The 576,716-nt window shown below is 42.7% G+C and overlaps 2 protein-coding genes across 5 annotated transcripts; one reads left to right on the top strand and one right to left on the bottom strand.

Annotated features, from left to right (window-relative positions):
• The first annotated feature begins 4,715 nt into the window (after window positions 1-4,715).
• LOC126199211 (uncharacterized) lies at window positions 4,716-258,714 on the top strand. Its single transcript, XM_049935990.1, has 6 exons — window positions 4,716-4,843; window positions 179,177-179,349; window positions 192,492-192,721; window positions 232,752-232,998; window positions 240,231-240,431; window positions 255,959-258,714. Exons 2-6 carry the CDS (start codon window positions 179,182-179,184, stop codon window positions 256,340-256,342), a joined length of 1,230 nt encoding a protein of 409 aa, XP_049791947.1. The 5' UTR covers window positions 4,716-4,843; window positions 179,177-179,181; the 3' UTR covers window positions 256,343-258,714.
• A 95,610-nt stretch (window positions 258,715-354,324) lies between these two features.
• Window positions 354,325-505,316, bottom strand: LOC126198664 (branched-chain-amino-acid aminotransferase, cytosolic). Of its 4 annotated transcripts, none has more exons than XM_049935143.1 (8): window positions 505,163-505,316; window positions 401,206-401,283; window positions 389,403-389,612; window positions 386,384-386,614; window positions 383,387-383,575; window positions 381,152-381,266; window positions 367,778-367,932; window positions 354,325-357,282 (listed from the first exon to the last, which is right to left on the bottom strand). In XM_049935143.1, the coding sequence occupies exons 1-8, from the start codon at window positions 505,310-505,312 to the stop codon at window positions 357,085-357,087; spliced, it is 1,326 nt and encodes a 441-aa protein (XP_049791100.1). In that variant the 5' UTR covers window positions 505,313-505,316; the 3' UTR covers window positions 354,325-357,084. The 4 variants fall into 4 exon arrangements, with proteins under 4 accessions (XP_049791100.1, XP_049791102.1, XP_049791101.1 ...); XM_049935145.1 differs by lacking the exon at window positions 505,163-505,316 and adding an exon at window positions 489,482-489,523; XM_049935144.1 differs by lacking the exon at window positions 505,163-505,316 and adding an exon at window positions 403,718-404,067.
• Window positions 505,317-576,716: the final 71,400 nt, after the last annotated feature.

A 576,716-nucleotide genomic window follows, 5' to 3' on the forward strand; every position in this document is an offset into this window, starting at 1 on the left:
CCGGTGGGCAGTATGGGGCATTTTTCTGGTGTCTCTTGGTTTTGCCGCAAAACAGCGGACGCACGCTGTAATTGCACTGAAGCGCAAATATTACTCCACCATTCGCTAGAATTTGAGGGATGAAGCTGTTGAGTTTGTGTCACTAGTGAATTTTATTTATTTTTTCGCGTCGAAGCTGGTGAACGACGTAATTTTCAGCATCAGATTATGTTAGAGGTAAGATGTAATTTTATCATACTAATATTATTATACAAGTTGCCTAATGTAGAACGCGTGGCAGTAATGAAATTCTGCTCATTCAATTCGGTTCCAGTTTTAATGTGCAATGTCAGTCGAGTTAGTGAACGCAAGACCTCCGGTCTAGATTGCATCCCATAGGTTCCTTCCAGAGTATGCCGATACAATAGCTCCATATTCAGCAATCATATACAACCCCTCACTCGACGAAAGATCCGTACCTAGAGATACTAATACTTAAGAAACTACACACGATTAACAAGCGGAGTTGTAGATCTATATCACTGACGTCGATCCGCTGTGGGGTTTTGGGACAAATACTGCGTTCAAACATTATGAATTACCTCGAACAAATCGATGAATTGACGAACAGTCAGCGAGGATACAGAAAATATCATTCTTGTGAAACACATTTAACTCTTTATTCACAGGAAGTAATGAGTGCTTTCGACAGGGGATCTCCTATACCATATTTCTAGATTTCCTAAAGGCTTTCAATACCGTTCCTGACAAGCGATTTGTAAACAAATTTCACGCCCATGGAGTATCTTCTCAGTTGTGTACTGGTTTCGTAATTTTCTGTGATATCTAGCGTTCGCCAAGAAAGTGTTACGGGTCCTCTACTGTTCCTAATCTATGTAAACCGTTGAGGAGACAATTTGAGCAGCCTCTTAGATTATATGAAGATGACGCTGTCATTTAACGTCTAGTAAAGTCATCAGAAAGTCCAAACCTATTGCAAAATGATTTAGACAGGATATCTGTATGGTGCGAAAAGTGGCAATTGTCTCTGAATAAAGAAAATGTAAGGTCATCTACATGAATATGAAAAGAAATCCGTTAATTTTCGGTTACATTGTGAAACATATAAATTTATAGGTTCTCAATTCAACTAAATACCAAGGAATTACAGTTGCGAACAAATTTAAATTGGAACTATCACAAAGATAATTTTGAGGGGAGGCTAACCAAAGACTGCTCTTTATTGGCAGAACACTTAGAAAATGCGACAGGTCTACTAAAGAGCTGCCTGCACACAGCTTGTCCGTCCTCTGCTACAGTATTTCTTTGAGAAATAGGATCTTTACCAGATAGGATAGACGGAGTACATCAAAAAAGTTCGAAGAAGGGCAGCTCGTTTTGTATTATCGCGAAATATGGGAGAGATTACCACGGATAAGATGCGCGAATTGGAGTAGCAATCATTAAAACAAACGCGTCTTTCGTTGCTGAGAGATCTTTCCTCGAAATTTGAATCACCTGCTTTCTCCTCCAAATGCAAAAATATTACGCTGACCCCCACCCACAAAGGGAGAAACGATTATCTCAATAAAATGAGAGAAATCAGAGCTCGTACTGAAAGAGTTGAGTGTTAGTTTTTCCCACAGGCTGTTCGAGAGTGGAATAGTAGAGAAATAGCTTGAAGGCGGTTCGATGAACCTTCTGCCAGACACGTAATTGTGAAATACAGAGTAGTCAACCAGATATAATAACTGTAGAGGTGTCGTCTTGGTTGGGGATCTTCTTTTAGCCATTTAAAACAAAACAAATGTCCAAATAAAAATTATATGCAGCTAGAACTTATTTCAAAACAATCGTAAGAGATTTATACCAATTTTAGCCTAAGTGTTCCGTTATAGACGCCGTTCCCTGGTGTAAAGATACGAACGCTTCTAGTAAAAATTCTTATCGGCGTTATGATCCACGCTCCAGGGCCTAGTACACTATAAGATAAAAAAAGGAAAGAATTATCCTGGGCATTTCCAGACACGTCTTCGCTGGTCACCGACACTCATCACTGATGATAATTGCCGGCCGCGGTGGCCGTGCGGTTCTGGCGCTGCAGTCTGGAACCGCGGGACTGCTACGGTCGCAGGTTCGAATCCTGCCTCGGGCATGGGTGTGTATGATGTCCTTAGGTTAGTTAGGTTTAAGTAGTTCCAAGTTCTAGGGGACTTATGACCTAAGATGTTGAGTCCCATAGTGCTCAGAGCCATTTTTTGAACTGATGACAATTCTACTCCAATCAATGGGATTCGAGGTCGGAGACGTGTCTGGAGAAGCCCCTCACAGCGGTCCGATACCAACCTGATTGTCGCACGCCATACGGCCCGATACCCTGGAGAAATGATCCGTGGCGCCATTTATTTTCATAGCAGGACCCCTTTGGTTGTCATCTGCGGCAGTCTTACAGCACGGCGGTACGTCGACAATATTCTACGCCTCTTTTCTTGCTCAGCATGGCAAGCCGTACTGGACTTACATTTCAGCAAGACAATGCTGTGGCCGAGTGCTTCTAGGAGCTTCAGTCCGGAACCGCGCTGCTGCTACGGTCGCAGGTTCGAATCCTGCCTCTGGCATGGATGTGTGTGATTCCCTTAGGTTAGTTAGGTTTAAGTAGTTCTAAGTCTAGGGGACTGATGACCACAGATGTTAAGTCCGATAGTGCTTAGAGCCATTTGAACCATTTTTGACAATGCCCGACCGCGCACGACAAGAGTTTCTACTGCCTGTGTTCACGCTGGCCAAACCCTACCATGGCCAGCAAGGTCGCCTGATTTCTCTCCAACTGAGAACGCTTGGAGCATCATTGGCAGGGCGCTCCAGCCAGATCGGGATTTTGACGATCTAACGCGCCAATTAGAGAGGACATCTAACTATCAATCAATGCCTAGCTGAAGTACTGCTCGCATAAGGGCTAGAGGTGGAGAAACGTGTAATTAGAATTATGTATTAATACCTTCGGCTGCTGACACCTGTTGATATATATCAACGCCTGTCAACAGCCGAGGGTATTAATATACAAGGTGGCCCATTGATCGTGACCGGGCCAAATATCTCACGAAATAAGTGTCAAACGAAAAAACTACAATGAACGAAACTCGTCTAGCTTGAAGGGGGAAACCAGATGGCGCCATGGTTGGCCCACTAGATGGCGCTGCCGTAGGTCAAACGGATATCAACTGCGTTTTTTTTAAATAGGAACCCCCATTTTTTATTATATATTTTGTAGTACGTAAAGAAATATGAATGTTTTAGTTGGACCACTTTTTTCGCTTTGTGATAGATGGCGCTGTAATAGTCACAAACATATAGCTCACAATTTTAGACGAACAGTTGGTAACACGTAGGTTTTTTAAATTAAAATACAGAACGTATGTACGTTTGATCATTTTATTTCGGTTGTTACAATGTGATACATGTACCTTTATGAACTTATCATTTCTGAGAATGCATGCTGTTACAGCGTGTTACCTGTAAATACCACATTAATGCAATAAATGCTCAAAATGATGTCCGTCACCCTCAATGCATTTGGCAATACGTGTAACGCCGCTTTACCTCCGAAGATGTCTCCCGCAGTCGGAGACGAAACGTTAGGAGACAGTTTTATACTTCGACCACGGCCTATCAGCCCGGAAGTTTTAAGTGAAGAATATTCTACTGTGTTTCTGTAAAATAGTTAACATATTTCTGTGACAACATTCAGATTTGATTTCATTAATGTAGAGGTACTTCGATACATCGATATGTATACATTGCAATGATATTATTGTTATGTGTATTATTTCTTTTGTCACTGTGATCATTGGCGTACTTGTAACTCTGATTTTTGGGCGCATAGGCGGTTATTAGAGAGTCAAGCTTTGGTCGCCATGTAGTTAGTTTATGAAATGTGAACTTTAACAGTGAGGAAGATATTTTCAAGCATGTTTTATATTGTGAAGTGATGTTTCGGAACGAGTTACGTGATATTGCAACAAAAGTAAGAAAAAAGTAGTGTAACTTAAATTCGGAGTGCTGATTACTTTTTTACATCACCAGTGTCCTAACTTGCAAAAGTTTAATCTTCAAGAATGGTTTATGAAACACATCTATAAAACTTTTGAATATCGCAGAATAACACCTAAGCCTCTTTGCATCCGAGCTTGGAATCATCACTACCTAGATTTTCGACGATTGAGCCATGAGTTCACAACGAGACCAGCGTGGGAAACACGAAAAGATGAGTGCCTAGTTTATCCATTATTTCAAGAAATGACTCTATTAACTGTGCTCCCTGCCACATAATATAACTTTGTTGTTGCCCGAAAATGCAATATTTAGCAACGTGAGCAACACTACAATCGTAATTAATTTTGACCTTTGTTGTGGTAGGGTTGTTAGAATCGGCACACCGTTTTAATCTGCCAGGAAGTTTCAAAGCATTGTGTGTTCAAACCAACCTTCGGGTTTACTTTAACGGAGGTTACTGTCCGGATGGCTACAGTAGTTTGTGCTTTGCCTCTAATGAAGTCGCCGGAAAGGTAAGCCGCGACCTTGTTTCCGCCTTTCCTCGAGCGCCTCGCGGGTCGGATGTCGTAAGGCGGCAGCTGTGCAGCACTGTGCGGCGACTGCGCGCCGGCGCGCGTCGCGGTCGATACGTCAGCAGCTGCGCAGCGCGGCGAGGAGGGGAGGTGTGCGGCTCAGAGCCAGTGCGGACGTCCGCGCGAAAAGTTCGCCAGCTGAGCACGACGGCGACCGACGGCGGCGCGCGAGAGCAACACGCAGCAGCAGCCGGCAGGGACGCCGCACCGAACGGCGCGGAAACTGCGACTCGGCTCAGGTGAGCAGTCGGTCGGGCTGGCACGCGCCCACGAAAAGCTCCGCAAATACAGCCGGCAGCGCTCCAAGCACGCGCTCGGCTGCTATAACTGCGCCGCGTCGCACTGTGATAGCGGCGAGCATATCTCAGAGCGACGTCCCCGAGGGCTTTGTTGTGCCTAATCCACCGGCGTCGTATATACGTCTCCAGAGATACTGTTGCACACCATTCTGTATCGACCACGTTGATATTGTTTCACAGCACAGTGCTGACAACTGCATCTCTATGTATAGTTGTGTGCATTATGAATTAGTCTAACACCTGTCTTATGTTTTTCATCTACATCTTACACCGTAAGTACCATACTACATATTCCGCCTTGACTATCATTGCCTTTATTTATCTCACAAGCGTAATTTCGACGTGTGTGCCATTTTCAAGTGATAACTCTGGAAGAAGTGCTTCGGCAAGTACATTTTCTTCGTACCAGCCATATTCGCACGTTTCACTTCATCTACTTAAGAACAAGTAGTTCTCGTCATCTGTTTAAAAATAACACTTGATACAATAAATCCTATCGAATCAGCGTAAACGCTGCGCCCCTTTAACTGTTATTTGTCACTTTATTTTTTATTTTATTTTTTTTTTTATTTTTTAGTAACTTTGGTTCGTGCGAATGCAGCCATCTCCGCAGTGGAAAGAAAGACGTTATGACAGTGTGTTTGAGGCGACTTTGGTGTCAGTAATGACGGTACGAATGTAAGAACAAGAGACAGACAGTCGCCGAACGGAGAAAAGTCTCTGATCTGGCCTGTTATCGAACTCGGGCCCATTTGGTTAGCAATATGTCGTGCTGCCCTTGCAGCTACCGAGGCGGGCGACTTCGGTTTTTCTTAGGTGTTACAGATTGAGCAAATCTTGTGAAAATGCTTCCACACGACGACTTCTTCTTAATAGTAAAGGATATGTATCGAAACGGTTCATATCCAGTTAACACTTGGAAATAGTTGTTGTTGTAGTCTTCAGTCCTGAGACTGGTTTGATGCAGCTCTCCATGCGTACCTCAGCGATACAGATAGCCGTACCGTAGGTGCAACCACAACGGAGGGGTATCTGTTGAAGAGGCCAGACAAACGCGTGGTTCCTGAAGATGGGCAGCAGCCTTTTCAGTAGTTGCAGGGGCAACAGTCTGGATGATTGACTGATCTGGCCTTTTAACACTAACCAAAACGGCCTTGCTGTGCTGGTACTGCGAACGGCTGAAAGCAAGGGGAAACTATGGCCGTAATTTTTCCCGAAGGCATGCAGCTTGGAAATAGTACACACACGAAAATCGTGATTGTGAAATAAATGACTGAAGTGACTGTCCAGACGGACTGTGGTGTCGTTTCTGAAATACCACTAAACCCCACCCCCTGATTCTGTAAAGACTTGAACTCCCATGTACAAAACAGCTTCAAATGTTCCATTACTTTACAAATGAAATAATGCGTTAAGTATTTGAAGTTAAACATGTAAGCGAGAAGAGGTTTAGAAAAGGTTTGAAATTATGTTTAAAGTTTGTTGGAAGCCGGTATGTGCTCTCATTATCGAACAACGGATGGGTACCGTCTGAGTAATTTGCACTCCACTCTAAGCAAAAGTTAATTTTCCACACTTTTCAATGTTTATGACGCCGTACCTCCTGAATCATGTCTCGTTCAGTGATATAATTTTGCAGGATCATTTAGTGATACATGTGGATACTATCTGAAAATGTGTCGCGAGAAGAGATAGTTCTAATAATTTATAACCTCTGCCTGATACTGAAGGTTTACTGCATTAAGTAGCGAAAATGAAATGAGGCACATACTTTACTCCTTTCATTATTTTGTGGAGGGAGTCAGCGATAAAAAGTTTCTGAGAGGTTGGAAATTACGTGTAAAGTTTGTTGAAAGTCCCTAAGTGCTCTCATTCTCAAATACTGGATGAATATATATTGGGTAATTAGCGCGCCTTGAGTTACGTTACCTTAAGACATATTACAGTCGATAACCGTAAAACTTGTTTTACTGTGTTAAACCTTTAACATGGGATTACAAGTCTCAATGCGCAATTAAAATTTTTAAAATTTGGTGCGTAATTATATGAAATATTGAAAAATGAATTTTCTGTTGCCTCTGGAAACCTTAGATAGGCAACCTGCAACTGGCGTTAGGTACGATGAAGCGGATTAGCCATTTAGTAATATGGACTGCAGATCTAAAGTAAACAAAAAATAAGCCACCGAACGTTGTGTGGTGGAAGGTGCATAGGGTAAAAATTATTAATGCTGTCTCCCCAACCCTCTGGAAACTTTTGGCAGTAGTTGTACGATATACATGATGTCCCAGGAGGAAAGGTCATTACTCAGGTACAACACAGAGACGACTATTCGAAGCAGAGAAGTTTAATAAAAATGGGCATTAGAACGCGTTCTTAAAGAACTATGATCAGTACTTCATCTTCGATGCTGTGAAACAAATCTCTCCTACTCCATGCTGTTTGCTCTCCATATTTCTGGAGGAGATAATAGTCGTCTAATAGACATGGACTGTCACTTGTTCAGAAGACGACTTGTGTTTTCTGAGTAGCGAAGACGAACAAGCCCTCATAGCTCTTAAGGCATCTCTTTGGAGCCCAGTATTTACTGGATACTTTTTTTCTTTTTTTGGTCCATACTACACCCTCAAAAAATATGGAAACCAAGGTGCTTGCTGTAGAACAGATTTGATTCACAGTATCGAAGATGCAGTGCTCACAGCCATTAAGTTATGTATTTTAGAGCCCATGTTTACTACACCTCCAATGCCTGAATTTTGACTATTCCTCTTAGAACACCTACATACACCACAATTTTCATCAGAGCTTTGTCTGTTAGGTAAAACAGCTTTTCTGAATTTGTCTTGCAGCTATACTTAGTTCTAACGAAAGGTGTGTTAAATAAATATGGAGCAAACTTGGACCTCTAAGCTACAGATAAATCTGTTATCCTAAATTCTGCTATCGCAGATTTAACGAATAATTTCTTGAAATATTCAAATATCTGTGATGACTGACTTCCGTTATGAAATTCTATTGTCTTCGAAGCGCTATATTTTCATCATCATGTGGGTTAGGTTAAAGGTAGCGCAATGCCAGAAAACAACTCTGACGTCCCGTCAATGCTGAGACTGAGACTGGACGCTTGCGCAGCTGGAGAATATAAGAGGGAAGTATTCGAAGTTTTATTATTGAATTATCTACAGAAATGGCCTGAAATGAATACCGGAAAACATGGAAAACCTACTTTAGGATGGCTACCCGGGTCCAGCATTCCAGCCAGTGAAGCGCCTAGCTCGGAAGCAGTAGAAGGCAGAAACATTGAGTTTTAAGAGCCCGTCGACGACTAATACAGTACAGTCGGATTGCAAGGATGGACAAGGAAGGAACTAATCAGGTATAAATCTTAAAAGATTTAGAAAAACTACAGGTAACGTAACGACTAACGGCTAGGGGGTGTTTAGAACCCTGCTCTTTCCAGTTGTGTGTCCATTGTTTAATATTTCGCTCTGTACGTCATATTTTTTCTGCTTACTATTTTTTCGGGCTGTTTGGCATTACTTTTCAAAATCACTCGTAAAGGATGACCAAAGGTTTTCGTTATAAGGCCACAGTAGCCCGTTGCATGCATGTCGGTGCTTACACACCCGCTTCGGAGTCGCTGTGGGGTTCATATAAGCTGGAGCAACGCCCTCAAACGTGTAGATTTTTTTTTTCTCCATGGTGGGCAGTACCAGTCTCAAAAGCTTGTAATGGTCTTTCAGGGTAGGTTGCGCTGAGAAATTATTGTTAAAACAAAGATTCGATACCTAGCGCCATTTCCCAATCAGTTAGCATTGAAGTTATCCAATCAAGGCGTTTCACGCGCAAATTCAAGCAGCCCGCCGGATACAATTACTGTCAGTCGTTCCCATAGCATAGATGACAGTGCGGGCGAGACTGCTCACTTTTGGCTGGAGTGCGATCCCTATTACCGTCCTATGTCCCGTTTTTGTACCGCATTCTTGTTGGTTTGGACAATACCGTCTCTGGCGGGTCTCTTGAATTCGCGCGCGCTACGGCCTGATTGGCTAACTTCAATGTTTATTAACTCACAACGCATCGATTTTTTTCTGAACAATTATTCTTCAGCACAACCCAACCTGCACCATTGGGTCCCGGGTTCGATTCTCAGCCTGGGGACTGGTGTTTATGTTGTCCTCATCATTTCATCACCATCATCATCATTCGTGACAGTTGCTAGATTGGACTGTGAAAAAACTGGGCTGTGTAAAAACTGGGACTTTGAACGGGTGCTGACGACTGCGCAGTTGAGATCCTCACAAACCAAACATCATCATCATGACAATCCACCTCTACTACACTTTTATAAGTGTTTCAAACTGTTTCTGACCATTCAGGATGTAACATGGTTCAATTTTCGGCAGCGGCAGTGCATCGTGTATAGATATTATTTCAGCCTGCCACAACCAGTAGATGATGCTACATGTAGCCTAGAAAAGACTGCAATTATTTCAGTCACCCTGTCGATGGGGGTGTAACAACAGAAAGCTGTCGTGGTACTGTGAAAGAAAAGTGGGCGGTTACACGTTGCTGTGAACGTCAATAACAATTACTTTTAGGCCTATCACAAAATATTCGCAGTAACAATATGACACCTTGGTTGTGACATATTCTGTATTTGCAGTGAGTCTTTAATTCGACCACAGCTGTTTCGTTTTATTTTAAAGTATTGTCGGCGTAAATTGTCTTCGTACATCCATGCTGTGTCCTCTAATAGACACTGGCCTCACTTTTAAATTTATGCGTATTTGCTCGTGTTTTAGGATTGTGTCTCACCCAGTAAAATAACGTAAACACGTTGTCTACTTGAAGTGCAGTGTAGTGCCATATGCAACAAAAGCTTATTCTAGTATCTAACACTCAAAACTAAGCGATGTGTCGATATAAGAACTTGACCACTGACGACAGGTTGGATTAACGAGAATCATATTTGGTCGAATTAGAAGTTTTGTCCCGTTGCAAAAAATATCGTAAGCAAGAAAAAATTGATGTCATTAGTTTTTTGTCATTAACGGTCTGGATCACAGCCATATTCAATTGCTGCCACAGTTTGCCGTGTGCTCTTCTACTGATGCTTTTGGTATGTGTATAACTGTGTTCTGCCAACCGGTGTGGACGGCTGCGACGAGTGTGCGTTAGGTCTGACTTTGGGAGCTTAGCAGCAAAGATACTGCCATGAAAGTGAAGGCACAGGATGAAACCAAGTGCCAGGGAACAGCAGCGTGCTGTCAGAAAGAGCCAGCGAGCTCCCCACCCGACGGCTGCAGCATCATCAATAACTCATCACGCTCTACCGCACAGTTTGTCTTAATGAGACAGTCAAACCACTGAACTGCGTCTCTGTTTAGTCTTGTAGCCGGGAAAGTCTAGCTCAGTTTAGCCACCAGCCCGACACTATGAAAGCAAAAAATCACTCGCAAATAACATTAAGCCTGTCAATTGTGAAAATACCTGAGTCTCACTATCAAGTCATGGTACCGCTGACTTGTACACAGACGTACAGTAATTTTATACCGTTAATCCCAATAAACCAGTGAGATAATATAGTCAGCTGTGGTAGCACTTTTTTCTCTTCAACTTTCCTGTTTCACCATTTCATTGAGCAGCGGATGATGATCTGTTTTCCTGTCCTACTCCCTACTACATTTGCAATTATGCCTTCCCCTATAATTCCTATAGTTACTACTCTGTCTTTCAAACCCAGCGAAGTGGAGCTGAAAAGGTACTACGTCAGTAGTATCCGTAGAATGGAAGCGGCGCGAATGGAACTTCGCCCGTGAAGTGAACGAGGTACTGTTGGAAATAAACTCAACTGAAATTCAGTTGACGGGATACCGATGGCCAATAGAACTGCATCCGAAATAAAACTAGTTTACTAGTAGAAAGAATAAATTTCAACGTGTAATGAGTAGTGACGCAAATGTTTTCTGTTGAGTATTTCATGATAAATATCCCTTTTTTCTTGTATTATATAGGTGGAAGCTCAAGGAGAAGCAATATGCTTTCCACCATTTCATAAAATGTTTTCACATTAAATATGATTGCACCTCCAGCGTCACACACTGAGAGGCAACAATTACCACAAATATACGAAAAAGCAAACGGATGTCCTTTTTCGACAGAAAGCACTCACCTAACACATTCTTTACTATTCCTGTTTATGAATATTGAACCAATACTGCCACTACATAGGTTTAATTTCCAGTCACAACTGATGAAGTCTGAATTTCCTTTACCTACCTGAAAAATAACGACAAATTACGCTGCTATCTGGAAAGAAAAGTCGAATTAAGCAATGCGGTGATCCGATTTGAGGTAAGTACATCCACTTTCTCATCAAGCCAAAATCATTCATTTGTATGTAAATGAAATTTTTCAAAAGAGCTGGCTGCAATCTGGTAAATAAACAGATGTGGCTCCTCAGTAACGTATAGTGTGTGACAGTCTCCAATATAATACAAAAACCTCCACTCTCCTTACAAGCTCAAAAAAAATCATAAATTGATAATACATTTTTATAACGTCGCCGATACTCGAAAATTAAACTCCCCGAATTTCTTCTCTGTATCTCCATCGCTCACGGTCAGACGGCAAAGTCTTTCTTTCAATAGCGTACAACAGCAGTTGTTTAGCGGCATGAAAATAAAACGATAACTAACTTCCATTCTCTTAATTCCTACCTAGTTTAAAAAACCCTGTAACTTAAATTATAATTCCTTTTGTCTGCTGAGTAGATATCTGCATCTCTAACGGAAGAACACACACAGGTTACGAATGAAACTCGCTAACTCTCACAAAGAAACCTACACTTAAGTGTTACTTTACAGAGCAGCGGTTAGCAGTAACGACTTGCATTCGCGAGAACGGCGGTCATCAACAACAACAGGAATTAATCTTACCCAAGACTACGCCGTCTTCAAGTATGTCAAATTTGGTCTTTCCTCCTTTCTACTGTGTTCTTCTGCTACTTTTCCCCATGCATTGGTAATTATAGTTTATTTTTTATAAGTATTACCGGCCTTTCTTTCTACTTGATTCAATAATTTCATCGGATGTACTTCACTTTTGTCTCACAATGTTCTTCAGTCGTAACCAGAGTCTTGTATCTTCATTTCGGATGCAATCAACTTTTGTGTACCATAAAATCGAACACAGAAAATCATTCCTGCTTCCTGAATTTGTCACCGGCCGGTGTGGCCGAGCGGTTCTAGGCGCATCAATCTGGAACCGCGCGACCGCTACGGTCGCAGGTTCGAATCCTGTCTCGGGCATGGATGTGTGTGATGTCCTTAGGTTAGTTAGGTTTAAATAGTTCTAAGTTCTAGGGGACTGATGACCTCAGATGTTAAGTCCCATAGTGCTCAGAGCCATTTGAACCATTTGAACCTGAATTTGTCGTTTTTTTCTGTCGTGATCCAACACACTGCTCCATACAGGACTGTACAAATAACTATGGTTGTATAAAACTGCCACTTACTAAACAATGTCTTTGCCATCTACGTTTCTTGCAGTTGTGCCAAATAAACTTCATAACGACTAAATTTTGGAATCGTCCAAACACAAACTATAATCACGGTTTTGAAAAATATTAAGCTGTTGACCATATTTGTCTTCTCTTAGGAGCTTTGCTCTTGTAAACGTTTTCCGATAAATGGTTGTGTCTTAGGTCTATGCACAGCTGTTCCAACAACATACGTTATTGTTATTAAATGCAGCCGAGCACTGAATTCCGTGAATCATCATCTGACTTTTATGATTATTTGCTCGTAAGTAAAAAATAAATTCATATGTGATAACTCCTTTCTGCATTTCATAACCTAGTGTATTTTCCAATGACGAATGATGAGCAGATAATGGACATTTTTGTGTGGCACCATGGTTTAAAAGTATTATATTGCTCTTTTTTGGTCGATTAACTCCGATTCAATGTACATATTTAATGGTAGAGGTGTTTAACACAATTTAGCAGGTTGACTGGGACTCCTTTCCATTCCTTAATTTACCTTTTTTATGTTATTTTGATGAATTTTTTGTGTGTTCCATATATTCTGTTACACAGAATATAATCTGTTCATGATCTTCTTTCAAAAAGTGTAGTTGTTCGTTTAATAACAGCATAACTAATATACCAATACTTTCGTTAATGTTTTGACTTGGATTCTGAACCTCGCCTTAAGAAGGCCGGTATTTCGGCAATTCTACAATTATTTGTGTTTCCTTTATTAAACATTTTTACAACTCCAGCTGTCAGTCATGGTGGTCTGATGGAGCTGCCTTCTGTAACAACAGTAAAAAAAAAAACTGAGTAGAGGACTCAACGACCAACTTCAATGGGTGTCAAGTGATGTTCGCTCAGACCAAATTCAACGAACAAAAGATAAATAAAGAAATAAATGAAAACAGTATTCAGGTTCAAATGGCTCTGAGCACTATGGAACTTAACATCTGAGGTCATCAGTCCCCTAGAACTTAGAACTACTTAAACCTAACTAACCTAAGGACATCACACACATCCATGCCCGAGACAGGATTCGAACCTGCGACCGTAGCGGTCGCGCGACCGAACTCGGTCGGACCACGACTTTTTCTGTCTGCGTTTTAACGCAGGCTTCACATCTCAACGACGCAATAGTCAGCAGAAATCACACTTGATCAGGATTCCAAGTTAAGCTGTAGGTCCCCTTTCCCCGTTTGTATTACTGCAGTAGATTAGGGACACAAAAGTAACCGAAGTGCGTCGAATAGAAAGACTTGCACAGACCATTGAGCCATACGAATATTATTGTAACTATGGCTTCACTCCAGTCACCTAGTATAACAACCAGGGTAGCTTTAGATGGGAATATTTTCGGTTAGGCTTTACCATGACTGTTATTGAAACAACAAGTTTACTGTTACCAGTCACTGTTTATTCATCTCCACGACGCGTTTCAAAAAATGGTTCAAATGGCTCTGAGCACTATGGGACTCAACTGCTGAGGTCATAAGTCCCCTAGAACTTAGAACTACTTAAACCTAACTAACCTAAGGACATCACACACATCCATGCCCGAGGCAGGATTCGAACCTGCAACCGTAGCGGTCGCGCGGTTCCAGACTGTAGCGCCTAGAACCGCTCGGCCACACCGGCCGGCACGCGTTTCAAAGGTTTTAACCTCGATCATCAGGTGATTTATATTTGTTAGTATAAAGTGGTTGTGTATGTATGTGTGTGTGTGTCTGTGTGTGTGTGTGTGTGTGTGTGTGTGTGTTGTGTTACGATTTTTCGGAGGAACCTATGGCACTGTCTAGTGGAGAAACAAAGCACGATATCAGAACATGGTTTCGGGTTTCTTTCGACAAAAAAATAAACGTACATATAACGGTAAAAATAAAATAAGTAAAATAGAGTACCTCCAGTGGTTACAGGTTCCTTTCACTGTCGTAACATATCACTTGTATACTGTCATATTTTGTAAACAAATATGGCGTCTGGAAATATTAGGTGCAAGGATCATATAGCGGAAGAGAAACATTATCACAAGGTACAGTGAATATACATCGTAACAACATTATTACGGAATAAGTTATAAAGGATTTTGGAGATCTTTATTTTGAGGTGTTGAAAACATGCGTTGGAACAAACGACTTGAAATATTTGTTCCAATGCATGTATTCAACACCTGTTTCTGTCCCAGACTAATAAACAAGTTGGTGCTTATTTGACGCTCTTAACGCTAATGAACGGCTTAGATGTGTAGTTTACAACAGGTCGGAGCTGCTGCTGAGTTCAGCGACCCACCGCAATGTCGTGGGAGTACGGAACTCCGACTGCTGCAGATAAATGGAACCACTGTGACGGGGCTGACCTTATGGCGCGATTAGATCGATAAGAAGGCCCATTGCGTAATTTACTTCAGCCGGCGTAACGACCGTAACCCCAAAAACTCTTCGCGCAGTTATATGAGGTGCACAGAAGTTAACCGATGTCGTGAAGATGGCATACTTTATCGTCCTGTCTTATTTGTCCAGTTACACAGACTAGAAGGACAAATTAGGAGCGTGCGGGAACATTTTATTTCTACCTCACAAAATAGGAAAAAAACCGGGACATATTTAAGTACACGGGAGTGGAGTACGTTACAAAAATTTATTAGCACGGAATTGTTAAAGGACGCATAAGATTTTGAGATATTAGTCGCTTGAGACGGCCGATCAGCAATAATAAAAATTGTATTTAAGAAACGAACATTTTAAAGAGCATGAACCACGTGTAGATTTCATAATAGCGGACGAAATCTTACAGACTTCGAAAGAGTTTAAAAACAATAAGTCTCCGGGATCTATTATTAACATGGAACTAATCAAATACTGAGTTATCCGCGACTTTGAAAGGCTTCGTTCAATATTAATACACCGGTCAGTTCGTTATTAGGATAACAGTCATTTCACAAGACTTTCAGCAAATGTGACTGCATCGACAATAGCAGGAACTGCTAACTACTTCCGTTAGCGTTCGATACGGGCCTCTCAAAAGACTTCATCCACGCTTATCGGCGATTTATAAAAAGACGCAGTTCTTGGTGCCATTTATTGTAATTATTGTTGTAACTAAATGACACATAATGATTTATCGACAGTTAATGCTTTCATATAAGAGTGCTCTCACAGGAGTGAGTTGTAATCATCAGTAATGTACAAATGGAGCATGAAACATGCTTGTTACACTGAAGAGCCAAAGAAACTGGTGCACCTGCCTAATATCGTGTAGGGCCCCTGCGAGCACACAGAGGTGCCGGAACATGACGTGGCATGGGCTCGGCTAATGCCTGAAGTAGTGCTGGTGGGAATTGACACCATGAACCCTGATGGGCTGTGCACAAATACGTAAGAGTGCGAGGGGGTAGAGATCTCTTCTGAACAGGGCGTTGCAAGACATCCCAGATAAGCTCAATACCGTTCATGTCTTGGCAGTCTGGTGGCTAGCGGAAGTGTTTAGACTCAGAAGAGTGTTCCTGGAGCCACTCTGTAGCAATTCTGGACGTGTGGGCTGTCTCATTGTCCTGCTGGAATTGCCAAAGTCCGTCGGGACGCACAATGGACATGAATGGATGCAGGTGATCAGACAGGATGCCTACGTACGCGTCACCTATCAGTCTTATCTACGCGAATCAGGGATCGCTTATCATTCCAATTGCACACGCCCCGTATCGTTATAAAGCCTCCACCAGCTTGAGCAGTCCCTGCTGACATGCAGGGTCCATGGATTCACGAGGTTGTCTCCATAGCCTCACACGTCCATCCGCTCGATACTATAAGAAACGAGACTCGTCCGACCAGGCAACATATTTCCAGTCATCAACAGTCCAATGTCGGTGTTGATGGGCCCAGGCGAGGCATAGAGCTTTGTGTCGTGCAGTCATCAAGGGTACACGAGTAAGCCTTTGGCTCCGAAAGTTCATTCGATGATATTTTGTTGAATGGTTCGCACGCTAACACTTTTTGATGGCCCAATATTGGACTCTGCGGCAATTTGCGAAAGGGTTGCATTTCTGTCACGATGAACAATTCAATTCAGTCGTTGTTGGTCCCTTTCTTGCAGGATTTTTTTCCAACTGCACCAATGTCGGTGATTTGATGTTTTACCGGATTCCTAATATTCATGATACAATCGTAAATGGTCGTAAGGGAAAATCCTCACTTCATCGCTATCTCGGAGATGCTCAGTCCCATCGCTCGTGCGCCGACTATAATACCACGTTCAAATTCACTTATATTTTGATAACCTGCCATTGTAACAGCAGTAACCAATCCAACAACTGCGTCAGCACTTGTCTTATATAGCCGTTGCCGACCGCAGAGCCGTATTCTGCCTGTTTACATACCTCTGTATTTGATTACGCACGCCTATACCAGGCGCTTCAGTGTAAAACCTACAGTCTGCCTGTGATTGGACGGCCTGCACGCGGGACAACCTATACAGGGTGGTCCACTGATCGTGACCGGGCCAAATATCTTATGAAATAAGCGTCAAACGAAAAAACTAAAAAGAACGAAACTTGTCTAGCTTGAAGGGGGAAACCAGATGGCGCTATGGTTGGCCCGCTAGAAGGCGCTGCCATAAGTCAAACGGATATTAACTGCGTTTTTTAAAATAAGAACCGCCATTTTTATTACATATTCGTGTAGTACGTAAAGAAATATGAATGTTTCAGTTGGAACACTTTTTTCGCATTGTGATAGATGGCCCTGTAATAGTACAAACATATGGCTCACAATTTTAAACAGGTAGGTTTTTTAAATTAAAATACAGAACGTAGGTACATTTGAACATTTTATTTCGGTTGTTCCAGTGTGATACATGTTCCTTTGTGAACTTATCATCGCCTATAACTTAGTACTACTTAAACCTAACTAACCTAAGGACAGCACACCCATCCATGCCCGAGGCAGGATTCGAACATGCGACTGTAGCGGTCGCGCGGTTCCAGACTGAAGCGCCTAGAACCGCTCGGCCACACCGGCCGGCCGATGTTTCTCAAATACGTGGTAAAGAACCATAGATGTCTGAGCGCTGCACAGTGATGAGTAGAAAGAAACCTCGGATTTATGGTAGAGATAGAAAAACGTACGAATAGATCAGGCAACTGACTAGAGAGAGAGGCGCAATTATGAGTGACATAAAAATTTTAGAATAAAATGACGGTGGCCGGAGCTTGCTTCCGGGCGAGAAATGGGCAAAGGAAGTCTCGTCTTATATTGCAAGACAATAAATGAGCAAAGCTACAAACTAATGGAAAACAACGTTAGAAATTATCCAGAGCGATATGGAAGCGTACATGGATGGTCTAGCCATTTAAAGTTTTGTTGGCTTACTGAGGGCGTTACTGACACTGAAATTGAATAAAATTTCAACAGTCGTCAAGAAAGGTTGCATCCAACAATCCCTAAGAAATAGCCGGTGATATGCAGCTCACAGCAACAACTCTACTACGATACCACAGATGGCGTCTTCAATTTTTGCTTTGTTTCATGTGCCCTCGCACGTGCGTTGTAGAACCGGCTGTTAATTGAGGCGATCAAGAATCCATAGTGACAACATTTTCTTGTGGAACTGACTGCACTGCGATGCATGCGATACATGGGTTGCACGACAGAGGGTACCTTGTACCACCACTAATACTACTACTCCTACTACTACTAACAGTAGTCATTTCCTTTCCTGTTACGCTCGCAAATGGAACGAGGGAAAAACGACTATCTACATGTCCCCACATTAGCCCTAATTCTGTTATCTCGTCTTCGCGATCCTTGGGCGACATGTACTTTGACAGGAGTGAAATCGTTTTGCAGTCAGCCACAAATGTCGGTTCACTAAATTTTCGTGTTTCGCGAAAAGAACGTCGTCTTTCCTCCAGGGATTCCCATTTAAGTTCTCGAATCATCTCCGTAATACTCGCACCTTGATGGAACTTGCGTTAATAAATCTAGCAGAGCGATTCTGAAGTGCTTCAATGTCTTCCTTTAATCCCCTGGTGGAGATCCCAAACACTCCAGCAGTACTCGAGAATGGGTATCTCTAATGTACTATATATTTGGAAGAATGTTTATGTCTTTCAACAATTGTGCAAAATGAAGGCAACATAATGTTCAGATTAGCATGGAGAAGTTTGTAGACGGTCTATGGACTATGTAATTGCAGTTGCTTTCTAAGGATTTGAACGTAATGATCTGCAGAAGTTCGAGTTGCGCGTGGCCTTGATATTGTATGGAGTACGTCAGCATCATCACAGCCATCGTTTGAGTTTCCTTCCAAAGCTAATATAGTCATTTCAAACAAGGTAATCAACCTTCATATGGTATTTCAAGGACACCCAACCATGGCATCTGTAATACCCCTTCTAAAAATTATTTTTGTGTATAAAATTTGGTGTAACTATTCCCGGCCAAAGAGCCTATACATTAACATTCACATTATATGTGCAAATAAACTATGGCGCGGCCTTCACTTTTTTCGGAGGTAGCTAGGAAATACCTGGCGGTTCGGTTTTGTCTTGTGTCATCCTAATCTCTCCAGGTAAGCACCGTTCTCTGTAGTTCTACATAATTTATAATACATTAAGCTATTTCTCTATCAAAATGCGTTCCAGTTCTTTATTGCAACACCATTACACAAATTTATGTTAGCTACCATTGCATTATAAGTTTCATTTTTCAGCGCTTTGTGGGAGGCTCGTAACATTTCGAAGTGGCACCGATCCGGATTTTCGTGCTTTTGTTACATATTTTCAGTATATCTTTTTCACTGATTGTACAACCTTAACCTGCAGTCATCCGAAGAAGAAGACCGAGAATTTTAATTAATTACACAGCATAGAGTGATTACCAAATCGTGACACGCAATTTACATTTCAAAAATTCCATTGGTCCATATCTTTAGTTGCGCTGCATCTCACACCAATCTGGGGAGATTACATCATGCGTTATTAAACAGTATCGGCACATATTTAGTGACCGGAGGTTACAGGAAAAAATCGTCAGAATTCTCTTTGCGCAACTTCCAGACTGTGAATAAAAATCAAAGGTTTTATGGCGAACTCGTCTTGTTTCCACCCTCCGTAATTATTAAATAGCACGTTGTTTCTACTTCATGGACACAGTCACAATCATGTCAATTGTACATAGCTCACACAACGCATTTCAGATCTTCTCGTTTAATGTCAGTTGCACAGTTCACCGCACAATTTCAGATATTTTATTCATTTTATCTTTCCACTTTGGTTTGTAATTGAACCTGATCGACGTATCATGGGTCCTCATATGCTTATCTGCAGCATAAATTGCAAATAGATACCAAAATGAGAAAAATGATATACAGGATGTTAGGGGATGTAAGATATAACTGTGATCACTGGTCCCTTAATACGTGCCCTTTTCAGTGTGTTGGTTGCTTTTCCTATATGTGTAACAGTCCTCCCGCAAACACATCACACAATTTACTAACTGACGTTTCCTGCGCGATCGCAACTGCACCACTAAATAGAGTATACCAGTCAGTATAGACTAACAGCTTTGGGTCCATGCGTCCATACTTCAACACTTCACATGTCTTGGATTCATTAAACAACCTAACATACTACTCCTAATAGTTATAATTGTTAGTCTGGAAATGAAGTAAATACTGATATAATGTTGTTCAGAACTCTGTCCTCAGAACACTGTAAAAATAAATGGACTTACACCACAAACACCCTTTATTTCTCGCAGTGCAATAACTGCACGAAGTGCAATAACTTTACGAAGTGGTAACACATCAGTCAGGAACTGCGAGTGTACTGCCTACATCTGCGTCAACTGTAATGTGCGTGGCTGTGATTACTTCCCATTCCACCACATATTATAGCTCTTTGCCACTCTACATGTGTAAGGAGCAAGCAAGAATGATTGCTTTAATGTTTACTTTTTGTCTTAGAATTCGTAACTGAATACTGCTTCTTGTAACTTTCATTCAGTCGAGTCGACTGACTAAAGAAACGAACGAATAGCGTGCCGGCTGACTGGCTGGGGCGGCGACATCGAACAACGAAGATGGGTATTTGCTAATTAACTGTTGCGCCCTGTAATATTTCAGGCTAATGCTGATTGTGCATGACGCTCGAACTGTCGTCCGATGATGTCCTGTATGTGCTCGATTGGAGGCAAATCTGATGATCGAGCATGCCTTTGCAATATGTCGACACACTGTAGAGCATGTTGGGTTGCAATAGAGGTATGTGGGCGAGCGTTATGTCTTCAAGCGTCAGCTAGTTCAAGTTTAACGTCCCATTCACGCTCTTCCATGGGCCAAAGAAACCCGTGGGCATTCGTCATGCCCTTTCTCGCAGGTTCAATATCCTCTATCAGTCCTATTTCATAAAAATCTCACACATTTGAGCAGGAGTGTTTTGTAAGCAATCACCTTTATTGATATTGCATTTTCCGAGTAACCTTACTCATATGATCATTCTGTTTCATATCGGTACGAATTGTTGCATCTTGTCATATGTATAAGGTGCTGGTTTTAATAATTGTGACTCGGTGATATTTTAGTAGTCAGATATAATGTTTTTTCGTTTTTCGAAGTGCATGATTTTACATTTCTGTAAATTGACATCAAGTTGCCAATAGTTATACAACTTTGAAATCTTATCAGGGTCTGACTCGACATTTATGGAGTCTTTTTTCAGACAGTACTTCATTATAGATAATTGCTTCATGTGCAAAAAGTCTGCTGTTACAATTAATTTTGTCTGTTCACATGTGTGAGAATTCCTAAGGAACCAAACTGCTGATGTCATCGGTCTCTAGACTTACACACTACTTAAACTAACTTACACTAAGGACAACACACACACTCATGTCCAAGGGAGGACTCGAACCTCCGGCGAGAGAGGCCGCGCATTTTATGACATGGCGCCTCAAACCGCGCGGCCACTACGCACGGCAATTTTGTGTCACGACATTAATATTCAGTATTAACAGCAAAGGCAGCACCACAGGAGCATACCATCATACATCCCAGAAGTTATTTCTGTCCATCCAAGATAACATACTGCGCCCTCCTCACACTGGACTCCTCAATTTAGTCACAAAATATTTGTTTCATACCCCATATAATCGTACCTCAGTTAATAATCGTCTGTTTGCTATTGAGTGAAGTGCTTGTCGAAAGTTAAGAAGTGCTGCATCCTCCTGATTTCCAATCCAATTCTTTCAGGATGTAGTGTTAGAAAAACACGACGTGGATCTCGCTTTCGCTTTAATTGGGCTAGGGGAAATGAGGAAAACGTAAATCTCTACTGCTGGACGCGAATTTGAAGACCGTTCTAAGTCCATTACCTAAAACTGTTTATAGAGCTACCACAAAAAATGGTTCAAATGGCTCTGAGCACTATGGGACTCAACTGCTGTGGTCATAAGTCCCCTAGAACTTAGAACTACTTAAACCTAACTAACCTAAGGACAGCACACAACACCCAGCCATCACGAGGCAGAGAAAATCCCTGACCCTGCCGGTAATCGAACCCGGGAACCCGGGCGTGAGCTACCACACTTGCAAACTAATATACGTTATTAGGATGAAATGAGGAACATCCCCGAGTTTCGTTAAGGGAGAGGTTTTAGATTTTCGTTAGTAGACACAAGAATATCGAAGACTTCCATTGTGTAACATGGATACGCGACAACAAAGTAAAGGTAACAACCCTTCAGAGAAAAGAAATGAGATAAAATCCTTGCTATCTTAATATCAGTCAGAAATGGTTCAGACTAAATACCTACGTTAACGAAATCGTTTTCATTAAACTCACAATACACTTATACTGAGGTGACAAAAATCATGGAATACCTACTAATATCTTGTCGAACTTTCTTTTGCTCGGCGTAGTGCAGCAACTCGACCTGCCATGGACTCGACAAGTCGCTGGAAGTCCACTTCAGAAATACTGAGCCATGCTGCCACTATACGAGGGGCGTTTGAAAAGTCCGGGCAAAAATAAAAACTACTTACGTGTTTGGGGTAAACCTTTTTTATTTTTCGGCATAGTCTCCTTTTAGACTTCTACACTTCGCCCAACGCTATTCTAATTTGTTGATCCCTTCCGAAAAATAGGAATTGTCCAAGTCTGCAAAATAGCTATTAGTTGCTGCAATCACCTCCTCGTTTGAATAAAATCTCTGTCTCGCCAGCCATTTCTTGAAATTGGGGAACAAACAGTAGTTCGAGGGAGCCAAGTCTGGAGAATATGGGGGGGGGGGGGGGGGATGTGATAAACGTTGGAAACCTGTTTCCATTAATTCTGCGACCACAACCGCTGAGGTGTGTGCTGGCCCACTGTCGTGATGGAAAAGGACATTTTTTTCGGTCCAATCGCCGGTGTTTTTCTTGCAGCTCGGTTTTCAAGCGGTGCAATAACGATGAATAATATGCACCTGTAATAGTTTTACCCTTTACCAGATAGTCGATTATGATTATCCCTTGCGAGTCCCAAAAGACAGTCGCCATAACCTTTCCCGCCGAAGGACTGGTCTTCGCCTTTTCTGGTGCAGATTCTCCCTTGGTAACCCATTGTTTAGATTGTTGTTTCGTCTCAGGAGTATAGTAATGTATCCATGTTTTATCCACAGTGACTAAACGACGCTTGAAGTCCTGCGGATTCTTCCTGAACAGCTGCAAACCATCCACGATTCCGTTTTTGGTCAAGCGTGAGCAATTGCGGTACCCATCTTGCGGATAGCTTTCTCATGTCCAAATGTTTATGCAAAATATTATGTACCCATTCATTCGAGATGCCCACAGCGCTAGCAGTCTCACGCACCTTAACTCTTCTGTCATCAGTGGCCGAGCGGTTCTAGGCGCTTCAGTCTGGAACCGCGCGACCGCTACGGTCGCCGGTTCGAATCCTGCCTCGGGCATGGATGTGTATGATGTCCTTAGGTTTGTTAAGTTTAAGTAGTTCTAAGTTCTAGGGGACTGATGACCTCCCATAGTGCTCAGAGCCATTTGAACCATTTCTTCTGTCATGCACCACCATACCATGGATTTTATCAATCATTTCTGGAGTCGTAACCTCCACAGAGCGTCCAGAACGTTCAGCATCACTTGTGTCCACATGGCCACTCCGAAAATTTTGAAACCACTTACAAACTGTTCTAATCAAAGGTGCAAAGCCACCGTAAGGTTTATCAAGCTTCTCTTTAGTCTCCTGAGCCGTTTTGCCTTTCATAAAGTGATGTTTAATCACCACACGAAATTCTTCTTCCTCCATTTTTTGACACTCACTCTACTTCCTTGATTCACACGAATGTCAAACACAAAGCAATAGACCAATATGGCTGAAACTTGGTGTACGTTCTTTCCATAGATGCTACTAACTAAACATGACCTCGATACGCGCCGGTGGTGCCATATCTCGGACTCTGCACGGACTTTTCAAACGCCCCTCATATAACTGTCCATAACAGCGAAAGTGTTGCCGGCGTAGGATTTTGTCCACGAGCTGAACTTTCGATTATGTCCCATAAATTTTCGATGGGATTCATGTCAGGAGATGTGGGTGGCCAAATCATTAGCTCGAATTGTCCAGAAAGCTTTTCAAATCAATCGCGAACAGTTGTGGTCCGATGACATGGCGCCTCGCTGTTTGGAACATAAAGTCCATAACTGGCTGCAGATGGACTCTAAGTAGCCGAACATAACCATTTCCAGTCAATGATAGGTTCACATGGCCCAGAAGATCCAGTCCATCAAATGTAAACACTGACCACACGATTATGGAGCCACCACCTTCTTGCACAGTTCCGACAACTTAGGTCCCTGACTTTGTGGGGTCTGCCCCACACTCGAACTTTACCATCAGCTCTTGCCAACTGAAATCGGGACTCATCTGACCAGGCCACGGTTTTCCAGTCGTCTAGGGTCCAACGGATACGGTCTCGAGACTAGGAAAGGCCTGCAATCGAAGTCTTGCTGTTAGCAAAGGCACTCGCATCGGTCGTCTGCTGCCATAGCGCATCAACGCCAGATTTCGCCGCACTGTCCCAGCGGATACGTTCGTCCTACTTCTTACATTGATTTCTGCGGTTATTTCACGCAGTGTTGTTTCTCTGTTAGCACTGACAACTCTACGCCAACGCCGCTGCTCTCGGTCGTTAAGTGAAGGCCGTCGCCCACTGCATTGTCCATGGTGAGAGGTAATGCCTGAAATTTAGTATTCTCGCCACATTCTTGACAATGGATTTCGGCATATTGAATTCCATAACGATTTCCTAAATGGAATGTCCCATGAATCTAGCTCAAACTACCATTCCGAGTCCAATGTCTGTTAATTCTCGTCGTGCGTCCATAATCACGTCGGAAACCTTTTCACATGAACCATCTGAGTACAAATAACAGCTCTGCCAGTGCACTGCCCTTTTACCCCTTGTGTACGCGTTACTGCCGCCATCTGCATATGTGCATATCGCTTTTGTCATCTCAGTGCATGTATTTCTATTATCAGTTTTGTTATTTTTATCACGATGAGCTTATTCCATCAAATATACCGCTGATCTTCCTCTAAAGTTGCAGCAGTTAGGTTGCGAGATACGTACTGTGAGAGAGGTGCTCATAGATTTAGGGCGATTTGTGGATGAGAAAATGACTCTAAATTATAATAAGTGCAGAAAACTGTATCAAGAATGTGGCAGAGATTTTACAAATCCTTAGCGGCGGATACCGCAGGCCGCTGAAGAGAGCCAGAAAGAGGCGTGGAGTCAATGAGATGCAAATGGCAGTCAGGACATCATCAGCATCTGGAACAACCTGTTTCCGCTGTGACGACGGCTACGTAGGTCGAGTATTCGCTGTTGCGTTTGGATATGAAAACGTATTCCCAGCAAAAGTGAGTTACTACGACGTTAATGGCGTCATGGTCATGCAAAAAGAACCACCGAAAATTGAAATCAAGCCTCCAGTCACCTTGTTCCCAATATCAGCAAGTTTCTGTGTATCTCATGGCCAAAAATTCTTGTATGCTGTCTTACTTTTTACTCACGTGAAGGATGCAGTAGCCTTCTTGACGGCATGGACCCACTGGCCTCTAGTTTCACGGTAGCCAATGGACATACTGCCACTCGAGGACAAATTCTGCCCGTTAATTACACACATGGAGTCACGTAATATACACATACTAAAGATGACTCTTCGATGTTTATGAAAAATTTCATAAACATCGAAGAGTCATCTTTAGTGTCAAACGACATAGAGTGTATGCTGAAAGGAAGTTCTAAGTTCATTTCACACAATGTCTGGCTTTCCATAAACGATGAAAAGTCACCACATACAAGAGTATTCTGCAGCCCCTACTTCTGTCGTTTTATGCAACACGCAATATAATACAAGGAATTAAAAAACAACGCGCGATATGTTCGTATTTTCTCCTTCACTACGCACAAACTATTAGTCCTACAGAAAAAATTAACAGAACACTTTTGTAGGAAATTTAATGTAGCTAAATTTTGTATTGATTTACGTTTTCGCTGGAGGCTTCGGTTTTCGAGTTATTCAAGAAAAACGTACAAAAGTCACCTTCAAGCAGACCACCACACCCACACTCATCCCTCAGCAGTCAGGATTTCTGTTATGTTGTTCGTTGCAATTTCTCTTATCATTGTGGAAAAATTTCCAACTACAGTAACTATCCCGATATTAGACCTGTTACGCTACCAGCATACTCGGGTACTTCATTAACATTATTAATTTAAATGTGCCCATGAGAGTAATGAAAGAAAAAAGACTGTTTTAAATATTACGCTAAAGCTAGTTACGTTGACAATTCGAACCAAGCTTAACCCTTATAAGCATATTAGTTTCGTAGCTGGAAGACCTAACGTATATAACTGTGTAATTGTCTATTTTAAGCTGTTAAAATTCACAATATCTTTGGGTAAAATTTACAGAAACGTCAATTGTTCAATTTTTAAGTGCTCGAGTAAGCCGGTGGCGTTTGAAGGCCAGTCAATGAAGACCAAGAAACGTCAAATGTGGAAAAAAATTCGTGTAGTCGCAAATTTATGTACAGTGATACGAGTGCTATGAACAACATACTAGAAATCCTGACCGGTGGAGGCTCAGTGTAGGGGTGGGTGTGTCTTTCTAGGTCACTTTTCTACCTTTTTCTTGAATAACTCTAAAACTACCCCCTCTAGCGAAAATGTATCCCGATACAAAAGATTATTACATTAAATTTCTTATAAAAAGAGGTCCAGTACATTTTTGCTTTGGGACTATAGTTTTCCCGTAGCGAGCGAGAGAATATGGAAATCTCTGGCGTGGTTTTTGAAGTCCAGATATAACACTGTGGGTTGCACATAACAGCGGTAGGGGCAGCCGAGCCATACAGTGTATATACAGTATAATTGCCTCTCAATCTTAGTAGTTACACAGCAGTCACTGCATTTCATTGCTCACAAACAATGTATCTTATCAACATAAAATTAACTAATACGTAAAATGATCACATTATAAATATCTCATGGAGATGCTGTATATAGCCGGCTCAAGTGGCCGAGCGGTTCTAGGCGCTACAGTCTGGAACCGCGCGACCGCTACGGTCGCAGGTTCGAATCCTGCCTCGGGTATGGATGTGTGTGATGTCCCTAGGTTAGTTAGGTTTAAGTAGTTCTAAGTTCTAGGGGACTGATGACCTCAGATGTTAAGTCCCATAGAGCTCAGAGCCATTTGAACCATTTTTTTGCTGTATATACGAAGCACATTGGTCCCAACATGCTCAAAATTTTCGATAACAGAAGGGTTGGGGAGGGAGTCGGAATGGTAGATAACTCAGCAACACGTAAGCGAACAATTTTTTGACTTACAGCCGATGATACCTTCAAGATACTGCTTCCGCTACATCACACTTGGTAAACCCGAATTAGGTTCATAATTTGAATAATACTGGAACTTATTGTATAAGAGGCTACTCCTGCTCGGAACATCCTTACCACGTGCTTCAATTTATTTTAATTCAATTTTCAAACCGAGAGAGGCGACTTATTGGTTAGCACACTGGATTCTTCGGAAGGAGTGAGGTTCAAATTGGCATATGCCCCTCCCCCCCCCCCCCAACCCTTCAAATTTCAGTTGATTTAAATCGATAATGGTAGACGCCGGCACGGTTGCTTCGAAAAGGACACGGGTGGCTTCCATCCTTACGCTTGCCGTGTCCCATCTTTTCCCCTAATAAACTCTTCGTTGACTGGAAATTAAATTCTGAACTTCCTTTTCAGTTTTCAGTCGGAAAATACTGTTACTGTTTTAAAGAAACAGACATTTGACTACTTTAAACAATGGAGACATTATTTCGGAAATGTAGTCATGTAATTTTAGCCTATCGGTATATGACGTCGCATTCGGATGGCGCAAGATAGAATTCCTGCTTTAGATTTTCCGCGCTTTCCTTGAATCGTTTGAATCGATTGCGGAATAGTTTCTTCGAAAAGGGCACGGCCGGTTTCCTTCCCTATCGTTGCCGCGCCCGAGCTTGAGTTCCTTCTCTAATGAAAGGCTGCCTTCGCAAAACATCTAGAATTTAACGATTTCAGAAGCCTGCCGTTACTTTAAGTCAAGCAATGGGATGATGTTTCGCCTTGCTAAAAACATAATCTGATTAGTATGTAAGTACTAGAGGCTGTATGTGCAGGATGTTTCAAAATTAATATACAGGTTTTATAAGGCTTTGTAGAATTTATTACGTTCAGTTTACAATAATAATAAATAAAACATCAAATGAAAGAGAAACAGACGGTTCTGTTTGTTTACTTGTGCGCAAAGGGAAGAGTATGGAATGACCACTCGCCCAGCTAGCCACGCGGTCTGACGCGCTGCTTCCCGAGTGGGAAGGCGTACCGCGCCGGCCAGAGTGGCCGAACGGTTCTAGGCGCTCCAGCCTGGAATCGCGCGACCGCTTCGGTCGCAGGTTCGAATCCTGCCTCGGGCATGGATGTGTGTGATGTCCTTAGGTAAGTTAGGTTTAAGTAGTTCTAAGTTCTAGGGGACTGATAACCCCAGAAGTTAAGTCCCATAGAGCTCAGAGCCATTTGAACCAAGGCGAACTGGTCCCCTGCACGAATCTGCCCGGCGGATTAGTGTCGAGGTCCGATGTGCCAGCCAATGTGTGGATGTTTTTTAAGGCGGTTTTCCATCTGACTCGGCGAATGTGGGCTGGTTCCCCTTATTCCGCCTCAGTTACACTATGTCGGCGATTGTTGCGCAAACACTGTCTCCACGTACACATACACCATAATTACTCTACCGCGCAAACATTTGGGGTGACACTCGTCTGGAATGAGACGTTCCCTGTGGAGGGGAGGGGGGAGGGGCACTGGGGGCCGAACCGCACAATAACCCTGGGTTCGGTGTGGGCGGTGGTGGAGTGAGTGGACTGCTGTAGCATGTTGTGGGGTTTTGAACCACTGAGGGCTACGGCAGGGACGAAGCCTCTATGTCGTTTCTAGGTCGCCGGTTCAATGCACGACACACACACAGTGGGATAATCGAGAGTGACTGAAGAACGAGTTGAGCGAATGATGAGAGTCTTTCGCGCGTAACCCCAAGAAATCAGTTCGGAAGGCTAGTGGTGGTGGTAGTGGTGGTTAGTGTTTAACGTCCCGTCGACAACGAGGTCATTAGAGACGGAGCGCAAGTTTTTAAAAGCTCTAAAGCCTACAGACTATGTTTTACGTGCCAACATTGCAAACGAAATGTTGCTATATGGCGATAAAGATTTTCTGGATCGTGTCGTCTTCAGTGATGAATCGACATGTCACCTAAGCGGAAATGCGAAAAAACATAATGTGCTCATCTTGGAACCAGCAAATCCTCGCGATATGGTACAGCTGCAGCGAGACTCCCCTAAACTGAATGTTCTTCTTTTTTGGGGGCGGGGGGGGGGGGGGCATATTCCGGCGGAAAGTTTATGGTTCTTTCCTTTACGGTTAAGCAGATGTAACTTGTGCTTCTTATTTTGATTCGCTGGAACTATGGTTCTTTTTCCCTCAGTTGGAAGGAGTTGAACCGCAGAACTTTATTTGGCAAAAAAAAGTTCGAATGGCTCTGAGCACTATGGGACTCAACTTCTGAGGTCATAAGTCCCCTAGAACTTAGAACTACTTAAACCTAACTAACCTAAGGACATCACACACATCCATGCCGAGGAAGGATTCGAACCTGCGATCGTAGCGGTCGCGCGGTTCCAAACTGTAGCGCCTAGAACCGCTCGGCCACTCCGGCCGGCATTTGGCAGCAAGATGGTGCGCCACTTCACTGGTTTAACTCAGGTTAAACGACGTTGTGCATACAGCTGGGTAGGCCGAAAAGTGGTCGAATGACAGAGCTTATTTTGCATGACGCCCACGTTCAGACACAATCTGACGCCATGCGATTTTTACCTGTGTCGGTTCATCAAGAATCATGTGAATGAGACTTCGCTACCGCGTGATCCACACGACTTCAGGTACAGTATTGTTGCAACAATTACTCTAGTCACGCTGATCAAGGCTTTGGAAGAATTTGCCAATCGACTCGATGTGTGACGAACGATCCTCATGTAAGAGAAACTGTTTGAGTTACTTTTTCATTTGGTGTATTATTTATAATTGCGAATTGAATGTAATAGTACTGCAGAGCCTTGAAAGACGTATATTGATTTTGAAACCCCTTGTGAATATTTGTAAAGATCTCCAATGCAGCAGGTAACTGATAGGATGGAAGGGTATTTAAGAATTTCATAACTATACTATAAGCGATTTTTTTTGTGCTGTAGAACGAGTTACATAGGACTGCGTATTACAGTGCAGAATCATTATTTTATCGTTTGAAGAACTCTTTGTCCTTCATTAATAAACGCATTATGACAGTTACAGAAATCTTACTGCTTCACCAAATCAATCCGATCATCTATGTAACGTCCTTGTGCGCGGTAGTGAAGAATGGCTGGATTATACGACTCTAATTTCCTTTGCCGTTATTCCATCGTAATGGCCACTAAACTCCAGACACGGCTGTGTACCTTGGACGAATCTTGAAACGCCCTCTACAACCAATGAAGTATATCTGCCAAGGTAACTATTTCCTTGAATCCAGTCTCTTGGAGCCGTCGATACCTGTTTCCACGTTGAACCAGTTTCTCAAATCCTCAACCTGTCACCTACAGATGCCAACACCTGCCTTTGGAAACAGATTCAGCAGCAGTCATACGTAACCTGAAGGACAAAATGTTCATCACAACGACTGTCCGTTCTTCGGCGTCTACTACTCAAAACATAAAAAATACTTTCTTTTCTTTAAACATCCATACAGTCTCAGTTACAAACAAACTTTACTTAACTCCTCAACGAAGGTAATGAATTTACTCTCTCTCTCTCTTTCTCTGTGAGTGTCTCTCTCTCTCTCTCTCTGTCTCTGTTTCAGCTAATTCGTATGTAAGGTTCTTTCGTATGCAGAGTGACTATCCGCTTTAAAACCGCATAAAATCGAAAGTCGTTCCGAGCAGTGCAGTTTCGTAAAGTACACAATCGGATTAAAAATGGTTCAAATGGCTCTAAGCACTATGGGACTTAACATCTGACGTCATCAGTCCCCTAGACTAACCTAAGGACATCACATACATCCATGCCCGAGGCAGGATTCGAACCTGCGACAGAAACAGCAGCGCTGTTCCGGACTTCAGCGCCTCGAACCGCTCGGCCACAGCGGCCGACCACACTCGGATCAAAAGTATCTGGGAAACACTATGTTCAAACAAATGTTTGTGAAATTTTATGGGACTTAACTGCTAAGGTCATCAGTCCCTAAGCTTAAACACTACTTAGCCAAAATTATCCTAAGGACAAACACACACACCCATGCCCGAGGGAGGACTCGAATCTCCGCCGGGACCAGCCGCACAGTCCATGACTGCAGCGCCTGAGACCGCTCGGCTAATCCCGCGCGCCGGAAACACTATGTAATGAGGAATTAACCACCAGATATCTCCAGAGGCGAAAGCGCCCCCCCCCCCCCCACTCCCAGTATAAAATGAGGTAGGAAGTATTGCATTATCAGTAGAGAAGCAGTAACGGCAGTATAGGTCGTTCAAGAGAGCTCAGTCATTTCGAAAGTTGACTAGTCATTGGATTTCACCCGTACAACAGATCCATCAGGCACATTTCATTCCTTCTAGAGGAACCCAAGTCAAATGCTGATGATGTGCCTGTAAAGTGGAAGCGCAAAGGGAAAACAATAGCTGCACCTAAATGAGGCAGACCTCTTATGCGGACGGACAGGGACTGAGGATGGCTGTAAAAATTGCATGAAATCAGTGGTAGGAATCACTCGTGAATTCCAAAGTGCTGTTAGTAGTCCAGCTACTATAATGATTGTGCATAGGGAGTTTAAAAGAATGGGGTACGATGGTCGAGCAGCTCCTCGTAAGCCACACATTCCTGAAGTCAATGTTAAGTGACGCTTGAGGTGGTGTAAGGAGCGATACTGAGACAGTAGATGACTCAAAGCGAATGATTTGGAGCGATGAATCACGCTTTTTCCTCTGGCAATCTGCTGGAAGGATGAGGTTTGGCGAATGCCTGAAGAACGTTTCCTGCCATTGTGTTTAGTGCCCACAATGAAGTACGCAGGAGGTATGGGAGTGTTTTTCGTGGTTAGGGTGTGGTTCTTTTATCTGCGCAGAATTGTGACTAAACGCAATGGAATACCTTTGGGATGAGTGAAAACGTCGACGTCGCTCCAGATCCCGGATCAAACACTACTACCTCCTCTGGTTTCGGCTGTTGGGGAAGAATGGACTGCCATTCCCCCACAGACATTAGAACACGTCACTGAAAGGGTCCCCAGCAAAACTCAAGTTGTAATGGCGAAATGTAGACATACGCCACATTAATGTCCTTTAATAAGTGTGCAAATACACTACTGGCCATTAAAATTGCTACACCACTAAGATGAAGTGCTACAGACGCGAAGTTTAACCGACAGGAAGAAGATGCTGTGATATGCAAATGGTTAGCTTTTCAGAGCATTCACACAAGGATGGCGCCGGTGGCGACACCCTCAACGTGCTGACATGAGGAAATTTTCCAACCGATTTCTCATACACAAACAGCACTTGACCGGCATTGCCTGGTGAAACGTTGTTGTGACTCCTCGTGTAAGGAGGAGAAATGCGTACCATTACGTTTCCGACTTTCATAAAGGTCGGAATGTAGCCTACTGCAATTGCGGTTTATCGTATCGCGAGCAGTAATGACTATTAACAGAACATGGAATCGGTGGGTTCAGGAGGGTAATACGGAACGCCGTGCTGGATCCCAACGGCCTCGTATCACTAGCAGCCGAGATGACAGGCATCTTATCAGCATGGCTGTAACGGATCGTGCAGCCACGTCTCCATCCCTGAGTCAACAGATGTGGACGTTTGCAAGACAACAACCATGTGCACGAACAGTTCGACGACGTTTGCACCAGCATGGATTATCAGCTCGGAGACCATGGCTGCAGTTACCCTTGACGCTGCATCACAGACAGGAGCCCCTGCGATGGTGTACTCAACGACGAACCTGGGTGCACGAATGGCAAAATGTCATTTTTTCGGATGAATCCAGGTTCTGTTTACAGCATCATGATGGTCGCATCCGTGTTTGGCGACATCGCGGTGAACGCACATTGGAAGCGTTTTTTCGTCATAGCCATACTGGCGTATCACCCGGCGTGATGGTATGGGGTGCCATTGGTTACACGTCTCGGTCACCTCTTGTTCGCATTGACGGCACTTTGAACAGTGGACGTCACATTTCAGATGTGTTACGACCCGTGGCTCTACCCTTCATTCGATCCCTGCGAAACCCTACATTTCAGCAGGATAACACACAACCGCATGTTGGAGGTTCTGTACTGGCCTTTCTGGATACAGAAAATGTACGACTGCAGCCCTGGCCAGCACATTCTCCAGATCTCTTACCAACTGAAAACATCTGGTCAATGGTGGCCGACCAACTAGCTCGTCACAATACACCAGTCACTTCTCCTGATGAACTGTGGTATCGTGTTGAAGCTGCATGGGCAGCTGTACCTGTTCACGTCATCCAAGCTCTGTTTGACTCAGTGCCCAGGCCTATCAAGGCCGTTATTACGGCCAGAGGTGGTTGTTCTGGGTACTGATTTCTCAGGATCTATTCACCCAAATTGCGTGAAAGTGTAATCACAAGTCAGTTCTAGTATAATATATTTGTTCAATGAATACCCGTTCACCATCTGAATTTCTTCTTGGTGTAGCAATTTTAATGGCCAGTAATGTTCTTCTCATCACATAGCGTACAGCGTAAAATATCAACGTAATTCACTACACTACCGTGTATGTACAGGGCGCCAAAAATAAGAGGGCTGTTCGGAAAGTAAGGTCTGATCGGTCGCAAAATGAAACCCACAGTGTAAATCAAGAAGTTCGCAACAGTTAGCCACACCTTCCAGCTGTTTCTCTAAATAGTCGCCTCTCCGACTTAGACATTTGTCGTGGCGTTGTACCAACTTCCCAGCACCCTCGTCACAGAAAGCAGCCGCCTGTGCTTTCCGCCAATTCTCTTCGCTGGTCTGTCTTTCGTTGTTTGTGCCAAAATGTTGTGTTCGTAGCCAGCGCTTCATGTGAGCAGAGATGAACAACAGAGGTAGCTAGTTAAGGACTGTATTGTGGGTGATCAAACACTGCCCATCGAAAATGTTGTAGGAGCGTTTTCGTTGCCCCTGGAGAATGCAGCTGAAACTAGTCTTGAAGAAAGAAATGACATTTATGTTACCTGGGCTGCATAACTTCAGGCGAAATCTCTCACCAGATCCACACATTTGGCGGGAGACACTGTTGTATTAGGCATTTCTAAGTGATCACTTTGCGCTCTTAACTGAAAAGAGCGACGTGAAGCGATCTACAGGTACACTAGACACTGCCCAACACATATGAGCAAAGTTCCATCGGATTTTCACAGTGGTTTCCATTTCGTGACTAATCGGATCTTACTTTCCGAATACCTCTCGTAAATATGGCTGGGATGATATTTATAATTCTGAGAAGAAATACTCTTAACTGACGAATTTGAGAATTTTTATCTAATTGTGTCTCGATTCCTGATGATCTTTCAGTTCCTTATCTATTAACTGTTTAAATTATGTTGTTACGAAATACAAAGCACACTTTTCATACCAATTTTATAATTGCCATCCCGTATTAGCAGCCTCGTTATACCGCTGATGCCACTCGAGTCATCTCCGACAAGGATAAACGACCGAGGATCAGCTTCGCTGATGCGGTACTTCTCCATGAGTTGGTGTCTTGTGGAACGGTGTTAAGGTCGTACAATCTGCCTTGCATAACCACTTTCCCTAGCCGCCAAGGTCTGTCCAGTCGATTCTCGTTCACGGCACAAGTACGCTATTTGGTTGCCACTTCCTCCGCGTTGTGTATTCGAATCATCATATTCTATTTACGACTGTTAAGGCGACTCTCGCTTCCTTTTGTTCACAAAACAGTGCTAAGAGAAGCAATACAACGCTGTAGTTGAAAGCTATGACGAGTTCTATGACAAACCGCGGAAACCGCGCTAGGATGTTGGCTCATGCAAGGCAAACGACGTTGCTGTTCGTAAATGAAGGTCGTCTTCTCTGAAAACATCTACAACATTTCAACATTTATTTTGCCTGAACACTAATGGCTCACGTAAATGCACTAATACCTTCTTTATTCTTCTCTCAACTTGGTCCTCCACTGATATTGCGACATTACTTCGAACGTCTTTTTATTCGCTCATCTGGAAAACATAATAACTGAAACTACTCCCAGTTTTTGTATTAAACAGTGGTTTCAACACCTTTAAGATGTCCTTTGTAAGTTCTTATTGTGTACCTGTCATGTCAATTGTTTACCGCCGAAAGACTGCTATAGCTTCAGTCACAAAATTTATTATTCCAATACAGTAATCAGATTCCATTTCTGTCCTCAATTTAAGGAACAAGAATTCTCCTTCCGTAACTAAGGAGAGTGATTTTTCGTAATCCCAATTTGATTAGTCTATTAGAAGTCTTAATTGTATAGAAAATTTTATACAACGAATTTCAAACGAAAGAGGCCACACCCACCTACAAACTATACTTTGAAACTCAATGAGGTCTCTGCTTAACTTCAAATAGCAGTTGGTTTTGTTTGCCCAATGTACACAACGAAAACACTGTTACAGTGAGAATAATAATTTAGATATACAACAGATAATATTTGTTACTTGTAGGTCGAACAATCAAGGACGAATTGATTTTGTGTAAAATTCTTCGTTCTCAGAATGGCTGTAGTACATTTACAAGAAGCGAAGAACTGAATGGAACTCAATATAGGAAGCACTGAAAAACAGAATTAAGTGAAATTTAGTCACTTAATATTCAGTTTTCCATTGCGTCCTACACCGAGTTTCATTTTATTCCTTCATTTTTCCTGTATTTATTTGTTTTTTGTTTTTGTCTACGTATTCAATATGTATTCTCTTGAAACATTGTCAGTTCTACCATTCACTCCGTTTGTTTATCAGTTTCCCTATGTTAAACCGCCTCAAGCTATTTTTCAGTACTCTTGTCACGTACTAATTTATTTTATTGGGAGTGTTAATTTAATTTAAACTGCTAAATAGGCACTGGTTTTTAGAGTTTAGTGTTACTGTTTTTCTAGTTTGTGGGATTGTGGGTCCGCCTTAATGCAAACACTTTTTTTATTTATTTTCTTTCCCAAACTAGTTTCAGCGACAACATCAACATCAGTGGGTTTTCCTTTATTCTAAAACATGCAAAATTAGCATCGTTATAAACATTAATAAAACATTATTACAAGTACTGTTTGGTTCCAAATATTGTATTTTGTAATTAGTTTTATAACATCTTGTTTACTTTAAGTCACAGTATAGTTTCTACGTTTGTTGCCGTTCTTTCCGGCATAATTTCTGTGCTTTTTTTGCCGTTTATTCGGTATAGAACATGTCATCTGCAATCGTATGAGCGGCTGCTTATTAAAAAATATTTTAACTGAAGTTCTACAGGGAAAATCACGGAAAACTTGCACCCCAAATATTGCTAAACGGAAAGTGCTATTCATGTTCAGTTTTCACAGAATGGACTGATAGTGAGGTGTTCATATTGTTAGCCAATCTACAGTTTATAAAAATACTTTGAAAGTTTCTTTTTTCTGCGAACAAGCACTTTTTTTAAATGGAGCATTGCCTATTGTTAAAAGACTATAGGTGGGATAAATTACATTTTTTCTGTATTTGTTGCAGGATTCTAGTGCGATCAGTTTACAATATATCGTAGTTCGAAAAATTTACACACCGACACTTGTTTGTGCCGTTAAACCAGTGGGTTGCTAGGTGCGATGTTATATTTGCTTACAGTATGCTTGCGTATTCCTTGAATGCATTGTGACTTGCTAGTCAGTTAGTGCTTGACTGTCCAAGCAGTGAGTCATGACTGGACGATGGGATTTACCAATGCAGACAAAGCCGACATGCTCATCGTGTACGGGGAGTGTAGGAAGAAAGCAGTTATTTCTCGTACAGCGTATTCGGCAAGATATCCCAATAGATGTCAACTATCTCGGCGTTTATTTATCAACTTCTTCAACCAGTTACGTGAAAGTCGTACTGTAACACCTACACAACATAACGGAAGGAGAGAAGTGACGACAGAAGAGGGAGAAATTAATGTCATTGCTGCTGTTGCACTTGATCCTCACGTTAGCTCCCACCCAATCGCACGAAGAAATGGCATGAGTCAGGCAAGTGTCCTACGCATTCAACAGCGACATACTTTCAGTCCTTATCACATCTCTCTCCATCGTGAGCTGCAAAGAAACAATTGAGAGACTCTTGTTAACTACTGTACGTGGACATTAAGACAGGATGCTCCATATGTATCATGTACACTATGTGATCAAAAGTATACGGACATCCCCAAAATCATACGTTTTTCATATCAGGTGTATTGCGCTGCCACCTACTGCCAGGTACTTCATATTAGCGACCTCAGTAGTCATTACACTTCGTGAGAGACCAGAATTGGGCGCTCCGCGAAACTCATGGACTTCGAACGCCGTCAGGTGGTTGGGTGTCACTTGTGTCATACGTCAGTACGCGAGATTTCCACACTCATAAACATCCCTAGGTCCACTGTTTCCTATATGATTGTGAAGTGGAACCGTGAAGGGCCACATACAACACAAAAGCGTACAAGCCGACCTCGTCTGTTGATTGACAGAGACCGCCGACAGTTGAAGAGGGTCGTAATGTGTAATAGGCAGACGTTTATCAAGACCATCACACAGGAATTCCAAACTGCATCAGAACCAACTGCAAGTACTATGACAGTTAGGCGGGAGGTGAGAAAACTTGGATTTCATGGTCGAGCGGCTGCTCATAAGCCACACATCACGCCGGTAAACGCCAAACGACGCTTCGCTTGGTGTAAGAAGCGTAAACATTGGACGATTGAACAGTAAAAACGTTGTGTGGAGTGACGAATCACGGTACACAATGTGGCGATCCGATGGCAGGATGTGGGTATGGCAAATTCCCGGTCAATGTCATCTGCCAGGGTGTGTAGTGACAACAGTAAAATTCAGAGGCGGTGGTATTATGTGTGGTCGTGTATTTCATGGAGAAGGGCTTGCAGCCCTTGTTGTTTTGCGTCTCACCATCACAGAACAGGCCTACATTGATGTTTTAAGCACCTTCTTGCTTCCCAGTGTTGAAGAGAAATTCGGGGATGGCGATTGCATCTTTCAACACGATCAAGCACCTGTTCATAATGCACGGCCTGTGGCGGAGTGGTTATACGACAATAACATCCGTGTGTTGGACTGGCCTGCACAGAGCCCTGCCTGAATCCTACATACCTCTGGGATGTTTTGGAAAGCCGACTTCGGGCCAGGCCTCACCGACCGATATCGATACCTCTCCTCAGTGAAGAATGGGCTGCTATTCCTTAAGAAACGTTCCAGCACCTGAGTGAACGTATGCCTGCGAGAGTGGAAGCTGTCATCAAGGCTAAGGGTGGGCCGACACCATACAGAATTCCAGCATTACCGATGGAGGGCGCCACGAACTTGTAAGCCATTTTCAGCCAGATGTCCGGATACTTCTGATCACATAGTGTATCTTGTTTAGTGATCAAGCCACATTTACCAATAATGGAGAAGTAAATAGCCGAAAGATGCACTATTGATCTGTTGACAATCCCAGTTGGCTTCGTCAGACGGATCGTCAGCGTCCATGGATTGAACATGCGGCTTGGGATAGTGAACCATCAGCTCATAGGCCTGTATTTCATAGACGGGACACAGAACGCGCACAAGTATGGTACCTCCCTAACAGACCATGTTCCACGGATGCTAGACGAGGAGGAATCTGTGGTACAAACATGATGGCTGTCCAGCTCTTAGTCGACGAAGTACTACAATATGTCTTGACGAATTGTTTCCAAATCGTTGGACTGGATGCAAAGAACCTGTACCTTGGACGGCCCATTCCCTGGATTTGACGCCTCTAGACGTTTTTCCTATGGGGAAAGCTGAAAAACGCTATCTACAAGAACAAACCAACTACATTCGGTGATATGCAATGACGTCTTACTGCAACCTTCCTGAAGACCTCCGCTGAAATGCTAGCATGTGTGCACCTGTCGTTCCATACCAGGCTGAAAGCGTTTGTTGCCGCTACCGATGGCCATAGTTAACACAACCTGTGGTGGACAGTGGTCAGTTGTCTCGTTATTGGTCAGAATCCACGTAACTATTGTATACGCTTATTTTGTTCTTTAGTGTGTGCTACCACGGGTATTGTAGAAGAGTCCATGTGGAAACTTTTCCAAACATGATGTTTAGTAAACGACACGTACTAAAATGCTGCAACATACACCACTGACATTCTAATTTACCCTACTTTTAGATTTTCAGTCTCAATAGGCATTGTTCAATTTACAAAAGTGTATATTTGGACAAAAAATACAGTTTCTAAGTATTATTACAATCTGTTGATTGGCTAAGAGTACGAGCCCCTGACTACTAACCCATCCTGTGAAAACCGCACATCAATAGCACTTTCCATTTCCGCAATATTTTCTGTGCAAATTTTAGGTGATTCACCCTGTATACGGCAGCATTATACTATTGCGAACTGCGGTAATGTTATACAGGATGTTTCCGTAAGAGCGTGCAATAATTTAACTGGTAATAGAGGATGCTCCACTGAACCATTTGAGGTATGGAACCTGGGGTCAGAGAAGCCAGCTTAAGGAGATAATAGGAATAAAATAATGTTTCTGTGCTAACTGCAGTAACCTCATTTACACAATGAACGTAGCATTTATACTGTTTCTTACAAAATGTACTGAAACTGATGGCCATCAACCTCAATGCAAGCATAATCTCGGCGAACAAGATTCAGACGCACCCTGACAAATATCCCTGGTGTGTTTCGAATCACATCACAACCAGCTACAATTGTGGCTATTAATTCCAGCTTTGTATCCACTGGGGTCTCATACATAAGTGACTTTAGATATCCCCATAGGAAATAATCAAGTGGATTTAGATCAGGCCATGGAGTAGAACCTCTCCTCCCAATCCACCGACCGGGAAATACTGTACCGGTACTGCTCTCTCGTATTGTACTGTAGGTCTGTGAACAGCAGTGAGTAATGAGTGGGTCTGTTATTGATCTGTCAAGGGACGGTGTAAGTACGATACAGTAAAGCGCCCTTATGAACAAGTAAAGTAAACAAAACCTGCATCATGACTTGCTCGTAATCGATCTCGTCCTCCTTGTTTCCTTGCAGGAAGAATGTACATGTAAATAAACAGCACAGTACGTGTAAACTTGTACGCATGTTAGTTGTAAATAAGATGGAAAACAGTAATGCTAGACAAAGAGATAGACAAGTCTCCTTCCATATCTCCTCAGGTTGGTTTCTCCGACTCCAGGTTCCCTATCTCAAGTTGTTCAGTGGAGCATTCTCTATGTCCTGTAACATTTTTGCACGCTGCTACAGAAACACACTGTGGACACAGTTTTGATGTGCATTAGCTTGTTACGTAGTCTGTCATGTACACACGTTCGTTGATCAGCGAGCAGTTCCTTTTATGCACAGAAAAGCATAACGTTTACAGCTCGATCATAATTAAAAGAATCACATCATCTTGCTGTTCGCGTGTGTCGCGAGAATGTACCGCATGTTGCGAGAACGCTTTGAAAACTGTAGCTGGAGTTTTGACGATTTCTGTCGCTTATTTATGTCTCTCTCTCTCTCCCTCTCTCTCTCTCTCTCTCTCTCTCTCTCTCTCTCTCTCTGTGTATGTGTGTGTGTGAGTGTGTGTGTATGTGCGTGTTCTCAGTTCTGTGTCAGCTCTTTTAAAGCGGTAAAAAGTGCGTTGTTGCTAAGTATTGTGTTTTGTTAGGCTTCGCTTCCACTGCAGCCTGATGTGTGTAACAATTTTCTTCTATTGTTAGTTTATAGTTGCGTTGTTTCAGGATATGTATATCAGTTTCTATATTTTACTTATTAGGTGTTCGGCGAATGGGGAACATGTGCTATCACACTTCAGAGCTCTCAGGAGCTCTGTGTACCTTGTCCGGAAGTTTCTGCTTTTTTGTTCCATGTATTGGGTTTGGTGGCAGTTGCACGTAAGTCGATATATTCTTGCATTGCTGAATTTGTCTGAGGTTGTTTTGTCTGATCGTAAATTTTATTTAACTGTATTTTTTTGTGAATTTTACTGAGATTCATTGCTTTATCAGCAATGCAGGAATATACCGACTCACATCTAACTCCTTCCAAGCCCAAACATCGGAAATATGCTTGAAATAACGGCAACAAACGTAGAAACCATGCTGTGGCATAATAAGTGTTGAGAGAATGCAATATTTTGAACCAAACATTATACTTGTAATAATCTTTTGTTCATGTTTATAACGATACTAATTTACAATGTCTTAGAATAATGAAAATCCACTGATGATGGCGATATTGTCGCTGAAACTACCTTGGGAAAGAAAAGAAATAAAACATAAGTGCTCTGCATCAATGCGTATCCACAACCCCACATTGTTTTTATACAGGGTGTTACAAAAAGGTACGGCCAAACTTTCAGGAAACATTCCTCACACACAAATAAAGAAAAGATGTTATGTGGACATGTGTCCGAAACGCCTAATTTCCATGTTAGAGATCATTTTAGTTTCTTCAGTATGTACTGTACTTCCTCGATTCACCGCCAGTTGGCCCAATTGAAGGAAGGTAATGTTGACTTCGGAGCTTGTGTTGACATGCGACTCATTGCTCTACAGTACTAGCATCAAGCACATCAGAACGTAGCATCAACAGATTAGTGTTCATCACGAACGTGGTTTTGCAGTCAGTGCAATATTTACAAATGCGGAGTTGGCAGATGCCCATTTGATGTATGGATTAGCACGGGGCAATAGCCGTGGCGCGGTACGTTTATATCGAGACAGATTTCCAGAACGAAGGTGTCCCGACAGGAAGACGTTCGAAGCAATTGATCGGCGTCTTAGGGAGCACGGAACATTCCAGCCTATGACTAGCGACTGGGGAAGACCTAGAGCGACGAGGACAGCTGCAATGGACGAGGCAATTCTTCGTGCAGTTGACGATAACCCTAATGTCAGCGTCAGAGAAGTTGCTGCTGTACAAGATAACGTTGACCACGTCACTGTATGGAAAGTGCTACGGGAGAACCAGTTGTTTCCGTACCATGTACAGCGTGTGCAGGCAGTATCAGCAGCTGATTGGCCTCCGAGGATACACTTCTGCGAATGGTTCATCCAAAAATGTGCCAATCCTCATTTCAGTGCAAATGTTCTCTTTACGGATGAGGCTTCATTCCAACGTGATCAAATTGTAAATTTTCACAATAAACATGTGTGGGCTGATGAGAATCCGCACGCAATTGTGCAACACGTCATCAACACAGATTTTCTGTGAACGTTTCGGCAGGCATTGTTGGTGATGTCTTCATTGGGCCCCATGTTCTTCCACCTGCGTTCAATGGAGCACGTTATCATGATTTCATACGGGATACTCTACCTGTGCTGCTAGAACATGTGCCTTTACAAGTACGACACAACATGTGGTTCATGCACGATGGAGCTCCTGCACGTTTGTCGAAGTGTTCGTACGCTTCTCAACAACAGATTCGATGACCGATGGATTGGTAGAGGCTGGCCAATTCCATTGCCTCCACGCTCTCCTGACCTCAACCCTCTTGACTTTCATTTATGGGGGCATTTGAATGATCTTGTCTACGCAACCCCGGTACCAAATGTAGAGACTCTTCGTGCTCGTATTGTGGACGGCTGTGATACAATATGCCATTCTCCAGGGCTGCATCAGCGCATCAGGGATTCCATGCGACGGAGGATGGATGCATGTATCCTCGCTAACGGAGGACATTTTGAACATTTCCTGTAACAAAGTGTTTGAAGTCACGCTGGTACGTTCTGTTGCTGTGTGTTTCCATTCCATGATTAATGTGATTTGAAGAGAAGTAATAAAATGAGCTCTAACGTGGAAAGTAAGCGTTTCCGGACACATGTCCACATACCATATTTTCTTTCTTTGTGTGTGCGGAATGTTTCCTGAAAGTTTGGTCGTACCTTTTTGTAACACCCTATATAAACAAGGACCGATGGAAGAACTTCCAGATAATATTATTTTATCTGGTTTGTTCCCTTTATATTTATCTATTTAACATTTTCAATTACATTAACTGTCCTCTGTGAGAGATGACTTTATCGGTAGTCTTACCTCACTCTCGACATAAAATTATTGTTCAATGTTCACGAGCGTTATACCCTCATTCACGATGATAGTATGATGATGGCCTTGTAAGCCGAAAAACGATTAACAAAAAGAAATTCGTCTTTTAGAAATACACAATACTGTTATTTTCATTTGCAAGTAACATTTTAGCTACCGGTCAACAGACTGTTGGCCACTGATTTGCTTTAAAGCCGAAACGCCTAGATAGTATTTAATGCACTAAGAGAACGTGACGAGGTAGACTTGGACACATTCGTCGGTTAGCGAGCCAGAGGATACCTAACGCCTTGCTGCTGGGATATTTTAAACTTTCTCGACGAAACTGATAATGTCTATATTTTAAACTTTTTAGCCGAGTTAACATTAACTCAACTGGAAATCATACAATGTATGTGAGAAAAATGACAGTGACAACACTGTGAGCGATCTGGCAACGCTGTGTTGTTCTACTTGTGTGGACCGGTGTGTTCATCCCTTCCTTATGCTCAGTCCGAGTTTCAGCTCCGTGCAGCCATCATGTGATTTTTGAGAGCGTCATTATTGTGCGTTTTTGTTGTGTGGTACGAAAATGGAACAGCGGTATTTAGAGCAGCGTTTTGCATTAAACTTGAGGAATCCTTGAGTTTCACCTTTGAAAAGTTGAAACAGACCATGGTGAACATTCATTATCAAGAGCAAAAGTTTTACACGAAAAATCATTTTTGGAAGGCTGAGAACATGTTGATGATAAACCTCCCTCAGGGAGAACTTCAACTTAAAAAACCGACGAATCCTTGCGTACTCTTGTGAGATCAGACCGACTTTTAACAATAAGGATGATGGATGATCTGTTAAAACATTTTTACCGTACGTCAAATTTAGACTGAAGATTTGCACGTGCGAAAGGTTTGTGCCAAAATGGTGCCGAGAAACCTCAAAAGTGAGCAGAAGGACAATCGAAGAAACTTGCAAGTTGACCTTTTTGAGAGGATTGCTAGTTACCACGAATGGCGCAGTCGCGTTCACAGGTGATGAGTCCTGGATTTTTGAGTACGATCCTGAGACGGAGCGGCAAAGTGAGGAGTGGCGCAATGACTACCTCCTCGACCGAAAAAATATCGACTAAGCAATGCTGATCAGATTTTTCGGCAGTAGGGGTATCGTGCATACAGAATTTGTTCCTCCAGGACAAACTATAAACCAAGTGTTTTACATGGATATCCTCGAAAGGCTCGGGAAAAGGGTGAATCGAGAGAGACCGGGCATTGCAGACAAGTGGATGCTGAATTGTGACTGCGCCCCGTATCACGCGGCCACTTCAGTCGCGGAATATTTAACCTCAAACAGCGTTCCTATTGTCCCGTTAACTCCCTATTCACCTGATCTGAAATCTTGTGAGTTTTTTTCTTTTCCCGAAGTTGAAAAATGTCTTAAAAGGACGTCGTTTTGAGACTCTGGAAAGCATTCAAAAGAATGTGACCTACCAATCAAAGTCTGTCAGCGCAACTACCAAGATTGGGAACAACAACTCCGTCGGTGTATAGCTGCCGAAGGGAACTACTTTGAAGGGAATGATTTTGTTGTTTGAGAAAAATAAAAACTTTGGTAGATAAAAAATCTGTGTCATTACTTCTGTTCACATACCTCGTAAAATCTGGAAAATATTCTGGCTGATACTAGAGACTTCCGGGTTTTAAGTGTCATCGTCGTTCTGATCCCTCTCCCTCCCCGTTACCTCCACTCTCACTGACAACGACTAAGAAACGAAAATTACATCCCACAATCCCCCTTTAGATGCATCTACATAGTACAGAAATCCATGTGGCACATTATCCTCAAGTGGGAAGCGGTTAACAGCTCTCCATTTCCGCTAGGACGTAGCCCTGAAGTCAGCAGATTAGAACTGTTGTGATTGATATCATAGGTCAAAATACTCTGAATATTCAATGCTTTTCTTCGTAAGCAATGTTGCCTAATAAATACTCACTGTAGCAAGGTATGAGATGAATCTTTTCCTGTTGGTAGAGACTGCGGGAGAAAGTAAACTGCTGTTCAATTACATCGGCCGATAACAATCTTTCTGTTACGCTAGAAAGTACAGAAGTTAGAAATTTGCTAGAGACGCAAAACGTGAGTAGTTAGGTTATGTGATAACAATCACGTAAGTGCACTGCGCAGAAATTAACTCGTCCGCGGTAGTAATTTAGTCTTTTTGTAAACGACAGAAACAATCGCCAGTGAGAGTAGACTGTTCAGTAGTTACTCAGAAAATTAAAATAGTTGTCTTTCTAGCTATCGAAAAGAATAGACCACTTCCGCAACGGAACTCAGAAATTATCTCTTATGAAACGATCAAGCAAATGAAGTGGAATGACGATGGACAATACACGATGTCCATAAAGTTCCACAATCATTTCAAAAAATCATGTCTTCGAAACCCAACAGTGTAGAAAAACATAGACAGCTACTTACCACAAAGAAGACACGTTACGTTTGCAGACAGGTACAATTTAAAGACGGCCATAGCCTTCATCAGCAAAAGAGAAACATATACCACTCATACACACTAACAAACATACCTCATGCACACATGGCAGCCAACTCCGGCATCTCGGGTCGGAATGCAATTCCAGAGCATCGTGGTTTATTGTAAATCGTTTAGCAGTTCTCAAAGTTCTTTTTTTCTTTCATGCCAGACTTTCAATGTTCACCCCAGTCTTCCCTTGTAGATAAGCAAGGCGATACTCGAGTTCTGCAAATGTACAAATCATCATTGCAGCCCCAACAGCTCTGATGGCTTCATTGATTCGTGCACGAAGTGTGGTAAAGTCATTGACTGGTGTTTTGTACACGCGAATCTGGAGGGCGCAGGAGTTAACCTCTTATGAAAGAGTTTACGGGCAATTGATCTTACTTCCCGTAGTTCGCGTGATGCACGACGAATTGACTTCAGGGGATTGCACTGAAACAGAGTTTACACTCTGTCAACATTTGCTTAAGACACAGTGGGATGTCCTCTTCGGAGAAGGTCTTAGATACTGCCTGTCACTTCAAAGTTCTTGAACTATATGATTACGCTTCTTTTTGCGGAAGCTGCTCTCCCATACTTTCGTCGATAATTCCGCAGTACCGTTGTAATAGATATGGATTCTGCATACCAGATGGCATACTGCGCCTTCTCCTGGTCTGTCGCCATTCTGAATCACTCCGAGGCAAATCTGCGACAGAGGACAAGGGAAATAAAGATAGAGAGCTGATAGAAGTTTTATAACAATCCACGACTCCGTATCTCTAATCGTTTCCAACTTATTATTTTTTGAAATTATACCAGGTCTATTGTACTCACTGTGTAATGGCGATGTATAGAAATAACTGCGCTACAAGAAATGAGTAGCACTGGACTATCAGCAGAAAACAGATAGATAAGAAAACAGGGTTTCGTCTTCATAAGTGTGAGTCGCAAATCTCAGAAGCAATATTTCGAAAATTTTGAAACTTGTGGTAAGGTCTTATGGCATCAAACTGCTGAGGTCACTGGTCCCTAAGCTTACACACTACTTAATCGAACTTAAACTAGCTTACGCTAAGGACCACACACACACACACACACACACACACACACACACACACACACACACACACACACATGTCCGAGGGAGGACTCGACCCTCCGACGGGGGCAGCAGCGCTGACCGTGACAAGGCGCCTCAGAGCGCTTGACTACCCCGCGCGACTGTGAATATTTCTGTGGCCAAATTGTATAGGGAAAAACATTATAGAATTCGAGGATGTGTGTTCTGTAAGCCGCGAGGGATTAGCCGAGCGGTCTGGGGCGCTGCAGTCACGGGCTGTGTGGCTGGTCCCGCGGAGGTTCGAGTCCTCCCTCGGGCATGGGTGTGTGTGTTTGTCCTTAGGATAATTTAGATTAAGTAGTGTGTAAGCTTAGGGACTGATGACCTTAGCAGTTAAGTCCCATAACATTTCACACGCACATGTGTCTGTAACGTAAACACTAAATATCTCATCCTCGTCTTATGTCACTATGTTCCTCTTTTAAAGAATACTTCAGTACTTTCCACTCAATAATCACTCACTGAATAATTTTCTGTGGTTCCTCATTAAGAAGAAAGGAAGTAGCCGGCCGCTGTAGCCGTGCGGTTCTAGGCGCTTCAGTCTGGAACCGCGCTGCTGCTTCGGTCGGAGGTTCGCATCCTGCCTCGAGCATGGATGTGTGTGATGTCCATAGGTCAGTTAGGTTTAATTGGTTCTAAATCTAGTGGGCTGATGACATTAGATGTGAAGTCCCATAGTGCTTAGAGCCATTTGAACCATTTGAAAGGAAGTACTGGTTGCACAAAACCGAGCAGTAAGAATATGTGATGTTTATCCACGGACATCATGTAGCTACTACCTTTTCAAGGGACTAGGCATTTTAACTTCGGCGCGACAGTATGTATATTCGCTAACGAAAACCGTAGTGAATTCCATCACAATTTGAGAAGAATAGTGATGTCCAAACCTACGACACTAGAGGAAAAAATTACCTATTGTGCCCATTGTTAAAGTTATCAGTGGTTCCGAAAGGAATTCAATATGAAGCACAAAATTTTTTGATCATTTGACCAATAACATAAAATACACTCCTGGAAATTGAAATAAGAACACCGTGAATTCATTGTCCCAGGAAGGGGAAACTTTATTGACACATTCCTGGGGTCAGATACATCACATGATCACACTGACAGAACCACAGGCACATAGACACAGGCAACAGAGCATGCACAATGTCGGCACTAGTACAGTGTATATCCACCTTTCGCAGCAATGCAGGCTGCTATTCTCCCATGGAGACGATCGTAGAGATGCTGGATGTAGTCCTGTGGAGCGGCTTGCCATGCCATTTCCACCTGGCGCCTCAGTTGGACCAGCGTTCGTGCTGGACGTGCAGACCGCGTGAGACGACGCTTCATCCAGTCCCAAACATGCTCAATGGGGCACAGATCCGGAGATCTTGCTGGCCAGGGTAGTTGACTTACACCTTCTAGAGCACGTTGGGTGGCACGGGATACATGCGGACGTGCATTGTCCTGTTGGAACAGCAAGTTCCCTTGCCGGTCTAGGAATGGTAGAACGATGGGTTCGATGACGGTTTGGATGTACCGTGCACTATTCAGTGTCCCCTCGACGATCACCAGTAGTGTACGGCCAGTGTAGGAGATCGCTCCCCACACCATGATGCCGGGTGTTGGCCCTGTGTGCCTCGGTCGTATGCAGTCCTGATTGTGGCGCTCACCTGCACGGCGCCAAACACGCATACGACCATCATTGGCACCAAGGCAGAAGCGACTCTCATCGCTGAAGACGACACGTCTCCATTCGTCCCTCCATTCACGCCTGTCGCGACACCACTGGAGGCGGGCTGCACGATGTTGGGGCGTGAGCGGAAGACGGCCTAACGGTGTGCGGGACCGTAGCCCAGCTTCATGGAGACGGTTGCGAATGGTCCTCGCCGATACCCCAGGAGCAACAGTGTCCCTAATTTGCTGGGAAGTGGCGGTGCGGTCCCCTACGGCACTGCGTAGGATCCTACGGTCTTGGCGTGCATCCGTGCGTCGCTGCGGTCCGGTCCCAGGTCGACGGGCACGTGCACCTTCCGCCGACCACTGGCGACAACATCGATGTACTGTGGAGACCTCACGCCCCACGTGTTGAGCAATTCGGCGGTACGTCCACCCGGCCTCCCGCATGCCCACTATACGCCCTCGCTCAAAGTCCGTCAACTGCACATACGGTTCACGTCCACGCTGTCGCGGCATGCTACCAGTGTTAAAGACTGCGATGGAGCTCCGTATGCCACGGCAAACTGGCTGACACTGACGGCGGCGGTGCACAAATGCTGCGCAGCTAGCGCCATTCGACGGCCAACACCGCGGTTCCTGGTGTGTCCGCTGTGCCGTGCGTGTGATCATTGCTTGTACAGCCCTCTCGCAGTGTCCGGAGCAAGTATGGTGGGTCTGACACACCGGTGTCAATGTGTCCTTTTTTCCATTTCCAGGAGTGTATCTGACACGTAGCGAAACAAATTTTAAATATAATATAAAATCTTTTCTCCTGGATAACTGCTATTATTCTATTGACGAATTTCTGCTTAAAATTAAGTGTACATGCATGCAAGAGTAGGACTAAAATAATAATTTGTTCATTAATTTTATCACTAACCATATTTACATATCCTGCTAACTGGCTCGTTTTACATTATTTCCCTAAAACAATCATTCAGAATGTAACTAACTGACTTACTTTACGAATGGAGTCTGTAACGCGCTGCCGTTTACCATACAACGCGGGAGGGGGAGGGGGGAGTGAGATAAGAAGACAGAATAAACGAAAATTGTTTTCCTATTCGCAGAGAGATAGTTCTATCGAACTGTCACGGTAGATATCACAGGATTTTCAATGAGACGGTCTTTCGTCATCTGTGGGGAAGAGTCAGTTAGGTCGAATTTTCTGATTTTGTAAGCAATATTTTATGTGTTCAGCGGTATCACAGTGTCGTATAAGACAGCATGACGTGCTATCATCACATTATGTTAAAAATTATGACAAGCAACGAACTCTGGTACTAACCAGAACCCGCAAAACATACTCAAGCCGGTGGAATGTTGATTCGTCAACAAGACCATGGACAGCAAAACAGATGATAACAAAACTGAAAATTGATCCAACGTACACGTACATAAACGAGCCAAAACATTATGACCACATGCGTAATAAGCGTCATGATCCATCTTTGGAACGAAATACAGCAGCGATTCTGTGTGGAACGGATGTGACAGGTCCTTGGTAGATTATCGAATTATGTGGTACTAAATAATGTCTAGGCACACGTCACACAAATCCCTTAAATTACCGGTCGGTGGTTTGTGGAAGCTAAGCTAGCATCTGACAGCTTACCAGATGTTTTCCATTGGATTCAGATTAGGAGGACTTGTTAATTAGGACATCAAGGTGAGTTCACTATCACGCTCCTCAAATCAATGCAACACGGTGCTGGCCTTGTTACGAGGATAGTTACCCAGTTGGAACATTCTTACGCCTTCGAGAAAGATACAAAGTGCGAAGGGATTCAGGTTGTTCAAAAATGGTTCAAATGGCTCTGAGCACTATGGGACTTAACTGCAGTGGTCATCAGTCCCCTAGAACTTAGAACTATTTAAACCTAACTAACCTAAGGACATCACACACACCCATGCCCGAGGCAGGATTCGAACCTGCGACCGTAGCGGTCGCTCGGCTCCAGACTGTAGCGCCCAGAACCGCTCGGCCACTCCGGCCGGCGATTCAGGTGGTGAGCAATAATGTTCGAATAGTCCACAATTCTCCTGGTGCCTTCAATTACTACCACAGGTTCCAGAATATTTCAGGTAAATGTCAGCCACAGCACAATAATGCCCTATCGCCCTGCGTTAGTGGCGCTGTGTATGTTCCGAGTTGCCATTCGCCTCAACTACGGCATACTCGATCATGACAATCGACCTAGTGCAACAAGAAACGTGATTCATCCGACCAGGCGAAGCGTTTCTATTGATCCACGGTCCACGATCTGTGATCCCGTGCCCACTGCAATCGTAATTGGGCCAACATGGACAAACGTAGGGATCGTCTGCCTGCGGATCCCCATTTTCGACAATGTGCAATAATGGTACTTTCTGAAACACTTCTGCTTGCACCAAACTTGTAGTCTGTGTTCAGACCTGTCACAGATCCCACGCTATCCTGCCTTACAGAATGGGCAAGCCTTCTACCTCTGCATTCTGTGGTAAAGACTACACGTCCAGCACCTTGTAGTTTCTCAGAGTTTCTCGGCGTCATTAGTTAACGGTGTATTTCCAGGTGTTAGCACAATTGATATTTCCTTTTCATGCATAATATTTTGACGACAAGATGTATTTCTCGAGTGTAGTAAGCCGTGCTGTTACGTGTCTTCGCTGCCTAGACTCCAGTCATACTGAACTATAGTCGGTTTAGGAGGGGCGGGGGGGGGGGGGGGGGGTGGAAGACTGTTTAGACTCTTTGTAGATGAGGCAATGAGCTCGACGCAAAACGCTTACTGCGCCCTTTGACGCTCCACTGTTTTTCAGAGCCACCAGTGATATTCCGTGAAACGTACATTTCCTCAGCGTTTTCCTGTTCGAGTGGATGTGATGACAGGTGGAATCTTAATTAATTGAGGGCTGGACCCAAAGGTTTATTTGGTTTTTATTTCAACAGAAGCCTTAATTACGCTGCCCCAGAAACTTGCCGCTTGTCTGAACATATTTCATTTCATGATTATATTGAAGGCAGCGCTCGACGACAGCTGATTTGCTTGGTTGTTTTAATCGGGTGTATCGTATATATTCCTTGCATGTTTCCTAGATGGTTCTAGTAGTCTTCCCGACACAGGACATGACATATTTGCAAGGAATTCGGTGATCTTAGAACCCTTGTGAGGCTCTAGAACTCTTTCCTTGTGATCACTATGTCATGTACCGAGCGAGGTGGCGCAGTGGTTACCACACTGGACTCGCATTCGGGCATTCGCGAGGACGACGGTTCAATCCCGAGTCCGGCCATCCGGGATGGTTCCTTTAAAAGGGCACGGTCGATTTCCTTCCCATCGTTCCCTAATCCAATGAGACCGATGACCTCGCCGTTTGGTCTCTTCCCCCAAATCAACCCAACCCATCTCAACTACGACATGTAAAACCACACTTACGCCCCAGACTAGATATTACCTGCATATTGTATGACCATAAGCTTGAATCTCTGGATTTCGGTAACGGTAATCATACTGAATAAAGTTTCGAAATTCCCCGAGAATATCGTCTTAAGAACATATGGTAAAATTTTCAACGATCTGCCATGAATAGAAATTATAGAAGTGCCCGTACCCACACTTGATACTTTTCGTACCCAAAAATCATGGTTGTTCGGTATTTTCTCAGGAACCTCCCATGAACAATTGAAGCTTTTATAAACCGCCTAAGGTCCACCTAGGCCACACCTAATGAATGTTTTAAATTTTGACCCTGTACTGAGTGATAGTTTCAGTATGCCCGTTCTTCCGATAGGTATACAAATAGTTTCTAGGTCAACGGCTACCCAAAACACTTGACTCCTTATTTCTGTGATCAATAGAACCCGAGATATGACCCACTGAAAAACCGTAATTTCGCGCTCGGCTTTTTGGAATATACTCGTATTGGTACTGTGTACTATCATGCACGGACCGATTTAGTAAATATTAAATGTTTTCAAAACATATTTTTTGCTATTTTCTATTTATTAAAATTAAAAACAAAATGAGGGTACGATTATGGGCACTTTCCTCTAAATATAGTTGTACTGGTGAGAAAAGGGGCACTTTACTTACGACGCTTCGGACAAAGGCATATACCAGTCAACTTTCCCACTCTTCATCCACAACGGAACTTGAAGAACCTGCAATACGCGGAACAAGGAAAGAGAATTATCTGTCACGCACTTAACACTGATTAGCTGACTATACCCTTGGAAGCACTAAACTTGCACCGCAAATATTGCGGAAATGGAAAATACTATTGTGTGTGTGAAATCTTATGAGACTTAACTGCTAAGGTCATCAGTCCTTAAGCTTACACACTATTTAACCTAAATTATCCTAAGGATAAACACACACACCCATGCCCGGGGGAGGACTCGAACCTCCGCCGGGACCAGCCGCACAGTCCATGACTGCAGCGCCCAAGACCACTCGGCTAATCCCGCGCGGCGGAAAATGCTATTGATCTGCGGTTTTGACAGAATGGATAGGTAGTCAGTGGCTCGTAATTGTTAGACAATCAAGAGATTGTAATAATACCTTTTTTAAATCGAACAATGCGTATTTGTAGCTGTTAAAATTCATGGTGAACCTTCAGCTGTCCTTTATTCTACACCGTTCGCCACTAGTTTTACTCTAATGACCATTTTTAACTAAGCTGGCATAAACGGCAGGAAAGTTATACCATAATTTGAACAAAAGTACTTTGCTCTTTTGACCCCACCATAGAGCACAAAAATTTTTTCACAATAATAACTGTGTAGAATAGTTTCTGTGAAGAAGCAAAGTCCACATCAACAACTAGTGACATCAATCAGCTGCTACTAGCTGTCGATGTGGATTTTCGATCTTCACGGAAACTGTTGTACACGGTTATTAATGCAATAACAGTTTTACGTACTATGGTGGGGTCAAAAGAGCAAATTATTTTTGTTCAAATTATGGTATAACTTTCCTGCCGTTTACGCCCGCTTAGCTTGATAATGGTCATTTGACCGAAACTAGTGGCGAATTGTGCAGAATAAAGGACAGTTGAAGGTTCAAATGGTTCAAATGGCTCTGAGCACTATGGGACTTAACATCTACGGTCATCAGTCCCCTAGAACTTAGAACTACTTAAACCTAACTAACCTAAGGACATCACACAACACCCAGTCATCACGAGGCAGAGAAAATCCCTGACCCGGCCGGGAATCGAACCCGGGAACCCGGGCGTGGAAAGCGAGAACGCTACCGCACGACCACGAGCTGCGGACAGTTGAAGGTTCAACATGAATTACATTGCCACTGAGCTTACATAAATGCCTATTAAATTAACAGGCTTAAAGTAGGGTAAATTAGAATGTCAGTGGTATTTGTTGCAGGATTGTAGTGCAAGCCGTTTAAGAGATGTCGTATTTTGAAAAGTTCCCACACTGACACTTATGCAATACCTGTATAGAACACACTAAAGAACAGCACAAGTACGTACAATAGTTATATGTATACTGACCAGGAACGAGACACGTGACCATCACAGGTTGTGTTGAAAACGACTGCCAGCAGCGGTAATACACGCTTCCAGTCTGATATGGAACAACTACTGCACACATGGTGGAATTCAGCGGAGATGTCCGGGGAGGCTGCAGTACTACGTCATGTAATTGGTATATCCTTGTTGACAGCGTCTTTCAGCTTTCCGCCGGCCGCGGTGGCCGTGCGGTTCTAGGCACTGCAGTCCGGAACCGTGGGACTGCTACGGTCGCAGGTTCGAATCCTGCCTCGGGCATGGATGTGTGTGATGTCCTTAGGTTAGTTAGGTTTAAGTAGTTCTAAGTTCTAGGGGACTGATGACCTAAGATGTTAAGTCCCATAGTGCTCAGAGCCATCTTTCAGCTTTCCCTACAGAAACAATTCCGTAGCCGTCAAATCCGCAGAACGGGCCGGCTAACGTACAGGTCCTCTACGACCAGTCCAACGGTTTGGATGGAAACAATTGGTGAAGACATGCTGGAGTACTTAATGCACTATAAGCTGGACAGCCGTCATGTTGGTGCCAAATGTTCTTCCTAGTCTGCTTCTGGCATCCGTGAAATATGATGTATTAGAAAGCTACGATCACTGGGCACTTTCAGTGTTCCATTTTTGAAAAACGGGCTTATTACTGATGGTTCACTACCCCACAACAAACGTTTACAATCCACGGACGCTGACGTTCTACCTGACGAAGCCAACAGGGTTTGTCAACAGACCAATATTGCATGTTTCGGCCTTTTACCTGGCCATAACTGCTAAATGTGGCTTCATCACTATCAAGAGACAAGATACATCTGGAGAATCCCGTCTTAATGTCCATGTACAGAAGTTAACACGATCCTCGTAACCTTTGCCACGGGTCTCTGGATGAGGAGAGAGAGAGAGAGATGTAATAGGGCTTGAACCTTTGCCGATGTAGAATGCGTAGCAGACTTGCCTGACTGACACCACTTCCTCGTGCGATTGCGCGGGGACTAACGTGTTCATCAATTGTAACAGCAGTAAGAACGTTAATTTCCCCCTCTTCTGTCGCCACTTGTTTCTTTCTGCTGCGTTGTCTAAGTGTTACACTACCACTGCATGTAACTGGCTGAAGAGGTTGATAAATAATTGCCGAGGTGGTTGATGTCTGTTGGGATATCTTGTAGCATGCACCGTAGAAGAAAGAACTGGGATTCTTCGTACACTCTCCACACACCATGAGAATGTCGGCTTTTTCTGCATTGGCAAATACCACCGTCCAGTCACGACCTACTGCTTGGACTATCACACAGTAATTGTCTAGCAAGTCTCAGTGCGCTTAAGGAACACACAGGCACACTGTAATCAATTAAAACAACATCGTACCTAGCAACAGCGCAGGTTCAGTGGTACAAACGAAAGTCGCTGTCGAAGCTTTTCAGAAAAGAATATCTCGTAAACGACTCGCACTAGAATCCCGCAACAAACACCACTGACATTCTAATGTACCCTAATTTCCTTTTGTTGGTGTCCATAGGCACCGTTCCACTTAAAAAGTGTATGTTTGGGCAAAAAAGTCGCTTTCTAAGTATTATTACAATCTGTTGATTGGTTAACAGTAACAATCCATTCTGTGAAAAGGACACGTCAGTAGCAGTTTTCATTGTCGCAATATTTTCGGTGTAAGTTTTAGGTGATCCGCCCTGTGTTTTACGAATGAGGTTTAGCCCTGAGGTTATGCTAGTGACGTATGTCCTCGCCACGTATTTGAACACGACTGACGCACAGTTGGCGTTGGCGTGTTCGAGGAAGGCAAAGAAGGAAGCTGCCGCCTGCGTGCGGCTCGCGGCTCGGCAGGGAGACTGGGCGGGCGCCAGCCGCGGCTGCTATTAGCGGCCGGGCCGGGAACTGACCTCGCCGACCGTGACAGCCAGCAGCCGAGCGACCGCGTGACGTCACCGGCAGCGAGCCTCGCCGCGAGCAGCCCGCTCCGCTGTAGCGGCAGCGCTGTCGCGCGGAGTGGGGGCCGCAGTGAGCGGAACGGCAAAAAAAACCGACACCGGCGGCCACATCCGCCCACTCGGCTTGTCGCAGTGCTGTCGTAGCAAAGTCCAGCATCAAAACAAAAACTGCACGGGAGTCTAACAACGCCGCGGAAAGCTTGACAGTAAAATTCATGCTCTGTCGTTTCAGAGACATTTTTACTGCAATTTCGAAGTCACAGCATCTTCATCAGAGCTTCACCTCTTATGTAAGCACCTTCGTTGCGATGCTAACACACCAGGAACGCTTATCTTTGGGAGCTGTAGTGCGTTCATAATTGCCATTTGCAAAACTTTGGTGGACTACACACGATGTCTCATTTGTCTTGACAACTCCCAAATAACTTCTTGTCCAGAAGCAAAACAAAAGAATATATCTAGCAAATGTGGTTTGGTTACCAGTAGGAAATTAACCAGATTGGTATCCTTTCTAGCAACTGCATTTGTTACGAAGACATGAACAGAAGTACGTCCATTTATAAGTAGGACGTGATATGTTTTAGGATTCCGCGCCTCAATCTGTAAAAATGGATCCATTTTACGAGGGTGAGTCAAATGGAAGCATTAAATAGTTTTCTAAATATTATTTATTGTGCAGAACTCGTACAAAGCTATATCATTTTTCAACACAATCTCCAAAAATGGTTCAAATGGATCTGAGCACTATGGGACTTAACATCTTTGGTCATGAGTCCCCTAGAACTTAGAACTACTTAAACCTAACTAACCTAAGGACAGCACACAACACCCAGCCATCACGAGGCAGAGAAAATCCCTGACCCCGCCGGGAATCGAACCCGGGAACCCGGGCGTGGGAAGCGAGAACGCTACCGCACGACCACGAGATGCGGGCAACACAATCTCCCCCACGCTAAATGCAAGTCCTCCAGCGCTTACAAAGTGCATAAATTCCTTTACAAAAAAAGTTCTTTTGGTACTCCGCGCAACCATTCATGCACCGCGTGGCTTACCTCTTCATCAGAACGGAACTTCTTTGCTCCCATTGCGTCTTTGAGTGGTCCAAACATATGGAAGTCACTTGGGACAAGGTCTGGTGAGTATGGTGGATGAGGAAGACACTCAAAATGAAGGTCTGTGATTGTTGCAACTGTTATATGGGCAGCGTGCGGCCTTGGATTGTCATGTTACAAAAGGACACCTGCTGACAGCAATCCACGTCGCTCTGATTTGATTGATTTCTTAGGAGATCTGTGTATGATGCACTGGTGACAGTGGTCCCTCTAGGCATGTAATGCTCCAAAATGACGCCTTTTTCCTCCCAAAAGAGAGTCAGCATAACCCTCCCTGCTGATGGTTCTGTTCGAAACTTCTTTGGTTTTGGTGATGAGAAATGGCGCCATTCCTTGCAAGCTCTCTTCGTTTCCGGTTGGTGGAAGTGAACCCAGGTTTCTTCCCCAGTAACGATTCTTCCAAGGAAGCCATCACCTTGTCGTTCAAAGCGCCGAAGAAGTTCTTCACAAGCATCAACACGTCGTTCTGTCATTTCAGGAGTCAGCTGTCGTGGCACCCATCTTGCAGACACTGTGAAACTGGAGCACGTCATGCACAATGTGGTGTGCTGACACATGTCTAATCTGTAAACATGCTGCAATGTCAGTCAGTGTCACTCGGCGGTTTTCCTTCACTATGGCTTCAATTGCTGCAATGTCCTGTGGAGTCACAACTCGTTGTGCCTGACCTGGACGAGGAGCATCTTCCACTGAAGTCACACCATTTGCGAACTTCCTACTCCATTCGTAGAGTTGCTGCTGTGACAAACATGCATCACCGTACTGAACCTTCATTCGTCGATGAATTTCAATAGGTTTCACACCTTCACTACGCAGAAACCGAATAACGGAACGCTGTTCTTCCCTGGTGCAAGTCGCAAGTGGGGCGGCCATCTTTATACTGATACTGCGACGGTATGTGTGCATCTGCACTATGCTGTCACCTACAGGCTATTCTGCACGCTGTTTGTAGCACACTTACCAACTTAAATGATAACGGCGCGAAATTTCGATTTGTTATTATAAATTTAAGGTTTTCATTTGACTCACCCTCGTAGCATAACTTTATCGCCCGTCAATTTGTGTCTGTCTGTCTGACTGTTAAGGACCCTTTGCTCGTGAGCGTGTAGACGTATGACGTTCAAATTTGTGTCATATATTAAAGTATATGGTCCCTTGGAGGTGTAAAAATGTTAAGCTTCCAAGTCACTTCAACCAAAGCATACGGCCATGTACGTCACATATTTTGATACTCATAACCTACAGAGTACTTCCCCTTGATCCAGAATCATGAAATTTGGCAAGAAGCAAGGTGTCGTAGCACAAATAAAGAAAAAATCTAAAACTTGTTAAATTGTAACTATATCACGTAAAACATATCTTTTGCCAGAACATTATAACCACCAACCTACTATCGATATAATCTCGTCCATGCGATAACAGCATTACCTGAAGAGGAATGACTGCTAGTCAGACACACGCAAGGTGCATTTAGTATCAGTGAGCGTGCTGTCCGTGTGTAAAAGGGGGAAGGCGCGCGATCTACCTGAGTTTGATCGAGGGCGCATTGTGATGGTCCAGCAGCTCAGCACGAGGAATTCGGAAGCTGCACGACTTGTTGGGTGTTCGAGGGGTACTGCGGTGCTGTGATGACTGTATGTATTCAAAACGTGGCGAAACCAAGGTGAAAGCACGTCCAGACATCGTGTGGTTGGACGGCCACCCCTCATGTCGGACCTCGTAAGCTGGGCAGAATGGTAAAACAGAACAGGCGGCGAACTGTGGCAGAAATAAGATCAGATTTTAATCCTGATCAGAGTACAAGTGTGTGAAAAAGCAGCGCACCGATCGCTTATGATAGACCTCCGCAGCTGACACCCCACCCATGTGCCAATTTTAACATCACAACATCCGCAACTATAACTCAAATGGGCGCGTGGCCATTGGCACTGGAAATTGGCGCAGAGGCAGAACATTGCATGGTCTGATGAATCCCGATACCTTCTTCATCATGCCGATGAGAGGGCGCGAATCCGTCGTCTTCCAGGGGAACAATACCTCGACACCTGTACTGCGGAACAGAAACAAGCTGGCGGCAGCTCCATTATGCTCTGGGGGACATTCACGCGGGCATCTATTGATCCAGTGAAGCTCGCCCAAGGCACCATTACAGACAAGGAGTATAGTACACTGGTTGTAGACCACGTACACCCCTTAATGACAATCATCTTTCCTGATGACAGTGGCATTTTTCAGCAAGATAATGCGCCATTTCACAGGGCCAGGAGTGTGATGAAGTAGTTCAAGGACCACAGCGGCGAGTTCCAGTTGATGTGCTGGCCCCCAGCTCGTCAGATCTGAACCAGATCGAACACATCTGGGATGCGATTGAAGGACGTGTCAGAGCTCATCGCCCCCCTCCCCCTCCCCCCTCCCCGGAATTTACGGGATTTAGATGACTTGTGTGTCCAGATGTGGTGCTAACTCCCTCCAGCGACCTAGAAAGGCCTCATTGCTTCCATGCTACGATGCGTCGCCTCTTATTATACGTGCCAAAGGTGGATATATCGGCTGTTAGGCAGATAGTCATAATGTTCTTGCTGACCAGTGTACATTGCATTCATCATTCGTCAGAAGCATAACAGACGGATAGTACTGGATGCAGCATAAAACATAAGTTGTACTCATATTCTGATAAGTAAATAAAAGTGTTTTATTAAATCTTCTCTCTTTCTACATACATAAACTGAAGTCCGCTTCTCGCTCTTTCTTGTATGTCCAGGGGAGTCTGAGGAACTATTGTACAGATTTTGATATGGTCTTGGAATTCCTAGGACCAATATCGATAACAGGCAAAAATAGTTGAGATTCTCGATTCACAGTGTGGATGGACTATATGTACACACGATTAAATTCGTACGGAACACAGCTCGTGGTCGTGCGGTAGCGTTCTCGCTTCCCGCGCCCGTGTTCCCGGGTTCGATTCCCGGCGGGGTCAGGGATTTTCTCTGCCTCGTGATGACTGGGTGTTGTGTGACGTCCTTAGGTTAGTTAGGTTTAAGTAGTTCTAAGTTCTAGGGGACTGATGGCCATAGATGTTAAGTCACATAGTGCTCAGAGCCGTACGGAACACTCGGTTCGCAAATCGTACTCGTAGTTGGCCAATTTTTTTCTTTATTCGGAAATGCAGTTTTTCTCCTCAAGACCTCTTCGAAAACGTATTAGCATACCATTCACGGAAACACGACGTTATTAAAAACGTAACTCAAAACTAGCACTCTCTTATATCAGCACACCATCTCCGCGTCAGTCGTGTTCAAGGCAGGCACGCGGAGAAACCTAATTCGTTCACGTGCTAGAGTTGACAGTACACAAATGGAAGTACAAGGAAAATGCACACTGGTCATTCAGCCAAGCGTCTGCCTTTCACAGGTTTCGTGGACAGAACTATACCCTGAACAAAATCAACACGGAGAGAAGAGCGTAGAAGGTTGCACGATCATCAAGATAAATCTATTTTCAGGTTTCTGTTAAAACTTATAGTAAACCTGCCGCATAAGTTCCTACAACTCTTTGTATATTCCACCACAATTACATTGTGATGCCATACATAAAAAAAATCGCAAGTATAATGGAGCAGAGCGGTCCCAAATTGGGAATTAATGAAAGAAGGTTACCAGATCCTGTATTTCCCTAGCAACCAAGAGAAACCCTCCACAAACATTTGTCGGAGCAGAGAGATTAGAACTACAACAGAATTAAAACTTTATGTACGTTTATATTGTGTATATGTCTTGTGTGAGTGAATATGTTTCACAGGATTCTGTCTTGGTTTGGTTACGTCGACATTTTCATAGCCGACAATGTGGTTCTCAAGAACGGTTCCATGAAGAGAAAGTTCATAGTAACTACAGCTCTCATCAGAACCGTATATCGTTAAAGTACCTGGGCTCTGTACATCAGGTTGTTAACAGGCTTGCCGTATCGGCGATGAAAGTCGTTGACAACAATGCATTGCAGCTAGAGAGTAACATAGATATTCACAAATACGAGAAATGACGTGCGCTTCCCTCTCGTGAGTCTAGCTTTGATATACATAGGAGTGGACAATGTATCTGTGAGACTGCTCGATAATCTGCCTAGACCTTCCATACCTTAGAAAAGTTCTTGAATTGAAGTAAGTATTCACAAACTTCTAAATTTTTTCATGTATCCATATAAATACATTTTTTAAATTGTCTCTGCAATTTTTTGTTCAAGTAACACGTTCCAGTTCATAACGTTTAAAGTGAATGGATCTAAACACAAACAAACGTCGTCCGAACAAGCCTTGAAGGCCCAACGGCATCGACCGGCCGCCGTGTCATCCTCAGCTCTTTGGTATCTCCAGATGCAGACATGGACGGGCATGTGGTCAGCATACCGCTGTCCCGGCCATTGCCAGTTTCCGTGACCGGCGCCGCTATTTCTCAATCAAGAAGCACACTGGCCTCAGAAGAGCTGAGTGCACACTGCTTGTGAACAGCACTTGGCAGACCCGGATAGTGCCCATACAAATGCTAGATAAGCCCGACAGCACTTAACTTTGGTGATCTGACGGAACCGGTGTTACCACTGTGGCAAGGTCGTTGGCGTGAATGTGATTTATGGAAAATGTAATCAACTAACTCAACATAATTCCTCCCTTCTCCCCCCCCCCCCTCCACCCCTTCCCAACATAAGAACTTCGCTGTTATTTTCCTTGGCGTTTCTGTGAATTTACCATCTGCGGATTTCCACGCTTTCAAGTGAAGTAAACCAATGAAGATCACGTTTTTTCCAGTCGTTCGCGATTTAATCTAATATGCACTAAACTAGTTCAGCGCAGAATGGTTATTGAACCTCGTGGGATATCTACAGGGGTTCGACAAAAATACAGAAACGCCGCGAGAAATGTGTGCTTGAACATAAATGCAAACCCTAGCCAAGCGTGCAGGGTGCGCTGTTTTATCCTATGTACATTGCAACTGTTAGTCCTGGTCAGAACAATGTTCTCTATAATTATGAGAGCACTATGTAAGAGTTAAGTCGATTCGAAAGTCGGCAAATTGCTGGTGTTCGTATGGTGGGTGCTTTGGCAACTAAGGCAGCCCAAAAGTGTTGGCGTTTCAAGAGGCACCCTGTCGAGGATTTATACCATGTACAGGGCGGAAAAACATTATCCGTTAAGTCACTACTCGGACGAAAGAGTGTGTTGAGTGATCGTGACAGACGGTCATTGATGTGGATAGTGACGAAAAATGAGAGGACGACAGCTGCAAAATACACTGCAGAACTGAATGTCGCACACGTGAACCCTCTCAGTACCAGAACGACACAAGGACAGCGGGAAATCCAAAACCAATCATCAGTAACGTCAATGCCCGTAATAGGAAACCGCGGTGCCGAAGTCATAGAACCAGGAGTGGAAGAAAGTCATTTGGTCGAATGAGTCTTGTTGCATACTGTTTACAACTTCCGTCCGAGTTTACGTTCCAAGAGTGAAGTATGACGGAGATTCGGTGATGATTTTGGCGGCAATATCGTGGTATCCTATGGACCTCAACGGCACCCGGAAAGGTTGCGTTACTGCCAAGCATAATGTGACTATTTTTACTGATGTCGACCCCATGGTACAATGTTTGTTCCCCAATGGTGACGCTATGTGTTTCAAGACTACAGAACCCTGTTCACATAGCTCGCGTCATCCAGGACTGGTTTTGCGACCATAAAGATGAACTGTTGCATCTCCCCTGTACACCACAGTAACCAGATCTCAATATTATTGAGCCTTTCTGGTCTACTTTGGAGAGAAGGATGCACGGTCGCTACCAATCTCCATGAACTTGCCACTATTTCGCAGGAAGAATGGTATCAGATTCCTTTGAAAATCATACAGACCTGTATTTATTAGCCGGCCGCGGTGGCCGTGCGGTTCTAGGCGCTGCAGTCTGGAACCGTGGGACTGCTACGGTCGCAGGTTCGAATCCTGCCTCGGGCATGGATGTGTGTGATGTCCTTAGGTTAGATAGATTTAAGTAGTTCTAAGTTATAGGGGACTGATGACCTAAGATGTTAAGTCCCATAGTGCTCAGAGCCATTTGAACCATTTTTTGTATTTCTTCATTCCGAGAAGACTGGAAGCTATTTGAATGTCAATGCTTGTCCTACATCGTTTTAGGCATGTTTATGTGTTGTGTTTTTGATGCTTCCGTATTTTTGCCCACCGCTCGTATATGATTCTGCATATAGTACGCTTAAACACTAGCTCTCCTTCTAGAAGCAGTCTGTGGTGTGTCGCTGGAGGAACGAGGCGTTCCAAATCAGTGGATGAATTTGTAAATCATTCCCGCTTTCCAGAAGGGTTGTCGAAGAGATGTGTGGAACCAAATACCCATACCGATGACTTCAGTTTGTTGTAGAATTTTCCAGCGCGTTTTATGCTCACCTATAACGACCTTTCTGAACACTGAAAATCTTCTGTAGGAATCTGTTTGAATTCCCCAAACAACTGTGTTGTTAAACCTGAGTCACTGTGTTTGTCCACGAGACCCAGATGGTAGTAGAAATAGGCGCCCAGGCTGATGCTATATTCCTTGACTTTCGGAACGCATTCGATACCATTCCTCACTGCCGCCTAGTGAGCAAAATTTATCAATCTATCTATACTAATAATAAAACTGTAAAACCATTGTCTGTCTGTCTGCTTCTTCTAACACGCTAATCTCAAAAACTACTAAACGACCTAAGCCTAAGAAACGGTAACAAAACACAGAAAATATGCCGGAAAGAACGGCAACAAAAGTAGAAACCATGCTGTGACATAAAGTAGATGGGAAAACATATAGGCTTTATTTCATTAAAATCGGATCACGGGAAGACAGATTTAGTGATTTAAAGTTTCATCTGAAATCTTCTGCTCAACTTAGTATTTGCGATGTTTAATCATCACGGTATAGTACACCAAAGAACCAATAGATGGCGCTGTAAGATATTTATTTATTTATTTTTACCTTACAATGGGAGGCCACGACGTTGGGATCACTGATTTACGTCAAACTTTGTACACCTTCAGTAGGCCATTAAAACAACATAATGTGCAAATAGTAAGTTGCACTACTCTGGCAATTCCCAAAAAATCGCAACAGTAGTTTCACGCGTCTATTATGTTACTGATGTATTTGTGCGAAGGGCTGGCTGTAAGAAGCCGTTGCGGTGAAGTGACTAGCCGGCACGGTAGCTCCGTGTCTTCGGTCAGAGGGTTAGCTGCCCTCTGCAATAAAAAAAAACTGAGGCAAAGGCTGAACACTGAACTTGAACGGGTGTCATGGGCCATCCGCGCCGAACAAATTCAACGAACAATATTGAAAGAAAAAAGAGGTTAGCTACCGTCTGTAACAAAAAAAAAAAAACTGAGGTAATGGATCGACGCCGAACTCGAACAAGCGTCATGGAACGTCCGCCCTGAACAAACAGAACGAACAATAACGAACACAACGAAATCTACAATAAAAGAAAAAGTGGTTAGCGTTCGCGCTTGGCCAGACGGCCGTGGAGGAGGCGACGGTTCAAATCCTGCTAACACTTATTTTCTGTAATCCACTTTTTCTCATCACTGGTCACTTCATTTAATTTATGTGAAATTTGAGATTTAATACAATGTAATAACCCACGCGTATTTTCATGAAGTTGTAGTGAATTTTCTTTGTGTTTTGACTATTTACTATTTTTAATTAAATTTTCTTGGACGAGGGACAGGCTTGGAAAATTCAAGAAACAAAACCTACATAAATAATGATGGGGATGATGTTATTCAGTAATACAGTAAGTCACAAGACCTCAAGAGTAACGTACAATTACTCGCCGGATGTGCTCTCGACATCATACGTTGCAGGACGGTGTTTATCATACAGACACGGAAAACAAACTGAAACTGGATCTGTTACATCGAATGAATGCAGAGACGAGATACTGGCAGAAGTAAAGCTGTGAGTACCGGGCGTGAGTCGTTGATATTTTGTAAAATTCCTCTTTTTACCGATAGTATAGATCAAGAATTAAGTTTAAGAATTAAGTTTGCCTCTTACACGATCGTCTTACGAAGCTCGAACGCTAATCACTCGACCATCACGAAAGCTGCTGTTTGGCACCTACTCACAGATACATCAGTTAATAATACATGTTTAAAACTTCTCTTGTGATTTTCTCGCAATTGAAAGCGTAGTGCACCTTAATACTTGCACACTATGTTGTTATAATGGCCTAATAAAGGTGAACAAAGTTTGAAGTAAATCTGTGATACCAACGTCGTGGCCGCTCCTTGTTAGTGAGAGGTGAACTTACTTGGCTAGGATTTATGAATTTACTTATTTCGCTTCGTGTATTAAAAACTTACCAACACTGCTTTGTTTCTTAGAAATTTTTTTATGTTCTTTGCTAAGAAAAACCAATTTATTTAGTTCGCTTTGAGATTTGTGTGTCTAATCATTAAATTTTGATTTAGTTTTGTTTACGAATAAAAACGGCTAGAAAACGGTCGTGTCTTTCTGAATACAACAGAACGGCTAAAAGTCTGCAGACTACGTCGTTTCAAGAATCCAATAAATATCGAGAGGTGAAACTTCCTGTGGTCTTGAGAACACCAGACTTTAACTCACTCCTTGGAAACTCCTTGCGAAAGCGAAACACGACATAACTCTCTGTATGTCCACCTCTTCAGAAATGGTTGCGGGACTGTTCAGTACAAAATGTCAAATCAACCACTTTTCAGCCGTCTAATTTCCAAACTGTTATTTTATTGGGCTACCAGTTTCGGCGATATATTACGCCCTCTTCAGGTTCTTTGACCGACGTTTAGGAATGTTCCAACCTCGGTTCCGGTCAAAATATGGGACATCATTCAAAGACTACAAGTATCAGCGTATAAATGCTGGCCCCTATTTTCACCGCAACCGATGTTGGAATCTTCCTGCACGTCGATCAGGCGACCTGGAGATGGAGTAATATATCGCCGAAACTGGTAGCCCAATAAAATAACGGTTTGGAAATTAGACGGCTGAAAGGTGTTTGATTTGACACTTCGACATAACTCCATCACTCTGATAAGGAGCATAATGCACTATCTCACTCCTCATAACCTTCCACTCACAGGGCTTAAAGTTACTACTCTACAACGTAACAACGTAGAAGCAGAAATTTTGACTGCAAGTTGCTTTCGTGGGCGAGTTTTTATACCCCACATCCCACTTATCGCTAACAACTTACCATATCGCTTTAAACTTGTGTAATTTCCGGTAAGCTTATGCTATGCCACGACCGTAGACAATACGCAAGGCCAGGCGCCGCATGTTGCGGGCATGGAACTTAAGTGTCAGCCGCTTATCTCACGCCCAGCTCTTCGTGGCTCTCTCACATGTTAGTCAAGAAAAAAACATCTTTATTCGTTTTCCTAATCACACTACTTCAAATTTTGTATACAACGAAGTTTTGTAATTCAAAAATAAATTCCACGCATACGAAGTCTGAGGCACATCTATAAATAAGAATGTCTTTCTTAATGGACAGAAATCTTCAGACTTAAACCAGTTTTGGGTGTACTACAGTGGAGTGGTAAGGGACCATTACAGTTAAGGCCAGTTATCGGTTATGCTGTGAAGCGATCGACTTTGTAGTGATCAACTAGCAACATTTCTTATGTCTGAAAGCCATCGTCGAAGACTTCGAATGCTCTTTCGTTGCGCAGTCAATGCTGCTGTGAATGAAACTGTTGTTTGCCTGTTTCGTGCCGAATGAGAATTCCGTTGGTCAAATAGCGTCTAAACGGCGCAATTGCTGCATTACATAATAAACTACTTCAGGTATTAAGGATTTAATACAGCGCTTTTCGTTATCTTTCAACTAGGAGCCTACTAGACATAGAAAGTACTCTATTTCCGTTATAGGTAGCAACATTTTTGATTAACATTACTTCACCTGATCATCATTTTCTTTTTACCGCAGTTATGCTGAACTTTTGGCGATTTCACTGTTGCATTTTAAATCATATTTATTTCTTTTTAAATTAAAGCATGATTCATTTTATTTCATACTAGCTGAGTACTTGTCATTGCCTGGGTACATTAGTCCTATTCTATTAGTCCATCTCCTCCCACCCACTCTCTCTGTCTATCTCCTACCCCTCTCCATCCATCTCCTTCTTCCTCCTCTCTGTCCATCTCCTACTCCCACCTCTCTGTCCACCTCGTCCACCCCCCCCCCCCCCCCACTCTGTCCACCTCCTGCTGTTCATCACACTCTGTTCACCTGCTACTTCCCCTTCTTCCTGTCCATCTCCTCCCCCTTCTCTATCTCTTCCTTTTTCCTTTCCTGTCTATCTCCCACTCCTCCTCTCTCTGTCGACCTCCTCTTCCCTTTCTCTGCCCATTTCCTACCCCCTGTCTCTCTGTCGATCTCCTCCTCGCTCTCTCTCTCTGTCCATCTCCTCCTCTCCCCTCTCTCTTTGCATCTCCTCCTCTTTCCTTTCTCTGTCTATCCCCTTCTCCCCCCTGCCTCTCTCCATTTCCCCTCCCCTTCCTGTGTCCATCTCCTCCTTCCACCTCTAATTGTCCATCTCTTCTTCACCCCCTTCTCACTAGACGTTATCACTCCCCACCCCAATAAGAGGTTGCTGGTTCTTACCCCATCAGTATTTCTTTCCAGATAATAAGTAATATGTGTAGCAAGTGGGGTTGAAATCGATCCAGGGGTTTAGAAGGGACTTCTTACACGTGGCTTTTCCTGCATACGCACATATTACGCACATTTCACGTATATTTAACATATTTCACAAATGTCTCCCTGCAGTTTCCTTTTCACACGGCTCGACGTTTATGAAGTCTTATCTCCTGAAATTTTTGTTGTACAACGACGTAATTTAGTAAGTTCATCCAGTTGCATACGAAGACACTATCCATAAAGTTTGTTGGGAATAGGATTAGGAGCAAAGAAGTGATAAATCAAAACGTCATGTACGATCTAGTCACTAGTTCATTTATTACTTAGAAGTTCTTAAGGTTTTGCAAGAAGGTCTTTCAGGAAAAACTTCGGCATAGAAGTTCCTCTGTAGGAACAGCGCATCAAAATTACAATCGCCGGCCGCTGTGGTCGAGCAGTTCTAGGCTCTTCAGTCCAGAACCTCGCTGCTGCTACGGTCGCAGGTTCGAATCCTGCCTCGGGTGTGGATGTGTGTGATATCCTTAGGTTAGTTAGGTTTAAGTAGTTCTAAGTCTAGGGGACTGATGACGTCAGAAGTCCCATAGTGCTTGGAGCCATTTGATTTGAAAATTACAATCATTTGTCATTTCTGAATTTATTGATAGTACATTTCTAAAATTTGAAGCGCTATATTTCGAGAGGTGATGAAATGTTTCCAACAAGTACCAAATGTAATGATCTGATATATGCTCGACTGTCTGGATTACGCCAGACTGCATTAATTTATAGGAGCCACAGAAGCCTTCACTCCAAAAAAAGTTTCTTCTCAGTCAATGTCTAGGCTCTTTATAACAGTCTGCACACTTGACGTGGCTTTTGCTGAACAAGTTGCAAAGTTGTGATTAATAAGAAAGCAAAAGCAATTGTTTCAATATTGTATTAGAGAGTGTTACGTAGGAATACTTCATACAAACGCGTTCTTAGGAGTCCTATGGTTCCAGTATTGGTCGTGATGCCTCTACTTAATTGTCAAAATACAGGCAGTTCAAGACGGGTTACAAGGTTTTCTGTCAATACTCAAAAGATAAACACCTCAAAAAACTCAACGATCGGGTTTTAATCTCGGCCTGCCATGCAAGATGCCAAATATCGGAACGCATACGACAGTACACTGAGGTGACAAAAGTCTAGGGATAGTGATATACACATATACAGATGGCGGTAGCATCGCTGCACACAAATCCTAAAATGGCAGTGCATTGGCGGAACTGTCATTTGTACACAGGTGATTCATGTGAAGAGATTTATGACGTAATTATGGCTGCACGATGGAAATTAACAGGCTTTGAACGTGGAATGGTAGTTGGAACTAGACGCATTGGACATTCCATTTCACAAATCTTTAGGGAATTCAATATTCCGAGATGCAAATTGTCAAGAATGTGCCGAGAATACCAGATTTCAGGCATTCTCTCTCACCACGGATAACGCAGCGACCGAAGCCTTCACTTAACGAACGAGAGCGGCGTTTGCGTAGAGTTGTCGGTGCTAGCACACAAGCAACATTGGGTGAAATAACATTATAAATTAATGTTGGACGTACGACTTTCGTATCCTTTAGGACAGCGCGGCGAGATTTGGCGTTAATGGGCTATGGCAGCACACGACCGACGTAAGTGCCTTTACTAATTGGACGATATCATCTGTAGCGCCTCTCCTGGGATTGTGACCATATCAGTTGGACCCTAGACGACTGGAAAACATTGGAATGGTCAGATGTGTCCCGATTTCAGTTCGTAAGAGCTGACGGTAGGGTCTGAGTGTAGAGCAGACTCCACGAAGCCATGGATCCGAGTTGTCAACAAGGTTTTGTGCAAGCTGGTAGTTCAAAATGGTTCAAATGGCTCTGAGCACTATGCGACTTAACTTCTGAGGTCATGAGTCCCCTATAACTTAGAACTAATTAAACCTAAGTAACCTAAGGACATCACACACATCCATGCCCAAGGCAGGATTCGAACCTGCGACCGTAGCGGTCGCTCGGTTCCAGACTGTAGCGCCTAGAACCGCACGGCTACTCTGGCCGGCAGCTGGTAGTTGCTCCGTAATTGTGTGGCTGTGTTTAAATGGAATGGACTGGATCCTCTGGTCCAGCTTAACCGATCATTGACTGGAAATGGTTATTGTCGGCTACGTCGAAACCATTGACTCATTGGAATTTGGTAGATGTCAGTGCACCATCTCTTCTGGCCACAATCGTTCGCTATTGGTTTGAAGAACATTCTGGACAATTCGAGCGAATGATTTGGCCACCAGGATCGACCGACATGAATCCCATTGAACATTTACGGGACATAATCTAGAAGTCAGTTCGTGCCCAAAATCCTGCACTGACAACACTTCAGCAATTATGGACAGCTATAGAGGCAGCGTGGTTCAATATTTTTGCAGAGGACTTCGAACGACTTACTGAATTCATGCCACATAGAGTTGCTGCACTACACGGGGCAAAGTATGTCCAACATGGTATCTGGAGGTATCCCACGACATTGGTCACCTCAGTCTATGCGCGCCTAATATTTTCCAAAACGCTGCTCATAGAAACGGGATTTTCCGCTGTTCATACTTCGAGTTCTATTGTTGATAAAAAGGTAGCGTCAGGTGCTTTGGATAGCCCTTGGGCTAGGGATCATTTGTACACCCAACCGAAGGATCGTCTGTGTCTCTATCCTACAGCACAGCGTCAAAATATGAATATTACACGCGTCCTCCCGCTTAGGCAGATGCAGCAAATCGGCTGGTTCTTTTTGCATTTGATGAGGCCTGCAATGGGCTTGACGGGACTTCATCGAGCAGAACAGAAGTGATATCTGACGTTCCGCAAGGTAGTGTCATAGGCCCTCTGCTATTCCTGATTTACATAAATGATCTAGGTGATAATCTGAGCAGCCCCCTTAGATTGTTTGCAGATGACGCTGTAATTTACGGTCTAGGAAAATCATCAGACGATCAATTCCAATTACAAAATGATCTAGAGAGAATTTCTGTATGGTACGAAAAGTGGCAATTATCACTAAACAAAGAAAAGTGCGAGGTCATCCACATGGGTACTAAAATCCGATAAATTTTGGTTATACGATAAATCGCACAAATCTAAGGGCTGTCAATTCGACTAAATAAAAAATGGCTCTGAGCACTATGGGACTTAACTTCTAAGGTCTTCAGTCCCCTAGAACTTAGAACTCCTTAAACCTAGCTAACCTAATGACATTACACACATCCATGCCCGAGGCAGGATTCGAACCTGCGACCGTAGCGGTCGCGCGGTTCCAGAATGTATCGCCTAGAACCGCTCGGCCACTCCGGCCGGCTTCGACTAAATGCCTAGGAATTACAATTACGGGCAACTTAAATTGGAAAGACCACATAGATAATATTGTGGGGGAGGCTACACAAAGACGGCACTTTATCAAAAAACTTAGAAGATGAGACAAACCCACTAAAGAGACAGCCTACATTACACTTGTCCGTCCTCTGCTGGAATATTGCTGCGCGGTGTGGGATCCTTACCAGGTAGGATTGACGGAGGACATCGAGAAAGTGCAAAGACGGGCAGATCGTTTCGTGTTATCGCGCAATAGGGGTGAGAGTGTCACTGATATGATACGCGAGTTGGGGTGGCAGTCACTGAAACAATGGCGATTTTCTTTGGGGTGACATCTATTTACGAAATTTCAATCACCAACTTTCTCTTCCAAATGCGTAAATATTTTGTTGACACCCACCTACGTAGGGATGCATGATCATCATAATAAGAGAAATCAGAGCTCGAACGGAAAGATTTAGGTGTTTCTTTTTCTCATGCACCATTCGAGAGTGGAATGGTAGAGAAGTAATATGAAAATGGTTCGATGAACCCTCTGCCAGGCACTTAAGCGTGAATTGCAGAGTAACCATATAGATGTAGACGGAGGCACCATTAGCTCATGAGTGGTTCCTAGGAAAACTCCACAAAGCTTTTTTGACTATATATTCGCCGTCACCAGCGAATCAAAACCCAGCCAAGAATTCCAAGCCGTACAGAAAATGTCTGAAATTTTTACGATATATTCCTAAGATTCCTATCTCGAACAGCCTCGGAAATTTCATTAATATCTTTATCCGTATCCAAGATACTGAGGTTCAAAATTACCCTACTTCTACACGTAAAATGCGGTATGAGACGAAATCAAAATCATAAATAATAACAGAAAATTGTTGAAATTTTAACGACATATTATCTAGGCATTTATCTAGAAGAGCCATCTCCCTGTTTTCAAAAATCTTTATCCGTTATCGAGAAACATCCCAAAAATTTGTTTTTTTGATACCAAAACCCATGCCGCAGTTTCCGAGACGGCAAATAACTAATTTTTACTATGTACTGCTAAGATTCCGACCTCGAATAACCTTGGAGACTTGATATCTTTATCCGTTTCCGAGATACAGAGGTTTAAAATTTATAAAATTGACGTAGCACGGATAAATATGTTGCAAAGTGCCTGCGTTATCATCTGTGTACCCCTTTTTGTAGTCCTGAAGCGAATGCAAAATTTTTTGCACGTAAAATCCGCTCTCAGGTGTAAAATTAGTTTTGCGATATTTCAGTTTCACGTAAATAAAATATCTAAATTTTACTGGCCAATATATTTCTTTTCATTTTAGTTACATGTTCTGCTGCAACAGGAAAAAGAATGGAACAAGCGGAAAAATGCTTCTATTGGAGCACAAAAAACGCTACTATGTTCCTGTTTATTTAAAAGACTCTGGCTGAAAGATGGGGTACCTGCTGGGTCTTTCTACCTTCCTCAGCACCTTTAAAAATTTATCCAAAAATTCTTGTATGCGAATAGACTCGCGCTTTTTTATGCTGAGAAGAGAGTGGCAGTCGCAAAGAGACAGAAAAGTAGTAAATACTGACAGCCAGTAGACAGTGGTTGTGTTATAGAAAGTACGAAGGAGACAATGGCAATATGAGAGAAAGAGAGGGACACAGCGGCAGTGGCAGAGGCAGAGTCAATGACAGAGAAGAGTTAGTTACAATGAGTTGGATGCTGTATGAGTGAGTGAGAAAGGGCAATTGGGAGGGGATGGATGTGAGCGACTTTACAGCGATGGACTAGAGAGCGTGGGGGAGTTACAGTTAGGGGAGCTAGTGGGAGTTTGAAGTGAGTTGCATATTTAAAAAAGCACGAATATGCCATAAATTAGGGGAAAAGTTTAAAAACTGCAAGGAAGATAAAATGAGGCAGTTGCTACCCCACTCTTCAGTCAGTCTCTTAATAAAGAGGGACATATTCGCATTTTTTGTGCTCTGATAGGAGCATTTTTCCGCTAGTTTCAGAATCTCTAAATTTCTCTGGTAAAGCTACATTGCTGCTTTTAAAAAGGACTCACTCATTCTCCAGTGTACCATCGAAGCTGAGCAACTACTTTGGTCCTTGTATCCATTTAGTCTAAAGCTTGATAAAAATGGTTTTTTTCGTATTCATTTGACAACCATAGCCATCTCACGTATTTTATACTCCGCACTTTACGGCATATGTTTACGAAGTTGTCTACCAACGACAACACTCTGCACGTACATAATTCCACAATCACTCTCACTTCCCGTTCCTTAATGTTGAATTTCTCATATGCAAGTCAACACAGATTTTTTTGGTATGACTGAGCCACGCTCTGTCAAACCCGTTTGCAGTAAGGAAGATTTTTAGTAGTTTGAAGACTTTGACGTCGGCAGTAAACAGAAGCGTTGTGAAGCTATGTGGTCCGCTCTATCTCAAGTTCAGCAACAGGCGAATTATGATCTGCGTTGCGTCTTTCCGCCGCTGGCAGGCTCGCACAGTGTAGACAAGCTAACAAAACAAGTGAAGGACCCAGAGGACGTGGTTGGGTGGCAGTGTAACTCAGTACACATACACGTCATCGCCGGATAAGTAAATGTTTAGGGTAGTAATTCTCTGTGACAGGTAGAACGAACGCCAGAGTGTTTTCGGCTTGTTCATATTTTATCTTGTAACCAGGACTTGTTGGGTGTAAGAACGTGAAGAGCGTCAGATGTTGAGTGTTCATTGTGAAGGAGACGGAGATGTCGGGTACTCGTGCGAGGTAGCATTCGTCGGCGCGTCTCCAATTTGGCTGACTGGTCGAATCGTGCAATATCCAGTTTTGTGCGGTATTCACATGTAACAGTGAAGTGTATGGGAACCTGAGGTTAGACTGGCCGTTGTGGTCGAGTGGTTCCAGGTGCTTCAGTCTGGAACCGCGCTGCTGCTAAGGTCGCAGGTTCGAAACCTGCCTCGGGCATGGATGTGTGTGATGTCCTTAGGTTAGTTAGGTTTAAGTAGTTCTAAGTTCTAGGGGACTGATGACCTCAGATGTTAAGTCCCATAGTGCTCAGAGCCATTTGAACCATTTTTGAACCTGAGGGTAGGCACACACGTCGTGAAGATTCCGGTGGCCCACGTCTGACCACCACAATGGAAGATCACTGTCTTGTGCACAAAGCATATGGTAACTCTTTCACATCTGCTCTTAGCATCCGAGAACAAACAGTAGACTCCCTGCAACAGTCTGTATCATCTTGCACCAATGGTCGGAGACAAGCAGCTGCCACACTAAAGAATTACAGTCCCATCCACAGGCCACCGCAACCACCAGTAAGCAAACGGCTGCCTATGCCGTCGACTGCTGATGAATGGCGTATTGAGTTCAGCGATGAATTGCGATTCTGCGCCACCCCACATAACCATCATAGGCGAGTATGGCGGTGACTTACGACGAGATCCCATTCTTATAAGGGAAATTGGAAATTTGTGGGAAGGTCTTATGGGACCAAACTGCAGAAGTCATCGGTCCCTAAACCTACACACTACTTAATCTAACTAAAATTAACTTACACTATGGACAACACACATGCCCTTGCCCGAGGGAGGACTCGAACCTCCGACGGGGGTTGCCGCACGGACCGTGACAAGACACCCCAATGTTTTGGGGAGGCGCAGCGGTATTACTCCTGATATCTGGTGTGGAGAGCCATCGGGTATGTCTTCAGATCACAGCTTCTGCTACTGAAGGTATTTTAACTGAACAACGATATCCTGCGGTCTTATGTTACCGCTAATACGACAGTATCATGGTGTGATTTTACAACAGGTCAATCCTCATTCACACAGGGCACGTGTCTTTATGTACTGTCTACTTCATGTTGAGCTACTCACATGGCCAGGAAGATCCCCAGATCTGCTCCCGATGGAACATATGGGGACCACGTCGGAAATCAACTGTGCCCGAGTGGCAGTATCCAGGATACTAAGGACCAGTTACAACAGTTGTTGACAAGCTTGCTTGAGGATGGGATACAGCTTCAGGGTACCCTTCCCAACCGAATCACTGTATGCATCCTGGCCAGATAGGGTGCAGCGCCATAGAGATAAGTAGGCTCGTACTGCCAAGTGTTTTGTAAATGTCACTCGCCATTGTAGTCACCGAGGTAACATTATACATCCTCTCAGTCCGTGAAGTTTCATCGCTTTTCCTTGTCCCCTTCAGGGTGCTTGACTCTTTTCGTCAGACAGTGTAGATAATGTCGTCTTGCACTCCGGACTAATCACGTGGCAAGTCCTTAATCCCAACTGAATTTTAGGCATGCCACTGGTATGTGAAGCCAGTGTAGTACCGTTCGTTCAGCAAACAAGTGGAGTGCAGGTATGTACGGGTGTACGTCTCTACAATAATTCGTGTGCTAGAGACAGACGCTTCCCACTCATAGTCCAAATTTTATCCCTACGCTCCCTTGAATTGGATTACGGAATGTGAGCACCTGCTCTTTTCGTACACCTGACTGCGCATGGTAGACGCTTTTCTCGTTATTTTGTCAGCCGTATCATTCCCGTAACATCCGCAGTGGCCTTCCAGAGAAGGAGCTGGAGTTTCTTATACACCAGGGGTGAGACTCCGACAGTACAGTAATCTTCAGATCAGTTTCTCGGAAAGTATTACGTCTTCGTCTTGCTTCTGTCGTTTTTTATTGAAATTCGAGGCTTTATTGCGAAGAACCTTACAAAAAATTACAATTCAAAGTATTCTACTTTCTCCCATCTTTCCGGCAGCATATGAATCCAACGGCAGAAGAACAGGGCGTCTTTCGAGGAGCTCCATGAATCGACCCAGTTTTATACTTTCTCATTTAATCAGCAATGCTGATCAGCCAAGCCGTGTGACATTGATCAAAAAAGGTGCCAGTCAGAGGCAGAAATGTCTGGAGAATACGGCGGGTGGGGTATGAGTTCCCATTTCAACGTTTGAAAGTATATTTTGACGGGTTTTGCGACATGGGGTTCAACATAGTCACGTTGCAAAACCACTATTTCAGGTCTATCGCTGTATTGTGGCCGTTTGTCTTTTGAGTGATCGGCTCAAACGCTTCAGTTGCTTTCAATAACGATCTCCTGAGTAGTTTCGAAAATATTCTCTCTTCCACCACCATGCCGGTGTTCGACGTCAAAATCACAGTTCTTGAAGCGTTGGGAACATTCTCTGCACGTTCTTTCACTAACAGGTGCCTCACCATGGTTCTTATGCAGCATTTTGTGAGCCTCGGCCGCAGATTTCTTCATATTAAGGCAGAAAATTAAAACTTACCGCAGATGACGAGAATTGGACACGTAATTTGGCATATTCAATCGAGAATAACTGTATGATGCAGTCACAAATCGACTAATATTTTGATGGCACTTTGTTCAAACACGAGTAGGCTTACTGTACGATACTTACGACCTATCACCTGCGCCACCACTTGCCGCTACTGTTATCTGTTGCAACATGGCGGAAGCAAAGTTGCAGACATAATACACCTACTTGGAGCTGAAATTACTGTTAATTCTGCTATCATAATTGATGTTTCTTGGAGCACTTACATTTTCCTGTGTCTCTCGTGTCGGCACCTATGAATGTACAGCCATCATGCTTAAAAAATTGACAGTGATAAACGCACAGCATTATAATCTTACCGTGCCGGCGTGCGACCTTTCACGTTTCTCTATGGAAGCAGCCGCGCTTGCCGTGACTAAACGCAATGCATCACAGTCGCAGGCCAAGGCTGACTTGAACCGCATTACTTCGTAATAACTCTCTCACTGTTGTTTGGATTACGAAGAACGGCTATAGTCGCAAATGCGGCTAAGAGATGACACAATGGTGAAGAAGACGCTGGAGTCGTGTCCCTGAGGAGCAGGGTATAAAAAAACCTGAAGGGCCATCCGAATTTAGTTTTGCATCATTTCCCTGTCGAGGTAAACAGCGTGAAAGTTACTTTGATAAACGCACATCCCATTTCCTGCCCCACATTTGTCCAATCTGAGTTTGTGCTCTGTCTCTCACAACCTCTTGGTCCTTCCTTCCCAGCAGTCTACAATGCCGGAACCGTGTGAAGATTACATTGTCAAGCTTGTTAGGGACCTAATCGACTCAATTCATAGCATATACAGCTATCTGAAAACTGGAGCCTGACATGCGAGGAAAATTACGGTATTCTACAGTGAATCACCACAGAAACTGATATAGGCATGCGTATTCAGATACAGAGATATGTAAACAGGCAAACTACAGCACTGCGGTCGGCAAAGCCTATATCAGACAATAAGTGCCTGACGCAGTTGTTAGATCGGTTACTGCTGCTACAATGGCAGGTTATCAAGTTTGAACGTGGCGTTATAGTCGGCGTACGATCCATGGGACACAGCATTTCCGAGGTAGTGACGAAGTGGGGATTTTCCTGTACGACCATTTCACGAGTGTAGCGTGAATTCAGGAATACGGTAAAACATGAAATCTCTGACATCGCTGCGGCCGGAAGATGATCCTGCAAGAACGGAACCAGCCGTTGAAGATAATCGTTCAACATCACAGAAGTGCAACCCTTCAACAAATTCCTGCAGATTTCAGTGCTGAGCCAACAAGTGTCAGCGTGCGGACCATTCAACGAAACATCATCGATATCGGCTTTTGGAACCGAGAGCACACTCGTGTGTTCTTGATGACTGCACGACACAAAGCTTTACGCCTCGCCTACGCCTGTCAACACTAACGTTGTACTGTTGATGACTGGAAACATGTTGCCTGGTCAGACGACTCTCGTGTCAAATTGTATCGATCGGATGGGCGTGTACGGGTATGGAGACAATGTTATGAATCCATGGACCCTGCAAGTCAGCAGGAGACTTCAAATTGTTCAAATGGCTCTGTAAACTATGGGACTTAACATCTGAGGTCATAAGTCTCCAATACTTAGAACTACTTAAACCTAACTATATAACCTAAGGACATCGCACACATCCATGCCCGAGGCAGGATTCGAACCTGCGACCGTAACGATCGTGCGGTTCCGGACTGAAGCGCCTAGAACCGGTCGTCCACAACGACCGGGCAGCAGGGCACTATTGAAGCTGATGCAGTGATATGGGACCCCTGATACGTCTAGATACGGCTCTGACAGGTGACACGTACGTAAGCTTCCCTCTGATCACCTGCATCCATTCATGTCCATAGTGCATTCCGACGGACTTGGGCAATTCCAGTAGCACAACGCGTCATCCCACACACCCAAAACTGCTACAGAGTCGTTCCAGGAACACTCTTCTGAGTTTAAACACTTCCCGTGGCCACCAAACTCCCCAGACATAAACATTATTGAGCATATCTGGGATGCCTTGCACTGTACTGTTCGGAAGAGATCTGCACCCCCTCGCACTCATACGGATTTATGGACAGCCCTGCAGGTTTCATGGTGTCAGTTCCCTCCAGCACTACTTCAGACATTTATCGAGACCATGCCATGTCGTGCCGCTGCACTTCTGCGTGCTCGCGGGGCCCCTTCACGATATTAGGCATGTGTAACTGTTTCTTTGGTTCTTCAGTGTATTAGAACAAGCAAGGACAAAGCAAGCGAGGGGCAGGAGAGAGGGAGAGAGAGCTGCTGCTCCCCTCCCTCCCCCACATTCACTCCCTCCCCACCCCCCAACCCCCCAGGAAAAAACTGTGGAAACGAATCTCACCTCCTGCCCATTCAGACAGACACACATATAAAACCAGTATCAGTTTGACGAATGGAGTCCAGAACATGACATGAATGCTGACAAGTATCATGTGTGCCCAGAGCCATTTGTCGCGAAACTTTAAAATTCTTTCGTCATTCGGAGCGAAGCTAAAAACCAACTAATACAGGGGTTGGACAAAAAAATACGGAAACACCGCGAGAAACGCATTCTTGAATATGAATACAGGTGTTACTCAAGCGTGCAGGATGCGCTGTTGCATTGGACCACGAACGGCACCTGTGCAGTGGTCTCAATACGTTGCAAGTGCCAGCCCTGTTCAGGACAGTATTCTGTGTAGTTGTGAGTGCATTATGTCGGAGCTAAGTGAATTCGAACGTGAGCAGATTGATGGTGCTCGTATGTGGGTGCCTCCATAACTAAGTCAGTCGAAGTGTTTGGTGCTTCAAGAGGCACCATGTCGAAGATTTATACCGCATACAGCGTAAGCGGGAAAACATCAGCCGCTGAGTTTCTACTCGTTCGAAAGTGTGTGTCGAGTAATCGTTACGAACGGTTATTGAAGAGGATTGTAACGAAAATTAAGAGGGAGACAGCTGCGAAAGTCACTGCAGAACTGAATGTTGCACTCGCGAACCCTGACAGCACCGAAACAACACGAAGTGAGCTCCATAATCAGGGAACTGCAGGGCGAGCTGAAATTCCAAAACCACTCACCAGTGTTGCAAAAGCCCGTAACAGGAAAACGTGGTGCGGAAACCACAAAAGCTGGACTACGCAGCAATGGAAGAAAGTCATTTGGTCTGATGAGTCTTGTTACACAAGGTTTCCAACTTCTGGCCGAGCTAACGTGCCACGACTAAAACATGACGGGGGTTCGGTTCTGATCTTGGCAGCCATATCGTGGTATTCCATGAGCACCAAGGTTACTGTGCAAGACATCGTCACTGCTAAGGATCACTGACTATTTTGGATGATCAGATTCATCCCATGGTACCATGTTTGTTCCCCAAGGTGATCCTGTGTTCCAAGACGACAGAGCCCCTGTCCGCATAGCTTTCATCGTCCAGGATCTCCTCTGGCCGCCACAGTTGCCAGAACTCAATATTATTGAGCCTTTGTGGTCCACTTTGGAGAGATGGATACGCGATTGCTGTCCACCTCCATCGTCGTTACCTGAACTTGTCACTATTCTGCAGGAAGAATGGCATAATATTCCCTTGAAAACCATACCGAACCTGTATTTATCCATTCCGAGATGACTGGAAGCTATTTTGAATGCCAGTACATTACCCACCCCGCAATAGGCAAAGTAATGTGTTTTTCGTGTTTCCATATTTTTGTCCACTCCCTGCACATGCAATGGTTCGGGACAAACATCTTATGCTGATTGTGAAGAGACTTGTACGATATTTGGCAGGTGCGTTCGTCAGTGCTACATAAAACAGGCGTCAGACAATGGAGCATAAGGACTGGACTATTTATTCTGAAATGATCATACTATGAAGCTGAAGTGTGATAATTCACCTTTAATTGTCTGTCATATAGGCGATCTGGACTTGTTAGTCACACATCTCTTATGTAGGTAATAGACAGTCAAGGAACGAACACATGAGACCACAGATTTAGGTAAACCACAAGGTTGTTTCTCAAGCATAAACGGAGACAACGGTTCCTTTCCTAATACTGCGGTCTTTTAAAGGGAGTTTGGTATGGTAATTCACGCCTAGGTGCTGTGTGGAGCAAGGCATAATGTTACGATCGTGAGATACTTGTCATTATGTCGCGAGCAGTAATGTGGTGCATCAAAGTGGCTGCGTATTTCCTTTATGATGAATACCAATTCCTAAGAAAATAAAACCTAATATTCCAGAGTTCGGAACATTGATACCGAGAACCAACTTTATGGCTTTAACAGTGACGCTCTGCTTCTACTGATATAGCCTTCGAATTAAAGGTATTGTACCACAGTTGTTATAAATACAATATTACCTGTGGTTTGGTGGTGTAGTGCGTGCGTACTTCCTGCTCTTCTTGAATGAGTTTTTGAGGGAGTGTTTTCAGCCAGGTAATACGAGACTTAAGCTTATTAGATTCCTCAATTTGTGATTACGCAATGATCCTAATTTCCCTTCACCAGTCTGATTATTCCATTTTCTTCGGTAGAAGGCCCTTTAGTCTCTTGAGGGTTTGTGATAATGGAATACACGGTAATTCTCACCAACTGTAAGAAATAAAAGCTTTGAGGTTCACCGATGACATTGTAATTCTGTCAGAGACAGCAAAGGACTTGGGAGAGCCGTTGAACGGAATTGACAGTGTCTTGAAACGAGGATATAAGATGAACATCAACAAAAGCAAAACGAGGATAATGGAATGTAGTCGAATTAAGTCGAGAGATGCTGAGAGTATTAGATTAGGAAATGAGACACTTAAAGTAGTAAAGGAGTTTTGCTATTTGGGGATCAAAATAACTGATGATGGTCGAAGTAGAGAGGATATAAAATGTAGACTGGCAATGGCAAGGAAAGCGTTTCTGAAGAAGAAAAATTTGTTAACATCGAGTATAGATTTACTGAAAGTATTTTTATGGAGTGAAGCCATGAATGGAAGTGAAACGTGGACGATAAATTGTTTGGACAAAAAGAGAATAGAAGCTTTCGAAATGTGGTGCTACAGAAGAATGCTGAAGATTAGATGGGTAGATCACATAACTAATGAGGAGGTATTGAATAGAATTGGGGAGAAGAGGAGCTTGTGGCACAACTTGACTAGAAGAAGGGATCGGTTGGTAGGACATGTTCTGAGACATCGCGGGATCACCAATTTAGTATTGGAGGGCAGCGTGGAGGGTAAAAATCGTAGAGGGAGACCAAGAGATGAACACACTAAGCAGATTCAGAAGGATGTAGGCTGCAGTAGGTACTGGGAGATGAAGAAGCTTGCACAGGATAGAGTAGCATGGAGAGCTGCATCAAACCAGTCTCAGGACTGAAGACCAAAACAACAACGTAGCTACTAATGAAGCATGATAAACTGCAAGTTACATTTCCTCGTGACTACGCCAGCGTCTTATTCCTCTGCAATGCGGCCTTGTGAGGTATCAAAGATAACTTTATGCAGCATACCGAAAGGAAAGTGTATTTCCTGAGGAGAAGAGTGAGCTGTGTTACCACATGATAACACAAGTTTTTGAAACAACCCTGCTCTACTGTTTTACTAATGCAGGTCTAGCCAAAGAATTAACTACATATGACAAAAATTGCTGCAGCTTCCTAAAGACGCGCGGGCTAGGAGTGATCTTACGTCGCGGAGACTTGAGACAAACAAAGTGCTTTTTACGAGGACGCTGTGGTATTTACTCTGGTTCTTCGCGTGTCTGTGGCCTCGGCGAGGACGTATGCTGGCAGGACGATATACGCAATACGTATGACAACACACTTTGCCATGTTGCCTGGTAGTACCTAGTTCATTACGGCTGTGCTGCGTCCAACAGAGAAGCGGCGACGTAAAATGAGGGACGAGGTGATGCATCAGCCCATCTTAAAAACGAACGAAGTCATCATTTTTTTGTAGGAGAGATAAAGCTTCAATCTGCTTGGTCATTAATCACCCCAAAATAGACAATGATGTCCCTTGAAATTAAATACCCCTTTAGTAAAAACCATTTAATTCACTGCTACTCGCTGAGTGGCCGAGCGGTTCTAGGTGCTACGGTCTGGAACCGCGCGACCGCTACGCTCGCAGGTTCGAATCCTGCCTCAGGGATGGATGTGTGTGATGTCCTTAGCTTAGTTGGTTTAAGTAGTTCTAAGTTCTAGGGGACTGATGACCTCAGAAGTTAAGTGCCATAGTGCTCAGAGCCATTTGAACCATTTTGATCTTTACCCACGGTATCCTCGAATATACAGGATGTAACAGTATAAGTACTGAAATTTCTGTTGCTGACTGAGGACGGTGTACTGAACAATATTATATCACTGTTTACGTCATTTGCAAGCTAATAATTATAGCCATTACAAGTCATATGTTTTTAGGTTGGTTGGTACCACAAAGTACATGTATCATTAATAACTACTAATTAATAACTCTTATTTTCTCCTAAGCAGCAGGTCAGGTGTTGAAGTGTGGAGGCGCGGATGCAAAATGGTTAGTCTATATTGATAGGCTTGGTGCATTTAGTGATGCATTACGACCGTGCAGAAAACATCAGGTCGTAAAGTTCGTGCTGCGTTTGTAGAAAGACTGCTCGACACAGAGAAAAGACAACCAAAACGTTGTTGTGTATACATATTAAGGTACCACAATTAAGGCACCACATATAAAAATATGTGCACTTATACCGTTACGCTCTGCATTTTACACTTTAGATATAAATGACGCTCCTATCAGCAGAATGCTCTAGAGTCTTACCTGTGTGGCGTTAAGTCTCATAAAGCGAGAAGGAACTACACGCTCAGGTCTAACGATGATTATGATACTTTTATTTGGGCGCAGTTTGGGACAAGTATGTCTAAAAACATTAAAATAATAAAAGTTCGACAAGGTTTAAAATATAAAAATGCCCGTACCAGCGAGGTAGGCAGACGTACGCGCGCGCTCACACACACACATACACACACACACACACACATACACAGAGAGAGAGAGAGAGAGAGAGAGAACAACTCTAAAATGGTATTTGCGGACTGTTTGAAACATTCTACAAAACAAAGAAAAGACATGAAACAATACAGCAAATAAAGTGGCTGAGCAATTTTTGGATCATAAAAGGAGGAGCGAGTCACTCTCAAACACACTACAATCTCCAGCCGGAATGTCTGGGCTATAATCCAGACAAGATACATTTTTTTTAAAGTTTTACTGTCTCTTCTAAAATAGGGTGCAGGTCCCCACTGCAATCTCCTTTTGTCAAAATATGAAGTTTGCGTATATAAAATGGGGTGCACGGTGATTTGTACAGCACGGGCACCTCAGACTGGAGGGGTCCCCTGCCGGAAAATGAAGTGATGTTGCATTAAAGGGCTGTGTTCTGTTCAGAGGAATATTATTGCAACTTCATCTCTTTGGAGCAACAACACGAGGTAGCCTCGGCTGGATAGTTGACTCAGCCAACCTCAGATTATTGTCACTCAGTCACTGTTACTTCAGTATCACGCCTCCATGACTAACCAGCAAGATACTAGCCCACAAGGGAACGTCGCATTTTGTGTTGATGTGCCTCGGGCAGGCTTCCTTCGCTGATTAGTCATTTCCTCTGATATCCAGGAGAATGATACATGTCCTCCTCCGTCTTAAGCAGAAAGAGAGGGTCTTGGACATTTTGTGTCACTTTCTCTGCTCTACACCTACATCTACATCTACGTGATTACTCTGCTATTCACAATAAAGTGCCTAGCAGAGGGTTCAATGAACCACCTTCATGCTGTCTCTCTACCGTTCGCCGGCCGCAGTGGCCGTGCGGTTCTAGGCGCTACAGTCTGGAGCCGAGCGACCGATACGGTCGCAGGTTTGAATCCGGCCTCGGGCATGGATGTGTGTGATGTCCTTAGGTTAGTTAGGTTTAATTAGTTCTAAGTTCTAGGCGACTGATGTCCTCAGAAGTTAAGTCGCATAGTGCTCAGAGCCATGTGAACCATTTTTCTCTACCGTTCCACTCTCGAACGGCACGCGCGAAAAACGAGAAAAAAGAGATTGTTAAGGTAACCTCGTACATGCTAACACCAACGGCGGGTATGTAAATGATTAGAGTCGCAATTCTCTGTGACAGGCGGAACGGTCGGCGGAAAGAATTTGTGTCGTTCGTGTTTGGTGCTGTTAGCAGGCCTGTTAGGGTATATAAGAAGTCTGAACAGCGTCAGATGCCGAGTGGTCACTAAAGGACATGGATATGCCGCGTATTCGTATCAAACAGCGTTATCACCACATGGCAGAGCTTATAAGGGGTCTCACTGCTGTCTCCTTCTGGCCAGCTGGTCGAACAGTGCAATATCCGTATTTTTTGGGCATTCAGATATGACAGTGATCAGTTTTGGACAACATGGGAACGAGAGAACAAGCATACTGATCGTAAACGTTTCAGTCGACAACGTCTGACCACCACAGGGGAAGATCGCTGTAATGTGCACCAAGCAAATCGTAGCCCCTTCATGTCCGTGCCTGCCATCAAAGAACAAGTAATGGACTCCCAGTAACAGCCGTGTCACCCTGCACCAATGGTCGGTGACCAGCAGGAGCCGGACTAGGGAATTAACATCCCATGCTGAGGCAGCCGTTAACACCAAAACACAAGCGGCTGCTATAAGGTTCACTAGTGACCGACTATCAGTTATAGTGTTGTCCGGCAGGTGGAATAGACTAGTAGTAATTAATGTACACGCACCAATTGAGGACACTGAAGAGGATGTTAAAGACGGCTTTTATGAAGAACTAGATCAACTGTGGGATGAGTTCTCCTCGTATCATACAAAATTAATCATAGGTGATTTTAATGCGAAGATAGGGAAGGAGGAATCATTCCGGCCAACAATTGGGAAAGAAAGTTTCCATAACATTTCGAATGATAATGGCACAAGAGTGGTTAATTTTGCTGTTTCAAAAGACATGATTGTTGAGAGCACATATTTCAAAAGGAAGGACATCCGTAAAGCAACTTGCGTCTCTCCGGATGGACACTCCTGAAACCAAATTGATCATGTTCTTGTAGATCGGAGATGGCACACTAATATAGAAAATGTTAGGACTTTCAGGGGAGCAGACTGCGATTCTGATCATTTTCTTGTAGTTGCCAAAGTTCACCAACAGCTATCTACAGCAACAGCAAGGTGTCACAATGCAGAACTTGTTAGGTTCGACACTGACAAGCAAAATGATGAAAACTTTAGAAGAAGGTACATGATAGAAATTTCAAATAGGTTTGATGCTCTCAGGACACACGAAGATCAAGACGAGGATGTAAATAAACAGTGGATCACTGTGAGGAATAATATCAAAGAGGCAGCGAAGGTCACAATAGGTACAATTAAGAAGAACAGGAGGAAACCGTGGTTTGATGAGGAATGCAAGAAATTGGTAGAGGAAAGGAGAAAAGCGCGATTAGATTGGGATAGAATGGGAGACAGAAAACGAGAGGAGATCTTGAACATGAGAAGGGAAGTTGGTCGTAGGCTACGGGCAAAGAAGAGGGATTATTTGAACAATCAAATTAAAAAAATGGAAACAAACAGTAAAACAAAAAACATTAGGGAACTTTACCTAGACATAAATGGGTATAGGAAGGGGTTCAAGGCTAGGACAAATGCACTTCGAGGGGATACCGGGGGAATACTGACAGACCCCAGCGCTATATTAAGTAAAAGGAGGGCGTATTTTGAGCATCTATTAAATATACACCAGGAAGCAGGAAATGAGCAGGCGTACGAAATACACTCCTGGAAATGGAAAAAAGAACACATTGACACCGGTGTGTCAGACCCACCATACTTGCTCCGGACACTGCGAGAGGGCTGTACAAGCAATGATCACACGCACGGCACAGCGGACACACCAGGAACCGCGGTGTTGGCCGTCGAATGGCGCTAGCTGCGCAGCATTTGTGCACCGCCGCCGTCAGTGTCAGCCGGTTTGCCGTGGCATACGGAGCTCCATCGCAGTCTTTAACACTGGTAGCATGCCGCGACAGCGTGGACGGGAACCGTATGTGCAGCTGACGGACTTTGAGCGAGGGCGTATAGTGGGCATGCGGGAGGCCGGGTGGACGTACCGCCGAATTGCTCAACACGTGGGGCGTGAGGTCTCCACAGTACATCGATGTTGTCGCCAGTGGTCGGCGGAAGGTGCACGTGCCCGTCGACCTGGGACCGGACCGCAGCGACGCACGGATGCACGCCAAGACCGTAGGATCCTACGCAGTGCCGTAGGGGACCGCACCGCCACTTCCCAGCAAATTAGGAACACTGTTGCTCCTGGGGTATCGGCGAGGACCATTCGCAACCGTCTCCATGAAGCTGGGCTACGGTCCCGCACACCATTAGGCCGTCTTCCGCTCACGCCCCAACATCGTGCAGCCCGCCTCCAGTGGTGTCGCGACAGGCGTGAATGGAGGGACGAATGGAGACGTGTCGTCTTCAGCGATGAGAGTCGCTTCTGCCTTGGTGCCAATGATGGTCGTATGCGTGTTTGGCGCCGTGCAGGTGAGCGCCACAATCAGGACTGCATACGACCGAGGCACACAGGGCCAACACCCGGCATCATGGTGTGGGGAGCGATCTCCTACACTGGCCGTACACCACTGGTGATCGTCGAGGGGACACTGAATAGTGCACGGTACATCCAAACCGTCATCGAACCCATCGTTCTACCATTCCTAGACCGGCAAGGGAACTTGCTGTTCCAACAGGACAGTGCACGTCCGCATGTATCCCGTGCCACCCAACGTGCTCTAGAAGGTGTAAGTCAACTACCCTGGCCAGCAAGATCTCCGGATCTGTCCCCCATTGAGCATGTTTGGGACTGGATGAAGCGTCGTCTCACGCGGTCTGCACGTCCAGCACGAACGCTGGTCCAACTGAGGCGCCAGGTGGAAATGGCATGGCAAGCCGTTCCACAGGACTACATCCAGCATCTCTACGATCGTCTCCATGGGAGAATAGCAGCCTGCATTGCTGCGAAAGGTGGATATACACTGTACTAGTGCCGACATTGTGCATGCTCTGTTGCCTGTGTCTATGTGCCTGTGGTTCTGTCAGTGTGATCATGTGATGTATCTGACCCCAGGAATGTGTCAATAAAGTATCCCCTTCCTGGGACAATGAATTCACGGTGTTCTTATTTCAATTTCCAGGAGTGTACATACAGCAGAACCCCAGATACCTGAGCCGAGGTTAAAGGAAGTAAGATATGCAATCAACAAATTGAAAAACCATAAAGCACCAGAATCAGATCGCATAATTGCAGAATTAGTTAAAAATGGAGGACAGAAATTGGTGGAAGTAGTTCACAAAATGATAACTAAAGTATGGAACTCAGAGATGGTAGCTGAAGAGTGACAGGAGTTGATTCTGATCCCAATTTTTAAGAAGGGCGACAAAATGGATTGTAGCAATTATAGAGGGATATCACTATTACCAGTATGTTCCAAAATTTTCTCGAATATTCTGCTAAGCAGGATTACACCATATGCAGATGAAATTGTGGGGGATTACCAAGCTGGCTTTCGGAGGAATAGATCAACTATAGACCAAATATTCACCCTGCGTCAAATTTTGAAAAAGAAATGGGAATACAATAAACCAGTTCATAATCTTTTCATAGATTTTACAAAAGCATATGATTCAGAATTGCAATCAAAATTGTACAGAATTCTTTTGGAACTTGGAATACCAAAGAAGTATGTTAGACGTATAGAAGCGAGTTTGAAAAACACAAAAGGTAGAGCACGCGTGGGGTAATTGCAGTCAGAAGAGTTTGTAATAAAGAACGGACTTAAACAGGGAGATGCCCTGTCTCCACTACTTTTTAATTTAGTCCTAGAATATATTGTACGAATGGCAGCAGATAATTCAGAGGGTGTCGAGTTAAATGGAAATATTAAGATATTAGGGTATGCAGATGATCTAAACATCATTAGCGATAGGAAAGAATCTGTAACAGCAAATGCGAATGTGTTAATTAAGGCTAGTGAAGATGTAGGTCTAAGAATAAGTGAATACAAAACTAAATACCTGGTTACTACTAGAATGCCAACAGCAGTAGATCAGGAAATGTTAAAAGTTGGAGACATGCAGTTTGAAAAAGTGAATACATTTAAATATCTAGGCGTGGACATCACTTCGAGAAATGAGATTGAATCCGAACTGAAGAAGAGATTACGGGCGAGAAATGCGTGCTACTTCTCACTGAATAGATTACTTGCATCACGGATATTGTCTAAGAATTTAAAATTTAGAATATACAAAACTATTATTCTACCAGTTATGCTGTATGGGTGTGAGACTTGGTTTCTGATTGTGCAAAATGAAAAGCCGTTTCGAGTATTTGAAAACAAATTTTGAGGAAAATTTTCGGAGCAAAAAGGGATGACATTAGCGGAGAGTGGCGAAAACTGCATAACGAAGAGGTTCACGAACTCTATTCAAGCCCTGACATAATCAGTATTATTAAATCACGTAGGCTGCGGTGGGCGGGTCACGTAGATCGAATGGATGAGGGCAGGGCAGCGCGCAGAGTACTGGTAGGGCACTTAGAGGGAAAACGTCCTGTGGGGAGACCGAGGCGTAGATGGGAAGACAATGTGAAGGCTGATTTGAGGAGCCTAGGTATTGAAGGTGAATGGAAGGAAATAGCCCAAGACAGGGACAGATGGCGAAAATAAATTGCTGCGGTAATGGACTCTCGAGTCCGGTATGACCAGTGAGTGTGTGTGTGTGTGTGTGTGTGTGTGTGTGTGTGTGTAACCTATATTAAATCCGTGACCTCTATGTAAAACGCCATAAAATAAGGATTTTAGAGTACATCCACAGTGGAGCCCTTCCTAAGGTTTGAGAAATCCAATATAATTCTCTCTCTCTCTCTCTCTCTCTCTCTCTCACACACACACACACACACACACACACATACACACACACACTCACTCACTAATCTTCCATTACAGAACCAAGATATCACTTATGTGGATTCCAAATTTTACGCGACAAGTTAGTACGGAAACGGGAGATTAAAATGGTTCAAATAGCTCTCTGAACTATGGGACTTAACTTCTGAGGTCATCAGTCCCCTAGAACTTAGAACTACTTAAACCTAACTAACCTAAGGACATCACACACATCCATGCCCAAGACGAGATTCGAACCTGCGACCGTAGCGGTCACGCGGTTCCAGACTGTAGCGCCTAGAACTGTTCGGCCACCCTGGCCGGCGGAAACGGGAGAGTGAAATGCTGTTAGTTCGAACGCTGACGTTATTCAACCACTCGTAAATAGACATATCAAAAAGTTTTGCATTACCCCGTTTCCCATAACTCCTGAAGATACACGTTGACTGTGGATATTGTATCACAGACACAGCCCCTTTGACTGTTCAGAGATGTCACTAAACGCGCCCAAAGATGTAAACAACCGTGCATGAGCAGCGCCTATTAGACGGAGGGGGTCCGACAGCCGATCAGTTCCAGTCATTCCACCAGGACGGAAGTACACGGCTCGTGTTGTATGTGGTTCAACCATGGCTAGACCGTCAATATCGCTGGTCGATCGCGTCCGCATTGTTACTTTGTGCTAGGAAAGGCTCTCAACAAGGGAAGTGCCCAGGCCTCTAGGAATAAACCAAAGCGATGTTATTCGGACATGGAGGAGCTACAGAGAGATAGAAACTGTCTATGACATTCCTCTCCCAGGCCGTCCAAGGGCTACTACTGCAGTGGATGTCCGATACCTACGGATTATGGCTCGGAGGAACACTGACAGCAACGCCGCCATGTTGAATAATGCTTTTCGTGCAGCCTCAGGACGTCGAGTCACGACTCAAACTGTGCACAATAGGCTGCATGATGCGCAACTTCACTCCCTACGTCCATGGCGAGGTCCATCTTTGCATCCACGACACCATCCAGCGCGGTACAAATGGGCCCAACAACATGCTGAATGGACCGCTCAGGATTGGCATCACGTTCCCTTCACTGATGAGTGTCGCATATGCCTTCAGCCAGACAATCGTCGGAGACGTGTTTGGAGGCAAACTGGTCAGGCTGAACGCTTTACACACATTGTCCAGCGAGTGCAAAAGGTGGAGGTTCCCTGATGTTTTGGGGTGGTGTTATGTAGGGCCGACGTAGGCCGCTGGTGGTCATGGAAGGCGCCGTAACGGCTATGCGATACGTGAATGTCATTCTCCGACCGATAGTCCAACCATATCGGCAGCATACTGGCGAGGCATTCGTCTTCATGGACGACATTTCGAGCTCCCATTATGCACATCTTGTGAATGACTTCCTTCAGGATAACGACATTGCTCGACTACAGTGGCCATCTTGTTCTTCAGACATGAACCCTATCAAACATTCCTGGGATAGATTCAAAAGGGCTGTTTATGGACGACGTGACCCACCAGCCACTCTGAGGGATCTAAGCCGAATAGCCGTCGAGGAGTGGGACAATCTGGACCAACAGTGCCTTGATGAACGATGAACTTGTGCATAGTATGTCACGACGAATACAGGCATGCATCAATGCAAGAGGACGTGCTACTGGGTATTAGAGGTACCGGTGTGTCCAGCAATCTGGACCACCACCTCTAAAGGTCTCGCTGAATGGTGTTACAACATGCAATGTGTGTTTACATGAGCAATAAAAAGAACGGAAATAATGTTTATGTTGATCTCTATTCCAACTTTCTGTAGAGTTTTTGAACTCTCGGAACCGAGGTGATGCAAAACTTTTTTGGTGTGTGTATCCACAGCCGCCAGTCTGGAATTGTAAACATTTAAACACCACTACTCGGTCAGTAAGACAACAACCTCGACACTCTTGAGCGAGACGGAGCGTGAAGTGGTTAGCCCAATGGACTCGCTTTCGGGAGGACGATGGTTCAAACCCACATTCGGCCATCCTGATTTACATTTTCCGTGATTTCCCTAAATAGCTTCAGGCAAATGCGGGTATGGTTCTTTTGAAAGGGCACAGACGACTTTCTTCGCCATCCTTCCATAATCCGATGGGACCGATGACCTCGCCGTTTGGTGCACTCCTCCAATCAACCAATCAATCAACCAACGTTATGTGGGAGACACTCGGTAGAACGCAACGTCGCCTATCAGGGGTTTGACTGAGCAGTAAGGACACTGTAACAAATTCGTTAAGTAAATGCAGCGGCACTAAAGACCGCTGACGACTCGAGAAGAGCAGGACTGATTCTAACATTACGTATGACGACGTGGAGCGGAGCCTATCCTAGATGACATAAATACTCCACCCTCACTAGCCTTAAAGCACTCGACAAATTGGATCGATGGCGTTCATGTAGTTCGCACTCGATTCTCTGGTTATGGTAAGTTAACATCTTGTGTGTGAGATGGTTCTAGAGTTGGTCTTACACTTGCTGCCTTGCGAGATGAGCCATCTGCAGCCATGGGTAATAAAGTCCTGCATCTAGTACTGAAGTCAGCAAGGCAGCCAGCACAGATGGGTAGCCCATGAGTCTACCAACATGGCTCCAGCCCAGAGAAAAAGCTGCCCTAAAACTGCAGCGTCGCACAAGTCTGACGGCTTACCACATCAGTGGGTGAAGTTCAGTATTCAACACATCACAGAATCCGACATCACGGTCTACCTGGTGGGACAAGGCGGGCAGTGGAGCTCGGACCCACATGTTGCGGTTACCGCCATCTCCAAGCAGGGCTACCGACAGCGAGTGTCTACCTCGCCAGCTGGACAAACCTCCGCACCAGGGCGTCATCGACTTCCACACATTTCCCTCCAAATTATGCAACCACCGGCCATTGCAAAAGACACAGCAAAGATTTGTATTCTGAGCAATAAATGGAATAACATGGAATATTGTCTCACTGATTCTAACGACGCCACAGGCCCTTAGACTGCAGCGTGGTGAAACAGTACGGGTTTCCAGCCCGGCTATGGGCGAGCTTTGCACAAGTCTTATTGCTTGCAGTCAGCTTCTGGCAGTTGTTATATTAATCGTCGAACAATGGCAACAAAATACAGACTCCACACACGTACATGCATACACTACAAACATACACACAAACACAAAAGTTTTTCTGGGACAATGGATAGCACAGTCACAAAAATAAATTTACGTTGTTCCAATCTCCCGATATCAACCAAAGTTTTCGGGAGGCTATCTTGGTTATCAGGTGAATGCCGGAACTGGAAGTTCACTCCCAAACATTCCCAATTGGGATTCCCTCTGCATCACTTCCAGCCTGCTGGGACGTTCGGCTGAGGACAATCTCCACTCTTAAAGGGTGGATCTCAAACAGCCGGGTCTGCTTCTTGGAGTAAAGGGAATTAATTACACTACTGGCCATTCAAATTGCTACACCAAGAAGAAATGCAGATGATGAACGGGTATTCATTGGACAAATATGTTATACTAAAACTGACATGTGATTACATTTTCACGCAATTTGGGTGCATAGATCCTGAGAAATCAGTACCCAGAACAACCACCTCTGGCCGTAATAACTGCCTTGATACGCCTGGGCATTGGGTCAAACAGAGCTTGGATGGCGTTTACAGGTACAGCTGCCCATGCAGCTTCAACACGATACCACAGTTCATCATCAAGAGTAGAGACTGGCGTATTGTGACGAGCCAGTTGCTAGGCCACCAATGACCAGACGTTTTGAATTGGTGAGAGATCTGGAGAATGTGCAGGCCAAGGCAGCAGTCGAACATTTTCTGTATCCAGAAAGGCCCTTACAGGATCCGCAACATGCCGTCGTGCTTTATCCTCCTGAAATGTAGGGTTTCGCAGGGGTCGAATGAAGGGTAGAGCCACGGGTCGTAACACATCTGAAATGTAACGTCCACTGTTCAAAGTGCCGGCAATGCGAACAAGAGGTGACCGATGCGTGTAACCAATGGCACCCCATACCATCAACCCGGTTGATACGCCAGTATGGCGATGACGAATACACGCTTCCAATGTGCATTCACAGCGATGTCGCCAAACACGGATGCGACCATCATGATGCTGTAAACAGAACCTGGATTCATCCGAAAAAATGACGTTTTGCCATTCGTGCACCCAGGTTCGTCGTTGAGTACACCATCGCAGGCGCTCCTGTCTGTGATGCAGCATCAAGGCTAACCGCAGCCATGATCTCCGAGTTGATAGTCCATGCTGCTGCAAACGTCGTCGAACTGTTTGTGCAGATGGTTGTTGTCTTGCAAACGTCCCCATCTGATGACTCAGGGATCGAGACTTGGCTGCACGATCCGTTACAGCCATGGGGATAAGATGCCTGTCATCTCGACTCCTAGTGATACGAGGCTGTTGGAATCCAGCACGGCGTTCCGTATTACCTTCCTGAACCCACCGATTCCATATTCTGCTAACAGTCATTGGATCTCGACCAACGCGAGCAGCTATCGCGATAGGCTACAATCCGACCTTTATCAAAGTCGGAATCGTGATGGTAGGCATTTCTCCTCCTTACACGAGGCATTACAACAACGTTTCACCAAGCAACGACGGTCAGTGCTTTTTGTGTATGAGAAATCGGTTGGAAACTTTCCTCGTGTCAGCACGTTGTAGGTGTCGCCACCGGTGCCAACCTTGTGTGGATGCTCTGAAAAGCTAATCATTTGCATATCACAGCATCTTCTTCCTGCCGGTTCAATTTCGCGTCTGTAGCACATCATCTTCGTGGTGTAGCAATTTTAATGGCCAGAAGTGTAGTTGGGTCATAACTGCAATATCCTGCTCTGCCTTTGGAGGTAAGGAATAAAATAGGTACTCTGCGCATAACGTCCCAGTCAGTGACTTTGCTCTGCATACTCATAAAGAAATGGCCTTGACATTCTTTAAGCTTCCATTTTTTTGTCTGGAACATGTTATCGTAGTATTAAGCTAAACATAGTTCCCATCCCTCATACACGATGAAGATTTCTGGGAAGTTTCCCCTGATTGTAAGGCAAATGCAAACTGGAAGTCCCCTTAGAAATATTCCCAGCTGGGTCTTACTCTGCGCCACACTACCAGCTAGCCTGAGATTTGGCTGACAGTTCCCTGATTCTACGTGGCTCATTAGTCGAACAACGTGCTAGAACGTTAGGAATGGAAAATTAAACGTCAAAGAAATAGAATACAGGTTTCTTTGGCGTGGGTATTGTTTTATAGGCTTCCCGTACCATAAGGCGGCCCCGCCTGATGTTAGGTGGCGGCTCTCCAATCTCAGCACATATGCTTGGTATACGGCTGGTCCAGAAGTCCCCTGCAGTCACTGTAGTTCCCCCATGGTTCACCACGTTCATAATTTTCTAAACAGAAAATTTTGCCAACTCCATTTTCCATTCACTAATAGTCAGGCTGAAGGCTCTGTAAAACAGGAACAGAGAGGCAGGGTCCATCTGTTCCACGCACGCTGTGACTGACGTATTGGTGCCTTTAAGGACTGTACATTCAGTTCCCCATCAAATGTGAAAAAATTCAAATGGCTCCAAGCACTATGGGACTTAACATCTGAGGTCATCAGTCCCCTATACTTAGAACTACTTAAGCCTAATTAGCCTAAGGACATCACACACATCGATGCCCGAGGCAGGATTCCAACCTGCGACAGTAAATCTGGAACAGTGTCTCTCATTCTGAGATCAGAAGAACTGAAAATAAAAAATGAATCATTAAAAAGGAAACACACAGATCTCTCACTGGTCCATTGCTTCACAGCATGCCTGGAATACTTGTCGTCTTAACTTATGAAACAATCATGTACGCCTTCTATATCCCGTTAAGTTCATTGAGGCCCGCAATCTACATTCATATCTACGTGATTACTCTGCTATTCACAATAAAGTGCCTGGTAGAGGGTTCAATGAACCACTTTCAGGCTGTCTCTCTACCACTCCACTCTTGAACGGCGCACGGGAAAAATGAGCACTTAAATTTTTCTGTGCGAATCCTGATTTCTCTTATTTTATCGTGATGATCATTTCTCCCTATGTAGGTGGGTGCCAACAGAATGTTTTCGCAATCGGAGGAGAATACCGGTGATGGAAACATCATGAGAAGCTCCCGTCGCAACGAAAAACGCATTTGTTTCACGTATCATGTCTGTGGCACTATCTACCCTATTTCGCGATAGTACAAAGCGAGCTGCCCTTCTTTGTACTTTTTCGATGTGATCCGACAGACTCACCTGATTCGGATCCCACACCGCACACCAATACTGAGGAATAGGGCAAACAAGCGTGGTGTACGCAGTCTCTTTAGCCGACCTGTTGCACCTTCTAAGTGTTCTGCCAATGAATCACAGTCGTTGGTTTGCTCTACCCACAACATTATCTATGTGATCGTTCCAATTTAGGTTATCTATAATTGTAATCCCTAAGTATTAGTTGAATTTACAGCCTAAGATTTGTCGGACTTATCGCGTAATCGAAATTTAACTGATTTCATTTAGTACTCATGTGAATAACTTCACATTTTTCTTTATTCAGGGTCAGTTGCCACTTTTCGCACCATACAGGTATTTTATGCAAATCATTTTTACAAGACGGTAGATGACAGCATCATCTGCAAACAATCTCAGACGGATACTCAGATTGTCTCCTACGTCGTTAATATACACTCCTGGAAATGGAAAAAAGAACACATTGATACCGGTGTGTCAGACCCACCATACTTGCTCCGGACACTGCGAGAGGGCTGTACAAGCAATGATCACACGCACGGCACAGCGGACACACCAGGAACCGCGGTGTTGGCCGTCGAATGGCGCTAGCTGCGCAGCATTTGTGCACCGCCGCCGTCAGTGTCAGCCAGTTTGCCGTGGCATACGGAGTTCCATCGCAGTCTTTAACACTGGTAGCATGCCGCGACAGCGTGGACGTGAACCGTATGTGCAGTTGACGGACTTTGAGCGAGGGCGTATAGTGGGCATGCGGGAGGCCGGGTGGACGTACCGCCGAATTGCTCAACACGTGGGGCGTGAGGTCTCCACAGTACATCGATGTTGTCGCCAGTGGTCGGCGGAAGGTGCACGTGCCCGTCGACCTGGGACCGGACCGCAGCGACGCACGGATGCACGCCAAGACCGTAGGATCCTACGCAGTGCCGTAGGGGACCGCACCGCCACTTCCCAGCAAATTAGGGACACTGTTGCTCCTGGGGTATCGGCGAGGACCATTCGCAACCGTCTCCATGAAGCTGGGCTACGGTCCCGCACACCGTTAGGCCGTCTTCCGCTCACGCCCCAACATCGTGCAGCCCGCCTCCAGTGGTGTCGCGACAGGCGTGAATGGAGGGACGAATGGAGACGTGTCGTCTTCAGCGATGAGAGTCGCTTCTGCCTTGGTGCAATGATGGTCGTATGCGTGTTTGGCGCCGTGCAGGTGAGCGCCACAATCAGGACTGCATACGACCGAGGCACACAGGGCCAACACCCGGCATCATGGTGTGGGGAGCGATCTCCTACACTGGCCGTACACCACTGGTGATCGTCGAGGGGGGACACTGAATAGTGCACGGTATATCCAAACCGTCATCGAACCCATCGTTCTACCATTCCTAGACCGGCAAGGGAACTTGCTGTTCCAACAGGACAATGCACGTCCGCATGTATCCCGTGCCACCCAACGTGCTCTAGAAGGTGTAAGTCAACTACCCTGGCTAGCAAGATCTCCGGATCTGTCCCCCATTGAGCATGTTTGGGACTGGATGAAGCGTCGTCTCACGCGGTCTGCACGTCCAGCACGAACGCTGGTCCAACTGAGGCGCCAGGTGGAAATGGCATGGCAAGCCGTTCCACAGGACTACATCCAGCATCTCTACGATCGTCTCCATGGGAGAATAGCAGCCTGCATTGCTGCGAAAGGTGGATATACACTGTACTAGTGCCGACATTGTGCATGCTCTGTTGCCTGTGTCTATGTGCCTGTGGTTCTGTCAGTGTGATCATGTGATGTATCTGACCCCAGGAATGTGTCAATAAAGTTTCCCCTTCCTGGGACAATGAATTCACGGTGTTCTTATTTCAATTTCCAGGAGTGTAGATCAGGAACAATAGGGGGCCTATAACACTTCCTTGAGGAACGCCGGATATTACTTCTGTTTTACTCGATGACTTTCCATGTATTACTGCGAATTTTGACCTTTCTGATAGGAAATCACGAATCCAGTCCCGCAACTGAGGCTATATTCCATAGGCGCGCAGTTTGGTTAGAAGACGCTTGTGAGGAACGGTGTCGAAAGTCTTCTAGAAATCTAAAAATATGGAATCAATTTGACATCCCCTGTCGATAGCACTCATTACTTCATGGGTATAAAGAGCTAGTTCTGTTTCGCAAGAACGATATTTTCTGAATCCGTGCTGACTATGTGTCAATACATCGTTTTCTTCGAGGTACTTCATAATGTTCGAATACAGTATATGTTCCAAAACCATCCTGCCAGTCAGCGTTAGTGATATAGGCCTATAATTTAGCGGATTACTCCTACTTCCCTTTTTGGGTATTGGTGTGACTTGAGCAATTTTCCAGTCTTTAGGTACGGATCTTTCTTTGAACGAGCGGTTGTGTACAATTAATAAATAAGGAGCTATTGTATCAGCATAGTCTGAGAGGAACCTGGCTGGTATACAATCTGGACCGGAGGCCTTGGCTTTATTTAAGCTGCTTTATTACTCCGAGGATATCATTTCTAAGTTTCTCATCTTGGCAGTTGTTCTTGATTGGAATTCAGGAATGTTTACTTCGTCTTCTTTGGTGAAGGAGTTTTGGAAAACCGTGCTTAATAACTCTGCTTTAGTGGCACATCCATCAGTGATTTCGCCGTTGTTATCGCGTAGTGAAGGTATTTATTGTGTCTTGCCACTGGTGTACTTTATGTATGACCAGAATCTCTTTGGGTTTTCTGCCAGATTTCGAGACAGAATTTCGTTGTGGAAATTATTAAAAGCATCTCACATTGAAGTAAGCGCTATATTTTGAACTTCTGCAAAACTTTTCCAGTCTTGGGGATTTTGCGTTCTTTCAAATTTGGCATGCTTTTTTCGCTGTTTCTGCAACAGCGATCTGAACCGTTCTGTGTACCACGGGGATCAGCACCATCACTTATTAATTTATTTGGTATATATCTCTCAGTTTCTGCCGATACTATCTCTTTGAAATCATTCCACAACTTTTACATGGTCAGATCGGAAGGAGTAAAGACTGTCTCTTAAAAAGGCGTTAACAGCATTTTATCAGGTTTTTTTTAATAGATATACTTCACGTTTCTTTTTGATGGTGGTAGATGTTACGGTGTTCAGCCTAGCAGCAACTGCCTTGTGGTCGCTAATCCCTGTATTCGTGACGAAACTCACTATTTGTCCAGGATTATTTGTTGCTAAGAGGTCAAGTATGCTTTCGCAACCATTTACGCTTCGAGTGAGCTCATGAACTAATTGTTCAAAATAATTTTCTGATAAAGCATTCAGTACAATTTCGGATGACGTTTTATGCCTGCCACCGGCTTTAAACGTATAATTTGTCCAATATATCGAGGGTAGATTGAAGTCATCATCGACTATAATTATATGAGTAGGGTACCTATTTGAAATGAGACTCACGTTTTGTTTCTCAACTGTTTAGCAATTATATCTCCTGAGGCAGGGGGTTGGTAAAACGATCCAATTAATAGTTTAGGCCCATTGTCAGGTATAACCTCTACCCATACTATTTCGCAGGAACTATCTACTTCAATTTCACTACAAGGCAAACTACTTCTGACAGCAATATATACTCCAACACCAATTGTATTTAATCTATCGTTTCTGAACACTGTTAGAACGTTTGAAAAAATTTCGGCTGAACTTATTTCCGGCTTTAGCCAGCTCTCTTTTCCTACAGCTATTTGAGCTTCAGTGCTCTCTATTAGGGCTTGGAGCTCTGGCTCTTTCCCAACACAGCTACTACAATTTACAACTACAATACCGATCGTTTCTACAATTACCTTACTGTGTTTTACCTGCCCCCTTTTAGGCGGACGCCCTTTCTGTGGTTCCTTGAGACCCTCTAACCTAAAAAAACCGTCCAGTCCCTTCTACACAGCGCCCGCTACTCTTGTAGCCGCCTCCTGTGTGTAGTGTACTCCAGACCTATTAAGCGGAACCGGGAAACCCACACCCGATGGCGTAAGTCAAGGAATCTGCAGCCTACACGGCCACAGAACCGCCCGAGGCTCTGATTCAGACCCTTCACTCGGCGCTGCACCAAAGGACCACAGTGGGTACTATCGACGATGCTGCAGATGATGAACTCCGCCTTAATCTCGGAAGCAAGACTGGCAGTCTTTACCATTTCCGCTACCAGAGAATCTCCTCCAATCCAAAGCGACACACACTGGTACCAACATGAGTCACCACCTGCTGTTGGCTCTGTACTCTTCATGGCATCTGGAACACCATTTCCACATCCGGAATGACTCCCCCCGGTATGCACAAGGAGAGTATACTGGCTTCCTTCCCCTCCTTGGCTGCTATGTTCCTAAGCGGCCCCATTAGGCGCCTAACGTTGGAGCTCTCAACTACCAGTAAACCCACCCTCTGTGAATGCCCAGACCTTGCGGGCGGGGATGCTTCCTCTGGAACACGGTGGATGACTGCATCCAGCTTAGAGACATCGTCAGATAACGCCCGAAACTTGTTTGTCAAACGAACCAGGGAGGCCCTACGATCCGCCCCTCGGAAAGTATTTCGCTGCCTGCCAGACTTTGCAATGATCTCCCACCCGACCACGGATGAGGGATCAACTACAGTGCAGACAGTACCTGGGGCGACCACAGCAGTGGACCGATCGGCGGACACGTGAGACGTGCTCGACGTCCCTCGCAACCCCGTGTCTGATCCCCCACAGTGATGCCCCTTGGCAGCAGCCTCAAGCTGTGCGATGGAAGCCAATGCAGGCTGGAGCTCAGAGCGAAGGGTCGCCAACTCAGCTGGCATCTGTACTCAGCAATCACAGTTCCTATCCATTACTGCAGTCGCTCCTGTTTGTAGCTCGTAAAAATATGTAACAGACGAACAGTGTACTTGGCTTATTAGCAGCAGGGATTCGAAGTGCTCTCTCACTGACGGTCTAACCGATATTGAGCTACACTAACCAAAACAAACAAAAGCCTGTACGACACGAGGGTCGATAACAACGACCGTACTGTGCGCTTTGCAGTTATTGAAATAAAAGTAAAAGGTTTTGCCTAGTAAACACTCAAACACGCAAGAAATTACAAACATAATGTAGTATCTACACAGGTATCTATAAATAAGTCGCTCCTGTTGAAAGTTCGTAAAAATGTATAACAAACTAACGGTGTACTTGCCTTATTAGCAGCAGCAACACGAGGTGCTCTGTCTCTGACGGCCTGTTTAAAAAAATACGTGAAGAGCGGAACAACATGTTTCCTTGGCATACTGAAATGTTCTAAAGTTATGGGAAAATCTCGGGGATTCCAAGGACGAATGAAAGTCCTCTCTATACACCAGATCTGGCAGGTTCTGGTTTACGCTATTCCCATCTCGAAAGAGTGTCTGACAGGTCTAGATTTTCTGCAAAAGCACGCCGACGATGAAGAATCTTTTCGCCGAAAAAAGTTGGACAAAACTCGTTGTCCCCAAAGAAAAATCCACTGAAAAATACGCAGCGGTGGCAAAAGTCATCCGATATCTCCTCATATCGTGTCAGACATCCTACTGCTCAGCATACTCCAGCAACTCGACGTGGCATGGACTCAGGAAGTTGGTGGAAGCTTCCAGCAGAAATGTTGAGCCATGCTGCCTCTGTAGCCGAGCGTAATTGCGGAAGTGTTACCGGTGCAGTGATTTGTGCAGAACTGACCTTCCGATTATGTCACATTAATGATCGATAGGATTCATGTTGGGCAATCTGGATGATCGAATCATATGCTCGAATTGCCCAGAATGTTCTTCAAACCAATTGCGAACAGTTGTCATCCGTAAAAGTGCTGATGATGTCTGGGAACATGACGTCCATGAATGGCTTGAATTGGTCTCCAGGCAGCCGAACATAACCATTTCCAGTCGCTGATCTGTTCCATTGGACCATAGGAACCAGTCCACTGCATGTTAATACAGCCCATACTATTATGGAGCCATCACGAGACAGTGCCTTGCTGAGAACTTGGACCCATGGCTTCGTGCGGTCTGCGCCACACTCGAAACCCTACCAGCTGAGATTGGTACTCATCAGACCAGCCCACAGTTTTCCAGTTGTCTAGAATCCAACCGATATGGTCATGAGCCCAGGAGAGGTGAAGCAGATGATGTGCTATTAGCAAAGGCACTCGCGTCGGTCGTGTGCAGCCATAGCCCGTTAACGCAAAATTTCGCCGCACTGTCCGAACAAGTACGTTCTTCATATGTCCCACACTGTCTTCTGCGATTATTTCACTTAAAGTTGTTTTACAGTTATCACTGACGACTCTATGCATACGCTGCTGCTCTCGATCGTTAAGTGAAGGCCGTTGGCCACTGCATTGTCCATGTTGAGAGGTAATGCCCGAAATTTGATATTCTCGGCACACTCTTGACTGTGTGGATCTGGGAATATTGAATTCCCTAACGATTTCCGAAATGGTAAGTCCCATGCGTCTGGCTCCAACTACCATTCCGCTCTCAAAGGATGTTATTTCCCGTCGTGCTGCCATGATCACCTGAGTACAAATGACAGTTCCGCCAATGCACTGCCCTTTTATACCGTGCGCACGCGACACCACCGTCTTCAGTATATGTGCATATCGCTACGCCACGATGTGACCTCAGTCTAAGTCCACTTTTGCGTTCAAAATCACGTTCTTGATTACGAGGCCGAGAAGTGTTGGCCTTGGCCACACGTGGCGGACCTGTACCCCAGCCGTGTCGTCGGGTCGGGCAGGCGCTGTTGTCAAATTAACAGCCGTGGCGTGCGAATTTGTAAAGCAACCGCTGCGTGGCGGCGTCCCCGTTAGGCGATTTCAAGGCAGCCAAGGCTGGCGTCCTTACAAGAGACACAAGAGCGCTCTCGCGTGTGACACCACTAAACATCTGCCATCTTCACCAGGGAATATATGGATTGTTTCTTTTTGCCCATTAATCTTTTATTTCATTCTTTCTGCAGAAACTGTGATTATTTATAGTTGTGAGAAATAAAATACACTGGTCTCCAGAGATCAATTTAAAACCACTTGAACTTAAATAGCGAGGTAAAAGAAACGTTTGTAAGCTGATAGGCAGTAAAATTACAACACCAACAACGAGGGCTGATAACGAAATTTTACTTATTCTATCAATACGAGGGTGGGTTAATAAGTCTGGTAAATTTTCTTGAAAGAATGGAACGATTTTATTGTGCCTTCATAGTTGGTAAGCTTGATTATTCCAAGCGTCGCATAAACAGCTTCAACACTGTACAATGTACAGTTCATTGTTGACAACAGTCTGAATTGGTCAGTGTGTCAACTGCGATTGAAAATGGAGGTTCAAATGGCTCTGAGCACTATGGGACTTAACATATGAGGTCATCAGTCCCCTAGAACTTACAACTACTTAAACCTAACTAACCTATGAACATCACGCACATCCATGCCCCAGGCAGGATTCGAACCTGCGACCGTAGCGGTCGCGCGGTTCCAGACTGTGTCGCCTAGAACCGCGGCCGGCGAAAATGGAGGAAACAGAGTTTCGTTCTTTTATTAAAAATTTTGTTTTGAAGGTTTGGACTGCCGCACAGATCACTACAGAACTGGATGAAGTTCACGAGGACAGTCTACCATTCTTGAACACCATTTACTTTTGGATAATGAATTTAAATGTGGTCGGACAAGCACCAAAGACGAAGCGCAATGCGGTCGTCCATTTGAGATCACCACAAAAGAAAACGATTGACACTGATATGGTAATGCAAGACCGCGGAATAAAATTCTTGAGACTGGTGGTACTGTAGGCATCTGACCTCAGCGAGTGCATGATTTCCTGCATGGAGAATTTGTTGTGAAGAATCTGTGTGCGAGGTGAGTCCGCAATTGCTCACAGTCGACCAAAAGTGCATACAGCACAACACTTCAACACAAAGTCTGGCGATGTTAAATCGCAATCCAGAAGTCTTTTTGCGCCTGTTTGTGACAGTTGATGAGACGTCATTAGACAAAAATCAAAACGGCAGGCAACGCAGTGGACAAAAGATGGTGAAAATGCACCAAGGAGGGCAAAGATCTTTTTTGTCAGCTGGTAAGGTGATGATTTTTTTGGGGATTCTCAAGGAATAATCCTCACAGATTAATTGGAAACAAGCATAACCATAACTAGACGGTATTATGCTTGATTGTTGGATCGGTTGAAAAGTTTTGGCCGAAAAAAGCCTACCGTTGACACACAAAAAAGTGCTCTTTCACCAGGATAATGCATCATCCCATAAATCCGCGATGAAAATGACGAAAGTGCATAAATTAGGCTTTGAATTGGTTCCTGATCCACCCTATCCACCGAATGTAGCCTAAGTATCTCCTTACTAATTCCTACCCTGAAACACTGGTTTACTGGGAAGAAATTTTCATCAAATGAGGGAGTGATGGTTGCAGTTAATGGGTGTTCTGTAGAGTTTGACAGAACCTGTTTTTCAGATGAGATGTAAAATCTGGAAGATCGGTGGAGCAAAGTGTATAGCACTCAAAGGAGACTACCTCAAGAAGCAAAGTGAGTTGTTTATGAAACAAACATTTTTCTTGCTTTTTTACCAGACTTACCAAACCAGTGTTGTTTATTACAGTAGAAAGGAAATACGATTTAATCTGTAGGTCATACGGGGCTGTACAGGCTGCGAAATTTACTACACAGAACTGCTGCCTTTGGCTACAACAATGGAGGTACTTCTCTAAGTATTCAGGTATCGAGGAGCACTGAGCTTAGATGATAAGTACAAATATGTCACACTATGCTGCTTCAACTCTGTGCTAGAGTCCAAGTGGCTACAAACAAGCCCATCTGCTCACTTTACAGCAGAGTCCGCATAAAATACTGTGGCCGGTAGACAGGCAACGGCAGGGCATGCCTGGGAAGAACGGTAGTGGTGGTGGTTGCAGAAGGCACTGTAGGGGAAACGCTGTGTGCTGGAGGGAAAGTGTCGTCCTAAACTGAAAATAATACTAACATTTTCTGTAATATTAAGTGGGGCCTCTCCACGCCCATACTTGCATGGTGACCATTCAGTAACATCTGTCACCTCGCTTTGGTTAGTATCCAAAAAGAATTCCGCCGAAAATGCAGCGATTTATTTTCGCCTGGCTTGTTAATCATTAGTTACTTTCAGAGAAGCACCATGAGCGGCGAATTCTGATCAAAACCTACACGTTTATGTTGTTGCCATGTTACAATTTGCTTCTTCCGCCAAAACACAGCGGGGCCCACACAGTTTTCCCTGGCTAACATGTTGGCTAACATGAAGGCCCACTCGTGTACCCTTGGGACTGCACTACACACAGCTTTACGCCTCGCCTGGGCCCGTCAACACCAATATTGGACTGCTGATGACTGGAAACACGTTGCCTGGTCGGACGAGTCTCATTTAAAATTGTATCGAGAGGCTGGATGTGTACGGGTATAGAGCCAACCTCATGAATCCATGGGCCCTGCATGTCAGCAGGGGACTCTTCAAGCGGGTGGAGGCTCTGTAATGGTGTGGGGTTTGTGCAGTTGGAGTGATATGGGACCACTGATCTACATCTACATCTACATCTATACTCCGCGAGCCACCTTACGGTGTGTGGCGGAGGGTACTTATTGTACCACTATCTGATCCCCCCTTCCCTGTTCCATTCACGAATTGTGCGTGGGAAGAACGACTGCTTGTAAGTCTCCGTATTTGCTCTAATTTCTCGGATCTTTTCGTTGTTATCATTACGCGAGATATATGTGGGCGGTAGTAATATGTTGCCCATCTCTTCCCGGAATGTGCTCTCTCGTAATTTCGATAATAAACCTCTCCGTATTGCGTAACGCCTTTCTTGAAGTGTCCGCCACTGGAGCTTGTTCAGCATCTCCGTAACGCTCTCGCGCTGACTAAATGTCCCCATGACGAATCGCGCTGCTTTTCGCTGGATCATGTCTATCTCTTCTATTAATCCAACCTGGTAAGGGTCCCATACTGATGAGCAATACTAAAGAATCGGACGAACAAGCGTTTTGTAAGCTACTTCTTTCGTCGATGAGTCACATTTTCTTAGAATTCTTCCTATGAATCTCAACCTGGCGCCTGCTTTTCCCACTATTTGTTTTATGTGATCATTCCACTTCAGATCGCTCCGGATAGTAACTCCTAAGTATTTTACGGTCGTTACCGCTTCCAATGATTTACCACCTATGGCATAATCGTACTGGAATGGATTTCTGCCCCTATGTATGCGCACTATATTACATTTATCTACGTTTAGGGAAAGCTGCCAGCTGTCGCACCATTCATTAATCCTCTGCAGGTCTTCCTGGAGTACGTACGAGTCTTCTGATGTTGCTACTTTCTTGTAGACAACCGTGTCATCTGCAAATAGCCTCACGGAGCTACCGATGTTGTCAACTAAGTCATTTATGTATATTGTAAACAATAAAGGTCCTATCACGCTTCCTTGCGGTACTCCCAAAATTACCTCTACATCTGCAGATTTTGAACCGTTAAGAATGACATGTTGTGTTCTTTCTTCTAGGAAATCCTGAATCCAATCACAAACCTGGTCCGATATTCCGTAAGCTCGTATTTTTTTCACTAAACGTAAGTGCGGAACCGTATCAAATGCCTTCCTGAAGTCCAGGAATACTGATACGTCTAAATATGACCCTGACAGGTGACACGTACGTAAGCATCCTGTCTGATCACTTCTTGCATCCATTCATGTCCATTGTGCATTCCGACGGACTTGGGGAATTCCAACAGTACAATGCGACACCCCACACGTCCAGAATTTCTACAGAGTGGCTCCAGGAACACTCTTCTGAGTTCAAACACTTCGCTGGCCACCAAACTCCACAGAAATGAACATTATTGAGCATGTTTGGGATGCCTTGCAGCGTGCTGTTCAGAAGAGATCTCCACCCCCTCGTACTCTTACGGATTTATGGACAGCCCTTCAGGGTTCATGGTGTCAGTTCCCTCAGTTATTACTTCAGACACTAGTCGAATCTATGCTATGTCGTGTTGCGGCACTTCTGCGTGCTCTCGGGGGCCCTACACGATATTAGGTAGATGTACCAGTTTCTTTGGCTCTTCAGTGTAATTATCCGTCGTACCATAACACCCTTCTCAAAGGAAAGACTGTTTTTGCAACAGCCACACCGTCATGAGCGCCAGACTAGAGATCAGTTGAAAACCCCGTTTTAACTTGCAGAGGGAGAGTAGATACATTTTGATACGTCGAGAAATCAACACTCATAATCACTCATCAACACAACCATGAAAAGAATACATTCAAATCAATTTGTACCTGGGCGTTTCATAATGTATCTTCATTGTGACGCATTGAATTCAAAGAATTTCCATGTAGTAACTGCTGAGATACATCGATTTAACTTTGTTCACGCTAGTACACATGCACGTGTCAAAACGACGGGAAGTCAGTTGAGAGCAACAGTGATGATGCTGATTGTTGTTTTATGAACCAAACTGTGGGGTCGTCAGTCTCTTCAAAAGTGGAGTGCTCAACAGTCGTCAATGATGCAAAGAAAGAGCAATGGTCGTTTTCCATTCCAGGAAGCTAGATGCTAATGTTGGAGCACGTGCGCTGAGCAGAGTGATAAGTAGAATGGCTCGCTTTCTGATGTGCTGTGGAAGCAGTGTTTATGAGTGTCTGGATGTGGTGATAACCAGCAAGCCGCTGCCTCTGGCTGAAACTGTGGGAAGGATTACATCAACATAGAAATAATAGTGACTATAGTAGTTTGCTATAATGCGAATGTGTGCGACCGCATGCGTACCCCATATGTTCCAAAATATTGCGCATAAAAACGGGATTTTTCCGAGCTCCAATATCGGGTTCTATTCCTGCTGATAAGGTAGGATCAAATGATTTGGATATCCCATGGGCTGGGGACCATTTGTATACCCTACAGAAGGATCGTGTTAGCGTCACTATCCTACAGTACAGCTTCAAATTATGAACATAACACCCTCCCACCTGCTTAGGATAAATGGAGCAAATCGGTTGTTTCTTTTTGCACTTGATGTGGCAAACGATGGGCTTGACGGGACTTACGGGTGCACCAGTAGTTCATGGGCGGTACCTCGAAAAACACCCAAAAAAGGGTATTTTTACTATATTTTCGCCGTCACCAGTGGACCCAGCCACAACCAAGGATTCCAAGACGGCTATGCACAGAAAATGGCTGACATTTTTACGATGTATTCATAAGATTCCGAACTCAAACAACCTTGAAAACTTTCTTGATATCTTCATCCGTTTCCAAGATCAAAGTTTCACAGTTTCCCTACTTCGACACGTTATATGAGGTGGAATCTAAACAGTAAGGAATCTTAAAAATTACTCAGTTTTTAACGGTATGTCCTCTAGGCATTTTTCTGAAGAAGCCATCTCACCACATTGAAAAATCTTCATCCGTTATCAATAAACACCTTAAAAACTTGTTTTTGGGTACCAAAACCCATCTGTGGATTCCGAGAGTGCAGCTGGGGAAAGAAGGGAACCAGTGGGAAAATGCTTCTATCGGAGCACAAAAAAAAGGGGGAATACGTTCCTGTTTATTTAAAAGTTTTTGACTGAAAAGTGGGGTATCAGCTGCCGGCCGGTGTGGCTGAGCGGTTCTAGGCGCTTCAGTCTGGTACCGCGCTGGTGCTACGGTCGCAGGTTCGAATCCTGCCTCGGGCATGGATGTGTGTGGTGTCCTTAGGTTAATTAGGTTTAAGTAGTTCTAAGTTCTAAGGGACTGATGACCTCAGATGTTAAGTCCCATAGTGCTCAGAGCCATTTGAGCCATTTGGGGGTGTCAGCTGTCTCATTCGACCTTCCTCAGTAACTTTAAAAAATTTTCCAAAAACTTTGGCATGAGAACATATTCGAGTTCTTTTTACGCTGAGAGAGAAGAACAGTGCCAATGGCAAATACACGGAAAGATAAGAAATACAGGAAAATATAAGTCAGTAGTTGCGTTATGGAAAGAGGGAAGGAGACAACGGCATTGCGAGAGAAAGAGGGGGACACCGTGGTGGGACATAGTTGAGAGGGGCAGAACAGAACAGTTCTAGGAAAAGAGTGAAGGAGACAGTGCCACGGCGGACGAATAAAGAGAAAGTGGTGGTGGGTGAGAGCCAATGATAATGAGAGACGGAGTATATGAGAGTAAGAACGAGGAAGAGAGAGATAGTGATGGTGAGAAGAGAGCGCAGCACTAGGAACGAAGGAATGAGATATCAGAAGTAAAAGAGAGCAAAAGGGATATAGCGACAGATAGAGGAGGCTGCAATAGTAGCATAGAGCAAAAGAGACTGGCCGTCACACGGGAGGCAGTGACAGAGAGACACAAAAGGATAATGACATTGGGTTGGGCTGAATGAGAGGGAGTGAGAAAGGGCAGCTGGGAGAGGAAGGTTATGAGTGACTTATAGCGATCGGCCAGTGGGTGTGAGTTACGGTTAGAGAAGCTTGTGGAAGTTTGAGACGCGCTGCATGTTAAAAAAAAAAAGCACAAATATGTTCTCATGCAACATTTTTTGGGAAAAGTACTAAAGCCGCTGAGGCAGTTGTTACCCCATTTTTCGGTGAGGGTCTTGTAAATAAACAGGAACAAATTCGCATGTTTTGCGCTCCGATAGGAGCATTGAGTAACCATTGTTCTCACAAAATGCGGAATTTATTTAACGACTGTTTCATTATTTCCGAAAGTGAAACGTAGGGAAGTATGCAAGTTTAGTTCCTTCGTCATATTAGTCAAAATAGCGCATCCCTCAAACATTTGGTCACTCGAAGTGTGCACCACTTTCACATAGGGATGAATGCCCCTGTTTTAAGTACAATCGTAGGTGCCTATGTGCCTATGGTGTGGCTAATGCATTATCTAAACATCGGGATAGATTCATAGATTCTTTCCAAGAAGTAGCGGTTGTTTCGTTTATCATTCTTAACTCGTTGGGTGTTGTTTTGGATTTCCACTCCTTCTCCCTCTCTCTTCCTTTTTTTTTTTTTTTTTTTTTTTTTTTTTTTTTTTTTGAGAAAGCAGTTCGACGCACTGAGTGAATGCCTTTATTTCGCGATATGAAACGCGTAATGCACGTTTAATAATTGACAGAAGCATGGCACAATCATTATCGTTCAGCTCAGATAAAGATTAATGGCACACAAAACACTGTCTTAAGTTGCACCCTAGATAATCACGCTCCTTATTGACATTGTCATTTTCCCTTGTTTTATGGAGAGCGCTTAACACTAAACTCCAAGCATTTGAGACTACATCTGAAAATAGTTACGAACACAAGCGATTTCTTCGAAGCAGTATGTATTTTAGGCCGTCAGTCCGAAAAGTTCAGAGACTGACCTAACAAAAAATAGAGAAAAGTTAAGATGGTGGTCGTAATGCTTCAGGTGTTCTACAACGTCTCTCCCTATTCGAGAACTATGCGCAGCACGTTCACACAACCCTGTGAAACTATGATAAAAGTCTTTCTTTGGGATGTTGTTCAAAACGCGCGTCACAATGGCTTGAATGGCAGTTATGTCTCCAAAACGTGGAACTTTCATGTGACTTCCTGCACTTTGCCGTTCTGTGACAACTTCGTATTGAAAACACCACGTTTCATTATCCATGGTAATTCTTTCCTGAAAAGAATTCCTTCATTTTTCATTGCTATCAAGTCGGCGAAACGCGCCTAAGCCTCGTTGGTTTTGTTCGGGAGTCATTCTGTGCGGAGTAAACTTTGCACACTCTGTTTTTCTTCTCCAAAAAATTCTGGAAAAAGTCCTGAAATGGTTATTCGATAGCTATTTTTGACACAACAGTGTTGACACACTACGGCCACAGGTCCAATACTTAACACTGCCTGCTAACAACAGACGGCCGAATGTATATTTGTTGTTTATACCTGTTAGTTCAAGCTGCCACGGTAGTTACTGCTCTGTCGTCGCTTGTACACCAGAATAAAGTCAGTCTCAGAACTTTTTGGACAGACTGTGTATGTTAGTAATATTCCTATAGTTACTCTTCTTATAAGTAACGAATTCGTACTTTTAGAGAGCCTTATATTTCACTTCAGCTAGATTTTGAATGCTTCCCTGAAAGAGACCACTGCTGATGCCATCCGCTATCCCAGACTAACCGTGATGGTGCCACTCTTCGCATGACCTCTACGTCGACAGAACATTCACGTCCGTGTACCATCAGTGAGATTTTGGGTTTTGAGATACTTATAACCTGAAGATACCTACCTGTCTTCGTTACTAACGTCTTCCAGTGCTCTAAGTCAGGAAAAGAGAAACGGACAGCGTTATGGAGAACGTACTAATTTCCAGTTGAACTTATTGGGTAACGCCGCGCTAACGGCCTAAGAAAGAGCGTTTTCTTCACAATCTTTTTTTGGGGGCAGAAGGATGTGTGTCAGAGAAGTAACACATGGGGTTGTTATTGAGCATATATTTCAATATACTACAAAAAAGTTTTGTCGAAAAATGTTACAAAATGGCGACAATGCAGCAATTCTATCGAGGCATAGCCGGCCGCGGTGGTCTCGCGGTTCTAGGCGCGCAGTCCGGAACCGCGCGACTGCTACGGTCGCAGGTTCGAATCCTGCCTCGGGCATGGATGTGTGTGATGTCCTTAGGTTAGTTAGGTTTAAGTAGTTCTAAGTTCTAGGGGACTGATGACCTAAGATGTTAAGTCCCATAGTGCTCAGAGCCATTTGAACCATTTGAACCTATCGAGGCATATTGAATTTGGGACGATCTGCGAGACGCACTATAACTAGTGTCAATTTGCTTCTGGAAAAAAGGAAAAGAATCTGTGTAGTGTACATGAGTGTAGCTAGTGAACCAAGTAGGAGATTTTAGAAATATTGATTTCCGTGTTATTGGCGGGTGTTTGAATAAAGTCGTTCAATTGTCATCAAAAAAGGGCAGTCATGTGTTAATAAACATTGTTTAAATTAACTAATCCGAAATCATAATAAATGAAAAGGACCAGTTTCCTTTTGTTCTACAATATTACTTTTAATACTAATTTACTTTAAAATTAATATTGTGGAACAAAGGCAAACTGCTGCTTTTCATTTATTGTAATGTTGTTCTACCAAAAACCGACGGAAGATTCTGTGAACATAATCGGATATCCTGTATGTGGTTCACTTTGACATGTTATTTCAAGGTTGTGGTTAAATTTTCAAATAAAAATATTGAATATTGTTGGAATTACTCTGAGTGCTGTTTTGAAAAATCATATTCCGAGAGAAACTCGCTTGAACTTTTGAAATGTGTTGCGGACATGAACAGATGAAAAAAATCCAACTTTGGAAAATTCTGCTATTCCAGGACTGGCCTGTTGTACAGTTACCACTTTGATCGAAATCATACCCACTAGTTTATCATAGAACGTTTGAAATAACGATCGTGGCAGTTCCTTGATCGCAGAAAACTTTACAATTCCTTTGCTAAGGCGATCCGACGGTTGATTTAATATGCGTCCCGTATAAACTTACCACTTCGTATAACGGTTTCTGCGATGCAATAATTATTGCGAAGCCTAAGCCTTGAGGACATCGTTCTTGCAACGTCATGTCTGCATTGCACGTTTTACATTTCAAATGTTCAGAAATAACAGAGAAAACGGCAAGAAAATTTATAAACTTATACCTCACCTGTAATTCACTTCAAAATCCTGGTCACTGTCATTCAATTTCTTAGCACAGGCACTGACTCCTCCCGAAATGCTATGTCTCGAGCTATTCTTTGGACGCTTTGATGACATACTGCTTCGGCGCCGTGTTGGATATGGTTTTCGTACCTTTTATGCCCAATGTACAATTCCTTACCACACATCTATACTAGAAGTATAAAACTGTATACTACACTGAAGAGCCAAAGAAACTGGTAAACCAGCCTAATATAGTGTAAGGGCCATGCGAGCACGCAGAAGTGCCGCAACACGACGTGGCATGGACTCGACTAACGTCTGAAGTAGTGCTGGAAGGAAATGACACCATGAATCCAGAAGGGCAGTCCATAAGTCCTTAAGAGTACGAGGGAGAGGAGATCTCTTCTGAACAGCACATTGCAAGACATCCCAGGTATGCTCAATAATGTTCATGTCTTGGGGTATTGGTGGCCAGCGGAAGTGTTTAAACTCGGAAAAATGTTCCTGGAGCCACTCTGTAGCAATTCTGGACGTGTGGAGTGTCGCGTTGTCCTGTTGGAATTGCCCAAGTCCGTCGGAATGCACAATGGACATGAAGGGATGCAGGTGATCAGGCAGGATGCATACGTACGTGTTACCTGCCAGAATCGTATCTAGACGTATCAGGGGTCCCATATCACTCCAACTGTACACGCCCCACACCATTACAGAGCCTCCACCCTCTTGAACAGTCCCCTGCTGACATGCAGAGTCTATGAATTCATGAGATTGTCTCCATACGCGTACACGCCCATCCGGTCGATACAATTCGAACCGACCAAGGAACATGTTGCTAGTGATAAACAGTCCAATGTTGGTGTTCACGGGCCCAAGCGAGTTGTAACGTTTTCTGTCGCGTAGTCATCAAGGGCACACGAGTGGGCCTTCGGCTCCGAAAGCCCATATCGATTATGTTTCGTTGAATTTTTCACACGCTGATACTTGTTGACTGCACAGCATTGAAATCTGCAGTAATTGGCGGAAGGGTAGCACTTCTGTCACGCTGAACGATTCTCTTCACTAGTCATTGGTCTCGTTCTTGCAGAATCTTTTTCCGGCCGCAGCGATGTCGGAGATTTGATGTTTTATCGGATTCCTGATATTCACGGTAGACTCGTGAAATGATCCTACGGGAAAATCCTCACTTCATTGCTACTTCCGAGATGCAGTATCCTATCGCTAGTGATCCGACTATAACATCGCGTTCAAACTCACTTAAATCTTGATAACCTGCCATTGTAAAAGCAGTAACCGATGTAACAACTGCGCCAGACCCTTGTTGTCTTATATAGGCGTTGCCGACTGCAGCGCCGTATTCTGCCTGTTTACATATCTCTGTATTTGAGTACGCATGCCTATGCCAGTTTCTTTGGCGCTTCAGTGTATAAAATCTCATGCTGGAAGTTCACAAATAAACTATCAAATGTCAATACTGCACACAAAAATCAAGATTCGAAGCGAAAGAAATTTTCTTTTTCGTACACGTACTGACGCTAGCTGACGCCAAGCAAAAGGACTATTATTCTGAAATAGTAAAGTACGCCCACACACTACAGTGTGTATCGAGTTGACACAGGCAGGCTGTTTCGGATAATTCGAGGCGGTAGAGGTGGAGCTCAGAATTTCACGCAACAGGATTTTTTTTTATCTGGGCTTACCCTCTTTGATTCACATTTTAGAAGGTTCAAAGCATTTTCTAAGCCACTAAAAAAATTTTTTTTTAATTCTACAATGGTATCACCCCTTAATCGTGCTTGTAGTGGAAAGCTCGCTGAAAGCAACACTGTATCTTCTGTATCTTTCTGCTCCCCCCCCCCCTCCCTCACCCCTTCCCAATTACCATGGCAGTGACCAGCCAAACGTGTAGGGAGCCAAGTTGTTTATCTTTCCCGTTGGAGGAGAACTGTGACAGGCCGGATCTATGGGCGTTATGTCGACCTTCCCGGGACTGGCGTATGCGGTAAGTACATATAAGCAATTAAGAACAAGGACAGCGAGAATGCGACCTTCCTTCACATACTTTTACCGACTGGAACAGCAGTAGTACTGGTAGCGTTTGAGTTTCTAGATTACAGACTGACATCGATCGCTCTGAAGTCACACACAAACCAAGGTCACCACAGTCGTGCATGCCGCACTTGCATAAAAACTGACTGCGTAGGACGAGCAGTGTGACTGGGCTTGCACTGAAGTCCTCGTCAAGTCATCCAGATGTAGATTACCCGTTGTTTCCCTAAATCACTTAAAGGGGTCCGGAAAGGTTCAATATCATGAAGTGTTCAAAATCATAAAATGTTAAATTTCTACTTTTTTGCATTTTAAAAATCTGCAGACTTTCCCTTTCAATTGATATATAATTTATACAGTTCAGAAGACTATGACCATTTTTAAAATATGTTTGAAATATGTTCTGCATGGGCGTGATCCACTGTGGCGCTGTTAAACTGCTGTCAAATGTTGCACTCATGAATCTACATGCTCATCACGTACATTTTAGTGATGAGAGAGAAAGTAAGTGTTACAAACTAAGTGTTATCGCTAACCCGTGATAGTTCGATGTACACTATGTGATCAAAAGTATCCGGACAGTCCCAAAAACATACGTTTTTCATATTAGGTGCATTGTGCTGTCACCTACTGCCAGGTGCTCCATATCAGCGACCTCAGTAGTCATTAGACATCGTGAGAGACCAGAATGGAGCCCTCTGCGGAACTCAACGACTTCGAACGCGGTCAGGTGACAGGATGTCACTAGTGTCATATGTCTGTACTCGAGATTTCCACACTCCTAAACATCCACAGGTACACTGTTTCCGATGTGATAGTGAAGTGGAAACGTGAAGGGACACCTAAAGCACAAAAGCGTACAGGCCGACCTTGTCTGATGACTGGCAGAGACCGCCGACAGTTGAAGAGGGTCGTAATTTTTAATAGGCAGATATCTATCCAGACCATCACACAGGAATTCCATACTGCATCAGGATCCACTGCAAGTACTGTGACAATTAGGAGAGAGGTGAGAAAACTTGGATTTCATGGTCGAGCAGGTGCTCATAAGCCACACATCACGCCGGTAAATGCTAAACAACGCCTCGCTTGGTGTAAGGAGAGTAAACATTGGAAGATTGAACAGTGGAAAAACGTTGTGTTTAGTGACGAATCACGGTACGCAATGTGGTGATCCGATGGCAGGGTGTGGGTATGACGAATGACCGGTGAACGTCATCTGCCAGTGTGTGTAGTGCCAACAGTAACATTCGGAGGCGGTGTGGACGTTTTTTTCATGGATGCGGCTTGCGTCCCTTGTTGTTTTGCGTGGTACTACCACAGCACAGGGCTACATTGATGTTTTAAGCACCTTATTGCTTCCCACTGTTGAAGAGCAATTTGGGGATGGCGATAGCATCTTTCAACACTATAGAGCACCTGTGGCGGAGAGGTTACTCGACAATAACATCCCTGTAATGGACTGGTCTGCTCAGAGTCCTGACATGAATTATACAGAACACCTCTGGAATGTTTTGTAACGCCGACTTCGTGCCAGGCCTCATCGACCGACACCGATACCTCTCCTCAGTGCAGCACTCCGTGAGAAGTGAGCTGTTATTCCCCAACACCATACTGAATTCCAGCATTACCGATGGAGGGCACCACGAACTTTAAAGTCATTTTCAGCCAGATGTCTGGATACTTTTGATCACATAGTGTATATCGCTCGCTCGATTGTCGTGTGTTTCATTTTTATTTACTCTTTTGTAATCCTGAAAATATCCGTGGTGAATTCTGTTCATTGAAGTTTTATTGAAGGTTAATCATGGGTAAAGGTAAAATGGCTAGCACTCCTCTGAAGGCCTTTCACAAAAGGAGAAATGTTGGAAAGCGGAAGATAGATGTTATTACCGTAAACAATGAAGACCATAACCAAATTTGTGAACTTAACCTTGCTGGTACATCTTCCCATTGCAATGAAAGTCAGAAAGACAGTAAGACAGTACCTCGCAGAGTAAGCTTAGCTGAGTGAGTGAAAAGTGTGAATGTTTTATGGGCGAACTGGACGTGATTGAAAGATTTGATATGTCATTCTCAACGGTATTTTTACAAGCTGTGTAAGATATATTCAGTGTAGTGAAGTCGGTCTCGAACTCTCTATAAAAAATCACGTAGGACTTGTCAGTGAAATGGAACTGAATTGTGGCAAGTGTTCATACATGATCACTTTTTTGAACAATGTTGCAGTGACTCCAAATGAAGAAAATGGGTGCAAAGTCTATGAACACAACATTAGATTTGTTTATGCCTTGCGTACAGTTGGTAAGGGCATTACTTCAGGTGCAGTTTTCTGTGGCATGATGAATCTTCAAAATCCCCCAACCAAGTTTACGAATTGTAATACCTTTACAGGGTTTAAAGCAGATATCTCTATGGAATCTATTAAGAAAGCTGTGGAAGAGGCAGTAATAGAAAAAAGAGGAAATAGAGACTAGACTGCAGCATTCGATGGTGCCTGGCATAAACGGGGACACACACATCTCTTCATGGTGCGGTATCTGCCACCAGTATGTATACAGGGAAAGTTTTAGACGTAGCACTAATATCTAAATATCGTAGATGGCCACAAAAAGTGAAATTACACATGAAAATAATTTCACAGCTAACTATTGTGGCAGTAGTGGAGGAATGGCAGTGGCTGGTGTTGCTAGTTTATTTTAACGTAGTGTTGCGTGTGATAAAGTGCGATATGTGAATTACCTCGGTGATGGTACTTCTAAAAGTTTCAAACATATTCACGAACTGAAGCTGTATGATGGTGATGTTGTAGTGCAGAAATCTGAGTGTGGTGAACACGTACAGAAACGAACGGGATCAAGACTTCGACGACTGAAAGCTTCGTACAAAAAACAAAAGCTCAGTGATGGTAAAGGATTGGATGAATTGGGAGGGTTGACAAAACACAGAACTATTATGGAATGGCTATTAGGCAAAACACATACTGTGTCGATGAAATGAAAAAGTCTATTTGGACTCTTTTTATTCGTACTTTTTCAGCCTCTGAAAGTCCCCATCATTACTTGTGTCCCAAAAGAGAAAACAGTTTGTGTAAGTACAAAAAGGTATTGCTGACTGGTGAAGTGTGAACTCATAAACATAGTCTGCCTGATGCGGTAATGGAGGTGATAAAGCCTATTTTCAGGGACTTAGCAGCACATGAATTGTAGAATAAGTGGATAGTTGCAATAAACGTATCGTATCTAGCCATCCGAAAATACAAGGAAGAAAGCCCGCTAAAAAATTAATTGAAACACTTATGGAACTTGGGAGACATTGGAAGCAAGACCGTAAATTACTTCAGAGTTTCAGTATATTCGAGGGGCAAGAAATCTGTTGTGTTCCTCATGAAGCACTTCATCTTGCCAGGACCCAGCGTTATAATAGACTGCTTTAAGTGCTACACTACCTTGAAGAAAGGAGTTACAACGCGAATCTGTAAATCATTCTGTGGAATTTCTGTCTTTGAACGGTCCCTCTGTCCACAGACAAAATATAGAACGCTTATGCAAATCTGTCGAATTGTCGAGTAATAGACAGGGCCCACAGGGATACATTGGAGAAACTGTGCCTCTTACAATACCTGTACTTCCACAGTTTGCAGTTGCGTGGGAAAATTCAACCTTCTGAGACTCTTCCAATATTCCTGAGCTATATCCAGAGAGTACCCAGGTGACGGGAATAAAGGATTGCTTCCGGCGGCGTGTACAACTCGCGGAATAGCCAATGAAGAAGACGTGGCTGACGAGTAAAGTAAGTGAAATTACTAGTTTTCCTTGTATTTAATGTTAACTTAGTAAACGTTTGACTTTTGCCGTTGTTTCAGTCACCACAATAGACTGTATTTGCAACCACGAGAGTCCTGTGTTCGATATATATCGTTCGGAGCCCGTGAGTTCGATAGGCAGTCCTTCCTGGAAATTATCTACATCTTAAACCACACCCTAGGGCAGCTGGTTACCTCGACACTGGCCGCGCTAAGTCCACTTACTGGCATAAGCTCACCTCGCAAAACCTTAATCGATCCCCTTTCAGCCCCTCAGTGGCCGCTTGGAGCGCTGTATGTGGTATAGAACTGAAATAGTTTTGACGTCCTCCACCGTTAACGGCAGTCGTGGCAATAAAGAGATGTGTACGTCCCAGTCGGTAGCATGAAATCAGAGATGTAAGACTGGCCGACCTGGTGACGTGGTAGAAGACAGAAACAAGCTATAGTGTTTAAATGTCCTTATCCCTATACCGTGAGTAAAGTTGCCGCATTTGTTGGTGTACGAGCAGGGATTGTCTAACGGGTCTTCAGGGAGTGGCGTACGAGTTGCAGCCAGGTAATGGCGTAAGAACAGTGGTAGTAAAAAGATTCTAAGCGAAGGCGATCGGATACTGGCGTCCCACCTTGTCAAAAACAGCATGTTTCGAACACAACAGGTATTGCTGTAGTCTGAGTACGCAGGTCCATTTCAAGTAGTTCCCAATCGAATCTTCGGAAGGCAGCTTACATGAAACGGACCTTTGGTTCCGGGTGCCTCCTAAATGCCATTGCTCACTGCAGTATATGAATCTTCACAGTTACAATGGATCAAATATCACATAAAATGGGCGGTGTACTGTGGACTGGCGTGCCATTATTTTGGCCCTTTCAAAGTGACACAAGACGTCGAGTGCACCGACTGCCCAGTGAGACAAGTAGTACACAGTGTATGGGGGATGTAGCTCAGTCTGGATGTGGTTCTGTGTTGATTTAGAGGCGATTTTTTTACCATCACTTTGTTCTGCTCATTCATCTTACCGTCAACATGGACCACGTTGTTCATTTTTTCATTCTCAGTGACTAAATGTAGTCCTTTCTTATACATCTTAATGATGAGAGTCCTGTAGACACTCCCATCTTCCAAAATGACAACAGTCGTGTTCATAGGGCTGCATTTCCAGTGGCTAACGTTGCTGCCTCTGGATCACAGAGTCCTGGGTTCGATTCCCGGCCGGGATGGGGGTTTTCTCTGCCCAGAGACTGGGTGTTTGTGTTGTGCTGATCATTTTATCAGTATCATAATCATCATCATCATTCGTGACAGTGGCTTGATTGGGCTGTGAAAACAAATTGGACTGTGTAAAAATTGGGACTTTGTACAGGCGCTGATGACCGCGCATTTGAGCGCCCCAGAAATCAAACATCAACAGGGCTGCATGCATAAGATCCTGCTGTGAAGAACACTCAGGCATGCTATCGTTAAACCACATGTGCTTGAACCTGTAGAAAGAGCCTGGGGCTAATGAATCGTTCCACTCAAAATCCCCGTAATCTGGCAGTTCCAAAAGTCTAATCATGAATGGATTTGAACATCTGGATCTGGATTGTCAGAAGAGCCTTTTGGATTATCTCCTTCGCCGAATCGAAGAGACAGAGGTGCTTTTACGTGGTGTTACTGTGACGTATCACAGGATGACTAATTTTTTGTCTGATGTGTTTCCACATCTGTGTCATACGACGGATGTTACTGTACATGAGATACTGGAGGGGGAAGTCTGCATCACACTGATCTAGCCCTAGCTGGGCCAATCCCAGGCGTAGGTGCTGCTCTCCATTCAGCAACATGTAAGATATAGAACATCACTGATGATCTTCCGGCCGGCCGCGGTGGCCGAGCGGTTCCAGGTGCTTCAGTCCAGAACCGCGCGACTGCTACGGTCGCAGGTTCGAATTCTACTTCGGGCATGGATGTGTGTGATGTCCTTAGGTTAGTTAGGTTTAAGTAGTTCTAAGTTCTAGGGAACTGATGACCTCAGATATTAAGTCCCATAGTGCTCAGAGCCGTTTGAACCATTTTTTTGTTATGATCTTCATTCTGATTTTGGCTCTTACGTAACAGAAGGTCTTCCTCGGAAATAGCTCAAAATATTCCTGGTTCATACAGGCGATTCTGTTGCTGACAAGGAAAGACCGGTAATGAACAAAGGGGAGGCTATCATGTCTTCGTACCAATCTGGCTTCATCCTTTCAATGCTAAGTATTTTTTACTTTCTTACGGGTCAGGCTTCAATTGCTTCTCGCCTCTCAAACTAACCTTCGTCTAAAAGGAATGACTGCACCCCACGCACAGGTAATGCACCACAGTTAGGTCCCTAATTAGAGCTGGAAGTGCTGGAGAAGTTAGAACGGTAGATCCACTGGGAACGGTCCCCTTATCTACAATCTTACGCCTTTTCAATTTCAGAGGTGAACCATCAATCAGTTTCTGAGAAACCTCTTCAGCCCATTGGGATAGGTTATTTTGTGTTAGCAGAAGAGCCAACACCGTGTTACTAGTGGAGGCCGAAATGCACGCGTTTTAGCTCACGCAGGCTGGCGTGAGGAGGGAAGAACCATACTGACGTGAGGTGTGGAACATGACAAGGAATGACAATTCAGAAAGCGGGCGTAATTAGTTTGATACTTAACTTTAATCCATTCATGAGGAACGTCGCTCTTGACGGTACATAATTCACAATATTATCTGTTCAGAATACATACTTGAAGATAGTAATTATAGTAAAAAATGGTTCAAATGGCTCTGAGCACTATGGGACTCAACTGCTGTGGTCATAAGTCCCCTAGAACTTAGAACTACTTAAACCTAACTAACCTAAGGACAGCACACAACACCCAGCCATCACGAGGCAGAGAAAATCCCTGACCCCGCCGGGAATCGAACCCGGGAACCCGGGCGTGGGAAGCGAGAACGCTACCGCACGACCACGAGATGCGGGCAGTAATTATAGTAACTGAAAAGGGCGCCTTGCTAGGTCGTAGCAAATAACGTAGCTGAAGGCTATGCTAAACTGTCGTCTCTGCAAATGAGAGCGTATGTAGACAGTGAACCATCGCTAGCAAAGTTGGCTGTACAACTGGGGCGAGTGCTAGGGAGTGTCTCTAGACTAGACCTGTCGTGTGGCGGCGCTCGGTCTGCAATCACTAATAATGGCGACACGCGGGTCCGACGGACCGCGGCCGATTTAAAGGCTACCACCTCGCAAGTGTGGTGTCTGGTGGTGACACCACAGGTTATTTTCAGTGAGCACCAGCTTCCAGGTAGGGCTTGCCAACTTTCGAAGAAGGAGCTGCACATTAAGCTTTATTTCTTGTAACTGCGGTTCATGTAGATATCTACTGTTCCATGGTGTAGACAGAACCGAAATACCTCTGGAGGATGTTCGTATGAAGACCAGTGTTTTTAAAGGCTTGGCCAATCCTGTTAGAGGGGAATAATGAAATTTGCCCCAGATCGAACCTTGACCTGGATTTCCTGCTTCTTAACAAGCAGTGCTCAGACAGCCTAACAACTAGCACACTGATAACGAAAAGTTGGAAACATTGGTTCGAGTCCCAGTCTGGCACAACTGTTAATAAGTCACGATGTAACAGGGAAGGAATTACACAACACTGCAATTTCAGCATATCTGACCGCATTTCACTGATGTCATAATTATCACGTCACTGGATCTTCAGCTGTATTATCCCCTTCGAGCCGTTCTTTTAATGTCAACGTATCAAATTCATTTGACCTGCTAGAGCTGCTATGAACTTGCATTGCTGCAACCTATAAGCTTATTCGTCCAGGTAGTGTTCTCGCGTCCCGAGCACGGGGTCCCGGGTTCGATTCCCGGCGGGGTCAGGGATTTTTCCTGCCTCGTGATGACTGGGTGCTGTTGTCTCGTCTTCATCATCATCATTCATCCCCATTACGGTCGGAGGGAGGCAACGGCAAACCACCTCCATTAAGACCTTGCCTAGTAACGCGGTGCGGGTTTCCCGCATCGTTCCCCTACGCTCTGTAAAGAAGCATGGGACTTCATCTCTCTCATCATCTCCACTGAGTTACAGAAGTGAACAGATATTTTAACGTGAGACCAACACCATGATGAAATTTACCAATTTTACAGTTACGCAAAATATTACCAGAAGCAAAAGTCGCAGTAGAAACAAAACAATTGAATGGGTATCGAATCTAAGAACTTTGTTTTTGGCTAACTCCTATTCATCCACCATGCCCTGAACACTGTTTTATGCAATAAAAGTTGACATTAGCTCTACAAGAAGGAGCTGGTATGGCATTTATAAGAAGGAATCGCTTCTTTACAAAATACTCGGAACTTGCCGCAACGTATTACAATGAACTAATATGCCACTGGTGCTACCTCGTTGCACTATTGTTTAATCCCAGTGGGTTGTAAGCTAAACAGCATTTATCCGCTTGTTTGTTTCCTTCAATCGTGGATACGGGAACTGTGATAAAAATGAAAAGTACGTAATTAGTAACGCACCACGAAGTCAACTGGAAACCTGCAGTCCTTTTCCGAAACCAAACGAGGTTGGAGCACACAAATCCATCTAGCAAAATTTTGGAATTCAGGAACAAGTGCTGTCAGTATATTTGTAACTAAATGTGGATTCTGTAACCACTCCCTCAGTTTCACACGCATACGCACTCTGCAACAAGCTCACATAACTGAGTGCTAAGCGTATTGGTTAGAGGTGCCAAAGTTTCTCTGTCGCCCACTAATCACGTTAGACAGCCACGAAAAAAGGAGAGAGCTGTCAGCTAATTTCGCCCTGTATGTAGACAAGAATTGTGAAGAGCCCTAAATGAGTTTGAAAGTGAACATCTACATAAATTTCTGAGGATATTTGCAATAATTAACAATTTATATCACTGGAAACTGGATTGGAAATAATTCTTTCTCTGTAGATATTGAAGCTATGTAATGTATGACGAAGAGACACACACGTATATTCAATTTGAGTTCTCGAAACAAATACTGATTGAGCAAAAACGTTATATGTGAGATTTAGGTTAATATTTGGAACAAGCAGCTTGAAACAACGAAGAATACAATTATTTGAGAACTACTGTTGACACATATGGGAAAGACAAAAAGCATGCAAGGAAGGCATTATAACAATACATCTAAATTCCGTGATGTGGAAAAGTAACACCAGGAACAAAAAAAAGTTACAGCTTTAAACGATTTGTGGAGAACGTTATTTATGGAGCAGAAGTATCGATATTAATACAAAAAATTAAATTTGATGGCAAACAGGATGGGACACAAAGTCCGGCAGCAGTGTTGTGATACCAAAGCAGATAAAATTAAGATGGGTGGGAATTAGAACTATATTATCAAGACGACATTCATTCATGGAAGAGAGAAGATACACATGTGATGATTATCTCTAGCAAAATTATCACAAAGAAATTATTAGAACCGAGACTAAAATAATGAAGACCGAGTAAAGAATGGAAATGTGTAAACATAAAAAAAAGGCTTACAAAAGTATTATTATCAAGATAGAATTGTAAACCGGTTGCAAGTATTAGATACAACAATGGAAGCTTAGGCAAACAAGAACAGCAAAAGTAATAGTAGTGGATAGTTTGTCTAAACAGCGTGTCCACAAAATTTCGGACGTTTCATTCGTAGAAGTACTGTCAATTTAGTTTCGATACAGCACAGCCAAAAGTGAAACGTCTCGAGAAGAATGAAGTGCCCATCTACAGCAGTCGCTCCGAGTTTGGAATTTTCTAGCCGGTATATTCGTTATCGTAGAAAATTGTTACCACTGTGACGTAAACGCGAAATTCTGTCATTGCTGATTCCGTTACAGCTGGAGCTGCGATCTGCTTCTGTTACAATGCTCGTAAATCACTGTAGTTTCTTTCTACATACCCTGTCAATACAAAAAGAGAGAATAGTTACGATGGTGGTTTAAATGCTACAGATGTTCTACATAGTCGCCTCCCCTTCCCCCCCACCCCCCACCACACACACACACACACACACACACACACACACACACACACACACACACACTCAAACACACTTGCGCACAAGGCATAGACTGTTCATACAACCATGTGAAACTGTCAGATAAGTCGCGACGTTGGTCAACACGCGCTCAAGATAGTGTGGGTACTTGTATCGTGTTGATGCTGGCTCACCTTTGTGCAATCGAGATTCCTTACATACTTTTATGTGATACTGATACGTAGATTAGTTGATTTTTCCGTAAAATTCTTTCTATCGATGTATATTGCGATAATCTGAGCTTGTAGTGCTACCTTACAAGCTCAGTGTGTAGTGCTACCTTCCCCCCATGAACCATGGACCTTGCCGTTGGTGGGGAGGCTTGCGTGCCTCAGCGATACAGATGGCCGTACCGTAGGTGCAACCACAACGGAGAGGTATCTGTTGAGAGGCCAGACAAACATGTGGTTCCTGAAGAGGGGCAGCAGCCTTTTCAGTAGTTGCAGGGGCAACAGTCTGGATGACTGACTGATCTGGCCTTGTAACATTAACCAAAACGGCCTTGCTGTGCTGGTACTGCGAACGGCTGAAAGCAAGGGGAAACTACAGCCGTAATTTTTCCCGAGGACATGCAGCTCTACTGTATGATTAAATGATGATGGCGTCCTCTTGGGTAAAATATTCCGGAGGTAAAATAGTCCCCCATTCGGATCTCCGGGCGGGGACTACTCAAGAGGACGTCGTTATCAGGAGAAAGAAAACTGGCATTCTACGGATCGGAGCGTGGAATGTCAGATCACTTAATCGGGCAGGTAGGTTAGAAAATTTGAAAAGGGAAATGGATAGGTTAAAGTTAGATATAGTGGGAATTAGTGAAGTTCGGTGGCAGGAGGAACAAGACTTTTGGTCAGGTGATTACAGGGTTATAAATACAAAATCAAATAGGGGTAATGCAGGAGTAGGTTTAATAATGAATAAAAAAATAGGAGTGCGGGTTAGCTACTACAAACAGCATAGTGAACGCATTATTGTGGCCAAGATAGACACAAAGCCCATGCCTACTACAGTAGTACAAGTTTATATGCCAACTAGCTCTGCAGATGATGAAGAAATAGATGAAATGTATGACGAGATAAAAGAAATTATTCAGGTAGTGAAGGGAGACGAAAATTTAATAGTCATGGGTGACTGGAATTCGTCAGTAGGAAAAGGGAGAGAAGGAAACATAGTAGGTGAATATGGATTGGGGGGAAGGAATGAAAGAGGAAGCCGCCTTGTAGAATTTTGCACAGAGCATAACTTAATCATAGCTAACACTTGGTTCAAGAATCATGAAAGGAGGCTGTATACATGGAAGAAGCCAGGAGATACTGACAGGTTTCAGATAGATTATATAATGGTAAGACAGAGATTTAGGAACCAGGTTTTAAATTGTAAGACATTTCCTGGGGCAGATGTGGATTCTGACCACAATCTATTGGTTATGAACTGCAGATTGAAACTGAAGAAACTGCAAAAAGGTGGGAATTTAAGGAGATGGGACCTGGATAAACTGAAAGAACCAGAGGTTGTAGAGAGTTTCAGGGAGAGCATAAGGGGACAATTGACAGGAATGGGGGAAAGAAATACAGTAGAAGAAGAATGGGTAGCTCTGAGGGATGAAGTGGTGAAGGCAGCAGACGATCAAGTAGGTAAAAAGACGAGGGCTAATAGAAATCCTTGGGTAACAGAAGAAATATTGAATTTAATTGATGAAAGGAGAAAATATAAAAATGCAGTAAATGAAGCAGGCAAAAAGGAATACAAACGTCTCAAAAATGAAATCGACAGAAAGTGCAAAATGGCTAAGCAGGGATGGCTAGAGGACAAATGTAAGGATGTAGAGGCTTGTCTCACTGGGGGTAAGATAGATACTGCCTACAGGAAAATTAAAGAGACCTTTGGAGAGAAGAGAACCACTTGTATGAATATCAAGAGCTCAGATGGCAACCCAGTTCTAAGCAAAGAAGGGAAGGCAGAAAGGTGGAAGGAGTATATAGAGGGTTTATACAAGGGAGATGTACTCGAGGACAATATTATGGAAATGGAAGAGGATGTAGATGAAGACGAAATGGGAGATAAGATACTGCGTGAAGAGTTTGACAGAGCACTGAAAGACCTGAGTCGAAACAAGGCCCCGGGAGTAGACAACATTCCACTAGAACTACTGATGGCCTCGGGAGAGCCAGTCATGACAAAACTCTACCATCTAGTGAGCACGATGTATGAGACAGGTGAAATACCCTCAGACTTCAAGAAGAATATAATAATTCCAATCCCAAAGAAAGCAGGTGTTGACAGATGTGAAAATTACCGAACTATCAGTTTAATAAGTCACAGCTGCAAAATACTAACGCGAATTCTTTACAGACGAATGGAAAAACTGGTAGAAGCCGACCTCGGGGAAGATCAGTTTGGATTCCGTAGAAATGTTGGAACACGTGAGGCAATACTGACCTTACGACTTATCTTGGAAGAAAGATTAAGAAAAGGCAAACCTACGTTTCTAGCATTTGTAGACTTAGAGAAAGCTTTTGACAATGTTGACTGGAATACTCTCTTTCAAATTCTGAAGGTGGCAGGGGTAAAATACAGGGAGCGAAAGGCTATTTACAATTTGTACAGAAACCAGATGGCAGTTATAAGAGTCGAGGGACATGAAAGGGAAGCAGTGGTCGGGAAAGGAGTGAGACAGGGTTGTAGCCTCTCCCCGATGTTATTCAATCTGTATATTGAGCAAGCAGTAAAGGAAACAAAAGAAAAGTTCGGAGTAGGTATTAAAATTCATGGAGAAGAAGTAAAAACTTTGAGGTTCGCCGATGACATTGTAATTCTGTCAGAGACAGCAAAGGACTTGGAAGAGCAGTTGAACGGAATGGACAATGTCTTGAAAGGAGGATATAAGATGAACATCAACAAAAGCAAAACGAGGATAATGGAATGTAGTCAAATTAAGTCGGGTGATGCTGAGGGAATTAGATTAGGAAATGAGACACTTAAAGTAGTAAAGGAGTTTTGCTATTTAGGGAGTAAAATAACCGATGATGGTCGAAGTAGAGAGGATATAAAATGTAGACTGGCAATGGCAAGGAAAGCGTTTCTCAAGAAGAGAAATTTGTTAACATCGAGTATAGATTTAAGTGTCAGGAAGTCATTTCTGAAAGTATTTGTATGGAGTGTAGCCATGTATGGAAGTGAGACATGGACGATAACTAGTTTGGACAAGAAGAGAATAGAAGCTTTCGAAATGTGGTGCTACAGAAGAATGCTGAAGATAAGGTGGGTAGATCACGTAACTAATGAGGAGGTATTGAATAGGATTGGGGAGAAGAGAAGTTTGTGGCACAACTTGACTAAAAGAAGGGATCGGTTGGTAGGACATGTTTTGAGGCATCAAGGGATCACAACTTTAGCATTGGAGGGCAGCGTGGAGGGTAAAAATCGTAGAGGGAGACCAAGAGATCAATACACTAAGCAGATTCAGAAGGATGTAGGTTGCAGTAGGTACTGGGAGATGAAGAAGCTTGCACAGGATAGAGTAGCATGGAGAGCTGCATCAAACCAGTCTCAGGACTGAAGACCACAACAACAACAGTGCTACCTTATCAAAAAAGTAACAGCACGAATCAAATAATCAACCTGAAGACGTGACGAGAATTACACATGAAACGTCTACATCATTCTGCGACGAATCGAGTGAAATATTAAACTCGGATCGCTGCAGCTGCGAGAAACGCAGTTAAAGGCATAACGTACGTGATACGTACAACTACATATCATTATATATGTGTTAATGCAGATCCGAAACGTAAAGTATGGTTCTTCAAAAAATGTAGCAGGGAAGATGACCTTGATCAAAAACGAAACAAGGAGGATGTTCTACAAGCAAAATTATTGCACTGTCACTTGAAGAGGTGTGGACTTTAAAACACGAGCATAACAAATTCACACAGCAGAACGCCAAGATCGCAAATTAATCACACAGTAAATTGCATCCTGATATTAGAACTCTTAGTATGAAACATTGAAGTTATACCGTGTGCAAAAAGTACCGGAAAGTAGGCACAAATAGCAACATATACCCTGTATGCGGAACTAAATTCTATTTTCGGTGTTGAAAAGTTAATCCGTCGCCGAAAACAGACGAAAACACAATAACAAAGTGGACATAGGGTAACTCCAGAGACGAACTAAATACTCCTATTCCGCTAAAATTAAAAAAAAAGAAAAATAGATACGAAGTCGTAAACGAAATAAGTAATGAAAGTGCTTCAGAAAATGTTGAAAATTCACAGATGTGTCATTCAGCTGCTGCTGCTCTCCAGAATACCCAAACACCATGTCGAAATATGACCATGTCACAGCAAAAAATTCATAATCGTTTAGGGACGTTTCGCACCTTAGCTGATAGCCGCGGACGCGGATTCGCCTCATGTGTTAATGAAGAATCAATCGTGAAATCCATTAATTTTGTCACGCCTGGGGTATCACTCTTCTGAGATAATCAAGAATGGTCATAGTGAGGACATTATCAGGTTGGCTTCAAACGATTTTGTAGCCCTATTTGGTGGCTCAAATGATGGATACAAGATCGAAACATCCACAGCTTGCTCTGAATTAGAGAAACACCTGGCTCATATGTCGCACACAAACGTTCACTTTGTCAACATTCCACACCACTAAGCTCTGCCGCATTCATCTTGTGTAAACAAGGATTTTAGTGTTGCTAACGAGTGTTTTTCCAATTTATGCAAACAGTTCAAAAATATCTGTTTTTGACACTAATAGCACTGGGCGCAGATTTCACACTTCACATGGACTTCGCCTGAATGACCAAGGGAAGTAGATGATGGCGCAGAATTTATCGGAAGGAATCAAGAGGCACAAACAAGTATCTGCAGCACCAACAATAGCAGCAGTACAAGTAACATCACAAATACCAGTAATAACTGATACAAATGAATTAGTAGCAACAGCACACCACAACCACTACTAAGAACAACAACAAAAGAGGCAACAATATCTACACCAAAATCAGTAGCAGCAGAGGATTCAACATAAATAATAGAATCGTCACCTCTAACGGCCACAAAACCAGTAACAGCGGTAAAACCAACATCAGCAAAAACAGCGGCTCCAACATCAGCAGTACCAGTAACATCAGTAAAAGAAGAAAAGACAGCTACTGTCCAAAGAATCATATCTACATCAGCATCAACAACAACAGTTGTAGGAGCACAACACTATTTAAGGAGGAGCCAAAGGCGACGTACATCAACTCCACGGAATGAGAATTTTTAATGGCTTCAAACAAAGAAAAGTAAAATATTGTCACAAATCAGCCTGAAAGCTTGCAGATAAGAGACAAATATCAGGAAAAACGCAACACATTAACAGGTAATGACAAAAACAAAAATACTTGCAAAATGTACAGGACAATGTGTCAAAATATACAGTGCCTCAAGAACAAAGTGTTGGATTTAGAAGTAGCTTTAAATAATTTTGCTGACGTCTCACGTATTTGTTTATCTGAACACTGGTTCAAGGAAAATGAATTAAGTCTTATAAATATATGGAAAATTAAATTAGTATTTCATTACTGCCGCAGTGTGTGTAAAAATGTTGAAATGTTCATTTATACAAGAACATAATTACAGTTTAAAGCACAAACAGAAGTTGACCATCTAAATGCTGAGAAACGTTTTGAATAATGTGCCATAGAGATGAAAACCGAGCGGAAGATAAAAACTAATTGTCATATCAATATGTAGATCACCAGTGGGAGAGAAAAACATGTTTTTTAAATATCTGGAGGCCACACGCCTATTAAGAACCTGTATAACGGGGCAATGACTCATGTGTGCACAGTGAGAAATGGGCTGAAGTGGGTTCAGCCGAGTTTCCATCTGATAGAGAACAGTAGTCCATAGAGACATTCCAGAAACAGGTCAAGAGAATGTTTTTGGGAATTGTACTGCTTTCTTGAAAGCTTTTTTGTTTATTTAAGTTCTTACAGTTTTGTATAAGCTTTCAGTACTGTGAATGATGCGTGAATGTGGTCAAACGTAAATATAGGGCGACCAACTTTTGATCACGGGTTTAAGGGAGATGACCAAAATCTGACCACGATTGTAAGGGAGAATAAGGGAGATTTAGTCATAGTAAATTTCAGCTACACAATTACATGCATTTCCTTGAACTGGATGACAATGAGGATGTAAAAATAAAGAGTAAGACATACTTTGCTTACTTTTGCTCATTTCTGATGTTTTGGGGTAGCTCTTCAAGCTGAGAGCAGGTTTTTAAAAGTACAATGAAATTAATAAGACTCATTTTTGGAGTAAATTCAGTATATTAAAAGTGCACTGAAATATTTGTTACACAGATGTGTTCTAATCTGGTTTGTTATGTTTTCTGTTATGTTTACACCTACAGGGATCCTCTCATTTTTTTGGTTTATGAATCAAAAAGGAATTTAAATAAAACACTTTATTTTTTCCATGCCATAAAATGCTAAAAAATAATCCCAATGAAATGTAACAAATTTACAAATACTTATTTACAGAAGCAGCACAACTCTGCAGTTACTTAACTTCCTGAGAAAATTTAAAAAACTCTGCAATTATAATCAAAATTAATTTCAATCATAAGCTCTGCCTTAATAAGTTCTAAGCTGCAGTTGTTTTTTTGATCTGTCCACTTATTGCTCATTAGAGAAAAATCTCTTTCGGTGTGGGCAATTGATCCTGGAATGCTTAATACAAAGCCTATGACTTTACTAAGGTTTGGGACATTAATTTGTTTGAATTTTAAATCTTTAAAAATTTTTACCCAACTTTCTGCTGTTGTTCCTGTTTTCACCATACTGACAGCGCTTTTTACAGCAGAAAACTCCTCATACAGAGCATTCTCATTTACAAAATCAAGAGCAAATTCTTTAACTATGGCTTGAAACTCTCTCATAGAAAGTTAAGTTTCCAACTTTAATGGTAAAAGACAGTGAACTGGATTTGCATTTGATGCATCAAAATTTTTTGTTATATAATTATTTAAGTAATGGTAAAAGTTTCAAGGATTTTTCCAGGCTGAACAAGTAAAGCACCTATGTTGGAAAAGAAATTTAGACATGCCTCCGTAACACATTCCTTTTGTGGATCTTCTTCACAGAAAAACTTTGTTAATAATTTTTGACAGTCATCCACACTCTTGAAACAACACTTAACTGGTAACCAGTTCTGGATTAGTTTGTACACATCAGACGTTAACGAAAGCCAATGGGTAGGAACATGAACAATTTCTAGCCACTCAGCATCAACAAAATGGAAGAATGTTTGCAACTCTTCTCTTTGCAGATACAGAGAAATGGCCATGTATTTTCATAACAAGCATTTCAATATCTACATCTAAAGCATCACAAGTATGTTTTGTGGCATTATGTAGCAAGTGATTTGAGCAATTTGCTTTCACCAAAATCTTGTTGTTTTCTCTAAGCAGTTTAAATACAGAATTGTGCTTCCCATAATTAACATTTGTTTTATCAGCACAGTATACAGTCATGTTATTTAGCTCTGAATGATGTAAACTCAATGAAGAATTGATCAGGCTGTGAACAGCATTATCTGTCTCATTAGCCTGTTCAATGAAGTCTATTTTTTAATCCGTTTTCAGGATCAAAATATCTTACAACAATAGGAAATATTTTTCTGTTTTTGTTGTTCGAAGCATCAGTTGCAATAGAAAAAAGTTACTTGATTTAGCTGGATATTTTAAGACACCAGTGAAGCTCTGAATACTTCTCGGTGCCAAAACGTTTTTCACAACTGCTTCTGCCTTAGTTCGACCACATGACATCATATTGGCCAAATTAGAGTCGTGAAAAATGTCCTTCGATAACTTATTTGCCCAATCCATACTTCTGTGGGTAATATTATGCTTTACTGAATGAAAAATTGTTGCTTGCTCACCTGCAACGTTTTTCAAGTCCTTGCTGGTGTTGTCAAAATATTTAAATAAATTTGAATTCGCCTTTACGTCTCTTTCGTTCCGATTGTGTAGTTCTGTAGAAGAATGTTGTCTGCAGTCACCTTTACCACCATGAGCGATACTAAAGTCACGCTTACATAGCACACAGTAAGCTCGATTTACATTGTTGGCCATGGGTTTTAACCACGTTAGCACAAATCCAAACATTTGGCGCTGTTCGATTGCTGACACGAACAGTAATAGAGAATAGTATCGATTATTGCAAGAAATGTTTACGAGATGTCTGGATGAATGAATTTCAACTATCGATAGTACCTCATGGGTTATAACAGCGATCACTAAACGAAATATACGGGAGAAACAGGCGGACAATGGGGGAAACGGGAGAATTTACAAAAAGTGCTAAAATACGGGAAAACCCGTATAATGCGGGAGAGTTGGTCGACCTAAGTAAATATACAGAACATTGTTCTCCTGATAAACGCTGTACGAATTAGATTGAGAAATTTTTAAGACAGTGTGAATGCAGACGATGGGGAATGTTGTATCATAATATCACTGAGGCACAAAACATAAAGATAGGTCTTTCAGATCACAACACACTCGTCACCTGTTAAGTTCTTCGATATTCAAGGTAATAAAATATAAATGGGAATATAAAAGTCACTTCTGCACAGAAAAAGTAAATACTTTCATTCAGATGATATCAAGTAAGTTTATGGTAAAAGGAAAGCTAATTCGAGTGCAAATGAAAATAGTTAATGACGTAAGGTATAAACATAACATCAGAATGTTAAATATTTGTTTTGGGAAAAAGTACAGTTCGAAAGTGTGTTATTTGTTGAGTGTTTAGTCATTAAACTGCTGGAGAATATTGTTTTTCTATTGGCCTTAAAGAAAACTGACCAATCAGAACAGAGTATTCTTTGCGCGTCTTTTCTCTTGGAGATATACGAGTAGAATGTGTACAGCAATCTGAGTAGTTGGAGACCAGCCTTTCAATGTGTAGTATGAGCTCCGAAGAAGATATAATTTGCCGGTTTTAGTTGTGCTACATGCTTCAAAAGTGTTTTAAAGTGAAGGCATGTCTAATCCGGAGTGTTTTTTTTTATTTCAGAAATTACGCATTTTTAAGTAATTTTGTGTATGAGATAGGACAGTAATTTCGTGTGGAATATTGAGCAGATCGGTGACTAAAACGTGAGTGCATTAGACACCGATAAACATAATAGTATGGCGAGCATTTTCATTTAAGAACAATCCGTGCTTAGTAGCTGTTCAGATTTTGGGAAATACGTTTCCATATACTTGCTAATGTGAATGAAAGGGTTTATGCATGACTGTGTTAAGATTAGCACGGGCTTGGCAGTGAACATATAGCTCTCGACTTCAAAATATACCGAAGTTTTACCAATATTCCCACCTTTCATTAAAAATCTGCTGCAGCGAGTTCACAGGTAGGTGCAGGTAAAGGATGAAAGAAACCGCGTCGCCGCAAATGTCAAGCACTTTATATAGTAATGAAGTAAATTACTTTTATGTGGGGATTTTAACATTAACACACTGATTGCAAGCAAAAAAGAGAGACAGCTTCTTGGTATCCCAAACAGCTGTCACATGAAACACTCTTTACAGACCCCAGTACAATAACAGAGTTTTCATGTTCGCTGTTAGATAACATCTGCACAAACAAGGAAAATGGTTTCACTGAGGCACAAAACATAAACTGTTAAATTCTTCGATATTCAAGGTAATAAAATATAAGTTGGAATATAAAAGACACTTCTGCACAGAAAAAGTAAATACTTTCATTCAGATGATATCAAAGAAAACCTAGAAACATGTATTTTCAGAAACAACAACCATTGACTCATATACAAAAATCAATGTCATGCCAAAAAGCAACACTCAGTGTATTTCACCTGCTATCAGAGTATCTAGTCAAATTCTAAAATATCAGTAAAATGAAAAAAGACAACAAAGATAAACACTTTGCAGACTATGTTAAGCTGTATAAGAACATTTATACAAAGTTGATTAAAAAAGGTAAAACAATTTACAATGACAAACTAATTTTAGGGTCACTGACACATCAGAAGTAATATGAAATATGTGGAAAAAATAAACATAAATGTTAAGAGTCCAGAGGACATTGTTTTAAAAGATGATCATGGTGTGTTAGTCAAAAATCTTACCCTAAGAAATTACATAAATCACTGCTTCATGAATGCCCCAGTCAACTAGAATAAGAATTGCCTTAGGAATAGTGGAACGTCACTAGCAAGAGAACAACGTATCAATTCAATATTGCTATGACCCACGAATAAATCAGAAGTTCTAAGAATAATAAAAACGATGAGGGATAAAATGTCTTGAGGGATTGATGAAGTACCTGGTACATTAATAATAAAAATGAGCTAGTGTCTTATAAGAACCGCTCTCAAACATTATAAAAATATCATTATCGGAAGGAATGTTTCTTCAGATTAAAAACTTCAAAAACAAAACCACTCTATAAAAAGAGAAAGATATATACATATTATAGAAAAAATTTTGCTATCTATATTTTCAAAAATAATAGAGACAGTTGTGAAATTTAGAATTACAAATTTCCTTTAAAAATTCTATCTCTTGTCTGTAAACTAACATGATTTTCGCAAAGGACTGTGTGTAGAATCAGCTATTTCCCATTTCATTAAAAGTATCGTAATGGTACTAGACAGACACAACAGTTCAAAAGGAATAAATCTGGACTTATCAAAAGCTTTTGATACTGTCCAAAATGATATCTTAGTAGCCAAATTAGAAGTTACTGGTAAACGAGGAGCTGCCAAAAAATGGTTCTACTCTTATTTTCATAACAGAAGACAGGTAGTAGAAACTACCTCAGGCAACACTAAAAACCAAACTATTGTTTACAGATCTGATTTTCGGACTGCACCAATTGAGGTACCACAAGGAAGTGTTCTTGAACCTGTCTTATTTCTAATTTATGTAAATGATATAAAAATTCCTATCAGCGGTACTCGCATAACCTTCTTTCCTGATGATAGAAATGTTCTTGTAACTGATTAAACCAAGTATGCCCAGGATCTGCAACTAGAGTTTTGGAATATTTACAAAAGTGGTTTGAAATGAACAAGTTAACTTTAAATATTGCAAAAACTAATTACATTCATTACAAGAAAACAAAGTCGCAAAATGTCCTGGAGGTCAGAATACCAAATAAAGAAGTTAAGAGAGTAGCTGTTAAAATTTTTAAGTGTCCATACCGATGAAAACTTGCATTGGAAAGCCCACATCCACTATCTCGCTAACAAGTTAAGTTCTGCTTGCTTTGCACTACGTGTAATTAGTAATGTTTCTTGTGACAGTGTAGCAGAATTGTCTACTTTGCTTAAATTCACACTGCTGTTATTTATGGCCTCACTTTCTGGGTTCATAACACAACAAATCTAAAAACCATCTTCACAATAAAAAAACGAGCTATTAGAATAATTACCAATAGCTCAAGACTAACATCCTCCAAGTAGTTATTTCAACAACTAAATGTACTACCTTTGTCCGCAACCGCATGACTGCTACGGTTGCAGGTTCGAATCCTGCCTCGGGCACTGATGTGTGTGATGTCCTTAGGTTAGTTAGGTTTAAGTAGTTCTTAGTTGTAGGGGACTGATGACCTCAGATGTTGATTTCCATAGTGCTCAGAGCCATTTGAACCATATACTACCTTTACCATGACTCCACATACAAAAAAGTGTAATTAACATAAAAAGGTGAAATGAAAATTTCAAAACCAACTCAGATCTCCATCATACAATATAATATGTGCAATTATATCCATGTAAATAGAGTAAAGAAGGCTACTGTACAGAAACAACCAAACTTTTAAGGTACAAAATTGTATAACAATCTTTCAGCGCATATAAATAAAATGAAAAAAATTGTCTACGTTAAAAGAAGCAGTATTAAAGCCTTCAATGACCAGCTGTTATTACAGTGTAAACGATTACCTTCAAAATCCCAGTAGCAAGTAATTATATGCATGTACTATGTTGATACTATATGCTATAGTCAATGTCAAAATGGCTCTGAGCACTATGGGACTTAACTGCTGAGGTCATCAGTCCCCTAGAACTTAGAACTTCTTAAACCTAACTAACCGAAGGATATCACACACATCCATGCCGGAGACAGGACTCGAACCTGCGACCGTAGCGGTCTGGCGGTTGCAGACTGTAGCGCGTAGAACCGTTCGGCCACTCCGGCCGGCTAGTCAGTGTCAATAGCATTTTCAGTCAGATGTTTGCTGTGACCCGAAATAGTATTTTGAGCACAAGTAGTACAACTATTAAGTGTTTTTATTTCAATCTCAGCTATTTATTCCATGAAAAAAATCTTTCATGTAATTAATTACAGTCGTGTGTACAGTTTTAATGTAAAACTGCGCAGGGTAATGTACGTCCTTATATGCGTACGTGCGTGTATATATTCGATATACTATGAATTTTATGAGGAAATCCATACAATGAAAATTGTCTCTGGAGAAATAAACTGCTACTACTACTACTACTACTACTACTACAGTGAGTTCTGTTTTTGTACAATAGCCACGCACCAACAGAGATGAATGTGCGGGTGTGTTGTCGTGATGCAAGGGCCATGGATTGTCTTGCCACATTTCAGGCCATTTCCTTCTCACATTTTCTCGTAGGCGTCGCAACCCGTCCCGATAGTACGACCGATTAACAGTTTGTCCCTGCGGCATGACTTCATGATAAACTAATCGTTCAAAGTCACAGAAAACTACCAGCATGGCTTTGACATTAGATCTGACTTGACGAGCTTTTGTTTGGTCTTGCAGAATCTTTCCTGACCCCTTGTGAAGATTGAACCTTGGTCTCAACACCACATCCGTAGACCCACGTCTCATCACCAGTTACGATCATCTTAAGGAAAATCTCGTACTCATTTGCGCGATCCAAAAGCTCTTCACAGATTGCAAGGCGAAGGTCTTTCTGGTCTTAGCTCATGAGTCGTGGGACGAACTTGGCGGCAACACAATGCATTCCAAGATGCTGTGTCAGGATTTCATGACGTGATCCAACTGAAATGTTACATTCATCTGCAGTCTCTCAGACAGTAGTCTTCGACTGGCGCGCACAACTTTGTTGAGGTTCGTGACATGAGGGTCATCGGTAAACGTCGAACGGCGTCCTGAACGAGAGTCACCTTTAACTTCTGTCCGGACATTTTTAAACAGTGTGAACCATTCGCAACACCGAGTACGAATTAAGCACTCATCACCGTAGGCTTCGTGCATTATTTTTTGTCTGTGTAAATGTTTTCTCGAGTTTCCCGCAAAATTTAATGCAGACGCGTTTCTCCTCTAACTGTGCCATCTCGAAATTAGCAAACTGTGCTACACAATGTTGTACTCAATACAGCACTGAACAATAACTAACACTCATACAGCAACGAAACTTACGACTGTTACACGTTAAACACGGGCGTGTACAGGGATGCCAACCACATTTTGCTCCAACACACCACTGGCGTGAAATTACGAATGTTGCGAAATTTCTTTAACAGACCTCGTACGCTTACAAAAAGCTCCAAATCTGGCCACCAGATGCAAAACTTCGGCTTTGAATGCAATAAAGACGTATAGAAATGTTTCCCTATATGATGGATTAGGAACGGGTCGTGGACAGAGAAGGTCAAGCAAGAGAGAAAAGGAGAGAATCACATGCTGTACAAGTAGGCCTCGAAAACGTGCAGGTATCACGGTTCACATGAAGGCCATCTGGGTGTATTCTCTTCAAAGAAGAACGAAGCGAGAACAAAAGTGCTTGTGAAAACTCATCACACAGTCACATGCGGCGAGTGCAATGGCTATTCGTGCACGCGGTTCAACAGGACTCCAAATTTCGGCAGTGAATGTGGATGTACTGGGTGTTTATAAAAACTGTCACGAATCCTACAAGAGATAATATTGGTCATCAGAAGTAAAGACGCCATAATTACATGTCCTGAAGCAAAAACTCGTAGAGATATGGGCCGTTTTACTTCTTACGTGTTTTCGTAGTATTCGGCGGTATAGGCAGTCTTAGTGTTGTAGCGTACTAATTTATCACAATACTCGCGCGTGGGCAGATGCAAATCCTCGAGCAGTCATGGACATGGGGCATCAGGATCGCTTCAGGATCAATGTATGAGCAGAAATTTTCGGTGACAGAGTGATAGTACCATACCTTTCGCCATAGAGATTAACAGGTGCTGTTATCATCGATTTCTGTCCGATGAATTACCAGCCTTATTTGAGATTGTTATCCTTGCTGAAAGACGACGACTGTGGCTGATGCACGACGGGACACCACCCCATTATCTACGCATAGCCCGCCCGGTTGGTCGTGCGGTCTAACGCACGGCTTTCCGGGTGGGAAGAAGCGCCGGCCCCCGGCACGAATCCGCCCGGCGGATTTGTGTCGAGGTCCGGTGAGCCGGCCAGTCTGTGGATGGTTTTTAGGCGGTTTTCCATCTGCCTCGTCAAATGAGGACTGGTTCCCCTAATTCCGCCTCAGCTACACTATGTCGGCGATTGCTGCGCAAACAAGTTCTCCTCGTACACGTAGACCACCTTTATTCTACCACGCAAACATAGGTGTTACACTCGACTGGTGTGAGACGTTCCCTGTGGGGTCCAACGGGGGCCGAACCGCACAGTAACCCTGGGTTCGGCGTGGGGCGGCGGAGGGGGGAAGTGGACTGCAGTAGTCGTCGTGGGGTTGCGGACCACGGCGGCTGCGGCGGGGACAGAGCCTCTCCGTCGTTTCTAGGTCCCCGGTTAACATAACATAACATAACATCTATGCATCGTGCGACAATACCACACCGCAACGTTACATGGGCGAGGGATTGCTTGAGGATGTCAGATGATATGGCATCCAGCTTCACCGGACGTGGATCCGTTCGATTTTTGGCTACGGCGATGTTTAAAGGTATTCGTTTATGCAAAACCCATCGACAATACGTTACAGGACCGTCCTACCAATCAATGTGACGCAATTCGAATGCAGCTAATTGTAGACTGATGGAAAAAATCGCAGCACCAAAAAATATTTAATGTAGAGAATTGAAATTTTGGGAGTACATTTGTCTAGGTAAAAAGTTTAAATGACTGAAATTGCGAGTTCATAGGTTAATTCAAGCGCGAGGTAAGCCGTTGCAAATGACAAATGCTGGTACAATCAGTGTAATCGCTAGAATGTTGAATGCAAGCATGCAATCTTGCATGCGTGTGTTGTACACCTGCCGGATGTCAGTTTGTGCGATAGAGTTCCTCTCCTGTTCCACTTGGTCGGTGAACACAGGGAGGGTTAGTGCTGGTTGTGGATGGTGCAGGAGTTGTCCAATGATGTCTGAATGCGGTGGTTTGGGGACAGATCTGGTCATTTAGCAGGCCACAGCCACATGACGACACTCTGTACAGCCTGTTGGGTTACAACAATGGTGTTTGGGCGAGCGTTATCATGTTGGGAGGCACCAAGGAAGGCTGCTCATGAATGGGAGCACAAAAGGTCGAATCACAGACTGACATACAAATTCGCAGTCATGGTGCGTGGGATAACCGCGAGAGTGCTCCTGCTGTCATACGAAATCGCACCCCAGACCATGGTCCCACGTGTCTAGCATGCAGACAGGTTGATTGTAAGCCCTCAACTAGCCTTCTTCTAACCAACACACAGACATCACTGGCATCGAGGCAGAACCAGCTTTCGTCAGAAAACTCACCAGACCTCCACCCTTCCCTCCAATGAGCTCTCGCTTGACACCACTGAAGTAGCAAATATCAGTGGTTTGGGGTCAGTGGAACGCACCTTACAGGCATCTGGCTCCAAGGTGTCCTTGAAATAATTGATTTGTAAGAGTTCTTTGTCTTACTGTGGTGCCAACTGCTCCTCAAATTACTGCTGCAGAAAGTGATGTGCCAGAGTAATACGCCGAACACGCTTTGCTAATGGCGTCTTTGTCACCTTAAAGGCATTCCTGACTAACATGAACTCGCTGCGTCCAATCTCAAAGGTAACTAACGCTCACTACCATTACAGCGTGTATTAAAAGCAAACCTAATTTGCATCCTCATAGAGACGGTACTAGCACCATTCTTATGTGACTGGAGCGAAATAGGAATAGACATCATCTTTCAGACGGAGAAACACCCCTAGCAACTTTCATTTACGTCGCACAACTCCTCTTTGGTGTTAAGATCGTTTTCCGTCAGTGCATTTGGGAGAGTGCGTGATACACTGGAAGGAAGAGCAGAAGTTGTGTCAGCTTGCTTGGTAACCACATGGAGCGCTGCCCATAGTGTCTACTTCAAGTAAGAGACAGACGAGAAAGATCTTGTGTTGGACCATATCTGAATAGGCACTGGTTTTTGGACATCACTATACGAGGTTTTCTTCTAGTTTAGACCAATACCTTTTCGTGTGGGAATAGTGACACATTTTTAAAAAAATAGCCTTTAGTTTAGAGACGCCTAAAACTGAAAGATAACAGAAACTGTCAACTAGCAAAACGTTTCCTTAGAAAGTACACACAGTTATAACAAATACAATTACAAGGCTGTTTGCCATATTATCGCGGCTACAGTCATAGCAAGGAATACCCGACATGCCAAAATTAATGCAAAGAACTCTAACGGAACTTTTCGGATTTAGATACGGAACAGTTTTGACATAATCTAAAAGGCATTGTGTTTACTCTGTCCTTTAACCTTTTTCTAAAATATAAATTACCGACAGGTAATAACATTTTAAAAATACATATATTTTGAAGCTAAGTGTTTCGTCAGGCCATACCTCAATTTGTATTCATTAATACAATAGTTAGGTTAACATAAAGCAGTGGAAAGGTTACCAAGTGCAGATCAACTATTATATACTACACTTCATGAAATGAAGATGCATCATATGATTGCCAACATATATTAATGGAGAAACAGACGAAGAAGTACAGTACTGCCGAATTTTGGGTTTTTTTTTATACAAGATGTAGCTGTTGTCGAAAAGAAACCAATATTAGCCACAAAGAAATCGCTTCTCAAAGTATTATTTTTTTATATGCAGAAAGTTGCAAATATGACTGCAACTTCTACTCGTCAGAACTTTTTATATTTCCTTATCAATACGCGAAAATATACGGGGTGAAGAAAAATTCGCACCCTTCGACTTCGCAGCGCGATTCCTCACATACTAGCAATACAAAAATGTCTGTCACAAAATTTCGTCCTGCGCATATTTCCGGCAGTAAATGGGTGTTAAAGATAGGCAGTCTGGCAACACTGTATTTATATGTACTGTAACTACCTCTGTCACGAACTGCGATTAGTGCTGTACAGTTGGTGCAGTGCGTAGCGTTTTGAGTTAGCACGCAGGAGGTCGGTGTCTCGATTCTGAATCGAAGAGTGTTTGCTTTTATTTGCTAAATCTATTCTGCGGGGTACCGTATCTGGCGTCTTAATCTTCATACAGCGATAACAGTGTGTCTTCTAAAAAGCATTTGCACTTACTTACGACGAACACATAAGTGTAAGTTTTCATTGGCATTGGTCAGCTTTTAAACAAATCTTTTGCACGTGATGGACCCGAATTCTTTCACACCACTACATCTGTTAGAATGCAGATCTGTTCCCCCAATGGCCCCATCGATTGGGACCAACTATTATTCGTGCCACGTTCAGGTACATTACATTTCGTTAGGGCCTTCAGTCACCAGTAGGGCTAGAACGACCTTCCCAAACAATTTCCAAACTCTGTCACAGTTTCTGTGTATTATCATCATGCAACCACTAATTATGCCTTTCAATATTGAGTATGATAAGAGGATGCTGTTTAGTATCTCCGTGTGTTATTATATTATTATTATTATTATTATCGATGGAAATGTGAAAACATCACATCCATCACCGTTAGGGAAACAGCGTAATTCGAAGACGAACATTTCACAGTAACAGCTCGGGGTGAATCATGCAGACAAAAGCTGTAAGAAAGATAATGCGCGTTTGGTGGAACAGCCCGCTACAACAAAGGACGTTTTTACACTGTATGCTCTGTTCATGAGACAGGAAGTAGCTGTTACCGGAGTAACGCGTCCGTGACTGTTTCCACGTACATTCGTACAGGTATAGTATTTTCTTCTCGTGTTATTGTAAAACAGTGTGGCAGACGTACGGCTTACACAAATGATGAATATATGGATACGCTTCTGTTCCTTCGTGCACCTGATAACCAGGCTCATGTTGCCGCTGGTAAATATGCTGCTAATATCCTGGCCGACGTCATCCAGACGAAAACGTGTTTCGTTGACTGGAGCGTCGCCTTCACGAGAGAGGTTCTCTCCTTCCACCATCGCGTGACAGAGATCGTCCATGGACTCGCCGTACTCCAGCTACTTAGGAAGCTGTTTTGGAGGTCATACACCGAGGACCCCAGCGAAATACACGTAGCGTTGCAAAGCAGCTGCGTGTCTCGCACTGCACGGTCGTTTTGCTGCACTAGCAAGGACTGCACCCTTATCATTATTCTTTAACGCAACACCTGCATCCTGAATGGTTCCGACTACTACAGGAATCCAACGACTTCATTATTGTCGGATGAAACAGTGTTCACTCGTGAGGGTGTCTTCAGTATGCACAACGCCCATTATTGGTCTGACGTTAGTCCGCACGTCACCCCCGACCGTGGATGTCAAGTTCGCTTTGGCATCAACGTCTGGGCTAGAATATTGGGAGACAGGAGTTCGAGTTTCTACTTGCTGCCTGACCGGTTGATTGCACAAAGGTATCATCCATTCCTCTCAAACTATTTGCCTAAAGCATTGGAAAATGTACCACTTCAAGTTCGGCAGAGATCATGGTTCCAGTATGATGGTACACTTCCATAATTTGGAATTACTGTGCGACGCTATTTAGGTGTAATATTTCCAGGGAAATAGTTCGGATCGAGAGGTCCATTTGTGTGGCCTCCGCGTTCACCTAACCTAACTCCCACGGATTTCTCCTGTGGGAACACTTGAAGAACTACGTGTATTCTACTCTGTCGACGCATGTGGGGGACCTGATAGCGCGTATTCATGCTGATCTTGTATCTGTGGATGCAGCAATGTTGCGAAGACTCCACAGCTGTATGATCCAGCGGGTCGTGCAATGTCTGGACGTGCATGGCGGTCGCTTTGAGCATCTGCTCTAAGGACAACGTACTTTTTGTAAACGTTGTGCGATCTTTAATATGGAAATTATTATTGCCACTGGCTGCTAATGTGTTACATCTGAGCGGGAGTACTGCATGTAATGTAAATGACTAGTAGATGTCGAGTTATTTAACTCTGCAATCATCTTTAGCATCTCGAAATTGCTATTGTTTTCGTAGTCATTCTGTCCTATGACAAGTCATTTGTATCAACTGTCTATTTGTGATTTTTCTGACAACGTGTTTATTATGTTCACCGTTACAAAACATTGCACTACATAAACGCCGGATACGAGTGACTTCAGAATGGATACATAGTACAGTATTGTGAGACAATGAAATCGGCAAATGAAAACAATTCTATTGAGAGCACAAATCAGTATTGTAGTGTCCTATACGCGACAAAACAATATTGTAGTTCGGATACACGACCTAAAACAGTCTTGTAGTGTCTCTTATACAGTCTAATTCGTTACATTGTACAACGGAAAGACAGGAAATGTAAGCCACACTATTTGATATGTAGTGTAGCATTAAAATTTCCATTTTTGAGTTAACAGTTAAAGTATAAAATGAATAAGTGTCATATAGCAGGGGACAACTTTCATTTACGAAGCGCTTTTCAGAGAGCAAAGATTGAGGAAAAATATGTTACAGCACCCAGAATTACATTATACATCAGTGTAGGAAGCAATAAGAGATAAAAATTATAGAGAAGAAACAAGTTTCGCGAGAGTAGTAGTAGAGTGGAAGTCGAAGTATCTTCAGAGTTATAGAACGCAACTTATAACGAGACTGATCCCTAACAGCACAAAAATACGACAAGCCAGTTGTAGCAGCTGGGTAGTGAAAACAGATGCCTCGTATTCCGCCTTCCTGTAACGTGGGCCATCGCAGTAACAAGTTTCGCAAGACTGAGATCAAGGGCGAAAACACCTGGCAAGGGAAACCGGTTCCTCTGCGGTCCTAGGTCAATGCCGGGCGTTCCCCAGAGTCACGCTGTTGCAGCATTTGTTTTCCGCTGCCGTGCTCTCTGCAAATGAAAACATCACACTAGAGTCCAACTGTATCCGAAGGATTTAGACGAGGACTAACGACGCTAGTTAAGGAAGTGAACTCATCAGAGGACTCTTGTGTGAAACGCTTCAGTTTTCAGTAATGTAGAGTTGAATGGTCATCATGCAAGGCCCGTTTCAGAGCAGATGGATTCGACAAAACGCCCAGATCTAAATTTTATGGGTTCAAATCAGATCTCCAAAACAATCTTCCGAGAACCCGAAAAGTTTGCGATATTTTCCATAGTTTGTACCGCAAAGATTGCAGATACTTATCGAAAATCAAGTTGCACCACCAATAGTTGCTATGATGATGATTTGTGGTTTGTGGGGCGCTCAGCTCCCGTACAGTCCCAAATTTTACACAGTCCACTTTTTACACAGGCCCAATCTAGCCACTGACACGAATGATGATGGTGATGATGACGATGATGATGATGAAATGATGAGGACAACACAAACACCCAGTCTCCTGGCAGAGAAAATCCCCAACCCGGCCGGGAATCGAACCCGGGACCTCGTGATCCAGAGGCAGCAACAGTTGCTTTGAGAAACGTTTACTATTATCACCAGTACGATTATCGTATCATAGCAATAGTAAATTTTTCATAATATTTGTGTGGATGCATACGTGGCACGTGACATTCAGACCCATCCTAAATAGTCAAACACGCAGACTGATTACCCAAACTCAAAACGTAGTTTAAACATTGTTCAGAATATCCAATGCGCCAGTAATACAATTGGATTCAAGCATCAACATACATAATGCGAATCAAAAATTAGCTGTGAATGATAAAAAATGTTGACAATATAAACTGATAGCAATAATTAAGATTTCTTATGACAGCTAATGGTGATTCAATATCGTTATCGATAACGAAAAATTTGTGATGCGATCCCTCACGGCATATATATCTGTCTACAAACGGGTACGAAATGGGCGCGATTTCCTTTCAAAATATGTTCTACTATGGTGGAACTTTTCATTCAAAATATATTGTACTATGATGAAACTTTCGGAAGTAATTTCTCTTACATCGAAACGCACACATAACTTTTCTTCAGATAGCACTTCATTATAGATAACTGCATCAACTGCAAAAAGTATGACATTGCTGTTAATATAACCTGATGCGTCATTAATATACATTGAGGTGACAAAGTCATTGGATAGCAATTTTAGTGCGATTCTGTCTGTTTTAATTATTCGGGAGTTGACCGTCTGGTTTAAAACGCGTTTAATTTGATTGGGAAACTATTGAGATTGAACTTGACATATACATGGATGGACATGAGAAATGAAAGGTTGCAATAAATTTTTCATCTCTGGGTATTACTTTACGTATGAAATATTCTGTTGCAGATTAATAAAAATGAATTTCTTTGAATATTCCAAAATAATGATTCAAGTGGTTCATGGTGTGGGTTCCTGTAGTCATGTCCTAGTTCATGAACCACGGGCAACATACACTCCTGAAAATTGAAATAAGAACACCGTGAATTCATTGTCCCAGGAAGGGGAAACTTTATTGACACATTCCTGGGGTCAGATACATCACATGATCACACTGACAGAACCACAGGCACATAGACACAGGCAACAGAGCATGCACAATGTCGGCACTAGTACAGTGTATATCCACCTTTCGCAGCAATGCAGGCTGCTATTCTCCCATGGAGACGATCGTAGAGATGCTGGATGTAGTCCTGTGGAACGGCTTGCCATGCCATTTCCACCTGGCGCCTCAGTTGGACCAGCGTTCGTGCTGGACGTGCAGACCGCGTGAGACGACGCTTCATCCAGTCCCAAACATGCTCAATGGGGGACAGATCCGGAGATCTTGCTGGCCAGGGTAGTTGACTTACACCTTCTAGAGCACGTTGGGTGGCACGGGATACATGCGGACGTGCATTGTCCTGTTGGAACAACAAGTTCCCTTGCCGGTCTAGGAATGGTAGAACGATGGGTTCGATGACGGTTTGGATGTACCGTGCACTATTCAGTGTCCCCTCGACGATCACCAGTGGTGTACGGCCAGTGTAGGAGATCGCTCCCCACGCCATGATGCCGGGTGTTGGCCCTGTGTGCCTCGGTCGTATGCAGTCCTGATTGTGGCGCTCACCTGCACGGCGCCAAACACGCATACGACCATCATTGGCACCAAGGCAGAAGCGACTCTCATCGCTGAAGACGACACGTCTCCATTCGTCCCTCCATTCACGCCTGTCGCGACACCACTGGAGGCGGGCTGCACGATGTTGGGGCGTGAGCGGAAGACGGCCTAACGGTGTGCGGGACCGTAGCCCAGCTTCATGGAGACGGTTGCGAATGGTCCTCGCCGATACCCCAGGAGCAACAGTGTCCCTAATTTGCTGGGAAGTGGCGGTGCGGTCCCCTACGGCACTGCGTAGGATCCTACGGTCTTGGCGTGCATCCGTGCGTCGCTGCGGTCCGGTCCCAGGTCGACGGGCACGTGCACCTTCCGCCGACCACTGGCGACAACATCGATGTACTGTGGAGACCTCACGCCCCACGTGTTGAGCAATTCGGCGGTACGTCCACCCGGCCTCCCGCATGCCCACTATACGCCCTCGCTCAAAGTCCGTCAACTGCACATACGGTTCACGTCCACGCTTTCGCGGCATGCTACCAGTGTTAAAGACTGCGATGGAGCTCCGTATGCCACGGCAAACTGGCTGACACTGACGGCGGCGGTGCACAAATGCTGCGCAACTAGCGCCATTCGACGGCCAACACCGCGGGTCCTGGTGTGTCCGCTGTGCCGTGCGTGTGATCATTGCTTGTACAGCCCTCTCGCAGTGTCCGGAGCAAGTATGGTGGGTCTGACACACCGGTGTCAATGTGTTCTTTTTTCCATTTCCAGGAGTGTATGAGTGGCCAAGTAAGTGGTCCCGACAGTCGGGATACCAGTTACTTTGGAATAAGGCTGGGCATCTCGGACATATTCTGAGTCGTGGTCACGTTTGTGCTATACGGCAAAGACTACGAAACCCACCGGTTAGTCCCTCAGCCGTTAGGGGTAAAACCCAATGGGACTCGGGGCAAGTAAGGCTAGCAACCTGCTTCCGTGGTACTTTAAATATGATGCTGGCAACAATCAGAGCAAAATGCCTCGGACCTTTGGAGGTGACGGAGTCCCACCTCTAACTGACAAACCAGGGACTTCTAAGATACGACTTGGCAAACAAATGGTAATGAGATGGGGAGCTATTAATATCAATGGGGGCTACTCTGGGAAGAAGGTAGAGCTGGCAGAGGCTGCAAGTAAGATGGGGCTGGACGTTTTAGCTTTTAATGACATTCGGGTAAGGGGTGAGAAAGAAGAGGAAGTGGGAGAATACAAGGTCTACCTGTCAGGAGTCAAAGCAGGAATAGCACAATGGGGTGTAGGGCTTTACATCAGGAAAGAAATGGAACCCAGCGTAGTTGCAATAAGGTATGTAAACGAACGACTGATGTGGATAGATTTGACAGTGTCTAGCAAGAAAATTAGGATTGTGTCAGTATATTCGCATTGTGAAGGGACAGATCAAGATAAGATGGATAGTTTTTATGAGGCACTCAGTGATGTAGTTGTTAGAGTAAAGGACAAAGACAGTGTTCTGCTCATGGGTGATTTTAACGCCAGGATTGGAAATCGAACAGAAGGGTATGAAAAGGTTATGGGTAAATTTGGAGAGGATATGGAGGCCAACAGGAACGGGAAACAACTCTTGGATTTCTGTGCCAGTATGGGCTCAGTAATCACAAACTCCTTTTTTAAACATAAGAACATTCACCGGTATACTTGGGAAGGCAGGGGAACCAGATCTGTCATTGACTATATAATAACACATCAGGAATTCAGGAAGGCTGTGAGGGACACACGTGTATTCAGGGGATTCTTTGATGACACTGATCATTGTTTAATCTGCAGTGAAATTGGGATTGTGAGGCCGAAAGTGCAGGAGGTCAGGTCCATATGTAGGAGGATAAGAGTGGAGAAACTTCAGGATAAGGAAATCAGGCACAAGTACATAACAGCGATCTCAGAAAGGTACCAGTTAGTTGAATGTAGTCAATTACAGTCATTGGAAAAGGAATGGACACAGTACAGGGACACAGTACTAGAAGTGGCTAAAGAATGTCTTGTAACAGTAGTGTGTAAAAGCAGGATGAAGCAAACAGCTTGGTGGAATGACACAGTCAAGGCAGCCTGTAAAAGGAAAAAGAAGGCGTATCAAAAACGGCTACATACTCGAACTCAGGTAGACAGAGAAAGTTATGTCGAAGAAAGAAACAAAGTCAAACAGATAATTGCTGCATCCAAGAAGAAATCTTGGGAAGACTTTGGAAACAGGTTGGAGACTATGGGTCAAGCTGCTGGAAAACCATTCTGGAATGTAATTAGCAGTCTTCGAAAAGGAGGTAAGAAAGAAATGACAAGTATTTTGGACAGGTCAGGAAAACTGCTGGTGAATCCTGTGGATGCCTTGGGCAGATGGAGGGAATATTTTGAAGAGTTGCTCAATGTAGGTGAAAATACGATCAGTAATGTTTCAGATTTCGACGTAGAATGGGATATGAATGATGATGGAAATAGGATCACATTTGAGGAAGTGGAGAAAATGGTCAATAGATTGCACTGCAATAAAGCAGCTGGGGTGGATGAAATTAAGTCGGAACTCATCAAATACAGTGGAATGTCAGATCTTAAATGGCTACACAGGATAATTGAAATAGCCTGGGAGTCGGGACAGGTTCCATCAGACTGGACAAAAGCAGTAATCACACCAATCTTTAAACATGGAAACAGAAAAGATTGTAACAGCTACAGAGGTATCTCTTTAATCAGCGTTGTGGGTAAAATCTTCTCAGGTATTGTTGAAAGGAAAGAGCGAGTATTAGTTGAGGACCAATTGGATGAAAATCAGTGTGGATTTAGGCCTCTTAGAGGTTGTCAGGACCAGATCTTTAGCTTACGGCAAATAATGGAGAAGTGTTATGAGTGAGTGGAACAGGGAATTGTATCTATGCTTTATAGATCTAGAAAAGGCATATGACCGTGTTCCTAGGAGGAAGTTATCGTCTGTTCTACGAGATTATGGAATAGGAGGCAAACTTTTGCAAGCAATTAAAGGTCTTTACATGGATAGTCAGGCAGCAGTTAGAGTTGACGGTAAATTGAGTTCATGGTTCAGAGTAGTTTCAGGGGTAAGACAAGGCTGGATCATATGTTGAAAACAATAGACTGGCTGGGTGAGATTAAGATATGTGAACACAAAATAAGCAGTCTTGCATATGCGGATGACTTAGTTGTGATGGCAGATTCGATTGAAAGTTTGCAAAGTAATATTTCAGAGCTAGATCAGGAATGTAAGGACTATGGTATGAAGATTAGCATCTCCAAAACGAAAGTAATGTCAGTGGGAAAGAAACATAAACGGATTGAGTGCCAAATAGGAGGAACAAAGTTAGAACAGGTGGACAGTTTCAAGTACTTAGGATGCATATTCTCACAGGATGGTAACATAGTGAAAGAACTGGAAGCGAGGTGTAGCAAAGCTAATGCAGTGAGCGCTCAGCTACGATCTACTCTCTTCTGCAAGAAGGAAGTCAGTACCAAGACTAAGTTATCTGTGCACCGTTCAATCTTTCGACCAACTTTGTTGTATGGGAGCGAAAGCTGAGTGGATTCAGGTTACCTTATCAACAAGGTTGAGGTTACGGATATGAAAGTAGCTAGGATAATTGCAGGTACTAGTAGATGGGAACAATGGCAGGAGGGTGTCCACAATGATGAAATCAAAGAAAAACTGGCAATGAACTCTATAGATGTAGCAGCCAGGGCGAACAGGCTTAGATGGTGGGGTCATGTTACACGCATGGGAGAAGCAAGGTTACCCAAGAGACTCATGGGTTCAGCAGTAGAGGGTAGGAGGAGTCGGGGCAGACCAAGGACAAGGTACCTGGATTCGGTTAAGAATGATTTTGAAGTAATAGGTTTAACATCAGAAGAGGCACCAATGTTAGCACTGAATAGGGGATCATGGAGGAATTTTATAAGGGGGGCTATGCTCCAGACTGAACGCTGAAAGGCATAATCAGTCTTAAATGATGATGATGATGATGAAGTTTTACTTTTATTCAAGTACTAAAGCTGTTTGTGCAAGAATGAAAATATTATTGTTCATCGAACTTAAACAAAACTCCACTGCAACGTGAAAATGTTTGCTAACTGGAAATACCCCGACTAGTTTTGAAGCATAAGACTATCCTTATTATATGAAAATGTTTTCTTTTTTATATTGCTAAGCTCTCATGAAAATTATCCACTTTTAAATACATTTTACGATATGTTTAGAATTTATCACTTTTTTGAATGAAAATTTACAAAAGCTGTAGCAATGCACAAGATAAAATCTACTATCTCTTTTTATTCTGTGTCTGGAATGCTGTGAAAAGAAACACTTCATTATTTTCGTTCACCTCTACCTGTACCCTTTTTAGGATGTGGTCGTTATTGCGATCGTATATTTAAATCTTCCGCTGCTGCAGACTGCTCGCTTGCGACGCAGCTCCGCACCACCAGCGATATCCAATAAAATGCTGAAATTTCTTAAATAAAATGGGTAATGTCCGGTGCGAACTTTGCAGTAATTGTGACAAACAGATTTTACTAGATAAATATATTTTAACAGAAACAATTAAAATCTTTACACACCTTTTACAGTCCCAGCTACAAATGGCGTCGATCATCGACTTTGACAAATGAAAACTACGTAAGAGCCTAATGCAACGTCACGGGTTCCTCTCCTATTCAGTCCGTGCAGAAGACAAGCGATTCTATTACAATATATTGCCTATTTATATCTTAACCAATTCTTGTACAGTCTTTGTCATTTTGATTACATATAGTTTCTTCCGTGGCGGTTTTCACATCCTCTGCCACAGATAGTATTTCACACTCTTTGAATAATCATTTATAATAGCAAAATTTAGAATTATATTTTTCCTCAAAAATTTAAGTGTCCTTTTGAAATTCAGTTAACCGAAATACATATAAATTATTTGTTACAGTGAGCATTATACATCGAAATGTTCCTTTACCTTTCACTTCGGATGCGTGCTGCCAGAGAACGTTATACAATGTGCACATGTACAGATAGCGGCAGTATCGCGCACACAATGTATAAGAGGGAAGTTCACAAGCAGAGATGTCATTTGTACTAAGGTGATTCAAGTGAAAAGGTTTCCGGCTTGCTTATGGCCTCAAGATGGGAATTAACAGACTCTGAACGTGGAATGACAGTTGGAGCTAGACGCATGGGACATTCAGTTTTGGAAATCGTCAGGGACTTCAATATTCCGAGATCTACAGTGTCAATAGCGTGCTGAGAATACCAAATTTCGGGTATAGTCTACCATCACGGACAAAGCAGTGGCCAACGGCTTCACTTAACGACCGAGAGCAGAGGCGTTTGCGTAGAGTTGACAGTGCTAACAGACAAGTAACACTGTTTGAAATAGCCGTGCAGCGAAGTTGGGCGTTAGTGGACTGCAGCAACAGACGACCGACGCGAGTGCCTTTGCTGACAGCACAAGATCGCCTGCAGCGCCTCTTCTGGATTCGCGACGATATCGGTTAGCCCCAAGACGACTGGAAAACCGTGGACTGGTCAGATGAGCCCCAATTTTAGTCATAAGAGCTGATGGTGGGGTTCGAGTGGATGCAGACTACATGAAGCCATACACCCAATTTCTCAACAAGGAACTGCGCAAGCTGGTGGTGGCTCCATAATGGTATAGGCTGGGTTTGTATGGAATGGAATACGTCCTGTGGTCCAACTGAACCGATCATTGACTCGAAATACCGGCTACTTGGAGACGGTTTGCAGCCTTTCATGGACTTCATGTTCCCAAACAACGATGGAATTTTTATGGATAACAATGCGCTATGTCACCGGGCCAAAATTGTTCATGATTGGTTTGAAGATCATTCTGGACAGTTCGAGTGAATGAGTTGGCCACCCAGAACGCTCGATATGAATCCCATCGAACATTTACGGTGCAATCGAGAGATCAGTTCGTGCACAAAATCCTGCACCAACACCCAATGACGGATGGGTATAGAGGCAGTATGGCTCAAGATTTCTGCAGGGGACTTCCAACAACTTGTGGAGTCCATGACACGTCGAGTTGCTGGACTGCACTAGACAAAAGAAGGTCCGACACGATGACACGATATTAGGAAGTATCCCATGACTTTCCTAACCCCCCGGTGTATGTATGGATCCACAGTACTCACACGTGGCTTCTGTCTCGTTTTCTATGGTCCTAACATTGCACGGTACCCACATTTTCAAACGATGATGCATGTGGTGAACTTTGGTCAGTTACTAATGTTCTTTCTAAAATGGCTCTGAGCACTATGCGACTTAACTTCTGAGGTCATCAGCCGCCTAGAACTTAGAACTAATGAAACCTAACTAACCTAAGGACATCACACACATCCATGCCCGAGGCAGGATTCGAACCTGGTACCGTAGCGGTCGCTCGGCTCCACACTGTAGCGCCTAGAACCGCACGTTCACTCCGGCCGGCTGTTCTTTCTACTCATATCAAAAAATCTTTTACATCACCTCGCTTCCGAAAGTTCCGGATTCTGTACAGAAAATTGGAATAGAGATCAACATAAACATCCTTTCCGTCCTTTTTATTTCTCATGAAAATCACACATTGCATATTGTACCACCATACAGCAAGACCTTCAGAGATGGTCCAAATTGCTGTACACACCGGTACCTCTAATACCCAGCAGCACGTCCTCTTGCATTGAAGCATGCCTGTATTCGTCGTGGCATACCATCCACAGTTTCATCAAGGCACTGTTGGTCCAGATCGTCCCACTCCTCAATGGCGATTCGGCGTAGATCCCTCAGAGAGGAAAAAAAATGGCTCTGAGCACTATGGGACTCAACTGCTGAGGTCATTAGTCCCCTAGAACTTAGAACTAGTTAAACCTAACTAACCTAAGGACATCACAAACATCCATGCCCGAGGCAGGATTCGAACCTGCGACCGTAGCGGTCTTGGAGTTCCAGACTGCAGCGCCTTTAACCCTCAGAGAGGATGGTGGGTCACGTCGTCCATAGACAGCCTCTATCCCAGGCATGTTGGATAGGGTTCATGTCTGGAGAACAAGCTGGCCACTCTAGTCGAGCGATGTCGTTGTCCTGAAGGAAGTTATTCACAAGATGTGCACGATGGGGGAGCGAATTGTCGTCCATGAAGACGAATGCCTCGCCACTATGCTGCCGATATGGCTGCACTATCGGTCGTAGGATGGCATTCACGTATCATACAACCATTAAGGCGCCTCCCATGACCACCAGCAGCGTACGTCTGCCCCATATAATGTCACGCCAAATCAGCAGGGAACCTCCACCTTGCTGCACTTGCTGGACAGTATGTCCAAGGTGTTAAACCAGATCGGGTTGCCTCCTGACACATCTCCGACGATTATCTGTCGGTGAACAGAACGTGATGCCAATCCTGAGCGGTCATTTCGGCGTGTTGTTGGGCCCATCTGTACAGCGCTGCATGGTGTCGTGGTTGCACGGATGGACTTAGCCATGGACGTCGGGAGTGAAGTTGCCCATCATACAGCCTATTGCCCACAGTTTGAGTTGTAACACGACGTCCTATGGCTGAACGAAATGCATTATTCAACGTGGTGGCATTGTTGTTAAGGTTCCTCGGGGCCATAATCCTTAGGTAGCGGTCATCCACTGCAGTAGTTGCCCTTGGGCGGTCTGAGCGAGGCACGTCATCCACAGGTCCTGTCTCTCTGTATCTAGTCCATGTCAGACCAACATCGCTTTGGTTCACTCCTAGACGCCTGGACACTTCCCTTGTTGAGAGCCCTTCCTGGCACAAAGTAACAATGCGAACGTGATCGAACTGCGGTATTGACAATCTAGGCATAGTTGAACTACAGACAACTCGAGCCGTGTACCTCCGTCCTGGTGGAATGACTAGAACTGATTGACAGTCGGACCCCTCCGTCTAATAGCCGCTGCTCATGCATGATTGTTTACATCTTTGTGTGGGGTTAGTGACATCTCTGAACAGCCAAAGGGACTGTGTCTGTGATACAATATTCTATATTTTCTATAATAGTAAATAATAAAACAATAAATAATAAAATTTTCTATAATTTCTATATGGTTCAACGCTTTCGATTTCGAGGGGAACCTAGTAAAAATCTGATTGCACACATAAACAAAGCGATGGAAACGAGGTAAGGTCCAATAGTTATGCAACACGCCAAACATACAGGTAACGCAGGTAGGATCTTAACTGAACAAGTCCACTGGAAAAACTAGCATAGCCTGCGTTTCCTTATGATATTCTACTGTAGTTTCACAACCCTAGTACCAACAGTCTTGCCTCAGGCACACTTGAAGTAACTTCTAGTTATGTTGACGACACTATCCGAGATAATTACCGAGCGAAGTGGTGCAGTGGTTAGCACCCTGGACCCGCATTCGGGAGGACGACGGTTCAATCCCGCGTCCGGCCAACCTGATTTAGGTTTTCCGTGGTTTCCCTCAATCGCTCCAGGCAAATGCCGGAATCGTTCCTTTGAAAGGGCGCGGCCGACTTCCTTCCCCATCCACCTGATTTTTTTATCTATGGCGTTAGGATATCAGGTGAGAAAAGTGGTGATGAGCAGAAGTGATGATTGCAGATCACAGGAATATGTTAGCCGTTAAATACGCCATACTGTATGTTAGTGATTTCTCACTCTACACAATATCAGCCATTTTATGTCTCTTCCATATATACTCGTATCCTGTAATGCGACAACTGGTCTGTAAGACAAGAAACATGTTTTCTCGGCGATGACATGTCAAGGATAAGTCAAACATATTGTAACATTTCAAACGTGCACTTTAGAATGGCTCCAAAGGCCGCAATCATGACTGTGTAAAAGAAAAGGACAACAAACAGTAAAACGACGGAAATTTCTTTCAAAAAATATAGTACATTGTCTTATATTTTTGTAAATAAAGAACCTAGACGCAGATTTCAAGAAAACACCAGGAAAGGGAAAATACGTAGGTAAATTTGGAAATAATCATGGAACAGTATTACTTTCCAAATCCAAATTTTTACGAGGGAGTATTAGTACGGACTCTAAAACAGAATAAGCATAACTTCAACACCAGTACGTATGTTTGCTGTACCGTATAAAAGATATTACCTTGGGATTTTTACAATCCTTGCCTCCCTCTTTCCTTCGTCAGGAAGAAATGAAAACACCAACATATTCCTCTTTATAAAAAAGTAGATTTGCGGTCAGAGACACAACAGTTTATTGGCATTACACCAATGGAAAAGGACATGAAACTTCGCAGAAACACGTTCTCCTGCACAATTCACCAACTCCCTGAAGCAGTTAACTATATTCATGCCAATTCTGCACCAAGTCCTGTATCATGAAGGCCGTGGCTGTTTGTGTATTATACCAACAAGTAACAATGCCTGTTGCGTCATTGCACATCGGAGCTTGTCGTTACACAAAAAACTCACCTAAAGTAGCCAAAACTAGTCTGACTCTCCGAACGAATTACTTTTTACACACTTCAGACAAAGGACACAATAGAACGCTAAAATACTACGCATGCCGGAAAAACTGCGAAAAGAATTCACAACATAAGAAAATTTATATAAATCAAAATTCAAAATATTTGGACTCTTGTCTCTTTTTAAGGTTACTTATTTTAAAGTAATCGCTACTAAAATAATCAGTTACTCAGGCAGACATAATTTTACATCTTTTGTGATAATCGCAACTTTGTTTTTTTTTCTTTGGCTTACACTGATTCTCTGATTCATAAGTACGATAATAGGATATAGTATTCCATCCCAGGTAACAATGACTAAGAAAAATTATGATTTACAACTAAAGTACAGTTAGACAATGCTATATTCTTAAATTCTTAATCATAAAAATGTCGTTAAGACAACTATATAGTCTTAAAAGAAGGAAAGAAGATTGAGTTTAACGTCTCGTCCACATCGAGGTCATTAGAGATGGAGCACAAGCACAGATCGTGTCAAGGATGGGGAAGGAAACCGGCTCTTTCAAAGGAACCATCCCGGTATTTGCCTGGAGCTATTTAGGGAGAACACAAAAAACTAAATCTGGATGACTGGGCGCGGGTTTCAGCCGTCTTCCACCCGAATGTGAGTCCAGTGTATACAGTCTAAAGCCCATCTAAATCTGCTCTTACGCAGTTGACGCCGGCGACGTGACAATGACGATTTAGTAACGATGTCGTCTGAAGAAAGGCAATGGTATTCCACTAGATTCTTCTTTGTTACGCCACAACGACTCTTAAAATCTATAGGATCCCTTTCCACTGGCGACCATCCCTGCTTCTATCACAGAGTGCCAGCCAGATGCGTGATATGCATGATAACTAGCAGGTCACGCATCTCATATGCGCGTCTCGCATGTATCGGAGAAAGCATACCATCCTTCGAATGAATTCGACATGCGTCCTTAGATGGATGCTCTATACGGCAGACTGCCGAAAACAGACTGTACTCCAAAGCAATTGGTTAGAAGCTATCCTACACATAAGTTTTACTATACGTAATGTCCTTAGCATGTTTCCAGCGCTGTAATTTTCAGATAAATGTACATGCTTTCATAGAATATAAAGAAAAATTATATACACAAAATTTTAATATCACTATTTTAATGTTATCCCACAAAACTATAATCCGAGCTAATATCTTTACATCGGCAAATAGTCACATCGAACTACATGGGAAGCTTGTGGTTTGGTATCACACGTACCACTCCGAGAAGCGAGCTTCCTACACCCGTCTGATCATCCAGAGTTAAATTGTGTTTTCGCTAACATACAAATCCGATTTCCTTCGCCAATCCTAGCAGGATTTCCTCCTCTAATGATCTCGTTACGGACAGCAAATTAAATGTTACCTCAATGCAAACACACTGGGTGTGTATACCGTGGTGATCAGGAATCATGGTGTCATGCTCTGCAGTTTCATGTCGCCGTGGTTCCTGTTTATGTTGCCATTGTGAAGGCTATAGAGGTTCCTTAGCTTTAAATCCTTGTGATATGAATATAGGGTGCCTATCATTTTTCGAGGGTCATACTGTATTTTAAGTACCAATAATCAATTACATGGCTCATACGACAGTAAATTAGCTAGTTGGAACATGAGAAAATATAATTTCATTATTTTTTGTTTTCTTTTTGAATTACACTTGTAAATTGGAAATTTGGGGTAAGTTCCTAAGGGACCAAACTGCTGAGGTCATCGGTCCCTAGGTATACACACTACTTAATCTGACTCAAAATAACTTACGCTAAGGACAACACACACACACCCCATTACCTGAGGGAGGACTCGAACCTCCGGGGGGGGGGGGGAGGGGGGAGTGGTGGGAGGCCCGATCCGTGGCAAAGCGCCTGAGACCGCGAGGCTATCTCGCGCGGCAGTTGCACTTACAATTTCGGGCTGGTGATTAGTTTCGACTTTTTTCTGTTCATTATCGAAACATTACCCGAGTGGCTCTAAATCAATTAATAACAATACTAATATATTTTCAGGTATAAATAACCGTTCAGCTTCAAAAACTGATGCCTTAATGTAAGTCCTACTTCACACTTAGTCTTCTGTTAGCGGAATACCAATTCTACCACATTCCACTAGTATAAGACTTAGTGTGAAGTAGTCACTTACATTAAGGCGTACAATTTTCAAAGCTGAACAGTTATTTATTGCTGAAAATGTATTAAAGTTGTTATTAATCATTTCAGAACCACTCAGGTAATATTTCGGTGATGAGCGGATAAGTTCGAAACTAGTTACCATTAACTGAGACGGAAAAGTAATGAAGTAATAAAACTGAATACGGTTGCGAGTGCTTCTTCCAACGAAATATTGGAATTCCACAAATATGAGTTTGTTTTACTGTAAACATCGGCCTTGATTTTAATTTGCATAACAAAATACAAAAATCTGTACAAGTTGATAACCTAAAACTTTAAACTGATTGTTGCTTCGAAACGTGGTAGTACGACAAGTATAGAGTAACAAACAACAAATCCGGTGCTTACACATTTTCTTATTTAGTGAATCAGACTCTACCTTTATCATTTCGGTTGGATTTTAAAGCGAATGAGGATTTATTCTATGGGATGAGTAATGAAAACGCTTAAGGAAGGCTGTGCTCAACTGATATAAAAAAAAGAGATAATTTTAAAGAATTTTATTAGTTTAACTTTTCCATGAAAGAATCACATTTTTATGCATCTACTAACTTATTTTGAGTATTTTACAAGTTATTCGGTAACGTAAATACGCTGCTCCTATTTTCAGCGTAGGCTAATTGTAACCTCGTACAATAAACAGAAATTCAGCGGCCCTGTGATAAATAAATTAAATACGTAATTCTCACCTATGTGTATATCAAGATATTAGTGTAGGAAACGCAAGATGAAACCGAGGTTAATCTGCTTGGTAGTTCACGGATAACATACATCACTGAAACAGAAAGTCAAAGTTTAATGCCCTATTACAGCGCAGGTATTAGAGGGGTTGGTCGCCAATTAGAAAAGTCTGTAGGTATAAACGCATGTAGGAGTGTTTTCACCAGGAGGTATACGCAGAGAAACGATACTTTCTTGTTCTTGAGGTATAATCAAACCTTCCTTTTGCTGAAACTTTCTGGGAGATTAGAACCGTGCGCCTGACCAGCACCTGAACCCAGAACCTTGGCTTTCGGAGACAATGATGTTATCCACTTAGCTGGCCACACACGTTTCACGACCACTCCTCACAGCTGTAGTACGGCCACTACTTCTCCTATTCTTTCCAGCATTCATTGAAGTTCTCCTTCATTCCTTGCAGGACTAGCACTCCTGCGACAAAGGATATTGTAGGAGATAGTATAGTCACACCGTAGGCGAATGTTTCCAGAATGACTTTTTACTCATCTGCCGACAGAAAGATTCGTTCTGTCCTAATTTTGTTACTTGAGTAAATGACGGTTTTTGTTCATCACAGAAATTAAACCACGATATGCTAACACGATCGGTATACTCGTTCCCCTGAGCAGATATCGTAATAACAGCGAGGAGCACCTCACACGCGTCATTGCTCTTCAAAGGTCCGCGGGAAGTTACGTTGCAACGTTGCTGTGTAATACTTGAATAAGGCACCCGGTTACAGATTCTACAACAGATAACAATCCAGTGATCCCAGCAGTCTTTCAGAAGTGCTTACTGAAAATAATCTTTGAATCAAACCCACGGAGGTTGATTAATGGACAATGAGCATTAAAGAAATTCGTAAAATCCTCAAAGCTGCACCTCATATCTTCCAGCAAGTGGAAGAAAGATATTCTTAACCCTTTCTGACCTGAATTTTTTCTGGAGGAAGGAACATTTTTCTTCATAAGCTAATCTTCTTAGGTGACTTTTTAATTATTGTAGATGCAAGATTTATACAAAACTATGTACCCGTTTTCAAAATGTACTTCATTTTATGAAGTAAAATAACTAGTTATGAAATATTCTCTATTGTAATAAATTAAATGAACATTAAGTAATTACCATGCAAAATACAATAGCAAGTTTCAGTTATACAGTAGGATATAGCGAGCCAACCACATCAGTTTATTCTGGTGGTCACGAACTGCTGCGCACTGCAGCACTGAATTGCTAATATTTTCATAGTGACATCCAACAGTTGGCAGCAATTGCGCATGATGAAAAGTCGAACGTTCACAAATGTGTACCTCAGGTTTCCATTGGAGAAAAGTATTTCTGTTGGGGCTAAGACACAGTAAAATTTGATATACACACTGGTAACCAGAGGGTCTGAGATGATTAAATCATCAGAAGGTTACCAATAACTCGCATTGTATTTTGTGACTACGAGGGTCGTCCAGAAAGAAATGCCCGACATTTTTTTTGTTCAACAGTTATTTATTCCATCAATGAAAATTAGACACACGAAAGAATGATTTTTTTTATCTAGATACCCAGTTTTTCCACATTATCTCCTTCAAGTTCTAGGGTCTTCTTACAGCGAAACTCAAATGTGCGTTTGCCCCGTCGGTACCAGTCCTTGCACTGGTCGCGAAGCCATTTCTTCTTTCTGCGAAGCACGTTCTCGTCACCCTCAAAATGTGTCCCACAAGTGCTCTCCTTTAATGACCCTAACAAGTGGACCCTGAACGACTTCTTTTTTTTTTTTTCCTGTGAGATTTGTGTTCCATCGTAAGGCAGCGCGGAGCCCAATCTCCAAACACTTTGGAGTATTCAAGAGCGCAGATTATTGTACCCACACTTGGGTCACTGGCTGGTAGCAGCAGAACCAACTGCCCAGTCGTAATGCGCCGATCCTCGCGCCACAACACGTCAGGTGTGACAGACGTGGATGGTCTCCCCTCTCGCTGCAAATCATGGAGCTCCACAGAACAGCCTTTTCACAGCCTCGCTGTCTATACCCACCAACGGACTCTACTCCTGTCGACTACAGATGCTCCGTAGAAATCACACAAACGTCTGCAAATATTCCTCACAGTTCCTTTTTCCGCAGTGAAAAATGGTTCAAATGGCTCTGAGCACCATGGCACTTAACTTATAAGGTCGTCAGTTCCCTAGAACTTAGAACTACTTAAACCTAACTAACCTAAGGACATCACACACATCCATGCCCGAGGCAGGATACGAACCTGCGACTCGCATTCGGGATGACGACGGTTCAATCCCGCGACCGGCCATCCTGATGTAGGTTCTCCGTGATTTCCCTAAATCGCTCCAGGCAAATGCCGGGATGGTTCCTTTGAAAGAGCACGGCCGACTTCCTTCCCCGTCCTTCCCTAATCCGATGAGACCGATGACCTCGCTGTTTGGTCTCTTCCCTCAAACAACCCTCGAACCTGCGACCGTAGCGGTCGCGCGGTTCCAGACTGTAGCGCCTAGAGCCGCTCGGCCACCCCGGCCGGCCGCAGTGAAACATTCAATGACGATACGCTGCTTGTAACGTCCATCATTTACAGACACTATTTTGAAACATTGCTGCAGCTACACTATCTGTCGGATGAAACGGAAACTTTACGTTTGCACACAGTAAATTTCATGTAATTCGTTTGTTACATGTTCCATAGATTATTTGAACGATTCTTTTATCGAAATGATTTGAAACGGGTTAGTTTACAGCATATGTATATATGATTAGTGTTAACATTAATGAGCACCTAGCGGTACCTTTATAGTGCTACTCATGCAACTACACTTAAAAACAATTTCTTTCACCGGCTATCAGTTTCTAAACTGAAATCCGTCAGTGGGATAGAAGGCGTTGTCCAGGAGAAACGATTAGGTTAGATTCAAAACTTGCTTTACTATCTGTCAAACATTTTATGGTATTGCGCAAATTATCAAAGATTTTTGTTGCTGCACGTTGAACTCGTTTCTGAACCACTGATATATTTAATAAAGGGTAGGTAATAAGAAGTCATTTTCCCCCCTCTAGTGTTGTAGGTATTAACGTAGTTTTTCTCAAACTGGGGCAGATTATTTATGGCGAATTTAATTAGCGAATATAATTTATGTATTGTAAGGCACTGTTAAAATACCTGGATCCTTGCAGAGGAACCTACGGGACGCCGTGGGTGAAAACTACATATTATTCTTACTGCTCGCATTTGTGCAATCAGTACTTTGTTTCTAACAAAGTGGTGAGTTACCCCAGAAAAATATTTCATAACACGTTATTGAGAGAAAATACGCAACATTTCAGGAAGTTAACTCGTTTGTTTCCAAGATTGGCAATTATGCGAAGAGAAAAGGTGGCTGCTTATCATTGTTAGAGAAGCTCACTAATACGCTTCTTCCAGTTCAAGTTTTCATCAATATATACACACAGAGATCTCTAGCATCCACCCTATTTACTGACACCTGCTCATATGCTACATCAGCTGTTGCTGTGACTTACTTGTTGCACAGAACTCAATATAGCGCGTTTTTTGCAAAATCTGGGGAGAGTCCATTATCTGACAACCACTTAATAAGTCTCTGGAAAATATCATTTACAATCTCTTCTGTTGTTTTGTCTCTAATGGTATTTATTATAACACTAGTATCGTCTGCAAAATGTACCCATTCTGCTTGTTGAATGTTAAGTGGAAGGTCATTCACGTACTTAAGGAAAATAGGTGCACCCAAAATTGAACACCGTGGCACCCTCTTCAGGACTTCTCATTGTTCACTAAAATTTTCTAACATTGTTTGAATTATTCAGCACAGCGTTTTGCACTCTGTTTTTAAAGTGTGATTGAAACCAGTTGTTCGTAAAACCATCAGTTCCGTAAAACTTGAGTTTTTGTAAGAAAGTAACGTGATTTACGCAATCAAACGCCATGGAAAGATTACAAAAAATATAAACTGGCATTGTTTTAATATCTAATGCTTGCACTATTTAATGAGTGAATAAATAAATAGCATTCGCAGTCGAGCAAACATTCTGGAATTCAAACTGTGACGTGCCGAGTAAACTGTTTTTACTTAAGTGTGAGATTACTCTCGAGTACATTAGGTTTTCGAAGATGTCAGTTAAAACATTCTACGATAATTGTTTTAGTCTGTCTTGTCACCTTTCTTATGAAGACGTTTAACAATTGCATTTTTTAACCAATCTAAAATAATTTCCTGTGTCGTTGATGCGTTACTTACAACTAACGACATTATTGTTATGTTACACAACTTTTCAAAATTCTGTTTAAAATCCCATCAACACCACATAAGCTATTGGTTTTTAGAATTTTTATAATCTATTAATTTCAAAGAAGGATGTTACTACTTCTAGTTGATTAAAGTTTTGCGAAATGTCATTTTTAATATATTCCCTTGCTTCTCCAACTAAACCATGTAATCCTTTTTTGCTGCTACATTTAGGAAGTGATTGTTAAGAATACTCGCACCCTGTGAATTATCAGATTAACTGTTATGGTACCTTGTACACAGTGTGTCTGTCCTGGCTCCCGGTGACGGTATCCCGTATAGTTTTACTCTTAACATCTGCATCACTTATTTCTGTCAGGATGTGCATACTTCTAAACATTTTAATGAGTTTTCTTAATATACTGCAGTATTTTTTGTAGTATGCAAATAATGCCAGATCTTGGCTTCCTCTGCTTTCATATAAATTTCCTTCTTCATCTTACATGAGATTTTAACTCCTTTCGTTATCCATGGCTTTCTTTGTTCTTTTTTTTAACATATCTTAAAATATTGTATTCTGTTCTCATTAGTAGCCTCACTGTTTTGTATAAGCCTACCTCAGATCTATAAGGTGACATGTAATTTATTTCCATTAACTGTGTGCATCAGGTAGCCCATTAACAACTGGATACTCATTAATTGCTTCAGCCTGAGCGGTGTCTGCAAAAATGTTGTCAGTCAGTGTCTTACTATCTTTCTGCACACGAGTTGGAAACCTGTCTACTGGAATTACACTACTGGCCATTAAAACTGCTACACCAAAAAGAAATGCAGATGATAAACGGGTATTCATTGGACAAATATATTGCACTAGAACTGACATGTGATTACAAAATGGTTCAAATGGCTCTGAGCACTATGGGACTTAACATCTATGGTCATCAGTCCCCTAGAACTTAGAACTACTTAAACCTAACTAACCTAAGGACAGCACACAACACCCAGTCATCACGAGGCAGAGAAAATCCCTGACCCCGCCGGGAATCGAACCCGGGAACCCGGGCGCGGGAAGCGAGAACGCTACCGCACGACCACGAGCTGCGGACCATGTGATTACATTTTCACGCAATTTGAGTGCATAGATCCTGAGAAATCAGTACCCAGAACAACCACCTCTGGCCGTAATAACGGTCGTGACACGCCTGGGCATTGAGTCAAACAGAGCTTCGGTGGCGTGTGCAGGTACAGCTGCTATGCAGCTTCAACACGATACCACAGTTCATCAGGAGTAGTGACTGGCGTATTGTGACGAGCCAGTTGCTCGGCCGTCATTGACCAGACTGTTTCAATTGGTGAGAGATCTGTAGAATGTGCTGGCCAGGGCGGCAGTCGAACATTTTCTGTATCCAGAAAGGCCCGTACAGGACCTGCAACATGCGGTCGGGCATTATCCTGCTGAAATGTAGGGTTTCTCAGGGATCGAATGAAGGGTAGAGCCACGGGTCGTAACACATCTGAAATGTAACGTCCACTGTTCAAAGTGCCGTCAATGCGAACAAGACGTGACCGAGACGTGTAACCAATGGCACCCCATACCGTCATGCCGGATGACACGCCAGTATGGCGATGACGAATACACGCTTCCAATGTACGTTCACCGCGATGTCGCCAAACACGGATGCGACCATCATGATGCTGTAAACAGAACCTGGATTCATCCGAAAAAAATGACGTTTTGCCATTCGTGCATCCAGGTTCGTCGTTGAGTACACCATCGCAGGCGCTCCTGTCTGTGATGCAGCATCAAGGCTAACCGCAGCCATGATCTACGAGTTGATAGTCCATGCTGCTGCAAACGTCGTCGAACTGTTTGTGCAGATGATTGTTGTCTTGCAAACGTCCCCATCTGATGACTCAGGGATCGAGACGTGGCTGCACGATCCGTTACAGCTATGAAGATAAGATGCCTGTCATCTCGATTGCTAGTGATACGAGGCCGTTGGGGTTCCGTATTACCCTCCTGAACCCACCGATTCCATATTCTGCTAACAGTCATTGGATCTCGACCAACGCGAGCAGCAATGTCGCGATACGGTAAACCGCAATCGCGATAGGCTACAATCCGACCTTTATCAAAGTCGGAAACGTGATGGTACGCATTTCTCCTCCTTACACGAGGCATCGCAACAACGTTTCACCAGGCAACGCCGGTCAGCTGCTGTTTGTGTATGAGAAATCGGTTTTGAAACTTTCCTCATGTCAGCACGTTGTAGGTGTCGCCATCGGCGACAACCTTGTGTAAATTCTCTGGAAAGCTAATAATTTGCATATCACAGCATCTTCTTCCTGTCGGTTAAATTTCGCGTCTGTAGCATGTCGTCGTCGTGGTGTAGCAATTTCAATGGCCATTAGTGTAGATTGAAACACCCAAACAATGACTTTAGCTCATTTTTCTGTCCGTATCTTTTAAAAAATCTACACTGAAATCTCCACAAGGTACAAACTGTTTCTTCTTGTCTGACGGGTAGCTAAATAATGCATCTAGATTTCTCATAAATAGCTAAAAGCTTCCAAAAGGGAATATGTAGACTGTTACAATTATCAGAGGAGTATTCTGCCATAGCATAAGCACGTACTTCTAGATTCTGATCTACACAAAAACTGCTTGTGTCAAGATTTTGAACTTTTTGCCCACGATAGGCAACTTCTAGTGGTGGTAGTATGGACCAAAAAAAGAAAGAAATGTTTAGGAAACATGGTCTCTAAATTGCATACCTATGAGCACTCGCTCATATCCCATACTGTGGAACACATCTCTTCTACTGCAAGCTCTTTGGCTTCAATATTTTTGGAGGAGGTAGTATGGTCTAAAACAAGAAAAAAAAAAAAGTCCAGTAAACATGGGCTCTAGAATTCATACCTAAACAGCTATGGACACATTCTCACTTGAGAATATGTGTTTCACAGACTCGAACATGAACAAGTGCTCATAGATCTTAAGGTATGCACTGTAGAGCCCATGTTTATTGAACTTTTTTCCTTATTTTAGTCCATAATACCTCATCCCAAAATATGGAGAGCTGCATCCTTTTTCTTTCAAGCTGCATAATGATTACTAAGGCCTGCAACCTTATTACTTTATGGAGTCTGTAGTGCTACTCACAGACCTCTTAGCCAACACCCATGGCCACCACGACAAAGTAAAATTATGATATGCATTTGAGGCCCGGGCACTGTTGCCTGTGCAGCACCATGTGAAGGAAATGGTGCGGGGATTTCTTTTGTCTGCTCTTCGACATTATCTTTTATTTGCTTACACTTATTTTGTAACAAAAATTTATAAATCTCGAAGCAGTAAATTATAAACTTATGGTATAATTTAAGAAGAAAATAGAAAGGAAACAGGAAAGAGTAAATGTACACCGCCGGGAAAAAATCTGGTTCTTCGGTGTTTCGTGTAGTGTAGTTTTCGTCAAGTTATGTGTTCTGTGTTGTTGCGTCAGTGCCTGCATCTAACGCATTTCAAAAGGAAGTATTCCGGGCAACCAATTTCTCCTCATTTCCACCAATTACTTTCTGAAGTCATCCAGCTCTGAAAATGTGTGGGGTAAGGGCTGTGTCCAGACACAAAATGAAACATGTTTCGATCGAGGTTGGTATGCCACATCCCTACCCGCTTCCGGATATTCGCGAAAAATGAATAGACTGCACAGCCCTTATCACTCTCACTCCGCTCTTTTTGACAAGTGTCCACACGCCAAATATAGAAAGCAAATAGCTTGCTGTAGACGAGATTTGTTTCACGGTATCGAAGATGAAAACGTGGTGATAGCTCTTAAGGCCTGCGTTTTAGAGCCCATGGTTACTGAGACATTTTTGCTTCTAGTATCGTGTACTTTCGTCTCTGTGGGTTTACGTCATTAATTATGATACATCTTGTAGGTACGAGAGCCGTCCTATCCAACTTTCCTGGGGCACTCCTGATGATACCCTTGTCTCTGCTGAACACCCGCCGTCCAGGACAACATACTGGGTTCTATTACTTGAGAAGTCTTCGAGCCACTCATATCCCGCTAAATACACTCCTGGAAATTGAAATAAGAACACCGTGAATTCATTGTCCCAGGAAGGGGAAACTTTATTGACACATTCCTGGGGTCAGATACATCACATGATCACACTGACAGAACCACAGGCACATAGACACAGGCAACAGAGCATACACAATGTCGGCACTAGTACAGTGTATATCCACCTTTCGCAGCAATGCAGGCTGCTATTCTCCCATGGAGACGATCGTAGAGATGCTGGATGTAGTCCTGTGGAACGGTTTGCCATGCCATTTCCACCTGGCGCCTCAGTTGGACCAGCGTTCGTGCTGGACGTGCAGACCGCGTGAGACGACGCTTCATCCAGTCCCAAACATGCTCAATGAGGGACAGATCCGGAGATCTTGCTGGCCAGGGTAGTTGACTTACACCTTCTAGAGCACGTTGGGTGGCACGGGATACATGCGGACGTGCATTGTCCTGTTGGAACAGCAAGTTCCCTTGCCGGTCTAGGAATGGTAGAACGATGGGTTCGATGACGGTTTGGATGTACCGTGCACTATTCAGTGTCCCCTCGACGATCACCAGTGGTGTACGGCCAGTGTAGGAGATCGCTCCCCACACCATGATGCCGGGTGTTGGCCCTGTGTGCCTCGGTCGTATGCAGTCCTGATTGTGGCGCTCACCTGCACGGCGCCAAACATGCATACGACCATCATTGGCACCAAGGCAGAAGCGACTCTCATCGCTGAAGACGACACGTCTCCATTCGTCCCTCCATTCACGCCTGTCGCGACACCACTGGAGGCGGGCTGCACGATGTTGGGGCGTGAGCGGAAGACGGCCTAACGGTGTGCGGGACCGTAGCCCAGCTTCATGGAGACGGTTGCGAATGGTCCTCGCCGATACCCCGGGAGCAACAGTGTCCCTAATTTGCTGGGAAGTGGCGGTGCGGTCCCCTACGGCACTGCGTAGGATCCTACGGTCTTGGCGTGCATCCGTGCGTCGCTGCGGTCCGGTCCCAGGTCGACGGGCACGTGCACCTTCCGCCGACCACTGGCGACAACATCGATGTACTGTGGAGACCTCACGCCCCACGTGTTGAGCAATTCGGCGGTACGTCCACCCGGCCTCCCGCATGCCCATTATACGCCCTCGCTCAAAGTCCGTCAACTGCACATACGGTTCACGTCCACGCTGTCGCGGCATGCTACCAGTGTTAAAGACTGCGATGGAGCTCCGTATGCCACGGCAAACTGGCTGACACTGACGGCGGCGGTGCACAAATGCTGCGCAGCTAGCGCCATTCGACGGCCAACACCGCGGTTCCTGGTGTGTCCGCTGTGCCGTGCGTGTGATCATTGCTTGTACAGCCCTCTCGCAGTGTCCGGAGCAAGTATGGTGGGTCTGACACACCGGTGTCAATGTGTTCTTTTTTCCATTTCCAGGAGTGTATATTTACATATAAGATTTAGAAGGCGTGATCCTTATAATACGAACTGCAATTAATAGCCGTGTATCACTTTCCACCACGTGACGGACATATGAAAATTACGAAAGCTATTGTTCCTACCATTACCGGAGTTCTTTGCAAAGCTGGTAAGAGACGCGATGGTCTTCTCGCCTCGCTACGTACTCATTTTGTTCGCCTCCTTATAAGAATTGGAAGGCTGAGTGCTATACGCGCAAACTAAGTTGACACTCGGCGTGGTGGGTGATGGGAGCGACTGTAAGTAGGAAGTGCAATTACAATCGCTGCCATCAGTCACTGCACCGGTATCAACTTAGTTTGCGCGTGTAGTCCTCCGTCCCTTGAGAACTGTTGCCCAGCAACCGACACATTCGCACAAGACTTTACCATCTTTGTAGGGTCGCTGGGCGCCCCGGCGCCTTCCACCCCCTTCTGACGTCAGCAGCGGCGGCGCGCTATGGCGCCATCTGTTCGCGCCTTTTGCCTACACGAGCCTCAGATGAGCAGCGAGGCAGGTAGAGAAGCTACAACTTGTCTGTCACCAGTCTCGCTTTGACTTAAGAGAAAACAGTGCTAGCTGATAACCGAATCACATTTTCCCCACAATTGGAGGACTGCATCGAAAGCAAGTGTGCGTAATAGGACCTCTAACGCTCTTAAGGGAACCACACCCTTCCTATCTAACCCATGTTAATTTAGGCAAGTATTTGACCCATTTCTGACCAACTATTTGATGCAGGACCTTAATATTTTTACTGTATGTTACATGATACTAAAAGAGTCAACTGTACTAAAATCTACTTTATCCATTTTATAGTTTAAAAAAATACTTTTTTAAATGTATTAACAAAACATATTAAGTTTTTTCCTCAGAAAATATTTTTTTGTGAACTTCCTAATGGGAAAGTATTAATGAATGTAGTAGCAGAGGTGGCTTTTAATGTTATGCAGAGTCTCTGAAAATTTCATTCATCTATCTATGATAGGTTCTGATATAATGGGACATAAGCATTGAAAATTTTAGTTTGCGGGAAATTGACTATAAAGAAAAAACTTTTGAAATTTGTTACTTACAGTTAATTAGAACTGTCCTGCTGCATATGATGGCCTTTCTTTGGCCTCTAGCAGGTGTTCCAGCTTCTTTTTCACCTTCCTGGATGTTTGTCTTGCTTTCTTGGCCATATTAGATGCAGACCTGTCTGCATCGGCTATCCCCATTTTATAGCAATGTTGCAGCCCAGTGATCATATTTTCACCAGGATTAATTCCCAGCTTTTTCAGTACCCAACACTTTCTAATATTACCACAACTGAATGTAATAACAGCATCATGAACTCCTATATTCATTGTATGCATTCCTACAAATACAGTTTTAAGAAGGAGGTTCCCAATTATGCTGTTGAAACATTCATTTGGGTTCCGTGTCTGCCCAAGCAGACATTACCTTAGAAGGTCAGGATGATCCAAGTCTCTGAAAATAGGTTTAATTGCTGTAATAACAGCAGCAGGAAGAGAATGCTGGTGAGAATAAGATTCTCCAGTTGCCTGAGCCCCATTGTATTTGCTCCACGAATTTTCTCCTGATGGACACAATCCATGACATGGCTTACCATCAGTAGAGGACTTATTAAAGAATAGGGCCCAAATATCTCTCTCCATTGCCACCAGATTTTTTTTTATTTGTTCTAGTTGCCTGCCCACAGTATTCCTGCAAGTTTTCTATAACAACTAATCGCAATCACACTTGAAACAAAGCTAACCGCGTGTTTGAAAGCGTGTTGTTTACAAACAGCAGAACCAAAAGAATACCGACCGTTGCATTCTAAGGATAGCCAACACACGTGGAAGTTAAAAAAAAATCCCTAACGTGCAGTGTAGGGGATATATAGATCTAAAATATATGCAGGAAAGTGGGTGACAGAAAAGTGGGCGTGGCACATAAACAGACGTGGTAGGAAAATGCTCTGTAAATGCTCGAAAAAAATTTTTTCAGAAAAATCCTTTTCAGAATACTTAAATAAAACCTTAATCTATCGAAATATGATGAAACGTGATCACGTTGCGTAAAGATGTTGATGCCATGTTTGCGTTTCTCTCTGTCGATAGTCGGAAATAAAATGGGGAGCAGAAACTGCACGGAGAGTGACAATATTGTCACTCGTGCGCACGTGGCTATCAAATCGTAGCGGTGCAGTAACAGTTTTATCAAGAGACTGTTCACGGGTCGGCAGACAGAAGTATCACATGGGTGTCACCCCTGTAACAAACGCGCATCTACTCGTTCGTTTATATCCACAGACTGGACAACAGTGACGATACAGTCATGGTGACATAAATCACTCGTACTCGCTATCCCTTTCTGTGCACCGTTACATTAAGGTTATATTCTATCAAAAATGGCTCTGAGCACTATGGCACTTAACATCTGAGGTCATCAGTCCCATAGACTTAGAACTACTCAAACCTAACTAACCTAAGGACATCACACACATCCATGCCCGAGACAGGTTTCGAACCTGCGACCGTAGCAGTCGCGCGGTTTCGGACTGAAGCGCCTAGAACCGCTCGGCCACCGTGGCCGGCTATATTCTATCGATTGTAATCTCATCGTTTATAGAGACACCAATTTTTATTCTTTCATTTTTATTAGAAACAGAAGTTTGTCTTTGATGTACGCGTGAAATTTATTTATTAGTAGCATCACGAAATATAAAGGCAGTTACTCGCCCTGATTCCGACGATCATTTGGAGAGTAGTGGGAGTGGAGATCTTTTAGTTCCTCGCGTTCGTTTCACCGTTGTGAAACTGGCGGACGAACTGAGGGATCCAGTGAGTCTTATTAATCTATCCAGAAAGAACAACGTCATTGCTGATTATTGAACATGTAGGCGAAGCCAACAAATGTGACAACGAAAAAGCTGTCTGTAGCGACAGACTGATCTGTATCGTACCCCAGGTTATGTTGGACGCAACAGTTTGCTTTTAAAAAGCCAAGTAAACTACATGTGCTGAGAGACTCGCCTGACACGTAGCCCGAGGTCTATGTTAGGTGGAATGTGAAAATTTCTTCGTGAGTTGTCGAAGGAAACGAATGCCAACGCGAAAGTACTATTGCCGTAATACAGTGCTCTGGTTGAACTTCAGTGTCTGTTGAGATATACGTTCGTCTTTGGAATAACCTAATTGTATTTCTTATTTCTGATATTGCCGAAATTTTGGACGGTGTAGTTCAGTTCCGATTCAATAGAAGAAAATACCAGCTAACGTTATTTACGAATGAGTACTGTCACTGGCTAAGGATAGCGTGCTGACGATGGATGATATTCAGTTTCTTGGTTGTGACGCTTATTTGGTTATTAATTCGGAATAGCTCTCGATTTACTGTTTTTTATGTCAGAAATGTTTAATTATTTCCGAAAATAGGCCTAATGTAAGCTACGTTTATTCTCGAAGCAAATAATGTTCCCGTGAACCTGACTGGTTATCTATATGTGACTCATGGTGGGAGCTATTATTATTGCCCTGATACTATATCGTGGTACGTGGGGTGGCGTTTTGATCTTTGATTGCTGAAATTACCGCTAGAGGTCGGGCCTGTCCCGCCGCTTTTACTGCACTGCCAATCATTATCGAACGCCACGTAACAGCAGATTTCCGACATATTCTTTTATTTATTTTTTTTTTAGCTTCGTGAAGCGTATTTTCCAAAATGAATTTCTTAATCTGGAAGTTTACGTCGTTTTCAACGGATAGTGGTAGTTGTCGGTTATGATTCGATTTAGTGTGCAACAGTTCATCTACGGTATTTGTAAATGCGTATTGAAATCTTCCTTTGATACACCGATAACTCAAATGTATTTTTGAATAGTTCAATTTTTACGAGAAAAATCCAGTTCGTGCTGTATTTTCTAACGTCCATATATAGCGCCAGTCTGAATTTATTCTACAACACTCGATTCCTCTTTGGTACTAACAACTATTTTCTTATTTCATTAATTACAGTATTCGTAATTCGAAGCATCTGTTTCACGATGCGGTAAATTTTGCTACTTAAAAAAGTTTCTCTTTATTACTTTCTCCAAATCGACTCTGATATGACGTCACAGTTCACGTGTTATTTACGACGTTTGTCGCTTGTTTCCTATGTCACTGATCGAAGTCGACTATTCGTATCGAACATCCTCTTTATTCGTGAACATCTTGAGCACCTCGTATTATATAAGTATTTACGGGTAAAAATAAGAAACGATATGACGTAAAATCAGTATTAGGTAAGGTGCATGAAAGACTTAGATTTGCTGCGAGGGTTCTGAGAAAGTGCAGTGCACCGGCGAAGTAAATAACACGCAAGACGCTAGACTGATCAATCCTATAATACCAGTAAACTTCCGCTTCTTTAAAGAATCGAACTTCCAACAATAAAACGGCTTCAAATGAGTTAAATGTTTGATGGTGAACAGGCAAGGAAGCAAAAGTTTAGAAAAGTGTTGAAAATATGTTTAAAAATCTGTTGGAAAAAGCGAAGTGCTCTCATCATCAAACGCTTCTCATCATCAAACGCTGGATGAGTGTACTGTGGATCATTTGCGCTCCGTTTTAAACAAAAGCTAGTTTTGCACGCACCTCAATGACCGTGACATCGTATCTCCTGAACGATGCAATTTTGTAGGTACATTCAGAGGTATATGTAGATACTATCTACAGAGTCAAGTAGTTGTTGCTTTCGTAGCGTGCGTTTTACTGCCATCGCCGCATCTCGTACCGCTGTCGCCAAATGCCTCGATCTCGCCAATCTTCCTCATCCTCTTCATCGCTCCTTGGATGCCACTTAGCCACATTTTCTTTCCGTTGTCTTCCTTTTCTTTCTGCTCGAGGAGGTTGCCATGAAAGTGCCATCTGTCTTCTTCCATTCTTTCTTCTGCTCTGTCCGTAATACTATAAAGTGTCCGCGTCCTTCTTCTAATTTCCTTATTTCTTACGCGATAAGGTTGGGAAATTCTAAATGTTGTTCTCAGGTAGTCCACTTCTAAAGTTCTCTTTTACTTCTTTCTGTGAATACCCAACACTCAGTCACGTAACCTCTCATTGGTTCCACGATGGATTTTTACCGTCGCATTATAGTCTTTAAACTAATTTTTGAGGACCAAGAGTATCCCGGAAAGAAATAATTAATTAAAACGCCATGCCTGATGCAGAAGTTCTATCGCACGAACAGCTTAAGTGCAGCAAGAGCTAAACTTTTTCCTTTCATCAGTGTGTATGTGTGGGGAAGGGGGGGGGGGGGGGTTCGGCGACGAAGATTCCTAAAGGTTTGAAATTATGTGCAACGTTTGTTGCAACTCTCATTCTCAGATACTGAACGAATGAAGTCTGGGTGTTTGCACGCGGAGAGTTAAACTTCCTCAAGACAAACACAAAGTTTCTAACTGTAATACTTGTCTTACTGTGTTCAGCATGTAACATAAGATTAGATTTTTTAATGAATGGCTTACGACGGCAACTGAATTTTTTGAATTCGTTCATAAATTGTATGAAATACTGAAAATGTCTTTTTGCCCTCTGCAACTGGTATCGCATGATATGAACCGCTTGGTAACATGCAGTTCATTGTTTTAATTTAAGACAGCTAAATATCTCGAAAACGACACATCTTGCAAAAACAATTTCAGGTGTAAAGTTAATATTAGTGAAGGGGACATATGTCTGTGCTACAACTGGCGACCACCCAACCACCCCTCCTGTGTAGTCAGGGTCAAATGGTTCAAATGGCTCTGAGCACTATGGGACTCAACTGCTGAGGTCATAAGTCCCCTAGAACTTAGAACTACTTAAACCTAACTAACCTAACGACAACACACACATCCATGCCCGAGGCAGGATTCGAACCTGCGACCGTAGCGGTAGCGCGGTTCCAGACTGTAGCGCCAGAACCGCTCGGCCACCAGCGGCCGGCAGTCAGGGCCAACTTCCCATTTTCAAATGGGGCCCCGCATTTTTATTGCATATGCGGATTCTGTGTTAAAAAATGAGTACGGCTTACTCAAAACATAGTTTAGAGCGCTGTAATCGACAACTATTAAATGTGCCTGCTTTTGCAATTAAGAACCGACATATTTGATTCTAAGTTTAACTTACGACGTAAATGTAAACCTTCGTGTTCTAACGATTGATACTGATGTTCAAACGTTACTTGAGAGTTGAAAATGTGATTCTACAGCACAAATAATATGACTAGACATTGACATTTTCTCGCAAATAAGCTACTGGTACAGTAACATAGTATCCTGTTCCCCACGGGGTTGACTGAGGTGAGTCCCCAAACCATCGTAATGCTTGATTTCGGTGGAATACAAACCACAACCATTGTAAAAAGGTAAAACGTCCTGAAGTGATAGTGACAGGCGTACTTGCCGTGGGTACTCACCCTAAAGGTGAGAGCCGAGGGAACTCAACGAAATCAGGATCCCGATAGGAATAGAAAACTATTACATTCACGCCGCTGTTCCTGGATCACACTAAACGTAGTTTCTAACCAGACATTGAAATGACTGAACATATTGTATTGTACAATCACATTTGCAACACACAAATAACGTTTGAACAGTAGTATTAACCGTTAGAACAGAAGGTTTACAGTTACGTCATAAATGAAATGTGGAATCTTAGTTGCAAAAACAGGCACACTTGATATTTCTCTATTACAGCGCCGTCTGCCACGAAAGTGTATCAATGGCTTCAGTGAACCGTACGTATTTTCCGCGTAGAATCCGAATATGCAATTATAATGAGATGTTTCATTTGAAAATACAAAATTGACCCTGCCAACGCACGAGGGGTTGTTAGGAAGTTTCCAGTTATAGCACGACAGATCTTACCTTTATCAATATTAACGTTGTACCAGACGTGATAACAGACATGGAACGAATTCAGAGACGCGCTGTTAGGATCGTAACAGGGCCGTGCAGCCCACACGGAAGTGTTAACAGAAATGTTCGGGAAACTTAAGTGTGAATTCTCGTTAGAAAGATCACGTAATTCTCCTGAAATCGTCTTTAATGGCTTCAGAGAATGTATATTCGAAGAAGACTGTATGAGAATTATGCTTTTAGCATAGTATACTCGTATATACCCTGTTCGAGTCCTAATTTGTCTCGTATTATCTTCGTGGTCATTACACGAAACGTACGTTGGCAGCAGCATAATCGTTCCGCAGTCAGCCTCAAATGCCGGTTCCCTAAATTTCCTCAGTATTGTCTCGCTATGGGAACGTCGCCGTCTTGTACGACACGGAGTTCAGGAGATATGACATCAAATACTGAGATGAGTGATCTGCCGCGTCGTGCATGAAGTTTTATTGCTTTTTTACTACTAACTCTATTCGCAACTCATTTCGCAGGCAGTATCCACATATGTCGCAGAATGTACCTACAAAAATACATTGTGCAGCAGATAGTTTAGAAGATACGACGTCATAAACTGCGTGAAAATGAAACTGCATTGCGAAATTCACTAGAGGTAGAAGTGAAATATGTGTACAAATACGTGTGAAACATGTTAAATACACGTGCAAAATATATGACATGTGCAAATGCGCGCAAAGCCATGGGTAAAAAGTTCATCTGAAATTCCTGGAACGATATCAACCAAATTTGGTACACACGATCTGGAAAGAAATAGTGTAGAGGTAAGAACCACCAGCCTCCTGTCGCGGTGGGGTGATACCGTGGAGGTAGAATGGGGGGAGGAGTGGAAATGGGCAGACAGAGGGGCGACAGGAGGAGATGGACAAAGATAAGGGGGAGAAGGAGATGTATAGAGAGAGGGGGATGAGGAGATGAACAGAGAGAATGGGAGGAGGAAGTGGATAGAGAAAGGGGAGAGGTGGAGAGGAGAGAGGAGCAGATGGACAGAGAGAGGTGGAGGAGGAGATGGACAGATAGTGAGGTTGCAGCGAGGGTTGGAGGAAATGGAGAGAGAGGAGGAGGGTGTACCACATGGGCAGACAAAGGGGGAAGAGGAAGGAACAGCTGGACTAATAGAAGACTGGAATATATGCATACTTCGGCTGTTGTTGATGTAGTGGTCTTCAGTCCAGAGACTGGTTTGATGCAGCTCTCCATGCTACTCTATCCTATGCAAGCTTCTTCATCTCCCAGTACCTACAGCAACCTACATCCTTCTGAATCTGTATAGTGTATTCATCACTTGGTCTCCCTCTACGATTTTTACCCTCCACGCTGCCCTCCAATACTAAATTGGTGATCCCTTGATGCCTCAAAACATGTCCTACCAACCGATCCCTTCTTCTAGTCAAGCTATGCCACAAACTTCTCTTCTCCCCAATTCTATTCAATACCTCAACATTAGTTATGTGATCTACCCATCTAATCTTCAGCATTCTTCTGTAGCACCACATTTCGAAAGCTTCTATTCTCTTCATGTCCAAACTATTTATCGTCCATGTTTCACTTCCACACATGGCTACACTCCATACAAATACTTTCAGAAACGACTTCCTGACACTTAAACCTGTACTCGATGTTAACAAATTTCTCTTCTTCAGAAACGCTTTCCTTGCCATTTCCAGTCTAAATTTTATATCCTGTCTACTTCGACCATCATAAGTTATTTTGCTCACCAAATAGCAAAACTCTTTTACTACTTTAAGCGCCTTATTTCCTAATCTATTACCCTCAGCATCACCCGATTTAATCCGACTACATTCCATCATCCTCGTTTTGCTTTTGTTAATGTTCATCTTATATCCTCCTTTCAAGACACAGTCCATTCCATTCAACTGCTCTTCCAGGTCATTACAATGTCATCGGCGAACCTCAAAGTTTTTATTTCTTCTCCATGGATTTTAATTTCTACTCCGAATTTTTCTTTTGTTTCTTTTACTGCTTGCTCAATATACAGATTGAATAACATCGGGGAGAGGCTACAACCCTGTCTCACTCCCTTCCCAACCACTGCTTCCCTTTCATGTCCCTCGACTCTTATAACTGCCATTTGGTTTCTGTACAAATTGTAAATAGCCTTTCGCTCCCTGTATTTTACCCCTGCCACCTTCAGAATTTGAAAGAGAGTATTCCAGTCAATATTGTCAAAAGCTTTCTCTAAGTCTACAAATGCTAGAAACGTAGGTTTGCCTTTCCTTAATCTATCTTCTAAGATAAGTCATAGGGTCAGTATTGCCTCACGTGTTCCCATATTTCTACGGAATCCAAACTGATCTTCCCCGAGGTCGGCTTCTACCAGTTTTTCCATTCGTCTGTAAAGAATTCGCGTTAGTATTTTGCAGCCGTGACTTATTAAACTGATAGTTCGGTAATTTTCACATCTGTCAACACCTGCTTTCTTTGGGATTGGAATTAATATATTCTTCTTGAAGTCTGAGGGTATTTCGCCTGTCTCATTCATCTTGCTCACCAGATGGTAGAGTTTTGTCAGGGCTGGCTCTCCCAAGGCTATCAGCAGTTCTAATGGACTTGTCTACTTCCGGGGACTTGTTTCGGCTTACCTCGGTATTTTTTTTATAGATAACTGTATAACCATGAGTAACAAATGGTTCAAATGGCTCGGAGCACTATGCGACTTAACTTCTGAAGTCATCAGTCGCCTAGAACTTGGAACTAATTAAACCAAACTAACCTAAGGACGTCACACACATCCATTCCCGAGGCAGGATTCGAACCTGCGACCGCAGCGGTCTTTCGGTTCCAGACTGTAGCGCCCAGAACCGCACGGCCACTCCGGCCGGCTTAACCATGAGTAACACTGCAGGCTTGAGCTAGTTTACAATATTTATAGACTAGATAGAAGATACTGAAAACAGATACTTCAGGCTCCGTTTTCTTTTTTTCAAACATCACTCTTCTATACTCTGACAGCCCGTTAATCTGTTTATCCGCTCCTAGTAATTGAGTGTTTGGTGCATTTTATTTTGCAGCCTAAAGAAGGTTACTTTCCTGCCAGCCTTCGTATTTCGTGTTTCAGTAAAGAGATGGAGTCACTTATTGGCACTCTCCTTCTCCCACTGTCTTTCTCTCTCATTTCTTTTTCTTCCTGGGCAATGTCCAGCTGTTTGAGTATTGAAGTATAAACATGCCTGGCTTTGTGTGTTACAGAGAATATGTCGCCCGAGCCGGACCAGGCGGTGCCCGCGGGCGTCGGCGAAGTTAGCGCCAGTGCCAGCGGCAGAGCGGAGGCGGCGTGTGCCGGCGCGGACGAAGAAGCTGATGCTGACGCCTACCTGCGCCTGCTCCTGCGGGAGGGCGTCGACGTACCGGCGCACACGCAGGTACAGCCACTTCGTCCCCACCCTCCACTACTCCAGTCCCCTCCTAGGCCATTTCTAGGAAAGACCTTCTTACACCGAAAATTCGAATGCCGGACATTTGCCACGCCGGACATTTGCCACACTTGCCCACTTCACCAGGTAGCTTGAGTAGCGATCCCTCAGGTAAGGGACGCCCTTCCTCGTACCACTTCTGTCCGCTTTCAAACCGCCGTCTCCACATCTTACTCGATACAACCAGTACGTAAGGGACCTTCTTCTTCGACAACTTGGCCAAATACAGAGCTTCTTTTCCGAAATCGAAATATTTATAACTTTTGGGAAACGAAAGCAATACCGACTATAATGTCAGTATGTAATTAGTTCTGCCAAGTATAAATATAGATCCCTCTGTCTGTACGGTAGCTTCCTTTCACGCTTATTGATTGCGATAGAAACGGTCCATCGCCATGGGAGTAACAAGAAAGGAACGATTTAAAGAGAATGCGAATGTACACTAATCATTTCTTTTTGATCATTGCATTTGTGCCTACTTTAATTACTACAACAGCATGCACAAAAGACAATAAGGAAAGAAGAAATGGGTATGTGAATGTGTGAAAAGAAGAACCACATACTCCATATTAATTTACTCTCTAAATTGTGATACCCCTTGCGGCGAAACATTAGTTAATATAGTGTAGCGGGACAATGTTCAAAACATGACTGAAAATGCGTTCTCTAAATAGAGATAAGAACATCTATGACTGACATGTCATCTAAAGTCGACGTACAATTTTAAAATGTTAGAAATAAGGAAATGAAATAATACGGAATGCTATGCTTGTAACGTACGTTGTTGTTCTACATTGTTTAGCTCTGGTATTTACAGGGTCACAGAGAAAGCATCCTAGGTTTTGGAGGGAAAAACCGTAATTGTAATGATCTGCACTACAACAGAAACAAGAAGCACAACGCAAGGAAAAATAATGTAATGTGTGTTTCAGCTCACAAGCGACATTGAAGCAGATAGTTCCTGTGACTTAGTATGGGCACAGGTTATATTTGACAACCGGAATAAGTTAATAACTGGCTCCTCTTACCGACCCCCGGTCTCAGATGAAACAGTTGCTGAAAAGTTCAAAGAAAACTTGAGTCTCATCACAAGTAGGTACCCTACTCATACAATTACAGTTGGCAGTGACTTCAATCTACCTTCCATATGTTGACAAAAATACATTTTCAGGCCCTATTGTAGATAGAAAACAACTTCCGTAATTATTCTAAATGCTTTTTTAAATATTATTTTGAACAATTATTTCACGATGCCATTCAAACTATAAGTGGTTACGAAAACGCACTTGACCTCTTAGCTACAAATAATCCTGAGCATCACGATGGATACAGGGTTTAGTGAACACACAGTCGTAGCGAGGCTCAATTCTGTAACAAAGCAATTCACCAAAACTAAACGCGAAATATATCTATTTATTAAAGCAACTAAACATTCGGTTGACGTCTTTCTAACAGACAGTCTCCAATCCTTCCAAACTATGTAAGTGAAGACCATATGTGGCTTAAGTTCAAAGAAATAGTATCAACAGCACTCGAGAGATTCATACCAAATAGATTAATAGGAGACGGAACTGATCCCCCATGGTACACAAAACACAACAGAAAGCTGCTGCAGGAGCACTGAAAAAGGCAAGTATAATTTAGAAGAACGTAAAATCTCCAAGATTGGCGAAGTTTTACTTAGGCTTGAAATTTGGTGCGGATTTCAATGCGAGATGCATTTAATAGTTTCCACAACAAAACTGTCTCTAGAAATGTGGCGGAAAATCGAAAGGGATTCTGGTTGTATGTTAAGTAAACCAGCGGAAAGGCTCAGTAAGCGATGAGGAGGAGGGGGAGACAAGGGACCCAACCCTTCGGAGCAGGTAAAATCGCGGCAAATGTCCGGCGTGGCAAATGTCCGCACACCGAAAACTCAAATAACTTCCCCTTCACGAAAAAGTCATAAAGAAATAGTACTTTCTGAAAAAATGGATAATTTATAGACACATAACGATTACGAACTATCGGCTGATTTTACAAAATTAAGTTTTCATAATCACTGAATACAGAAAGGCGATGTTGCAGTCATCTGAAAGAACTAAGTTTGAGGATTAGATGCTGACATTTGCATGCCTACGAAGGATAATCGCAAAGTTCCAGTTATCATCTCGAAATAGTAAAGTACGCAATTAAATTTTTGTTTGTTTGTTGGTAAGGGAAAGTGTTGTACCTTGGAACACGTTTGACAAATAGTTCAAATGGCGCTGAGCACTATGGGGCTTAACATCTGAGGTCATCATTCCCCTAGAACTTAGAATTACGTAAACCTAACTAACCTAAGGACATCGCCTACATCCATGCCCGAGGCAGGATTCGAACCTGCGACCGTAGCAGTGGCGCGGTTCCAGACTGAAGCGCCTAGAACCCCTCGGCTACAGCGCCCGGCCACTTTTGACACTTTCGCCTCTAGCCAGCCAGCCCTGTAACAGAAGTTTAATAAATTTCTTGTTCCATTTTTAAATGATAGCATTCAAATTTTGTGTGTTGCAGCTTTTTTCTGAAGTTTCAAAAATTACTCCAGAAAATAAATGTTCCAAAGCCGAAAAAGTATTCCAAAGTACAAGATGGTCCTCGTATACCCAGGAACAAATACTATATTGTACACACATAAAAAAAAACATTTTGCATCAACCCAGTTCCCAGAACTCCTGAAGATAGACGTTGATTGCGGATATTGTATCACAGACACAGTCCCTTTGTCTGTTGAGAGATGTCACTAAACCCGCCCAAAGACGTAAACAACCATGTATGAGCAGCGCCTATTATACGGAGGGGGTCCGACAGCCGATCAGTTCCAGTCATTTCACCAGGAAGGAGGTACACGGCTCATGTTGTCTATAGTTCAACCATGCCTAGGCGGTCAATACCACGGTTCGATCGTATCTGCGTTGTTACTTTGTGCCAGGAAGGGCTCCCAACAACGGAAGTGTCCAGGCGTCCAGGAGTGAATCAAAGCGATGTTGTTCGGACATGGACGAGATACAGAGAGACAGGAACTGTCGATAACATGCCTCGCTCAGGCCGCCCAAGGGCTACTACTGCAGTGGATGACCGCTACTTACGGATTATGGCTCGGAGGAACACTGACAGAAACGCCACCATGTTGAATAATGCTTTTCGTGCAGCTACAGGACGTCGTGATACGACTCAAACCGTGCGCAATAGGCTGCATGATGCGCAACTTCGCTCCCGACGTCCACGGCGAGGTCCAGCTTTTCAACCGCGACACCATGCAGCGCGGTACAGATGGGGCCAGTAACATGCCGAATGGATCGCTCTGGATTAGTATCATGTTCTCTTCACCGATGAGTGTAGCATATGCCTTCAACCAGTCTATCGTCGGAGACGTGTTTGGAGGCAACCAGGTCAGACTGAACGCCTTAGACACACTGTCCAGCGAGTGCAGAAAGGTGGAGGTTCCTGATGTTTTGGGGTGGCATTATGCGGGACCGACGTACGCCACCGGTGGTCATGGAAGGCGCTGTAACAGCTATAGGATACGTGAAAGCCATCCTCCGAGCGATAGTGCAACCATATCGGCAGCATAGTGGCGAGACATTCGTCTTTATGGGCGACAATTCGCGCCCCCATCGTGCACATCTTGTGAATGACTTCCTTCAGGATAACGACATCGCTCGACTAGAGTGGCCAGCATGTTCCCTAGACATGAACCCTTTCGAATATGTATGGGATGGATTGAAAAGGGCTGTTTATGGACGACGTGACCCACCAACCACTCTGAGGGATCTACGACGAATCGCCGTTGAGGAGTGGGACAATATGGACCAACTGTGCCTTGATGAACTTGTGGATTGTATGCCACGACGAATACAGGCATGCATCAATGCAACAGGACGTGCTAGTGGGTATTATAGGTACCAGTGTGTACGGCAATCTGGACCACCAACTCTGAAGGTGTCGCTATATGGTGGTACAACATGCAATGTGTGTTTTTCATGAGCAATAAAAAGGGCGGAAATGATGTTTATGTTGATCTCTATTCCAATTTTCTGTACAGGTTCCGGAACTCTCGGAACCGAGGTGATGCAAAACTTTTTGTGATGTGTGTTATTTAAAAGGATTGCAATAGAGAAAATCTCGTCAGTACTATAGTTAATAGTTTACGTGTTTATCACTTAATGAAATGAAATTAAGTATCAAGTATTAAATTTTAATTCAGTATTAAATTTTGTAAAAAATCATTTACAAGTTAAGTATGTTTTGAAATAGAAGATACTGGAAACTAAGACAAATTTCCAGTACCAAGATAGTTTAAATTGTTGAGACTTAAAAGAAACTCAATTTATTTGCAAATATCACATGTTCCATGAGTGTATGAAGTATGGCTAGACCGTGCACAAATTATATAAGCCTAACTAATTTTATAAAGATGTACTATTTTACTCGCAACAAAATTTTGTAACGTAAGAATTAACTGCATCTTCGAAATAGCTTTAATATTCGAGGTTATTTAAAACGATGGAGCCAACTCAACTTTCATTTCGCGGCGTATAAGTTGGACATGAACAGTTTGCATACTTTTGTTTTGTAAACTACTAGTTGCGTAAACGGCCGCTAGGGCACTCACGCCAATCGGCAGTTGTGAGTAAGATGGCTACGATGTAGCAGAAGGTTTCTGCATTCTCGAGTTTGCAAAATCCACGTACAAAATTGCAGCCTGAGAGAGACTTGACGAAGCTAAACGTGTTCTGCACCGTATCATAGACAAAAGTTTATGGATCACTTTTTTTTCTTTGGAAAGCACTGTAAGTGGAATAACGCTCCTGGATGTGTTGAACCAATTGCTTTTTCCTGAATTTACGGAAGATTCATAAGAGTTCATTTTCAACAGGACGGAGCTCTGTCCCACTGGCATCATGTTCGAGGTCTTTTAAATCAATGCCTTCCTTGGAGCTGCATAGGTCGCAAGGGGAGTAAAGACCTGACTCTACACTACTGGTCACGAGATCTCTTGGTCTCACATCCTGTGACCTTTTCTTGTCTGGCTGCGATAAAGAGGTTATTTACATCGTGCCTCTACCAACACCTCTGGCCAACCTGCGAAACTGTGTCATTGCTGAGGTGATCTCTGTAACACAAGACCAGCTTCTTAGCGTGTCGAACGAGTTTGGCTACCGCTTAGAAGCTTGCTCTGCATCAAAGGGAGGACACATTGAACATTTGTAACCTGTGTTTAAAGATTTGAAACTTCATCCTTTCATTGGTATGTAGACTGCACATGTACAATTTATACTTCATGAAATACAAATCAAGTAAATGGGGTCCATTTTTGAATAATTGTGTATCGCATGGCATTTGAACATGTAGAACTCAAAATATTAAGAAATGTTGCAGAAAATATGACCTCGTGTCTCAGAACAACAAACACTGTAGAAAATAGCGGTAATTCCTTATAGCGGTCTCCAGTGCGCATTCCTTCATGTGATTATAAAATCGCTCACTTGATTAAAACACCGACCAGGAAGTATCATGTGCTACTAGATACACTATTCTCCATGTACAACACTCTCCTCTATATGTCTCCAGTCCTGGTACATAATGAAATCCTTGCGAAGTTGAAGGTGACGAAGCAAAATGGTTCATCCATTTGTAAAGAGGAGCAGCATATGGCACTAATTCGTTTTATCAATTTGAAGAGGAACAACAGCGTAATAATCCATGCAGTATTGGTGAAAGTATGCAGAAACAGTGTATCATCATACACGGTCCAGTCAGATGAATATGACCACCGCATATGTTCGACGCCAACGTGCAATAACCACTCACAGGCGACAGGTAGCACCACTAGCAGTGGAGGGTGTATAAAGCGTGTCTGTGAGGGGAGGCGGAAAACAATGCCATTGTTAATGCGGAAAAGCAGCAATCTATCTCACGCCCAAAAGGGCATGATCATTGGCTTTCGGTCGAAGGGTGGAAGCATTTCCCAAATGGCTAAGTTTCGAAGCAGTTCGCGTGGTGTCGCGCTTACTGTATATAGTGAACAGCAAAATGGCGCTATCCAAAACTGGCATTGAGGCAACTGTGGTACACCACGAACCATAGAGGACAGGGGTGAACGACGGCTGTGGAGATGTTTGTAGGTTAATAGAAGCGCAGCCGTTGGGCAACTGACCGCCCAGATGAAACAAAGGGTTATCAATAGTGTCTCCTCATACAGCAATCAGCAAATGTTGCTGTGCATGAGCCTCCACAGCAGGTGGGTGGTTTTGCACCCATGCTGACTACTGTTCATTCATGACGACGGCCGGCCGCTATGACCGAGCGGTTCTAGGTGCTTCAGTCTGGAACCGCGCGACCGCTACGGTCGCAGGTTCGAATCCTGCCTTGGGCATGGATATGTGTGATTTCCTTAGGTTAGTTAGGTTTAAGTAGTTATAAGTTCTGGGGGACATGACCTCAGATGTTAAGTCCCATACTGCTGAGAGCCATTTGAACCATTCTGATAATGATTAGAATTTTTCAAGCCAATACTGCGACTGGACATCCACTGAGTGGCGACAGGTAACGATTTGAGTTGTATCACGTTGTATGCTCCATCGGACAGATGGCCATTGGTGAGTAAGGCCTTGCAACAATCGTCAGAAGGGTCCGGGTAGGAGGAGGGAGCACTATGGCCTGGGGAATGTTTTCATGGCATTCCCTGGGCGATTTCGTCATTGGGGAAGGCACAATGTATCAACGCAAGTATGCATCTATGCTTGGTGTTCATGTCCTCTCCCACATGCAGTTTTTTTTTTACTCGACATGATGGCATCTACCAGCAGGACAATGCAACATGTTGCGCAGATCACAGTGTATGTGTTTGGTTCGAAGAGCACCAGGATGAGTTGACTGCACTCCCCTGGCCACCTAACTCCCCAGATTTTAACTCAATCGAGAATCCGTGGGCCACCTCTATCGGGCTGCTCGCACCGTGGATCCTAAACCAAGAAACCTCGCGTAGCTGACCATGGCACTGGAGTCAAATGGCTCCACATCCCTTTGGTATCTACCATAATCTCACTGACTCTCTTCGTGCTAATCAACACTGATGAGATAGTTATTCAGGCTTCTGACAGGTGCTTACATTAACGTGAGTGGACCGTGTAGGACACATTGGCGAGGTGATGCAGATGCTTCCTGAGAGGTCAAACACGTCTTGAACATCGAAGAATAAAGTGATAAATGACGTCTCTGGGAAACACAGTCGGTACTATAGGAGAAAAAAAGTTCAAATCAGCCGCGGAACCTTTTCCAGCAGGCTTCACGACAGTCTGAAGATGATGACAGTCGCCGCCGACTGGACTCTGCTACTTCTCACAGCAATTAAAAAACGCAATTAATAAATTAATAACGCACTTTTAATGGATTACCAAATCAATTCAGATTACAAGTGACACATGAAAATATACATATAACAAAACCAATGATTGTGAACTTAATAAGTACTTCTTCATTTCAGTTCTACGCAGTGGTGAAAGATATGTGTAATTTTTCTGTGAGCTGAGTTCAGTGGCTGACTGTGAGAAAGCGAGGGCCACACGAGTAGTATAGCAAATGGGTTGTAAAACTGTTTTCTGCTAGGTCGATGGCATCTGCAGAAACGAAAAACCGGAAAGGTCAACATGACGTATTCCAGAGAAATCCGATATGTGACGAAATCGAAAGACGGTCCCACCGGACGCATTTTATTGTGTCGCTTACCTGCAGTTACCATTTTTAGGAAAGTGGTTATCGCCAAGTGTGAACGTGCCATCGTCTTCCTTTCAATTCTTGCTCTGAGGGAGATAAGCAGGCTGTTAGCTTGTTGAAGTACAGAATTCCTAATAATAAATCAGTACTTAAATATACAGCTCTAAAGCTGGCAGTATATTTACAAATGAAGTCTATACGTCGATATTCTTTCCGCAGATATATTGCTACATCGATAGTATTTTTCGATATATTGGGCGATGATAACGGGAGTTTTGACATTTTTAAAAATATCAACAATCCAACTCCACATGATCTCCGCGTCTGATTGTAATTTACCATTCACCCTGACGTGAACGCAGTTCATCCGTGTTTGGTACCGTGGAAGGTGTATCGGTAGCAGAGACCGGGGGGAACCAAGAGAGACCTGAGGTGCCCATGGCCGGCCAGAGTGGCCGAGCGGTTCTACGCGTTACAGTCTGGAACCGCGTGACCGCTACGGTCGCAGGGTCGAATCCTGCCTCGGGCATGGACATCGACAACTATCAAGTGTGCCTGCTTTTGCAATTAAGAACCGACACATTTGATTCTAAGTTTAACTTACGACGAAAATGTAAACCTTTGTGTTCTAACGATTGATACTGATGTTCAAACGTTACTTGAGAGTTGAAAATGTGATTGTACAGCACAAATAATATGACTAGACATTGACATTTCTGGCAAATAAGATACTAGTACGGTAACGCAGTTTCCTGTTCCCTACGGCGTTGACTGTGGTAAGTCCCCAAACCATCGGAATACCTGATTTCGGTGGCCGCCTTCGCATCCCGCCATTAGGGTGACTGATTTCGGGTGACTGATTTCGGTGCGTTTCCATCCAACAGCCGTAACAGCACTGACTACTAGGCGGCTATGGGCGGAATACAAACCACAACCATTGTAAAAAGGTAAAACGTCCTGAAGTGATAGTGACAGGCATACCTGCCGTGGGTACTCACCCTAAAGGTGAGAGGCGAGGGAATTCACCGAAATCCGGATCCCGATGGGAACAGAAAACTATTACATCCACGTCGTTGTTCCTGGATCACACTAAACGTAGTTTGTAACCAGACACTGAAACGACTGAACATATTGTACTGTATAATCACATTTGCAACTCTCAAATAACGTTTGAACAGCAGTATTAACCGTTAGAACAAAAGATGTACAAGTACGTCGTCTATGAAATGTGGAATCTTAATTGCAGAAACAGGCACACTTGATATTTGTCTATTACAGCGCCGTCTACCACGAAAGAGGATCAATGGCTTCAGTTAACCGTACGTATTTTCGACGTAGAATCCGAATATGCAATAAAAATGAGATGTTAAATACAAAGTTGACCCTGCCAACGCAAGAGGGGTTTTTAGGAAGTTTCCAGTTGTAGCACGACAGATCTTACCTTTACTAATATTAAGGACCTAGAACGTTTTTGTCCGTACCGGGCGTGATAACAGACATGGAACGAATTCAGAGACGCTCTGTTAGGATCGTAACAGGGCCGTGCAGCCCACACGAAAGTGTAACAGAAATGTTCGGGAAACTTAAGTGCGAATTCTCGGTAGAAAGACGACGTAGTTCTCCTGAAATCGTCTTTTATGGCTTCAGAGAATGTGTATTCGAAGAAGACTGTATGAGCATTATGCTTTTAGCATAGTATACTCGTATATACCCTGTTCGAGTCCTAATTTCTCTCGTCTTACCTTCGTGGTCCTTACACGAAACGTACGTTGGCGGCAGCAGAATCGTTCCGCAGTCAGCCTCAAATGCCGGTTCCCTAAATTTCCTCAGTATTGTCTCGCTATGGGAACGTCGCCGTCTTGTACGACATGGAGTTGAGGAGATATGGCATCAAATACTGAGATGAGTGAACATCTGCCGCGTTGTGCATGAAGTTTTATTGCTTTTTTACTACTAACTCTATTCGCAACACATTTAGCAGGCATTAATGTTGCTGAATGTACCTGTAAAAATACATCGACGGCCAGAGTGGCCGAGCTGTTCTAGGCGCTACAGTCTGGAACCACGCGACCGCTACGGTCGCAGGTTCGAATCCTGCCTCGGACATGAATGTGCGTGATGTCCTTAGGTTTGTTAGGTTTAAGTAGTTCTAAGTTCTAGGGGACTAATGGCCATAGCAGTTAAGTCCCATAGTGCTCAGAGCCATTTGAGGTGCCCATGCGCGGGCCTTTTTCTTAGTCGCTACTACCCTACAGATGGCTGACCGTGAGAAACAGCTTCTTCAGCTGGTCGCAACTGCGGCCATCTCCTCCTGCATCCCCACACAGAACTAATTGCTCCCTATCCACTATAAAATACAAATAAAAACATAAATAGCAATGATCCCAGTTCTTTTGGAGACACGAATTTACTCTATCAAACTTCTTAAAAACACAAATGCAAACGACCACAAACCATAAAGACTGTTACTGAAAGTAGGTAACTGCTCGCTAGCTGACGAGGAAAAACCACAAAATATCTTCCCTAATTTAAAGTTCAAATAAAAACACAGATGGAACATATTTAAGAAACTGCATCGACATGAATGATATCAATACGGTGGGAATTTTTCATTTATAAACAATGTGTCACTCAATTACTGTCCTTCATTACCAGTGCACTGTTGCAAGCGACTTCAGAAACTGTTTCTATATTTCATTTCTCAGTGGTGGCAAAAGTCTTCGGCCGATGTTTGAACACCTCACGTCACCCTTAAGCTGCCGCCACAGAGAAAACAAATCGCACAGTGTAAGGTCCGGTGATCGTGCTGGCCAGCGGACGTCCCCTCGTAAGGAAATTAAGCGCCTGCGAAACATCTGTCTCAACACTTGGAGAGAAATCTGAGCTGCGTGAGCGGTGGTTCCGTCCTGTTGAAACCGTACCTTGTGAATTTGCGAGGTACTGAGTCTTGGTTCAAAAATAGCGTTGATCGTGAGAGTTTATTGTTGAAAGTTTACTGTCGCAGTAGCACCATTCCCTTCAAATAAGTAAGGAACAATTATACCGACTCTTTCTCCAGCCGCGCACCATGCAGTAACACTGTCGTTACGTAACGATTTTTCATGAAGTTCACGAGGGTTCTGTCCAGTAAAATGTCAGACGTTTTGACGAATAGCGCATCCCGGTAAGTGAAAATGTGCTTCATCACTGCAAAAGACCACAGCAGCTCCATTTTCAAAGATATTTGCACATGTACTGACCACATTGAAATAATTGCTGAACAACAACTATCTTGTACGGATGAAATGTTAAGTTCTGTTGCAAAATTCCCCGCACTCTTCTATCAGATAACTGAAGAGCTCTACATCGTTTTCGAGAAGATCTCTTTTGTGGCCGCTGCAATGAACGCCTCACTGCATTAATGTTTTGTGGAGTTCGAACGCTGCGTGACCTCCCTGCACTTTTTAAACGCATCACACCTTGCTTTAAAGTTTGACGGTGGCAATGTATATGAACAGAACTTCTCAATCCATAGACGTCATTCATGTTGACACAGTTTCTTACTTTTGATTCATCTGCTTTTCATATAACTTTAAATTAGGGAGGATGTTTCGCCGTACCCATCATATTCAAAACTACGCCACTGCGGCGTACCAGGCGGTGCTAGGAAACACTACAAAAACTACGAGCTACCAAAAATGGAAAAAAAAACAAAGACAAAACGAGCCCTGTTGTCTTTTAGTCACAGATTAGCATTAACGGTCTTGTTAAAATTACTAACGCAAGTTACTACACCGAGACTGTCACTGCTACTAGTTTACTGCAGACTGGCAAACAAATCAATTCCAGTGGTTTGGAAAGGATGTATGTATGTATGTATGTATGTATGTATGTATACAGATACATGATGACGCGGAAAAATTGCAGCACCAAAAATAATTAATGTAAAATAATGAAATTTCGGGAATACATTTGTCTAGGTAACATATTTAAATGACTGACATTGCAAGATCACAGGTTAATGTAAGTGGGAGACAAGTTGTAAATAATGTGAAATGCTGGTACATTGACAAAAGGATGTAGCCGCCAGAATGTTGAATGCAAGCGTGCAAACGTGCATGGATGTTGCTTTACAGGTGCCGGATGTCAGATTGCGGATAAAGTTAAATGTCTGCCGCACTTGGTCAGTCAATACGGGGACGGCTAATGTCGTTTGTGGATGACGCTCGAGTTGTCTCCGATTATCTCCCACATGTGCCCGACTGGAGATCTGCTGATCGAACAGGGCAACACAACACATCGATACTCTGCAGAACATGTTGGATTAGAACAGCGTTATGTGGGCGAGCGTTATCCTGTTGGAAAACAATCCCTGGAATGCTGTTCGTCAATGGCAGCTCAACAGGTCACATCACCAGACTGACGTTTGAATCTGCAGTCGGGGCGCGTCGGATAATCACGAGAGTGCTCCTGCTGTTATACGAAATCGCACCCCAAACCATAACTTCAAGTGTAAGTCCAGTGCGTTTAGCATGAAGACTGGCTGGCTGCAGGCCCTCTACCAGCCTCCTCCTACCAACATACGGCCATCACTGGCACCGACGCAGAACCAACTTTCATTATAAAACACAACGTATCTCCACCCTTCCCTCCAATGAGCTCTCGCTTGACACCACGGAAGTCTCAAATGGCTTTGGCAGTTAGTTGATTCACTGTGGTGCCAACTGCTACTCACATTGCTGCTACAGATGCAGTATGATGCGTAGAGCCATACGCAAAACATAATGGACTTCCTTCTCGGTAGTGCCCGTAGCCATCCGGAGCCTGGTCTTCGTGCGACCGTACATTGTGACCACCAATGCTAGGAATTATGTACAGTGGCTACATTCCTGCCAAGTCTTTTTGTAGTATCGCAGAAGGAACATCCAGCTTCTCCTATTCTTATTAAACGACCTCATTCAAGATCAGTAAGGCGTTAATAATGGTATCTTTGTCACGTTAAAGGCATCTTGACTAACATCAGCTCACCAAGTCCAACTCAGACGTAACTGATACTCATGACCGTTACAGAGTGTATTTAAAGCAAACCTGATCTGCATCCTCATAGTGGCCTACTAGCGCCACTCTAATATGAATGGTGTGAGAATTCGAAACATGTCCTCTTTCAGATGCACTTTCGATACTTTTGTTTATGTCTCACAACTCCTTCTTGGTGCTGCGATTTCTTTGCCGTCATTGTAGTCGTGTAGCTCCTCGATACTATTCTTGGTGTCTGGAGACAGGTGGAACTTGGGTTGGGGTTGACTCCCCAACTTCTTGCAACCCCTATGGCAGTTACATGCCCACACAGGGACTGACTGTTTGCTTTGCATTTTCAGGGTCCGCCTCCAACGGAGGCGCCCCCGTGGCTGGACGAAGAGAAGTTCCGGCGTGGCCAGCGCTTCGCCACGGAGCACCTGTTCGGCCTGGCCTACTCCGAGATGTTGTCGCTCATCATCCTCTTCTCCTTCCCGTCGTCGCTGGAGCCGCTCATCTTCACTGGGAACTCCGACACGCCCTTTAAGGCGTTCAAGCGCTACCTCTCGACAGGCTTCAGGGTCCTGGCGTGGTCAGTATCCCTCAGCTTGCTCTGTCAATGCTGAATTTTTGAGTAAGTGAGAATGCTGTACGGATAAATCATTCCTTGAGTCATTTGTCTCGCGCTATTTACACATTCAAGAGTTACCAGCATTAACATGAAAGAAAAAAAGTGTAACTTCTGCTTAATATAATTCAAAAAAACCTCGTATGAAAATGTAGAACAGTTAATGAAAAACAGTGCATTCAAAAATTCGATGTTTACTGAACTACGACTACGGATACAGATTGTAACGGAATTTCGAGACAAAGTTGATAGAACTATTTTTTTTCTGGATAAGCGACTGTTTTGTAATTCGTTCTACTGTTGCGTGGCATTTAACTGTTTGGTTCAGTTGATAAAAGCTATGGAATGTGAGGCGTCGTGTTCACATGTTCAGTTTGTTTTAAATGTAGGGCGCTTTCAGCTGATGAGCGTATTTTTCATGTTTGACATCTGCTTCGACGAGGTCATACATACAGATTTCGTGCGGGAGGCATTTGCTGAAAAATTCCCAGAAACAGCTGTACCTCATAGTAATGTGGTTCGTCGATTTACTGAGGAAATTCTAGAGACAGGCTCAGTGTTAGATACCGAACGAATTGTAAGACCAACTAAACTAAACGAACAGAAATTGTTGGATATTTATGATTCCATGCAACAGTGTCAAGCGTAATCTTTGTGCTAGCTGGCACAAGAAAAATATATGAGTCTTGCAACCGCGCATAAAGCGATTAGAGAAACACAGAAATGGTTCCAGTATAAGCTGACAGCAGTGCAAGAATTGAAAGATGCGGACCACGAAAAGCGAAGACTTTCCTGCTAATGGTTTACATTTTTTTAATTGAAAGGAGTGCCTCTGATATTCTTAATCTCATCATCTGTACAAGCGAAGCCACCTGTCTGGTCATATTAACACACAAGATAACTGATAATCGTCAACGTAGGATCCTCGAGCTGTGCTTGAAACACCATTGCACAAGACAATCGATTGTGGTCAACGGAGAATCCTCGAGCTGCGCTTGAAACGCCATTACATGATCAGAAAACTTGAGTATTGGTGGCTGTATCCATATGGCGCGGTGCATTATTGGACCTTTATTTTTTGAAGAAATCGTGGACAGTGAACGTTATTGTTTACTGATCCACGATTTCAGTGGTCTGGTAAAGGAAGACGAATCAAATACTCAAGGTTTCAACAAAATGACGCTACTGGGCACACAGCTAACAGCACTATGCGCCTTCTGGAGGAGTTTTTGGGTACCGTGTTATCTCAAAAAAGCTATGGCACCCTCGCTAGCCGGACCTTACTCCACCAGACCATTTTCTTTGGGAAGCAGTGAAATCTGTTGTGTATCGTAATTGCCCGTGCATGCTTTGCGACTTAAAGGCTGAAATAACTGAGTACATGAGAAACGTATTACATCTGCAGAACTTGTTTTCCAGTACAATCAAGCGGGTTTGGACTTGTATAGCCGCCCGTGGGCGTCATTTCCGAAATGCACTGTAAATACACAGTAATTTTCTGAATACCTGTACTCTAAAATATTGCTGTTTGCTGATGACACTACCTTGGTAGTAAAGGATGTTGTGTGTAATATTGACTCGGTTTCAAATAGGGCACTACATGACGTCAGTTCATGGCTTGTAGAAAATAAACTAACGTTAAATCACAGTAAGACTCAGTTTTCACAGCTTCTAACACACAATTCAACAAAACCTGCCGTTTTAATTTCACAGAACGCGCATATGATTAGTGAAACTGAACAGTTCAAATTTCTAGGTGTTCAGATAGATAGTAAGCTGTCGTGGAAAGCCCGCGTTCAGGATCTTGTTCAAAGACTTCTACTATTCGAACGGTATCAAAAGTGAGTGATACTTCGACAAGTAAATTAGTCTACTTTGCTTATTTTCATTCACTTATGTCATATGGTATTATGTTTTGGGGTAACTCTTCCCATTCTAGAAGGATATTTTTGGCTCAGAAACGGGCGTTTCGGGCAGTAAGTGGTGTGAGTTCACGAACCTCTTGTCGACCTCTGTTCACGAGTCTGGGTATTTTGACATTGGCCTTTCAATATGTATATTCCTTATTGTCGTTTCTTGTTACCAATATTAGTTTATTCCAAAGAATAAGCAGCTTTCACTCGGTTAATACTCGGCAGAAATCAAACCTCCATTTGAATCGGACCTCCTTAATTCTTGTGCAAAAAGGTATGCAGTATACTGCTGCATGCATTTTCAATAAGCTGCCACTCGAATTCAAAAATCTTAGCAGTAATCCACGCGCTTTCGAATCGAAACTGAAGAGTTTCATCATGGGTCACTCCTATTCTGTCGAGGAGTTCCTTGAAAAATTAAGCTGATTCTTATTGCATTGCTGATAACGTTTACTTAAACTTATGGACAGACTTTTTTTCAGGTTCATAAACATTTATTTTTATGTGTTATCACTTTTATGTTGTAAGTTCATGTACTGACACGTTCCATGACCTTGGAGATTTGTTCCTCAATTTGTCCTACGGAACTTAACGAGTAAATAAATAAATAAATTTTCACTAACGCATAGGGGAAAAAAATGGTTGGAGACCACGCAGCACCTGAAGAAGACGGCTTGGTCGGTCCTCGAAATGCTGTGCAGAAAAACGAAACAGCAACTCGGCGGAACACACTGAAGCGCACTATTAATCAATCGCGCAGAGAAAATCTGAGAGGCCACAAAGAATTTTTTTCAAAAGAGCCATCAGACTTTACAAGGCTATATCTATTCTAGGTGTGCTCATACAATATTGGGGTGAATTTTACAACTACGTTAAGAAGCAGAGTTTTCATGTAACTTTCAAAAATGTCCAATATGCTTCTCACTGGACGCACTGCAAGCATCCAGATGATAGTCAAATTCATCCTATACTTCTGTGAGCATGTCTGGAGGTACAGGGCGGTTGATAGGTGTTGGATGATCATTGATGCAAATGGTCGTCGTGCAGTACCTCTGTCCAACGCATTCCACATGTGCTCGGTAAAACAGGCCAGTCCATTCCCCGAATATCCTCTCCTTCCACGAGCTCCTCCATCTGTGCAGTTAGATGGGGTCATGCATTGCCATCCACAACAATGAATTCAGGGCCGAATGAACCCCTACAGGACGTACATGGGGAAAAAGTAGTGTCACAATATGTCAAATGTGTGTGAAATCTTATGGGACTTAACTGCTAAAGTCATCAGTCCCTAAGCTTACACACTACTTAACCTAAATTATCCTAAGGACAAACACACACACCCATGCCCGAGGGAGGACTCGAACCTCCGCCTGGACCAGCCGCACAGTCCATAACTGTAGCGCCTTAGACTGCTCGGCTAATCCAGGGCGGCAGTGTCACAAAACTTGGATCCGAACAATAACAGCTGGACCATCAAAACGATCGTCTTCGACGCTTTTCATGGGTGTCGAACCCCTAATGAACCCAGAAACAATGTCGAACATGATCGTCTTGGTGGTTCAGACTACATGACGTGGGTAGGCATAATGTTGCATGGGCGTACTGACTTTTTAATCTTGGAACACGGTACACTCACGGGTCCAAGTTATTATGACACTGTACCGCTTCGCAATGCGCGTCTTTTCAGAGGTTCATTCGGCCTTCACTTCATCTTTATGGATGATAATGGGCGACTGCATCGAAATGCTCAGGTAGGGAGCTCTTGGAACGAGAGTATATTGGGCGACTGGATTGGTCTGTGCGATCCCCCGACTTCAGTCCCATCGAGCACATTCACATCCATATTCACCAGCTACCATCCAGAAGTTGTCAACCGCTCGGTTGTAGGAATGGAACGCCCTATCACGCGAACTTGTTACGAACCTTGTGGTCAACATAGAGGCACCTTGCAGAGCATTCATTGCTGTCTGTGGTGATCACACACTGCATTAAGAACCATGTCCCATCTATTGTAACGTCCAGGGGACCATCACAAATCGTGGTGACTTCAGTGTAATTATTGTCTTTGAGCAGAAGTGTCATTTCTATTCGTCTCATTGGGTATTTCTCTCTGTTACTTCCTGTACTATACTTACACAGGTCAAAGGATGTTTATTATTATGTCCCGTTGACGATTAGATCATGAAAGGCGGAGTGTATGCTCGTTTTGGGAAAGGAAAGGGAGTAAATTGATCATGCGGATTTCGAAACAAGCGTATTGGCATTTGCCTTAATTGGTTTAAGCTGAACACAGTAAATCTAAAGCTCGATGAGCGGACGGAAATTTGAGTCATAATCCACCCCAGTACGCCGGCCGCTGTGGACGAGCGGTTCTGGGCGCTTCAGTCCGTAATTTCGCTGCTGCTACGGTCGCAAGTTCGAATCCTGCCTCGGGCATGGATGCGTGTGATGTCCTTAGGTTAGTTAGGTTTAAGTAGTTCTAAGTCTAGGGGACTGATGACCTCAGACGTTAAGTCCCATAGTCCTTAGAGCCATTTGAACCATTCCACCCCATTTCGAGTCCAATGTCTTACCGCTTCGTCATCCCGCTCGGCAGAGAGAAAGAATAATAACCACACGCTAAGATTAGAAATTACCTACTTACTACCGTTTGGCCCTCTGACTCTCCTATGTAAACTGACTGACAACAAAAGTGGAACATCCTGAATGGGAGCCGGTCGGCGTGGCCGAGCGGTTCTAGGCGCTTCAGTCTGGAACCGCGCGACCGCTACGGTCGCATGGATGTGTGTGATGTCCTTAGGTTAGTTAGGTTTATGTAGTTCTAAGTTCTAGGGGACTGATGACCTCAGATATAAAGTCCCATACTGCTCAGAGCCATTTGAACCATTTTGAACCTGAACGGGAGTAGGAAACTAAATGAAACCTCACGTTTGAGAGGGTGTGTGATGTTGTTTCAGTGATTAAAAATCGAGTCAGGTTTAGAAAAAATGTTGCAATATGAGCCCGCTAACCAGTACGATGTTCCACCCACTATGGACCTGATTCGGTTGGAAAAGGTGTCATATAAGCCACTGTTTCATCTCCTCAGGCAAGCAGACCCACATCCGTTGTAACTGGTGTTTGATGTCCTAAATACTGGCGCTGGAACAGAGTTGACGTTCGAGCTGAGCTGGTACCATACATGTTCTATTGGTGAGTTATGTAAGCATCTTACTGGTCACTAGAGGACCTCGACATCAAGCAGACAGCAGTAGACGGACGTTCCATGTGTAGACGAACATTGATCTGTTGGAAAAAGGCACCACGATACTTGCCAATGAGAGATAACATATGAGGATGCTTGATTTCCGTGACACATCGTTGTGGCCTCATGATTCCCTCAGCCACAACGAGCCGTGACTTGAAGTCATACCGATGGCTTTTCACACCGTGACGCCGGAAGTAACACCGTTGCGCCTCTCCAAAACATTGGAAGAATGGGACCTCTCACCTCGTCGGCGCCATATTCGCTGATGATAGCCATCCAGGGTGTAGTGCAGAGCCGCGATTCGTCGCTGAACAGAATGCGACGACATTTATCAGCATTCCATGCTACCCGTCACAGAACCACTTCAAAAGCAGCCGTTTCTGTTATTGTGTTAATCAAACAATACGCATGGGGTGTTAATTCTCTAGCCCGGCTGCTGCTACTCTCTGACCAATGGTGTGGGATGACAAAATGTTGCAGGGTCTCTATTGCTTGTTTTCGGATAGTAGACGCAGATGTGAAGAGATGACGATGTGCTTGGTTCACAATACGGCTGTCCTTCCCTATGGTGAGCAGAAACTGTCGACAGGAACCTTGATGATGAGTACGCCTGCCCTCACGTCCCCAAACAGTCCAACATTGGACCACTGTTTCATCCCGATGAGCCAAAAATCTGAATATTGCACGATTCGACCAACCAGCCAAATGGAGAGCCATAATGAGAACCCTTTCAAACACTGTCAGGTGCTGACAATGCTGTCTCACGCGAGTACGTGGCATCTTCGTCTCCTTCAGAGTGGTCACTCAGCATCTGACGCTGATCATGCTCCTTAATACCCTACCTGGCCTGGTAACAACATTAAACACGAAAACTTTCGTGACCGTTCCGTCTGCCACAGAGAATTTTATCTATAATCACTTATACACTTGTCATTGGTATGTAGGTGTTTGATGTTACACTGACATCCGATTCTTTCCTCTAAGTGCTTGGCTTTTTTTCTTAGGCAGTGTATACAAATCCAGAACCTGGAATGTGTTGTTCCACTACTGTACTATATCCCCACCGCTACGCCACAGATTTTGTAATTTATAATAATACACTAGGTTACAGACTTAAGGAGGTGGGACCTGGATAAACTGAAAGAACCAGAGGTTGTAGAGAGTTTCAGGGAGAGCATAACGGAACAATTGACAGGAATGGGGGAAATAAATACAGTGGAAGAAGAATGGGTAGCTCTGAGGGATGAAGTAGTGAAGGCAGCAGAGTATCAAGTAGGTAAAAAGACGAGGGCTAATAGAAATCCTTGGCTAACAGAAGAAATATTGAATTTAATTGATGAAAGGAGAAAATATAAAAATGCAGTAAATGAAGCAGGCAAAAAGGAATACAAACGTCTCAAAAATGAGATCGACAGGAAGTGCAAAATGGCTAAGCAGGGATGCTTAGAGGACAAATGTAAGTATGTAGAGGCTTGTCTCACTTGGGGTAAGATAGATACTGCCTACAGGAAAATTAAAGAGACCTTTGGAGAGAAGAGACCCACTTGTCTGAATATCAAGAGCTTATAATGAATTCTCTCTACTTTTGTAAATGGTGAAAGTCTATGTGAATGCAGCTTGCCGCTAACTTGATGTAATGTTTTGTCTGTACAGAGGTGTATCTGTCGCCTATATTACTCCTTCACTCTCACACATAAATCGGTACAATAAAGTCAGGGCTTCGTGGTTTATATGTAGGCTGCTCCGTGAAAAGACAGACAAACAATTATGCTAATGGAGGATTCAGAGTAATTTCTCGATTTTCATTCGCTCTCTCTCTCTCTCTCTCTCTCTCTCTCTCTCTGTCCTTTATCTGTGTACAGTTTAAATATATTATTTACGTGAAATCAGCCTAGTAGAATCTCTGGTGGAGCCCTTCGTCTTAATATTCAGCGGCTGGCTTGCTGGAAAAGATCTTTACATTTGTTATTATTATTAAGCGCTGCATTCAGTTGGGAAAATCGATCGTTTGAACAATTCGTTCAATTTACGACAGATCTGCAATTTCAGATGTGGACGAAGCCTTTTTGGACGATATATAAAAACTCAGAGATTGCAGGCTCTCTTCGTCACAGCTGAAACTTCCCAATTAATTACAGGGCCCAGACAATCATCAACGATTCAGACAGAGAACTCATTCGTCATTCACTCTAGAATAAAATGGTCACAAACCTTATTTCTGAGGAAAATCGTATATTGAATCCATTTCCGTACATGTTCCGCTTTCTGTGGATTTCAAGTCTCGTGAATTTGCTTTTACAGTCTTTGTCTTTCTTTTTATCTATCACGCTAGCGGCACAAACGTTCCTAGCTCGCTTTAGCGCGAAGAAGAGTAAACAAATCTCTTTTAGCAATCCGACAATCCTCCAACCGATACTTCCGAAGCTGTTTCCTTCTCCCTCTATAATGACCATGGAGCAAACATCTCTGTATCTCTGTTATTCCAAAGAATAAACGTACTAGAAAAATACCTTGGCGTCGACGAGCTGTCGGCGCATATATTACTAAAAAATCTGATCAGATACTTTTTCAAAAGTAAATAATTGTGGATGATTTGATTAACCCTTATTAATTATTGCGTGGTGGAGGGTAATTTTCCGTGGGGAGATTACAATGCCCCTCGCAGCGAGCGAAGTTTGTGAGCTCAATTTTGATTCACCGAACACACTTCGCGAGCTATCTATTCGCGTGGATAACCCGGAAGTGATGATTGTCAGTCCTCCGACTGAAAGAGAATATTATGTTTGAGACAGACGAAGAAAAGAAATTTTGAAGACAGAAGAAATGAAGAGACAGGTACCGCGGCTGTATTGCTTTTACGTGCATCTAGGTGTTATGTTTGCTATGCACAACCAAGGAAGATGATCTTTCATGAACTGATGTCAGGGTCTACCCATTCGGGAACTTTCTTAAGCAGGGAAACCTTGGAAAACCTCTTAAGCTTAGACCCCCAGCCTACGGTACATAGAAGATAGGAAAGCCTATAGAAGAAAAAAAATATAATTTTGAGATAGATCTCTAAAGGAAAGACAGGGCTCAAATTGTATCACGATTTGGAGAAGAGTGGTTTGTGCCTCTAGCAAAAAAAAACATTTTACAATGAATAACGTGAATTCTCGTTTTACAGTCTTGTTCCTAGTACAATATCTTGCGGCGCTAAACTCCCACGGGTCTTGCATGTCCCCGACGTCCACATTTGTAGTCGGTCTTCTACGCGGCCCCCTTTGTAGTTGATCTTCTACGCGGCCCACAATGGGAAGAGTAGAGGGAACAGGTCTACTCGAATTCACATGCAACATTCATTCCAAAAGAATTAGCAATGACCAAAAGGGAAACTCTTCCTGTAAGAGAACTGATTAGGTTGCACCGTCCAAGATTCTCCTTTTTGAAAGCAAAATCCTTATGGCTTCATGGATCCTTTTTGTTACGACGTACTTCAAGGAATTCAACCATTAACTAATGATGTTGCCAAAAGCATCATCCGATTTATTCTCGTTTGAATACTCCTTTTGACCTTACCTCCCCACTTGTGCTTATAAGTCCAAAAGTTCTCATTTTCTATCACTGATTTGTTCTTCGTAAATTAAAAGGATTCATGTAACTTACTATAGATTTTGGATTCAAATCATCGAATAATGGAAAGTGTAGTTCATTTGATACAAAGACATAATTCATATTTCCTTGATAAGTCATATAATTTAGCTATACTCAAAACTTTTTATTCTAAATACATATATTTCTTCGCTTGAGTGCTGAAATGTAAAAGTTATTAGCATTGAGGAATGCGGATTCACTTCTTTCATTTACTCTCTGATTCATACGGCGTTCATCCATGCTCATACGTATATGGAAATGGATTTTTCACACAAAATTCCCAAACGAACACGAACCATGAAATAACTCCTAATTCTATGAATATTACTTTCTTTAATCATTCATTAATAAATTAGAAACTCTTAACTTCTAATTATAACACCTATTCTTTTTAAAGTTCAACATGAATCAGTTTATCCTCGCGTTTGGTGCGAGTCTCTTACAAAGCATATCTGTATCGTCTATATCGATTTTAACTCTCGCGCCGACGTCAACTGTTTTGCGCGGGAAATTATCTTTGCGGCGTTAACCGTCACTCACGATTCACTACCACAACACATCCCTTCACACGTTTACACATGTAAGCGTTCACATGAGATTATATATGAATATTCACTCGGAACCTCCTTTGATTATTCAGCGTCATTTGCGGGAAACATTTCATTCTTCTTGAAGGTCAGTTAGATCCTTAATCATTCTTGATAACATTAGCAATGCTAAAGTTCTATGTTCACCCAAACCACAGGTGAAGCCTATCTCCACTATCTTCTTTACAACACTCGATAATAATAGTTAGTCACTATTTCTATACTCTATGTCACTGATTAACTATTTCAACTTAAAGGTTTCTATCACTACACACGCAGTTTATTGTTATGTTTTTTACGAGCGTTCATTTCTGTCACTCGGAACACCATTCCTCCCTATCTTCTAATCTTCATTATATTTTTTTAAGTCGTTATGAGAAAATAACCCTTTTATTTTGTTCGATCCCAGGTATGCTTTTGGCACGACCAACAATGGGGAGCAGTATGTGCTTGTAGAGGGTTCGATCAAACCCCATTTCAACATGCGATCTATTTCTTTTTGAACTTGAGCCTTTAACCTCCAGGGAACAGGATAGAAAGTCTACAATACGTTTCGTGCGGCTTAACGTAGAGATGGCATATGTATCCCTTAATAACTCCTGGCCTTTCATCAAACACGTTTTCATACGCTAATAATAATTCTTTGAGCTGCTTCTTCTGATCTTCAATAATGCAGTCGGATTCATTCAACTTCTCATACACTAATTGACCGAAATCTCCTTTGACTTGGAACTCATTATTTACGTACTGTTTAAAATTTTGTGCAGTCCTGATTACTTGCACACTGATCCCACTATTATATTTTCTGGTAAGGCTTTCCTTTTTCAACAAGTCTAACTCAATTTCTTGTTTATTTACATTTAACCAAATTTTTCCTGTTTTAAAATCTATTCTGCATCCGTATTGACGTAGGCTGTCGACTCCGATAATGCAGTCTACCACCAAATTTTTCACAACAAGGAATGTGCTTAATATTGCTACATTTCCGACTTCTACACTAAGTAGTGACTGCACTTTTACATTAGCCGATCTAGCCCCAACGGCGCCAATTATTCTACAATTTTGAACTGGAAAAATTGGTACTCGTCTTATATTTCTGATCTTGTTGAATAGAGCCTCCGAAATAACATTTGTGGTTGCAGCTGTGTCTAAAACCGCCACTATAGGTACAGTCTCCAAAATGACTTGCACTTCGGCTACTGCCACCTGTTCCTTATCCTCATCTCGGGGTTCTAAGTCCTCGGTCAATTCATCTGCCAGTAATCGTCCATCATTATACGTTAGCATGGGTACACATATCCTGTTGCCCCTCAACCAATTGTTGACCGCTCCTCCGGGGCACGAGTGGGTCCTTACAAGTTTGTTGGATTTTGATTCGCCTGGTGGTTGACATCGTCCGTCACTTCGGTAATTACCGGTTGATTCGTAGATGTCCGTCCCCACTGATGTTGGTTATTTGAGTTTATTCCCCCCCGGTTGATTCCACTTTCTATTACTGTTATTGTTCCAAGCTTGCGGTCTGAAATTCCTTTCGTTCCCCCATACGGGATTGTATCTTTTCCCATTCCTGTTATTCCTTGGATAGCCCCTCGCAAGACTATTGCCGGTATTATTATTGAGATTTTGAGGGGTTTCTCCACTATTTATCGATCTCTGTGCGTTCCCTTGCCTACCATTTGGCGGAGGTTCTATCTCCCTATATTGGAATCTGTTGTTACGGGCTTTCTGGTTGTTCTCTTCTATAATGTCTATATGATCTAACATCGTGAGGAACGACTCCAGGTCTTTATCGTTGCCGTAAATTAATTGATTCCTGATGCTAGTTGGTAGTCTGGCCTTAAGTATGTTTATTATGTCTGGCAAGGGCATAGGTCTGTCCCAATATCTAGTTTTATTTATATATTTTTCAAAATACTTCCCAAGGCTTCCTTTTGAAAAAGAGAAAGGCTCTGGGTAGAGCACCTCCTGCCTTAGGCGTTCCTGTACCCCTTCTGACCAGAATTTTGCTAAAAACGCTTTCTCAAAATCGTCATATGTCGAGCACACAGAAGTCATGTCCGAGGCCCAGATCGCCCCCGAACCTTGTATATACCCAGTAACGAAACTGGTCTTCTGCCACTCCGACCAATTTCTGGGTAGCACTCCTCTAAAACTTCGGATAAAAACAATCGGATGGACCCCCCTTTTGCCAGTGTTAAAAATCTGAAATTGCCGATGCTTTATCATTTTTTCTTCGGCATGGCAAAGGCTTTCGTAATCTCCGTCAGATAAAACTTCACGCGAACAACTAGCTCGTGGCAATTTAATATTTGAGTTACTCACACAAGTCGGTATTGTGTGCGAATGTGCAGTAACTGGCTCTATCGTCGCTGCCAACTTCTGCTGCTGGCCTGTATTCATTTGTTCTGAGCCTTGTTGTGAAACGCGTATCGACTCTGCTATCGTTTGTTTCCAATGCTCGAAATCAGCACCTAACTGCTGTCGCACTTCCTCAAGTCCTTTCGCAAACAAATTCTCTTCCTGTTTGCCACATAGACTCTGGAATGCTGCTTTAACATTTTGCTCAACGTTTTCACACATTAGCCTTTTGTTTTCTAATGTAATTTCGGATAATTTACCCGTTAATACATTAATTTGGTGGTCTATAACGTCTTGACGTTCTGTCAGATGTTCCACACTTTCCTTTAGGTTCGTCTGCGTACGTGCCAATTCAGGAAGTTGCGCAATTGCACATGACATGGCATCTTGCTTTTGTACTAATTGCGGAACCATTTCCACCTGTTCCCGTACGGTATCTATCTTAATAGCCACATACTCCTTCATTTCTACACGTACGCGGTGAGTAGATTCCTCACATTGAGCTTTCACCAATTCTATTTGTGCAGTTAATTTTCGTTCCGTCTCTTCGGCCTGATCTTTAAGTTCCTTTGTCTTCGCCTCTATCTGCTGCTCTAATTCGGAAAAACTGTCGTGTAACTGCTGCTTAATCTCAGCTTTCAGATTTTCCTGCCCCTCATTAACTGAGGCGAACTTCGTGCTAATGTCGGTTTTCAAATTTTCCTGCCCCTCAGTAACTGAGGCTAATTTCGTATTCATATTATTCATGGTCTCAGTTAACATCTGCATCTGTCTCATGATAATTACTAATGGATCTAATCCATGTTGCATACTTGCTGTTACATCTCCAGCCGTGTCTACCGAGCGTTCTATTGCGCTATCTGTAGCGATCGGTTCTACAACACTTCTTACTACATCATTATTATCAGTGCTCACAGCTGAAGGCTATTGCGTGTTGCTCTGCTCTGCTTGACTCATTCAATCAAACTACATCTGGCATGAGCAAAATTAGTAAATGTTCAAATCTACGTCTACTACAAATTTTCCTGCCCCTCAGTAACTGAGGCTAATTTCGTATTCATATTATTCATGGTCTCAGTTAACATCTGCATCTGTCTCATGATAATTACTAATGGATCTAATCCAAGTTGCATACTTGCTGTTACATCTCCAGCCGTGTCTACCGGGCGTTCTATTGCGCTATCTGTAGCGATCGGTTCTACAACACTTCTTACTACATCATTATTATCAGTGCTCACAGCTGAAGGTTATTGCGTGTTGATCTGCTCTGCTTGACTCATTCAATCAAACTACATCTGGCATGAGCAAAATTAGTAAATGTTCAAATCTACGTCTACTACAAATTTTCCTGCCCCTCAGTAACTGAGGCTAATTTCGTATTCATATTATTCATGGTCTCAGTTAACATCTGCATCTGTCTCATGATAATTACTAATGGATCTAATCCAAGTTGCATACTTGCTGTTACATCTCCAGCCGTGTCTACCGGACGTTCTATTGCGCTATCTGTAGCGATCGGTTCTACAACACTTCTTACTACATCATTATTATCAGTGCTCACAGCTGAAGGCTGTTGCGTGTTGCTCTGCTCTGCTTGACTCATTCAATTAAACTACATCTGGCATGAGCACAATTAGTAAATGTTCAAATCTACGTCTACTACCTCAATACTAGCAACCTTCATAGATCTGGCCAATTTTCTGCGCCCAGCGTGCTATTTATATGTGTAGAACCACTTAATTTGACTGCGAGTATTTCTTCTCTTTTCCAAATCAAGTTGTCTCGTCGTAGTTCACATGAAAGAGAGGACAAACTTATTTTAACAACCTCCAAAAACGTGTCCTGTCACGGATTGGCCATTATAATGAATTCTCTCTACTTTTGTAAATGGTGGAAGTCTATGTGAATGCAGCTTGCCGCTAACTTGATGTAATGTTTTGTCTGTACAGAGGTGTATCTGTCGCCTATATTACTCCTTCACTCTCACACATAAATCGGTACAATAAAGTCAGGGCTTCGTGGTTTATATGTAGGCTGCTCCGTGAAAAGACAGACAAACAATTATGCTAATGGAGGATTCATAGTAATTTCTCGAATTTCATTCGCTCTCTCTCTCTCTCTCTCTCTCTCTCTCTCTCTCTGTCCTTTATCTGTGTACAGTTTAAATATATTATTTACGTGAAATCAGCCTAGTAGAATCTCTGGTGGAGCCCTTCGTCTTAATATTCAGCGGCTGGCTTGCTGGAAAAGATCTTTACATTTGTTATTATTATTAAGCGCTGCATTCAGTTGGGAAAATCGATCGTTTGAACAATTCGTTCAATTTACGACAGATCTGCAATTTCAGATGTGGACGAAGCCTTTTTGGACGATATATAAAAACTCAGAGATTGCAGGCTCTCTTCGTCACAGCTGAAACTTCCCAATTAATTACAGGGCCCAGACAATCATCAACGATTCAGACAGAGAACTCATTCGTCATTCACTCTAGAATAAAATGGTCACAAACCTTATTTCTGAGGAAAATTGTATATTGAATCCATTTCCGTACATGTTCCGCTTTCTGTGGATTTCAAGTCTCGTGAATTTGCTTTTACAGTCTTTGTCTTTCTCTTTATCTATCACGCTAGCGGCACAAACGTTCCTAGCTCGCTTTAGCGCGAAGAAGAGTAAATAAATCTCTTTTAGCAATCCGACAATCCTCCAACCGATACTTCCGAAGCTGTTTCCTTCTCCCTCTATAATGACCATGGAGCAAACATCTCTGTATCTCTGTTATTCCAAAGAATAAACGTACTAGAAAAATACCTTGGCGTCGACGAGCTGTCGGCGCATATATTACTAAAAAATCTGATCAGATACTTTTTCAAAAGTAAATAATTGTGGATGATTTGATTAACCCTTATTAATTATTGCGTGGTGGAGGGTAATTTTCCGTGGGGAGATTACAATGCCCCTCGCAGCGAGCGAAGTTTGTGAGCTCAATTTTGATTCACCGAACACACTTCGCGAGCTATCTATTCGCGTGGATAACCCGGAAGTGATGATTGTCAGTCCTCCGACTGAAAGAGAATATTATGTTTGAGACAGACGAAGAAAAGAAATTTTGAAGACAGAAGAAATGAAGAGACAGGTACCGCGGCTGTATTGCTTTTACGTGCATCTAGGTGTTATGTTTGCTATGCACAACCAAGGAAGATGATCTTTCATGAACTGATGTCAGGGTCTACCCATTCGGGAACTTTCTTAAGCAGGGAAACCTTGGAAAACCTCTTAAGCTTAGACCCCCAGCCTACGGTACATAGAAGATAGGAAAGCCTATAGAAGAAAAAAAATATAATTTTGAGATAGATCTCTAAAGGAAAGACAGGGCTCAAATTGTATCACGATTTGGAGAAGAGTGGTTTGTGCCTCTAGCAAAAAAAAACATTTTACAATGAATAACGTGAATTCTCGTTTTACAGTCTTGTTCCTAGTACAATATCTTGCGGCGCTAAACTCCCACGGGTCTTGCATGTCCCCGACGTCCACATTTGTAGTCGGTCTTCTACGCGGCCCCCTTTGTAGTTGATCTTCTACGCGGCCCACAATGGGAAGAGTAGAGGGAACAGGTCTACTCGAATTCACATGCAACATTCATTCCAAAAGAATTAGCAATGACCAAAAGGGAAACTCTTCCTGTAAGAGAACTGATTAGGTTGCACCGTCCAAGATTCTCCTTTTTGAAAGCAAAATCCTTATGGCTTCATGGATCCTTTTTGTTACGACGTACTTCAAGGAATTCAACCATTAACTAATGATGTTGCCAAAAGCATCATCCGATTTATTCTCGTTTGAATACTCCTTTTGACCTTACCTCCCCACTTGTGCTTATAAGTCCAAAAGTTCTCATTTTCTATCACTGATTTGTTCTTCGTAAATTAAAAGGATTCATGTAACTTACTATAGATTTTGGATTCAAATCATCGAATAATGGAAAGTGTAGTTCATTTGATACAAAGACATAATTCATATTTCCTTGATAAGTCATATAATTTAGCTATACTCAAAACTTTTTATTCTAAATACATATATTTCTTCGCTTGAGTGCTGAAATGTAAAAGTTATTAGCATTGAGGAATGCGGATTCACTTCTTTCATTTACTCTCTGATTCATACGGCGTTCATCCATGCTCATACGTATATGGAAATGGATTTTTCACACAAAATTCCCAAACGAACACGAACCATGAAATAACTCCTAATTCTATGAATATTACTTTCTTTAATCATTCATTAATAAATTAGAAACTCTTAACTTCTAATTATAACACCTATTCTTTTTAAAGTTCAACATGAATCAGTTTATCCTCGCGTTTGGTGCGAGTCTCTTACAAAGCATATCTGTATCGTCTATATCGATTTTAACTCTCGCGCCGACGTCAACTGTTTTGCGCGGGAAATTATCTTTGCGGCGTTAACCGTCACTCACGATTCACTACCACAACACATCCCTTCACACGTTTACACATGTAAGCGTTCACATGAGATTATATATGAATATTCACTCGGAACCTCCTTTGATTATTCAGCGTCATTTGCGGGAAACATTTCATTCTTCTTGAAGGTCAGTTAGATCCTTAATCATTCTTGATAACATTAGCAATGCTAAAGTTCTATGTTCACCCAAACCACAGGTGAAGCCTATCTCCACTATCTTCTTTACAACACTCGATAATAATAGTTAGTCACTATTTCTATACTCTATGTCACTGATTAACTATTTCAACTTAAAGGTTTCTATCACTACACACGCAGTTTATTGTTATGTTTTTTACGAGCGTTCATTTCTGTCACTCGGAACACCATTCCTCCCTATCTTCTAATCTTCATTATATTTTTTTAAGTCGTTATGAGAAAATAACCCTTTTATTTTGTTCGATCCCAGGTATGCTTTTGGCACGACCAACAATGGGGAGCAGTATGTGCTTGTAGAGGGTTCGATCAAACCCCATTTCAACATGCGATCTATTTCTTTTTGAACTTGAGCCTTTAACCTCCAGGGAACAGGATAGAAAGTCTACAATACGTTTCGTGCGGCTTAACGTAGAGATGGCATATGTATCCCTTAATAACTCCTGGCCTTTCATCAAACACGTTTTCATACGCTAATAATAATTCTTTGAGCTGCTTCTTCTGATCTTCAATAATGCAGTCGGATTCATTCAACTTCTCATACACTAATTGACCGAAATCTCCTTTGACTTGGAACTCATTATTTACGTACTGTTTAAAATTTTGTGCAGTCCTGATTACTTGCACACTGATCCCACTATTATATTTTCTGGTAAGGCTTTCCTTTTTCAACAAGTCTAACTCAATTTCTTGTTTATTTACATTTAACCAAATTTTTCCTGTTTTAAAATCTATTCTGCATCCGTATTGACGTAGGCTGTCGACTCCGATAATGCAGTCTACCACCAAATTTTTCACAACAAGGAATGTGCTTAATATTGCTACATTTCCGACTTCTACACTAAGTAGTGACTGCACTTTTACATTAGCCGATCTAGCCCCAACGGCGCCAATTATTCTACAATTTTGAACTGGAAAAATTGGTACTCGTCTTATATTTCTGATCTTGTTGAATAGAGCCTCCGAAATAACATTTGTGGTTGCAGCTGTGTCTAAAACCGCCACTATAGGTACAGTCTCCAAAATGACTTGCACTTCGGCTACTGCCACCTGTTCCTTATCCTCATCTCGGGGTTCTAAGTCCTCGGTCAATTCATCTGCCAGTAATCGTCCATCATTATACGTTAGCATGGGTACACATATCCTGTTGCCCCTCAACCAATTGTTGACCGCTCCTCCGGGGCACGAGTGGGTCCTTACAAGTTTGTTGGATTTTGATTCGCCTGGTGGTTGACATCGTCCGTCACTTCGGTAATTACCGGTTGATTCGTAGATGTCCGTCCCCACTGATGTTGGTTATTTGAGTTTATTCCCCCCCGGTTGATTCCACTTTCTATTACTGTTATTGTTCCAAGCTTGCGGTCTGAAATTCCTTTCGTTCCCCCATACGGGATTGTATCTTTTCCCATTCCTGTTATTCCTTGGATAGCCCCTCGCAAGACTATTGCCGGTATTATTATTGAGATTTTGAGGGGTTTCTCCACTATTTATCGATCTCTGTGCGTTCCCTTGCCTACCATTTGGCGGAGGTTCTATCTCCCTATATTGGAATCTGTTGTTACGGGCTTTCTGGTTGTTCTCTTCTATAATGTCTATATGATCTAACATCGTGAGGAACGACTCCAGGTCTTTATCGTTGCCGTAAATTAATTGATTCCTGATGCTAGTTGGTAGTCTGGCCTTAAGTATGTTTATTATGTCTGGCAAGGGCATAGGTCTGTCCCAATATCTAGTTTTATTTATATATTTTTCAAAATACTTCCCAAGGCTTCCTTTTGAAAAAGAGAAAGGCTCTGGGTAGAGCACCTCCTGCCTTAGGCGTTCCTGTACCCCTTCTGACCAGAATTTTGCTAAAAACGCTTTCTCAAAATCGTCATATGTCGAGCACACAGAAGTCATGTCCGAGGCCCAGATCGCCCCCGAACCTTGTATATACCCAGTAACGAAACTGGTCTTCTGCCACTCCGACCAATTTCTGGGTAGCACTCCTCTAAAACTTCGGATAAAAACAATCGGATGGACCCCCCTTTTGCCAGTGTTAAAAATCTGAAATTGCCGATGCTTTATCATTTTTTCTTCGGCATGGCAAAGGCTTTCGTAATCTCCGTCAGATAAAACTTCACGCGAACAACTAGCTCGTGGCAATTTAATATTTGAGTTACTCACACAAGTCGGTATTGTGTGCGAATGTGCAGTAACTGGCTCTATCGTCGCTGCCAACTTCTGCTGCTGGCCTGTATTCATTTGTTCTGAGCCTTGTTGTGAAACGCGTATCGACTCTGCTATCGTTTGTTTCCAATGCTCGAAATCAGCACCTAACTGCTGTCGCACTTCCTCAAGTCCTTTCGCAAACAAATTCTCTTCCTGTTTGCCACATAGACTCTGGAATGCTGCTTTAACATTTTGCTCAACGTTTTCACACATTAGCCTTTTGTTTTCTAATGTAATTTCGGATAATTTACCCGTTAATACATTAATTTGGTGGTCTATAACGTCTTGACGTTCTGTCAGATGTTCCACACTTTCCTTTAGGTTCGTCTGCGTACGTGCCAATTCAGGAAGTTGCGCAATTGCACATGACATGGCATCTTGCTTTTGTACTAATTGCGGAACCATTTCCACCTGTTCCCGTACGGTATCTATCTTAATAGCCACATACTCCTTCATTTCTACACGTACGCGGTGAGTAGATTCCTCACATTGAGCTTTCACCAATTCTATTTGTGCAGTTAATTTTCGTTCCGTCTCTTCGGCCTGATCTTTAAGTTCCTTTGTCTTCGCCTCTATCTGCTGCTCTAATTCGGAAAAACTGTCGTGTAACTGCTGCTTAATCTCAGCTTTCAGATTTTCCTGCCCCTCATTAACTGAGGCGAACTTCGTGCTAATGTCGGTTTTCAAATTTTCCTGCCCCTCAGTAACTGAGGCTAATTTCGTATTCATATTATTCATGGTCTCAGTTAACATCTGCATCTGTCTCATGATAATTACTAATGGATCTAATCCATGTTGCATACTTGCTGTTACATCTCCAGCCGTGTCTACCGAGCGTTCTATTGCGCTATCTGTAGCGATCGGTTCTACAACACTTCTTACTACATCATTATTATCAGTGCTCACAGCTGAAGGCTATTGCGTGTTGCTCTGCTCTGCTTGACTCATTCAATCAAACTACATCTGGCATGAGCAAAATTAGTAAATGTTCAAATCTACGTCTACTACAAATTTTCCTGCCCCTCAGTAACTGAGGCTAATTTCGTATTCATATTATTCATGGTCTCAGTTAACATCTGCATCTGTCTCATGATAATTACTAATGGATCTAATCCAAGTTGCATACTTGCTGTTACATCTCCAGCCGTGTCTACCGGGCGTTCTATTGCGCTATCTGTAGCGATCGGTTCTACAACACTTCTTACTACATCATTATTATCAGTGCTCACAGCTGAAGGTTATTGCGTGTTGATCTGCTCTGCTTGACTCATTCAATCAAACTACATCTGGCATGAGCAAAATTAGTAAATGTTCAAATCTACGTCTACTACAAATTTTCCTGCCCCTCAGTAACTGAGGCTAATTTCGTATTCATATTATTCATGGTCTCAGTTAACATCTGCATCTGTCTCATGATAATTACTAATGGATCTAATCCAAGTTGCATACTTGCTGTTACATCTCCAGCCGTGTCTACCGGACGTTCTATTGCGCTATCTGTAGCGATCGGTTCTACAACACTTCTTACTACATCATTATTATCAGTGCTCACAGCTGAAGGCTGTTGCGTGTTGCTCTGCTCTGCTTGACTCATTCAATTAAACTACATCTGGCATGAGCACAATTAGTAAATGTTCAAATCTACGTCTACTACCTCAATACTAGCAACCTTCATAGATCTGGCCAATTTTCTGCGCCCAGCGTGCTATTTATATGTGTAGAACCACTTAATTTGACTGCGAGTATTTCTTCTCTTTTCCAAATCAAGTTGTCTCGTCGTAGTTCACATGAAAGAGAGGACAAACTTATTTTAACAACCTCCAAAAACGTGTCCTGTCACGGATTGGCCATTATAATGAATTCTCTCTACTTTTGTAAATGGTGGAAGTCTATGTGAATGCAGCTTGCCGCTAACTTGATGTAATGTTTTGTCTGTACAGAGGTGTATCTGTCGCCTATATTACTCCTTCACTCTCACACATAAATCGGTACAATAAAGTCAGGGCTTCGTGGTTTATATGTAGGCTGCTCCGTGAAAAGACAGACAAACAATTATGCTAATGGAGGATTCATAGTAATTTCTCGAATTTCATTCGCTCTCTCTCTCTCTCTCTCTCTCTCTCTCTCTCTCTCTGTCCTTTATCTGTGTACAGTTTAAATATATTATTTACGTGAAATCAGCCTAGTAGAATCTCTGGTGGAGCCCTTCGTCTTAATATTCAGCGGCTGGCTTGCTGGAAAAGATCTTTACATTTGTTATTATTATTAAGCGCTGCATTCAGTTGGGAAAATCGATCGTTTGAACAATTCGTTCAATTTACGACAGATCTGCAATTTCAGATGTGGACGAAGCCTTTTTGGACGATATATAAAAACTCAGAGATTGCAGGCTCTCTTCGTCACAGCTGAAACTTCCCAATTAATTACAGGGCCCAGACAATCATCAACGATTCAGACAGAGAACTCATTCGTCATTCACTCTAGAATAAAATGGTCACAAACCTTATTTCTGAGGAAAATTGTATATTGAATCCATTTCCGTACATGTTCCGCTTTCTGTGGATTTCAAGTCTCGTGAATTTGCTTTTACAGTCTTTGTCTTTCTCTTTATCTATCACGCTAGCGGCACAAACGTTCCTAGCTCGCTTTAGCGCGAAGAAGAGTAAATAAATCTCTTTTAGCAATCCGACAATCCTCCAACCGATACTTCCGAAGCTGTTTCCTTCTCCCTCTATAATGACCATGGAGCAAACATCTCTGTATCTCTGTTATTCCAAAGAATAAACGTACTAGAAAAATACCTTGGCGTCGACGAGCTGTCGGCGCATATATTACTAAAAAATCTGATCAGATACTTTTTCAAAAGTAAATAATTGTGGATGATTTGATTAACCCTTATTAATTATTGTGTGGTGGAGGGTAATTTTCCTCAGATGGCAACCCAGTTCTAAGCAAAGAAGGGAAGGCAGAAAGGTGGAAGGAGTATATAGAGGGTTTATACAAGGGCGATGTACTTGAGGACAATATTATGGAAATGGAAGAGGATGTAGATGAAGATGAAATGGGAGATAAGATACTGCGTGAAGAGTTAGACAGAGCACTGAAAGACCTGAATCGAAACAAGGCCCCTGGAGCAGACAACATTCCATTAGAACTACTGATGGCCTTGGGAGAGCCAGTCATGACAAAACTCTACCATCTGGTGAGCAAGATGTATGAGACAGGCGAAATACCCACAGACTTCAAGAAGAATATAATAATTCCAATCACAAAGAAAGCAGTTGTTGACAGATGTGAAAATTACCGAACTATCAGTTTAATAAGTCACAGCTGCAAAATACTAACGCGAATTCTTTACAGACGAATGGAAAAACGGGTAGAAGCGGACCTCGGGGAAGATCAGTTTAGATTATCTTAGAAGAAAGATTAAGAAAAGGCAAACCTACGTTTCTAGCATTTGTAGACTTAGAGAAAGCTTTTGACAACGTTAACTGGAATACTCTCTTTCAAATTCTGAAGGTGGCAGGGGTAAAATACAAGGAGCGAAAGGCTATTTACAATTTGTACAGAAACCAGATGGCAGTTATAAGAGTCCAGGGGCATGAAAGGGAGGCAGTGGTTGGGAAGGGAGTGAGACGGGGTTGTAGTCTCTCTCCGATGTTATTCAATCTGTATATTGAGCAAGCAGTAAAGGAAACAAAAGAAAAATTCGGAGTAGGTATTAAAATTCATGGAGAAGAAGTAAAAACTTTGAGGTTCGCCGATGACATTGTAATTCTGTCAGACAGCAAAGGACTTGGAAGCAGTTGAACGGAATGGACAGTGTCTTGAAAGGAGGATATAAGATGAACATCAACAAAAGCAAAACGAGGATAATGGAATGTAGTCGAATTAAATCGGGTGATGCTGAGGGGATTAGATTAGGAAATGAGACACTTAAAGTAGTAAAGGAGTTTTGCTATTTAGGGAGTAAAATAACTGATGATGGTCGAAGTAGAGAGGATATAAAATGTAGACTGGCAATGGCAAGGAAATCGTTTCTGAAGAAGAGAAATTTGTTAACATCGAGTATAGACTTAAGTGTCAGGAAGTCGTTACTGAAAGTATTTGTATGAAGTGTAACCATGTATGGAAGTGAAACATGGACGATAAATAGTTTGGACAAGAAGAGAATAGAAGCTTTCGAAATGTGGTGCTACAGAAGAATGCTGAAGATAAGGTGGGTAGATCACTTAACTAATGAGGAGGAATCGAATAGGATTGGGGAGAAGAGAAGTTTGTGGCACAACTTGACTAGAAGAAGGGATCGGTTGGTAGGACACGTTTTGAGGCATCAAGGGATCACAAATTTAGCATTGGAGGGCAGCGTGGAGGGTAAAAATCGTAGAGGGAGACCAAGAGATCAATATACTAAGCAGATTCAGAAGGATGTAGGTTGCAGTAGGTACTGGGAGATGAAGAATCTTGCACAGGATAGAGTAGCATGGAGAGCTGCATCAAACCAGTCTCAGGACTGAGGACCACAACAACAACAACAGGTTACAGACCACTACACTACATGACACTACTGTGCTGGAAGCTACATGCAGAACTGTTTTTTTTTTTTTCTTCATTTGTTACGGATTGCTAACCTCTGACGTGCTGAGGCGTAGCTCAGGGACTGTGCTGCCATGGCAGCTTCGTTAGTCTTTGCACTTACAGGACCGCGGAGACTGATAGTGGGATGGCTGTCAGGGTCTCAGGATGTCCTTCCGGTTCTCTCCGAGCCCCATCTCCTCGCTGCTTCCTAAGGACGCTGCGGCTGATTGTTCCATCTTGGTGTGCCTCGTTTTCATGACGCGTGACTTCTTCCGCTCTGGCTCCTTTAGACAGGCCCGCAGTTCGTTGTCTGATTTTCGCCTGTCAGTATTTTCAGCCTGTGCTACAGATCCTCATTCCTTGTTTCGCTGCACACTGTATTATTATAAAATCCATTCCTAGTCTTGCCTCTTGGCACGCTCAAGACGGTGTGTTCCAGAGTGCCATTTGTTCACATTCAGATGCTTGTGGCGTGTAAGTATAGTTTTATTAAATTAGTGAGCTATAACTCACGTTCCGTTATTTTGGTCAGGGAAAATTAGATGCCTCTGTAGATTGCCTGACAGACATGAATTTTCTAGAAATTAAAAGCTGATTCACAATCGAAGTGGTGTGAACACACAAAGATACTTGCAAACAGAATATCATCAGCATGTTACGCCCTAAATAGCTCTGTCATCAGTGTGTAACAACCAGTTCCTTTAATTACATACCATTCACACGTACGTTCGATTCTCAGCCGTGGAATCTTTGTCTGGGGAACAAACTCACAAAGTATGATACAATTTTCAAACAGCAGGAAAGTACACATGAGTACAACAACCAAAAATAGTAATTGGGCCTCACTGTAAAGATCAGGTCAAAGCAAGCAGCTTTCAACTGCACCATGTAAGTACATTTACTACCAGCTGCGCACGTAAAAATAACCTTGACTGTTAACGAAGGTGTACAAACAGCTCCGTCGTGCCCAAGGAACAAGATCTACATTGAAGTAACATTTATGAATAAAGAAGAAACATAAAATTCAAAACATTTAAATGAGAACATTTTAGGTTAGCTTTATCGTGACTGTTTTTGATAATGAATGGAACAACAAATTTACTGTTTCCAGTCACTGTTTATTTATTTCCACAACCCGTTTCAATGATTAGAACCTCCATCATCACGTGGAATTTGTGTGTATTGATATGACATATGTGTTGTGTTAAGACTTTGAGGTAACCTGTGGAACTGTACAGCAGAGAAAGAAAACACTATTTCAGAACTTGGCTCTATGGAGGTCTATGGCTACAACCTGAACGTAAATGTAAATGTGAAAATGCAACAATTAAAATAGAATACCTCCAGTGGTCACCGTTTCCTTTCTCCGTCGTAATCATCACTTACAAAATGTCACATTTTGTAAACTAAGATTGTATCTAGAAATTGCTAGGTGCAAAGAACATACAGCTGATACGTTAGAGTAAATATTTCAAGTTATCCGCAAGTCCTTTTTCTGTTAAATATATAGTTGAAACTTTGTACTCATTTGTGTAATTAGGTAATATGTTGAAAACATTTTGTGTAATAATTATGTCTACCACGTGATGTATTTACTCGATTAAATCTGTTCATCTATTCATTGTCTAGACACCATCTCTGTTAACAAATTGTGACATTTTGTAAGTGACGTATTACGACAAAGAAAGGAACCTATGACAACTTTAGATATTATATTTTTGTTGCTTCATTTTCACGTATGCAGTCATGTTCAGTTTTCAGTCAAAGACCTCCACAGAGCCATGTACAGAAAGAGCGTTTTCTTTATCTACCAGACAGGGCCACAAGTTACCCCAAAATCGTAACACAACACACACGTTATATTAGTACACAAAAATTCCACCTGATGATGGAGGTTTAAAGCTTTAAATGCGTTGTGCAAATAAATAAACAATGACTTGTAATAGTAAACTTGTTGTTTTATTCGAAATTCAAAAAAGTATGTTCAAAAAAAATGGTTCAAATGGCTCTGAGCACTATGGGACTTAACATCTGTGGTCATCAGTCCCCTAGAACTTAGAACTACTTAAACCTAACTAACCTAAGGACATCACACACATCCATGCCCGAGGCAGGATTCTAACCTGCGACCGCAGCAGTCGCGCGGTTCCGGACTGCGCGCCTAGAACAGCTAGACCACCGCGGCCGGCAAAAAGTATGTTCTACCAAGGAATAATATTGTATAATAAATTGCCTAAAATGGTAATGATGTTCCTAAACAAAGATATTTAAAAAGGATGTTAAATAATACCTGTAAAAGAAATCTGTCTATACAGTGAAAAAGTTCTTAGGTAACACGGACTGCAGGTTTGGTAAAAAAATCTAACACGAATAATTAATAATTTCACTACACACTTCCGCAATCTACTGTTGTTTTTATTTTCTCGAAGACCTTACAGTAACACTCTGAAGTGGTAACACTAACAGCTTGTCCTCCCTCTCAGCTTAACACCTCATTCATGAAGGGATGCCGACTTAATTTTTTAGCAATCAAATGGAAATTCTGGTGTACAAAATCAGAACACCATATGAGCCTCGTCACGGTTCCTTTTCCAGCCGAGAGCGCGCGTGTAACAAATGCAATGATTGATGTTCAGGAAACAATGAACAAGGAGGCTCCGATTTTTTCATTGTGAATTGAGATGTATATAGAGTGAACAGTAACTGGTGTTGAGAAGTGAATGGACAATGTAGCACTAAGTTTTTGCGTATGAAATAACCTGTTTGCAAGAATGTATGAGAAAGACAGTATCGCACACTAAGAATGAACCGAAATGGTTTGCGCTATTTTAAACAGCAAACCCTCCGCCGTACATCTTAATGCGGTTCCGGAGTACAGATGTAGATGAGACAGGCATGCTTTATTTTGGGCAGGATGGCGACTGTAATCGTCATCTAGCCACTCTGGTTTAAGTTTTCCATGGTTTCCTTAAATTACTTCGGAAAATACTGGAATAGTTCCTACAATAAGGCCAGATCCTATTCGCTCCTTATCAAACTGGACCTGCAAATATGTAAATGCCTGTATACAAGCTATATTTCAATTAATAGTGAAATGGATGAAACGATATGCAACCACTTTTTTGGAAACAGTCCCGTAACGTATGTAAAACCATAATGAAGGGCCCATTAGAAATTGGAAATTTGTGGGAAGTTCCTACGAGACCAAACTGCTGAGGTCATCGGTCTCTAATGTAACATTACTCTTAATTTGCTCTTTTATTCGTATTTGCATTCCTTGTAAAATTAGAGGAAATTGAAAGTAAATTTGCCGCCCTGGATTAGCCGAGCGGTCAAAGGCGCTGCAGTCATTGACTGTGCGGCTGGTCTCGGCGGAGGTTCGAGTCCTCCCACGGGCATGGGTGTGTGTGTTTGTCCTTAGGATAATTTAGGTTAAGTAGTGTGTAAGCTTAGGGACTGATGACCTTAGCAGTTAAGTCCCATAAGATTTCACAAACATTTGAACATTTTTTTTCAATGTAAATTTGGGGCAGTGCAGCAGCACCCAGCCTGCCAGAGGAGTAAAGTAGGCTGCCCATTCTTGGAGTCGTTTCACGGGAGGACATGCTGGGAGAGAGGCTCGCAGGCCACCAATGAAAGTTGATTTTTTCTTCAGAAAACACTGGATCCCACAGACAAACATCTCGAAAATAGAATGGGACCCATAGTTTTTGGCATTCGTAAGCGTGGGGTGCCGCAGGACGTTTGACTTCACGAAAACCAAATGTTTATACACCATAAGAATCACGGGGACTGACTAACATAAATAAACTAGAGGTTGACAGAGAACCTCAACCCTGCTGACGAGGACCCACCTCATTGGTCACAGGGAGAAATGGAGAGAGAGAGAGAGAGAGTGAGTGAGATGACTTTTTTGTGTGTTAAATGGTAGAACACACAGGGAAGGGAACTAGCGTGTTCTAAAGAAGCACTTTACCGGCAAGTGCTCGAAAGAGCCAAAGCTCAGGGTCAGACGCACCAGCGATTTTTTTTTTTTTACCATAATATTGTCATTGTTTGTCAGTTGTGTTAAGAATAACTTTATCTGAATAATCGAAGTAATTGTCATTGTTGTGTAATTTGGTAGTCACTGGGTTCTCAATTCATTATTCTGGAGAATGACTAATTAACATGTCAGATACAGGGCTCTTTTACATATATAATTTCCTCCACTCACCAACGCAAGTTACAGAAAGTATCTGATAGCTGAAGCAGTAGCTTTCCAGTAAATATGGGTCTGCAAATGAGCCATTTAAGAGATAACTGTGAGTGTGTGGTTACGAGCTGCCACTGAGTCCAGTATGAAGTATTGTCCTAGTCAGTACTAATATATTCGAAATGTAAACTTTTCCATGAAGTCCCATTTAAATGTGCTCAAATTTCACCCGTGGCCCATTGCTGGCGAATGTGGTAAATGCCTGAAGTGAGACATGTAACACATCAATCTGGTCTAAAATGGTAAGTCGAGCAGGGCCCTCTGCAAGATAAACTGATATCAGTCTTCTGAATTTTTCTCTGTGAAGTCATCTTGAAGGTAAAATACTACTGTTGTTGAGACTGAAGAACGCGAGCACCGAATTATAGTCTCTGTTGGTCCATTGTGGATACAGCACAGCAGCTGGTCAAATATTTACCAAGGAAAATCGCCAAATAGCCGTAATTCGTGAGAAGTTGTTTTATTTAGACAGCCAATTTCGGCATCTTATTAGTGCCATCTTCAGTCCCCTATGCACCTCATGTATAGACAATCAGATATATCAATACTTGCATAAGTTGGGCCATCAATATCTGGATTGCATGAATTCGTTTTTGGAGTCTTTCGTTCGAAGACTTATCAGATCTCTGGGATTTGAGTAGTTGTATCCTGAGAATCTGTGCTTGCTGAACGTCGCGGGCAGGTCCTTTGCCTGCACGGCTGATCGGTTAGACACCTGGGATTAGTCCTGCAGCTTATTCAAGGCTCCCACGGGACAGTAGATCCGCAACTCTTCAATACTGAGGAAACTGGATTTTTTTTTTTTTATTTCGTCCGTCTCAGTCGCATTGATATAATATACAGCTGCAGTGGTTACTGGTTTCGGGATGACGCACCCATTTTCGAACCACTCACCTGACTGACCGTCTGACAAAACCAAACTAGTTGTCAGTAGCAACGGGCGCACAGGCGAAATTCAGTGAGGATACTTGGTGCCCACTGTATATTTTTTTGACACAATATTGTGTAAATAATACAGTCAATAGCTGGGTGTGTGGTTTGAAAATGGATGTGTCGGCCCGAAACCAGTAACCACTACAGCTGAACTTTATATCAATGCATCTGAGATGGATGAAATAAAAAAAGAAATTATCCAATTTCCTCACGAGTCATGTAGGGCCACTGTGGGTCGCATTGCCTGTTCAAACGCTCGAATGAGCGGAAGGCAAGCTTACAATGAGGGGTCTTGTGTTTCACCAAATCATTACTAAACCCCTAGTCTGATGAATGTACAAAGGTTATTTCTCTATCAAGAAGTTGGCATAAAATTGATTACATTTATACTGGACCGACAGTCCCGTGAAAGATCCTATAACTCCACTATCCATTCTCGGTATGTTTGGCCATATTTTTTGTAATAACTAAAGAATTCTGTCGGGAAGCAGCCACATATATCTGGGAATCAAAATACTTCGTTAATTTCGTTTTAAGTTGATCATGTGATATGACATGGTGTTCGACCTCTGTATCCGACTGTTGAATGGATCTATAAAATTCGGCATCGGAATAGGCTAATAAATAGGCCCATTGCTGGGTATCACATTAGATTCCATGTGCTCTGAAATGCTGTTCCAGGTGTGCGATGTAACTGTCCCAAAGTTCCACCTTCCTATTAAAAGCAGGAAACGGAGGCACTGTTGACCGGGACCCTTTCACTATGGAGTCGATCCGTGAATGTCGGTTGTATGCTTCTGGTGGCGTCACGATACCTGCCATCTTCTCCATTAGTAGTTCTTCCGTTTGCTGTATTTTTTGCAATAACAAGAGCACTTGAGTGATCAAGTTTGTATTGACTAGGGCCATACTGAAAGGAGGAGACAATATTAGAACGTAAGTTAAGCGATACGAAGACTTGTCGAAAACTGTCCTTAAATCACATTCTGTACGGGAAAACGATACGATATTTGCAACTGCTGTACTGCACACCTTGTTGCCAATGACTGTAGTGACCTTGCATGGTCTGCACAAGCAAAACAGTTGGTTTGGGGGAGGGAACCAAACAGCGAGGTCATCGGTCTCATCGGATTGGGGAAGGATGGGAAGAAAAGTGGACCGTCCCCTTTCAAAGGAACCATCCCGGCATTTGCCTGAAACGATTTAGGGAAATTCCGGAAAAACCTAATCATCAGGATGGCCGGACCCGAGTTTGAACCGTCGCCCTGCCGTATGCGAGTCCAGTGTGTTAACCACTGCGCCACCTCGCTAGGCAGCAAAACAGAATTCCCTGGTATACATGAGACTATATCAACTTTATTTTAGCAAACATAAAAGTCTGAGTCCACATAAAATCCACTGGTGTTATCAACTGTCTGAATAAATATCATAAATATTTGAAAGTGTATGAACCGTCCACCGAGTTTATAGCAAACTGTCGAAGTTGGAAGTTATACATTCGGTGCAGCCCAAGGTCACCGTTGGGTGAAATTAGAACAAATTCGAAGTACAGACGGACTACAAGGGAATGGCTGTCCGTTAATCACAAACACTAAGTTCGGTCAACAGACGGGTACCAAGCCTTTGCATCTGAATCCAAAGAGCCCAAGTTCCAAGTTGTAGAGGCAAAGGCTTATTACTGACTGAAGGCTGCTCTTTGTCGTGGAGAAGGTGTGTCGTGATTGAGGCGGTGGCTCTCATTGGCTTGCTGCAGCCCTGTGGTGGTCAAAGTACTGCGTGGGCAGATGGATATGGCGCAGACTGCTTGCTGGCACATGGCACAGCGGAAGCAAGTAGAGCCTTGTTCGCCGCAGCTCTTAGTGGTGACATTAGCACTGCCACCTTTTGTGGTGGTGACTGTCGGAGCTGCCTAGGCAAACAACCTGTTGTTGTTGTTGTTGTTCACCAGAGACATTGCTGTGCGGTTCTGGAAGAGACATCGCCTACAAACTGGCGCTTCGGCAACCTGCGAAATTTGCATGCTATGCTGGTGGACTACGTGTTTCAACACAACGGTTTTCACGATTAATTATGCTACCTACACGTTGAATATCAAATTTTTTTAACTTTAGTACCATAACTTGTCCAAGATCTGTGTCACCTACCAAGTTTTTGCTCCATCCACTATGTGTTTGATGATTAATCATCATCACCAAATAGAAAGCATCATTTATATAACTGTTCTTAATGGCAAGCAGTAGCAATTTCTCCTAGCAGACTGTATCCAATTGTAACAGTGCCACAATGGTATTACCTACAGCGCTACATTACTCCTCTCCACATCCATTTCTCCAGTCTGCCAATCATATTGTCCCTTCAATAGCACATTAACATAAGTGACATAAAGTTTTTAATTGACAACAATTAATGTAATGACAGATCACAGTATACATTGTTTATTACTGAAATCTTCACTTCTCCAGCAAGAAGTTCAAGTTACACTCCGATTTCGAGAACTCCCATATGCTACAAAACATAATGAATTTCACCTAAAAGCGTCTAAGGTGCTGCAGTCATGGACCGTGCTGCTGGTCCCGGCGGAGGTTCGAGTCCTCCCTCGGGCATGGGTGTGTGTGTTTGTCCTTAGGATAATTTAGGTTGAGTAGTGTCTGAGCTTAGGGTCCCACAAGATTCCACACATACACCCAAAAGTGTCTGCATCTCAAGAACACTGCCGACCAACTGTTGCTGATTCAAATACTACACCAAATATGTGCGCATCGTGACATCAGCGACAATTCTGAAAACATTATCGTGGGGGAAAGATTACTTTTTACTGCTGGATACAGCTTAACCAGACCTTGCTACCTGACTATCGATACTCAATACGCGATCAAACGAAGACTGAGTTTAAAAATATCTAAAAATTGTAAATCATACGACGTGTGAGAGCATAGGGTCCTCACACAATGCTTTCCACTAAGAACAGCAATGGTAAAAGGTGCGTTCCACCTGAAGATGACGTTTAACTTTCGAGACGTAGTGAGTGTGAGTGTAAGGAGTGAAAACTTTGAGACTGGCGCAGAATTATGTAGTTTTAATTAATTAATTAATATCCACTATGGATATCTGCGAAATTGCAATACCCGGAAGACCTGATCTTAATAACTTCAAAACGGAGGCTGTACAGAATAGTGGAAAACATAACAAGTGATTAAGATACATGTCAATATTGCGGCAGACTCAGTCGGCGCAGAGCACCGAGCGAGGTGGCGCAGTGGTTAGCACACTGGACTCGCATTCGGGAGGACGACGGTTCAATCCCGTCTCCGGCCATCCTGATTTAGGTTTTCCGTGATTTCCCTAAATCGTTTGAGGCAAATGCCGGGATGGTTCCTTTGAAAGGGCACGGCCGATTTCCTTCCCAATCCTTCCCTAACCCGAGCTTGCGCTCCGTCTCTAATGACCTCGTCGTCGACGGGACGTTAAACACTAACCACCACCATCAGTCGGTGCAGACCCTCAAAGGAAGTGGGAACGTTCAAACAATCGCAATTATGTCTCGTCCACATCAAAGAGGTAATATCAACATGTCAATCAGTTCGAACAGGGCAGAATGGTTTATTTCCAGGAAACGGTTTGTCGTTCGTTGATATGCGGCTTGTAAAGGGCACAGTGCTACAACATTGATGCTTGTGTGGAACCATGCATGGTCCTAACCAGCAGAACAGATTCGTCCAGTTGAATTATTATTTTAAAAAGAAAATTTTCCCTATTTGTGTGGCGCTCTTTAGTGGTAATTGAAAAATAAATTCTGATAAGAGGAAATTAAGTGGAGTGCCGTTAATTAAAGGAAACAGTCAAGTAATAAAAAGAAAAGAAAATTATAAAGTTAAAATTATCACACGGCACAGATAAATTTATCGCTAAGAGAGACAAAATTAATAATTCAAGATATAGCCTAACATGCTTTGATACCGTGGAATTGACTGACCGCGCACATCGTTTGTTGGCTGTATGCCTATAATTAATATTATGCGTTATGCACAGAAGTGCTGCCCGGAAACTGCATTTACAGATCGGCTTAACAGACCTCAGGGTCTCACGACTGGCTGTTACCAATTCGAACATCAATTATGTTTGACACCGACCAGCAAACGATATATCGTCAGTCTTGCAATTCTCCTAGCTGAAACACGGAAACGTTGGCACGCAAAATTAATGTTGTTGAAATTAAACGTTGATAAACAGTAACAATTATTCATTTACATAGATAGCCGGCCGCTGCGGGCGAGCGGTTCTAGGCGCTTCAGTCCGGAACCGCGCTGCACCTACGGTCGCAGGTTCGAATCCTGCCTCGGGCATGGGTGTGTGTGATGTCCTTACGTTAGTTAGGTTTACGTAGTTCTAAGTCTAGGGGACTGACGACCTCAGATGTTGAGTCACATGGTACTCAGAGCCATTACATAGATAACTTGAAAATATCTTCCAATTACAACTGCCTGTTACAAAATCATTCGAGACAACGATCATTAAGAGAGATCCATTGACTAGAGCGAAGACATGAATAGAGAGCGGGCCTCAGGGGGCACAGAGAGAGAGAGAGAGAGAGAGAGAGAGAGAGAGAGAGCGAGAGAGACGTCGCTCATGTTTATATACAAGTAGACAACTGAAGGCTACTTTACTGTCATTTTTCCTCAGTCTCTTCCTGTCCTGGAAGCCTCTTGCGTGGGAAAATGTTCGAGACACTTCGCTGCACTCCTTTCCGGCGGGACTGATCGCATAAAATTTGATTGTTGACGCCGCTTGTGCTGCGTCTGATGCATTATTTGCTAATTAAAAAATACAATTGCTCTCTTTCGCTAATTTTATCATCTGTATACTCTCAGATTTAAGAATTCATTACAATTTTACACTATAACACTATTTAAAGACAATCCGCGGAATTAATACAAAAGTACAGTGATTCTTACATAGGTTTACATAAATTATTTTAATTTAGGGGCTCAAATTTATTTACGCTATAAAAGAAACGTTACACAGTGTTGCTTCGACGTTGGAGTACTGCAACAGGCGTGGACATGTCTGTATGGATGGTTCAACGCTGTCTGTTGACGGCTGGACCAGTGGCGCACATGCCGTTGCGTCGGCTACCGTAGAACGGAGTTCACCAATCCCACAGACGACCTGGAACACGTGAACCCCACTATCCAAGCACGACACACACCCCGTCCTCACAGCTGCCAGTACCTCGTCTCGTACCTTCCAAACTTTACAGAAGCTCTCCTGCGAACCCTGCAGAACTAGCACTCCTGAAAGAAAGGATATTGCGGAGACATAGCTTAGCCACAGCCTGGGGGATGTTTCCAGAATGAGATTTTCACTCTGCAGCGGAGTGTGCGCTGATACGAAACTTCCTGCCAATTTAAAACTGTGTACCGGACCGAGACTCGAACTCGGGACCTTTGCCTTTCTCGGGCAAGTGCTCTACCAACTGAGCTACCCAAGCACGACTCACGCCCCGTCCTCACAGCTGCCAGTACCTCGTCTCCTACCTTCCAAACGTTACAGAATCTCTCCTGCGAACATTGCAGAAACTTTTTTATGGGAACGTCAGCAATTACAGTTCTTCAATGACAGAGTATTGCCGACTGGAGGTCGGAAGAGAGGCCCGATGTCATTAAATTATTTGAAGAAGATGTTGATGAAATTCGAAACACAGATGAGCTTGGTGTAGCACCTGGAAGAGGAAGGCATTGTATTACGGTGGAAGTTATTGGCGAGGCTGCTGTTGCTGTAATTGACCATGTAGCACGTGCCCTTTGTAGTGCTAATGCTCGAGCAGTGCCAAAAGAAACGTCCGTCCCATGGTCAACTGTATGGAAGGTTTTGCGATCTGTTTTATACTGGTACCCCGACAAAATCAATGTGGTGCAGCAACTGAAACCTCACGAACCGAAACAACATTTTAAATTGTCCTTCGGTTTCTGGCACGGATCGAAGTTGATGACATGTGGCTGGGCAATATTCTATGGAGGGATGAGGCACATTTTACACTACAGGACGCAGTGAAACACAGAACTGCGAATTTGTGGTACTATTAAACTACGAGTTGCGCACGAAGAGCCATTGTACACACATTATCAGACTGTACGATGTGGATTCACAAGTATGTTTATTATTAAAAAAAAAAAAAAGAAGTTTATATGGTTCTAAGCACTATAGGACTTAACATCTGAGGTCATCAGTCCCCTAGACTTAGAACTACTTTAACCTAAGGACATCACACACATCCATGCCCGAGGCAGGATGCGAACCTGCGATCGCAGCAGCAGCGCGGTTCCGGACTGAAGCGCCTAGAACCGCTCGGTCACAACGGAAGGTGTTTATTCTCAGTCCGTTCTTCTTTGAAGTAAATACACCCAGATGGCCTATCACATGTACCGTATAGTCTGCCAGTTATCTAGACATCCTAGTACAGCACATGATTCCTAATATGGAAGAGCGGAACTGTGAAGCAACCCCAGTTTCCATGCATGATGACGCAACGGCTCATGTCGGTCGCCCTGTGAAACATTTGCTTAATACAATCTTCCACGAACATGTTATCTCCATATGTTTTCCAATTCATGGCCTGGAAGATCACCTGATCTGAATCCATATGAATTTTGGCTCAGGGGGCTATCTAAGAATGCATTTACCGGGGACACGTTTGGTCTCTGCTTGATCTTAAGGCTAGTAACTCGTTGCTGATGTCCCACCAGAACTGCTGCGAGCAAATGTTAATCACCTTGTTTTACAGATGCAGCATCTCGCCGACGTCTCCAGTGCTAATATTGAACAAACTGTGTAATCGGCGGTTAACAATAAAATCAACATTATGCCTTTCTCACTTGTTTGGCCTTTTCTGCCCACGTCCCGTTCCTAATCCATTACATATGGATACATTTCTATAGCCGGCAGTTGTGGCCGAGCGGTTCTAGGCGCTTCAGTCAGGAACCGCGCTGCTGCTACGGTCGTAAGTTCGAATCCTGCCTTTGGCATGGATGTGTGTGATGTCATTAGGTTAGTTGGGTTTAAGTAGTTCTAAGTCCAGGGGACTGATGACCTCAGATGTTAAGTCCCATAGTGCTTGGAGCCATTTTTCGAACATTTCTATACGTATTCCGCATATTCAAAGCGCTAAATTTACACCTGGCGGCAAAAAATGGAACTAATTTTTCCCGCCGTATATTGTTTTCGCATGAACGCATTAGAATATAACTAGTTTCGCTGCCATACGATAACTACAGCCCAAAATGGACGCTTGCAAATACACTCCTGGAAATGGAAAAAAGAACACATTGACACCGGTGTGTCAGACCCACCATACTTGCTCCGGACACTGCGAGAGGGCTGTACAAGCAATGATCACACGCACGGCACAGCGGACACACCAGGAACCGCGGTGTTGGCCGTCGAATGGCGCTAGCTGCTCAGCATTTGTGCACCGCCGCCGTCAGTGTCAGCCAGTTTGCCGTGGCATACGGAGCTCCATCGCAGTCTTTAACACTGGTAGCATGCCGCGACAGCGTGGACGTGAACCGTATGTGCAGTTGACGGACTTTGAGCGAGGGCGTATAGTGGGCATGCGGGAGGCCGGGTGGACGTACCGCCGAATTGCTCAACACGTGGGGCGTGAGGTCTCCACAGTACAGCGATGTTGTCGCCAGTGGTCGGCGGAAGGTGCACGTGCCCGTCGACCTGGGACCGGACCGCAGCGACGCACGGATGCACGCCAAGACCGTAGGATCCTACGCAGTGCCGTAGGGGACCGCACCGCCACTTCCCAGCAAATTAGGGACACTGTTGCTCCTGGGGTATCGGCGAGGACTATTCGCAACCGTCTCCATGAAGCTGGGCTACGGTCCCGCACACCGTTAGGCCGTCTTCCGCTCACGCCCCAACATCGTGCAGCCCGCCTCCAGTGGTGTCGCGACAGGCGTGAATGGAGGGACGAATGGAGACGTGTCGTCTTCAGCGATGAGAGTCGCTTCTGCCTTGGTGCCAATGATGGTCGTATGCGTGTTTGGCGCCGTGCAGGTGAGCGCCACAATCAGGACTGCATACGACCGAGGCACACAGGGCCAACACCCGGCATCATGGTGTGGGGAGCGATCTCCTACACTGGCCGTACACCACTGGTGATCGTCGAGGGGACACTGAATAGTGCACAGTACATCCAAACCGTCATCGAACCCATCGTTCTACCATTCCTAGACCGGCAAGGGAACTTGCTGTTCCAACAGGACAATGCACGTCCGCATGTATCCCGTGCCACCTAACGTGCTCTAGAAGGTGTAAGTCAACTACCCTGGCCAGCAAGATCTCCGGATCTGTCCCCCATTGAGCATGTTTGGGACTGGATGAAGCGTCGTCTCACGCGGTCTGCACGTCCAGCACGAACGCTGGTCCAACTGAGGCGCCAGGTGGAAATGGCATGGCAAGCCGTTCCACAGGACTACATCCAGCATCTCTACGATCGTCTCCATGGGAGAATAGCAGCCTGCATTGCTGCGAAAGGTGGATATACACTGTACTAGTGCCGACATTGTGCATGCTCTGTTGCCTGTGTCTATGTGCCTGTGGTTCTGTCAGTGTGATCATGTGATGTATCTGACCCCAGGAATGTGTCAATAAAGTTTCCCCTTCCTGGGACAATGAATTCACGGTGTTCTTATTTCAATTTCCAGGAGTGTAGTTGTAACTACTGTAATTCTATCGTTTGTCTATTGTCGTAGAATGTTCTGTGAAATAAATTTCATTTTAATCACATGCCTCCTTCATGGTGTTCCAATTTTCACAAACAGTACTGTACTACTATTGCTAACTACTATTGACATTACATTTTTGACATTACAACTACAGTGACGCAAAAAATCGCAGCGTTAAAGAGTAATTAATGCACAGTAAGGCGGTTTAGAGAACACATTTGTCTAGGTTACATATTTAAGTGATTGACATTGCGAGATCACAGGTTACTGTAAGAGTGAGATTAGCCATAGAAAATGTCATATGCAGGTACATTGATAACCGGTGTAGGTGCCAGAATGTTGAATACAGGCATGCAGAAATGGATGCATTATGTTTGACAGTTGCTGGATGGAAGATTGTAGGATGAAGTTCTATGCCTGTTGCACTTGCTCGGTCAATATAGGGACGATTAATGCTGTTTGCGGATGGCTGTGGTGTTCTCGTCCGATGATGTCCCATATGTGCTCTATTGGATACAGATCTGGTGATTGAGCAGGCCGAGGCAACATGTCGACACTCTGTAGAGCATATATGTGTGCGAGCGTTATCCTGTTGGAAAACACCAACTGAAATGCTGTTCATGAATGGCAGCTCAACACGTCGAATCAACAGACTGACATACAAACTTGCAGTCAAGGTGCGTCGGATAACCACGAGAGTGCTCCTGCTGTCATACGAAATCGCATCCTAGACCATATCTCCAGGTGTAGGTCCAGTGTGTCTAGTACATAGACAGATTGGATGCAGGTCCTCCACTAGCCTCCTCCTAACCAACACACGGCCATCACTGGCACAGAGGCAGAATCAGCTTTCATCAGAAAACGCAAGAGACTTCCCCTGGGCACTCCAGTGAGCTCTCCCTTGACACCACTGAAGTCGAAAATGGCGGTGGTTTTGGGTCGGTGCAACAGTTCGTTGTGTCACTGTGGTGCCAACTGCTGCTCAAATTGCTGCTTCAGACGCAGCACAATGCTCCAGGGCCATACGCTGAACACGATGGTCTTCCCCGTCGGTAGTGCCATGTGGCCATCTGGAGCCCGGTCTTCTTGCGACAGTACAACGTCGTGACCACCACTGACAGCAATTATGTACGGTGGCTACGTCCCTGCCGAGTCTTTCTGCAGTGTCGCAGCCCTATTACACGACCTCGTACAAACTCAGTGAGGTGTTGATAATGGCGTCTTTGACTAACATAATTCACCAAGTCCAATCGCAAAGATAACTAACGCTCACAACAGTAACAGTGCGTATTTAAAGCAAACCTGATTTGCATCCTCATAGCGGCGCTACTAACACCACTCGTATGCAATTGACGCGAAATTTGAATACTGATCATCCTTCAGCTGTAGAAACAAACCTACCAACTTTCGTTTATGTCGCACAACTCCTTGGTGCTGTGATTTTTTTTCCGTCAGTGTATTTAGTCGCATCAGGCAAGGAACTTGCCCCCCTTCTTGCTGCGGTGTATCGTAGGTCTCTAGAAGAGCGTAGCGTTCCAAAGGATTGGAAAAGGGCACAGGTCATCCCCGTTTTCAAGAAGGGACGTCGAACAGATGTGCAGAACTATAGACCTATGTCTCTAACGTCTATCAGTTGTAGAATTTTGGAACACGTAATATGTTCGAGTATAATGACTTTTCTGGAGACTAGAAATCTACTCTGTAGGAATCAGCATAGGTTTCGAAAAAGACGGTCGTGTGAACCCCAGCTCGCGCTATTCGTCCACGAGACTCAGAGGGCCATAGACACGGGTTCACAGGTAGATGCCGTGTTTCTTGACTTCAGCAAGGCGTTCGATACAGTTCCCCACAGTCGTTTAATGAACAAAGTAAGAGCATATAGACTATCAGACCAATTGTGTGATTGGATTGAAGAGTTCCTAGATAACAGAGCGCAGCATGTCATGCTCAATGGAGAGAAGTCTTCCGAAGTAAGAGTGATTTCAAGTGCGTCGCAGGGGAGTGTCATAGGACCGTTGCTACTCACAATATACATAAATGACCTTGTTGATGACATCGGAAGTTCACTGAGGCTTTTTGCAGATGATGCTGTGGTGTATCGAGAGGTTGTAACAATGGAAAATTGTACTGAAATGCAGGAGGATCTGCAGCGAATTAACGCATGGTGCAGGGAATGGCAATTGAATCTCTATGTAGACGAGTGTAATGTGCTGCGAACACATAGAAAGATAGATCCCTTACGATTTAGCTAGAAAATAGCAGGTCAGCAACTGGAAGCAGTTAATTCCATAAATTATCTGGGAGTACCCATTAGGAGTGATTTAAAATGGAATTCATCGGAAGAATCCTTAGGAAATGCAATCCGAAAACAAAGGAAGTAGGTTACAGTACGCTTGTTCGTCCACTGCTTGAATACTGCTCAGCAGTGTGGGATCCGTACCAGATAGGGTTGATAGAAGAGAGAGAGAAGATCCAACGGAGAGCAGCGCGCTTCGTTACCGGATCATTTGGCAATCGCGTAAGCGTTACGGAAATGATAGATAAACTCCAGTGGAAGACTCTGAAGGAGAGACGCTCAGTAGCTCGGTACGGGCTTTTGTTAAAGTTTCGAGAACATACCTTCACCGAAGAGTCAAGCAGTATATTGCTCCCTCCTACGTATATCTCGCGAAGAGATCATGAGGATAAAATCAGAGAGATTAGAGCTCACACAGAAGCATACGGGCAATCCTTCTTTCCACGAACAATACGAGCCTGGAATAGAAGGGAGAACCGATAGAGGTACTCAAGGTACCCTCCGCCACACACCGTCAGGTGGCTTGCGGAGTATGGATGTAGATGTAGTAGATGTAGAAGGACTACGCGCTTTGCAGGTTCGAGGGCGACGTTTGGGGCGGCGGGGGCGGCGGCGAGGCTCGGCGGCAAGTGGGGACTGTGCGCGCCATGCACGAGGCGGTGCAGCGACGCCTGGGGGCGACGCCGGCGCCGGAGCGCGAGCGCCGCAGCCACGTGGCCGGCCCGCTGTGGGCGCCGCTCACCACTGCCGGCATGCTGGGGGGCGGCGCCGGAGGCGGCGGTGGCGGCTGCCCCTGTCTGAGGGCCGGCGTCGACGTCAACCAGGTGAGCTGAGTGCGTCCGCAGTCTGTAGCACATCATACGCCAAGTAGCAAGGCAAGAGAGAGGCCCTCACAACACGCTGGTGGTGGTGGTGGTGGTGGTGGTGGTGGTGAAGTTTGGAATTTAGGACAAGATGTACTGCCGTAAGTTAAGCTATGAGGGCAGGTCGTGAGTCGTGCTTGAATAGCACAGTCGATAGCGCACTTGCCCTCGAAACACAAAGGTCCCAAATTCGTGTCCCAGTCCAGCACACAGTTTTAGTGTACCAGGAAGTTTCAACGCTGTAAAGAAAAAAAAGTATTTTATAAAATGCATTTTACCCATCAGCTGTTCATTTGTCTCATTAGTCAATATCAGTTTCGATTATTAATCATCATCCAGGATGCAGGGTACAATAGATTAGTTAAAAGCACCGCATAATTCCATTGAAGCTGAACAATATCGAAATTATCCAGTGAAATTGTACAAACACCAGACACAATTTGTTTTAGAATACAGACAGCCGTATATCTTCTCTATTTGACTGAGATATGACTGTCAGTATTCTAAGCTAAATTATGTCAGGTGTTTGTACAATTTCGCTGAATAATTTCGATATTGTTCACCTTAAAAGGAATATGGGATGCTTTTAACTAATCTATTATGCCCTACATCCTGGACGATGATTAATAATCGAAACTGGTATTGATGGTTCAAATGGCTCTGAGCACTATGGGACTCAACTGCTGTGGTCATTAGTCCCCTAGAACTTAGAACTACTTAAACCTAACTAACCTAAGGACATCACAAACATCCATGCCCGAGGCAGGATTCGAACCTGCGACCGTAGCAGTCGCACGGTTCCGGACTGTGCGCCTAGAACCGCGAGACCACCGCGGCCGGCGAAACTGGTATTGACTAATGAGACAAATAAACAGCTGATGGTTAAAATGCATTTTATAAAATACTTTACAGCTGTTGAGCCTCACCTTATGGAAGCATTACAACAACAAAAAAAGTATGTAGCCGGATTCTAGGAAAGGCCAGCTGACCCCTCTTACTACTCCATGCGGGCGCTTGTGCTTAGGATTTATCTTTGTGTTACAACAAATGGAAACAGTTGACAGCGTCACAAAAAGAAAGCTGCCAATGCGAATATCGCCGCCCCACTGTCAACTTCTACGCTGTTGCAGAAGGATCTTCCATACGGTATTTTAATAGTTAAGGTGTTGTTGTTGTTGTTGTGGTCTTCAGTCCTGAGACTGGTTTGATGCAGCTCTCCATGCTACACTATCCTGTGCAAGCTTCTTCATCTCCCAGTACCTACTGCAACCTACATCCTTCTGAATCTGCTTAGTGTATTCATCTCTTGGTCTCCCTCTACGATTTTTACCCTCCACGCTGCCCTCCAATGCTAAATTTGTGATCCCTTGATGCCTCAAAACATGTCCTACCAACCGATCCCTTCTTCTAGTCAAGTTGTGCCACAAACTCCTCTTCTCCCCAATCCTATTCAGTATCTCCTCATTAGTTATGTGATCTACCCATCTAATCTTCAGCATTCTTCTGTAGCACCACATTTCGAAAGCTTCTATTCTCTTCTTGTCCAAACTATTTATCGTCCATGTTTCACTTCCATACATGGCTACACTCCATACAAATACTTTCAGAAAACTCTTCCTGACACTTAAATCTATACTCGATGTTAACAAATTTCTCTTCTTCAGAAACGCTTTCCTTGCCATTGCCAATCTACATTTTATATCCTCTTAAGGTGTTAAACATGTGGAAATGCACCACAGGATGAAAGCAGAGTAAGATGATTCGTGTCTGTTTCTGGAGAAAGTGTGGGAGCTGCGTAGAACATTTAAAGGAGGCGAAATTTCCGTGAAAGACGCTCCGCGCCCGCTTTACGCACACTCTGATTTTCTCGTCATGAATTTCATCCAGTTAGGGTATATCCAGGTCTAGGCTGGAAATTAAAGTGACAGAAGTGAGGGCTCCAGATGGCCAAACTTTTAGAACAAATAGCTTATGTGGAGGGGGTCGAGCGAGGCACATGCCATTTGTGTTAGTGCAGTATCCAGACAGCGGTTGGCACAGCGAAAAGAGTACAAAACGGCAGTCCGAGGGTTGAGGCCCTGTGCGGACATTATTTTTTTATTATTTTATTTTCAAAAAATGGCTCTGAGCACTATGGGACTTAACTTATGATGTCATGAATCCCCTAGAACTTAGAACTACTTAAACCTAACTAACCTAAGGACATCACACACACCCATGCGCGAGGCAGGATTCGAACCCGCGACCGTACCGGTCGCGCGGTTCCAGACTGTAGCGCCTAGAACCGCTCGATCACCTCGGCCGGCTTTTATTTTCAAATCTTACGTTGTTTACACTGCAAATAAAGCGAAATAAGGCTCAATATATTGTATTTATTTACTATCTTCGTAAAGACGTGACAGGGAAAAGGTAAAGAAAACGGGATTGTAAATAATTTCCAAGAAATGATAGTACTTACAGTGTCCATGAGGGCTCTGCAATAACTTTCTAAGATGGGATGTGTAACTAAAGCTACAGGACTTCGTATTCTGTTAATTTCATTTTGACCTTCGAGCAGCCCTCAGCAGCTGTTCCTCTGTTGGTACGATGAATGTCACTCCAGTACGTGTAAATAATCACCTGTAAAATAATAAAAAAATCTAATTTTATATACTAAGTTCTAGTGTATGCTTTACTGTCCCTTTCTGGAAACTTATTTTAAATTCTAATTTTCCTTTGCCTTTCCTTTTCACGCCTTTTATAAAAATATTATTAAACACAAGATACTGAACATTCTTTCGGTTTATTTGCAGTATAAGTAACGTAAAAACTGAAATTTTTTTTAAAAAATGCCCGTATAGGGAATCGGCCCACTAAACTCTGTTTATCGCCTTGTACTCTTCGCGTTGCGCCAACCGCTGCCTCGGAACTACGCCAACATACACATCAGAAAAAGTTTTGCATCACCCCAGCTCCCAGAACATAGACGTTGACTGTGCATACTGTATGACACACAGTCCCTTTGACTCTTCAGAGATGTCACTAAAGCCGCCCAAAGACGTAAACAATCATGCATGAGCAGCGCCTATTAGACGGAGGGGGTCTCACAGACGATCAGTTCCAAGCAATCCACCAGGAAGGAGGTACACGGCTCGTGTTGTCTGTAGTTCAACCATGCCTAGACGGTCAATACCGCGGTTGGATCGCGTCCGCATTGTTACTTTGTACCAGTAAGGGCTCTCAACAAGAGAAGTGTCGAGGCATCTCGGGGTGAACGAAAGCGGTGTTGTTCGGACATGGAGGAGATACAGAGAGACAGGAACTGTCGATGACATGCCTCGCTCAGGCCGACCAAGGAATACTACTGCAATGGATGACCGCTACCTACGGATTATAGCCCGGAGGAACCCTGACAACAACGCCAACACCTTTAATAATGCTTTTCGTTCAGCCACAGGACGTCATGTTACTACTCAAACGGCGGCAATAGGCTGCATGATGTGTAACTTCACTCCCGATGTCCATGGCGAAGTCCATCTGTGCAACCACGACACCATGCAAATGGATCAAATGGCTCTGAGCACTATGGGACTTAATATCTGAGGTCATCAGTCCCCTAGAACTTAGAACTACTTAAACCTAACTAACCTAAGGGCATCACACACATCCATGTCCGAGGTAGGATTCGAACCTGCGACCGTAGCAGTCGTGCGGTTCCGGACCAAAGCGCCTAGAACCGCTCGGCCACCGCGGACGGCTGACACCATGCAGCGCGGTACAGATGGGCCCAACAACACGCCGAATGGACCGCTCGGGATTGGCATCACGTTCTCTTCACCGATGAGTGTAGCATATGCTTCAACCAGACAATCGTCGGAGACGTGGTTGAAGGCAACCAGGTCAGGCTGAACGCCTTAGACACATTGTCCAGCAAGTGCAACAAGGTGGAGGTTCCCTGATGTTTCGGGCTGGAATTATGTGGGGCCGACGTACGTCGCTGGTGGTCATGGAAGGCGCTGTAACGGCTGTACGATACGTGAATGCCATCCTCCGACCGATAGTGCAACCATATCGGCAGCATATAGGCGAGGCATTAGTCTTCATGGACGACATTTCGCGCCCCGACCGTACACTTCATGTGAATGACTTCCTTCAGGATAACGACATGGTTCGACTAGAGTGGTCAGCTTGTTCTCCAGACATTAATCCTATCGAACATGTCTGGGATAGATTGAAAAGAGCTGTTTATGGTCGACGTGACCCACCAACTGAGGAGTGGGACAATCTGGACCAACAGTGCCTTGATGAACTTGTGGATAGTATGCTACGACAAATACAGGCATGCATCAATGCAAGACGACGTGCCACTGGGTATTAGAGGTACCGGTGCGTACAGACCACCACCTCCGAAGGTCTCGCTGTATAGTGGTACAACAAGCAATGTGTGGTTTTCATGAGCAATAAAAAGGGCGGAAATTATGTTTATGTTGATCTCTATTCCAATTTTATGTACAGGTTCCGAAACTCCCGGAACCGAGGTGACGCAAAACTTTTTTTTATTTGTGTACTTAAATGTCTCATGCCTCTCGCGACCTGCGCCAAAAAGGGTTTTTTTTTCTAAACGCTTGACCAGCAGGAGCGCCCACTACCGTTACTCTCATTTCTGGCCAAGCCATGCGTATGGCTTAAATTTGGACAAAATCGGCGATGACGAGTAGGCGCAGTCTTCTTGTTAAAGGGGAACAAAATTATTTCTGTTGTGGAACAGCTTATGAAGGAAAATAGTCGCATTACACTAAGCGAAACAGCCACAGTTTTGAATACTAGTGTTGGTTCAACGCGCAATATTATCCATGATGTGCCGCGATTCAGTTAAGTGACGCAAAATGGGTGCCACGTGAGATGACTGCTGAATTGAACGATTGTAGGGTATATGACTGTCAGGATCTTTTGTATCGGTTCCAGACCGAAGGCAATGGATTTCTGGATGGAAATGTTACAGGTCAGAAACATGTGTGCACAGTCACTAACTTGAAACAAAAATATCGAGCAAGGAATAATGGCAATAGATCTTCGCCAAATCCGAAAATTTTCGCATCCAATCATCGACTAGAAAAATCACACACACTTTCTTTTGGGATGCAAAATGAATAATTTTGGAGCATTACATGGAAATGGGAATGAGTTCCCAGTAACTGATATTCAAATTGGTACAAAAACACTTTTACCCTGCAATCGGAATATGTAGGTAAGGAATTCTGAAGCAGCCGAAAGACCAGTAAACAGCCGAAAGGCTTGATACTGTGACGTAACCCGGCATGAGCGTGTTTACAACTCAATAGCCGCATCCGGCTTACTTACTTTCCATTTTAGAATATTTCTCGCGAAGTTTTTCAACTTCAAAATTAACAAGCATTATATCCCCGCCCTCGTCTTTTCAAGCGCTTTCGGATGCCGTAAACAAAAGTACATCATTTTAAACAAAAAAATCATACTAGCTTCGCTATCTCGATCATTACAAGAGTTAAAACTCTTTATCACATAATAAACATAAGTGCCCCTTTACGTGCTATTATTTACAAAAACTTCGTTTCGATATCTGGAACCGTTCACGAAATAAAACGGGTGTTATGTCTTACCCGGCTTACTCTGCTTCCTCGGAGGAAACCTCGTAAAGCCGCGCTTGGTAACCGAGCGGTCTGTGGCGCCTTTTCACGATCCGCGCGGCTCCCCCCGTCGGAGGTTAGAGTCCTGGTGTGTGCGTGTGTGTGTGTGTGTGTGTGTGTGTGTGTGTGTGTGTGTGTGTGTGTTGTCCATAGCGTAAGTTAGTTTAAGTTAGATTAAGTAATATGTGAACACAAAATAAGCAGTCTCGCATATGCGAATGACTTAGTTGTGATGGCAGACTCGATTGAAAGTTTGCAAAGTAATATTTCAGAGCTAGATCAGAAATGTAAGGACTATGGTATGAAGATTAGCATCTTCAAAACGAAAGTAATGTCAGTGGGAAAGAGACATAATCGGATTGAGTGCCAAATAGGAGGAACAAAGTTAGAACAGGTGGACGGTTTGAAGTACTTAGGATGCATATTCTCACAGGATAGCAACATAGTGAAAGAAATGGAAGCGAGGTGTAGCAAAGCTAATGCAGTGAGCGCTCGGCTACGATCTACTCTCTTCTGCAAGAAGGAAGTCATTACCAAGACTAAGTTATCTGTGCACCGTTCAATCTTTCGACCAATTTGTTGTATGGGAGCGAAAGCTGGACGGATTCAGGTTACCTTATCAGTAAGGCTGAGGTTACGGATATGAAAGTAGCTAGGATGATTGAAGGTGCCGGCCGAAGTGGCCGTGCGGTTAAAGGCGCTGCAGTCTGGAACCGCAAGACCGCTACGGTCGCGGGTTCGAATCCTGCCTCGGGCATGGATGTTTGTGATGTCCTTAGGTTAGTTAGGTTTAACTAGTTCTAAGTTCTAGGGGACTAATGACCTCAGAAGTTGAGTCCCATAGTGCTCAGAGCCATTTGAACCATTTGATTGAAGGTACTAGTAGATGGGAACAATGGCAGGGGCAGGATGGTATCCACAATGAGGAAATCAAAGAAAAACTGGCAATGAACTCTATAGATGGAGCTGTCTGGACGAACAGGCTTAGATGGTGGGGTCATGTTACACGCATGGGAGAAGTAAGGTTACCCAAGAGACTCATGGGTTCAGCAGTAGAGGGTAGGAGGAGTCGGGGTAGGCCAAGGAGAAGGTACCTGGATTCGGTTAAGAATGATTTTGAAGTAATAGGCTTAACATCAGAAGAGGCACCAATGTTAGCACTGAATAGGGGATCATGGAGGAATTTTAAAAGGGGGACTATGCTCCAGACTGAACGCTGAAAGGCATAATCAGTCTTAAATGATGATGGTGATGATGATGATGATGATGATGATAAGTAATATGTAAGCTTAGGGACCGATGACCTCAGCAGTTTGGTCCCATAAGACCTTACCACAAATTTCCAAATTTTCCAAACATCTTAAAACTTCCGAACTGCATAGAGTGTGTCTTTTCAAGATTCAGTGACAAAGAATTAGCAATTAAGCGTTTATTAATACTCATGAAAGATTTACTAACAGCTCTTTCTAAGAAGGAGCTATTACAGAAAAGTGCATATGTGCAGTATAGCACTTGGAATGACCCGAGTCGCCCCGGCGTTTGTTCCAGACGGAGATGGCGCTGACGCAATTTGGCTTCGTGGGCCTGATGCTGCTGCATCCGGACCGGCTGGGTGCGCCAGATGCGAGCGAACGAGACCTGGAGGGCTTCGCGCACATGTGGCGCGGCCTGGGCTACCTTCTGGGCATCGAGGACCGCTTCAACCTGTGCTCCGGCGATCTCAACAGTGTCCGCCGCCGCTGCCAGCTGGTGGGTCTGCTCCTCATACTCTTTGCCTTCTGGCCGCCGTCCTTCTTCCTCTGTTATTCTTCCTTTTGAAACTTTCTTGACTACGAACTGCTGTGTACAGTGTTGTCAGCTAATAGGTTATGATCCGTACGTTATCTCTCTCTCTTCGCCGAAAAACGTGTGATGTACACTGATCAGCCAAAACATTATGACCACTGCCCATTGCGACGTTGGATGCCGCCTGGTGGCGATGCAGGAACGTGACGCGCTAACAAAAGGATGAAAGCGGAGCAGACACGGACAGAGGAACATCCTAGCGAAGATATGGGCTGCAAATGAGGAAATCCACTGAGATAAGCGACTTTGACAAAATGCAGATTATTATTACGGAGACCGGGTGAGCGTGTACTTATCTTAGAAGAAAGATTAAGGAAAGGCAAACCTACGTTTCTAGCATTTATAGACTTAGAGAAAGCTTTTGACAATGTTTACTGGAATACTCTTTTTCAAATTCTAAACGTGGCAGGGGTAAAATACAGGGAGCGAAAGGCTATTTACAATTTGTACAGAAACCAGATGGCAGTTATAAGAGTCGAGGGGCATGAAAGGGAAGCAGCGGTTGGGAAGGGAGTGAGACAGCGTTATAGCCTCTCTCCGATGTTATTCGATCTGTATATTGAGCAAGCAGTAAAGGAAACAAAAGAAAAATTCGGAGTGGGTACTAAAATCCATGGAGAAGAAATAAAAACTTTGAGGCTCGCCGATGACTTTGCAATTCTGCCAGAGACAGCAAAGGACTTGGAAGAGCAGTTGAACGGAATGGACAATGTCTTGAAAGGAGGATATAAGATGAACATCAACAAAATCAAAACGAGGATAATGGAATGTAGTCGAATTAAGTCGGGTGATGCTGAGGGAATTAGATTAGGAAATGAGACACTTAAAGTAGTAAAGGAGTTTTGCTATTTGGGTAGCAAAATAACTGATGATGGTCGAAGTAGAGAGGATATAAAATGTAGACTGGCAATCGGAAAGAAAGCGCTTCTGAAGAAGAGAAATTTGTTAACATCGAGTATAGATTTAAGTGTCAGGAAATCGTTTCTGAAAGTATTTGTATGGAGTGTAGCCATGTATGGAAGTGAAACATGGACGATAAATAGTTTGGATAAGAAGAGAATAGAAGCTTTCGAAATGTGGTGCTACAGAAGAATGCTGAAGATTAGATGGGTAGATCACATAAATATGAGGAGGTATTAAATAGAATTGGGGAGAAGAGGAGTTTGTGGCATAACTTGACAAGAAGAAGCGACCGGTTGGTAGGACATGTTCTGAGGCATCAAGGGATCACAAATTCAGCATTGGAGTGCAGCGTGGAGGGTAAAAATCGTAGAGGGAGACCAAGAGATGTATACACTAAGCAGCTTCAGAAGGATGTAGGTTACAGTAAGTACTGGGAGATGAAGAAGCTTGCACAGGATAGAGTAGCATGGAGAGCTGCAACAAACCAGTCTCAGGACTGAAGACCACAACAACAACGTACCGGCCGGGGTGACCGAGCGGTTCTAGGCGCTACAGTCTGGAACCGCGCGATCGCTTCGGTCGCAGGTTAGAATCCTGCCTCGGGCATGGGTGTTTGTGATGTCCTTAGGTTAGATAGGTTTAAGTAGTTCTAAGTTCTAGGGGACTGATGACCTCAGAAGTTAAGTCCCATAGTGCTCAGAGCCATTTGAACCAACAACGTGAGCGTGTATTTCAAAAACGGCGAAGCTGGTCGGGGTTCACGTGCTACTGTCCTGAACATCTACGGAAAGAGGTATAAGTACAGTGAAGTTACCACTAGGCGCTAAATGGTTGGACGTCCACGACTCTTCACAGAACGTGAGACTCGGAGGCTTGTCTGCCCTGTAAAGTGATATATGCTATCTGTGGCATCTCTGCCGAAAGAGCGCAGTGCTTGTGTTTCGGAGCACACCGTTCGTCGTAAATGTTTGATTATGGAGCTCCACAGCAGATCACCCTTACGTGTTCACATGCTGACCCAACGACATCGCCATTTACGATTGCAGTGGGCACGGGAGCATTGGGATTCGACCGTCGATCAGTGGGAACGCTTCGGCTCTTCGGGCGAATCGCACTTTTGCTACACTAGGTCTATGATCTGTAACACGCACGGGGGTACAATTGGGTGGGGTGGTACCTTATACTGGTTGTCGTTTCGACCGTGCGCCCTGTCCACACTACGTACCTGATAATCCTGCGGCGGTCTTACTGTTCTGCTCCACACTCCTGCTGGCTTGCCTGAAATTATCTGTCGAAATATATAGGCTGGTTTAGGGGAGCCACTCAACGTTAAAACACAACACTGTTCTACGTCGGATATGAACAACTATATTCTGAGACGATAAAAGAAAATCGCAGATTGCACTGTTTACATTCTAATTCATAAGCGTCTATCCCAATTAATGGATTATTATCTGTCCACAAAAATCAGTAGGACGAGCGTGCGCGTAACCGAACACGGCGCGAGAGAGACCGAACAGGGCGCGGATGATTGATGCTGTGCGACACGCTACGAGAGGATGCACAAATACGTTATCGGCGCACTGCTCATTTTTAATTACATCTTGACACACTTTCCTCTGAAGCACCTCCATATATCATCATTTTACTGTAATAGCACGGCGCGAAAGCCGAATGAGCGCACGGAAGTTCTTACGCTCGTCATGCATACACAGATATTTGGTACCAGTCCTCCTTGACACTAGTAATGATATAGCACTGTTCGTAAAGTTAATTTTTCAGTTCTCATTTGTACGAGCGTGCGCGTAACCGTCGCGGCGCGGCTGACTGTTGATGATGCGGAACGCGATGACAGAACGCACGTTCTTAAGCTCGCTACAAGACACTGGCACTTGACTGCACTCTTTTATGGTAACTAATTTCTACTGATTCACATTAGTTTATTCTGGGAGACCGAACAGGGCGCGGATGATTGATGCTGTGCGACACGCTACGAGAGGATGCACAAATACGTTATCGGCGCACTGCTCATTTTTAATTACATCTTGACACACTTTCCTCTGAAGCACCTCCATATATCATCATTTTACTGTAATAGCACTTGTAGCAACACTTCAACTTCCATACTAACAATGCCTCTCACATGCAGAGCTACCCACAACACAACATAACATTTCCGTGTCCCGCGCTCGACTCTGCAGACGCGGTTGCCAGCAAAGATACTCCACAACGAGGCCAGCGATATGACAATACGCTTACAGGTAGTCTCCACAAACGCCGTCATCGAGGTGAACGGTGGCTCGAATAGTGCAGCGCGCCACGGAATCAGGCTGTTGGGAGCGGTATTATGCTATGGGAGACGTTCTCCTGCGCTTGCATGGGACCTGTGGTAATAAAAGAAGGCACGCTGACAGCTGCAAACCAGCTGCATCCTTTCGTGCTTGATGTCTTCCCCGACGGCGATGTTACCTTTCAGCAGTATAATTGTCCGTGTCTCGGAGGCAGAACCGTGCTACCGTGGTTTGAGGAGCATTATAGAGATTTCACGTTGACGTCTCGGGTACCAAATTCGCCATATGTAAATCCTATGGAACCCATCTGGATCTCCATTGGGCGTCATCAGTGCATACGCAAATCAGGAGCCAGTTACTTATGCGAAGATATCTGATGCCACATATCTCTACAAGTCCAGCAGCAATCTATCGAATCCCCGATATGCAGAATCAGTAATGTATTTCGTTCCAAAGACGGACAAAAAAGCTATTAAGCAGGTGGTCATAATGTTTTGGCTCATCAGTGTATGCGTATGTTTGTTAGTTTGTTATTTGGCAGCTTTCAGTAGAAAAGACGAGTTTCGTAGTACCGAAGATGGACTAGGGCTCATATCTCTTAAGGTATGCGCTTTAGAGCTCTTGTTTACTATACTTTTTTATAGTTTTCCTAAAGTTTTTTGTCTAAAGTTTATTTGCCAATCGTCCTCCATTAATATAGCAACAGCGATCGTGTAGTTGCCTCTTGCACTGTTAACTGATTGCAACGTCGAGACAGTATTACTCCCCCCTCTCATTCACAGCATTCTTTAGGAAGAGAAACCATAAATCAACTGATTCTGATCACAGTTACATATAAAACCCATTTGGATGTTTTCTATCGTGATATGCACATTGGCTTCAGCAACCAATATCTGAACTCTTCGAGTCATCTCTTCTTCGTTGTCCTTAATTTCTCGTGTTTGAAGCATAGTTACACGACGTGACGTTATCCTAAAAAGCTTTTTTTCAGATTAGTAACATACCCAGTGACGCCGTGAAGTCTGTAAACCCGATATTTCTCTCTACGTCCATTACCCAGTGTTGGAAATGTTAGTAAATAACGGAAGAACCACATTATCGCGTTTCACCCAACTTCGCCATTACACGCTGCTTGATGAAACTGAACTGCAGCTATGATTTCCTTTGAAGATTATATTGCTTTCTCTTTTCTTTGCCACATAGTCCAGTAAGTTTTTAATATTGCTTTTGACTTTCAATTTAGGGATTTTTTTTCAGGAGCTCGTCATATATGTTGAAACCTGCGACCTGATAATCATCGTATTATGTTGCTGTTTGCGACTTCAGGGGCGTCAAGGGAGAGCTCATTGGAGGGCAGGGTGGAGGTCTACGAGGGCTGGAACTTAAATAGTGGCAACTATTTATCAACAAAAAAATGGCTCTGAGCACTATGGGACTTAACATCGTAGGTCATCAGTCCCCTATAACTTAGAACTACTTAAACCTAACTAACCTAAGGACGTCACACACATCCATGCCCGAGGCAGGAGTCGAACCTGCGACCGTAGCGGTCACGCGGTTCCAGACTGAAGCGCCTAGAACCGCTCGGCCACACCGGCCTGCATTTATTAACAACCGATACAAAAGAGTTACATGTTTGTCCCTGTTACAGTCCTTCAAAGTAGTCACTAGCGTTGTGTAGAACCCGTTGCAAGCGATGCGGAAGGCGTACTATACCAAGAGCAGAGCCTGTTGTGTTGATGGTGCGGATGGAGCGGTCTAAAGTTATGGTGATTCTCGTGTACGAGTGTGATGGTGTTATCCTAACGCATTACGTTTTTCCACGGCAGACCGTCAGTGCACAGTATTACTGTTCGTTTTTGGAGCATCACCTGCGACCAGCTTTGCGAAACAAGCGGCGACATTTTCTGCGCAACGCACCCATCATTTTGCAGGACAACGCGCGGACGCATACAGCGCAAACTGTGGCAGCTCTGTTCGGTCGATGGGACTGGAAAGTACTGTACCATCCACCATACTCCCCGTACTTAAGTCGTTGTGACTTTGTTTTGATTCCGAAGATGAAGGAACCACTTCGTGGCATTCGCTTCAGAACTGTTGCAGAGATTCGACAGGCAGTAGACCGCTCCATTCGCACCATCAACAGAACAGGCTCTGCTAACGATATACTACGCCTTCCACATCGCTGGCAACAGATTCTACACAACGCTGGTGAATACTATGAAGGACAGTAACAGGTGCAGACAGGTAACTCTTTTGTATCAGTTGTGAATAAATAGTTGCCATTATTTAAGATCCAACCCTCGTATTGTGCTTTCTGATGGAAGTTGGTTCTACCTCGGCGCCAGTGACAGCCATGTTTTGGTGAGGAGTAGACCAATTGGCGGGCGCAGTCAGATGAGCGATGACTTATGAGAGGTCTTCGAAATACACAACAGTATCAACAAATATTCATAAAATAAAAAAAAGTTTTACGTCAATTACCTGAATATACACTCCTGGAAATTGAAATAAGAACACCGTGAATTCATTGTCCCAGGAAGGGGAAACTTTATTGACACATTCCTGGGGTCAGATACATCACATGATCACACTGACAGAACCACAGGCACATAGACACAGGCAACAGAGCATGCACAATGTCGGCACTAGTACAGTGTATATCCACCTTTCGCAGCAATGCAGGCTGCTATTCTCCCATGGAGACGATCGTAGAGATGCTGGATGTAGTCCTGTGGAACGGCTTGCCATGCCATTTCCACCTGGCGCCTCAGTTGGACCAGCGTTCGTGCTGGACGTGCAGACCGCGTGAGACGACGCTTCATCCAGTCCCAAACATGCTCAATGGGGGACAGATCCGGAGATCTTGCTGGCCAGGGTAGTTGACTTACACCTTCTAGAGCACGTTGGGTGGCACGGGATACATGCGGACGTGCATTGTCCTGTTGGAACAGCAAGTTCCCTTGCCGGTCTAGGAATGGTAGAACGATGGGTTCGATGACGGTTTGGATGTACCGTGCACTATTCAGTGTCCCCCCGACGATCACCAGTGGTGTACGGCCAGTGTAGGAGATCGCTCCCCACACCATGATGCCGGGTGTTGGCCCTGTGTGCCTCGGTCGTATGCAGTCCTGATTGTGGCGCTCACCTGCACGGCGCCAAACACGCATACGACCATCATTGGCACCAAGGCAGAAGCGACTCTCATCGCTGAAGACGACACGTCTCCATTCGTCCCTCCATTCACGCCTGTCGCGACACCACTGGAGGCGGGCTGCACGATGTTGGGGCGTGAGCGGAAGACGGCCTAACGGTGTGCGGGACCGTAGCCCAGCTTCATGGAGACGGTTGCGAATGGTCCTCGCCGATACCCCAGGAGCAACAGTGTCCCTAATTTGCTGGGAAGTGGCGGTGCGGTCCCCTACGGCCCTGCGTAGGATCCTACGGTCTTGGCGTGCATCCGTGCGTCGCTGCGGTCCCGTCCCAGGTCGACGGGCACGTGCACCTTCCGCCGACCACTGGCGACAACATCGATGTACTGTGGAGACCTCACGCCCCACGTGTTGAGCAATTCGGCGGTACGTCCACCCGGCCTCCCGCATGCCCACTATACGCCCTCGCTCAAAGTCCGTCAACTGCACATACGGTTCACGTCCACGCTGTCGCGGCATGCTACCAGTGTTAAAGACTGCGATGGAGCTCCGTATGCCACGGCAAACTGGCTGACACTGACGGCGGGGGTGCACAAATGCTGCGCAGCTAGCGCCATTCGACGGCCAACACCGCGGTTCCTGGTGTGTCCGCTGTGCCGTGCGTGTAATCATTGCTTGTACAGCCCTCTCGCAGTGTCCGGAGCAAGTATGGTGGGTCTGACACACCGGTGTCAATGTGTTCTTTTTTCCATTTCCAGGAGTGTATTTGCATAACACTTTTGCTAATTGTGCTTGCTAATATTGCAGCACTAAACTCCGAGCATTCAAATGATCTTCCTGTCACCACAAATCTCAAAGTTATTCCCAATCTCACAGCGGTTGTGATTGCCTCTCTCATTAACGTATTTTGCTTCTACGTTGTCGTATCAACGCTTATAATTTGTCATACGATGCTGCACTCATACAAAAACAAGGTCATGAAATCTTTCAGGTCTGTGGTTGGGGATTTGAGTTATTAAATTAACATACGGTAAGTCTGTCGTTTTTTTTGCAGCCATTCTAGGACCCATTTCCTCTTTTTAGCTGTTTTCTGTTATTTCTTGCCAGCTGTAGCTAATATAACGGACGCACACGCTTCCTCTTGGGTGTTCATTATTTTAACCTTGTAAAATCGCATTTCCAGCAGACAGTATTATTAATAAGTTTCTCCATTGTAGATGTTTAACAACCTGTGACTGTTCATTCAATACAAATACAGAAAATTGCATCCGGTTACGGTATTGAAATACTTGTTTATTCCATTAACGAGTTTGCGAACCTTTACAGATGGTGCACAGGAGTTTACATGACTATTTTAAAGTGTAATACTGCGTGCTGGCTTTGTGACAAGAAGATGGAATTTGATTTAATGTACCGGCAAGAGTACTGTTTATATCGAGATTTGGATCCAAAAAGTATAGAATTCATTTTCTGTATTCAGTAAGTACAGAGTTCATTTTTGGATCCAAATCTCGATACAAACCATACTCCTGGCGATACATTAAGGCATGTACTTAGTAAATACACTATTCATTTTTGGATCAAAATCTTCATATAAACAATACTGCTTACGATACATTTAAGTGTGTTCTGTGTCTTTTCACAGAGCCAGCACCTAGCATTACGCTATGAAATAGTCATGTAACCTCCTGTTCACAATCTGAAGATGATCCTAAATAGGGCCGAAAATCTATTTATGTGTGACTGGTTGCAGTTTTCTGAACTTAGAGAATATTAATAATGATGTGATGGTGGCCTCAAAACATTATCTGATTAAAAGTATCCAGACACCCCTATGTCATGCAGAATTGACCACTGGATGTCGCGAGATGTGCTCCCACTAGTATAAAATTGCGTGTTTTTGTCTTTTTATTGCTGTGGTCCAGAGACTGATTTAATGCAGCTCTCCATTGTACTCTATCCTGTGCAAGCTTCTTCATCTATCAGTACCTACTGCAGCCTACATCGTCATGAATCTGCTTACTGTATTCGTCTCTTCATCTCCCTCTGCGGTTCTTACCCTTCGCGCTGCCCTCCAATACTAAATTGGTGATCCCTTGATGCCCCAGAACATGTCCTACTAGCCGGTCCCTTCTTCTAGTCAAGTTGTGCCACATACTCCTCTTCTCCCCAATTCTATTCAATACTTCCTCATTAATCATGTGGTCTAGTCATCTAATCTTCAGCATTCTTCTGTAGCACCACATTTCTAAAGCTTCTAGTCTCTTCTTGTCCAAATTATTTATCGTCCATGTTTCACTTCCATACATGGCTACACTCCATACAAATACTTTCAGAAACGACTTCCTGACATTTAAATCTATATTCGATGTTAACAAATTTCTCTTCTTCAGAAACGCTTTCTCTGCTATTGCCAGTCAACATTTTATATCCTCTCTACTTCGAGCATCATCAGTTATTTTGCTCCCCAAATAGCAAAACTCATCTACTACTTTACGTGTCTCATTTCCTAATCTAATTCCCTCAGCATCTCCCGATTTAATTCGACTACATTCCATTATCCTCGTTTTGCTTTTGTTAATGTTCATCTTACATACTCCTTTCAGGACATTGTCCATTCCGTTCAACTGCTCTTCCAAGTCCTTTGCTGTCTCTGACATAATTAGAATGTCATCGGCGAACGTCAAAGTTTTTATTTCTTCTCCATGGATTTTGATATCTACTCCGAATTTTTCTTTTGTTTCCTTTACTGCTTGCTCAATATACAGTTTGAATAACATCAGGGATAAGCTACAACCCTGTCTCACTCCCTTCCCAACCACTGCTTGCTTTTCAAGCAGTTATAAAACTGCCATCTGGATTCTGTACAAATTGTAAATAGCCTTTCGCTCCCTATATTTTACCCTTGCGCCACCTTCAGGATTTGAAAGAGGGTAATACAGTCAACATTTTCGAAAGCTTTCTCTAAGTCTACAAATGCTAGAAACGTACGTTTGCCTTTCCTTATCTATCTTCTAAGATAAGTCGTAGGGTCAGTATTGCCTCACGTGTTAGAACATTTGTATGGTATTCGAACTGATCTTCACTGAGGTCGGCTTCCAACAGTTTTTCCATTCGTCTGTAAAGAATTCGCGTTAGTATTTTTCAGCCGTGATTTATTAAACTGACAGTTCGGTAATTTTCACATCTGTCGACACCTGTTTTCTTTGGGATTGGAATTATTATAAAATTGCGTATATTGGTGAGTATTGTGTCGACAGCAGAGAAGCGGTAACATCAGAATGGGTCGGCCAGGAGAGCTCAGTGACATCGAAGATAGGCTGGTCATTGGGTTTTTCCTGACTAACACATCCACCAGGCACCTTTCAACCCCTCTAAAGCTGCCCAACTCGACTGTTGGTGATGTGACTGTGAAGAGGAAACGGGAAGGGACAACCACAGACAAATCATGACCAGGCAGACCCCAAGTACTAACGAACAGGAACCGTCTAGCATTGCGGAGGCTTGCTGTAAAAATTTGCGTGGAATCGGCGGAAGAGATCACTCGTGAGTTCCAAAGTGGTACCAGCAGTCCATCTAGCGTAGTGACTGAGCGTAGCGAGCTACAAAGAATGGGGCACTATGGTCGAGCAGTTCCTCAAACACCACACACTTCTGTTGTCAATGCTAAGCGACGCTTGAGATGGAGTAAAGTGCGACGCCACTGGACAGTGGGTGACTGTAAACGAGTGGTTTGGACTGATGAATCACACTACACCCTGTGGCAATCTGATAGAAGGGTTTGGGTGTGGCAAATGCGTGGCGAGCGTTACCTGCCATTATGTGTAGTGCCAACAATGACGTTCAGAGGAGGTGGTGTTGCGGTAGAGGGCTGTTTTTCGAATTTATGGTGCGGTCCTCTTTTAGCACTTAAGAAAACTGTAAACGTGGGAGGGTATGAACTCATTTTACAGCATTTTGTATTTCGTATTGTACAAGAACAGTTCAGAGACCATGATTGACTGTATCAGCATGACAATGCGCCCTGTCTTAAAATAGTATCTGTTAGGCAGCTGTTTGTGGACAACAACATTTCTGAAATGGATGGGCCTCCCCCGAGTCCTGACCTGAATTCAATGAAATACCTTTGGGAAGAGTTAGAACTTGGACTTCTCTCCAGAGGGCAACATCCAATAGCACTACCTTCGAGGAAGAAAGGACTGCCATTCCTCCAGAGACATTCAGACACCTCACTGAGAATGTCCCCAGCAGAATTCAAGCCGTCATAAAGGCGAGTGGTAACAGAACACATCATATTAATGTCCTCTGACAGGGGTCCAGATACTTTTGCTCAGGCATTGTATATTGAGGATCTGACAAAGTACAAAGTTATTGTAAATCATTGAAGCGATTTCATAAATTCACTGTAGCTATATTAAATGACATATTTTCACAAAACTCAACACTCATAGAAAAACTCAAAAATTTTGTATTGTTGCAGGCTCCATATTAATGTCATTTGACAGGGGTCCAGATACTTTTGACCACGCAGTGTTTATTGAGGATCTGACAAAGTACAAAATTCTTGTAAATCATTCAATCGATTTCATAAATTCACTGTAGCTGTAGTAAATGACATATGTTCACAAAACTCAACACTCATAGAAAAACTCAAAAACTTTGTATTGTTTGAGCCGCATTTCAGATATCTGCCACGAGAGCGCAGCAGCGAGGGGTTAGGTAAGATGGTGACAGGCGCCGAGAAAGCGTATGTTGTGCTTGAGATGCATTCGCATCAGTCTGCCATAACACTGCACCGCTACTTCAGAACGAAGTTCTGCAAGGATCCAACAACTGCCGACTCCATTTGGCGATGGTATGCGCAGTTCAAAGGTTCGGGATGCCTCTTTATAGGGAGATCAACTAGTCGGCCGGCAATGGGTGGAGAAACGGTTGACCAAATGCAGGCGAGTTTCGTACCTAAAACTTCTGTAGTCGACGGGCATAGAGCTGAACTACAATCGACCGTTTGTAAGATCTTAAGGAGACTGCTGAAGTTGAAACCTTACCGCCTGCAATTTGCTAGAAGCCTTGACTCCCAATGACACACAGACACTGAGTTTTTGGCATATTGCAGCAGCTTGTGAACGCTGATGGGTTTTGTGATGAACTCATCTTCAGTGATGAGCAATATTTTTCGTGACTGTCACTGTGAACAGGCACAATGGGGCACAGAGAATCCCCATGCTATCATGCAGCACATTCGAGGTTCCCCAAAAGTTATTCTGTTCTGTGCAGTCTCACCACTTAAAGTTTGCGGTCCTTTGTTCTTCTGCGAAGAAACTGTTACAGGACACCTGTGTCTGGTCATGCAGAAAATTTGGTCATGCCACAGATGGAGACTGACAATGTGGACTTCATCTACCAACAGGATGGCGCTCCAACCCACTTCCATAAGTATGTTCGTGAATTCTTAAACAGAAAATTGGGAAACTGATGGTTCGGTTGGGGTGGGGCTGAGGATCAGAAATTCATGTCATGGCCACTATACTCTCCCAACCTAACCCCAAGCATCAATTCTGAGTGCAGTTGTGTGAAAAGTTCAGTGTCTACACCTAATCTACCAACAAACCTACCAGAAATGTGAGGCCACATCAACAGCGCTTTTGAACGCATTGATTGGGACATGCTGCACCGAGCGTGGGAACAACTTGTTTACCTACTTGATATCTGCAGAAACAGCAGGGGCGCAAATATGGAGAATTTGTAAAATGTTGAAGAAAATTTATGCCTGTGGCAATATGCCAGATAATATAAGAGGGACATGCAATAAATAATGCAACACATTTCTTTTCCTGAAAGCAGGTTAATTTTATTCAGTGTTCCAATTCTTCACCCTTCTGGCTACAAAGCCCGGTTTTTCAACTAATCTCCAATTAATGCAATGGCCTTGTGCCACCTTACACGGAGAGCCTGTATGCCCACATCATATCACTCTACTGGTTGATGTCCATCACACCAATAACGTCCCCGTCACCCATGTACTGCTTCTCAGGGAGTGCATCCTTCGTTATGCCAGACAGATGGGAGCCAGAAGGTGCAAGCTCGGGGCTGTAGGGTGGATGAAGAAGAACAGTCCAATGAAGTTCTGTGAGCCTCCCTCGGCTGTGCAGTCTGGTGTGAGGCCTTGCGTTTTCATGGAGGAAGATAAGTTCGTTTGCATTTTTGTGGTGACGAACACGCTGAAGTCGTTTCTTCAATTTCCTGAGGGTAGCGCACTACACTTCACAGTTGATCGTTGAACCATGAGGGAGGGCGTCCTCCCTTCATGGTAACAAGATCCGGGTTATTAAGCGGCTTGGACGACCTCCTCTTGGTCCTTTCGCCGTGATGAGATCATTTCAGCTAGGTTGCATATCGGACACCGTCTTTTTAGCCATCGCCATTTGTTAAATGGTTCTCCACCACCACTTTGTGCTCATTGCCCTCAACTTTTGACGGTCCTACATTTCCTGCTGAAATGCCCTTTTTTTAACAAATTACTTTCTCCTTTGTGTTTGCTATCTGAGTTATCGGCCGTTTTAGTGAAAGACGCACGGGCTGTCGACCGTGTTTTACTTTTTATCTTTCGTAGCAATATGGCGAAGGAATTTAATCTTTAGTTGAGGACCTCCGTTTCTCTATGACGTATTTTATGGACCTTTCTCCAAGTCCCTGTTTTTAGCTGTCTTCTCTTTCGTCATTTGGGATTAACGTGCAGTCGTTTGTAACTCCTCTTTTTGTCTTTGCGTTCTACAGTTCTGACCCTAGTTGTTTTTGCGCCTTAAAACAAAACAAAACAGAAACAAAAACAATCAAACAGAATAACCCCTTCAGAATCCCAGAAGATCATCGCCATGACTTTACCAGCTAAGGATGCAGTTTCGAACTCTTTCTTCGGCGAACTGATGTGGCACCATTCCATGGACTGCAGTTTCGTTTCCGGTTCAAAGTGATGAACCCATGTTTCATTGACTGTGACAATGTTCGATAAAAAAATGTCACAATCAGCCTTGTAAAGCACAATCAATTCCGAACAGATGGTCATTCGTTGCTCTTATGGTCTTCTGTTAGATGGCGAGGAACCCAGTGGGCGTATTATCTTTGACTACCACACATCGTGGACGAGTGTGTCAGCACTAGCAACACAGACGCCCAGTTGAGCAGTGAGGTTTTTATGATCCATCGATCACCTCGAAAGAGAGTGTTCGCACATTCCAACATTCCAGGAGTCATAGCTGTGTGCAGCAGGGCGGCACGACCTTGTTGCGATGATGTCAGACGCCTCGCCCAACGACTCGCCATGCTTTTGTTCACTGTCAAATTTCTGTAGCTTTTGAATATCCGAGATGCTCTAGTTTCCCACCAGAGTTCTATGCTCGGAATGCGCCTCAGTTACAGACGCCATTTTGAAGGCCATGTATAATGCCGCCACCGATCGGAACTTCATGAAGCTATATGGACTGAAGCGGGAATACTCCGCAATGTCCTACAACAAATTACGCATTTTTTCAATCGAAATTGACTGAGAAAAAATTGTTGCATTACTTTTTGAATGCACCTCATAGCTGAAGCAAATCTTTGAAATCGCTTCAATCATTTATAATAACCTTGTAGCATGGTCGAGCGGTTCTAGGCGCTTCAGTCGGGAACCGCGCAACTGCTACGGTCGCAGGTTCGAATCCTGCCTCGGGCATGGATGTGTGTGATGTCAAATGGTTCAAATGGCTCTGAGCACCATGGGACTTAACTTCTGAGGTCATCAGTCCCCTAGAACTTAGAACTACTAAAACCTAACTAACCTAAGGACATCACACACATCCATGCTCGAGGCAGGGTTCGAACCTGCGACCGTAGCGGTCGCGCGGCTCCAGACTGTAGCGGCTAGAACCGCTCGGCCACTCCGGCCGGCTGTGTGATGTCCTTCGGTTAGTTAAGTTTAAGTAGGTCTAAGTTCTAGGGGTCTGATGGCCTCCGATGTTAAGCTTAGATAGGGTGACCAGATGTCCGGATTAGTCCGGACATGTCCTCCTTTTCGCTCTTTGCCTGAGGTCCTGGCGGATTTTTACAGTGTCCGGCTTTTTCGCAAAGTTGAGCGTAATATAGTTAAATTTACAATTCGTCCCGTTCTATTGCTCTTTTCTTAAATACTTTAACTATTGGCACAGCCTTCATGATAAAACACGCACAAAGGCGGTGTTAGCAGGTGGCACCAGGATCGTCGATTTTATCGTTGATCGACCTATAAGCGAATGCAAGTATCGATTATTTAAAATTTTCGTTTCGTATCTTCGCTTTGTATTGGCTTTGCTTTCTGTAGTGCACGAGTGATTTGTGAGTTAAGTAAAATATTTGGCTATGCCTAAACGAAAGTGTACATTTTCTGCAAATATCCAGCTTTCAAGAAAGGGAGAAATGAATTTGAAGTGGAATGTAAGCTATGTGGAGCTGGAACGTACGTCTCAGTGGCCAATAAAGGTAAGAAATAACTCTACAGATTAACTGTCATGGTTTTATTTCATTGTTTCATAGTCGTTCAATTTATTTGTATTCGGAAGGTTAAAGTGCAGTTTACATGTCGTCAGATGTTGCTTGAATTGCAGATGTTTGTAGCGGTGCGTCGAATGAAGGGAGGTGAATGGTCTTACGTTTTTCGCTTTGTAAACAATTCCGTGTTGTTGACATAACAAAACAATTGACGCCACACTGTCGCCACAATCAATGTTTTTAATTTTTTTATATTGCTCAGTTAACCACCACCTGACCATCAGTAACAATTAACTACTAGATTTACCGGTAATTCCCGACAGTCACGTGACTTGTCCAAAGCTGACGAGTGGTGTCCTCATCTGCAGCTGACCAGTTTGATGTGTCCTCTTTTTTTTCTTCCTTTGTCCTCCTTTATGAAGCTGTTTGTCCTCCTTTTTAAACAATTGCATCTGGTCACCCTAAGCTTAGAGGCATTTTGAATAACCTTGTAGTACTGTAAATAAATATTGAACGTGTGCAGATCACATTAAATGTGGTAATGTTTGACCGAGCCTTATGAAGTGTCTGCGACAAACAGGTGGTGGAGCGACTGGTGGCGCCGAGCATGGAGCGCGTGACGGCCGAGTGGGAGCACATGTCGCGCTGCATGGTGGCAGGCGTGGCGCTGTACGTGCCGGGGCCCCCGTTCTCGGTGTCTCTGTGCTACCTGCTGGGGGAGCTCCTGGCTCTGCGCGAGCCGGCGGCCCGCCTGCGCGCCGCTCTGTGTCTGGGCGACCGCCTCACGCTACTCTTCGTGGGTGGCCTACTGCGCTGGTTGCTGCGCTTCGCGCCGCTACGCAGGCTCTACAACTGGCTGCTGAGGCTCGCCATGAAGCGCGCGCGCCACGCGCCGCAGCACTGGCTCAGCGCAGCCGAGACGCGCCGCTACCCGTACCAGCAGCCGGCCATCACGCAGCTGTAGTTCGCCGCTCCTCCGCTGGCTGGCGCCGGCTCCGCCGCACGACACCTCGCCGGGAAACGAACACGACTGACCGTGTGCCCGCACGCATGTCCGAGGCGCGGAAGTAGTCGTACGGCGTTGTCGACTGAGACACCCCAAGGGGCAGCTCAGCTGCCTAATTAAAAAGTTTTTATTTTCTGAACGAATCTTTCACTCTGCAGTGACGTGTGCTCAGTTTTGAAACTATGTAGATTCAAACAGCCATTTGGATTGGGACTCGAATCTGGAATTTCGTGTTTCACTAGCAAGCAGCAGACGGGTATTTTCAGGACAGATTTCAGGCTGTGATGGTGGGTCGTGAGTAGCGTATCCAGATTCAGTTTGCGGATAATCAGGACATAGGAGGTGACTTTTCTGCAGCATGGGTGGGTGAGCTGTCCGGGACCCCCACGTTTGAACCGAGAGTGAAGGAACAAATCATTTGAAATGTTTAGCTTATGTTATACAACATTCATTTTTACGCTTATTTAAGGCCACATTTTTTCTTCTTTCGGCCTACGGCATAAAATATTGCGATGAAGAATACCAGTTACACTGCTCTCTAAATGGCATTCGTGAACATCCTTGAAGAAATAGAGATATATTCACATGCACCCAATGAGATCAAAATTTACTGAATGAACAAACCGACATCAAACACAAAAAATGCTGAGAACTTTATTGATACAAAGCAGGAAGAGAGATAAAGTAAACAAACCAGAGCAAAAATGGTTCAAATGGCTCTGAGCACTATGGGACTTAACATCTGAGGTCATCAGTAAACAAACCAGAGATAATAAGTAACCCTTCTCCAGAGTAACAGCATAAACAGTACATAACAAAAATATAAAAGCAAGAAAACATCATAAATCATAGACCATAACAAAATTACTATTTATAAAATAAAAATAAAACGTAAAAATCTCAAAAAAACCAAAAGACATTTCATATAAAAAACATAATTAGAATAAACCTAAGAAAATAATCAAAACATAACAGAATTTCAGCACATCACCAGTTTCTGGTGCTAACAAAGTAAATATGTAATATCTCTGATCTAAGTTGTCAAAGAAAAAACGCACAAAAAACTGGCTAATCATATATCTAAAAGTCACACGTAGAATTACGCCCACAAAGAACATACAAGCAACGTGTAAATACAAAGTTCAACAAAGACAGCATGTGGCAGCATCGGTATTACATGTAAGGTAAAAACACCAGTCATGTTTAATACCTCTCCAAACATAGTTATAGTTCATAATTTCAAGGCTATCGACTATTAATGTATTTACAGAACGCATGACGATGGCAATATGCCAAAATGAGCTCATTGTGACTTACGCAATAAAAAAATGTAAAGAGCAATATAACTGACGTATTTTTATCGCAATTGTTTAATTATTGTTTAAATATTTCTTCTTTATTTTATTGCACTAAATAGAGCCTGCAGCATTCAACTATTTAGCACACAAAAATCACATATTTTTCTGTGGTTATTTAAAATGGTTAACATAACATAACATCCTGAAAAATTATACTATCTTAGCAAGAAAATTTCCACATGAAACTAAATTCCAGGGTTTAAATTTGCCCCCCAAAAAAGGTCTGCAAAACTGATTAATTTTAACTAACACTTCCAGGTGTTTTATTGTAGAAACAAACAGAGCCTCATCACAACTGCCCTGAAGTTCTCCCCCAGAATGATCTTTTGTTCGATACAGAACTGTGATCACTGGCTATTGTAAAATCGTCGTCTTTTCCGTCTGTTTCTTGATCTACATCACTCTATTCACCGATAAAAAAAATTTCATCAAACTCGGGAAAGTTAAAAACTGGCATCTTCCTGAGGACACATTTTGTACTATGGTACCGTACTGAAGAAAACAGTTACGTCCTTGACGAAGCATGCTCTAGGAGAACCTAACACCTACCAGTAACACGTGTCGACAACAAAGAACGAAGGTGATAACGCAACCGACAGCAAAACATTGCAAGGTTGACAGTTTAAGGAGAATAGATGGAGTATAGCAGCATTCCGCTATGACTAACCTTGAAAAATTTTCACCCGGTCTGAGAGATCAAACCTTGTTCAGAAATTGTCTGGGCAGGGACCTAAGCCGCAAGACAAAGGAAGGAGAAAGACCAGCGAAAAAACTTTCGCAGTTACAGACGTTCTGTCTGCATTCAGTGCTGAGTGCGGCTCTTTTGTGGCTGTACTGCTCGCCAAATGTTGCTCATCTTGTAGTCCGATATCTTCGCTTGATAAAGAACAGAATTTCTTTTCGTTATATGGCATAGTTACTGCGCTGCTTCAAATTAATTATAACATTGCACGAAATTTTAAAGAGTTTCCAGAGGTCTAAATGCATTGCTTAAATTTTGCGCATGGCTTATTTTAGCTCATACATTGTTATAAGTGATATGTAGATAAGACATCGAAATTTTATTTAAATTATTGAGCAGAACGATAAGGTATTTCGTTCTCAAGTTAATGGTTTTTGTATCCAGTAGACAGTACCGCGCGATGTGCCCATTTCCATCTCTGCGCATCGGGAATCGTGTGGTCATAACAACCGGCACATTTCGTAAGCGGTTCAAGATATCAAAACGAGGAAATAGTAGCATGCAAAGAGACACCTATGTTTTTTGTGATAAATACTCTATACCTTTTTATTCAAAAAGATATGGAAGTAGCTCGTTCGCAGCAGGAAGATGTTGGTGGAACAGGACGCACAAACATGACAATAGCGCTTCAGGAAAACCCATGGTTCCCGTTTAAACAGCTACTCAGCATCTGGGGAGCAGTGGAACATGACGAGTTAACTCGTCCACAGCACTTAAATGAGCTAATTTTCAGCCATTAGATCAGTATTTTCTTATATCATGACCAATGTTGGTACTCTGGCACAACTGTAAAACACCCTCCCCCCCATCCACCCACCCACCCCCCTCCCCTAAAATGCCGTGCCCAAGTGGCAGCTGGGTACAGCCTGGGCATACATGCGAGGGCTGTAGTTGGATGTGTACAGTGTCAGATACACGTGACAGGTTTCTAAGAGCTCACCTGCATCTAATTAAGTACAACATTGGCCTTTTCTCACAGCATGCGCGGTCATGGTTCCATTTATGAGGTACTGGCTGAAACTGGTCTGGGAAAACGCTGACCTCCCCTCCAGTTAAGAGCACGCAAATTTATTTTAAGGGCTGCCATTAATTTATTGGGTGAGTCAATTCTTGCCACAACACCGTTCCAAGTGAGTGACTGCTTTTTAAGTCAATAACACAGCTCGTCAGTCACACGTGAATCACTGTTCCAGATCACTGAATTTAACGACGAGTAACAACTGTTCCAAGTAGTTAACACACTTCTTCTGTAGTTAATAATGATCACAAACTGTGACCTCTCACACACGAATGCACACATTGTTCACAACTACCCAACTCTCTGTAAGTGACAGTGGAGTTTCTGTCTCGAAAAGTTTAATCAATCAGCATCCAGGAAAATCCACACTACTTTATAAGATCTTGCTTTCCTCAGCCATCGAGAAGGGAAGATGCTGTCTCCAAACGATTTGTTACATCTTAGCTCACAACCAAGATGCTGCAATATCACAGTTTTCGACATGCAAACTAATTTTACACTCTGCACAGTGACTGGTTGGAACGACTGTAAATGGGAAATGCTTTTACGGTTGTTCCCACCAGCCACTGTGCTCAGTGTCAACTTAGTTTGTGCATACAGTATGCTCTCCAGCCATTGGGCTTCTGATGCATTGCACAACATTGTGACTCGCCAGGTGCCTGTTCGCTATAAACGTTAGAACTGTATTCAGTAGCCCTGTACTGTACATTAACAGTCAAAGTAGTTCTATACTCAGGGAAAAAGCATAGAGGAGCAGATGCAGGAATTCTACATCGCAGGTCTATGCAAGCTCCTGCTGCAAGTGGTTTGCCATTGCATTCCTCCAACCTGTTCACAAGTGTCAGGTGTGTACCTGTGTCCTCTGTGATGAGTCCGTGTACAGTGTAGCATTGGATTTGTGTTGTCATGGATGAAGGGAAGAGAGAGAGAGTGAAACCCGCTACTGGCAAGTAGCCTACTCCTTTTGAATAGCACTTCAGGACCCGCCAAGCTTAATGTCCCCATCCAACACTTGGATGACCATCAGCATGGTCATATGCCTTCACTACATGATAAACTGAAGAGAGCAGAAGAGAGATTTGGAATATAATCCAGAACAATGGCGCAAAGGCTGAAGGTCAGCAAATTTACGCCACTGCCTCTCCTCCCCTTTCTGGCAGAATACTGGTAGCTGACAGTGACAGTTTTTTTGCCACCAGGATTCGAACTGGCATGCTTCTGAATTGAGTGCCACTGCATATGCATTGGTTAGTGACTTTGCCTACAGAGCTGGGTTCATTGAAAGTATAGTAAGAACATATCAGGAAATGGTGGAATCTTCAACCTCCAGTGGTCCAGTGGGCTAATGCACTGACACTGTACCAGAGGTTGCACACTCGAATCCTGCCTCAGACACGAATGTTTGTGCACATATTTGTGTCTCTCCTTATGTGTAACGTAAGTTTGAAGTACCAGAAGTGACTGTTGTTGCCAGAACCAATATGCGAAGACTCAAGATAAGAAATAGACCTACTAAGTCCAAAAACTACCTGCTGCACCGTATTATAACTTACTCGACTACCGCCAGCAATATGTTCAGAAATTCAGCTTGAAATTTTCGTGTTCTCAGTCGTTGTTGAAGCGAATACACGTATTATATTTCGAACTGGGGACAGCGCCCAAAAGCTGGAAGATTTGGCATCTCACTTATGGCTTTCACGGGACATATCATGAGACTTAAAAGTCTGAACATCCCACAGAAATTGGGACTAGTACTGAGTCATGCACAAATAGAAAAAATATCCAATATTTAGCGCAACTTAATGAGTGTTATGCAGTCGCAGTTTGTGGTTTCCAGACTGGGAAAGGCTGTGAATCCATTACTGATGTGCTTAAATTCCAGACTCCTAATATTTATTGCGTTCTTTCCAATTTCATCTCAAAATACGTTTTCTTGGCAGCTCTATGTAATGCAAAACTGACAAAATGCATCTCAAGAAACAAAACAGCAAATGCAACTAACGCACTTTATCGAAAACACATCATTAGCAAGCAAGTACCTTGTTGCCAGCTGAAAGTAACGACATGCTTCACACTCTCATTTTATATAATCAGTTGTGAAACACACACTAGTTGGTGAAACTGATGTTATTTTACTCTAGTAAGACATTTACAACTACAGTGAATAGAATTTTCAATGCTAGAAACAAATGAGTATCTTTAGCACTATCAAAACTTTAATATTAAAAATTGGTTAATGATGTATCAAAGTATCACAGAGAAGTGCAGAGAGAAGGATTCAAGACTGAAGTTTTTGCCACTTTGTTGATTCCCTTGTGCTGTACGCAGCATTAAGGTTGGTATGACTCCCTTAGGCCCAGCTTTCTGAGCCCCATACATCTGATACATGGAGCTAACCAGCATTTCCTGGCACACCTTTGAACTAGATGCTACCTGTTGTTTGAAAACCAGCACTCAACATCAACAGTTCTAAATGAGTTGACTGTTATTATTTAAATTCGTGTGGAAAACACTCTAAATGCTTCCACACAATTTAAATTCTGTATGTAATACCTTACTGAAAAACTTGTTTTAATATATCTTTTGGGTTGGCTCTGCCTCAGAGCCTATGACTATGAATCACATTTGTTCTTGCCTACAACACAAATAATTCATTCCATTCTGCATCCTATTAAATTTTTAATAGGGTAGCATTTGCCAAAGAAAGATTCATCTTGGTTTTGGATATCAATCAGAAATTTATTCAGTTTATATTAGTTTTAATATAAATGGAATAGCTTTCAATCTTGGATAAAATTCAAGGAATTTTAAACAAATCCATACTGTTCATGCCTTGTTACTGGAATTGGCAGCCTCAGATATCCCTCTCACAATTTATTATGCACAGATAGCTCTGTGTGCTTGGAGTGCTATTCATAGCCTAAGCTTCTTTATTCCTTTAGTAACAGTTAATAGTGTCATGCAAGTGAGAAGGCAGTTGTGTTATGCATGCTGCACAGAGGGGGCAGGGTACTCTGGTAACAAAGCCACTGTTTCTGCCTGACTTTCTCTAGAACTATTTTCATTCTTGGAAAACTATGTCTGTCACTTCTTAAAGTGATAAGTGACATGTTTGCTTTATGCCACCTGTAATGAATAATACAGTGGCTAAATAGCCTTTCCATACCTGAACTGCAATGAAAATCAACAGCAAATGTCCTACTCACACCCTGAAACACACAGGACAGACAGACAACACAGAATTATGCTATTAGCCAGAGCACCAAGTGGTACAGTATTCATTGCTATTGCAAATAGCCCCACCACCCACCTTCTTACATCCATACCAGGAGTGAAATGCCAAATGCTGTTTCATTCCACTGTGCAGGTAGTGCCACTATTCCAATGTGGTAGCTTTAATACACTGACAGTTCCAAGTATGTTAAGCATTCTTGACTGCCGTCCTGTAATGTGATGTATTACAGAAGACTGAATTACAGATATTTTGCATTCTGTTTTTTGTGTAATTGCAGATAGTAGTCAACAGAATTATAGATCAGTCTAATTATATGGGATATATTTTTCTGTAAGAGATGCAAGCTAAGAAATTGTGCAGTACAATATTTGTGGGCACCTGAGAAAACACCTGGAGCAAAGGCATCCAACAGTAAGCGTATCAATTCACAGACAAAGTGCTGCAGTAGTGCGAACAGTTTCATTGGTTTCAGGGTACTACTTCACAGCCTGTGTAACTATTAAATAATTAATGATTTTCTGGTATCTATCACTTGGTTGCAGCTGGAACATTGCAACCCATGATAAATGTTAATTAATAGTGTAGCTCAACACTACTGGATAGCTCAGTCAGCAGGGTTTGAGTCCTGGTCTGATACACAGTTTTAATCTGCCAAAAAGTTTCAGAATAGCGTAAACTGCTAGCAGAGTAAGGATTCATTTTGATGATGTGCAATAAGAGCCTAGCTTTGTTCTGTGTTTGAGTCTGTTGAAGAACTATTTGTGCAGAAAGTCACAAATTTCATAGGTTTACCCTTATTCATTGTGCTATTTGTTTACTGTCAGTGGCAGAGTTTTCAACCTATAAGGAGCTAATGCCAGAATCATGGCCAAATGACTCTCATCATGGATGGGGAGCACTGATATATGTCCCAGTTTTTGATATAAATGGCTTTGATATAGGACAGAAAATCCTGCAAAACATAAATGCCAATTCATCACAACACTTTTAAACTGAATACTTTGGAAGGAATTGCATTTCATGAACAGTTGGAGCAGAACTACATTCAATAGGTGGTTACTAACACCAGTCCAAAAGTTATATGGAAGAACACCAACACTGGATTGTGTAGGATTGAAATCATGTTGTTAATTTACACAAATCAGACTGCTGTTTGTATGTGAATGACTTCCAGTATCACATTTCTCATCGGTCTCAGAAGTCCTGTAATGAGAGTGGAGGAGTTTGTGAAATTTTCTGTGAATTTCTTAACTATTTAATTATCTAAAAATGGATTCTTTAGCTGAAATAGCCGGTTCTCTGATATAGAACAGCAACTACCAATTTGTGAAACTTGTCCACTTTATTAACTTAAAAAAACACTTATTCCCCAACACTTATTCCTTGTGTCCTCTTGAAAAAACTAATTTGCATGAGAAACATTCACCATCCATTACAAACCGGGACTTGTCCAGAGAATCCCTGGAGTGCACCCCAGTGAAAATAGGAGAGACTGCTTGAAACAACATCTAACAACTGGGGCTGCATTCACAGAACATGACTGATCTCCAGTAATTATTGTGACTAGAAAGCTGAGAGACTGATGTCTCCTTCTGCTAGAACTTTATGAAGTTCATACCAAAGCTATTATTAAATCTTATGGCTGTGTTACATGTCATTAGGATGAAAATGACTAATTTTTTGTGTCATGAACATATTTTGACTACTTCAGCCGGTAACACAAAACTATAGGTTTTTTATATCATATTTTCTGTTATGACAGTAAATTCTAGCAGTGTATGACATGGCTGGAATACATCAAGATTGTAGGAAGGCCAGTGTTGTGTTTCGTTTTCTCTTGTAGCTCCGGTTTCTTGCTGCTGTCAACACATTTACTGAGTTTTGTTGAAGCACTTAAAAAATAATCTCAATGGATAGATAATATTATTAGCTGCTCACATGCCTGAGACCTTTTGTTAGCATCTGAGTCCACAGTGGACTTGTTCTGTGTGCAGCCATACCAGTCCAACTCTTTGTGTAACAACCTTTTTCCAATATATGGCAGTATATTAACACAGTTTTGTCATTTCTATATAATATGGTTCTCTGAAGTGTGTGCATCTACAGAGGACCAGAAAATGGAGATAATAGAATTCAGAACAAACAAGTAAATGAAAAATGTGTGGACTACTTCCACTTACTTAAGGTAACAAGTAGCAGAAATCAGGATTAATCTGCACTCTAAGCCTTGAAATATAGAGCCTGTTGTAAACACTGTGTAACACTTGCATGTATATATAAAAGTCAAACTAGATGAATACAGATCCATTAAGGCAACAGAGGCAGAATAATGAGAATGAAGACAATCAGGTGCATCAGGGGTGTTGCACTGTTGAATCAGCTTATTTGCTTCACTGGAGCTGTTGTACTGAGGTGTCCAGTGTGTGTGTTTCGGTAATGAAGTGTCCAGTGTGTGTGTTTTGGGAGAGGAGGGGGTATCTGTTTACAGAGAAAAGGTATGGCTTCCCATTCAGTCATTTGTAACTGACTGTGATGTGGAAAATGTAGCCACATTTTTAAAAAGTGCTAATGTAGATTCTTGACAGTATTGACAAATATACAAAGATGTATATAATTAATTGTAATGAAGTTTAATTTAATCAACAGATAAAATAAAAATTTGTGCTCTTTGTATCATATGAAGTTTTTGCTTATTTAAAAAGTCCCACATTTCACTCCTCCTGCTTAACCTAGATTCTATTGTAGTAGTCTAGCCTTATACTATTGTTATTACAGTGATGGACTATGCATTGATGAGATGAAAGACAATTATTCATCTTTAATGAAAATTGCTGAGTGCTAGATGGGTTATGAAAAGTAGAAATAGCTACAAGCTAAGGATTTTGGACTCTTACTGGTACTAAAGCTATACCTGTTTACAATCTTGTTTGTGCATCGGTCCATAGCCTCAATATATTTTTTGAAAGAAAACATTGCTGTGTTATAGGCTTACATTGTTTGTTTCATTTTTTTCTTGAGCCACTGTTATTTCTTTTAATTCTCTTTTTTTGGTTCTCCCTCATTTGTGCACCTGAAATTACTCTACCCTAATTATCTTTTCTGTATTTCCACCTCTTTGTCATGAGTTTACTGTGTACCAGTGATAGCTTGACATCAGCAGTGTGTGTGTGTGTGTGTGTGTGTGTGTGTGTGTGTGTGTGTGTGTCTCTCTCTATCAGGAAAAGGTTTGTTTTAGAGAAAATTTTTGGAAAATCTACCAGGGAAATTGGAAATTTGGACGATGATATTTTTGTACGAGGCCTGTTCAAAAAATTCCAGAACATTTGTAATTTTGTGCCAGTAGTGTGTTGGAGCAAAGTACAGTTGGAAACCCTGCACACACCTGTATTTAATGTGAAACCGAGAGAAGTTTCATTGTTGAATGTCTGTTAGTTCTTGTTCAATGCTGTATTGAGTAGAACATTATGTCACACAGTTTTTGAATTTCAGAAAGATAGAGTTGTGTCTGCATTAAATTTTGCATGAAACTCAAGAAAAGTTTTACAGAGATGCACCACATGAAGCAGGAATCCCATGGTGATGAATGATTAAGCTGGACTCAGTGTTAATTCCGAAATCCGATCTTCGCTGAGGATGTAGAGCATATATTATTACCACCATCTTTCAAATCGTGCAATGATCACCATTCAAAGATAAGGGAAATTAGAGCTCATACTGAGGTGTTCAGACAATTGTTTTTCTCTTGCGCGATGCATGAGTGGAACAGAGGGGGCAAAATATGACTTTGGTGCGAATTGTGCCCTCGACCACACACCGCTTGGTGGCTAGCACAGTATATATATATATATATATATATATATATATATATATATATATATATATATATATATATATATATATATATATATATATATATTACAAATAGTTCACATGGTTTAAAAATGGCAGGACTGACATTAAATATGACCCTCTTTCATGCCTTTTGACATCTACCGACAATACTCATGTCAGGAACATCATTGAAATTGTGTATGCCAATGAAAGACTGACTGTCCAACAGGTTGCAGAGGAGTATAACATTTCAGTAGGATCATGTCATGAAATCATGACACAGCATCTTGGAATGCATAGTGTTGCCACCAAGTTTGTCCCACAGCTTGTGAGCCAAGATCAAAAAAATCTTTGCCTCAAAATATGTGAGGAGCATTTGGATCATGCAAATGAGAATGAGATGTTCCTTAAGAGAATCATAACTGGTGACGAGATGTGGGCCTATGGTTATGATGTTGAGACAAGGTTCAGTATTCACAATGGGTCAGGGAAGCTTCTCCAAAACCAAAACAAGCTTGTCAGTTCAGGTCAAATGTCAAAGCCATGCTGATAGTTTTCTTTGACTTTGAAGGGTTAGTTCATCATGAATTCATGCCACAGGGACAAACTGTTACCTGATGCTACTATCAGGACATGTTGATATGCCTGCAAGAAAATGTGAGAAGCAAATGGCCTGAAATGTGGCGAGATAGTTCATGGCTCTTGTAGCATGAGAATGCACCCACATATTCATCCTTGTTGGTGCGTGACTATTGCACAAAAAACATAATCATTGTGCTGTCTCATCTTCCTTACCCTCCAGATCTGGCAGCTGCAGACTTTTTTTCTTTGCAAAGTTGAAAACCCCATTAAAAGAATGAAGACTTGTAACAATAGATAAGATAAAAGAAAATTCACGGACGGTACTTCACGCGATCCAGCAAGATGTGTACCAACAGTGCTTCTGGAAATGGAAACAGCATTGGGAGTGGTGTATCAATTGTGGAGGACAGTATTTTGAAGGAAACTATGCACAATAAGTAAAAGGTAAGCACAGAAAAATTTAGAGGACAAGGTTCTGTACGTTTTTGAACAGACCTCATATGAAAATCTCAATGAACAAAATGTTTAACACCTCTTCTCTCAAACGTTTTCGTAAAAAAATTATGATGCTCAGTTTGACAGTTTGGCTGTTACACATTTTCATAACAACAATAAGCCAACATTGAATACTGATTAATTTGGTGTCTTTCAATCATTCAACCGATTTCACTCCATCTTTTTTTTTAATAAGAATCATACAGTAAACACTTTCTGTTAAACCAGATGTGAGAAAGAACATGCAAGTTGTATTATAAAAATGTGTAGTTTTGTTTTCCTTTTCACAGTCATTTTTAACAGAAAACAAGAACGCTATTTTTGTGGTGTCACCGCCAGACACCACACTTGCTAGGTGGTAGCTTAAATCGGCCGCGGTCCATTAGTACATGTCGGACCCACATGTCGCCACTGTCAGGATCGCAGACCGAGCGCCACCACAAGGCAGGTCTCGAGAGACGGACTAGCACTCGCCCCAGTTGTATGACCGAAGTTGCTAGCGACTACACTGACGAAGCCTTTCTCTCATTTGCCGAGAGACAGTTAGAATAGCCTTCAGCTAAGTTAATGGCTACGACCTAGCAAGGCGCCATTTGTACCATTGCATGTATCTCAAGATAGTCTCACTTGTATCATCAAGAATGCTGTATACCAAAGGACGATATAAAAGTTAAGTGTTCTAGTAGCTACGTTCTTTTCTTTATCACATTCATTACGAATCCTGTTCCAGACTTCGCGCCAGTCGGCGTGTGTGTACGTGGTCCCTCTCGGCTACCCGTCACTGTGGACTGGCTGCCTTAACAGTCCACTACAATTTTTATAGCTAATTTTATAATCCTACATGTTTGTAGATTAAAACCAAGCAAAATACTGTCATTAAAGCTACTGTCCTCACAGATCCAGTAGTGGGAAAGGTCTCACTCACACCCCATGTTCTAAGGATTCCAACTGATTTACTCATTCCCTTTGACATCCATTCCCAATTGTGGTTCCATTTGCAATAATAATAAATAAGGTCAGAGAGAGGGGGAGGAAGAGATGAACAGAGAAGGGGAGAGAAACAGATACAAAGAAGGGAAAGGAGGATATGGACAGAGAGATGAGAGAGGAGAAGATGGATAAAGAGAGTGTGGGATAAGAGATGTACAGGGAGTGGGGGCAAGGTGACAGACAGAGACAGGGGGAGGAGGAGGAGATGGGAAAAGGGAGGGAGAGGAGGAGAGGGATAGAGAGAGGGAGAATGATATTAGGTTGCATATCCAATTTTCATTCATATTTTGTGATTGCAAAGTATTTCTGGGTTCACTAGTATTCAAATAAACATTAAATGGGGAGGGGGGTATTCTCATTCAGAAATGGCATTTCAATTTTAGTTGTTTGTGAGAAGATTTTGTTGTGCCTCTTGTAAAAAGGAGGTAGATCTATCACAATGTGCCAGAATTCGACAGTAGCAAGTATCCATGTGGACAGTGTGATGACATCTGGAGCACCACAGGTGGTCAGCATGGCAACCATTGTTGTGGCCACCATACATCCACTGTGATGGTCTGTGCAGAACCATAGCACTCCAGATAATGTTGTGCTGCCAGTGTGAACACTTATCTTGCTACGAACAAGCCTATTTCCCGATTAAATGTATGTGATATGGACATACGATCCTGCACGGCTGAGCAAATGATACGTCTGCCTTCTTACGCACTAGCTGTGATTGATTAAACACACTTTTGATAGTTGTGAGGCTGCCATTGTCAAAATGCAAGTCCTTGTAGGCACTCGTTCTTACACAAGGCGTAACACGATCTTCTCTCAAAGAAACATCATTCAAATGCACATTCCTGAGTGAGAAATCCAATACATAATGTTTTCATACATTCAAAATGTAGATGGCATTACTTCTACATGTTTTGTGTGTTTCCACCAAAATGCTCATCACTAGTACATTTACGAATATGATACACATCATGAAGTTTATTACATGCTACCTTCAGATTTAATGACCAGAAGTGTATTAAAATTTCCATCTCTGAAGAACTACAATAATACTGAATCCTAAGAACTACTTTTCACATATATATTTTAATAGTTGTACTGTTATTGTTTCCTGTGAAACAGCCAAACCTAGACTCTTAAGTTGTTATAGTACTTCAGTTTTCATATTTCCACAGAACTGTTAAGTAGCTTTAACACAAATACATAAAAGATATAATTAACTACGGTAAAATGTTTAAAAACAGCACTGAATGCTTAGCATTCATAATGTTCCTTCCTTCATGATGTCACAACATTCTGTGAAGTTACACATTCAGGATCATAATCCACATCCTGCTAATGATAGGTGGCTCTTGAGGTAAAACTGCATCTACATCCATTCTCTGCAAACCAAAACGAATCCAGGCTGCAAAAATAGTGTATGCATTACTGACATGTTTTGTTTTTTTGAGGAATTTTCAGTAATCTTATAGGAACAGCGGGTTAACATTAGTCATAAGTATTCAAAGTTTTGATGTGCATCTTTGGTAAAGGCATGCAGCTATGTTTCAATAGGGCCAAACTTGCAAGCCTGACACAAATATTGGCAGGCAAATTACAGGAGACTATAGTATAGCATATATATATAGGAGTTTGACAGAGCACTGAAAGACCTGAGTCGAAACAAGGCCCCGGGAGCAGACAACATTCCATTAGAACTGCTGACGGCCTTGGGAGAGCCAGTCCTGACAAAACTCTACCATCTGGTGAGCAAGATGTATGAGACAGGCGAAATACCCTCATACTTCAAGAAGAATATAATAATTCCAATCCCAAAGAAAGCAGGTGTTGACAGATGTGAATATTACCGAACTATCAGTTTAATAAGTCACAGCTGCAAAATACTAACGCAAATTCTTTACAGACGAATGGAAAATCTGGTGGAAGCCGACCTCGGGGAACATCAGTTTGGATTCCGTAGAAATGTTGGAACACATGAGGCAATACTGACCTTACGACTTATCTTAGAAGAAAGATTAAGGAAAGACAAACCTATGTTTCTAGCATTTGTAGGCTTAGAGAAAGCTTTTGACAATGTTGACTGGAATACTCTCTTTCAAATTCTAAAGGTGGCAGGGGTAAAATACAGGGAGCGAAAGGCTATTTACAATTTGTACAGAAACCAGATGGCAGTTATAAGAGTCGAGGGGCATGAAAGGGAGGCAGTGGTTGGGAATGGAGTGAGACAGGGTTGTAGCCTCTCCCCGATGTTATTCAATCTGTATATTGAGCAAGCAGTAAAGGAAACATAAGAAAAGATCGAAGTAGGTATTAAAATCCATGGAGAAGAAATAAGAACTTTGAGGTTCGCCGATGACATTGTAATTCCGTCATAGACAGCAAAGGACTTGGAAGAGCAGCTGAACGGAATGGACAGTGTCTTGAAAGGAGGATATAAGATGAACATCAACAAAAGCAAAACGAGGGTAATGGAATGTAGTCGAATTAAGTCGGGTGGTGCTGAGGGAATTAGATTAGGAAATGAGACACTTAAAGTAGTAAAGGAGTTTTGCTATTTGGGGAGCAAAATAACTGATGATGGTCGAAGTAGAGAGGATATAAAATGTAGACTGACAATGGCAAGGAAAGCGTTTCTGAAGAAGAGAAATTTGTTAACATAGAGTATAGATTTAAGTGTCAGGAAGCAGTTTCTGAAAGTCTTTGTATGAAGTGTAGCCATGTATGGAAGTGAAACATGGACAATAAATAGTTTGGACAAGAAGAGAATAGAAGCTTTCAAAATGTGGTGCTACAGAAGAATGCTGAAGATTAGATGGGTAGATCACATAACTAATGATGAAGTATTGAATAGAATTGGGGAGAAGAGGAGTATGTGGCACAACTTGACAAAAAGAAGGGACCGGCTAGTAGGACATGTTTGAGGCATCAAGGGATCACAAATTTAGCATTGGAGGGCAGCGTGGAGGGTAAAAATCGTAGAGGGAGACCAAGAGAAGAATACACTAAGCAGATTCAAAAGGATGTGGGTTTCAGTAACTACTGGTAGATGAAGAAGCTTGCGCAGGATAGGGTAGCATGGAGAGCTGCAACAAACCAGTCTCAGGTCTGAAGACCACAACAACAACAACATAGTATATTCCACATTCCTTACTTAATACTGGTTCTTGAAACTTTGTAAGCATGCTTTCACTTTCATGGGGTAGTTGACATCTATCTTCAAATGTCAGCCAGTTCAGGTTTTTGCAGCACATTTATGACATTCTCCTGTAGATCAAACAAACCTGTGACCATTTTTGCTGCTCTTATTTGTACGTGAGCAATATCCTCTGTTAGTCCTATTTGGTAGGGATCCTGCACAACTGAAGAACATTCAGGCTTCATGTAAGGGTTTTTATAAGCAGTCTCCTTTGTAGACTTACTGCTTTTCCCAGTGTCCTATCACTAAACCATAACCTGTTACTTGCCATATATTCAAGTGAGTCTATGTAGTCATTCCATTTCACATTACTACAAACAGTTACACCCAGGTATTTCAATAAGTTGACTGATTCCATTCCTGACCCACTGATATTGTAGTCATAGTATATTATGTTTTGAGTTTCCTAAGATTAGGTTAGATTAGATTCAGTTTTTGTTCCATAGAGCCGAAAATGATATGATTGTCAAGGGTGTGGAGCATATCACGAAGTATAACATAAAAAAACATAGAACATTTCAATATAATACTCACTCCCCTGGTCATTTGTCAGGAGACTGGTAAACTTTAACCGCTAATATTTACAAAATTAATATATTGTCAGAATGAAATATAGTTATACACATTTAATAAATTTGTCACACACAAAATACCTAATCCTGACTGTTGTGAGCAAGTGCTGTCAAAACTGAAATCTACAGACATTTTTACTTAAGCTAGTCTAACAGCTCCCATGAAGATATACATCTATACAGTGGAAGAAGTTTCCTACCAAAAAGTCTTTCCAACTCAGTTTAACTTGTGCTTTACCTGAAACCAAATTTTTAATGGTTGCAGGTGATTTATTGATAATGTGTGTTCCTGAATATTGGACCCTTTTTGGACCAAGGTAAGTGGCTTTAGATCTTTGTGTACTCCTCCTGAACAGCCCATGAAGGCCCAAAGGTACTGACCGGCCGCTGTGTCATCTCAGCTCATAGGCGTCACTGGATGTGGAGTTGCAGGGGCATGTGGTCAGCACACCGCTCTCCTGGCCATATGTCAGTTTCTGAGACCGGAGCCGCTACTTCTCAATCAAGTAGCTCCTCAGTTTGCCTCACAAGGGCTGAGTGCACCCCGCTTGCTAACAGCGCTCAGCAGACTGGATGGTCACCTATCCAAGTGTTAGCCTAGCCCGACAGTGCTTCACTTCAGTGATCTGATGGGAACCGGTGTTACCACTGCGGCAAGGCCATTGGCAGATCTTTGTGTAAATTGTTCTTATTCCTAATATTGATATTATATACTGAGCAATTGATTGGAAGTAGAGACATAATATTTGCAACAAATTTTGTTGAGGAATAAATATATTGAGAAGCAGTGATTAGAATACCCAGTCCCTTGAACAGATTTCTACATGATGTTCTTGAATTTACACCACAAATAAGTCTTACTACATGCCTTTGCACTCTAAAAGCTTTTGCTCAGTTTGATGAGTTAATCCAGAATATGACCCCACATGACATAACAGAATGAAAGTGGGCAGAGTATGCAAGTTTTTTTTATATTTATATCTCCTACATCTGCATTGCAAATACAGACTTGTTTAGGCACTTCAGCAATTCTGGGGTATGCACTTCCCAACTGAATTTATTATTGAGCTGTAATCCCAGAAATTTAACGCTGTCAACGTATGCTATACACATATTGGAAGGAAGCTCTTACAAGTTTTTCACTGTGTATGATGAGTCTTTTCAAAGTTTAACCATTTATTAACATCAGTGAAAATTTGATTAGCACCCATTTCTAAATCTGTATTTGACTTGCTATTTATTGCAAAGCAGACAAATCAAACTTAGCATCTGGCAATATAACAGACAAGAGGTAATTAACATACACAAGAAAAAGCAATGGGCCCAAGATGAAACCTTGAGGAACACCACATATAATTAATTCCCAATCAGATGAAGACTGATTGCTCACTCCACAGGTATATCGCAGTGACACCCCTTGTTTCCTGTTAAAAGACTTGAACCATTTTGTAGCACTGTCAGTGACACCATAAAATTCTAATGTACTTAAGAGAATGCTGTGATTCATACAGTCAAAGACATTTGGCAGGTCACAGAAAATACCAGTAGCCTCTAAATTGTTATCTAATAATTTAAATACATTCTCACTGTAAATTCAAATAGCCTTCTCTATATCAGGACCTTTAAGGAACCGAAACTGTGACTTGGATTAAGCTGCAGTGATTAATATTCAACATGAAGAGTGAGGGTTCCAACATAGTACCCCAAGGCATGATGAAGTTACTTCTGCATCTGTCGATGACATTCCATCCTAGATAACATGTTGTATTCTTCCAACTAAGTAAACCTCAGGACTCAAATTTTGTTTGATACTCTACATGATTTACCCAGTTTGATCAATGTCCATCTATTGTAGAATTGTATAACATATTCGAGCTAAAATGTGATGAAGTACCTCAAAGAGAATGACTTCCTCAGTATCAACTGGCCCATTTAACAACCAAAAACAAAGAAATAGTGGTTGCTGGTGATTTCAATGTAGATTTCCTTAAAGACTCTCCCAATAAGAACTTATTTGAGTTAGTAACACTATCATTCAACTTAATTCCCACTGTAAAGTTCCCCACTAGGGTAGCCACTTGCTCACAAACAGCCATTGATAATATCTTTATAGAAAAGTCCAATGAACAAACTTATATTACAAAACCATTAGTCAATGGCCTCTCAGACCATGACATGCAGTTCCTTCTGTTAAATGTTAATACTGAACAGGATATAAAATCTGTTAAATCTGAGCTCAAGAGGGTAATCAGTAAGCCAAAAATTGATTATTTTAGGACACCCCTCAGAGACATTCACTGGACTGATGTTTACAGTGCTCATGGCATGAATGAAAAATATAACATTTTTGCTAATAAAGTGCTTACCTTATTCGAACACTGCTTTCCCCCAAAACTTACCAAGGTTAGAGCAAAGTCTACAAAGAAGCCATGGATTACTCGAGGAATAGGGGTATCTTGTAAAACAAAAAGAAAACTGTATCTGTCAATCCGAAACATTTCCAATGTTGATGCTATAGCACATTATAAGAAATACTGCAAAATATTAAAGACTGTAATATGGATGTCAAAGCAAATATATTACAAGGAAAAGATAGTCATATCAGATAACAAAATAAAGACAATATGGGATATAGTGAAGGAGGAGACCAGTAGAACAAGACATGAAGAGGAACAAATAGCATTAAGAGTAAATGATACATTGGTGACAGATGTGTATAGTGTTGCAGAACTTTTTAACAAACATTTTATAACTGTTACTGAAAAGATGGGGTTGTCAGGTTCGGTAGATGCTGCTATGGATTACCTTAGACCAGGCATTTCAAGTAACTTCCATAATATGAATTTGACCCTCACTACCCCAACAGAAATAATGTCCATCATAAAATCTTTAAAATCAAAAACATCTAGTGGGTATGATGAAATATCAACAAAGTTAATTAAAGAATGTGATTCTGAGCTAAGTAACATGTTAAGCTATCTGTGTAACCAGTCGTTTATTAGTGGAATATTTCCTGAATAGCTGAAATATGCTGAAGATAAGCCACTGTTTAAGAAGGGAGATAAAGAAATAGCATCAAATTTCCGTCCAATTTCACTGTTGCCAGCATTCTCAAAAATTTTCGAAAAAGTAATGTACAGTTGTCTTTATAACCATCTTATCTCAAATAACATACTGAAAAAGTAACAGTTTGTATTTCTAAAAGGTTCTGATATTGAGAAGGCTATCTACACTTACAGTGAAAATGTGCTTAATTCATTAGACAAAAAATTGCAGGCAACTGGTATATTTTGTGATTTGTCAAAGGCATTTGACTGTGTAAATCACAATATCCTTTTAAGTAAACTAGAATATTATAGTATAACAGGAAATGCTGCAAAATGGTTCAAATCTTATATCTCTGGCAGGAAACAAAGGGTGTTATTAGGAAAGAGACACGTATCAAGCTATCAGGCATCATCCAACTGGGAACTAATTACATGTGGGGTCCCACAAGGTTCCATTTTGGGGCCCTTACTTTTTCTTGTGTATATCAATGACCTTTCATCAGTAACATTACCAGATGCCAAGTTTGTTTTGTTTGCCGATGATACAAACATTGCAATAAATAGCAAATCAAGTGTAGTCTTAGAAAGAACAGCCAATAAAATATTTGTGGACATTAATCACTGGTTCCTAGCCAATTCTTTGTCACTAAACTTTGAAAAAACGCACTACATGCAGTTCATAACTTGTAAGGGGTGTCCCAAGAGTATATGTCTAACATACGATGACAAGAAGATAGAAGAAGTGGACAGTGTTAAATTCTTGGGATTACAGCTTGATAATAAATTCAACTGGGAGGAGCACACCACAGAACTGCTGAAGCGTCTTAACAAATCTCTGTTTGCAATGCGAATTTTGTCAGACATAGGGGATATAAAAATGAAAAAGCTGGGATACTATGCTTACTTTCATTCCATAATGTCATATGGGATTATTTTTTGGGGTAATTCATCAAGCCAAGCTAAAGTTTTCTGGGCACAAAAACGTGCAGTGAGAGTTATATGTGGTGTGAACTCAAGAACATCCTGCAGAAGCCTGTTTAGGGAACTAGGGATACTAACTACTGCTTCCCAATATATTTATTCCTTAATGAAATTTGTCATTAAAAATATATCACTTTTTCAAACCAACAGCTCAATTCATGGAATCAATACTAGAAATAAAAATAATCTTCACAAGGATTTAAAGTCACTTAGTCTTGTACAAAAAGGTGTGCATTATTCAGGAACACACATTTTCAATAACTTGCCAGCAGCCATAAAAAGCTTAACAACCAATGAAATTAAGTTTAAGAGAAGCCTAAAGGATTTATTGGTGGCCATCTCCTTCTACTCCATTGATGAATTTCTTAGTAAAACCAACTGATTTGTATATAAGTACAACATAACTTCTGCACAATTTCAGTGCAGTAATGTGTTCATTGAAAATTAGCGTGTGTGTGTGTGTGTGTGTGTGTGTGTGTGTGTGTGTGTGTGTGTGTGCTAGTATAATCTAACTTCTGCACCATTTCAGTGCAGTAATGTGTTCATTGTAAATAAGTATTACAGTAGTTGTATTACCTTATAAATAAATAAAAAACTTTTTTATTTTAAATTCAGTGCATTAGTATTTGTAAAATGACTCTTAGTGTTCATTAAAAATGACGATCATTCCACTTGGGACCTGTGGAATGGTACATTAGCTTATTTGTTTTAGTTGTAAATATTTGTCATGTATTGTTGTTTTTCTGACATGTTCCACATCCTGGAGGACCTCCTCACTACAGATCAATTGGAATGAAAGTAAATCTAATCTAATCTAAATCTAAGATTGCAAAAACATTGACAGAGAAGTAACATATGTTTTAAAAAAGCCTTCAGCACCTTGTAAGTGAACATAGCTAAGGTTAATCCTCAACAATACAAGATGTTTATAAATTAGGTACACAAAACTAACCTTTAATTGTGTAAAAGATACATAACTTAGATAAATGGTTGATACTGCCATCAAAGCAGTATATTTTCAAGTTTTATTTGCAAATGTTCTATGTGGTTACCTTTAGTAACATGACAAATGTCCTACCTGTAATAAATTTCATGTCGAATCCTTTGAAGCAGGTCTTGATGTACGGTGGCAATTGCTTGTGTTATCCATTGTTGCAGCTCACTGACTTTTCCCAGAAATGGAGAAAGAAACACTCTGTCTTTAATGTAACCTGATAGACAGAAATCCATTGTGGTTAAATCAGGTGACCATGATGAAGAAATTGATGAAATGTATGATGAGATAAAAGAAATTATTCAGGTAGTGAAGGGAGATGAAAATTTAATAGTCATGGGTGACTGGAATTCGACAGTAGGAAAAGGGAGAGAAGGAAACATAGTGGGTGAATATGGATTGGGGGAGAGAAATGAAAGAGGAAGCCGTCTGGTAGAATTTTGCACAGAGCATAACTTAATCATAGCTAACACTTGGTTCAAGAATCATAAAAGAAGGTTGTATACATGGAAGAATCCTGGAGATACTAGAAGGTATCAGATAGATTATATAATGGTAAGACAGAGATTTGGGAACCAGGTTTTAAATTGTAAGACATTTCCAGGGGCAGATGTGGACTCTGACCACAATCTATTGGTTATGAACTGTAGATTAAAACTGAAGAAACTGCAAAAAAGTGGGAATTTAAGGAGATGGGACCTGAATAAACTGACTAAACCAGAGGTTGTACAGAGTTTCAGGAAGAGCATAACGGAACAATTGACAGGAATGGGGGAAAGAAATACAGTAGAAGAAGAATGGGTAGCTCTGAGGGATGAAGTAGTGAAGGCAGGAGAAAATCAAGTTGGTAAAAAGACGAGGGCTAGTAGAAATCCTTGGGTAACAGAAGAAATATTGAATTTAATTTATGAAAAGAGAAAATATAAAAACGCAGTAAATGAAGCAGGCGAAAGGGAATACAAACGTCTCAAAAATGAGATCGACAGGAAGTGCAAAATGGCTAAGCAGGGATGGCTAGATGACAAATGTAAGGATGTAGAGGCTTATCTCTCTAGGGGTAAGATGGATACTACCTACAGGAAAATTAAAGAGACCTTTGGAGAAAAGAGAGCCACTTGTATGAATATCAAGAGCTCAGATGGAAACCCAGTTCTAAGCAAAGAAGGGAAAGCAGAAAGGTGGAAGGAGTATATAGAGGGTCTATACAAGGGCGATGTACTTGAGGACAATATTATGGAAATGGAAGAGGATGTAGATGAAGATGAAAAGGGAGATACGATACTGCGTGAAGAGTTTGAAAGAGCACTGAAAGACCTGAGTTGAAACAAGGCCCCGGGAGTAGACAACATTCCATTAGAACTACTGACGGCCTTGGGAGAGCCAGTCCTGACAAAACTCTACCATCTGGTGAGCAGGCAAAATACCCCCAGACATCAAGAAGAATATAATAATTCCAATCCCAAAGAAAGCAGGTGTTGACAGATGTGAATATTACCGAACTATCTGTTTAATAAGTCACAGCTGCAAAATACTAATGCGAATTCTTTACAGACGAATGGAAAAACTGGTAGAAGCCGACCTCGATGAAGATCAGTTTGGATTCCGCAGAAATGTTGGAACACGTGTGGCAATACTGACCCTACGACTTATCTTAGAAAATAGATTAAGGAAAGGCAAACCTACATTTCTAGCATTTGTAGACTTAGAGAAAGCTTTTGACAATGTTGACTGGAATACTCTCTTTCAAACTCTGAAGGTGGCAGGGGTAAAATGCAGGGAGCGAAAGGCTATTTTCAATTTGTACAGGAACCAGATGGCAGTTATAAGAGTCGAGGGGCATGAAAGGGAAGCAGCGGTTGGGAAGGGAGTGAGACAGGGTTGTAGCCTCTCCCCGATGTTATTCAATCTGTATATTGAGCAAGTAGTAAAGGAAACAAAAGAAAAATTCGGAGTAGGTATTAAAGTCCATGGAGAAGAAATATAAACATTGAGGTTCGCCGATGACTTTGCAATTCTGCCAGAGACAGCAAAGGACTTGGAAAAGCAGTTGAATGGAATGGACAGTGTCTTGAAAGGAGGATATAAGATGAACATCAACAAAAGCAAAACAAGGATAATGGAATGTAGTCAAATTAAGTCGGGTGATGCTGAGGGAATTAGATTAGGAAATGAGACACTTAAAGTAGTAAAGGAGTTTTGCTATTTGGGGAGCAAAATAACTGATGATGGTCGAAGTAGAGAGGATATAAAATGTAGACTGGCAATGGCAAGGAAAGCGTTTCTGAAGAAGAGAAGTTTGTTAACATAGAGTATAGATTTAAGTGTCAGGAAGTAGTTTCTGAAAGTATTTGTATGGAGTGCAGCCACGTATGGAAGTGAAACATGGACGATAAATAGTTTGGACAAGAAGAGAATAGAAGCCTTTGAAATGTAGTGCTACAGAAGAATGCTGAAGATTAGATGGATAGATCACATAACTAATGAGGGGGTATTTAATAGAATTGGGGAGAAGAGGACTTTGTGGCACAACCTGACAAGAAGAAGAGACTGGTTGGTAGGACATGTTCTGAGGCATCAAGGGATCACAAATTTAGCATTGGAGGGCAGCTTGGAGGGTAAGAATCGTAGAGGGAGACCAAGAGAAGAATACACTAAGCAGATTCAGAAGGATTAGGTTGCAGTAAGTACTGGGAAATGAAGAAGCTTGCACAGGATAGAGTAGCATGGAGAGCTGCATCAAACCAGTCTCAGGACTGAAGACAACAACAACAACAACAACAATAACAACAACAACATGGTGTCCAGGAAGTTGCCTCAGCAAGCCCAATCAAAGTCGTCACATTCCTATGGAGATACACAACTACTTCATGATGATAATGTGGTGTTGTAACACCTTGCTGGAAAACAAATACTATGGCCACATCTTGTTGTAATTCAAGCATTAGATAATTTTCAGGCAAGTCCAGGTGTGATATGCCAGTTACAGCTGGTTTGACAAACAAAAAGGAAAGGACTGTAAATCTTGTTTCAATATACACAAAAAACATTTACCTTAAGCAAGCTCCATACATGTTTCAAGGTGGACGGTGTTGGAATGTGGCTTCATCACTGAACACAATTTTATTTAGAAAATCATCTAAATCTGCATTTTGTTGAACATTTCTACACAAAACTTCGCTCATTTTTCTTTGTCACTTTCTCTTAAATCTTGCAACAGTTCCAGTTTATAGGGTTTAATGACAGGCATTCCCATAATGCATTCCACACTGTAACACTAGATATATTTACTTCGAAGTTGTCATTTCCCATTGATTTACCCAGTCTATGAATGAAAGAGTGCTGAACTTCATCATTTGCTTTGTCAGAGGCTTTTGGCTGACACTGACCTGGCATCCTATGTGATACACAGCCAATTTCAATGAAATGATTCTACCAGTTAATAACAGTTTGTCTTTGATGTGGTGGCTTGTGACATTTAGTCTCTGAGCTGTAGTAGCAGAGCTGGATTCATAAAACCATAAACAGCACTGCACACACTCTGCACCATTATACAACTCTCTGATGACTGTTGGAATAACTCATTCACACATGCCACCTAGTGGGAATGTCAGGAACTAAAAGTGTTAGGCAGGAATAAAACTTGAAGATATACTGCATTCAGTGTTGTGTCAAACATTTCTGTAAGTTATTTATCCTTTTCGCAATTAAAGATTACTTTTGTGTAAGTAATTTATAAATACCCTGTATATTTGGTGGAGAAGCAGTCCTTTAATATGGCAATAAATAGTAGTAGGAGTACTTGAATTATTTTAGGAATAACAAGAACATTTTAGGGAGGGTAACTTTTGCCCTTGAGACCAACATCTTCCCAAAAGATACAAGGGTAAAAGGCCAACAGTATGGAGCCTCCAAGATCAACAGTATTGGTCTGAAACTTGGGTTAGCCAGAATAATGTCGAAGGCTTAAATCTACATATCTGGATAATGCTAACCTGAAAATAAAACTTTTTTCAGTTGTAATAATGATAGAAAGTCACAAACAGAAAACTATTTCTGGTGGCAGCAATCCACAGGAGGAGAGAAGTAGAGAAATGGAAAGATTGCTAGTAGCATTTATGGGATAGAAGATGTGTGTACTGCTGGAATGGGAGCAGGGAAGGAACTGTGTGGATGGAGGATACGAACTAACAAAAGTTGAGGCCAGGGGGTTACAGGAACGAAAGGTATGTTGTAGGGTGAGTTCCCACCTGCACAATTCAGAAAAACTGGTGTTTGCTAGGAAGATTTCGGATGCAAACTGTGAAGCATTCATTAAAATGAAACACATTGTGTTCAGCTGCATTTTCAGCAACTTCGTCAAGCTATTCCTTGGACATAGTTTGCTGGTGGTCATTCATGTGAGCAGGCAGCTTGTTGGCTGTCATGCTCACATAGAAAGGAGCATAATGCTTGCAGCCATGTTGGATTTATTGTTGATAGCAGTAGGGTCAGTCTGGGAATGTGTGCATTTACCTGCCTAGAATTCAACAATGGAAAATCCAGGATGGAATAATGTAACAGTATCATGAAAAGGATAGTTGCCACTCGTCACATAGTGGAGATGCTGAATCACAGGCTGGCACAACAAACTCATTGACAGGTGAGCTGTCTATGAAATCCTGCTGCCAGGCTCTAGAATGTCGCTGGCACGGAATATTGAAAGATTCTAGTCTAACATAGTGTGTGTGTGTGTGTGTGTGTGTGTGTGTGTGTGTGTGTGTGTGTGTGTGTGTGTGTGTGACAGTCTTTTTGTTGCGCCTTTCTACAACTCAGCATTCTGCTATAAATGGTGAGTAGCATTTATCCTTTTCATAATATTGTTACCTGACTAGAATGTTAAGATATCAGGTCATAAGCCCATTCATGTGGGAAGAGCCTGACACAACCAACTGAAGAGTATCCTGTGTTAAAAATACTTTGTAATTTATAGAATTTGTTGCAATTTTTGGGACTCTTTGCTTCCATGCTACCTCATATTCTGAAGTTAGTTGTTAAATTTGGAACTGGTGTATGTGAAAACATAAAAATTTATACTGAAGTGTATTTTATTTGGGGGGGGGGGGAGAAGGGGGGAGGTGGTTTCTAACCCCCATGGAGCCTTCTTGCATGCTTGCCAATAGGCTAATAAGTCTTTTAGAGAAGAAAATTACAAATTTTGGGAAGAACTAGAAAAAAATGTTTCTAATACACAAAAGAAACACACAGTATTAGACTAGGTGATTATAATGCAGAACTATACAAGTAAAAAAAATTATAAACATTGTCATCAAGTATTCATCAAAAAAAGAACTAACAATAATTTTGAAAGACTAATAGAAATGTGTGAAGCAGCTAACTTAATATGAAGACTACTGCACTGAAACATCTCCTGTTGTCGCAACAGCTCTGTTCAGACATCGCAACTCATTGACAGGTGAGCTGTCTATGATATCCTGCTGCCAGGCTCTAGAATGTTGCTGGCACAGAATATTGCAAGATTCTAGTCTAACATAGTGATGGGCTGAATTTCCACATGTCTTTACACAATGTCACATTGCCACAGTCACAACATAACTTATAGAGTGACTACAAAAACTTACTGCTCAGCCACTAGCAGCACTTGCACTTGTAATCATAGTATAACTTGTTCTGGAACTTCCAACTATGAGTCAAAGCTGTCTCTGCACAGCTGATTGTCCTATGTGGTGCCAAGCAGCTTCAACCTTGCTTAGCAGCATCATCAGCTAGCTGCTGGCAAACATTTGCCACTAGACCTGCTAGTTCCAGATCTTGAGTTGGTGCTGCCAAGTGAAGACCTCTTAGATTCCAGCACACCAAACATCTCCAAATGTCTGAACTTCAGCTTGGGGAATCTACACACCGGACTGCTGTTCACGACTGCTGCAGAGTAAGCAAGCGGAGCACCTTGCGTGCCTACCTTATGTCAGTAGAGCTGTTGAACCAACCACTGCCTTCTGCTGGGGCATCACCATTGCCTTGCATCCTCATGCTGCCATAAGCCAAGCACACTGCTGTGTGCTGTGTTGAGGTAGCAACCACTGCCTGGGTGTCAACACATGCCACAGATTTGCTGTCATTAACTTCTGCAGAAAAACATATTATTGCTAATTGAGCTCTTCTATTCTGCACTCACTGTGGTACTGGTAGGACACAACTCACTATCCTGAACATGACACCCTGAGGAGAAACAGCCATCTTGGTGTTTAATGGGATCTGCACCCCTGATGCCATTACTTTAGGTGTGAGAAGAAATCTAGTAACTGCAAGCAAAGTCACAGGACAGTGATCATCAGCATCATTCAATATGATGAGTAAAAGCAAAATGTTTTTTTTCCAAGCACTTAGTTGTCAATATCTAATTGTCTGAACTGGAGGTTTGGATAGAAAGCTTGACTGGTGAAAGTGGAATCAATCAGATTTGAGTGAATTTAGGGTGCACACTAAGGAAATGGGAGGTGGTTTGTATGCAGTTAGTTGTGGACACTGTAACTTGTTGAAGCACAGTGCTCTGTGCTCCCAGTCTTCAGTTTTGAATGAAGGAGGCCTTGACAATATTCCAGAGAGTGTAAAGACAGCACATGGTTGGCAATCAGGTATAAGTATTAGATGTGGCTGTAGTAATAAGTGTGAAAGTGATATTGGTATTAAGGTCCTGTCCTTTTTTCTTTTTCTTGTGGACACAGGCTTTGCAAGTGATGGAACCAGGGGTAGAGAAGGTTACCATAGTGAGGTGGTTCAGTCTTTGCTGAATCAGATGGCACAAAGGCGATCAGGCAGTTATTGCATACGACCAACATTTGGTGGGAGGTGCAAAAACATATATGATGTACCACAAGGAGTTAAGAAATGCTCAGAAATTTGAAGTTATGAGGGCAGGCTTGTTACAGTGATATGGGAGGAAGACTAGTTGTAGATAAGTGTGCCCATATGATAGTGTGTAGGGGAGGGGAGGGGGGGGGGGTTAAGACGATGCCTAGAGCTGGGAGTATCGTGTATTTTTAATATTTTGGAGACTAATGGCAACTTGTAAGTAGGCATAAAAAAGTTTCATTTCCAACCCTGCTAAAACCTTGCGTAATACCAGATTTTAATCATTTTCTTGAAAGAAAACCACCTGACTACACTATATTTTTTCTTTTCCCTGAGAGCTGCAGGGGGGGGGGGGGGTGTAGTTCTTCCCCACACCCTGATATGAGTACCTATGGTTGTTGATATGATGAGAGCAATTAAACAGTGCAGTCTGTCACTAAAACAGGGTGAGTCTATAGAGAATTCCATGGACAGGATTAGACATCTTAATGTCAACATGCATAAGATGAAAGAATGTGATGACACTAATAAAGTCCAACTGCAAGAGGCAGAACAGAGAGCACTAGATGCATCTTGCAAGGTTTGCTACCTCTCTTACTGAGAAAAGCATGGACAGAGTTTCCTAAAGACTTAGTGAGAGCCATAGGAGCAGCAACAGCATTGGAAGAGTTACAATGTGTAGAAAAAAATGCTGCACTTGGAGGTCAGCAGACTATACCTGGACCTGTCCGTGAAAATAACCTGGGACCACTGTTCCATCACCATGTACTGTGTTCTTGACAACAGGCTTTACAGGCTCTCCTGTGACCAGGGGTCAGTGGAATGCACCTTGCAGGTCTCCGGGTGAATAAACCATGTCTCTTCAGTCTTCTGTAGCATCCAGGCACAAGACAAAAGTTTATGTAGCAAACTCACTTTGGGTGGAGTTTGAATACACAAGTATGAAAACAAGGAGCTGGCAACTCTTTCACGTTCTGTAGCATGTCAGAATTTACAAAGCAGCTTGTATCAACCTGCACCACTAACCAGCCATTGTAGCTCATTGATTAGACTGCTGGGACATCAGACCTATATGTATCATGGAGCTATGGTCCAAATTGTCATCAGGTTCCTTTTTTATTTTTTAGACATCCATTCCCTAGTTCTCACTGTTTAGAAACAGGACAGCAATTTGTCACATGACAGTAGGCTATCACATAACAGTGGGATCCATAAAACTGCATTCATCTGTTTATTACCTGCACAACGTGGCACTACACAAAACTGGTGCTAATAGCATAGGCACATAGGGAATACACATGACACAGATCTGTAAGTCCACGGTATTGGTGATAAGTTGAGAAAACTATCCCAAAACACATGTGCTACAAAATGCCACCGTTTCCTGCACATGTACCCCAACATCAATATGGGATATGATCACCATGCACACATACACAGGCCGTACATGGGTTGGCATACTCTGGATCAGGCAGTCGAGCTGCTGCTGGGGTATAGCCTCTTATTCTTGCACCAGTGCCTGTCGGAGCTCCTGTAGTGTCCTAGGGGTTTGAAGACATGCACATATATGTTGACTAAGAGCATCCCAGACATGCTCAATGGGGTTTAGGTCTGGAGAACAGGCAGGCCACTCCATTCGCCTGATACCTTCTGTTTCAAGGTACTACTCCACGATGGCAGCTCGGTGGGGCCGTGCATTATCATCCATCAGGAGGAAGGTGAGACCCACTGCACCACCGAAAAGGTGGACATACTGGTGCAAAATGGCATCCCGATACACCTGACCTGTTACAGTTCCTCTGTCAAAGACATATAGGGGTGTATGTGCACCAATCATAATCCCACCCCACACCATCAAACCATGACCTCCATACAGGTCCCTTTCAAGGACATTAAGGGTTTGGTATCTGGTTCCTGGTTCATGCCAGATGAAAACCTGGTGAGAATCACTGTTCAGACTATACCTGGACCTGTCCGTGAAAATAACCTGGGACCACTGTTCCATCACCATGTACTGTGTTCTTGACAACAGGCTTTACAGGCTCTCCTGTGACCAGGGGTCAGTGGAATGCACCTTGCAGGTCTCCGGGTGAATAAACCATGTCTCTTCAGTCTTCTGTAGACTGTGTGTCTGGAGACAATTGTTCCAGTGGCTGTGGTAAGGTCCCGAGCAAGACTACCTGCAGTACTCTGTGGCCGCCTGCAGGCACTGATGGTGAGATATCAGTCTTCTTGTGGTGTTGTACACCGTGGACATCCTGTACTGTAGCGCCTGGACATGTTTCCTGTCTGCTGGAATCATTGCCATAATCTTGAGATCTCACTTTGTGGCACATGGAGGGCCCGTGCTACGACCTGCTGTGTTAGACCAGCCTCCAGTCGCCCTAGTAATCTACCCCTCATAATGTCATCAATATGTGTTATTTGAGCCATTTTCAACACACAGTCACCAATAGCACATCTGAAGATGTCTGCACACTTACTCGCTGTATCGAACTCCTACATGCACCAACACACCTCTGCATATGTGGACTGCTGCCAGTGCCATCAAGCGATGACCGCAGGTCAAATGCACCGCGTGGTCATACCCCGAGGTGATTTAAACCCGCAAACTGCCCACCAGAGCATTCTTTCACCATGTATCAGCATTATCCTTAATTTATGAGCAAGAGTGTGTGAACAGTCAAAATAAATTAGAAAATCAATTACATACATAAAACCATGCACACAATTAGGTCTGGTGTTATATTCTTTAAAACTAAGGGCCAACATTTCTCATTAATGAAAATGCAAATTATATTCACATATGTTAATGGTAATTAGTTCAAAACTGAAAAAACAACTTTAAGGAGGCAGATGGCAAAACAAGAGGGGAATTAAAAATATCCTAGCTTGCTTCATCACAGAAAATATATTAGTTATATTGTGATTATAGATATGTCAGTAGTCATACCAACAATGGAAAATTCAGAATGGAATGTAACAATATTTTTAAAGGGATAGTTGCTACTCACCATTTAGTGGAGATGCTTAGTTGCAGATAGGCACAACAAAAAGACTATCAGAAAATGAGCTTTCGGCCAACAGGGCACATACACAAACACACTCTTGCAGATGCAACTCACACACATGATCACAGATCACAGTCTCTTTCAGCTGAGGCCACACTGTGAGCAGCTCTGCATGATGGGAGATGCAACTGTTCAGTGGTGGTAAGGGGGAGCCTGGGAAGGGGAGGGGGAGGGAAAGGGGGGGGGGGTCAGTAAAGTGCTGCTTGTGAGAACACACCGAGATGAGGTGGAGAGAGGGTAGGGCAGTTAGGTGCATCCGGGAAGTTAGACAGAGGGCTTGGGAGGGGGGGGGGAGGGGGGGGAGCAGGTTAGAGGAAAAGGAGAGAGGTAAAAAGACTGTGGGTGCATTGGTGGAATAGAGATCTATGTGTGATGGAATGGGAACAGGGAAGAGGCTAGAGGGTAAGGACAAAGACTAATGAAGTTTGGGGTGAGGAGGTTACAGGAATGTAGGATATATTGCAGGGAGAGTTCCCACCTGCGCAATTCAGAAAAGTTGGTGTTGATGGGAAGGATCCACATGGCACAGGCTGTGAAGCAGTCATTGAAATGAAGAACATTGTGTTGGGTGGCATGCTCAGCAATGGGGTGGTCCAGCTGTTTCTCGGCCACAGTTTGTTGATTAGATTAGATTAGATTAGATTAATACTAGTTCCATGGATCATGAATACGATATTTCGTAATGATGTGGAACGAGTCGAATTTTCCAATACATGACATAATTAGGTTAATTTAACAACATACTTAAGTTAATATAACAACTTTATTTTATTGTGTTTTTTTGTTTTTCTTTATTTTTTATTTTTATTTTTTAATTTTTTTAAATATTTTTTTTTCTTAATTTATATCTAAAAATTCCTCTATGGAGTAGAAGGAGTTGTCATTCAGAAATTCTTTTAATTTCTTCTTAAATACTTGTTGGCGGACATTCATGCAGGCAGACAGCTTGTTAGTTGTCATGCTCACATAGAATGCAGCCCATGGTTGCAGCAAGTTTGTAGATAATGTGACTGTTTGACAGGTAGCCCTGCCTCTGATAGGTTAAGTGCTGCTTGTGACTGGACTGGAGTAGTTAGTGGCAAAGGACGTATGGGACAGGTCTTGCTTCTAGGTCTATTACAGGGATGTGAGCCATGAGTCAAGGGGCTGGGAGCAGGAGCTGTGTAGGGATGGACGAGAACATTCGTGATTTCCTGTCAGGAAGGTCGCAAATCGTAGCAATAGACGGCAAATCATCAAGTGAAACTGAAGTGATATCAGGTGTTCCCCAGGGAAGCGTCCTGGGACCTCTGCTGTTCCTGATCTATATAAATGACCTGGGTGACAATCTGAGCAGTTCTCTTAGGTTGTTCGCAGATGATGCTGTAATTTACCATCTAGTAAGGTCATCCGAAGACCAGTATCAGTTGCAAAGCGATTTAGAAAAGATTGCTGTATGGTGTGGCAGGTGGCAGTTGACGCTAAATAACGAAAAGTGTGAGGTGATCCACATGAGTTCCAAAAGAAATCCATTGGAATTCGATTACTCGATAAATATTACAATTCTCAAGGCTGTCAAAATTCAACTAAGTACCTGGGTGTTAAAATTACAAACAACTTCAGTCGGAAAGACCACATAGATAATATTGTGGGGAAGGCGAGCCAAAGGTTGCTTTTCATTGGCAGGACACTTAGAAGATGCAACAAGTCCACTAACTACACTCGTTCGTCCTCTGTTAGAATATTGCTGCGCGGTGTGGGATCCTTACCAGGTGGGATTGACGGAGGACATCGAAAGGGTGCAAAAAAGGGCAGCTCATTTTGTATTATCACGTAGTAGGGGAGAGAGTGTGGCAGATATGATACGCGAATTGGGATGGCAGTGATTACAGCAAAGACGTTTTTCGTCGCGGCGAGATCTATTTACGAAATTTCAGTCACCAACTTTCTCTTCCGAATGCGAAAATATTTTGTTGAGCCCAACATACATAGATAGGAATGATCATCAAAATAAAATAAGAGAAATCAGAGCTCAAACAGAAAGGTTTAGGTGTTCGTTTTTCCCGCGTGCTGTTCGGGAGTGGAATGGTAGAGAGATAGTATGATTGTGGTTCGACGAACCCTCTGCCAAGTACTTAAATGTGAATTGCAGAGTAGTCATGTAGATGTAGATGTAGATGTAGATGTAGACATCGTTCAGGTTTAATGGGCAGTGGAATACCTCTGTGGGAGCGTTGAGAAGGATAGTGGTTAGCATGTACCTCATTTCAGAGCAAATCCTTCCAGTTGGTTGCTGGATGATAGGAAGAAGTTCAATGATGGGGCTGTCACCTAATAGCTTCTGGACCAGCTTTGGAGATTATTTCAGCAACCCTTAACATGGGGAACTGATGCTGTTGTTATTCAACTCTAACCTGAGGAACAGATACTATATGGTGGATCTGAGAAAGTTCTTTCACTTTATCTGCTGCTGGGATGCATGTTCCTCTTCCACCTGCGAAATCATTGACTGTCTTCAGCTGTAACACCTGCAAGGAACCCTTACAAGTTACTGCCAGCCAGGGCAGCTGGACCACAGTATTTTAAGAGGTGTTACACCTCTCTATCACTCAGCCTTTATCATGGCTTGTGACAGGCGAGCCTGGTTTCCCAATGTTGAGACAAGTTGGCAGGTTTCCCATTAAAACTGCTGGAGCAAAGTCTTAAAAAGAGTAATACAAGTGACTTTGATAAAGCTTTTAAACAAAATTTGAACACATATTTCCCTAAAAAACTTTGTTTTCAGATTTATAATGGAAGGATATCTTCAAAACTAGAGAAAAGTGAGAAATATTGGTGACTACTTTGTAAATCTTTTAAATGGGGTATGTCCTCTTCAGGACTTACCTTTGAACAACAACATACTCAACATGCTGACACTCCTCCACCAACTAGAGAGGAAATTGTCGAAGTAATTACATCTCTTCATTCCAGTAATGCTCCTCGAGAAGATTCAATAATTACTCGACTTCAGCAACATGCAAATGACAATTCTGTAAACATAACAGAAATTATTCAAGACATTTGAACAACAAAGGAATGTCCTCAAGATTGGACAATTGTACTGATCGATCCACTACATAAGAAGGTGATAACATTAATTTAAATACATTTCTTGCCAAAAAAAATGGAAGGGTCAGATGTCATGTAACTTTGTACAGGTATTGCTATTGACATTTATGTAAATGATTTTGAGTTTCAATTCTCTATGACAGGCAGATCATCCATTGGACTGCATTAATGTTGTTGACATTTAATGTTGTTACCAGGTCCAGTAGGGTGTATAAGCAGTGTAAACAGCATCAGATGTTGAGTGATCACTGTGAAGAACACAGAGATGCTACATACTCATGTGAGACAGTGTTACCAGCACATGACAGAGTGTGAAAGGTGCCACATTGTGGGACCCCATTTGGCCACCTGGTCTAATCGTGCTATATTAAGATTTTTGGAGGATTTGGAAGTGACAGTGGACTGATGTGAAGGACTTGGAGATACTGCATATGCATGTGAGACAATGTTATCATAATCTGACAGAGTCTGAAAGGGGCCTCATTGTGGGTCTCCATTTGGCTAGCTGGTTGAATTCTGCATCAAGCCAATTGTAATTGCTTCATATATGTGTCTGCCATCTGCGAACAAGTAACAGATCCCTGCAACATTCTGTCTCATTCTGCACCATTGTTTAGAGCAACAGGACTAGGGAATTACCATCCCATGCATAAGCTGCCATTGACACCACAGCACAAACAACCATGTTTGGAAAGGTGTCTTGAACACGTCACATGGACTGCCGATGAATAGGGTCACATTGTGTTCAGAGATGAATTGTGGTTCTCTACTACCCAGGATGACCGTCTTTGTTGAGTATGGCGATGATATGGGGAGAGGTCCCATTCTTCCAATATTTTGGAGAGGAACAGTGGTGTTACACCTGGCATCATGATGTGGGGAGCCATTGGGTGTCGCTTCTGGTCAGTGTTGGTAGTGACTGAGGGAAATCTGATGGCACAACCATGTGTCACAAACATCCTGCATCCTAATGTGTTACCTCTAATGTGACACTATCAATGTGCCAGTTTTAAACAGTAAAATGCTCATCCACAAATGGTACACATCCTAATAACTGTTTGCAAGATGTTGAGGTACTTCAAAGGCCAGCAAAATTTCCAGATCTGTCCATGATAGGACACATTTGGGACTAGCTCAGATGTCAACTCAGCCCGGTCCTCAGGTGAGGATACCATGGCTTTATGACACACTTCTCAGGGGAATCAGTGCACTGATTGAGACCAGAGAGGGTAAAATGTCATACTGATAAGTGGGCTCATACTGCCAAGTTCTTTGTAAATTTGACAAGATTTTGTCATCAATGAAATAACATCACATGCCCTCTCAACATCAGAAGTATTATTTTGTTTCCCCATGCCCTTCTTGGTGCTTCACTTTTTTGTCAGGCATTGTAATAATGAATGCATCACATTCACTCCAGTCACCTACAAAATAGTAATAATGAATGCATCACATTCACTCCAGTCACCTACAAAATAGTCTCAAAAGCATAAGTAATAACAGCAGAAAAAAATTAGACCCACTTATCGTTGGGTACTGATGTGGTTTCTGAAAAATCAAGGTCACATCCAGAGCAGATTCTAAATCATTTGAAAAACAAATCTGAAATATTCATAATTACTTTTGCTAATTTGGAATTAATCAACTGATAATTGTTTAAAATCCACAAGGAATTCATTCTAGATAGTAAAACACCCATAGTAATTAAGAAAAAATTAACACACTGCAACTCTAAAGTTAAATTCAAAGGTGAAATAGACAGAAAATTTGGTGTCATAACAAGAGGAGGATCTCCCATCATTTCTGTTTTTTTTTTTTTTAATATATTATTGAATCAGTCATGAGACTTGCCCAGTTAGCCAAAGGTGCTAATGCGCTGCTTCCTGGATTCAGGTAGGTGCGCTGGCCCTGGATCGAATCATTCCAGTGGATTAACAACGAGGGCTGGTGTGTCGGTCAGTCAGGATGTGGTTTTTAGGTGGTTTTCCACATCCCACTAGGTGAGTACTGGGCTGGTCCCCATGTCCCTCCTCAGATCCAACTACTCACAAACGTTTGAAAATGTTAGCACTATTTCACAGCTTACATTCGGCGCAGACAGCTGCGGTACACTAATTCCGTCCCGGGGGGTATGGGGTGGTGATAGGAAGGGCATCCGGCCACCCTCTGACACTAACATTGCCAAATCCATAGTAACAAGTCTGACCCTGCCTTGAAGTGGGACAAAGGCCAAAAGAAAATGATGAGTGAATCAGTTGAGAGTATGGAGGAAAACACTAGAGAAAAATCAAATCATTATAAGAATTAAACTAGTATGGAAAAGAGACAATCTATCAAAGGACTGCTTAACCTTTACAGATGATTTAGCAGCCCAGCAAATTAATTAGAAATAATAACAAAAAAAGTCGAACTACTCAAAGAACTGTCTGACAAAGCAGGGTTACAAACCTCATTTGAGAAAAATAACTTTGATATACATTAAGGTAGCCTCTAAAACATTAATCAAGCCATTACATTCAAGCACTGTTACATACAAGAAATAATTGAACAAAATTTGGCAGAAAAAGTTGCAGTTCACTCAAGAGCTTCCATACTCAAAGTAACATATCACTTAAACAAAGATATCAATAACAAAAACATCAGTGTGATTCAATATTAAGTTAAGACAGTATACAACAGTAATTACCTCAGAAGAACATCATATTGCAGAATATCTGTTATTGAATGAGATGAAGGAATTGAAAATCACTGAAAAGGGTATTAAGCAAAATATTGGGCCTAATTGAAGATGGAGAAGAATACAGAAGACATCATAAAATTAAACATTTTATGGTCATTTTCAAAGAATGATATAATTGTGTGCAGAGTTTAATGTGGTTGACTCATGGAAACCACAAAAGACACGAAAGAACTCAAAATTACTCAGGAAGATATCCAAGGACATGCATGACTTAACAAAAAGTTGTAAAATTGTGCACATCTCCAGGAAAAGCCTAAGAGTAGACTAGGGCACCCAAGCCTGACAAAAAAAGAGAACAACACTGTGAAAGAGATGTAAAGGAAAAGGAAAGAAAAACAGAGTTGAAGTTAAAGTATTCCATAGCAGGTTGTACAATGTCTCCTCTTCTCTATGTATATAAATTGAAGATGCTTGCTGACATCCATCTGTATATGCAGGAACTGCTGGAAGGATTTTGATCTGGTTTTGACTAATAGACACACTAATTCACGAGGAAGGTTTTTGTGTATATTTTATAAATATTTCGTACACATTCACTACATTATGATGAATTAAAGTTAATCTGTGAAAACAATGTCATTGCTGTAGTAACCCACATGACATTACACTTCTGCAATTTTGGCCACAGTGCATGTCTCATTCAAGTAACGCACCATTCAGCAGCTTCAGGCATTTCCACCTGAGGCGGCCGACCTTGGATGGTGCCTCAGTCACCTGTGGTAGGAAACCAGCAGCTCCTGGTGGGTCAATACCCTTTATTCTGTCTTGCATCACCTCCAGATGGTCTCTGCTGTACATGCTGGTTTTTTACACATGCCACACTGTGATTCAAATAAAGGTTGTTTGTTTTGCATAACCACATTTCTTATTGTATTCAGAATTACAACATAAGTGGCAATAAGAATTTTTGTGTGCTCTACTCAAGAGACTGTTTTTTGTGTAACTTCTCCATGAAGACAGTCCTTCAATCTCTTCTCCACCAGCAGCAACTTACTACAGCTACTTCCTAAAAACTCATAGCTACATTGTCTGCACAGACTTCATCATCTTCAGTGTATCTGCACTATTTATACCACACACTGACTCTGCTGAAGACTGGGAAGCTCATGAAAAATGGCTCTGCCACTACTTTTTTGCATTTCGGATGCAGAACCAGGACATTTGTCATGGATTCCTCCTTGTGCATTCAGTTGTTGTGTCAGATGGCCCCCTTGCAGGAACTGGCTGCATTTCCTTTGATGAACTGTGTAGTTTGTTTTCTTCTTATCATTGGAAGTATACCTATGTTAATACTGCTCACAAATAGTTTTACCAGTGCAATCACATCGGCTGTATTGGGCTTGGTTGGTGGAGTTCCAGGGTCTTAGCTGTAAGTGTTGCTTTATTGGTAAAAATAATAAGCTTTTACTGAAGTGTCTGTACTGCATAAAACACTGTTGCTGCAACTGGACACCAGAGCAGCTGTTTCACTTCTCAGCTCTCAAATATCTGTATGGCTGTGCTCCCCACCATCAGCCACCATCAACTGCCATCTTGTAAGCTACAATAAACATCACATTTCTATTTTCACTAAAGCTATGACCACCATGCCCTGCAAATCTGTAGTCCATTGTATCACATATTTTGTTGTTAATGATCCATATACTGAGAATTTGTTTCAGTTAGACACTTTCATTGCTTTTGAATTTTCTATTACTGATACTGTAAATCTTGTGTCAGATCATGTTCTTTGTCAAACTCTAGATTCATTATGCTCAGAATTTTTCTGGGGGTTTAGGGTGTGTGACCAATTTCACAGCACATATCATGCTTAAACCTTCAGCTCGGCCACGTTTTTTCCAAGTAAAGCCCATACCTCTGTCTTTACATGGCCAAGTTAACTCTGATTTGGATCACTCAGCATCATTAGACTGATTTCAATGAGTGAGTGGGCTACAACATAAGTGATCATGAAGGGGTCATTGGATCAGGTCCGACTTTGTAGTGACTTCATGGTCACCATAAATGCACAGCCTGTTATTGGCACATACCCTCTGACTCGACCTGATGAAGTACTTGAGGAATTGGCTGGGGGCCAGTTTTTTTCCAAGACTGACTTAGCTAGGGCTTACCTGCAGGTTCCATTACATGATTCCTTGAAACAATTGCTTGTTGTGAACATGCCTTTTGGTTGTTATTAATATAAACTTTTAATGTTTGGGATAACTAGTATCCTGGCTATATTTCAACACATTTTGGTAAAACTTATAGCTGATGTTCCTTGCTGCATCAACTATCTTGAGGATATTGTCATCACTGGTATTACAATGGAAGAACATTTATGCAAACTCTATTCTCTCTTTACTGTTTTGCACTCCACAGGTCTTACGTGTAATCTTAGTACATCACAGTTTTTTCAACACTCTATTGAGTATCTTGTTCATGAACTTTCCCAGCAGGGTGTTTAACCCCTGGAACAGTGTGTTGCCACAATCAAGGCTCTGTTTCATCCATACAATCTGTGGGAACTGCAGGTATTTCTTGATAAGGTAGCTTACTATTATATGAAGTTGGTATCTGTTCTTTTGGACATGTCCATTAGAACAGATACCATCGGTGACCATGCAGCTCTCTTAGAATGAAATGATAATTAAATCAAGACCCTAAGCTGTTGGCAGGTGTTGATATACATATATATATTTCCAACATAAGTAGCTAACTGCTCACAAATAACCAATCATAATATCTTCATAAACACATCTAATGAACGAAATCATTTTATAAACTAATAGTCTGTGATTCCTAAGACTGTAACACTGTATCTTTTATTAAATGTGGATACTGAACAGAGCAGAAACAGCAGTAAATCTACTCAAGAATTAATTGTATCTTTAGGACAAAAACAAAACATGAACTGCCAGTTAAGAACAGCTTTGATACTGTAGATTATTACAAGGCATTTTGCAGAAAACTGAAGAAAGTAATCTAACATTGAAATAAATGCATTATGAGGAGGAGGGGAACACATCAGGCAAAAAAACTACAATATGGAATACAGTTAAGCATAAAACTGGTAGAAATGACATGAGGAGCAGAAGATAGCTTTAAGAGGAAATGATGTGTTTAGTGTTTCAAAAGTCTTCTCAAGCACTATGTACTTCAATAAATGAAAAGCACTAGTTTGCTTTTGTTCTACAGTACTAACTAGTAAAGTGCTGTAGAACAAAAGCAAACTAGCACTTTTAATTTATTATAAAGTTGTTCTACCAAGAACTGGCTGAAGATTCAGTTAACTTTATACATTACTAAAAAGCTGGAGTTGTCAGACTTAGTACAAGGTGCCCTGAATCACCCAAGACCAGACTTCACAAATAACTTCATTGAATATGATAAAGGTGAACGAATTTAACTGAATCATTAATCCAAACAATGTTGTAACTAACAAAAAGAAAATCATGCAAGAGAACAAAAATATGCATTATGCTTAGCTGTTTGCACTTTCTCAGTGCAGCAGAGTAGATGAGTTAAAACGCCATTATACATATTTTTATTACACTTATTACTCAGTTGCACATGTTATATTTGAAAAAATTATGCTGTTTTAATTTCCTTGATGAATAATGCTAAATCTGCATAGTTACTGTTGAAGCATACTGTTTTTGTGTGTGTGTGTGTGTGAGTGTGTGTGTGTGTGTGTGTGTGTGTGTGTGTGTTATTCATTGCAAAAATCAAAAACTTATTTTGAGAAAAATCACTTAATGTTTATTGCAATACAAATATACATAATCAACAGTATAAAATACTGAGGAATTTAACACCATTTCAGTTGCAATTGTGCTAAACATGTACATTCAGCATTGCATTTCCAGTCCTCAACAGTGGGTTTTGCCAGAACGGCTTGCAAATGAACTATTCATTTTGTAGTTTCTGATAGAAATCCTATTTTAACTAGGATATACTGACAAATGTCAAGTAAGTATTTCTTCTAGATGCTTTTGATTGACAAAATTCCATCATATGAAATGGGAGAATCTGAAATGTTAGCTGATCGAATACTTCTTTTCCCAGTACCTTTCAGCCTCTTTACCATGCTTTAACAAAACCACCATTGGAGGATGTTGAGACATTTTCTTCCACTTATCGTAATAGGATCATCAAAGAAATCTTGTATCCAGACATACTCAGTGTGTTGAATGAGCCTCTACAAACCCTTTGTCTAGCTTGCTAAGGTTCCTGAAGGCTCCTGTTTCCACCATGTAGACAAGGAATCCGTTGTCCTTAGCACTGGCAATGACTGGAATCCAGTCGTCTGGGTGATACCTATTAATTCATAACCACAGTCACATCCAAATTTGAAAGCAGGTTATAACTTATTTACATGATTTTTGGCTACTAAAAGCACAAATATTTTACCTTGTAATCATGGTGTATATTGCTAATGTTGCACATTGTAAATAAGTTTCACGAATAAATGTGTTACATGCAGTTAACAAAACTGCTTTTCTTTCAGAGGCATCAGTTGTCTAGGAGCTGATCTTGCATTTCATGAATAGTCATAACAAATATCCAGATTAATTCTTTGACATGACCGAAATAAACTTTGATTTAATGTCAGTTTATTTGTCTTCTGTCTGTTCTTAGTTTACACACTGTTTACAATCCATTCCAATATTTTCATCAAAAATACATTAACAAAAAATGATGAATTACTAAAGAAAAATTCGCAAAGAAGTTATGAGGAAAACTGACTGAGATAACAACTGGCTCCATCTTACAGATATTAAAGCAACATAACTGAAATTAACCGAGACACAACTGAACTTAAAATGGTACACATTTACTCAGTTTGTAACTTATGACTACAGAAAGTTTTCAAAGATTATAATTTTTAGTTAGTTATAACAGTTCCATAATTGAGACCTTTGTTATATCAAAACCATTATTTTTTTAGGAATGGCACTTCTAGTAATGAAAACTGAATGCATTCCTAAAATAAATAAATTTCAAATTTATAATTGGATATTCTAGACAAAACAGGTTTAGGGTTTTTATACTATATTTTCCTACTTTTCTGATTAATGACATATTTTCAATATCTAATAATAGCTTAATTTTAATATAGAAATTGAAATCATCAATCTGTACTGTAAGTTTTTAAAGGACATATTCTGTATAACATGACTGAAATTTTATGTTGTTTTCTGTCTGTTTTCCCAAAATAACCTGTCTAATGTTTCCATTGATTTGATTTTATGTTACATTTTTGAGTTTGCTTTTGGTGTCTTCTAATCGACTTTTCATCTGTTGTCCTGTCTTCTGTTCTATCTCTGTTTTGTAAAGTCTAATACATTTTTCATTTGCTGTCCTATCTGTGTTTGTAGCAGTTTGATTTTTTTTTCTTTCGCCCCCCCCCCCCCCCCCCCACCAAACATTTTCTTAAACTCCACAAATAACAACATTCTTGCCAATATGTTTTCACTTGATTCCTGCTTATTCTTGATGATTATGTCGGGTACAGCTAAACTGGTGGCTGTCCGACTTTTGCTTGACGTGATTCGGAAGAATGAAGACCTTCAGTTGAGTAATAATAACTTTATTGCGGCGCGTATCTGACGACGCCCGGCATGCGTGGACGGTTCGGGGCTATAAAATTTTGCTTCCGATCTATACGGAGGATCCTCAATCCTCGGGAACTTCTGTAGTTAGGAGAGAAAATAGTATCCGTCCACACAAGTCAGGAGACAAGGAACTACTCACTAACTCTAAAAAACAAGGAATAATAATCATAAGAAACAGAACGTATATAAAAGTTATAAAACACAGCGCCTCTAGAGGCTGGGCGCGGAACTACACAGCGTCGCTACATCACTGTACTGACACACGCGCACAGCACACACACACACACACTGGCGAGCTTGAATTAGCGCGCGGCAGCGTCGCTACATCAGCCCCCCGGGCGGAAGCGGAGCGTCGGCGTCGAGATACCGCGCCGGAAAGTGCACCCGACGTCCAGAACGGGTCGTCCTCGTCGGAGGAGGAGGAACAACGTCAGGAGGCGGATGTTGTGCTGCGTTGGGCGGCGAATGTTGAAGAGCCGGCGCCGGAGATGTGGCGTCAGTGTCTGGAACAGCGGTAGGTGGACGCCTACGACGAGGTGCCGCTAGTGGGGTGTCAGGAAAAACATATGCAGGTTTAACCCGATTCAACGCGACAGTCGTCGTTTTGCCGTTCACTAGGATATCCATGGTGTGGGCACTGCGCCGTAGCACTTCATATGGACCAGAATAAGGAGCTTGTAGAGGCGGTTTAACGCCCTCAGTGCGGAGCATGACGTGACGACATTGTTCCAGGTCCTGGTGCACGAAAGTGGGCGGCTTGCCATGACGTGTGGCTTTCGGAGGGCGAATCTTTGATACATGGTCCCTCAATCGTCGCAAGAAATCCGGCTGGCCAGTAGCAACTGTCTCCGTGGCATCAGCGTCTACAAAGTCACCAGGAAGGCGCAGTGTTTCTCCGTAAACCAGTTCTGCCGCTGACGACCCCAGGTCTGGTTTGAAAGTCGTCCGTAAGCCTAACAAGACCACTGGTAGTGCGGTTGTCCAGGTTTCTTCGTGGCACATCAGCGCGGCCTTCAAACAACGGTGCCAGCGTTCGATCATGCCGTTGCTTGCTGGGTGATAACTTGTGGTCTTATGGTGGGTGTAACCACAAAACTTGGCCAGCTGTGAGAACAGGTCTGATTCAAATTGCCGTCCGCGGTCAGTGGTAATATGTAGTGGGCATCCAAATCTTGCCAACCACGTCATTGCAAAAGCGGAAGCTAATGTGTCTGCTGTGATATTATCCACCGGCACTGCCTCCGGCCAACGCGTAAAACGGTCGATCATTGTAAACAGATATCTTTGCCCGTTCGAAGGTGGAAGTGGTCCGACTACATCCAAATGAACGTGGGCAAAGCGGGCGGTGGTATCCGGAAAATCGCCGATCGGTGCGTGTACATGGCGGTTAATCTTGCAGCGTTGGCACTGAAGACAAGATTGGACCCACTCGCGGCAGTCTTTTTGCATGCCTGGCCACACGAAACGTTGCGATAATAGGCGGAATGTCGGGCGTACCCCTGGATGGCACAATCCATGTACCGTATCAAAGGCTTGCCTTCTAAAAGCCGGCGTCAGAAAGGGACGAGGTCGGCCGCGAGAAACGTCGCAGTATAGCTGTGTGTCCTCCCCCGGAACATCAACAAGTTTCAGTTGCAATGCTGAAGCCGTGTCTTTAACATAGGCAAGGAGTTCTTCGTCGTCTCTCTGTGCCTGTGCCAGTGCAGGAAAGTCTATGTTACTGGAAACACTGCTGATCCGTGAAAGGCAATCCGCAACAATGTTGTCGATCCCAGAAATATGTCTAATGTCGGTAGTAAACTGGGCCACGAACTCAAGGTGATGAAATTGACGGGGAGAGCAGTTGACACTATTCCGACGGAAGGCGAAAGTGAGTGGTTTGTGGTCTGTATATACCGTGAAAGTTCGCGCTTCCACTTGAGGGCGAAAATATTTCACTGCTTGGTATACTGCCAGGAGTTCACGGTCGTATGTGCTCCATTTTCTCTGTGCAAGCGAAAGCTTGTGGGAATAATACGCCAGTGGCTGCCATGCGTTGTCGGACCATTGTTGTAACGCGGCACCGATCGCCGTCTGGCTCGCATCTACGACAATTGCTAATGGCGCGTCGAGTCGTGGGTGTGCGAGAAGCGCCGCGTCGGCCATACTCCTCTTTGTTGCCTCGAACGCAGAACACATGTCCTCTGTCCACTGTATCAGAGACTTGCTATTTACTTTAGGGCCTGATAATGCCGCCGTCAAAGGTTCCTGCAGCTCCGCAGCGTGAGGAAGGTGTCGTCGATAAAAATTGAGCATCCCCAAAAAACGACGTAATTCTTTGATCGTGGTTGGTCGGGGTAGCTGCAAGATAGCGTCCACCTTCTCGGACAGAGGAAGAGAGCCTTCAGCAGAAATCTTATGGCCAAGAAATGTCACCTCTGACTGCCCGAAAACACACTTGTCCACGTTCAAGACGACACCGTAACGCTCCAATCGCTCGAAAATCTCTCGCAGGTGTTGTCGGTGTTGATCGTGGTCAGCAGAGAACACTAGCACATCGTCCAGGTAGGCGAAACAGAACGGCAGCCCCTGGAGAACCGAGTCTATAAACCTTTGCCAGGTCTGAGCGGCATTGCGTAAACCGAAAGTCATAAATTTACTTTCAAATAAACCGAAAGGCGTTATTATTGCAGTCTTTGGAATGTCGTCATTGGCCACCGGAATCTGTGTATACGCTTTAGCGCAGTCCAGGACTGTGAACACCGTGGCACCATGTAAAGCGTGATTATAATCCCTCAGTAACGGAACGGGATATCTGTCCGGCACCGTTCGCGCGTTAAGCGCACGGTAGTCACCGCATGGGCGCCAAGCTCCACCCTTCTTCGGAACAAGATGTAATGCGGAGGACCACGGGCTCTTAGATGGCCGCATTATGCCCTCGCGAATCATGGCGTCGAATTCTGCCTTCGCTATCTTCAATCTGTCCGGAGCGAGACGCCTAGGTCGGCATGCTACTGGGGGACCATCAGTCGTTTGAATGTGATGCACCGTGTCATGTGGTATGAACCTGGGAGCGCCGGGCGGCCTGGTCAAGTTCGGAAAGTTAAGCAGTAATTCAGTGTACTCACCCTCCGTAGCATGGACCAACTTGGCACCGTGCGTTGCGGTGTTGCGGCGGAAACCCGTGACAGCTAAGCCAGTGACGCTGTCTACCAAGCGTGCGTTCGCGACGTCCGGCAGCAGGTGGTAGTGCGCGAGGAGATCAGCCCCGACGATCGCCTCCGTGACGTCAGCAACTGTAAAATTCCACTCGTACGCGCGACGTAGGCCGAGATTAAGCTCCATCCTCTGTGTGCCATATGTTGCGATGGAAGAATTGTTGGCAGCCGTCAGGCGGAAGGCAGTTGGCGGCCGGCAACGATGTATGGCTGTTCGTGGTATGATACTCAGGTCCGACCCAGTGTCAATTAAAAACTTAACGCCGGAACTCCTATCGGTAACGAACAGGCGCTTAGAGGATAACTGGCAGTCGGTTGCGCCTATTGTCGACCGCCGGTGGCGTTTGGGTGCGAGCATGGCGATGTGCACTTCCTTGCCTGATCGCCGAATCGTCGGTGGTACCAGCACAACGGTACCTCGCCTTGCGGAGTGGTAGTACTGCCTGAAGATCTGCTTCTCGAACGCCGCCGTCTGTATAGACTTCTTCTATTATTGTCGTCGTCCCGTGCTAGCAGCGCACTGACCTGGGCGCACAAAAGCTCAACCTTGGCAGCGAGAGAATCATGGTCGGCTCGTGCCACAGACGCGGTACTGTTTGCACTGTTGTCCAACGCCGCGACTGCGCTGACCGGAGCCGGTGTGATCGCGTCCTGAATCCGGTCTGCTAGCTGCGCCACGTCATCCAGCGGCATGTCCGTTTGTGAGGCGATTATGGCTTTTACGAGGGTCAGTCAAAAAGTAATGCCTCCTATTTTTTTTTTCTACGTTTAATTGTCAGGAAATTTAAATGCAATTACATAGGTTGAAAACCACAACATTGAGGATCATTTTGTCATTTTTCAATGTAATCTCCGCCCATCTCTACAGTTTTGGTCCATCTTTGAACACGGGCATGTATCCCAGCACGGTAAAAATCACAGCTCTGCTTCCTAAGCCATTGACGCACGGATGTTTTGACGGCCTCCTCATCTTCAAAATGAATCCCACGATGAGCTTCTTTTAGTGGCCCGAACAGATGGAAGTCTGATGGTGCCAGGTCAGGGCTGTATGGGGGATGAGGCAAAACGTCCCATCCAATTTTGACAATCTCGTCAGAGGTGTGACGACTGGTGTGTGGTCTTGCATTGTCATGCAAAAGAAGAACATCTGCCATTGATTTTGTTGGGCGAACTCGCTGAAGACGTGCTTTAAGTTTTTTGAGGGTTGTGACGTATTGAACAGAATTTATTGTGCATCCCTGCTCCAAAAAATCAACCAGAATCACACCCTCTGTATCCCAGAAAACTGTTGCCATAACTTTCCCTGCCGATCGCACAGTTTTGAATTTTTTCTTCCTCGGCGAGCTTGTGTGACGCCACTCCATTGACTGCCTCTTTGATTCGGGTTCAAAAAAATGCACCCATGTTTCGTCCCCGGTCACAATTTTTTTCAGAAACTCATCTCCCTCCAAACGGAAGCGCTGCAAGTGTTGGGAGGCTATTGTTTTCCTTGCCTCTTTATTCTGATCGGTTAACATTCTTGGAACCCACCGTGCACAAACTTTTGAGTACCCCAATTGTTTAATAATCGTGAATGATGTCATCAACTTGCTGAATGTTGTGTGGAGTCACTGCACTCACCGGCCTGCCGCTCCGCTTTTCGTCAGTCAACGGTGTTTGCCCTTCAGCTTCCTTACAACGACGAACCCATCGTCTAACAGTGCTGACATCCACTGTCACAACACCATACACCTTCTTCAGTCTTTCATGAATGCGTATGGGCGTTTCACCTTCTGCATTCAAGAATTCAATCACACAACGCTGTCTCAAACGAACATCGATGTCGGCCATCTTACAAACTTCTGCTGTGCTGCCACCTGTTGACACAGAAAGTTACTACTGCAGTGGATTGCAGAAGAAGGTTTGAGGAATGGCGCCAAATTCAAATTTTTCACTTAACTTAATTTCTTTAAGTAGAAAAAAAATGGGAGGCATTACTTTTTGACCGACCCTCGTATTTGCGGCGGCAACCTACTGCTCCACAGCGTTCTGAGCAGACTGTCTGGCACAGTAACGGTGTCAACTTTGCTGCGTAGATGTCGCAGGTATTGAGAAGGCTTCCTGTCGCCAATTTCTTCCTGTGTCAGAACCTGACGTATCCGGTCCTCTTGTGACGCGGCCACCCGTCGAATCAACTCTGATTTTAGCCTGGCATAAGCTCCAGCCTCGGGCGGTGCCGTGATTATGTCCTGCACCTCGGCTGCATAACGTTGGTCAAGTTGGCTCACAATCAGCGCAAATTTAGTTGCTTCGACCGTTATCCCAGCGCAGCTAAAACTTGCCTCTGCCTGCGCGAACCAGAGTACTGGGTTGTCGGGCCAGAACGGCGGCAAACGGACTGCAATCCTGGAGACGGCCTGCTGTTCGGTCATTATGTGCTCGTTACTTGCGTAGCTCACGACTGCTTCTTCTTAATCACGTCGGTCTCTGCTTGGATCACGTCGGGGTCACCACTTGTCGGGTACAGCTAAACTGGTGGCTGTCCGACTTTTGCTTGACGTGATTCGGAAGAATGAAGACCTTCAGTTGAGTAATAATAACTTTATTGCGGCGCGTATCTGACGACGCCCGGCATGCGTGGACGGTTCGGGGCTATAAAATTTTGCTTCCGATCTATACGGAGGATCCTCAATCCTCGGGAACTTCTGTAGTTAGGAGAGAAAATAGTATCCGTCCACACAAGTCAGGAGACAAGGAACTACTCACTAACTCTAAAAAACAAGGAATAATAATCATAAGAAACAGAACGTATATAAAAGTTATAAAACACAGCGCCTCTAGAGGCTGGGCGCGGAACTACACAGCGTCGCTACATCACTGTACTGACACACGCGCACAGCACACACACACACACACTGGCGAGCTTGAATTAGCGCGCGGCAGCGTCGCTACAATTATATTGATACAACATAATGATAATTAAGCTTAACACACATAGTTCCTACTAAACACTTTACTAGAACAAACTTTCACTAAAGAAAATAGTACTCATCTTTTCAGTGATGCTGTTGTCTGCAGATTCCAGGCCACAAAGTTATTTTTCTGAATTTCAGACCATAATTTATACAATTCAGACCATTTTATGTTTTACTGTTTGCATCTGCTTGTGTGTTGTTGTTGCCCAAATCAATTTTTTTCTTTTCCATTTTGGTCCGAGCTGCCAGAGATGATGGTCATGTACCGTATTTACTCGAATGTAAGCCGCACTCGAATCTAAGCCGCATCTGAAAAATGAGACTCGAAATAAAGGAAAAAAAAAATTTCCCGAATCTAAGCCGCACCTGATATTTGAGACTCGAAATTCAAGGGGAGAGAAAAGTTTTAGGCCGCACCTCCAAATCGAAACAAAGTTGGTCCATTGTAATATGAGACACAATTTAGGTCGAATGAAAGACGATACAGCTACAGTAGTTTGGTTCGAGTCGTAAGCTTAGCAGTTAAGCTTTACCAGGTAGCCACTGCTATGCGTCAGGCGCTCCGTCCATATTTATACGGGTACCCTTCCTTTTTCACTTGCTTCGTCTGGTTTGAATCGATTGCTTATTTTGCTTTGATCTGATAAGTGCCGTTTTCTTTGTTATAGGTGTTTGTCACTCTAAGCATTGTTTGTCGCATTTTGATAGTGCGTGTTTACGGCCTGTCGCCGCTCGCAGCATGACTTGCTTTTGTGCGCGCTACTGCCGCTTAAAAAAAAAAACAGGAATCGTCTCATTAGCGAAACAATGGCAAGAGACTGCTATTTGTTGTTACTTACACTGCTGCTTTCTTTGATAATGAGCAACAAGAACCAAATAATAGACTGCGTATGATAGAACATGTTCTGAACGAGAGTTTAGCGAAAATTTTTCTCCGTTTGCAAATCTTTGCGGCCGCTTCTTTAGTACATCAAATTCTGCACAGAAATTAGTCATCTTACATTTAAAATCCAGTCAGTTGCCGTGCTTCATTTCTGACTGTATCAATATTAGGCATAAGAATAATACGAATATAAACATGACACGATACGATTATTCTTCCGCGTTTGCTGTTGTCTCACTCTAGTTTCGTAGTTTATTAGGCAGACAGGATTTAAATGAGATAGCAGCAAACACGAAAGAATGCATGGCAAAATGTTTATATTCGTATTATTCTTATGGTGAAGAGAATAGTGCATGTGATTCACATTTCATCAGGTTCCTATTAGCAACCATCTCTTCTCACAGGTAGGAAAAAACTCGGAACGTAGAGTTGGCCATATTGACAAACATCCCTAACAGTCTTGCCAGTCGGATTTTCGTAGTACATTGAAATTCTGCTACATTCGAAGATGAACAATACGGAATTTGTATTTACTTCGTTGGATAATGTATGAAAATGCAGTGGTCGAAACTCGGGGCGGAGAAAAAAAAAGCTCGTCTTCTACCTTTTTTTAATTTATTTAATGATGCAGAGGTTTTGGCGCCAGTATTTATCTTTGTGCCCACAAAGCATGCTTGTGTAGAGCTACATATATACGACGGCAGAAGTTAGTTGTTGCGGCACCTACCAACATTTTTCAGAACTTCCGCTTGCTTTGCACTCGATTCTAAGCCGCAGGCGGTTTTTTGGATTACAAAAACCGGAAAAAAAGTGCGGCTTAGATTCGAGTAAATACGGTACGCGTGTGGTGTGCCTGATGTGTGAATGAATGTGTGTGTGATTCTCTTTCTTTTTCTGATGAAGACTGTGGCCAAATGCTAATGTGTAAGTGTCTTTTAATTGTGCCTGTCTGCAAGTTGGTGTGTCATCTTTACACTTAGTAGTCATCTATCTTTTCTGACAGTGTTGATATTCCAACCTGGACTTTCCATAGTTTGATTTTGTATTTTCCAAAATTGTTACATAAAATTTATCAGGTTACCTTCCACTCGGAAAGTGGGTACACTCAGCACCTGTTTACTTGGTGAGCAATACCTGAAACATTCATCTGTTAGAAAACACAGAGCCACATAAATGTATAAAAATCCCAGTTCTACGATGTATGACATATCATCTACTAATCAAGCATGAACGTATATACTTTAAATATGACCAGTTACGAACTTTCAAACAAGTATTTGTCTCTACAAGTAATTTTAATACACTGGAATACTCATGTTTGGTAGTCTTTCACTGTCTTTGTAGCTTCAATAACCATAAATTCTGGGATGTGGGTTTTCTAAAAGTTAACACACGTTTACATCACAGTATTGTGAATTTCCTCCCCTCCACCATCTCCTGCCACTGCAGACAGCGTATATATGTCTTTTTAACAATCAAATAAAGAAAACAATATAATAGAGGGAAACATTCCACGTGGGAAAAATATATCTAAAAACAAAGATGATGTGACTTACCGAACGAAAGCGCTGGCAGGTCGATAGACACACAAACAAACACACACACAAAATTCAAGTTTTCGCAACAAACTGTTGCCTCATCAGGAAAGAGGGGAAGGAGAGGGAAAGACGAAAGGATGTGGCGGGTAAGGAGTCATTCCAATCCCGGGAGCGGAAAGACTTACCTTAGGGGGAAAAAAAGGACAGGTATACACTCGCACACACACACACACACCACACACACACACACACACACACACATATATGTAAGGAGTCATTCCAATCCCGGGAGCGGAAAGACTTACCTTAGGGGGAAAAAAGGACAGGTATACACTCGCACACACACCCACACATCCATCCACACATATACACATATATGTGTGGATGGATATGTGTGTGTGTGCGCGCAAGTGTATACCTGTCCTTTTTTCCCCCTAAGGTAAGTCTTTCCGCTCCCGGGATTGGAATGACTCCTTACCCTCTCCCTTAAAACCCACATCCTTTCGTCTTTCCCTCTCATTCCCCTCTTTCCTGATGAGGCAACAGTTTGTTGCGAAAGCTTGAATTTTGTGTGTGTGTGTGTGTGTGTTTGTGTTTGTTTGTGTGTCTATCGACCTGCCAGCGCTTTCGTTTGGTAAGTCACATCATCTTTGTTTTTAGATATAAATAAAGAAAACAGTAATACAAAATTGTTAAGGCTTTCGTGGCCACTTGTTGACAAACTGCCTATTGGCTTCTGTCTCGGGTTCTTCGGCCGACGTTCATCTAATGATTTTTCTGATGTTTCGCCAGCACGAGTGGCTGGCATTGTCAAAGCTTCACCCTCCATTGCCGGTGGTGAAGTAATAATTGAAAGTACCAAAGACATGGCTTACAGTTAAAAAAGTTAATTACAGGAGCTCTTGTTGTGTTAGTTTTGCATGAAATAAATTTCCAGATTGAAATGTAGTGGTTGTAATTCTGAATTTCATAATTTACTGTGCAAAACAGTCCTTTAGAGCTGATCCAATAATGTAAAAATATAAAAAAAAATTCCTTCTTAATTACAGATTGGATTTTGCGGGTAAAGTTTTCAAGAATTCCAAACATATTGATTAATATTGTCATTAAACTGTTTTTTTTTATGAAGTGAATAGGCTTTGGTGAAATACCAAAATATGATATCTATTTACAATGCACTTCATAAGTAAGTACCTAAGCTCTATTACTATTGTTTCTACATGGAATAAATTGCCAAACTAACAAATAATAATGATTATCTTGGATTTCATATTTTTCTATACAAAATAGTATTTTATGTCAGATTGTAATCTTACCCTCCCTCGTGTCACCTGTTCATTGTCACTCTTTAAAATAAACTCTTTTAATAAGCTTCAAGAGGAGTAAGGTTTACAATAAACTTTTTACTTATCTTCTTTTCTCATAGTGAGCTCCAGTTTGTCATGTCTAGGGGATGACTCTTGAGGCTGAAATTTTTGACTTTATAGACATTTTTGACTTTATAGACTTTCATGGTTCCAATTGGCATAATAACTACTGAAGAATTGCATTTTTATCTTGATTTTTATTTTTTCACATTTTTATATCTCACACTGTCTTTACAATTTCCACTTCATTATCAAAAATTACATTGTTATTACCAAACATAAAAACATGTCTGAGCACATCAGAGGCATGCACACTACTAACCCCACTCCACAGCACCAACAATATTCCTAAAGAGTTTACAAATTTTGTTGACAAGTGACTTTCTATTAATTTCTATTATTATTTTATAAATGTATCCAGAAATAAATTTAATAATTAGAATCAGATTGTGAAATTAATAATAGGAATTTTAAGTGTGCCGAATATTTTGTAATTTCAAATTTTTCTAAAAGAAGACTAATTTTAACCATACATACAGAATAGTACATATCGATGAAGGTTTCTCAGGTCTCCAGCCGGGTGGTAGCGTTGATATCTCACAACATTTTGGGAAGTGTCGCGAGATATCAACGCTACCATATGGCTGGAGGCCGGAGAAACCTTCATCAATAGTTTACGCCAGGAAAGCCTACAGTCACATACTGGTATATATTGACTGTAACAAAAAAAGTAATTTCTTTTACTTCATTTTAGCATGAAATATAATACATCATATACAAAATCATATGAAATTCTTTTAGAAAAACAGCTGAGATAATATTAACCTGTTTAAAAGGTAGAGAGTATTTTTGGTATTGGTAACTTCTCTTGAATAAAGGTAATGTTAGAGGAGGGTGACCCTTTACAAGATCCAATAATGAAAAACATATAACGTTAATTTTCTTCTTCATTATAACTCAGATTATGTAGTTATCATTTCCTCAAGTTCCAGATATATTGCTAGGTATGATCTTTAAGATGGTTTTTTAAGAAACACATGGGCTTTATCAAAATAATAAAATATGCTATTTGTTTACAATTTGTTTTGAGAAATTACGTGTTAAATACTACTCTGTTATTTGATTAGCTATATAAAGCTTTACAGGGGTCATTAACATTGCTTTCTGCCATATAGTTTGTGGTGATACGTGTAAGTAAAACATTCAGAGGTGTGAGACATTTGGCATCAGATTGTATACTAATATCAGGCACTAAAATATTCAGTTGATCTACCCAGTTTGTCCCATTACAATTTGCAGGTGACCGGCTGCACATAACATAAAGTGCTTTAAAGAAACTTTTAATATAAAAACTTACAAATCTCTTTAAAAATGTTTCAGGTTGTGAACATTTGTTTCTGAGTAAGTAACTAATGAAATGGCAAACATTGGGTGGTTTTTATGTTAATAACATAATAAAATGACTTCTTGTGTAAAACAAAATACAATTTAGATGAAGTAAACACTTGAATTTATCCAAAAGTATCACGAATTACAAAACAGAATTGATCAAAAAGTGATACGTAAAATAAAGGGAAGGTAATGTGTCACCTATAGCTGACTGATCTGTGGTGTATAGGAACACACAACAGAAGACAGTATTTACACTAACTTTTGATATCTTTCTCTTTCTGTAGAAAAAGTACACACATTGACACCCATAACTATGCAAACACAGTCACCGGTGTGCACAACTGGCTATTTGTGTGGTCGTGTGTATGAATGTGTATTGTTTAGTGGAGAAAGAGTAAAAGCTGAAAAGTTAGTGTAAATACTGTCTTCTGATCTGTATCTACATACATACTCCGCAATCCACCATACAGTGCGTGGCAGAGGGTACCTCGTACCACAACTAGCATCTTCTCTCCCTGTTCCAATCCCAAACAGAACCAGGGAAAAATGACTGCCTATATGCCTCTGTACGAGCCCTAATCTCTCTTATCTTATCTTTGTGGTCTTTCCACGAAATATAAGTTGGCGGTAGTAAAATTGTACTGCAGTCAGCCTCAAATGCTGGTTCTCTAAATTTCCTCAGTAGCGATTCACCAAAAGAATGCCTCCTTTCCTCCAGAGACTCCCATCCGAGTTTCTGAAGCATTTCTGTAACACTTGCATGATGATCAAACCTACCCGTAACAAATCTAGCAGCCAGCCTCTGAATTGCTTCTGTGTCCTCCCTCAATCTGACCTGATAGGGATCCCAAATGCTTGAGCAGTACTCAAGAATAGGTCGTATTAGTGTTTTATAAGCGGTCTCCTTTACAGATAAACCACATCTTCCCAAAATTCTACCAATGAACCAAAGACGACTATCCGCCTTCCCCACAACTGCCATTACATGCTTGTCCCACTTCATATTGCTCTGCAATGTTATGCCCAAATATTTAATCGGTGTGACTGTGTCAAGCATTACACTACTAATGGAGTATTCAAACATTACGGGATTCTTTTTTCTATTCATTTGCATTAATTTACATTTATTTATATTTAGAGTTAGCTGCCATTCTTTACACCAATCACAAATCCTGTCCAAGTCATCTTGTATCCTCCTGCACTCCCTCAACGACGACACCTTCCCGTACACCACAACATCATCAGCAAACAGCCGCACATTGCTATCCACCCTATCCAAAAGATCATTTATGTAGATAGAAAACAACAGCAGACCTACCACACTTCCTTGGGACACCCCAGATGATACCCTCACCTCCAATGAACACTACCATCGAGGACAACGTACTGGGTTCTATTACTTAAGATGTCTTTGAGCCACTCACATATTTGGGAACCAATCCCATATGGTTGTACCTTAGTTAGGAGTCTGCAGTGGGGCACCGAGTCAAACGCTTTCCAGAAGTCAAGGAATATGGCATCCGTCTGATACCCTTCATCCATGGTTCGCAAGATATCATGTGAAAAAAGGGCAAGTTGCGTTTCGCAGGAGCGATGCTTTCTAAAGCCGTGCTGATGCATGGACAGCAACTTCTCTGTCTCAAGGAAATTCATTATATTTGAACTGAGAATATGTTCCAGAATCCTGCAACAAACTGATGTTAAGGATATTGGTCTGTAATTTTGAGGATCCGTCCTTCTACCCTTCTTATATACAGGCATCACCTGTGCCTTTTTCCAGTCGCTTGGGACATTACGTTGGACAAGAGATTCACGATAAATGCAAGCTATGTAAGGAGCCAATGCAGTAAAGTACTCTCTGTAAAACCGAATTGGAATCCCATCAGGACCTGGCGATTTATTTATTTTCAACCCATTCAGCTGCTTCACAACCCCAGGGACGTCCATCACTAAGTCCTCCATACGGGAATCTGTATGAGACTCACATGGCGGTATGTTTGTACGATCCTCCTGCATGAAAGATTTCTCAAATGCTAAATTTAAAATTTCAGCTTTTGTTTTGCTGTCTTCCATTGCGAGGCCAGACTGATCAGTGAGTGACTGGATGGGAGCCTTCGACCCACGTACCGATTTTACGTAAGACCAGAATTTCCTTGGGTTTTCAGCAAGATCTTTTGCTAAGGTATGACGGTGGTAGTGGTTGTATGCTTCATGCATCGCTCTTTTTACAGCAGCAAGAATCTCTGTTAACTTTTGCCTGTGCTCGTTCCCCCGATCATTTTTGTACCGCGAGTACAACTGTCTTTGCTTCCTGAGCATTCTCTGAACTGCGTTGTTAAACTATGGTGGGTCTTTTCGGTCCGTAACCCACTTTTTCGGCACATACTTCTTCAATGCATGATTTACAATGTGTTTAAAATTTGCCCATAATTCTTCCACGTCCGTTGTACCGGAAGTAAATGAAGTCGATTTATTTACTAAGTGGGATGCTAACAACTGCTTATCTGCTCTTTCTAGTAAGAATACTCCCCTAGCCTTCTTGACCGACTTTTTAACTTTCATAACCATAGTCATAATGACAACATCATGATCACTAATCCCTGTCTCAACACTGATACCGTCAATGAGGTCTGGTCTGTTCGTGGCTACCAGATCTAAAATATTTCCATTATATGTTGGCTGTCGATTTAGCTGCTCAAGACAGTTTTCGGATAATGTGTTCAAAAGTAAATCACACGACGGCTTGTCTGTACCTGTACCACCTGTAATGAATCCATAGACATCCCAGTCTATACTAGGTAGGTTGAAGTCACCTCCGACTAATATAGCATGAGCCGGGTACTTCTGCAATACAGAGTGTAGACTCCCTTTGAATGATTCTAGAACTGTCACGGTGGAACCTGGTGGCCGTAATAACACCCAACAATTACTTTATTTTGCCTAGCCCTGTTAAACGTGTCCAGATAACTTCACAATTACACTCTACTTCTACCTCAGTAGACACAATATTTTTGTCAACTGCAATGAAGACACCACCTCCTACGGTGTCTAATCTGTCTTTCTGATACACGTTCCAACCCTCACTAAATATTTCAGAACTTCCTATCTCAGGGTTCAGCCAGGTCTCAGTCCCGAGAATAATTTACACGCCACACACTTCCTGGAGGGCAGTAAATTCAGGAACTTTATTCTGAACACTCTGAAAATTTACTGTTAATATCTTGATAGCTGAAGTTTCTTTACACTGAGTGCGTCCTGATTTCCCTGCCTGCATGTTGACTGGTGAGTGTTCATCAGGACCCCTCGCACTAATGCCTAGCCTGAAAAAAACCCCATGTGCATGCCACAAGTACTCTGTTACCTGAATAGCCACTTCCTTTGTGTAGTGCACCCCTGACCTATCTAGGGGCATCCTACAATTCCCCACCCAATAGCACTAGTCTAGAAATCTGAAGCCAAGACCGTCACAGAGTCGACGAAGCCTCTAGTTGAGACCCTCCACTCGGCTCCAAGCCAAAGGACCCCGATCCACTCTGGGAACGATGATGCAAATAGAGAACTCTGCTTGCACCCCAAGTGCGAGGCCAGTGGTCTTCACCAAATCCGCCAGCCGCCCGTACAAACAGAGGATCGCCTCAGAACCCAAGCGACAGGCATCATTGGTGCCGATGTGAGCAACTACTTGCAGACGACTGCACCCTGTACACTCGATAGCCGCAGGCAAGGGCGCCTCCACATCTTGGATGAGGTCCCCCAACAGACAAACCGAGTGCACGTTGGAATTCTTTCCAGCCCTGTATGCTATTTCCCTAAGGGGCTCCATCACCCGCCTAACATTGGAGTCCGAATAACCAGCAAGCCTTTGACCCCATGTGCCTGCTTGGGCTCTGCTGAAGGAGCAACCACCTGCCCACTGACAGGATGAACGGGCGAGGCCAGCTGGCCAGCCTCCACATTGACCCTCCACCTCGAGCAACACGAACGCGTTGCAGTCCACCACTCACCCTGAGGTGAGGTCAGCCCCAACGCACCGGGTACACTAGAAGGTGCCTCAGCGGCTGAGTCACCGGATGCAGCAAGCAACACCTGGGGTGTCTCAAGCGACATGCAAGACCCTCCGCCGTCACTGCACCTCTAGGCAGCAGCCTGAAGGACAGCTAACCATGGCCAACAGCACGCTCAGCTGCTCGCGAAACGTGGCCAGTTCCTCCTGCGCCCACACACAGCATGCACACACCCTATGCATACTACTGCTAATATCTGGACGTATAGAGTTGCGACAAATAAAACAGCAATATGCGACTGCACAGTTGCGTCACCAGTGCCAGATTGAGCTGCAATATATGAACAATTACTTACGAACTAAGCAATCAAATGACCATGACTACGCCACTATACAGATATTACAGTGTGATACTACCCCATCTTAGTACAAATGACAACTGCCTACATGATGTTACACTCTACCGTTGTTAAAATTTGATACGACCCCTTTCTAATTCGAAAATACGCAAAGATCCAAAAAATTTCACCATACAAGCACACAAACAAACAAAGTAATTTGAATTAAACCTGCGGAACTAATACGAGAAACTGAATATACGACTAGTTTCTGCTACTGCTGCTTGCACACGTCACTCTGCAAGCACAGATGAAACTGCACTGGCCTCTGCTGTTAACTGACTCTACGAAATAAACAGAAAGGACTGGCTGTCCAAAACAAACAACTGACTAACGACTCCACGAATTTATACTTTACAGCTATCAATAAGCAATATTACTCCTCTCAAATACAAGAATACGCAAGGATTTTATGTAATTAAATATGCAAGTGCACAAACACTCGGAAAGAAATTAAAAATCACACTACAAAACAAAAATGAAAGCTAAATATGTGACTCGCTACTGCACTGCTGCTGCACTACTGCTGCACTGATACTTCACCAGCGGCTGCTCAAGGCTCACATGTTTGTAGTGGCCAAGATCACCACTCCTCAATGTAGCACAATGTTGTGGTGGTGCTGTGAATACTTATATGCATTGTACTCTTAGGCACTGTGTTCTGCAATGACATCATGCTTACTCTTAGACTGAAGACAAGATTTTCTTTCCTGTACATGGGTGAATAAAATATTGAGAGTTGTTATTGTACAGGATTATCCTATTTCATACACTAGCTGGCTATATTGCAACATACGAGTACATGGTTAATTGACAGCCTCCCATTCATAGACACTAAAAAATGTTTATATGCCTGCCGCGTGGAGTTGCCAAGTGGTTAGAGGCACCATATCACTGACTGGGCGGCCCCTCTCACTGGAGGTTCAAGTCCTCCCTTGGGCATGGGTGTGTGTGTTGTTCTTAGCGTAGGTTAGTTTAAGTTAGTTTACGTAGTGCGTAAGTGCAGGGACCGATGACCTCTGCAGTTTGGTCCCTTAAGAACACACACACATTTGAACATTTTTATATGCCTAACATATCAATCAGCTATAGATGAGGTGTTGCTTTCCCTTTATTTTATGCCTTATTCCTGCTGGATCAAAAACTAAATAAGACAAATAGTATCTAACATTTTAAAGTAATAATGTAGGCTATCACAGGTGCATCTCATGTGTCATTGATGAAATACAACACTCAGGGAAAGTATGCTTATGATGGACACCAATGTACAGCCAGTACAGAACTGCCTCTGAGGCAAAGGGTGCTATTTATACAAAAATGGAATATCCCAGAATATGCATCATTACAAACAAGAAATTTTTCGAACCTTCTGCAGATAGTGCATACTAAATAAGAAATATTTGCTGATGATGGCTTTTGAACTGGTGACCCAAGCACATCAGCCAGTGCTGCTGTTATTCCACACTACACTCAGCACAGCTCATAGTGTTGTTCCCTCTCCTGGAGAAACAGCAGATGATCCCATTGGAACCTACTGCAGCATCCTAGATCTACATCTTGTCAGTGGTCCTCCGTATGGCAGCACTGGAGGATTTTCACATTCAGGTCTTGTCACATCCTCATCACTCTGATGAGCATCGAAGGTAGCCCCTCATGTCAAAGCTTTGCGGTCATTGAGTAGGCCTCCAGTTTCCTTGAGTGGAGCCACCTCATCGATTTGCACCTCGGGGCTGCAGTAAGACTTCATACAGAGGACATGGATGACTTTTCTGTGCCTTTGTATTCTTGATGAAGGGTTGTAATATTTGACTTCCTTTGTCCTGTCTGACAGGTATGGAAGGATACAATACAACCCAAAGCGCTGTTAGCTGCACATTTTAGCAATTTTTACCAAGATAAACTCATGCTGCACTCATCTTCTTTGGCATGCCAGCGTAGAAGTGCACACACAATCAGCTAAGTGAAAAATCCATGCAATACACATGTTTATTTATGTATAAAAGCTGCCTTCAGAATTTTCCTTTGTGTGAGGCCACAGGTAAATGAATCATGTGCCAATTTGAAGTTCTAGATTCATGTATATTACTATAATCTTTCATTCATCATATCAATACCTGTTGATACCATGATATATTGTGGAATTTCCAACATTTGAAAGTGCCACAATAAACTGGTACTGTTATTGTCAATTATGCACTTAAATTTAATTGTGCTCTTTTAAAATTTTTGAGAACAGTAGACCTATCCTAGTTCAGAACAATTGTTCCCTAATTTCATTGCACAGTTACTTGAGAAAGAGGTTATTTTTGAGAATTTTTGGATGCTTACAAAACAATATTTTCATAAGTTATTGGTACGAATGTTTCGTATATATAACTTATTTCATAGCAAATCAGCGTTTGTGGTTCACAGTTCTGCCAAAGAATACATCATCCCCAAATTTCATTGTATATCAACGCAAATAAAACATTTTTGAGAGTTTTGGGAAGCTGCCATTGCCCTTTGCATAATGTGCAAGCAAACTGTAGTAAATCAACATTTGTTATTTAGTTACGGTAGCAGATATTCTACCTAACATGGTGTTACATCTGGGTTTTCCTGAAAGAGGAGTAACCCTATATATAATCTGCATTTATCATCAATTAATTGCATTTATCATAAATTAATTTGGTAGCAACTATAATTAACCTCAAAACGTTTCAAGAAACTAGTAATGTTTACCACAGGTTTTTGTGTTTCCATAATAGAAATCTTGTTTAGTGTATATGCTTCAACTGTTACAGGGAATCAGTAACAACTTCGGTCAATAAATTAAAAGATAATCAGCAGGCTTAATTTAAAGTTATTTGTTCACTGCCTTGTAACACATTGCACTAGCCAAAATGCAGCCCAACTGTAAATGCTGTTTTAAAACATGAGATGAATTGGTGGACATTCATAAGCAGCCAGAAATTGCCCTGACTACTGTCAAACAGTTGGCAGCTGCTGTGAATCGGTGTGTTAGAAGAGCTTCCAAGATTGGTGTACCTGTGATACCATACCAAAGGTACCTCAAGTGCTATCCTCTTCTGTGTATCCTGTCACCTCTGCAGAAAGTTCATAATCTGTCATTACTGGTCCACTTGGCTGTGAGGAGTGTGTCAATGGTAGATTTAGGCATCCTGTACAGGGTGGGTGGGGACCGGGGAGGCCTCAGGGTGTTGTACCAATCCCCCTAATCAACAAGTTTGAGGTGCTATCTTACACTGTACCTGAAACAGAGCCAGTGGGATTCGCTACGCCTGTTTTGGGGAAACTTGTTTTGTACAATGTCAAGAGGAGGCAGAAGGGTAGGGGGTCAATTAATCATTGGCAGTTCCGGGTCCGTGCACCTACGCCTCCCTGGTGTTTGCCCCGTCCGTCCGTCTGTCTGGACTTGGCACAGGGACCCAAGGACTCGGTTCTGCCTGTGGCCCTCCGTCGCCGTTTTCTTGCGCTCCTCGCCTCATTTCCGGGCTGTGAGACTGTCTACACTGATGGTTCCCTGGTTGATGGTCGCACTGCCTACGCTTTTGCTCATGCTGCACATGTTGAACAGCGCTCCTTGCCGGCTGGCTGCAGTATTTTTACTGCAGAGCTGGTGGCCATATTGCGCGCTCTTGAGCATATGCGTTCCTGCTCAGGTACGTCCATCGTCATCTGCAGTGACTCCCTGAGCAGCCTCCAGGCCATCAACCGCTGCTATGCCTCTTCTCCTCTGGTGTCCTCTATTCAGGAGTCTGTTTTCGCCATTACCCACTCTGGTCGTTCGGTGGTCTTTATTTGGACGCCAGGTCACGTTGGCATCCCGGGGAACGAACGTGTTGACAGGCTGGCCAAAGGGGCGATCGACACCCCAGCTTTGGAAATCGGCCTCACGGCTCGCGATCAGCAGTTGGTGTTGCGCCATAAGGTGCTTGGGATGTGGGCTGATGAGTGGCATGGCCTGACATCCCCGAATAAGCTGCGGGCTGTTAAGGAAACGACCGATGTGTGGCGGTCCTCCTTGCGGGTCTCTCGTAAGGAGTCTGTTGTCCTGTGCCGGCTGCGCATTGGGCACACATGGATGACGCACGGCCACCTATTGCGATGTGAGGGCCCACCTTTATGTCGCTGCGGCTCTGTTTTGACATTGGTCCACATTTTATTAGACTGTCCACTTTTAGTTGTGCTCAGGCAGTCGTTTCCACTGCCTGACTCGCTCCCTGCCCTTTTAACAGATGACTCTGCAATGGCTGACTTAGTTTTACGTTTTATTTGGGCAGGGAGTTTTTATCATTTAATCTGAGTGTTCTGCTTTATTTGACTGTTTTGTGTTGATTCTGGCCTTTGGCCTACGGTTTTAAACTCAGTTTTTAATGTGTTTTCGGTGGTTGGCTTTTCCTTTTTTTTTTCCTATGGTCGGCCAACCACCGTCGCACTCCGTGTGCTTTTATTTTGTTTTGTCTGGTCCTTGTCTACGTTTCTTTTGTTCTGTGCCGTCTGCCTCCTATTTTGTTGAACATATTTTATTCTCTGTGGTTATTTTTAGTATTTTGGAAAAAGGGACCGATGACCTCTGCAGTTTGGTCCCTTTCATCCCTCAACCAACCAACCAACCAATCATTGGCAGTTCAAATGTACAGTGAATGATGGTACACCTTGAGGAAATGGCAGCAAGGGGCAGGTAAGGACACCAGGTGCACTCAGTGTGTATGCCTGGGGACGTCATTCAACATGTTGAAATGGTTATTCCGGCAGCCATTGAGGAAACAAGATGCAATCAACTGCAGATTATGGTGCATGTAGGAACAAATAATGCCTGTTGTGTGGGTTCCAAGGTCATTTTAGGGTCATTCCAGTGACTAGCGGAGAAGGTTGAAAAGACCAGCTTTGTGCATGGAGTTTCAATGAAGCAGAACTGATTATGGTCCTTTGGTTCTGAACCAAGTGGAAGGACTGAACCAGAGACTTCAAAGGTTCCGTGACAAGATTGGCCTTGACTTTCTGGACCTTTGTCACAGGATTGAGAACTATGGAGCCCCCTTAATGGGTCAGACGTGTACCATACATCAGAGGCTGCTACTCAGATAGCTGACTGTGTGTGAGGTGCACACAAGGTTTTTTTTTAGATTAGGTGACTCTCCATCCAGTCCAGATAAAATTAAGTAAAATGTAAAATCAAAAGAAATGCCTTCTGCAGGTGAGAATATTAAAATCCTAATGGTAAACTGCTGAAGCATTCACAACGAAATGACAGAGTTTGAAGCACTCATGGAAAGCAATGAAGCTCACATAATACTAGGTACAGGAAGCTAGTCAAAACCTGAAATTGAAAGAAGTGAGACTTTTGGAGAAAATTTACATATATAGTGAAAGGATTGGCAAATGGGAAATGGAGGTGTTGTATTTGCTGTAGTACACAGGAAACTTAAATCCACTGTGATAGAAATTAAAGATGCATGTGAAATTGTTGGGGCAAGACCAGTGGCGGATACAGAAAAACCTCAAGGAGGGGCACTAAAGATATCTTGCACTACCTTTACTTGTAACGTAATAAAAAATAATTAAGTCACAAGAAAAGTTTAAGAAAGTTTTATTTGAACTGATTATACACATACACAATTCTGTTCCTTTCCTGTGCATTCGATACAGGGCCTATATAGTAACAATGCATTTTTTGGAATCTTCTTGAAAGTCACAATTATGCATCAGTAGTTTCACATTCCTAACTCATATTATGAGTTAGGTATGGGAAACTATTGTTATGTTATTAGTAAAAATATTGTTCACAATCAACTGACCACTCACACTTGCACTTGCTACGACTAGGACTTTTTACTTATCCATTCTTCAGTCTTAATATTTCTGCTTCTGAATGTAAACTAGCTTCCTATTCAGAGAATACTCCATATTTAAAATGCTTCATATCAAAGATTCTCTGTACAAGGATACAGTAGAATATTCGCGACTTTTCTCGAACAAATGCCAGACATAACAACGTATTAAGATCACTAGAATGGCCGTGACTTTTCTTGTAGACATGTGCCAGACAGAAACGTATAAAATATGATGATGTGGACATGCATGCTACAACTACTTGATATCTTGATTCAGTCGAGTCGACTGATGAAAGGTATGAACAATTCTGGTGACAATGTGGACAGCCCCACAAGGGACAAGACCCAGTATCAGGAATGGGCATAAAATGATAATTGGATCCTTCTATATCCCACCAGACTCATCTCCTGACGTAACCAAAAACATTAGAGAGAGCCTCAGTTCACTTGTACATAAGTTCCCCAATCATGCTGTAATGATCAAAACAGGCGTTAATCACTCAACAATCAATTGAGATGGTTACACATTTGTTAGTGTTGGGCAAGAAAACAAATCATGTGAAACATTACTAAAAGCCTTCTCTGAAAACTGCCTAGAACAGATAGTCATGAACACCACTCGTGATGGTAATATATTGGACCAAGTGGCAACAAACAGACCTGAACTCTTTGAGGATGTCCACATCAAAACTGGCATCAGTGACTATGATGTGGTTGTGGCAACAATGATTACCAAAGCATAAAGTACAACTAAAACAATCAGTAAGATATATATGTTCAACATTCTAGATAAGAAATCAGTAGTGTCATGTCTCAATGAAGAACGTGAAACTTTCAGCACAGGGCAGGATCATGTAGAGGAACTGTGGCTCAAGTTTAAAAGAATAGTTGACCATGCGCTGCATAGAAATGTATCCAGTAGAACAGCCCAGAATGAGAGGGACCCTTTACAGCCACTGTAAAGATACTTTTAAAGAAATGGAGATTACTGCTTAATAGGTCTAAAACAAAGCATAGGTCTATAGCTGAAGAAAGTTTGAATAAAACATGTTTGGCTGTCAAGTGAGCAATGTGTGATCCCTTCGATGACTATTGTAGCAGAATATTGTCAAATTATCTTTCACAGAACCCAAAGAAATTCTAGTCATTGTAAAAGCTTAAGTGGCACCAAATTTAGTGTACAGTCCCTAGTGAATGTGACAGGAATTGAAACTGAGGATAGCAAAGCAAAACCTCAAATACTTAACTCCATTTTCAACTGCTCCTTTACAAAGAAAACCCCAGGATAATAGCCCAAATTTAATCCTTGTATGGCAGAAAAAGATGAGTGAAATAACTATTAGTGTAAGTGGTTTTGAGAAACAGCTGAAATTGTTAAAATTGGACAAAACTCCAGAGCCCAATGAAATATCTGTCACACCCTATACTGAATTTGCAGCTGAGTTAGCTGATGTGTTAACTGTAATTTATCCTAGATCAATTGAACAAAAAGCTAAGACCATTTCTTGGACAAAATCACAGGTCACACCCATCTACAAGAAGGGTAGTAGAAGTGATCCAAAAAAACTAACATCCAATATCTTTGACATTGATTTGTTGTAGAATATTAGAACTTATTCTGATCTCAAACATAATGAGGTATCTTGGACAGAATTACCACATCAATGCCAACCAGCATTGATTCCGAAAACATCAATTACACAATTTTCTCACGACATACTGAAAGCTTTGGATCAAGGCAATCAGGTTGATGCAGTATTTCTTGATTTCTGAAAAGCTTTTGACTCGGAAGAAGCAAGAGTTTGAAAAGGAAATGCAGAAGCAGATGGGAAGGAAGAATATGATAGTAATGGGGGATTTAAATGCGCACACTGGAAGAGAAAGACAAGGCTGTGAAATGGTGCTTGGATCAGAGGGTTGGGGCTGCCAAAATGAGGAATGTGAAAGACTATTGGAGTTCTGTCAAAGGAATGGATTGCTGGTTGGGAACTCTTGGTCCAGGAAAAGGGAGAGCCACAAGTCAAGACTTAAAGAGAAAGTCGATATTTGACTACTGCCTGTATGGTAGCAAGATGAATAGGAACATCATTGACATTAAGGTAGTACCATCAGAGGCCTTGGATAGTGATCATCGTTTGCTGGTAATGAACCTGAGAGGGACTAAGGATTAAAAAGGGACAGAAAATCAGGAAAGATGTATAAGAGTATGGAATTTGAAGGAGGAAGAAAGCAGGCTACAGTGCCTACAAGTAGTACAGGAAAGCATCCCAAAGGATGAACCGAAAACAGTAGTGGAGGAATGGGGTAGATTCAAGGGAACATTAGTAAGTGTGGCAGAAGCAATATGTGGGAGGACAAGCAACAAAAAGAGATGGAAAAAAACACCCTGGTGGAATGATAAAACAGAGGATACAGTATAAAAGAAGAATAGAGCCTTTAGAGTATGGTTCCAGAAGAGAACAGTAGAGATAAGGGAAGAGTATCAGGCAAGAAAGAAAGAAGCAAAAATAGTGGTGGCAGAGGAAAGAAGAAAGTGGATCAAATAGTGGCCCAAATTGATGGAGGAGGATAGTGAGGGTTCAAAAAAGGTGTTATATGGGTAGAACACTGGGGAAGTGCATTCAGTCTACAAAGGAGATTGCTTACAAATCACTTGTGTGACCCATTCTAGAAAATTGCTCAAGTGTTTGGACCATGTAGCATATAGGACTAGCAGGGGATACTGAACATTTATCGAGAAGGGATGCATGAATGGTGACAGTTTTGTTTAATCCATGGGAGGGTACCACAGAGATATTGAAGGAACTGAACTGTCAGACTCTTGAGGACAGATGTAAACTAGCCCAAGAAAGTCTATTAACAAAGTTTCAAGAGCCTGCTCTAAATGAAGACTCTAAGAATATAAGGGGATCTTACATAAAAGTGGACAGTTAAACAATAATCTTAAATATCTGGGCTATTATCAGTAGAAAAACAAAGTTTAGGTTTGTATTTATTAACACAATATCTACATGTTCAGAAAACAACAGCAGTAGAGAGGTAATACTTTTATCGAACATTTCAAAACTACAAAAAATGGGAACTGTGCTCTCTTTCACTCACCTGCGCTTAAGAGTGAGGAGTGTGTTCGGGTTGGTTACACCAATAATTACACCCCTTTAGCAGTAGTTCATTTATTAACCTTAACACATACAAGGATCACAAAGAACTGAACTAAACATTGCAGAACAGCCAAAGATATTGTTTAGAGTCCAAAGATGAATGCATATCGATGTTGGTGTCGATTTCATCGGCACCACATAGCGCCCCCCCCCCCCCCCCCGCAGTACAGAGTACTCTTGAGAGGCTGAGGGGGGAGGGGGGTGACTATGGCGTCGACAGGGGTGGTCAGCTCGACAGTGTCAAAGGGGAGCTGTGTGGGTAGATGTCGTGAAGGAAGGTTCGGCCACCGAACCTGGAAGTCGTTGAAGCGAGCAGGGCGTCGTACTGGGAGTGCTGGTCGTGCGGCAACAGGTAGGCCAGCGGTTTGCGGGTGGTATGGAGCGACGATGATGATGTCTCCGGAGGGCGTGGTAAACACACGAAGCATGTCCAGGTCGACGTTGAGCAGGAGGGGAACACATTTCACTAGGTGGCAGGGAATGGCAGAGGTTGTGTCATGAGCACTGGATGAAGAGAAACACACGACAAGCAGTGTATAATCGCACAGTATTATTGAGATGTCGTGGATTATGTCTGGGGGGACAGGTACAAACACCTCGAGCGAGGGCATGTTCGAGATGGGGGGGCATGAGAAACCTCGACAGGGTGAGGCAGGTGACGGTGGAGAGGCCGAAGGGACCGGCGAAGGGGCCGGTGGTGAGGGCGTGATCGTAGGTAAGCTTGATGTGGGGAGCACGTGTCACTCAACGGAGTGCATGAAACTAGAGTAGAGGGTGAGGTCGGAGGAGAGCTTGACAATTGGAGCTGGAAGTCACTTGACGGAGTGTGTGAGACTGGTGTAGAGGGTGAGGTCAGAGGAGAGCTCAACAATTGGAGCTGGAAGTCAGTCGATCAAGTGTGTAAGTCCGATGTGGAGGGAGTGGTCGGAGCGTTGTGAGCCATGACAGTGAGTGGCGTGGTCGTGGCCTGAAGGGGGGCAGAAGAAGGCTCGACACGAGCAGGCTTAAATCTGTTGAGAGAGACTTTAATAGCTGAATCTTTCATCTGTATGTCATAGGTGTTGGCTGAGAACTGGAGAACTCGGTATGGGCTGGTATATGGAGGTTGGAGGGGAGCACGGACAGTGTCATCTCAGAGTATGACATACTCGCATTTGTCCAGAGATTTCAGGACGTGAACTTTAGGGTGGGAATGGCTGGTGGGCGGAGGGATATGGAGGTTGATGAAGTGGCGTCTGACACGGTCCATGAAGGAAGGTAAGTCAGACTGAGGGAAAGAAGTGGAAGGACTCACAAGTTCAGCAGAGAGAACAATGTTCTGGCCATATACAAATTCGGCTATTGTGCCTTTGAGGTCTTTCTTATAGATCGCATGAATGCGGAGTAGCACGAGGAGAAGGGCCTCTGTCCATAGAAAGTTGTGGCATTGAAGAGCTGCCTTGAAAGTGAGGTGCCAGCGCTCGACTAGCCTGTTACTTTGCGGGTGATATCCTGTAGTATGGATGTGCCGGATGCCACAAATGTTACAAATCCCGGTGAACAGGGCCAACTCAAATTTCAAATTGTCTGCCCTGGTCAGTCGTGATGATAGCTGGACATCCGAAATGCGATACCCACGACTCGACGAATGTTCGAGCAACAGTTTCTGCCATAATATTGGGGAGGGAGACAGCCTCGACCCAGCGAGTTGTTCGGTTGATAGACAAGGGAACATAACGAAAGCCGTTAGAGGGGGAGAGAGTGCCGACAATGTCAATATGAATACACTGGAAATGCCCAGGAGGGATCGAATAGGCACTGAGGGGGGGGGGGGGGGGGGTGAAGTGTGCTTGTGTACTTTGCAGCATTGGCACACGACGCCAGAGCGTGCCCATTGCTGGCAGTCCTTGTTGACATTTCTCCACACAAAGTGCTCCGCTACCAGGTGGACAGACGCACGAACACTGGGGTGGGCTAAATTATGCAATGCATTGATGACAGCTCGACGGAGCATGGTTGGGATAAGGGGGTGTAATGTGCCCATACTGTCGTCCCACCAGATCTCACCAGAAATGCCAGGGAAGGTGGTGCATATGAAGTGTAGTGAAGAAGTAGTCTGAGATCAGGTTTTGTGTTTCCTTGCCAACGGGTTGGAGGTTAGGCAGTTCAGAGAGGTCTAGCAGCGTCGACTTGTGAAAGGAAATCAGCAACTATATTGTCAGTACACTTTATGTGTCTGACATCGGTGGTGAACTGAGATATGAAATCCATGTATCTGAAGCGGCGAGGAGGCAGGTCAGCTGGCGGGTTTGTAATGGCCCCAGCCAGAGGTTTGTGGTCCGTTAAAACATAGAAAGGGCATCTCTCAACATCAGTCTTAAAATGCTTGATCGCTTTGTAGACTACGAGCAACTCCCTGTGAAACGTGGAATATTTCCGTTGTGCATTGGTGAGCTTGCACGAGAAGAACCGCAGAGGTGAAGTTTGGCCGTCGATTGTCTGGCTAAGGACAGTGCCGATGGCAGTATCACTCGCGTCTGTGGTGATGAACAGCTGCACATTGGGATGAGGATGCGCGATGGTGCAGGCCTCGTCAAGAAGCTTTTTGAGGGCAGTGAAAGAGTCAGTCATAGCAGGGGTCCATGGAATGGGCCGAGATCCAGAAGTCTTGGTGCCTGCCAAAGCGTCCATCAGTGGAGCCTGAATCTCCGCAGCCCGAGGTAGATGTCAGCGATAGTAATTAACCATCCCCAAAAAGTGCTGGAGCTCTTTGAAAGACGAAGGTCTGGGTAGGTTTAGTATTGTTTGTACTTTCTCAGGGGGCGTTGAAATGCCGTCGGCAGAGACCCGAAAACCAAGAAAAGTGACAGCGGGTTGATGTAGCTGCAGTTTGTCCTGGTTGGTCTCGATGCCTGTTGCCGCGAGAGTGTTCATAACAGTTTGCACATGTCGAATGTTGTCCTCGATGGAGGAGCTGAACACAAGAATGTCATCAAGATATGCAAAGCAGAATTTTAGGTCGAATAGCACTTCGTTGATGAAGCATTGCCAGGCCGGGGTGCAGTTTTCAGACCGAAGGACATGAATCGAAACTGAAATAACCCAATTGGGGTGGTGATTGCTGTCTTCTCGATGTCTTCAGGTGCCATGGGGATGTGGTGGTAGACCCGTTTGAAATGAATGACAGAGAACGTGGTCGCACCTGCGAGGGAACTGGTAAAGACGGCAATGTTGGGTATGGGGTAGGTGTCCATAATTGTTCATGCGTTTAGTCAACGGTAGTCTCCGCACATGTGCCAGGACCCGTCTTTCTTGGGTGTCATATGTATGAGCGTAGACCAGCTACTGGCAGAGGGTTCAATGACGCCAGAGCTTAGTAATTCAGAAATCTGATTTTTAAGGTCGGAGAGGTGCTTGGGACAAATTCAACATGGTTTACTGGAGATCGGGGAACCTGGTGTGAGGCAAAGCTTGTGAACCATGCCATTGGTGATGACGGAAATATTTCTGGCGGCACGGATGGCAGTATGTTTACAATGTGTGGTGGGCAGGGCAGGCGAGGCGTGGTCGTGGTGTTCGGAGCCATTCGGCTGATCTGACGGGGGTCGAGGTGGAAAAGTGTCCCAGGAGTCAACGCGACAAGATGGCCGTTGGCCCGAAGCAGTGGCACCGTGGTCGGGCGAGCTCGGTAGAGCTCGTGAGCCGTTAGTGAGTCCATTGTCTGAGGGCGCGGCCTGTGGCAGCACAGTCGCTGGCAAAACGCTTGGCGCAAGTGCACTGTTTGTGTTGTCAGTGCCGGTCGCATGGTGACGCACAGGGGCCAAAGGTGCATAGTTTGACGTGATGTCCGTGAGGGGCGGGGTGGGAGCTGTCAGTTCGGGAACACGTGACAATCTTTGCGCATGCTCACTTGTGTCCGGCCGAGTTTCAAATGCTGCCGTGTTAGGAGGGTGTGGCCCTGTGGAACTGTCAGTACATGTTATGGCAGTCTTGATAGCACAGTTGCGAGGGGTAGTGGGAGGCAAACACACGGAGGCTCGATTGCTGGGACTGCAAGCAGATTCAGCGCACTTACTGACCTTGCTTTGTCCTTACTGTAGTGTCTGTAATTCCTTTGCTGCATTGGAGAGCTGGAGCTGTGTTTCGTGGAGCCAGAGGGAGAGCTCGTGGTTTTCCTTGCATAGGCAAGCGACATGTTCAAGCTTGACAAAGTACTTGTGTGTGGTTTCTTGTAACGTTGTCGACAGAGACGATCATGTACGGATGAGATGAGCCCGGACCGATGTGTCACAGGGGGGGGGGGGGGGGGGGTTTGCTCGACGGAGCACAGGGGAAGTGAGTCTTTGAGTCTTGGACGGATGATGAAACACGGTGTTTCACACTAGGTCTGGTGAAAGTTTGTGGTGTCACAAGAAGTCGATGCCTAGTATAGGTTCGTCATTTTCGCACACTAAAAAAGTCCACTCGAGTTTGCAGTTTGCAGAGAGTGGGACGACATGGGATGTTGAACCCGAGCATTATAGTTTAGTTGAATTCACGGCTTGCAATGAAGTATGATGAGGGCGGATGTTCGACGACGCTAAGGACGTAGGCAGCAGCGAAACATCGGCACCTGTGTCCACTAGGAAAAGGTATCCGGATGAAATGTCTTTACTGTAAAGTCATCCGCAATTATCCAGTCATTCCCAAACAGAATGGAGCACTGGGGGGTGCTTATCATATTGTGCGCAGGAGACGGCACCTGGACCTACCTGCGATTGGCTTTTGGGAAGTAGCAGGGTGGTCTGCAGTTCCGTGCCGCCTCACCAAACCATGTGTGGAAGTAACAGTACGGGTAGTGCGGTTGCATTTCCTGCGGAACGTTCATTGCCAGTGGCGGTGGACAAGGTTCAGTGGCCGCAGCAGGTTCAGTTGCAGGAGGGGGCGTGACCATGGGTGGAGCCAGTGACGTCCCAGTTGCTTGTTTACAGCTTCCCGGAGCGAGCGGAATGGTCGGCACAGTACAGCCCCAGCAGCATCCAGCCACAGGACGATGAGCCTGAACCTGAGACCTGTCAGGTAGGCAGTGGCCGGCGAAATAGAGGAGTGATGCATCGTGTAGCTTGTCAGAAAATGTTATTCTTTGCTCGACAGGTTCGGGAGACCTTTGATCCGGAGCAAAGTGGATGTGAAGAGATAGTTTATCTGACCAGATGGCGAGGAGAGCAGTGTCAGAGAGTAGATCAGTGCTGACCAGGGCACGTAGCCGTCTCCAGAGCTGGGAAGGTTTGTCATTGCCTAGTTGCTTGACGTGGAGCACTTGCTGTATTGCTGCCTCAGTTGAGTGTGCAAGCCGACGTAGAACTGTCTTTTTGGCTAGAGTGTACCAGGTAGATGAGTCCGCGGTGTCGACCAGGTGAGCAATCAAGTCTTCCTGGTCGTGCAGGTGGATGATGAGGTACAGAAACCTGGTTGACTCGTTGAGTTTGTAGTGGTCGAACACTTTGTCCACAATTTTGAAACAGGTTGTAGCTCTGTCGGGATTAAACGGCGGCAGCGTCGGTAAGCATTGTAGAATGTTCAGAAGAACAGGTTGAGTTGAGTTCGTCGGGGCACTGCCTGAATCGAGCTGTTGTTGCCGTAGTATTCCAGGAGAGTGTGCCTCCAGGGGATGTGGCAACGACAGCTGTTTGGGTGACATGTTGTGGTTGAGCACGATCCATCGCGACGTGGAAGGCCGACATGGGTGAGACACTGTAATGTGTCGATTGCGGTTGTGGAAGCTCAACACATTGTGGGTGTGTTCAAATTGACGTGTTGCGTAAGACCGACATGGATGAGACACCGAGATGTGCCAAGAATGGTAGCGGAAGCCCGACTAGATCCGGCGCGGGGGCGACAGGTGAGAAAAGGTTCAAAGTTTGAGAACGCGTGTTAGTCTGCGGAAAGCTCGACGTATGATCAGAGCTGGGGCCACCTGTGTTGCAGGGAGGCTGCGGAGGTGTGGGTTGTCCAGAAGCATACTGTGGGAAATGATGTCGAACATGGGACGGAATGTGTGAATGTTTACTGTTCATAGTCGCTCCACTCAAAACGGTGTGCAGATAAGGTGAATGTCATGGCACAAAAGACTGAAGCATAGCAGTGGGACAGAGGTGGACGTCAGGCACAGATAACAAGTTATTGTTCCTGTTGCAGGCCAAGGTATCGAAGTAGGAAGGCATGTGCTGATGCTGAACCGAGGCAGGCGTGGGCATGGTCAGATGCTAAGGGGGTTGACCTGTGAACAAAGCAGTTCTGGCCACATGGCAGGTATCCGTGTGGTACTGTACGGATTTTGGCGTGGCAAATCGTTGTCCTGGCGGTAGTAGGTTGTCCGTCGAAGCAGTTGCAGAAATCGGCATTGGTCCCGCACTGCAAGGAGATCCGTAAGAGGTAACTGCACAGTCGATTGGGGGGGGCACATGTTGCGGGCACATGTTGCGGGAACAAAGGCATTTGATAGCTGGAGTCATGCGCACTCCTAACCTCACTTATTGTTGCAGGCTCGAAAATGTCCAGTGAAATCGGCGGAATTATCAAGTGAGAGGCATCGTGTTGCAGTCCTGGTGGGTGTACATCACCCGCAACACGATACATGTCGATCACAAAATCCAGCGTTAGGTGCTGGGCCGAAGTCATCATTTGTATGCTGTGTCAATGTAATACACGTGAAAATAACCGACTTGGAGGTCGCGGACACAGTAAAACGGCGAAAACGGAAGACGTTACAACTCGGGGTCACCAGTGAGGAGTGTTTTAGGGTTGGTTGCGCCAATAATTACACCCCTTTAGCAGTAGTTCATTTATTAACCTTAACACATACAAGGATCACAAAGAACTGAACTGAACATGGCAGAACAGCCGAAGATAATGCTTAGAGTCCAAAGATGAATGCATATCGATGTTGGTGTCGATTTCATCGGCGCCACAAAAGTATGCAAAACGAGCCTAAAGAGCATGCATTTAGCAAATGTCACACATGAATACAATACCAACCTCAAATGAAGAGCACTGTTTGTGCCATCATCTCTCACACTTAATGCACTGGATCAAGTCCTCTGCAATTGGCTGCTCATGCTGCTTGTCACGCCCTGAGCAGAAAATAGACAACCTGTCTGCTCTCTCTTCAGGTGCAGTAGGCCTGTTCTGTCTGGAACCTGATGCCTCCTCAGAAGCAACATTCTTTATGTAGCAGACTACCTTTGCAGGTCTACGTCTGTAAGATGGTACATGTTGGTTTTACTCTCCAAAATACATTTTTTGTGTGGAGAGGATGTCGTGACTTCTAATTGTCTGGTTTGTTGCCTCCTCTTTCTTGTTTGTTTAGGTTTCAGTACAGGCAAGATTTCTGCTGGAGACAGTGATGTTTTTGCTGTGTTCTCACTTCCCACTACCTGGGTCAGCACTGGATGTGATGTTCAATTCTACCACTTAAGATGGAAGTTGTTCCGTCTCTCCAGATTTCTGGATTAGATATTCCTACGGTCAACCACTTACATTATATGGGAGAAATCCCTTCTCCAAAAACACATTGGCGTTAAATGGGTGTTTACTTGTTGCATGGGAGCAATGCTTTGCCTTCTGCAGAGTGGTAATTCGTTCATAGGCATTAAAAAAAAAAGACTGGGCAGATGTCACATAGTGTAACTGCAGTCCCTCGTTGGTTATGCACCCATTTGTCAGCTTCACCTGTGTAAGCATTTTTCAGTGGTCCAAAGAATCAATTGTCTAGGAGCTGAAGTTTATGACTGGCATGTGGTGGTGGGGACAACAAAGTTATGATAACCTTGACAATAGATAACAACTTGAAGACTCTTGTGTGACTTGCGACGTCAAGTATGAAGGGGACTGGGTCATCTTTAGTTGGTTTGGCATAGCCACTGTAGTGCTTTAGCCATTCAATGTAGAAATCAGAGTTTATAAAACCAGTGTCTAAGGTCATGGGGGGGGGGGGGGGGGGGAGTTCCTATGTGTGCATATTTGAAGAGCTCAGGTTTCATCCTCTTTTGTGGAAAGGTTATGGCTGGTGTTATGAATAAGCTGACAGGGTTCATTGCACAGAGAACTGTGATGGTTTGCTGACACAACTTTCACAATCAAACGTTTTCCTTTTGGAGTTATGACCGTTGGGATCTCATTAGAGCAGAAGGTATTTCTCTCATATCCATGTTATAGATGCGATAAGCAAGAAACTTCTGCACACTGCTTCAAATTTTTAAAAAATCTCTCATTTTGAGGTGTATTGAAATCAATGCTCCTGCCTACATTGTATTTCTCTAGAGTCTGGAGTGTAAGATGGTACCTCTCACAGAAATCATGAACCTAGTGCTGTCCAGCAGATCTTGGGTCCTTATTGAAGTGGAGATCCCACTTGTTAGCCTCTGTGTAATCAAATGCTAATTGCAAGAGCTGCAGCCTGCTGATACCATAGAACACAGCGTCAGGATCCCTGATGTGGGTTGCTAATTCTTTTTCCAGCTCATTTGAAAAAATCTTTTTTAAACATTCCAGTGATGTTTGTACAGTGCCCTAAAAGAAAAGGCTACCTGTAATCAGAATACTTTGAACATAGCTATTGTATTCATACATTGGATGCTTAACAAGGGAACGCAAAAAACTATGCTCCAACTCACTGCTTCCAGTCTTTTCCCTAAAATAGACTGCTGTGTACCAAGAGCAGTGGCAACCTCTCATTTGCTTTCTCCATTTTTGATTTGTTGTCTTGCCTCATTGAGCAACTCTTCAGTAAAGATTAACTTCCTGTCTGATTTTTGCACATACAGTAATTTGAAATCATTCTTAAACAAAACCTAACCTTCAGACTCCACAATACATGCAAGATAGTATGCATTTGCAATTGTGCCCTAAAGAGTGTGCACACACTCTATGGGGACATCTTTCATACAGTAACAATGATTCTCAGAAAAGTCAACAGATGGCAGCACATGTCACATTTGCTAAACATGGGGAAGCAGTATGGCAGAGTGAAAGCAAGCCTTTCAAAATGCAGTCAGGAACTGAAGGTTATTGCTTGTGTATTCTATTAATAACTTATGCAACAGAGTGCCTGAATTACATCAAGAAAGCTGATAAGTGATTCTTACAGATTTCACTTCAGAAACACACAATTTCTTCACACAACTTCTATGAGGCATTTCTGATACCACTTGAAACACAACTATGTCAGTGGTGAGCTGATCAGTTTAATCAACTGTCAGGAATGCAAACTGTGCTCTCTTTGGGACTGTGCACTCTTTGCTACATGTAGCCTACTACAATCCCTTACATACTGCTCAGTGCTCACATAAGTTTCATGAGTATTTCTACTCTCTAGTTTCACAAATATGGCGCCAGTAGGTCAGTGCAATGCTGCATTAGTCTCAGTAGAAAAGCAATTTTATAACAACTTGTCGGGTAAAAAATTTAAAAAAAATGGGTGATGAAGGGCATCCTGTGTGTGAAGTGCAACTTCTGGTTGCATGAGAGGTGTGCGAACATAAACATGAAGTTCATAAATGACGATATTTGTTGGACCTGTGGTGATTGTGTGCGTGACGAACGTGAAGATCTTCTCATCCAGCCCTGATGCGACCACCCGGAGCACCTAAGGAGGTAAGATATGATACCATCCATTATATTGAGACTACTGATGGACCCCCTACCTCTTGTAGGCCGTGACATTTAGCCCCAGATTGCCTCAAAATAGCAACGGCAGAATTTGACTGTATGTTGCGCGAAGGTGTAATCTGGCCTTCCAACAGCCCTTCGTCCTCACCATTACATCTAGTGTCAAAGAAGGAGAGTGCATGGAGGTTGTGCAGTGATTATAGAGCTCTGAACGCCTGGACAATATCCAGTCATTATCCTGTACCCTTGTTCCGTGATTACAATTATGCATTGAGTGGCTCAATAGTGTTCACTGTGTTAGATTGTGCAAGGGACTACACACAGATACCTGTACCTAAACGTGACATTCCAAAGACAGCCATCATCAGTCCTTTTGGTTTATTCAAGAGCATGTTCATGACTTTTGGACTCAGGAATGCCACACAGGCATGGCAGCACTTCATAGATTCTGTGCTACAGGGTTTACCTTTTGCATTTGCATACCTGGATGACATTTTGGTTTTTTCGTCATCGCCTGGGGAATATCACCACCATCTAACCGAAGTACTCAAGTGATTGAAACACTATGGAATCATGCTCAATACCTCAAAATGTGTCTTTGGTCAACCTAAAGTAGACTTACTCGGACATAGAATTTCTGCGGCAGGATCGCTACCACTGCCTGAGAAGGTGGAAGCCATTTCGCGCATTCCGAGGCCCACTACAGCCAAGGAACTATGGCTTTTACCCAGGATGTTAAATTTTTTCCGCTGCCATTTGCCACACTCTGCTGAGCTACAGGAACCTTTAGCCACAGCGCTAACTGGTCCAAAAGCCAAGGGTAATGCGCCCACAACTTGGACTCACGAAATGAGTGTCACATTTGAAGTGGCCAAGAAAAGCATCGCCAACGCAGCCCTGCTGGCACATCCAGATCCTAACACCACATTAGCACTGGTAGTCGTTGCTAGCCAGACTGCAGTCAGCGCTGTGTTGCAACAACAATGTAGTGACACATGGCATCCACTTGCATTTTTTTCACGCAAGTTGACAACCTAACAAAGACTTTGGAGCACATATGGCAGAGATCTTCTGGCCATTTACAAATCTGTCAAGTACATCAGACCGCAACTAGAAGCACGTGACTTTGTTATCTTCATGGATCACAAGCCACTAACATACACATTCCATCAGAACAACATGAACTGTTCCCCCAGACAACACAACGAAGTCATGTTTATTTCACAGTTTACCACTGATATACGTAATGTATCTGGGATCGACAATGTAGTGGCTGACTGTTCGACCAGAGTCAGCAGCATTGCCAATACGATTGATTACACCAACCTAGCTGCAGCACAGTAAGCTGATGCGGAATTACAACGATTCTGTCAAATGGTGAATCAGTGCTGGACCTGCAACTGGTAGACATTCCTGGAAGCGACGTAAAGCTATATTGTGACATGTCCACAGTGCTGGACCTGCAACTGGTAGACATTCCTGGAAGCAACATAAAGCTATATTGTGACATGTCCACATTGAAGCCGAGACCCTTCCTACCTCTGGAATTTCGAAAGGACACTTTCCATTTGCTGCACAACTTATGTCACCCAGGCATACGAGCTATGAAATGCTTAGTAACATTGCGTTACGTGTGGCCTGGAATGCAAATGGACTGCCACAAATGGGCGAGATGCTGCTTGAAATGCCAGCTTAGCAAGATAAATCACCCCGTCCACTCACCGGTAGGAAGCTTTCCAGTCACGACAGCACAATTCACGCACGTTCACCTTGAAATTGTTGGTATCATCCGATGGTCACCATTGCGTACTTACGATGATTGATTGGTACACTTGATGGCTGGAAGCTGCACCCCTGGACAATGTTATGGCAGAAACTATCGCTTTCACCTTCATCAAACACTGGGTGTCACGTTAAGGTTGCCCGCTACACATTATGACAGACAGGGGACGTCAATTCGAGTCCAATTTGTTTCGAGAGTTGACAAAATTTTGTGGCACACTTCACCACCGGACGACGAACTATGACCCTGCCAGCAATGGTTTAATAGAGCAATGGCACCATACCCTAAAAGCTGCTATAATGTGTCATGACACCGGATGAACCAAAGCACTTCCTGTGGTATTACTTGGACTCCGAAGCACATTCAAGCCAGACCTGGATGCTTCTTCAGCCACATTGGTTTATGGCAATGCATTACGCCTGCCGGGAGTATTCGTGGCTACCGACGCTCTGCCGAACCCTACGGGTGACCAGCCTGAATTTCTCCGCCAACTGCGACATGTGGCTCGCCTCCATCCGCAGTAACCTCATCAACACGGAATTCCTGCCATGTTTGTCCATCATGACCTATCCTCCTGCATACATGTCATGTTATGAATGGAAGGTATTAAACCCCCACTCCAACCACCATATTCTGGTCCACACTGTATCGTAACCAGAGGAAGCAAGACTGTGGACATCTTGATCAATGGGAAACCGACTAGAGTCTCCATTGACCGTGTGAAACTGGTGCACGCCTTTCCGGAAGCAATGACGCCTGACCTACCACGACTTCCGCCTCACTCAGCAATCACTCAGTCAAAGTCATCGCCGACGCAGATGCAGCCGGGGGCCGCAGTTGACCCACCACCACGCACCTCAAGATACGGGTAACATGTCAATTTTCCAGCACGCTATTTGGAATGATGCTCTGCTTCCACCATGGGGGTTGATGTGGCATCTTCTGTCATCGTCCAGTGCCGTGACATGCGCGGGTGTTTGAAAATACAGTGCTGTGAAACTTTTCCGCTGGACGCCAAAGACGCTATACACAAGTGACATTTGTTCTGTTCAAAAATGGTTCAAATGGCTTTGAGCACTATGGGACTTAACTTCTGAGGTCATCAGTCCCCTAGAACTTAGAACTACTTAAACCTAACTAAAGTAAGGACATCACACACATCCATGCCCAAGGCAGGATTCGAACCTGCGACCGTAGCGGTCGCACGGTTTCAGACTGTAGCACCTAGAACTGCTTGGCCACCCCGGCTGGCATTTGTTCTGTGATTTACTCTTTGATTGTTGATTTCTGTTCCATGTTCTACTCTGTGGCGAATGTGTGAATCCAAGTGTGTTAGATATGGAATAATTTACCGTACTGAACTTTTCTCACGCATTTGCACAAGTTATTGGTTGCAGTGTATTATTGTCTGTTCCAACCACAGGGTTTCATTAATAAATTATTACATCGAGCTGAGACAAGCCTACTTCTCTTATTCAGCCTACAAGCACACACAGATGTTAAACCATTGATTGCAGTAATTCAAATCAGTAGGTACACTCGATGGCTAGAAGCTGCACCAGTGGACAATGTTACGGCAAAAACTATCACATTCACCTTCATCACACACTGGGTGTCACGTTTTGGTTGCCTGCTGCACATTACGATGGACAGGGGATGTCAATTCGAGTCCGACTTGTTTCAAGAGTTGACAAAATTTTGTGGTACATTTCACCATCGGACGGCGAACTATCATCCTGCCAGCAATGGTTTAATAGAGCAATGGCACCGTATCCTAAAAGCTGCTGTAATGTGTCATGACACCGGATGGACCAAAGCACTTCCTGTGGTATTACTTGGACTCCGAAGCACATTCAAGCCAGACCTGGATGCTTCTTCAGCCGAATTGGTTTATGGTGAAGCATTATGCCTGCTGGGAGAATTCATCGCTACCGACGCTCTGCCGAACCCTATGGATGACCAGCCAGAATTCCTCCATTTTTTATTTGTTGTCTCGCCTCATTGAGCAACTCTTCAGTAAAGATTAACTTCCTGTCTGATTTTTGCACATACAGTAATTTGAGGTCATTCTGAAACAAAACCTAACCTTCAGACTCTACATGCAAGATGGTATACATTTGCAATTGTGCCCTAAAGAGTGTGCACACACTCTATGGGGACATCTTTCGTACAGTAACAATGATTCTCAGCAAAGTCAACAGATGGCAGCACATGTCACATTTGCTAAACGTGGGGAGGCAAAGGGGAGAGGATTCTCAGGAAAGGATAGTACTTAAAGTACTTCTGGTACTGGTATCACAGGTACACAACTCTCAGGAGCTATTTCAACACACTTATTTGTAGCAGCTGCCAATCATTTGACAGTTGTTGTTGTTGTTGTTGTTGTTGTTGTTGTGGTCTTCAGTCTTGAGACTGGTTTGATGCAGCTCTCCATGCTACTCTATTCTTTGCAAGCTTCTTCATCTCCCAGTACCTACTGCAACCTACATCCTTTTGAATCTGCTTAGTGTATTCATCTCTTGGTCTCCCTCTATGATTTTTACCCTCCACGCTGCCCTCCAATACTAAATTGGTGATCCCTTGATCCCTCTTCTAGTCAAGTTGTGCCACAAAATTCTCTTCTCCCCAATCCTATTCAATACCTCCTCATTAGTTATGTGATCTATCCATCTAATCTTCAGCATTCTTCTGTAGCACCACATTTCGAAAGCTTCTATTCTCTTCTTGTCCAAACTATTTATTGTCCATGTTTCACTTCCATACATGGCTACACTCCATACAAATACTTTCAGTAAATCTATACTCGATGTTAACAAATTTCTCTTCTTCAGAAACGCTTTCCTTGCCATTGCCAGTCTACATTTTATATCCTCTCTACTTTGACCATCATCTGTTATTTTGCTCCCCAAATAGCAAAACTCCTTTACTACTTTAAGTGTTTCATTTCCTAACCTAATTCCCTCAGCATCACCCAACTTAATTCGACTGCATTCCATTATCCTCGTTTTGCTTTTGGTGATGTTCATCTTATATCCTCCTTTCAAGACACTATCCATTCCGTTAAGCTGCTCTTCCAAGTCCTTTGCTGTCTCTGACAGAATTGACAGTAGTCAGGGCAATTTCCATCTGCTTACAAATGTCAACAAACTTGTTTCATGTTTAAGAGCAACATTCACAGTTGGGATGCATTTTGGTTGGTGCAAGGCAATCAACAAATAACTTTAAATTAAGCCCTCTGATTATATTTTAATCTGTTGAGCTAAAAAGTTGCTAATTCTCTGTAAGAATTGAAGCAAATACACAAAACAAGATTTCTACTAAGGCAACACAAAAACCTGCGGTAAAACTGACTAGTTTCCTAAAATGTTTTAAGGTTCGTTATACTTGTTAGCAAACTTGAAAACAGAATTAATTTATTATAAATGCAGATATACAGGGATATTCCTCTTAAGGAAAAACTAGATTTAACAATATGTTAGTTAGAATATGTGCAACAGTAAATCACAAATCTGATTTACTAGAGATTGCTCATAATTATGCAAAAGACAGTGGTAGCTTCTGAAAATTCTCAAAAACACACATTTATTTGTGATGATGTACAATGAAATTCAGTGGTGACATATTCTTTGGCAGAACTGCAAACTACAAACACTGATTTGCTATGAAATAAATTATGTGTCCAAAACATTTGTACCAGTAACTTTTGAAAATATAACTTTGTAAGTGTCTGAAAATTCTTAAAAATAACCTGTGTCTCACATAATTGTACAATCAAATTAGAGAACAACTGTTTTGAGTAAGGATAGGCCTATTGTTCTCAAAACTTTTAAAAGAGCACAATTAAGTTTAAGCGTATAATTGATGATAACAGTACGAGTTTATCACGATACTCACAAATGTTCGAAATTTCACAGTAAGCTATATCAAAATAGAAACGATTATTGTGATTATGCAGAAGCAGCATGAGCAGTAAAATATGGGGATATAGAACTTCAAATTGGCACATTAGTCTTGTACATGTGGTCTCACACAAAGGAAAATTCTGAAGTCAGCTTTTATATATAAATAAATGTGCGTATCACATGGATTTCTCACTTAGCTGATTCTATACACACTTCTGCACTTTCGTGCCAACGAAGAACACTGCAGCATGACTTTATCTTGGTCAGAATCGCTAAAATGTGCAACACCAATAAAGCACATCTTCTGCCTGTTGCAGCTAACAATACATACATGTGTTTTCTTGTTCTCTTTTTTCTGTTGTGCTCCTCCTAGGTCATTCTCCCATTCTTCTTTCCACTGGCGTCCACTGCCACATTTTCTTTGGCCATCAGCTATTGTTCAGCCTTTCCAGATGTCCATATCATTTAACCATTTCATCTCTATGGTGTCTATCATTGATTTATCGACACACATAGCTCTCTTATGTTGGCATTTGGTACACAGTTCAGCCTAAAGATACCACAATTTCGCTGCAAGCTATTTGTTTCTCTGATGCTTGTTTATTACCCATGTTTCTGCTCTGTAGCGATGGTTTCAGTCATATGTATATCACCTGTCCGGTCCTTTTTCTTATTTTGTATTTTGTATATTTCATACCCTCTTTAATGTAAAGTTGAAGAAATTCAAAGGTACAGATTGTTTTATTGTGTGCTCTATTATGTTGGATATTAAGTTTTTGCATCTAGGCAAATTGAGCACTAAAGATCTTGCCTGTGTCATATTGTGTATGCTCTCAGAGTTGTTGAAATTGATTAATAAATATATTTAATTATTGTTAAAGTTTTATGTCTACACAGCCACAATCACTTTCCACTCCCATTGTTTCCTTTGTCACAAAGGAATGAGAAGGAACACCAGGTGAACTCAGTGTGTACACTTGGTGACTTTGTTCGACATGCCAAATAGGCTATTCCAGCAACTCTTCAGGGAACAGTGTGCAACCAACTACAGACTGAGGCATATTTTGGAACAAAGCTTTGCCTGGCATTTCTAGTTTACTGCTGGTGATTCCCTAATTAGTATGCAGCAGTAATCGGCTAAGATTGATGCTCTTCACTTTCCCTCATATCTCATCTTCATGTCCAAAATTTGCTGGTGGAAGTGTTCTCCATGCTTGTCGGTTGCAGCACAACATTGTTAGGAAAGAAGTCGAAGTGGGAATCTAGGAAATGTAACTTTAAGGAGCTGTTACAGCTCAGTCTATTGCAGCTGTGCAGATTTGCCACAAGATCCTTATACTTTTTCTGCCCTCTTATTTCCTAAAAAGTTCTTTGACACTTGAACAAAGATATCCCGAGGTAACTGGTCATCACCTTCCAGGATGGCATTGAAATGCTCGTCTTTGTACAGCTTGTATGTCTGGCGACCCACAATAATCATCCTTTTATTTTTGCCTCAATAAGATGTGGCAATTTCTAACACAAATAGATAAATGCTTCCCCAGTTTTGTCCATGGCCTTAATTATGTTTTTAATTTAAATGAACAGCAGGGAGAATTATGTTCTTGGGTTTGACAAGAGCTTCATGCATAACATTGTGATTTACTTGACTCGATTCCTGTGGCCCCTGTGGAGGCATAGGGCATCCAGGAGAACTCGCCATGTGTTTCTGTCTTTGGCCATTTGCCTCAATTTTGCCCAGGCCTTGCCAACTCTTTTTGCTTCCCCTTCCACTGTCCTCTTCCATGTGCCCCTAGGTCTTCCTCTCTTCCTTGTTCCCTGGGGATTCCATTCCAATGTTTTTTCTCAATGGCTCCATCTAGTTTTCTCAAGGTGTGCCCCAACCAACCCCACTTTCTCTCTCGTATCTGGTCTTTTATAGGTATCTGGTTTGTTATTCGGCAGAGCTCCTCATTACATATTTTTTCTGGCCACCAGATATTCATGATACATTGAAGACATCTATTTATGAAGCTTTGTAACTGGGATTTTATCTTTTTATCCATTTTCCAGCTTTCACTTGCATACAGAAGGACAACCTTCACATTTGTATTAAAATACAGGTTTTTGTTTTGTACATGATATTTATATTTTTCCATATTGGATACAACTGTCTGAAGGCAGCATTTGCCTTTTTGATGCGGTTTTTCACATCATCTTCAGCTCCATCTTCCGTCACTATACTACCCAGGTACAGGAATGAGTTGACAGTCTCCACCCGCTGCTCCACTATTAACAGTGGCACCTCCATATTCCCTGAATTTACTCTCATTTCCTTTGTTTTGTCTGTATTTATCTTGAGGCCGGCAGTCTCTGCTTCTTCTTTCAGCAAGTTTAATTTAGCTTGCATGTCAGTCAGCCTTTGAGCTGATAAAATTATGTCATCTTCAAAATCCGAATCCTTCAGATGTTCATGGATCCTCCACTGGATTCCTCGTCTCCTGCCTGCTGTGACTCTTCTCATAACTGAGTCTAGAACAAGTAGAAAAAGTGTTGGTGATAAAATGCAACCCTGCTGGACTCCAGTTGTTACTTTTAAGGGCTCGTCATATTTCCCTTGTGGAGTATGCAACATTTGTAGCCATCATATAGATCTTTTATGATGTTTAAGTTCTTCTGTGGTATGCCATACTTCCGCAACACCTGCCAGAGTACTTTATGTTTCACAGAATCGAAGGCCTTTTGAAAATCAATGAATGCCAGGTAGGCCTGTTGCTTGGAATTCTTTGCTTTGCTCTAAAATGATCCTAAGAGTGTTAATAAGATCAACACAGCTGCGTTGTGCCCGAAAACTGGCCTGTTCTTTATGCAGTTGCTTTTCAAGAGACTCTTTAATTCTGTTTAAAATTATTCTGGTGAGGACCTTACTGGGCACTGACAACAATGTAATACCACGTCAGTTGTTACAGTCTGACAAATTTCCCTTTTTTGGGAGCTTTACCACCAAACTATTTTTCCACTCCTTTGGAGATTTCTCTTCAAGCCAAATATGCTTCAGCCAGGGATAGAGCATTTTAACAGAATGTTCAATTTTGGCTTTTAAGAGCTCCGGTGCTAGGTTGTCTAGGCCTGGAGCCTTTGTATTCTTTAGTGTTTTCAAAGCCATCCTAATTTCGTCCATTGTGGGGCACTGCAAATTTATAACTTGATGTTCTTGACTTCCTCTGGTACATCTCTTATTTGTTCCTCTTGGTTGTCTTCACAATTTAACAGTTCCTTGAAGTGCCCCTCCCATCTCTGTAGCTGTGCCTGTTGAGTTGCAAGCATCACCCTATCCTTGTTCTTAACTGGTCCTTCACATCGGAAGTTCTTCATTGACAGCCGTTTGGTTATATTGTAGAGCTCTTTCATATTTCCTTTTCTTGCTGCCTCTTCTGCTAATTTTGCTTTCTCATCTATCCATTTCCTTTTATCTCAATGTAGCCATATTTTCACTTTTTTGTTCGCCTCCATGTATTCTTTATGCGCTTCGCACTTCTGAGCTCTTGTCTTACAAAGTGTTGAGTGGTACTTAAGTAAATAAATTAGTGAAATCAAAGTGAACTAGAAATTAGAATATAAATGAAAAACTTGGTTTAGTTTAGAGAGTTACATACTTGCAAACAGCGGGCAAAACAGCAGAACAGAAGAGACAATGATCGTGAAGTCAGCAAGTTCCACATAAGCGGGCGCTGTCGATTCAGCCGTCAGGGCATCGCCCGACCGGCTCACGTGTTTCTCAGTTGTCGGATGTGAGCGAAGGCCCTCGCCTACATCCCAAGAGCCAATGACTGACGTTAAGAAGATTCTTCGAGAAGCTTTTCAACGTGACAGCAGAGGCAATGACCGGCGCACGTGTTTCTCAGTCGTCGCGTGTGAGCAAAGGCCCTCGCCTACATTCCAAGAGCCAATGACCGACGTTAAGAAGATTCTTCGAGGGGCTTCTCAACGTGACAGAAGAGGCAATGACCGTAAAGTCGTTCACCTCCAGTAAATTGAAGTGAATAAATACGCGAGACGCAGTGGGCCAGGGAGATGAGGATGGAGGGAGACGGAGATGAAGATGGAGACGGAGACGAAGACGGAGGGAGACGGAGACGGAGACGAAGAAGACGAAGAAGTAGCAGTAGTTTTCAGTCAGTTTCGGTGCTGAAGACCATCATGCAAGAAGAGTCTACATCATGCACAGATGCACCAAGTCCGCCGCTGTAATGGAATAGCAAGCAGCAGCCGCGGAGCCAGAAGACAGAAGTTAAAAGGTATTTGAAGTCTGGTTTTTACATACCCGGGTGACTCGTGAGGACGGGAAGGAGACGGCCTCACCTCAGCAGTCACCTGTGAGCTGGGATGAAGACCTGACAGCCGAAGACTGGCAAGCGGGAGTCCGTGGTTCGAGTCCGCCACACTGGCCTTCCCCCGCAGCGCCGCTCCGCTGGCCAACGCAGAACACACGCGGCCGCTTAGAGAAGAGAAACACTGGGACGCGACACCCAAGATATCATCCGATGCACGATTTTGCTCGCAATAATTAAACAGGCCACCTCGCGCTGCGCGTCTCCTGTCAACTGGGCAAGACGGCGACACGAGATACACACCGCTACGCGTAATCAGACGCCGCCGCCGCTGCCGCAGCAGAAGACTTCACAAACAACACAGCTGCCGCTCTCCGAACCAGAACATTCCGTAAGATACAGTTGTACAAATCTTCAATAAAAGTTATCTTATGTAAAAATGATGTTTCATTCGACCTCATACCCGAGCCAAGGAAGAACCCACCCTGCCCACATGTTGTTAAGAGAGAAAAGTTAATTTATTTAGTATTTTCACCCTGACAGAATGCTTTAGAATGCTCATCCTGACAATTGACTTACATCAAAAGAGAAAACCCAGTTACATTTAGTGACAGAAGTGTCACATTTAGTAACACAACTGTTACATTTGGTGTCAGAAGTGGGATCCTATGCTGTGTGATATCTGTTGCTGGCAATGGACCTTCTGCATTAAATAAATCTTGAAACTCAACTAAAACTGCTTCTATCTTGTCTCTATCATTTCCTTTCAAATGCTCAATCTTCTGGCGTAATGCGGTTTTATAGGCGTCTGGTTTCTGACCATCGTTAATATCTGACCAAATGAAATCTTCTTCTTCAAAAGTACTGACTGTAGCTACTAATATTCCCTTATGCAACTCTTTGTCCTCCACTCCGAAATTGTCAATATGTACCGGTACTTTTCTTTCTCCTTCAACGTCTTGAACCCGTACAACACTTCTACGTACAAAACAATGTGATACATCTAATTCCTCATTTTCCTCTAAAGGCTCTATTAGACACACTGTATCTGTAGGTACTTCGGGGTCAACGGTCATCCAGAAAAGTTTTCCTGAGCCAGATGGTATCTGATCCCGCGAATCAACCTTCAAGGACGTTGCACGCAGTGTAGTTGATTTCGCCTTCCGGTTGGGGAAATCTTGCGGCAGTGGGCCCTTTGCAGCGGTGTCACCTAGCTGAAACACTATTCCGCTAAGTTCTACAGTTTACTGTCTGAGGTCAATTTTAGCGTGATGTTTATTCAGGAAATCCAGTCCTAGGATCGCGTCGTACCCGTCAGTTACCTTTGTTACCACTTCTACATCTTCTTGAAATTATACACCGTGAATATAGAAAATCAGTGATGTACATCCTAATGACTTCACTGTACCTCCTCCTACTCCACTCAATCTATACCTTGGAGGGTCATATTTCTTTTCTCCAATACATTCATTACTTACTATTGATACGTTTGCGCCTGTATCCACTAGTATCCTTGCCTCTTTATCCTGTATGGTAGCAGATAACCAGCATTCCGCCTTCACATTCGCCTTAACGGCATGAAATTTTATTGGGAACGCCTGGCGGCGGCTCCGGCATTCCCGTTTGAGTTTAACTGATTTCTATTTCCAAACACTTTCTTAGACCTGCATTCCTTGAATGTGTGACCTATTCTATGCATTGAGGTTGTCTGCAGTTTTTTGCTATATGTCCCTGTCGATCGCACCTAAAACATCGTACTCCTGCTGAAAATACATTTCGCTTCTCCTTGTATCTGGTGGCAATGTCAATTTCTTCAAAAGCCGTCGCCACAGATACAGCTTCTGCTAAATTTTTAGGAAACTCTGCCCTGACACGACGGGAAGTTTCAGGAGGTAACCCACGTAAAAATGTATCCAGGGCTCTATTTTCTGCCTCATGTAAAATAACTTTATTTGCTTCATCACTAGTTGTCAACTGATAGGTGTTAACATTAACTTTTCTAATCCTATCTACAAAGCTTTCTAATGACTCGTTTTGCCTCTGAGTGATAGTGTTTAACTGTTCCCTATAAAATCTACAGCTGTTCTGTTTTTGAAAATGTTTAAGTAATCCTTTCTTCAATTCCTCAAATGTTGTAGCATTCCGTAATTTTTCATGGTATAATACGTGTGCTTTAGCCTCTCCTAGCAATCTTAACTTTGTCATTTGTAAGAGCTGTTCATCTGACCATGATCCTAACTTTGCAGCTGCTACTAAATCATCAAAAAAGGCTGTTATGTCTTCGCAAGGTTTACCTGAAAAAGGAGTTACCAAGGCTGCTGCTGAGGAATCTAGGGTGGGAGGGATTGAACTGGTTTTCCTAACCTCACTCAACTGTTTAAATAATGCATTATTATCACTTTTAAGCTGTTCTATCTGATTAACTAAGATCTGAATAGCTTCCTCAGTAGAAACCGCTTGTGGTGCTGACTCTGACTTTGTACGATTTCGTGTCATCATTTTACAAACTATTAGTTACACAATATTACCACACTGAATTAAAAAGATGTTTAAAAATTTTCGACAAACTCTTAAAATTATGAGAGAAAATACACTTCTAAATAAAGAAAATATTACTACTGCTATGTACACCTCTATCCTGTGGACCTTTAGTGACTGTCATTTACACCTCATATTGAGCCAAGGGTTTTTTCTCTGACACCAAATGTAACAGTTGTGTTACTAAATGTGACACTTCTGTCACTAAATGTAACTGTGTTTTCTCTTTTGATGCAAGTCAATTGTCAGGATGAGCATTCTAAAGCATTCTGTCAGGGTGAAAATATTAAATAAATTAACTTTTCTCTCTTAACAACATGTGGGCAGGGTGGGTTCTTCCTTGGCTCGGGTATGAGGTCGAATGAAAAATCATTTTTACATAAGATAACTTTTATTGAAGATTTGTACAACTGTTTTATTTCTTTCCTGTGGCTGATTTCATTCCATGTAGCATCATATATCCATTCCTTTGATGTGCCTTAAATCCTAAGATTTTTTTTCTCCCACAAACTGTCTTTGATTTTTTGCCAACATGTTTCAATTCCCTCTCCCATAAAGTTTTCTTCAGAGAGTACCTGGAATCTGTTTTGTAGTTCAAGGGCAAATGTTTCTTTGATCTGTTGGTTTTTTAACCTTGCCACATCTATTTTCTTGCACCTGTGATTGAGCTTGGTTCTATTTGCCACTATCTTCAGTCTGAATTCTGCCAAAACTAGGCAGTGGTCACTTCCAACGTCTGCTACTCTTTTATTTCTGACATCTAACAGGGAGTGTTGGAACTTGCGGCTTATGACTATGTGGTCTATTTGATTTTCGGTGACGCGGTCCGGAGAAACCCACGTTATCTTATGGCAGTTACGATATGGAAACAATGTGCCTCCAATGACTAGGTCATGTTCAGCGCACGTATCTATCAACAGTTCCCCATTTACATTCCTGATTCCCATGCCATGCACGCCCATGATACATTCAAGCCCTTCATTTCCTGAACCAACTTTTGTGTTCAAGTACCACATTAAAATTTTTATGTCTCTAGAATTTGTTTGTCTAAGGACTTTGTTAAGCTCTGTATAAAATGCATCTTTTAATTCTCCTTTAGCTATTTCAGTAGGTGCATAACATTGAATTACAGTGACATATCACACATTTGTTTTAAAGCGTGCAGTTATTATCCATTCTGAGACTAGTTTCCACTCCAGTAAGCTCTTCTTGCTGCTTTTAGATAGTAAGAGCCTTACACCATTCCTACTCATCGCGTCCTCACCTGTCTGACCCACATACAGCAGCACTACACCATTCTGTGTTTGGAATTCCTTAGATTCTGGCCACCTTATTTCACCTAGTCCCAACATATCTAGTCAATAGTTCTCCATCTGTTTTTCAACCTGTCTTAGCCTCCCTACCTCTCTCAACGTCCATACAGGTTTTCCTTTTCAGGCCAAAGTTGATATCCTTAAGATCCATCCAGCTGTTTCTCCTTTTAGTTTCTGTGATATGTGTTTTTCGGTGGTGCGGGTTATCAGCCCACAGCCCCCGCGATTGTCCTGGTGTGGCTGCCACCTCATGGCCTGGACACCTGCCAAGGTTTTATTTCAAGGCCTTACCCCTTAGATAGCTTGTCTTCACCATGAATACAGAACACTATCCATCCCTTCACAGTAAGGCCTATGTGCAGAAATGTTGTCCTGGTTTCCAAGGATCTTCCACTGTCCACATTAGAGGACTATGTCTGCTGCCACACAATCACAAGGAGGAAAAGGAATGGATGGGAGTGTATAGGATGGGATAGTATAGGACAGGACAGGACACTAGATGGGACATTGTGAGAAACACTTTGTCTGGATCCTCTATGGAGACCTGTCCAGCTAGGGAGGCCCTGCTGGTAGTTACACTACCGCCGGTATAGCCCTCCACTTCACTGGATCACACAAACCCCCTCGCCCACATGGACAGTGTTTCGTTAAGGCGGTGTCTCCTGTGAGATCCTGGCTTAAGTGACTGATGCTTAGGCCAGTCTTTCTTTCTATAATACAATGCTTTGGCATGAGTGTCCCAGAATTTGGTGTAGCCCAAGTAGTATGCCCATGACTTTCAGATCCCCGGAAATCTGCCATTTAAACTTGTCATAGTTCAATAACAAAAACAACTTTTTCATATTGTTATATGTTTCTTTCATGTAAGGTGTATACCCAATCAGAACTGATGGTAACACGTTGCCATTATTCAGTAGCGCACACTTGAGGCTTATTTTCGAGTTGATGAACAACCTTCACTCAACACTCTTAGATTCAATGCCCTTAGGTGTCAGTAATAAGTTATTTTCACTTTCAAAAAATAGAAGGAATGGCATACGGCAGTTACAGAATGCAGGCACACTTACCATTTTATAAAGACAGTTCCACTGTTGCAGTCTTGACACCAACAGTTCAGCTTTACCTTTTAGCAATTCCAGATCTCTCACTGGGTCATCAAGTTCACACTGTTATATTTGTGAATCTCTGTAGACTCATCATTACACACAAAATTACAATCTTCTGACGAATTGGGTTTTGAAGTTGATGGCACAGTACCCTCATCACTATCACAATCAGATGGAACCGGAACAGGAACAGGCAGTCCGTCTCCATGAGACACAAGTCGCATGGCCAACGGTATGTTAGGATATTTCTTCTTATAAAGATTTCTTCTTATAAATACCATGTGTTAATGGATTTTTCATACAAAAGTAACAATCGGTCATGTGGTTTGATGGTTCATCATGGGTATAGCTAAACCCATGGAAGATCTTCTTATGATTGAACCACAAATGTCTATTTTAAGAAATGACTGCTAACGCTGTACAGGAAGTCCTTATCAGCAAGTTTGCGCAACCGGAAGTGAGTTTTCCAGCAACAAACAGACAAGTAAAATAATAGACGGAGAAAAACAATAACCTAATAAAGGATTATTCTGCAACAAGGTCCTAGTAATACTAGGTCCCTTGTTGCTGCAGAAAACAGGATTACCTAATGCCTATTTTAAGAAATGACTGCTAACGCTGTACAGAAAGTGCTTATCAGCAAGGTTGCGCAACCGGAAGTGAGTTTTCCAGCAACAAACAGACTTAGAATTTTTCTCTGTCTATTATTTTACTTGTCTGTTTGTTGCTGGAAAACTCACTTCCGGTTGCGCAACCTCGCTGATAAGGACTTCCTGTACAGCGTTAGCAGTCAACACAAGATATGCAACATACAGCCAAAGTGCAGTTTGTACGCCTTCTTAAAATATGGGATTATGGGCCTCCTTTGAAATTTCAATGTAGCCTGTCCTCATACATAGCAAAAGCTGTCAGCACTGTTTTCGCATTTGTGAGGCATGTTGAATGATAGGAAGTAAAATGACCACACACACTACAGTATTTACTCGAATCTAAGCCGCACTTTTTTTCCGGTTTTTGTAATCCAAAAAACCGCCTGCGGCTTAGAATCAAGTGCAAAGTAAGCGGCAGTTCTGAAAAATGTTGGTAGGTGCGCCACAACTAACTTCTGCCGTCGAATATACGTAGCGCTACACAGGCTTGCTTTGCAGGCACAAAGATAAATATTGGCGCCAAAACCTCTACGTCAGTAAATAAATAAAAACAAAAAAAGGTGGAAGACGAGCTTTTTTTCTCCGCTCTGAGTTTAGACCACTGCATTTTCATACATTATCCAACGAAGTAAATACAAATTCCGTATTGTTCATCTTCGAAGGTAGCAGCATTTCAAATGTACTACGAAAATCTGACTGGCAAGACTGTTTGGGGTTTTTGTCAATATGGCCAACTCTACATTCTGAATATTGTCCTACCTGTGAGAAGAGATGGTTGCTAATAGGAACTTTTATGAATTGTGAATCACATGCAGTATTCTCTTCACCATAAGAATAATATGAATATAAACATTTTGCGATGTATTCTTTTGTGTTTGCTGCTATCTCATTTAAATCCTGTCTGCCTAATAAACTACGAAACTAGAGTGAGACAACGGCAAACGCGGAAGAATATACATATCATGTCATGTTTATATTGGTATTATTCTTATGGCTAATAGTGACACAGTCAGAAACGAAGCACGGCAATTGACTAGATTTTTAAATATAAGATGACTCTAATTTCTGTGCAGAATGTAATGTAATGTACTAAAGAGGCGTCTGCAAAGATTTTCAAACGGGGAAAAATTTTCGCTAAACTCTCGTTCAGAACATCTTCTATCATACGCAGTCTATTATTTGGTTCTTGTTGATCATTATCAAAGAAAGCAGCAGTTTAAGTAACAAAAAATAGCAGTCTCTTGCCATTGCTTTGCTGATGAGACAATTTCTCTCTCTCTCTCTCTCCCCCCCCCCCCCCCCCTTATTGTAAGCAGCAGTAGCGCGCACAAAAGCAAGCCGTGCCGCGAGTGTCGACAGGCCGTAAACACTCATTATCAGAATGCGATAAACAATGCATGACACAGTACAGTAATGCATTTTCAGCTTAGAGTGACGTTAACACCTATAACAAAGAGAACGGCACTTATGAGATCAAAGAAAAATAAGCAATCAATTCAAACCAGACGAAGCACGTGAGAAAGGAAGGGTACCCGTATAAATAAGGACGGAGTGCCTGACGCATAGCAATGGTTACGTGGTAAAGCTTAACTGCTAAGCTTACGACTCGAACCAAACTACTGTAGCTGTATCGTCATTCATTTGACCTAAATTGTGTCTCATATTAAAATGGACCAACTTTGTTTCGATTTGGAGATGTGGCCTAAAACTTTTCTCTCCTCTTGAATTTTGAGTCTCAAATTTCAGGTGCGGCTTAGATTCGGTAAATTTTTTTTTCCTGGATTTCGAGTCTCATTTTTCAGGTGCGGCTTTGATTTGAGTGCGGCTTAGATTCGAGTCAATACGGTAACTACATTTCAGCAACATGTTCTTATAGTTTACAAACAGAACACAGCTTGCAACAGACTATGCTTAAATGAAAGATGCTTTGCTCATTCCTTCCTCATCTGCTTCCACTTGTTGCTACAGGCTTAAAATAGCAACAAGATATACACAGATATCGTTGCCTGAAACTTCAACACTCCTGTCTACCATCAGTGGGATTTTGAAGCTTATATGCGAAAAGACTGATAATGAATGCTAATAAAATATAATTTTAATGAAACACAGCCCCTCCAAGTTGGAAACGGCAACCAAATTGAGTTTTTCATTGTCATTTTTGTTATCAGTGTGGTCAATACAGTTAAAAACATTTATTTCTTCTCAGTTGCATTTCCACAGTCGACTAGTGTTATATGACGTGGAAACATCCTCAGAAAATCAACTTCTGCAATTTCCATCTACTTGCAGACGTAGCTTCCACAAGTTAGTGGAAACAGTTTCTTGCATGTTGCTGCGAGTACTTGCCAGTTGCTGGAAGTTTTTCTCAAATTTGTAGAAGTTGGCCGGCCGCGGTGGTCTAGCGGTTCTAGGCGCTCAGTCAGGAACCGCGCGACTGCTACGGTCGCAGGTTCAAATCCTGCCTCGGGCATGGATGTGTGTGATGTCCTTAGGTTAGTTAGGTTTAAGTAGTTCTAAGTTCTAGGGGACTTATGACCACAGATGTTGAGTCCCATAGTGCTCAGAGCCATTTGAACCATTTTGTAGAAGTTGTGTGTGTTCATTAGAAGAGGAGACTGGCAGAAAAACAGATGACCAAAAATAAATATACCATGGGAACCCACAAACATATATACTTGGCTGCCTTCTTCCAAGGAAGTGCGAAAAAATTACTTTACCAGAAGGGAAAGAAGAATGGCAGTTGAGAGGCCTTTAAATTTTAGCTGCTTTTTAATTTGAGCATTAACAAACATATTACATCTGGAATAAATAATGTTTGCCAAAGTTGAAAAATAATTAAACGGTGATCTCTTAGTGATTCAGCTTGTGGCATTTTTATATTCCGGTTTTGAGTACTTTATTATTCAACAGACAGGAGACGGTCAAAAATCACATAGGACATTCCCATAATGAGTGAAGTTCTCTGATTTTAATTCATACGAAAGAGTTTCTTTATAAATATGTCGCCCTGTATCCATCTCTTCATCCAAACATTTCTTTTCTCCATAATTTTTTTGATTTTAATTGCGAGTTTTCTTGAATAAAAATAATAAGACAGCAATGATGGCAGCTGCTCTGGTTTTTAACATGTCACTATAAACATCCACTTGCTGAGCATCTCTAGTGGAAACACTTCTACAAATACTTGCAGCAAGTTGCTGAAATTAAATTCCCAAGTGACCTGTAGAGGTAAACTAGCACAAATTTCTGTTCTGCTGTAAACACCTCAGCATACACTTGCAGAAGTTACTTGCTAGTGGCCATCTGCCTTTAGATCTTACAAGCTACTGAGCAGAGCCCTTCCAATGTAAAAACTCTGTGCAAACTGAGCATATATCAGTGAGAGTCTGAGTCAGGTGTGTGTGTGTGTGTGTGTGTGTGTGTGTGTGTGTGTGCGCGCATGCTTGTCCAAATGCTACTTTCTTTGGGCCTGTCTGCTGCACAACTCCTCTGTGTGGAAAGTAACACTACACCACAGTGTTTGATTTCTATTAATTAAACATATTTGTGTATGGAAATGTTTATGAAGGTAATAACCATGATTGTCCATCATTACACTACTGTTTCTTCTAACCTGACACCCTACAAATTAATCCTTGTGGATGACCCATAGCATATACAAGATCTGTCCTATAAATCCACTTGTCACCATTTGCTTTCATAGACATGTCCTGTTCTGTCAGATGGAGAACAACAAGCAAATGAGATCATCTATCAGCTGTGATGTAACTATGGGGGGAGGGAGGGGGGGGGGGAGGGAGGGGCAGTGCAATGACTTTTTTTTTTTAATGTCAAAAAAGTCAGGAAACAAAGATAAACTAAAACAGCAACAAATATCTTATATGTGAGTGTCCCATTGAGCCATTCACATCCAAACTGTAGGTGAGTGGTTGCTTGTTCTCATGTGTTTCATGATGACAACATTCTACAGTTCTCATAGTAATAATAAATGTTATTTTCAGTTTCACATCTACATCTATATCCATACTCCGCAAGCCACCTGACGGTGTGTGGCGGAGGGTACCCTGAGTACCTCTATCGGTTCTCCCTTCTATTCCAGTCTCGTATCGTTCGTGGAAAGAAGGATTGTCGGTATGCTTCTGTGTGGGCTCTAATCTCTCTGATTTTATCCTCATGGTCTCTTTGCGAGATATACATAGGAGGGAGCAATATACTGCTTGACTCTTCGGTAAAGGTATGTTCTCGAAACTTTAACAAAAGCCCATACCGAGCTACTGAGCGTCTCTCCCGCAGAGTCTTCCACTGGAGTTTATCTATCATCTCCGTAACGCTTTCACGATTACTAAATGATCCTGTAACGAAGCGTGCTGCTCTCCGTTGGATCTTCTCTATCTCTTCTATCAACCCTATCTGGTACGGATCCCACACTGCTGAGCAGTATTCAAGCAGTGGGCGAACATGCGTACTGTAACCTACTTCCTTTGTTTACGGATTGCATTTCCTTAGGATTCTTCCAATGAATCTCAGTCTGGCATCTGCTTTACCGACGATCAACTTGATATGATCATTCCATTTTAAATCACTCCGAATGCGTACTCCCAGATAATTTATGGAATTAACTGCTTCCAGTTGCTGACCTGCTATTTTGTAGCTAAATGATAAGGGATCTATCTTTCTATGTATTCGCAGCACATTACACTTGTCTATATTGAGATTCAATTGCCATTCCCTGCACCATGTGTCAATTCGCTGCAGATCCTCCTGCATTACAGTACAATTTTCCATTGTTACAACCTCTCGATACACCACAGCATCAACTGCAATAAGCCTCAGTGAACTTCCGATGTCATCCACCAGGTCATTTATGTATATTGTGAACAGCAACGGTCCTATGACACTGCCCTGAGGCACACCTGAAATCACTTCTCTCCATTGAGAATGACATGCTGCGTCCTGTTATCTAGGAACTCCTCAATCCAATCACACAATTGGTCTGACAGTCAATATGCTCTTACTTTGTTCATTAAACGACTGTGGGGAACTGTATCGAACGCCTTGCGGAAGTCAAGAACACGGCATCTACCTGTGAACCCGTGTCTATGGCCCTCTGAGTCTCGTGGACGAATAACGCGAGCTGGGTTTCACAAGACCGTCTTTTTCGAAACCCATGCTGATTCCTACAGTGTAGATGCTGGATTCATAACAAATGAATAGCACAACGTTTGTTGGTCTATTCTTTACGTGTGTGTCAGTCACTCGCAATTTCCCTTCTGTGCAGTGTGGTAATTATCTCTCATACTACAAGTCTGACTACTCTAAAACAGCCTAAAATTTCTCCCTCCCAAATTCATACATCCCTATCATTGTCAAACAATACCTTCAAGTACAATATACAACTGAAAGAGTTGGAACTCTGCCAAGTTACAATTATTCTGCTGCTGACACATTAATTCACAAATACCATAATGCCTTTTAACAATCAGAAGGCTGAAGTATAACGTAAGTCATTGTGCACTATTTCCAGAATTTTATAGTGAGGTGAAAATAAAGGAAAGGACAGCAGAAATGAGTATTAGAGATAAAAACAAATGCGGACAGTTGAGCATATTTTATCAACAGTAGTGGAATCAAAAATGTATAACAATACTATTACAAAAATATAAGTAGTCATTCTTCATGTACTGAAACTGTTTTACTCTACAGTCATGATTCTCATGATAAAGAAGAGAGAAATTCAGCAACTCTCTGAATGCATATTACAAAAAATAAATATCTTCTCAAAATAATGGAAGCTGACATGATAGTGATTAAATATGTCAGCAGGAAGGTATCACAGTTATATTGTCGACAGTCCCTGAGAACACAGTTTTTCTGACAACACAGCAGAATAAATTTTCTTTAACTAAACAGTCTCTTATTTTGAGGAATCATTTAATTTTGTTGGCATTCATTTCTAATGTTTTTATTATAATAACAAGTTTACGTACTGCTAACGTACGTGAAGGTAGTTTAATACACTTTGGAAAATTGTAAATCTATTTTAACAGTGTAACAGAACAGCACAAATGAATTTTCTTAAAGACTCTAGCATTTATGAAAATAGGGGGGAATAAAGAAATACAAAAAAAGACTGAAGTGAGCAACTAACCATATCATTTTCTTGCATTACAGAGAAGCCAATGATTACAGTTTTAGTGTTTTATGTAAGACCAACCAGGCCCATGTTTTTACCTGAAAAAAAAACACACACACACACACACACACACACACACACAGTGCGAGATTAGATTGCTTACATGCTTCGTAAAAACCACATGTATGACACAGCACTGATAACATTATGAGCACAAGTTTGGTTTTTAACAAAATATACCTACAGCCACCATGAAAAACATTAATGCACCATATTTTATTTTATACCTGCTTCTGAGCATCTGCACTTGTTCTACAAATCAGGTGGGAAATTCAGGAAGAAACAACATAATACAAAAATAAAATACGCTATCTAAAATGGCACATCCTTATTAATCCATTTTATAAATGGTGAATGTTAAAAAACACAAAACTATTCTGTACTACCGTAATTCCTGAATTTGTATGTTATGGAAAGTAATAACAGCAAAATTAATTTCAACATAAATACCTTCTTGCAGTACCGTTATAGTAAAATTGTACAGTTGGACATTGGCTAAAATAAACTACTTGCACTTTATAAACTAAAAACAGAATTTCTTGCAAAAGTACAGTTGCTTTTAAGTTTTACATGCGAGACATTATTGATTGCACTGGTACATAGGTAACTAAATTTAAAATTATCTATTCTGAGCCCACATGTTGAGTTAAAAGCACTCATTGTGTAAATTTATAAAAAATAGCCCTCTTTCCTCTCTTTAGATCGCACATAGGAACAAACTGGGTTTCTTATGAGAGAAGAAACTGCAATACCATACACTACACAAAATTTGTTACTGAACTATATTTGCAGGATTACTGTACTTTCCTAATGACAAATGACTCTGCATTCTCTACTGCAAACCTGCTGAAAGAATCGTAAACTGTTAGGATTTGTTTGAAGGAAAATTAATAAATGTCTGGATGTATCTAATTTTAAGTACCCTAATATACACAAAATACTGTACATATAATATACCCTGCATTCTATGCATTAGCACAACACACTAAACTTGAACTTTGTCATGTGCCTTCAAATCATAGCACACAGTAAAAATCACTGAGATACATTTTGTACCATGAATGGAGTAATTCAAAATCATTTTCTTGTCATCTAGCATACAGATATAAATGAAAATAATTCATATCCCAAGCAATTTTCTGAAGTAGTTATTCAGTCTCTATAGATTCAATCAAGTTGTACTCAGGGTGAACATTTTTAAATTTTATGATAAAATAAATAAATGTCACATGGTTTCTACTCTGTCCAATGGACAAAATTACCGTGTATAAGCTCTCATTAAAATAAAACAAGAAAATGGAACAGTCATTACATCTTCTTATGAAAACATAAGGAAACTGATATTAACCTGAACAATATGAATATTATGATTATGTCAAAGGATGAAAGAATTTTCTCCCTTCCTTTTTTCTTTCCATTTGGTGCAATTAAGACATATTAATTGGATGCACTGCAATATGTCTCAAAGGGCTTCGTAGTAATTCACATGCCTTCAATTATTCAGTGCTTTCTACTACACACACTTCATAAGAGGCCAAAATAACAGTATCACCATACATACACCACTTTTTCTTTTCTTACTTTATGTATGCTACATGCATCTATAGCAATGTCTTATTCAAAACATGCAATCACTATGTGATATTCAAGGTAGTAAAACTTTACATCTACATTGTTTTCACAGCAGTAACATTAAAATGTGTTCAAAATAAATAAATAACATGATCATCTGAACATACAAGGCAATGACACAAAAATAAAAAATACAACATAGACTATTAAAAACTCCCTGCCACAACAGACATTCTTTCATTACTTAGGAAACACCTAAGTCTCTCACCAAATTTACAGTCCAAGATACAACAGTTTGTTGTTAAACACAACAGGAGGCATTTTTCACACAATACAAAAATAAGCCCTAGAAGAAACCATCTACATTCAGCCACACTTTCTCACGTGATTACAATCAAACTGAAAACCTAAGCAGTGAGATAGAGTTCAACACACAACTTACAAAACTTTCTTACAAAACACAGTCAGTCTTTTCACACTGCAAAAGCTGCACACATCATTAGAAATTTGTACAGTGATTTTTATAAGTTACTTCGTAAGTCTTTAGAAAACAAACACACCAGTAAAACATACTGGCAATGACCACTATCAGCAGTACTGATCAATACAAACACCCCAAGGATGGTCTACTCTTCCATACTGAATGTCCAGTAGAGTTTTAAGTAAACGAGCATACAGAGGGTCTTCCCATTCAACAGTTGGAATTTTGTGCAACACATCTTTGTACAGGATTGAGCCTATCGGACTAACGACACACGCAGTTCCGGCACCAAACATTTCCAACAACTGCAACAGTTGAATACAGATACAAAATCAGAAAAAAGGTGTCTGTTAATAATATGAATTATATGAATTCTTTTGCAACAATCTGTATTAGTATCTGTTGTAACAGCATGCATTAAGAGAAATCAACTACATCAGGTGTATCAAATAACAGAAAAAACTGTCAGGTTAGACATTCCTCTTCCATTAGTCTAACATGTTTAGAATTTTCTTACAGATGTAGCAATTTAATATCTAAACAGACTTCACTTCCATGTAGCATGTCCATTAAACAAGAAACAGTATAAAACATAACAGTAAACTGAATGGACACTGCAGACATATTTTTACTCCAGTTATCATGTAGTAAAATATGTCAAAAAGATAAGAGAGGTCTGGATAACAGTTTTCCTTTAACTGAAAAAGAAGGAAATACAGGCTTAAAACTTTATTATAAACTAGTCTCTCTTCTCCCTTATGAAACTTTCACTCTGCAGCAGAGTGTGTACTGATATGAAACTTCCTGGTAGATTAAAACTCTGTCCGGACAGAAACTTGAACTCAGGACCATCGCCTTTCATGGCAGGTGCTCTACTGACTGAGCAACCCAAGCATGATTCACGACCTGTCCTCACAGTTGTAACTCCTCCAGTACATCATCTCCCGCCTTCCAAACTTCACAGAAGCTTTCCTGTGAAACATTTTCACAGGAGAGATTCTGTAAAGTCTGGAAGGAAAGAGACAAGATACTGACAGAAGTAAAGTTGTAAGCACAGGACATACATTGTGCTTACGTAGCTCAATCAGTAAAGCACTTACCTGTGAAAGGCAAAGGCAGCCACGAGTTTGAGTCTCGGTCCAGCACACAGTTTTAATCTGTCAAGAAGTTTCAGTCTCTCTCCTATCCACTAAACCTAACCAGCAACTTTCTTAGTAACACAGCTAGTCTTACAAGACTATTTTGCACAAATGCTAAACCACTGTAGCTTAAGAACTAAAAGCAAAACAAATGATTAAGTGTCAGATGTAAGCAGCTGCAGATAAAGTTGTATCTTACAATTAATCACATCATAAGATTTATCAGTGGATTGTAAATGGTTAGCCTGGTTTGGAATGCACATATGGGGAATTTATTTCATCACTGTGAACTGCACTCTGAATTTTCATCTAAAAAGTCTCATTGAATTCTTCTCTTACAATGAAGCCAAAGTAACATTAAAATTTCAGACAGTTATGAAAATTGGCCTCTTCACAACCAAACCATAATATTCACATGCTGCTGCTGTTATCTTCAGTCTAGAGACTGGTTTGATGCAGCAATCCATATTACTCTATTCTGTGCAAACTTTGTACCTCGAAATAATGCAACTTACATCCATTTAAACCTGCTTAGTTTCTATTGACCATTTTTATACCCCACACTTCCCTCCATTACCAAACTGATGGTTCCTTCATGCCTCAGGACGGGTCCTATCACCTGATTCATTTGTTTAGTCAAATTGTGCCATAAATTTCTATTTTCCCGTTTGATTCAGTACCTCTCCATTACTTCCACGATCTGCCCATCGAATCTTCAGCATTCTTATCCAGCACAACATTTCAAAGACCATTTTTCTTGTCTAAACTGCTTATCAACCAGGTTTCACATCTGTAAAAATCTACACTACAGGCAAACATTCTCTACAACTTTTTATTCTTTCAACTTATTCAGGTTCCATATTATTAATATCCTTTCCTTCAGTTTTAAGCCACAGTTCAAAACGCATGAATTATAGCTTCAGTCCACATCTGACCCTGACAATAGTTTTCAGTTTAAAATTGGATTTTAGAATCTCTGTCTTACCATGTTGTTGTTGCTGTTGTGGTCTTCAGTCCTGAGACTGGTTTGATGCAGCTCTCCATGCTACTCTATCCTGTGCAAGCTTCCTCATCTCCCAGTACCTACTGCAGCCTACATCCTCCTGAATCTGTTTAGTGTATTCAACTCTTGGTCTACCTCTACGATTTTTACCCTCCAAGCTGCCCTCCAATACTAAATTTGTGATCCCTCGATGTCTCAGGACATGTCCTACCAACTGATCCCTTCTTCTAGTCAAGTTGTGCCACAAGCTCCTCTTTTCCCCAATTCTATTCAATACCTCCTCATTAGTTATGTGATCTACCCATCTAATCTTCAACATTCTTCTGTAGCACCACATTTCAAAAGCTTCTATTCTCTATACTCAATTTTAACAAATTTTTCTTCTTCAGAAACGCTTTCCTTGCCATTGCCAGTCTACATTTTATATCCTCTCTACTTCGACCATCATCAGTTATTTTGCTTGCCAAATAGCAAAACTCATTTACTACTTTAAGTGTCTCATTTCCTAATCTAATTCCCTCAGCATCACCCGACTTAATTCGACTACATTCCATTATCCTCGTTTCGCTTTTGTTGATGTTCATCTTATACCCTCCTTTCAAGACACTGTCCATTCCGTTCAACTGCTCTTCCAAGTCCTCTGCTGTCTCTGACAGAATTACAATGCCATTGGCAAACCTCAAAGTTTTTATTTCTTCTCCATGGATTTTAATACCTACTCCGAATTTTTCTTTTGTTTCCTTTATTTCTTGCTCAATATATAGATTGAATAACATCGGAGATAGGCTACAGCCCTGTCTCACTCCCTTCCCTACGACTGCTTCCCTTTCATACCCCTCGATTCTTATAACTGCTATCCGCTTTCTGTACAAATTGGAAATAGCCTTTCGCTCCCTGTATTTTACCCCTGCCACCTTCAGAGTTTGAAAGAGAGTATTCCAGTCAACATTGTCAAAAGCTTTCTCTAAGTCTACAAATGCTAGAAATCTATGTTTGCCTTTCCTTAATCTTTCTTCTAAGATAAGTCGTAGGGTCAGTATTCCCTCACGTGTTCCAACATTTCTACAGAATCCAAATTGATCTTCCTCGAGGTTGGCTTCTATCAGTTTTTCCATTCGTCTGTAAAGAATTCGCGTAAGTATTTTGCAGCTGTGACTTATTAAACTGATAGTTCGGTAATTTTCACATCTGTCAACACCTGCTTTTCTTTGGGATTGGAAATATTATATTCTTCTTGAAGTCTGAGGGTATTTCGCCTGTCTCATACATCTTGCTCACCAGATGGTAGAGTTTTGTCAGGACTGGCTCTCCCAAAGCTGTCAGTAGTTCTAATGGAATGTTGTCTACTCCGGGGGCCTTGTTTTGAATCAGGTCTTTCAGTGCTCTGTCAAACTCTTCATGCAGTATCATACCTCCCACTTCATCTTCATCTACATCCTCTTCCATTTCCATAATATTCTCCTCAAGTACATCGCCCTTGTATAGACCCTCTATATACTCCTTCCACCTTTCTGCTTTCCCTTCTTTGCTTAGAACTGGGTTTCCATCAAAGCACTTGATATTCATGCAAGTGGTTCTCCTTCCTCCAAAGGTCTCTTTAATTTTCCTGTAGGCAGTATCTATCTTACCCCTAGTGAGATAAGCCTCTACATCCTTACATTTGTCCTCTAGCCATCACTGCTTAGCCATTTTGCACTTCCTGTCGATATGATTTTTGAGACGTTTGAATTTCTTTTTGCCTGCTTCATTTGCTGCATTTTAAATTTTCTCCTTTCATCAATTAAATTCAACATTTCTTCTGTTACCCAAGGGTTTCTACCAGCCCTCATCTTTTTACCTATTTGATCCTCCGCTGCCTTCACTATTTCATCCCTCAAAGCTACCCATTCCTCTTCTACTGTATTTCTTTCCCTCATTCCTGTCAATTGTTCCCTTATGCTCTCCCTGAAACACTCTACAACCTCTGGTTCTTTCAGTTTATCCAGGTCCCATCTCCTTCAATTCCCACCTTTTCATAGTTTCTTCAGTTTTAATCTGCAGTTCATAACCAATAGATTGTGGTCAGAGTCCACATCTGCCCCTGGAAATGTCTTAAAATTTAAAACCTGCTTCCTAAATCTCTGTCTTACCATTATATAATCTGTCTGATACCTTTTAGTATATCCAGGTTCGTCCATGTATACAACCTTCTTTCATGATTCTTGAACCAAGTGTTTGCTATGATTAAGTTATGCTATGCACAAAATTCTACCAGGTGGCTTCCTCTTTCATTTCTCTCCCCCAATCCATATTCACCTACTATGTTTCCTTCTCTCCCTTTTCCTACTCTCGAATTCCAGTCACCCATGACTATTAAATTTTCGTCTCCCTTAACTACCTGAATAATTTGTTTTATCTCATCATACATTTCATCAATTTCTTCATCATCTGCAGAGCTAGTTGGCATATAAACTTGTACTACTGTAGTAGGCATGGGCTTCGTGTCTATCTTGGCCACAATAATGTGTTCACTATGCTGTTTGTAGTAGTTTACCCGTACTCCTATTTTTTTATTCATTATTAAACCTACTCCTGCATTACCCCTATTTGATTTTGTATTTATAACCCTGTATTCACCTGACCAAAAGTCTTGTTCCTCCTGCCACTGAACTTCACTAATTCCCACTATATCTAACTTTAATCTAGCCATTTCCCTTTTTAAATTTTCTAACCTACCTGCCCGATTAAGGGATCTGACATTCCACACTCCGATTCGTAGAACACCAGTTTTCTTTCTCCTGATAACGACGTCCTCTTGAGTAGTCCCCACCCGGAGATCCGAATGGGGAGGACGCCATCATCATTTCACCATACAGTAAAGCTGCATGCCCTCGGGAAAAATTACGGCTGTAGTTTCCCCTTGCTTTCAGCCGTTCGCAGTACCAGAACAGCAAGGCCATTTTGGTTAGTGTTACAAGGCCAGATCAGTCAATCATCCAGGCTGTTGCCCCTGCAACTACTGAAAAGGCTGCTGCCCCTCTTCAGGAACTACACGTTTGTCTGGCCTCTCAACAGATACCCCTCCGCTGTGGTTGCACCTACGGTACGGCTATCTGTATCATTGAGGCAAGCAAGCCTCCCCACCAACGACAAGGTCCATGGTCCATGGGGGGGGGGGGGGGGGTTAGCAATATCTAATATGTTTGTAACCTCTGTGTGTTTCCAGGTCTCTTCCATATATACACTCATCTTTCACTATTCTTAAACCAAGTATTAGCAATGATTAAATTATGCTCCGCAGAAAACTCTACCAGGTGGCTTCCTCTTTCATTCTCCTCCAGTCCATGTTCTACTACCATTTTCCCCCCTCTTTTCCTTTTCCTACTATTGAATTCCAATGCTCAATCACAAATTTTCATTGCCATTAACTATCTGAATAATTTCTTTTATCTTATCATACATTCTTTCACTCTCTTCAGTGCTAGTTGGCATATAAACTTCTACTAGTGTAATGAGTGTTTGTTTCGAGTTTATCTTGGCTATGATAATGCATTCACTATGCTGTTCACAGTAGCTTACTCACATTACCATTTTTCAGATACCTATTCCTGCATTACTGATAACTGATTTTGTATTTATAACTCTGTACTCACCTAGCCATACCACCACACTTCATGATTTCCAGTATATCTAACTTCCACCTATCCATTTCCCTTTTTAAGCTCTCTAGCCTACTTACCCTACTTAAGGTATCTAACATTCCATGTCCCACCTCATAGAGTACCAGTTTTGTTTTTCCTGATGACAATATCCTCCTGGGTAGACCCCAAAAGATCTGAATGGTGATTATTTTACAACTGGAATAATTTACCTAAACAGATGCTACCATGATTTAACTACACAGTAGAACTGCATGCTCTCAAGAAAAATAATGCCTGTGGTACCTCCTTTCTTTCATATGTTCACAGTATCAGCAAAGCAAGGCCATGTTGGCTAATGTTACAAGGCCAGATCAGTCAATCATCTAGGCTGTTACCTTGCTACTACTGAAAAGGCTGCTGTCCCTCTTCAGAAATCATATGTTAGTCTAGCCTCTACACAGGTACCTATCTATTGTTATTGCATGTATGGTACAATTATATGTATTATTGAGACATGCAAGCCACCCCAACTCAGCAAGATCCGTGGTTCATGGGTTATATTCACATATTGCATTAAAAAGATCATTACAGAATTATAGAGAGGGGCAATCTATGTTATGTGATGAAGCCACAACAGGAGGTCAAAGTAAGAAAGCAGTTAATATGAAACTGATGATAGTGATTTAGAATAAGGGAAATCAAACATGAAACACGTCTCCGAGGAAAACCACTCTTTCTCAATGCAGTTGAAAGATTATTCTGTGAGAAATAATAATTATCATAATGAGATGGGAAGATGACCCTGGAAACTGCATTCTTGCATCTGTATCACTTCCTCAAACATAGATTTTAAAAACCAGGTGAAATCTTGACTGATCATTTGCCCTACCAGCTTCACTGTGCTATTGGTAGCACAATTTTAATTGACGAAGTAGCAAAGATCATCTCCTCAATCAGTGAGTGATTAAAAATCAGTTATTTGCATGTTACATGTTTATAGAAGTGTGTATTTCATCTTCACTGTATAAATATTTTCCCTATCAGTTGTATTCTTTACTGTTCTGTTCAATTCATAATGCTCTTGATTAATATTCTCCATTGAGATATCGACAGAGCTGCATGAACCAGTCACACAGCATTAGTGTGGACTGTTTATGTTTTCAATTCACCTTTGAGCTTACCACACCTGAGATTTAATTTTTCAAGTAGTCTTTTAATACAAAACAATTTCAATAGGCCTATGCAAGGGTAATCTTTGTACACTCCACTTTAGGATGGTCAACGGAGGATTCCCTATGACACTCTTTTATTAACCTGATAATTCAGTACACGGTGGTGAATTATGTAGCAGTTTGGGAAAACAGCTTCCACTTCAAAAAATATGTCTTACATCAGCAATGACTAGTAAGAGACCTGTGAAATGCATGCTAATTTCATCAAATTATCACAAAACATAAAAAATGTTTTATGTTTATTACTTGAACATATCCTTGCAGGCAGATGTAACTGCTTCACAGGTTTCCATACAATTTTACTAACCGTGTTTGCTGATCTTACGGAATTAAAAGAATTAAACTTCAAACAATCAAATGACTTGCTTATCACCAGATATCTCAAAGTTACTCCTAATCTCTCACTGACAACAACTGATCCCTCATTAGCATACTTTCTTCTCTACTTTATTATGTGTCAACATTATTAATTTGTCATATGATGCAGGACTGATTCAAAAAATAGTTTATGAAATCTTTCAGGTATGTGATGCTGATTTCAGTCAGTAAATTAAGATGACAAGTTGCTCCTCTTTTTCAGTCATTTTCTAACCAATTTTCTCTTATTCAATATTTTCTGTTGTTATGGCAAATATAATTGTGGCACACACTTGTTTATGAATGTTCAAAACCTTAAACTAGTGAAATAATATTGTCAGCTGACAATATTCACAATAATACTGATGGTGCACAGATTACTTTAATATGTTGACAGTATGACAAACTGGTGTTGTCAATAAGTACTGAACATTTTCAAGTCCCTTAAACATTCATTGGCTCCTACTCAGCAATTCTGTATTAATTATACTAAACCAAGTCAGTCAGCTCTTCCCAACTGGGCTACCATGAACAGCTACCTTGAGAGAAAAAGATGCTGTAGTGCAAAAATACTGTCCAACTTGGCTTCAAAGACTTGACAAAGGGTTGCAGAGTATGGGTTCATGAATGTTTATCTTAAAGTTCCAAAAAAGCTGAGGAAACAATTTTTGTATTCATTGTTAACATCATGTATCTATAGCAAATGGCTGAACTTGCAGTTAAGTGGCCCCAGGGTTGATTGTGTTATGAATTTTAAAGAGCAATAAAGGATACAGTAGTAAGTGAATCTATGTATACCATTAAGTCACCAACAGCTGATAAGCCCTTAATGTGTAAATGTTCCAAGATGGAGCATACTAACTTAAGCTTTAATTCTTACTCATCAGCATGAAAGCATGACCTGGTCACCATATCACACGGAATAAAGAAATCATTTCTCAGTTTTCACAGAATTAAAGACACCACCAGCTTCCTTGATAGTTCATAAGATTTCTAAAATGTTTTATATAATCAAATGCTTGATTCACACTAGTGATATGAACACTTTCAGCAGAATGCTGTTCTACTTCCTTCGTTAAATATCTTACAATTCTGGGACTTTCAGCATGTTCCAAACATATCTTACCACACCTAAACACAGCTAGGTATCTTCCCACATTACACTAGACTTACAACAACAACTTAAAAAATTCAGGGAATTTTCACAACATTTTCTTCTCAGTTACTCAAAATACTGTTTTTCTTGTAGTTGATTTAATCATGAACATTTGTTTGCCGATGCTGGTTTGTATAGGTAGAACAACACATCTCACTTCACTAGGGACAAACCACACAACTTTTGAAAGATATATTGATAATGTGACATATGATTCTATCAATATAGAAAATAAATTATTTTTATTTATGCAAGGAAGAGCTCACGTCAAGTTGAAGCTTTGAATCAGTCAAGGAAGTATGCTAGAGCAGAATAACCGGTAGTGCAATGCTCACGACAGGCAGATACATGGGTTGAAGTCCCAGTCTAGCATATAGTTTTACTTTGTCAATGTAACTGATAGGTACATTCCCATTCTGCACACCATTCACTGACAAAGTGCTAAAATGCATTTAACTAGTGTTCTATTATTTAAAAAAAGCTACAGATAGGATGAGATTTTTGACAAGTTATCCTTTGTGTCATTTGCAACAAAGCCCCATAGAAGAGAAAAATGATGAAGCACCTGGGTTATAAAATTTATGGAAGTCTAACCTTTTAACTGTTCATATGATAGCACATAACTGTCTTTAATTACATATTTAACAGTGCAATGGATGTTTATACTTGGTGATGAAAAGTTTTGTCAATTGGTTTGGCTATTAAAAGATAAGGCACCCTTCCATTATTCTTTTACTACTGTTAATAACATCAGTTTAAAATCATGGAGACATGGATCAGTGTGCTCCACCGTGGTGAAAAACTAATTCCTCACATGTGAGTCATAACTTATAACTGATTTATGACCATTGGGAGTTATATGTTTTAGATTATCGGATGATCTTGATTCAACTTTTTTGTTTCTCTTTTTAGTCCCTCTGTTACAAAGGGTCAAAATTTGGAGGTAGGATAAACTGCTTACAAGATCAGTCTGCTGTAAAATCAGTTATCAACAGTATTTTCATGTATTATCATACTCCAAAATTTGGGAGAGATTATCCATATAAAATCCTCCTTGGACCAAATAATTCTGGACCATATATGTTGTTGTTGTTGTCTTCAGTCCTGAGACTGGTTTGATGCAGCTCTTCATGCTACTCTATCCTGTGCAAGCTGCTTCATCTCCCAGTACCTACTGCAACCTACATCCTTCTGAATCTTCTTAGTGTATTCATCTCTTGGTCTCCCTCTACGATTTTTACCCTCCACGCTGCCTTCCAATACTAAATTGGTGATCCCTTGATGCCTCAGAACATGTCCTACCAACCGATCCCTTCTTCTAGTCAAGTTGTGCCACAAATTTCTCTTCTCCCCAATTCTAACCAACACCTCCTCATTAGTTATGTGATCTACCCACCTAATCTTCAGCATTCTTCTGTAGCACCACATTTCAAAAGCTTCTATTCGCTTCTTGACCAGACTACTTATCATCCATGTTTCACTTTCATACACGGCTACACTCCATACAAATACTTTCAGAAACGACATCCTGACACTTGAATCAATGCTCGATGTTAACAAATTTCTCTTCTTCAGAAACGCTTTCCTTGCCATTGCCAGTCTACATTTTATATCCTCTCTACTTTGACCATCATCAGTTATTTTGCTCCCCAAATAGCAAAACTCCTTTACTACTTTACGTGTCTCATTTCCTAATATAATTCCCTCAGCATCGCCCGACTTAAAGTGACCACATTCCCTTATCCTTGTTTTCCTTTTGTTGATGTTCATCTTATATCCTCCTTTCAAGACACTGTCCATTCCATTCAACTGCTCTTCCAAGGCCTTTGCTGTCTCTGACAGAATTACAATGTCATCGGCGAACCTCAAAGTTTTTATTTCTTCTCCATGTATTTTAATACCTACTCCGAATTTTTCTTTTGTTTCCTTTACTGCTTGCTCAATATACATATTGAATAACATCGCGGTTAGGCTACAACTCTGTCCCACTCCCTTCTCAACCACTGCTTCCCTTTCATGTCCCTCGACCCTTATAACTGCCTTCTGGTTTCTGCACAAATTGTAAATAGCCTTCCGCTCCCTGTATTTTACCCCTGCCATCTTCAGAATTTGAAAGAGAGTATTTCACTCAACATTGTCAAAAGCTTTCTCTATGTCTACAAATGCTAGAAATGTAGGTTTGCCTTTCTTTAATCTATCTTCTAAGGTAAGTCGTAGGGTCAGTATTGCCTCATGTGTTCCAATATTTTGGACCATAGATAATTACAAGGAAAATAAATACAAAAGTACTTACTCTGTTTTCACTGAGAAGCTTAATGAGGTCACCCATAGTAAATCTTTCCTCAAGTACTTTAAACTCCGGCCACTGCTTACACAAGTCTATAATGGAGTACCGTGTGACACCGGGCAGTATAAGACCATCTAGTGGTGGAGTTACAAGTTCCTTTTCTGTATGGAAAACAAATAAGTGCATTAAAATCAAATACTGTTAAAGTTACATTTTTGCATCTTATGTAGTTTACACTACTATAATTTACCACATATTTTTAACATGATGATGATGATGATGATGATGATGATGATTCCCATACTCCTTTTACAGAGTGTAGGGGAGTGACGCGGGAGACCTGCGCCACCTTACTAGGCAAGGTCCTATGGAGGTGGTTTTGCCATTGCCATCCTCCGACCGTAATGGGGATGAATAATGATGATGATGATGATGATGATGATGAATACGACACAACACCCAGTCATCTCGAGGCAGGAAAAATCCCTGACCCCGCCGGGAATCGAACCCGGGACCCCGTGCTCGGGAAGCGACGACACTACCGCGAGACCACGAGCTGCGTGGAGTGCAGTTTATACGAGGGCCATTCAGAAAGTAAAGAACATTCCGCCATACCAAGTTATTCCATAATAATAACACAGAAATATGTTTTGGCACATATTTTGTCTATTTTCGACATAGCTACCTTTGACATTAAGGAACTTGTCCTACTTTGGTAGCAGCTTGTGTAGATCCACATCATACTATGTCATACTAGGTCATGACAGCATCATTTGCTAAGTGTTTACCAGCAAGGTGCTCCTTAACAGGAACAGGAAAAAGCCTGATGGTACAAAGTCCAGATGTAGGGAGGATGCTCAGTGGTGTCCCACTGGAATTCCTCATGAACCAATGCAGACATGCAACAGAACAGTTTCACGCACAAGCTTGTCTCTTCAGCAGTTCTGAGTACCCTGACGAAGATGCTCAAGGGTAGCACAGCATGCATGACTATCAATCGATGTGTTGTGGGGCATCATATCAATGAGTAGGACCTCTTCACTCTCCTAGAATACAAAAGCCATCAGTTTTTGAGTTGATGCAGTTTCTTTGAACTTAGTGACTTCAGTGGCGACTGAAGATGATGCCACTCCACAGACTGTTGCTTCATTGAGGGGGTGTCATGAGAAACCCAAGTTTCACGTCCTGTAACAATTTTGCCAATCAATGTACTGCCATCCCTTCCGTAATGCTCCAAGAATGCTAATGTAGCACCGATTCTCGCAGCTTTCTAGTCATCTGTGAGCATGTGTGGCAACCAGTGTGCACAGATTTTGTGGTACCCTAAGTGCTAAGTGACAATTTCATATAAAATTGAGTGAGGCACTTCCTGACATTGTTTATGCACGTTGCTGATTGTGAATCATTGATTCTCTCTAATGATGCGATACACCTTCTGTCCCACCAAATCTGTGATGACAGAGGGTCACCCTGATCTCTCTTCATAATGAACATCAGTTCTCCCATTCTTAAACATCCTGCACCACTTTTTGACACTAGCTGCAGTCGTTACACCTTTGTTCTATATGGTAACAAGTCTGCAGTGAATGTTACAGGGTCTAAACTTTTTTGTCTGTACAAAACAAACAACAACTCACACTTCTCATTCGACAGGATTCATAATCAGCACGGCTATGGTCATAAGTATCTATGCACTTACCAAGTGACTATGTTCGACTTACAACCACATGCAGCAATGATATTTCAGTGGCTGTGTCATTCTGAATTATGATGCAATGTTCCTTTGGACATGCATGAATGTCCGAAAGAACAGGCACTGCAGTGACTACAGCCATTATGAAATACATGAAATGTATTCACAGTTGCGAATATGGACAACCATCAGCTGTATAATGGAATGACAACATACGGAAGTTTGGGCGAATGCAATTCATGTACAACACTGAACACCAGAAACCAATAAGTGGCTGACATAGCCCAAGTGTGCAGACTGTATGTGCATGTTCCTTACTTTTTGGATGGCACTCTTCTTACATTAACAGTCCCTCCTCTTATCCCAGCAAACTGAAATAAACAGTTTTCCAAAAAGCTGTGTATTAAATGACAAACTTTTTTTTTTCCATTAAAGATTTTGGGGTACATCTACAATCTGACTACAGTGAGATTATTCCTATTTCATGCTACTGATTAGAACTAATCATAACATACAAAATCCTTATTTGTTCTGTATCTTCTACAAGCTAGTCACAGAAAGGCAGAAGTTAGCCATTACCAACTAAATGATGCTTTTCCTCTTCCATTCTTAAATAGAGCAAGAGGAAGAGGAAAAATTTTAACAATCACAAATGCAGACCGAAACTTTTTGGCAATAACCATTTCCAATATAATATCTTTTCTTTTTCAGAGTTTTCTGTAACTGCCTACTCCTATTTGTAGCACTTTGCTTTAATACTTACATGTAATTTTATCCTCAAGACAGATTTCAGCATTTCTGCTGTATGCTAAAATTTTGGATGTTTGCTTCAATTTATATGGATTGCCACATTCTATAAATATTTTTCACTAAAACAAGCAATTGTTTCCCAGTTATACCTTTCTACCTAACTGCACTCTAGTCAGTGAGAAACACCAACTGTCTTTATTGCATATTCAAAGACAATTAAAATTAATGAACAGCATATCTGTATTGATTAATTAGAATCATCAAACCCAGTTGACACAATCTGTCCTTTAAACACCATATGACCACTGGTATAGATGTGTTAAGTGCTACAGTTCTGCTGAGCAGAAATGGAGAAAGGAAGAGCTGCCACTTTCATCAGGGATTGTCACAAATTTAAGAACTTCGACATTCATAAATTTTGCTTATAATAGCGTGTGGAAGCAACGGAAGTAGAATTTCATAATCAATTGTTTATAACAGTGGGTGTATACTGTGCACCTGCAGGTAATTTCAATCTGGTAATAAACCACCCTGAAGCTCTACTCATTTCTTTAAAAGTAGAGAACAAGGAAACAGTGCTTGCAGGAAATTTTAATGCAGATTTTTCTTAACAATTCTTTCAATAAGTCAGTAATATTATCATTCAACTTAATTCCTACAGTAAATTTCTCAACTAGGGTAGCTAATTGGTCAGAAACAGCCACTGATAATATCTTTATAGAAAGGATTAATGAACAAAATTGTCTTACAAAATCAGTAGTCAATGACCTCTCAAGCTGACATGCAGTTCCTTTTGCTGAATGTTAATTCTGAGCCGGACACAAAATCTGACTTCAAGAGAATAGTCAGTAAGCCAAAAGTTGATTATTTTAGGAAATTTATCAAAGACATGAAGTGGAGTGATGTATTCAATAGTAACTGCATGAATGAAAAATACAACATTATTAATGAAGTCCTTATCTTATTTGAAAACTGTTTTCTGCCAAAACATAACATTTTAGACCAAATACATGAAATACATTCACAGTTGCAAATACAAACAACAATCGACTGCTTAAGAGAATGATGACAACGAAAATTTGGTTCGTTGGTTGTTTGAGGTTTAAGGGACCAAACAGCAAGGTCATCAGTCCCTTGTTTCAAATATACTCCATTCTGCTAACGGGACATCTCAGAAAAGTCAGAACAATAAAACGGAAAAAGGGAAAAACGTAAAAGGGCAGTCACGTTGTCATTGGTAAAAAACAAATGAGGAAAAGTCGGCAAGAGAACGAACCCAACACTATGCTGAAGCAGCATAGGCAAGACCACCTGTGACTTAAAAGGTACAACTGCTAGAATGCAGAAAGTACGTATGGGAATAGAAAGACTAACCAAGCCTTAAAAAAAAAAGGGTAAAAACAGAGTAAAAGGGGAAGAAAAGAGGATTCCGGTCAGGGAGGTGAATCCGGAATCTCTGAACACTGCCTACAGTGGGAGACACCCAAACACTCACCGCCCTGCCCCAACACCAGAGAGAGATTAAAAACCTTAAAACTGAGAATAAAAACCACTCTCCCGGAGGAAACCGAGAACCAGAGAGACCATCCGGGAATCGTCAGCCAACATCAAAGGTAAAGTGTGGGGGAGTCTGTACTTAGCATGCAAAGCCAAAAGAAGGGGGCATTCAACCAAAATGTGGGCCACTGACTGGAAGGCTCCACAACCACATAGCGGGGGTGGCTCATCACGCAAAAGAAAACCATGGGTCAGCCTGGTATGGCCAATGCGGAGACGACACAGTGTGGTCGAGTCCTTTCGGGAGAGGCGAAAGGAAGAACGCCATGGGCCTGGTGTCACCTTAATTGCACGAAGTTTATTAGACAGTGGAATAGCCTCCCAAGAATTGGCCCATGACTGTGCGAAGTGGGATTTGATGTGAAGCCGTAAATCCGCTGCAGGAGGGTTTACAGAAAACGGGGGGTAAGTAACTGCTCCCCCAGCCAAACGATCAGCGAGCTCATTACCCGGGATACCCACATGGCCAGCGACCCATAGGAAGTCAATGGAACAAGCAGCACGGTGAATATCAGCGAGATGGTCATGGATGGCAGAGACCAAGGGATGGCGCGAAAAACACCGGTCAATAGCAAGAAGCCACTCATCGAGTCCGTACATAACAAAACGCGGTTGTGTGGGGATTGTTTAATAAAGGTAAGGGCCCAGGAAATTGCCATCAATTCCGCAGTAAACACCCCACATGTAGGTGGCAGCAGATGATTTTCCGTTCCAACAGAGGACGTGAAGGCATACCCAACATGATCAGCAGATTTAGAGCCATCAGTGTAAAAAACAACAGCATCCCGAAACTCCCATAAAATTTGGCGGAAAAAGGAATGGAACACCACCGGGGGGATGGAATCTTTCGGACCGCGGCGGAGATCCATCCGAATTCGAGGCTGAGGAACTAACCAAGGAGGGGCGGAGGGGAGGGAGCGAGGAAGACAGGACAAAGAAGGAAGCTGAAAATCACGGTAAAGAGACGCAAGGCGCAGCCCAACCGGTAAACCCGCCCGAGGGCGGGAGTCGGATGGGCGACGTCCATGGTCTGGGAACAGAATAGAATAGGAAGGATGAGTGGGAGAAGAACGGATAGTGAGGGCATAAGACACCAGAAGCTGGGACCGCCGAACAGAAAGGGGGGGGGGGGGGGGATCCCAGCTTCAACCAGGAGACTATCAACAGGGCTAGTAGGGAAGGCACCAGTGGCCAAACGGATACCGCGATGGTGGACTGGATCCAGCACGTGCAGTGTGGAAGGAGCAGCTGAACCATAAACTTGACAACCATAGTCCAAACGAGACAGAACTAGAGCACGATAAAGACGGAGGAGGAGGGAACGGTCCGCACCCCAAGAGGAGTGGGCAAGGAAGCGAAGGACATTGAGTTTACGGAAACATCCTACCTTCAGGAGTCTGATATGGGGCAGCCAAGTGAGCTTGTTGTCGAAAAGAAGACCCAGGAAACGAAACTGTGGAACCACAGGCAATCGTTGTGCAGCGAGATAGAGCTCTGGATCAGGGTGGATCGTAGTACGGTGACAGAAGTGGACCACCCGTGATTTTAAAGGAGAGAATTGAAACCCGTGTGAGAGGGTCCATGCAGAGGCACGGCGTATAGCCACCTGGAGCTGCCGTTCTGCAGATGCCATCGAGGAGGAACTAACCCAAATGCAGAAATCATCCACATACAGGGCAGGGGCGACCAAGGGACCGACAGAGGCCACAATTCCATCGATAGCAATGAGGAAAAGAAGGACACTCAAGACAGAACCCTGTGGGATGCCCGTCTCCTGGGTCCGTGGAAAACTAAAAGCAGTACCAACCCGAACTCTGAATGAGCGATGGATCAGGAACTGGCGGATAAAAATCGGGAGTGGGCCCCGAAGACCCCACTGATGAAGGGTTAGTAAGATGTGATATCCGTTCAAGTAACTTACAAACAACATTGGTCAAACTAATCGGCCGATAGCTGTCAACAGATAGGGGGTCCTTACCAGGCTTAAGGACAGGAACCACAATGCTATCCCTCCACTGAGAAGGGAAGTCACCCTGGAGCCAGATACGGTTAAACACCCGAAGAAGATGTTGCCGTTGTGGAGCACTGAGATGTTGAAGCAGTTGGTTATGAATGGAATCTGGGCCAGGGGCCGTATCATGAGAAGAAGATAGAGCAGAAAGAAATTCCCATTCAGTAAAAGGTTTGTTGTAAGATTCTGACTCACAAGTGGTGAAACATAAGGTGAGAGCTTCAGCCTGCTGTTTTTGATGAAGGAAAGCAGCTGGATAGGAGGCTGACGCTGATGCCACTGCAAAATGGGTCGCAAGATGTTCTGTGAGAACTAATGGGTCCGTACAAATGCCATCTGGGAGGTGAAGGCCTGGGAGTGTGGACTGCCGATGGCAACCTTGGAGAGAGCGAAGTGTAGCCCATACCCGTGACAGAGGGACAGTGGAACCAAGGGAAGAAACGAATCATTCCCAACATATCCGCTTGCTCTGTTTGATTAAATAACGGGCTTTAGCGCGAAGGCGTTCAAAGGTAGTAAGGCTGGCTACGGATGGGTGCCTCTTAAAGTGTTGCAAAGCTCGACGGCGATCACGGATGGCAATGGCAATGGCCGTACTCCACCACGGGACTTGCCGGCGACGAAATGGTCCAGATGAGAGCGGGACAGCAAGGTTAGCAGCGCGAACAATCGCGTCAGACACGTCACGTAGGATGTCATCAATACAACCCGACAAAGAGGGAGAAAACTTGACCTGTGCACTGTGTAGAGGCCAATCGGCGCGGTGGAAAGACCAACGAGGTAACCTGTCCATCGGGGAGCGGGAAGGGAGCATGATAATCAACGGGAAATGGTCACTATCACAAAGGTCGTCGTGTGGCGACCAGTGTAATGAAGGGAGGAGAGAGGGAGAAGAAAGAGAAAGATCAATGGCAGAAAAGGTACCATGACCGGCACTGAAATGAGTAGGGGAGCCATCATTAAGAAGGCACAGGTCGTGGTCTGCAATAAATTGGTCTATAAGAAGACCTCGCCTAGATGGAAAGGCACTGCCCCACAAAGGATGATGAGCATTAAAATCCCCAAGGAGGAGGGAGGAGGAAGTTGCTGAAGAAGGGTGGTTAAGGCAGCAGGTGTAAGAGTCCTGTCAGGAGGGAGATAAAGATTGCAAACTGTGACTGCAGAGTCTAAGTGGACCCTAACAGCAACCGCTTCCAATGTAGTTTGGAGAGGAATCCACGTGCTAGCAATGTCTGTATGGACCAACGTACAAATGCCACCAGAAGCCCACAAGGGTCTGACCCGATTTCGACAGAAAACACGGAACCCACGGAGGGTCGGTGAGTGAGCATCAGTAAAATGAGATTCCTGGAGAACCACACAAGCTGCAGAGTAGGACGAAAGAAGGGATTTCAATTCCGGAAGGTGACGATAGTATCCATTACAATTCCATTGGAGAACCACAGAACGATGGTTTAAATGAGGGCTGAACACGCTAAATCCAGTCATACCGCCGGGTCCCCACCCGTCACCGACAAGGAGGGGGCGACATCCATGAACGACAGGTCAGAATCCGGTTGTGAAGTCGGGGAAGGGACCTCCGGTGACACCAGAGGCTCTTTGTCCCGGGACTTATGTTTCTTCTTCTTTTCAAGCTGAGATCGAGGAGGGCTGTGTGGCATAAAGGAGCCAGCTGCAGCAAGATCAGGAACAGAAAGAGACCAGGCGACCTGGGGGCCGACAGACCGCGGCTCTCGCGGGCGCCGCGCGGCAGCAGACCTTTGACCTGGAAGGTGCCGGGAAGGGGCATCCCGGGAGAGGCGCCCTTGACCGGCAGACGCCGAAGGAGTGGGACACTTCTCCGGCTGGGGAGGGGGAGCAGCGACCATAGGAGAAGGTGTGGGAGCCGCAGGGGAGGGGGGTAGGAGAGGGGTCCGGGATGGGGGTAAGGAAGGGGAAGGAAGGAGTGAAGATGTAACCAAGGCGTAACTAGATGGCATGGACACAGGGTGCAGTCGTGCATATTTCTTATGGGCCTCTGTGTAGCTTAAACGATCGAGGGACTTATACTCCTGTATCTTTTTTTCTTTCTTATATACTGGGCAATCTGGTGAACGTGGAGAATGACTACCATGACAATTTACACATACAGGAGGGGGAACACAGGGACTCCCCTCATGGAGTGGACGTCCACAGTCACCACAGAGAGGGTCCTGGGAACAGCGGGAAGACATGTGGCCAAAATGCAAGCACTTAAAACACCTCATAGGACGTGGGATGTACGGCTTCACATCACAGCGATAGACCATAATCTTAACTTTCTCAGGAAGGGTATCCCCTTCAAAGGCCAGGATAAAGGCACCAGTATCAATACGATTATCTTTAGGACCCTTCTGAACACGCCGAACAAAGTGAACACCCCGCCGTCCGAGATTGTCCCGAAGTTCCTCATCAGTTTGAAGGATGAGGTCCCTGTGAAAAATCACACCTTGTACCATATTTAGAGACTGGTGAGGGGTAATGGACACAGGAATTGTGCCAAGATGGGTACAGGCACGAAGGGCCGCAGATTGGGCAGCTGAAGCAGTTTTTATCAGCAACGAACCCGACTGCATCTTGCTCAGGGAGTCCACTTCGCCAAACTTGTCTTCAATGTGTTCCACAAAGAATAAAGGTGAAAGTATCTCCATCAGTCCTAGTGCAAACTAGATAACGGGGTAAAGGTTTTGCCCCTAGACGACGGGCATGACCCTCTTCCCAGTGGGTAGCCATGGAAGGGAAGGCCGAAGGGGCAAGAGAAGCAGCACTTGAGGAATCAGTTCCACGCAGAGAGACGGCCGCAGAAGAACGGCCAGAGTTTTGGACCCGTATGCATTTCATCTGCATAGCGTCCGCCCTGATACCATCCACTCCGATCAGGGGCTCTCCTCACGGGCGCCACCCAGCCACAGCAAGGGCCGGGAGTTCTGATGCTCCAGGATGACGAGCAACCACTCCAAGGCATGCATGAGGAGGTCACAGCTCAGGTATCAGAAGTGTGATCCCTGTGTGTTCAGGGGGCTCAACCAAAAGGGTACATAGCGACCCCACCACACGGGCTGGCTACCATGCTGGCTATGCACCCTAGCATCAGACAACGACGTGAAAGAAAAGGTGGAATGTACTAGGAGGGCGCACGTCAGAGACACTAGGTAAGGTGCTCTTCCCCAAATGGCTCACACTACGGAGGAGAAATTTTGTAATGGAGATCAAACCCCAGAGGGGGACCAAGGAATGCCAAAAGGAGGAGATGATTACGCAACAAAGCCAGAGTGTAAAACCAACAGAACCAGGAGGATAGCGGGGGCCAACATAAGCGCACACCAATAGAGGGAGAGGAGAGGGCGAGGGGAAAGGAGCATGGAGGAGGAGGATAGCGGGGGCCAACATAAGCGCACACCAATAGAGGGAGAGGAGAGGGCGAGGGGAAAGGAGCATGGAGGGGAAAGGAGGGGAAGGGAAAGGAAATTCAGCCCGGGAGAGAAAGAAGGCTGCAATGGCTCGGGGCCCCGTGCTCGCCGCGCACGTATCCACAAAAGAGTTGTGGACCCCCTGGGGGGACAACGAAAATTTGTGCTGGACTGGGACTCAAACCTGGATGTCCCACTTTACACCAGCAATCTCTTTAACCACTTTGGTTATCCTTGCACGACTCATGGCCAGACCCAAACTTCCATATGCCATCATACCTGCATCACAACCTATGCTCCATGTGCTCGCTTGTAATTTATTGTCTAATGAATTGAGTATGTTCTCCTTTTATGTGTAAATACCCTTCTCAATAGTGGAATCCTTTAAAAGCCAAACAGTGTCTATGACAATCTATTATTTGATGTTAGACAGTTAAGTAACTGTTTGTATATTATCTTTTTTAAATTTGAGACTGCTGGCAAAAGTGAAATTGGACAGAAGTTCGACAGTATTGCTACATCTCCTTTCTTATACAGATGCCTGATTACAGCATATTTCAGCCAGTCAGAAAATAGTCCAGCGATAAATGACTGGTTACACAAATAACTTAATACTCTGCTAAACTAAAAAGAACACTCTTTAATCAACTTAATTGATATTTTATGATAATCACTAGAATTTTTAGATTTTTAAATATTTTATGTTGGACATTATTTCTGTTGTATAGTCAGGGTTATATTCATATTACTGGAGTTATTTGTAATATCTGGCCTGATATATTCCATGGCAGCATCTACTAAACCTAACAACTTCGTTCTTTCAGTAATAGTTATGAAGCACTTGTTAACAAGTTTTGCCACTCTGAACACATCTGTTGCCAATGCACCATTTATTCTTAATGCTATATGCTCCTCTTCATGTCCGGTTCTACTAATCTACTCTTTCACTGTATCCCACATTGCCCTGATTTTGTAGTCTAAAGTGACTATCTTTTTCTCATAATGTATTTGCTTTGTTGTTTCACATTATCACACCACCACCACCACCACCTTCAATATTTTGCTATGAGCTTTGTAATTAGTTATAGCATCAGATCTGTTTCTGCCACGCAGGTAAGAGCTGCCTTTTTGTCTTGCAAGGTTCCTTTATTCCTTCAGTAATCCATGACTTCATTGTACACTTTACTCTAATATATGTCATGCATACACGTCCGAAGGAACATTGCATTGTTTGTCATAACAATGCACGCACTGCATTATTGTATTTATCTGCTGATACCAGGCAGCACCTTTCAGTTACTATGTCCTTCCTTGTACAGGAATCACTGGTTCCACTATGAGAAGGATATTTACACACAGAGCAAGACTATACTCAATTCATTAGCTACTGGCAGATTCTGTGATCTGACAGAGGCATTTTCCAGTGTATATCAAAATGTCTTTTTGAGTAAATAGATTATTACAGTTTTACAGGAAATACCACAAAATGGTCTAACTGTATCTCTATGACACAAAGGGTGTCAATTAAAAAAATTCTTATATTAAGACATCAGACATTATCCAGCTGCAAACTAATCATATGTGCTGTCCCGTAAGGTTCCCTCATACTGCTGTTATTTTCTTGTTTGTATATCAATGAACTTTCATCAGTACCATGATCGGATGCCACGTTTGTTTTGGTTGCATATGATACAAATATTACAATACATAGCAAATCATACTTTAAATAAAATTTTTGTGAACTTAATTTCCTACCCAATTCTTTGTCACTAAACTCTGGAAAAGAAACCATTGTATGCACTTCAGAACTTTCAAGAACCCCCTCAACTCCCCAGTGTATGCTAAAATAAGGCAACAAGTAAATAGAAGAGGCAAAGAGTATTAAATTCTTGGGATTAAAACTTGACAACACACTCATCTAGGAGGTGCATACCACAGAATTGCTGAAACACCTGAATAAATCTTCCTTTGCAAGGCAGAGGTTATCAGACATAGGTGATAAGGGCAAAATGCAATGTAATTATTAACATATACCTGAGAAAAACAATCTCACAGAACAATCAATCATAATATGTAAAATAAATGACTTCACTACAGCTGTTTAACCCTCCTTCACTGTTTCAACATTTCAGGCACCACACTCATTTTCAAGCATATTCATCACCAACAGCAGCACATGCACAGCGTGCTATGTTTAAAAAATTGGTCTGATGCCTACAATATGTTGCACTTGACTGAATAGTACAGGAGAGTCTTTTGTTTTAGATATGGCACCATGAACTGAACCCTAGCAACTCATACTGGACGGTGTGCTAAGTGCTTTCGAATCAAATCTCAAACTGTGTATCATTTTGTTCAGTCTGAGAAAAACACTGCTCACTGCATGTGAGTATAGCACATTGATTACCAAATAAATTCTATGGGGATAACATTGTGTTACACTTAAATAATAAATAAATAAAAATAAACCATGTTGGCATGAGGACACAGGAGAACAAAACTTCATTGCTATACCTTCAAACTGTCAAAGATCTCTTTTTGGTAACATGGATATCTGTACATCTGCTAATGCCAAATCTGCTCACATCATTTGTCCAAAATCGTGACATTGGGGTATAGATCGCAATAATGATAAATGAGTTCAAATTAAACATTCTTTTCATTATACATTATCTTAATGCATTGGGTATCAGCCACAACACACACTAATACTGCAGATAAAATACTCTTCCATACTTTGTACAAACCAGTATCTTCAGACACAAATTGTCATTTAGATGTGAACGTAGCCTGGAGCTATATAAAATGATATTACAAAAAAGTTGGCAATCTGAATTGATTTTCTAGATCATCTTGCTCTCTGCAAGGCTCATTCCAGTACAGCTGCATTCTGTCGCACATTCTGATGTGCAACAAACAAGAAGTATGGATTGTTCCTTGCCACAGCTGCTCATAGACAATCTTGTCTTGACATCTACTGTCGTTTGAAAGTTGGTTCACAGTTGCAAAATTACTGTTCCGTACACTCCAACAACATAGTCTGTGTCAATATCTGACTGATCAGTTAATTCCACCAATGATTTGTCAAGCCCTGGAATCTTATGAAATCCTGCAGATATCCTGCACATCAAGTTCATTCTTTTTTATGGGGACACTAAAACTGAATAAATGAAACAGGTCAATTCCTAGCACTTCGAAAATACCCACTTACGAATCACAGGTTCATCTGAGCAAAACAGACTGTTCCCCCTTCCTGGAATCATGTTTAAAAACTGAACGTAAAACTGTTCTCAATTGTATTCCGCTTAGGAAATTGGCTAGCACCCATACTGTTTTAAATAATACCTGTTATCAGCTTACAGAATTTTTTATGTAACAAAATTAAACTATGTTTATCATCCTCCAACTAGGCCAATTTTCTCATTTTAGGAATAATTACACTCAAGGACTTTTAACTTGTTCCATAACTGAAGAGTACAAGTATGTTCCTCAAACTTTTCTTCGAATGTAACAAGGTGCTATTCTCATAAATTGAAGTGTTTTGCATTATCGTCCAGTCAAAAATGTTGCAATATTCTCAAAATTCTTGCCATTGTAACAGTGAATCCCAATAAGGTTTTCCTTTTTTTTTTTTTAAATCCATGAAGATCAAAAAGTACAGTCTGAGAATGGTTCTCTATCCTAGTACTGCTGCAGTTTACTCCCTATTTTTCAAGAAAACTCATTTGAATTTGGTGTCCAGGGATTTAAATCTATTTTCATCGGCCAGGTAACAAATTTCAATTTTATTACTCCCTTTATTTATTCTATGTTTGCTAACACTACAGCTCACTGTATCTTTATCCTGATTACTGGAATCTGCTGCATGGGTGATAATGCAGTGCAATCACTACTTGGACATAAATTTAAAATAATACTTTTTTTTAAAAAAAATTAATTACCTCCATTTTCATTCAAGCGAAGTATAAACACATTCATAGTTCCTACTTCTGTTACATAATCTTCTTCCCCATACAACCATAGAACCTGCTGCATACCACGAGATGCTGCCTCTGCCTGGAAATGTAACAACACTTAAACAGAAAAGTTAAACTAATAGCATAAAAAAGATCAAATCAGAAATTCAATAAACCAACGAGATGGTTTCAATAAATGATAGTTGGGAGTTAACACTATAGGATCTACTGCTTATGCGTGAAAATTAACTTTGTAATTACTGAAAATACTGAAATATCTTTTTTAGTACATTTGTAAGTTCTGTCACTGAAGGATACCAAATAGAGTTTTGTTAGAGATGAGACAGCCCATATCAGGCTGTTTATGTATTTTATACAAACTATATCACCTAGAGCACAAATAGCATTCCAAATTATAAAAACCATCTAGCTGCACTTCATAAAACTGTATGTAACCCGTATACAACAATATATAAAATACACTTTCCTTTCAAGAGAAAGCAGACCACGTGCGCGTGCACACACACACACACACACACACACACACACACACACACACACACACACACACACACACACAGTTATGTAGGAGTTACACACGTGTATCTAATGGCAGTGTTTTTGACCAACATGTGAGCCACAATTAAGCAGGTATATATAAATCACTTAGTTCCATTCTTATTACGTGCTACTTCTTTGTGAAATAAATATCAACTCCAAATGTTCTGTATCTTGCATTTGGTGATGGTGGTGGTGGTCCATGTATAAAAAAAATGGCAGCTTATTTGCTGAAGTATCTCAGGGAACTGACTGTTACTAAAAATTACACAGTCAAGTGGCTATTTATGTAAGTGCATGTCTTATGTAGTTCCAGTAATTATTTTGTTATGTTCAAAATTAAAGAGAACAGCATGGACACACTTTACTTTAAATTCCGTAAGTAAATTTTGTAAATTTTCAATTTCACTTTCTTTTGCATTCTCATTCACACTTGCAAATGGTAAGTTTTACTGTATGTAGACTAACAAGCTGATATATAGCTTTTAACTGACTCACAAAAGGTAGAGGCAGCAAACAGCCTGCCATTATTACACGAATAACAATAACAATAACAAAAATGTCAATTAATGGAAGAAAAGATGTAGTCTTTGCATGTGATCAGGAACATTTAAACATTTACAAGCACAAAACAAATTAACTATAGCATGAACTATCTGCATCTTGTGTGGTGAGATAAGAGTGTTAGGTAAATGCTTTACACTACGTTAAATCCTCACACTTGCCAAGTAGCAGAACAACAGAAGGAAAAATTTTAAAAAAGTTTGGCTTGTATGCATTGATTTATGTACAGGGTTGTTATAATTAAAATTTCACTACTCGAGAGGGACCTCCCATGAAAAATAAATCACTGAAAGAAACACATTTATTTTCCACAAGAGATGGTAACAGTTTCTAGTTGCGTAACATGTTTACCTTTCAAGTTACACCCACTGCACAATGTGACGACCATCTGCATCCACGACAGCCTGGAATAGCACTAGAGATACCATTTCACAACTGTTCACAGCACTTTTTGGACAGTGGACCATGGAGCTTTCAGCTATCAAGACTCAGCTCATGCACTGCTTGAAGATCGCAAATTGCATCCAGCATTCTCAGCCACAGCAATAGTAACTTTTTCAATAATTTATGGCACAATTTGCGATCATCCCCCCCCCCCCCCCCCCCAAGGAGCAATTCCCAAACTGCCAATTAGTTCGAACTTCCAAAATCATGTTCGTCAACCTCAGTGTGGAAAAGAGGACTCCTTCATATTTCTTTAACGCATCAACACTTCTGAAGAGCAACATCATTATTGCTGTCGTTTCGATAAAACAGCTTTATGAGTAAAGCCCTGCTCATCTTGTCCAGATGCACGTTGACTTCTGCAACTGTAATGCACACTGATGCTTGAGTTTCAACCTTAAGTCGCTGTACCATTACTGGCGCCTAATGGCAAATCATGACACTAACACTACTAACAATGCAAATCCTGCATTGCACAGTCTGAACATCATTCCTATAAAATTGGGTACTCATACAATAAATAGTTTTTTGTCTACACTGACTCAAGTTGCAAAAGTTTAATTATAACTAGCCTTTAAATTAGGAAAGACAGTCAAACACTCAAACAAAATACAATATTAATTCTGATCATTTCATGTCAGTACAGAAACTAACCTGAACTTGCAGCGTGGGACCATAATTGGATCCTACTTTCTTATCACCAACACCACCTGGCCAAGCACGAGTGTATTTAGGGTCAGCCAGTAACGAAACTGCTTTACTGTCAGGACCAAAATAGCTACCCACTGGGCACATGATGGCATACAAAAGTGCAGATGTTGAAGTGGCAACTCCCAGTGTAGGCTATCATCAAAAAATTACAAAATGGAATTAGAATTTTTATTACAAACATTATAGACAAATGAGTAGTGTGTCTTGCTGCAAGAGGTTACTTATTTGGCAATATACAGAAAATAAGTATTACAATGAAGCATTTAAACACAAAAAATTCTGTTGGCTTGTCGAAGCAGGGCAGAAGAGTTGGCACAATACAACAGTCTTCTATCAATCATATAACATTTTTTGTCAAAACTAGTCTACACCTGATATTATTTTTCTTACATTGTTATTTTTACAACATTCTCTCGTATTAATTGTTTCACTGATAAATGTAATATTGTGAAAGTAAAAAAGATTACTATTGATTTCCATGCCCTGACTCGATACTTGACTAGCATTACTTTTCTGGTACATTGAGCAGAGGCACAGTGACCAAAGACAGAAATAATAGCAAAAAGCACACATAGTAATTGTTTGTTTATAAAAGATGTGATGACTAGCTGAAAGTTGCATCATCATAATCATGCAGGTCTTTACAAAATGATTCCTCTGTTTTCCATCCCCCCTCCCCGAGTTACGTATTGTTCATATTTTACAAACGAAACAAATGAAGTTTACTTGTAAACAAAAAGGATGGACTGGCTAGCACCACATATTCAAAAATTCAAGTGATCTATTATTTTGATAATGTTCTGAATGTGGCACTCATGGGTAATGGGCAGGTTTTACATGTTGTAAAAATGGATTGCTACCATACAGAAGATAGCACCTGAAGTATCAAGTGCATACTTGACGTTTCTGTTTAGCAGAGCTTTGACAAAGAGAAGGGTTACTATGCTGCACAAACTCGACAAAAATTTCAATGTACATACGCACTGATGTCTAGCAATCACATACAGGGTTTCAGTGGGCAGTTTCGGATGTCAATTTGAAGGGTGCACTCAGATTTGGCAGTTTCACATTCGAATCAGTTGAGAGTGTGAGGCAGTAAAGACAAAAGCTAGACATCTGCAAGAAGTGTTAGCGGGCAAAAAACCTTCAAAGTTATCAGTGGAAAAAGTTAACCGGCTGAGGACACAAGCATGGCTAGGCTACATAATTAATGAAGTCTGCACTAATGTAAAGTTCTCAGTAACAATGGAGATACCTAACTGATTCATGTAAGTGGTTTTAAGATACAAAAAGCACTGAAGAATAAAAGCGTGAAAATATAGTCTACAAGACTGATTCATTTAAAATTAGAGCCATCATGTTTTGCTACAATCTGACGAATAAGGAAGGTCAGGTCACAATCCTGAGATGTGAACTTCGTATTTACACCATGAAGATAGGCCAGTGACATTCTCCAAAGCAGTCCATCCAATATTCTTAACATTAGCCCTCAGACAACAGTTGGGGAAGAGTGGATTCACAATGTGCTCTTACTCACAGTTGCTTCACTTCACTTCAAAGAGACTGTAACAACTCCATTTACAAAGAAATCAAGTGGTGAGAGGAGTGAATATTAGTGAACGAGTTCAATAAGTCACTATCGCAAAATATTGACAAATTATTTATGGAGAATTGAAAATACTGGTAGAAACTAACCTCAGGGAACATCAGTTAGGATTCCAGTGAAATTTAAGACCACGCAAGATGATACTGACCCCTAAAACTTATCTTAGAAGGTAGACTGCAGAAAGATAAACCTACATTTATAGCATTTGATACGGTTTACATGGATGCACTTTTTGAAATTCTGACGGTAGCAGAGACAAAATACAAGGAGCAAAAGCTTATCCAGAATTTTCACAGAAACCAGATTGCAGTTATAAGAGCCAAAGGATATAGAGGGACAACAGTGGCTGAGAAATGAATGACACAGGGTTGTAGCCTATCCCTAAATTATGCAATTTGCACACTGAGCAAACTGTGAGGGATATGAAGCAAAAATTTAAAAATGGAATTAAAGTTCCATGATAAGAAATAAAAACTGCAACATTTGCTGACGACATCAGAGATGACAAAGGACTAGAAAGAGCAGTTGAATGGAATGGATGGTGATGGAAAGATGTTATAAAATGAACAGCAAGTAAAGTACAATAAAGGTAATGGGGTGTAGAAGAGTTAAATGAAACAAGGTTGCAAGAATTAAATTATGAGTAGCACATGAGTTTTGCTATTTGGTCACAAAAATAAATAATGGTGGAGGAAGTAGAAAGAATATAAAATGCAGACTAGCAATAGCAAGAAAAGCATTCACAAAAATATAAATTTAAGTGTTAGGAAGGTTTTCTGAGGATATTTGTCAGTATTGTAGCCTTGCATGGAAGTGAAACGTGCACAATAAGCAGTTCAGACAAGAACAGAATAGAAGCTTTCAAAGTGTGGTGCTATGGAAGAACACTTAAGATTAGATGGGTAGATAAACAACTAGAACAAAGGTACCAAATCAAAGTTGGGGAAAAAAGATATTTACAGCACAACTTGACTAAAAGAAAGGATCAGCTAATAGGACACATCCTAAAGCACCAAAGATTAGTTAATTTGGCAATCGCGGAATGAGGGGGTGGGGGAGGGAGGTGGGGAGGGGGAGTACAAATTGTGGAGGAGGACCTATACATGAATACAGCAAGTACATTAAAATGAACGTAGGTTGCAGTTATTATGCACAGATGAAGAGACTTATATAGGTTAGACTACCATGGGGAGCTGCAGCAAACCAGTTTTTGGACAAAAGGCCATAACAACTCAACCTATTATTGCACTAAACACAAAGAAAAATAAGCAAAGTCATAACAATTAAGATGGCGAAAGATTTTATATTTTATTTAAGTATGAATAGCTACTTACATCAATGCCTATAATTGTTGGACGGATGTATAAACTTGATGCCTCAGAGTGTGGAACCCACTCCTGGTCTATAAGAATCAGACGACACAAACATCTGATCAATTCATCACCATCAAATGTTGGTAAACTTGTACGAGCTGCTGAACCATTCATACGACGCATATTGAGATCTGGTCTAAATAATCTAATTTTATCATCAACTCCACGATATGCCTTCATACCTTCAAAGACCTGGAAGAAAGAGTGCTTTCAAGTTGTAAGAACTGTGGTGTTACATTAAGGATATTAATTAATTTAAAACTGAATGACTCAAACTACTTTCACATGTACATTTCCTTAATGTAAAAGACTTAAGATTTCTAGATCTAGACAGTTCTACCAAATCTTATTGAGGGGAGGAGTAAATTGTAGCTTCCTCTGATAGCCAACAAGAAAGGAAAAGACAAATGGTAGGAATACAAGAAAGATAGAAAGTACAGAACAGTTGTATCAGCTATGGTGCATATCCCTGATTGCCTGTGTGTCAAAGTTTGTCCACATCTTCTTGTGGTTGAGCATGCAAGCTGAAATTGCCTGTTTTGGAGGCTTTGCATCCCACCCGCCCTTTTATATTACTATCTAAAATTACTACAGTGCATCGGCAAAGTCTTTCTGCAGTGGTGAGCTCCATGTGTCTCACCTTGCAGGGCAAGTGAGATGAGCAGCACATTCATGTCACTTTGTAACCTAGGGGCTGGGATTCACTGACAGTGGCTGCAGTTATGTTGGGAGATGGGATTCAACATTACTACTATTAAAACAAGAAGTTAATTACTTACATTAATTACAATTAAATACACTGTCCTCACCAACTCCTCTTTCTTGAAGGCACAGTTCAAAATGTTTACATTTACTTGAGAACACCTTTACTAATGTTTCATATGTAATTGAATGTAGGTAATCAATTATCACTGTCTTTAGTTCATCTGTTGTCTTTGGGTTATTTTGATACACAAATGTTTTAGCCGCACCCCAAAGGAAATAGCTGAACAGAGGCAGATCTGGTGAGCATGGGGGCCAGAGACCTTTCCATCTCCATAGATTTCATCTAAAAGCTGTAGCAACTGGCAGCAGCATTGTCTCAATGGAAAAATGAATGATTGATCTGATTTTCAGTCATCAGGGCACTAAATGGATAAATTATCTGGGAACAACAGAAATTGGCAGTAGTATCGAAAAAGATCAGTCCTATAATTCGCGCTCCAGTTATGGCAATCCGCAAAATTTTTTCTGTGAGCAATGCTGTTTCTCTGAAGACATGTGTATTGTTGGATGACCAAATTCACGAATTTTTTGTATTAATGTAGCCAGATAGGTAAAACCAAGCCTCATCAGTGAAAAAGGTGCGATCTAAAACATTAATTCCATTTCAGTTAACTCGCTGAAACCATTCACAATATGCTATTCACTTCTCATGGTACATTCAAATAAATTGTCGCACAGCAGTAATTCTATCCAGATAAATCCCCAGGTCTTTTGTTACAGCCTTATGTACTGTCATAAGATGGACTTCAGGCTCCTGCAATAATTCCTCACTGATTTTGTTGAATTCTGCACACAATGTCCAAAATGTCTCCAAGCTTCCATTCTGTTCAAATTATGTGCCTTCCAGTTTGTTGTGCATCAGGAACTGAACCTGTTATTTGGAATTAAACCATGTACAGTGTCACAATGTGGACATCTCAAAGCAGGAAAATGCAATCTAAATTGCCACCTCACATGCTCCACAAAGTTTCCTCCTGCAACTCAGCTTACATAAGATCTAGACAATAACACAGCTAACTGCTACAACACACATGCAACACAACTACCCATACCCAACCACTGCAGGTCCAAAGAACACACGCAGGTGAGACTTGAATGTGCTGCCAACCTTACTCTCCCACAAGGCACAAGGCATGGCATGCGAGGCACGCCACTGTGGACAGACTTTGTGGACACATGGTGCAATGTACATTCAGCAAAATGTGGCAGGATGAAAGATGAGGAAGCTTGCAAATTATGTAGTCCGTCACTTGTCTATCTCTCTTGTTCTAATTATATAAGCAAACATCAATCAACAGCCAAGCCTCAAGACTAAAACAAATTGTAAATATAAAGCTAAGGATGAGATACACTGAATTATACCAGATGAAACTCAACATCTGAACCGCAATATTCTCTCTCAGAGGCTCCAACAATAGGAGAGATGTGAATTTTAAAATTTTACCATTGAAGTGGACAGTCAATGAAGTTTTGCACTTGCAATCAACATAAATAACATAACTGCACAATATTTCAACTGGGCATCTGCAATCATCCTCAAGTGAGTCATCTAAGACTAATGAAGGCATTCACCTTCCTGCAATTTATTAGCACGCTGTTTGTATTCCGCGTGTGCATTAAGACCGTGGTGACTGTACTACTGTCGTATGAAATACTCCATAAGATGCAAGATGCGAATAAGTAGTTAAAGATATAAAGTCAACAACACATGTGGAAACCAAATTCATTAGATCAACACCATAAATATTTCACTCACAGGGCTAAGCAAGAAAGAGATATTATCTGTAGCCTCAAAATTTTGCTGCAACTGAAGAAATATAGGAAAATCAGCAAAATGTCAGACATGACATGGTGCATCTACAGGATGCAATGGGCAATGGAAATCAAATCAGTAAGGAGCAGATAAAAAAAAAAAAGGACAAGAAAAAATGCCCATCTCCCACCTCAAATTATCGTAAAACGTAAATGGGTATAAGCCAGTGATTTTGCAAACAATACCTACATTTTATTTACTTTTAATAAAATTTATATTCGTTGAAGCAGGTACTGTTGAGAGTGGCAATATTATATTGAATGCTGGTAAACCAATGTATAATAACTGTTATGGAATGAAATCATTACAAATATTTTGTAAGCACAGTAAACATTTGAAGACTTTTTGTGATCAACGTGACAAATTTTGTAACAAATAAGCGAACTTAAGTATTGTACTAACCTCGATGGCATAATGCAACACTTTAGCAGCTGGATGTAATACGAGATTCTCCATAGGTGTAATTTCTGGTTTCTGCCATCCACCCAATGATGCATGGTATGCAACCTTCAGCATATGATCAGTAAAATGTTTGCCAAACTGAAGTTCACTAACATCTGGTTTAGAATGCAGTTCATCAGGTGATGCCAACCTCACAGACAAGTCTGAAAACTTAGGAAAAAAAGTATCTCCAAATAATAATCAGCAAGATAAAACACAAACACACACACACACACACACACACACACACACACACAAACACACACACACAGATTATATGAGACATCCACAAACTTTAACAATTGCTGGAATGACACCTGTCAACATGGCTGTTTGTGTTTGAAAGGGTTCAAATTACATAGTTCAACAGTCAGCTAACAGATGGGCTTGTTGGAGAAACAGCAAAAACCAGTCCAGAAATTTATGGACTACACTGTGCATTCCCATTTCTGCTCTCTCTCTCTCTCTCTCTCTCTCTCTCTCTCTCTCTCTCTCTCTCTCTCTCACTTCATTTTCAGTTTCTTTACTACATTCTTAGCCCAATTTACTTTCTAATCAGCCTGTCTATCCCAATTAACAATTTAACTCACCAAATGGTGAATATCAGCTTTTCTTCACTTGTAATTCAGATACTTTAATTTGTTGGAAGTGAATAAAACCAGTTACCAACCATGAAAACTGGTCAGTGTACTGGATCAACAGATACACACTAGACAGAATGAGAATTAATAACAGTAATACACATCAGCTGAGACTCTAACAACTTAGAATTGGCAGAGAGTAGCTCATCACAAAATTAGAGAGGTCCTTTGTCCTGTGTCGACAGCTTTTCCAGTTTGACACTGCTTGATGCTGTTGGAAGCCAGTTAGGGCACTCCACGACTGGAAACCAGAGACATAAAGCAGGTGGCAACCATACACCGTAGCATGTAGGCTACATGAGGTAAACATTAACAGGAGTGGCATGCTAATGCAGATTCTCAGGGCAGTTGTCTCAGGGTAGATGTTTCAATTTAGAAAATTAGTTGGTTACTCCAAACACCTTATATATACCGTTGTATGGTGCCACAGCACATGTTAGAAACAGGTATGTCTTAGCATTGCAGCAAGCATAGAGAGCAGCAACATCAGTGGATTCACACAGAGTGACATGGCAAATGAGTAAAACTGCCAGAACAGTGATCCCCACTCCAGAAGGGGTGACATAAAATACTATTGTTGCTAGACATACTATGACAAGCAGTGATATTTAGCTTTCAGCGGAATGCTGTAGGTATCAAACATGAAATTTGTAGTGCAAAGGCCAGGAACATGCCAGCCTACATAATAGGAGTAGGAGGCAGACCTGAATATGTTTGGCCAGAGGTGCCATGGTGGCATGAAGCCACATGTCAGATTAGCCAATGCCTATAAAGTACCAGTGGAATGGTGAGCCAACGGGAGAACAGATCACCACTGCAATCCTTAACAGACCGTGTATTTTTACATTCAGAGCAGTTATGTCAGAACATTTGGGTACCAACTTGATGTCACTCAATGCCAGCTTTGCCCAAGATTCAATTCAAGTCTGTTTTCTCACTTGAAATGCTGCCCAAAAGTTTTTGTGCTTTATGATGAAGCTAGTGGTTGCTACTTCTGTTAGCTATTACCTCTCAGACTCAGACACAAACTTCTGCCACCTCAACATTAAAATCCTTGCTTTTTCTAGCACTTACAAATAACCTTCACTTTATTACATTAGTCTGAATGCAATAAACAAGTTTTACTTGGATCACTGTGATTCCTACAAGTATCCTTATTGAGTCCCAAAATCCGCACCTCTCATATGTGCTCTGCAACTGTTTGGTGCTGATCTGAGTGATCATCGGTCCTCATTGGAAATTTGTCTTTCTTCAGTTGCTCTTAACTGCTCCAAAATACCAGACTAACCTGAACCCACCACTCCCCCCCCCCCCACCCTCCAACTCCTTTTTTTTGTTTAAGTTCTCATACACTTCATCTATTCTATGTCACAATGTGACACCTCATATTTCACAAGAAAGCAACATTGCAAGCAATTTATTATTGGTAGCTTCTCCTCAGGACAGTTTTAATTTTTGACTAGAGGAACTAAATGTCAAGAATGAATATTAAACAATTTTTACGATAAGCAACTTACACCTTACTGTATAAGCAGAAGTTCACAGGAATACTTTTAACACACGACTGTCGATCTCTATACATGCATTACAACTTAACCCATTGATGGTACTCTAGGTTCCAAATATTTTAGTCTCTCAGCTTGCACAGGTTGTTTTAGTTTTGTTTTGTTTTAGGGCGCAAAAACAACTAGTCATGTGTGTCCGTGTTGGAGCCTTAGAACAATAATACAAAAACGGCGTTAAAAGCGACTACATGGTAAGCTCAATCAATGAAAGGAAAGAGAGCTAAGAACAAGGACTTCCCCTTGGAGACAGGTCCACAAAATATCCCATAGAGACAATGGAGATCCTGAACTAAAGATTAAATATCCTTCGCCATATTGCTACGATGGATAAAAAGTAAAACATGGTCGACAGCCTGCGCGTTGTTTGCTAAAATGGCTGGTAACTCAGACGGCAAACGTACATGAGAAAGTAAGTGGTTAAAAAATGGCATTTGGTCAGGAAATGGCGAACTGTCAAAGATTGATGACAATGAGCACAAAGTGCTGGGGGATCACCACTTAACAAATGGTGATGGCTAAAACAACAGTGCCCAATACACAACCTAAATAAAATGATGTCCTCGTGATGGCCAAGCTGCTGGGAGAGGTTTAATTGCTCAGTACTTGTTCCCATGAAGGGAAGACCAGTGGTGATGCCACAGTGACATCACCTGCTGACAGATGGCAAAAGGGAGATCGTCAGAAGGTATGGAAGGACTAGCAGGCCGAGGTAGGAGGACTGCAGTCTTGGCAGCAGTTACAGCAGTCCTGTTTCCCATCAGACCAATGTGACTGGGAACCCACATAAACATCACAGTGGTTTCCTTAAGAGTGAGTGAGTAGAAGCTTTATTGGATCTGTTGCACTAAGGGATGATCTGTTTACAGCACACAGAGGCTCTGAAGGGCACTGGGAGAATCAGAGCAGAGGACACAATTGAAAAGCCTGTCACCAAATGTACTGCATGGCCTGATGCATTGCAAAAAGCTCTGCTGTAAATACTGAGCAGTGTTCCGGAAACCAATGCCGAAATCATTGGTGCCAATGATGAAGGCACACCTGACACCACGGTAAGTCCGAGAGCCATCAATGTATACAAAGGTACCATCGCTAAGCTCTGTGAAACTTACAGCGATAGATCAAACCTAGAGTAGTTTCCTTAGGAAGCGAGTGAATTCCAAGGTGAACACAGGCCGCTGCACTAAGTCAAGGTGGTGAAGGGTTCACATCCATTGGAAAAGTGGCAGGTAGCATGAAGTTAAGCTGCTGGAGCAATAGGCAAATGCAAACTCCAGGAGATAAGAGAAAAGCAACGCGCCCCATACTGGCGGTCAAAGGAGTAAAGCTGTAAAGACAGTGGGAGAAACCCATTGCACCATCGGAAATTCATATAAATGGTTTTGCCAGTGGAAAAGTGAAAACCACTGTCAATGCTCCATGAGTAAAGGTGATTGAGACAAGTCTGTAGAGAACTTCAATAGATTGCAAAATTGTCAACAAAAAGTGAGCCGGAGATGGCCGTCGGAAGACAGGCCATAATACGGTTAATGGCTATAGCACAGAGGACAACGTTCAGGACAGAGCCCTAAGGCACCCCATTTTCCTAGATAAAGATGTCCAACAAGGCAGAACCCACACATACTTTGAAAACTCTGTCTTTTAAAAATTCCTGAAGGTAATGAGGCAGGCAGCCTTGAAAGCCCCACGTTTAGAGATTTCAAAGGATATCAGTCCTCCAACAGACGTTGTAGGCTTTCTCCAAACTAAAAAATGTGGGCACAGTCTGGTACTTCCACAGAAAACCATTCAAGTCACGGGTTGACAAAGTGATGAGGTGGTCAACTGAAACTATGCAGTGGTTAGTAAATTGCAAGACTCTCAAAGCCACCATTCCACCCAGGCACAAATCATACGTTCAATCATCTTGCATACACAGCTGATGAGAGAAATGGTGCAGTAGCTCAAAGGAAGATGTTTTGTCCTTACTGCCTTAGTGGGCTTGGTTATGGAAGGGTATGACAGTGGCTTTGCACCAGCACCTGGAAAACATGCCATCTGCCCACAAGCAATTGTATGTATGAAGGAAAAAGTGTCTGCCCACAAGAGAAAGGGGTTGCAACATATGAATGTTAACTTCATCCGGCCCAGGGATGGAAGAGATCAAGATGAAGTGAGAGCATGATCTAGCTCCCTCATAGTAAGAATTCACAATTCTGTGAGGAGAAGGGTATGATCTGAGCTTTCTCCATTCATTTCCAATGGAGGAAGGCTGGGTGATAGTGGTTGGAACTTGAAATCTCCACAAGATAGCAGCCTAAGGTGCTGGATATAGTAATAGGGTCCACAATGACATCACCTGCTATGGTCAGTCTGGAAATTGGGGAACAGATCTCAGTCCCAGAGAGCCTTTGGAGGTTGGTGCACACGATGGAAGGGGGAGTGGAACTGTTAAAAGCACAAGTAAATGAAATCCAGTTAGCTCTATTGCTATCCCTAAGAATGTGACGACGCTGCGCACACATCTGTTTATAACGAATACTGTTTACCATCATAGGATGATAGTTAAAATCGCACAGAGTATGTCTCCACACGTGAATTGCATCACAGCACACCTCAATACACCAAGGGATGGGGAACAGCGTGGTAAAGATGAAGTGAGAGGGATGGAACATTCTACGGTGGTAAGAATAATATTTGCATGGTGTTCTACTTGGTCATCACAACTGGAGAAACGTTGTTCGCAGAAGGTCGCCCGGGAGGAGTAAAGCCTCTAGTCAGCCTTTGAAAGCTGTCGACTGGGTTTCACGTATGTGGGGTTTGAGTCAGCAAACGGATAGCACATGGGAAACGGACACTTGAGAACATGGAAGAGAGAATGGACCACTTCAAACAAGGGGAAAGCTGGACAGTGCAGAATGAGAGGTCCAAATGTGAATAGGTGTGTGTGGAGTCTGAAAGGAACATGGGAACTTCAGTTTTAAGGCAGATGAGGTTGAGTCGATTGAGCAGGTCAGGCAAAAGGACAACTCTCCAACAGGTTCTGGAAGAGCCCCAAAGGGGATGGTGAGCACTGAAATCACCGAGCAGCAAAAAGGGGAGCAGGAGTTGACCAATAAGCTGGAGAAAATCTGCCCTGTTGATGCCGAATGACAAAGGGATGTACTCATTGCAAAGAGAAAAGGTGAAGTGAGGAAGGAAAATGCGGATTGCAACAGCCTGCAGCTGGGAGTTCAGTGAGATGCAATTTGAAATGCCGTCCCCAGGGGTGGGAGGGAGAAGGTCAAATTGGACTGGAAATAAATGCTAGAGGTCAAAGTGGGTGAGAGGATGCAATTTCGTTTTCTGGAGGCAGAACACAAGTGGACACTGATGCCTAGAGCAGGCATAATTCCTCCTTGTTGGATCTATTGCAGCGAATGTTCCATTGGAGGAGAGTCATGATGGGGAAAGGGGAGGAGGGAAAAAAATATAGAGTTGTCACCTAAGCAACTGCTGAGTGCCAGCTTCCCAAGACTCACTGCTACAGGGCACAAACACTGGAGGATTCTGTTCCATCAGAGCTACAGAGGTGATGGCACTTTCTCTGGGTTTAGCCTGCAGATTCCAGGGCAGAAAAACAATTGGTGGTGTGCACCAGTGAAATGGAGATTGGCTCGGTGAGGGTATTCGCAGCAACACAGTTGAAAGGATCTCCGAGTCAGCAATGGAGAAGACCATTTGTCTTTGTTTAATTTCTTAGAGCCTCTGCGACTGATAGATGAAGACTCAGATGTTTGATGGGTGGAGGGACGTAAGAAGTCTTCGTGGGAGTATTCCTTCTGTCCTTTCTGGCTGTGTAGCAGGTGATTTTGCTGTCAAAGTGAACATATCGTCACTTGTTGCACAGGTGGAGGGGGAGGAGACGGGGATACTACCATGACACTGGGCAATTTTATAACTGCAGTCCTGAATTTGAGGTCGCAAGTCCTTTGTTAAGTGAGGCATAGCAAGAATGGTACTGTAAGTGACAGATGGTAAAAGTCAGGGCTTTCGACTAGCCAATAGCTTGCAAGCAACAGGGTAAGGCACTTCCTCCTTCATTGGGATCTCTTGGATGGCCCACTCATCAAGATATATGGAACATTCGCAGGATGAGGCTGCATGGTCGCCACTGCAATTGATACAGCGAGGAAGAGAAGGTAGGCAGTCACCGTCATGAGCATCCCTACCAAAAGTAACATGTTTGGCCGTGTTTTGACAGGACATCTGAGTGTAGCAGTACATCAAATTTGGAGCATATGGTCAGACTGTGATGACTTCATAGCTTGCTTTGATATTTGATGGAAGCACTATTCTGTCAAACATGAGAAAAAGAGTGCGTGTAAGCACTAAAGTTGCATCAATCTTTTTCTTTACCCTATGGTCTGCTGTGACACCCTGATTGGAGAGGTACGAATATGATGGCTAAGAAGGAGCAAAGCTGCAACCAGTTGTTGCGCTTGAAAAGCGCAATTGGTCTCCAAAAGCAAAGTGCCATTATGTAAACGAGAGCAGGATTTCCCAGGGTTTGCAATTGCATCAACACCTTTCTGAATAAAAGAATGATTAACCATAGAAAAGGACTGATCATCTTCAGTATGTGATACCATGAGAAACCGAGGTGCAGCTAGGAGATTCTTGAAATGTTTAGCCTCATTCAGTTTATGTTTATAAGACGTAGTCCAAGATGGCGATCGACTCACTGTGAGAAAATCTCCCATGATTGCCAGTGTCTTTGATGACGTGCTCCTTCCAACTGGGGGACACCTCCCCCCCCCCCCACCTCAGCGGGGAACTCACCTACCTTAGGTGACTGTTCACATCTCAGGCCACACTTCCCGACTTCCTGGCAGAGGAATCAATTGGCAATTTGGGGAGGTGACAGCTCAGATGGTACGTATGAACCCTACCTGTCGACTCAGGGCTGGGAATTCTGCATTACTCAATCACCTGTGATGTGTCAGACATGCGTGCCGGCCTTCAGGAGTGCACAGCAAGGAAGAATAAACAACGAGGAACCTCAAACACAGAAGCAGAGGAAGGATAGGAGGTGGAGAAAAAAAAAAAAAAAAACCAGCACGGAAAGTGAGAAGGTGCTGCAAACACCAGGGCCCCATGGTAGCCATGCATGAACTCACCAAAGAATGGTGAACCCCTGGAGGGCACAGGGTGTTTTATAAGGGCATAGCTGTAGATCCACCAGAAATATCCACACTGTTACCTTAGAAGCGTATACCAGGCAAGTCAACAGAAATGAGCTTCATGATAAATTTCTAATACATAATCCAACACCACTTCCTCAAATTTTATTGTGAAAATTATTCATTGTCAAGAACTTTGTCCAGTTCACTGTGGCTTGAATGACACAGTTCATTGTAAGTTTCTATTCTTGGCGATAGGTTTCTACCAACAAGGATGGTACCTCTTCTGAGAGTTTTTATGCTTATTTGGCTTCCTAGGCACTGCATCCTGCTACACAATCGATTAAAAATACACAGACGGAAAAAAAATCTGCAACACCAAAAGTAACTAATGTAGAGCAATGTCATTTCAGGACTATATTAGTGTAGGTAACAGATTTATTTGATTAACATTGCAAGATCACAGGTTGATGTAAGTGCTAGTTAAGCCATTGCAAATGTGAAATGCTGGTACACTAATAAACAGTGTAACCACCAAAATGTTGAATGTAAGTACACAGATGTGCATACATTTGTGTTGTAAAGGTGCCGGAAGTCAGTATGTGAGATGGGTCCCATGCCTGTTGCACCTGATCAGTAATTACAGGGATGGATAATGCTGTTTGTGGATGTTGCTGTAGCTGCTATTCAATGATGTCCCATATGAGCTCAATTGGACACAGATCTGGTGAGCGAGCAGGCAAAGACAACATTTTGACACACTGTAGAGCATGACGGATTACAATAGCGTTATGTTGGCAAAGAGTTATCCTGTTGGAAAGCACAACCTGGAATGCTATTCATAAGTGGTAGCATAACAAGCTGAATCACCAGACTGCCATACAATTTTACAGTCAGGGTGCATGGGATAACCATGAGAGTACTTCTGTTGTCATATTAAATTGCACCCCAGACAATAACTCCAGTGTGTATAGCACGCAGACAGGCTGGGTGCAGATCCCCCAACTGGTCTCCTCCTAACAACACACTGCCATCTCTGGCACTGAGGCAGAACCAGCTTTCATCATAAAATACAACAGATTTCACTTGACACCACTGAAGTCACAAATGGTGGTGGTTTGGGGTCAGTGGAATGCGTGATCCAGGGCATATGGTTCAGAGTTGCCCTTAGGTAACCGATTTGCAACAATTCATGGTTTCACCATGGTGCCAAGTGCTGCTCAAATTGCTGCTGCAGGTGTAGTACGATGCAGCAGAGCCATATACCAAACAAGATGGCCTTTCCTTTTAGCAGTGCCATGCGACAGTCTGGAGCCAGTCTTCTTGTAACCCTATATTCTCATAACCACCACTGTCAGCAATCATATACAGTCACTACATGCCTGGCACGTCTTTCTGCAACATTGCAGAAAGAACATTCAGCTCCTCATAGACCTATTACACAACTTTGTTCAAAGTCGAGTGAGGTGTTGACAATGGTGTCTACGTTGCCTTAAAAGCACCTTGACTTACATCAGCTCACCAAGCCCAATGTCAAAGGTAAGTAACTCTCATGATAGTTATGGCGTTTATTTAAAGTAAGCCTGAATTTCATCCTCATAGCGGCGTTACTAGCGCCATTCTTACGTGACTGGCGTGACATTTAAATAGACATCATCCTTCAGACATAAAAACACCTACCAACTTTTGTTTAGGTTGCAACGACTCTTTGTTGCTGTTACAGTTTTTTTGGGGGGGAATGCTCCATCTCCAATGATATGTCATGAACAGTAAACAATAATAAACACCATGGAAACATCACAAAAACTGGAAAATTCATTTACAACCATTGGTTATTTTACTCAAAATATTCAGTTTAAAGTCCTCTGCTGTCCATATAATTTTGATGTACAAATTTGGGACTCCTTGCACTGCACTTGTTGATCACTGCAGGTAGGTGCACAAAGATGGTTTGATAAGTCTGGTGAAAAAGCAAGGTAAATATGCTTGCTTCGTAAATAATTCATCTTACATCTCAACAGTCTCCATTGAGGGGTATAAATTTGGTCCAGTAATCCTGCTTTTTCATCGCATCAGAAAACTAGATGCTGTCAAGCTTTGGGAAATACTCGTTGACTGCAACTATCGCTTCCTAAGTTGATGAAAGTTACTTCCCAGCTAGTCAAAGTTTCAAGCTGGGGAACAAGAAGAAGTCACTTAGGGCTAAGTCTCAAGAACAGGGTGGATGAGAAACCAATTTAAAGTCCAGTTCATGCACTTTTGTTATTGATGATGTGTGGGATAGTGCATTATCCTAGTGAAAGAGCACTTTTTTGCATGCCAACCTTGGTCTGTTTTCAGCCAGCACAAATTCTAAATAATCCAACAATGAAGCATATGGGGTCCAGTTATGGTTCTATCTTTTTCTGAATAATCTATGAGGACCATTTCTTGGGAATCCCAAAAAACTGCCCATCATCTAACCAGGTGACAAAATGGACTTTGCCTTCTTCAGAGCACTTTCACCAGCATTTTTCCATTGTTTTGACAGCCGTTAAGAGTCTGCTGTGTAATGATGGCTCTAGGTTTCATCAACAATCACAAATTGGATCAGAAAGTCTTGTGGACTGCAGCTACACATTGCCAGAAATTGTGTTGAAATGTTGTGCAAGATGCACTTCTGCTCAACTGTGAGCAATTGTCACACCCACCTAGCAACAACTTCTTAATAGCCAATTCTCCATGCAGAATATCATGCACTCCTTCAGATGAGATACCTACAGTCTCAGTAATCTCGCAAATCTTTATTCAGCAGTCTTGCAGTACCATGTCATGGATTTTGTCAATGGTTTCTGTTGTTGTAATCTCAATTGGATAGCCGCAGAACATTTCATTTTCAGTGTTTGTCCAACCATGTTTAAATTCATTACTCCAAAAGCAACTGGTCTTCAATGATGATGTAGCATCTGCATGAACTTAATCCCTGTTTCAATTTGTGCATCAGTCCAACCCTTCACATGAAAATGTTTAATAACAGCATGAAGCTCTGTTTTCTCAGTTTTCAATTGCAGCCAACACACTGACCAATTCAAAAGATTGTCAATGATGAACAATATACTTTACATTGTTGAAATTCTTTATATGATTCATTAAATAATCAAGCTTTCTAACCATGAAAGCACAACAAAAATGTTTCATTCTCTCATGAAAATTTACCAGGCTTATCAAACCACCCTCTTATGAAAAGACAAAAATTATTTTTATTTAATTGCAATATTAGGTATGTTATTCTTTTAAATTATATCTGAGACAAGTTGCTAAAGAAAAGATAGTCTATGGAATTGAAGCTACTATCAAACTTCAGTTTCATCTTCAAGCCGCAGAATATTTAAAAACTTTATCATTATACCATCATGCATAACATTTCAAGTTTTAGATTAACTGCTGTGAATGACTTAGTCTTATATGAGAATATCAATAATAAAACATCAAAATAAGAGCAAAAATACAATGGCATAAGTCCACTGAACTCCCAGCACCACTCATGTTCTTTGCATATACTCAGAATGATTTTCAACACTGGTAAAAAGAAGAGGGAGGGGTAAAACAGAGAGAGCATCTCAACAAATGTCAGTAGTGGGTTTTCTTGAGAATGACACTGATATGAAAATTTTATGAGCATGTTATTAACGTTCAGGGTTTTGCATGCTGCAGGAATGCATTAATCACACAGACAACCATCTCCACCAGCATTGCTAACATCGTTTGCAATATATGTGTAATGGAAGGCTTTCTAAATGCCAAAAGGAGACTTTTCTTCCAATTCAGTCCACACTAAATTTTGTAAATGTTGCTCTACTGAGTCAATACTTCTAAAGTCAAATAATGACTTACTATTGTTCTCTGTGTGTGTTTATATAATGTAGTCCTCTGACCCTGCTGAATTTACTTACTTGCACACCATTTTTCTCTTTAGATGAACATCCTTGGATACTGTGGAGCTACTCAAAGAAAAACATGAAATAAGTAGATAACTAGGGCTTACAGACTGCTTTTAGCTCTTTATCTCATTGGCCTCACTACACAGGCAATTACACAGAAGTGATAAGCCGCACTGTGTTGCAATCAATATTCCAGTAACTTATGTGTGATGTATAAAACACCACCAAGACTGAATGTGGTATTTCTATGAAATGCATTACCTTCTTATAAATTGTCATTTAGCTCAAAGATATGTTTGTCTGATATGATTTCTGCAGGCAAAGAGCACAGTATGACTCCATGTACATCAGTGGCAAAATTTGCACTTTATCATGTTTGCAGCCACAAAAACATAATGGATGGCTGCTACAACTTATCAGAGCAGTAATAACAGTGTACTTTCTAGTGATCCTGAAAAGTGGCAAACAAAAGAAACAAAGTCAGCATATAAAATATTTACCTTGAAAGTATGATGCACTTTTAAAGACAACCTCCGAACTGATTTCACCTGGCTGTGGATGAGATTTCTGGAAAGAAACTACAAATACAATTAGTTATAAATCTGAATAGAGCACATAAAAGAGTTAAATAACAAGTGCAGTTAAGCATATCTGTCAGAGTCAAACTTATAAATTTTCATAATACTGAAAATGCAAAAAAAGTGAATATTATATACAAAAGCATGAAATAACGCCATTAATAAATTAGCAGCAAATGCTCATGGTTTGTGAATGAGTGTGTTTTCTACTTCAGGAGAAGGCCTTTTGTCCAAAAGCTTAATGTTAGCAGTCTTTTCGTTGTACCTGTCTGTTACTCAGTTTTTTCTCTATATGCTGAGTGGCAATCAGTCTGTTGCATAATACCACCATTAAAATTTTTTAAATACTTTGAAAGATACTGTAGCAATTTACACTTCCACACTACAGTTTTGCAACACATTATGCAAACTATTACTGTTTCACAGTATGTACAATGGAAGACAGTATACAGCATTTCAATTGGTTATAATGCTTTTTTGTATTAAATAAGGACTAAGAATACACAACATCCCATACATTGTTTCCAAAGGAACTGTATGTGAGAAAATTAAAATAATTATGCTAACGAAAGAGGAAGAATCCCTAATACATAGTACAATGAGAAGTTCCTTGTGCTATGCACTTGAAAATGTTGTGTAGTGTACAGATTTAAATATAATAGCAACACACTTAATTATGGCACACAAACTTCACAGAAAAATAACTTTGTTCATAAAATAACTTGTCTGCACTCAGCATAAAGGTTTTCAGATTCAATTACTTATACTGTTTGACAGTGTAATTTAGTTGACTTTTTTGTCTTGTTAAAGATGCCTATTCAAAAGGCCACTGCAGAATGTATGTTCAAAGCAAAAATGTAGGCAGCCTACTAGAACTACTAAAATTAAAGAGAAATGTTTCTAAATACGAAAAATGGAAATAGAAATCGGCAAGAAAATTACCCTTACTCAAACGCCATTTAAAATCATTCAAATTAAATACAAGAGCTACAAATATTACAAATCAACAGTTCATTCTTTTGTGAGTGAAAGAAAATGTAGGCCTAATGCAAAAGATGCAGAGCATGATCAATGACTAACTTTTACCGTCACTTTGCATAAACCTTGCACTACACTGTTTTTAACAGCTTTCCCAACTTGGTCTTTCAGCTCAGCAATGAAAAAGTACTTTCCCTTTCGTAGGTGCAACATTGCTGCAATCTTTAAAACTGGTATAAAAACCCAAATTTCAGAAAGTGCAATGTCATCTAATAGATATGATGCCCTCCTTTTAAGACAAAGATCAGAATCTCTATGAGAAATTAATGACATCATAATGGAATATCTCTCTGTATCTGTTTCCCCTTCACACTGACAATGGATAGTACAATTGCTACACACAGCTTTGAATGGAATACTAGGAGACTAATGTCAAGTCCCATTTTTAATGCATTCATTTAAATTGTGACTAAACGATTTCACATTTAGACTGCCAATTTTTATTTTTATATTATTATTATTATTTTTCGTTTGGAGTGCTACAACTGATCTTTGATCCAAAATCAGTCTATTGGACCTGTTCCAACCACTGAAAAAATGCTAGCAGTACAGTTTGAAATAATAATCTTCCATTGTGGCTCACTGAAATTTGTATCACTGACAACAGCCCATACGAGATTAGAAACTTTAAACGTAATGCTTTGGTAGAACAGGGTGAAGTCACAATGAAGTGGAAATAACTGGTTCTATTTTTAAAAATTATTACCAACCAACACAATTCAGAGACATGCACTGAGACTTGTGATCTGGCAGCAGTCTTATTAATGAAGAACTGCTGAGGGCTGGATCACTACAGCAAGCATAAGTTTATTTGTAGATAAGCACTTTCATTAGTTGCCCTCCCACGTTCCCTGCGTGCCTAGAGATTGGCAAGGATGATATGGGCTGTTAAGTTAAATATGGCTATATGAGGATAGTTGCCACAAAAATTTATTTGCTGATGTATTTATAGCGTGCGTTCACAGAGCCATGAAGGACCTATAGTGCTGAATCATTCACTCACTTCACCAGAGATCAACAAGGAGCTAAAAAAAATCTGGAAATACATAAATGATATAAGCCCATGGCGAATACATACGAGATTATCAGAACACACACACACACACATACATACACACACACATATACATACAAACGGGCGTCCAGTATATCCCATCAAGGGAGAGTGCCGGAGATATTTGGAATTAAAATACCACGGACACACAAAATATTGTCTTAAAGTCGTCCACTCTGAACACAGTTCCTGGTTTATTACGGGAGACACCAAAATTCGACCTTTAGTTCCATGATGATACTATTTCACCTGCAAACTCCACCAGTACACACAGCAATTACGCTAGCAAAACAAAAATAACCTACTCATTTCTTCTAAACAAAAGATGTTTCGCATACACACCTTACGTAGTAACAATAGCTGCGAAAAATGTGTAAGCCGTGCCATTTCAATCCCGTTTACACAAGTATCACTTTTAACACGATCAACAAAACGAAGACGGAATGTTGTTAATTGGTTGCCTCGGCACAACGAACAGATTGTCTTGGTAATACTCTTTACGTCTTTGGAACATAATAAGTGTTTAAAACGCACTGTCACCTCTGTATCACATTCATATTATTTTAAGTCAGCTGGTCCACAGTTACTGCGTTTACACTAACTTCTAAACAGACGCGCGCTCCGTAGCTTACTAACACGCATTCACTTTGCGAGCGCTTTCCCTCGTGCGACGCTATACTGTCTGATGAACACTACAGGGCCACCAACATAAGCTAGCGAATGGAGCATCCCCGGCCTACACTATGCTGCCAACAGAAGCCAAAACGACTTATCTCTAACGTGACATCATATCAACAAATGCGAAACAAACAGTCTTACGAAACATGACGGGTTGCTCAATTTGTGCGTTAATCTGTGAGACTTCGGCAGTGAAACCCACTCTGTTTGTCTTATTGTCTACCTGTTGATTCTCAGTGCCATTTCCAACCTGTTCAGCGTTGAGCGATGCTTCTTCCTCGTTTTTTCGAATGCAGTACTGAATTTTTGTACCTTGTGAAACTTTAAAATAATGTCAGCTTTACAAAGAATCATTAAACTTAGGATCCCTTCGTAATATGTAATGATGAACGTTATCTTTCTGAAAGCCCAAGCCATTCAAAGGAAAAACCTAAAAGAACCCAATAGCAAAAAATAACAGCATTTTTGTTCGTCTCAAGGGATTGAATGTCCTACTTATACATATAGATTCTGACAGAACAGAATAAGTTACTAGATCTGTGTTCATTCACTAGATATCAGAAATCGAGACAAATCGGTTCCCAATACGGTACATATCTAGTCGTTTGGAGACCACGGCTTTACAAAGAGATCACAACACCAATTTAGAGTAATGATGTACTAATTCCCTAATTTCGTCTAACACAACCATTCGACAAATTAGAGACTGGATTAGATTCTGTTTCCGGTCTATAGACCCCAAAATGTGATGATTCTCGTGTGTGTAGAACATGTCAGAAAGAAGTACGAAAAACGAAGAAAGAAAAATTGCACTCACGCTCAACAGATTCCTGTAGTAATTGAAGATGTCGACAGACTTATTAAAGAACAACAATTATTCGATTTTATTCTTTGAGACTTTATGTGACTGCAACAGTAGAAATTATGACTGTGACAAGGGTTTCTAAAGCAAAGACCCAAAGTCGCTATTGACGCAAAATTTGTCGGTTGAAAAGTGATGGTCGAAGGAAGCAACCGTGACTCTTCTTTAAGTAACCGCCACGTTATTCTCTCGGATCAGGATAGTACACGACTTTGTACTTTTTCGGACATGTGACCTCAGTCTTAACAACACATCACTCAGTAATAAGAGTTGTTAAACAATGACTGAGTCATTTCATCCACGACTGACGCTGCTCATCCGTTGACCCACAAACTTCATAGGACAAAGATACAAGAATGATGCAATGTGTTTAGCGGTGACCGAATCATAAAACTGACAAGAAGTTACGATATCTGAAGGCGACGCAGGAATTGAGTAAGTAAGAAGACATCGAGGAAAAGATTTGCGTCATACTGTATGATTGCCCCAGAGATGCTTGGGAAAAACAGGCATATTGCCGTTATTGTAAGCCAAACGTTGAAGAAATTTTACTGTTTAATGTCCCATCAACAAGGTCATCAGAGACGGAACACAAACTTGGACTAGGTAAGAATGGAGAAGGAAATTGGCCGTGTCTGTTGGAAAGGAACCATCCCGGCATTCGCTAGCGATTTTAGGGAAACGACGGAAAAACAAAATCTGGATGGGTGGGCGAGAATTTGAACTTTATTTTTTCCGAAAGCGAGTCCATCGCGTAAACAAGTGCGCCAAACCGTTGTTTAGATGAGTTTACAAGGAGACTGTCCCAACTTTGGGTCACAGATAAGAACGTCCTCGTTGTAAGTAAACTAAAGACTTCCACTTGGCCGTCAACGCTCAGCCGTTTCCTAGTAAAATCGGTTTGAATAACGTCACATGATTCTTATACCCGTAATGTTGCATAAGCTATCACCGAGACTGCATGTTCAGAGGATGAGCGGCCAGTTAGTGTTCGATTCCCAGCCCGGAAGTTCTTTTTCTTTCTTCCTTTTCTTTTCTATTACTATCCGACGACGTATAATTCATTCTTTCACGATTTGTCGACTAATCTTTGGACTGGGAGGCTATTAATCTTCATTATTTTCTTTTAAGTGATTTTGACTCGAAAATAATGTTACTTTCGATTTCTTTACATTCCACAATGAGTGTCTGGAGAACTTTTATAACTGCTTCCTCCACAAACTGCGGCGTCCCTTTCATTTCTGCTTCCCTGTCCGTCGTACAAATCGAGGCCTTCATTTTATACCTGCTCCTCCGCCGCTCGTACACAGTCCATATTCCCTTCATATCTACCGCCTTCCTCGAAGTTGTCAAAGGAGAGGAAGAAAGCAGGATAGTTGTTTTGAGTCAGTGTGACACGGTCGTGTATGCATTGCAGATCAAACATTCTTCACAAATCTATAAACGGAAAGGTTTGTAAGAGTGTGAATTGCATCAACATATTCGTGTGCGATAATAAAAGAACAGAAATGGAAGAAGAAGCTGGACTTCCCACCGGTACGAAAATAAACCTCCGTGAGACTTCATGGGAAGATAAAAAATTCAAATGGCTAGTTTATGAACGCTCTTCTTGTAGCGAATGCGATTTACCACCAATACAATCTAATCAGAGACCAGCCTCCAAGCGAAGCCATGGCCGAAGAAATCAGCAGAGATACTATGGACTTGGTAAACGAAAACTTCCTTTCCACTGAAGAAGAGTTCACAGCAGTCCTCACTTGAAGAGAAAGACCTTATTAATAGGTGGAAAGAAGAGGCGACGTGGTGACACAAAACTGGCAAGTTGCAGTTGATCAATTCGCACGCTTTTCAGCGTTTCCTAGAAGCAAGAAGTTCTGTCAAACAGGCAAGAATATTCGAAATATTTTTTTCCACGAGGAATGTAATACGTATTTCTGTCAGGTTCAATTCAAGGTATGTTATATCTACGCGAATTACAAATTTACGGGTGACTACGAGAACAATTCAGCAATGGGTGACCGTGGCATCTTTTTCCCATCTTTTCAGTAATTTAGGCCGGCCGTAATGGCCGAGCGGTTCTAGGCGTTTCAGTCTGGAATCGCGCTGCTGCTACGGTCGCAGGTTCGAATCCTGCCTCAGACATGGATGTGTGTGATGCCCTTGGGTTAGTTAGGTTTAAGTAGTTCGAAGTTCTAGGGGACTGATGACCTCAGATGTTAAGTCCCATAGTGCTCAGAGTCATTTGAACCATTTTTTCCAGTAATTTAGGTTTGCAAGCGAGTCCCTTCTGGGTGGACGTTTCAAACAAAGAGACAAGATACGATAATGAAAAGTAAAGAAATTCGAGGGCAGAAGAGACAACACTATTCTGGAACAAACTGCACAGCTAGTGCAAAATTTTCAAACACAAAATAGGAGCTAGTTGCCCATTTTGCTATGGATTTTGTGATAAGCAAGAATGAGACTAGTTGTCAGTATCAAACAACGTACAACAGATCGTTGGCTTATCAGGGAGGAAAGACTACATTGGACATAGAACAGAGTTTGAATAAGCCATCACATTCGTATGCCGCACAGTTCAGTGTAACTACGTCTAGCAAGCTCCTCCCCAAGGTTTCCACCTGTCTACAAGAAAAAACAGATGCATTTGATTCTTTAGAAAACCGTCGATAAACTGACCACAGAATTTAAAAATGTTGTTGTGGTGTCTTCAAAGTCCAGGAAGCTCGTCAGAGGTCTTTATCGGAATTATCTCGAAACAGTACTACGACCTTATGTGAAGATTGAAAGGTTCTTACTCCTTACTGATAGAGTCCGGACAGAATAGTATGGCCACAGGGTACCCATGTGGAGGTCGGTAGTGGTGGGGGTTATGGGCAGGCGATGTAGGGGAAATACCGTTCTAAACTGAAGCCTAAGCTCACTTTTTTTTTTTTTTTGTACATATTAAGTGGAGTTCCTCCACGTCCACACTTGCATGGTGACCACACAAAAACATGTCACCTCTGTTTTGGTTAGTATCTAAAAAGAATGCCGCTAAAAATGCAGTGATTTATTTTCGCCTGTCTTGTTAACCATTTCTAACTTTCAGAGAAGCGTCTGGAGTGGTGAATTTTGAGTAGAACCTACACATTTCTCTTGTCGCCATGTTAAGAATTGCTTCTTTTGCCAAAACACAGAGTTTACACAGTGTCACCTCACTAACACGTTGTGCAGATGCAATTGCGAGAGAATTCTGAAACAGTGGTTTATCAAGTGAGGAACTGAGGAAAAGTAAGATTCAGTACCTTAAAAAAAGCTAAATATGTAATGTCCTCATTTATGTTGTTCCAAAATGCATAGCAAGACCTATTTCTCAAGCTATCGATAGCACTTAAAAATATTTTTTCCTCGAAAAAGTCGTTAGTTAGTGGAATACCATGTTAGATAATAAAGTTTTACATAACAACCATATGGCAAAATACGCTCCTCTTTGCGTGCTCTCATTTACCAAAATCTCACTTCAGGATCTCAAACTGTTTATGAAATATGAGGAACGTTATGGATATAACACTCTAGCTTTATCGCTGGCCGCTCGTGATCACATCTGATCAGTTTTCGCGGGATTGGTGACAGATGGAGACATCCACCCAAATCTAAAGAAAAATTCAGTACGTTAGCTAAATTTCATACACAGCAACATATTGTGTAATGTGCACCAAAGGCAAAATCATAGTGATCCCTAGTTTTCATTGCAAACTTTTTTCGAATTTTGCTCATTGTCTTACTTACATGCAAGTATCACAACAATTATGACTATTAACGAAATGATGGACACATCATCACGATGCTCTCATATAAAGCAATAAATAAAGCAAAAATGAAATTGTGTTCCCTAATAGTTTCTGTAAAATCGTTTGAGAAAGACTGCAGGCCGTACGTCTCGATCCTGTAATCGTTGACCGGCTGAAAAGGGGCAAACACATGTCGGCCTCTCCTTCCTAGCTAAAGAATGAACTCGCCCAGCGCTTAGGACGAAAATTGGTCACTGCACGTCGGCCACGGTATCATGCGCGGACTCTGCCTGGAGGGAAGAACCCGATTACAGTAGGCACGACGAGGGTTTTGACAATGAGGCTGGAGAAGTGACGTAAACGCTCAAGTTCATACCGTCGAAAGTTATGCCCATCTGTCATCCTTGTGACGCATAATTATTTTTATCGACAGGTGAAACTTTTGACGAAGCGCTTGCAAAACGCCGGGGGCGGGGTTTAATGAAAGGCCGGAGGCTCGTTGACCGGCCGAAAAGGGGCAAACACATGTCGGCCTCTCCTTTCTAGCTAAAGAATGAACTCGCCCAGCGCTTAGGACGAAAATTGGTCACTGCACGTCGGCCACGGTATCATGTGCGGACTCTGCCTGGAGGGAAGAACCCGATTACAGTAGGCACGATGAGGGTTTTGACAATGAGGCTGGAGAAGTGACGTAAACGCTCAAGTTCATACCGTCGAAAGTTATGCCCATTTGTCATCCTTGTGATGCATAATTATTTTTATCGACAGGTGAAACTTTGGACGAAGCGCTTGCAAAACGCCGGGGGCGGGGTTTAATGAAAGGCCAGAGGCTCGTTGACCGGCCGAAAAGGGGCAAACACATGTCGGCCTCTCCTTCCTAGCTAAAGAATGAACTCGCCCAGCGCTTAGGACGAAAATTGGTCACTGCACGTCGGCCACGGTATCATGTGCGGACTCTGCTTGGAGGGAAGAACCCGATTACAGTAGGCACGATGAGGGTGTTGACAATGAGGCTGGAGAAGTGACGTAAACGCTCAAGTTCATACCGTCGAAAGTTATGCCCATCTGTCATCCTTGTGACGCATAATTATTTTTATCGACAGGTGAAACTTTTGACGAAGCGCTTGCAAAACGCCGGGGGCGGGGTCTAGTGAAAGGCTGGAGGGAAATATCATCGTGCGAAGATTCTATCGAGATATATTCCTCGATTATGAATAAACTGAGCACACCAATATTTCAAATTTGTTGTAATATTCTTGATTTGTTGCCAGTTTGACAGAACAGGGGCTATCATTCTTAATCGTTAACGAAGTATGCTTGCCTCATTGTACATTCTTGTAAACTTTTATTGTAAATAATGAAAATAATAACGTTAAAGTCCACAGATTAGTTGACAAAATCTTGTAAGAAAGAATAATACGTCGTCTGATAGCAATAGAAAAAAGAAAGAAAACGAACGTCAGGGCCAGGAATCGAACATGGATCAGCCAGGTAGTAATCAGGTGCTTATCGTCTGCGCTACGCGGCCTTGGCCATAGTTCATGCAACAATACAGGTAAATAAATCGCGTCGCATTATTCAAACTGATTTTTCTTGGAAATGGCTGAGCATTGGCGGCCAAAAGTGAGATCTTTAGTTTACTTAACAACGAATACTTCCTTATCCTAAAAGGACTGTAAAATTCGTGACCCCAAGTTGAGGAAGTGCCCTTGTTAGCTTTGATTTATTTCTAGATGCATGATGACGCGAAAGTAGGCCTACTGGTCTTCTTCGGACCAAAGCAACGAGTAATTGTTGTTTCGTACTTCGGCAGGCATGAAGCTCGATTCCTGTATTCTTTTTCATTCAGAAGACGTGACTTCTCACAAGTATGAGATATTTACTATTTTGTGTGTGTCGTTACCCGTTGTATTTCTGCATACATAAGCTACGACGCTTTATGAAGGAGAAATTTTGCTGTTCGCTGCTTCGACTGTCAAGTTCTTCCGGTACTGCATTGATACAAACTCGATCTTCCTTTCTTTAATCTTGAGCGACAGAGCAGCTGAGTATGGAAGTTTTATTGTATATGAGGAGTTTTAAGCCCTAATTTCTTCTTATACATATAGAGATAAGCAGTTACATGCAATGTGCAAAATATTTTACTTAAATGACAGCGACAAGCCACAATTTTTTTTTTCAAGCAGTTTTATTTACAGATGCAGCATGCCCGGTTTCGGACTTGGCCGGTTCCTGATGATGTTGCCATCAGCTGGATATTAAACGTAACGCCCCTTACTTTTTTTCTTCGGACTTGGAAAATCAAGCTCCAGAAGTTTTTCATATCCTTGCCTGCTGAAGTCTCGTATAGCGATTTATTAAGGTTGCAATCCACTGAGGTGGACCGAAACGTGCCGAACAAAAATGCCAGGCATGACTACTACTGGCCAAGGACTGGAATCACTAATCACATTCAAGAAACGAGAGCGAACTTCGTAACCGGTCACTGAATTTCAGTTGGTGCCGGCTAGTGTAGATGTGCAGATTCAGTAGCCAGTTGCTACACGGAACAAAATGTTGCCAATTGCCCGGTACAGTTCGTATTAGTTATGTCCTCTCGCTTTTCATTTGAAGGATGCCGAGGAATAACGAGCCAACTCTTTTCTTTTTAACGAAGTAATGATGGCACCTGTTCGTGAAGGACAAATACTGCATTTTCAATGAGACATCAGCATGGGGAAAGGTCTGCTTCCGAAATTCGAGACTAAATGCAATAACGATCTATGTTTAGCAAATAAACTATTGAAGTCCTCACATATGCTGAAGAATGATCGGTCTTCTGAATATTCTTTTCTATTTTTAAGCGCAGTTCTTTTTAATTTGGAAGGAGCTGTTATAAAACGTGTTGGTCAACCCGAGCGCCTCAACCGCCTTTCACTTGTTATAGCGCATTTGTTTAATCCACCAGAAACTAGATTTATGAGCTAAAGGAACGTTTTTCGTTTTGTTACGTTACCTAAACAGTTTCATCGCTATTGTTCACTCGCGTATCGTTTTCAAGAAAGCAGCACCACACAATTAAATCATTATTTAGATCAAGATGAAATGCAACAGAGAAGGATGAAGACTCGAATAATTAGCGATGCATATAAGAGGTTTCGTGCTAAGAGCGATGTTATTGAAAGCCTTTTGAGCGTAAGTTACAATGTTTATAGTGCATATCCATAGTACAAACTGAGTGACTTTCACCGTCAATTTCGTATCGGAAAGTTTTATGACGTGTCATCTCTTCTGTGAGATTCTGTTGGAGGACAAATGAAAACTGCGCTGTGTTTCATAACTTACACGGAAAGAGACGTTTTGCTCAAGTAATGATTACCTTTCCAGTGAGAGACCACAGTTACCTTGAATATATCAGTATGGCCCCGATAAATCAGGAAAGCCGATGGAAATTCATTTGCATGGAATGACGTCATAGAGGAGCGTGACGAAATCGGTCCCCCTTTTATTGTGGTTGAAACTGAGCATAACTTGGTTTATGACAGGACATCGCAATTAAACGCTTCATTCAGAAAGAAGTGCGCTTATCCGAGTCTTGCAATAATAGATATCAGGTTCTACAAGCCAAAATTTCAGTTTCTACAGGTTCTGAAGAGATATTACACTAAAGCTGCACAGTAATTCCTACAACCTGGATTCCCAGGAGTTCGGTTTTACCGAACTGTTCTGTATTTCAGCCCGGTGTTCGGTATCTAAGGACGAGTGGCTCGGCAATTTTAGAATTCCTTTCGTATCACTAATTTAGATAGTTTATAAGAAGAGATCTACTAAGGAGAGATAGTACGTAAAACTTTGAAACAATTACGAAGACAAGCTGCTATGTACACGAAAAATAATTTTCTTGGAAAATGTTTCTAAACGGAGGAGAAACGGCTAGTATAAAAAAATATAAAAATTATAATGGCGGTTCCATGTAGCAATGCCTCTGTGCATAGAGTCTTCAGCCACATGAATCGTTTATGATCTGACTCTAGAAACAAACTGAGTGACGGTATGGTAAAATCAGAACTACGCATTCATCATAATTTGACGTTTGCAACATGCAATGACTTTTAACAAAAAATTAAAGGTAACAAGTATTTGTTGAAAGCTGTAAGTAGCAATAAAAATATTTTTAATGTTTACTGAGTGTTTTATTGCGTTCACCCTCAGCTCAGCAGTTCCTTTCGCCAGGAAATGTTCGATAATTTTGTCAGTTATCTTTGACAACCCTGTCTATAATAAATTGTAAAGGGAGTGTGATTGCTGAGCAGTTTCCTAAACCAAACTGATTTTCTTCATGAAAATTTATATGACACGTGTTGTGCGAATGTTTTATTCACTTAGAAAACTCTTTCTGCGTGCTTATGTTCAATGATCATTAATCGTTTTTCCATACTTTCACGTGTACTTTCAATGTTCTATTAACAATGTCTGTACAGAATTATTTATTATCATTTGGATGAAGATCAGCAGTTTTTTTCATTAATACAAAGACAAATGCTTAAAGTTGTTCTATTTAATCTTTTCTTTACGATTAGAATTAGAATGATTCATTCTCGACGAACACGTGTCTTTGATCATTCTTCTACTAGACGTTTCAGTTACTTTGCAGTTTCATAGTGGCCCTGGTCACATAACAATTATTATATGATTTGAGGTAGTGGTTCGTTCTAATGTCAGAGACTTGTGCCGTTCAACACTTAGAAGTGGAAACGTTGTTCACGTAAACTTGTAACGCCGATACTAGAAGCACTGTTTAATTTTTAGGTAGCCTTCGTTGTGCCTGCGTTTGCGATCACTAGGGTTTCGCACCCGACAAACAATGTAAACACGCCGTCATTGTCGCTTACATGCTAACCGCGCTCTAATAGTCTCTGGTAACTCAGGGAATGTGTAAGATCACTCGAAAATCAAATTATCTGCCACGGAAAAACAATTACATATGGAGTGCGTGTATCTTGGAATTCCTGAATTCCGCTATATAAATACCATAAAATGAATGTGAACTGAGGTCTCAAAACTCAGTTTTCGTTTCCAAAACGATAACAAAACTAGTTTTGACGAACATAGTAGTAAACGGTGGTTCGTTTCCATTTTACTTTCAGTATGATTCCACCTGCACTAAAGATGTTACCACTCCCTGATAAGACATTAAATCTACTTGGATGAATGGAATCGGTCAGCTCATACAATTTGAAGGGATATTATGGATCGATCACATAGTCTCATTAGTAGGTAATTCAGGCGGTAGACTGCGACTCATTGGTAGAACACTAGGGAAATGCAGTCAGCCTACAAAGGAGGCTGCATACAAAACACTAGATTGACCCGTCTTAGAATATTGCTCTCGTAAGAATCGCGAAGACGAAATTAGACTAATTACAGTTCGCATAGAGACGTTTATGCAATCATTCTTCCCGCGCTCCATCCGTGAATGGAACGGAAAATAAAGGAAGGAAGATTGGGTTTAGCTTCCCGTCGTCGGAAAGAAAAGGGACCCAATAACTGGTACAATTGGTACACCCTATGCCACGTAGTGGTTTGCAGAGTACAGAGGTAGTGTAGAATAGTTTCAAGCGCCAAAGGAAGGTAAGTCCTGTTTTGTAACGTCTAACGACGGTCGCGAATTGTTCTTGCTCCCTTGTGCTTGGCATAGTCTCCCTGTTTCGGAACAGGTAAGGACAACGGAACGTCTACTCGGGATCCCGTTAGGAAAGTTGTTCGCAGCGTTCCTTCGTGAGCGACTGGTGCGGGAATCGGCCAAATGGTGTTTCCGCAGAATGGAATGTGTTTGTGGCATAGTCATTTCAGGACTGTAGTTTGTGGTGCATGCTTGGCCGATGAAAGCAGAAACACTATTACCGTTCTTTCAGAAAATATTTTTGTTTACTGTTATCTGATACGCTAGTATTTTCTTCACCATTTTTTTTCCAGTTCATGTTATTTTCGAAATCTCATGCAAAAAAGACACTGGGTGTTAGTGAACTCGTGATAATCCCTTATTTTAATAGAGTATTTATTCACCATCACAATTTTATTTATTTAGTAGTTGACAAACCCGGCATTCCGGCATTGCCTGGGTATTCATTTTACCAGTTTTCCATTATAAATGGAAACACACCACAATTTTATTTATTTACTAGCTGACAAACTGAGCATTGCCAATTTTCCATTAGAAATGAAAACAAAAAATCTGTCGTTTGCGCTTCGCAGTTGAAAGCTGTCAAAGGCGCGGCCATGTGTCAGGGATTTCAATAAGTTGACTCGACTGAAGGAGTGTCTTACTATTAAAGAATAAATGTATTACAACATCATTCATGATACGGAATTTTTTCACGCTTATCTCTGTTTATGGAGTCGTATCTTCTGATCTATGTCGCATACAATGACATACTTTTGTAGGTACATTCAGGACGTATGTGCATACTATCTGCAAAATAAGTTGCGAATAGCGTTAGTAGCAAAGAGGTACTAAATTTAAACATCATGTGTGATGCGGCTTTTTTTCTTTATTTCTAGCATCTCAGTGTTTATGACGTCGTATCTCTTCATCTATGTGTTATAGGATATAATTTTGTAGGTACATTCGCGGATGCCGTCTGCAAAACGTGCTACGAACAGAGTTAGTAGCGAAGAAGTAATAAATTTATGGTAAACGTCAAGCACAATGGGGCAGTTTTTCACGCATCTCAATGTCTGTGACGTCATATCTCTTGAACTATGTGTGGTATCGTGATATAATTTTGTAAGTACATTTAGCGGCATATGTGGATTTTGCCTGCGAAACTTTTGCAAATGGAGTTTGTAGCACAGAATAATACTTTTAAACGTCTTGCATTATGCGGCATTTTTTCACGCACCTCATTGTTCATGACGTCATACCTCCTGTACTATAATATGGACGTGGTTCTTATCCCACAGTGATTGTTGCTTGACAGTAGGGGATATGTATACCAAGTTCGTCTGAAATCAGTCCTGTGTCTTAGGATGATGATGTTCGGTTGGTGGGGCGCTCAACTGCGCGGTCATCAGCGCCCGTACAAAGTCCCAATTTCTACACAGTCCATTTTCTTCTCACAACCCAGTCTAGTCACTCTCACAAATGATGATTATGATGAAATGATGAGGACAACACAAACACCCAGTTCCCGGGCAGAGAAACCCGCCAACCCGGCCGGGAATCGAACCCTGGACCCCGTGATCCAGAGGCTTAGGAGGAGATGTGGGACAATGCACTCCCCCCCCCCCCCCCCCCCACACACACATACATACATTTTTATAATATGTATGGATTAGTATTATTATTACCAGTTTCAGTTCCTATAAAACTATCTCCATATCAGATCATTCCTTCCAGTGCGACTACTGCGTCTGTTAAATGAGCGTGTCGTTTGCTAAAAACAGATACCGGTAATCACAAAGAAATAGTATTGTGATCCTGACGCGGAATAAATACTGTTTTTTTAATTCTAAATGAAAAGCACAATATTGTGTACGTTTTACGATATTAATATATTCTGTTAACTGGTTTTCGGCTTACAAGACCATCATCAAGCTGACAGTTTTTGATGAAAATAGTCAGTTAAGGGTTGATGATGGCCCTGTAAGCCGATAACTGGTTAACGAGATGAATTACTACCGTAAAACGTACACAGTATTGTGTTTTCATTTATAATTAAGAAGTTGTTCTTCCGAGAAGCTAACGAAGAAAAAGTTTCTGAATCAAAGTTCTAAATGCTTAAAAAAAAAAAAAGAGCAATACATCTCACCAGTCTTGTTGAGCGACATCAGTTTTTAATTTTATTAGTGCTCCCTCCAGTGGTAGTCGTTTTATGACTGCACTGGTAAGGACCAACAATAATTTCAAACCTCTACGCGTACAGCTCGTGCCCCAACTAATTACGTGATTCTTATTCTGGCAGCTGCAGCAACTTCCACCTCTGGAAATGTTTTGTGTATGGGGGAAAAAAATTACGAGTACCTTATATAGGCCAGCCCTCGTATAAGAGAAGGTCCAGAGCATACTATGTACAATTTGTCGTCCCTAGCAAAGCACTGTGGCGTTCAAACATGTTTGTCTCGTGTTTTACTCACATTATCCGCAGTATATAACGTTTGCTGGGTATTTTAATTGTACTAACCGAAGTAAGTAATGTTAATAAAAGCGACAACGATATTTCCGAAGCGCCAAAGAATCCTGTTTTGCTGCCTTTGGTTATGTACTCGACAGAGCCATCCTCTGACTTGTCACGCAGTACCTAGAGTGTACGCACGTCGTGGCGTTGATGGTGATGAACGTTTGTGTACTTGTGCGCTGTTTTGTATTATTATGAAAGGTTGGCACGGGATCTTCGGGTCTATGAAGATTGTAATTGTTTTCGTACTAATAAACCTCCACGAAAGATCTACTTTTTTTTGAACAATAATCAGAGTGCGACAAAATGGAATACAATACAAGAAATCTGAGAAAGTGTATTATAATAGTGAAACATACAAAACCACAGAGAGAGAGAGACCGTAGTTATGATGTATGGCACATGCAGCTAACTAACTAAGTAGTTAGTTCTACAACAGTTCCCACCGTGACCACTGAAAATTCAAACGTGCAACGGTTCGAAGAGTGGAAGATGGTGAAAGGCGAGTCATCGCGCATTAAACCTGGAGCATATCGGGTAACGTCGTAAAATTTTACATAACATTCTCGGCTTCCAAAAATCGGTTCTTTATAAAAGAAATTTCTACCGGAAGTGTCAAACACGGATGATGTTTGTCACCTACTTTCTTTAAAACTTATGCATTGGAATGGATAGTTGTTGAAAAAAGTGAAAGTTATTTATGTCCTGTCTTATTCACGGACGATCCCATGACTGCCTCCGATGAAGAAGTGAACTATATGATGTGAAAACTAATGGATAAATATGCAAAATGCGGTCAGCTCGTGAAAGTCGGAAAATTGAGATATTGGAAAGTTAGTGGAAATTTCCTATATCTTGCACTAGGAAAATAGGGAAGCTTCGTATCAGAGGAGAGACAGAACCCGAAATAGCTGCGAAATATACAATTGTCCAAATTCTCAATTCATTGCTTTGGTATAGTGAAACAAAAACTAATATAAGGCTCAATATATGTAGAACAGTTTCAGAGACGATTAGTAGTTCTGGAGAACTGTTACCGGCTGAACAGCAGCATAAAAAAATGAATACTCTGGAAGTTGACCGTGGAACGACCATGCGTGACCTCAATATTGTTGCTGTGACTGCTTCTCTACTGACAAAAAATGGTTCAAATGGCTCTGAGCACTATGGGACTTAACTTCTGAGGTCATCAGTCTCCTAGCACTTAGAGCTACTTAAACCTAACTAACCTAAGGACATCACACACATCCATGCCCGAGGCAGGATTCGAACCTGCGACCGTAGCGGTCGCGCGGTTCCAGACTGTAGCGTCTAGAACCGCTCGGCCACTCCGGCCGGCTGAGGGGTTCGTCTCTCGTGATGTCTAGTGGTCAATTGCCCCTTACATGGAGGTGTCATTATACTTTTGGTCTGATATTGTCTATGTATACACAGACAAACAGTTTTGGTCAAGCGACCATCTTCTAGTTAAAAATGTACAAGGTGTTTATAAATGATTATCGTTGTTTTAACGCTTTATAATATTTATTACATTAAACTTACAGCTATAAATGATATGTCAAATGAAAGAGTAACTCAAACAGTTTTACCAAGAACCTTATAAATGTTCAAAGTGAGCACCATTTGTCACACGGCACACATCAAGTCCAGAGCCGAGTTCTTTCCAAACGTTGACAGGGCTCGCTTTGCATGACCTCCACGTTCACCCGACCTAACACCATGCGATTTCTTCCTTTGGGGCTTCATCAAGGATCGTGTGTACGTGCCTCCGCTATCAGCAGACCTCCCTGAATTAGGAAACCGGACTGAAGCAGCTGTTGCTAGAATCACTGAAGACGCACTTATTAACATTTTGGAAGAACTCGGCTATATACTTGATGTGTGCCGTGTGACAAATGGTGATCACATTGAACATTTATAAGGTTCTTGGTAAAACCGTTTGAGTTGCTCTTTCATTTGACATATCATTTATAACTGTAAGTTTAATATAATAAATATTATAAAGCGTTAAAACCCCGATATTCATTTATAAACACCCTGGACCATTACACGACCAAATAGTTACGATGAATTCATTCGCGAATTAACACTGATGATCTATTATATGCAATTGGCCACGGTAATTATTTTGCCAGATAACGTCTCATACAAATTTTTGTGCGTGTGAAGGTGACTTGAGTTGGTCGCTTGACTGAATACATACATTTTACAACGACTTTTGGTGGTTTCGTGATGGCTTACTTTAAACAGATTCAAGCTGTGCTGATGTCGCCTATGTTTTGAAGGAAAATAATCGCACTTTTTTCAGTTTTACAGAACTTTTTTACCTCCTTTCGCAAAAAAACTGTAAAAACATTACAATTTTCTTTTGTATATTTTTCCTTCCAAGTTCAATTATTTCTACTGAAATGCTGTTATCTCCAGGCACTTACTTTCTTCATACCTGGAAAGGCTTCTGGCATTTATCTGCCAAAACTTCCGAAAAGCAATCCATTTCATTACTATGTGTGCTTTGGTTCATCTCTTTAACTATACAAACATTTTTTAAAAATCTTAGAATGCTAATACGTCTGTTGTTAGTCACTGCAACATATTATAGACAATAGAACTCAGACAAAACTTCGACATATCCCTCCAAAGTAATGCTAAGTTTCTCCGGAAGTAATGAAATCGCCTACAGCTTGATCCACGCAGCTTTCCTATGTTTATTACAGTATTTAGCGGCCCAGTTTTAATCAGTATATGCAAACAATAGGGTTTGTCTTTGCCACAAAAGAAACCAGAGTGGGCTTCTCAGACGCCTTGATGGGCAATGAGAGACCAACTCTGTCCACACTCCATACTAACTAAGCGAAAGTAGAATTAAACGCCTCGTCGACATCAGGTGAGTAGAGCCAGAGCGCCAGTAATACTGTTAAGTAACTTGAGCAAAACAGGTTTATTTTCAATTAATTGTTGTTGACTTGATAAGTGATGGAGTGTTGTTATGATATGTGAGTCACTAGCGTAAACAAAGGTGAAAGGAAACTGAAAACACACTCTTATCAACAAACCGATGTTTGTCATCTCTTATCATATTTGCCCTTTCACAAGTATTTACTTCATTGCGCTCCATCTTAACAACAGGTAGGAAATATCAGGGTGGACAGGTCTCAACTGACGATCTCGTACGCCTGTGTTAAGAATGGCACTGATTTTTGACTCTCTCGTGTCATCTCAGGCGAATAACCCCGTACCTGTGCTGAGTCTAAATCTCATAGCATATTGCAATTACGACAGGTTGATAAAATGTTAATATCTTTTCCGAACCATTATTGATATTCGTGTTGAAGTATAAGGTGATTTTTTTTTTGGGGGGGGGGGGGGGGAGCCGAGCGGGAGTGGGAATCGGGAGGGGGGAGTGAAAGAAATTACAAATAAATTTGCTCGTCTTTGGTAGTCAGTATCTTTGGAACAAAATGAAACGTAGTTACTATTTTCCCAGGATAGTATAATGTAATGTTATTCCTGCCGATAGCGAAAGTCACATCAACTGCGAAAATGGCTGAGATGAGATTTTGCATTGAATAAAACAATGCTGCATTAAAGAGGTACTCGAAGTATGGGCACCATAAAGAAATGGAAACACAATGGCAATATGAGTGTGAAGTTCACTCGCCACTATGTCGAGCAGTTGCCTATATTCGACAGACTTTGAAAGTGGTGCTGCTGTTCATGAAGGTAAGGAGGATTAGGATTTAACATTCCGTCGATGACAGGATCGTAGGGGACGGAGCAAATACTCGAATTGGGGAACATTAAGGGAAGGAAATCAGATGTGTCCTTTCCATTGGAACTATCACCGCATTTGCTTACACGATTTAGGGAAACCACACGTGTAATTAGCCAGTGTTGTAAAGATATAAGGCCTGTATTATCATGTATTGGCTCTCGTATGACCGTAATAATTGCATTGAAGATTGCTTATCTCAAATCGATACTTACAATTAGACACAAGAGACAGCAAACATGCCGTCTATCGAGCCAAAACTGTTCAGTTAGGCACTATATGTGTTTGTATGTAATTTTAGACCGCTGCGCTGTTGAAGAAGGGTAAGTGTTCCGTTTATTTTCCAGAAATCCTACTAAGCAGCCGTTGTCTACATTTAAGTCACCACGAATCCCATGAAATTATGCATAGTGACTCCCTATACTGTGCATCAGGCTGTCTACCATGTCTTGCATTAACGCACCCCTTACCATTTGTCAGGAAGTGCTGCCCGACGGTCAACAACGGCCTATGGTAGCGGTGTAGGGCTACAGTCTTTATGCCTTTATGCATTTTCAATCGAATTTAAGTCGGGAGAATAAGCTGGCCAGTCTAGATGCGTAATGTCATTGTAGGTATTCGTTCACCAGACCAGACTTTTGTTGTTGGGATTACCATCCTTGAGCTGTAACTTAGTCTACATGAATCACAAAAATGCACTCATACAACTGCAGACATTACCTCTAAATATTTAAAAAGTCACAATACCACTAGGAAACACACATAGAGGCGTACATGCTCCGAATTAGCTTGGAGTACCATAATGAACCATTACACTCCAAGTTAAACTGTTAACTCATCTGTGAACAGGAAACTACACCAATGTTCTAGAATCTGTTCATATTGGAAAAGATGCCACAATTGTCGAGTGTTATCGAATATGTGTGACGTTTTGACGTTTTTATAGAGCTACTCGTGAAAGCCGATGATCCAAAACCTGATAAGAGATGCATGACCCCGAGGCGTCTGTGTGATCTCTAAACTAGTGTATACTGTGCAGATTGAACATCTTCGAACATCTTCGGACACGTAAGGGAAGGTAATGATCCAGGACTTGAGCTGTAGTATATGCTCCATGTTGTTGTACTGTTCTTAAATGTTTCTTCCATCCTAATTTCGCCAGCAAATGGTATTAAAAACGACATTAAATTCTCGATTCACTTAGCGCTGAGTATGACTGGCTTATAATATGCCAGTCACCTGGCCGCTTATAATGCCGTCACTATGTGTTTCATGAGCCATCCCGATACCCTACAATTCGAATATTGAAAACTGAGCGCATGCAACTCGCATTTAAAATCACTATAGCCAAATCCAGGGCCCACACAGACTATTGCTGTCTCACTAAGAGGTGCCAAAATCCACTAAGAGGACAAAAGTGATGGAACACCTCCTAAGATCGCGTCGGACCTTTTTCCCGGCCTAGTGCAGCGCCTCGACAAGGCATGGACTCTACAAGTCGTTGGAAGTTCGCTGCTGATGTACTGAGCCGTGCTGCCTCTTTAGCAGTCCATAACTGTGAAAGTGTTGCTGGTGCAGGATTTTTTGCACCAACTGACTACACGATTATGTCCCATAAATTTCGATGGGTTCATATTGAGCGATTTGGGTGGCCAAATCATTCGATCTAACTGCCCAGAATGTTCTTCAAACCAATTTAAAATAATTGTGTTCGGGTGACGTGGCACATTGTTGTCTGAGAACGTGAAATCCACGAACGGCTGCAAATGGTAGTAGCTGAACCATTTCCCGTCAATGATAAGTTCTGTTGGACCAGAGGGCCCAGTCCATTCCATGTCAACTTAGCCCACAGCATTATGGAGCCACCACCAGCTTGCTCAGTATCTTGTTGACAACGTGGGTCTATGGCTTCATCGGGTCTGCGCCATGCTCGAACCCTACTATCAGCTCTTACTAGCTGAAATCGGTACTCATTGACCGGATCACGGTTTTCCAGTCGTCTTGGGTCCAACCGATACGGTCACGAGCCCAGGAGAGGCGCTGCAGGCGATGTCTTGCTGTTAGCAAAGGCACTCGCGTCGGTCGTCTGCTGCCATAGCCCACCAACGCCAAATTTCACCGCATTGTCCTAACGGATATGTTCGCCGTATTTTCCACATTGATTTCTGCGGTTATTTCAAGCATCTGCGCTTATTTCAAGCAAAGTTGTGTATTTGTTATCGCTGACAACTCTAAGCCAACACCGCTGCTCTCGGTCGTTAAAAGAACCTGTCCGCTACTGTGTCGTCCGTGGTGAGAGGTAATGCTTGAAATTTGATATTCTCGGCACACACTTGACACTGTGGATTTCGGAATACACTATATACACTACTGGACATTAAAATTGCTACACCACGAAGATAACGTGCTACAGAAGCGAAATTTAACCGACAGGAAGAAGATGCTGTGATATGCAAATGATTAGCTTTTCAGAGCATTCACGCAAGGTTGGCGTCGATGGCGACGCCTACAACGTGCTGACATCAGGAAAGTTTCCAACCGATTTCTCATACACAAACAGCAGTTGACCGGCGTTGCCTGGTGAAACGTTGTTGTGATGCCTCGTGTAAGGAGGAGAAATGTGTACCATCACGCTTCCGACTTTGATAAAGGTCGGATTGTAGCCTATCGCGATTGCGGTTTATCGTATCTCGACATTGCTGCTCGCGTTGGTCGAGATCCAATGACTGTTAGCAGAATATGGAATCGGTGGGTCCAGGAGGGTAATACGGAACGCCGTGCTGGATCCCAACGGCCTCGTATCACTAGCAGTCGAGATGACTGGCATCTTATCCAAATGGCTGTAACGGATCGTGCAGCCACGTCTCGATACCTGAGTCAACAGATGGGGACGTTTGCAAGACGACAACCATCTGCACGAACAGTTCGACGACGTTTGCAGCAGCATGGACTATGAGCTCGGAGACCATGACTGCGGTTACCCTTGACGCTGCATCACAGACAGGAGCGCCTGCGATCGTCTACTTAACGACGAACCTGGTTGCACGAATGGCAAAACGTCCTTTTTTCGGTTGAATCCTGGTTCTGTTTACAGCATCATGATGGTCGCATCCGTGTTTGGCGACATCGCGGTGAACACACATTCGAAGCGTGTTTTCGTCATCGCCATACTGGCGTATCACCCGGCGTGATGGTATAGGGTGCCATTGGTTACACGTCTCGCTCTCCTCTTGTTCACAATGACGGCACTTTGAATAGTGGACGTTACATTTCAGATGTGTTACGACCCGTGGCTCTACCCTTCATTCGATCTCTGCGAAAGCCAACATTTCAGCAGAATAATGTACGACCGCAGGTTGCAGGTCCTGCACGGGCCTTTCTGTATACAAAAAATGTTCGACTGCTGCCGTGGCCAGCACATACTCCAGATCTCTCACCGATTGAAAACGTCTGAGCAACGGTGGCCGAGCAACTGGGTCGTCACAATACGCCAGTCACTACTCTTGATGAACTGTGGTATCGTGTTGAAGCTGCATGGGCAGCTGTACCTGTACACGCCATCCAAGCTCTGACTCAATGCCCAGGCGTATCAAGGCCGTTATTACGGCCAGAGGTGGTTGTTCTGGGTAGTGATTTCTCAGGATCTATGCACCCAAATTGGGTGAAAATGTAATCACATGTCAGTTCTAGTATAATATATTTGTCAAATGAATACCCGTTTATCATCTGCATTTCTTCATGGTGTAGCAATTTTAATGGCCAGTAGTGTATCTTAATGATTTCCGAGATGGAATGTCCATTGTGTCTAGCTCGAACCACCATACCGCGATAAAAGTCTGTTAAATCCCGCCGTGCGGCCGTAATCACTTCGGAAACCTTTTCACATGAAGCATCTGATTACAAATGACAGATCCGCCATTTCACCGCCCTTTTGTACCTTGTGTACGCGATAGTACCGTCTAATGCATACATGCACATCGCTATCCCATGACTTCTGTCACTTCAGTGTGTGTTACACTTGTTTGTGTCGTCCAGCCGGAATTTAGTCTATCTTGCGACTTGGCCTGTATTTTTCCCTTTTCCCGGTAAAAGCCGGCCGAAGTGGCCGTGCGGTTAAAGGCGCTGCAGTCTGGAACCGCAAGGCCGCTACGGTCGCAGGTTCGAATCCTGCCTCGGGCATGGATGTTTGTGATGTCCTTAGGTTAGTTAGGTTTAACTAGTTCTAAGTTCTAGGGGACTAATGACCTCAGCAGTTGAGTCCCATAGTGCTCAGAGCCATTTGAACCATTTTTTTGATCTTCGGGTCTATGAAGATTGTAATTGTTTTCGTACTAATAAACCTCCACGAAAGATCTACTTTTTTTTGAACAATAATCAGAGTGCGACAAAATGGAATACAATACAAGAAATCTGAGAAAGTGTATTATAATAGTGAAACATACAAAACCACAGAGAGAGAGAGACCGTAGTTATGATGTATGGCACATGCAGCTAACTAACTAAGTAGTTAGTTCTACAACAGTTCCCACCGTGACCACTGAAAATTCAAACGTGCAACGGTTCGAAGAGTGGAAGATGGTGAAAGGCGAGTCATCGCGCATTAAACCTGGAGCATATCGGGTAACGTCGTAAAATTTTACATAACATTCTCGGCTTCCAAAAATCGGTTCTTTATAAAAGAAATTTCTACCGGAAGTGTCAAACACGGATGATGTTTGTCACCTACTTTCTTTAAAACTTATGCATTGGAATGGATAGTTGTTGAAAAAAGTGAAAGTTATTTATGTCCTGTCTTATTCACGGACGATCCCATGACTGCCTCCGATGAAGAAGTGAACTATATGATGTGAAAACTAATGGATAAATATGCAAAATGCGGTCAGCTCGTGAAAGTCGGAAAATTGAGATATTGGAAAGTTAGTGGAAATTTCCTATATCTTGCACTAGGAAAATAGGGAAGCTTCGTATCAGAGGAGAGACAGAACCCGAAATAGCTGCGAAATATACAATTGTCCAAATTCTCAATTCATTGCTTTGGTATAGTGAAACAAAAACTAATATAAGGCTCAATATATGTAGAACAGTTTCAGAGACGATTAGTAGTTCTGGAGAACTGTTACCGGCTGAACAGCAGCATAAAAAAATGAATACTCTGGAAGTTGACCGTGGAACGACCATGCGTGACCTCAATATTGTTGCTGTGACTGCTTCTCTACTGACAAAAAATGGTTCAAATGGCTCTGAGCACTATGGGACTTAACTTCTGAGGTCATCAGTCTCCTAGCACTTAGAGCTACTTAAACCTAACTAACCTAAGGACATCACACACATCCATGCCCGAGGCAGGATTCGAACCTGCGACCGTAGCGGTCGCGCGGTTCCAGACTGTAGCGTCTAGAACCGCTCGGCCACTCCGGCCGGCTGAGGGGTTCGTCTCTCGTGATGTCTAGTGGTCAATTGCCCCTTACATGGAGGTGTCATTATACTTTTGGTCTGATATTGTCTATGTATACACAGACAAACAGTTTTGGTCAAGCGACCATCTTCTAGTTAAAAATGTACAAGGTGTTTATAAATGATTATCGTTGTTTTAACGCTTTATAATATTTATTACATTAAACTTACAGCTATAAATGATATGTCAAATGAAAGAGTAACTCAAACAGTTTTACCAAGAACCTTATAAATGTTCAAAGTGAGCACCATTTGTCACACGGCACACATCAAGTCCAGAGCCGAGTTCTTTCCAAACGTTGACAGGGCTCGCTTTGCATGACCTCCACGTTCACCCGACCTAACACCATGCGATTTCTTCCTTTGGGGCTTCATCAAGGATCGTGTGTACGTGCCTCCGCTATCAGCAGACCTCCCTGAATTAGGAAACCGGACTGAAGCAGCTGTTGCTAGAATCACTGAAGACGCACTTATTAACATTTTGGAAGAACTCGGCTATATACTTGATGTGTGCCGTGTGACAAATGGTGATCACATTGAACATTTATAAGGTTCTTGGTAAAACCGTTTGAGTTGCTCTTTCATTTGACATATCATTTATAACTGTAAGTTTAATATAATAAATATTATAAAGCGTTAAAACCCCGATATTCATTTATAAACACCCTGGACCATTACACGACCAAATAGTTACGATGAATTCATTCGCGAATTAACACTGATGATCTATTATATGCAATTGGCCACGGTAATTATTTTGCCAGATAACGTCTCATACAAATTTTTGTGCGTGTGAAGGTGACTTGAGTTGGTCGCTTGACTGAATACATACATTTTACAACGACTTTTGGTGGTTTCGTGATGGCTTACTTTAAACAGATTCAAGCTGTGCTGATGTCGCCTATGTTTTGAAGGAAAATAATCGCACTTTTTTCAGTTTTACAGAACTTTTTTACCTCCTTTCGCAAAAAAACTGTAAAAACATTACAATTTTCTTTTGTATATTTTTCCTTCCAAGTTCAATTATTTCTACTGAAATGCTGTTATCTCCAGGCACTTACTTTCTTCATACCTGGAAAGGCTTCTGGCATTTATCTGCCAAAACTTCCGAAAAGCAATCCATTTCATTACTATGTGTGCTTTGGTTCATCTCTTTAACTATACAAACATTTTTTAAAAATCTTAGAATGCTAATACGTCTGTTGTTAGTCACTGCAACATATTATAGACAATAGAACTCAGACAAAACTTCGACATATCCCTCCAAAGTAATGCTAAGTTTCTCCGGAAGTAATGAAATCGCCTACAGCTTGATCCACGCAGCTTTCCTATGTTTATTACAGTATTTAGCGGCCCAGTTTTAATCAGTATATGCAAACAATAGGGTTTGTCTTTGCCACAAAAGAAACCAGAGTGGGCTTCTCAGACGCCTTGATGGGCAATGAGAGACCAACTCTGTCCACACTCCATACTAACTAAGCGAAAGTAGAATTAAACGCCTCGTCGACATCAGGTGAGTAGAGCCAGAGCGCCAGTAATACTGTTAAGTAACTTGAGCAAAACAGGTTTATTTTCAATTAATTGTTGTTGACTTGATAAGTGATGGAGTGTTGTTATGATATGTGAGTCACTAGCGTAAACAAAGGTGAAAGGAAACTGAAAACACACTCTTATCAACAAACCGATGTTTGTCATCTCTTATCATATTTGCCCTTTCACAAGTATTTACTTCATTGCGCTCCATCTTAACAACAGGTAGGAAATATCAGGGTGGACAGGTCTCAACTGACGATCTCGTACGCCTGTGTTAAGAATGGCACTGATTTTTGACTCTCTCGTGTCATCTCAGGCGAATAACCCCGTACCTGTGCTGAGTCTAAATCTCATAGCATATTGCAATTACGACAGGTTGATAAAATGTTAATATCTTTTCCGAACCATTATTGATATTCGTGTTGAAGTATAAGGTGATTTTTTTTTGGGGGGGGGGGGGGGAGCCGAGCGGGAGTGGGAATCGGGAGGGGGGAGTGAAAGAAATTACAAATAAATTTGCTCGTCTTTGGTAGTCAGTATCTTTGGAACAAAATGAAACGTAGTTACTATTTTCCCAGGATAGTATAATGTAATGTTATTCCTGCCGATAGCGAAAGTCACATCAACTGCGAAAATGGCTGAGATGAGATTTTGCATTGAATAAAACAATGCTGCATTAAAGAGGTACTCGAAGTATGGGCACCATAAAGAAATGGAAACACAATGGCAATATGAGTGTGAAGTTCACTCGCCACTATGTCGAGCAGTTGCCTATATTCGACAGACTTTGAAAGTGGTGCTGCTGTTCATGAAGGTAAGGAGGATTAGGATTTAACATTCCGTCGATGACAGGATCGTAGGGGACGGAGCAAATACTCGAATTGGGGAACATTAAGGGAAGGAAATCAGATGTGTCCTTTCCATTGGAACTATCACCGCATTTGCTTACACGATTTAGGGAAACCACACGTGTAATTAGCCAGTGTTGTAAAGATATAAGGCCTGTATTATCATGTATTGGCTCTCGTATGACCGTAATAATTGCATTGAAGATTGCTTATCTCAAATCGATACTTACAATTAGACACAAGAGACAGCAAACATGCCGTCTATCGAGCCAAAACTGTTCAGTTAGGCACTATATGTGTTTGTATGTAATTTTAGACCGCTGCGCTGTTGAAGAAGGGTAAGTGTTCCGTTTATTTTCCAGAAATCCTACTAAGCAGCCGTTGTCTACATTTAAGTCACCACGAATCCCATGAAATTATGCATAGTGACTCCCTATACTGTGCATCAGGCTGTCTACCATGTCTTGCATTAACGCACCCCTTACCATTTGTCAGGAAGTGCTGCCCGACGGTCAACAACGGCCTATGGTAGCGGTGTAGGGCTACAGTCTTTATGCCTTTATGCATTTTCAATCGAATTTAAGTCGGGAGAATAAGCTGGCCAGTCTAGATGCGTAATGTCATTGTAGGTATTCGTTCACCAGACCAGACTTTTGTTGTTGGGATTACCATCCTTGAGCTGTAACTTAGTCTACATGAATCACAAAAATGCACTCATACAACTGCAGACATTACCTCTAAATATTTAAAAAGTCACAATACCACTAGGAAACACACATAGAGGCGTACATGCTCCGAATTAGCTTGGAGTACCATAATGAACCATTACACTCCAAGTTAAACTGTTAACTCATCTGTGAACAGGAAACTACACCAATGTTCTAGAATCTGTTCATATTGGAAAAGATGCCACAATTGTCGAGTGTTATCGAATATGTGTGACGTTTTGACGTTTTTATAGAGCTACTCGTGAAAGCCGATGATCCAAAACCTGATAAGAGATGCATGACCCCGAGGCGTCTGTGTGATCTCTAAACTAGTGTATACTGTGCAGATTGAACATCTTCGAACATCTTCGGACACGTAAGGGAAGGTAATGATCCAGGACTTGAGCTGTAGTATATGCTCCATGTTGTTGTACTGTTCTTAAATGTTTCTTCCATCCTAATTTCGCCAGCAAATGGTATTAAAAACGACATTAAATTCTCGATTCACTTAGCGCTGAGTATGACTGGCTTATAATATGCCAGTCACCTGGCCGCTTATAATGCCGTCACTATGTGTTTCATGAGCCATCCCGATACCCTACAATTCGAATATTGAAAACTGAGCGCATGCAACTCGCATTTAAAATCACTATAGCCAAATCCAGGGCCCACACAGACTATTGCTGTCTCACTAAGAGGTGCCAAAATCCACTAAGAGGACAAAAGTGATGGAACACCTCCTAAGATCGCGTCGGACCTTTTTCCCGGCCTAGTGCAGCGCCTCGACAAGGCATGGACTCTACAAGTCGTTGGAAGTTCGCTGCTGATGTACTGAGCCGTGCTGCCTCTTTAGCAGTCCATAACTGTGAAAGTGTTGCTGGTGCAGGATTTTTTGCACCAACTGACTACACGATTATGTCCCATAAATTTCGATGGGTTCATATTGAGCGATTTGGGTGGCCAAATCATTCGATCTAACTGCCCAGAATGTTCTTCAAACCAATTTAAAATAATTGTGTTCGGGTGACGTGGCACATTGTTGTCTGAGAACGTGAAATCCACGAACGGCTGCAAATGGTAGTAGCTGAACCATTTCCCGTCAATGATAAGTTCTGTTGGACCAGAGGGCCCAGTCCATTCCATGTCAACTTAGCCCACAGCATTATGGAGCCACCACCAGCTTGCTCAGTATCTTGTTGACAACGTGGGTCTATGGCTTCATCGGGTCTGCGCCATGCTCGAACCCTACTATCAGCTCTTACTAGCTGAAATCGGTACTCATTGACCGGATCACGGTTTTCCAGTCGTCTTGGGTCCAACCGATACGGTCACGAGCCCAGGAGAGGCGCTGCAGGCGATGTCTTGCTGTTAGCAAAGGCACTCGCGTCGGTCGTCTGCTGCCATAGCCCACCAACGCCAAATTTCACCGCATTGTCCTAACGGATATGTTCGCCGTATTTTCCACATTGATTTCTGCGGTTATTTCAAGCATCTGCGCTTATTTCAAGCAAAGTTGTGTATTTGTTATCGCTGACAACTCTAAGCCAACACCGCTGCTCTCGGTCGTTAAAAGAACCTGTCCGCTACTGTGTCGTCCGTGGTGAGAGGTAATGCTTGAAATTTGATATTCTCGGCACACACTTGACACTGTGGATTTCGGAATACACTATATACACTACTGGACATTAAAATTGCTACACCACGAAGATAACGTGCTACAGAAGCGAAATTTAACCGACAGGAAGAAGATGCTGTGATATGCAAATGATTAGCTTTTCAGAGCATTCACGCAAGGTTGGCGTCGATGGCGACGCCTACAACGTGCTGACATCAGGAAAGTTTCCAACCGATTTCTCATACACAAACAGCAGTTGACCGGCGTTGCCTGGTGAAACGTTGTTGTGATGCCTCGTGTAAGGAGGAGAAATGTGTACCATCACGCTTCCGACTTTGATAAAGGTCGGATTGTAGCCTATCGCGATTGCGGTTTATCGTATCTCGACATTGCTGCTCGCGTTGGTCGAGATCCAATGACTGTTAGCAGAATATGGAATCGGTGGGTCCAGGAGGGTAATACGGAACGCCGTGCTGGATCCCAACGGCCTCGTATCACTAGCAGTCGAGATGACTGGCATCTTATCCAAATGGCTGTAACGGATCGTGCAGCCACGTCTCGATACCTGAGTCAACAGATGGGGACGTTTGCAAGACGACAACCATCTGCACGAACAGTTCGACGACGTTTGCAGCAGCATGGACTATGAGCTCGGAGACCATGACTGCGGTTACCCTTGACGCTGCATCACAGACAGGAGCGCCTGCGATCGTCTACTTAACGACGAACCTGGTTGCACGAATGGCAAAACGTCCTTTTTTCGGTTGAATCCTGGTTCTGTTTACAGCATCATGATGGTCGCATCCGTGTTTGGCGACATCGCGGTGAACACACATTCGAAGCGTGTTTTCGTCATCGCCATACTGGCGTATCACCCGGCGTGATGGTATAGGGTGCCATTGGTTACACGTCTCGCTCTCCTCTTGTTCACAATGACGGCACTTTGAATAGTGGACGTTACATTTCAGATGTGTTACGACCCGTGGCTCTACCCTTCATTCGATCTCTGCGAAAGCCAACATTTCAGCAGAATAATGTACGACCGCAGGTTGCAGGTCCTGCACGGGCCTTTCTGTATACAAAAAATGTTCGACTGCTGCCGTGGCCAGCACATACTCCAGATCTCTCACCGATTGAAAACGTCTGAGCAACGGTGGCCGAGCAACTGGGTCGTCACAATACGCCAGTCACTACTCTTGATGAACTGTGGTATCGTGTTGAAGCTGCATGGGCAGCTGTACCTGTACACGCCATCCAAGCTCTGACTCAATGCCCAGGCGTATCAAGGCCGTTATTACGGCCAGAGGTGGTTGTTCTGGGTAGTGATTTCTCAGGATCTATGCACCCAAATTGGGTGAAAATGTAATCACATGTCAGTTCTAGTATAATATATTTGTCAAATGAATACCCGTTTATCATCTGCATTTCTTCATGGTGTAGCAATTTTAATGGCCAGTAGTGTATCTTAATGATTTCCGAGATGGAATGTCCATTGTGTCTAGCTCGAACCACCATACCGCGATAAAAGTCTGTTAAATCCCGCCGTGCGGCCGTAATCACTTCGGAAACCTTTTCACATGAAGCATCTGATTACAAATGACAGATCCGCCATTTCACCGCCCTTTTGTACCTTGTGTACGCGATAGTACCGTCTAATGCATACATGCACATCGCTATCCCATGACTTCTGTCACTTCAGTGTGTGTTACACTTGTTTGTGTCGTCCAGCCGGAATTTAGTCTATCTTGCGACTTGGCCTGTATTTTTCCCTTTTCCCGGTAAAAGCCGGCCGAAGTGGCCGTGCGGTTAAAGGCGCTGCAGTCTGGAACCGCAAGGCCGCTACGGTCGCAGGTTCGAATCCTGCCTCGGGCATGGATGTTTGTGATGTCCTTAGGTTAGTTAGGTTTAACTAGTTCTAAGTTCTAGGGGACTAATGACCTCAGCAGTTGAGTCCCATAGTGCTCAGAGCCATTTGAACCATTTGAACCCGGTAAAAAAAAAGAAACAAAAAAAAAACCCTTTGTAGGAAAGCTAACAAATAAAAAAGGTATGTGTTTTGTATTTGGAGCTAAACTGATGATAACGTTTCCACAACAGGAACAGCAATAAACAGCTTTACCTAGTGACAAACTGTAAATAACAGAAAATCTCTAAAATACTGTACCGGAAAAAAAAGTAAATCTGAAAAGACGACGTCGATTTTGTCCCGATGACGAAGTTTGCCACCTTGGAGATAGTAGATGTACTGATAATGGTTTCAGCGTCATCCGCCAACATAGCGTACTGGCATAGCTACCAGAGAGTCATCTGTGCCCACTCTTTAACAGGGAACGCTCACAGCCAGAAGGCTCAGTGGGTGCAAATGTGCGAAAGAAGCAGGCAACCATGCCACGGGGACGCGCTCGTGCTTCTTACAGCCAACTGAGCGTCTGAAAGAGGTCAAATTATGGTCTTCCGAGTGGCGGGATGATCCTTTCGGAGAACTGCCACACAATTTGGTCCTGCTGCGTCAATTGCGCGACGATGCTGGTATCAGAGGTCACGTCAACATTCTCACACCCATAGACGAGTTTCTGGACGTCCGTGCAGCACAGACGCCGGCCAGGACAGTCGTATTGTAAAGTCAGCAGTGGCAGATTGTACAGCTGCCACGGTACAGATAAGAGGGCTTGAGAGCCCAGACGTGTCAACACGAACTGTTACGAACCGATTGTTAGCAGTGGGATTACGGACACGATTACCTCTAGCCTGTCTTCCACTCACGCAACAGCATCGAAGTGCACGGTTCGACTGGTGCCGTGAGAGGATCACTTGGAAGATGGAATGGCGCGCTGTGATCTTCAGCGATGAAAGCAGATCCTGCCTGCACGCTAGTAATGGTCGTTCGCGCATGCGACATATACCTGGCAAGCGTTGTCTCGTAGACTGCATTCGTCCAAGACACAGTGGCCCCACCCCAGGCCTTACGGGCAACAGGACCAACTTGTGTGGCAGTTTTCCGAAAGGATGATCCCACCACTCGGAAGACCATAATTTGAACTCTTTCAGACTCGCTCAGTTGGCTGTAAGAAACACGAGCGCGTCTCCGTGGCACGGTTACCTGCTTGGTTCGCACATTTGGACCACATTGAGCCTTCTAGCTGTGAGAATTCCCTGTCAAAGGGTAGACACCGATGACACTCTGGTAGCCGGCCGCGGTGGTCTCGCGGTTCTAGGCGCTCAGTCCGGATCCGCGCGACTGCTACGGTAGCAGGTTCGAATCCTGCCTCGGGAATGGATGTGTGTGATGTCCTTAGGTTAGTTAGGTTTAAGTAGTTCTAGGTTCTAGGGGACTGATGACCACAGATGTTAAGTCCCATAGTGCTCAGAGCCATTTGAACCATTTGAACTCTCTGGTAGCTATGCCACTACGCTATGTTGGCGGATGAGGTTGAAACCATTATCAGTACATCTACTATCCGCAAGGTGTCATACGTCGTCATCGGATCAAAATCGACGTCGTCTTTTCAGGTCTACTAATTTTTTCCGGTCAAGTATTTTAGAGATTTTCTATTATTTACAGATTGTCAATAGGTAAAGCTGTTTATTGCTGTTCCTGTTGTGGAAACGTTATCATCAGTTTAGCTCCAAATACAAAACACATACCTTTTTATTTGTTAGTTTTCCTTCAAAGTTTTTTTTTCCGGTAAAAGGGAAAAATACAGGTCCAGTCGCAAGATAGATTAAATTCCGGCTGGACAACACAAACAAGCGTAACACACACTGAAGTGACAGAAGTCATGGGATAGCGATGTGCATGTATGCATAAGACGGTAGTATCGCGTATACAAGGTACAAAAGGGCAGTGAAATGGCGGAGCTGTCATTTGTAATCAGATGCTTCATGTGAAAAGGCTCTGAGCACTATGGGACTTAACTTCTGAGGTCATCAGTCCCCTAGAATTTCTAACTAACCTAATGAAATCACATACATCCATTCCCGAGGCATGATTCGAACCTGCGACCGCAGCGGTCACGCGGTTCCAGTCTGTAGCGCCTAGAACCGCTCGGCCACGCGGCCGGCTCATGTGAAAATTTTTCCGACGTTATTACGGCCGCACGACGGGAATTAACAGACTTTTATCGCGGTATGGTGGTTCGAGCTGCAGCCGTCTGGACCGAAATCAGAATTATATATTAATACCTTTAGCTGCTGACGGGCGTTGATATATATCAAAGGGGACAGGTGGAAATGTGTGCCCCGACCGGGACTCGAACCTGGGATCTACTGCTTACATGGCAGACGCTCTATCCATATGAGCCACCGAGGGTACAGAGGATAGTGCGACTGCAGGGACTATCTCACGCACGCCTCCCGCGAGACCCACATTCTTACCTTGTATGTCCACTTACTACATTCGTAGTGTCCCTACCCAACACACTCATTACTCGTGGAAGACATTCTTACAAATTCCCGTAATACGTGTGCATCCGCACAGAAGAAGAAGGTCATGGCCGGTATTGCCAGAACTATATACCTATATGGATATGGTGTCTGTTCTTTCGGACATGTCTGATAGAACAGACACCATTGATGACCTGCAGCCGTCTAGAACGAAATTATGATTATAAATGGATAGATGGATAGAGCGTCTGCCATGTAAGCAGGCGATCCCGGGTTCGAGTCGCGGTTCGGGCACACATTTTCACCTGTCCCCGTTGATATATATCAACGACCGTCAGCAGCTTAAGGTATTAATATATAATTCTAATTTGGTGTTTCTGGTGGGGACGCTAACCAGGGATCAGTATGTGCAGAATGTTGTTGAATCCGTTTCTTTTTCCGTTCTTGCAACGGAACGTGATGTGTCGTTCCAACAAGATAATGCTGGTCCACACTCTGCCCGTGAAACAAAATGCTCTGCAACACGTTCAGCAACTTCCCTGCACAGCACGATCTCCAAACTTGTCTCCAATCAAGCACGTGTGGGAGATGATGGGACGAGAAGTGACTCTTGGGATTCGTCGATCAACATCTCTTGCAGAACTACTACAACAGGTCGAGAATGCGTTGCATAACGTGTCCCAGGACAGTATTGGCTATCTGCTCGATCGACTGTATGCCAGAGTCAGCGCCAGCATTGCCGCCCGTGTAGGCTACACCACGTGCTAATATGGGTGTTTCAGCATGGGTCGTTACGTGGTACCTCAGAAACGCTTGTGCTATTGATCTGTAACGTAATCATCTCATGTACTCTATATGCACCGTTGCAACAATGAATCTTGAGTGAAACATACTGGCAGAATTAAAGTTGTGAGTACGGGCTGTGAGTCGTGCCTGGGTAGCTCAGATGGTAGAGCACTTGCCCGCGAAAGGCAAAGGTCCCCAGTTCGAGTCTCGGTCCAGCACACAGTTTTAATCTGCCAGGAAGTTTCATATCAGCGCACACTCCGCTGCAGAGTGAAAATCTCATTCTGGAAACATCCCCCAGGCTATGGCTAAGCCATGTCTCCGCAATATCATTTCTTTCAGTAGTGCTAGTTCAGTAAGGTTCGCAGGAGAGCTTCTGTAAAGTTTGGAAGGTAGGAGATGAGGTACTGGCAGAAGTAAAGTTATGAGTACGGGGCGTGAGTCGTGCTTGGGTAGCTCAGATGGTGCCGGCACGGTAGCTCAGCGTGTCCGGTCAGAGGGTTATCTGCCCTCTGTAATAAAAAAAAAAAAAAACTGAGTTAATGGATCAAACAACGAACTGAAACGGGCGTCTTGTGACGTCCGCACCGAGCAGATGAAACGAACGAAAACGAAAAAAATGAGATTTAAAAAAAAAAGGTAGAGCACTTGCCCGCGAAAGGCAAAGGTCCCCAGTTCGAGTCTCGGTCCGGCACACAGTTTTAATCTGCCAGGAAGTTCCATATCGGCGCACACTTCGCTGCAGAGTGAAAATCTCATTCTGGAAATCTTGAGTGAATTGGAAACTTCTAAAGGGGTGTACTAATTTTCTTTCCAGCAATGCAGTTTCTGCTGAGACAAATAAAAGTAACAGCCTGGAGCGCTCTGTTGTTTTATCAAAATGTCTACATTTTGCTCGTCATACCTCGTGGGTGTTTTGTTGGTTGTGGAAAGTCCCTTCACTTTAGTTCTCACTTAATGCCGCACCAGAAGAACTACCGATTAGGTTTCCAAGAAAATTCTTACACTTACAAGCTAAAAGCTTCCTTCAAGATAAGGTCAAGATTAGGGAAAAACAGTTTCTTCAGTGGAAGTAATTCTTTCCGACTTCGTGGGAAGGTTACAAATAATGTTACGACAACGCTAACCATTCTTCCGTTGGATTTCGATGGAATACTTCTACCATGAACTGCGTGAACCTTAGCGTCAAAATACTAGGTTGGTGGATACAGTATTATTTTATCGAAGTGTGTGCACCGATATCCTTTGCTGCTAAATACTCAGTGGTGCAGGAGTCACCTAAAGATTACTTTGAAAACGTTTTTTGCAAGTGATACAAAATCAAAAAGCAACTGAAGCATGCATTCTCTCAAGACTTTCGTACCTAGTTTAGCACAACATAGCTACACCATCAGTTGCTCCTGCTGTAAATTGAATAATGAAGTGAAGCAAGAAGTACTACGTATTATTCAAACGCCTGACTGGGAGATAACCCTTTTGTACTTGAGTGGATAGGAACACAAGATTGTGGGTCAAATTTACTGTCAACCAGATAGGATAGTATAAGTTTGCAAACAATGCTTTTTTTGGTGTAGTTGAGAGGCTATAAACACAACATAGTGGATCAAATTAGCCATCAGTAAGGTAACATAATTTTTAGATTGCAACCTGTGCGTTTTTGGGGTGAATGCTGGGTTTGTGTCTACTGTTTCATTGGAGGGTACCCCAAATGGAGCTACATTTCGGCGTGTTCCAAAATTCCCTTGAAAACTTCTGACACTTGTAGTGGGATGTGGACTGAAATTGGATTGTATACAAACCACATCCAGACACATAGCGTTACAACGAAATCATTCATTGTGGTAGTAGAGGTCCAATGATAAAAATAAAATGAAACGGGAGTTTTGTAGGAGACTACTCCTGAGACTACGTGACGCTTTCTTAGGTTTCTTCGAAAGACCCTGGGATCTGGCATCTGCCTTCCGTACAGTTACATCACTCCATGAGGCTACCCCTATGTATTTGGCGATTACGACTGGTGAGTAGTTGACTATAGCGTAGATTCGGCTACTTACATTAACTTCCGCAGGTCCCCTTGCTTTTCGCAACTTTTTCAAATGATCGCTATGTCAACGAGTCACCAGAAGTAACGCTTGTTTTAAACCATTCAACATCCATTTAGGCTTCACCTCATACTGAGGGGAATAACGAAACCTGAGTAAACTAATGGTAACATCCATGATTGGCCGCTTGGAAACCTTTACTGCAGAAAGCGGTAAAGGAATCGTTGCTGAGAGGTGAACCTGTTCATGATGAATGAAAGGAAGTGGTGATCCTACCAAATGCGATATGCTCTGGATCTGTGAAATTATCGAGTTTTCACGAACATATTGCCCTCACAAAGGATCACTCAACGATGTAATGCTCGTTCGCAACGAACGTGGTGAGTACCTATCGAGCAGGACCGAACCAAAAGAGGACTGGAGGTATTATTTCCCTCAGCAGATTTGTACAAAAATTTCACATTTGATATCAAATAGTTTGGAGACTGAAAGGTTGAAAGTTTGGAGATTCTGTAAAGTTTAGTTAAGAGAACTGAGGCTGGAAAAATTAGGAGATTTAAATACTGTGAGATTGGGGATTCAGAGCTATTATTATGTTTTGGGATTCTCCGCTAGTTACTATGGCACTTGAGAGCCGTATAATTTTGAACTGCGATCGCAACAGTGCGTTGAAAGATCGTAGTTCCACGATGTGTTGATTCAATATTTTCTTTCAGAGTGGAATATTCGCGAATCACGATAACTATGTCAAAGACATCTGTTGATCACAGTCGAAATCTTAATTATTTAAATATTTGCGTAAGCCTACTAAGATAATTAAAAGAAAGGATTCAATAACGATTCGAAAGTTATATTAGAATGATGGGAAAGGATGAGGGGAAAGGAACTATTTCAGCTGTGGCAATCGAAAAATTCTGACCTTTCACTAGTCCAGATACACAGAGATAAATTTTTACTGTTTGCACAAATAATTTGAAAATTAGTTTTTCAGTTAAATTGGAATGCGTTTAAAGGCACGCCAGACAACGTATCTCCACACTCTTTTGCAGCAAGAATAATCAAAAGGAGGTCTTAGCGGTGCCGAACATTATGGATTGGCCAACTGCTCAACGAGAGAAAAACAGCTCGCACTGATCTGTAAGCCCGTTCGTGACGTGCGAAGTAGCAGAACAGCTGTATTTGCGTAACACTGTTGGTATTACGTGGCGCTACGGTACTCGTGTTCGCAAACACGCCCACATTCCGTCGGTGTGGCCTTTTACGCTCCTCAAGTGATAACGGCGCAGTTTTCTGAAGGGAATATAACGCACAGGAAGGCAAACGGATTCTTAAGGCGTCAGCCGTACAATTTCGCGCACGTAACTAACGAAGACTAGACCCGCGGAAGACGTCACGCGATATCATTCTCGATCCCTTCTTCCTAAAATACAACCAATACGACGAAGAGCATCTCCATGTGTAATTAAAAGTCGAACCACGTAAGCTCATATTTCATAAAAGGTTCGAAATAATTGGAAAAGCTTACGACAAACAATAGTTCGCAAGGTTGCAAGAATTTTCTTCATCTTTAACACCCGTCTTTTTGTGTACATGACAGATTAAGGTAACGGTAATAGCGATGTATCCATAAATACAACTATGTAAATTCCGGGACGATTCCTTTGAAAGGATATGGTTGACATCATTCTACATTCAATTCCGATCAGAACTCGTTCTCTGTCTTTAGTGAACTTATTGTTGACGGGATGTTAAATCCATAGGATGTTCTTTCATTGAATGCTGGTAAAAAATACTTGGCGTACAAATTAAAAAAAACTTTTTGCATGAGGTGCTTTATAAAAAAATTAAGTGCTATCCTTTATTATCGCTGGGTTTTGTTCTTGAATGTGTTGTGAATAGTGCCACTTTTGTATTCAGACTGGATAATTATGTTTCAAGATTTTTAATGATATATCGAATTCGCCAATCCAAATAACTACCCCGTCCGTAAAACAATTTCATTTCGGACCAGATCTTCGTCACAGAACGCCATTTCTTTTGTTTCATCTTAAGGAATAAGATGTAAGGTATTTGTGAAGACGAAATAGGTATAAAAGTCTAATCTATGAAGCGAAGAAGAAAAATATAAATTTTAATCACATACGAAAAAGAAGAGCTTGTCCTTCGCATGCTGTCAACCGTGACAGACTTTCTTTGATGTTGTGATCTCTTTCTGAAACGTCGTGGACCTCGAATTGCGCTGTCTACATTTACGTATCGATTGGTCCTTAATTGTCATTGATGTAGCAAGATGGCGAAGGAGCTGAGGCCAGGTTCATATTCCCATCTGATCATTGTGATTTACGTTTTCGCAATATTTCTGAACCGCTTGATGTGAATAGCGGAAATATTACTTCAAAGAAGTCACGAAAAAAGACTTTCCCCATTTTTCTTCTAACCAAAAAATGCTCTGTCTCTATAGAACTTCATGACGACGAGATGCTTATCTATAACCGCCCTATCTTCTTTCTCTGAAAAAATAAACAGAAGTAATTATTTAAATAAATTGTGTTTAACGTAACATGTTTTTAAAACGGACTAAAAAATATAACATTTTTTTCCTAGCCTCATATGGATTCCTACCCCAATATAAAGAGCCCTGAATATTGCCGCTTGTGAATTTTTAATAGTTACGAAAGTATTTGTAGAGATTAAAACGAGAAAGATGGGGCGCAGGCAATAGATAATAATAAGAAGGTGGACTCTTCATGCATCAGTTTTGTAATGCAAGACACACACGTTTTATGTTTTAAATTCTGCAAGCATTTACATAACTGTTAAAAATTCACAAGCAAAAATTTTCATGGCTATCAATATAGGGTTAGGGATATGTACGGAGCTTTGAGAAATTATTTAATACTTTTTAGACCGATTTAAGACCGTGTTGTGTTAAAAAGAATTTTATTTAAATAATTATTTTCTGCTTTTTAGTCTTCTGTGTGTCAGATTTTTCAGTCGATTTCAAACATTTTGATGAGATTAAACCAGAGAGATGCGGTTCACTTTAGGATTATTTCAGTTTCTCTTCACCTGAGTTAACCAATACAATGCTTCCTTCTACTGTTATCCCACGAAAAGTCCTCGAAGGCAAAAATTAGAAGATTAAAGTGCACACGGGAGCTTACCGATAACTATTCTTACCACGAAACATTCGCAAGTGGAGCAGGAAAGCGGGAAATACCCTTCGCCGCCGGCCGAAGTGGCCGTGCGGTTAAAGGCGCTGCAGTCTGGAACCGCAAGACCGCTACGGTCGCAGGTTCGAATCCTGCCTCGGGCATGGATGTTTGTGATGTCCTTAGGTTAGTTAGGTTTAACTAGTTCTAAGTTCTAGGGGACTAATGACCTCAGCAGTTGAGTCCCATAGTGCTCAGAGCCATTTGAACCATTTGTACCCTTCGCCACACGCCAGACAAGAAAGCGAGCGAACGTTGCATTCCACTCAGTCCTGAAAGATGATGAAAGTTTCAAGTCTCTAGCTCAAGTTAGTTTAAAATGAGGTGTAAAATTTGTACCGAACAAAGAGACAAGAAAACGCTATATTGAAAACGAGTTATGAAGTCGAGGGCATTTTTAAAAAAGTGCAAAAATACGTTGACAGAATAGTTACATACAAGTTGTGAATTTGGGGTGGGAGATATCATGTTGTGCGGAAAGGCACACAGATCGCTTTTCAAGAAGGAACGTACATCCGGAAACGTACGGCTCGGGCGCTGAGAGCGTCGAAGTCTGACATAGGTGTCCAATCCACACCAACGTCAACAAACCCAACTAGAGTAGCACACCACTCTGTCTACAGTACAAAAGGGATTCAAACTGCGTCAGTGCGTTTGGTTGTCTTCGAAGTACTTCAATCGCTCCGGGTACGCGAGCAATAAGATCCTCCACTGGCTTTACATGAAATGAAATGAGCGTTTGGCGTCATTGGCCGGGAGGCCCCTTCCGGGGCAGATCCGGCCGCCTTGTTGCAGGTCTTATTACATTCGACACCACATTGGACGACCTGCGCGCCGGATGGGGATGAAATGATGATGAAGACAACACAACAACCAGTCCCTGGGCGGAGAAAATCTCCGACCCAGCCGGGAATCGAACCGGGGCCCGTAGGACGGCAATCCTCACGCTGACCACTCAGCTATCGGGGAGGACACTGGCTTCACCTGTGTGCCATACACCATACTCTTCATAATACGCCACATAAAATAGCCGAAAGGTGTCAGAATTGGTGACCGTGCTGACGACGGAACTGGTCCATCCGTATCAAACCATCGACTGGGATATGCGACGTTGAGGTGGTTTCGCTCATCGACATCTAAGCTTGGAACTTTGTCGTGTTGTAGCCACACGTCCATCCGGACATTTAGTGGCACTACATCCGATAGGGTAGGCAAAACACCTCTATAAAATTGAAGGTAGATCGGTCCTATTAGTCTGTTTGGCAGTAGATATGGCTCAATGATGATGATGATGAGGTCCCATACTCCGAGGAGCATAGGGGACGATGCGGGTGAACCGCACCGCTGTACTATGCAAGATCCTAGCGGAGGTGGTTTGCCATTGCCTTCCACCGACCGTAATGGGGATCAAAGATGATGATGAAGACGACACAACAACACCCAGTCATCACGAGGCAGAGAAAATCCATGACCTCGCAGGTAACCGAACCCGGGACCCCGTGCGCGGGAAGCGAGAACGCTACCGCAAGGCCACGAGCTGCGGACGGCCCAATGATATGGTCACGAATTTTGTTAATACAAACCCTGTGTTAGTGATTTTGAATCACCTGCGCATACCGATTTTCGTACGCTTAAACGCACGTGTTGTGCAAATTTAATATGCCGTCGCTAGTACACGTGCATTCATCCGTGAGTAGCACCAAGCCCGGGAACTATGGCTGTAGTATGTATTTCTGTAAATTCCACTGCGCAAACTGCTCATGTCGTGGGTAGTCCTCCTCCCGGAATGCCTGGGCTTTGTGCAGATCGTATGGATGGAGCCAGTGTTCATGGACAACTCGCCACACGACACTTTTACCCGTGTGCAGCGCCTTTGCCACCTGCCGAGTGCTGGTGGCTGGCTCCTCTTCGAACATTGTCAACACGTTCTCCTCCAGCTGTAGTATTCGCAAGGACCAAGCACAAAATGCTACTAGTTTACTACATAATGAACACACCTCAGGCAGAACATACCCACTTGCAACTTTCCGGCTTCTCTGAGGCGTCCCACAATGGAATAATGTGGAGGATGTTTGTTTGGCAAATGTTCCGCATGTAATCTTGCGGGAGCTCTCCCACTGCAATCCGCTTTGTCGTATGCGAGCACTGTGCCGGTTATTTCCGCAGATTTGTACAGGTGCAGTTCGCACTGTTGACAACATTACTGCACTGGCAGACCACACAACGTCAGCGGTAGGATGCACACAACGGCTGTGTGGAGGAATGTAGCGCATGCGCAGAAATGTTATTAGGTTTAGGTCGTCTATCCGCAGTACACATAAATGGTGGCATAACTTCAGTATTGAGACACCAAAACGAATCGGAACAAACCGTCACAACCGTTCGTTCTCAATCTTCGACGCTTTCCAGCGCACAAGCTGTCCGTTTGCAGACATGGGTTCCTTCTCGAAAATCGATCACTTTGCCTTCATATATATATATATATATATATATATATATATATATATATATATATATATATATATATATATATAATAAAGGAAGGGAGGGGACGGCGATGAAAATTATTATTGAAAATTGGGGTCGTGAATACTGAAAGGCTGAGAAAGGCTGGCCTAAACTCATTTTCGTGTTGACCAGAACATTGTTAGTTATTCGTCGTCTGGTCAAAACTGTCTTTCATAGTTGCCTTTAGAAGCCGATGCTAAGTTACATCATTATTGAACTGCGATTAGAAAATGAGAGGTGTAGTGACGCTGTCGGCGGACGTAATTCAGAAACATATTGACATGGTGAAACAGATATTACTGTCGGTGAAAAAAAATTCCGTAAAAAAGATGTTTGTGAGAGTATGAGGGTAGCCATTAGCGAAACATTTAGCTTGAAGTGGCAGATAAGTACTGCGATAAATTCTCCTCTGGTCCGTCGGTATTTCCAGCGGCATCCGCAGAGATAAAACTGTTTGGGAGACCGCTACTGGGTGTTCTTCCTTATCTTATCGTCTCATAGTTTTTTTATCATCTTGAGAAGGTGTGTCACTGATACAGCCGCTTCATAGATTAGGCAGACGAATTAAAAACATACAGCGGTGGCACAGCTATGTCGCGAGCGCTTTTGATGCCTAGTGTTCGCTATTGTGAAAATACAGGTGGTTACAATTAAATTTTTGCTACTTGAGAAAACCCCCATGAAAAAACGAGTGATCGTAGAACAATGAAAGTTTATGGATACATTTGCAATGACACGGGGAAGAGAAATACGGAATAAACCATTGGAAGAAACACAATTTAATCTATCAGTCGTCTTTTTTAAATTTTATTGGCAGATCTAGATTTGAGCTAGAAACTAGCCATTCTCAATGCACTATCGTTTTTGATCAATGCATGTAATGCCTGTTGGTCGGGCTTCATCCACAGTTCATTGAGTTTTCATTACATGCATTGATCAAAAACGACAGTGCATTGAGAATCGCTAGTTTCTAGCTGAAATTTAGATCTGCCAATAAAATTTGAAAAGGACGACTGATAACTGAAATCTATTATTTACAAGTCAATATAACAGTCGCTGCGTGCAACAGCCTTCTGAATGGAAGGTAACCTGATGGACATTTTAATCTCTCAATGAGAGGGTAACATTTGTTATTGCGTAGCATGTTTACATTGAAGGTTACAAACGTTGCTCAATGTGACGACCATTTGCTTCCACAACAGCCTGGAACCGCATTGGAGATACCATTTCGCAATTTTTCGCACTATTTTTTGAATGGTGGACCATAGAATGTTCAGCTGTCGTGACACAGCTTGTGCACTGCTTGAAGATCGCACATTGCATTCAGCATTCTCAGCCATGCTAACGGTAACTTCTTCATCAATTTGTGGCGCAATTGGCCGTCGGCATCTTCCTGAAGCAATTCCCGAATCACCAGTTAATTCGAACTTCCGAATCGCATTCTTCAACTCTTGTGTGGAAAGAGGACCTCCCATAGTCCCTTAATGCTAACTTTTTCCAGACCCATGTTGACTGTCTGCAGCTGTAATGCACGCTGATGCTTGTGTTTCAACCCATGTCGCCGTGGCAGTACCGGCGTCTAACGACAAGGCATGACAATAACAGTACTAACAATATACTGCAGCGCACTGGCTGAACATCATTTCCATAACGTTTAACACCTATACGGTAAACAGTTTTCCGTCTACACTGGCTCAAGTGTGAAAGTTTAATTATAACCATCCTGTATATGTGGTAAGCGATTATCTTTCTCAGGCCACTGTCAATTGCCTGTGGGAAAATATGGTCGTCTGGCATAATGTGATCACATAAGAGGTGCGTTCAGAACAGGTCGGGTAATCTACGAATCTACGGTCTCATGGTGATACGAACTAATAAAATCTTCTCGGGCATCCAGTCGCATCAAGCGGTCACTTTAAGTCACGTAACTGTCAGTGTCTTCAGATGTTGATACCTTCTTGACATAAGACAGACTCAGTTTATTACTTCTATAGACCTTACGGCTGCGCAGGGATAACAACTCACCTCTTTAGAGGGAATGAGAGTGAGATTTGGTTGCAGAGGATAAGTATTATTGGGAGAGAAGCGTGTTGAGATATTTTAGAAGGAGTAGACAGATAAAACATGTTGCTCATATACACGAGGAAACGGAAAAAGAGATGACTGCGAGTTAGTGGAGCGACAAAAGAGTCTACATACACTTCATGACAAAGAAGGTTAAACACAGAGAAGTGAAGCAGGAAACAAAAGAGGCTGAGAAAACGTGTTATTTCAGTGATTTCAAAACAGAGTCAAATTTTACAAAGGTATCTTACGAGTATACAGTTGAACCCCGTCTGGCCAGGTGCATGCACTGATTCGGTTGGGAAGGGTGTAACAAAGCCATTGTATCCTTCCCTGAGGCAAACTAGCTCACAACTGGTCCTTGAGATCCTGGATATCTGGTTGATGCCGTCTTCCTTGACTTCAGGAATGCATTTGACACCGTACCGCACTGCCGGTTAGAGAGGGAAAAAAAAACACGAGATTATGGAGTATCGGCCCAGATTTCCGACTGGGTTCAAGACTTCCTTTCAGATGGAGCTCAACACGTCGCTGTTAACCGAACAAAATCGGAAGATGTAAAGGTAATTTGCCGATGGTGATGACTGATGATATTTGGTTTGTGTGGCGCTGAACTGCGTGATTATCAGCGCCGCAACAAATTTCCAATCTTTACACTGTCCAGTCTCGCCATGTTCTAGAATGATGATGAAGAGACAAGCACGTCTCCGGGCAGAGCAGTTCCCCAGTCTGGCCGGGAATCGAACCCGCAGCCCTGTGATTCAGAGGTAGCAACGCTAGCCACTAGGCCACGAGTTGCGGACTGGTTTCCGGAGTACCGCAAGGAAGTGTAATAGGACCGTTACTGTTTACATTGTATATAAATGATCTAGTAGAAAGCGCCGAAAGCTCTGTAAGACTGTTCACAGATGATGCGGTTGTCTGTAAGACGGTAGCAACGCCGGACGACATTATCAATTTGTAGAGTGACCTGCAGAGGATTGTAGGATGGTATAGGTTCTGGCAGTTGACCTTGAACTTACATAAATGTAGCATGTAAACAGTACCTACCGTAAAATATCTAGGAGTAACTAGCTGAAGGGGAATGACTACTTAAAAAATAGTAATAAAAATAGATATTAGACTGAGATTCATAGGAAGAATCTTAAGGAAATGTAACTCATCCACTTTATGTTCGACCGATTCTTGAGAAGTGCTCATGAATATGGAATCCTTATCAGATAGCCGGCCGCGGTGGTCTAGCGGTTCTAGGCGCTCAGTCCGGAGCCGCGCGACTGCTACGGTCGCAGGTTCGAATCCTGCCTCGGGCATGGATGTGTGTGATGTCCTTAGGTTAGTTAGGTTTAAGTAGTTCGAATTTCTAGGGGACTGATGACCATAAATGTTAAGTCCCATAGTGCTCAGAGCCGTTTGAACCATTAGCCTTATCAGATAGGACTAATAGAAGGGATAGAGAAGATCCAACGATGAGCGGCGCGTTTCGTCACGGCTTCGTTTAGTCGTCTCGAAAGGACTGTACAGATACTCAACAAACTTCTGTGGCAGACGTGACAAGACAGGCGTTGTGCATCACGGAACGGTTTGCTATTGACATTTCGAGACAGCACTTTCCGGGAAGACTCGGACAGCAATTGCTTCCTTCCACACACATTTCGCGAAATGGCCACGACTAGAAAATTCGAGAAATTTGAGCTAATACAGAGGTTTACCGGCAATAATTCTTCCCACTCTCCGTTCGCGAGTCGAACAGGGCAGGGGGAGGGGGGGGGGGTCAGTTAATGGTACCAGAAGTACCATGAGCCACACACCGTCAGCTGTCTTGCTGAGTATGACGTAGGTGTAGATACTGGCTCAGGGCCGGAGTTGACATCCGAGCTGGTACCGCCGGCCGAAGTGGCCCAGCGGTTCTAGGCGCTACAATCTTGAACCGCGCGACCGCTACGGCCGCAGGTTCGAATCCTGCCTCGGGTATGGATGTGTGCGATGTCCTTAGGTTAGTTAGGTTTAAGTAGATCTAAGTTCTAGGGGACTGATGACCTCAGAAGTTAAGTCCCATAGTGCTCAGAGCCATTTGAATTTCGAGCTGGTACCGTACATGTTCTATCGGGGACGGATCTAAGGAACTTGTTGGCTAGGGGAGTAAATAAGTCCACAGCGACACTTGCTGTGAGTGGGCGAGTATTGCCCCGTTGAAACATGACAGTACGAAATTGTCGCATGAGAGGTGACACACGAGTACTCTGGATACCAGTGCCGGACTGGTGTGCCGTCACAGATCCCTCAATCGCTACTAGTCACGTCATGAAGTCATACTTGGTGGCTCACCACACAATGACGCCAGGAGTAACGTCGCTGTACCACCCCAAAACACTGCAAGAATGGGACCTCTTCCGAGGTCGCAGCCATATTTGCCGACTGCAGTCATCCGGGCTTGTGGAGAACCGTGATCCATTGCTGAACACGATGTGTCGCCATTCATTAGAAGTCCATGCTTCTCAGTCACGGCACCACTCCAAACGCTGCCGTTTGTGTTGTGTTGTTGACGGTAGTCTCCTAGTCGGGCTACTGGTAGTCTGTGACCAATGGTGCGGAATAACACAAAATGTTGGAGGCAGTTCGGTACTTATTCGCGGACGGCAGAAGCAGGTAGGGGGGGTTTAAGCTGTGCTTGAGCACAGTACGACGATGCTCCCTTCTTATTGTAGGACGCGGTCGATAGGAACCTTTTTCATTATTGAAAAAAAATGTGGAGCCCCTCCACGTCCTCACCGACGTGATAACCATCACAAAAATTCTACTCTCACCTCCGTACTTGTAGTCACTAATTGAGGACTTCACTAGACGTGGAATTATGATGTTATCCATACATATATGTAGGATTACTCTCTATTACAGTCGCATCGAGGAGATAGATAGAGGACGAAAAGGGAACGAACGGTAGCGGCTTCAAGGGCAGAGGGAAGAAAGTGCCAAGATAAGCGACAAGGGGGAGAAAAAAAAACTGCATTAGTCTGGTCGGGTAGTAAGAGCAGAAGAGGTTTTCTTGCTATGTGCGGCAGACCGTGCAAAGTTGACGTTGTTGTTAGTTTCGGGTATCGTGCTATCCTCGGTTTGTTCTCAGAGCTTAGGTCATCGTAAAGAGCATCAGTCCTATCGAGAAGGGCTATTGCTGAGCTGGGCACAGTCTGTGACTTTCCTGGGTCAGCTGCAGTGTCTCTACCTGTAATATGCCAAGGTCGTTATTTGAGTGGTGGACTGGTTGTAAATCGATCGCACTGTGTATGGGTTTTGGTTGGGTTTGTTTTCGTTTTAGTGTGCAGTACGGTTTCACTGCGTTGCCGGTTGGTCGGTTCGTTTACAGTTGGCAATGCCAGTTAGCTTTACTGTGCTACAGGTGTTCGCGTGCAGTTGCTATATTTGTGTGTTGGTGCTACCCTTAGGTAGTTAATTGTCCATAACTAGTACTGTTTTTGAACGGTTAATTGTCCATAACTAGTAGCGTTTTCGGACGGTTATGTTTCCCCCTATGGTTGTGATCGTAGTTTCTCAGGTTAAGGATGAAAGGATTGTTCTAAGGTCGCGTTTTCCTGTACAGTCATGTGGCGAGTTTTTTGAAAACCTCCGTGAGGGTCTCAAGGCAGTATTCTCTGCGAAGGTCCTTGGTGCGTGTGTATCGTGGAGCGTTGCTTATGATACGTAGCACTTTGTTCTGTATGATCTGCAGGCGGCGCAGACAGAACCTTGACGACCAGTCCTTGTATACCCGTCCTCGAGCTCCCAGGCAGTGTAACATCGGGTCACTGTCACTACGCATTTCTGGGCACTGCACCATTCGACCGACCGGCCTAATGGGGACCCACAATGAGCCCATTTTCAAACGCTGTCGGGTGTGGATAACGCTGTTCACACGTCTGCACAGCGTTTCCGTGTCCTTCACAGTGATCACTCACCACATGATGCTGTTTACACCCCTTATATATCCTACCATCCCTGGAACAACATTAAACATGAACAACGCTAAAGCACTCTAGTGGCCATTCCACTTCTCGTAGATATTTAAAGCGCTAATAATACCGATGGTATGTGTACATGTACGAAACTGCATTGGCATTAGACCATATCTTCTAGGTACTCCACTTTTTTTTTGTCAAGCGGTGTGTAGTAAGGATAACGACGACAGGCGCCACTAGCACTGAATTACTGGGGAGCACGACTCAATAAATAGCGAATAGATCACAAGGGGTCTAAACGAGAGATCACCTTGAAAAAAGTTGAAAAATTAGGGGCTAAAACCACTTCTTGGAGCATTCTGGATGCCTCTGACCGTATATTTTCATGGAACTTAAAATTTCTAAAGCTTGCCATTTTTAAGCCTGAATTAAAACGAATTTTGCGACTACCGAGTACAAAAAAGTTGTACAGGGTGAGGCAGAAAGGATGGACGTTTTTAGAACAGATAGTACTCAGGCTCAAGTAGTAGGAGGGGGGAAATGATGTGGTCACGTGTTTGCTAACTCCTGCCATTTTGTTTAGCCGAGGTCATGGCGCTTTAGATTGTCCAACATCGTGTCTTTGCTTACGATAGTTTTGTGCGTAATAATAAGTCTGTTGCTGTAGTTCAGTGTGAGTTTCGTCGCCATTTAAATCTTGCAAGACATGATGGTGTTCCCACTTTAACACCATTTTACGTTGGGCTGAATCACTTCGTTTACGAGGAACAGTGATGAATAGAAAACCGTCAGGGGATCCTCGCTCAGTATGCACTGCAGGAAATGTTGAAAGAGTTCAGTAAGCTATACTCTGCAGTCCTGCTCGAACTGCTAGGAGACATTCTGATGGACTGCGCCTCAGTAATCGTTCAGTGTTTTGCATATTGATCTAGGATTTCATCCCTACCAAATAGCCATGGTGCAACTATTGGACACTAAAGATTATGTATAATGGCTGAAGTCTATTCAAGAAATAGAGGCCATACTTGAGCAAACTGACAACATTGTTATCTTTATGGGTGATGAATCGCACTTTCATTTGAACAGCATGGTAAATAAGCAGAACTGTCGTTATTAGGCCAGTGAAATCCAAAACAAATGCATGAGAAACCATTACATCGTCCCACTGTGACTGTTTGGTGTGCTGTAACATGCAAAGATTTTATTGATCCATACTCTTTCCAAGACTATGAAGGAAACACTGTAAGTGTAACCTCGGAACGTTATAGACAGACGATCACTGAATTCTTCCCATCTGAACTAAGAAGAAGTATTCCTCTCCGGCAAGCTCGGTTTCAGCAGGACGGGGACGCAGCTCACACAGCAAGATTGTCAATGGAAACTATTCGGAATATTTTTCGCCGTCGCGCCATTTCCCGGTTTGGTGACATTAGTTGGCCTCCTCGTTCTCCGGACCTGTCTATGTGCGACTACTTTTTGTGAGATAAGCTCAAGTCACGTCTACACGAGGATAAATCACGTACACTTGATGAACAGATGGAAGCAATATGTATGGAACTTGTTCAAACTGAGAGAGTAGTGTTGGAGAGAATAGAAGCCAACATCTGAGAGTGGCTTGAGAAGAGCATCGCTGAAAATGACCGCCACCTCGAAGATGTTTTCAAGCATTAATTTTGTAAAATGGCAATATCATTTGAGTATTATTCTGTAAATAAAAAATTTTTTGAAGCACAAGTAACGATATGTTGTTTTTTTCTAAACGTCTGTCCTTAATGCCTCACTTGGTATAATGTTAACATTTAAAATTATCGACAGCGTGTGTATGATCATTGTACATTACGTCCTAAGCGAAACGGCAATAGTCCTGAGCTCTTTCCACAGATAAAAGCTTCGCCCACGAAAAATTTCCGCCCAGTCGGTTGAGAGAAACAGTAAAGATAAAGACCTCCAGGTTTTTAAATACTGTATTAGTCTGATTTTTAAAATCAGTTTAAGAAAGTGAAAATAAGCTGCTAGAAACAAACTATGTATTTTGTGGTTTGAAGTACAGACCTATTCTTTTAAAACATGGAGAATGATTGGAACTTCTTACTTTACAAGAATACCCTCCAAGAATTCACAATCCGTAGTTTTCTTTTGTTTAGTGACACGGGCAAAGCAGCGACAGAAAAGTTTATTACAAAACGTTTTTAGGGAATAATGAAGATAACTAATATCTACATCTACATCTACATGGATACTCTGCAAATCACATTTAAGTGCATGGCAGAGGGTTCATCGAACCACCTTCACAGTTCTCTATTATTCCAATCTCGTATAGCGCGCGGAAAGAACAAACTCCTATATCTTTCAGTACGAGCTCTGATTTCCCTTATTTTATCGTGGTGATCGTTTCTCCCTGTGTAGGTCGGTTTAACAAAATATTTTCGCATTCGGAGGAGGAAGTTGGTGATTGGAATTTCGTGAGAAGATTCCGCCGCAACGAAAAACGCCTTTCTTTTAATGATGTCCAGCCCAGATCCTATATCATTTCAGTGACACCCTCTCCCATATTTCGCGATAATATAAAACGTGTTGCCCTTCTTTGAACTTATTCGATGTACTCTGTCAATCCTATCTGGTAAGGATCCCAAATTGCGCAGCAGTATTCTTAAAGAGGACGGACAAGAGTAGTGTAGGCAGTCTCCTTAGTAGAGCTGTTACATCTTGTAATTGTAATTCCTAGGTATTTAGTTGAATTCACGGCCTTTAGATTTGACTGATTTATCGTCTAACCGAAGTTTAACAAATTCCTTTTAGCACTCATGTGGATGACCTCACAGTTTTCGTTATTTAAGGTCAATTGCCAATTTTCGCACCATTCAGATATCTTTTCTAAATCGTTTCGCAATTTTTTGATCTTCTGATGACTTTATTAGTCGATAAACGACAGCGTCATCTGCAAACAACCTAAGACGGCTGCTTAGATTGTCTCCCAAATCGTTTATATAGGTAAGGAACAGAAAAGTACCTATAACACTACCTGCAAACTTCTGTTTTACTCGATGGCTTTCCATCAATTACTACGAACTGTCACCTCTCTGACAGGAAATCACAAATCCAGTCACATAACTGAGATGATATTCCATAAGCACGCAATTTCACTACGAGCCGCTTGTGTGGTATAGTGGCAAAAGCCTTCCGGAAATCCAGAAATACGGAATCGATCTGAAATCCCTTGTTAATAGCACTCGACACTTCATGCGAATAAAGAGCTAGTTGTGTTTCACAAGAACGATGTTTTCTAAACCCATGTTGGCTGTATGTCAATAAACCGTTTTCTTCGAGGTAATTCATAATGTTCGAACACAATATAAGTTCCAAAATCCTGCTGCATATCGATGTTAATGATTTGGGCCTGTAATTAAGTGGATTACTCCTATTACCTTTCTCGAATATTGGTGTGACCTGTGCAACTTTCCAGTCTCTGGGTACGGATCTTTCGTCGAGCGAACGGTTGTATATGATTTTTAAGTATGGAGCTAGTGCATCGGAATACTCTGAAAGTAACCTAATTGGTATACAGTCTGGACCAGAAGACTTGCTTTTATTAATTGATTTGAGTTGCCTCACTACTCCGAGGATATTTTCTCCTACGTTACTGATGTTGGCAGCTGTTCTTGATTCGAATTCTGGAATATTTACTTCGTCTTCTTTTGTGAAGGCATTTCGGAAGGCTGTGTTTAGTAACTCCGCATTGGCAGCACTGTGTTCGATAGTATCTCCATCGTTATCGTGCAGAGAAGGCATTGATTGTTTCTTAGCGCTAACCTTAAAAAACGACCAGAATATCTTTGGATTTTCTCCCAGGTTTCGAGACAAAATTTCGTTGAGGAAACTGTTATAAGCATCTCGCATGGAAGTCCGCGCTAAATTTCGAGTTCCTGTAAAAGATCGCCAATCTTGCGGATTTTGCGCCTGTTTCAATTTGGCATGTTTGTTTCGTTGTTTCTCCAACAGTGTTCTACCCGTTTTGTGTACCAAGGAGGATCGGCTCCGTCGTTTGTTAATTTATTTGATATAAATCTCTCAATTACTACCGATACTATTTCTTTGAATTCAAGCCACATCTTGTCTACACTTATTAATTTGGAAGGAGTGGAGATTGTCTCTCAGGAAGGCGTCAAGTGAATTTTTATCAGCTTTTTTGAATAGGTATATTTTTTGTTTATTTTTGGAGGATTTGGGGGTTGCAATATTCAGTCTCGCTACGACAACCATGTGTTCACTAATCCCCGTATCCGTTTTGATGCTCGTTATTAACTCAGGATTATTTCTTGCTATGTATAGAACTTAATATGCTACATGCTATATTAGATCAGTTTAAAAGACAGTTCATAAATACCTATAAACTAGGTTTTCTACTACACTGTAGCGGAAAAATTGAGTATGTTTGAATACATTTTGTAATAAAGATTCACCGTCATTACTTTCTGTCTCACGGAATTAGCAGCAGTCACGTGTGAAATACCAGTAAATAGAAATAACTATAGGTACACACTTCGAGAATATAACCGCAAGACATAACCATTGTTTCACTTGACATCGAAGAGTAACAGTCTGTTTATAACATCAGTCCCCGCTGTGGCTTACGGTACTGCTTAAAACTACGGCTCATCCATTGTAACGGAGTCGCTACGACGCTTAAACAAAACACGGGTGCGTCTTCAGTATGGCCATTAAAATTCCATTCACACTCGATGCAGACTAAATGGGAATATTTTCGTTAACGAGCACTTAGTCCAGAAAGTACAGCATATGGGCGGGATATTTTGCAAAATATGGTCGTTAGAAGAGTCCATTGAGATTACAGCCCTAAAGATTTTTCACTTGGCAGTTACACTATGTGTAACAGCCCACACTATTCTGTGTGATGCGAGATGAGGATCAGTACTCAGGAAAACTACGCTAGCAACACAAAACAGAGCAAAAGTGCCTTCTCGAAGGACGCTTGCGACATTTCATTTTCCATCGCATTGTCTGTCAGTAAGAGGACCAGGAGGATGGTTTTATGCATAGCACAGACTTGACTCACGAATAACGACTGCGATGGCAGCTAAGCGATAGATTTCCACCACCTTATTTTCGTTTTCAGAAAATGCGATAGACACGAAGAAGCCTTTCTACGCAATATGGGAAAGACTGAAGCCCCACAACCGATTCCATCGTGTCGATCCAGTACAAGAATTAGTTACAATCACTCAACATACAAGAAAATGATCGTATACGTATTAATAATAGGAGAGAACGAATGGATAAGTCATTATAAAAAAATGTGGTATGGCGATACTAAAATTCAGGTGTTACCTGAACTCAATGAGACAAAGATCCTGGACGATACTGATACGAGAGAAATGACAGAAGCTCTAAAAGCTACAAAAAGTAGGAAAGCCACTGGTTTAGATGGTATTGTGAGGAACTTCAGAAGTATGGAAGGTTATTCCAGCATCTGAGACTTCTTCACATATCTAATCAATGTTGTAGGAATAAGAAAGTACCAAAAGACTGACTGAGAGCCAAAGTAATACCTGTCTTTACAAAGTGCGATAAAAATAAATGTAGTAACTGTCGAGGTATAAGCCTCCTGGATGCAGCCTATAATTTATAGCCCAATATCCTGAACTTAAAAATATCTGAAAAACAATCAGGTTTGAGAAAAGGACGATCAACCATTAACAACGTTTTTGTACTGCAACAAGTTGTAGAAAAGAGGCGAGAGTTCAGTTGGTAAACGCATCTTACTTTTGTGGATTTTGAGAAAATGTTCGGCAATGTGAAAAGAGAAATGCTATGGAATATCATGGTTGAACGAGGTTATCTATCTCACCTCACCTCACAAACGCTATCATAGGCCAATACACAAACACCGAAATTTTTATAGATACGGGAAACATAACAATAAAGCCTATGAATACAAATAAAGGGCTACGACAAGGATGCTGTATGTATTATGTGTGTGAATTCCTAAGGGACCAAACTGCAGAGCTCATCGGTCCCTAGACTTACACACTACTTAAACTAATAAGAACAACACACACACACACACACACACACACACACACACACACGCGCGCGCGCGAGCGCGCACACGCACGCACACACCCCTGTCCGACGGAGAACTCGCAACTCCGGCGGGAGGGGTCGCGCAATCCGTGACATGGCGCCTCAAACCGCGCAGCCACTCCGCGCGGCATTTCTCCAACACTCTTCAACATATATGTAGAGGCAGTTTTAAGCAGGTAGAAAATGTTGTACACAAATGGAGCTCTTTGAAATCGTGACACTAGACTAAATGCAATTTTAGATGCCGATGACCTAACTCAGGGAATGAAGATGACCTTCAGATGGGAGCTTATAAGTTGCATCAGATAATCTCGGATTACAACCTAACATTCTCGGTAGATAAAACGAAAGTGATGGCATTTCAGGATAGACTAATAGTAAGACCTAAAATAGTCTTGAATAATAAAATATTGGAGCCAGTAAAACATTTTAAATATCTAGGATTGGACATCATTTAGGAATTTAACCATGACACCTGCCAAAAATTAAATAAATTTAAAAAACTGTCCGTTTTGCAACCAGCACCACGCAAGTAACGAGCAGCCCTTAGTGGCTCGCCATCAGTTTTCTTTATCTTAAATATCTTTGTGACTAATGCCCTTTTGTCATATTTATTATTTTATAAATGACATATAAGTACTGTCAGTCTTTTACGATGATTCCGTACTTATACCCTATCATTCGATTTTGGTCATTATTCTGTGTTAATGTTATAGAATATAGACCATTCGTTGTTTTAAATTCTGAACAAGACACTCCTAGCAGCGTTGAAACCAGGTTAATTTGTTAAAAATAGTGACCGAGGGCTGTTTTTCTTTCAATTGGGAAATTTACTTCCATATGTGAGGGCATCGTAAAAAGTTAGCAGAATAAAGCCACGAAAGGATCCCGGCTGAAATTTCACAAAACAAATAGCTTTACCAATCCTTACTTATTGGAAGTGAAGCATGGGCAACAACACGTCAAGAAAGTAGAATATAGGCTCAAGAAATGAGATTTCTAAGAAGAGTAGAAGGATGTACAAGGGTAGACCGAAAAAGCAATGAAGATATAAGGAATGATTTAGGAATACATAACTTAAACGAAAATATAAAGGAAAATAGGAGAAAATGGAGGGAAACTGTATCGCTGGAGAAACAATCCCGGTAAAGGCTCTCGATTATAAACGCCCTGGAAGAAGAAGAGTAGGTAGCCTATGCAAGAGATCATCAAGTTGCGATTATGTCTTATTAATGTGTATGTTATGGGTGATACTGCTTTAAGCGTGATCGTATCGGTGTAAAGTTCACTGTATGTCTACATCTACACTACCGGTCAAAAGTTTTCGATCACCTATCCTAAAAACTACCTTCTTTACTTCAATGTACGAGGGTAAGTCAATTATTATACGCAATTTAGTTATATTTTGTTCATTTTGATAGTATTGTCGTTTTACGTTGATGACACATGCTTTGTTTATTTGTTGTCATATCTTCGCTATTTTCAAGCTGCTAGATTAGTTTCGTTATCACTGCCGTGCTGTTAATCATGGCTGCTCCGCTGTCTACTTGCACCAAAGAAGATCAACGTTCAGTGATCCGTTTTTTGTGATCGGAAGGCGTATCAGGGGCCGAAATTCATCGAAGACTTTCGGTACAGTACGGGAACAGTGCTTTGTCACAACGGAGTGTCTACGAACGAATTGAAAAATTCCGAAATGGTCGCACAAGTGTTACGCACGATGAAGGAGCCGGAAGACCGTTTACCTCCACAAATGAAGAAACCATTGAGCGTTCACGTGAAATGATTCTCTTAGACAGACGATTAACTATTGACGAAGTGGCGTCTGCAAATTAGTCATGGTTCTGCCTACAAAATCATCCACAATAAACTTGGGTTTCAAAAAGTTTGTGCAAGATGGGTCCCAAAACAACTCACCCAGTTGGATAAACAAACGCTTTGGACATCTGCAGAAAACATTTGGATCACTATGGTAACGAAGGGGACAACTTCTTTGACAAGATCATTACTAATGACGAAACATGGATCCATCATTACGAGCCGGAAAGTAAACGGCAGAGTATGGAATGGAAACATCCAAATTCGCCGTGCAAGAAAAAGTTCAAGACCCAACCGTCCGCAGGGAAACTGATGCTTACGGCTTTTTGGGGCGCACAGGGTCCAGTAATGGAACATTATGGTGAAAGGGGCAAAACAATAAACAATGTACGTTACAGTGAGATGCTTACTGCCAGGGTAAAGCCTGCAATTAGAAGAAAACGCCGAGGATTGCTATCAAAAGGTGTTGTGTTGTTGCACGACAATGACCGTCCGCATACTGCTGCATACATTGCTGAAACGCTCCAGAAATTCAAATTTGAAGTACTAGATGATGCGACAACAGTTCTGATCTTGCCCCTTCTGACTATCACTTGTTTGGTCCACTCAAACAGGCATTAATGAGCCGTTGATTTGCCTTGGACGAAGCAGTGAAAGAAGCGGTGCATTCCTGGCTCGCAGCTCAACCGAGAACCTTCTTTTATGAGGGCATCAGGAAGCTTGTACAACGATGGACCAAACAAGTTGAAACGCAAGGAAACTATGTAGAAAGGTGTTCTTGTAAGTTTCCTATTTGATTACAATAAACTTTTATAGCTACTTTACGGATAATAGTTGACTTATCCTCGTACAAACACATCGTATAGTTTAAATAGAGTAACAAAATAAGTATTTTCTGTCCCTCATTAAGTATAGCACAATATTGTTTAGATTGCAGCCTTTTAAAGTATCAACCTATTGTCCTAAGAACAGCTGCACAAACTCTTGTTATTCTGCCTTTGAACTCCTCTGTAAAGTTTCCACAGCTCTTCAACATCGATTTTCTGACCTCCCTGTCAAGTTCACCCATAAGAGTTCAATGCTGTTTAAGTCATATGACTGGCGTGGCCAAATAATGTTCTTCAGTTCCCCACATTTTCTTTTCTATTGACATACCATTTGCAAAATTTAGAAACATGTTTGGGATGATTGCCTTGCTGCAGAACAAACCAACGAACATTATGCGTCTTGCCATATGGAACTGCAATGTTGATCACCAGCATTCTGTGATATCCTTCCTTCTTTAATGTTCTTGTAATTCTCAATGGATCTTCTACTTTATCACCCGCAAAACATCCCCTCATCATGACCAGCCCTCCACCATTCTTCACTGACTCTATACATTCTCCACGACGTCGATGAACAAACATTCAATAATGGCTTCCAAATACTTCAAACTTAGATTCGTCCGTGAATAACACGTTGGACCATTGCTGAATGCTCCAGTTTTTATGTTTCTGTGACCATTGCAATCTTTTCACCTTATTTTTTTTGCGTAATAAAGTTCAAAAAATGGCTCTGAGCACTATGGGACTTAACACCTGTGGTCATCAGTCCCCTAGAACTTAGAACTACTGAAACCTAACTAACCTAAGGACATCAGACACATCCATGCCCGAGGCAGGATTCGAACCTGCGACCGTAGCGGTCACTAGGTTCCAGACTGAAGCGCCTAGAACCGCACGGCCACACCGGCCGGCGCGTAATAAAGGTTTTTTGGCCACTATGCAGCTCCAAAACCTTGTTCACAAAGGCGGCGTTGTGCTGTTGAGACAGAGATGGAGCTGCTCGCGTATCATTTCGTTCATCGAGAATTTCAGGTGCCGTACGAGTCCTCTGTCGTTTATTCCGTGCACATGTGAACTGATGTTCCCTGTATGAAGTTATTCGGGGTCTTCCAGATCGTAAAACACTTGCATTGGCACTACTTTGCATGATCCGCTGTAATGTGTACAACACTGTAGATTGGACTGCGTCAACGTTTGTTGCTATTGTCCTGCTAGAACAGCATTCCTGACGCAGAGCTAGAATTACAGCACGTTTTTCAGTTGAGATCTCCTGGTTCCATCCCGTCAGGAGATAGTATGGTACGAGCCCCATCGGGAACATGAACAAACTGCTAGACCCACGCAATGTACCGTGAAGTAAATTGACCCTGTTGCTACACAGACAGCTTAAGGAATGAGGCCTATTGAGTGGTTTCGTCTTAGGTAAAGGCACGTCAGTGTTGCTGTGGATACTCAGCACCCCTCTATGTGAGCAACCAGTAAAATGGACAACAGTGAAGTCTAGTCTTTATTTTTTTTTGCACTATGTCATCAAAAGCATCCGGACACCTGGCTGAAAATTACTTAAAGTTCGTGGCGTCCTCCAGCGGTAATGTTGGAATTCAAAACATTGTAGGCCCTGCTTAGCCCTGATGACAGATTCCACTCTAGCAGGCATACGTTCAATCAGGCGCTGGAAGGTTTCTTGGGGAATGACAGCCCATTCTTCACGGAGTGCTGCACTGAGAAGAGGTATCTATGTCGGTAGGAAAGGCCCATCCCAAAGGTGTTCTATAGGATTCAGGTCAGGACTCTGTGCAGGCCATCCATTACAGGCATGTTACTGTCGCGTAACCACTCCGCCATAGACCGTACACTATGTGCAGGTGCTCGATCATGTTGAAAGATGCAATCGCCATCCTCGAATTACTCTTCAACAGTGGGAATGAAGAAAGAGCTTAAAACATCAATGTAGGCCTGTGCTATGGTAGTGCCACTCAAAACAATAGGTGTGCAAGCCCCGTCCATGAAAAACACGACCACACCATAACACCACCGCCTCCGACCTTTACTGTTGGCGCTACAAACACTGGCAGATCGCCACATTGTGTATCGTGATTCGTCACTTTACACAACGTTTTTCCACTGTTCAGTCGTCCAATGTTTACGCTCCTTACACCAAGCGAGGCGTCGTTTGGCATTTACCGGCATGATGTGTGGTTTATGAGCAGCCGCTCGACCATGAAATCGCAGTTTTCTCACCTCCCGCCTAACTGTCATAGTGCTTTCAGTTTGGATTTCCTGTGTGATGATCTGTATAGATATGTGCCTATTACGCATTACGACCCTGTTCAACTGTTGCCGCTCTCTGTCAATCAGACTAGGTCGGCATGTACGCTTTTGTGCTGTACGTATCCCTTCACGTTTCCACTTCACTATCTTTTTCTTTTCGCCCCCCCCCCCCCCTCCCCGAGAGCAACGCTACAGGCTGTATTTATCTTATGGCTGAGAAACTTGGTAGACGTTGTAATGTGTTAATGTAAAATCGATTTCCACTAGGTGCAAATCTGGCGCTGTGGAAGCAAGAAAGATTTGTAGACATGTTTCCATATGTAATGTGTAGGAACGGGACGTGGGCGGACGTGGTCAGAGAATGGTTCAAATCAGGTGATCTTGCAGGCCATGCATCCGGAAAACTTCTGGAGATAACACATTCGTGGAAGATTGCATCATGCAACATGAGGTGTTGTCCCACCTTACATGAATACACTGGTTTCCACATAGTGTGCTCTTCCGAAGTCTGAATCACATGCTGTACAAGTAGGTCTCGAAACGTGCTGCAGTCACGGTACATCTGACAAGCTCTCTGCGTGTATTCTCTGCAAAAAGAACGGACTGAGAATAAAGATGCTTGTGAATCCACACCACACAGTCACACACGGCAACTGCAACGGCTCTTCATGCACAACACGCGATTTAATAGTATCGGTAATTCGTCAGTTCTTTGCCAGGGTGACTATGTTGAGAAATAAACATCTAGACATGAGAATAAAGGTGTAGAATGTTAATAACGTTTGTCTTATGCAAAAAGATTCAAGAGTATTCACATAAAAAAATCGGGGGCATTAGGTTCGAGCACGTCCTCGTACTTCATCCACACACTGTTCATTTGCGTTTTCAGATGAGACATGAGAACCGGAAATTTCACCAGTTTTGGTACTATGAGGTTAAGGAATCGCCTACTATACTTTCTACAAGCAGGCAGCAGCCTCTCCATCACAAACCTCGTACAAAAATATCATATAGTCATGCAGAACACAGTATTTGTAAATATGTGCGGCACGCTTAAACTATCCAGGCCGCCATGCGCTGTTGCCATTTTTCGGGGTGCACTCAGCCTCGTGATGCCAATTGAGGAGCTACTTGACCGAATAGTAGCAGCTTCGGTCAAGAATACCATCATGACGACCGGGAGAGCGGTATGCCGACCCCACGCCCCTCCTATCCGCATCCTCCTCTGAGGATGACACGGCGGTCGGATGGTCCCGGTAGGCCATTCGTGGCCTGAAGACGGAGTGCTTTTTTTATGCTTAAACTATACACCAGAATTTTCCAACAAACCATAATTACAAACACAGGTAGAAAATTCAATTATGTAAATTCATGCACAACTTCACATTGCGAGCTTAAAAAAAATGACAATCGCAAAAAAACGGCCGTAACGAATAGAATAAAATGGTTCAAATGGCTCTGAGCACTATGGGACTTAACATCTGAGGTCATCAGTCCCCTAGAACTTAGAACTACTTAAACCTAACTAACCTAAGGACATCACACGCATCCATGCCCGAGGCAGGATTCGAACCTGCGACCGTAGCGGTCGCGCGGTTCCGGACTGAAGCGCCTAGAACCGCTCGGCCACATCGGCCGGCGAATCGAATACATCAACACGAGTAATGAAGAATTTCGTTTGTAACCACCTGTATATCCGTAACCAGTAGAAACTGGACACATGTTGCATGGAATGTTTTATCCGAATTAGTCTATACTACCATCTCCGAAAATATTTACCACTCCTCCTGCAACAGCCTGTATGACACATTGGAAACTATATCACGTTTACGGGTTCTCTACCACATCAGTGCCACTGAGCTTAACAATCTGTGGCTATCACGGAAAGAATGGATTTGAAAACCAACAGATTCATGTACTTTAAGGAACATAACAATTTGGTCATATGGTAACATCGATCATTTGGGCTAGGTGCCACACTGCTTAACGCAATGGACTCTGACGAAACGGTGTTTTAATATCCCCCGCTGCCAGCCTGTTTTAAGTACTCAATAATTGAAAAATCGGTTCAGCGAATCTTCTCAGTTGTATTGATCTGAGTGCTAGAAAGAAGGCCAGAGTGTAATGCCTTGTCTACAAATTTGAAATGGAACACCAGCTGCAATAGGTTTCGCAAGGAGTTGCCTGTGTTATTACCAAAGGAACCATTCTGGCATTAGTATGAACTCAATTATAGAATGATGAATATTCCAGATCAGAATGATTGGAGGGGGATTCGAACCCTTCTCCGTCGGTACACGCGATAGGTGCGTTAAAAACTGCACTAATTTACTGGTCCGTTGGCGGCGTTTAACTATTACGTCTGTGTAGTCAGCCAGCTAGATGTAGACGGAGGAAACGGTGGGCTGCTCAGGCTCTCATCAGATGCTGTGTATTTATATGAACGTGATTTGGCAGACATCTGTTGTAGAAGGCCGTAAACGCGTTAAGTTCACAATTATTTTCGCAAGACGTGACTGTCGATTTCATCTGATCATATCGATTCATGTTTTCGTGGTCTTCTCATATCACTCGAAGCGTAAGTGGGGCAGTTCCTCAAACCAAGTCAGATTTTTTGTGTTCATTCCGAGCTCGAGTTGCGATTCCGTGGCTCTGGTGTCTGGAGGTCAGGAAAAAGGCGTTATTATTCATGGAAAAGTGCAGCAGTGTGTACTGAAAGTTTTAGCAGGAGAGAGAGTAAACCTTAGTTTTAATCGGGGATCCAGTGTTTTGTATACCAAGAGAAGTGGTGCATCCGGTAAGGCACTGGAATCGCACTTTGAAGGGGTCGGGTTCGAATCACTGTCTGGCAGCCAAATTTAGGTTTCGCGTGGTTTTCATCAATCCCCATACGACGATGGGGTAATTGCTCTGAAAAGGGAACTGACAGTTTCCTTCCTTAGTCGTATTTCATCCACGTAGCATTTCTTATTACCTCTTCGTCAATGGAAACTCTTGTCTCCCTTTTCTTTCCAGTAGATATATGACTGACTTCACCTCTGCTGATACGGTGCAAACCATTCCTTTCTCAATGGATTTTCCTTACATATTGGTGTCACGAAACTTTCATGGTATCTTGGTTCAAATGGCTCTGAGCACTATGTGACTTAACTCCTGAGGTCATCAGTCGCCTAGAACTTAGAACTAATTAAACCTAACTAACCTAAGGACATCACACACATCCCGCAGGATTCTAACCTGCGACCGTAGCGGTCGCTCGGTTCCAGACTGTAGCGCTTAGAACCGCACGGCCACTCCGGCCGGCTTTCATGGTATCTGCCAGGAAATAAAAAGCAGAGGGTGATACTTCTGTTCCGGAAAATACAGACATTGCGGGAATTACCACCAATTAATTTCTAGCTTCCACTATCCACAATCAGCTATAGACCTTATCTCTAGATTTCCAATTACATCAAGGCTTCACAAAATACTGTTGAGTCACTAAGTGCTGCTCTTAAAATTAGAAGATATTCTGTGACACATACACTAACACACTACACAGTGTAGCTACAGCATCTGACAACATCTGACAACCGTTATATCATTGATATTTATGTATAATGCATAAACTTCTCTGAAAAATATCTTCGTGGACCACAACGAAAACCCAAAATGAAAGTAAACCCTCACTAATTCGGGATTCGTGTTATCTGGACTGGTTTTTATCGCGAAGCGAATCGCTGTTTTGCCGGACTGGACATTTTTCACGCCAAGCAGATTTATGGTAAAATACTGAACGCGCCACATCACTTGCCATTCACTTTACTCGTGGCAGGCAATGAGTAACGTATGTTTCACTTAATAGTCTATTAAAGTGTAATACGGTACAACCAAGGTGAGTATTAGTATCAAAAACAAATCGTTAAGTGTAGAAGATAAAATGAGAGTGCATGACAAAATTCAAGTCGATGCTTCTGCCCACAGCGGTATGGCCAGAGTTTGGCATTGCTATGTCGACTTGTCAGGACATTAAGAACAATGACAGTAAACCTTCGAACTTTGAATTTAAAACTATACGAACTAGACGGAAAATAAAAACAGACAACTGGACCAAAACTGTCAACGCCACTTTGTACAGTAGTTCTATCTTTTATTTTCTCACCGCGTATGCTGTATGTTATATTCCTGATTATGTGTTCAGAAACTGTTTTAGAAAAAATTGTAATTCGGACTTATAATGTTTCGGAATGGGATTTACCCAAATTAGTCCACATTAGTGAGATTTCACAAAAACTGTTTTCCGGCTGACTACCTTTCCACATCGTTTGCTGGTGGTACGTTTTTACAGTACTCTAGTCATATCATTAAAAAAATTCTAAAATTTTAATCTAGGCTTCAGTGTTGAAAACTGATCATGTGACATGCCATGGAACTTAATGCGTACTGTGATATACGAGAGAAACTCAGTCAAAATTAATACAGGCTGTTCAGAGATTCCCATCCACAAGCTCAGATAAGAAAAAATTCAAGGATGAGACATGGCGCCAAAAATCGGTTACATAACACTATCAGTCCGAAAAACTGAGTCCGTTTGGCCGTCTGTGATAAGATTAACATAGATGGTGCTGTAGCCATGTGTACATCCACGTGCGGACTTATGCTGAAGAAGAAAGTACATAGGTTTATAAATGGGCGGTTATCAGTTAAAGTCTTGTCGACTGTTTAAATGACACGATGAATCCTGTCATTAATTAAATCCTGATAATCGAATATTCAGTTAACTGTTGTGTTACGTCTTTATCATTAGGTCTGTGAAGAATTCCTCTACAATCATTTTTTATCGTAAAAGTGTTTTCACCACAAAAAGGCTTGTTCTACAAAACATATAGCGATGATGTTACACAAAAATTGAGGGGAAAAATTGCAGCACCAAAAAATAATTAATGCAGAGTAACGAAATTTCGGGAATACATTTGTCTAGGTAACATATTTAACTGATTAATACTGCAAGGTCACAGGTTAACGTAAGTGCGAGATAAGCAATTGTAAATGTGAAATGCAGGTACATTTATAACCAGTGTAAACGTCAAAATGTTGACTGCTAGCATGCAAACGTACGTGCATTGTGTTGTACTGGGGCTGGGTGTCACTTTGTGGGATGGGTTTCCACGCCTGTTGCACTTGATCAGCAATTATAGGGACGGAAAATGCTTGTTGTGGATAGCGCTCCAGATGTCGTCCGATGACGTCCCATACGTCCTAGACTGGAGACAGAGATGGTGATCGAATAGGTCGGAGCAATATGTCGACAGTCTGCAGAGCATATTGGGTTACAACGGCGGTATATGGGCTAGCTTTGTCCTGTTGAGAAACAGCGCTAGGAATGCAGTTCATGAATAACAGCGCAGTAGGTCGAATCACCAGATTAACGAACAGATTTGCAGTCAGGGTGCGTTGGATAACCACGGGGATGCTCCTGCTGTCTTGTGCGTCTACGCCGCAGGTCCTCAACAGGCCTCCTTCTATCCAACAAACGGCCATTACCGGTAGCGAGACAGAACCAGCTTTCGTCAGAAAACACATCTCCACCCTGTCGTATGAACTCTCACTTACCACTACTGAAGTCGCAAATGGCGGTGATTTGGGGTTAGTGGAAAGCACGTTATGGGCCTCTGACTCGGAACTGTCCTTGAAGTATGCGATTTGTAACAGTTCGTTGTGTCACTGTGGGGCCCATTGCTGGTCAAATTATTGCTGCAGTGAATTAAGACGCGCCAGAGCAATATGCCGAACACGATGATCTTCTCTCTCGGTAGTGCCACGTGGTAGTCCGGAACCCGGTCTTTTTGCGGCCGTACACCGCTGGCAGCAGTCATATACAATCGCTACATTGCTGTCAAGCCTTTGTGCATATCCAACTCCTCGCAGCCCTATTAAACGACCCCATTCAAACCAAGTTAGTTGTTGATAATGGCGTCTTTGTCGCCTGAAAGCCATTCTTCACTAACATCAACTCACCACCTCCAATCTCAAAGGCGATCAAAGGTAATAAACGCTCTCTACTGTTTATTTAAAGTAAACCTGATTGCACCCACATCGTGTCGCCTCTAGCGCCGCTCTTATGCGAAACTTGAACGGACATCTTCTTTCAGATATGCAAACACGCCTACCAACTTTCGTTTATGTCACACAACTCCTTCCTGATGTTGCGACTTTTTTTGCGTCAGTGTGTAATAAAGCTTCAGTGTTGAAAACTGGTCATATGTCGCGGCACGGAAATTAATACACACTGTAATAAGTGAAACAAAATTAAAATAAATGCAAGCTGCTCAAAAGTTTCCCATCCACAAGCTCAGATAAGGAAAAATTCAAGGATGAGACATGGCACCAAAAATCGGTTACATAACGCTGTATCAGGCCCGAAAAATAGGTCCGCTTGGCAGCCTGTGATAAGACTGCATTGATGGTGTTACAGCCACGTATACATCCACGTGCGAGCTTACACTGAAGGAAAAAGCACACGGATTTGGGGATGGGCGATTGTGAATAAGAGTCTTTTCGACTGTTTAAATGAATCGAGATGCCTTTAGTAGGTTCCACAACGAAACATTGTCTCGAAATTTGGTAGAAAATCCGAAGAAATTCTGGTCGTATGTAAAGTACACAAGCGGCAAGACGCAGTCAATACCTTCGCTGCGCAGTGCCGATGGTACTGTTACCGACGACTGTGCCACTAAAGCGGAGTTATTGTACGCAGTTTTCCGAAATTCCTTCACCAGGGAAGACGAATGGAATATTCTAGAATTTGAAACACGAACAGCTGCTAGCATGAGTTTCTTAGAAGTGGATACCTTAGGGGTTGTGAAGCAACTCAAATCGCTTGATACGGGCAAGTCTTCAGGTCCAGATTGTATACCGATTAGGTTCGATTCAAATTACGCAGATACAATAGCTCCCTACTTAGCAATCATATACAACCGCTCGCTCACCGGTAGATCTTTACCTACAGATTGGAATATTGCGCAGGTCGCACCAGTGTTTAAGAAGGGTAGTAGGAGTAATCCATCGAACTACAGACCTATATCATTGACGTCGGTTTGCAGTAGGGTTTTGGAGCATATATGTATTCAAACATTATGAATCACCTCGAAGGGAACGATCTATTGATACGTAATCAGCATGGTTTCAGAAAACATCGTTCTTGTGCAACGCAACTAGCTCTTTATTCGCACGAAGTAATGGCCGCTATCGACAGGGGATCTCAGGTTGATTCCGTATTTCTGGATTTCCGGAAAGCTTTTGACACCGTTCCTCACAAGCGACTTCTAATCAAGCTGCGGGCCTATGGGGTATCGTCTCAGTTGTGCGCTGGATTCGTGATTTCCTGTCAGGAAGGTCGCAGTTCGTAGTAATAGACAGCAAATCATCGAGTAAAACTGAAGTGATATAAGGTGTTCCCCAGGGAAGCGTCCTGGGACCTCTGCTGTTCCTAATCTGTATAAATGACCTGGGTGACAATCTGAGCAGTTCTCTTAGGTTGTTCGCAGATGATGCTGTAATTTCCCGTCTAGTAAGGTCATCCGAAGACCAGTATCAGTTGCAAAGCGATTTAGAAAAGATTGCTGTATGGTGTGGCAGGTGGCAGTTGACGCTAAATAACGAAAAGTGTGAGGTGATCCACATGAGTTCCAAAAAATCCGTTGGAATTCGATTACTCGATAAATAGTACAATTCTCAAGGCTGTCAATTCAATTAAGTACCTGGGTGTTAAAATTACGAACAACTTCAGTTGGAAAGACCACATAGATAATATTGTGGGGAAAGCGAGCCAAAGGTTACGTTTCATTGGCAGGACACTTAGAAGATGCAGCAAGTCCACTAAGAAGACAGCTTACACTATATACACTCGTTCGTCCTCTGTTAGAATATTGCTGCGCGGTGTGGGATCCTTACCAGGTGGGATTGACGGAGGACACCGAAAGGGTGCAAAAAAGGGCAGCTCGTTTTGTATTATCTCGTAATAGGGGAGAGAGTGTGGCAGATGTGATACGCGAATTGGGATGGCAGTCATTACAGCAAAGACGTTTTTCGTCGCGGCGAGATCTATTTACGAAATTTCAGTCACCAACTTTCTCTTCCGAATGCGAAAATATTTTGTTGAGCCCAACCTGCACAGGTAGGAATGATCATCAAAATAAAATAAGAGAAATCAGAGCTCGAACAGAAAGGTTTAGGTGTTCGTTTTCCCGCGCGCTGTTCGGGAGTGGAATGGTAGAGAGACAGTATGATTGTGGTTCGATGAACCCTCTACCAAGCACTTAAATGTGAATTGCAGAGTAGTCATGTAGATGTAGATGTAGACTATTCCCATCGATTAACTGCATCCGAACAATCGTTTTTTCGGGTAACTGTTATGTCACGTCTTAATGTTTAGGTGTATGAAGTAATTCCCTGAAATTATTTTTTACAACAAAATATTGCTTTTTTGGGGTAAAAACGTTCGTTTTACAAACAATAAATCGCTACTGTTTCACATATAGATCTCTTTTTTTAATTTATAATAGTTGAGTAGTTGCTCTGTTTTATGAAGTACATTATTACAATTTTTACTTTTAGCAGAAAGATGTATCCATTTAACCGTTGTAAAATCGTTGTTTGGAATACAGTTGCTGTAGTGAATGTGGTTACAAGCATCAGAGTTTTTTGAAAGTGATCATAAACTTTTGTCATCTTTCTAAAAGTATTTCCGTACTATTCGTCTCCGTTTGTCTGGTTCCATAATTTGAATTTGCGCTTATGTACACACAATGACTTGGACAGTGGGCACAACAATAGGGCTTGGTTGTGGACAAGGGTGCCTATACGATAGTTCGTAGGGCAAGGGCCTAGACCTGAATATATGGAGTATTTTTTATATTTTGGAAGACGAATGGGGTTCCGATCCTGTTACAAACCTGCGAAATACCCACTTTAGAATCATTCTTCAAAGAAAAACACTTGGCTGCATTGAATTTTATCCTTTCTCGTGAGTGTTGGGGGAGGGGGGAGGGGGGAGGGGTGCGGGGGCCTCCGGGTATGAACGCCCTTGGTTGTGGATGGAAATTCGACTAGCTCATAGACATCAGGGAGCAGGAGAATTATACAATCGCCGTGTGGTGAAGGGATGTGAAGGGAGGAATGCTTACTTCTTTGAGTCCAGTAATGACAACTTACGGACTCGCGCGCCTCGTACCGATCAGCAGCTGTGGTATGAATTACTATGAAAGTAGGCCTAACAAGGTTTGGTGAAATCACATACAGGGGCGTTCATGTTCAAACAAACCTGTGACCCACTGCTGTTAGATCGCTGTGGTTGGCAACAATCGCAGGTAGAACACAGTCGACACGAAATGTTACGACTTGTGCCGATGTTACGCTTCAAGTGTCAGGGGCAATCGGACGTCTTTCCGTCATCAAGTTACAGACAGTAAGTCAAGCTTTAAAATTAAAAAAAGGCAAACTAAAATAATTAATCGTAAGGATAATTGAATTTTTAAAATAAGTTAAGGTGAAAGAAATGTCGGTACATTCATAATCGATTCCCAGAATAATTATGATCTCCCAATGCAGTAACTCCGTAAAGACAGTAAGCTTTTCGTTGGTAAGTCTTTTACTGACACGCCCTAGAGCAGATGAAAAGAAACAGGTACTACTTATAGACAATGACACCGTTTCTTATCGACAGAAATCAATGTGAAGCTGTATAGCATTATTGTCAGAGAGGCGTGAGAAGGTGATAATGTCACTTGACTGGAAAAGTTCTACTTAGATACCTTATTATGCAACTTCTCTTCGTAGCGTATGGGTGCTATCTCATGAGCAAAGTAACTTTTCAGTGCACATGATCATCGTATAACTTAGGCGGGAAGTGGGTACCAGGCCGGTACTCACTTAGTAAAATGTGATAAACCACCTAAAAACAACATGCAGGTTGGCCAGCCCACTGTCCCTCGTCGTTAATCCGATCCGGGGACGGTGCATGCATGTCACCATCACGGAAGCAGCGCTTTAACACGCACGGCTATCCGGGCAGCCTAGGATGTTACAACTCCTAAATAAATGTGTTGCAAACAAAACTTTTGGTAGCTTCATCTCCATAATAGAAGTTACGTTTAACTGCTAATCAAATGTCTCTTTGCTGATAAACCTTGTAAGACTTTGATATTAATTTGTCATTATCGTCAGATGATGACATACGAGATATATCTACAGCTACAGAGAAACTGGAAAACTTGAGCAGACATAGGCCAAGAACGTTATCAGTTACTTATCTGTGCTACTGAAGTATCATATAGTAGAGCGGTACTTAAGCATGTCCAGAATAGCTCTAGCAGTTTACGTCACAGCTTGGGAAATTACAGGCTATGCTCGAGCTTTTAGTCACGTCGGAATCTAGCACCTTCTGTTAATGCCATCTCCACAACCTATCCTGGAGTTATTAATGTAGTATGGATTATTATAAAAAAATAATAATAAATTGCAAAAATACGGTAAATTTATTGTGAAATGATTTGTCCAAAAGTAACAAGTAAACTACGCAATGCCACGCTGTTAAAGGGTCACTTTTTCGAAACCCTGTAATTGACTCCCATTGCGACGCAGAAGTTTGAAATTTTGCGATCCTCTGTAACTGAGCAAAAGGGTGGCGCCTTGCGACGTCACCATCTATCTTCACAATGCTTCAAACAGCGAGGTGTCGACACATGCGAAATAAAGGCCACAGCTCAAAAGTTCACGTGAGGTGTAAGGTGAGTTAATGATTCCACATTTACACCAAATTTCACTCCAACTCTGCCCAACGTCCACCAAGATGTGTCAGACGATAGGATGGTTGTCACACCCTCTCTTACACACATTTCATCCCTTCTTTCGACGCATCTACGTAGTAAGTCAGACTTGCAATGCCCAGCATTGAAATCATGCTGTTTTATTATAAGTAGCCGAGGAAAACATTTCATAAACACCGCCGCTCAGAATCGTCACTAAAAGGCCGCACGGAGTGGCACAGAGGGTGTCAGCAGAACCACTCGTTCTATGGGACGTTGATTTCCACATATTATGTGGTCGAAAACGACACTGCTGACACCTCCTGAACCATTCAACCATTTTCTAAGGACATCGCTGGGCTGCAGGCCCACCTATTGTGATCTCGCTCCTTTGGAGTGTAGTGTGACTGCGAGTTTTGCTTTAGTCTGCTGTGGGGAATCACTAGGGACCATTCAGAATCATCTGAAGATATATGGACGTGATCCGAAGCAGAAAACGGTGTTTGTGATTTTTCATCCCTCCTTTTTTCGCACCCTCCTTAGGCGTGTGGTTTGGGGGGGATGGGGGTGACCCTTTGAAACGCACATGAATAAAACGGCTTCTTCTAAGACAGTGTAGTGTCCCTTTTGCAATATTCACCATTATCGAGGTGAAACATAAATAAAAATGACTGTATGTGACTCAAAATGAACTGCAAACATCGATTTATCTGCGAAAGGTAATAGCACTAACTGTAAAAATATACAGTATAGATCGATAGATGCAGAAAAGACATTATTTTTATTGTATGATATTATAATGTGTAAGTAATTAAAAGTATTATTATCTTTGTAAGAGTGTAAAACACAATGCAATGCTCACTCTTCTGTCTAGTCTGTTTTGTTCTGTTCGTTCTGGTGTTAGCTGGAATAAGGTACGCAAGCTATTGTGTTGCGCTAGCATTTGTTTCCGTCGTAACGTAATTGTAAATATTTAATGGTGTAAACTGCGTCCTAGTAAGAATATGTTAGTATAAAGTGATCTCCGTGTGTTATTTCAAGAACCTACGCCACATTTATCTTATGAAAATAATATTTAATGAAAATTATTTAGCATGTTTCCAGCTGCTGCGGAGCGAGTAACAGTGATCTCCGACTGTTAACAATTAGTCGCCATTACGCGGTACACTTAAAAATATATTTTCACGGCACAATGTCTGACAGCCGGAGCGGAAGAAATTATGTAAAAATATTCAGTGAGATTAATTGAAGGAATCCAGTGAAATAATTTTATTAAAACTTATCTATTTTCTGTGATAGTAATAATTTCAAATCAGTAAACTGGAACTGAGTAATACTACGCTATTGCATTTACAGTAATTTGTAGGGAGCCTGGGGCTCGATAAAAACAGATATAATACGTAATTGGCAACCTACGAAATTCATTATTTTGCTTATTATATCTCTTTTGTATTTTTTTGAAAGCTAAACGTAAAAACTAACTTCATTAAAAATCAGTAACAGATCACGATAAATCAAAGGACAAACAAATTTACTAGGAGAGTGTTTCCTCTAAATAATAGTTACATTATCTTTTTTAAAGAGATATAATAACCGCCCATTTCGGCAACACCCTCGGTACCATCTTTCCACCTTTATTCAGCACTTTCAAAATGTACCTGTACAGAGACAGCCTGTGCCAGTGCCCTAAGCGCCTGCAGGCAGGCAACCCCATGACTCCCATCTAATACTGCACACCTGCTGATGCTCTACATCATTATAACGCGCCTGCAGGTGCCTATGACGCCATCACACTTGGTTTTTGCAAAGTACATTTTTAAAGTACCCAATAAAGGTAGGCATGTGTTACTGAGGCTGTTGCCGCAACTGGCGGTCTTACAGTACCATTCGCCGTTTTTTCAAGCATGTTTGAATGCCATAACTCCTCCTCCCCTCTCCCCCGTGCCCCCCACCCCCCTTTGGTCACATCAGTGGAAGGCACGACATGAGAACTGAGAAAGCATAAGCACTCTTACCTGCTTCGGATCACTTTCAGATTTCGTCGAATGATTTTGAACGGTCCTTTGTTTTCCCACTCTGTGCTCCAGAACAGAATTTGCAGTCGCGCTGCATTCCAACGGAATGTAGTCACGGCGTTCTTGGAGGAGGGTTGAATCGTCCAGCGAGGGGGGTGGGGGGGAGGGGCGGGAGGTGGGAGAGGAGGAGGAGTCAGTAGTGTCAAAGGTTGTCAAGAACGTTGTCCTGTTGCTCTTCATGCTGCGAAATATCGTTTTCGACCGCAAAATGTGAGCGTATCGACGCCCCAGGGGAAGACGTGGTTTCATTTACGCCCTATATGCCACCCCCTGAGGTCTTTTCGTATCGATTCTGGTCAGCAGTGTGTCTGAAATGTTTTCCTTGCCACCTACAAGAAAGCAGCGGGATTTCAAGGAGTCGCGGGTCTGACTCTCACCGTAGGGGCGTCAAAAAAAAAAAAAAAAAAAAAAAAAAAGTGCCAAATGTGGATAAGAGGGGCTGCGATGACCTTCCCAAGGTGTGACACGCACGATGGGATCGAGCAGAATTGTGGCGAAATTTATGCCAATGTGACGTCATTAAGTCACCTTACAGATAACATGAGCTTCCGAGCTCCGGACTTTTCTTCGCGTGTGTCGACACATTGCTGTTTGAAACACTCGCCGAGTCGGAGGCTGATGTCGCAGGACGCCACTATTTTGAACCAATACACGGGTGCCAAATCTCAAACTCCTTTGTCATAATGAGAGACAATTACATGGTTTCGGAAAAGTGACCCTTCAATTGTGTTGCGCAGGATTTTCGAACAAAGAGACATGGTAACTCGCGTTCCACAGATGCTAAGGGAAATGGTCTTCATGGATGAATTAGACAAAACAAAGTGTAGAGTAGAAAAGCATGTGGTCCTCGAAATCATGTGCAGCAAATGAAGAGCCAATTGAAATTTTAAAGCTCAATGTTTTAGAATTTTTAAGAGTGCTAATGGATATTTACCATGCTGTACGTTGTCATGTGGTCTTGGGATGCAAACGTTTCGAGCATCGTTCAATGGCATGTCAAATGTAACTCTATTCTATTTTATTTCTGACATTCAGCAAATCATTTCACAAATGAGTTTTGACGGTTAAACATAAAAACAATGTAAATTTTTATGTGCAAAATAGCTATGCGCTGAAGATATGAACTTTTTGACACTTCAACAGCTGTTCTTGAAACATTTCAATTTTCCCTCAAACACTAATTATTTTTTTCTTAATTATCCTGATTACTTTCAAGCAATTAAATCTGTTTTTACACAACTAGACCTCCCGCTGGTCAGTTTGATACCCCGTTCCTCCATTTCCCTCTCTTCGTTTGCCGATGAAAATTTGGGCAAAAGTGCACTGTGTAATTTCTGGGGAGTCTTGTTTTCGTTCTGACAAAACATTTGAACAATAACTGTGAAGCATGGACTGCAGTACCTTCTACGGTGTCATATATAAAACAGCAAAAATAAATAAATAAATGAAAAGTTGCAATCACAGTTCAGTCTGAAACTTTCTGGCAAATTAAAACTGTGTTCTGGACTAGGACTCGGATCTCGAACCTTCGCGTACTGCGAGCAAACGCTCTAGGTGCCCATGTAGGACTCGCAACTCGCCCTCACAGCTTTCCTTCCACCAGTAGCTTCTTCCTACCTTCCACACTTCACGAAGCTCTTCTACGTACCTTTCGGGAGTAGCACTCGTGTAAGAAAGGATGTTGTGCAGAAATGACTTAGCCACAACGCAGGGGACTCTTTCCAAAAAGAATATTATCTTTGCAACGAAGTGTCCGCTGATTTGGAACTTCCTGGCAAATTTAAATTGTGTGCCGGACCTCTGTTTTGCTGTCTTGAGCATTCCCTATCTATTTTCTGCCGTTATTCGAGACTCATTGCATCATTTTCGAACTGTTAGGCTTTCGATCAAGATAATCGGACGTGGGTGAGGAGAAGATGGTATATGGGGGTGGTCAGGCTCAAGAAATACAAAGTTTAACACAGCATACCAATAGAAAAAAAGAGTCCTCAAAATTCTGACCTTATTATTCAGCTATTTTGCACCATACGCCCAGAATGTGGTTTTGTGACACACTGAACAAACAAGTGAATGGCATTGAGGTTCTCCTTCGTATCTGCACGTAATCGGTTGTTGCGGTTACGCAAGAAATATCGCAGAGGTGTAGCCGCTGAGGCAGTCTCAAAGCTTGCTGTGTTCTGCGCAGCAACAGACCTGTTTCAAGGTCGTAAGCCCAAACACCGCTGACGTTTACTTGCCGGCCGTCAGTATAAATTCCAGATTGTATCGTGTGTCTTATTTCCTACTGCGCCCGAAATTTCATGGGTAATTTTAGTTCTGAAGAAATTAAACGATCACAAAATCAAAAGTAATATTTGCGTTGTGTGGAAATCACACCGTACGATGCGGAATACGTTTTCGCTAGCTCAACATGTCCGTGTTTGTCAGTTAGCCTCATTCGATGTCTAATTTCTTTTTAATCAGTCGCCTCTGCGTACCCCTTTACGAAAGAGGAAGGTTAGTGTTTAATATCCCGTCGGTGTTGATATACACATATCAAAAAAGCATCACCCTGTTTCCCAGAACTCCTGAAGAGAATCCCTTTGACTGTTCAGAGATGTCACTAAACCCGTCCAAAGATGAAAACAACCATGCACGAGCAGCGCCTATTAGACGGAGGGGGTCCGACAGCCGATCAGTTCCAGTCATTCCACCAGGAAGGAGGTACATGGCTCGTGTTGTTTGTAGTTCAACCATGCCTAGACTGTCAATACCGCAGTTCGATCGCGTCTGCGTTGTTACTTTGTGCCACGAAGGGCTCTCAACAAGGGAAGTGTCCAGGCGTCTAGGAGTGAACCAAAGCGATGTTGTTCGGACATTGAAGAGATACAGAGAGACAGGAACTGTCGATGACATGCCTCTCTCAGGCCGCCCAAGGGCTACTACTGCAGTGAATGACCGCTACCTTCGGATTATGGCTCGGAGGAACACTTATAGTAACGCCACCATGTTGAATAATGCATTTCGTGCAGCCTCAGGACGACGTGTCACGACGCAAATTGTGCACAATAGGTTGCATGATGCGCTACTTCACTCCCGACGTCCATGGAGACATTCATCTTTGCAAGCACGATACCATGCAGCGCGGTACAGATGGGCCCAACAACATGCCGAATGGACCGCTCAGGATTGACATCACGTTCTCTTGGTTCAAATGGCTCTGAGCACTATGGGACTTAACATCTGAGGTCATCAGTCCCCTAGAACTTAGAACTACTTAAACCTAGCTAACCTAAGGACATGACACACATCCATGACCGAGGCAGGATTCGAATCTGCGACCGTAGCGGTCGCGCGGTTTCAGACTGAAGCGCCTAGAACCGCTCGGCCACTCCGGCCCGCACACGTTCTCTTCACCGATGAGTGTCGCATATGCCTTCAACCAGACAATCGTTGGAGACGTGTCTGTGGTCAACCCGGTCAGTCTGAACGCCTTAGACACACTGTCCAGGGAGTGCAGTAAGGTGGAGGTTCCCTGCTGTTTTGGGGTGGCGTTATGTGGGGCCGGCGTACGCCGTTGGTGATAATGGAAGGCGCCTTAACGGCTGTACGATACGATAATACCATCCTCCGACCGATAGTGCAACCATATCGGCAGCACATTGGCGAGGCATTCGTCTTAATAGACGAAAGTTCGCGCCCCCATTGTGCACATCTTGTGGATGACTTCCTCAGGATAACGGCATCGCTCGATCAGAATGGCCAGCACGTTCTACAGACATGAACCCTGTCGAACATGCCTGGGATAGATTGAAAAGGGCTCTTTATGGACGACGTGACCCACCAACCATTCTGAGGGATCTGCGCTGAATCTCCGTTGAGGAGTGGGACAATCTGGACCAACAGTGCCTCGATGAACTTGTGGATAGTATGCCACGACGAATACAGGCATGCATCAATGCCAGATGACGTGCTAGTGGGTATTAGAGGTACTGGTGTGTACAGTAATCTGGACCACCACCTCTGAAGGCCTCGCTGTATGGTGGTACAATATGCAATTTGTGATTTTCATGAGCAATAAAAAAGGGCTGAAATGATTTTATATTGATCTCTATTCCAGTTTTCTGTGCAGGTTCCGGAACTCTCGGAATCGGGGTGATGCAAAACATTTTTGGAGGTGTGTAGTACGGTTGTTGTTAGTGAGTGTCAGTGTACATGATGGGTAGTTCTTGCAAATATGGTGGCTGGGAAATAAATCGATATACTTTGGATTAACGACTGTTAATTGGGAATTATCAATCTTCAAACAGCAACCGATGGAAAATTCAGAGCCATACACTCTCCGGTTACCTGCTACGTCATTAGCTTTGTCGAAGAATCACGTATCAAACAGCGGATCAGGGTGGGGCAGCAGTTAAGGCTTTGAATCCATACTGTGGATGAGAAGGATTGAAAGCCGAGATGGGTCGTCCACTTTACATTGTTTTGTGAGTAGCCTAAATCAGTGTAGTAAATGCAGTGGTCTGTGGGGTGTCAGAAAGTAGTTAGTGCTAGCGCTTATCTCCCTATACGTGGGTGATAGCAGAATTCAAGGAGTCATGCAAGAGATGGTGCAAACTGGCAGAAGTTGAGTAATGATTTATTGTTGTTTTAAGGACGCTGGACTGAGTCCGCTACACCTAGAAATTTTGAACATTCTACCTTCGCTACCGATTTCTGATCGAAGTCTATATTTATTAATGGTGTCATTCCATTTACTGTGTGGAGCTGTATGTACTGTGTGTTGTCAAAGTTTAATGGGAGCCCATTTGCAGAGAACCACTTAATAATTTTCTGAAAAACATCGTTTACAATTTCACCAGTTAATTCTTGTCTACTGGGTGTGATAGCTATGCTTGTATCATCGGCAAAAAGTACCAGCTTTGCATCTTTGTGAATATAGAGTGGCAAGTCATTAATGTATATTAAGAACAGCAGAGGACCCAAGACCGTACCTTGCGGCACCCCATTCTTGATAATTCCCCAGTTTGAGAAATCACCAGTTTTTTTCATATTATGTGAACTGCTTATTTCAACTTTCTGCACACTTCCAGTTAGGTATGATTTAAACCATTTGAGCGCTGCCCCATTCATACCACAGTGCCTGAGCTTATCATGATTCTAGGTCAATCTATAGTACCATATAGGTTTCGATGAGTGAGTTTTCGAGTGTCAAAATACGTAACGTAAATAGCCGTATGTTTTGTCTGAATAGACTTAGAAATCGAAATCGTTTACATCGCCAAAGGACTATAGACCTTAATATGAGGCATAAATTTGAACTTGGCACGTCTGCTCATTCTTGAGAAAGAGAGTTCCTAACAGTCGGACAAGCAGACAGCCAGACAAACTTGCAATAAAGCGATCGTATAAGGATTCTGTTTCTACAGATTAGGTTCAAAATGGGTCAAATGGCTCTGAGCCCTATGGGACTTAACTTCTAAGGTCATCAGTACCCTAGAACTTAGAACTACTTAAACCTAACAAACCTAAGGAAAGCACACACATCCATGTCCAAGGCAGGATTCGAACCTGCGACCGTAACGGTCGCGCGGTTCCAGACTATAGCGCCTAGAACCGCTCGGCCACCCTGGCCGGCTACAGATTAGGCATGGAAACCTAAAAATGACAACGTGAATTCCAGAACTTGCCAATGTTATGGTCATGCGATGTAATGTTTACTGTACCAAATAGGAGCAACACCTCACTGAACTATAGAGAGTAAGGAAAATTTTAAGTATACACAGAAGAACCAGAAAACATGTTTTATATATATTTTTTTGCCTTTTATATTTGTTTTTGTAACCTCAAGAAACATTTCTCGTTTCTCAATTCGTGCCTGGAACACAGACTGTTAGTGCTGAATTGTGCCTTCTGATGTTACAAAAGTTCGTCTGTTCGCCGAGGCCAGACGAAGTGCACCAGTTTACGCAAATCAGTCGGAAACAATAAAAAATAACTAATAACGCATCAAAATATGAATCAGGCGATATGAAGTTTTGGTACTTAATTATTGCAGTAGCAATGTACAACCATACTGCAGTCCATGTGCATCTGCATTCAATTTATCCCAAATACTTAGCGTCAAATTGTCCAGATGGCAGAGGATCTTAAACTGATTGTAATGGGCCACTAATAGTTGCGAATTAATACTTAGTGTTTTATTCACGCAGGCATTTACGCCTTGTTCAAATGGTTCAAATGACTCCGAGCACTATGGGACTTAACATCTGTGGGCATCAGTCCCCTAGAACTTAGAACTACTTAAACCTAACTAACCTAAGGACATCACACACATCCATGCCCGAGGCAGGATTCGAACCTGCGACCGTAGCGGTCGCGCGGTTCCAGACTGTAGCGCCTAGAACCGCTCGGCCACACCGGCCGGCTTTACGCCTTGCAGCAACAGCTTCAGTTGTTAGTAACTGTACTAACTGAATACTGTTAGACTCAGTGCTTGGATTGCAACATAATACCGTTGAGAGAACGGACACTGGGTTCACTATCGCTTGGCCGCATTACTTGCACACGTTGTCAATCATCCTGAAAGCCATGGATCAAGGCAATCAGATAGAGACAGTTATTTCTCGAGTTCCGAAAAGCATATGATTCAACACCACACCGATGTTTATTATGAAAAGTCCGATCGTGCGGGGTATCTACTGAAATTTATGACTGGAATTACGGTTTCTTGGTCGGGAGGACGTAGCACGTTATCTTGCATGGAAAGTCACAGACAGATGTGGAACCACCTTCGGGTGTGCCCCAGGGAAGTGTGTTGGGATCGTTTCTGGTTACGTCGCATATTCATGACCTTACAGATAAATACGAGTGTTAATACTAACCTCGAACGTTTTCGCAGATGATGCAATTGTTTAATTGAAATGCTGCCGGAAAGAAGCTACACATATATTCAGTCGAATCTTGATAAGATTTCAAAGTGCTGGGAAGATGGGTTACTTGCTTTAAATGTGCAGAAATGTAGAACTGTAGTATACTATGACTGCAGTATCAGAGAGTCAGAACTGGAATCGGCCAATCCACACAAATAGCTCGGTATAAGACTTCGTAAGGATATGATAGTCGTAGTTGAAACAGGTGTTAGACATGGGTTTATTGATAGAATACTACCCAGATGCAGCCTGTCCACAGGGGAGATTGCTTAAAAATCACTCGTGCCATCCATCCTAGAATACTGCTCAAGTGTATGGGATCCACATCAAACAGCACTAACAAGGGATACTGAACATACACAGAGAAGTACAGCACATCTGGTCACAGGTTTGCTTGACCCTGGGAGAGTGTCACAGAGATTTGAAAAAAATTGAGCTATAATTATAGCAGACACTTGAACACAGTGGTAAACTATACCGAAAAACGCTGCTTAAAATTTCGATAACCAGCTTTAAATAATGAATCTAGGAATACAGTATAGCCCACTTCGTATTGCTCTCGTAGAGATCGTGAGGACAAGATTAAATTAATTACAGCTCGAGCTGAGGCATTGAAATAGTCACTCCTCTCGCGCTCCTATGTCGATGGAACGGGAAAACCCTTTGTAGCTGGTATAATGGGGAGTGCCCTCTGTCGCCATGCGCTGTGCAGAGTGTGGATGTAGATATAGAGGAGTGCAACTAATGCTAGTATTCCCCACGCTGTGTTCTCTGGAAGTGAGCGTTTCGCCGGCAGCTTGACGATTGTTTATTGTTAAATCTTCCCTTTTCACGATCTCCTAACACATTTTTGTCGAAAGCGTTGGCTGGCGATAAGTTTCCTGCAGTGAGGGTGGTGTCTATGCTGAAAGCTTTTTACGTTATTTCGTTCAGATTTCCGGGTATGTCTAACTGCACCCTATATTATATGAATGTCTGCTAGTTTCGGTATCGAGTAATGCTCCATCTCATGAACTCTAATGATAATCTCCATCGAGGACACATCTTGTGCGATTATGTATTTTTCTTCTAGGTGGCGCCCCAGAATTCGATGTGGCTGGCAGTTTATAGACGCATACTCCACACGGATTGCTGATTGAAGATATCTTACTGCTTGGAACATGCTGTAGCATAAATTATTTGCCAGTAATTGTGCTATAAAGTTTAATTTATGCCATGTTACGCGTTGTATGCTTACGCTACGGTGTTTTGATTTTCCGGGAAATCCGGCACAATTTTTCACTGTCGTCATTCCACTCTACAGCTGGTGGTAGTCCTTATTCGCAACTGCGAATTCATTTGATGTGTTTCGTAACGGCTGTAGTTTCCACAGTGCCTGTTTCTTTGGACATGCATGCGTGTCGAAAGCAACTTTGCATCATAATCAGAATAACACAGGCACTGCAATATCGTATCGAATGTTTAAAGATGCTGAGGAAGGCAGATTGAGGCAGCTGGTACTCCACTTTTCATTCAGAGTCTTTGAAATAAAAAGGAACATATTAGCATTTTTTGTGATCCGGTAGGAGTATTTTAACGCTGGTTTCCTTCTTTCCCCGCTGCAGGAGGACAGATAACTCATATGAAAAGTGCATAGGTTACTTGCGAGAAATTGACATAAAGCAAAACCAATTTTACACTTCAGATCGAATTTTACATGCAAAATAATTGCGCTTGTCCTTCAGTACTGCAACATGGGGTTCCCAGATGATAACGGAGACGCTTTACGGCATATTTCTCCGTGGCACGTCACATTATAAACAACGTTTTCACCGCACACCGTATTTTACGTGCGTATTTTTCGTGTGTATGTAGGGTAAATTTGAACCTCTGTATCTCGGAAACGGATAAAGGTACGAAGAAATTTCGCAGGGTTGTTCAAGAACAGGATATTAGGAGTAATCGTAAAAATTACAGCCATTTGGCGTGCTTAGCTGTCTCGGAATCCGCAGTTGGGTTTTGATACCCAAAAAAAAAAAACGAGTTTTGGGGGACGTTTCTCGAGATTTTTGAAAATGGGGAGATGGCTCTTCTAGATAAATGCCTAAAGAATAAACCGTTAAAATTTGAGCAATTTACTGCGGTTATTTATTATTTAAATTTCTCCTAATTCCGGATTTTACGTGTAGATGTAGGGTAAATTTGAACCTCTGTACCTTGGAAACGGATAGCTATATCAACAAAATTTTCATGGTTGTGCGAGATCTGGATCTGAAAAATATATCTTAAAAATTTCAGCCATTTACTGTGCAGATACTTCTTAGATTCCTCGGCTTGGTTTTGGTCAGCTGGTGACGGCGAAAATACAGTAAAAAATTCTTTTTGTGGGACTTTCCGAGAAACCACCCGTGAGCTAATGGTGCCTCCATAATCCCATCAGGCCCACTGTAGACCATATCAAATGAAAAAAGAAATAACAGATTTGCTCCATTTGCCTAAGCAGTAGGACGTATATAACATTCATACTTTGACCCTATACTGTAGGGCAGTAACAATAAGACGATCCTTCAATTGGATATATAAATGGCCCCTAGCCCAAAGGGTAACCAAAATACTTGACACTACATTTTTATCACCAACAGAACCCGATGTATGAGCACCGGGAAAGCGCGTTTTTATGTGCGGCATTTTGGAACGTATTAGGTACGCATACCGATTATTTGACCATATAAGGATCATCATTGCAGTGTCCTTGCGGAAGTTTACAAAAAACAACGTTCCCAGGTGGATACGACACACGTGCGATCAGGAGCTGAAATTGTCCTAAATATGGGCTGCAACTGTGGCTCTAACTAAACCTCCCCGGCGTAGTGGTTGATGTTCAGATGTGGTAATCGAGTCGCGTTCGTTATTCAAGAGCGTCACAAACCACACGTGACGTTTGTTCGCTACGCCACGCGTCAGCGTAATCTGCCCGATCGTGGCCGGAACGGTAGCATCTAATATGTGTGCAAATGCAACTGCAGGGCTGGCTGACGCGGGACTCGTTTCGAAACAATGAACGTCGGCCACTCGCCACGGCAGCGACGTTTATGTGCCCATTGGAGTTTGAGTCGTTTATCGTTTGTCGAAGCTGACACTGCGATACTTGTGACATCGTTATAGCCTCTAGCGCAGTAATAACATTTTCAATCGTCGATGCAGCACTATGGACAATCCAGAACCCGCTCGTCGCTCCTACGAGCCTCTGCTAGCCGCTGGTTCCACATACGCAGCACTGCTGTCGCAGCAGAGACGGATAATTCTGCTCCGTCTGAACACGCACACACAGTCACACTGCACTATATGATGACGAAGCATACTGCCACCTGCTTTCACTTTTCTACTTTGTCTGATGTCTCTTCATTGACTGACGACAAATCTTTCTGATCACACTAAAGAGCACTACTGCACCTACCTGTTCGCCTCCATCTTCAGGCTTTATCCCTTCTCACTGGCATGTTCTTCTACATATCCTCGAAGCTTAAATTCGTTAGGGGACATTCTCCAGCAACAGTGGCCTCGCATTCAGATGGACGGCGCTTCAAATCCTCATCCAGACTTAGTTTTAAGATGGTTTCGCTAATGGCAAATGCCGGAATGCTTTCTTTGAGAAGGGCTCGGCTGGTTGTCTTTCGCCGGCCGCTGTGGACCGCGCGACCGCTACGGTCGTAAGTTCGAATCCTGCCTCGGGCATGGATGTGTGTGATGTCCTTAAGTTAGTTAGCTTTAAGTAGTTTTAAGTTCTAGGGGACTGATGGTTCAAATGGCTCTGAGCACTATGGAACTTAACTCCTGGGGGACTGATGACCTCAGATGTTAAGTCCGATAGTGCTCAGAGCCATTTGAACCATTTGATTTCCTTTCCTAGTCCGTCCATGATCACTTCGTCGCCTCGTCATCAACGAACCCTCAACTTCTGATTTCCTTCATTTTCTTCATTTCTCGTGAGCTATTCAATTACCACAGACGTTAGGACATTTGGAGACTATACGGCATTTTTTAAAATGACTTTTTTTCTCGTGCTGCAATTTCAGGTAAAAATTTGCTTGAAATCGTGCTCTTGCGTCCGAATTGTCTACAGATTGGCGACGGTTACATTTGTTGGGAAACTGCCTCTCCAGCGGTATGAGCAGAAGATGAGAGCAGGAAGTGCGATGTAACATCCTATCGGATAAGGTGCAAACGTCTGTCCTGCGTAACATATCCTGTCACAGTAACTTCCGTTTTGTGTATATCTCTTAGTTCCGTTAAGGTTATGTTCCCCGGCCTTTTCTTCCTGGTCAGCGCTTACGTACCTACATCTATATTTGCATATGAGATGTGTGAGAAAATCAATGAGACTAATTTTTTATCTACCATATTTTTTATTTTTATTTTCGAACAACAATATTTTCCCTTCCAAAGTAGTTCCCTTCGGCAGCTATACGTCGACGGGGTTGTTTCCTGTCTTGAAAGCAACACTGAAAGACTTCAACTGGTAGGGCCTTTAACATTTTGCTTACATTCTTTCGAATGTTCTCCAGAGTACGAAAATGATGTCCTTTATAGACTTTTTCAATTTCGAGAAAAGAAAAAAGTCACAATGAGTCAGATCAGGTGAATAGGTCGGCTTTGTAACAACGGAACTGTATTTTGAGGTCAATAATTTCTTGATGGAAGTAGTTGTGTGACATGGGACGTTTTCATGATGCAGTCCCCACTTGTACGCAGTACCCAGTCTCACTCGATTGGCATTTCCCGAGCCTTTCAAGGGGAGCTTTGTAAAACACTTGGCTGGTAGTTTGTGCTGGAGGGAAAAATTCTGCCTGATCTCACAAGAGTAAGCACACATTCGACGTTTCGTCGGTTTTTGAATTTTGAAAGTCTCCCTGAGGAGTTTCATCTTCAACGTGTTCTTGGCCTTCCAAAAACGACGTGTGCCAGCGAAAAACTGGTGTTCTTGATAAGGAATGTTCCCTATAGGCCTGTTTCAACTTTTCAGTAGTCACAATCACGGATTACTCAATTTTAACACAAAACTCGATGGCAAACGCTGTTCTAAATCCCGCTGTTCCATTTTTCATGATACACAACAAAAAAACAACCGATGATGATTTCAAAAGTCACGTAACGGCTGTACGAAGCTGAAACTCGGACTTAGTATCTGGAATGGATGAACACACCAGTCTACACAATTAAAACCACACAGTGTTGCCGTACCGCTCGCATTATTGTCAGTCTCCTTATTCTTCTCACACATCTCGTACATACCCTATGTGATCAAAAGTATCCGGACACCCCAAAAACATACGTTTTCCATATTAGGTACCTACTGCCAGGTACTCCATATCAACGACCTCAGTAGTCATTAGACATCTTGAGAGAGCAGAATGGAGCGGTCCGCAGAACTCATGGACTTCGAACGTAGTCAGTTGATTGGGTGTCACTTGTGTTAACATGTCTGTACGCGAGATTTCCAAACTCCTAAATATCCCTCGGTCCACTGTTTCCGATGTGGTAGTGAAGCAGAAACGGGAAGGGACACGTACAGCACAAAAGCGTACAGGCGGACCTCGTCTGTTGACTGACAGAGACTGCCGACAGTTGAAGAGGGTCGTAATGTGTAATAGGTAGACATCTATCCAGACCATCACACAGGAATTCCAAACTGCATCAGGGTCCACTGCAAGTACTAACACAGTTAGGTGGGAGGTGTGAAAACTTGGATTTCACGGTCGAGCTGCTCATTAGCCACACATCACTCCGGTAAATGTCAAACGACGCCTCGCTTGGCTAAACATTGCACGATTGAACAGTGGAAAAACGTTGTGTGGAGTAACGAATCATGGTACACAATGTGGCGATCCGATGGCAGGGTATGGGTATGGTGAATGCCCGGTGAACGTCATCTGCCAACGTGTGTAGTACCGACAGTAAAATTCGGAAGTGGTGGTGTTATAGTGTGGTCGTGTTTTTCATGGAGGGGGCTTGCACCCTTTGCTGTTTTGCATGACACTATCACAGCACAGGCCTACATTGATGTTTTAAGCACCTTCTCGCTTCCCACTGTTGAAGAGCAATTCGGGGATGGCGATGGCATATTTCAAACCGATCGAACACCTGTTCATAATGCACGGCCTGTGGCGGAGTGGATACACGACAATAACATCCCTGTAACGGACTGGCATGGACAGAATCCTGACCAGAATCCTATAGAACACCTTTGGGATGTTTTGGAACGCAGACTTCGAGCCAGGTCTCACCGACCGAATCGATACGTCTCCTCAGTTCAGCACTCTGTGAAGAATGGACTGCCATTCCCCAAGAAGCCTTCCAGCACCTGACTGAACGTATGTCTGGGGGAGTGGAAGCTGTCATCAAGGCTATGAGTGGGCCAACACCATACTGTTGGCACTTCATATAATGGCATGTGTCAAACCCAAACCTTTCCATCAGATTAAGACAAGTTATAGGGTGATTCATTACTCCAAATCACTCGTTTGCAGTGACGTCTGACTGGTCTTAGTGTAACTGCGGTTGTCCCGTCGCTTTTCCACCCACAATCACTTCACCAACAGTCGATCTTGGTAGCTTTAGAAGGACTGAAATGCCCCTGATGGATTTGCTTCTCAGGTGACAACCAACGACCGCACTTTCGAAGTCTCCCTACCTAGCTATTCCGCTGTCACTACTTGTCCACTCCCACACGATACTCCTCGCCTCCTTGTATAGTGGCGGGTCCTCGTAACGTGACATCTAGTGGTCAATTACACATAAGAAGGAGATGTCCGATTACTTTTGGTCACTGTATGCCTTCATACGAGCCCTAATTTCCCTTATCTTTTATTCACGATCCTTTCTCATTTGTATGTTTGTGGCAGTACAAACTTTCTGCAATCAGCCACAAACGCCGGTTCACTAAGTTTTCTCAAAAGTGTTTCATGAAAAGAACGTCGTCTTCCCTCCAGGGTTCCCTGTTTGAGATCAGTAACATTTCTGTAATACTTGCGTGTTGATCGAACCATCAGCAACAAATCTAGCAGCATGCCTCTGAATTTCATCGAGGCCTCCCTTTAATCCGATCTGCTGAGTATCCCAAACTCTCAAGCAGTTCTCGAAGATGGATCAGTTCTCAAGAATGGGACACACTTGTGCTCTCTATGCTAGCTCCTGTAGGGGTACGTGAGTTACCCTTTCCGAGAATTCTTCCAATAAACCGAAGTCCACCGTTCGCCAAACCACTTTATGTGGTCGTTCTATATTATGCCAATTGCAAAGAAAGGAGTCTCTGATAGGTGTGAATATTACCAAATCATCAATCTAATAAGTTACTGTTGCAAAGTACTAACACGAATTCTTTACAGAAAAATGGTAAAACTGGTACCAGCCGACCTCGGGGAAGATCAGTTTGGATTCCGGAGGAATACAGGAACACGCGAGGCAATACTGACCCTACGACATTTCTTAGAAGATATGTTAAGAAAAGGCAAAGTTACGTTTGTAGCATTTATGGACTTAGAGAAAGCTTTTGACAATATTGGCCGGAAACTCTCTTTGAAATTCTCAACGTAGCAGCGGTAAAATACATTTAGCGAAAGGCTATTTACAACTTTTACACAAACCAGACGGCAATTGTCAGAGTCGACGGACATCTAGGTGGGCAGTGGTCGAAAAGTGAATGAAACAGGATTGTAGCGTATCTCCGATGTATTCAGTCTGTACATTGAGGAAGCAGTAAAGGAAACCAAAGATAAATTTGGAGTAGGAATTAAAGTTCAGTGACAAGAAATAAAAGCTTTGACGTTCGCCGATGACACTGTAATTCTGTCAGAGACAGCAAACGACTTGGGAGAGCAGTTGAACGGAATGGACAGTGTCTTGAAAGGAGGATATAAGATGAATATCAACAAAAGCAAAACAAGGATGATGAAATTCAGTCGAATTAAATTGGGTGGTGCTGAGGTTATTAGATTAGGAAACAAAACACTTAAAGTACCGTAGTAGATGAGTTTTGCTATTAGGGCTCCAAAATAACTGATAAAGGCTGAAGTAGAGAGGATATAAAATGTAGACTGGCAATGGTAAGAAAAGCGTTTCTAAAGAAAATAAATTTGTTAACATCGAATATAGGTTAAAATTTTAGGAAGTCTTTTCAGAAAGTATTCGTATTTGTTCGGAAACCGTGTACGGAAGTGAAACATGGACGATAAACAGTTTAGACAATAAGATAATAGAAGCTTTTGGGCTGTTGTGCTGCAGAAGAGATTAGATGGGTAGATCACGTAACTAACGTGCAGGTACTGAATAGAATTGGGGAGAACAGAAATTTGTGGCACATCCTGACTAGAAGAAGGGATTGGTTGATAGGATACCTTCTGAGACATCAAGGGATCACCATTGTAGTATTGGAGGGAAGAGTGAGGTGATAGTAGAGGGAGACCAAGAGATGAATACACTAACCAGATTCAGAAGGCTGTAAGTTGCAGTAGTTATTCGGAGATGATAGAGTAGCATAAAGAGCTGCATCAAACCAGTCTTCGGTCTGAAGACCACAACAACAACATACCAACACTGCATTCGCTTATGCTGAGAATCAACTGCGATCCCTGCACCGAGCGAAGAAACAAAACTTCTCCACTGAGTGGCTGAATCTCTCACTCAAGTTCTCCTTGACAACAGTGCCACGAAACTGTGGCATGCCCAAATGTGAATTCGAAGATATTACTATAATTTCACAACGTAAGTGACGATAATTTACAGTCGAATATGCGCGATGCATACAACTGATTCATATTACATCCCTTTTAAGTTGTGACTGAAACACAAATGTTGGTACAATTTTCTCTTTACAAAATTTACGGATTAGATATGCCATCGAGTATCTACATCTTTCTGAAGATGCGTGAGTTTTATCGAAGCCTCTTTAGTAGCAGAAAACGAATGGAGTCTGTCGCTGCAGATAATAGGCGATTACTGACCTGGAGAGCAACGGAACGCACTGCCATAGTTGGTGCTTGTGCTACGGCGCGTGGCTGGTAACGAGTCTGCTCGTCGGCCGCTACGTACTCCAGTTATTTGCGATGAACTTCCGCGGCGCTTCTCGGCGCGAATACGTCACGGTTTCCGGTTCAGTGAAGGTCGCGGAGGGGCGTGCGCGAGATATCGCAACCGCAGGCAGTTCCTCCGCCAATGGCGAGAAGCGGTGTCGCCCTGGCAAACAGCATCTCCTCCGGTACATACCCCTGCGTTCCGCGTCCTCGGGAAACCACGGGGATGTTCTGACGAAGCACAAGCCACGTTCCGATACCACTCGTTAACTGTCTCATCGCTCAGCTATTGATTAAACTACGCAAGATACAAACTATAAAGTTTGTGGACTGGCTGAATCACGTCACATGCTCCCTTAGCATGTGCTCAGCTAACTTTCGGAAAATAGACTAGAATCGAAAGTGTCTCGAAAACGGCATGGAGCTGTGCAGCGCCTGACAAGAAAGTGACATGGTCTGACGTCAACGTAACATTGTAGGGGTTCACGCCACGGCAGGTATTTAAGTGACACCACGAAGCCATGGACCCAAGTTGTCAACAAGACACTGTGCAAGTTGGTGGTGGCTGCATAATGTAAGTGATTGTAGTTGTGATTATCTGTGAGAGGTAGAACTGCCATCAGAGTGCAGTAGTGTTGTTCGTGTTTAGTTTGTTACAAGGACCGGTAAGATATACAAGAGGTGTCAACAGCGTCAGACGTTGAGTGATCACTGCGAAGGATCCGGAGATGTTGCGTACACGTGTGAGACGGCGTTATCAGCACCTGACAGAGTTTAAAATTGGCCTCATTGTGGGTCTCCATTTCGTCGGCCGGTAGAATCGTGCAATATCCAGATTTGTGGCCCATTCGTATGTAAAGGTGATCGATGTTGGACTATACTGGAATGTGAGGGCAGGCATATTCGCCGTCAAGCTTCCAGTCGACGACTAGTGACCATTACAAGTGGAGATCGCTACGTTGCGCACCGAACACATGGTAACCCCTTTCACATCTACCACCTGATTTCTTGCAGCATTGTGTCATCAGCAGCAGCCGGAGTAGGGAATTTCCATGCAATGTGTAGGCTTCCGTTAACACGGCAACACAGACTGCTGCGTTCGGAGTGGTGACCTTACCAGCAAGCATGGACTCCATGGACTGCTGATGAATGGCATCACATTATGCTCAGCGAGGAATTACGGTTCTGCACTATCCCTGAGGACCATCGTCAGCGAGTATGGCGGCGACCTGGGAAGATATCCCACTCTTGTAATGTTTTGGAGGACACAGCGTCGTTACTCCTGGCTTTGAGCCATAGGCTGGTAGTGATTAAATGTTTGTGATGGCGCAACAGTAAGTCACAGACATCCTGCGTACTCGTGTGTTACCTGTCATGTGGTAGTATTGTGGAGCTATTTTTCAACAAGACAATTCTCGTGGCTCCTGTCTCTATGAACTATCTGCTTGAAGTAACAAGGCCCCCTGGTTTGTCCCAGCTTGGACGTCGTCTCCACCCCTCTGCCAATATCCAGGATGTCAAGGATCGATTACAACAATTCAAAAATGGTTCAAATGGCTCTGAGCACTATGGGACTTAACAGCTGTGGTCATCAGTCCCCTAGAACTTAGAACTACTTAAACCTAACTAACCTAAGGACATCACACACATCCATGCCCGAGGCAGGATTCGAACCTGCGACCGTAGCAGTCGCACGGTTCCGGACTGCGCGCCTAGAACTGCGAGACCACCGCGGTCGGCGATTACAACAATTCTCGGCCAGCTTGCCTTGAGAAAGGATACAATGGCTTTTCACCCGAATCAGTACATGCATTCACGCCAGAGGAAATGCAACGCCATACTGATAAGTTGGCTCGTACTGCCAAGTTCTTTGTCATTCTGACGCGGTTTTGTAATCACTGAAATAACGTCACACAGTCTCTTAGCCCATGAAGTTTCACTCCCTTTCTTCCCTCCGTTGAGGGGGCTTCACTTACTGTGTCACTCCGTGTAGAAACTATTAGCTATACACTGAGGTGACAAATACAGATGGCGTTAGGATCCCGTACATAAGGCATAAGTGGGCAGTGCATTGGCGAACCTGTCATTTGTACATGATGGTTCACATCAACAAGTTTCCAAAGTGATTATGGCCGAACGACGGGAATTAATAGACTCTGAACTAGGAATGGTAGTTGGAGCTAGACGCATGGGAAATTCCATTTCGGAAACCGTTAAGGAATTCAGTATTCTGAGGTCCACACAGTCAAGAGTGTGCCGAGAATACCAAATTTCAGGAATAACCTCTCGCTACGGACAACGCAGTGACCGGCGGCCTTCACTGACTATCAAGAGCAGTGGCGTTTGCGTAGAGTTGTCAGTACTAACAGACAAGCAACACTGCTTGAAAGAACCGCAGAAATTAGTGTGAGACGTACGACGAACGTATCCTTTAGGACAGTGCGGCGAAATTTGGCTTTAATGGGCTGTGGCAACACGAAACCGACGAGAGTTCCTTTGCTAACATCACGACATCGCTTGGAGCGACTCTCGTGGGCTCGTTACCGTATCGGCTGGACCCTAGACTACTGGAAAATCATGGTCTGGTCACGTGTGTCCCGATTTCTATTCGTAAGAGCTGCTGGTAGGACTCGAGAGTGGCGCAGACCCCACGAAGCCATGAAACTAAGTTGTCAACAAGGCACTGTGCAAGTTGGTGGTGGCTGCATAATGGTGTGGTATGGGATGGACTGTCATTCGTGGACTTCCCAAACAACGATGAAATTTTTATGGATGACAATGCGCTATGTTTCCGGACCACAATTGTTCGCGACTGGTTTGAAGAACATTTTGGTTAATCCGAGCTAATGAAAGCGAATGATTTGGCCACCCAGATTGCCAGTGTGAATGTCACCGAACATTTGTGGGACATAATCGAGAGGTGAGTTCGTGCACAAAACCGTACACGGGCAACACCTTCGCAGTTATGCACGGCAATAGAAGCAGAGTAGCTCAATATTTCTGCAGAGGACTTAAAACGACTTGTTGAGCCTATGCCACGTCGAATTACTGCACTAGACGGGGCAAAAGGGGGTCCGAGACGATAACTGGAGACATACCGTTGCTAATCTGAAGGCTACCCAACGTGGACTTATTTGTATTCTGACCGGTTGTAGATAGCATCCCACCACGCATACTCTAAGCCCCCCCCCCCCGCCCCCCTCCAGTTCAAATATTGACCGTACCAGCTGCTAACAAGAAATTCGACAAAGTTCGTGAGTGCACAGGAAGCACTAGTAAAAAGCTAACTTGCTGAAAGTAGACGTAAATGATCGAAAGAAACAGAATTCGACTCATTTACACGCTTGTTCATCCATACTCTTCAGACTTGTGTTCACAGTCGTAGTGGCAAGTGTAATACTGCTAGTGGCGACTGCGCAGCTTGATTTCATGTATCGTGTAGACTATCAAATTTTCAGACATATGGCAGTTTTTGCTATCAGAATTTCAATGATTCGCGTGACTCATGTATTTCCTCTGTTTTTGAACAAATCCTTTTCAAATACTGTATGTCTCTGAATTGCAATTTCACGAAAGCTATATTAAAGGGATGTACTTAAAAGATGTACTAAACTAAAAATTATTGTTGTATGAAACATTTTATATTTGTTATTGTTATTAGCGTTAAAATCGTAGACGTCCGTGGCACGTTAGAAGTGGGAGTGACGGCATTTTATGGAACCGTGCCGCCTGGAAAGAAGCTATATCTCATGCTGGAGACACACATACACACACACGAGGATGTACGATGGTAAAACATGCTGACAATCCCGATCTTCTGTATATCTGGAAAAATACATGAACAGTAGGCCCAGACCGCAGTGTCTCCGCTTGTGACTGTGACAGAGAAATTTGAGATGTCACTGTTATATGTAGAGATGTCCTCCTCTTGAGTAAGGAGAACTTACCGTTAGAACCACAAGTGATATGTACGGCGGCAGATGCTTGTAGCTCATCTCTGTATAGAGACAAAGGGTGAAACATGGACTGAACGTGATTTTTTTGGTTCAAATGGCTCTGAGCACTATGGGACTTAACTTCTGAGGTCATCAGTCCCCTAGAACTTAGAACTACTTAAACCTAACTAACCTAAGGACATCAAGGCGCTACAGTCTGGAATCGCGCAACTGCTACGGTCGCAGGTTCGAATCCCGCCTCGGGCATGGATGTGTGTGATGTCCTTAGGTTAGTTAGGTTTAAGTAGTTCTAAGTTCTAGGGGACTGATGACCTCAGAAATTAAGTCCCATAGTGCTCAGAGCCATTTGAATCATTTTTTAAAATCTGTGACGTCATAGTGCGTGATTTGCAATTCCAACACGCAAAGATGACAGCGTAAAAATTCTATATAAATTTACAAATCGAATTTTGCAGGAGCAAATAACCAAAACGTTTCTGTAAAAATGTCCTCTGATTTTACATATATAACTTGAATAAATAAAATTCCAAACTTTAAATAATGCACACACAAATATAGCGCAGTACTGGAAGAATAAGATTGTCTGCATGAAGAATAAAATCTGTGCTGAACCTCACCTAAATCGAAAGCCGCGCTGGGTAGCAGCGCGGTCTAAGGGCGCCTTGTCACGGTCCGTGCGTCTACCCCCGGCGGAGGTTCGAGTCCTCCCTCGGGCACGGGTGTGTGTGTTGTTCATAGCGTAAGTTAGTTTAAGTTAGATTAAGTAGTGTGTAGGTTTAAGGACCGATGACCTCAGCAGTTTGGTCCCATAAGACCTTACCACAAATTTCCAAATTTCCTAAATCGAACCCGATGTTAATTTCGAAATGCAAAACTTAATTGTGAATGATCTTACTATGTTCTAACTGTGATGTAAAACTGGCCCTAACAAATTTTCATGGCTTACCTGTAGAAATGGAAAATTCGGTACTATTCGAAAGTGATAAAAATAAATACTGCGCGAACACAGCAGCACACCGGCTAAAGGAAAGAAAGCCTTGCGCAAGAGAATTGCAGGGACGTGTACTATGCTAAACACATGATTCTTCAGTTTTAGCTGTTGTGTTCCACCAAGTGCACTGTAGTGATACAATTATGGGAACAACAAATTTTTCTGAGGAGGCGATGGAAGATACTGCATGAACCAAATGGTTAAAAAGAGACTGTCATTCCGAAACTATACTGAAACTCTGTTTTCTTAACAAATGCAATAAAATGTACAAAAATATCACTCTTTTTATAAAGACTATGACTCTGGCATGAAATGAGTTAATTGAATGGTAAAGGAGTGACGCATCTAAAAGTTTCAGTGCAATCTACGTGAGCAGACAACTTTGTTTAATCACTTCTGAATGATGAAACTAACTAACTCGAACCAATAAAGAAAAATCGCACTAAAAGTTTCCTTTTCTCAAACACGTTGTAAATTATGCACAGCCAAGCAGTGCAGCGACGTTAGCTGAAAATCTTCGCAATTATTAGTTTAATCTTTACCAAATCATATTTTCGAAATTCAGCATCCACTGCAACTTCATCTATGTGCTCTGCTAGCAATTTTTAGGCTGCCCTGTAGTGTCACCAACGTCCGACTTCTCACAGAATGCCCCTGGGAACGACAGCGCTACTAGCGACCAAAGATCACATCGCTTATACTCAGAACTTCTGTGGCGTAACATGTCAACTATTAAAGACTTCTGTTTGAAAAATATGCAGTATACAAACGTGAAATACGACATATGAAATGAAAATACACAGCCCGCATCACAGTAATTGAATACCAAAAATACTCTAGCCACCTTACAAGTGGAATGGATGAAACCTGAGCTTGCAGAAAATTTGCTCGATATTCGTTTATCTCGTGTGTCTGTCTCTCCGCAGCCAACTTTTCATCACGTTTCCCAGGAAACGTCTCATGGGCATACCAGCAGGAAAGTTAACGGAAAATTGTGCTACTAGCTCCAGGCTGCAGCACTGCATCTGTTGTTGGAGTAAAATTCTTCCTTACATCATACAAAAGTAACTTTTTCCTGCGTTTCAGATCGACCCCAGAGAATTTCATCAAGAAGAAATTCCACTAGAACTGGACGAGTAGGAACGTTTTAAGTTACAACTCGGAGAGCGTATCCTTGTTAAAACAAGGGGAGCCAAGTATTCCTACCAAGATCTCGCAGTGCAAACTCAAGTCAAGTAGCGGTTTAGTGAGGGATGATCCCGGACTATGCATACGAGTTCACTGAGAAAGTGCCCCCTGCGGTGTATGTTGACAATGAGTATAAATGAGTTGTCTGATGACCAGCCGTTACTGCAGTGGTAGCGCAGAAACTTGACAGAGGTCATAACATCTGGGCACAACACTATAACCCTGTCATTTCCGTACTGATCCCTTCCCATTATGCAGACTGTAACAGCGTTATTATTCGTTCTACACAACCGTTCGAGTCTACATCCAGCACGTTTTCACTTGTTACTCCTTATTTCACACAAAGCTCGGATGCAGCTGACATCATTAGTTCCTTCCCTTTCCTTTCCTTCACCCCCCCCCCCCCCCGTCCCCCATTCCCCTTCAGTTTACATATTACTCCTGACTGTTTATACCTTCCCATATTAACATTACTAAATAATTACTGTCCTTTATAGATTTATTAGAGCACTGTAACTGTTTAGATGGAATTTAATTTATAATGAATTAGCTGCAACGAGCTGCATTAATGCCAACAGAATTACCATGAGAGCAACACCGGTTACCATCGGGCTTGGCTAGCACTTGCATGGGTGGCCGAGCGCTGTTAGCAAGCGAGATGCACTCAGCCCTTGTGAGACCAATTGAGGAGCTACTTGGTTGCGGCTCCGGTCACGAAAACTGACTACGGCCGGCAGAGCGGTGTGCTGACCACATGTCTCTCCATATCCGCTTCAAGTGATACCCATCGGCTGAGGACGACACGACGGTGGTCGGTACCGTTGGACCTTCCGAGGCCTGTTTGGATGGAGAGAAGAATTGCTTTAATAGGTGTTTATTTTCCTATGGTAACACTTCACGATGCCTGGCAATTCATGTTCAGACGAATACATTTATTTATGTGTCGCGAATACGGTTTCTTTACTATCGGCGGTGCAGCGTTTTGTAGCGGAGGTTTTTAAGACAAATATTGCAAAACGTCATAAGTAAAGATACAATGTTCACGACGCGAAAACTCGATATAATATGAAGATGTTGAGAACATAATATGAACGTATCTCAAAGACGTGTGTTTTGAGGCATAATTTGTTGGCTTGACATATAGGGAAAGAGGTCCCATTCCTATTGGTGCGTTACCCCGTCAACATTGTCACAGACACTATAGTTTTGACGTTATGAGTAGGAGCGCTGCTGTCGCGTCACGTGATGAGGCAGCCCGCGAGATTAAATCCACAGTTTTGAAGTTGTGGCAATGAAATTTTGTAATTTTTTATATATATATATATATATATATATATATATATATATATATATATATATTACTCTGTCTCTCATTGTATATACATATATATCGAGAGACAGAGTAAAAAATTTGGTATATATATAACTTTTTATGGAATTTAAAAATGTTGTTTTCTCAGGAACTATTCAAGAGATTTCTGCCACATTTTCTCTGTTTAATCTCTTTGAACATAGTAAACTGTTAAGCATAATACAAGTTTTTGCAAAATTCCAAGTACTTTGCCCATACTTCAGCTTACACTCAGAATTCCAAACTTTACTCTTGAGACAACTCTTATTGGGTTAATAGAAAAAATGTTTCATAATTCTAGCCTTTATATATTCTCAGAAAAGAGTAAATAAGCTTTAAAAATCATTATTTTCAAGAAATGCAATATACAGTTCAATCCACCTTTTTTTTATGTCAGCTCTTCCGAATACCCCATATTTGTGCTCAGGGCCCTGTTTCCCTTCACGGCTTCTCCTCTGGTTTCTTGCTTTCTGCCTTCTTTCCTTTACCAGGTCTTCAGCTGACTTTTCTGCTCCAGACAGGGGCTGTAAAGTACTTTTTCTCAAGATCTTTTTTAGTGAAATTTCCTATCTTATATCTCATTCTCTCTAATAACTTCATCCTTCCTACGTTTCCATCATTAAATACAAGGAGTGCATCATAAGTCGCAATTTTGATAACTCTAGCACATGAAATCATGACTTTAGGGCATCGTTTCCATATGAGTGAATTTAGAAACTCATTTGGACTCTGAGTGTTGCCATGAACACACTTTTTTAAAAGTTAGGATCGGCTAGAAAACTATAAGTAGGATTGACAACATTCAGGATACAATTTGAAAGCCTTTCTTCTGAATGTGTGGGTTGTTATCCCACTGAACCTGTAGATATTTACACCAGCTAATGTGGCACAGATGATGAATGGGGTGTTCAGCTGTTGACGCCATGTAGAAATATGTAGCCTATCTACACTTTTCGTGTCACTTACATCGGATAGGCTCTGGCTTTATTGAATGATGAAAGAATCGAATACTTGCGCAAACATCCATCAGTAGCACAAGGCAAAACAAGAATTGTTTCTTCGTAAACAAACCAGCAGGTTTGTTATGTTCCTAAGATACGGACCAGAGTCACAGATGATATAGAAAACCAAACAGCGTATATTACAGCCAACGTGACATATCCTGTGTAAGTTTGCTTGAAAGTAATCCACGGAATCATTGTTCACCGAGCTAGTATTGAAATGTTGCTTTAAAAACTGGGAGTGGCAGGAAGGTTGCGACACACATTTAATTATTTTTCAGGCCCTTTGGATGCGATTTCATCATTGAAGCTTTGGGAGCTTAGTGTTCTTAAGTTCCACTAATAAACAAAAAATAAACTGAAAATCGACATTTTCGGTCTGTTTCATGAACGTCCTCCATTATATAAGTATGTGAATCGGTCACCAAAGAGCAGTGAGTTGTGAGTAGTGAGTGGTGCTGTCGGAAAAGCGCAAAATGTACTTCTGATTTGGTATCCTTATTTCAATGTTTCAGAGCAAGGCAACCGTTGCGCAAAGGTTAACGAGATAGGCACAAGGGTCGTCTAGTTATGTGCAGCAGCTGGTAGACAGGTCGCTTTCAGTAGGGCCCTCCTCTTGCTGCTGCGAGTTCTGATGCCAGTTTCGGGGCCGACATCCATCGCTTACGTCCCGCCGTTAGTGACAGATAACAGCCCTGTTGAAGGGTAATGACCGTTTGACGATATGATATGGATTGGTGCGACGTCATCGGTGTTTTGAAACCTGTACCACAGCCACGCTATGCGATGTATACACCCTGTCTGTCTACCACCCTGTCGTTTTGACAGTTACTGTTAACATAACGTTTTTTACTTTTAATGAACTTTCTATTCTCTTCAAATATCTTTAATTGTTCTTTGCTCTACGTAACACGCAGCCGACGCCTTACTACATAGGTGGTACATTTCACGATAAAAAAAAAAAAAGAAAAACTCTACTGACAGACGGAGCACGTAATAGCTGATCATAGTAATACATAATACTAACCATTAACAAATGCAATTATTTTATATTATTGTGGAAAAAGGTAAAGAATAGCGTAAAGCTATTAACTTTCTCTGAAATGAATAGGTTACAGTCTTTTAAAAAGTCGATGATGACTGTTATGCAATCAGCCTAATCCAGGTTATGAACTCTATGATACCGCTAGGTATCGATATTGTAACTCAGTCACTTGATACAAAAGTAGTGTTCACAAAAATGTTATTCTACACCTTAATACTTACATTCGATGTACTCATAAATAGAAACGTAATTATACGTTTTATAAATTCATTTACAACATTTCATCTGTTTAGTTTTGTGAACTTTTACGTAAAAATATGTAAGTTTATTTAATAATATCTTTGCCAGAGATGTTAATAATTAGTTTCTTTGCCTTTATTTGTAATCTTTGAGCTATCTCTCGCATTTAGCGGGAAGAGGAGTTGTAGAAGGGGGCCATGTGGAACCTTTTGTGAGAAGTAGACGAAACAAACAGTTACAACGTAGTAGCTGATATGTTTTCTGAAGCAGTCATCTGAGTAATTAAGAATATGGGAGATTAAATAAAAAAACTGGTTTTATTTTGTAGTTAGTGAGCCAATGAACTTTAAAACCCTGGAAATACTAGCATAACTACTATGTACAAGCAAGACCTGAGAAGAGACAACAAAGCCAACATCGGGAGAATCAACTAAGTGTCATTTTAATAGTTTAGTTCTTTGTGGACCTTTTTGATTTCCATTCAAAGACTACAAACATCCGTACGTTGCATGAACGTTATTGAAAGAACTGTGTTAAACGATTCTGTAAGTTGTATTTTTTAACGCGAAGGTATTGGTGATATTTTTCTTGTTTTGCCTTTTCACTGCGGGACCGGCAGTATTACACAATGTGATCACAAGAATTCGGACACGCCCAAAAGGATACGTTTTCATATTAGGTGCATTGTGCTGCCACCTACTGCCAGGTAATCCATATCAGCGACCTCAGTAGTCATTAGACGTCGTGAGAGAGCAGAATCGGGCGCTCCGCGGAACTCACGGACTTCGAACGTGGTCAGGCGATTGGATGTCACTTGTGTCATACGTCTGTACGCGAGATTTCCACACTCCTAAATGTCCCTAGGTCCACTGTTTCCTATGTGACAGTGAAGTGGAAACATGAAGGGCCACGTACAGCACAAAAGCGTACAGGTCGACCTCGTCTGTTGCCTCAGAGAGACCGCTGGCAGGTGAAGAGGGTCGTAATGAGTAATAGGCAGACATCTATCCAGACCATCACACACGAATTCCAAACTGCATCAGGATCCACTGCAAGTACTGTGACAGTTAGGCGGGAGGTGAGAAAACTTGGATTTCACGGTTGAGCTTCTGCTCATAAGCCACACATCACGCCGGTAAATACCAGACGACTCCTCTCTTGGTGTAAGGAGCGTGTACATTGATCGAGCGAATAGTGGAAAAACGTTGTGTGGAGTGACGAATCACGATACACAATGTGGCGGTCCGATGGCAGGATGTGAGTATGGCGAATGCCTGGTGAACATCATTTGCCAGCGTGTGTAGTGCCAACAGCCGGCCGCGGTGGTCTAGCGGTTCTAGGCGCTCAGTAAGGAACCGCGCGACCGCTACGGTCGCAGGTTCGAATCCCGCCTCGGGCATGGATGTGTGTGATGTCCTTAGGTTAGTTAGGTTTAAGTAGTTCTAAGTTCTAGGGGACTTATGATCACAGATGTTGAGTCCCATAGTGCTCAGAGCCATTTGAACCATTTTGTAGTGCCAACAGTAAAATTCGCAGGCGGTGATGTTATGGTGCGGTCGTGTTTTTTGTGGAGAGGCTTCACCCTCTGTTGTTTTGTTTGGCACTATCTCAGGACAGGCCGACAAGCACCACTGTTGAAGAGCAATTCGGGGATGGCGATTGCATCTTTCAACACAATCGAGCTCGTTCTGACACAACAACTGCAAGTGCAACCCCCCGCTCCCCCCCTCCCCCACCCAATCGACCCCTCCACCTTCCCTCTGTCTGCTTCTATTCTAGATTTCACGGTCAAGTGTGATAACGTTTTCTAAGTGATTGCGTAACGCGTATCCGAGGCGAGACATGGGTATCAACCCATTATTTACCAGCTTGGATATGGGAAAACGCGTAAAAACCACATCCAAGCTGGCCGCCTCACAAGCCCTCGTCGATCCGGGGCTTACTCATCTCCCCGTCTCCCGAAAGCGGGCGCGTTAGCGCTCTCGGTTTTCCGGACTGGTTAGCTAGAGGATGATGGTGATATTAGTGGGAAATTGATGTCTACGAAAGCGTGAGTCCACTAGCAAGTAACTTCAGCAACCACTTGTTCAGGTGTTTACATTAGAACAAAAACTTGTGCAAGTTTGCTTCCGCAAGTCGCCTGGACAAGTTAAGTTCAGGAACTTCCTGCAAGTACTAGTTGACGTGTTTCAACTAGCGTTGAGTCGACAGTGCTACGGTGGTATAATGGTCAGCATACATGCCTAGTGAGCAAGGTGACCGACTAGAGTCGCGTCGTGAAATTGGCCACTGTTGCTTTATTATTATTATTATTAAAAAACCGTTACGAAAAACAAAGCTAAGAAAAAAATAAATGCTTGCGTGAAGAAAATGGATACAGAAGCGTAATATTTAAGTTATAAAGAAACACTATTGAATGGAACAAAGTTAGAGGACTTTGCTCAGATTAAAAACTTTCTAAGAATATCGAATGACAGCCTCGAACAAATCTTTTTATAGTGCAATCAAATATTCGAAAACAGGACACAAAAATGCGACAAATATGTCACCAAGTGGTGACCTCTTAATTACGAGGGTAAGTCAATTATTATCCGCAAAGTAGTTATGAAATTTTATTGTAATTAAATAGTCTCCTTGCGTTTCAATGCACTTGGTCCATCTTTGCGCAAGCTTCCTGATGCCCTCGTAAAAGAAGGTTCTCGGTTGAGCTACGAGCCAGGAATGTACTGCTTCTTTCACTGCTGCGTCCGAGGCAAATCGACGGCCCCTTAATGTCTGTTTGAGTGGACCCAACAAGTGATAGTCATAAGGGGCAAGATCGGGACTATATGGAGGATGATCCAGTACTTCAAATTTCAGTTCTGGAGCGTTTCAGCAGTGTGGGCAGCAGTATGTGGACGGGCATTGTCGTGCAACAACACAACACCTTCTGACAGCAATCCTCGGCTTTTGCTTCGAATCGCAGGCTTTAGCCTGGCAGTAAGCATCTCACTGTAACTTACACTGTTTATTATTGTGCCCCTTTCCCCATAATGTACCAGTACTGGACCTTGTGCGTCCCAAAAAATCATAAGCATGAGATTTCTTGCGTACGGTTGGGTCTTGAACTTTTTCTTGTACGGCGAATTTGGATGTTTCCTTTCCACACACTGTTGTTTACTCTCCGGCCCATAATGATGGATGCATGTTTCGTCACCAGTAATGATCCTGTCTAAGAAGTTGTCCCCTTCATTACCATAGCGATCCAAATAGTTTTTGCAAATGTCCAAGCGCGTTTGTTTATGCAACTGTGTGAGTTGGTTTGGGACCCATCTTGCACAAAATTTATGAAACCCAGGTCTGTTTTTGATGATTTCGTAGGTAGAACCGTGACTAATTTGCAGACTACGTGCCACTTCGTCAATAGTTAATCGTCTGTCTAAGAGAATCATTTCACGTGAACGCTCAATGGTTTCTTCATTTGTGGCGGTAAACGGTCGATCGGCTCCTTCATCGTGCGTAACACTTGTGCGACCATTTCGGAATTTTTCAATCCATTCGTAGACACTCACTTGTGGCAAAACACTGTTCCCATACTGTACCGTAAGTCTTCGATGAATTTAGACCCTTGATACGGATTCCGACCACAAAAAACGGATTACTGAACGTTGCTCTTCTTTGGTGCAAACAGACAGTGGAGAAGCCATGATCCACATCACGGCACCGATAACGACACTAACCTAGCAGCTTGAAAATTGCAAAGATATAACAACAATGCCTATGGACACTGGTAAATTAAAAGTAGGGTAAATTAGAATATCAATGGTCTTTGTTGCACGATTCTAGTGCGAGCCATTTACGATATATCATGTTTTGTAAAGTCTCACACCGGAAATTGTTTGTGCCATTCGACCTGCGTAGTCGCTAGGTACGATGTTGTTATATTGCCTTACACTGTGTGTGTGTGTGTTCCTCGAGTGCATGTGACTTGCTGGCCAGTTAGTGTGTGACAGTCCAAGCAGTAGGTTGTGAGTGGACGACGGGATTAACCAATGCAGAAAAAGGCGACAAGCTCATGGTGTATGGGAGATGTAGGAAGAATGGAGCTTGTTTTTGTAGAGTGTGTGCGGTGCGGCAAGATATCCCAATAGACGGAAACCATATCGGCAAAATCGACCTTTTCAATCAGTTACGTGAAAGTGGTAGCGTAACACCTACACAACGTAACAGACGGAAACGAGTGGTGACAGAAGAGGGGGAAATTGATGTTCTTGCTGCTGTTGCAGTTGATCCGCACGTTATCTCCCACGCATGAGTCAGGCAAGTCCCCTACGCATTCTCCATCGACATAGGTTCCATTGCCATCATATTTTTTCCCATCGAGAGTTGCATGTAAACGATGATGAGAATCGTATTAACTTTTGTACATGGGCTTTAAGACAAGGTACTCCAGATGTATCACGTATTTTGTTTAGTGATGAAGACACATTTCCCAATCATGGCCGGGTAAACTGCCGAAACAGGTGCTATTGGTCTGTTGACAACCGCAATTGGCTTCGTCACGTGGAACGTCAGCGTCCATGGAGAGTAAATCTATGGTGTGGGATAGTGAACCATCAGCTCAGAGGCCTGTTTTTCATAGATGAAACACTGAACTAGCACAAGTAGCCTTCCAAGGATGCTAGAAGACATTCCTCTGCAGACTAGGAGGAACCTGTAGGGAAAACATGATGGCTGTCCAGCCCATAGTGCACGAAGTACTACAGCATGTCTTCACGAATTGTTTGCAAATCTTTGGAGTGGATGCAGAGGACCTGCGCCTTGGCCAGCCTGTTCCCCGAATTTGACGCCTGTAAGCTTTTTGGTGGGGAAAGCTGAAAGGCGCTGTCTACAAGGATATACCGATTACAGTAGATGATAAACGACGATGTATTACTGCAGCCCGCTCGGATATCTCCCCTGAAATGCTAGCACGTGTGCAGCAGTCGTTCCATACCAGACTGGAAGGGTATATTGTCGCTGCCGGTGGTTATTTTGAACACAGTCTGTGATGGCCAATTGTCTCGTTACTGGCCAGAATCCACAAATCAGTTTATGCGCTTGTGTTGATCTTTAGTGTGTGCTACCACAGATATTGTACAAGCCTCCATGTGGGAACTTTTCAAAATACGATATATCGTAAATCACTCGCACTAGAATCCTTCGACAAACACTTTCTAAGTGTTATTGTAATCTATTTATTGGCTAACAATACGAGCCCCTTACCACCAATCCCTTCTGTGAAAAACACACGACAGTAGCACTTCCCATTTCCTCAATATTTGCGGTGCAAGTTTTAGGTGATTCGCCCAATGGCGTCTTTGTTTCGGCCCATGTATCTTTGCACAATTCTCCTTTTCGACAACTGACATTTTCGTACCGTTGCTGAACACACAAGTTTGAGAAAAACAACTGAGAAGTACTTGCACTAAGATGCAAGAAACCGTTTGCAGAAGTTGGTTGTGCAAGTTGACGAAGCTTGCTGAAGTCGACAAGCTGGGGGTGTTTGCAAGTGAAATAGCTCGTAGCTTCTGCAAGCGACTTGTTTAAGTTTACTTCCTAGGGCATGCATCCCTCTACACATGGCGACTTATTGACGTGATAGGAGCGTATTCTTTGGTGAACGTTAGTTGCCGCCTACCGTACGTGCAATTCGTAAATCGCGCCGTTCTGTGAAAAAGGTGGCAGGTTATAGTACTGACGCCCCCTTCTATTCAAGCATTATATACCCTGGCTTTGACTTCTATTTTATGACTGGATGCATTGGAAGCAAGGCTAAGCTAGTGTCCTTGAGTCCTTTACAAAGAGGTCCATGTACTCACTTTGTATGATGCTTGTTGCTCTGCTATCCAAAACGTCTCAAAGAAGTTCCATATCGCTGTAATTGAGCCACCGTACACCGTACATTCCTGAGATAAACGTTGTTGTCTCCCACTGTTACTAGGATGCTGCGAGCCGATAGTAGTGTACATTAACGACTTGATATGATCATTATCTCGTCCAGTTCCTGGCGGCTTCACGAACTGGAGTGATTGCATGGCGGCCTCTGTTTCTGCCGTAAACACAGACCGAAAAGCGATAGACGCGTAAACGAGCGAACACATTAACTGGATATGAGTAAATGGAACGAGTATTCCAACGAGCTGGCAGAAGCAAGGACAGACCACGTATGTCGGGCAAATTGCCAAATTTGTCTTTCGGAATAGCGATAACCTCTCAGTCTCAATATTAACCACATATACAACACGTGCAGAATGCGAAAATGCGCGATAGTAGCAGCTGCTGAATGCAGAATTAAGATGAAAACAGAAGTCTGAACAGCAGTAATGAAAGAAAGGTAAGCAGTAAATGTCGTACTGACAGAGTCGCGCAGAAAAGTGGTCCGTTGCGCGTCTTAAGAAGAAACTCAAATGTTAACGATATCTGTAAGGCGATTGGGTGTATTACGAATACCTGTGTGTATGTTGTTTACTTAGCATTTAATGCTAGACATATAGTCGCTCGTTATGCAGATGACATAGTTAACTTTGACAAGGCACTGTCAGAACCACACGCATAAAATCCACTATAAGATATCACGATTTTCGTTTCGGGCTAAGATTGGTCACTGGCTTTAATTATTACTTACAAGGACACGGCGCCTTCGTCATCATTGATTTCGTCCAAATTTATGGCAGGTCTATTTGTGAGGTTTGCTCAAAAATGAAAGTGACAGAAGAGGAAGCTCAAGATGGTCAAGAGTTTAGACAAAAAATAGCATTTTAGGCGCGGGTCGGGTGAGATATGATACATTTACAGGGTGTTTCAAAAATGACCGGTATATTTGAAACGGCAATAAAAACTAAACGAGCAGCGATAGAAATACACCGTTTGTTGCAATATGCTCGGGACAACAGTACATTTTCAGGCAGACAAACTTTCGAAATTACAGTAGTTACAATTTTCAACAACAGATGGCGCTGCGGTCTGGGAAACTCTATAGTACGATATTTTCCACATATCCGCCATGCGTAGCAATAATATGACGTAGTCTCTGAATGAAATTACCCGAAACCTTTGACAACGTGTCTGGCGGAATGGCTTCACATGCAGATGAGATGTACTGCTTCAGCTGTTCAATTGTTTCTGGATTCTGGCGGTACACCTGGTCTTTCAAGTGTCCCCACAGAAAGAAGTCACAGGGGTTCATGTCTGGCGAATAGGGAGGCCAATCCACGCCGCCTCCTGTATGTTTCGGATAGCCCAAAGCAATCACACGATCATCGAAATATTCATTCAGGAAATTAAAGACGTCGGCCGTGCGATGTGGCCGGGCACCATCTTGCATAAACCACGAGATGTTCGCAGTGTCGTCTAAGGCAGTTTGTACCGCCACAAATTCACGAAAAATGTCCAGATAGCGTGATGCAGTAATCGTTTCGGATCTGAAAAATGGGCCAATGATTCCTTTGGAAGACATGGCGGCCCAGACCAGTACTTTTTGAGGATGCAGGGACGATGGGACTGCAACATGGGGCCGGCCGGAGTGGCCGAGCGGTTAAAGGCGCTACAGTCTGGAGCCGCACGACCGCTACGGTCGCAGGTTCGAATCCTGCCTCGGGCATGGATGTGTGTGATGTCCTTAGGTTAGTTAGGTTTAAGTAGTTCTAAGTTCTAGGGGACTTATGACCACGGCAGTTGAGTCCCATAGTGCTCAGAGCCATTTGCACCATTTTGCAACATGGGGCTTTTCGGTTCCCCATATGCGCCAGTTCTGTTTATTGACGAAGCCGTCCAGGTAAAAATAAGCTTCGTCAGTGAACCAAATGCTGCCCACATGCATATCGCCGTCATCAATCCTGTGCACTATATCGTTAGCGAATGTCTCTCGTGCAGCAATGGTAGTGGCGCTGAGGGGTTGCCGCGTTTGAATTTTGTATGGATAGAGGTGTAAACTCTGGCGCATGAGACGATACGTGGACGTTGGCGTCATTTGGACCGCAGCTGCAACACGGCGAACGGAAACCCGAGGCCGCTGTTGGATCACCTGCTGCACTAGCTGCGCGTTGCCCTCTGTGGTTGCCGTACGCGGTCGCCCTACCTTTCCAGCACGTTCATCCGTCACGTTCCCAGTCCGTTGAAATTTTTCAAACAGATCCTTTATTGTATCGCTTTTTGGTCCTTTGGTTACATTAAACCGCCGTTGAAAACTTCGTCTTGTTGCAACAACACTGTGTTCTAGGCGGTGGAATTCCAACACCAGAAAAATCCTCTGTTCTAAGGAATAAACCATGTTGTCTACAGCACACTTGCACGTTGTGAACAGCACACGCTTACAGCAGAAAGACGATGTACAGAATGGCGCACCCACAGACTGCGTTGTCTTCTATATCTTTCACATCACTTGTAGCGCCACCTGTTGTTGAAAATTGTAACTACTGTAATTTCGAAAGTTTGTCCGCCTGAAAATGTACTGTTGTCCCAAGCATATTGCAACAAACGGTGTATTTCTATCGCTGCTCGTTTAGTTTTTATTGCCGTTTCAAATATACCGGTCATTTTTGAAACACCCTGTATGAGTTGCCAGCATGCTGGAATTACTAGGGTCAGCAAATTCTGTTAAACAATACAACAAAAAACCAGTCCAAGTTGCAAATATTTTATTTTTCATTCGATGACCATTTTCAAATCAACATAACAAACTCGAAAATGACATTTCCGATGATTTCAACAAAATGTGTAATGTACGCATTGTGAAAGTGCATTATAAATTTCGTTGACATCTTCGGAACCGTCATTTTCGACTTTGTTATGTAGATTTTAAAATGAGTCTCGGCCCGAAACTAGTCATTGAATGAAAAATAAAATATTTTCAACTTGGACTGGTTTTTCGTTCTGAGGCAATTATGTTAACGGTGTTTCCAAACAGCGGCTGGCATAGCGTAAAGAGTAAGAAACGTAATCTGAGGGTTGTGGGGTCAAGTGTGCATATGGAAACTTTTTTTTTATTTTCAGTTTTTCGTTACTTACCATACAGATAAATCGAAGCAATACTCAGTATATTGTATTTAATAATATTTTCATAAAATGCCTGAAAAGAAGAAAGCAAAGGGACTGCAAAGGGATTGCAAATACTGTAAATTTCCAGGAAGGCACTATGAGCAATACTTGAGAACTTCATGTGTAAAATTAGATACTATTGATATTTTTCAGTTGATGATTTCCACGTGCGAGGCGATATTCATAGTAAAAACCAAGGAAGCAGTAATTTTCTCGACATCTTACACACGTTATAAGCGCCTTGTTTACAGTCACTCGGATGTGTAGATAAAATACCGTCTTATGCGATTGTAATAAAGTCTACTTAAGACCAAACGAGTTACGCTTATTCTAAAGCGTTTTCAGTGGACAGATTTTTGTTTATTACTCCATTATTTACGATCGTCTACAAAAATACAGGGTGCTTCCGCAAGAGCGTGAAAAATGTAACGGGACATAGAGAATGCTCCACTTAACAGTTTGAGGTAGTGAACCTGGGGCCCGAAAAGCCAGCTTAAGGGGATATGGAAGTAAAGGTCTACCGCTTTGTCTAGCATTACTGTTTTCTAGCTTATTTAGAACTAACTTACGTACAAATTTACACGTACTGTGATGTTTATTTACATGTGCATTCTTTATTTCCTACGCGGTAACGAGGAGGATGGACCCGATTACCAGGAAGTATTTCCTTGTCGCTGGATTGGAAGAGGAGGTCCTATTGCATGGCCTGCGAGGTCACCTGACCTGAATCTCGTTGATTATTTCCTATTGGGATATCTAAAGTCACTTGTGTACGAGACCCCAGTGGATGCGGAGATGGAATTAATTGCCAGAACTGTAGCTGCCTCTAACGTGATTCGAAAAACACCAGGGATGTTTGTCAGGGTGCGTCAGAATCTTGTTTGCCGATGTCATGCTTGCATTGAGGTTGATGGCCGTCAGTTTCAAAACGTTTTATAAAATACTGTACAAATGGTACGCCCATTGTGTTAGTGACGGTATTTGCAGTAAACTAATGTAACTAAAAAAGTACACAATACTGTGATTTTATTCCTATTATCTCCTCAAACTGGCTTCTCCGATCCCAGGTTCCCTAGCTCAAATTGTTCAGTGGAGCATCCTCTACGTCCTGTTATGGAAACACACTGTTTGAATGTATGATAGCTTTCAGCACCTTCACTAACACTAAATGTATTCACATTTTACTTTAATACTTTTAGTCTTCGTGAATGTGTTATGCGCTGGGGACAGCTACCAGCGTTAAGGTTCGCGCATAATACCCTTAATAGTTACGGGCTGAAGATAATTGATAATCAAAGCTAGAGAGACCATACGGGGAAAGTGAATCGTTTCTATCATGTAATAAGCAGAATCATACATTCTGACTAGAACGAGGAAGAGATAAAGCGTAGAAGCGTAGAATGGCACGGAATACTTTCAACATCAAGACGAATCTTTTGGATTCACGTATATAGAGATCTAGAAGAGCGGAAAAAGTTCATGAAATTTAGTATGTTGTGCACAGCACAACAGGGAACCTAAATGTGAACAGATAAAAAACAGGAAGGTACGCACTGGGTGAAATCCTGACGTGGCGAAATGGTTTTCTAAACATCAAGTTAATTCATAAATTCTCATGTTTCCCGTTTTCCGTTGTTCCTTAGTTGCTTCCAAATTCGTGGAGGTATGCTCCATCTTGGCAACTTTTTATTTATTAAGTATCTTCAGTCCATTTATACATTTTGTTTTTGTTCAAATGGCTCTGAGCACTATGGGACTTAACATCTGAGGTCATCAGTCCCCGAGAGCTTAGAACTACTTAAACCTAACTAACCTAAGGACATCACGCACATCCATGCCCGAGGCAGGATTAGAACCTGCGACCGTAGCAGTAGCGCGGTTCCGGACTGAAGCGCCTAGAACCGCTCGGCCACCAGGCCGGCTTTGTTTTTGTATAGGTAATAAATGCATTATGTAGTAGTTACAAGTATGTTACTTTGTTACTTTTTCTCATGTTATTCTCTTGTTTTTCATGTTAGAAACAACATTTTACAGCACGAGTTCTGCAGGGTTAAATTGTCGTTTGGTGTTACTTACGATATCCAGAGTTGTTGGTCCATGTTTGTGGTCCTGACTAGTTCACTCGGTCTCCATGCTCCAGATGGCCGATTTCCGGAGTTTTTTCACCTACCTTTATTACAACATTTCACTTGCACTTTTCACTGTCTGTTGAACGTGTCTGTATGTTTACAGAGCGAAGTGTTGCCAACTGTCGTTGTGTGTTTGTCTTTTGTCTTTTGTTGTCTAATATTGATGTGTGAATTTAACATCTAGCGTTAATTTAACCTCACGAAACTAGTGCTGCAAAAGTTGTTTCTAACCTGAAAAACAAGAGAATAACATAAGAAAACGTATCATAATAACATACCTGTAACTACTGTATAATGAATTTATTATACGGGGCGAACATTAATAAAGCCGACAAACTGCAAGGACAGATTCCTGACTGGAAAAGGAGGAAAAGAGGTCGTATGAACATGTGTCCAGAAACGGACAGCGTGCATGGAATCGTCCTGGAACAATGTACAGAGGGCCGGCCGGTGTGGCCGTGCGGTTCTAGACGCTTCAGTCTGGAACCGCGTGGCCCCTACAGTCGCAGGTTCGAATCCTGCCTCGGGCATGGATGTGTGTGATGTTCTTAGGTTGGTTAGGTTTAAGTAGTTCTAAGTTCTAGGGGACTGATGACCACAGATGTTAAGTCCCATAGTGCTCAGAGCCATTTGAACCATTTTGAGGGATGGGTCAAGGGAGGAAAACTTGCGGGAATGACGAAATTTGATGTAGGGCGTACACAGCACTGTGAGAGTTTGACATATGAATCATGCGAATAAATGTCTGGCACACGTACGAAAAATTGCAGGCATAACAAATCTACAGACTAGTATAAAGTAAAAGCAGTGAAAGAACCAGTCGACTTTGTGTGGATATACAGTAAATGAATCATTGCCTGAGTTGTATGTGATACGCGATGGAAAAATACGATCTCTCTTTTTATAGTGCATTATACCACTCGCTGAAGATATTAAAAAATTCAGGGAGCTATCGAAGCGGGAAGCACTTGTGTGGAAGAGCGCGCCTTGGAAGATTTCTGAGTAACTGATAAGGGGTAATTACACAGCGAGACCCGTGATTTTGGCGCACGCGTGACGTCAGAGGTTCTGCGGAGCCAAGAAGTCCCCTCACAACTTGTAGTGTAAATTCGCTTGGAAGCGGAAAACGGTTACGCCGACGGGATTTCTGTGTCCCCACATCCGCACGTGTCGCTGATACAGGTCAACAGCGTTAGTGCCGGAGATTACAACACGGCGAGGACGCTAACAGGAAGGAACTGTATGTTTGAGACACAGCTTTTACAGACAAGCTCGTTTCCTATGGGGGTTATCAATTTCTGTTAATGCCACAGAGAATACTGTCCGCAAGTTTCATTTAAGTAATTAAAAACAGTATATCTTGGGTTTTCGGGTGTTCTGCCGGATATCAGCGTCGTGGAGTGGAGGAGGGGGAAGGCCATAGGCATAAATACTGGACCAGGTCCACTCGAGGAGCAGTCTCAGGTCACACCTGATGAAGGTTACGAGCTACGTGACCGATATATATATATATATATATATATATATATATATATATATATATATATATATATATATATAACGCTGATATCCGGCAGAACACCCGACAACCCAAGATGTCATTAGATCAAAATGGTTCAAATGGCTCTGAGCACTATGGGACTCAACTGCTGTGGTCATTAGTCCCCTAGAACTTAGAACTACTTAAACCTAACTAACCTAAGGACATCACACACATCCATGCCCGAGGCAGGATTCGAACCTGCGACCGTAGCAGTCGCACGGTTCCGGACTGCGCGCCTAGAACCGCGAGACCACCGCGGCCGGCGTCATTAGATCGCCGGGAGAGTCTGAAGAGTTACAAAAACAGTATAAATGTATTAACTGAAAAAATTATGTGACGAATATGATGACTCTATACCAGGATACAGAACATATAACGTGCCATAGGCACAGTATGAGAAGACAGAGACTCAGACAAATATTTATGTCTGGGTGTGGAATATGCCTGAAATGTACAATCAGCATTTGTTAGTTTGCTATAGCACAAACAGCGTCAGTAGTAAGCATGTTTCGTCGAACAGCAGTATAGTATACAGATTGCCGGCCGCAGTGGCCGAGCGGCTCTAAGCGCTTCAGTCTGGAACCGCGCGACCGCTACGGTCGCAGGTTCGAATCCTGCCTCGGGCATGTCTACATCTACATTTATACTCCGCAAGCCACCCAACGGTGTGTGGCGGAGGGCACTTTACGTGTCATTGTCATTACTTCCCTTTCCTGTTCCAGTCGCGTATGGTTCGCGGCAACAACGACTGCCGGAAAGCCTCCGTGCGCGCTCGAATCTCTCTAATTTTACATTCGTGATCTACACGGGAGGTATAAGTAGGGGGAAGCAATACATTCGATACCTCATCCAGAAACGCACCCTCTCGAAACCTGGACAGCAAGCTACACCGCGATGCAGAGCGCCTCTCTTGCAGAGTCTGCCACATGAGTTTGCTAAACATCTCCGTAACGCTATCACGCTTACCAAATAACCCTGTGACGAAACGCGTCGCTCTTCTTTGGATCTTCTCTATCTCCTCTGTCAACCCGTCCTGGTACGGATCCCACACTGATGAGCAATACTCAAGTATAGGTCGAACGAGTGTTTTGTAAGCCACCTCCTTTGTTGATGGACTACATTTTCTAAGAACCCTCCCAATGAATCTCAACCTGGCACCCGCCTTACCAACAATTAATTTTATGTGATCATTCCACTTCAAATCGTTCCGCACGCTTACTCCCGGATATTTTACAGAAGTAACTGCTACCAGTGTTTGTTCCGTTATCATATAATCATACAGTGAAGGATCCTTCTTTCTATGTATTCACAATACATTACATATGTCTATGTTAAGGGTCAGTTGACACTCCCTGCACCAAGTGCCTATCCGCTGCAGATCTTCCTGCATTTCACTGCAGTTTTCTAATGCTGCAACTTCTCTGTATACTATAGCATCATCTGCGAAAAGCCGCATGGAACTTCCGACACTATCTACTAGGTCATTTATATATATTGTGAAAAGCAATGGTCCCATAATACTCCCCTGTGGCACGCCAGAGTTTACTTTAACGTCTGTAGATGTCAGTGGATGTGTGTGATGTCCTTAGGTTGGTTAGGTTTAAGTAGTTCTTAGTTCTAGGGGACTGATGACCTAAGAAGTTAAGTCCCATAGTGCTCAGAGCCATTTGAACCAGCGTGATGCGGCGAGCAGTAAGTATTGTGAACAGGAGGCGCTATGTATGTAGAGTGCAACAAGTCGGTAATTTGGGTCGAACGGAAAGCGTGCTTGGATAGCCGAAGCGCTTAAAGCGGCCGCTCGTGTAAAGTGGGGAATTCCGGGCTCGAGTACCGGTTGGGCACAACTTTTCACTTGCTGCCACCGAATTCCTTTCAATGCCCAGTTGCCACCAATCTCATAATTTATTTATTTTCATCATGTTCCATTTCTCTCCACTAGCCCAAATTACTTTGCTCAAGGAAAAAATAAAAAATTAAAAAAAAATGTCAAGCAGAATTTGTGTAGCCCTAGAGAAACAGTAAAGATTGTCTTTCTTGTATCTTCGTCCGATAAGAATAGCAGTATGTCTTTCTGAAATAGCGCCCTCTCAAGAGCTACTAAAAAAATTTTCATAGTGTACCGTTCACGTAAACATGACATTTTCAGAAACGTAGCACGAAATTAACTGTGAGTCTGCTGTTCGGACACATAGTGCATGTAACTGGGAAACGTAATTCGTCCACTTCCTAGAGGTGATACACGGCCTTTATGGAATTGTTTCTCTCAAAAGTAATCACCACATGTATTAAGACATTTATCCCACTGGAAGACGAGACGATCAATTCCTGTTTCACAGAGCACGATCGGCCGCTGACGGATCCACAACAGCATCCACTCTGGAACTTCCTCGTGCGATTGAAACCGACATCCTCACCCTCGCATGTCTTTCTTCAGGTCTCCAAAGATGTGAAAATCACGAGGTGAAAGATTCGGATTGTACGGAGGGTGTTACAATGTTTCCCAACCAAATCCCTGAAGCGTAGCCTTCATCCGATTGGCAGTATGGCGGCCAGAGTTATCATGCGATAGGATTTTTCTGTCCGACGGCATTCCGATGGCTCGAAGGTAAATGGCAAAGCCAACAGTGGAAACATCCCGCCTCTAACCCAGCAAATAAATCCAAAGCCCTTCTCACAAGTACCGTTAAGGTCATAATGACCTCCTTCTTTGAGTGCAGGGGTCCACTGCTGTTACAGTTCCTCTAGCGTGGAACCACAATCAATGCACAGTGTTGTGAAGACGCCCAGTTATTTAAACGACTTGGCCATGTCAAGCAGGACACTAGTAACACCGTAACCTAACATTACACGTTTCTTATTCCTACTCATCAGCATTAACTTACATTTTTCCACGTTTACTGCTAGCTGCCATTCTTCACACCAACTAGAAATATTGTCTGAGTCGTCTTGTATCTTCCTACAGTCACCCAACTTCGACACCTTATAGTATACTGCAGCATCATCAGCAAACAACCACGGATTGCTGTCTACCCTGTCCGCCAAAAGATTTATGTACAGACAGAACAACAGCGGTCCTATCCAACTTCCCTGGGGCACTCCTGATGATATCCTTGTCTCTGATGAACATACTGGTTTCTATTACTTAAGAAGTCTTCTAGCACCTCACATATGAAGGGCTTATTTCAATACTGGCACAAGTCCATTTTTGTTCATATTGAGATACAGAGTCGTAAAGTTAAATGAGCGCTGAAAAATATGCAGTTGAAATACCAGAAATATTCAAGCATATGGCTTCTTGCTGGAGATGAACCTTTCTTTCTGTTTGTTTGGCTCATTAATTTCAGAATCATTATAGACAGAGAAGTTGAGGTGATCGACTTGTACCACTATTGAAATAAGCCCTTCATATCTGTGAAGTTATTCCATATGCTCATACCTCCGTTAACAGCCTGCGATGGGGTATCGTGTCAAATGCTTTCCGGAAATCTAGAAATATGGAACCTGCGTGTTGCCTTTCATCCATAGTGTGCAGTATATCATGTTTCACACGATAGATGCTTTCTAAAACCATGCTGATTCGTGGACATAAGCTTTTCAGTCTCAAGAAAGTCTCATATATTCGAACGGAGAATATGTTCAGGAATTCTGCAGCAAACCGAAGTTAGGGATACTGGTCTGTAATTTCCCGGGTCCGTTCTTTTACCCTTCTAATACACAGGAGCCAAATGCGCTTTTTTTCAGTCGCTTGGAATGTTTTGATGAACGAGAGATCCACAATAAATGCGAGATAGGCGAGGGGCCAATGCCATACAGTTCTCTTTGTAAAACCGAAATAGAATTCCATCTGGACCCGGTGATTTATTTGCTTTCAAATCTTTCAGTTTTTTCTCTACTCCAGGGATGCTTATTACTATGGAATCTATGCGAGAGTCTGTCCCATGGTCAAATGACGGTGTGTTTGTACGATTCTCCTGTGTGAACGATTTCTTGAATTTGAAATTTAAACGTTCGACTTTCGTTTTGCTATCTTCAACTGCCACCCCAGACTGATCAGACAAACGGACTGAATGGAAGCCTTAGACACGCTTAGCGATTTTACATGTTACAAAATATTGACTAAGTGTGGTCCATTTCTGGCAATATGACCGCGTCATTTTGCAGCATTGTCGAACTTTTCGGCCAGTGTCGAACGTGATCTTCATATAGGTGGTCCGTATCACAAGAGGTGGTCACGTATTCAGAATTTTTTGTTCTATGCCTTTTCTTTACATAATGTCGTCGATGCTACCAGTGTGATCTTTGGCTCCGTGCGTTGGCGGCCACTTTGTGCCGAAGCCGAAGAGACAGACCGGGGTATCCGCGGTTGGAGTCGTTTGTGGGCCTACGAACAGGAAGGACCTGAGGTGATGTAAACTGACTGCGGGAGTGTGAGATCTGACTTTATCGTACTGTGTATGAAGTGGTGTGGCGCAATGGCGTGACTGTTTGCGACGTTACCTGCAATAGCCAGTTGGGTTTCATCTCTCTTATAACTCAGGAAGAAGAGGAGGAAGAGATTAGTGTTTAACGTCCCGTCGGCAACGAGGTCATTAGAGACGGAGCACAAGCTCGGACTGGAGAACGACATAGAAAGAAATCGACCGTGCTCTTTCGAAGAAACCATCCCGATGTTTGCCTTTAGGGAAATCACGGAAAACGTAAATCATAAAGGCCGGACGGAATTCGAATAGCGACCTGCACTTATTAAGGAAATTTTGGAGCATCTATTTGAGAATTGTCGAATTTCCAGGAGGGAATGTATTGTGGCTAGATACACTACACTCAGTGAAATATAGAATGCAGGCAGTGCATTCTCACCGTTATCGACTGTGGGCAAGAGGTGTTGACTGTGTTTCAGGTGGGTCGAGTGCGGATCGCTGCCCTCACCATCAGCTCAGCGCTGATGGAGCTTGTTGCTCCTGTGGGTATGGTGTGTGAATGAGACATGGCTCATTCGCAAGACCTGGTCTATTGGCCAAACATTTAACCTGATGCTCCCTGTATTCTGAACCACAGGGCACGCCAGGAAGTGTTGTGTTAGCCTTTAGTCTTTAATTTAAACAATTACTCGTTGTTGCTATACAGGGTTATTACAAATGATTGAAGCGATTTCACAGCTCTACAATAACTTTATTATTTGAGATATTTTCACAATGCTTTGCACACACATACAAAAACTGAAAAAGTTTTTTTAGGCATTCACAAATGTTCGATATGTGCCCCTTTAGTGATTCGGCAGACATCAAGCCGATAATCAAGTTCCTCCCACACTCGGCGCAGCATGTCCCCATCAATGAGTTCGAAATCATCGTTGATGCGAGATCACAGTTCTGGCACGTTTCTTGGTAGAGGAGGTTTAAACACTGAATCTTTCACATAACCCCACAGAAAGAAATCGCAAGCCGGCCGAAGTGGCCGTGTGGTTAAAGGCGCTGCAGTCTGGAACCGCAAGACCGCTACGGTCGCAGGTTCGAATCCTGCCTTGGGCATGGATGTTTGTGATGTCCTTAGGTTAGTTAGGTTTAACTAGTTCTAAGTTCTAGGGGACTAATAACCTCAGCAGTTGAGTCCCATAGTGCTCAGAACCATTTGAACCATTTTTTAGAAATCGCATGGGGTTAAGTCGGGAGAACGTGGAGGCCATGACATGAATTGCTGATCATGATCTCCACCACAACCGATCCATCGGTTTTCCCATCTCCTGTTTAAGAAATGCCGAACATCATGATGGAAGTGCGGTGGAGCACCATCCTGTTGAAAGATGAAGTCGGCGCTGCCGGTCTCTAGTTGTGGCATGAGCCAATTTTCCAGCATGTCCAGATACACGTGTCCTGTAACGTTTTTTTCGCAGAAGAAAAAGGGGCCGTAAACTTTAAACCGTGAGATTGCACAAAACACGTTAACTTTTGGTGAATTGCGAATTTGCTGCACGAATGCGTGAGGATTCTCTACCGCCCAGATTCGCACATTGTGTCTGTTCACTTCACCATTAAGAAAAAATGTTGCTTCATCACTGAAAACAAGTTTCGCACTGAACGCATCCTCTTCCATGAGCTGTTGCAACCGCGCCGAAAATTCAAAGCGTGTGACTTTGTCATCGGGTGTCAGGGCTTGTAGCAATTGTAAACGGTAAGGCTTCTGCTTTAGCCTTTTCCGTAAGATTTTCCAAACCGTCGGCTGTGGTACTTTTAGTTCCCTGCTTGCTTTTTTCGTCGACTTCCGCGGGCTACGCGTGAAACTTGCCCGCACGCGTTCAACCGTTTCTTCGCTCACTGCAGGCCGACCCGTTGATTTCCCGTTACAGAGGCATCCAGAAGCTTTAAACTGCGCATACCATTGCCGAATGGAGTTAGCAGTTGGTGGATCTTTGTTGAACTTCGTCCTGAAGTGTCTTTGCACTGTTATGACTGACTGATGTGAGTGCATTTCAAGCACGACATACGCTTTCTCGGCTCCTGTCGCCATTTTGTCTCACTGCACTCTCAAGCGCTCTGGCGGCAGAAACCTGAAGTGCGGCTTTAGCCGAACAAAACTTTATGAGTTTTTCTACGTATCTGTAGTGTGTCGTGACCATATGTCAATGAATGGAGCTTCAGTGAATTTATGAAATCGCTTCAATCATTTGTAATAGCCCTGTATATATGTGACAGGTTATGCGATGTACGATGTTGTATTGGCTGGTTTGAAAGTTAAGTGGAGCTCCACATACTATTTATTTTATGTAGCGTTATTTTAAGTTGTTTTCCTTCCGTATGAGCTAGAAGAGCGTTTTTTAGAACCGTGTGCTCCTTAACATGCTAATCACTTTATGAAGTATCCTTTGGTTTGATATAATTACGTTTTCCTGGAGACATATTAAATCTCAACTTTATCTTCGATAAGGATAGAAGCTGAAATAATGAATTGAAATGTGTGCCAACAGCAGGACCTGAACCTGGATCTCTCGCTTACTAGGCAGATGGGCTATCCAGCACACCATCCTGTAATTGTGGCTATGCATGGATTACCCTAGTCCAGTGCCCTCCCTAGCACAAACTTCAGTTTACACCTCTGCCCATCTTGATTTTCCTCTTCTTAAATCGTCAGTATTGCCAAGGCTCTCCATTTCTGGATAGCTGGTTTGAATTGATGTTTGTGTTAGCGAGGGCATTGGACTAGGTGATCTGTAAGGCACCTGCGTTTGCCACAGTTAGGGTGGTGTAGGGGACAGCACATCTGTTCAGGTTCCGGTCTTGGCGCAGATTTTAATTCATTACTTCAGCTTTTATCCTTGTATTATTTGGTTGTTCACTGGCGTGCTGACATTCCTTAAAACTCCGAACTTGACCTTTTTATCAAGATAACAACTATTTTAATTATGTGAGTAGAAGGAATTTTATTGTCACATGTGTGGAGGCTTTTTGGGTCTACAGACTATAACCTTTCGTCTTGGTGAAATCCTAATGTAATTTATCTTGCATATCATCAGTATTCGTTGTTTATAACCTTTTGTTAGTCGTTACAAATGATTTTAAGTATTGGCTGATTGTAACCGATAAAGAGACATTCTTTCAAAGGAGTGAAACAAGTCATTCAGTGTAGACCGTCTAACATTTAAGTGCAGTGGCAGACAATTATTTAAGTTCTAACTTTTTTGCCGTTGCAGTATTTTTAATTAATAATTGGAAGCAGTGACTCCGCACTTTATTAACCCAGTTCCCGCTTCCACTACCGACTTGTGGTACCATTCAGATATGGAGTTTTGAAATTTTACGAACCATTACACAAATTTTCCTTCTTGTGAGACCGGTGAGTAATATCCACTGACTGTGACGAAGATAGGCCACAGTTCCGATAATGTCAATTACTTAACAGCAATTACTGACCATTCGTGCAGGGAGCAGATGTCGATCAGTTTCGCTAAGTCTTCACGATGACGAACTCGTCGTCAGAAATTTTGCCACCTTCTAACACAACGGGAGGCCAACATCTATCCACTTCTGAGTTTGATCTGCCTCGATTTTGTCAGTGATCCTCCGTGGCAGTTACGCTACTGGCCATTAAAATTGCTACACCGAGAAGAAATGCTGATGATAAACGGGTATTCATTGGACAAATATATTATACTAGAACTGACATGTGATTACATTTTCACTCAATTTAGGTACATAGATCCTGAGAAATCAGTACCCAGAACAACCACCTCTGGCCGTAATAACGGCCTTGATACGCCTGGGCATTGAGTCAAACAGAGCTTGAATGGCGTGTACAGTTACAGCTGCCCATGCAGCTTCAACACGATACCACAGTTCATCAAGAGTAGTGACTGGCGTATTGTGACGAGCCAGTTGCTAGGCCACCATTGACCAGACGTTTTCAATTGGTGAGAGATCTGGAGAATGTGTTGGCCAGGGCAGAAGTCCAACATTTTTTGTGTACAGAAAGGCCCGCACAGGACCTGCAACATGCGGTCGTGCATTATCCTGCTGAAATGTAGGGTTTCGCAGGGATCGAATAAAGGGTAGAGCCACGGGTCGTAACACATCTGAAATGTAACGTGCATTGTTCAGAGTGCCGTCAATGCGAACAAGAGGTGACCGAGACGTGTAACCAATGGCACCCCATACCATCACGCCGGGTGATACGCCAGTATGGCGATGACAAATTCACGCTCCCAATGTGCGTTCACCGCAATGTCGCCAAACACGGATGCGACCATCATGATGCTGTAAACAGAACCTGGATTCATCGGAAAAAATGACGTTTTGTCAATCGTGCACCCAGGTTCGTCGTTGAGTATACCATCGCAGGCGCTCCTGTCTGTGATGCAGCGTAAAGGGTATCCGCAGCCACGGTCTCAGAGTTGATAGTCCATGCTGCTGCAAACGTCGTCGAACTATTCGTGCAGATGGTTGTTGTCTTGCAAACGTCCCCATCTGTTGACTCAGGCAACGAGACGTGGCTGCGCGATCAGTTACACGCATGCGGGTAAGATGCCTGTCATCTCGACTGCTAGTGATACGAGGCCGTTGGGATCCAGCACGGCGTTCCGTATTACCCTCCTGGACCCACCGATTCCATATTCTGCTAACAGTCATTGGATCTCGACCAACGCGAGCAGCAATGTCACGATACGATAAACCACAATCGCGATAGGCTATAATTCGACCTTTATCAGAGTCGGAAATGTGATGGTACGCATTTCTCCTCCCTACACGAGGCATCACAACAACGTTTCACCAGGCAACGCCGGTCAACTGCTGTTTGTGTATGAGAAATCGGTTGGAAACTTTCCTCATGTCAGCACGTTGTAGGTGTCGCCACCGCGCCAACCTTGTGTGAATGCTCTGAAAAGTTAATCATTTGCATATCAACATCTTCTTCCTGTCGGTTAAATTTCGCGTCTGTAGCACGTCATCTTCGTGGTGCTGCAGTTTTAATGGCCAGTAGAGTAGTTCTCTGAATGACACCATGAGGTCAAACTCTAAACTGAGGACTCTAAACTGGCAAGAAATTCTGTAAATTTTCAAGCTGTGTTTATCACAGAACATTTTTCAGTTGCTTGTGTGAGGGACAGCCCGCGGGCATGGCCTTACGCTCTGACCGGTTGCAGAAAACATCCCAGACATGTCATGGCGCACCACCACACGCTGGCCAGATCTACTGCCAACGACAAACCCCCCGTGGTTCGTGACTCTACAGGTAGATCCAGAAAACACAGGAATCTGATTGACGCAAACCCTCCACCAAGAAAAAAATAACAAGGAAACTGACTTTCCGAAAGATTGGCGGGAACGACTGAAAGAAACAGCGGTCCCTGTACCCATTTACTAATTTACACTCGCGAGTAGCTGTAGTTCGAAAACTTGTGTTTACAGTTATTATGCCAAATGCATTACGGAGAGCTGTACGGGCACACATGTTTTACGTTATGTGAATTACTACCTCCAACCTGCGTTGTTACTCGCGGTTAAACAGTTATTTATAAAAAAGGCCCAAGTATGTATTTATTCCAATCTTCTGTTAGTCCATCTCCTCCTTCCCCCTCTCTCTGTCCGTTTCTTACCTCCCCCTCCCCCCCCCTCATTGTCAACTACCTCCACCCCCTTTCTCTGTCCACCTCCAACCTCTTCAACCCGTCACTCTCTGTTTATCTCCTCTCCCTTCCCCCACCCCCCATCCTCGGTCAAAATCCTTCCACACCTTTCGCTGTTCGTCTTCTCCTCCGTCCTCTCTCTGTCCATCTCATTCTCCTTTACTCTCTCTTTCCATCTACTCCTCAGCCCCTATCTTTATCCATCTCCTCCTTCCTCCTCTCTGTCTGACGATCTCAAAATGGTTCAAATGGCTCTGAGCACTATGGGACTTAACAGCTATGGTCATCAGTCCCCTAGAATTTAGAACTACTTAAACCTAACTAACCTAAGGACAATACACAACACCCAGTTCTGACGATCTCCTCCTGCCCCTTCTGTCTTCACCCCTATCACCCCCGTCTCAGTAGGAGGCTGGTGGTTCTTACCCTCACAGTACTTCTTACCAGAAGTAGCAAAAGTGTGTACCAAAAGTGACTGAAATGGTTCCATGGGTTTATGAAGAGTTTTTTTAACCGTGGCCTTGCTCACGTACGCATATTTCAAATATATTTAACATGTATTTAATAAATTTCAAAGGTATTTGTACAAATATTTCACCTGTATCTCTAGCGCCTTTCGCCTTGAAGTTACATTTTCACGCTGCTCAATGTTTGTGACTTCGTGTCTCCTGAACTGTACAGGGTGATTCACGAAGATATGCAAATATTTTAATATGTTATTCTACAAGTAAAACTAAAGAAAAAAGTTCATAAAAAATATAGCTCCGCAAGTGTTTAGTTACGGCTAATAAAAGATTTTGCCTGTAATATAGCAACTTCGCTAATATGAAGCCACCGAAAAACTGCACGAGGTTAAAGTAAAGCACGAGTCCCCATTTATTTTCTTGTTATTGATCTGGTGAATCTAATAAAACATGTCCCAGACAGACGTATATCTGCAGTAGTTTTACAGAATATCCAGAGAAGCAAAGACGTAATTTCGGAAAATTTTTAGTTCATTAACTACTTGGCCCAATTTGTTTTTCAAATTCCCGACAATAGCACAAAGTTTTCAACCGAAGTTGTAGGCAATTTAATTTTGGGAAAATGTTGGTAATAACGTTAACTGAACAATCTACAACAAATACTATGTGGTTTCACCTAAATACACTGTTATCATTATGCTCTTTCAATAAATAACTCACTAACGGTTCCCAACAATGACATAAACGTTTCTACATTATTAATGGAAAGTAAACAAATTTACTTGAATAATACTCTGTGCTTCTATGAATGTTCTGGAAAACTACTGCAGATACACGTCTGGGGCATCTTTTATTAGTCACCAGGCCAATAATAACAAAATAAATGGAAATCGTGCTTTACTTTAACCTCGTACAATTTTGTGATGGCTTCATATTAGCGAAGTTGCTAAATTTCAGGCAAAATCTTTTATAACCCGTAACTCTTTAAATAAACATTTGTGGACCTATGTTTATATGAAATTTTTTCTTTAGTTTTACTTGTACTGTAGAATAACATATCAAAATATTTGCATATCTTGGTGAATCACCCTGTATGTCGTACAATGATATAATTTTTCAGGTACAGCAAGTGATATATCTGGCTACCGTCTACAAAATGTGTTGTGAATAGAGTCGCTAGTAAAGTAGTAATAAATTAAAACGGTACGCATGATGCGGCAGTTTTTCACGCATTTAAATTATTTGACGTAATATCTCCTGGATTATGTGTTGTACAATGATATAACTCCGTTGGTACGTTCAGGGGTATAAGTGAATACTGTTTGCAAAAAGATTCGTAATTACAATTAGTAAGGAAGTAGTAAATGAAAACGTCATGCTTCATGCGGTAGTTTTACTGCGTGAACAATGAAAATGTGGTTGGCGATAAAGTTTTTCCCTTTCATCATTTTCTGAGAAATTGCCAGGGAGAAAAATTTTATAAAAATTTGATATTGTGTGTAAAGTTTGTAGCAAATCACTAAGTGCTCTCATTCTCAAATACTGGATGCATGAGGTATCGATGTTCACGCATTGTGAGCTACACTTCGTTTTCACCCTACCTCCACTCCTTTGATACGTAGGTACATATAATGTAGCCTATGTGTTAATTCAGCGTATAAGCTATCTTCATTCCAAATTTCAAGTAAATCCGTCGAACCGTTTCAGTGTGAAGGACGATGATTATGTTCGGTTTGTGGGGCGCTCAACTGCGCGGATTTCAGCGCCCGTACAAAGTCCCAATTATTACACAATCCAATCCAGCCACTGTCACGGATGTTGATGACTGTCATTAAATGATGAAGACAACACAAACATCCAGTCCCCGGGCAGAGAAAATCCTCAAACCGGCCGGGACAGAGTGAACTCTCTCTCTCTCTCTCTCACACACACACACACACACACACAGACACACACACACACACACACACAAGCTTCCGCGTTTATAATATACACTGCACAATAAGATTAAAGGATCACTTTTTCAGAAACTCCTTAACTGACTCCCATTTCGACGCATCAGCTTGAAATTTGGATCAAAGATGCCTGCAACCTTCCTCTGTATTGGTGAAAAAACTTGGCGCCTTGCGACCTCAGCATCGGGCTCGACGACGCTACAAACAGAAATGTGGCGACACTTGCGAAATAGAGAGGCCCCACCTCAGAAGTTCATGTGAACTGTAAGGTAGGTTAATGCTATCGCACTGGCACCAAATTCCACCACAGTTCTGCCCAACATTACCACCCACCTGTCACACAATGGGAAACCCATACCCCCCTCTTACTAACTTTTCAACTCTTCTTTTCACAGCTTTGCGATGGAGGTCTGAACGGCGTCGACCACCGTTGAAATCACGCAGCATTCTTACGGGTGGCTAGGGAAAACGTTTCGTACGTCACCGTTTCGAATCGATACGAAATGGCCTCAGCGACTGGCGTAATTTGCCTAAAGGAAACTACCGCTTCGCTTGGGAAGTTGATTCCCACACATTTTGCGGTTCTAAAATGACTGTTCGCAGTGCAATCAGTAACAGGACGACGTTCTTTACAAGGTTAGACACTGCTGCCACCTCCTGGGCGTTTCAACCATACCCTAAGGACATTAAGAGGCTGTAACACCATAGAACGTAATCTGACCCCGTTGGAGTGTAGCCCAACCGCAAGTTTCGCTCTACTGTACAACTTGGAAGCAGTTCTCTTTTTTGTCATCGGTCTTCCAGACTGGTTTCATGCGGCGCGCAGTGAATTCCTCTCCTGTGCAAACCTCTTCATCTCAGCGTAGCACTTGCAACCTTCGTCCTCAGTTATTTGCTGGATGTATTTCAATCTCTGTCTTCCTCTACAGTTTTTGCAGCTCCATCTAGTACCATGGAGGTCATTCCCTCATGTCTTAACACATGCCCTTCTTCTTATCAATGTTTTCCATATATTCCTTTCCTCTACGTTTCTGCACAGAACCTCCTTATTCCTTACCTTATCATTCTACCTAATTTTCAACATTCGTCTGCAGCACCACATCTCAAATGCTTCGGTTCTCTTCTGTTCCGGTTTTCCCACAGTCTATGTTTAACTACCATACAATGCTGTCCTGCAAACGTACATTCTCAGAAATTTCTTCCTCAAAGTAAGGCCCATATTTGGTATTAGCAGGTTTCTCTTGGCCAGGAATGCCCTTTTTGCCATTGCTAGTCTGCTTTTGATGTCCTTGCTCCGTCCGTCATTGGTTATTTTATGCCTAGGTAGCAGAATTCCTTAACTGCATCTACTTCGTGACGATCAATCCTGATGTTAAGTTTCTCGCTGTTCTCATTTCTACTTCTTCTCATCACCTTCGTCTTTCTTCGATTAACTCTCAATCCATACTCTGCACTCATTAGACTGTCCATTACGTTCAGCAGATCATGCAATGCTTCTTCACTTTCACTCAGGACGGCAATGTCATCCGAGAATTGTATCATTGATATCTTTTTACCTTGAATTTTAATTCCACTCCTGAACCTTTCTTTTATTTCCATCATTGCTTCCTCGACGTACAAATTGAACAGTAGGGGCGAAAGGCTACATCCTTGTCTTACACCCACTTTAATACGAACACTTCGTTCTTGGTCGCCCACTCTTATTAATCCCTCTTGGCTCTTGTACATATTGTATATGACCCGTCTCTCCTTATAGCTTATCCCTACCTTTCTCAGAATTTCGAACATCTTGCCCATTTTATACTGTCGAACGCTTTTTCAGTTTGTCAAATCCTATGAAAGTGTCTTGATTCCTTTTTAGCCTTGCTTCCATTATTAACCGCAACGTCAGAATTGCCTCTCTCGTGCCTTTACCTTTCCTAAAGCCAAACTGATCATTATTTACCGCGTCCTCAATTTTCTTTTCCATTCTTCTGCATATTACTCTTGTAAGCAACTTGGATGCATGAGCTGTTAACCTGATTGTGCGATAATTCTCGCACTTGTCAGCTCTTGCCGTCTTCGGAATTGTGTGGATGATGATTTCCGATGGTATGTCGTCAAACTCATACATTCTACACACCAATGTGAATAGTCGTTTTGTTACCACTTCCCACAATGGTTTTAGAAATTCTGATGGAATATTATGTACCCCTTCAGCCTTATTTGATCTTAAGTCTCCCAAAGCTCCTTTAAATGCTGATTTAATAGTGGATCCCCTATCTCTTCTAAATCGTTTCCTATTTCTTCTTCTATCACATCAGACGAATCTTCCCCCTCATAGAGGGTTGTAAGTAGAAAAACACTGCAATGTGATGAATGATCAGGACTGTCTTTATGGACTGTGAGAAAATTTTAGCTTTTGACCAACATTGTATCAATAAGTGTGTGCATTTGATTTCTTTGTTATTGTAATTATAAAATTTTTTTTTTCAAATCTGTATTGGCCACTGCCCAAACCAATTTGTAAAATTTTTGTGGGGAGCATGGGGGCTATGTAAGTAGGCTGTTTAGGTTTTTTTATTGGTAACGCCACCTCTGAATGAAAATCACTGGCTGTGCTGTGTGCGGTCTGTGGCTGCTTTGCATTGTTGTAATACTCGCCATTGTAGTGTTAGGCAGCTGGCTGTGAACAGCGCGTAGCGTTGCGCAGTTGGAGGTGAGCCGCCAGCAGTGGTGGATGTGGGGAGAGAGATGGCGGAGTTTTGAAATTTGTCATGAACTGCTATATATTTATATATGATGATATCAAGGTAAATACATTGTTTTTTCTCTATTAATATCTTTCATTTGCTAACTATCCCTATCAGTAGTTAGTGCCTTCCATAGTTTGAATCTTTTATTTAGCTGGCAGTAGTGGCGCTGGCTGTATTGCAGTAGGGGGAGTAACCAAGATTTTTGTGAGGTAAGTGATTTGTGAAAAGTACAGGTTAATGTTAGTCAGGGCCATTCTTTTGTAGAGATTTTTGAAAGTCAGATTGCGTTGCGCTAAACAAAATACTGTGTGTCAGGTTAAAGCACAGTCGTGTAAAATGTTCAAAGGGGACGTTTCAGGGTTTCAATGTATTCTTTCCACCTATCCGCTATCTCCTCTGCATTTAACAGGGGAATTCCCGTTGCAGTCTTAATGTTATCACCCTTGCCTTTAAAGTCACCTAAGGTTGCTTTGACTTTCCTGTATGCTGAGTCTGCACTTCCGACAATCATTTCTTTTTCGATGTCTTCACATTTTTCCTGCATCCATTTCGTCTTAGCTTCCCTGCACTTCCTATTTATTTCATTCCTCAGCGACTTGTATTTCTCTATTCCTGAGTTTTCTGGAAGATTTTTGTACTTCTTCCTTTCATCGATTAATTGAAGTATTTATTATGTTACCCTTGGTTTCTTCGCATTACCTTCTTTGTACCTATGTTTTTCTTCCCAACTTCTATGATGGCCCTTTTTAGAGATGTCCATTCCTCTTCAACTGTACTGCCTACTGAGCTATTGCTCATTGCTGTGTCCATAGCCTTAGAGAACTTCACCTTGTCTCGTCATTCCTTAGTACTACCGTATCCCACTTCTTTGCGTATTGATTCTTCCTGACTAATGTCCTGAATTTCATCCTAATCTTCATCACTACTATATTGTGATCTGAGTCTATGTCTGCTCCTGGGTACGCCTTACAATCCAGTATCTGATTTCGGAATGTCTGTCTGACCATGATGTAATCTAACTGAAATCTTCCCGTATCAGCCAGCCTTTTCCAAGTATACCTCCTCCTCTTATGATTATTGAATATCGTATTCGCTATTACCAGCTGGAACTTGTTACAGAACTCAATTAGTCTTTCCCCTCTCTCATTTCTTGTCCCGAGCCCATAGTCTCCTGTAACCTTTTGTTATACTCCTTCCCCTACAACTGCATTCCAGTCTCCCATGACTGTTAGATTTTCATATCCCTTTACATACTGTATCACCGTTTTAATATCCTCATACACTTTCTCTATCTCTTCCTATTCAGCTTGCGACGTCGGCATATATACCTGAACTGTCGTTGTCGGTGTTGGTATTGCTATCGATTCTGATAAGAACAACTCTATCATTGAACTGTTCACAGTAACACACTCTCTGCCCTCCCTACCTTCCAGTTCATAACGAATCCTACTCCCGTTATACCATTTTCTGCTGCTGTTGATATTACCCGATACTCATCCAACCAGAAATCCTTGTCTTCTTTCCACTTCACTTCACTGACCCCTACTATATCTAGATTGAGCCTTTGCATTTCCCTTTTCAGGTTTTCTAGTTTCCCTACCACGTTCAAGCTTCTGACATTCCGCGCTCCGACTCGGAGAAAGTTATCCTCCCGTTGATTATTTAATCCTTTTCTCATGGTAACCTGCCCCTTGGCAATCTCCTCCCGGAGATCCGAATGGGGGACTATTCCGGAATCTTTTGCCAATGGAGAGATTATCATGACACTTCTTCAATTAAAGGCCACATGTCCTGTGGATACACGATACGTGTCTTTAATGTAGTGGTTTCCATTGCCTTCTGTATCCTCATGCCGTTGATCATTGCTGATTCTTCGACCCCAAGGACAAGAGAGTGCCCTGAACATCTGTTCGCTCCTCCACCCTCTTTGACAAGGTCGTTGGCAGAATGAGAGGTGACTTCTTATGCCGGAAGTCTTCGGCCACCAGTGCTGATTATTAATCAAAATTTAAGCAACGGCGGGATTCGAACCCTGGACTGAAGACGTTTTGATTATGAATCAAAGACGCTACCCTTTTTTTTTCTATTGAGTTCATTTTGTTCGTTATAGTTAGTTGCATTTGTTTGGGGCGGACGTCACATGACATTTTTTAAGGTTCGTCGTTGATCGGTTCACTCAGGTTTTTTTTATTTCAGAGGGCAGCTGACACTCTGATCGAACACGCTGAGCTACCGTGCCGGCCAACCCTTAGACCATGGGTGATATGGGGGAAGCAGTAAGGACTATTAAAAACCATTCGACGAAATCTGAACGTGGTCTGAAGCAGCAAAGGGTTCATATGCTTTTTCAGCCCTCCTATCGGGGGGGGGGGGGGGGGGGGGGGTAACGTTAAGTTGTAAGTTGTGCGTTAATAAATCGGCAAAGGGTCCCTCTGAGGTCCCCCACCCTTGGTGCCACCCACGCAGCTTAGTTGAGTGCGTTACAAATCTACCTGTCTGAAACTTTGACACAAATTCAGCCTCGTGTCTGCTCTAGCGCCTGAGGATTAGGTAACACCTTCGACAGCTCTCAAGTGATGTTAGCTACTTTCACACGCTGGAGCAGCCACAAAGCGAAAGTATGTCGAAGTTTCTGGCAGGTACATATGTAACGTGCTCAGCTAAGGTGCTTGGGTGGCACCGAGTGTATTGCCGATCGGGAGAGAGAGGCTGGGGGAGGTCTTAGAGGATCCATTTGTGGCTTTAACACGCACATCTTAATGTTGTACCTTCCTGTGATCACTCCATAGGAGGGCGCGAAAAAGGAGAGATGAAAAAGCACAAAAACTTATTTCTGTTTCGGATCAAGTTCAGATTTCGTCGAATGGTTTTCAACGGTGTCTAGTGGTTTCTCCCTGTATAACGGAGGAAAAATTGCATTTGCACTACACTCCAAAGAGGACAGATCACGTTCAATGGCGTTTCAGCCCTCTTACGTCCTTATAGTAGGGTTCAAACGCCCAGAATTTCAGATTTCCGGAAGGCTTGTGACACTGTACCACGCAAGTGGCTTGTAGCGAAATTTAGTGCTTATGGAATATCGGCTCAGTTATGTGACTGGATTCTGATTTCCTGTCAGAGAGGAAACAGTTCGTAGTAATTGATGCAAAATAATCGAATAAAACAGAAGTGATTTCTGGCGTTCCCCTAGGTATTGTTATAAGCCCTTTGCCGTTTATTTTCTATATAAACGATTTGGGAGACAATCTGAGCTGCCGTCTTAGGTTGCTTGCAGATGACGCTTTCGTTTATAGACTAATAAAGTCATCAGAAGATCAAAGCAAATTGCAAAACAATTCAGGAAAGATATCTGTATGGTGAGAAAATTGGCAGTTGACTCTAAATAAGAAAAGTGTGAGGTCATCCACTTGAGTTCTAAAAGAAATCCGTTTAACTTCGGTTACACGATAAATCAGTCAATTTAAAGGCCGTAATGTCAACTAAATACCTAGGAATTATAATTACGAACAACTTAAACTGGAAGGAACACAAGGAGAATGTTGTGGGGAAGGCTGACCAAAGAATGCGTTTTATTGGCAGGACACTTAAAAAATGTAACAAATCTACGAGGGCTATTCCGAAAGTAAGGTCCGATAGGTCGCGAAATGGAAACCACGGTAAAAATCAAAAATGTTTTATTTGCAACAGTTAGATACACCTTGCAGCTACTTATCTCCATAGTCGCCGACCCGACGTAGACGTGTATCGTAGCGTTGTACCAACTTTCCAATACCCTCGCTATAGAAGGCAGCCGCCAGTGCTCTCCGCCAATTCTCTACGCTGGCCTACGGCTCGTTGTCTTGTGCCGAAATGTTGTCTTCAAAGACAGCGGTTCATGTGACCAGAGCTGAAACTCAGAGGGAGACAATTACGGGCTGTATTGTGGGTAATCTCACATTTCCATTTGAAAACGATGCAGGAGCATCTTCATTGCCCCTGCAGAATGCGGCTGAGAATTGTCTTGAAGACGAAACAGCACGACAGTTATGTAATGTTAGCTGCATAGCTTCAGGGGAAATTTCTCACCAGGCCCTCGTACTTGGCGGCAGACACTATTTTCTAGACATCTTTACGCACTCACTGCGAGCTCAGAAATGGGAAGAGCGACGTGATGCTAACTGGGGTTATACTAGAGACACTACCCAACACATCTGTGCAAAGCTTTATCGGATTTTCATAGTCGTTTCCATTTCGTGACCGATCGGACCTTACTTTCGGAATAGCCCTCGTACTAAGGAGACTGCCTACAATACGCTTGTCCGTCCTGTTTTAGAATACTGCTGCGTGGTGTGGGATCCTTACCAGATGGGGTTGACGGGGTACATCGAAAAAGTTCAAAGAAGGGCTGCACGTTTTGTATTATCGCGAAATAGAGGAGAGAGTGTCACTGAAATGATAAGGATTTGGGTTGGACATCATTAAAACAAAGACGTTTTTCGTTGCGACGGAATCCTCTCACGAAATTTCAATCACCAAGTTTCTCCTCCGAATGCGAAAATAATTTGTTAACACCGACCTACACAGGGAGAAACGATCACCACGATAAAATAAGGGAAATCAGAGCTCGTACGGAAAGATATAGGTGTTCGTTCTTTCCGCGCGCTATACGAGATTGCAATAATAGAGAGTTGTGAAGGTGGTTCGATGAACACTGTGCCAGGCACTTAAATGTGATTTGCAGGATATCCATGTAGATGTAGATGTAGAAGATGGCAGCACAGTCAAACGTTGGCAAGAACGTCGTACTGTTGTTTATCGCACTGCGGACTTCCGTTTTCGAAAGCGAAATTTGTGGGAATTGACGCTCCAAGCGAAGGGATGGTTTCATTGGCGCCCTTTACGCCACCCCCTGGGGCCTTTCCGTGTCGATTCTGAGCGGCAGTGTGTCTGAAATGTTTTGATCCGCCACCCATAAGAAAACAGCTTGATTGCAGTGCTATTTGTCGCGGTTCTGACCTCCATCGCAAAGGCGTCAAAGAAAGGGGTGAAATGTAAGTCGACGTTCACATAGTATGACACGTGCACGGTGGAATTTGGTGCTAATGTGACATCGTTAGCCTACATTATAACTCACATGAACTTCTGAGGTGTGGCCTTTTTCTCACATGTATCGACACCTTGCTGTTCGAAGTGCCGCCGAGCCCTATAGTGACGTCGCAGGGCGCCACGCTTTTGAATCATAGCCCAGGAAGGCTGTAGGCATCTTTGAGCCAGATTCAAACTTATGCAACGGAATGGGGAGACAATTACGGGATTTCGAATAAGTGTTCCTTTAATTTTGTTGCGCACTGTACATAAGATACCATCAAAGCCGTCAGAGATTGGTGCTATTACAGCTCTAAGATCAGTTGCATGACACACGTACATTTCAATTTTTCAGACAAATGCGTCTGGAATACTGTATAACTCTGAAACGGCAGTTTGTTTTGAATAGTAGTGCTACTGACAACATACCCCTTGCATATGATTTTATTTATATATATTTGACGATGCTGGTTCTTCCCGCGAACCATACGCGACTGGAGCAGGAAAGGGAGGGAATGACAGTGGCACGTAAAGTGCCCTCCGCCACATACCATTGGGTGGCTTGCGGAGTATAAATGTAGATGTAGATTCTGCATTTAACATTATTTTGACGAGGCCAAAATCGCTGCAGTACATTAGGATGTTGCTTTTACAAAACAGGTATGCCTCTTCATACTTAAAAGCGCACAGATGCATATATTCGTCAGTAGTACTTTTCATTATGGTCTATGTATTGTTTTTAAGCTGTAGACAATCTGCGAGTATATTTATGTTTTTTTCCCCATTTTTTTCTGCAGATCTGATGATGGTCATTATCGACCGAAATCGGTAACCTGTTAACAAAAAGTTTGTGACCATAGAAGTAAATTAAAGGGATACTAATTCCTTGAAAGTTACGCTAAAGTAATCTACTACAAAATCATTTAAAGAAATTATTATTATTGTTATTATAGTAAAACATTTATATGTTATTATTATTATTATTATTATTATTAAATTCAAGACCTCTGTGGTACTTCAAAAGCGGCGGGCAGGGGAAGAGGGGGTGATTTCCAGTTATATTCGGGAGTTGAGGGGGAGGAGAACAGTAAGAAAGTGTGACCCCTCCCCCCATTACCACAACCGAAAACGGGATCCGCTACAGGCACCAACTGATGGCGTCCTCCAGATCACATGGTTTTCTACTAAATTGCTGTATTTTTCCTAATTTATGGAAAGCAGTGACTCACTCTATTTAATAGTGTGATTTTACAACACAGAGGCCGACCTCGGTGGCCACGCGGTTCTAGGCGCTGCAGTCCGGAACCGCGCGACTGCTACGGTCGCAGGTTCGAATCCTGCATCGGGCATGGATGTGTGTGATGTCCTTAAGTTAGTTAGGTTTAAGTAGTTCTAAGTTCTAGGGGACTGATGACCTCAGATGTTAAGTCCCATAGTGCTCAGAGCCATTTGAACCATTTACCACACAGAAGTATGCAAAACAAGTTCTTCTACATAATAACAATGTACGTTCATGACCTGTACGTGGTGGACAAGATAAAACTGGCGCGGAAAAAATTTCATGCACTTCCAGGTAGGTAATCCAACTTACATCAGCTGCCCAAGATGCTGATTACGTTTGTTGGGTTGTCTATATTACGGTGCATGAAATATTTTCCGGACCAGTTTCAGTTTGCCAATCATGCACGTAAGAGAGCTTGTAGTACATGTTGTAAAGACTGTTCCTACGACATAAACATACTTACAGTGCGTCACTGGGACATGTCAGATGATACCAGCCACCGTAATAAGTCCTTTGCAGTAGAAGCTTCCAATTTAGCATCAGAAATGATGTTTTTGAGATTCTTGTGAGCTGCAGTGCACCGAGTGGATAAGACATCAAACCTCAGTACCTAGGTATTGTAATAATAAAAGTGTCTGTGAAAGTTAGGCAAAATAAAAGTCTGTTTTACTATCATTAATTAAATTTTTACTCTAATTTTACTCACTGAAGTGAACGTAATAATAAAAGAACTGTTTTCTCAGAGATAAATGGAAGTGTGGAGTGATTTTGACTGTCGGTAATTGACTAATAACAGTCGGATGAGCGGGCATAGGTCGACATTTTCTTGGGCAGTATTAGTTAAAAAGCACTGTTTGCCACTTCACACAAGCTACTCTCGAGATAAAGAAAACACGTTTTTTGAGAAGCGAGCGCTTTTATGGCAGCGATAGCGAGTGGAGGATAAGACCAGCTGCACAGAAGCGTACAGCTTGTTACACAGTATCCAGTAAAAGATTTACGTAGAAGCGGTACCACGCATTTGTATCGTCTACATCTTTTAGTTACAGGTCTCAACGTCAATTTTTTGACTCGTCTATCCATACACATTTGTAGTGTGTGAATTAGTAAGTCAGCGCCAGAGTAGTGACGGATAACCTGTACTTCTCTTCGTGATGTACCCAAAAATCCGTTAACATAAGAAAATTCAGTACTTCATGGAATAATGTTTCCTATCATGAAGTCCCATGTGCAGTCTTTGCATATCTCTTAATATAGAGTACTTCAAAAATTCCTTTCAAAGCAGTGTGTGCCACGTGAACTCCCGAGAGATTTGAACAAAAGCCTGCAGGTTGTCCTAAAAGCAAAAGTAGAGAAGAGAGCCACCGCTATGTTTCCATAAACAGCGTGGGAATTGAGCTGCATTTACGCACCCAGACATTGTTGCGCCAGTCAAAAGGTGAGGATCAGTACACTGCCAACTTTGAGTTTGCTGACATCGGATACAACAAGTGCTGGAGGAGGAAATTTTACAAGCTTATCCTGCATGCAGGAAGAGAGAAAAAGATTTTCAGTTGTCGCAGTTGAAAACCTTATAATTTCCTTCCCTCCTATGATAATTTTGAGATGTGTGAGAGTGTGCAGTCGGTTGTCGATTCTCGAACAAGCACGTGGCAGCTGTTTGAGTCTCGTCGCTGGAGAGTCTCTGTTTGATTCCTGCTTTTACTTGGCGCTCCTTTCGCTGTTTTGGAGTAAACGATTAGCGCTTGTGTTATCTTTGTACTGCGTAACTCACAGTTTGCGAGTCTGTTTTGATCTTGAGATTGCTTTTATCGTTTGTTCTTTATGGCACTGGGATCAAAAGTCGACGCTATCCGCTATACGTCCATTTTGTGACTTGCCTAGACTGTGGAAAGTGATTTGAATCCCAATTTACAGTTTTCCAGAGAGCATTAGGGGCTTTCTGCACAGGTACATGTTCATAAATCTGGATAATATCATGTTGGTGATTCAGAAAAATCTTAATGTTGTATGCACATTGCTATTTACATTTTTTGGTGAAAGTTTACAACATCGATTGAGAGCAAATAAATTAGTATTTTTAAGATAGATTTTTCTCATTTCATCTTTTTCTCCTACAATATTCTTATGAGGCGAATCTTTCCATTAAAAATAAATATCGTCAGAGGATTGAAACTCACAGAACTGCAGTCTCAGTGTCTCCGTGTTTCCAAAGTAATGCTAGTGCCATTACGAGAAACCTATTATTTTATTTTAATTTGGGATGTTAGTTGGGTCCTTTTTAACTTTAGGAATTGAATTGTATTTTATTTTGTGTATAATGAAACCTCGGCCACATTAGCACTTATCAACATGAATAATTATCAGTTTAACATTTGCATGATTGTGTTGGATTCTATCTGAACATAAAATCGCTTGTTTGGCCATTTGTATGTAGAGTTCACGAGGGTGGCAGGCTGCTTCGATAAGCGACTGCTGAAGTCCGGTCGACTCGCATGCAGTAACGAATCTGACCAGAGACGTAAACATTTCAAACAAACTAGCTACAATATGGAAAGAGATAAAAGAACTGTGGGGGTGAGAACCACCAGCCTTCTATTGAAGTGGGTGTGATAGCATGGAGAGAAAGGGGGAGGAGGAGATGGAGAGACAGCGAGGGAGAAGGAATGAACAGAGATGGGGGGAGGGGGGAATGGACAGAGAGAGGGGAGAAGAGGAGATGGAAAGAGAAAGGAAAAAAGAACAGATGGACAGAGACAGTGGGAGGAAGAGATAGGCAGGGAGGATGCAGGGGTGTTCAGACAGAGAGTGAGGAAGAAACGGACAGAGAAAAGGAGGAGAAGGAGATGGACAGAGAGAGGGGAGAAGAGAAGATGGACAAAGAAATAAAAGAGGTGGAGATGAAGATGGAGGGGGGGAGGAGGGGGTGATGGACAGAGAAGGGGAAAGGAGGAGATGGACAGAGAGAGGAGGAGACGGACAAATAGAGGATAGGGAGAGGTGTAATTAAAGGGGGGAAGAGACGGACAGAGGAGGGAGGAGCAGATGGACAGAGTGGGAGGAGCAGATGGACAGTGAGATGGGGGAGGGGGGAATAGACAGGAGAGGGGCAGGAGAACACAGACACTGATGGGGAGGGGGAGAGGGAGTTAAGGAGATGGACAGAGAGGGGTAAAGAAGGTGTACAGAGACAGGGGAAGGTGGAGACAGGATGGTAGAAGATGGGAATAAATACATACCCAGGGGACATAAGGTACTTAGCTTGTACACACAGTCGTTGGAAACCATCTAAATAGCTTGTAAGAGTGTTGCTGCAGGGTTGGTTACGCTGAGAAATAATTGCTAAAAAATTCTCTACGTTGCGCCGTTTCCCAGTTAACTAACGCTGAGGTTAGTCAATCAGGCCGTTTCGGGAAGAAATTCAGACGGCCCGCTAGATACATCTGGTGTCAGTTGTTCTCATGATGATGTACGAGACTGTTCAGCCTTTGTTTCGTGTTAGATTCATGGAACAATCTCATGTCCAACTTTTGTATTGTCCTCTTGTTCGGGTTTAGGAAAGCGAACGAATAACACATTTGGCAACAACTTTGAGGCGGGGTGCTTGAATTTGCGATCGCATCGGGCTGATTGGCTAACATCAATGCTAATTAACTCTCGTATCGAATTTTTTCTTAACAATTATTTATCAGCACAACCTAGCTTGCAATACCTTTACAGGCTTTTCAGACTGTTTCTGACCATCCTGTTTTAAAAATATTCCATATTTTAAGAGAATAAACATGGTCTCTAAAATGCAAAGTTAAATTCAAAGTTACCACTGGCACACATCACCGGTATCAATATTCACATGTGTTGCTCACTTCCTTGGAACATCACACTGTTTTTCTATTGTGAGTGATGATCTCATTCATGATAGTGCACATTCATGCTACGATGCGAGCACGATAATTGATGACATAGCATGTAGAGGCCATGCGTTTTCTAAACATGAATTTTCCAAAGCTGAAGATACGTCGACATGCATGCTGGATCATTAAATTTACAGGCTGCCTTTAGTCCACTGGTGGTTGCACGTGTGGTGCCTACTAGTTTGCTCCCCATATATATTAATGACCACAACAGTCCTCTCCCTCAGGTACACTAAGACTGGTGACATGTATAATTAACTATGAAGTGAGCTCATCCTTATACGGATACACGATAACGAACCAGTCATGTAACTTCTGTAGATTGTGTAAGTGTGGGGTATGAGACCTCGGCTAGTGTCCAGTGACATCCCAGATATGTACTATTTAGGTGATACACATCACATTTAGATAACAGAATATCACCTGGAATTTATTGCCATATTCTCAAAACAGTGAAACACTATTCTCACCTCGTGCCACGGACAAATATACACTTGGAAAATGCTATGTTTGGTACGCTATGAAGGAATGTAAGTAGTCACCATAATATTGACATATTCTACATCTTTAAAAATGCTTTGTGTATTTATCACAGGTCCCAAAGAGACGAAAGAGAAAGTTCCTTTAGTCAGTTAGTTAGTTACTTAATGTTCCATAGATCATTTGAACGATTGTTCTATTGAAACGATGTGGAACGAGCTTCTTTATAGGATATTTTTACATGATTAGTATTGGGTCTCGGATGGTCACAACAGTAATTCGCCAATTAAGAAGCAGGAGACAGACAGGATAGTTGTGCATACTACAGAATATCAATAGAAAGTGCTATAATTGAATAACGAAACACATTTACGTATCTTTGGAGAACTAACCTTGTAGAACGTAACAACCATTTCCCAATCTCTGAATAGAATCTTTTGTCAACTCAACAGCGCCGGTTCTCGCAGCCCTAACTAATTATGACGTCGACAGCTGCTGTCCCGTGGAGCTGAGTTGCCGAACTGAATAGACGATCTGCGCTGACGAACTAGGCCCCAAGCACTAGCGCCGGTGAGTGCTGCATCTTTACGCCAGCGCCGGTGAGGGTGCTGGTGTCGTGTGATCTTCCCGGAGAGTGGAGGTGTGGCGTCCGACTTGCGTATACTGCCAAGCTGGCGTTAACCCTCAGGATTCGCAGATACTGTCGTTTGTGATGCGCTTGCGGGCTTTTGATGGCCAGCACATGAGTGGTATCTGAGGATGACACTGTAAGGTAGCAGTATTTTGCACCTTACTGTAATATAATAATTGTTGCAAAGACGAGTTAGATATCGGTTATTATGTTATTTATCAGGCAATCAGCCTATTGAAATTAATATAGGGAGTATCAGATGGCATAAGACGAGTATTAACTTTACGAAATTCGCATGTTGCATGAAATCGGAGTTCAGGTGATATTTTCACGGAGTTTGGCTGGAGCGGACGAGCGGCACTGCTCAAAGGCAGGGCAGAGGGTTGTGGAAGTTTACAACCGACCATTACGAGTCGGCATGCGAAAGCGTCACACTGGGGGAGACGCGCCGCCGGAGCAGATAGGGACCCATTGCGCGGGGCCTCAAGGACAGCGCCTCGTTGGCGCTGGACGTTACGCCGACGCCACTATTTCGAGATGAGCTGGCGCCTAAGGGAGCCTTCCCACGAATCTTAACGTTTTCTGGGGCTTTCTAAGAAACGCGGTTAAGCTAGTGCAATGACCTTTTCCCGAGCGAGGGCGAACAGAGAGACACGATTGCTGGGTTCAATTTTGAACGGATTTTCAGTTTGTTCCAGAACATTCTAGGCGCAGTAAGGCGCAGAGTGTTTTAATTGGCTGGAAGAAGTCAGGAAATAACAGTGGGAGCGAACTGTGCTGGTCTAGAGCCACGGCATTGGCCAGCTAGAAAAATAGCGTAGGGGTGCTGATTTTTGCAGAGGGAAGCTTTTGGAGCTGTTATCGAGGAGAAGCATCTTAGCTCCTGTAGTGAGCGGACGTCGTGCTTTCGGCTCTGCTGTAGGAGAGTAAATTCTTTTCAGTGTGCTGTGCAGAACTTTGAATTAGTCTGCCAGCTGCAACTGAAACTAGTATTCAGTTAGGGGTACTGTCATGTTTTACTGTTAGAGACAGGCTGATTCCGCTAATTACAGTTGGGAATAATGTCTCACAGGAAGCAGACAGGAGCAGAGCAATTTCCTTGAGCCACACTTTATTAAAGACGTTACTGGATTCCACATTCGGGTGGTGAGTCCCGTCTTAGCGAATGCGAGACGATTGGAAAGGAAACAGAATTAGGTTTTGAATAGGGGTTTACGAACAGGAAGCCCGTTCGCGAAAATAAATTCATTTTTGTTACAATTGAGGCTCCTCGACTACGCAGACGCCATCGACAGCTTGCTGACCTGTCCACGACGCTGCATTTGGTAACGTGGTGCTCAGTTTCGGCATTTAATCCGATATTACGCACGCCTGTGATTACCAGAGCTCAGTTTTCCAGCCACGCTCTTATTGAGAATTTGTTAACTGCAGTAGGTTTGTCTGACGTATTTTATGCCGTCTGACAAGGGGAGAGAGTAGAAAATAACAGATGCGTTATCCGACCTTAAGAGTTAGTTTTGGAATTTAAGGGCCATTGTCATTACTAGCTTAATTTTATCACTTATAAATGTATATCATTGTTTAGTTTGATGTCAGGAAGATTGGTGTTCAATAAATTTGTTCAATGCTATCCTTGTTTGTTTAGTAGTAATCAGTTCCCTGAACACTATTTAGTTATTAAATATTAATCAAAATTAGTGAAGGGGTAGTTTTAATTAACAGGTTGCGTCTCATAACAGGCGTTCAGCCAGGGCCAACGACCCGATCCAGTTGGGAGAGTGAACAAGTAAAAGCATTCTTGTTGAAACCCCTCGACATTTAGCTGACCAGCCTAGGGTCCTTAATCGTCATTTTATTGAAATACAACCACTTCCAACACCACAATTAGTATTAATATTAATGAACAAACTATTTTTCATTCCTACCCATGCAATCCTTAGAATCAAAGTATCTTTATCTTTTTTCTTTCTTCATTATACTTCTTAATTATTTTTTTCCTTTTTCTCTTTTCTTCTTTTTTCCCTTTGCCTTTTATTTCGTCTATTGCTGTTCTTATGGTGAGGAGCTGTTCTCCTGTAAGACGCCATATAATAATATGAACACTCTAGTGATGAAGCAAGAAACCTCATTTATCCGGGTTTTTCGGACACCTCAATAGTTCCACGGTCCAGTGAAGGTCTTGCTACATTTTCCACAATCTAAATTGCCTGCCTTGCCACCCACACCTGACTGCAGTCATTTGCTGGGCAGCAGCAATGAAGGATGAACAGTGTACTCTGAAACATATGTCCCTTCACCAGCTTTGTACTCCATTTGTGCCCTGTAGAATCATCTATTCCGGCCTATAGAATTTAAAGAAGGAAAATTAGGGTTCAATCTCACATCAGGGATGATGCCGTTAGAGGCTGAGCCCAAGGGGATCATGAAAGGAAGAGGAAGAAAAAGAAAAGACGATTAGTGTTTAATGCCCCATCTAGAACGAAGTCATCAGGAAGCTCAGATAAAATAGGGATAGCGAAGGAAAAGGGAGGAAATTAGGGTTGAGTACCTCATCTAATTATTAGAAAGTACGGATTATGGAAGGATGGGGAAGAGAAAGAAAGGACGAAAGCCCCATCTACAAGTAGGTCATTAGAAAAATCGGATTATGAAAAAGTGGGGAAGGAAAGGGAAGAAAAATTAGTGGTTAACGCCCAATCTAGAATGAGGTCATTAGAAAGTTCAGACTAAGCAAGGATAGGGAAGGAAAAGAAAGCAAGCTTAGAATTTAAAGCACCATCTACGAACAGGTCATTAGAGAGCACAGATTATGGAAGCATGGGGAAATGAGATAGGCCATGCCCTTTTCAAAGGATGCAGAAAGAAGCCAGCCGTGCCCTCTAAGGAACCATCACGACATTTAAGAGCTTTATGGACAGCACTAAAAAGCTACATCTGTACGTCCTGATTGAGATTTGAACCGCTGTCCTTCAAAATATGAAAGCAGTGTTTTACCAACGTATCATTTCACCCAGTTTTTACGGAATGTGTTCTACGCTAAGATCTTGGGTAAACTAAAGATTCGCTTTTCGGATGTTGACTAGCGTTATGACCGCAATTCGTCTATTATTGTTAATCGCGGCAGTGAGCGAGCGTCATACAAGCCTTCCAATTTTCGAAATACTCGCTGGCAGCCGCCAGACCATCGTATCTGTCATTCACCAGAGCGATTAAGCCAGCTGCTTTCTTCTTTCTCCACAAACAGAATTCGTCATACCGTGTCTCGGTGGAAATCAGCAGAGAATACGTCTTTTGGTTAAACTTCCGTCTTAATAATCGTTACTCTATGCATCAAGACTCGTTCATAAGATTTGTCGACCTAGAAAAAGCGTTGGACAATGTAAAATGGTGCAAGATGTTCGAAATTCTGAGAAAATAAGGGTAAGCTATAGGGAGAGACGGGTAGCATACAATAAGTCCAAGATCCAAGAGGTAATAATAAGAATGGACGACCATAAAAAGGGTGTGAGACAGGGATGAAGTCTTTCGCCCCTACTGTTCAATCTGTACATCGAAGAAGCAATGATGGAAATAACAGAAAGGTTCAGGAGTGGAATTAAAATTCAAAGTGAGAGGACATCAATGATACGATTCGCTGATGACATTGCTATCCTGAGTGAAAATGAAGAATTACATCATATGCCAAATGGGGTTGGTCGTCTAATGAGTACAGAATATTGACTGAGAGTAAATCGAAGAAAAACGAATGTAGTGAGAAGTAGCAGCAATGAGAACAGCAAGAAACTTAACATCAGGATTGATCGTCACGAAGTAGATGAAGTTAAGGAGTTATGCTACCTAGGCAGCGAAATAACCAATGACAGACGGAGCAAGGAGGAAACTAATACTGGCAAAAAGGGCATTCCTGGCCAGGAGAAGTCTACTAATATCAAACATAGGCCTTAATTTGAGGAAGAAATTTCTGAGAATATACGTTTGGAGAACAGCATTTTATGGTAGTGAAACAAGAACTATTGGAAAACCAGAATGGAAGAGAATCGAAGGATTTGAGATGTGGTGCTACAGGTGGACTGTAAGGAATGAGGAGGTTGTTCGCAGAATTGAAGAGGAAAGGAATATGTGGAAAACACTGACAAGGAGAAGGGGCAGGATGATAGGACATCTGTTATGACAATAGGGATTGAGTTCCGTGTTACTAGAGGGAGCTTTAGAGGAAGACAGAGATTGGAATACATCCAGCAAATAATTGAGGACGTGGGTTGTAAGTGCTACTCTGAGATGAAGAGGTTGGCACAGGAGAGAAAGTCGTGCCGGGCCGCATCAAACCAGTCAGAAGACTGACGTATTACAAACAAAAAAAATTCATTTTGTGAAGATTGTTCTGAATTATTTTGTGTATCTATCTATAATAATAAAAAACCTGTAAATATTTCCTGTCTGTCTGTTTGTCTCTGAACATGCTAATCCACATACTACTAGACGAATTTTCATGGGGTTTTCGCAGGTAACTTGAGCATAGTTTGGGGCACAGTATGAACTTGAGTTCATCAAAATCTGACAACGAAATAAAGGGATGTCGTGGTTGAAAGTGTTATCTAAAACCATCGAGTCTGTTTGTCTGAACACGCTAATCCTCCAAATTATTGGACGAATTATCATGAGGTTTTCACAGGAAACTTGAACTTAGTTTGAAGCACTGTAAGGATTTTATTTCACCAAAATCGAATCACGAGGAAAACATATCCACACACGTTATAAAAACGTGTGTATGTATGTGTATATGTTCCACGTCTCCTCCGAGGCCACTGGACTGACTTCAATCAAACTGGTACACATATCATTTACTGTCTGGAACGGTGGACTGGGGTGAGGGTGAAAAACAAGTGTTGGTCATGACGAGCGAATACCCAGATTTTATTACTCCAGTATTTGACAATAAGACCACTTAGTCGACTGCTACAAATTTTACACATAATTTCATGCTTTTACGAAACATTTTCCCGCTGACATTACCCACAGAAACGATGAAAGGAAACATTTTCGTTGTCCATTTTCGCATCAGGCATTACGCTTTAATTTATTACTTCTTTACTACTAACTGTATTCGTGACACATTTTGCAGACATTGTTCACATATACCACTGAATATACCTCCCAAAGTATATCATCGTACAACACATAGTTCAAGATATATGACGTGATAAACACTGAGATGCGTGAAAAACTGCCACAGCCTGCATGACGTTTAAATTTATTATTACTAACCTGCAGAACCGATTTCGATGACATTTGGTAAATAGATAATTTTAGCCACGAGGGTACTGTAGGGAGTGTGTGGTAGACGAGACTTATTGATTTGAAGTACATTATGTGAAGGGAAAAGTGTCAACTGTTTGAAAAAGATATCTACTCATTGACTTTTGAACTTTATTGTATTTGTGAAAAAGCTTTTGTTTATTGATATGGGATACTTGAAACGATTCAAAGTAATGAATGCAATTCTTATAAATCTTCTATGTGTTTAATGCATACTTCCATACTACTTCAGTATCATGATGCACACATGCACGCTCCTGCACATGTCCATCTGTGCGCACTACTGGACAGCAATGTTACACATGCCAGCGTTGTAGGTTGGGACACCTCGGAAGAGGGGAGAGTGGGGAGTAAATCAGGAGGTATGCTTACCCGAACAGGCAGACACGTGAGGGCAGCTGATGTCAATGCACTCACAGGAACTTCCTTCCTCTCCATCTCTCGTTGTAACAAAACTATTGATATGCGAGAACAGCTACAGGCAACAAATAGAGCATAGTAAAAAAGCTGTTTACAGCTTTTGAATGAGCAACAGGTAACAGTGTTTCGTTGCACAGACATCCCCATCAACCCTATCTGTATTGCTAGCCATTAAAATTGCAGCACCATGAATGTAGCATTTAATTATGCCAAGCTGCAGTCTACTACGTCCTTCAACATGCAGAGATTAGCATTTCAGCTGAACAGGGCAAAGTTGGTTGGAGTAACGCCATCTACATTCAGTATATATATGAAAAAATACGGATTTGGTTTCGCATTAAAAAAACACATTTGATTTACGCTAGTTTATGAGAAGAGGATGTTATTTCTCGTGTAAGGAAGAGTAACCACTGCCAGCAGCAGGATCGTGACTTGTCGAGACCGTGGTTTACTGTAATGCGATGTTGCTGCTCGTGTCTGTCATGCTATATGCAATCAGTGTGGCTTCTGCAGGACTATACAAAATGCCTTGTTGGATATCAATGGCAGAAGCGACTAACGCACGAAGAGACCGACAGACTTAAATGTTCACTTGGCCGTGCAGGATCGTACAGCCACATTGCGTAGTTCCAGTCATGAAATGGGCTTGCCTGAAGAAAGACAGTATCCACACTGAAAGGGCGGCGACGTCTGAACCACCACGTACTGCCAAGACGGTGACCATCTTATGACTTCCATTGACGCGACAGGACAGAGTACGTGCAGAAAGTGGTGCCCTCGATGACAACGCTGGATTCAGGAATGGCTCTATGTAGCCTTTTCAGTCGATTCCCATTATGTGAGCAGTATCATGATAAACATATCCATATGCAGAGTCTCTGAGGAGAACAAAAATTGCCATATTACATTCACAGGCACCGTACGGGCCCAACACCTGGCCCGATGATATCTTGTGCCTTTTGCTACACAATACCTGCAGTGTGATAAAAAAAATTTCAGGCGTCTGTCAACAGCATCGTTATACTTGGAGAAATGCATGACAAACAATGTGCCATCTGACAGTTTCGACCATGGACCATCTTCACAGTGCTAGCACAAAAATGGAAACAAAGTGAAAACTGTGAATCTCGAAACGCATTACATTTCCATGGCAATTATTAATCGGAAAAATTAAGTGTACTTATGAAAAATATCTATTATAACAACTTCACATTGGTTACATGCGATTTAGCCAGAAGATAATACCCCATTGCTGACCCAAAAACGTAAGAAAATTGATGCTTAACTCCATAGTAGCCGGCCGAAGTGGCCGTGCGGTTAAAGGCGCTGCAGTCTGGAACCGCAAGACCGCAACGGTCGCAGGTTCGAATCCTGCCTCGGGCATGGATGTTTGTGATGTCCTTAGGTTAGTTAGGTTTAACTAGTTCTAAGTTCTAGGGGACTAATGACCTCAGCAGTTGAGTCCCATAGTGCTCAGAGCCATTTAACTCCATAGTACAGGCTTAACCAAGCAGACAACAGAATCGAAAACATGAAAATCTGTAAGACCAGTAAGTGCACAACACCATCGCTCAGCAGAGCAAAACCCAGTAGGGAAACACATAAGAGTTGATAAACGAATCAACAAGTCAAAGACCATAGGTCAAAGAAAAGTAAAAAAATATATGTACACTATAGTGCAGTCACAGAGAGATACATATGCTCATAAATAACAATAAAAGAAATACAGTAAAAGAAGATACAGTTCTATATGACTTTTTCTGTACAGAACTATGTAATATAATAGTCACATGATTTTATTGTAATGTCATATGATATTATGTTGTCACGCGATAAAAACAACCAACCATTTGGTAAGAACGGCAATATATGAAAATACACATACACGTGTACTGCTGAACAATTATATGAGGCAATCGAACTACCATGAATCGTTCAGACTTGCAGTAGCAAAACAACTCGAACATCAAACCAATACCAGAGGATTGAGTAAACAAATAGGTTAACCAAATGAGGAACTGAATACTGTATACAGTATTATGTAATACACACATCAAAAAAAGTTTTGCATCACCCCAGTTCCCAGAACTTCTGAAGATAGGCGTTGACTGTGGATATTGTATCACAGACACAGTCCCTTTGACTGTTCAGAGATGTCACTGAATCCGCCCAAAGATGTAAACAACCATATACGAGCAGCGCCTATTAGACGGAGGGGGCCGACAGCCGATTAGTTCCAGTCATTCCACCAGGAAGGAGAGACACGGCTCGTGTTGTCTGTAGTTCAACCATGCCAAGACGGTTCGATCACGTCCGCATCGTTACTTTGTGCCAGGAAGGGCTCTCAACAAGGGAAGTGTCCAGGCATCTTGGAGTGAACCAAAGCGATGTTGTTCGGGCATGGAGGAGGTACAGAGAGACAGGAACTATCGATAACATGCCTCGCTCAGGCCGCCCAAGGGCTACTAATGCAGTGGATGACCGCTACCTACTGATTATGGCTCGGAGGAACCCTGACAATATAGCCATCATGTTGAATAACGCTTGTCGTGCAGCTACAGGACGCCGTGTTACGACACAAAGTGTGCACAATAGTGTGCATGATGCGCAGCTTCACTCCCGACGTCCATGGTGAGGTCCATCTTTGCAACCACGACACCATGCAGCGCGGTACAAATGGGCCCAACAACATGCCGAATGGACCGCTCAGGATTGGCATTTCGTTCTCTCCACCGATGAGTGTCGCATATGCCTTCAACCTGACAATCGTCGGAGACGTGTTTGGAGGCAACCCGGTCAGGCTGAACGCCTTAGACACACTGTCCAGCGAGTGCAGGAAGGTGGAGGTTCCCTGCTGCTTTTGGTTGCCATTATGTGGGGGCCGACGTACACCGCTGATGGTCATGGAAGGCGCCGTAATGGCTGTACGATACGTGAATGCCATCCTTCGACCGATAGTGCAACCGTATTGGCAGCATATTGGCGAGGCATTCGCCTTCATGGACGGCAATTCGCGCCCCATCGTGCACATCGCTTCCTTCAGGATAACGACAACGCTGGACTAGAGTGGCCAGCATGTTCTCCAGACATGAACCTTATCGAACATGCCTGGGATAGATTGAAAAGGGCTGTTTATGGACGATGTAACCCACCAACCACTCTGAGGGATCTACGCCGAATCGCCGTTGAGGAGTGGGGCACTCTCGACCAACAGTGTCTTGATGGACTTGTGGATAGTATGCCACGACGAATACAGGCATAGATCAATGCAAAAGGACGTGTTACTAGGTACTAGAGGTACCGGTGTGTACAGCAATCTGGACCACCACCTCTGAAGGTCTCGCTGTATGGTGGTACAACAAGCAATGTGTGGTTTTCATGAGCAATAAAAAGGGTGGCAATGATGTTTATGTTGATCTCTATTCCTGTTTTCTGTACAAGTTCCGGAACTCTCGGAACCGAGGTGATGCAAAACGTTTTTTGATGTGTGTGTAATTACTCATGATACTGTTAAAATATTGAATGTTATTACAATGTCACGTAATAACAACAAACTAACCATCTGGTGAGAACTACAACAAATGAAAAATATACATAGACATGTGATATTGAAATATTATAAGAAGTAAGTCCACTAAAAACAAAGAGCATAAAAACTAAACAACAGTCAAAGCAATATCAATGTCAAGAACATATCAGAAGTTCGAGGATACTCATGGTGTAACCAACTGAGACACCAACACTAAAACCACTTCTAATGGCATCATACAAAGACTAAAACTACAGTATTCATTTTATTACAACATTTGTGACCCTACTGTCAATCACTGAACAATTTTATTGAACTAATGTACCGCTAATTTGAACCTGGCATATGCCCAAAACACCAACAGCATCAGCATGAAAAACAGTGAATTTAATACCCGAAAATATGCACAAATCTGTGATCATAACAAAATGATCTTAGCTGCGATATTATTCCTATATCATGAAAGTGTAAGAGTCTAAAAACTGGGGGGGGGGGGGGGGGGGGGGGAGGACTGCGGTGTGAGTAATATAAGCTCTAATGCACTGTAGTATCTCAGCCTGAATAACGTGTAGTAAACAAATTCTCTCGTAACACGTTATGTAGATACCAATTAAATATAAAATTTAAAGTAGGAATGAATCATCAAGAATTACAACTGTGGTGACTGCAAAAACTAATACTGACTATTTTCTGCCTAATTCTGCCAATTGTAAATAACGTGATCTGACATTCTCTACACGGAATGACTGTCTTTGTTTCCATAGTGAAAAATTAGAAGAATCTAGTCCAGTCGATTGAAGTGGAACCTCAGTGGAGAAACCCTTGCAAGTGATCCCAGCAATTTGAACTATCTGCCTTGAATGTCGGAGTGGGTGTGTATTTCACTGTCTCAGTCAGTGTGCTGGCGGCGTGCAGTTGCGACTCTCGGAGTATCATGCCTTGCGAGCAAGATTGTGGTCTCACAGTGTTTTCAGTCTGGAAACTAAATCCCGAGACAGCAGACTGTTGTCCACAAAATGCTAAATCAAAGCTCTGTCGCAATAGCATCACCGCCAATAACCAACGTAAAACGTGAACTCCCAGTCAAAGGGGCGAAATTCAAAAGCGTCTTAGTTGTAAGTCTATAACAGAGAAAGAGCTCTCCATAAAATTGTGTGGTAGATGCAAGAGAGAACTCTCAGCCAAGAGATGAATTTCAGAATCATCTTAACCGAACAGCAATGTTCTGTACGCTAGCTACCGCCTACAACAGAAGTTCCATCCAGCCCAGGGGCTCCGACAAAAGTCTGCTCAGCTTGGTGGCTCAGACAGATTTCCCCTCTCTAAAAACTGCTGGCTCTACAACTCACCTCTGCTTACCTCCCCTCTAAGTACGAGTGGGAGAATCATAGTGCGCTTTGTTCATCCTCCCACTCCCCTCACTCTTAAAAAGCACTGGCCACCCACAACCTCACGTTTTGTTTCTCCTGTCGAACTTTCTAGAACAAATTTCCTCTCCTTCCCGCTTCATACAAATCTACCAATTTGAAATATCTGCGTTAAAAATCGCGGTAAGCGCGTCAATCGACGTAACTCCGTGGCACAGGCCCGCTACAGCTTCTGCATTATATGTATAAAAAAAGTGCCGACCATCATCGCACGCCGCTTGTCCTTGCATTCCGTTTCGGATGCATCCTTATGAAAGCTGGCGCCATCGGCATCTCCGGGTTAATGACACTCGCTTACAATAGCTGCGCCGCTGTTGCATCTCCAGACAGCTCCTAGAGAGGAGTGCCGTCACAGAAAGGATCTTTCTGCATCCACCATCGGCTGGCTCCTCGCAGTCTTTCCTGTTTGCCAGTTCTGGCTGCACTCCCGCTGCGATGCCCTTCTCCCGTTCCTCCACCGAGATTTTCACAGCAACACAATAGCGATCACTCAACGTGCAAGTGAGATTCAATTATTACTGCCAAGATGTACATGTTGTCTGTCGTATTCTGTATTCATAATAAAACGGCTCAGCTCCTATCAGACGATATCAAAACTCAGTCTAATTCCTTGTTATTGTGCGTTACGAATGTATTGTAAGGTGTAAAATCTTGCCACCTTATGATTTTTTTTGGAGCGACCCACATATCTGGCATAGGAAGGGAGACCGATCGTCCTGTGCAGTTGTGCGCTCGGAAGTTATTTGGAGGAGAGCTAGACGTTCATCCGATACTGCTGTTACTGACATGGTTACGAACTACGTCTCCCACGCCGCTGCCTCATACTCCGTAACTGGGCGCAGTGCCGTGGTGTGAAGTGCTATGCTAACCTCCATGTTCAGAGTCATCGTCGAGCGAGGAGCGAACCAGTGCAGCAGTTGAAATACAGAAATCGCATTCAGCAGACAACAAAAATCTCGTGATTCTTGCTCTGACCCCGTTGGGATCGACCGACATCCTCTGATAAATGCGCCACTGGATGCGATACGGAAGGACATGGGGTCAGCACACCGCTCTCCTGGCTGTTCAAGATCTAAATTGGTCTCAGGAGGCTGATGCATCTTGGACCAGTCTTCCCACCAGTCCCGAGCAGTACTGGAATTCAGTCCGGGACTTCCGCATAGCAGCCAGACTCGCTGACTCCTGAGCTACGTAGGCAGTTTGCGTTCAAACGGAATGCTTTTCTAAACCCAGTCGATATATTCGGATAACATTATCCCTGGGTTTCCTTAAATTGTGAAAAGCAAATGCAAGAGTAGAAAAGACACAGGCATGCTAAAGGAGTGCGTGCAGTTGTGCAAAACCACTTTTCCAGGGTGGAGTAGTGGTTAGCACATCTGCCTAGTGAGAAGGAGACCTGGGTTCGAATTCCGGTCTTACTCCAAATTTTCACTCGTCCGTTCAGTCTACACGTATTCACTCACATTCAGAAAAAAACGACTGGAGATAGGATGTTTATACGCACAGGACAAGTACATTAGTATGTTCTGTAGAGATGATTAGCATTTGAACCATGTCGTCCCGCGTGTTCAAGGTCAACACGTGCATGCGGTTCTCGTTGTCGCTATAAACGGAAGGTAACGTATCAGTGTGACTCGAGCAGACGCGCAGGAGGCCTCTCAGACATACACGCGAACCTTACCGTCAAAGCAGTGAGTTTGAAAGAGGGTGCGTTATTGGCATGAGGGAATCTGATACATCCATCCGGGAAATTGCTGCTTGTGTGGGACGAAGCGTTTCGGCAGTGCGACGAGTGTGTAGAGAATAGTTTACGGAAGACCGTAGAACACGACGAGAGGGGTCAGGTCGCATCGCCAGATCACCCTCCGCGAATCATTCGAATGGCATCCTTCTTGGCTCAAGCGTAAGCGTGTAACACATCATACACTATCATGGGTGACGTCCTTCGCCGTTTATTACGGCATGGGTTACGTGCGCGTCGTCAATTTCTGCGCCTACCTTTGACGAATGTACAGAAACATGCTAAACGGCAATACTGCATGGGACGATGTCACTGGGAACGATAATGGCATCAGATAGAGTCTCCGGATGAATCCAGGTTCTGTCTATTTGAAAATAATGGCCGAATTTTGGTTCGCTGCAGACTGGAGGAGCAGCATCAGAGTCACTGCTTCGCAGAAGACGTACAACGTCAATTCAAGGCCTTGTAGTGTGGGGTGCTATTGAGTATAGCCACAGTTGGTGCGTATCCAGCGTGCTGTGATCTGTGTGACCTACGGGAATGAAATCCTGTGACCCATAGCCACACCCATTCCGCACAAAACCCCAGACGCCATTTTTCAGCAAGACAATGCACGACCTATGTTGACTTGGTGTCACAGGATGTCAGCCTTGTGGCCTAGCCCGCCCGACCACCAGACTTGTTGCCAATCGAAAACGCGTGTTATATGGTAAAATGAAAGGTGCAGCGCTATGGCCTGATGCCAACCACCACAGACGAACTTCGGAACCAGGTGAACGCAGCATGGATGGCTACATCGCAGGACAGCACTCGCACCTTATATGCGTCGATGCCATAACGCACGGAACAAGTTTTCAGGGCCCACAGCGGACCCTGTTTCTACCGGGCAACGGAACACATTCTGAAGCGAGGTCACTGAAATGCTAACCATTTCTGCAGAACATAATAATGTACATGTCCTGTAAATATGGAAGTGCTATATCTCATCTTTCAAAGTGTTCTGTTTTTTTTTCTTCTTTTTTTCTGAACGTGAGTGTACATCATAGGTTGAGACTTGAAAACGACTCTGGCCCAAATAGTTCCATTTAACTACAGGCAACTTCCTCCCCCATCATATTCTGATCCAAGGTAGGTGCTACGTCTGTAGTGACCATGTTGGCACTGGGACGTTAGGCCACAAACTTCCTTTCATATTTCCCACCATTTTCCGTCCAGGAGTGACTCTTAGGAAGGACGATTAGTGTTCAACGCCTCGACTTTCGTGGTACATCTCGACTGTCTATGACCTCCTCTAAGAAGAGAAACCCAAAGAGGATGCTGCCGCACTGTGTGGCCTTGGAAGCAACTTACACGAGTGAATCAAACTGTTTATTTTAGCATCAGTTAATGAAAGCCTATCGTGGAGTTGTAACTAAACAGTAAAGTCTGTACCACGATCAAAACAGTGGGAGGAACCCAAAATTCACCCATTAATTGAAATGTATTCAGCATTTAAGATTTACAAACAAAAAGAAGAACATATCGAGAGGAAAGAGTGCAATATCAGGTTTGGCATGTAATCAAGGATCAGTGGAAGTTACGGAACGATTTTAAGGTCGCCACCGTAGGGTTGAGACGAGCGAGAGAGGCAAATTCCAGCACTGAACAGTGGAGCATGATGACGTGTTGCCAAGCCTGTAAGCCGTAGCATCTGACTATACTACACAGAGAGCGGATGGCGGTTGTCTTTAGATCGCCTGAATCACACAGATAATTTCATCTTGTGAATAATACTACTCCTATAAGTGCATGATGTAGAGCCAGAATTTTATTAGTATAGCACCTACCACGAGATCATTAGTGCTAGACGCTGACTACGTGGATGCTACGAACTCACTGCTCCACGACAGTGACAAAAGTGATATTGAGTGATCCTGCCGGGTTCTACTTAATATTTTGTCCCACCAACAAAACAGCAGAGTGTTAGTAGCAGCTACTTTCTATTGCAACCTTAAACAACCATTCCTAGTAAAAGCTAGCTCCATCTTACAAGCGAGTTCTCGGGGAACTCTCCAGACATGTTAGGTTGCATTACCTTGCTGGTCCTACTACCAACCGTCGTATCCACCTGGTAGTCGATTCCACCGCACACCAGGCAGGCCGTGCGGGAAGCTGCCCCACCAGGAGGACGTGGATGAACGGCTTTCATCGGCACCTTGTACGGGCTGGTCTATTTACCACGGAGTTACACGTCGCCTCCACAGTCTAGGAGCGCCAGCGTCGCCGACAGGCGGAGTGCCTGTCGCAGCAGAGATCGCTGTTGGCAGGGCACTTTATTGCCACGCCAGGTCACGTACCCTAGCAGCGCCACACGGATACCCATCCGCTCCCGACTATTTAGGCCACAGCCCGACCGTGCAGTCAGTCACGCCCTATGCCTCAAGTCGGCAGTAGCAGAAGTTGGGTCCAGCCGCGTCAGCATTTCAGTTGCAGCACTACCGGCATTACCAGCTGTTGCGTGTCAGCGCTCCACGCCATCAGCACTGGGCCAGTAACATCCCAGGTCTTCTTACCGCCGCCTGCTTCGACCCAGGACATTATAATGGAGTTTTGTTTTGCTATTTTGTTTTCTTTACTGAATTTCGATTCCCACTCCCGCCCCAGAGGGGCGGGGGCGGGCTGGCAGCAGCGTAATATGCCACTTTACAGCCTACAGAAGAGTTAAAAACAGAATGAGTAGATAACAAACAACAAAAACAGGCAATAAAACGGTGACGGTGTAAAACTGTAACATGGCGAAAAGTTGCGGAAGTGAAAATATAAAAACAAAGGGTTGGTGAGGCTGATTAAAACATACAATAATTAGACAGGCATAATTAAAAAACATGGCGACAGTCTCGTTTCTGTTCGAAAGAGTTAAAAAACACACCTAGCGACAGTATGGTGTCTGTTTGCAACACTGAAAGGGGACGAACAACACTGAGCACTTACTTAAACACTGCACTATAGAGGTGTTTCGCTATTTTTTTCCTTTATTGAATTTCGATTCCCCCCGAAGGGGGCGGGCTGGTAGCAGCTTAGTATGCTGCTCTTCAGCCTACAGAATTTTTAAAACATAGGAAGATAAGAAACAACAAAACCAGGCGATAAAACTGTGACTTAAATTGTAAAGCGGCGGAAAATTGTGGAAAGTTAAAACATAAAACAAAGGGTGGGCGATGCTAATAAAATACACAGGAAGCAGACAGAAAAATAGTAGACAGACAATTAAAACACATGGCGAAAGTCTGGTTTCTGTTCGCAAGAGATATAAATATCACACCCAGTGACAGTATGATGTCCGTTCGCAACACTTCGGAAAAGAAGCACAACACTTAACAATCACTGGAAACACTGCACTAAAAAGTCGGCAAGAAGATGACACAGCACAGCCAAGGGCAGATTGGAGGGTGGGGGGGGGGGATAACCTGGACAGATGAGAGGAAAAAAAGGGGGAGAAGAGAAAAAACGAAAGGGGGGGGGGGACTGACAGAGGGCAGAGGGAGAGGATTCATAAGGAGGGAGGGCAAGGCAGACGCGAGAAGGAATATGGAAAGGCAGAGGAGGGAAATGCAAAAGGACTCGAGGGAGAGAAGGGAGGCAGAGAGAGGGAAGGCATGGAAAAACAGGATGGGAGGGGGGGAAGAGGGAGCCCAGGAAAAGGACAGAGGAATGGAGGGGGAGGTGAGGATTGGAGTTGATAGGAGGGCTAAATGGAGGGAGAGAGGGCATCATCTGGGAGGGGGAGTTGACGGAAGCCACCTTGGGAAACGAGATGAAGGCTGTGGAGATGGAGGGTAGGGGGGACACAACAGTGAAGGGGCGGCAGAGGGTGGGGGTGGGAGAGGAGAGGAGCAACCAGGGGATGAGGGGGATCAAGGTGGCGGTAGGTGTAGAGCAGGGCTTCCCAACCTGTGGTCCGCGGACCCCTTAGGGGTCCGCCGGCTCTTTCTAGGGCGTCCGCGGCCACCTTTCACCAAATCGTGTAAAATAATGGGTAAAATTATTGAATAAAAATGTGAAAATCAAATTCATGATTATTTTTTTTCGTGTGAAAAACATGTGTACTTTTACTTCAGGTCGTATTCCCAAGCAGCCTTTGCGGTTCCTAAGTGAGAACGCATACACAGTTTAGTGCCGGAGAATGCGGCTTCTCTGATCGACTGTTTCGCAACAATACATTGGTCGTTTGTGCCCCGGCTCACGGCTAGATGCGCTGAAACCTTTTACGCATGCGCGGAACGAGCTTTGTCGACCAATCACAGCGCTCGCTGGCACGTATGCGGCCCCAGGCATAATTAAATGTTAAACTTGCTGTGTCAGTGCACTACCTATTTCATAAGTCGATTTCTGATTAGTTTATTACTTCCAACATGGATCGCTGGCTGAAGACAGGATCATTGTAGAGGGGTGCAGTTTCTCCATCGCCTTCACAACAAGGGAAGCTTCCAGTTGAAATGAATGAGGAGTGAGGACGACCAAAGGAAGACTTTACATACATTTGAACATTTTTCTTCGGATTTCACAAATAATCACACACACACACACACACACACATACGACTGTTACGAAATATGTATGCTTCTTACACAACAGTAGCCAAATAGTGGAAATGAACAGACCATAAGCGGCAGCTTGTCAACAGCGAGCAGTTTGGATGTGACGTTGATTGCTCTTGGAGGAAGCCAGTTCCATCGTGTGAAATTTCAATTACCAAGTAATTTTAATCAGGCTATAGTGTGTTGAACAAAGGGAGTAAATCCACTAGTAAGTGTCTGGATGTGCTCTTGACTGACTAGGGGTCCGCCATGGATTTTCGACTGAAGAAGGGGTCTGCCAGCTGAAAAGGTTGGGAAGCCCTGGTGTAGAGTATGTGGATATGTTCAAGGAATAGGAGCAGAGGGGGGAATTGAATCAGGTCATAGAAGATCCACGTGGGGGATGGGAGGCGTATGCAGAAGGCGAGGTGGAGTGCATGGCGCTCGAGGATCTGGAGGAACTTATAGAATTTAGGGAGAGGGGGAGGGGGGCGGATATGCAGGTGGGGTGTTTCGCTAATAAAAGTTATTCTTTTAGAGTGTCTTCGATCATTCCTGGGAACGAGAATACTTCATCAAATATGGCCCAGGAAGGTATCTCTGCGTTCCAGACGTCCTTTGTCGAACCATGTAGCCATCCGAATGGTTACTGCTATCTTGGTAACCAATAACTTACAAATCGGCATTCATTGCATCAAAGTTTACACAGCCATGCGTCTGCTCCTGTCAATAGAAGTTTCCCTCTGTCATATCGTTGACTCTGTAACCTAGCAACTTGTTTTAACTCGTCACGCTAGAGAGCGCAAGATGCACAGCCTGCAGGCTTCCAGATCGCTGACGACACAGTATTGACCTCAGTCTATGTTCCTCTTAAGCCTTGGAGTCTTCGTGGTTCAGCTGACCAGTGTAGACTGTGGTATGATGGGCCCCTCCAGTGGGTCACTGTGTTCGCTGTAGCCCGATGGAGGAGAGACAGTCGCAGTATTGCGTTTTGGGAAGACACGCTGTAGTGCAAAGGGTCGGGCTGGCGGCAGACCGAGGCCACTTGTGTCTGAGGAACTAGCTGTTGGTGACTTCATCCACTGCACTGCCAGCGTATCACTGAAGACAATTAATTCGGTAAGAAGCCTCTTAAACACTCGTTTTAGGCTGTTTGGTGTCCCACAGCCAGTGACTGGAGCATTGGCAGAAGACAAACTTTGACAAAAAGTATTTAAGTTGCCAAGTGTGGCTGTAGCTGAGTTCTTAATATAAAGTCCATAGTGGCAAATCACTGTCATTCGGTTTGATATACAGGGGGTGGGGAAAGTATGAAAAGAGCAAAAACACAACACGTTACCATGCCTAATGAAGGGTAGGAAAACCATAGACATTCAAAAAGTTTCCTGTCGTCCCGGAATGGATGAACGCAGGTCCGCACCGTTTTAATGGGAATCTTATACTGTTATTCCTGCAAAATAGTGATAAGGTCAGGTAACGATGACGGTGGTGGATAGCAATCGCGCACCCTTCTCTGCAATGTAGACCACAGAGACTCAATAATATTGATCTGAGCACTGTGGTGGTCTCGGAGGCTGCGACACTTCATCCTCGTGTTCACAAATCCAGTCCTGGACGTTGTGAGCTGTGTGAACAGGAGCCCTGTCGTTTTGGAAAGCATCATCACCATTGGGAAACAAACATTGTACCATGGGATGGACCTCATCAGACAAAATACACTCCTGGAAATTGAAATAAGAACACCGTGAATTCATTGTCCCAGGAAGGGGAAACTTTATTGACACATTCCTGGGGTCAGATACGTCACATGATCACACTGACAGAACCACAGGCACATAGACACAGGCAACAGAGCATGCACAATGTCGGCACTAGTACAGTGTATATCCACCTTTCGCAGCAATGCAGGCTGCTATTCTCCCATGGAGACGATCGTAGAGATGCTGGATGTAGTCCTGTGGAACGGCTTGCCATGCCATTTCCACCTGGCGCCTCAGTTGGACCAGCGTTCGTGCTGGACGTGCAGACCGCGTGAGACGACGCTTCATCCAGTCCCAAACATGCTCAATGGGGGACAGATCCGGAGATCTTGCTGGCCAGGGTAGTTGACTTACACCTTCTAGAGCACGTTGGGTGGCACGGGATACATGCGGACGTGCATTGTCCTGTTGGAACAGCAAGTTCCCTTGCCGGTCTAGGAATGGTAGAACGATGGGTTCGATGACGGTTTGGATGTACCGTGCACTATTCAGTGTCCCCTCGACGATCACCAGTGGTGTACGGCCAGTGTAGGAGATCACTCCCCACACCATGATACCGGGTGTTGGCCCTGTGTGCCTCGGTCGTATGCAGTCCTGATTGTGGCGCACACCTGCACGGCGCCAAACACGCATACGACCATTATTGGCACCAAGGCAGAAGCGACTCTCATCGCTGAAGACGACACGTCTCCATTCGTCCCTCCATTCACGCCTGTCGCGACACCACTGGAGGCGGGCTGCACGATGTTGGGGCGTGAGCGGAAGACGGCCTAACGGTGTGCGGGACCGTAGCCCAGCTTCATGGAGACGGTTGCGAATGGTCCTCGCCGATACCCCAGGAGCAACCGTGTCCCTAATTTGCTGGGATGTGGCGGTGCGGTCCCCTACGGCACTGCGTAGGATCCTACGGTCTTGGCGTGCATCCGTGCGTCGCTGCGGTCCGGTCCCAGGTCGACGGGCACGTGCACCTTCCGCCGACCACTGGCGACAACATCGATGTACTGTGGAGACCTCACGCCCCACGTGTTGAGCAATTCGGCGGTACGTCCACCCGGCCTCCCGCATGCCCACTATACGCCCTCGCTCAAAGTCCGTCAACTGCACATACGGTTCACGTCCACGCTGTCGCGGCATGCTACCAGTGTTAAAGACTGCGATGGAGCTCCGTATGCCACGGCAAACAGGCTGACACTGACGGCGGCGGTGCACAAATGCTGCGCAGCTAGCGCCATTCGACGGCCAACACCGCGGTTCCTGGTGTGTCCGCTGTGCCGTGCGTGTGATCATTGCTTGTACAGCCCTCTCGCAGTGTCCGGAGCAAGTATGGTGGGTCTGACACACCGGTGTCAATGTGTTCTTTTTTCCATTTCCAGGAGTGTATATGTGCCACCTGACTCCCATGTGAGTGCAACAGCCCATGGCAATCTCGATGCTCATTATCAGCCTGCTGCTTCCGAGTCGTTATGAGTATTCCGACGCTTCAGTAATTTTATCATACATTCGATTAGGGTTGAAGCTGTAGCAATGAACTAAAATTTGTGCCATTTCCAGGACATGAATCTGGATCTCTGGCTTACTAGGCATATGGGTTATCCACTACATCACTCTGGCATTGTGGCTAACACAACAGCAAGGAGTACCCTACTTCAGTGCCCTCCCTTACACAAACTTCACTTCATACCTGAGCCCATCTCGATTTTCCCTTTCTTTAAATCGTAGGTGTTGCCAAGGCTTTCCGATATTGGAATAGCACCCCAGCTTTGAATTTAATGGGGAAATCCTGCCTGCACTTTCGGTGTAGGTGACGTACAAGCTCAACGTAATTGCGGAGGATAGGCAAAATAATGTGAACAGTGGCAGTAACGGGATGGTTGTGTTTAACAATCGACGACGCACGCAAGGCACGTGTCGCGCTGGACTATACGTGTTAAGTACGGACTAGGCATCAGTGCAGGCTGTTTACAAGTAGTGCAGACTTCGTATTTATATTCAGGTGGCCGTGGTCGACGGCCAATGAGAAACCTAACATCGTTCCAAAGAGGGCAGATTGTGGGGGCCCTATTAGCTGGAGCATCAGTTACCAAGGCAACCAACTTATTGAATGTTTGAAGAGCAACTGTTTCAATAGTCATGACAGCCTAGACAAAGTATGAAAAGACATCATCGCGTAAACATCACAGTGGACGCAAATCAAAACTAAATGACAGAGATTGTCGAACGCAAACATGAATTGGGTCAAAACAACACAAAACTATGGCGGCTAAACTGAAAGAAGAGCTCAATAGCCATCTTCGAGACCCCGTATCTATCGACAGTGCCCGCCGATATCTCCACAAAGCGAGTATTCATGGACGAGCTGCTATACCGAAACCATTAGTGACGACAACCAACGCAAAGAAGCGTAAAACATGGTGTCAGGAGCATAAATCCTGGACGGCTGATCAGTGGAAACACGTCATACAGTCCGACGAGTCAACGTTTTCGTTATTTCCAACATCAGGCCGGGTTTACGTCTGGAGAACGCCGAAAGAAGCCTACAATCCTGATTACTCGATTTCAACTGTTAAGCATAGAGGCGGAAGCGTGATGGTGTGGACAGTCATATCATGGTATTCTGTTGGTCCCATCATTACTCTCAAAGGCTGTGTTACAGCCAACGATTATGTGAACATTTTAGGTAATCTGGTGCATTCCATTATTCAAATGTTATTCCTCAACAATGATGCCGTATTTTAGGACGATAACGCACCCATTCACACTGCCAGGACAGTACAATCGTGATACGAGGAGCATGCAACTGAACTGCAGAATCTTATAAAGGAAGGAGATAAGGAATTTAACTTTATTTAATTTCTATAATAATGTGTAAGATCACCAACAATTTTAATTTTGGCACAATTTCCTCCGCCTTTAACGTACACACATGCAGACTCCCTTTCACTTATTTTACGATGATTCGTTGTGCGTAGAACCATAGCAGTTGATGCCATAAAACACGTCTTTGCTTTTGTTCTGTAATAGAACTCACTTATTTGAAAAGCACAGTAAGCAATAATGTCCCTTTTATTAGAGCTCTCAAGTCCCTGGATTTGAACATTGTCGAACCCTTGTGGGCGGTATTGGAGAGCAGGCTTCGGAGCAGATTTCCCCTCTCTCGTCACTACAGAATTTAGAAGAAGTTCTGATCGAAGAGAGGCATAACATTCCACTGGAGCCTATACAATCATTATATGCCAGTATTCCAAGAAGAACCGCAGCTTTATTACGGGCAAATAGGGGTCCATCCCCTTAACAATAAACCATTCCAAAGTAAATACAGGTGTTCACATTGTTTTGCCTGTCCCCTGTACATTTTCATGGGGGTGATTAACAGATCACTGCCTGAAGTACAGGCGTTACGTACAAAGCTGGAGTGCTATTCAAATATCGGAGACTCTCGGCAACACTGACAATTTAAAGAAGGAAAATAAAGATCGCCTGAGGTGTGAATTGAAGTTTGTCAGAGGGAAGGCTCTGGACTAGTGCGGTCCCTGCAACTGTGTTAGCCACAATGCCAGGGTGGTGTAGTTGATATGCTTAGTAAGCAGGAGACCTGGTTTCATGTCCGCTCCCCCCCCCCCCCCAAGCACAAATTTTAATCCACTACTTCAGCTTCTATCTTTATCGAAGACAATCTTTTAACTCAATACGTCTTAAGAAAACGGAATTACGTCACATCAATTCATTGTAAGTGTCTGATGGTAAGCGTCTTCTAGTATATACAGTGCACAATTATGAGTTATGATGAATCGCGCCTGTGGTGGATTGTTCTGAGCGGGAACCAAGTAAGGGATATTCGCAAATGTAGTTTGCGTAGATAACCAGCGTTACTGTGTGCTAATTGGACAATTGGATCAGTAAGAAAATGGCCTGAAACTACTTTTTCATTAAGTTCCAGGCAATATTACAGAGAAAGATTTTACTGCTAACGAGGACTCCAGGTTTTGCAAAGGTAAAGGCACCAAAGAGGCAATTCTGTTGTTGCTGTTGAAACTGCAAGCAAGACTAAAGAAAAATCAACACACATTCATAGCATTTGTCGACCTGGAAAAAGCGTTCGACAGTGTAAAATGGTGCAAGACGTTCGAAATTCTGAGGAAAATAGGCGTAAAATTATGTGGATGTTTAGTTCAAACAATAGATTGTTTCTTTTTGTAAATACCTTTACATTTGGCTTGTATGAATTTTCCGGATCACTTGTGTGTTAATCACCACAAGTAGTTTGTCATCTGCAACCAAACGATGCTGATGAGAAAGTTTTTTGCTGGGAGTTAGCCTATCTTCTAGAATGTAATTTAGTTTGTCGCGAAGTTTTCGTGCCTATATTCATTTTTACTTACGTTTTCGTGTGGCAAGCACTACGTAAGTAAAAACGAATATAGGCGCGAAAACTTCGCGACAAACTAAATTACATTCTAGAAGATAGGTTAACTCCCAGCAAAAAACTTTCTCATCAGCATCGTTTGGTTGCAGATGACAAACTACCTGTGGTAATTAACACACAAGTGATCCGGAAAATTCATACACGCCAAATGTAAAGGTATTTACAAAAAGAAACAATCTATTAATCAAAATATCCACGGGTGTACTGCCGGTCTACAGTGTCCAACGGGCACAATATTTCGGCGATCATACATGTCGCCATCATCAGGTGAACTGACGGACTGAGCTCCTGTGAACGTGCCGGCACGGAGATCCGTACACTATGGCTGCTCAGGTGGAACTGGGTTCGGTCGCGGCGGCGGCGGATTTAAATACCCTCCGCCCGCGGCGCGCTCACTCCGCCGTCCGCGCCCCGCGCCACGGTCGCGCGGTGGAACAGATTGCGACGGCGTCCGAGATGACGTCGGTGTGATGGCTCCGTCCGCCGTGGTCGTCACAACTATACATTTGCTCGATTTACTCTTGATTAACCCAATCGCTGGTTCCCAAGCCTTGCTAAGATTATAGCCACAGTCACGATTTATGAGGTCGTCATTGGTGCGAATTTCGATGGCCTCTCTAACAACGCTGTCCCAGTATCTCGACGTCTGTACCAGAATCCTCGTGCGTTCATACTCCATAGCGTGATTTTCCGACAAACAATGTTCAGCGACCGCCGACTTGCTCGGATACATCAGTCGAGTGTGCCTCTGGTGTTCACGGCATCGATCCTCGACGGTACGCATCGTCTGACCAATATACGACTTGCCACATTGACACGGAATCTGGTACATCCCGGCCTTCCTCAAACCGAGGTCATCTTTGGCGCTCCCCACCAGTGCACGAGTTTTATTCGGAGGACAAAACACCGTTCCGACCCGGTGTTTCTTCAAAATGCGGGCGATCTTTCCCGAGAGTGCGCCTGTATATGGGATAAACGCAGTGCCTACCTCCTCCCTCGTGATTTCATCCATATCCACAGGTTGTGCTGTAGTGGTTGGGCGGAGAGCACGTTGAATCTGCCACTCTGAGTACCCATTTTTTCGAAATACAGTTCTCAGATGTTCCAATTCCTGGGGTAGACTCTCTGCGTCAGAGATAGTGCGCGCCCTATGTACTAGAGTTTTAAGTACCCCATTCCTCTGTGAAGGGTGGTGGCAGCTGTCTGCGTGCAAATACAGATCAGTGTGCGTTGTCTTCCGATACACCCCATGACCTAGGGTGCCGTCAGGCCTTCTCTTGACCAAGACGTCAAGGAAAGGTAGTTTACCCTCCGTTTCAGTCTCCATAGTGAATTTGATGTTGGGGTGTATGGAGTTTAGATGTGTAAGGAAGTCAAGGAGTTTATCCATACCATGTGGCCAGATGACGAAAGTGTCGTCCACGTAACGGAAAAAGCAAGTAGGTTTCCATTCGGATGACGACAGGGCTTCCTCCTCGAAGTTCTCCATGTACAAATTCGCTACCACCGGTGAGAGTGGGCTACCCATGGCGACTCCCTCCGTCTGTTCGTAGTATTCTCCATTAAAAAGAAAATACGTGGAAGTCAAGACATGCCTAAAAAGTTCAGTGGTCTTCTCGTCAAACAGTTCCACCTGAGCAGCCATAGTGTACGGATCTCCGTGCCGGCACGTTCACAGGAGCTCAGTCCGTCAGTTCACCTGATGATGGCGACATGTATGATCGCCGAAATATTGTGCCCGTTGGACACTGTAGACCGGCGGTACACCCGTGGATATTTTGATTATCAAATACGCCGGGAGAAACTCAAGAATCAAACGATCTATTGTTTGAACTAAACATCCACAAAATTTTATAATCATTTAACAAAAATGTTAATATTACAGAATAAATAAAAACGAAAACCCACTGATGATGGAACAGTGGTGACGAAACATGTTTGGGTACTGAGAAAAAACGCTGTTTTGTATAACTGGCGGAGCTCACATCCAACAATTTTAACTGCAAACACGGTCAACATAAGGAGCTGCAAATCAAAATGATGAATATACTGGGAGAAGTGAAGCCACTGGTCGTGAGTCGTGCCTGAATAAGTCTGTAAGAGCATTGCCCGTGAAAGGCGACATTCGGGTTCGAATCCTGGTCTAACACACACTTATAATCTGGCTGGAAGCTTATGCTGTAACTCGACTGTCACTGAAGACACTTTATTTTGTTGTTCTATTGAAAACAGGGATACATCTGTCTACTCGTTGTCATAATCTACAAGCAGAAGCGAAAAGGACGCTTAGTCAGCCAGTAACTGCGATTTACACGCCGCATTTACTATTGAAAGTTTAGTTTTCAGAAAAGCAAATGCCATCTGACAGTTGGTCCCAGGAGGATACTAGGTGGTAGCACACACGTCACGTGATGAGTAAAGCCTGGTGGATGCAGAGGTGTGAGACAGTATGAGAACTGGGAATCTGTGATACGCTAGGAAGTTCCCAAAGTGCAATTGCGAACTTAAGTGTTTGATGAAGAGAAGTACACCGGCTCTTCCCGACGGAAGACAACAGCTCGAAAAGAAAAGATTCCACATACTGTATAGTAAACATTACTTTGATGTGTTGTAAGCAGAGTATTACAGTTATCAAGTTTGACAGAAATTGATCCATGCGTTCTAAAAGTAAACTAAAACAGACAAGCACCCATCTATTTACATTGCCCAACAAATAAAGTGAAGCACCGGAAGCCAAGGCCGGGAGCCAGTGTAACTTCATACGTAATACTGGCCGGTATACAAATAATGAGAGTGGCAATTTCGTGTGGCAGTTAGAGCAGCCACAAGAATGAATTAGTGTTATGTGTGTTTAATGTTGTACCAGCCCTGATAAGATACATAAGAAGCGTGAACAGCGTCAAATGTTAAGCGATCACAGTGACAAAAACTGAGATGCTGGGTACTCATGTGAGACAGATTTATCAGCAACTGAAAGAGTTTGAATGGGCCCCCATTATGGGTCTCCATCTGAGTGGCTGGTCGAACAGTGCAGTATCCAGATTTGTGGGGCATTCTGACGGACAGTGGCTCGATATTGGACTGCTTGGGAACGTGAGGACAGGGGTACTCGTCTTCAAGTTTCCAGTCGACCATGTCTGACCACTGTGGCTGAACCGGTTTATAGTATTTCGTGACTTTAATTACTTATAAATGATATTTCAGGTAGTCAAAAGATATAAAACCAGTTACCTATTGGCAGTGTAACAATTCGTTTGATCTCAAAAATGATTATCCCGGCTAATATTCGTCACTTTCCTAAGAAATCTCCACTTGACGTTGTGTAGAAATGTTGTCTGTAAAGTCGTGTGAGTGGCACTAAACTGCATATCATTTATCAGATTTTACACAACTGTTACTTAAGATGGAAGCACTTTTCTCTAGCAAAAGGAACATTTAGTCACAAAATACTACCCGCGCACAACACTGACGTATGTCTCCTATTAAAATATTTCATATAAATAGCCCGAAAAAATTATTCTTCATACATCAGCAAATAAGAAATTGATATTACGTAACTTGCTGTGAGCACTATTTTTAAAGATTCAGTCTGAGTTGAATTCTGTCTTTTAGAGTAGATTCGGGACCATCAGTGCACATTTATTTCCATTCATTTATATCTAACAACATTTATGTTTGTTAAAATTCTCGATTCAAAACTGCCGCGGAGATATTTTTACTAAGATGGCGGCAGACAGACGATAGTCAATTTGTCTATTGTTATTCTCGATTCCTTTTATATCAAGTTAATATATTTAGATAAAACTCTTTAAGCCTTTTCTCTCTTCATTACTTCATATTTTTTATACCAGCTACTAGTAAACTCCGCTATAAGTTACTAGCGCTAATGGCTGCGCTCCTAATTGCGGAGTTGAAAATCAACACTTTAAAACATTAATTAGATTGGGTTACAATTGAAATAAATACAAATCCACGTCTAGACAATAGCGACTCTATTTTTCAAATAATAATTAACAATATAGTTACAGGTTTCCTCTTTACAGACCTCACACGTCTGACGTCCGAACAGTTCATCGGCTAGCACAGGAAGAACGACTGAACCACAATCATCACAGATAAAAAAAAAAGATTATAATTGTCGTTGTCTATGAATTTAGTTCTCTGATAATAGTTTTAATTCACACAGAAATTAAATTATTACAGAAATAATTATCGTCATTTTTACACAATGCAGTCTTTTTATACGTAGTATCGATAATATTTGTTGAAGTTTGTACCCTTAGTTCATTTTAACATCTTGTGGGTAGAACATAGCGTCGTGGATATTACACCACCACAAGGGAGTATACCCGCACTGTGCAGTAAGCACATCGTAACGCTTTCGAATTTACACCTGGCATCCGAGTACATGTAATGGACTCGCTGCAACATTCTGTGTTATCCCACGCAACTGGTCGAAGACAATCAGCAGCCGGACTAGGGTATGATCGTCCCTTTCTCAGACTGTCATTAACAACACAACACAAGCGGCTTCCTTTGGAGTCGTGCTGTGACCCGGAAGCATGGATTGCTGATGGACGGCACTGCACTGCATCACCACTTAGAACACTATAACCCAGTGCCTCACGTATTTTTCAGCTACTCGATTTCACGAGTTTAAATTCATTTTTGTAACTATGTATTTATGAATTTTATGGGTAATGCAGTGAATGCTAAAAGAGTGAGTCAGAAATAATTATGTCAAATCATTGTAGTAAAGACGCTGGCAATGTCATGGAAATTTGTATTGTACGAAACATAAAGAATATGTTTCACGTAACAATAACATCGATGACGCGAGAGCGCGCAGTCGTTGAAGGGAGGCCACATAGGAGTTGCGAAGCATCTGCGACATGGTACAGATGTGTGAGATGGCACGCAAACATCAAATGCAGACTGTGGTAGCACAAAATATATGTGAGCTACAACGTGTGTGGGCACAGTACATGGTCGCAAGAAGATTTTGGAATTAATGAAGAATACTTTGTGGAATCAATTTTTTCACGCTGTTCACTAATCATGAAGAGCCTATTGCCAGTAATGAATTTCATAATAAGCAATACATCGCACCACAACTAACTCATAGCAAAGTACGACCCAGTCAGTATATGTTTAGCTTTGTAATAGGCGTGCCAATGTTGTTGTAGATGTTTTGGAACATTAGAGCGTGTTCAGTCAAAGCATATACATTGCAAGTGGAACTTTATTGACTCAAGTCGTTAACATTCATCCTATTCTCCTCATCATTGTTTCCGTGAAAGTTACAGGTCAAATAACTTGTTAAAAAAGCACAGATTCAGTTAAATTTATAGCTGATTTTCAATCAATTAATTATTGTAATAAAAAGCTGCAGTAACTGTAATTATACACATAGCGTTGCACTACTACTGTAGATAATCAGTTACAACTAAAAATCATTTGAATGCAGTTCAAATTTCAGTGACAAAAGCATGCTGGATCTCTTGTAGTCAAAGTAAATTTATGATCTTATGTTGTGTTTTTTAAATGATATTATCTGATAATGTCTACACAACATCATTATTGACAAATACACGATAGCCTATTAAAATTTTGGTAAACATTTTTGGAAAACAGTGATCAATTAATTATTGTATTTTGACTAAAGTTCAGTCTTGATCACACCATTTATGTTTTAATGATATAGGTAACCGGTTTCGGTTCATTTTACAAAACCATCATCAGACCTGTGAATAAGTTTTAGGAAATACTAGAAACCAATATTTAAATAAAATGAAAGTGTCTAATGATGTCAAAATTTAACAAGATAAAATAAAATTAATTATACCCATGGCTCCCTTAGGATGGTAGGCGGAGCGCTCCTCGCTGTTACGCAGTCAACTGATGGTTATGAGTACTGAGCACGAGCTTAAATATGCAGAGGCTCCGCCTACTTCCTGTCACACTACTTCACAACTGCCAATCAGCGTTCATAATATGACGCTATCGTCAAAGTATAAAAGTAGGAAATACTCTAATAACATAAAACTGATTCATTTAAATGTCTGTTTAACAGACAGTTAGTATGTGTACAGCTTATTTATATTTTGGATAAAAACAGTAAACTACGATGTGTAATAGTTGTGCCCTCTATGGGCAACCTTAATACTATTATAGTGTCAGTTACATCAAAGATGTGAAAGTCCTTGGAGTTGTGGTATATATCGATTATACCGAGTCGCCTACATCACAATTGCATCTTTGTTGGATGTTGCAGAATCGTCTTACTTTAACTGTAGTTTTCATAGCAATATTCTTTATAGCAGTAGGGTAGCAGCTAAGAGTACGTTCCGCATTATGTATGTCTGAATAACTGATGAGACTGCTGATTAATTTTTTTAACTCATCGATCTAATAGTTTTTATAATAATCAATGTCAATTTATTAATTATATGTTGAACAGCATATTTTACATACATAGCTTTTGCCATTGGTATAACTAGTCTTATATTTTAAAAAACAAAAGAGTAGATGCTTTTATTATAAAATTTCGTCAACAAGGTCGTAATAATATTTTTCACGAAAATCTAATTGTTCATTGAGCAGCATTGATGATTTGGTTTTCAAATGAGCATATATCTCGATTTCTTCTAGGATATTCATAAGTAAGCCTTTATTTGCATAATGAAGAACTTGTAAATTCTGCTCTACTGTCCCCTCAGCATGATTATTGAATGCTATATGATGGCCGAATACAGACTTTGTTCGTGAGGTACCCGACGTATTTTCTTTGTACCTTACTGCAAAATTTCGACCTGTTTGGCCGATATATATTTTCTCACAGTCTCTACATTGGATCTTGTACACTCCTGATCTGGTAGATTTTCCATTATCTTTACTTATGGTATGTCTTAATTTTTGTTGTAAAGTATTGTCAGTTGTAAATGCTATTGTTATTCCAGAATTTTTGAATAAATTAGTAATTCTATCTGATATGTTTCCCATATATGTCATCTTCATATATTTTGGATTACCTATTAGTGGAGTACTTTGTGATTGTTGCACTTTATTAAAAATGATATCTACCTGTCGTGTGTCGAAAGAGTTGGTTTTTGCAATTTGTTTTAAGATGGTCATTTTTGATGTCATTAGCTTCTAGCAGTAATTTTAGTATTCGGTGTATCATAGACTTAAAAAATGCTTTTTTATACTTGTCAGGATGACATGATGTGGCATTAATAATAACATCAGTGATTGTAGGTTTCCTGTATATGGTGAAAAAATGTTTCCCATTGTTATTAGTTATAGTGAGATCTAGGTAGTTAATAGATTTTCGATTTTCATTCTCAACCGTAAATTGTAACTTCGGATGCATAGAGTTTAATTTTATAGCAAGTTTCTCAATTTCATCTTTTGAACCATTATAAAGCAATAATGTATCATCTACATATCGCTTGTAATATATGATTTTATTTGCGATATCAGGGTTATTTTTCTGGAATTGCGTCACAGTGTGGTTCATGAAAATGTCTGCAACTGTCCCAGCCAAAGAATTGCCCATTGCTAAGCCATCTTTCTGACAATTGATTTTAGTATTAAAAGAGAAATAATTGTAATCTAAAGTACATTCAAGCAATTCTATAAATTCGGTTATTTCGTCTTTAGTCATAATTTTGTATTGTACTAAGTTATCCCTAATTATATTAATCGTCTCATTAATGGGTATATTTGTATACAAATTTTTAATATCTAATGAGGCGAAACTTGCACTAGTTGGAATGTCTATATTGTGGATTTGTTGTGCTAGTTCATAACTGTTTTTGATACTGAAATTGCTGTCATATATATATAGAGTGTTTTCAAAATTTTATTAAGTTTCATATTTAGTTTATATGAAGGACTACTTTTGTTGTTGACAATAGGTCGTATAGATTTCTCTTTTTTATGTAGTTTAATCTGTGATGTTAATTTAGGTATTTGGGGATTCATATTTTTCATCATATTCTTTTCTTCAGGGGATTTTCGTGAAAAATATTATTACGACCTTTTTGACGAAATTTTATAATAAAAGCATCTACTCTTTTGTTTTTTTAAAATATGAGACTAGTTATACCAATGGCAAAAGCTATGTATGTAAAATATGCTGTTCAACATATAATAAATAAATTGACATTGATTATTATAAAAACTATTAGATCGATGAGTTAAAAAAAATAATCAGCAGTCTCAGCAGTTATTCAGACATACATAATGCGGAACGTACTCTTAGCTGCTACCCTACTGCTATAAAGAATATTGCTATGAAAACTACAGTTAAAGTAAGACGATTCTGCAACATCCAACAAAGATGCAATTGTGATGTAGGCGACTCGGTATAATCGATATATACCACAACTCCAAGGACTTTCACATCTTTGATGTAACTGACACTATAATAGTATTAAGGTTGCCCATAGAGGGCACAACTATTACACATCGTAGTTTACTGTTTTTATCCAAAATATAAATAAGCTGTACACATACTAACTGTCTGTTAAACAGACATTTAAATGAATCAGTTTTATGTTATTAGTGTATTTCCTACTTTTATACTTTGACGATAGCGTCATATTATGAACGCTGATTGGCAGTTGTGAAGTAGTGTGACAGGAAGTAGGCGGAGCCTCTGCATATTTAAGCTCGTGCTCAGTACTCATAACCATCAGTTGACTGCGTAACAGCGAGGAGCGCTCCGCCTACCATCCTAAGGGAGCCATGGGTATAATTAATTTTATTTTATCTTGTTAAATTTTGACATCATTAGACACTTTCATTTTATTTAAAGATTGGTTTCTAGTATTTCCTAAAACTTATTCACAGGTCTGATGATGGTTTTGTAAAAAGAACCGAAACCGGTTACCTATATCATTAAAACATAAATGGTGTGATCAAGACTGAACTTTTGTCAAAATATAACCATTAAAATTGCTACACCACGAAGATGACGTGCTACAGACGCGAAATTTAACCGACAGGAAGAAGATGCTGTGATATGCAAAGGATTAGCTTTCCAGAGCATTCACACAAGGTTGGCGCCGGTGGCGACACCTACAACGTACTGACAGGAGGAAAGTTTCCAACCGATTTCTCATACACAAACAGCAGTTGACCGGTGTTGCCTGGTGAAGCGTTGTTGTGATACCTCGTGTGAGGAGGAGAAATGCGTACCATCACGTTTCTGACTTTGATAAAGGTCGGATTGTAGCCTATCGCGATTGCGGTTTACCGTATCGCGACATTGCTGCTCGCGTTGGTCAAGATCCAATGACTGTTAGCAGAATATGGAATGGGTGGGTTGAGCAGGGTAACACGGAACGCCGTGCTGCATCCCAACGGCCTCGTATCACTAGCAGTCGAGATGACAGGCATTTTATCGGCGTGGCTGTAACGGATCGTGCAGCCACGTCTCGATCCCTGAATCAACAGATGGGGTCGTTTGCAAAACAACAACCATCTGCACGAACAGTTCGACGACGTTTGTAGCAGCATGGTCTATCAGCTCGGAGACCATGGCTGCGATTACCCTTGACGCTGCATCACAGACAGGAGCGCCTGCGATGGTGTACTCAACGACGAACCTGGGTGCACGAATGGCAAAACGTCATTTTTTCGGATGAATCCAGGTTATGTTAACAGCATCATGATGGTCGCATCCGTGTTTGGCGTCATCGCGGTGAACGCACATTGGAAACGTGTATTCGTCATCGCCATACTGGCGTATCACCGGGCGTGATGGTATGGGGTGCCATTGGTTACACGTCTCGGTCACCTCTTGTTCGCATTGACGGCACTTTGAACAGTGGACGTTACATTTTAGATGTGCTACGACCCGTGGCTCCACCCTTCATTCGATGCCTGCGAAACACTACATCTCAGCAAGATAATGCACGACCGCATGTTGTAGGTCCTGTACGGGCATTTTTGGATACAGAAAATGTTCAACTGCTGCCCTGGCCAGGGCATTCTCCAGATCTCTCACCAATTGAAAACGTCTGGTCAATGGTGGCCGAGCAACTGGCTCGTCACAATACGCCAGTCACTACTCTTGATGAACTGTGGTATCGTGTTGAAGCTGCATGGGCATCTGTACCTGTACACGCCATCCAAGCTCTATTGGACTCAAAGCCCAGGCGTATCAAGACCGTTATTACGGCCAGAGGTGGTTGTTCTGGGTACTGATTTCTGAGGATCTATGCGCCTAAACTGCGTGAAAATGTAATCACATGTCAGTTCCAGTATAATACATTTGTCCAACGAATACCCGTTTATCACCTGCATTTCTTCTTGGTGAAGCAATTTTAATGGCCAGTAGTGTAGTTGTTACCACGAATGAAATTTTTTAGAGCATAATTTAACAAGTAGTCAGTAAAGAATAGTAATTAGATTTGGTCACGATTATGCAAACATCTATATAGACAACGTTACAATGTGTTCCATGATACAGTACAGTTTCTATGAAGTATTGCTAGTCGTTACATATTATTGTTTTTCATAACTATAATTGAAATCATTGCATTCCGAATTAACGTCTTTACTGTTCATGTCACACGTCTTTTCCACATCTAAGCTCGTGAGAGTGCATTTTGTTCAATTGACGCATTATCATTCTTGCCCAGTATTTGCGTGATTTCAAAGTCATTACAGTTATTTTCCAAATTTAACTTTTGCTCGTTTTGGAGATGACTACCGTTTTTATTCTGCAAGCTAAATTCATGCCAACAATTTTGGTGTACACAATTACGGTTAACTACAGTGAAACTGTGGCCGATGAGCTCTGACACCACGTTCAATCACATCCCTGATATGTTCGATAGCTTTCAGATCTGGCGAGTTAGTGAGCCAGCACATCAATTGGAATTGACCACTGTGTTTCTCAAACTAGTCCATCACACTCCTGATCTTGTGACATGGCCCATTATCTTTCTGGAAAATGCCATTGCCGTCGGGAAACATGGCCGTCATTAAGCGGTATACGTGTCTGCAACCAGTGTACGATACTCCTTGGCCGTTATGGTGCCTTGCACGAGCTCCACTGGACCTATGGATACCCACTTGAATGTTTCTCAGAGCATAATGGAGCCGCCGCCAGCTTGTCTCCGTCCCGCAGTAGAGGTGTCAAGGAGCTGCTACCATGGAAGACGACGGAATCGCGCCCTCCCATCTGCATGATGAGGATTCATTAGACCATGCAACGCTGATACTGCGCCAACGTCCAGTGCCTATCTTCACGTGCCCATTTCAGTCGTAATTGTGAATGTCGTGGTGTTAACATTGGCACAGGCAAGGAAATTTTGGAAATTTGAGGTAAGTTCCTATGGGATCAAACGGCCGATGTCATCGGTCCCTAGCCGGACGGTGTGTCCGAGCGGTTCTAGGCGGTTCAGTCTGGAACCTCGCGACCGCTACGTCGCAGGTTCGAATCCTGCCTCGGGCATGGATGTGTGTGATGTCCTTAGGTTAGTTAGGTTTAAGTAGTTCTAGGGGACTGATGACCTAAGCAGTTAAGTCCCATAGTGCTCAGAGCCATTTGAACCATTTTTTCATCGGTCCCTAGGCTTACACACTACTTAATCTAACTTAAACTAACTTACGCCAACACACACACCTATGCCCGAGGGAAGACTCGAACCTCCTACGGGGGAAGCCGCGCCAACCGTGACAAGACGCCTCAGACCGCGCAGCCATATGAAAGGGTCGTCGGCTGCGGAGGCCCATCGTTACGAGTGTTCCGTGCACTGTATCGTCAGACACACTTGCACTCTGTCCAGCATTGAATTCTGACATAATTAAACTATAGTTCACCACCTGTCCTGTTTTATTAGTCTTCCCGGCCTACAATGTCCGAAATCTGCAATGAGGAGTGGCTGCCCAACCCCACGACGTCTTTACATGGTTTTACCTTAGTTTTCGGGACTTGTTGAAAACATTCACCACATCATTTCTCGCACAGGCGACAAGTCGTGCAGTTTCCGAAATGCTCTTTCCGAGCCTCCGGGCATCACAATCTGCCCTCACTCAAACTCAGACAGATCACACACCTTTCCCGTTCTACACACGGACAGCACGCTCACTGATACTACATGCACCGTGCGTGCGTCTGACTAGCAGTTAATCCCCGCCAGGTGACGCTGCTATCGCCTGGGCGGGTATAATCGATAGCAAGTCGGTGGCCATAATGTTCTAGATATTCGGTGTGGGTACAATATACACTGATGACCGATGTCGGCGAGTATGGCAGCGATCTGGGGAGAGGTTACATTCTTCGAATGTTTCAGAGAGGCGTAGTGGTGTAACTCCTGGTGACATGGTGTGGAGACTCACAGGGCATGACTTGAGGTCATGGCTGCCAGTGACTGAGGGAACTCTGACGGCAAGACTTTACATCACACACATTCTGCCTCCTCATGTGTTATATCTTAGGCGACAGTCTCGTGGTGCCATTTTTCAATAAGACAATGCTCGTCCACAAATAGTAAGAGTCTTTGAACTGTCCGCCTGATGTTGAGATACTCTTTGGTCAGCAAGATACCCAGACCTTTTCCAGAAAGAACGTATGGGGAACCAATTTGATCGTCTGGCCCACTGCCACCATCCAGGTACCGAGATCGAGTTACACCTGTGGGCCAACTTGCCTCAACGGCTTTCCATCCGAATCAGCGGATGCATCTAGAACAAAAAGATGCAACGTTATACTGATGAGTGGGCACAAACAGCCAAATTTTTTTTGTAAATTTAACTGTATACTTTAATCACTTAAACGATATCACATACCCTCTCAACCCATACTTTCGTTTCGTTTTCTCCTCTCATTCTGTGTGCTTCACTTTTTTGTCAGGCGGTGTGTACATCTTATCTCCTAGTGGTTCAGTAGGTTTAATATACTCAGAAGGTTCGAATAATTACATCTCAAATGATGTGCTGTATGTTCATTATGTTTTAGTCAGTACTCCACTAATTCAACACATGGAGCGCCTATAGTACACAAACCTTCAAAATCTGTAAAACTGGCGATTTTAATATAATGAATGAGCATAAAAAATACTGAATCTATGGTTTAGAAATGTCAATAATAGGACATGACACATCAGTGTCACGGAGAAAAGCAGCTGAATGAATAGTACAAATTGCATACTTATTGATACCTTCTGTAGTTTCCAGTCTTCATCTTAGAAAACAAGAAGTGTAAACAGTTAAAATACGATAACGGAAAGAAAAATAAACAATTCACAGACACATGGTATGCAAAAGGTTAAATGATATTGTAGTGGGACGAAATTGAAGCGTCACCCATCCACCAGTGTCAGCCCAGTTTGCAGGTGAATATAAGTTTAATTTAGTTTTGTTTATGTAATATTTGTAATGGTTGTGAATTGTCTAAAGTTTTTGTATTTTTGTTTATGTTTCATGTACGTAGAGGGCGGCGCAACGAACGGAGACAGCATCTTCGCTGCCGGGACCAGAGAGAAAATTGCTGGCCACTATACGTCGCGGGTCGACAGCCAAAGAGCAACAGAAGATCCTGAAACCGAGTTGTTGCGTCGTGCTTCTAAAAATCAAATAAATGAGAATTTGTAATGTTTTGTACAACAATGATATCATAGGAAGTTTAATCTTATTGAAAATGTTAGTTTTGTCTCGTCAAGGCTCAGGTTCACGTCTGTATGTAGGAAGATAATAAACTAGTGGATGCTACTAAAGTTGAAATACGTGTTCCGAGGATTTATTTATGAAGAATTATGTGAATGAATTAATAATATATTTGACAAGATTATTGAATTTTGACAGCGTTCATCGCGACTTTGAATCTCAAAAGTTTATTCAATGTGGTTCTAATATCGATTAAATCAGATAACGTGTATCAATACAATTTCTGAGGAGAAACAAACGACATCTAAATTGAAAAAGTTTACGCAAACCAATTGGCCCGAGTGACGTAATTCTGCGCATACGACTCAAATGATGTTTTACAGTTTCGTTCAAGAACCATTCTGAGACAATTTAAATAAAATATAAATAATTTTGAAGTGGGTTGTAACTGACGTAGGTGACGAAGTCTACACATGGTCATATGTCGAAAGAAAATCATTTATAAGAAACTTACGTCGTTACACTACAATATGACAAGAAGTGAAGCCTACCAGAAAGTTAAAAAAAATAACTACCAACCGTGAAACACAAAGAAAAAGCCTTCAACATAAGAAAATACTAGAGAGAAGAATGAAACACGAAGATTAGAGTACACAGAACCAAGTATCGGAGTTTGCTTCTCCTCTCAGCAGTTAAAATTTCAGTGTGTGACTGAAATCCATTTAGCTTTCACGACCTGAGGAAGATGAAGACATATCTTTGGAGGACTCCCTTTTAGAGACACAAAAATTTCAGAATGCCAACGCTGAGGTAGTAACCTCACTCTAGTACATAGTTTTCCAATAGTTTTCGAAAGAGTCCCAGAATTGTCCTACAGTTTCTCACCCAATGCACGGGTTGTTCAACTGTTAGCATTTCGTGGAAACTCTACGCAAAAATATACAAACTGATAGATATATGCTGGCTGTAGTCAAGGTTCCGAAGTTTGTCAGTTGCTACTGACCATAATAGTTTGATCGTTCTTCAATGGCTACAAGAGACTCTGAGCTAAAGCTGTGTATAGAAAGCAGGTAACCCTGACGTGTGGAGTTGTCCTTTTTCTCCCTGCGGAGCGCACAAGGTTACAGCAGATTTCGGCTCTTATCTCAACTGTGGCGTTGACCTTTCATTTGCATCTCAAGCCGCTGAATTATCGACACTGGAAATAACTTCCCCGCGCTGAAGAGCTGAACTC

This window comes from Schistocerca nitens, chromosome 8 (assembly GCF_023898315.1).
Source record: "Schistocerca nitens isolate TAMUIC-IGC-003100 chromosome 8, iqSchNite1.1, whole genome shotgun sequence".
Taxonomy (NCBI): Eukaryota; Metazoa; Arthropoda; class Insecta; order Orthoptera; family Acrididae; genus Schistocerca; species Schistocerca nitens.

What these genes read in the sequence shown, in the direction of transcription:
- LOC126199211 (XM_049935990.1), top strand. Translation starts at nt 179,182, where the DNA reads ATGTCGCCCGAGCCGGACCAGGCGGTGCCCGCGGGCGTCGGCGAAGTT. An exon ending in CCGGCGTCGACGTCAACCAG is followed by an intron (nt 232,999 to 240,230) that starts GTGAGCTGAGTG and finishes CGTTTGTTCCAG; the next exon opens with ACGGAGATGGCGCTGACGCA. An exon ending in TCCGCCGCCGCTGCCAGCTG is followed by an intron (nt 240,432 to 255,958) that starts GTGGGTCTGCTC and finishes TGCGACAAACAG; the next exon opens with GTGGTGGAGCGACTGGTGGC.
- LOC126198664 (XM_049935143.1), bottom strand. Translation starts at nt 505,312, where the DNA reads ATGTACACTACTATCGGCTCGCAGCATCCTAGTAACAGTGGGAGACAA. An exon ending in AAGTGCATCATACTTTCAAG is followed by an intron (nt 389,613 to 401,205) that starts GTAAATATTTTA and finishes TTTTTTCCTAAG; the next exon opens with TTTTCAGACTTGTCTGTGAG. An exon ending in GTCCCACGCTGCAAGTTCAG is followed by an intron (nt 381,267 to 383,386) that starts GTTAGTTTCTGT and finishes TTACATTTCCAG; the next exon opens with GCAGAGGCAGCATCTCGTGG.